This window comes from Mirounga angustirostris, unplaced genomic scaffold (assembly GCF_029215605.1).
Source record: "Mirounga angustirostris isolate CCGP_5_RB_7025 unplaced genomic scaffold, mMirAng1.0.hap1 SCAF_2, whole genome shotgun sequence".
NCBI lineage: Eukaryota > Metazoa > Chordata > Mammalia > Carnivora > Phocidae > Mirounga > Mirounga angustirostris.
This window is the reverse complement of record NW_026991710.1, coordinates 39,452,176-39,984,789: the sequence shown is the minus strand read 5'-3', so window position 1 is coordinate 39,984,789 and position 532,614 is coordinate 39,452,176. Positions and strand designations below refer to the sequence as shown.

The 532,614-nt window shown below is 39.3% G+C and overlaps 6 protein-coding genes and 2 pseudogenes across 17 annotated transcripts; 6 read left to right on the top strand and 2 right to left on the bottom strand.

The window, feature by feature from the left end:
* Positions 1–13,569: 13,569 nt before the first annotated feature.
* On the bottom strand, positions 13,570–38,438 carry NIPAL1 (NIPA like domain containing 1). 2 transcript variants are annotated; one of them, XM_064584444.1, is made up of 6 exons: positions 38,075–38,438; positions 28,335–28,601; positions 22,676–22,732; positions 20,185–20,389; positions 18,274–18,434; positions 13,570–17,744 (listed from the first exon to the last, which is right to left on the bottom strand). In XM_064584444.1, exons 1-6 carry the CDS (start codon positions 38,118–38,120, stop codon positions 17,125–17,127), a joined length of 1,356 nt encoding a protein of 451 aa, XP_064440514.1. In that variant the 5' UTR covers positions 38,121–38,438; the 3' UTR covers positions 13,570–17,124. The 2 variants fall into 2 exon arrangements, with proteins under 2 accessions (XP_064440514.1, XP_045737146.1); XM_045881190.3 differs by having other exon boundaries at positions 20,185–20,275; positions 38,075–38,422.
* A 3,797-nt stretch (positions 38,439–42,235) lies between these two features.
* On the top strand, positions 42,236–43,623 carry LOC123848595 (tubulin alpha-1A chain-like; annotated as a pseudogene).
* A 17,822-nt stretch (positions 43,624–61,445) lies between these two features.
* Positions 61,446–84,687, top strand: CNGA1 (cyclic nucleotide gated channel subunit alpha 1). Its single transcript, XM_064582040.1, has 9 exons — positions 61,446–61,752; positions 70,818–70,938; positions 72,229–72,402; positions 73,741–73,803; positions 77,905–77,946; positions 78,036–78,146; positions 80,278–80,385; positions 81,166–81,272; positions 82,847–84,687. Exons 1-9 carry the CDS (start codon positions 61,446–61,448, stop codon positions 84,259–84,261), a joined length of 2,448 nt encoding a protein of 815 aa, XP_064438110.1. The 3' UTR covers positions 84,262–84,687.
* A 16,604-nt stretch (positions 84,688–101,291) lies between these two features.
* Positions 101,292–179,048, top strand: NFXL1 (nuclear transcription factor, X-box binding like 1). 6 transcript variants are annotated; one of them, XM_045881193.3, is made up of 23 exons: positions 101,292–101,409; positions 101,818–102,069; positions 104,848–105,024; positions 116,114–116,223; positions 118,141–118,274; positions 121,698–121,876; positions 122,107–122,268; positions 122,371–122,471; positions 123,119–123,233; positions 124,181–124,305; positions 125,217–125,339; positions 129,057–129,147; positions 134,275–134,395; positions 134,627–134,786; positions 135,521–135,612; positions 145,363–145,384; positions 146,018–146,158; positions 153,063–153,229; positions 161,700–161,769; positions 168,242–168,346; positions 172,637–172,723; positions 174,372–174,425; positions 177,441–179,048. In XM_045881193.3, exons 2-23 carry the CDS (start codon positions 101,820–101,822, stop codon positions 177,612–177,614), a joined length of 2,760 nt encoding a protein of 919 aa, XP_045737149.1. In that variant the 5' UTR covers positions 101,292–101,409; positions 101,818–101,819; the 3' UTR covers positions 177,615–179,048. The 6 variants fall into 6 exon arrangements, 5 of the variants coding, with proteins under 5 accessions (XP_045737149.1, XP_045737152.1, XP_045737151.1 ...); XM_045881196.3 differs by lacking the exon at positions 101,292–101,409 and adding an exon at positions 101,426–101,576 and having other exon boundaries at positions 101,818–102,009; positions 104,851–105,024; XM_045881195.3 differs by lacking the exon at positions 101,292–101,409 and adding an exon at positions 101,426–101,576 and having other exon boundaries at positions 101,818–102,009.
* LOC123848597 (Golgi SNAP receptor complex member 1-like) lies at positions 135,660–144,965 on the top strand. Its single transcript, XM_054508936.2, has one exon. The coding sequence runs from the start codon at positions 137,911–137,913 to the stop codon at positions 138,655–138,657; it is 747 nt and encodes a 248-aa protein (XP_054364911.1). The 5' UTR covers positions 135,660–137,910; the 3' UTR covers positions 138,658–144,965.
* Positions 179,049–230,147: 51,099 nt separating the features above from the next.
* On the top strand, positions 230,148–431,880 carry CORIN (corin, serine peptidase). Its single transcript, XM_064582039.1, has 21 exons — positions 230,148–230,205; positions 230,406–230,606; positions 259,840–260,047; positions 280,034–280,215; positions 340,215–340,328; positions 350,269–350,376; positions 353,778–353,888; positions 355,582–355,698; positions 359,527–359,634; positions 367,164–367,395; positions 371,821–371,966; positions 372,737–372,844; positions 380,617–380,730; positions 382,941–383,051; positions 383,944–384,073; positions 403,074–403,190; positions 405,553–405,602; positions 405,756–405,930; positions 426,635–426,906; positions 427,723–427,856; positions 429,196–431,880. Exons 1-21 carry the CDS (start codon positions 230,148–230,150, stop codon positions 429,376–429,378), a joined length of 2,979 nt encoding a protein of 992 aa, XP_064438109.1. The 3' UTR covers positions 429,379–431,880.
* Positions 271,181–271,978, top strand: LOC123848963 (small ribosomal subunit protein eS4, X isoform-like; annotated as a pseudogene).
* A 123-nt stretch (positions 431,881–432,003) lies between the features above and the next one.
* Positions 432,004–531,797, bottom strand: ATP10D (ATPase phospholipid transporting 10D (putative)). Of its 6 annotated transcripts, XM_064584439.1 has the most exons (26): positions 531,592–531,797; positions 507,898–508,037; positions 506,551–506,877; positions 504,063–504,257; positions 494,120–494,324; positions 491,937–492,022; positions 485,422–485,528; positions 485,014–485,145; positions 484,481–484,608; positions 484,108–484,360; positions 473,683–473,921; positions 466,120–466,308; positions 463,282–463,891; positions 462,553–462,659; positions 460,198–460,324; positions 458,400–458,584; positions 452,817–453,117; positions 451,263–451,339; positions 450,208–450,333; positions 447,228–447,428; positions 442,364–442,444; positions 440,621–440,725; positions 437,570–437,693; positions 437,086–437,168; positions 436,510–436,697; positions 432,004–433,835 (listed from the first exon to the last, which is right to left on the bottom strand). In XM_064584439.1, the coding sequence occupies exons 3-26, from the start codon at positions 506,838–506,840 to the stop codon at positions 433,505–433,507; spliced, it is 4,470 nt and encodes a 1,489-aa protein (XP_064440509.1). In that variant the 5' UTR covers positions 506,841–506,877; positions 507,898–508,037; positions 531,592–531,797; the 3' UTR covers positions 432,004–433,504. The 6 variants fall into 6 exon arrangements, with proteins under 6 accessions (XP_064440509.1, XP_064440507.1, XP_064440510.1 ...); XM_064584437.1 differs by lacking the exon at positions 507,898–508,037; XM_064584440.1 differs by lacking the exons at positions 504,063–504,257; positions 506,551–506,877; positions 507,898–508,037.
* Positions 531,798–532,614: the final 817 nt, after the last annotated feature.

Below are 532,614 nucleotides of genomic sequence, written 5' to 3'. Positions count from 1 at the left end.
TTCTCCCTCTCCCACTCCCCCTGCTTGTGTTCCCTCTCTCGCTGTGTCTCTCTCTGTCAAATAAATAAATAAAATCTTTAAAAAACAAAAAAAAGAATGAGGCCAGGGATAAGTCATCGCTAGAGGTCAGATGGCAGCCCCTGGCACGTCTAGGAGCATACGTCGGGGGTGGTAGGCATGCTCTCTTGCCTTGTAATTTAACACTTGTGGAAAGTTCGACACACCAAGAAACAGGAGTAACTGGAGCTATCACGTGTGTAACGGAGGCTCCAGATAACGTGTGAGTTTGGAATGTCTTTAGACAGAGATTCAGCATCTTTGTCTAGCAGAAGAAAAAATTTCTTGAAAAAAGAAAACAAAAGAAAAGGAAAAATTTCCTTAAAGAAGAAGTCACACAACGTCTCCTGGAAAGGACTATGTGGGGGAACTGATCTCAGTATTAGTTACTGATAGGGGTTCTCTGTGGATGGCTTACGTAGTCTGGGGTGAGTTAGTGCCATAAAGAGCTCTGCATAAGAAATGAACGGTTTAGGGGTTGGATGTGAGTGAGAGCCCTAAAAAAGAGAAGACAAGGGTTCAAAGAAGAGAGGGGAAGCCCAGAAAAATGGAAGGAATTTGGAGGCCAAGCATAGACTATGTTCAGCTTAAATACCCACTTGGCAAGAATAGTCAAAGGATTTTTTTTTCTTTAGTAAACTTTTTTTTTTTTTAAGATTTTATTTATTTATTTGAGAGAGAGAATGAGATAGAGCATGAGAAGGGGGAGGGTCAGAGGGAGAAGCAGACTCCCCGCGGAGCAGGGAGCCCGATGCGGGACTCGATCCCGGGACTCCAGGATCATGACCTGAGCCGAAGGCAGTCGCTTAACTGACTGAGCCACCCAGGTGCCCCCAGTGTACTCTTTTAAAAAAAAAATTATTTATTTGAGAGGGAGAGAGAGAGCATGAGCAGGGGGAGAGGTAGATGGAGAGGGAAAGGCAGACTTCCCCTCTGAGCAGGGAGCCCGATGCGGGACTCGATCCCGGGACTCCAGGATCATGACCTGAGCCGAAGGCGGTTGCTTAACCAACTGAGCCACCCAGGCGCCCTTTTAGTAAACTTTTTATTGAAGTACAATGCATGGCCCACTACTGTATTGACAACATGTTTGGCGGTCAAACTCACATGACACAATAGCATTTGGTCCAGCAGTATGTTTGCTCAGCTCTTCAGAGAGATTCGGGACAGGAAAAAACATGCACAGCCCTTCAGTTTCAATGAAGCCTCCCAATTGTCCATGTGCATAGCTGCTTGGGCCCCCCCTCACCCACCTAGAGAGTGTGTGTATTTGATTGCTGGTGATGAGGCCATAGTATGTGGAGGTCATCTTTATTTTATTTTTAAAGATTTTATTTATTTGACAGAGAGAGACACAGCGAGAGAGGGAACACAAGCAGGGGGAGTGGGAGAGGGAGAAGCAGGCCTCCCACGGAGCAGGGAGCCTGATGTGGGGCTTGATCCCAGGATCCTGGGATCATGACCTGAGCTGAAGGCAGACGCTTAACGACTGAGCCACCCAGGCGCCCTCTGGAGGTCATCGTTAAACAAAGAAGCTTCTCTCTTGGTTTTCTACCTGTCACGTAGGCTAACAACTCACAGGTCTCCCAGCTCACGTGCTGTCTAACAGATCAGAGATTTTCACTGTACCAACACATGTCTGGCCCTGGGACCGAGCATTCCCAATTTATCTTGGGACATATTAAGGGACTGTGCTATTCAAGTGCTGGGAAAGGTAAGCCTAAAATCCTCCCAGGCAGATCTAGGTCTGGAGGAAAAAGAGTAAGGTCTGCTGCTAACACTTTGCTCACATAATAAGGTATCCAATCACGTGTAGATAGCTTAGTTTTCATAAAGTGAGTAGATCTGTGTAACTAGCACTCAGATTCAGAAATGGTACATTCCAGAATTTCAGAATCCATTCTCACTTCCTATTCAAGTCATTAATCCAATAGTAATCAATATCCTGATTTCCTACACCATGGATTAGTGTGGGCTTTTTTGAACTTTATATAAGTGAAACCCAATGGTATGTTCTCTTTCATGCCTGGTTTCTTTCACTTAATATGTTTGTTTAATCCATCCATGTTGTATGTAGTTGTATTTCATCAGTTCTATGTCTGTATAGTCATCCATTGTATAATTACACCACAGATTATTTATCTGTTCTACTCTTTATGGACATTTGGGTTGTTTCTGGTTTTTGGCTATTAGGGTTGGTGCTGCTATGAACATCGTTCTACACGTCTAATGGTGAAAATATGAATGTATCTCTGTTATGTATATGCTTAGGAGTGGAATTGCAGGGCCAAAAACTATGTGTGTGTTCAGCTTTTATAAGTAGAGCCAAGCACTGTTCTAAGTGGACATTACCAAGGACACAACCAGCAGCAGTGTGTGAACATTCCAGTTGCTTCACATCCTCAATGGTATTTGGAATCGTCTTGCTCATTACAAGGGCCAAAGGATTTTTATGAGCAAGGATGTCACATATTTACTTTTGTTTGTTGAGCACTGTTGCAGGATAATCTCTTTCCCGCACTCCTTGTTGTCCGCATAGCAGTAGGCTCCATGCACAACCAAAAATAAGTAGTATTTGAGAGGATCGAAATGATTTGGGGCAATACAAAAGGAAAAATATTAGAGATGTAATGCAGAGAAGGGGAATTTGATAGAAGAAAGAACTTGGATCTGGAGATATTATGAAAGATCTGAGTTTCTCATCATGTGTGGGATGAACACACGCACACACGCACACCCCACATGGCTATTTGCCTCTCTAATTTCTTTCCAGGGAGTGGGGTCTTATTAAATGAAAGCTCATGATTTGATAAGAAATGTGATAGGTTTGACTACATAAGTTTGGGGGTAGGCATCAGAGACAGATGCATGGCTTGACCTGGAGAAAAACTGGAGACGGGCAGGAGATGAGAGAAGCAGATAAAAGAGCTAGAGCGAGGACGCTGCCTGATGGCAGTGAGAGACTTGGGAGAGCAGGAACGTCTGTTATCTTGTGTTGTCCCACCCCTGTGACCCCAGACATTCCTTAAAGTCAACTGGGCTCACGAATGCTGTGTTTGAGTGGATTTTATTGTGTGTGTGGGAAGAGCATAGTGTGTACTTCACACCTGGTTCTACATGGTGCAGGGCAGCACCTGGGAAGAAGAAGAAAGCGCGGGACAGAAGAAACTAAGCATATAAGCCCCCAGGGAACTTGTCTAAATCTTGGGAAAAGCTTTGGTTATGTACAGTGGTACAACTCCTACACTGAGGATTGAACTTGATTTTGAGGATAGAAAGAACCTCCCCTAGCCCCTGGGCTACAGACACTAAACTTCATAGCAACCTGGATAAATGGGAGAATCAAGGAGTTCTTATCTGGGTGATGGCTGCAATGGTGGGAAAACCCCACATAAATGGTATGGAATGCAAAAGAGAATGTGTAACAGAAGAGCATCAGCCAGTGATGCAACGAGACAAGAAGAGTGTAGACCAGGGTGGAGCCATGGCCCTGAACACGCCCAGAGAAGAACTGCTCCAGTTTCATCGTGGAAGACTGGGAAGTTAGGGAAGCGTCTATACGCAGATACACATTCACACCTGGCCAGGGTAAATACACTGCCCGACGCTCCGTGTAGGAAGTGTAATGTTCTTTCTTTTTTTAGTATAGGTAGCATTTTTTAAAAACATAAACTTTATTTTGTAGAGCAGTTTGAGGTTCACAACAAAACTGAGCAGAAGGTACAGGGAGATCCCCTGTCGCCCGCGCCCCCACGCACCACGGCTTCCCCCACGTCGACGTCCCCCCAGCAGTGGCACATTTGTGATAGTGGATGAGCCCACACTGACACGTCTTCGTCACCCAAAGTCCACAGTTTACATTGGGGTCCACGCTTGGTGCGTGCTTTTGTCCGTTTATCCACCATTATCGTATCAAAACCAATATTTCCACTGCCCTAAAAGTCCTCTGCGCTCCATCTCTATCATTCTTCCCTCCCTCCTCAACCCCTGGCAACCACTGATCTTTTTTTTTTTTCAGCTTTAGTGAAGTATAATTGACAAATAAAACTGTAAGATATTTGAAAAAAAAAATAAATAAAATGTAGCACTTCCTCTAATTCCAAATGTAAGCAAAAAAAATGACAACAAAATCCAGTACTTTATATTAGCAGTTTCTGTGACTTTCTTACAATGTGGAAAACTGTTATTTTCATATCATATGAAAGTTGTTTCAGTTTTGTTAGGAGAGAATTTACATTCATCACTACTTCAAAGACATGAAGCTTTTAGAACTGCCACTAGATCTTTTCATTTAACTCAATAAAAAAGACATATTACTGGGGCGCCTGGGTGGCTCAGTGGGTTAAGCGTCTGCCTTCGGCTCAGGTCATGATCCCAGGGTCCTGGGATCAAGTCCCCCATCAAGCTCCCTGCTCGGCAGGAAGCCTGCTTCTCCCTCTCCCTCTGCTGCTCCCCCTGCTTGTGCGTGCTCTCTCTGTCAAATAAATAAATAAATAAAACTTTTTAAAAAAAGACATATTACTAAGGCACACATGTGTTTTCAAAATATTTTGGTAGCTTGTCCAATACAATGGGTTACCTTATTAGCTTCATTTATTTTTATTTTTTGCACTTAAAGACCTTATTCCGAGGAGGAGTATAAAGGCTTCACCAGACTTCCAAAGTGATCTCTAGCATAAAAAAATTAAGAACCTCTGTTTTGAACAGAGTTTCTGAATCTGGACCACACACCACTGACCAGCTGCTTATCGTTGCTTTAACAGAAGCCTCTTGAGGATTTAGTTGGGCCAGTGCTGTGGGCAGATTCCCCAATGTGCAAATCCATCCAGGCACTTTCCATCCTCAGAGCCATCTCTGTCCCCCTCCGCAGACATTGCCAGGGCTGGTCCTCAGTTCTGGTTTGCATGACCTCTTTTTCACCCTCCTTCTACTCCTATGATGAGCATGATGGGGGTGTGATGAGTGGAGTCTCAACTGCTCCCATACTTGGCAGCAGAAAGGGGGGCTGGATAGCAACCAGCCCCTCCAACCTGCATGCGGTCCAACTCCAGATGAGCATTTCAGGCTCTCTTTTCCTCCAGAGCTGGAGGGAGAGAAGTGAATGAATCAAAGCTCTCTGGAGGCCAGGATGGTTCCATTCTACTTCCAAAACAAGAGCGGTGTTGGTCGGCGGCGGGGGGGGGGGGGGTAGCCCAATCCCCAGAAGACAGGCATTTTTGACCATCACCACTGGTAGGGAGGTGCTATGGGCAACTAGTGTCTAGAGACGAGTAATGCTGCTAAACACCCTACAGTGCACAGCACATTCCCTCACAAAGGATTATCCAGCCCCAAGTCAATAGTGCTGTAGCCACGTACCTCACCTTGACACCTCAGAGCATCTGAAGGGAGAAGACATCTTCGTGCCCGCATTTGTACCCGAGTCCCGATACTCGCTCTCGCTGGATCAGAGCCACGCGCCTCCTTGAACACAGAGCTGCGGCTCGAGGCGTGGCGTGCTCTGACTGGCTCAGCCTTGGTCACATGTTCCCACAAGAGCCAGGGATGGACTCTATTTACCTGCCACCACGTGGAAATAGGAGCTGTGAGCTCCGGGGAGGGCAGGGCAGGCAAGGGGGAGTAACAGATGCTGGAATGATTATCAACAAATATCCACGGCTCTACTCTTCCTAATTACTCTCTTGCTTTCTGGCCATTTAACATGTGGTCTGCTATCTTTTCGAGGAACCACTTGGAGCTGTTCAGCTATGGTCCATGTCTCGTTAATGTAGATTAGCTCATACATGATTAGTAAATTGGGGAGTTTGTCTGTACCAAGTGCCACTTGGCTGGCTTCAGCCTTCTCCGGCACTTGAACGTTTTGAAATGATCTGGAGGAAGCTTTCTCATAATTAAAGAGAGAGCTTTAGCAATATATGAGGATCTTAAGAAGAAGCTGAAAAGCCCCTGCAGATGCTTTCTTTTAGGGCAAGTGGAAGCGGGGTTTGATGACTTTGGCTATGTTAAGCCGTGGGGGAGGGCTGCAAGTGTAGGTGAAGAAGCTGCTTGGATTGGAGCAGCGTGCTGCTTCCTTCTGTCACTCACTGACCCCAGCTCCTGCCACGCTCGCCTTCTCCTGTGCAGCCCCTTGCACCGCCCAGGGCTCTGCTCATCTCAGGGCCTTTGCACCTGCTGTTCCTGTGCCTGCTTCCCCTGGATGTCTACCTGGCTTCCCTCCTCAGGTCCTCCCGGTTCTTGCTCAAATGCTACTCTCTCCTTAAGGCTTTCCCTAATCATCCTATTTAAAATTGTAAGCCCACCATGGACATTGCCTGTCTCCCTTTTCTGTATAATTGTTCTCTATTGCTCTTAACACTATATAACAAGTCATATATTTCTACTTATTTAATCTATTGTCTGTCCCTCTCCCCTCTGCAACTGTAACAGGTGTGAAGTCAGGTATTTTTGTCTGTTTTGTTCCCTGCCGGATACCCAGGTCCTAGAACAGGGTCCGGCACAGAGTTAAGCTAATAAAATATTCATGGAGTGACCCAATGAAAAAAGAGTATTTTGCTTATCCAGAAGCTTCATCTCCCAGAGATGGAGATTAGTCTGATAAGCAGCTCTTCTCTTGGGATTCTGGGCTAATCCATTGCTTTTCTATAACAGCCCCGGAGCTGGTCTTAAGGGTTCACTTGTTTCAAGTTAGCACACTCCTTGCTTGATGACTTAAGGTCCTTGATCTGTAACAGAACTAATTTACTTTCTTTGCGATTTGTGGACCACTAGCCTTGGGGGATAAAGGACCAGAACATTCCCAGGCCACAGAAGCCAGCAGGTCTGTTTAAGCCACCTCGGCTTTCTGATTAGCCCAGCAATCTTCCAGCAAAATGTTTTTCATTTTTCAGGTCACACAAATGACTTTACTGACCTCCTTTTGCCTATCTGTAGACCTCGTCCTCCTTTGCAGAAAGATCAGAGCACTCTTGCACAATCCCTGATACTGAGGACCCAGACCTTCAACCTCCGAGCACCAGGATAACTCTGGAGTTAGCGTCATCAAGTCAGCATGGAATCAAGAAATGTCACAGACCACTGTACTCCCTTAACTGATTAACCCCCTTTAAAATTCTCTGCGCCAGGCAGAAACCTCTGACTTGGCTTCTGGATAAGAGTCGGCCTCCTCCCCAGGTGGCCGGCCTCCTGAACAAAGCTTAAATTCCTTTCTGATCAAAACTTGTCTTTTGAGTATTGCCCTTTCCTGCCACGGGCAGCGAACTTGGCTTTCAGTAACATTCCCACACAACTGGTCGTACTGTATCACCTCAGGTAATCACCGGGTCTTCTTTTGTTCTTTTCCAGAAGCACTTGACTTGCACATCATTTTCTGTATCTCCCTCTCCCTCCTTAGGTAGAGAAAAATACATTATGTTAGGGATTGGTATCCGATTATTAGAAAAAAAGACACCTGCATAAATTACAGAAAAATATAAATCCATATAGATAGCTAAATACTTAATAGAGGAAGTCGATGATCTTTACGTCCACGGCAGGGATGGAAATTTCCTCACCCTACGTACGCCAGAGGCGGACAACCTGTAGTGACTTTATTTTGTCTGTACCTCTCCTACTTTCCTCCTGTTCCCCCACGTGCTGGGGAATGCTGGGAAAATGCAATTTCACCTATCTCGTAGCTTCAGCCCGCTACACACATGAAAACATTCCTTGTAAGGGAAGAGGGGAGTCACTCAGATTTTGCCTTTCCCTTCCTCTGGTTCTGCCAAGGTAGCATCTGGGTAGAGAAGGGAGAGGGGTGGCTTTATCCAGGGGCGATATTCAAAACATTTCACAACTGATTTGGCCAGGCACAGACCAATCAGAATGCACCGACGGCCGGTCATCAGCCCAGCCCTTCTGATGCAGACTGCGGCTCTCGGCCCCTGGAAGGTGACCTTGAGGTGGGGAGGTGAATGCGAGGGCTGTTTGGATTGGAGCAGTGTCCCCTGGCACCTCTGGTCTCAACAGTAGTTCTTATCTGCCTGCTTGCTGCTCACCCTGCTGGCATTTGCAGACCCGTTGGTGGCTGGCTGGGTGGGTCTCTCCTGCCTTGATCAGGGCCTCGAAGCCCTCCCTGGCTGACTCGACCTCACCCCAGTCCCTTGCTGGCACTGAGGGCCCCTCTCAGCCTCCACCACTTGCCCCTTGGCCTGGACGGCTGGGCCGGTAGCAGAGGCTGCCGGTCGTCTCGCCGTGACAGCATTTCTGGTTTGTTTTTTTTTTAAGATTTTATTTATTTCTTTGACAGAGAGAGACACAGCAAGAGAGGGAACACAAGCAGGGGGAGTGGGAGAGGGAGAAGCAGGCTTCCCGCCGAGCAGGGAGCCCGATGCGGGGCTCGATCCCAGGACCCTGGGATCATGACCTGAGCAGAAGGCAGACGCTTAACGACTCAGTCACCCAGGAGCCCTGCATTTCTGGTTCTTAATTCAGTTGCTTCATGAGTCCCATCTTGAGCATATATGGAAGCTTCTGGGTCCCATCCACATCTCATGGGGACTGAGAATCGCTCAGAAAATGTTTTTCACTTTTTCAGCTTTCTTCTCTGTTCTTCTGAAACTTTATATACAATCGTTTGGAGACTTTGTTTAAATGCAGGTTTCTGATTCAGTAGGTCCCAGGTGGGACCTCAGGTTCTGCATTTTTAAAAGCTCCTAGCTGATGTCAAAGCTGCAAGTTCTTGGATCATATCCTTCTCCCAGGTGACATTTGGGTCCCCATACCCTACAGGCTAACAGGATTCAGAGAGAGGGAAATTGACTTATGGATAAGTAAAGATATTTTGAAAATAAACCCATTACATACGGCAACAGGCAACTTCCTGGGAGTGCTGTGGGTTTATCTTCCAAAAGTCAGCTACGACCCTTTATTCTTCCTGATACAAACGAACGTTAAAGCCTCCACCTCTGAGGCTCTCTTGCAGCGAGTATACTTACACCAGCAAGTTTCACATAATGAGATGCAGCCAGAAGCACCAGAGGAGAACTTCCCTTCCCAAATAAAAAGCCAAGACTCACCAGAAAGAAAACTTTTTTGCCTCTTCCTGTTGGAGCATGGCTTTGAGACTCGAAGGTATAGAGCCCGTCTGTGACTCTGAGGAAACAGGCATGAAGATAAGGGCCCGTAGCTAGGGTTGCCCGATAAAATATAGGGTGTCCAGTGAAATTTACATTTCAGATAAACAACAAATAATTTTTTTAGTCTAAGTGTTGCAGTTACCGCTCCTGTTACGGTCAGCCCCAGAAATGGGTGGACCCCCATCCCAGATTGGGTTCAGAGGTAGAGACCGCTGACACCACACACATACCAAGAAGGTATGAAAGGTTTATGACTCACACAATGAGGGTTGCTGGGGACATCTGCTGGGACATCCCCAGCAGATCCAAAACTAGCTTGAGAGAGCAGAATGGGGCAACTCCCTTGGAGTTTCAGGGTGATGGGGCTGGGGCTGAGCTGAAGGGCTTGGCAGTGCGCGGTTGGAACTTGCAGCTGGTACCAAGGGAGGGGGCAGTCAGCCTGTCTTATCAGCTCGCTCAGGTGTGGGGGGGGGGGAGGAAAGGGGAGGAAGGGGGCTTGAAAGCTGTCGGCAAACATCACAAATGAAGTCAGACTATTCCAGTAAGTATTTCCAAATATTTCATGTGACATATTTATACTAAATTTATTTGTCGTTTTTCTGAAATTCAAATTCAACGGCTTGCTTTGCATTTTTGTTGTTGTTAAATCTGGCAATCCTATCTAGGGAGCAGAAGGAAAAGCCTGGGTCCCTTCTAGGCTTGTGGAGCCATCGCTCCAACTCTGAACTGCCCACTTCCAGACTTCTTGTTATATGATACAAATGAACCCCTATTTCTTTAAGCCAATATTAGTCCAATGTTCAATTACCTGAAACCAACCCATTCCTAAATGATACATCTCTGCTGACTCTTGTTGGCAAGTATTGTACTATGTACTTCTACTTAGGTACAGATTATCTACCTTATTACAGAGATTGTTGAAATCTGCCTAAGACATTGAAAACAACCATAGAATATGTGTGTATTTCAGCACTTTTTAAAAAAACAACGCTGAAATTGGGACATGACTTATAATAGGTGGAATCTTAGATTTAGATCTAAATGGTTCTCAGACCTGGCTGCTTATTAAAACCACCTGGGGAGCTTTTAACAGATGCTGCTCCCTGTGTCCACCCTCAGGAGTTTTATTTAATTGGTCTGGGGTTGGGCCCAGGCATGGTAATTTTTAAAAGCTTCCTCAGTGTAAGTAATTATGCAGGCCAGGACCAAAAATCATTGCACTAGATAAAATACTTTATGTATGTATAGATATGTTTACTCTGAGTCAAACCTCCTTATGAAGTTTTTTAAAAGGCGGAACAATGAGAGAAACATGGCCCATCCATGCCTGATGACGAACAGCTATTTAACAGCCTGTCCCCTTGCTAACTCGACACCTACAGGCTTTAGCTAACCTGCCCACCCTTTCCCTGGGTCAGCTGCCAGGATGGCTATGCAATCAAGGCTAAGGAGAGTGAAGGAAACGCAGTGCCTTTTTACGAAGAGCCAAAAGCCCAGCGGTGGGGAGCTTGCAGCATCTCCCCTCTTGATGTCAATACTGTCTGGTCTCTGGAGGAGAATTTAAAGGCGCAGAGAAACGGGTGGGGTTCTCCTCTTTACCTCTCATCAGGGGAGCCACACAACATGCAGAAGTCCATGAAACCCGAGGAAAGAGCCAGAGGTTCATATATTTTAGGAAAGAGTTGGTTGGTTTTTGTGGCGTCTGCTAGTTGACTGGGGGGGAAATGAAAGTCAGCTGAGTTTACTTCGGACTTGGAAGTCAGCCTCCCTTCCTCCCTTGCTTGGGAACGAAATTGAACGTGTTTCTCTGTGGCTACAGATATGAGCGCTCATCCTTGATGTCTCTTGATGATTCCGGAGTTAGGGCCTTTCAGAGCCACTGGGCCCACAAATGTGTTTGGTGGCAGTGGGCTGACCTTTACTCTGCTGGCCTGGAAATTATTCCGATGCCGTGGAAGTAGATCAGGCTCCACCCCGGCTAGTCCGCACTGGGCTGCACAGCAAATAAGGAACACTTGAGCTTGTTTGACCAGTTCCTCCACGCTTATTTTTCCTTTGGCTGCGGGCTAATCTTCAATCAGCAGGTACCTCCCCGTAAGTGGACCTGCTCTGTGTAACTCCAACTGCCCTGAGTTCCTTAAGTCTGTCTGATTCTAAACCGGTTTGGTTCCCACAGTAAGACATCATGGTGCTGTTGATGGTGGTTCTTCTTTCTGCCCATGTAAACTTGATCTGACAGCTTCCCTTTGCTGCGTGTCTAGCTCAGTGCTTGCTGAGAAGATTGAATCGCTGCATTACAAAGTCTAAAAGCAGACTCCAAACTGGTAGAAAGATTTGTCCTCTTTTTCTGTGCATGCAAGACTACTCAGAAGGAATTAAGTTCAAGTAAGGTAACGGGTAAATAAAACCTAATTCTATGGATAGGAATTTTTCTGTTTCCTCAAGCCTTGCCCATTATAACCCAGCTTTCTAGTTCCATGAGTTAAGGAGAAGAGAGAGCTCTTTTATGCAAATGTATTTTATTTAAAACTTTCTTGGTAGTATGATGAGATGTTGATGGTGAAAACAAAGACCAAAGCTAATTGAGAGACAGGGAGACCTCCTGAGTCAGAGGACGATTTTGTGCATTCCTGGTCTATGAAACAATCTGTTTTATTGGCCTTCGATGTCCTTGAGTGTACTGTCTGGAGGTACAATGAACTCAAGGTGTAGCCCCACGTCATTACCCAGGATCCATTCTAGGACCCAGAGGCTTTCTCCATAGAGACTAGGGCCCTGGGTTGGCTTTCTATGGTCCATGAGTCCCTGGAGAAGGTATTCGAAAAACAATTCACTAGCCATCCAGCCAGACTGAGTGGATGCTCTTTCCTGGCAGTCAGGAGTTACTGGCTGGATCACAAAAGCAGAAAATGGGAGCAAATTCTGGGGACATGCACTCAGACATGGCTTCTTTATCTCTACTACCAGCCCTGTCCATTGCTGGGGCCTATACATGGCTGGTGGGAAGGGAGGTCCGCACGGTCTTATGAGTGTCCCAGGACAGAACACTGGTGTGACGACTTGGCTTCTGAGGGCGGGTGAGCTTGGCCTGAAGAGGTTCTACTCCCCTCAGCCCTGGGGGAAGTTCTACATATAAAAACTAAAATGCCTTCTAACGCAAAGGTTTTCTCCTATACCAAGGGCATTTATAGAGATTCATTTTTCCCTCCCGGAGAAAGGTTTTTCATGATTTGTGACGAAGGGGTAAAAGGGTGATTCAGGCAGCCAGCGCTCACAAAAGGCTTTTTGCTGTTTTTTGTAACCAATCAGAGCTTTCAGTTGGGAAAAATATGTCGCTTGGTGTTATAAAATTTAAGACTCTTGGTAACCTATGCTTACCTCTAAGAGGCTTCCTATAAACTGAAGCCAGGGTGCTGTAATGTTTGATGAACATTTGATGAACACTCTGCTGAGATGTGCGGTTTCTACACATAGCCAACTCCACCAAGCCTTCCTTAGAGATGCTTACATTCAGTGGATCGAGTAGTCCAGGGTGTTGGCAAGCTTGTATTTTGGTCCTAAGTAACTATGTGATTTAAGGAATTGTGTATTCTTTCTTTATTTATACAATGGTGGGAAGAGGGGCCATGGGATACCATAAGAAAGAGGCCTTTTATATCCTAGACAATTTATTTCCATCGAGACAACTGAGAGGGTTGGTCTCAAACATGAGCTCAAAACAAAATAGGGAAAATTGATAAAGTCTTAGTGATGTGGTCAATACATGAAGCAAAGTTTTTTTGTTGTTGTTGTTTAAGTAAACTCTACCCCAGCCTGAGGCTCAAACTCATGACACAGAGATCAAGAAACTGAGCCAGCCAGGTGCCCCCATGAAATGAATATTTCGTTCCAGAGGGGCTAGAAGGAAATTTGCTGAGGGTTTGTAAATGTAAATTTTAATGTAATGCAATGCTACCAAATATTTTTATAATGCTTTCTCCCTTTTCCTCTGCTTCTTCAATTTGCTGAGTTTGCAAATGTGAACTTAATATAATGCAATGCTACCAAGTATTTTTATAATGCTTTCTCCTTTCAAATTTCTGAACTGAGAGATTTCATTATACTGACTGCTTTGAAAACCTGTCTTGTTCAATGCAATTATTTAAAGATAAGACAGTTTCTCCTACCTTTGGTTTAGGTGCCAAATCAGTTATACGGAAATGGTTTTGTGGAGAGCCTTCTTCTAAAAAACAGATTTCAATTTCAAGGAAAATGATAGAGCAAAATTAACCTAAGTGCAGATTCTGTTTTTAACCTCAAAACTTAAAAAAAAAAAAAAATCTCCAATCTAAATGGGGATATTTTTGCCATTACATATACTTAACTTCAATAAACTAAAAATTGAACTCCAGCAAGCAAAACCAAACCACATTTTATTGCAAATGAAAAATATACAGAAACATTAATTTAAAATTCATAAACTTTCTAAAATGAACAGTACGTATAAACATTTGAAAAATAGAAAATTTCACGACTATAGAGTTTATTCCAAATATTTGGGAACATTTCATATATATTCATACAAATTACTTTTCCACAAAGTTTTGTTAGAATGTGAAGATTGCATTTAGTTCAGTTTTATGGGCTTTAAGAAAAAATATTTTTGTTGGACTCATTTTGGTGTTGAGATAGTTATAATGATGGAATTCATTTTCACTTGGATTATTTAAAACAAGCTAATGTGACACAACTTAAGATGAAGAATGTATGAAAATTGGCAACTAATTGTCCTTAACTATCTAGTAATAAGACAGTAAGAATCAAAATGTCGATTCAAAGAGAACTAAATTCTATCAAATGACTCATACATCAGGCCTGATGTGGGGTGCTTTCCATGTATTTCATTTAGTGCCCTTAAAACAAAGGTGTTAATTTCATGCTGCTAAATCTAAAGAGTTTTATGAATACTCTCTGCAATCTGAACTAAAAATAAAGTTTTTTTTTTTAAGGTTTTATTTATTCATTTGAGACACAGAGAGAGAGAGAGAGAGAGATAGAGAGCATGAGCAGGGAGAGAGGCAGAGAGAGAGGGAGAAGCAGGCTCCCCACTGAGCCAGGAGCCCGATGTGGAGCTCGATCCCAGGACCCTGGGATCACACCCCGAGCCGAAGGCAGACACTTAACCATCTGAGCCACCCAGGTGCACCTAAAAATAAAGTTCTTAACCATTGACCTACAATAAAATTATGTCAAAAAATAAGATGAAACTCTTATATTTACAGAATTTGGGAAAACTTTCAATCTGGCTGTGTGAAGACAGCTTTGTAATCCCTCATGACCCATGTGCAGACATCCACATAATAAATCTTAAGATAAGTAGGTGAGATAAAGATATATGTTAAAATATATACCTATATGAAACTACCAGTTAAGACTAACATAGTTAGTCTGAATACAGGGATCCAGCATTTTATTCCTTCTTAGACAGTATCTTCCTATTTGGGAAAAATTATTATTAGTTTTAGGTTTACAATAACATTTTGGTTTTTCAATGCATATACCCACCAGGGATTTTTTTTTTTTAGTAAGATTTTATTTATTTGCGAGAGAGAATGAGAGACAGAGAGCATGAGAGGGAGGAGGGTCAGAGGGAGAAGCAGACTCCCTGCTGAGCAGGGAGCCCGATGCGGGACTCGATCCCGGGACTCCAGGATCATGACCTGAGCCGAAGGCAGTCGCTTAATCAACTGAGCCACCCAGGCGCCCCCCACCAGGGATTTTTAGAGTTTTAAAAATATTTCATTGTTTCTCCAACATGTTTCAACTTGTTAAATCTTTCTCAGCCTTTCTCCTAGGCATGTATGTCAACACCAGTTCATTTTCCAATCCAGGACGCCCATGAGTTCTTGTGTTCCTTGAACCTTTAGCCTGGGCGCAATATACCAAGGGCAAAGCTTTGTAACAGGTGACATTTAAGAAATACCTGACACTGACTCTCACTAGAGTGGAGAACCACCACCGCCTCAGGCTGGATGCCCTTAATTTCCTCACTAAGAACGTGTCCTGGAGAAATCAGTAGAGTTTTTCGATAGGAAAGAAAACCTTTAAAAGAATTTCAACCATTTTTAACGCTACCTTTTCAGAAAATACTTCTCCTACAAACTTGTGTTCATAGCTTATACATCTGATATACAATTAAAGTGAAACAGCAATCAACAGAGTAAACACGTACTTGACCTGAGGTATCAACCCATGTATCTTCCATGGATTATCAATTTTCAAAAATAGGAACGCACTGAGATGCACTCAACACTGACCTGTGCTGAAGAGACGTTGACAGCCCTTTCCAACATCATGGTCACCTCAGGACTTCCCTGGGAACATCAGTCAGAGCTCCACAGAACTGGGAAATGCTAAAGTCAGTTGAATAGAATTCTTGGTAAGAGAATTTACTATTACTACCCAGGACAGACTTGAGCTTGATTACAAACAAACAAAACTAATAACATCTGATGTTGGAACAGAAAAAAATCGAATCAACTGGAAGGTTGTTTTGTTTTGTTTTGTCTTAATGTCATAACTTTTTGGTTAGGACTTTTGTTTTGACAGAAATAAGTTTAGTCTGGAAATAGGTAATTTCTTTCTCATGAAATCAGTGAGATCTGTCCATAAACACGAAAGCCCACCAAAAATGTTATTCCTGCTGTGCGCTTGGAGACAGGAAAATTGTATAGAGGTCATAATATGCAAAAGGTATTTTCCTGTAGTAGTCCCCGAGCTTTCAATATTTTGTTTTCTGGGAAGTTCACTCCCCTTCCTATTCCCCCAAAACACTTCTCAGTAAAATGTATGGAAAATATGGTCAGGATGAAATTCAACAGAAAAAGAAAAACCTACTACTTATTGTGGTAGGATATGTATATTTTTAAAAAAGGTTAGTGAATAACTATAATTTCCTTAATAATGGTGGAAGTACCAAATTTCAAGAGAACAATTATGGTAACTCATTCAGGATTTTGCAAAGATTTTTCTAATTATTTCCAAACAGTCTGGAAAACTTACCCTTTGGGGATTAGATATTTGAGAAAAATTGAGGTGTACCATATAATCCTAAAGTAATGTACCAGTTACTTTTGTTACAAAAGTCTGTCAACAGGAAAAATGACCTTTGGGATAACAGAGAAAGGGACAAAGTGAGTATAAGGAACTCTAAAGCTGAAATCACTTGGACTTCTCCAGAAACTCAAGTCTGTCTTACATTTTTCAGGTTTGAGTTAAAAGAAGGCTTGAATGTAATCATTTGTATTTGTGTGTGTGTGTGTGTGTGTGTGTGAAAAGAAAAAAACACTGTATTTCATTTAAGTATTTCTCTCCTTTCTCCATTCTCCCCTTTTGAATTGTTAATACATTTTTCTGATATGGCAATAAATTACAATCCATAAGCCCTTCATGGGCTGTGTGTCTTATGCATTCTAGCCCACCAAGGAGCAAATTTCCAAGGCAGGCCTATTTTTTCTTTAACACTCCACTCTTTAGCTATCTAGTTTAGAAAGAAGGAAGTTATAGAGGGTGGGGGGAAAGCACCAGTAATCTCACTTCTCAGGTTTAATAATTTGAAACTATGACTCATCAGAGAATGATGATTGCTTATCAGCACATAGTTAAGTTTATCTATGAATTACTAAGAATAGCAGCCAAAGAAATGAAGAGCCACTTGGCAGAGACAAATACATTGTGACCAGAAGATATTACTCGGAGACTCCTATAACTCTTTGACTTCTTTTGTGCTTAGAGAATATTTCAAGTTTGTAGAAATGACAAACAGTAGAAGTCTTCTGGAGGAGGATCCAAACCTTGATTTTCAAATTTGATGGCCCAAAAGGAAAGCCCTTTTTTTTCCCCCAAAAGTTCTTCAAAAAAAATCAGACCTTTCTTACCCTTTCCAAGTGTCTTATGTGATTTAAGTTCAGGGTTTCTAGAGACTTTGATCATCAGTCCTGCTAAACAAGGTAATGTCATCACTGAGTCCTGGGGTTGAACATTCTGTATTCTCTAGTAAGACATATTTGTTTTCACCACCATTCAGAGAGAGGACTTCTTTCTGAGTAGTGGATGTCAGGTCACTCCAGGTAATGTCAGTATGCTTAAATGCATGTAGAAGGAAGATGCCATTGATAACGGTGAAGAACCCACTCAGGGTCCCGATGATATCTCCAGCTTTCATGCCATACCATTCTTGGAATAAGATGGCGGAGCAAGTTACTACCATGGACGTGAAGAGCACATAATAAATGGGAGTCACAAGAGATGTATTAAAGGTGTCCAGTGCCTTGTTGAGATAGTTAATCTGTGTCGTCACTGAGAGCACGAGTACAGCCAGCAAAACGAAGACCAGGGGATGCTTGTAAACTGGTTTCCATTCCAATAGTTCCTTAATGGCAATTCCCAGGCCCTTGACAGAAGAAACTGAAAATGCTCCAATTAATGAACAGATTGAAATGTAGACCAATATATTGGTCTGTCCCTTCTTGGGAGCCACGATCAAAATCAGCACCAATGAGATCACAATTATGATCACAGCAAAGGAGATAAACCCTGTTTGGAAGAGAAAAGAATTCAACTTCAGAAAATGCTAATAGGACCATATCTCCTGTGAAATCTTGTTAGCCATGAGTTTAGGAGTGTAGGTGTTTCAGAAAGGGAAGTGAGATTAAATTAAAACAACAAAAACAAGACGGCATTTTGCTGCGTGGCTCTCGACATTTTACAATGGACCTTCACAAACATATCCTTTGAATCTCACAAATAACACTATGAGGTATGGCAGGTATCACCTGACTGACTTTTTATTTTTGGAGGGGGAAAGTGGCCAAAGTTGGGGTTGGAGTATATGCCTTTTGCCCCTCCTATCCCCATCTCTTTTCAGTGTGTAGAGATCAAGCATGGCCGGAACAGAACATTGTGTCACCTTTACAGAAGACTTGTAATCCAGTCAAACCTTAACTGTATCACACAACCCATAATGAGGCTTGGAGGGAGCCGTCTACGGTATTATTACAAATTCATTTGATGAGGAGAGAGAGTGGAACAGAATCTGAGTGTTTCATTTGGTTGAATCACAGACCTGGGTCTCTCAATTTCATTTCCATTTCATGCAAAGAGGTGACTTCCTCTTCTTGTGGGGCATGGATAACCATCATAGTTGACCCCAATATACTTAATATGCAGCCTATTTTCCCATGAATGTTCAAGTGCTCATTTAGAAAGTAGGAAGACAATATTGCACTGTTGGGAGAAGAAGAAAAAAATCACTCTCATTCAGTTAACGATGGATTCCATAGCAGCTCAGAAGTCACACTGTGATACCTGCCCCTCTATCCCAGTTGCCAATCAACTTATCTGAATATGCTACAGGACGCTGAAAAGCCCGATTCGTTTTAAGACTCAGAAATGGTCAATCAAATCGGCTTGCTTTTATATCAAGACTTTTAACAGACATTCTGTACCTTTGTCATCTTCCCAAGAGAGGTAGGTCCCACTCAATTAATTTTCAGTTTCCCCACCTCTTCCTGCAGAGCCAAACAAAATGGAAGACCTTTTACATCTTACTGGCATGATTCATTGAGAATGTGTGCGCTCGTGAAAGCTTCAAAGAAAGCTACTTGTCTAAAGAAGAATCCCTCTGTTCAGGGCTGATATTTAGCTAGTACCCACAAGTACAACCATATGGGTTATCAAAATATTGCAGTATTTCCTTACCAGCCGCTTCCGCCCTGATACTTTCACTTACTCAAGAGTCCCCACCATTTGGTTGCCATGGCCTCAGGAAGTTCTACTGGCACCACCATGGACACCAGACTCTGCCATTCTGCTGCTCCACCAAATAGGTCTGCTGCAGTTCCTGCACACCAGCCTCCTTCCCCTGATGCCCTGGCACTCCCACAAGGGTATGACCTATACTGGCACCTGAGACTGTGGTCCATTACCTGGCACCTTCTTAGAGTCATCCTCGTGCGGCCCCTTGGGAGGACTGCAGCCTCAGCCAAAACACTGCTACTACTAAGAGTTATGGTTCCATGCATAGACAGTGTTCTAGAGCTCTGTGTGTACTGACTCATTTACTTCTCACAACAGTCCTACAAAGCAGGTGAAAAGAAGTGGGTTGACCTAGTCATAGGCTTTCTACTAGAGGTGGATAACGAATGGAGATAAAAGGAATAGAAAAATACAATAAATAATATAGTTGCTTAGCTATAAGAGTTCATGCGCCCACTGAACACATTCATTTGGGATCATAATAATGACAACTCAGAAAAATGAAACCTGCGTTTTATGAACACAAAAATTATTCCTGTTGCCAGTACTAAAAGAAACTAAAAGGTCTCCAAATATAACTATCTGGCAAACAATGGAAGACTTTCAGTGAGAGTTGAAATTTAACCCAAACACTATGCTTTTAAAAGTCCTCTGATCACTATGGTCATTAACCACTATGACAACAGAAAGGACTGAATGGGCTGTGGCAATATGTTTAGGTGAGAGAGAGAGAGAGAGAAAAAAATCTGCGAGACTTCTTTGAATAAACACAAACATAACACACGATTACTTTATGTTAGCAGGAAACCAGGCCTATTCCCGTAGGTTTTCTAAATAACAACACAATTTATTCCCTACTTCTACTGCTCTTTCTTGTGTCTTCTCAAGTGAGTTGTATGATATTTTGTTTTAAGATATGCTTAGCAATGTATTTCTTGTGGTTTATATTCATCATGGTACTGGCATCTCTACAGAAGCCAAGCTCAACCTGGGTGGCTCAGTTGGTTAAGTGTCTGCCTTCGGCTCAGGTCATGATCCCAGGGTCCCGGGATCGAGTCCCGTGTCAGGCTCCCTGCTCGGCGGGGAGCCTGCTTCTCCCTCTGCCTGCCGCACCCCCCGCCCCCCGCTTGTGTGCGCTCTCTCGCTCTTGCTCCCACTCTGATAAATAAATAAATAAAATCTTAAAAAAAAAAAAAAGCCAAGTTCATTTCTCACGTACCTTATGAGAACACTCAGAGCACCCAGTGGGGTGACCAAGGTGGCAGGTGCAAAAGCATAAGCTGCAAAATTGGCCGCTTCTCCGGCTCCCACTGGAAAGCAAGCCGCAGTGGTCGTATGAGAGATGGACTGACTTGTCAGAAGAGAAAAAGCAGTAGCACATGCAAAGTGGTGGACTTCTATCCCAAAGATACTGACAGATCCAGCTAAAAGGAGCAATTTAACATTTTCTTATGGAGGGTGGGGGAGGATTGGTATTAAGGGATGCAGATAAACTGTAATTACCTGGTGATTTGAACTCAATTAATGCAAAAAGTGATGACAGATGAATACACATTTTAAGTGACTTCCAATAGAGATTTTAGGTATGTCACTTCAATAAAATTTAATTGGAGGTGGTTTTGGCCTAAGCAAAGAATTATTCTATGTGCTCAAGAATACCTACTGTTGGGGCGCCTGGGTGGCTCAGATGGTTAAGTGTCTGCCTTCGGCTCAGATCATGATCCCAGGGTCCTGGGATCAAGCCCCATATCGGGCTCCTGGCTCAGCGGGGAGCCTGCTTCTCCCTCTCCCTCTACCTCTCTCCCTGCTCATGTTGTCTCTCTATCTCTGTGTCTCAAATGAATAAATAAAAAATTAAAAAAAAAAGAATACCTACTGTTATGCACATTAACAACAACAAAAAAAACCATGTGGCAAATCAGAATGCTTTGCAGGGATCTACTGGCCTGGCAGGGGATAGCCAGGAATGCCTACCACGGCCCGGGGAGCCAGGCGTCTCTGAATTGTAGATGATCCAAAAGCACCTTAACAGTATCTTAGAAGCTCAAGGAGATCCCAAGGGATGTTTTAAAATCATAAGGATGTGCTCCTGCAATATTTCCCTTAACTGAGGAACTCCACTTCTGTGAGATGACTTTTAGAGTGAGGGAAACTCCCTCTAAGGACAGGACTCTTGTCTGGGGGCCAAATTACTCTTACGGGTTACAACTGAACATTTGCCCACAGAGTGTAGTATTTCATGAGGGCAACCTACGCCATTGTAGAGAAAGCTTCTGGAACAGATAAAAGACACCAGAATACTTTTTCTTTTTCCCTCTGGTTGCTATGCTCCCAGCCTTCCCTTCTCCCCCAGTCAAATATGCAGGAGTACTCAGGTTTAGGGAAATAGCATAACACAGATAGAAGCTTCCAGAACAGAACAGTTGGGGGACTGCTCTTCTAAGAAGAGCCATGGCAGTTTTCTTCAAATACGAAACTGTCTTGAATACTTGATAGTATTTATATTTTTATCTCTACAGACAGCTTCCCAGGAAAATATTAATTTCATGATTGAAGTGCTGTATGTTTGTCACTAGATAAAATCTCTAATGTTGTAGACTTCTGCTTTTCTCTCTTCAATAGTGGTATGAACTTTGTGCATGATGGAAATAAAACTGTAAATGTAGCCACATAACATTCTCCTTATATCTTCATCCTATTGTGTGAGTAGAGGGTGGGGAAACACAAGGAGAGAGAGAAGAGGAGAAAAAAATAATCCAAAATATCTATCTGGGGTCTTCTCAATTCAGTCCCTGTCAACTTTTATTCCAATGAAGTAAGAAAACAGAAAACACCTTAACAACTGAAAGGGCTATACAAGTTTAAATTTAATTTTTATTTATCATCTTTTGAGATTCTTATATTAAAGCCAAGTTACCCAATTCTTTTGCATAAGAGGACCACACAAGTCCTGAAGTGTGTCACTGAAGTGTATGGGAAGATAGATGGAAGTCTGAAGGCTTCTTGCTGCAGAGGGAGATGGTGGTGAGAAACGAGAAGCTCCCACCTTCGGAAGTTTTAGGTTTGGGATTTAAGAATATTCAGAGGAGTTAGGGGAGGAGATAGAAAGCTGCAGAAGTGCCCTTGAGAGATCTTCTCTGCACATCGTATGAGCATCTATAAAGTGTTTTTCCCCATCCAACAGTCTCAGGTAGTCCTCAGGGCAAGTCTGGGAGAGGGGGTGTGCCGACAAGCTGCATCTTCTCTCCATTTGTTCAGTGCTATGCAGCCAGAGGGGACTTTAAGCTACCCATGTTTTCATCCTGACCAGGAAAATGTATCCATTCCTTAGAAAACATGCAGCTAGAACAGTCACAGATTCGAATTAGGAGCAGGGAAATGTGGGAAGAAGGCATTTTCCTCACTTGTTCTGAGGAATAAAATATAACCGAAGGAGAGGTTTGTGATAAAAGATAATATTTCAAATATTAACTTTTCCCCCTTGCATTCCAAGACAGTATTGAGAACATGGAGGTACAGGGAGAGACAGGGAATAATTAATTCTAAAAATATAGGACTTATTTTATATATAAGACAATATATTATACCTGCACGAAAATTTCTAGACTTGAATGCCATCCTTACCAGAAAGATAAAGTAATCGATGTTGAACAATTCCGTGCAATTTACCATTTTACAAGCAAACATTATTCTTAGCAATAAGGACTTACTTGAGAGTAATCCTGCCCACCAGAGCCATTCCTTGAGGTAAGAATGTCCACCTTGTCCTGGGAACATAAGAAAAATTAAAATTAGGTTCTTAACTGGAGGAAGAAGGTTTGAAGAACTGACTACTAGGAGAGAAATGTGGTTGGTGGTTGGAAAAGGCAAGACTTAAGTGTTGAGCCCACTTTCAGGCCAACAGGCTTGAGCAATGGAATGTAGGAAAGGCCCACCAGGCGGCCCACCTCAAGATGGCCACCGGCCCTAACTGACCACTGGGCTACTTACAACGACGCAGTTAACCAAAAAAGGGAGAATTCCATACATCCCCATACCTCCTTATCTTCCCCCTTAGAAACAGCCCCCACCCACCACCTCATTGCACACAGTCTCTCCTCTGCTTTCCTACCCGCTGCTCCCTTGTGGTGGTTCAGTCAACTTCCATCTCCTTTGTTCTGCCTCAGGTGAATTCTTTCACTACCCACACCAGTGGCTTCCACTCTATTGTCGCCCCACATTTGGGGGCCCCCGTCCTATTGAGAGACACACCATTGAGACCTCACATTAAGGCCAAATCCAAGGCCATCCACTTATTTATTTGGTCATTTCTGAAGATCTTCACTTGATGTCTATAGAGAGTTTTTTCATTTGCAAGAAAATTTTGTGTAATCATTAGGTTTACTGTATTTATGCCCGCCAGAGGTGTGGACACAGAATATTATAAGCCGTAGATTCTGTTTCAGCTAGTTAAAATTAAAGACAGAAAACCATAAATTGTAAATTGTATCGGTGCCTAATGAGGACCTTAAAGGGAAGAAGATGGTTGACAGAAGAGCTTTTGAGATTTTGGATAATCAATCAGAGAATAACAAGCATTAGCCAGCTGGACTCTCCTTATTCTCTACCTTGGCATCAGGAAATTGAGTTTCTAGTCTATTGAAAAGGGTAAAAAGCTTTCCTAAGGTATTCCATGGGTTATCTTTTCTTTACTGTAATCTGTGACCTAAAGTCATTGTTACGTTTGCTATAGAAAATGGAATTTTCTCACCAATTTTAATATACTTAATCCTATGTATTTGACCTCTCTGATTTTGTTTTAATTAAACAGGGTGTATCAGCTGTGAAGATCATCTTGCAAAGTAGTTTATTTAGGATTTTCTTCTTACAAACTGTGCACATGATTAAATTGGAATATTGCAATATATTTTCATAATCTGTCTTTTAAAAACTTAATATATCATAAATACTTTCTCATGTCCTTAATTAATGGTTGAATATTGTTTCAAAATCTGGCATATCATTATTTACTTAACCTGTGTGCAGCTACGCACCGCCCCCCCCCCACAGGGTTTCTACTTTTGTTCTCATTATATAAAGCCCTTCAATAAATATCCTCATATGTAACTATAGGTGGCATCCTCATTCACTTCTTAAGATAAATTTCCAGACGTGGAATTATTAGGTTTTAAGTCATTGACATTTTTAAGCTTTACCAAATTGCTCTTAGGAAATTCTGTACCTGTTTATACTGCCTCCAGCAATGTTTGGAAGGGCTATTTATTTTCCAAAGTCCCTTACCAACATAGGGCCTTTTAAAGAAAAAACAGGGGCGCCTGGGTGGATCAGTCGTTAAGCGTCTGCCTTCTGCTCAGGTCCTGATCCAAGGGTCCTGGGATTGAGCCCCACATCGGGCTCCCTGCTCCGCAGGAAGCCTGCTTCTCCCTCTCCCACTCCCCCTGCTTGTGTTCCCTCTCTTGCTGTCTCTTTCTGTCAAATAAATAAATAAAATCTTTAAAAAAAAAAGAAAGAAGAAACACAACTTTGTTAAGATGGTAGGCAACAGGGGCACCTGGGTGGCTCGGCTGGTTAAGCATCAAGCGTCTGACTCTTGATTTCTGAAGGGGTCATGATCTCAGGGTCATGATCAGCTCTGTGCTGGGCGTGACACCTGTTTTAGATTCTCTCTCTCTCTTTCTAACCCTTTGTCCCTGCCCTCCCCCACCCCACCAAAAAAAAAAAAAAGAAAGAAAGAAAAATGATAGACAACAACCCAGGAGCTCCTTGTTATATGATGGTATCTCTTTTGGTACTAGTGAAATAACATTTACTTATATATGTTTATTGGACACTTGCATTTCTTATTTTGTGAGTTTCTTGTTTATGTATTTGCCTATTTTATCTTATGGTACTAATCTTTTTCTTATCAACTATGGTCATTCTTTATATATTGTGGATCTTTTTTTTTTTTTAAAGATTTTATTTATTTATTTGAGAGAGCGAGAATGAGAGAGAGTACATGAGAGGGGGGAGGGTCAGAGGGAGAAGCAGGCTCCTCGCTGAGCAGGGAGCCCGATGCGGGACTCGATCCCGGGACTCCAGGATCATGACCTGAGCCGAAGGCAGTTGCTTAACCAGCTGAGCCACCCAGGCGCCCTATATTGTGGATCTTAATATCCTTTGTCTGTCATTTATTTTGGAAACACTCCCCCCATCCCTGGCCCCGTATGTCATTTGCTTTTTCGTTTTAGTTAAGGTGTTTCCATGTAGGATTTTTTTTTTAATCAATCCAGATAGTCTCTTCCTTTATACAGAATAGATTCTTCCTTTATCTGCATGCTTAGAAAGACCTTCTTTTAGGTTTCTTGAGAAAAATCATTTCATTTTAAATTCCTGAATGGTATGAAGTAGAACTCTTACATTTTTTCCTCTAATTTTTGCCAATTGTCTTAACACTTCTGATTGAATAATCCAGCCTTTCTCCAGTGGCTTGAAATGCCACTTTATTTTATTTTATTATTCTTTTAAAGATTTTATTTGACAGAGAGAGAAAGAGAGAGAGAGAGAGCACAAGCAGGGGGAGAGGCAGAGGGAGAGGGAGAAGCAGGCTCCCCACCAAGCAGGGAGCCCGATGTGGGGCTCAGCCAGGACCCTGGGATTATGACCTGAACTGGAGGCACACGCTTAACCCACTGAGCCATCCAGGTGCCCCGAAATTCCACTTTTAAAAATTGCATATTAAATTGTTATATGTACTTGGGTCCCTTTATAAGTTTTCAATTATCTTTCATTATTTTATTTATCTTTTTTAGGGCCAGTACCAAACTGTTTTAATTACTATAGCATTATAGTACATTTTATTTCTGATAGTGCAAATGTCTCCAATAGTACTTTTATAAACTTGTTTGTGCAATTTGTAGTCATTTCTCACCTGAACCTTAGAATAATATTTAGTTATTTTATGACATTCTTGATAAGAATGAATAGAGTCACAGAGGAAAGAGTTCAGTTCCCAAGAAACAGTGATAGCTTGACACTGTAAAGCTTTATCTGGAGTATATATGCATTAAATTAGGACTGCTGACACAATGCATTGAGGATTTACAGCCATACCTGGAAGTTTCTTCTAATGTACACATATATATAGAATCATGGAAGCTTTTTGTATTACCTGTTTTATGGCCTTAAAGATTTCATGAACCAAATGAAAACTGAATCTGTTCACATCCCATCCTTTATATCTAGGTAAGATAAAATCTATTCTCATTTTCAAGGTAGAATTTTACATGTCTGTACTTTTTTTTTTTTTGAAGGTTCGATTTATTTATTTGACAGAGAGAGAGAAAATGCACAAGCAGGGGGAGAGACAGAGGGAGAGGGAGAAACAGGCTCCCTGATGAGCAGGGAGCCCCAATGAGGGGCTCCATCCCAGGACTCCGAGATCATGACCTGAGCTGAAGGCAGATGCTTAACGACTGAGCCACCCCGGCGCCCCCATGTCCATACTTTTTAAGCCACATTTTGAGAAATCATCTCTTAACTAATCTTGGATGTTGTCTGCCTCGATGAACAGGACTTTTGTTTGCACTGATGCTTAGATGTTCCAATATCTAATATGGCCACAGTAGTCTTGATAACCAAGGTCATTTTTTTCCATCTTTAGAACCTACACTGAAACAACCATATCCAACAGATGTCAAGCCACTGTGTATGTAAATGAAAATTCTGTTTTGTTTCACGCCTGAATGCTATACATCTATTTTGGATTGTATATTGTGTTTGTGTATTTATGCTTTGATTCATAGTAACTTCTCATATTATAGAATTGATTTGCATTGAACACAAACTGTAAATAAAAAGAAATGTCTGAAAGAGCAAAAAAAAAAAAAATACAGGAGGGTAGACCACATGTTATGTATTCTGATGACCAAAAAAAAAAAAAAAAAGAAAAGAAAAAAAAAAGGAAAAGGGACGTAAGGAAACTTTGGGAGGTAATATATATGTTTATTATCTTGATTATGGTGATGGTATCACAGGTATATTCATATGTCCAAGCTCATCAAATTGTATACATTAAATACGTGAAGTGTTTGTATATTCACTATACATCAATAAAATGGCAAAAAAAAAGAAAAAAAATGAATAGAAATTCATGGTTAATGAAGGGTAGTTAAGCTGAGTTACTCAGCATGTGAAGCATCACTATAAATAGCAACCTAATTCTACTGCTATCCGTTTATTGATTTAACAAATATTTATTGGGTCCCAAACACTACCCTGGGGAAGGTTCCTGCTCTCGTGCATCTGCTATCAATAAATAAGTAAATAAGCAATAAACGTACAATGACAGATTGTTTTAGGTACAATGAAAGAAATGCTTAGTGCCATGATAGAGAGTAACGCGGGGGGGGGGGGGGTGAGGGACACCTCCCCAGAAAGGAAGACCGTCAGAAGTGATGATACTTAAGCTGAAGCCTGAAGGATGAGTCAGCCAAAGGAAGGGCAGGGAGAAGAGCGTTCTAGGCGAAGGGAAAAGGCCTTGAGGTGGCAAAGAACTTGGTCTATTCCAGGAAGCAGAGAAAAGTAGGTGACAGGGAGGGAGGGTGGCAGAAGATCCAGCTGGAGAGGTTGCGAGGGTCATTTTATGCAGGAGGTCAGAGATTGCGGAAAAGTGTTTTTTTGTTTTGTTTTTTTTTAAAGATTTTATTTATTTATTTGACAGAGAGAGACACAGTGAGAGAGGGAACACAAGCAGGGGGAGCGGGAGAGAGAAGCAGGCCTCCCGTGTAGCACGGAGCCTGATGCGGGGCTCGATTCCAGGACCCTGGGATCATGACCTGAGCTGAAGGCAGAGGCCTAACGACTGAGCCACCGTGCAAAGAAAGCCACTGACGTGTTTTAAGCAGGGAAGCAGCGTCTGACCTTGAATACTGAAATTGCACACAAAAGCTCTGAAAGAAGGACTCAAACCACACTCTCAATCTCTGGGAACAAGAACTTAGTTTCACCCTAAAGGCGACACAGCTGGCTCAATCCTGGAAACTGCAGGGGAGCTTTGCTAAGAACAGAGATAGGGGCTAAGGTAGAGACAGTAAAACATTACTACTGTCTTACAACAGGGGGCGCCGGGGTGGCTCAGTCTTTAAGCGTCTGCCTTCAGCTCCGGTCATGATCCCAGGATCTTGGGATCGAGTCCCGCATGGAGCCCTGCATGGAGCCCTCCGCTCTGCGGGAAGCCTGCTTCTCCTTCTCCCACTCCCCCTGTTTGTGTTCCCTCTCTCGCTGTGTCTCTCTCAAATAAATAAAATCTTAAAAAAAAAAGTCTTACAACAGGATTATTTCTGCTGTTGCTGCAGAAACCTGAATTGGCTAGCTGCATCCGTTTCTTACCAGCTCTGGTAACGCCCTTCTTGGCCAGTTGCAAGAGGCCCTTCTTTTTCAATATGAAGCTGGAGCCAATAAAAATACTGGAACTGACTGCCAGCAACAGGCCCACATACAGACTGTATTTGTTTTCGACTTTTGCAGAAACGCTCCAGTTGCTTACGCTGGAATTCAGGTCCCTGTAGAGGACAGGAAAAGCCAGGGGCTGTGACACGTTTGTGATCTCACACCAGGCCTGGGAGGAGTTCGGGCAGAGCAGAGACAGTAGGTAGCCTGGAAAAAAAGGACAGAAGGAAATGTCAACAAACACAAAAGGGAGATACCTTAATATTTACTCCTTTTCTCCGAGGAAGAGAAACCCGAGTGGACAGTCCCGAGACCAGTATTTTAGTGCATGGAGGAGCGTTCCCAGCCGGCGGTCCACACGCCTGTGGACACGTTCAGTTTGGCTCCCATAGGTTCTCAAAAACGTTTTAAAAAGCGTTTCATTGTCATCATTTACAAATGAGAGGTGTCACCTGAAAGTCTGACTTCCTCTTATAAATTGGAGAATCCGGCAATACTTGCTCAGCTCTTGGTTCCAGCAAAACAGCAACCTCGAGAGTAGCAAGAGTAGCGGGCAGGTGTTCGCACTGGTGCGCGCTCAGCTGTTCCTCACGGCCCCCCAGACCCACCTCCCTCCTCCACCTGGTCAGTGTGGTTCCTGGAAAGCAGTGTTCCTGATGCCTGAGTGTAGGGACAGGCCCGGCAACCCATCAGTCGGCCTCTTATAGGAAATTTAGCTAACCCATTGGTGGGGTGATGGTGCATTTCCGAAAATGTGTTTAAAAGGGGGTTTAGTTTTCTGTACCACTTTCCCTGAAAAGAATCATTTTTCAGGTCTACTCATCTACCTTCTCCTAAATAAAATCTAGTAAAAAAAAAAAAAAGGAATTAAACATCAGTATGCTTTTCTTAGAATAGGACTCAAACAAACACGTAAATCTTCTGAACCAGATCCATTATTTTAAGTGTCTTAGAATTTTAAATCTAAACACAAAATGAACCCACTGCAGACAATATAAGGACCTTTTAAATCTGTTCTCCACTTGGAAAGGTAGCTGCCCAGCAAGGTGACATTGTGACAAGATTTTCTGACCCTCTTCTCAACTTTTGTTTTCCTTTTATTTTTTTAAAATTTTATTTTACTGAAATTCAATTAATTAACATATAGTGTATTATTAGTTTCAGAGGTAGTGTTCAGTGATTCAGAAGTTGAATATAACTCCCAGTGCTCATTACATCAAGTGCCCTCTCTAATGCCCATTACCCCGTTACCCCATCCCCCCCCGCCCACCTCCCCTCCAACAACCCTTAGTTTGTTCCCTATGATTAAGAGTCTTATGGTTTGTCTTCCTCTCTGATTTTGTCTTATTTTATTTTTCCCTCCCTTCCCCTATGATCCTGTTTTGTTTCTTAAATGCCACACGAGTGAAATCATGTAATTGTCTTTCTCTGACTTGTTTTGCTTAGCATAATACCCTCTAGTTCTACCCATGTTGTTGCAAATGGTAAGATTTCATTTTTTTAGATCGCTGAGTGATATTCCATTGTGTGTGTGTGTGTATATATATACACACACACCATATCTTCTTTGTCCATTCATCTGTTGATGGACATCTGGGCTCTTTCCATAGTTTGGCTATTGTGGATATTGCTGCTATAAACATTGGGGTGCAGGTGGCCCCTTCTGATCACTATGTTTGTATCCTTTGGGTAAATACCTAGAAGTGCAATTACTGGGTTGTAGGGTAGCTCTATTTTCAACTTTTTGAGGAACCTCCATACTGTTTTCCAGAGTGGCTGCACCAGCTTGCATTCCCACCAGCAGTGTAGGAGGGTTCCCCTTTCTTCGCATCCTCGCCAACCATCTGTCATTTCCTGACTTGTTAATTTTAGCCATTCTGACTGGTGTGAGGTGGTATCTCTTTGTGGTTTTGATTTGTATTTCCCTGATGCCGAGTGATGTGGAACATTTTTTCATGTGTCTGTTGGCCATATGTATGTCTTCTTTGGAGAAATGTCTGTTCATGTCTTCTGCCCATTTCTTGATTGGATTACTTGTTTTTTGGGTGTTGGGTTTGATAAGTTATTTATAGACCTTGGACACTAGCCCTTTATCTGATTAGACATTTGCAAATATCTTCTCCCATTCAGTAGGTTGTCTTTTGGTTTTATCAACTGTTTCTTTTACTGTGCAAAAGCTTTTTATCTTGATGAAGTCCCAATAGTTCATTTCCTTTTATTTTATTTTATTTTTTAAAAAGATTTATTTATTTATTTTACACAGAGAGAGAATGGGTGGGGCAGAGGGAGAGGGAGAGAGAGAATATCAAGCAGACTCTGTGTTAAGCGTGGAGCCCAATGCAGGGCTCAATCTCATGACCCTGAGATAATGACCTGAGCTGAAACCAACTTTCGGATACTCAACTGACTGTGCCCCCCAGGTGCCCCATTATTTCATTTTAATTCAAGTATAGTTAATATACAGTGTTACATTAGTTTCATTTTTTTCTTTAAAAAAGCAATTTTCCCATTCTGAATTATTCTAAACAAAAAAGGCAAAGAAAAATGAATCAACTACAATTTTAGAATTCAATGAAAAAATTAGTTTTACATCTCAAAAATCTTAAGAAGGCATATGAACAACAAAAGATAGTTTGACCAAATGATGTCTTAGGGACAAAACTTTGGTAACTGGATCTTTGCCTCCCTGGCATAACATTATGCAGTTATCTGAATTCACCACTTACAAAGTTAAGAAACATGATAAAGTTCAGCTCCCTAAAAAGGTAAAATAATTGCATTCAAGCTTTTCATGATTATTATTTCACTTACTTCTGTAAGTTGAAAATGAATCAACTTTGTTTCAAAGATACAGAATAAATTCTAATTCAAAGCTTCTAAATATTCCAAGGAGAATTATATGACTTTAGGGATTTTCTGTAACATTGAGGAATTTTCAGGCAGGTTGTTTTAAGAGTTGCTTATTTTCAAACAAGCCAGCCCTTAGCAATCTTGTTCTGGTCACTGTTCATCTCATTTAAAACCCCAAGAATGGAAAGTGATTTTTATAGTAAGAATTTCCATTACATTAATTCCTGAGAAAACATCTGACTTGACTTCCCAGTGAATTCCACAGCTGCTTTGGTGTTACTTACTATGTAATTAACATAACCATTCCAAAACTTCATCTCTGAAAACAGTGTAGGCAGGTCTCATTCCATTGAAACAATATTCTTTCTAAGCTGTTGACATAGCAAAATGTTTCCAACATTTTAGGGGGTGTGGGGGCAGAGGGTGATAAGGGAAAGCAAATAATCTTTGTTGCATTTTGTAAGTTCTTATTGTGAGCAGTAGCTATTAATGCTGCAAGTTTTATGGCAGGAAAAATAATAAAAATCTTGTCTAGCTTCTGACCTTAGAACTTAAATTGTTTTATGTTGGGTGCCTGTTGAGGAGAGAGCCTATAGCAGATGTGACTGAAGGAGGGAGTGGGGGAGTGAAGGGTGGGTTGGGGGGTGTGGAGTGGTGGGGCAGGAGACAGATGGGCAAAGTAGAACATGTGGGCAGGGAGTCTGGAGTGTTTCAGAGGAATCAGAGATATCTCAGTTGGCTTCTTAAGATTCTAGTAAGCAAAGTAATTATCCAGGGAGTTTAAGCTTTATTCAACATAGAGAAAATCTATTACATTCATTATGTTTTGTTTTAATAGACACTATAATAGCCCTCTAAAGTGATGGTCCCAATTTATACTCCTGCCAGCAGGGTGCATGCATTACTTCTTTGATATTATTCTTATTAATTTTTCTAAATACTGAGTAATTAATATTTAGAAAATATGTGTCAGTTATAAAGAAAAATTCAATACACACCAATGTGTCAACCACCTAATTTAAGAAATAAACATTACCTCTCAGAAGAGACGACTATCCTGACTTCCTGTGTAAGATCCCTTTTTTTTAAATGATTTCCCTTATATGACTATATCTTCAAATAGTACATTGTTTCATTTTGCTTCTGCCTCTTATAAAATGTAAATCATACAGTATGTATTCTTTGGGGACTTGCTTGTTTTTGAGATTTATCCGTGTTGATGCATGTGGCTGTAGGATTTGTTTTTGCCCACTGTTCTGTAGAATTCCACCATATGATTACCTCACAATTTAATTTTTCTATTTTACAGTTGGTGGACACTTGAGTCATGTACAATGTTTTTACTTTCACAAATAGTACAGCTAAAGTTCTTAATTATGTTGAAATGTATGTAATTAATTATATTTGACAATTTTTGACCCCATAAAAATAGCAGTTTTGTACTGTTGAACTTAATAAATACGTATCTTCCATGTACAAGTGTGAAAGTTCACTTACACACACACAAACTAAAAATTTCAAAGTAAAGTTAAACTTCCTATAGGATTATGTACCTCTCCTCACTTTGAGCTCTGTTACTATCTCTAATCATGGGCAAGTTGAATATTTACTCTTGATTTCAGTTTCCTCATCTCTAAAATAGAGTTGTTTTTGTTTTTTTTTTTTAAATAGCGGAGTTTGACTCAATGATTCTGAAGATGCTTTCTGTAATTTTGTGATTTGATCATACACAATCTTTGTTCCCAGAGTAATTTACTTACAATCCCAGTGGCTCATAAATGTTGCTGATAGACCTGCTTTAAACTCATGGGCACTTGTAATTGAAAAACATTTTAAAAGAAACTGATGCCAAGATATTAAGTGACTTGCCAAAGCCATATAATTGTCAGAATTACAGCCAAGTAGCAACCCAATTCCCAGGCCAGTATTTTTATTTCAGAAAAGTAAAAACATAAAGTACAGATAAAGCCAGCTAAAAGTTATTATTAATGTTTATACAAAGATGAAATGCTTTGAATAATTTTTTCAAGTACAAGAGAGTAATACTTTAAATTATTCGGTTAATTACATATAGTAGGAAAGCTGGTTCCTAAGAAGTCAATGATTACATAAAACTGCATTTTAAATCACTACAAGATATTTCCAGTTTCAGGAAATCATTATCTCACCGTCTATTTTACGTATTAGTTTGGCTTATTATTCAGCAAATAGCTACTCCCTTACCCCTCCTGATGTGGGCAGAATATTCTTCCCCCGATGTCAGGCTGGAAGTGAGCTGGTGGTCAATGGGAGAGCAGTGGAGGGGATATGAGGACAGGCTTCAAATGCACTGATGTACTTAAGTTTACTCTCTTGCACCTCTGTATTGGTCAGGAATAGAGATTCCGGAAGGAGCTGCTGCCCCTTCAGCCTGAGCCCCAGAATGAAAACACATGGAGCAGATCCAAGCTCATCCCACATGAAGGAGCCAAACCCAGGTGCCCATGTAGCCTGAGGCAGAGACACCCAGGTGAACCCAGGCTAGATCAGTCAACCGTCAGCTGACCTACAGACACACAGGCAAGAATATATGATTGTTGCTTTCAGCCATTGAGTTTTGGGCTGTGTATTACATAGCAATAGCTGATGGATATACCTGCCTATTCCTATTAGCATAGAAAAAAATATGAATGAATTTCTTTATGTCCCCTGAAATGTATTCTCCAAATATCAGCCAGTGTGAATTAGATCATGTCATTCCCCTACTTAATTTCCCTCCCCTCTCCCCATGACTTCTCATTTCAATTATAACAAAATCTAAACTCCTAATTCTGAACTCTTTAAAAGCTTTACATTCTCTGACGCTTGCTCACCTCTGACATCAAATTGCATCTCCCTCTCTCTCACTCATTCCCTGCAATAACACTAGCCGTCTTTTCACTCACTGATTCAATAACTATTGAGTCTCTACTGTCTGTTTGGCATTTTCTAGAAGCTGGGGATACCACAGTGAATAAAGAAGAATTCCTGCTCTCATGTTTATTTTAATGATTGGCAACAAAATAAACAAGTGAACTAATAACTACATAATATGTTGAGTGCCATGGAAAGCAGAAAAAGTAGCATAAAGGAATTTTTTTTTTTTTTTAATGAAGTGCACAAACCTCTCCGCTATGTGTAAACGTAAAAACCCTGAGGCGGGAATGTGCTTGAGGCTGACTGGCGTGGTAGAAGGGAGATGGCCTCAGATGAGGTCAAGATAGAGCAGAGGGGGCAAGATCAGGTGAAATGAGTCTTTAGATTAGTAGGTCCAATCTTGTCATTTCTCCCTCTAAAATTCCACAATGGCCTCCCTTCTCATTTACGAAAAATCTAAAATCCCTACCACAGTCTACAAGAGCCTACAGAATCCTGCCTCCAGTTATCTCTCTAACCACATTCCCTACAATTGCTTTGTTTTTTGGGTTTTTGTTTTGTTTTGTTTTTGGTCCTGTTCCCTTCATAGGCTAAATTCCTTCTCACCTCAAAGCTTTGTTACTTGTTACTTAGCCTTGACAGTTGCAGGTAGAGCTAACTCCTCATTGAGTCTCACTTTAAAATGTCACTTCCTGAGGCACCTGGGTGGCTCAGTTGGTTAAGCATCCAACTGTTGATTTCTGCTCAGGTCATGATCTCAGAGATCGAGCCCCCCATTGGGTTTTGTGCTGAGCGTGGAGTCTGCTTGAGTTTCTCTCTCTTCCTCTCCCTCTACCCCTCCCCCCTCTCATGCACACTCCCTCTCTCTCTCTAAAATAAATAAATAAATCTTTAAAATATCACTTCCTTAGAAAGGCCTTCTCTGCCCTCACACTCTTAAGGAACTTCTCAAGGGTGCCTGGGTGACTCAGTCCATTAAGCATCTGCCTTCAGCTCATGATCCTGGGATGGAGTCCCACATGGGGTACCCTGCTCAGTGGTGAGCCTGCTTCTCCCTCTGCCACTCCCCCTGCTCATGCTCTCTCGCCCTCTCTCTCTCTCTCAAGTAAATGAATAAATAAAATCTTCAAAAAAGGAACTTCTCAGTGGCTTTCCATCATATCAGCACATCATTGTTACTTAATGCTGCTGATGAAACAAACTTCTTCTCACAACTTCATTATGACTTTATGACAACATTGTACATCCATATATCTATTCAACAAAAAAGTTGTTAAAAACCTACCATGCAAGGCACTATGTTAGGTTTTCATTTATTCAACACTTTGCAAATTCTTATTGGGCAATTCCTGAGTACCAGGCCCTGTTCTAAGTACGGGAGAGACAGTGACCAGCAAGACAGGTGAACAGGTCTTTGTTCTCATGAAGCTGACAATTTTAGAGAATTATCAAACAGGAACAAAGGGAGCAGAATAGGAATGAGAAATAATTTTGAGAAAATTTGGCACAGAATAAGAATGAGGAATGATTGTGAGAAAGTATGGAAATCAAGTCATAGTAATATCTTTACATATAAATGCCATTAAGGCTGGGTAAGAAGACCATTATTTCAATTAACCAAAGTAAAATTGAGAAGACACTACTGATTTAAAAAAAATTAAGGGGTGCCTGAGTGGCTCAGTCAGTTAAGCATCAGCCTTTGGCTCAGGTCATGATCCCAGGGCCTGGGACTGAGTCCTGCATTGTCCTTCCTGCTCAGCAGGGAGTCTGCTTCTCCCTCTCCCTGTGCTCCTCCCCCCACTCATGCTCTCTCTCTCTTTCAAATAAATAAATAAATAAATAAATAAATAAATAAAATCTTTAAAAAAAAAGAAAAAAGAAAATTTTGGATTAGAAGTCTTTTGAAGCATCCATGGTTTTAAGAGTAAAAACCAAAGTATGGGGTTAACTTTTTCTTTACTGAAGTCCAATTGGAATGCTCTATCCTTAGATATCATGATGGACTCCTTGTCATCTAGATCTCAGCTCAAATAGAACTTTCTCTAAGGGACCTTCCCTGAGTATCCAATCTAAACATCCTCAACTCTCTCAGTACATTATTCATGACAGTTACCACTCTTGTAATGTCCTTTTTATTCATTTGTTGCATATTATCTGCCTTCTACACAGTAAGCTGCATGGGAGGCTTACTAGAGTCTAGGACTAGACTGTCTTGCAAATCCGCCCATAGCAGCACCCACGTCAGTGCCTGGCACATGGACTCTTGTTATTTGAATGAATGAATGAATGAATGAACACATGAAAAACTGAGCCTTTACTCCATGTCAGGCTCTGAGCCATGTGCTTCATATGTAATCTGACAACTGTAAACTGTACAAATTATTTCTGATTTATAGATGAAGACTCAAAGAGGTTAAGTTATAGTTGAGAAGACTGACGCTAAAGCCTGATCTCTTCCCACTGTTGGTAAGGATTCTGATTTCTCTCAAGTCTCTCCCACACAATTAATTATAATTAATCACAGGTATTAAGCACTGAGCTTGAATACATCTTGTTGGAACTAAATGCACGAGTAAAGCAGGAAAACATCTAAGTTCAAACAAGCGAGTGTAATTCACAAACCCTCCTTACAGATCCTCGGGTAAATAAGGGAGGATATACTATTAACAGTCTAACTTACTGGTTTAGGAATTATTTAGACAAAGGTCATGCAGTCTATCTAGGAAATAATTCCAGATCCAGCTGCTTTAGTATAAACCATTTCCAAAACTTCAGCTTTTGAGCAGTTTGTGAATTGTTCAGGCATTTTCTCTTTCTTTGCGTCCCTTCTCTCTCTTGCTGGCATAGTTTTGACTAGTTCACTGACACCCCCTCCAACTCCCCCCAGCCTCCCCCCCCCTTTTTAGTTTAAACTCTGCGTCAAAGAATAATCTGGAGGAGCCAAGAGGAGAGGAAACCTGGGAAGCTGTTGGCAACTTTGGAAAGGCGTTCTTGCCACGCCCCTCATTCCTCCCTCTTCACGTCCTTACCAGGTAAATTAGAGATCAGCCTTCGCCTTCACAAGGCGAAAATTGTCCCGTCAGTTGAGACACACCCTTCCTGTCAGCCCGCGCGTTCCCAGGTATTCGCGTCCCGACTTCTATCCTGGCTCACGCGCGCCTTCTGCGCTGTGACTTCAGAAAGGCTGCCAGTGTTGTAAACACCTGGCAAAGGGCAAGTGGCCTGGCCCAGCGATTTTTCAGGATTCGCTTGGGGGCCGAAACCCCAGCCTAGCGGGCAGTAACAAACCTACACTGACTGCGCCCAGTTCCCCGTGTCCTCTTCCGTTGGGCTCTCGCCTTACGTAGCCAAGAAGTGACTGCACAGCGAGTCAGACGCGAGGCTAGCAGGGTTGCACAAGTTTTCATCTCGAAGACAGAGGAGAGATGTGGCCCGCCCAGGCGGGCCCACCGCCCTCCCCCGCGGCCAAGGGCGCCTGACCTTCCACAGTGTCTGACCCTCGCTGAGCCCACGCAGGGCGCAACGCAGACTCCCGCCGGGCCCGGGGCACGCCCTCTGCCCACCGGGTGACTTAGACCGCGGACTCTGGAAGCTAGTCTGATTCAGAGGAAGCGTCTTTCTCAGACAAGACTTGGGAATCTTCCCCCCCAGCACCCTGATTTTCCCTGTGCCGACCCTCAGCACGCTGTAATTTACATGGGTCTGCCTCCTGGACCACAGTGGGAGCCACGTATGTCTATCTTGTTCGACTCAGGCTTTCCCAGAGCCTGGCGCATTGTCCGCACAGTAAGCAGCTACTGACTGGCCGAAAGACTGAATGAGTACACCCACAAATGAATGCGTTACGAGTCGGTGTATTCATTTCTCTTCTCCACAAGTACCCGGGACCGCCCACCCGGTCTCATCACCACCCAGGTGCCAGGTCCCACACTCACCTTCTTGGCAGGGCTCTCCAGGCGGTAGCCTCACCTGTCCCCCCATGGCCCCCAGGCGGGGCTCCTCGGACCAGGCCCTCGCTCCTTCTCCGCCCTGGCCTCTCCGGCTCCCCAAGGGGCCGCGATGGGGCGGAGCTGTAGGGTTCCGGACGAGGGAGCGCTGACTCCGCCCCTGGACAGCCTCCGCCGACGGGATGGATGGACCTCCGCGCGAGCCACGCCCCCGAGGTCTGAGGCTGGGAACTAGTGCTCTGGTTTGGGACCGCGGCTGCAGGTCCTGGTCCCTCGTGGGACTGGCGGGAGCGCCAGCTGCCTCTCGGGTCTGCGGCTGGAGCTGCGCGGTGGACACTTCTCGGTGTTCGTCGGAGCGTGGAGGCCGCCGAGCCAACTCTCCGGCAATTTAGTGGAGTAAAGGCTGTGTTGAGCACCCCTTCTGGCTTCTTCCGAGCTCCAAAAATGTCTTTCTGAGGGCCCCGCTGCAAATGTTGGCGGCTTTGTGAGGAAGTTGCTGGCCATTGGGATTCTGCTCTGATTACCATGCTAAAGTTGATTCTAACAGATTTTGCCCTTCTGGTGCTATCAGATTCTCCCCCGCGGTCCCTCGGCTTCAAACTCATGTCCCCGAAAAGCCTTTTTTCTCTAAGTCTTGCAGTTATTTGCAATAAATCCTAAAGCAGAAGCAATGCTCAAAATGAAACGACTTATTCCCACAAAATAGTAATAGCTAACATTTATGATACTCTTGCTTTGCCATGCGTATGTAGGCACTCATTATATCTCACAACCCAGTCTATTAATGGCCACTTTTTACAGATGAGGGATCAGAGGCAAAGAGTAAGGTTAAGTAACTTAACCAACTAGTTAGTGAAAGGCTTGGTAGTAGGTCATTATCCCGTATGAAATGGGTATAATTCCTGCTAAAACCTTTGCCGCAGAAATGGGATGCCTCTGTGCCCTGGGACTTCAACAATGAAGAAAAGTCTCTCCTCTGCTCACCTTGCCTTTGCTCTAGGTAGTATAAACAGTGCAATTAACTTTATTACCTAAGAGTATCATGGCAGTGGCCTCAATCTTGCTTTTCTTGTTCTTAGGCTGATAAAGAGTTAAGAACAATCAGTCAGTTCAACAATACAAGGCACATGCTTTCACGTGTGGACAACTTCATGGAGAAGGAATAGCATGGGAAAAATAGGTGAAAATTGGAAGGGAAGGAGATTTATCCCAAATTTGGATAATAAGCCTTAAAACTCAGATTTCTACTTAAAAGTTTTGTTTGAACATCAGACTTGAAAATTTTGCCTTTATTAAACATTGATGATGATTGTAAATGTAATCCAAAGTAGTATTTATTTATTAATTATTTAGCACCTATATAGCATTTATGTGAGCAAGCGCTATTCTAAGCACTTATAAATATTTGCTTTTTAAATCATTCATAATGGATTGGCAATAATATTATTAATCCCTGCTTTACAGATGAGGAAAGAGAGGCACATAGAAACTAAGTAACTTGTTTATGGACACATAGATGGCAAGTGGGGGAACTGGGATGCTAACTAATGAAGTCGGGCTTCAGAGTCTGTGCTCTTAACCTATTTGCTAATTGGATATTTTTTTGAAAAAACAAACCCGCTAAAAATGTACCACCCAGATAATTTCTTATAAAAATTGGATTCCAGTTTCTTATTAAGGACTGTTTTAGGTAGGAGGCACTTTGCTGTAATTCTTGTTTTTCAGTTCTGAAAATAAGGAGAAAAACACTCATAAAAAAATATTTAAACTTATTTAGGATCCTTGTTTTCTCAGTTTAAATGTTGCCTAAGCAGAACTTTATATTTTCCTTCATTGCCTATTTCTGGATGATTTTGGGTATTACCCTGTTATAGCACCATAGACTGTCTTGAGTGACATTAATTTTGGGGATTTTTATTCCCCCCAAAAGCATGGTGTTTATTTTTAAAAAATTTTTTATTGTTATGTTAATCCCCATACATTACATCATTAGTTTTTGATGTAGTGTTCCATGATTCATTGTTTGTGCATAACACCCAGGGCTCCAAAGCATGGTGTTTATGTAACCAAAAGAAGAGCATCAAAAAATCTCCAACTGGCCCACTGGTGGACTGTGCTAAGTCTACAGTTGAGACTTTGTGATCCCTTATTTTTTTCTCAATTAGTCTATCTAGGAGGTTTCAATTCATATTTTATTTTCTTTAAAGATTTTATTTTTAAGTAATCTATGTATCCAATGTGAGGCTCGAATTTATAACCCTGAGATCAAGAGTCTCATGCTCCACGTACTGAGCCAGCCGGGTACCCCTAGGAGGTTTTTAACTTTATTAATTATTCCAAGAACCAACTCTTACCCTTATTTATTTTCTTTACTAATTTTTAAAATTTCATTAGTTTCTGCTATTATTATTATTATGTATTCCTACTGTATTTAATATGTATATTTATTATTTTATTTTTAATTCTTTCCTTCTACACTGACTTTAATTTACTGTTTTTCTAATTTCTAAGGTGGAAACATAGATCATTGATTTTAAACCTTTATTCCTTCTAACCCAAGCATTTAAAACTAATTTGCCTTCAAATACTGTTTTAGCTGCATACAACAAATTTTGATGTGTTGTTTTTTTATCATTTAGTTAAAAATATTTTAAAACTTTCCTAGTGATTTCTTCTTTGACCATGGACTATTTAGGAGTATGTTGCTTGATTTCCACATATTTGGAGATATTCCAGATATCCTTCTATTACTGATTTCTGACTTAATTCTGTTTTGAACACAGAATATATTCTTTATCCTTACAGTCCTCTGAAATTTATTGAGATTTGGCTTCTGGCCCAGCATATTGCCTATCTTGATGAATGTTCCAAGTAAAATTTAAAAGAATATAAATTCTGCAGTTGTTGGGTATAGTATAAATGTCAATTAGGTTAAATTCGTTGCTCAAAATCTAGTTTATTACTGAATTTTGCATTTGTTCTATCAATTACTGAGAATAAAGTGTTAAAATCACATGCAATTGTGAGTTTTCTATAAATTTAGTGATGCCAGTTTTTGTTTCATGAATTTTTGAAGATTTGTCATTAGGTGCACATACAAGTAGGATTGTTATGTCTTCTTAATGAATTGACACTTCAATCATTGTTAAATGTTCTTATTTATTTCTAGTAATATTTTTTTATTTGAATTTACTTTGATACTAATATAGCTAAGCCAACTGTTTTAGTACTAGAGTTTACATGTTCTACATTTTTCTATCCCTTTACCTCTATATTTAAAACATTTCTTGTAAATGGGGCTCCTGGGTGGCTCCATTGGTTGAGCAGTGGACTGGGTTTCGGCTCAGGTCATGATCTTGTCGTGGGGAGATTGAGCCCCAAGTTGGGCTCTGCATTCAGCACAGAGTCTGCTTCAGATTCTCTCTGCCTCTCCCTCCAGCTCACACACTTTCTCTAATAAATAAATAAAATCTTTTTTATTTTTTATTTTTTTAATACAATCTTTTTTAAAAAGCCATTTCTTGTAAATGACATAAAGATGCATCTTATTTTATTTTATTCCACCAAAGACTGGAGAAGACCCCTTTGCAGATTTCTGGAGCTCTTTCTCTGCACAGCTTCCTCCTCACTGCAACCCTGTTCTGCAATTCAAGCCACTTTGGTATCCAAGATCGTATTTCAGATTCCTCAACTAAGCCAGACCATTGGGCTCTGCCTTATTTCCTTGTTCTTACGTCACAGTTCAGAAATTGCTTTTGGGCAGGGTTCAACTCTTTTTCTCCCCTTCTCTCAAGTATCACACTCCTGTGCTGTTGTCTAGTATTTTGAAGACAGTTGTTTCATATCTTTTGTCCAGTTTGGAATCAAGCTACATTGTCATGAGCCAAAGCTAAGTCCATAGTACAGGTGATTTATAGGAGCCAAATGCAATGTTGGAACATGATATGTAAAATTTATGATTTATTTCTGAATTTAAGTATCATTTTATGAGTTGTATTGATAAACAGTACAAAGATTGCCCACATAGAAATTAACAAAATGATGTAAACTCGGTGATGACTCAAGAAGAATGATCTAATTTGAGTGCATTACTTACCTCGACTCTTAGCTTGTCAGGGATGGTAACTGGGACTAATGTCTGTTCCTGTCACTTGCACTTGCTATCCCGTAGCTACCATGCATGAGTGTATCTCCATCCATGTTGGCCAGGCTGGTTTCCAGATTGGCAATGCCTGTTGGGAACTCTATTGCCTGGAACACTTCCAGCCTAATGGCCAGATGCTAAGTGATAAGACCACTGGAGGTGGAGATGACTCCTTCAACACCTTGTTCAGTGAGATGGGTCCTGGCAAGCACACCTTCAACACCTTCAGTGTTTGTAGACCTGGAACCCACAGTCATTGATGAAGTTCACACTGGCACCAACTGCCACCTCTTCCACCCTAAGCAGCTCATCCCAGGCAAGGAAGATGCTGCCGATAACTATGTCTGAGAGCACTACACCACTGGCAAGGAGATCATTCACCTTATCTTGGACCAAATTCAGAAATTGGCTGACCAGGGCATAGGTCTTCAAGGCTTCTTGGTTTTGTACAGTTTTGGAGGGGGAACTGGTTCCGGGTTCACCTCCCTGCTGATAGAATGTCTCTCTGTTAATTATGGCAAGAAGTCCAAGCTGGAGCTCTCCATTTACCCAGCCCCCCCCCAAGATTTGCACAGCTGTAGTTGAGCCCTACAACTCCATCATTACTACCCATACCACCCTGCAACACTCTGCTTGTGCCTTCATGGTAGACAATGAGGCCATCTATGACATCTGTCATAGAAACCTCGATACTGAACACCCAACCTACACTAATCTAAATAGGTTGATAGGTCAGATTGTGTCCTCCATCACTGCTTACCTCAGATTTGATGGAGCCCTGCATGTTGATCTGACAGAATTCCAGACCAACCTGGTGCCCTATCCCCGCATCCACTTCCCTCTGGCCACATATGCTCCTGCCATCTCTGCTGAGAAAGCCTACCATGAACAGCTTTCTGTAGCAGAGATCACCGATGCAGGCTTTGAGTCAGCCAACCAGATGGTGAAATGTGACCCTCAGCATGGTAAATACATGGCCTGCTGCCTGTTGTACCGTGGCGACGTGGTTCCCAAAGATATCAATGCTGCCATTGCCACCATCAAGACCAAGTGTACCATCCAGTTTGTGGACTGGTGCCCCTCTAGCTTCAAAGTGGGCATTAACTACCAGCCTCCCACTGTGGTGCCTGGTGGAGACCTGGCCAAAGTACAGCGAGCTGTGTGCATGCTGAGCAACACCACAGCCATCGCTGAGGCCTGGGCTCGCCTGGACCACAAGTTTGACCTGATGTATGCCAAGCGTGCCTTTGTTCACTGGTATGTGGGGGAGGGCATGGAGGAAGGAGAGTTTTCTGAGGCCTGTGAGGACATGGCTGCCCTTGAGAAGGATTATAAGGAGGTTGGTGTGGATTCTGTTCAAAGAGAGGGTGAAGAAGTAGGAGAAGAATACTAATTACTATTCCTTTCAGCCCTGCAACATGTCACACTCAGAATTTTAGCTTCCACACTAGCCAACAGGCATTAAAGCTTTCTAGTTAGATTGCTTCACTTTTAACTGTGATCACGTCTTACTTTTCCATGTGTACCTGTAAGATTTTTCCATCATGTCTTAAGTAAAGGCTTTAAGAAAGAAAAAAAAAAGTATTATCGAACCTGGCCCTACCATCAATAGAACACAGATAATGTAAAATCTTGATTATTATAAGGCAGAAAAATAAATTGTATGTAATATATAATAACTTACCATTTATGTATATCTTTATTTTATTACTTATATGAACATCTCTGGCCCATCAATAGACCCACCCAGACATGTACAATAATTAAATCCAGTTGTCTTTGACATTTTGCCAAAGTTTCAATCACATTAAAACAATCTAGTCTACAGATGTGATTTTTTTTGTTGTTGTTACAAAGGTATGTTTTTCAAGGTGAAGACAAAACACATTTTATTTACTACTTCATTAGCTTGGTTTTAAATATTTAGGCATGTGGTATATAGGCATCTGTTTGTTCTCTTGCCTCAGTCCTGCTACTGTTAGGGGTGGGCCTGTGGGAGAAGTGGCACAGTGACCAAATTTAAAAAAAATTAGTTATCATATAGAAGATTTGAAAGCTGAATCCAAAGCCAGTTTTGTGAAGGGCAATAAGCAACCATATTTCCACTGTAGATTCTGCAAAAATCCTAGCATATTGAAGGTACAAATTTACAAAATTTGAAATTTCATCTTTACCTAAAAGACTTAAAATCCTCTGGTACAACCACACACTTCTCCATGACAAATTCATTCCTACTCTGAATCCTTTGGAGCCTTTCTATATCTAATTATGTTGTTTACCTAGAAATTCGATACTCTAACAGCAAATTACTAATAGTGGGATTCAGGAACTATTGCTCAGTAAAATAATAATAATCTTAATAGTTATATAACAAGGACCTGATTTGTGCCAGACACTGTGGGAAGAGTTTTAATGTAGATTATCTCTAATTACCATAACCTGATACAAAGAAGCCCTCCCATTATACTGATGAAAAAAACAGAGGCTCAGAGAAGTTAAATAACTTGCCCAAGACCAAGGATGCAAGTCTACATTAGTCTGACTCCAAAGTCTATTATTTCCAATATTCTAAGCAACTATTATCAGGTGCTAAAATTCTATTACTCAACTTCTCCTTATAAAGAGGATTAATCAAAATTCTATAAGTTTTTGAGGCCAGTTAAAATCAGACATAATAATAAACAGTTTATTTATTTTAAATTGCATAATAATTGGGCACCTGGGTGGCTCAGTTGGTTAAGCGACTGCCTTCGGCTCAGGTCATGATCCTGGAGTCCCGGGATCGAGTCCCGCATCGGGCTCCCTGCTCGGCGGGGAGTCTGCTTCTCCCTCTGACCCTTCCCCCTCTCATGTGTTCTCTCTCTCTCATTCTCTTTCTCAAATAAATAAATAAAATCTTTTAAAAAAATTGCATAATAATTTATGAGGGGGTCTTGTAATTTCGGTTACTGTAGAATGACGGTAGGCAGTAGAGATACAGTAATGAACAACACAGACACAGGCCCTGGCTCCATGGAGATACATTTCTTACAGAGAAGACAAACATTAAACAGTTAATTACATGACATTTAATTATTATGGTTATAAATGTTGAGGAGACATCACTGACCACTCTGCCTAAAAGTCTTGGTGGGTTGGAAGATAGACTATCAAATATTTAATAATTTAGGGTCAAGAGCCAGAATCTCTGGAATCACATGATTTTTGAATTGAAAATACAGGAGTCAATGTTATGCAAATGAGCATTTATAGTTAGAGGCAGTTTAAATAGGATTATAAAGATTAGAGGGCGCTGACAAAGCAAGACCCGGAACCAGACTAAAAGTAGCCTACTAAACAGATAATCCAATGTGGCTATGTTCTTTCCATCAGTCAAGGTTACTGCAGGTCCCAGGAAAAGAAATCCACTGATAGATGGACTAGGTCAAGCTAATCACACTTTGGAGGGGAAAACAAAACAAAACAAAATAAAACACACTCTTACCCTTTTAAGCTTCAGTAAATCAGAAAAATATCCTAGTAGGTTTGATGTGTGAAACCAACATTCCTACTTACCTTCAATTTCAGCAGAGATAATTTTCCCCTGGCAGTCTTCCAGTCTAGCTCCTTTTTCTCCCCAAATCTTAGGGTTCCTTGTAAGTGCTTCCTCAGCTCTTGATCACCTTGTATTGTAAACATCTCTCCTTTGGCCTGTCTCCCTCCTGGTTACTGTCTCTAAGGAAAAGGCTTGTGTGTGCTCCCAGACCTTCAAACAGTGCCTAGCACAGTGTGGTGCTTAGGAATTATATATTGAGCGAACAAATAAACACGTGAATGAATTCTCTGCCTTTATGAAGGATCAGTAGTTCACACTGTTGAGTGTTCTACACATAAAATACAGATTTTCATCAAAAAAAATGGATTATTTCATTTGATCATACTTTACTACTTTACTAGAATTATATAATAAATTATTTCGAAACAAGATATAAATAATGGTTCTACAGCTTTACATAAGTTAGCTATTTAATAGCTGCACATACCTGGCTACCAGAAGTCCCATGACAACATGTGGGACAACAGGTGAGGCCTCAGCCTTGTGCTGCAGAGCTCTGGTTTAGATGCAGTCCAAGAGCTCAGAGGAAAGGGGAGAGGGAGAGCACATTTACCGTGTATACCAAAAGTGTGTGATCCACTGTAACCTTGCTCCATTTATCTTCACAAAAACCTAATGAAGTAGACATTATGTTTTCATTTTACAGATAAGGAAATTGAAGGTCAGAAAGATTAAGTCATTTTCTCTAGACTACACAGCTAGTGAGCATTATCCCAAGAATCGGTAATACTCAGTCCATCCTTAATTATGGTTTGGGAGGGGAAAGGTACATGAAAGAGTGTGAGAGCTGGTAAAGAAAGGTGTCTTTGAGATAAAACAAATGAGTCATTCCAAAGAAGTAAAGAATTTTATGTGAGAGAGAGGGGGGGGAGAGAAAGAGATGGAGAGAGAGAGAGAGAGAGAGTGGGGGGGGAGGAGAGAGAAAGAGATGGAGAGAGAGAGAGAGAGACTGATTGAGCAATTTGATGAGAAACAGAAGCAGGAAAATGTTTACCCTTAGCCCAAAAGGCTGACCTAAAGCCTGCATAGTTTGGATGAGGATCAAATATGTGCTGTTTGCTACATTCCTTAAAGGTCTCCCCACTGCCTGTATATCTCACCAATAGTTAATATTGAACTGAATGATAAGCAGCACAGGAATCTTACAAAAGTAGTTTTAGGAGTGGAAATTCAAAGAAACGTTTGTAATCTGATACTCCCTGCATGCCCCCCTTCCCTTTGATTATAAGTCAATAACCACCAGCCTCACACGGCAAAATGTGCAGCTCTTTTGCCCGAGGGACCTGTCCCTGTGCTACTTAAATGAATTTAGTAAGTAGCATGGTAAATGTCTCAAGAATTCTTTCTGGACCATTGTGTGCGATGACCTCGCACTGAGGTTCATTGGGGCAAGAGCTATTTTATAATCACAAGTTCTATGAAGTTTCATGATGTCAACTGGAAGTTAAGTTGGCAGGAGGAAGAAATTTTTATTAGAATTATTGCTCCAAATATTTAATTCATTAAATCATTTTAGAAAGTTTCAAATAAGAAACAATCCATGAGAAAATGAATATTCCATGGCTATATATGGGAACAAATTCCCAATGTTGTCATCTTATTTTATTTTTAGTTGTATTTGTTTTAGTTTTATCTTTCACATAAGAGATAGGACTAGAGAATGCAAGTTGGTACAGCCACTTTGGAAAACAGTATAGAGGTTCCTCAAAAAGTTAAAAATAGAGCTACCCTATGACCCAGAAATTGCGCTACTGGGTATTTACCCCAAAGATACAGATGTAGTGAAAAGAAGGGGCCCATGCACCCCAATGTTCATAGCAGCAATGTCCACAATAGCCAAACTGTGGAAAGAGCCGAGATGCCCTTCAACAGACGAGTGGATAAAGAAGATGTGGTCCATATATATAATGGAATATTATTCAGCCATCAGAAAGGATGAATACCCACCATTTGCATCGACATGGATGGAACTGGAGGGGATTATACTAAGTAAAATAAGTCAAGCAGAGAAAGACAATTATATGGTTTCACTTATATGTGGAACATAAGGAATAGCATGGAGGACATTAGGAGAAGGAAGGGAAAAATGAAGGGGGGGGAAATCAGAGCGAGAGATGATATGAGAGACTATGGACTCTGAGAAACAAAATGAGGGTTTTAGAGGGGAGGGGGCTGGGGGGATGGGTTAGCCTGGTGATGGGTATTAAGGAGGGCACGTACTGCGTGGAGCACTGGGTGTTATACGAAAACAATGAATCATGGATCACTACATCAAGAACTAAAGATGTACTATACGGTGACTAACATAACATAAAAAAAAAAGAAGACTAGAAAAAGATTGCTCTAATTAAACCTAGTATATTTCTTAACCAGAAAAATGTTTTTCAACTTTTAAAAGAAACCAGGAAATTTATGACAGCAAACTAATTATTATAAAATAAAGCTTAATTCTGCTATTTGTCTTTTAAAAATTATAATACCAGCCACTTATCAAGTGTTTACTATGCTTCGAGAACTGTAAAATAAATTCTTCATATTACGATAGCTCATTTTAATCCTCATAACAAATCTGCAAGGTATTATCATGTCCATTCTATGAAAACTGAAACCGAGGCCCAGAAGGTTCACTTACCATGTTCCAAATCGCAAGCCAGTGAACAATGGAGCTGAGATTCAAACTCAGGCCTGTGACTTGGAAACCTCTGTATTTAAATCTAGCATGGTGTCACAGAATTCACCTCCCCGCAGAAGTGGGTAGCGATAATTGGCATAAGAGAGGCAGGGGCAAAGTGAAGACTAGATTTAAGAACAAAAGAGTCTTCCGTATTAGACAACAAGTAGCAATTTTCGGAAAAACCTTACTCCCAAGAATATTAAAAAGGTCCACAGAGGGTCTGAGAACTTTCCTGACTGATAGATGCAAATTGGATGATTAAGACAGTTAAAATATTTCAAGGAGAAAATTTCTTAGATATGAAGAGCATACTAAAAATGCAAAAAGTAATAGTTAAAAACTATCATTTTTGAGCACTTATGTGCAGGTAATATGCTAAGGGGTTTACAGGCATGTGCAAACAGTGATTTACAATGCTTCTGCTGGTTGCTATTAGAGACATCTTTCTGAAGTGGGTGACCTGATCTGATTTTTCATGCTTTTACCTTCCAGATACTAGGGTGGTGTGGTGCTCTGGAGTCAGATAGGACTTGGTGCGGGGTTGCCAGAGAAAAAAATGCAGAACACCCAGTTAAATTTGAATTTCCGATGAACATCAAATAATTTTTTACTGTAAGTTCGTCTCATGCAATATTTGGGATATACTTACACTATATTTTCATTTGCTAACTCTGGGAAGCCCATCTGGGTGTAAATCCCAGCTAACTCTGATACAATACTAGCCATTGTGTCCCTGGGAAAATTACTTCACCTCCAAACCTCATTTCCTCCTTCATAAAATTAAGTAGGTACAGTATCTACCTCACAGGACTGTTAGGATTTCAAATATTCATATAGCTCAGAGAAAAGTTAAATTCCTTTCTGTCTTGAGAAGTTCTCTTTGTGTGTCTCTTCACTATTTACTATCCTTTATATGGGTGATTTTAACATTTACTACCATTCTGTGATTTTGGAGTGTTTTCAGTTAATTTCATAGAGATGGGTTTAAGATACCTCCATGTTATGCAAAGCAAGGGGCTTATTTTCCTAAGTAGATTATGTAACTCTGCTTAAAGAGACTGACACCATAACATTTTAGCATAAAACTAAATTGCGACCTACATGACTACATTGGTTAGTTTGGAGGAAGTTTGTTACAGAGTGGATTTATCAAAAGCACCCATTCTAGCAGTTTAAAGGCTATGTGTTTAACTAAGTCACAAAAAGTAAGTTAAAATAGTATATTTGGTAACATACTGATTGAAAAATTGAAGGAAGTCAACAAATTACAAATGACAGGCATTTACTTAATGTTATATAGTCAAACAGGTAACCAGATTTACTGGAAATTATTCTGGCAAATAAGTAATAAAAATGGTAATACACTTTAATCTAGTAATCTCATTCCTAAGAAAATAACAAGTAATCACAGATATACATAATGATTTAAAAATAAGAACACTCCTTTTGAAAAATTGAGATCAGAGGAAAAATGTCCAATGAAATGGAAGTCAATCCATAAATTATATAATAATGGAATATGATAGAATCTGATGCAGTCTTCAAAAGGACACTTTAGGTACGTATTTAGTAATATAAAAATGATAACACAATATTAAATAAAACCAGAAAGATTTTATATAAAAACTATATATATGAGAGTATAAACCAAAATGTTAATATTGATTATGATAAGAATATGAGTAAACGTTTCAGTTTTATTTTCTTCTTTTCTATAGTAACCCACAGTTCATGAAACATGTTTTCTTTTATAATTAGAAATTAGGGCGCCTGGGTGGCTCAGTTGGTTAAGCGACTGCCTTCGGCTCAGGTCATGATCCTGGAGTCCCGGGATCGGGTCCCACATCGGGCTCCCTGCTCAGCAGGGAGCCTGCTTCTCCCTCTGACCCTCCCCCCCTCATGTGCTCTCTCTCTCTCTCTCATTCTCTCTCTCAAATAAATAAATACAATCTTTAAAAAAAAAAAGAAATTAAATATTACTTTTAAAATTCTAGAGCCCAAAAGCCAACTTTCCAAAAGAAGAGAGGACTCAGTACTCTGCTAATTTTCTCTGTCAGGCGCCATGGGGTGGCTCCCCTTTGAGAACCTTGGAGCCCGCTGGGTGCTGAGGTCATTCAACAGAAACAGGAGACATTACTGGGTTGTTCAACGGCTAATTAGTCCGCGGGACACATAGTTCAAGTATTGGAGAGAAAAGGATGTATTTTTAGAGCTGATAGATTGAAATGAAAGCAGTTTTGCTAAATGGAGACCGTATTTATTTCATGCTGTTCATGGATTTTCAGTCACAAGCCGAAGTTTTGAGACTATGTAAATTGTCAAACGTTGCACTAAAAATTCTTAGGGAAATGTATTTTTGGGTCATTAGCATAACACTTAGGTGCTAACTGGCGTATCTTAATGTTTTTTGCACAGTAAAGTATGAATTATTCTTTCAGGCAAGCTCAGACTCATGCTGTTTTATCTCTTGCCCAGATATGTTTCACACATGCAATTCTTTCACAAAATACAAAATAAACAGATCAATGAATAAATAATTCACTCTATTTATATTTTAATAGTTTTTAATATGATGGCACTGTATTAAGAAATTTAATCATACATTGTAAAAACCTATACAGTTCTTTCAAGATTATAACCTTCGGTGAATTGATAGTGTAACTTTAATAAAATCCATTAGGCAGTATTCCCCTTGGCTAACTTCACTTTCAGATTTGTTAAGAGGTGTAATTCTGAGCAACCCCCTTTTATCCCTAACTCTTATACATATTAATAAGGTCCGGGTCAAGCTAAGGATAATGGTGATTTGGTTGCTGTTATTTTCATCCATATATAAATCCGCAAATCCAATACTGACCCATGAAAATCCTCCTTTGACAATGCCACAGAACTGTTTCTTTCCTTGGGAATGATTAGGAAAACTAGCCATTTGCACATGTTTACAGAAAGGAAAAAGATCAGCATATTTATTATATAAAAAAATTAGGACCTGGATTTTGACAATGTCAAGATTTACACTATATCCCTGTTTATTTTGGATATACCACTGACTTCCATTTCTAGAAGACACAGATATATTGCTTAAGCAATTAAAGGTAAGAAACCAGTCGTAATTACTGTTGTATTTTCACATAGGCTTATAACTCTGTTTTGATTTATTAAAGTATCAGCATTTGCTTTGTTTTCTATCTTACATGTTTTCTATTTACAGCCGATGATTGCTTGTATTTTTCACAGATAAGTGAATATTCTACTAAAATACATTTTTAGTTAAAAATAATAATAAATAAAGACCTGGTAATATGATTCTACTAATCGGAATATCACAACACAGTAAATACTACCTCCTTTTTGCAAATTTCAAGTTCATTTTTAGAATTCAGAAATAACAACTTTGGCAGATGTGTCTTTCTGCAAAGGAAGTATCATATACTGGGTTTTCTTTCTCTTTAAAATGTTTGAAGATTGAATACCGTTACATTCATATAAGTCTTTTTTTTTTTAAGATTTTATTTATTTATTTGACAGAGAGAGACACAGTGAGAGAGGAACACAAGCAGGGGGAGTGGGAGAGGGAGAAGCAGGCTTCCTGCTGAGCAGGGAGCCCGATGCGGGGCTGGATCCCAGGACCCTGGGACCATGACCTGAGCCGAAGGCAGACGCTTAACGACTGAGCCACCCAGGTGCCCAAATTCATATAAATTTTAATAAAAAATTAGCTCCTGAAAATAGGAACCCATCGAGAACTTCTTAAGTGGTAGGTACTTTATAACCATTATTATAGCAACCTGCACATCCCCCTTTTAGAGATAAATAAGTGGTCTAAAGAGATTAAGTGGGTTCCTAAAGGCAAAATACTACTGGTGTGTGACAGAGCCAGAATTGAAATCACCTTACCTTCTTTTAATTCTCCATGATAGGCATGTATATTTTAATTAGACTCTTCATTACTGTCATGTTTTATTTTTATAAATTTAAAAACTACTCTTTAGGGGCACCTGGGTGGTTCAGTCGGCTAAGCATCTGCCTTCTGCTAGGGTCATGATCCCAGAGTCCTAGTATCTAGCCCCGCATCAGGCTCCCTGCTCAATGGGGAGTCTGCTTCCCCTCTGCTCCTCACCCCAATTGTACTCTCTTTCTTTCAAATAAATAAATAAAATCTTTAAAAAAACCTACTCTTTATCATTTTTTATAGTGCCAAGATTACAGGATTATAAATAACTTGTCATTTCATTCTATATTAGAAAGTTAGACATTACTAAACTAAGTTTTTAAAATGTTCCTATCAATAAACATGTCTTATAGTTGGCTTTTTACATTTTGATCTTTTTGTTTATATACCCCTTAATTTGTTCAGTTACATTCATTCCTTTGCTTAGCATTCTTTCCATACACCTCTTTCACTCATGTCTTTGTTAGATCAAGCAGGCAGACAAAAGAGGATAGGGTGAGGTGGAGTATCAGAGTAACTGTAAATAGAAGACCTAATAGTTATTGATTATACTTTCTATACCATAGAGGATACACCCTCTTTTCTCTACACTTGGAATGTTTATAAACCCTGATGGCAAAATAATCTCAGTAAGGCAAAAAAAAGTATACAGGCTACATTCTCTGCCCACAGTCAAAGTTGGAAATAATAAGGAAAGTTTAAAATTAAAGACCCTACCCCTTAGTAATGAAAAAAAAAAAAAAAAAGCAGAGGTAGGGTGTGTGGGGAAGAATCGTCAAATACGTCTTTAAGTGAAGATAGGAAAACAGCGATTATAGATCTTTCTCTTTTTCAGGGAGGTAATTTTTTGGGGGCTGTGAAGTCAATATGTGTAAAAAGTATGGATAAAATGATTATTTTCTCCAAAAATAAATGTCAAAATTTAATTTTAGAAGTAAAAATTAAATTGAAGAAAAATGACAGGCAAAGTTGAAAGAAGGGTCCAAGAACTACTTCCAAAAAATGCCACCTGTAACTTAAATATTTTTTACTTATTAATTTATTCAACAAATATTATTTAGTACCTATTGTGTTCCAGGCACTGTCCTATTGTGTCCCCATCAATAGGTCAAAGGAATAAATCCATATAATGCCAGAACCTTTCACTTTGGGTAAGAGTACATAGGAACTGGGCTGCCGTATTTTAAGTTTTGGCTGTGGTGCTAACCAAACCTCCTTCCACAGCTGGTACTACAAGCCCTTAAAGAAGAAATATAACGTACCAACCCTTCAGCAGACAACCGCTGTGTGAAGATTTTGAGCTATGCTATGAACTATGCTAACGTAGTAAAAAAAGTACGCAGCCTACGTACGTTCTCTGACCACTCTATGTGGGACAAGTGATTATAATTATACCTAATGGTCCTTAAGTGTACAAATGTTCCAATTTGTACATAAATCCCAATTCATATGGCTTTAGTTGATGAGAAGGTAACTGATAAATTTCAACATCTATTTTTGATAAAATAGGAAATTAGTAATAAAAACCTTTAACATAATAAAGATGATTTATCTGAAATCAATGGGCAAAAATAGGAGAAATTCTAGAGACTGAGACAGACAAAGGGTGCTGATACATTATCTAACATTGTTCTATGATTTCTCTCAACACAGTCACACAGGAAACAGAAGTAAAGAATACAGTTTGCAGAAATAAAATTAATATTACCTGTGGATAATATGATTGTCTACTAAAAGCTTCAATGGATTGATTTAAAACTATTAAAACTAATAAAAAGTTCAACAAGATAATAGGCTACAAAAATAAATATATAAATTAATTCTTCTCCTATAAACCAGTAATAACTAGTCAATACAATAAACATAGATCTTATTTACAAATTAAAAATTTAAATGCGTAGAGTGTATTTAATAGGAAATGTGCATAGCTTATTTAAAGAAAATTACAGATATGCAAAGTAGATTTTTAAAAGCCATCAATAAATGAGATGTCCCTTGTCATATGATTTTAAAAGTTTTAATATATTAAGCATATGAGTCTCCCAAAATTCATACATCTGATGAAATCTCTTTTTAAAACACATTGTGTTCTAGGGAACATGATAAAATTATTCTAAGGCAACTGGGAATAATAAATGTACACATTGTACTGACATAGAAGTAGCTATTTAAATATAGTCATTAAAATGATGATGGAGTGTAGATGTTTATTACCACCACATGTGGTGTAGACCTAGTGTTTATGCAATAAAATAAGTAACAAAAGTAAAACAATTTTTTGCATTATTATGCGCTAGACATTATGTAAAGTTCTGTAGACATAAAAAAATCAGTGCTCATTGGTGCCTGCTCTCAAGTCTGGTGGGAAAGACACTGCTGTAAATGGATCATAATAAAAGAATGGGTCAGTGCACTGATGCTAAGTGCTCCATATTACATGAGTGCTGAGGGGGGCCTCAGGCACCCAGGCATTCTAATTCCAGCCATTAGAAATATTTGTTTTTTCCTTCTTTCTTTACCTTTATCACATGGTGTTTCCTTTGCCAAGAATGTTCATTTCCTCTGCTGCCTGGCAAACTCCTACTCATCCTTCAAGATCCAGTTACATATCCCCTGCTTTGGAAAGCTTTTTGTGAATCTCCCAACTGTATAGAGTTGGCCTATGCACACACATAATTGTCCTATCAGATTTTTACTACTTACAGGGTTCTCTTTACCAACTTCTCTCAGGCTGAAAGCCTGTCTTAATCAATAATCCATCCTTTCTCTTCTCTTTCTTGCCTTCACACCTCAGCAAGCCACATGGTGCTTCTGTTTACACAGCTTGAGCTCAACAAATGTTGAGAAGCAAAAACAGTAAGCACAAATTAGATTGTTATCTGCAAATTGTTTGCAAGTAAAAATATCAGTACTCTTAATGTGTTCCTTTTGGGTATAAGGTATAAATTTGTAAGAAAAGAAGGAAAAAAATTATCCTAAATTTCAAATACTCATTGTGACTGACAAAATCTCCACGTAATTAGAGTCCAGGGGACCTGAAGTGCTGGACCCTAAGTATTTATTTGCCTTTTTATATGTTTATTCACTTTTATGATTTCCATAAAAAGTTTGTATTTGTGTTGTCCCAGGGCATATACAGAGAAAAAGAAGTTCTCTGTCCTTCAGAAGCTTAGAGAACCTCCAGGAAATGGGACATACACATGCAAACATAGATGTATATGCAATAAAGTAAGTGCTTAGGGCCAAAGGAATGATTTAAAATATAGTCTATATATATATATCATGGATGGTGAAATTACAATAGATTTTGTGGAAGATGGAACTCTAAGACTTTCCACAAACACCTCTCATCAGTATGCATTTCCTGAGGAATTCCACTGTGAAACAGATATTGGGGTGAGATATCCTAACATAAGAGGCAAGGAAACCTTTGGTTAATCAGAATTTATTAATTTTGGGGGGTCAGTTTTTAGAATTCTGAGTAGTTTCTGGTTCAAAGGAGAAAGTGGAAAGATAACACATTAAAACCTCCAGTGATTGCAGGAAGTCTTTGTTCTTACCCTGGATCAGTATAACACACCAATTTTATGTATTTATCCTCTATCTATCTATCTATCTATCTATCTATCTATCTATCTACTTATCTATCTGTCTATTTATTTATAGAGAGGGAAAGAGAGAGAGAAAGAGAGAGAAAGACAAGGGGCAGAGGGAGAGGGAGAGAGAGAATCCCAAGCCGGATGCAGGGCTCGATCTCACGACCCTGAGATCATGATCTGAGCTGAAATCAAGAGGCAGACGCTTAACCAACTGTGCCACCCAGGTGCTCTGAATGTATTGATTTTAAAGAAAACTTTTTTCAATGATCTAGGGTCTTGCAATGCCCCAACATCATAATATAGATGATTTTAGAGTTAAAATCAAGTCTTTAAATTTATTTGAAAAACATTTCTAGTCAACGGGAATGTATTAGTGAACAAAACAGAATTTTTTACTCTTACATGCTTACATTTTCTGGCATTAAACCACTCTGTTATATCACTGTTTTCTTGTAAAATGTTTTGGCTAAAAAAAGAAGTATTGGAAGATGTATTTGGTTATTTAATGGTTTTGTTCTTGGCTTTTGATCAATCGGGATTTTATTTTATGATGGCTACTTCGTGAATTGTCTGTGGATTGTGAAGGTGGTGATAATAAGTATGGCAATTATGGCCTCCTTGGTGAAATTGTTTCTCCCTGAGAAAAGATTGTGTTTTTTTCATGAGTTGTTAGCAAGTGACTTAGCGAGCCTGACAGGTCCCTGTGCATGCTAAGGACAGATACAGCAACAGTGTTGTGTCGCTCTGTTTTCATTTTCATGGGAGTTACGGCTTGCTTTTAATCCTATAAAGATAATTATTAAATAGTTGTTTTGACAAATTTGACCTCTCAAAGGGATAGTTCAAGGGGAGAGGGGTTAAAGAAAGATGTTTTCATCATTTAACTCTTGTTGTCTCCATGAGAAAGTTGACGTTTGCCTCTGTGAGCTTGGGGGCTATATAATAATATCATCAACTTGCATTTGTATAACCCCTCAATATTGCTTTATATATATTTTATTATTTTTATTGCTTTATATATATTGATACGTTGTTTTCACTAGCTCTCCATAGAGAATCATTACAATGGGCAGGGCGGGCACTATCATCCCTCCCCTCTTCCCCTCTGCCCCGCCCCAGCGGAGGGAACCGAAGCTCAGACAGATCTCTGCGGAGGTCTCACTGGCAATTTGGGGAAGAGCTGGGGTGGAACCCATGTCTTTACCAAGCAGGAGGTGGCTGTTGGCAGGCACTGGCTGCCTCTCGGTGGTGGAGCCCGCAAAGCCTGTTCTGCGTGGTTACACAACTCTGGGAGCATCCTCGAATATGAAGACACAGTCTCAGCTCTGCAACTGAACAGTGAGGTTGGGCAAGGACTGCAAAACATTCTTTTCTTTCTTTCTGTCTTTCTGTCTTTCAAGATTTTATTTATTTATTTGACAGAGAGAGAGGGAACACAAGCAGGGGGAGTGGGAGAGGGAGAAGCAGGCTTCCCGCGGAGGAGGGAGCCCTATGTGGGGCTCGATTCCAGGACCCTGGGACCATGACCTGAGCCGAAGGCAGACACCTAACCAACTGAGCCACGTAGGCCCCCTGGAAAACATTATTTTAAAGGAAAAGTGCTGATGTCAATTATTTTTGTTATTGAAAAAAATTCCATTTAAAAACACTACCATTTTTTTCCCATTAAAAAAATAAATTAGGGGTGCCTGGGTGGCTCAGTTGGTTAAGCTGCCAACTTGATTTCCTGCTCAATGGGGAGCCTGCTTCTCCCTCTCCCTCTGCCCCTCCACCCCCACTGTGTGCTCTCTCCCTCTCTTTCTTTTAAATAAATAATAAATAAAATATTAAAAAAAATAAACTAGGAGAAGATACAGAACAACACAAAGAAGAAAGTAAAAATACTAATGATCTTTCCACTAAAAACTTAACATGTTTAACATTAAGGCGTTTATCCTCTCTATGCACATATACACAATTTTTAATAAAATTAGATGATACTATAAATATTGCTTAACAATCTGCTTCTTCTGCATAACACTGTATCATGAACATTTCTACAAGTTAAGTAGTGTTCTTTTGAGAAAAAATATCAAAATTTATCCTTTTATCATAAAATTAATACGTGTTCATTATATAAAATTCGAACAACACAGAGAACAATAGAGTACTCCAGAGGTAACTGTTGTTTACAGTTTAGTGCATATAGTTCTGCACTTTTCTATGAAGTCTGAATTTTACTAGTTGCATTAGCAGATTAGAGCACCTTCTTTAGAAAAGCTTTGCCCTGATGGAGAAGAGAGCATCATTTATTTTTAAAGGTACATATTTTACTTATTAGAGTCAGTATAACAAATAACATACAAAAACCAAATATATCATTTATAATAATCTTTTGGAACATTCACACAGAATTCCACTCTAGAAAGCACAAACATACAGGAATCCTTATACATGCTGAATCATCTTTGGCCATCTGCGAATAATTAAGTGGTGTGGGTTCTCTGATCTGCATAACATGGAACTATCCTTGTTTATTTTTATTATTTTTTAAAGATTTTATTTATTTATTTATTTATTTATTTATTTATTTGACAGAGGGAGAGAGAGCACAAGCAGGGGGAGCGGCAGGCAGAGGGAGAGGGAGAAGCAGTCTCCCCATTGAGCAGGGAGCCTGATGTGGGGCTCCATCCCAGGACCCTGGGATCATGACCTGAGCTGAAGGCAGATGCTTAACCGACTGAGCTACCCAGACGCCCCATAACTATCCTTGTTTAAAGATGATGCTTTAAAGTCTGTGTACTACAACAGCCTTGCAAAATGAATTTCACAGTTCAGTTTTCAATTTTATCCAGAAGTAGTTCCCTGCTTGGGTGATATAATACAGCCTATCATAGATCACAACATAGCAGTGATGGTAGTTAAATGAGATTACAGGCGTCAGATTGCTTTGTAAGCCATAAACTGGTAAACACATATTCGTTGCTATGCGATTTAAGGGACTTACAGATTAGTAAAGTACACCAATGGCATTAGTAGATGACAGAATTTTATCTTGATTTCAGCAAGGTAAAAATAAAATACAATTAATAGTCAGAGAACCAGGGGTGCATATTCACTTAGGGGATAGTAATAATGCTGGTGCCTAGCAGGCATTTAATAAATATACATTACATGTTGAATGGATGAAAGAACCCAACTGAAGAAAAATTGGCCAAGAATATAAACATCTAATTTACAAAGAAAGCCAAATGACCAATAGGCACATGAGAGTTTTTCAACTTTACTCGTAAATGTGAATCAAAAGCCATAGCGCAAATAAGTTTTCACTCATCAAATTGGGGAAAACCTTAAAATTTGGCAATATGAAGGGCTGGCCAGGCTGGTGGGGATATGGTATATTTGTACGTGGCTGGCAGAATATATAAAATGATGTTCAACTTTGGGCGGCACTTTGGCCAGCTCTACTAACCTGACACGAGAATGAGCAATTCCACTTCTGGTTATAGACCTAAGAACCACTCTCGCATAGATGCCTAAGGTAGCATGCCAAGGATTTTATTACAGCATTGTTCACAATAGCAAAAGACTGGAAAGAACCAATCTTTCCTTAATAGAAGGAGGAAACACACATAGAAAAAGGGAAGAAAATGTGATATATAGAGACTGCAATATTTACAAACAGCATTATGAAATGAAATAGCTCTATGTGGGGGCGCCTGGGTGGCTCAGCTGGTTAAGCGACTGCCTTCGGCTCAGGTCATGATCCTGGAGTCCCGGGATCGAGTCCCGCATCGGGCTCCCTGCTTGGCAGGGAGTCTGCTTCTCCCTCTGACCCTCCTCCCTCTCATGCTCTCTGTCTCTCATTCTCTCTCTCTCAAATAAATAAATAAAATCTTTAAAATAAAAAAAAAAGAAATAGCTCTATGTGTGTTAGCATAAATAATTTTGAGTGAAGAAAGCAGGTTGCGAAATTATACATAGATGAAGACACAGCTCTGTATGCTTAAACAACATGACCCAAACTGTGCAGTGATTATGGATGTTTACGTAGCCAGATGAAAGGAGGGAGGATGGGCCGCTAGCATACCCACCAAATTTACAGTGGTGGTTGCTTCTGGGAGGTAGGGAAGGGGGACAACAAGAATGGGACAGGGAGGTGACAGTTTCTTACAGGGCTTTATCTTTAGGGATAAAGTTTTATTGCTTTTCATACGCCATAAAAGGCATGGACATGAATTTGACAAAAGACAAAAGGTCACAATTCCTGATGGTAGAACTATGGATGATATAATTTTTATACTGTTTTGTATTTTGAAATGAGGGTCCCTATGCGTTCCGGTCATTAATTTACATGATACAAAATTTAAAAGTACAAAATATTCCCTCTTGCACTCCTACTGCCGGTCCCACCCATAGTTCCCTTTCTTAGAGGCAGGTAATCCCTGGTACCATGTTCTTGTTACACCTCTCCCTCTCTGCGCACGCACACACACACACACACACACACGAATACATATGTCCTTTTTTCCTGGATCTGGTAGTACATTAAAACTTTGAGGACTTTCAATACCTGTTCATACAGAAATGCCTTCTTATTTTAATGACTGCAGAGTATTTCATCCTATGGGACATATTTTTGGAAGGAATTAAAAGAATAGGAAGGAAGGGAGAAGAGAGGAGAAAGGGAGGTTGGGACCCTGCTGCAGAAAAAAGCGTAATAATTCAGTAGACAAGGGTGAAATCTGGAAGGTTCTAGAACAAGAATATGATAGTATATGCTTCTTAAGAGGATTAATTTGGGAGTACTTTGCAGGATGGATTGGAGGGAGGGTGAGGTTGGGGATGCATAAACCAGCTAACAGACTAGTCTAAGACAAGGGGTAACAAGCACCTGACAAATCCTGGTGGTGATTAGAAGGAAATGGTGGGAGTCCGGGCAAGAATAATCGCAAAACAGAATATGTAAGACTCGATCAAGTTCGTGGGCAGGAAGGAAAGAATCCCGGATAACTAACTCTGAGTTCTAAGTGAATTTAAGTGACTGAAATTTCAAACAGCAATTCTGCGAACAGAAATAGGAAAGTCAGGAAGAAGAGCTGGTTTGATAGGGAAAGAAGTGGAAATCCGTTTGGAGGCACCCTGGACACGGGGCTCTGAAGGGAATACTTCAGGGTTTAAATGAAAGGGGTGTGGCTAGTGGGAGGTATTGAAAATGAATGAATTTTGGAATTTTTATTTGGAATTTTTATTTGGAATTTTTATTTAAATTCACTTAATTAACATATGATGTATGGAATGAATTAATGAATTAATGAATGAGACGTAGCAGAGGAGCTAGGGAAGGCGGTCAGAACTGGATATGTGCATTGGGAGATACTGGCCTAGAGGTGAGGTTGAACTTTGATGCAAGAAAATGGGCAAAAGTCTAAGCACCTCAATTCCTCAGCAGTGCAGGATGCTGAGTGTGGGACTGTGCACAATACCAATCTCTGTGTATGATCTGGAATATATATCCGATGCGGTACTATTACTACAGATGAAAGGACACAGTGAGAACAGTTGCTGGGGCCGGCAGAGCTCCCACGCTCAGGAGCTGCTCTCTGAGGAGGAGGTACATGCAAAATGTCCTCCAAAGGCGGAAGCAGCCATAAGACCAAAGAAAAAGGCTGACACGTCCAGCTTGACAAGAAATGGCTTATTAAAGAGACTTCTGGGCAGAAGTATGTCTTGGGCGGCCAAAAGACCAGCACATCTCCACAACCCCACCTCCCCTGAGACCTGCTTCTACAGCCCTAGAGGCTGGGAGTGCTGTTGGCGGACCACTGGGAAGGGAATGTTTAAGAACAGATGTGTGTCCTCCATCCAAGTACCAACCAGGCCCGACCCTGCTTAGCTTCTGAGATCAGATGAGATTGGGCGCGTTCATTATACTAAGTGAAATAAGTCGATCAGAGAAAGACAATTATCATGTGATCTCACTGATATGTGGAGTTTAAGAAACAAAACAGAGGATCATAGGGGAAGAGAGGAGAAAACAAAACAAGACGAAAAACAGAGAGGGGGACAAAGCAGGGTCGGGCCTGGTTAGTACTTGGATGGGAGACGAAGCATAGAGACTCTTAATCATAGGAGACGAACTGAGGGCTGTGGAGGGGCGAGGGGTGGGGGGATGGGGTAACTGGGTGTTGGGCACTAAGGAGGGCATGTGATGGAATGAGCACTGGGTGTTATATAAGACTGATGAATCACTGACCTCTACTTCTGAAACCAATAATACATCATATGTTAATTAATTGAATTTAAATAAAGAAAAGAACAGGTGTGTCATAGTTTTATCTCCACAGCAGATCAAGGACATTATGCCAAGGGCATGCTTAAGGGTGTGGGTATACAAAAAGAAAGAATGTGGAGTGAGGGGCTGTGCTCAAGAAGGCTTTCAGGTCACAGAAGCTTTCAGGTCATTTGGCAGATTTGTCCAAGATGGCATTTGTCTGGTTCACCCAGGAGCTTTGGTGGCCCAGAACTTACTGATTGATGAAAAAATGAGATCCATACCCACACCACCTTTCTAGTGGCCACAGGATCATCGGATTCGAGTGTCCTTACAACTCTAACTCATGGCACCAGGATTTATGGATTGGGAGGAAGCGATAAAGAGAGGAGACAGGGAAGGGGACTTCCGTAGAGTTCGGAGTCCTGGCAAAGCAAAGATGATCAGGAATCATTCCATCACCATTTTCTGCTCTGCGGCCTCAGGCTTTTGTCTCTTCATTTACTCATTCGTTCTTTCCACAAACATCCCTGGGTACTTGCTAGGTTCCAAGCACAGCTCTAAATGCTGCAGATACACAGATGAAACACAAACAAAAACTATTCCTTCCCTTAAGGAGCTCAGTTGAGAGAAATTATAGAAAAATCCTTTCTGGTATTTTTCCTAAGGACAGCAGTAGATTCAGAATTCCTACATAGTAGGGGCTTAGGTGAGAAGGTGGGCTAGAAACTTATTTTAAGTCTACTATTTTTTTAAAAGGTATTATTTGGGGGTGAGTTGGGGATCCTTAAGGGCTATCATTGGAAGATAAAACCCTCTGTTACCACCCCTTTGCTTAAGTTGATATTTTAACATGCTTTTTGAATTTATGTCACTGCATTGTAAGTAACTGGCCGCACCCAAAGGCACACTTTTATGGAGAAGACCACACTGATAGGAATGAAGCAGGACAAACAAAGGTCGCTTGGGGGCATCTGCTGACCGAGTTCCCATATGATGCGTTTTCTGAGATGTGCAGCAAGGGCTTGAGCTTTGCTGTGGTGTTTTTACATCCCAGCTCCACAATAAAAGTCATATGAACTTGAGCAAATCCTTTAACCTCTCTGCACTTCATACCCGCCCCAGTGAAATGAAGAACAGAAGGCCATGCCTCAGATTCTCATGTGGATTAAATGTGCCGACCTAACGTAAGGCTTGACTCCTAGCAGAGACTCAACAAACATTTCTTTCCATAGCAGAGACTCAACAAACATTTCTTTCCTTTCTCTCTTTGTTCCTATGGTCGGAAAGTGGTCCAGTGATAAAGGGAATGGACAGCACACAGAAGTTCTTTCTCACTTGCCTGTTCTCATCCTGCCTAAATCTGTTGCACCGGGGTGTGAAAACCTTTGGTCTGCTGGGGTTACCTGAAGGCACCGCGCTCTCTCTCGTGTTTGTTTTTTTCCTACTTGCTGCAGCTTCTGCCTAGAATCTTGTTCCACATCATAATAGGCTTGGCAGATGTCTGCTCTGTCTCCAAGGCTGCCCCAGCCTTGCCTTTTTGGGAAGCTTTAGCTCAGCCCCTGCAGAAGATTAGGTGCATTTCCTCCTGGCTGCCAGGGCATCTCTGACCCTGACCTACCTCTAAGTGCTGGGTATTGGCTGTTTGATCCCCTGGCTTCCTTTCCACCCTGTATTAGTTTCCTAGGACTCTGCTATAACAAACTAACCCAAATTGGGTGGCTTCAGACAGCAGAAATGTATTGTCCCCATTCTACAGCCAGAAGCACCCAATCGAGGTATTACAAGGGCCATACTCCCTCCGAAGGCACTAGAAGCATCCGTTCCATGCCTCTTTCCCACTTTCTAGTAGCCACAGGCATTCCTTGGCTTGTAGATGCATTATTCCAACCCTCCATCCTCTCAGTGTTCTGTGTATCTCCATAGTGGGTGTGGGGGTATCTGTGTCCCAATTTTTCCTTTTTATAAAGACATCAGTAATACTGGATTAGAGCCCACCTAATTAAAAAGACCCAATTTCCAAATAAGATCACATTCTAAGGTACTGGGGGGTAGGACTGCAAGATATCATTTCTGGAGGACACAATTCAATCTATAACACACCCCTTCCCCATTCTGTATTCTGGGGGAGAGAACTGCCCTTTATGGAAGCATTTACATGCTCTCTGAGGTCACCCACTGTAGAATCCCATCAGGGGCGGGGGAGTAGGGAGCCATGAGGTCAAAGTATTGGGTGCCCTGGTGGCAGCCTTCCTGTGGGCTTGCCCTGTGCCAACTGTGTCCTTCAGTGGTAAGTCAATGCCTCATGACTCGTTACTCTGCACAACTCCCTCTCCTTGCGGGGCTGGTGACCATTCCCTCTGCTTGTGTTAGGAGCCTAGGGGTGGTAACTGGCCATTAGTAGCCCCCGGTTACTGCACTGTGCTTTGTGTTCCCCTTACATGAACACCTTTGTAAACAGTCCATTTGGAAATAAACCTCTTGAGGAATTACCCCACTTTGAGTGTATCTTTGTTTTCTATTGGGACTCGAAAGATAGCCTCCATCAAATGTGTTACTTATCTATTAAATATCTTACCTGTTTTATTAACCATACTATGCATTTCTTTAAGCATGTATCATGTTGTTAATCTCTATAGCATAGCACTTAACACATTTCCTGCTGCTAGTAGATGTTGAATAAACATTTTTGGTGGGAGGGAAGGGAGAATGGGAGGAAGGAAGAGAGAATGGAAGGACTTTAGCCACCAAGTGGCTTTTTTCATCTTACTTTAGTTTTCTTTTTTTTTTTTTTTTAAAGATTTTATTTATTTGACAGCGAGAGACACAACACAAGCAGGGGGAGTGGGAGAGGGAGAAGCAGGCCTCCTGCAGAGCAAGGAGCCTGATGCGGGGCTTGATCCCAGGACCCTGAGATTATGACCTGAGCCGAAGGCAGACGCTTAATGACTGAGCTACCCAGTTTTCTGACAGCCTCAACTTCTTCTCCCAGGCTCGGAGTCAATTCCATAGATATTCTCTTGTGCTCGCTCTGTGCAAACATCTTCACTGGGTGCTGTGTGGTAATTCAAACGTGGCTCATTCCTCCAGCAATTTGTATCAGTGAATGGACCAATGTTTCTAGAGTTTAGTAAAGTAGGGGATATCTCTTGGGGGGTGGGGTTGGAAGTAGGGCATTAAGCTAATGGAGGAGGCTCAGACTAGCTTCTGTGGTTATAGGAAGACAATTGATGAGCCACATTAAAGACCAAGCTGAGACTCCATGGCAAGAATTTATAATGCCTCTAATTCAGTTTGTCTTGTACTCTGCTAACAGATTAATTGTCCTAAAGTACATTGGGATAATGTCATTCCATGCCTTAAAATCTTCAATGACTACTTCCTATGGAATGAAGAATGAGCACCTATTTTGCCAAAATCCTCTTACTTCCCCATACTTATTTCCCCCAGGTTCTCTGTGTCCTCTAGTTAAACTAGATGAATCTATATTCTCCTGACAGCATCTTTCCTACCCTTCTGACTTTGCTCACGAATTTCCCTTTACCCAGAAAGAAAGGTCTTTTTACCAGCCCACTTCTACTTGTTCAATCCAACCTGCTCATGCACTCATTTCCATTTGAGCTTGGATCCTTGCCTCCTCTTCCCTGCAACCTACGTTTCCAGGCTCCACTGCTTTGTTTGGATTCAGCTCTTGGGAGGCACTTGTGGAAGATGGAGGGCAAAGGAGGGGTGAAGTCAGAGGTGAAGTCACTTCTCCCACTCAGTCTTTGCCTCTGGGGGCATCTCCCACAGTGGTTCTGTCTTTCAGCCTGGAAGCCCTGGCTTTAGGCTCTAATCATCTCCCTCTTCCCTGCATTTCTCCTGCTCTAGGACAGGGAGCAGGGCCCTGTTACCACTCATCTCTGGGTTTTCTCAGTTTCCCTGTGTAGGTTTTCCAATGCCTTTGATATTATTTCTCTCTATTGAACCATCTGATTTCACCATTTTTCTGCTCGGACCCTGATTGTAGACCATGCTTCTGTACTGTGCCATCTTCCTCACGAAACTCTTCATAATTTAGCTGCAAGGGATTTTTTTTAATTTTTTAACTCCACCCCCCCCCGAGTTTAAAAAATAGAGTTTAAAAACCCTCCTAGAGTTTAAGAAATATTCCAGCTATCATTCTTTTCTTATAATATGATACTATTAAAATGTCTGCTAATTTTGAAACAAAGAAGAAATAATCTTGGAAATTGAAGAGATTATCGGCAATTATAAATATTTACTTTAGTTCCCTTCGTGGGCCCAAACCATGTGTTTAGTGTGGTGCTCTTGTCTTCTTCTCTGCTACTAGTTGTAAGCCGTTTCAGGCCATACTCATCTTTGGGCTTCTTTCTTACAGCATCTGGCAGAGAATTTTGTAAATAAGATTCATTCATCGAAATGGACATAGACATTAATTGCTTGCTATGTACATTTTCACTTTCATTTCATTTTCTAATTATTCATTGCTAACATACAGAAGGAAAATACATTTTTTACATTGATTTTTGTCCTGAGACCTTCCCAAGTTTACTTATTTGTTCTAATTTTTTTGTAGGTTCTTTAGGATTGTCTAATACACTATCATGTCATCTGCAAATAAAGATAATTTTATTTCTTCACAATATGGATGATTTTTATTCTTTATTTTAAAATATTTTGGGGGCTTATTGCAAGAGAGCTAGGACAATGTTGAATACTTCTAAAATATCCTTGCCTTGTTCTTGACTTTAGGGGGAACATGTTCAGCCTTTCATTATTAAGTATGATGCTAGCTACAGGTTTATTGTACATGTTTTTTATTGGGTTGAGGAAGTTTCTTTCAATTCTTAATTTGCTAAGGTTTTGTATTATGAATAGGTGTTGAATTTTGTCAAGTACCTTTTCTTTATCTGTTGAAATTATCATGATTCTTCTCATTTTTTTTCTATTAATATAGTGAATTTTATAGACTGTTTTTCAAATTAAAGTCTGTATTTCTTAAGTTATGAAATTGACTTTTTGTTATAGTAGTTGTTTGCGGATTTTGTCTTTGGGAATTGATTCTAAAGGTTTCAGATTTGTAGATCTGAAATGTCAGAGAGGTAACAGTACCCTTCAAGCCTTTCCTGACCGTTATTTCCTCTCTCCCACTGCTCTACCTGGCATTACAGATGTGGCTGGGGTAGTGCACCAGGGGCCCCTAGCATAAAGTCCTATTTCTTTAAGTGTGATTCAGGAATCATTTGAAACAGAATTACTTACGGTGCTTGATAAAATTGTAGATTCACGTGCCCAAAGTCGTACTTCATTCATACTCTGAGAGCAGGACCCTGATATTGGCATTTTATTTTATTTTATTTATTTTTTAAAGATTTTACTTATTTATTTGACAGAGAGAGACACAGCGAGAGAGGGAACACAAGCAGGGGGAGTGGGAGAGGGAGAAGCAGGCCTCCCACTGAGCAGGGAGCCCCATGCGGGGCTCGATCCCAGGACCCTGGGATCATGACCCGAGCTGAAGGCAGACGCTTAACGACTGAGCCACCCAGGCGCCCCTGATACCTGCGTTTTAAACAAGTTTCATAGGTATCAGTCCTACTAAATTCAGAGAACCATGGACGCACAGTTAATTATGTTTGCATGTGTGGATTTGCGATGGAGGGTATGCAGCGTATCTTTTCTGCTATTTGATACAAAAGAGATACTATTAATCTGATTGTATAGATGTTAAAATTGAGGTTCAGTAAGGTTCAAAAAACTCACTTGAGTTCATTCAACTAGTAAGTGGTAGAATCAGGATTTGAACCCCTATTAGAGCCTGATGTCAAACAATAGAATGGACAGCTTCCTGGGCATTCATAGTTCATGTTCCAAATTAATTTTGCCTGAACTGTCCATAAGATTTTCCCAATCATTTTGCTGATCCTTGGGATCAAGCCCTGAGTCGGGGCCCTGCTCAGCGGGGAGTCTGCTTCCCCCTCTCCCTCTGCTCCGCAACCCCCCCCCCCCCCGCCGCCCAGCCCGGCTTGTGCTCACTCTCTCAAATAAATAAATAAATAAATAAATAAATAAATAAATAAATAAATAAATAAAAAAAATCTTTATCAAAATCTCTATGGTTGACAAGCAAGTTTAGGATGATGACATTTCAAATCAGTAGGGAAAAGATGGACTATTGATTATTAAGTGCCATTTTAGAATACTGGCTAGCCATTTAGAAAATATAAAGTTAAATCTCTATATCACACCTTACACCAAAATAAGTTGGAGGTAGATTAAAATTTTTAATGTGAAAAAGGAAACCATAAAAGCATTTGGGAAAATATGGTGATAAATAATTATAAGGTCTGGAGTGGAATTTTGAGTATCTTTATTTTTCTATTTATATTTTCTCCTTTCTTTCCTAGAGTGAAATATGTGTCATTAGAGTGATATATATTAAATATGATATATGTATTAAAAATGTAATTGTGCAATTAAAAACAAATGTTTTTTCCTATATAGAAGCCTTAGGCCAAGAAGTTATAGGATAAGGGAACGGATTCTTTTTTTCTTTAGGTACAAGCAAGGTCTAGGCTTGGTTTGTTCTGACATATTGGATATTTTATGTCCTTGTTTAACCTTTAACTCACATAAATTTTTCTATTTTGTGATGGATGAAACAAGCATATATTCTCCCTTTCCCTGTCATGAGGCATGAAGTCTCTCAGAGAGAGTGTTCACTGATGCCAATAAGAAGTCCACATGCTGTAAATATAACCCGATTAGTCACATCCATTCTGATGCTGAAAAGGAGTCAATGAAATAATTTTCTTCCTAAAAAGTGCTGTTTCTTAGTCAAATTTAATTATATTTTAAAATATATATACATTTCATTAATATCACAAAAATTCTCCATTTATTTTTCGACTACCGGCTGCTAGTTATTTTCATCGTTTGAATACTAAAGTAAAATATAGAGCATCATTGACTGCTCTCCTCACTTGAAGATTTAACTTTTTATGAAAAGCAAGTCATTCTTTAACGTATTTTACTATAAAGAATGAAGTGTCTTTTATGCATTTCTCCACATCCAATGATTGCTTTTCTCTCTCTCTCTTTTGGTTTTTGCTTATTAATAACAAAGTCAAGTTTGTTGCCCAAATCCAGAAATCATGGTCGAAAAATAACAAAGGAAAAATCCCCAAGCCATATAATAAAAACCTGGAGGGCAGGCCAGGTGCGTGGTGTGTGTGTGTGGGTGTGGGTGGGTGTGTGTGGTGGTAATGGATAGATGACCAGCTGTCCAGGAAGGATAAGGCGGAGGTATGGGAGGTGTTGAAATTGGCCAGCACCTTGCAATCATACTGTCAGCACGTCGGCCCCTTTTGTGCCTTCACCAGCAGACCACGGCATGCACCTTCAGTACAAGAGCTGGTAAACAGGGGCACTGTTCTTGGAGCTCCTGACTAGACACTGATTTTTCTTTCTTTCCTGCTGACACCTGACACTTTAAGAGAGGGAGGAACCTTGTTCGGAAGAGGGGAGCCTGGGATGCACACTCAGTGTCCATTTCGAGGGATTTTCCTGGACCTCAGGCGTTCCTCCATGCACATCTGGAGGAAACTCCATCAGGGATGAATTCCCCAGAGGGCAGCGCTGTGCCTGCCAAGCAAGCGGGGGTAGGAGAGGCGCCCTAGGCACAGCTGGGCCCCATGGGACAGCAGGGCTTCTGAGGCCAATGGTCGCACACCGTTCTTGTCCACCAGGAACTTCTCCAAGTTCCCGGCGACGGGGCTGCAGCATACCCGAGACCAGGGGGAGAACGTGAGTCGGGCCCGGGCGCAGTCGCGTGGTCTCGGGGTCCGGGCAGAGCCTCCCCGGGAAGGCGAGGAGCGGTGCGCGCGCCTCTCCAAGAGCAAGAAGTTGGGCTCGAACCCACGCGGGATCGGACATACCTGAGGGAATTCAGGATCTCTTGGATCTTGGCGTTCTCCTGACGCCTGAAATGGTAGCACGGGAAGCCGAGCAGGATATGTATCAGAGTAATTTGGGGGACTTGCTAAAAATGTGGATCGGTCGCAACCTTTTTCACTCCAAAGTTTGAATATCGCTCAAGAATCCAACCCCCTCCCCCGCCTTTTTTTGAATGCTTGTAGACATTCACAGCAGATTACATTCGTCTTGGTATTTTATTTTACTACTTTTTATTGTTACTTGTTTGATGTGTATGCGAGGTCCCTATAGTTTTGTTTTACGCCTACGTTGCCTGAGTATTTTAAAGCTGGGGTAAATCCAAAATTTAAAAAAAAAAATGTTTTTTTGCACCTCTGGTATATTCTTGAATTTAAAAAAAATACACAAAAAACTAGCTAGTGGTAATTAAGGGTTTAGGCCACATCTGTATTCTGTTAAAGAATAATTCCCACATAAAAGCATTATGACAGCCTTAGATGAATGGTAGAGTGAAACTTTTGATTATATATATAAATATATAAAGTCTTTTTACTAATAAGCTTTTTTTCTCCCCAGATATTAAACTAACCATGAAGAAACATATTATCAATACGTGGTACTCTTTTGTAAACGTTCCCAATGTGATTGCTCCAGATATTGAAAAGGAAATAAGAAGGATGGAAAATGCAGCAGGCAGGTAAATCCATGCATTTTTTCCATGCATTTTTTTTTAAAAAGATTTTATTTATTTATTTGACAGAGAGAGAGAGCGAGAGGGGGAACACAAGCAGGGGGAGTGGGAGAGGGAGAAGCAGGCTTCCCGCGGAGCAGGGAGCCTGATGCGGGGCTCTATCCCAGGACCCTGGGATCATGACCTGAGCAGAAGGCAGACGCTTAACGACTGAGCCACCCAGGCGCCCCTTTTCCATGCATTTTTAATACCAACCCCCATTCTTAAATTTAACTAGGTTTAATTTCAGTTTAACTTTTAATTTGTGACCTTGATCTTTGTAATTTATTTAATTTCGTCAATTTATTTATACTTTGGAACAGCATAACTTGTCTCACAAATGAACATAGATATTATTGTGGTCATTATTTAGAAGAACTTCCGCCATATAGTTCCTTAATCATTGGCAAGGCCTTTTCTTATGGGACATTTCAAATCTGCAGAGATAGCATTGCCATAGATGAATGTGAAAACAATACAAAGTGTGAAATGCTAAATGTTTTAAAAGTATAATTTAAAGTGGTTACCCTGTATTATGCTAAGCGAAGTAAGTCAATCAGAGAAAGACAATTATCATATGATTTCACTCATACGTGGAATTTATGAAACAGAACAGGTGAACATAAGGGAAGGGAGGGAAAAATAAAATATGATGAAATCAGAGAGGGAAGCAAATGATAAGAGACTCTTAACTATAGGAAACAAATTGAGGGTTGCTGGAGGAGAGGTGGGGGGGGAATGGGGTAACTGAGTGATGGACATTGAGGGTGCGTGATGTAATGAGCACTGGGTATTATATAAGACTGAGGAATCACTGACCTCTACCTCTGAAACTAATAATATATTGTATGTTAATTAATTGCTCTTAAGTAAAATAAATAAAATAAAATGGTTACCTTATAAATGAATAGAACATGCATAAATGTGGTTGAATTTATTTTTTGTGGGAAGAAATGTTATTACAGGTTTGTTCATACAAATGTATACTGTGATCTAAAGCACAGATTCATACTTTCTATTTGATAAATATTCACATTAATCAATGAATCAAATAAAAGAAATATGGAAGACCTAGACAGTAGTTTCTTAATTACATGCATTTTATTGAATGTGCATATACCTTATCTAATTCCATGTATTCTGAAAATTCTCATTTCACTCTAATTAAAAAGGGTTATATGTTAGTTTGAGAGGGAAGGAGAGAAGATGAAGCAATGGTCCTCCTAATGAGAAATGTTATTCCTTCATAATGGTTTAAAACATTGATCTAATTCATCTCTGCCTCCTGTTGGACCATAGCTCCTTTTCTGATGATGATGAGGATGATGATGATGATGACAGTATCTCCATGTTCGAAGAATCAGAGAATGAAAACCGCCATGCAAGGGATTCCTATAGAAATAACTCACACAGAGGGGAGCCATCACAGAGGTGAGCACTTCGATCTATCCCTCCAGATCTTTTTATTTTTATTTTTTAAAGATTTGTTTATTTATTTGACAGAGAGAGACACAGCGCGAGAGGGAACACAAGCAGGGGGAGTGGGAGAGGGAGAAGCAGCCTTCCCGTGGAGCAGGGAGCCCGATGCGGGCTCGATCCTAGGATCCTGGGATCATGACATGAGCCACCCAGGCGCCAGCCCTCCAGATCTTTTTAAACTAGTACTTAGATGAAAGAAAGGTATTCTACTCCTTCACCTAGTGGGCTTGGCAAATTCCTGCTACCCAGCCACTTCTCAGGATCTTGCGAGTAACTTGCTACTTACCCTTTTCCTCTCTTGGAAAACTGCCACAGCCTGATGATTATTCATGTCCACTGGGGCCTTAAGTCACAAATGCTCCTGCTGGTCATTTTCCCTGAGACCTGTCTCTGTCCCTTAAGAACCTCATGCGCCAGTCCTCTCTGACTTGCTCCTTCTTTCTGATCCTTCTTTCAGAGTCTGAAGCAATTGTACTTGGGAGGGATTGGCTGTGATCCTCTAAAATGCTGAATCCCATTTGACCCTACTTTCAGGGAAGTAGAGCACTAGTGTGTGTAGCTAGAGAAGAAAAGCTAAACGTCCTTAGTAGGAAATGAAGCTCTCCTGAAAACTTCACACACGTGACTTGGAGGGTGTGGGAGGAATGTGGCGTTGGTGTGATCAGGAGTTCTTACCCTGTAGAACATACTTACTTTTTCTTTGCTTTTTCTCCTTCCTTTTTTCCTCTCTCATACTTCTTTTCCCACTGACCACCTTTAGTTTTCCCTCTGTTTTTATTTGTCTTTTATTTTCTTCCTATTTTCCCTGACAGTCTGAGTCTTAGATCTCTTGCTGGCAATTGGCGGCATCCAAGGTGGCTCACTTGAGGCCATGGAGGATGCTAATTTTTGGTGTTAACATTGATTAGTAAGTATGTACTAATCACTTTGGTTCACAGCACTGATATTTGTAACTCAAGCTTCATGGAGCTCCATACTTTTAAAAATGGTCTAGGGGTGCCTGGGTGGCTCAGTCAGTTAAGCGTCTGCCTTCGGCTCAGGTCATGATTTCAGGGTCCTGGGATCGAGCCCTGCATTGGGCTCCCTGCTCAGCGGGGGGCCTGCTTCTCCCTCCCCCGCTCCCCCTGCTTATGTTCCCTCTCTTGCCGTGTCTCTCTCTGTCAAATGAATAACTAAATTAAAAAAAATGTCTAGGCAGTAGTTAGTAACTGAAAATAATTTGTTCTTTAAGACTGTTTGCTTACCGTGGACATTATACAGATGGTGACTATTATGATTTTCATTTTCCAGGGAGCAGTACCCGCCTGGTGCCCTTGCACTTTTCAATGTTAACAACAGCAGCAATAAGGACCAGTAAGTACATTTACAATAAAAAACCAAAGCTTTGCTTTTAAAGACCACCAGTAAAAAGGTAGGAATATATCTGAAGCTGCTAGAGAGGAGATCTTTATTAGGAAAACTATCTAATACAATAGCAATGGTATTCTGTTATTTTTGTCATTGGTTTATTTACTTCTGAAAAATGTGGCTACCCATATTAAAAGCAGCATGTATGTATGTATGTATGTATGTATGTATATGTATGTGTTTGAATGCATACAGAAAACCGTTGTCTAGCGTGTAAATGCAAGTGCCCCTCCTTGTGGACAAAAATAAATGAAATATCAGTATCCTTTCTATTCTAAGCCAATGTGTCTTAGGTCAAGTTCCTTATGAGACAATCTCTGAGAGGGAGGTTTGTGTGCAAAGGTTTATTGGGGTGCTTTTAGGCATGATACCTAGGAGGGAGTTAGGGGAGCAGGACTGGGCAGAGGGAGAAGTTGGACTTCAGAGGATAGAGTTGATATGAGGAACTCTACAGCAGGGGGCCCCTTCAGAGTTGTGTCATAGGCAGTAGGACTGGGCCTTTGCACAGGCACAGTCTTGGATGAGGGGAGCCCCTAGGATGGGGGCGCATAGCTTTGAACATGGTGGCTTCCTTAGGCCAACGCCAGCCAAAGGAGAGGAAGACTGTGAGCTGTCAGCAACCAATACTCTTGGCCAGTGGGGAATGAGTGCCAGAGTTCTGTGCATTACTGCATCCACACAGCACATTTCTTGCACTGTTCAGGTCTGCTTTCTTCATATAGAAAATTCACCCTATGTAGGAATATACCTCCTCCAGGAGTCTTGATCTTTTTTCCTCGGGAATCTTTTTTTTTTTTTTTATTTTAAAGATTTTATTTATTTATTTGAGAGAGAGAATGAGATAGAGAGCACATGAGAGGGGGGAGGGTCAGAGGGAGAAGCAGACTCCCTGCCGAGCAGGGAGCCCGATGCGGGACTCGATCCCGGGACTCCAGGATCATGACCTGAGCCGAAGGCAGTCGCTTAACCAACTGAGCCACCCAGGCGCCCTTTCCTCGGGAATCTTATAAGAGGAAGGTTAATGGGATAAACCTAGGTCCCTGACAGCTGCAGCTGGTCTTGAGGCTTTAACTGAAATAGCTTACGCCCTCCTTTCCTACTCATTCTAGAATCCTGTCACCTCTGGTCAGCACTTCTGCTGGTCTAGATGATTTGCTTTGTGGGATGAATGATACAGACTCTTGTCCCTAAAGGATTTGGGCCCCTGGTCACCATGCCCTTTTTGAGTTATAGCTGCTGTATTTGTCCATTTACCACTAAAACTGGGCTGGAGAACACCAAAGACACCAGAGCAGATCACCTATGTGCCAAATATACCCCCCTATTGTATAACAGCAACACTATCTAGTTGTGAGGAAAGAAGTCAGTTACTTTTGCCAGTATGGTGACTCCCTTTCTTGCCTATTGGTTTTTTGGCACGAGGGGCCCAAAGTGACTGGGGAGTAGTCATAGCTTAATGTTTAATGGGACCCTAACTGTGTTGCCTGGAAGACACGTGATCCATCTGGAAACCTCTAGATCCACAGACCATAAAATTGTGGGGATGAGAAGGACACATTCCCTATGTGTCCATACATACATACTGAAACTCCTTCATTCCGAGACCCATACATGGTCATTTCCTTTTCCACACAAAGTGGATGATGGTGCACTGCTGGAAGCTGTGCCATTGGTAAGATTAACTCTACCATAATCTTCTAGGGTCACCTCTAAGTAGGGCTATAGTCTTGCATCCCGATGTCAGGCTGACCCATTCATAGACCATGCTCCCTCAACTGCTCCTGTAAGACCCCCACATATGGCCATGGTGGAGAGTTGAGGAATAGGTGCTGATACAACAGTGATAGATGACATAGGGGGAGGGTACCATGCCACATGCTTGATCCCAGATATACCACTTCATCATGTGATGGATTGCTGTACAACCTTATAACTTGTTCACTCTGACAGAATCCAGCTCATGGTCAGTAGTCATTTTCTGTCCCATGGTTAGTTAATCCTCTTTCAAGGCCCTATTACATGATGCCATTGATATAGTGGCTCAATGTGCTGAGGAATGTCCAGATGGTCCAGGTCCCTCTAGGCTGTGTCATGACATTGAGCAGGAGAGACAACATAGCCCTGGAAAAGACTATAAATGGGTGCTGCTTTCCATCTCATAACTATTTCTGATCCTCTTCCCTGACAGTGATAAAAAATCACACACTCACCATGACTGACCCAGAACATTAGGTATATGGTCTAGATTGCGTGAGGGCATTGTTTTTCACATTTGCCAAGGCAGCTGCAATTGAGGCTACTCTGTGGTTGATTTTGCAGTCGTCTACTGCCAGCCACTGGTATCCATGTGGTTTTCATAGGGACCAGACATTGAGTTAAATGGTGGTGGGACGGAACCACCACCCCTGAACACATGAGGTCTTTGAGGATTACATTTTCTTTCCTGTCCAGGATGCAGTATTGTTTTCAGGCAGCAGGTGGGGGGCAGCTCGAGGGCTTCCACTTGGCCCTCCCCCATTATAGTCGCTCTTCCTCTACAAGCCAAGGCGCTAGTAGGGATGAGGGTTCTACCAATGACCAAATATATATATATATATATATATTTTTTTTTTTTACACTGAGGAACTGGAGAAATGACCCCAGTGGTGGGTCTTGAGACCCAATGGAAGCCCCAAAAGTCATATATTGTCAGTGATTTCATTCTTCAGTCAGTGATTTCATTTCTGAGAACTGGCTCAGGTTTAGAAACTCTTCGTGAGGTTGTGACTTTTTATTGGGTTAAGTTGCTCTCAATCTCCTGATTATCCATTCCTGATCTGTTTTGACTATATATGTTAAACAGTACCCTGACAAGCCTTTTATGTTCCATTCCCCTTTGTACATGACAACCTTAGGTTCCAAGCCCCACCTCCTTATCCATTCTGTTTCCCATTTCTCCTCAGTAGCAGCATTCCACTTCTGCTAGGCTATTCATATACAGACTAAATTCATTTGTGCATTGGCACCTGAAAATTTTCTTCCCGTTAACATCCTCACGCTTCTTCTCAACTTCTCCAACTCTTACCTATACTTTGAGGCCTAGACCTATCTCCCGCCCTTTAACAACCTCTCTGACTACCCTCCTGGTAGTCAGATGCCTGTTTATTCATGTCTGAATAGTAAACTTTCCCAAGACATTTGCGCCAACAATGGCAGCCTATTTTGACCTTAGGTCCGCCTAATTCCAGAATCCATTCTTCAGCTGATAGAGAGCCAGCTGTACAAAGAGGCCTCTAATCACATAATCTCCACTCCAGAGGAAATAGCATATAGAAAAAGGTGATCTCAAATCCAGTAAATGATTCTAAGAATTAGGATTCCACTGTGTGGAGCTTTTTGACTACTCATAAAAAATTGCTGCATTCAGGATTACCCCCCTAAAGAAAATTGATCGCATTTTCTTGAAATTCTCAAAGCTCTTAGTAATAGTTAAGTGATATCAAGAAGCTTAAATTTTAAATAATAATTTTTTTGGACATGGAGACTTGGAAATTATACCCTTGGGGGCTGTTGTTTCCTAAATTTCCCTTGTTGGGTTTATGCCTTTATCGACCTCCATTTCCTTCAATTTTCCACATGCTCTAACCCAGGAATTTTTGCTTGTTTGTTTTATCATCTGGGTGCATGTCCATTTTTGTAGAACTCTCCATTAGAAGACCAGATTTCTGGTCCCTGAGCACGGGGGCAGGTCTCTGAACGCAAGGCCCAGAATTCTTGCTCGAGAGAGAAGAAAGTAAATAAGAATGGAAGTCAGGGGGCCCCTGGGTGGCTCAGTTGGTTGAGCGGCTGCCTTCGGCTCAGGTCATGATCCCAGGGTCCTGGGATAGAGCCCCGCATCGGGCTCCCTGCTCGGCGGGGAGCCTGCTTCTCCCTCTCCCTCTGCCTGCCTCTCTGCCTACTTGTTCTCTATCTCTGTCAAATAAATAAATAAAATCTTAAAAAAAAAAAAAAAGAATGGAAGTCAGAATGTAATTTGATTATGTGACTTAGATATTATTTCTTCTTTAGAGAACCAAAAGAAAAAAAGAAAAAGAAAAAAGAAAAGAAGAGGTAAGTTTGACTTTGGCGTGAGTGATTCCAGATTTTTTGGCCCATAACATTTTCGTATCTTGTTAGTAACTACATCTCTCACTTTTCAGCAAATCAGGTGATAAAAATGAAAATAAAAAGGACTCAGAGAAGAAAAAGAAGAAAGAAAAGGAAAAAGAGAAGAAAAAGAAAGAGGAGAAAGGCAAAGATAAGAAAGAAGAGTAAGTGGCATTGAAATTAGGAATGAATTTATAATGGATTTTGGATGCAGGGTTATTTCCTGAAAGTTTATAGTTATGGAACCCTGTGTAAAAGACGAAATAAATTATTATAAAATGCGAATCAAAATTTTTTTCTAATTTCCTTAAAATGAGCAGTGGTAGCTTTATTCTTAGTTTTCTCATCAAGAATTTTCAATGTTACAGTTAATTATCTTCCTCGAGCTCTGGTTAAGATAAATTTACCATTGAGAGATATTTGGGTTTCAAGACAATTGGGTTCCTAGGGTCTTAACATTAATCTTTTTAAGTTGAAATAAATATTTAATACTTTTATTAACATCTCTGAGTCATAAATACTGTATGGCAAATACTCCAAAAGTAAGCAAATTTCCTTGCAAAACCCATGCTTCGTTTTGAGAGCAGTACAGATGCTTATCAAAATACCAGCCATTTGAAAGATCCTTTTGTTTTAAAGATTTTATTTATTTATTTGACACAGAGAGAGAGACAGCATACGCAGGGGGAGCAGCAGAGGGAGAGGGAGAAGCAGGCTCTCCGCTCAGCAGGGAGCCCGAAGCGGGGCTCAATCCCAGGACCCTGAGATCATGACCTGAGCTGAAGGCAGAGGCTTAACCGACTGAGCCACCCAGGTGCCCCTGAAAGATCCTTTTTAAACAAACATTTAAGGGTTAGAATTTCACGAGGGTAAGGCTGAGTGATATTTTCAAAGCTATCTTTTTACTAAAGGGAAAATTGTTTTCTAAACGTAAAGAAAACTCTTTACCAGAGAGTATTCACTTATTTGTGCCTGCTGGAAAGCTGTTGAGGTTTTTACAAAGGGAAAAATCCTTAATAATACGGGCTTGGGGCGCCTGGCTGTCTCAGTCAGTAAAACATGTGACTTTTGATCTTGGGGTTGTAAGTTCAAGCTCTATGTTGGGTGTAGAGATTACTTAAAAATAAATCTTAAAAAAACCCTAGAAAACCTCACCACCACCAACACCAACACCACCACCACCACCAACAAAAAAACCCAAAAAACCTAATGTAGGTTGATACTAGAAAATTTTTAAAATTTTCCATTTAACCATATATTTCCTTCCTCCCTCCCTCCTTTCCTTTCCTTTCCTTTCCTTTCCTTTCCTTTCCTTTCCTTTCCTTTCCTTTCCTTTCCTTTCCTTTCCTTCCTCACTCCCTCCCTCCTTTCCTTCCTCCCCCCTTCCTTCCTTCCTCCCTTCCTCCCTTCCTTCCTTCCTTCCTTCCTTCTTCCCTTCCTCCCTTCCTCTCTTCCTTCCTCCCTCCCTCCCTTCCTCCCTCCCTCCCTCCCTCCCCCCTTCCTTCCTTCCTCCCTTCCTCCCTTCCTTCCTTCCTTCTTCCCTCCCTCCCTCTCTTCCTTCCTCCCTCCCTTCCTTCCCCCTCCCTCCCTCCCCCACTTCCTTCCTTCCTCCCTTCCTCCCTTCCTTCCTCCCTTCCTTCCTTCCTTCTTCCCTCCCTCCCTCCCTCTCTTCCTTCCTCCCTCCCTCCCTTCCCCCCTCCCTCCCTCCCCCCTTCCTTCCTTCCTCCCTTCCTCCCTTCCTTCCTTCCTTGCCTCTGCCCTCTGTCGCCTCCTCATCCTTCATAGATGCTTATGAACAAGGACTTTTTATTAGATTGTGTTATATTCTTCTTTCCATATAGGTGAGAATGAAGCCATGAGTTCCCTCTCACAGCATAGTTCCTGATTGTTCTGTTACCTGGTAGGGGAGGGGCAACACCCCATTCTCTCACCCCATAACCTACCAAAGAGGTCAATGGACTATTCCAGAGTTTAGCATGATCTGTGCCACTATTCCTTTTTAGTGGCTGGATTGGTAGAAATGTCCACAACATCACAATAAAACAAGGGCTTTAAAAAAGTCTAACGTAAGGTTGAATGTAAGACTGGTACTTTAACTATCTATCCAGTCCTCACCAAGCAATTTCTTATGTCTACCACACTCATGCCGAGCTAGTTTTCTCCTTGTAGAGTGAGTTTCTCCAGCTTACTTCTGTTTCATTAATTGTGGGTGATGGACAGAACCGTATTTGATATATGAAATAAAAATGTCCTTGTTCCTTGGTAACCTCCCACTTTATTTCTAATTGCTGCTAGGGAGAAGAAAGAAGTCAAGGTTATTGATCCCTCGGGAAACATGTATTACAACTGGCTGTTTTGCATCACTTTACCTGTTATGTACAACTGGACTATGATTATTGCAAGGTATCTATATATTTTTGGGGATCTTGACCTGCTTCTAGTTTCTAAGTTACCTGACTTAACAGTTTGGTCAAGGGCTCTTCAGGACATACCTCTTTTCTCCACCACAGGTTGTAAAGAGGTTACATTATTTTCAATGTGTTTTCCTAAATCAGGAGTAGGTGCTTTGGTTCCCAATATACTTAGAAATCCAGTACTGGGATGGGAGAAGGGGGATATTTTTAAACTTTTGATTGCTGAACTACTTAATTAGAATTTTGGGAGAAACTTTGTTATTTTATTTTTTTATTTTTTGGACTCTAAGAAAAAAATGTTGACAAGAGTGGAGAAAGATCAAAGATCTACGTTGTTTTAGAGCAAGATGTGTTTCCCAAGCGATTTCTATGGTTCTCCGTCTTTTAGACAGTAAACATCTCAGCCATGCAGAACCAAGCACAATTCCCTGAAGCATTTTGGGTGCAGATAGTCAATAAGAACTTGGTTATCAGCGTGTGTAACCCAGTGTATTTTGACATTAGCTTGAGGCCATTTATTTTTATTTGATGTCTTCACAATGTGAACTAGTATAATGGAAAGAATGTTGGAATTCAGAGGCAGGAGAAAACTAAATCCAACCACTTAGATTCAGAAAAGCCATGGTTGATTAAATGGACTCTATGGACTCTAAGGACCCTCTTAGTCTTAGTTCATTAGATCTCTTACCATGATAAAAATTATGCAGAGAGGACATTTACTTAAACTTGCCCCCATTTCATTTTAATTACACAAGTTTTTCTTTTACAGAGCATGTTTTGATGAACTTCAGTCTGATTACCTAGAATGTTGGCTCATTTTTGATTACCTATCAGACATAATCTATCTTCTTGATATGTTCGTACGAATAAGGACAGGTAAATATGTTCAGCTTTGGATATTTTGTAATTTTGTGCTTTTATCTCTATAGTATAATTTGAAATTTTGTAATTCAAGTTTTCTTCAAAATAAACTCACAAAAATCTATTTTAGAGGAAAAGGCACTGTTGAGAGCAAGAGTACCATATGCCTACCCACAAGCTTAAGTCACTACAACCGATTCACTTTATTAGGCAACCTTTGAATGTGGATTGGTAGCTTTCTCCCATTAACTTGTCCATTGGGTTAGTGCCATGTGAGAGGAGTAAAGAGAACAGAAATATTCTGCCAGCTCTGTGATGAAAGGGTAATTGCTACCTAATAGAGAGACACCATGAAGAGGCATGGGGGGATATCACTGTGTCCGGCAGAGCTGTACTAGAAATTTTGTAAGAGTACACAAATCCTTAATCCAACTTTGTGGTCATGGTGAGGCACTGTTGACCAGGGGGCAGGATCTGATAGCTTCCCCTTACGTATTCTTGGTAAGTAGATAAGCTTATTGTTTCTACACTGCGCTCTGTGTGCAAAGGTAACCGCTGTACAGAGAATAGCATGAAAGAATCATTATGTAAAATAGGGACATGCTCTAAATATCTGTGTGCTGGGGCAATGCTCCCATTGTTGTGTCCTACTCACAGCTCTAGTAGCTGGTACAGGTAGAGGAACAAATTCTTTCCCCAGTGAAATGTATCAGAATGCTGAAATTCAAGGCCCACTGTGGCAACATAGGAGAAGGGAAGATCACAGATGACGAAGGAAGTCTGGGGGACAAAAAGGAGAGAGAAAACGAACTTCTGAAGGACATTTACTCTTCACATTGAAGGGACAAGGCAAGAATACACATAATAGGCAGTAAGGCAGGTACCCAAACTTCAAGGGTAGGGCTGGGGTTCTGACAAGAGAGTGGCATGAGGTGTTGGGTACAGTTTTAGGACTTACTTTCTCTAAACACCCTGGCATGAGGCATGAGGCCAGGGTGTTTAGAGAAATTTCCAAGAACACTATTCATAAAAGGAATGGCTTTACCTGGGTAGAGAACTGGATCTAGAGAGATTTGTGTATATACAATGTATGAGTACATTGCATATAAGCTCTCACTTTTTGCACTTACAAAATTTTATTTTTTATTTCTTCAAGAGATTATTTCCCATAGCCATATGTTGATCAGTACTCATATCTTACTATATTTTTAAAAGCATGTTTATTGGAAATGAACTATTTTTAAAAAATATTTATTTGTTTATTTATTTTAGAGTGAGAGAGAGAACAAGTGAGGGAAGGGGCAGAGGGAGAGAATCTTCAAGCAGACTCCCCACTGAGCGCAGAGCCCGATGCAGGACTCAGTGAGGGGCTCAATCTCATGACCCATGAGATCATGACCCATGAGATCATGACCTGGGCCGAAACCAAGAGTCAGATGCTTAGCCGACTGAGCCACCCAGGCGCCCCTATTGGAAGTGAACTCTTGTTCTGAACTCAGTGAAGGTCATTTAGGGTTACTTTAGAAGAATTCATAACGGCATAAAAATGAAAGAACATTAAATTGTGTTTTTTTTTTTTTCTATTTTAGGTTACTTAGAACAAGGACTGCTGGTGAGGGAAGAAACTAAACTCATAGAGAAATATAAATCACACTTGCAATTTAAACTTGATTTTCTATCAGTGATACCCACTGATCTGCTGTATTTTAAGCTGGGGTGGAACTATCCAGAAATTAGATTAAACAGACTGTTAAGGATCCCTCGAATGTTTGAGTTCTTCCAGAGAACAGAAACAAGAACAAACTACCCAAACATCTTCAGGATTTCTAACCTTGTTATGTATATTGTCATCATTATCCACTGGAATGCATGTGTGTACTTCTCTATTTCCAAAGCTGTTGGATTTGGAAATGATACATGGGTGTATCCTGATGTTAATGATCCTGAATTTGGCCGTTTGGCTAGAAAATACGTATACAGCCTTTACTGGTCTACACTGACTTTGACCACAATTGGTGAAACACCACCTCCTGTGAGGGATTCTGAATATGTCTTTGTGGTGGTTGATTTCTTAATTGGAGTGTTAATTTTTGCTACCATCGTTGGTAACATAGGTTCTATGATTTCCAACATGAATGCTGCCAGAGCTGAATTTCAAGCAAGAATCGATGCGATCAAGCAATATATGCGTTTTCGAAATGTAAGCAAAGATATGGAAAAGAGAGTTATCAAATGGTTTGACTATCTGTGGACCAACAAAAAAACAGTTGATGAGAAAGAAGTCCTGAAGTATCTCCCTGATAAGCTGAGAGCAGAGATTGCCATCAACGTTCACTTAGACACTTTAAAAAAAGTGCGTATTTTTGCGGACTGTGAAGCTGGTCTTTTGGTGGAGTTGGTCTTGAAATTGCAACCCCAAGTCTACAGTCCTGGAGATTACATTTGCAAGAAAGGGGATATCGGACGAGAGATGTACATCATCAAGGAAGGCAAACTCGCTGTGGTGGCAGATGACGGAATCACTCAGTTTGTGGTATTGAGTGATGGCAGCTACTTTGGTGAGATCAGTATCCTTAACATTAAAGGTAGCAAAGCTGGCAATCGAAGAACAGCCAATATTAAAAGTATTGGCTACTCAGATCTGTTCTGTCTCTCCAAAGATGACCTCATGGAAGCTCTCACTGAGTATCCAGATGCCAAAACTATGCTAGAAGAGAAGGGAAAGCAAATCTTGATGAAAGATGGTCTACTGGATATAAATATTGCAAATGCTGGAGGTGATCCTAAAGATTTTGAAGAGAAGGTCACCCGAATGGAGGGGTCAGTAGACCTCTTGCAAACAAGGTTTGCTCGGATCCTGGCTGAGTATGAGTCAATGCAGCAGAAACTGAAGCAAAGACTAACCAAAGTTGAGAGATTTCTGAAACCACTTATTGACACAGAATTTTCAGATCTTGAAGGATCTGGAGTTGAAAGTGGGCTCCTGGACTCCACACAGGACTGAAAAGCTGGTCATTAAGGAGGACATGCCTCATGATCCTTTTGGTGATGTGATTAAGCAACTCTAAATTGGAAGAAGAGGAAGATTCAGCTGGGGGAATTTTTCCATAAGGAGAGTGTGCTTGGGTGTAGGGCACAAGGCCTACACACTCACTTGTGAGGTACTGTGATTAAAGGATCATCGTCCTTAGGATTTTTCAGAATGGATAATGTGCAAAGATATAGAATGATTAACTTGTCAGTATCTATATCTTCTGACTTTTTCATATATGCTCCTTTTATGTAATACTCTTTATAAAAGTGAACAAGTATCCCTCACTTTCAGGCATTTTACATTGTGGAGGAGCAACTGGGAATTACCATGTACGTCATGTTCAGGATACCATTTTAAAAAGAATTAGAATGCAATAAAGTAAAGTAAGTCCTAAAACTATAGTGAATATTATTTATTTGATAATTTAGTAGGGAGTTTAGGGTCTTTTAGACCTTTTTAGGCTCTTTTAGGGTCATTTTAAGGACGTTAATCATTGTAGTCTAGGACTTAGGAAGGGTGATGAAGAGAAACTTCTCACAATGAAAGTGTGACAAATCAGACTTCACATATCTATGCTTATATATAAATATGTAACATTAAAAATCATAAAATGTAGGAATCTTTTATAATGAATTTTTTCTTTCAAGATTTTATTTAAATTCAAGTTAGTTAACATATAGTGTAGTATTAGTTTCAGGGGTAGAATTTAGTGATTCATCACTTGCATGTAACACTCAGTGCTCATTACAACAAGTACCCTCCTTAATGCCCATCACTATTTATCCCATCCTGCCACCCACCTCCCCTCCAGCAACCCTCAATTTGTACTTTTATAATAAATTTTTCAAGTTCTCTGATTATTAAGGCCTGATAGCAATGGCTACTATCTTCCTTATCTGACTGGCCAGCAATAAGAAAAGATATAAAAATAATTCCATTGCTGGATGATTAACAAAGTAAATTACTGTAATGTCTGGAAAGGAGATATGTAAGTTCTATGGACCAGCGTGGGCATCATCAGGCAACTTCTTAGAAATTCAGAATCTCAGGCCCTACCCCACGACTACTGGATTAGAATCTGCTTTTTAGCAAGACCCCTGGGTGATTCACACCCACATTAAAGCTTGGGAAGCACCTAACTAGAGAACCAGGAAGGAGTTAATGGGATTGTTCTAGAAATTTCAGAAAAGGAAACTGTATGACAAGTGTGTGGTTGTGAAAGACATTGCTAATCACTCACACAGCTTTCTACTACTTAACCCAGATGTGGTTAAAAAAAATTCTTAACAGAGATCACTGGAATTGATATAAAATTTCTATCTCTGCCTATAATAATATGACTTAACATGACATCTTGTTAATTTGACATTTCAGGTATTTCTATGGACCTTGATCAGTGTATGTCTGTGGTAGAGTATATTCTGTTCTACCAATAGAATATTCATTGAACTGTACATGGTGTTTGCAGTCTCGTGTTGGCATTTTACATTTTATCTCTTCAATATCAGCTAGCAGGTATTTCTTCACTACAGAGGAAATGACTAGTTCTGGAGTGAGTGGGTTGTCATTAATATATAACATGGTTTCTGCCTGAGACAACTGCTCTTTTAACTCTCTTTTTCTTCTTCTTCTTCCTTCTCCTTCACACGCATTTTATTTTTTGTTCTGTTTGTTGCCTGTTATAAACACCTCTAAGACACTGTGAAGAGGCTTGATCTGCTAAGGTAGGGATGAGTGAGAGTTACACACCTGGCTCAGGGCCTGGATCCCGAGGAGAGCAGCCCCCATCACTGCACCCAGAAGGGTGGGTACTTTGAGTCTGATTTCAGCTAGAGTCATCCAAGGGTTCTGATTTCATGAACTCTGACCCCCGGCTCTGTGAGTCTTTCCGATGCTTTATATTGGACAGGTGGCAGATTCTTGATTCAAAGACTTGGAATCAGGAAGACTTAGCCAATTCCTTTTCCATGACTCCTCCAGGTGGAGGCTCTGACAGGTGGTGGCGGGGTTCCAGTTTAGACACCTGGACTGCAATGCAGAGGTTCACAACTGGGTTCTGGCTTCATACGGAAATCTTTTAAGGAAACAAGAAATATGGGGCTTTGGGGAGACTCGTGGTAAGGATGCTGACCTGGGTACAGGTGAATGCCAAAGCAGGAACTTGCCTTTTAGTAATCCAAAAACCACCCATATTCCAGACTGATTCCAGACTCCAATTGGCTGTCTTAACATATTAAGATTAGGACAGGCTTGATATAAGGACAAGGGAGGGCTGGCTGAAATTTGGAGATCTTTAGTAACTGCATCTGAGAGCAGATGAGAGAGAATTCTGGGACTCATTGATGGCAGATCAATGAGGGAGCAGAAACCCAATCAGCTAGTCTTGAAAGCGTGTCTGGTAAGTGTTTACTCTGCACCCTCCCCACCCCCAACTCTGCTATAATGTAATGTTCTCATAGGAATAGATCACTTCAGAGTTTTGCATGTATCTTAAAAAAAACCTGAACTTTTCCAACTTGAAATATGATGTGATTCAACTTCTTACCATTAGGTGGCAATATTGGTCTATAATTACAACCTTCAAAGCTGGAAACTTACTTTTCTTCACAGAAATTACAGGTAGTAGTAAAATCAGAGCTCTTTGACAATAATGGGCATTTTTTTTTCCTAACATGAAGATTTCCAGAAGATTTTAGCATAGCACACTATATGCCAGTCTAAAACTAAAACCTGGTCAAGGGGCGCTTGGGTGGCTCAGTCGGTTAAGCTTCTGCTTTCGGCTCAGGTCATGATCCCAGGGTCTTGGAATCGAGCCCTGCATTGGGCTCCTTGCTCAGCGGGGAGCCTGCTTCTCTCCCTCTGCCTGCCACTCCCCCTGCTTGTGCTCTCTCTGTGTCAAATATATAAATAAAATCTTTAAAAAAACATGATCTGGGCGCCTGGGTGGCTCAGTTGGTTAAGCAACTGCCTTCGGCTCGGGTCGTGATCCTGGAGTCCCGGGATCGATTCCTGCATCGGGCTCCCTGCTCAGCAGGGGGTCTGCTTCTCCCTCTGAACCTCTTCCCTCTCGTGCTCTCTGTCTCTCATTCTCTCTCTCTCTCAAATATATAAATAAAATCTTAAAAAAAGATCAAATAAAATTTAATATGCAAATTTAATGGATAAAGCAACAAGACAAATTGAAGCATTGTAGTATTTCTTAATTTGAGAGTTCAACAAAGCAATAATGACAGTTACATTACAAGCTCTTGCCACTCTGTAAGATATGTATTAGAGGTAAGCAAAAGAAAAAAAGAGCAAACAGCATTTATATTGAAATTCAGGTTATATTTTTATTAAAAAATAAAAAAGAAGTCCATTGCTTTAAAAAGTTTGGCAACTACTGACCTGTTTTAACAGTGTTGGAAGTATGCTTGGCGAAAACACTGTCAATTTAGGTAATATTCTTCCAAGACTACAGAAATGGTATTTTTGGATGTCTTCATTTATAGACTGTTTGGAATATAAAATACCAAACAGCAGGCTTATAGACTCAAAAGAAAAGCTTGCTATTCACTGGACTAGTTTATTTCTAGGTGAAGGGAGAAAGTGGGAAATGCATGGAAAGGAAACCAGAGAATATAGAAAATGCAAAAAGACTCCAGAGATCATCTAATTCACGCCTCCTCCTTTTACAAATACAGAAATGATGATCAGGCAACACTAAAATTGGTGAGGGTATAGGAACTTGGGGTAAGAGTGAGAATTTTTACCACATGTTGGAGAGTCATATGCTAATTATCTGCTAGAGCCAAGGTTGGGCTCATCTAAAACCCAGCAATTTCATTCACTACCGAAAATTGGCCACACATACAACAGGAGATATGTTGAAGAATGTTTATAATAGTAAAAAATTGGAAACAATTTAAATGTCCATCAAGAGGAGGCCAGTTACACAAATTGGAATCTCTTCATATAATGGAATACTGTAAAATGTTTGAATAATAACAGATAACACCTAGTGTTTAGTTTGTGCCAGGCACCGTACAAGGACTTTCTGGATGCGTTTAATCCTCATGATAACTTATAAGATAGGTTCCACTGTGTTTTCTGTTTAAAAGGGAGGCATAGAGAGTTTAAGTAATTTGCCCAAGGCCCATGGCAAGGAAGTGGTAAGCTGCTGTTTGAACCCAGTGAGGCTTCACAGTGCCTGCTCTTAACCTTGACATTCGTGCTCACTTTTGTATGTACACATCGTATCTTCTATACGGAATTTACAAACATACAGCACAATCCCGAGTAGTGTTTATGGATCTGTACCTCTGAGGTGACAGTTTAATAACAGGCATGGGAATGATAGCAGGAATCAGAACAGTGCTTACACTTGTGGGGCTGGAGAGAGTGCGGGGTGAGGAGAGTGAGACGTTCGGAGGACTTCAACTGTCTTTGCTGTTTCATATTTTTAAAAACAATCTGAAGGAAATAAGTCCAAATGTTAAGATCTGACAAACCTAGGTACAAATATATGCAGTCTGTCTATAATTTTGGTATATATGCGCTATTTCAAATGAAGGAGAAAAGAGGAGTAGAGGAGGTAAGCATAAATCCGCACAGCTAGGGGCGCCTGGGTGGCTCAGTCGTTAAGCGTCTGCCTTCTGCTCAGGTCATGATCCCAGCGTCCTGGGATCGAGCCCCGCGTCGGGCTCCCTGCTCGGTGGGAAGCCTGCTTCTCCCTCTCCCCCTCCCCCTGCTTGTGTTCCCTCTCTCGCTGTGCCTCTCTCTGTCAAATAAATAAATAAAATATTAAAAAAAAAAAAATCCACACAGCTAGTTTAGTGACACAGCCTGGACTTTTGACTCTTGGTTCAGTGTTTACTTCACTAAAAGTTTGTACTTGATTGCTTTCTACACAGACCAAGTTGAGTGCTTTATGGGGTTCTAGTTGGTGATAACATGTCTGTTCTCTGTATGTTTTCACTTTAAACTGAGTAAATTCGAGACAATACTTTCTAGAATTACACTTCATGTCTGGCTCTTGGTTTCCTGATGAGTTAGAGGTGAAAGAATGCATTTTTCGCCAATGCATTCCTTTGGGGATCTGAAAATAGCAATTTACCACAAAATTACTCACTAGCCCGACAATGTTGGGTTTCTTGTCAGATCTCCAATTTCTCCTCTTTTTAGTTAGGTTCATTTTTATTCTATCTGGGTTGAGCTTTGGCCAATTGGACTTAGTCCAAGAAGCTACTTGGGTTAGCTCTTCAGCTATCACTGAGCCTGTTTCCTGGGTTTGTCACAAAGATTCATGACGCCCAGGAGCACAGTATTCTGGTGGCACCAACATCCATGGTGTTCCATGATATCCTCCAGTGGCCTTGTTGCTTATTCTCGGCAGAAAGAGTGACCAGTGAGACACCCAGGACACAAGGGATGAACATTTGCCTACCGTTACTAGGAGGCTCTAGAACAGGAATGCAATTTTTTCCCACCCATTTTTGAATGTAATAAGTCACTCCCCCTAGTTCTTTTGTTTGCAAAAACTACTGATAATTAATAGATCTACATTATAGGTATTTCTACTGCTCCATTCACATATAATTTCAAAATGCCCCCAAAGCACAAAATATATAAAATCACTAAGAAAACATGCCACAATACAGTAACAGGAAATATACTTCGATTATATTTCTTTTATTTTTAGGTCTAAAATAATCGGACATTTGAAACTCATTGATTAAAGAGAGACAAGACTCTTTGGCGACAGAAAAGTGAGAGTTGTTTTTTACTGAGCTGAAATAATGACTATTTCCTCTCTTGTTAGAAATTCTTGATTAAGGGGCGCCTGGGTGGCTCAGTCGTTAAGCGTCTGCCTTCGGCTCAGGTCATGATCCCAGGGTCCTGGGATTGAGTCCTACATTGGGCTCCCTGCTCAGCGGGAAGCCTGCCTCTCCCACTCCCCCTGCTTGTGTTCCCTCTCTCGCTGTGGCTCTCTCTGTCAAATAAATACATAAAATCTTTAAGAAAAAAAAGAAATTCTTAGTTAAAATATTGGTACCAAATCTCTGAATATAGACCTCTTGGTTTCCCACCACTGACCTAGTTTCATTTCCGTGTTTTACCTGAAGAGGGCCTCTATGCCAAACCAGAAAGCCTTGCTTCTTTGTAGCTCAGAGAGGGTGGTCAAAAATAAATCACAAAGAATCTAAAAATATGTAATATAGCTTAACCGTATTTCAAACACTTATCTGCAATCAAATATAGTATGCCAAAGGTACTGACAACGTGGATAGAGTGTTTGCTCCTGAGCCCGGTTAAGATCGCTGTCTTCAGGTTATGCGATCTTCGAGAACAGGAAGCCATAACTAAATCATCTATTTGAGCTGTACGTAGATTTGTGGACAAAAGGAAATCAGTAAATATCACTTATTTGAACTTTCAAAAATTTATCATAACAATGACGATTATTAATTAAATTATATATGACGTTTAGAACAAGATCACACAATAAATGGTAAGGGTAAATAGATTCTCTACGTCCTGATCCTGATGGGACCACTTATACCTAACATGTTTAAATATGATCTTAAAACCAATGGAAGAGCTTCAGTAGAGATAAGTTCCACTGGAGTCAAATACTTCAAATGATAAATTTTTAAATAATTGGCTTTAAGCAATCAAATACAGTAAAGTCTTACATAAGGAGTTCTGTAGCCTGTAATGTTCCAGGGAGGAATTACCAAAAAAAAAAAAAAAACCAAAAACAAAAACACAGGCTGGGTTTCTTTAGGAAGTTTTAGGAAGTATCGTTTTCTGCCTTTGTAGAAAATCAGAGGCATCTGAACTTAGAAAATTGTATGCAATTCTGTTGAGCAATCCCTGAATATATTAGAGGTGGATGGGCTCTCAAGAACGAGTAAGAGCGTGACATGTGAATGAATGGAGGGGCAGGAGGGAATGTGGGACTCCAGCCCAGAAAGACCAAGGCTGAGAGAAATATGTTTAAAAAAACAGCAACGGCAACAAGAAACAGTCACCTAGATGATTATTAAGAGCATGGAGAGACTTAATATGGATGAATTCATCTACAAAGTGCTTTCAGAAGCTGATGATTCCCCAACCTGTCCCTGATGCCTAAGAGAAAAGGAACATCTAGTCTCACAGTGGAAAGAGACCTTAAAGCTTATCGGGTCCTGAAGCCAAGGGTAAGATAAACAGAGTGATCCAGGAGCCTCTGATTTTCTTTACTGATTGGACTTTCCTGAGTGTTTGCTGCACTTGCCAGACACACAGCAGATAACGTGGTACCAAAGCCCCGGGACGGCTCTTCTCCTTGGGGAGCCAATGATTCTTAGAAGTGAATTATTGAGCAGAGTTTTGAGGAAAAGAAAAAAAAAATATTTCTGTGCTGAGAAAGGCCAGGTACAATAATGAGGGTAACTGTTTCTAGGGCAATCTGTTCAACCTTCCCTGATTATGACCATAATAAATGGCCCATATAAAATGCGTTTTGATGGCGATCCAGGAAACACGTAGCTGTAACTTTTCAGAAAAGAATATTTCCCCTTCAAACATGCAGTGTATTCGAGGACTTCTTCCATCTATCCTATTTTAGTTCTTTTGAAAAAATGCTTGTTGCCAATTACTAAATTGATTTCATGATTAATTAATGGGCTATTAGTGGCAGTTTGGGGGAAAAAAAGCACTCTTCCAGAGAAGGTTAAGTAGGATTGCCTGGAAGAGGAATTCACTTTAAACTAGGCAGAGGTGAGGAGAATCATGTAATGGGGAAGGAGAGGGAAAAATACACAACAGTGGAGGTTCTGGAAACCTCTTTATATAAAACATTAAGACAATAATTCCTCACAGTGCTGTCACTAGGAATGAAACATAGCTTATTTAGAGTGGTTGCCTGTTATTTCTTGAGACCATAATGTACGGATGAATTACCTTGTTGCCAGATGGTTCCATCATTTTTTTTTTTTTAAAGTGATATCTGAATGTCAAACTCATTTGCAGGAGCTTCTCTTCTAGTTTTTAGAAGATTTTCTTTCAACACATTCAGAGAAATAGTCTTTTCCTAGGTCACAGATGAATGGTAAGAGCGTTTTGCAAGGTGCCTCGAATCTACTCAGAAGTAGGATTTTCAGATTTTATTTTTCTCTTCAAGAGAACACAGTGGTTGTGGAAATGAATTCTCCTACTAACTTTAGGAGCATTAGGCGCTGTTTGGCACACTGTCACTCCATATTAGGAACTAACTAACATGTTTCTAGTTTGATGCAAACCTTGGAAAAGTAAACGCAACAGAATAATCCAGTAACAAGCCTGGGAAGGATCTTCAGATGTTAAGTTAATTATTGCTGAGCTCACCTGAGTAATATCTAACAGAATAGTATCTAAGCACTTTCAAAGGCCTCAAGGAATTAAAATTTTATCATTTCTTTTAAGCTGATGATTTGATTCTCTGACAACCATCTCATTACCCTTGGAAAGTTTTTCAAATTCTTTTAATGACTTTTGATTACAGATCTATATAAAATTTATTGAAATGGAATTATCAACTTTCCTTCACAAAGCTGGATTATTTGTGTATTGTAGGAGTTTAGAGGTAGGTTCAGTTGCATGCAGAAGATAATCATGGCTTAGTGAAATTCAGGAACTGTGGTTTAAACATGATAGATCTATATTTACTTCTCATGCTCAAGTCCAGACACAGGCAGAACAGGGCTGCCATGACATTTTCCAAAGAAGTCCTCAGGGAAATTAGCTCCTCTCTGGATGTTTCTACAGATCTGCCTTTCATTCCCTAGGTCTCCTCTCCCAAGATCACCTCATGGTCTGAGATGGCTAATCCACCTTCTGCCATCCCATTTGCACGTTAGACACCAGGAAAGAGGAAGACAGGAAGAAGTACATTGTGCTTCCCTTCAGGACACTTTCCACTTTCACTTACATCTCAGCGACAAAAACTTGGTTGTGTGGTTACACCTAAGAGCAAGAGAGGCTGAAACAACATAGTTTTTACTATGGGATATACAATATCATATATCCCATATAAAATATATGTAAAATAATAATTATATTGTATATAATATAAAATAATATAAATATAAACAATATATATTAGTATATAATGTTATATATGATATAACATTAAAGTCTAGCAGAAATGCCTATCTTCTTTCCTTAGCAATAGAACCCCTGAATTTATATATATCCCATGTATGGGATACCTGCCTAGATAAATCCATTGTTTCTTGAGACCATTATAAACTAATGAACTATCCTGCACCCAGCATTATCTTTTTTATTTTTAAGGTGATATCTAAATGTCAACTCTACTTTCAGGGGTTTCTATTCTAGTTTTAGACAATCTCCTTTCAACATATTCAGAGAAATAGTGAACCTTTTGTTAGATCACAGATGAACGGCAACAACATCTTACAAGGTGTTTTGAGTTTGCTCGGAACTAGGATGTCTGCTAGACTTGAACTCTGGGCTGAGAGAAGGAAAAAAATCTCTTGGTTCCTTGAGTGCTCCCCAAGGCTATAGCAGTCCCTCAGAGGACACGGCCAAGCTGAACACTGAGAGGGCTGGATCCCAGACCTGGAGTGCCTAGCCTCCAGAAGAGTCTCATGCCCCAAAGAGTACACCGGCCCCATGTTACACCCTAGGGCTTACGACTCACTCCAGCATCAGGCATGGGAGCAAGCCTGAAGAATGTCTGAGCTAAGTCTGTTACAATGGACAAACACTCCAAATACCTGTCTGAGAAATGACATTGTCCTCCTGTGCACAGGTCCCTAGACCCTCTCTTGTACTCAAGGACTTTGCTGTTACAATGATCTCCCCCTTCCCTTGCCCCCCCATCATGCTTTATCATCCCCCCCACCCTCTGTGGATTGGTTGTCCCCTTCAATGTGCAATGGCTCAGATCTTAAAAGAACATCCACCTGTTGCTTGACCCTGTATCTGCTTTCAGTCAACACCACATTCTACTCTCCTTTACTGTAAAACTCTTCTCTAGGACTGTCTTTACAGATCCTCTTTCCCTGTTCTTCCTTGAACCTGACACAGTTAAGTTTTGCTGCTCTCACTCCACTGAAGCCTCTTGTCAAGGTCGCTGATGACCCCTGCTTTGCCAAATCTAATGGTCAGTCCTGAGTCCAAGACTTACTAGACCTCTCAGTAGTGTTAGGTAGAGACAATCACCACCTTTCCTGAAACATTTTTTTCACTTGCCTTTCAAGACACTTGGCTTTCAGTCACTTCTCTGGACTTCCATCTCCCTTGGTTCCCCTCCTCATTGAATCTTTAAAGGCCAAAGTGTCCCAGGGCCACAATATTCACTCCCTAATTGAGCTCATATATCCCATGGCACTTTATAAGCATCTATATGCTGACAACTCCTAAATTTATAACCCCAGGCTCTCCTCTGGACTCCAGACTTAAGTATCCAACTAGGCACTTGGTATCTCCTTTGGTAGATGTGCTTTAATAAGAAATACATATTTTGGCCTTTTTTCTGGCTCCTGGCCCAAGCTCCTAAAAACCATTGTAGTTTCCTAAGTGATAAGAGCTTTAGGAACATCTTTTATTATGTTTGGTTTTTGTCACTGGCTCCTGAGACAGCTCCAGAGTGAAAAATTTTAAAAGGCATTTTTTTTTTTTGCTATTCATAGCAAGTGCCTTTCAACCACATCTGAGTTTTTGTTGATGAGGTAACTTTTGGAAAGCCCCTAATCTTTGGGAAGAGGAGAGGGGCTGGAGGTTGAGTTCATCCCTAACACTCAATGATCTAATCAACAAGGCCTATGTAATGAAGCCTTAGTCATAAAACCTTAATTCAGGGGGTTTGGAAATCTTCTGGCTTGGTAAGCACACTGAGGGGCTGGGAGAGTGGTGCCCCCCAGAGAAGGCATGGAAGCTCTGTGTCCCTTCCCACATTCTTTGCCGTATGCCTCTCTTCCATGTGGCTATTCCTGGGTTGTATCACTTATAACAAATCAATAATCAAAAGTAGACTGTGTCCCTGGCTTCCGTGAGCCATTTTAGCCAATTATAGAACATGGGGAGGGGGACACGGGGACCTCCCATTTATAACTAGTTTGCCACAAGTACTGGTGACAACATGAGACTTGAACTGGCGTCTGAAGTGTGGGTGGGGACAGTCTTGTAGGACTGAGCTCTTAGCCAGTGGGGCCTGGGCTCTCCAGGCAGTTAGTGTCAGAACTGGGTTAAATGTAGGACACCTCGTTGGTATATTCTGCAAACTGAATTATTTTGTGTGGAAGAACCTACGCATCTGGTGCCAGAGTGTCGTTGTGCATAGAGAGAAGCTGGAGGTTTTATTTTTAGTGAGGATTTGATGTGTCCTAAGCAGAACTCATGACTTTTTTTTCAGACTTGTTTCTTCCCCAGTATTCCCTATGTCTGAAAATGGTGCTGCCATTGACCCAGGTCCTCAGGTGAAAAACTTTGAGTCGAGTCATCTTTTCTTGACTCTTCATCTCAAACCTGTTCTCTAATCTATTGGTGAATGCAGTCAGCTCAACTTTCAAGATACATCCTGAATGTGACGGTAATGCATCACATCCACTGCTCATCCATACCACCATCTTTCACCGGAATTCCTACAGTATACTGTTAACCAGTGTCTAATTCCACTCTTGCTCTCCTTACCCCAATAGTCCATTTCCATCGAGTTGCCATGGTGATCTTTTAAAAACCAAATCAGATTTTAAAAAAGACCATTCCTTTTTTGATATCATTTCCCCTTTCTTGAACCTCATAGTGGTTACGTATTGCCAACATTGAGATTTTTCTCCTGTTTTCAAGGTGCTCTCCAGCCTTATTTATGACCCTTGCCTTAAGATTCAACAGAATTTTCTTTTTTGGTTCAAAACACATGCCATGTTTATTTTCACTCTAAACCTGAGCTTATGCTGTGTCCCTACCACTCAGATTGCATGTTTCCATCCTGTTCAAATCTTATCCTGACCTTAATAATTCATTTAGTTCTTAGGGTCTTCATGAGCCTCTTCATTCCTATCCTGGTACTTTACTTACAGTGAATCCCTCCCATCTCTGAGTACATACGTCCAGTACCTGACAGTATTAGATATCCACTAGATTCAACTATTGATTGATGGATGGATGGATTATTAAGCTGAATATTTGAAAACAGCTTACATTAAATATAAATAAATGTTTGGTTGATTTTGTCTCTGTTATGAAGGTTTTCCTAGAAAAAGTAAAATGATAAAGGTAAAAAAATTAGTTTTGTTTTCATGAAATTCATATTATATAGTACTATTTTTATTATTCAATTCTGATTATTACTAACAAAAGGAAAAAAGGAATCAGTTCCCTAAAGTTATATACATTTTAACCTGACTAGGAAAACAATCTGATTATTAATTTTTCTAGTTCTCCTCTGATCCTACATATGGCAGAAAATCTTTTTTTTACTTATTTTGGCGGTATATTTTGCACTCTGTGTCGTATCCTTTATTTCCTTTTTTAAAATATAAATTCAAGTTAGTTAACATATAGTGTATTATTAATTTCAGGGTAGAATTTAGTGACTCATCATTTGCATATAACACTCAGTGCTCATTACATCAAGTGCCCTCCTTAATGCCCATCACCTAGTTACCCCATCCTCCCATCCACCTCCCCTCCAGCAACCCTCAGTTTGTTTCCTAGAGTTAAGAGTCTCTATCCTATTTTATTTTTCCTTCCCTTTCCTTATGTTCATCAGTTTTGTTTCTTAAATTCCACATATGAGTGAAATCACATGGCATTTGTCTTTCTCTGATGGATTTGTTTCGCTTAGCATTATACCCTCTAGTTCCATCCAAGTTGTTGCAAATGGCAAGATTTCATGCTTTTGATAGCTGAGTAATAATCCACTGTGTATGTATATATACACCACATCTTCTGTACCCATTCATCTGTCGATGGACATCTGGGCTCCTTCCATAGTTTGGCTATTGTGGACATTGCTGCTATAAACATTGGGGTGCATGTGCCCCTTCAAATCACTATTTTTGTATCATTTAGACAAATACCTAGTAGTGCAGTTGCTGGGCGGTAGGGTAGTTCTATTTTTTTTTAAAGATTTTATTTATTTGACAGAGAAAGAGAGGGAGAAGAAGCAGGGGGAGGGGCAGAGGGAGAGGGAGAAGCAGGCTCCCTGCCGAGCAGGGACCCCGATGCGGGACTCAATCCCAGGACCCTGAGATCATGACCTGAGCCAAAGGCAGACACTTAACGGCTGAGCCACCCAGACGCCCCGGGTAGTTCTATTTTTAACTCTTTGAGGAACCTCCATCCTGTTTTCCAGAGGATTTTTGTTGTTGTTGTTGCTGTCAGTTTGATTGGGTCATATCCAGTATGTCAAGGAAAGCTGATCTAAAATGTTTACAGTGCCCGTATCACTTAGTGCCCAATCAGGAATAGAAACTACGCAGTGGGTTAAGTTTAATACAAAGAATGAATAAACTTTGATAAAATAATGACTATAAGGAAACCAAAAATGGTATTCTAGAGCTGAGGGAGAATATCCAAAAAAGGAGAAGCTTGGAAGGGCCTCCCCTCCCCCAAGGCTGGTTTCAGATCCTAGCAGAGGAGCTTGCTGGTTTGCTCTGGACACAGATGTTCTGCAGTCCCTCTGGAGTGCAGCTGATCAGAAACCAGTGAGGTGGGCTTGCAGAGAGAATGGAGGCTGGGGCATAGGGGACCTGTGCCATGGTTTACAGAGAATGGTGACAGGTGTAGGGCATGGGAGCTGTTGGCTGCAAAGTAAATGGTGACTCAGGGCGCTGGAATGAGCAGGGGGCCTTGGGGCCAGTTTCCATGTTGAGAGGTTTGGCCAGAAGGTTAACTGCAGGCCAGGCAGAGGCTGCAAGGTTGCTGACCCAACCCCTAGTAGCAGGAAACACCCCCCAAAACAGTTCTCTCCTGCAATGTCTCTCTAGCACCCTCTGCTGGGAAAACATAAGGTGGCGCTCTCAGAGGAGGTGCTTGAAAGAGTTCTGTCCTTTATTACAGAAGACATATTGAAGGGTGAATTGGAGCTGAGAGGCAATAAATTGATAACTGGCACAGTGTTTACCTAAGTATATATGTATTTGTCAAGGGTAAATGTATTTGGGGGATTTTGTGTGAATACTCTGGCAAAAAAAATCCACATTAGGATAATATATCAGTAATGGACAAATAAATATAATTAAATCACATTTTTCAAGTGGCCGGACAATGGAAGTATTCAGATATCTTATTTTTTCTATATTTACTTTAGAATTCTTTTCCGAATTGAGGTGTATCATACGTATAGCAAATCTCACAAATCATAAATGTATATTTTTTTGTTTTTACATGTGTACACACAAGTGAAACTACTATCCAGATCAAGATACAATTTTTCCACCACTTAGATACCTCACTCCTCCTCCCAGTTAAAATCGTCCTACCCCCATCAGAGGCAAGTACTACTCTGGCTTCTATTTCTTGTTCAGGAACTTCATGAAATTGGAACCACAAGTAAGGACTTTGTTGTGTCTGGCTTCTTTTGCTTAATATGATGTCTTTGAGATCCACCCAGGTATATATAATGAACACACACATATATATTCATTATATGAATACAGCACATTTATTTTTCTATTCTCCTGGACATTAAGGTTGTTTCTAATTTGGGGCTGTTATGAATAAGGCTGCTTTAAATGTGAGTTTTTGTGGACTATGCACTTGTTTCTTTTAGGTGTGTATACAGAAGTGGAATTGCTTGGTCATGGTGCTGTAGTAGTAGGTTGTGTTTAGTTTTAGTAGATACTGTCTACATTTTTTTTTTTTTTAAGATTTTATTTATTTATTTGACAGAGAGACACAGCGAGAGAGGGAACACAAGCAGGGGGAGTGGGAGAGGGAGAGGGAGAAGCAGACTCCCCGCGGAGCAGGGAGCCCGAGGCGGGGCTCCATCCCAGGACCCTGGGATCATGACCCGAGCCGAAGGCAGACACTTAACGACTGAGCCATCCTGGCGCCCCACACATTTTTTGAAAGTCTTTGATCCAATTTCCACTTCCACCAATAAGTATTAGAGTTCTTGTTGCCAACACTTGGTATTGTCAGCCTTTCTTAGCTATTCCTCTGAGTACTATTTTTAAGAATTAAAATTAATTGGACTTGCACAATAATATTTATCAATCTTTGGGCGCCTGGGTGGCTCAGTTGGTTAAGCGACTGCCTTCGGCTCAGGTCATGATCCTGGAGTCCCGGGATCGAGTCCCGCATCGGGCTCCCTGCTCGGCAAGGAGTCTGCTTCTCCCTCTGACCTTCCTCCTTCTCATGCTCTCTGTCTCTCATTCTCTCTCTCTCAAATAAATAAATAAGATCTTTAAAAAAAGAAAATAAAATAAAATTAAAAAAAAATTTATCAATCTTTATAATTTTAATTATATATTTATAATATTTAATTATATTTCTCATGTTACCTTTTGAGAAACACACAAAAAACCCTCTTGTTTCTTCCAAATATTATCTAAAATTTCAAAGTAAAAATAACAGCAATGGTCACTTCTGAAAATGTTCTCAATTTACCTATGCTTCTACATGATACACAGTTTTTTTACTGCAAAACTTTACTGTCATACTATAACAGTTTCCTAATTCAGAGAACACATAAGATTCTTTCTGATTCCAAAGTAATTATTATGATTATAAATTTTCATTGTATAATATGGCAGGGGAAAATTCTGATTATGAGTTATATGACTTATTAGGTCCTCTAAAAGTAACTGGAATTTTAGGTAAATATTAAATACATTTATACAGTAATTATATAGCATGGTGCTTAAAAATATAGGCCAGGAATCATACTACTCAGTTGTGATTCTGATTGTGCTAGGATTTTGAATAAGAAAATCATGTTTAAAAATAGTATCAGTGGGGCGCCTGGGTGGCTCAGTCGGTTAAGCGACTGCCTTCGGCTCAGGTCATGATCCTGGAGTCCCGGGATCGGGTCCCGCATCGGGCTCCCTGCTCGGCGGGGAGTCTGCTTCTCCCTCTGATCCTCCCCCTCTCATGCTTTCTGTCTCCCATTCTCTCTCAGATAAATAAATAAAATCTTTAAAAAGAAAAATAGTATCAGTGATAACAATAACTAGCTATATGAGCAAGGGAGGTTACTTAACTTCTCTGTACTTCGTGTTCTCAGCTGTAAAACGGGAATAGTGTTATCGTGAATAACTAATTAACTAACTAGTTAATACAGGAGACATTTTGAATAGTGCCTGGCACTTAGCAAATGCTATTTAAACATTAGGTATTTATTATTAATGTAGAGAAATTAAGTTGAAGAGTTGTATAAAGACTGTGTCGTTCCAAACAGCAATCAACGTATTTCTCAATCCCAGACAGACCTCCAATTTTTTGGAATTTATTTACTTATCCATATCTTCCCGGAAATGTCGGCAAAGTCAGCTTTAGGTCATGGCGCTCAACTACTTTCCGTAATGTAACCTACTTCAGGGAGCTGTCACGTGGGTAAAAATCGGCCCGCCTCAGGAAAACCTTATTGTAAACTATACAAACTATGAGAGACGTATCCTCTACATCGCTTCAGCAATTCCTAAGGGCGCTTTCTCCACTCCAGCCACGTTTCCGCAATACTCCCCAGCTCTTCCTCCCTCTTCCCCGACCCCGAAGTGTTTTCATTGTTTATTTCCGTCAGTGAGAACCCTCCTGCCACCTGAAAGCTCGGGTCAATGCTAAAGCTGGAGGACAGTCAATTATGGCTACTCTGACAAAATCCTGACACCCAAATGGGTTTAAGGTATTCGTAGGGAAGCCCCAGCAACCTCTGGAGTCGAGAACACTTACAGTCCGCCCACCTCCCCAACCTTCCACCCTCTCTGGGCGACGGTCCCACCCAAGCCCCACAGCACGCTGGGAATTGTAGTTTCCGAAGACTCAGTCCAAATCAGCGCACGCGTTCTGAGCTCCTCTCGCTAACCGCCCTCCCCGCCCCCCCACAACACTCCCGGATAAGGAAGTGGCCAGTGATGCCACGCGTTCTGCGGGCAGTTGATCCGGGCTTCTGGGAGTTGTAGTCGCCGGGAGCGGGCGCCGTCGGTAAGGAGACGTAGATTTCCTTGGGGTCCGCTACTGCAGTTGGTTCCCGGCGGGAGCCGAGCGGTCAGCCTGTACTTCCATCTGCACCGCCCTGCCCCTGGGGCTGAGGAGGCGCTTTCGTTTCCCCGGGCTCTCCCACTCTGGAGCTGGGTGCTCCTTGCCCTGAGGTCCATTTCTCTGCCTAGTCCTCTGCCTCTCCGGTCCATCTCCAAAACCTGGGCTTAGCGGGGACTCACCCTCCTAGTGACAGGGCCGCGACCTTCTCAAACCCGGTCCTTGCCCTGCGGGGACCTTCCTCATTGCGCCGCTCATACTGGTTTCCGCCACTGCCCCTAATTCCCCGCCTCGGCACCCGCTGCGCTCACGCTCCTTCCACTCATTTTTTTTTTTTTTTCCTTTCCTCTGCAGGAATGGAAGCTTCCTGGCGCCAGGTGGCCGGTGGCCGAGGCCGAGCCCGAGGACGGGCCACCGCGGCCCCCTCTTCAGGAAATGGAATCCATCTCCGCGGCGCCGGAGGAGGGCGAGAGAAGGGCTCAGCGGGCGGTGCTGGACCTGGCCCCAGCCCCAGCCCCAGAGGAGCCGCCACCTCTGCGGCTGCAGGTAGTTCAGCCAGGCGCAGCCCCGCGGGATCTGAAGCACTGCAGACTTACGTAGCATGTGGTGAGAAAGGCTCCCGTCCTCGGTTTCACCTACTAAGGCACTTGCTAGTCAGCACTGCCTCCCCGCCCTTGCTCTCATTCACTTTTCCTGGGAGAGTTTATTATTGCCCCCACTTCTCAGACCTTCAAGGAAGCTGCTCATTTCGGCATTCTAGGCAGATTCCCAGCATAACTCTTTCACCTTAATTTTAATTACTATGAATCGGCATTACTTCTTTGTCCAGTGTTCTTCTCTTTATTCTTTTTTTGCCTGCTGAATCCCTAGACCAGAAGTTGCAAATTGTGGCCCGGGATACTGATTTAGCCTGTAGTTTGGTTTGGCTAACACAACCCTCTAAATCTGAATTGGTTGCCAGCTGGTTTTTTGTTTTGTTTTGTTTTTCTTTTCTTTTTAAAATCTCATAAAAATCTCGTTAACAACTTTTTTTTTTTTTTTTTGTAAAATAGGAGTGTGTGGCTTTACCCATGGCAACCGCCAGTTCCAGAAATTCCGTTTAGGTTGGGTTTAGGCACTCCATTTCACGTGGTCTCTCCTACCTGGGGTCCAGTTGTCTTTTTCCATCTTTGCGAGATTGCCTAGTTTAGTAACTTTAAGTGAATATGCCCTGTAAGCCCTTGAGCTTGAGGTATTTTTCTCAACTGTGGTTCCTATTCACAAATTTCATGTCCTTTTTCTGATGTATCTGATGTGGCCTCCTCTGGCATGTCATTATCCTTTATCCAAGGCTGTGTTTTAGTGTAGCCTGAGAACACACAGGCAACTCTGAATTGTCCATGCTAATGGAGGATTGCGTGAGGCCAAGGGAATAATCCCTCAAATCATTTTAATGTTTGGAATGTATTTTTCTGAATATATATATATATATATATATATATATTTTAAAGATTTATTTATTTGACAGAGAGAGACACAGCGAGAGAGGGAACACCAGCAGGGAGAGTGGAAGAGGGAGAAGCACGCTCCCCGCGGAGCAGGGAGCCCAATGCGGGGCTCTCTCCCAGGACCCTGAGACCACGACCCGAGCCACCCAGGCGCCCCCTGGATATATTTTTTGAGGGAGGAGCAAGTTGAGCTTCTGAGTGCTTTTTCCCTAAGCTGATTTTAAAGTTAGGTGGTATTCTCTTAGCTTGGAGTTACTGAGTATATTTTAATTCCAGTACAGTTAACGTACAGTGTTATATCAGTTTCAGGTATACAGTATAGTGATTCAGCACTTCCATACATCACCCGGTGCTCATCACCACAAGTGTATTCCTTAATCTTTATCACCTATTTCACCCATCCCCCCACCCACCTCCCCTCTAGCAGTTATGAATTTAGGATACAAGTGGTGGTGAAATGTGCAAGTTGAAGACCAAGAACAGTTTTGGTAGTTTCTTGGATTTTGTGGATAGCAGAAAAGCAAGCATCCTTCACCTGGATAATTGAGATTTGTCTGTAAGAAATAATATATAGGAAGTTTGCTTTGTCACTTTTCTTTGAGATGATCTTATGTGGATATGTTGATAGGGTTATGGATGTTTTTATTATGTCTTCTAACTCAGCCTTTAAAGAAATGTATCTTTACGTGCTGTTTTTTCACAATTAATGACATTTATCATCTCTCTTACTGCATATCAAGTTTTGAGTCATATATCTTATAGCCATTACTTTTCTCCTAATACTCAAAAGATTCCTGTATACATTTGCTTTCAGTTTTACCTGAAATACTGCATAATCCCCAACTAAACTGGCTGCAACAACAAAGGGAAAACATTTCATGAGGGAAATAAAAGATAAAACGTCGTTAAGTACAAATGCACAACCAAGATTAAGAAAGCTTATCTGGGTAGTGGCTCATCGGTTTTAAGCATAAAGTGAACTTAAATTAGCAATTTACAGTTTTAATTAGTGAATTTAAAATCCTCTCAATATGGGCACTAATAAATTCAGATCAATTCAGTACGTTTGTAGCTCCTTTCTTAAAACTAGGATTGCTGATCATAAGAGTTTATTAATAGTACTTGAAGAAAATTTCCCTGGTCCTTGCCCTTAAGGAGTTGGGTATATGCTATGAAGTAATCTAATTCTTTTTGTGTTATTATTTAACCAAGTAAAAAAATGAGAAGTACAGTCAGTGCTAAAGAGAATAGTGGAAGAACTAATCCAAATTTATTTAACATTTCTTTTGGAATGAAGGTGCTGTAGGAACCACGTTTTCCATATCGGCAGCATTCACAAAACATATGTTTTGTGACTACATTTTAATAAAGGCAAAAAGTCTTTGGCCTTTCTAAGAGCAGATTATAAAGATAATGGGTATACAGTGAATATTGTTTGTGCAAAATCTTTGGTGGGTCAGGCCAGGCTGGGCTGTAGTGTGGAAGAGGATTGTTTGAGAAAGCACCCAGTTTAACGGATTCTGATGTGCTCCCAGTTGGCATGTTTCCCACCTCTCAAAAATCACTGTGTATGATTTATTTTTAAACATGCCATTTTAATTTTTATTAACATCCTTATTTTGAGGTTAATAGTTTTTTGATACTTTATCATATCTTTATGATTTTTAAATTGATTTATTAATCACTGTTTCTAGGAAAATTTGCTGCATTTAGCAGGATATTTAACAAAAGTGAAAGTTTTCATTGTGGTATTATTCTCTTTAGTTGTTTGCCAAGAAACTTGAAAATACTTTTTTTGTGCATAATAGTAAGATAAAATGCTCCAAGGATGACTTTTAAATCTATGTGCTTAGAGATTGTTTTGCAGAAATGGAACTTAATTTTTTTTTCTTTTAAGCAGAGCTAATGTCTCAAAGGAAATTTGAGGAAATCAAGAAGGCCAATCAAGCTGCAGCCAAAAAACTTGTTGAAGAACACTTTAGCTCTTCCTCTGAAGAAGAAGGAGATGAAGATTTTGAAGGAAAACGGGGGAAAATAGTTGCTAATACATTTACAAGTTACACTACTCAGACAGGTGCTGTATGGTCTTTTAAATTTTGACTTTTTTTTTTTTTTAAGTTTTTATTTAAATTCCAGTTAGTTACAGTGTAATATTAGTTTCAGGTATATAATTTAGTGATTCAGCACTTACATACATCACGCAATGCTCATCACAACAAGTGCACTCCTTAATCCCCATCACCTACTCAGCACATCTCCCCACCCACCTCCCTTTAATAACCATCAGTTTGTTCTCTGTAGTTAAGTGTCTTCTGTTTCTTGGCTTACCATTTGCTCTTTCCCCCCTGCCCTTTGCTTGTTTTGTTTCTTAAATTCCACAGATGAGTGAAATCATCTGATATTTGTCTTTCTCTGACTGACTTATTTCACTTAGCATAACACACTAGCTCCATCCATGTCATTGCAAAAGGCAAGATTTCATTCTTTTTTATGGCTAATATCCCATTGTGTATATATATCACATCTTCTTTTTTTTTTTTTTAAAAGATTTTTTATTTATTTATTTGACAGAGAAAGCCACAGCGAGAGAGGGAACACAAACAGGGAGTGGGAGAGGGAGAAGCAGACTCCCTGCTGAGCAGGGAGCCCGATGCGGGACTCGATCCCGGGACTCCAGGATCATGACCTGAGCCAAAGGCAGTCGCTTAACCAACTGTGCCACCCAGGCGCCCCTATATCACATCTTCTTTATCCATTCACTAGTCGATGGACATTTGGGCTATTTCCATAATTTGGCAAATGTAGATAACGCTGCTATAAACATCAGGGTGCATGTAGCCTTAGAATTAGTATTTTTGTATTCTTTGGGTAAATATCTAGTAGTGCAATTACTAGGTCATAGGTAGTTCTATTTTTAACTTTTTGAGGAACCTCCATACTGTTCTCCAGAGTGGTTGCACCAGTTTGCATTCCCACTAACAGTGCAAAAGGGTTCCCCTTTCTCCATTTGCTTGCCAACATCTGTTGTTTCTTGTGTTGTTGATTTTACCCATTCTGACAGGTGTGAGGTGGTATCTCATTTTAGTTTTGGTTTGCATTTCCCTGATGGCAAGTGATGATGAGCATCTTTTCATGTGTCTATTGCCCATCTGTAGGTCTTCTTTGGAAAAATAATCTGTTCTGCCCGTTTTTTAATTGGATTATTTGTTTTTTGTGTGTTGGGTTTTTTTAAGTTCTTTGTATATTTTGGATATTAGCCTTTTATCAGATTGTCATTTGCAAATATCTTCTTACATTCCAAAGATTGCCTTTTCATTTTGTTGGTTGTTTTCTTTGCTGTGCCTCCAGCTTTGCTTTTCTTTTTCAAGGTTGCTTTGGCTATTGGGGGTCTTTTGTGGTTCCATACAAATTTTAGGATTGTTTGTTCTAGCTCTGTGAAAAATGCTGGTAGTAGTTTGATAGGGATTGCATTAAATGTGTAGACTGCTTTGGGTAATATAGGCATTTTAACAATATGTGTTCTTCCAGTCCATGAGCATGGAATGTTTTTCCATTTCTTTATGTCATCTTTAATTTCTTTCATTAGTGTTTCATAGTTTTCAGAGTAACAGGTACAAGTCTTTTACCTCTTTGGTTAGGTTTTTTCCTAGGTATCTGACTATTTTTGGTCTAATTGTAAATGGGGTTGATTCCTTAATTTCTCTTTCTGCTGCTTCGTTATTGGTGTATAGAAATTCAACAGATTTCTGCATATTGATTTTGTATCCTATGACTTTACTAAATTCATGTATCAGTTCTAGAATTTTTTTGGTGGAGTCTTCTGGGTTTTCTCTATAGAGTATCATGCTGTCTGCAAATATTGAAAGTCTGACTTCTTCCTTGCCAGTTTAAATGCCTTTTATTTCTTTTTGTTGTCTGATTACTGTGACTAGGCCTTCAAATATTATGTTAAATAACAGTTGTGAAGGTGAACATCCCCATCTTGTTCTTGGCCGTAGAGGAAAAGTTCTCAATTTTCCCTATTGAGGATGCTATTAGCTGTGGGCTTTTCATATATGGCCTTTATCATTTTGAGGTATGTTTCCTCTAAACCTACTCTATTGAGGGTTTTTTTCATGAATGGATATTGTACTTTGTCAAATGCTTTTTCTGCATCTCTTGAGAGGATCATATGGTTCTTATCCTTTCTTTTATTAATGTGGTGTATCACATTGATTGGTTTATGAATATTGAACCACGCTTACTGCCCAGGAATAAATCCTAATTGGCCACAGTGACTGATTCTTTTAATGTACTGTTGGATTCGATTTGCTCGTATTTTATTGAGAATTTTTGCGTCCATGTTCATCAGGGATTTGGCCTGTAGTTCTCTTTTTTAGTGGTATCTTTATTTGGTTTTGCTATCAGGGTAATGCTGGCCTCATAGAATGAATTTGGAAGTTTTTCTTCCTTTTCTGTTTTCTGAAATAGTTTGAGAAGAATAGGTACTAACTCTTCTCTAAATGTTTGGTAAATTTACCTGTGAAGCCATCTGGCCCAGGACTTTTGTTGGGAGATTTTTTATTACTGATTTAATTTCTTTGCTGGTTATCTGTCCAGGTTTTCTATTTCTTCCTGTTTCAGTTTTGGTAGTTTATATATGTTTCTAGGAATTTATCCATTTCTTCCAGATTGTGCAATTTGTTGGCATGTAATTTTTCATAATATTCCTTTATAATTCTTTATATTTCTGTGGTGTTGTTTATTTCTTGTCTCTCATTTGTGATTTTATATATTTGAGTCCTTTCTCTTTTCTTTTTGATAAGTGGCTAGAGGTTTATCAATTTTATTAATTTTTTTCAAAGAACCAGCTCCTTGTGTCATTGATAGGTTCTGTTGTTTTTATTTTCTATAACATTTATTTCTGCTTTAATCTCTGTTATTTCCTTCCTTCTGCTGGCTTTAGGCTTTATTTGCTTTTCTTTTTCTAGCTCCTTTAGGTGTAAGGTTAGGTTGTCTATTTGAGATTTTTCTTGCTTCTTGAGGTTGGCCTGCCTTGCTATATACTTCCCTCTTAGGACCGCTGTTGCTGCATCCTGAAGGTTTTGGACTGTTGTGTTTTCATATTCATTTGTTTCCATGTGTTTTTTTTTTTTAATTTCTTTGTTGATTTCCTGGCTGACTCATTCATTCTTTAGTAGGATGTTCTTTAACCTCTATGTATTTGTGGTGTTTCCACATTTTTTTCTTGTGGTTAACTTCAAGTTTCTTTTTGTGGTCAGAAAATATGCATGGTATGATCTCAATCTTTTTGTACTTGTTGAGGCTTGATTTGTGTCCTGGTATGTGATCAGTTCTGGAGAATGTCCATGTGCACTTGAAAAGAATGTGTATTCTGCTATTTTAGGATGGAATGTTCTGACTATATCTGTTAAATCCATCTGTTCCAGTGTGTCATTCAAAGCCATTGTGTCCTTGTTGATTTTCTGTTAAATCTGTCCATTGATGTAAGTGGGGTGTTAATGTCCCCTACTATTACTGTATTATTACCAATTAGTTCCTTTATGTTTGTTACTGTTTTACATATTTGGGTGCTCCCATGTTGGGTGCATACATATTTACAATTGTTTGATATTGTTGGATTGTCCCCTTTATTATGATGTAGTGCCTTTCTTCATGTCTTGTCAGTCTTTGGTTTAAAGTCTAGTTTTTCTGGTATAAGTATTGCTACTCTGGCTTCCTTTTGATGTCCATTTGCAGGATAAATGGTTCTCCATTACCTCACTTTCAATCTGTAGGTGTCTTGAGGTCTAAAATGAGTCTCTTGTAGGTGGCATATAGATAGGTCTTGTTTTTCTATCCATTCTGACATGCTGTATCTTTTGATTGGTGTGTTTAGTCCATTTACATTCAGAGTAATTATTGATATATATGTATTTAGTGCCATTTTATTACTTGTTTTGTCATTGTTTCTGGGGATTTTCTCTGATCCTTTCTTGTCTTTGTCACTTTTGGTCTTTCCTTTTCACTCAAAGAGTCCCCTTTAATATTTCTTGCAGGGTAGGTTTCATGGTTCAGAACCCCTTTAGTTTTTGTTTGTCTGGGAAACTCTTTATCTCTCCTTCTATTCTGACTGATAGTCTTGCTGGATATTCTTGGCTGCAGATTTTTCCTATTCAGCACTTCGAGTGTATCATGCCACTCCCTTGTGGCTTGCCAAGTTTTGGTTGAGAGATCTGCAGCTAGCCTTACGGGTTTTCCCTTGTAAGTTAAGGACTTCTGTTGTCTTGCTGCTTTTAAGACTTTTTCTTTATCTCTATATTTTGCAAATTTAATTACAATATGTATTGGTGTTGACCTGCTTTTTTTGATTTTGTTGGGAGTTCTCTGTGTCTCCTGGATCTGGATGTCTGTTTCCTCACCCAGATTAGGGAAGTTTTCAGTTATGATTTTCACAAATAAATTTTCTGCCCCCTTTTCTCTCTCTTCTTCTGGGCCTCTTACAATACAAATGTGATTACATTTGTTGGAGTCACTGAATTCCCTAAGTCTAGTCTCATATTTTATAATTCTTCTTCCTCTCTGTTCAGCTTCACTATTTTCCATTATTTTACCTTCTATGTCACTTATTTGTTCCTCTGCTTCTTCCAACCTTGTGTTCATTGCATCAAGCCTGTTTCCAATCCCAGTTATTGTATTTTTCATTTCTGACTTATTCTTTTTTAACTCTTTTATCTCTGCTGTAATGGTCTCCCTGATGTCTTCTGTTCTTTTCTCAAGCCCAGTGGTATCCTTATGATTGTTGCTTTAAATTTTCCATCAAGCATATTATATCTATTTTGCTTAGATCTCTGGCCATGACTTTATCTTGTTCTTTCGTTTGGGATTAATTCCTCTGGCTTGGCATTTTGTCTAAGTCTCTGCCTTCTTCTGTGTATAAGAAAAGTTCATTATGTTTCCTTCTCCTGAGCATAATGGATTTCGGAAGAAGAGGTCAGATAGTGAGTGTCCGGGGCCTGGCGCTTCAGGCGGTGTCTCTGGTGCGTGCTGCACATGCTGCGTGCGCCCTGCTGTTGTGTTTTGGCTGTTCTCTCCTTCAGGCCAGTCCTCTGCAGAGGCTCTCCTTGCATGCAGTGGGTAGTGTTTGGTCCTTGGCCTGAGTGTGGCAAGTTTTAACTAGGGGTATTCTGGTCTGCTGGTTTAAATGAGATCTGATACTAGTTCCGCTAGACCTGAAGCCCTGCAGAACTCTGGTCAGGAGATGTGGCGTGGGCAGGGGTTCCTGCTGGTCCTCTGGGGAAGGGGCCTGCTGTGCTGGGCCTGAGGCAAGCTCCACCAGAGTGCAGGGATGTGGAACTTGGTGTAAGCAGGTTAGGGGGCCAGTGTCGGCGCTGTGCTGTTTACCACAGGTGGCTCTGGGTTTATACTGAGGGGCGCGGGAGAGAAATGGCACCGGCTAGCTCCTTTATCCCCAGAGAGACATCTCCAGTGAACACTGCCTCTCAGCGCGCACTCTAAGGGGAGTGAATAATCTCCCCCTGTGTGCCCCAGGCACGCTTCAGACCGCTGGTTTCCATGCTGTCTGCCCCAGGGTTGTTTGCCTGCCTTCTGTTCAGGAGCAGTGTAAGGCCCTCAGGGCTCTATCCCAGCCAGGCCCTGGGATAGACCTTTAAAACTCCAGTCTTTATGCCCCACTGGTTGTAAGAACTCAAAAAATCAGCCCTTCTTGTTTTTTCAGCCAGTGGCTTTGGGGAAATGTTCTTGTGCGTTCCCCTGCGTGCTCCTCTCTCTCGCATCTTTCTCCGCGACCATGGCTCCCTTCCTACCGTGGCACTCATGATCCGTTTCTTGGCTAAACCACGTCTCTGTCCTCTTAGCTTCATTGTTGTGGCTTCTTCGCTCCCTTCACTTGTGGAGTTTATCCTGTCAGTCTTCGGGTTGATTTCTGGGGTATTTAGAATGATTTGATAGTTATCTGTTGTTTGAAGGAAGAGACAAGCCTATGGTATTCCTACTCTGCCGCCATCTTAGCTTACCCCTAAATTTTGACTGTTTTGACATCAATGAAAATATATTCCTGACTTTTAAAGAACACTTTTAGTCTATATGGAATAGTTTTTGCCTCTTAAGAATGAGCATTTTTGTATTGCAGAGTTGAATTTTTGTGCCTTTTACTATTTGAGTTACATGTTGTAGAACACTAATCTTTCCATAGAGCAAATAGAATGTCAGTGTCCCTTATAGCCTTAGAAGTTCTCTATGTGTAATTGGCAATTCATTAGCATCTGGGAGGGGGATGCCAGAGCTCCTTGAAATGTGTGGGGTCAGGTTGTCTGTCCCCAGTTATGATTTGGTGGGGCTTGACAACTTTGAATACTTGCTTAAATCTATTCTTCATTTTGCTCATTTTTCATCATATATTAAATGTGTTTTGAAGTCAGTTTTACTTCTTGACTTTCTTCCTTTATATTGTATCTTACAACTTGTGATTTCATTTTTTTTTTTTTTAAATTAAGTCTTCTCTGGTTGATGTGTACAGCGTCATTAAATGTGTATATCTGGGTTACTCTTAATACCACACTTGTTAACGAGTGAGAGGGCCAAATTGATGTCGCTATGAAGGATTTGGTATTAAGTATAAAAGTAGATTATTTTAAACTTGACTGTTTTAACACTTTTCATATTTTATACTTAATGTCATTGTTAGAAATATGCTTGCATGTATTATCAACATTAGTTATTTGTCTGAGTATCTGATGGCATCATGGGGCCAGGCACACAATGTCAAGTAGATTTTCTAAGGAATTGACCATATCTGCTAAAGAATTGAGATTAGGAAGCTTGAAGTCTGGCTCGGCCAGGTAGGTTGATAAAGTGTGACCTTTATCAACTGGCTCAGCCAGGTAACTTGATCAAGAGTTATTTTAAGGTTAGGAAGTTTCTTGCTTCTAGAGTTCTCTATAGAAAGTAACCTTAAGAAGTTTCCTGCTTCAAGAGGACCTCACTTAAACTATTCTAGATAGTGATAGGTTTTATTTTTAAATAAGAAATTTAATACTGTAACTCAGTATTTCTTCCTACTATTTAAAAGTTTATCATTTATAAGTTATTAATTTTTTATAAGTGATTAATTTTTGGTCTGGCTTTCATCTTAAGGTGGTAAGGCAGTTTTTCTTATGTTGTTTTTTGTCCAGTCCATAAATATTTTGATTCTTGTGCCTTTTTGTTCTCTACTTTGTGAGGAAATCTGATTACTTGATTTAAGAACAATAAATGTTAGGGTAATGAAGTGTTTCCCATCTCACTTTAGTGGGTTAAACACCAGAACTTTGCCAAAGTTTCTTTTTGTCTGAGCCCAGCCTTTGTACTTCGATGACCCTTCTCTCAAATTTCAGACTTGCATGGTTAACTTCCTGATGGGTGTCTCTATCTTGTTGGCCCATGGACACATCAAACGTAGGTTTAAAGATAACTTATTTCTTGTTTTAACCTGAGTTAGTAGCACCACTGTTTTCCCAATCACCCGCCCAAAAGCCAGAAATCCTGGTGAGTAATGGTGCAAACATAACATGAGCGTGTCTCGTCCTGTACTGTCCTCCCCTCTGCCTGTGTCGGACCTCTCATCAAACAAGTCACTCTTTCCTTCGAATGTTGACATGAACATAAGCTTTTAAAAGCAGCACAGTCTACTTGTTACCAAGTCCTGCTGAGTTTTGCTTCCTAAATTTCTTAACTCTACCCTTCCTCTCCCCATCTACTATTATTGCCTAATTCAGTCTCCTACAGCTGTTTAATATGTGGATTAAATCCATATAACTTTATGAGGTAGATATTACTATTGCTGTTATTACTATTTTAAAGATGAGAAAATTGAGAAATAGGTAACTTGCTTAGAGTTGTTTTTTGCTTTATCTGCTGTAACTGCCTCTTAACTGGTACTTTAGGCTTCTAGTCTTGGCCTCTATGGACTCATCCTTCTGCAGCTGCCAGAGTGATCTTTTTAGAATGTGTGACTTCAGATGCTAGGCTCTGTTATCCATTATGACATCTTAGGCAGTGTAGTTAATCCTGCAGCCAAAGTTGAATACAATTTTCAAAGAAATTTTAAATAAATTTTATAAATATAAGGTTGTACTTTATTTTGTTAAAGCCCATTCCATCATGTTCCCAAATTCTTTTTTATGTGCTAGCTGTTAAATTAGGTGAAATTTAAAATGTTATACAGTTGACCCTTGAACAATATGGGCTTGAGCTGTGCAAGTCCACTTATACGTGTATTTTTTTCAATAAATGTATTTATAGTACTGTAAATGCATTTTATTTTATGATTTTGTTAATAACATTTCCTTTTTTGTTGTTTTTTTTTGTTTCAAATTTTTATTTAAATTCTAGTTAGCACATATTGCAATACTGGTTTCAGGAGTAGAATCCAGTGATTTATCACTTACATATAACACCCAGTGCTCATCACAGCAAATGCCCTCTTTAATACCCATCACCCAGCTAGCCCATCCCCCGCCCACCTCCCTCCATTGACCCTCAGTTTGTTCTCAGTAGCTAAGAATCTCTTATGGTTTGCTTCTCTCTCTCTCTCTCTTTTTTTTTCTTCCCATATGTTCATCTGTTTTGTTTCTTAAATTCCAGATATGAGTGAAATCATATGGTATTTGTCTTTCTCTGACTGACTTGTTTTTGCTTAGCGTAATACGCTCTGGTTCCATTCACATCGTTGCAAATGGCAAGATTTCATTCTTTTTGATGGCTGTGTAATATCCCATTGTATAAATATACCACATCTTCTTTATCCATTCATCAGTCATTGAACATTTGGCCCCTTCCCTATTTGGCTGTTGTTAATAATGCTGCTATAAACATTAAGGTGTATGTGTTCCTTTGAATCTGTATTTTTGTATCCTTTGGTTAAATACTTAGTAGTGCAGTTGCTAGGTGACCGTAGGGTAGCTCTGTTTTTAACTTTTTGAGGAAACTCCATACTGTTTTCCAAAGTGGCTGCACCAGTTTGCATTCCCACCAACAGTGTAAGATGGTTCCCCTTTCTCCACATCCTCACCAACATCTGTTGTTTCCTGGATTGCTAATTTTAGCCATTCTGACAGGTATGAGGTGGCATCTCATTGTGGTTTTGACTTGTATTTTCCTGATGATGAGTGAAGTTGAACATTTTTTCATGTGTCTATTAGCCATCTGGATGTCCTCTTTGGAAAAATGTCTATTCTTGTCTCCTGCCCATTTCTTAACTGGATTATTTGTTTTTTGGGTGTTGATAACATTTCTTATTCTCCAGCTTACAGTATGGTGAGAATACAGCATATAATACATATTGCATACAAAATATTGTTGTTTCATGTTGTTAGGCTTCTGGTCAACAGTAGGCTACCAACTAGTAGTTTTAGGGGGTCAAAAGTTACATGCATATTTATGATTGCATGGTTGTTTAAGGGTCAGCTGTACCTTTGTTATGGGCCCAGCACGCTTCCGCTGCGCAACTCTGCTCACCAGCTGTACCTTTGTTAAAGCCAACTATGTTGAAGAGCAAAGCAAGCACACAATAGGGTTCTTTTTTTTTTTTTAAAGATTTTATTTATTTGACGAGAGAGAGAAGGAGAGCACAAGCAGGCAGAGAGGCAGGCAGAGGGTGAGGGAGAAGCAGGCTCCCCGCCGAGCAGGGAACCTGATGTGGGGCTCAATCCCAGGACCCTGGATTCATGACCTGAGCTGAAGGCAGACGCTTAACGACTGAGCCACCCAGGCGCCCCACACAATAGGGTTCTTAAGTCTGCTTTTATTTTATTTTATTTTATTTTATTTATTTATTTATTTTTTAAGATTTTATTTATTTATTTTAGAGAGAGAATGAGAGACAGCACAAGAGGGAAGAGGGTCAGAGGGAGAAGCAGACCCCCTGCTGAGCAGGGAGCCCGATGCGGGACTCGATCCCGGGACTCCAGGATCATGACCTGAGCCGAAGGCAGTCGCTTAACCAACTGAGCCACCCAGGCGCCCTTAAGTCTGCTTTTAAGGATACTCTCTAAACTTCAATGTTTATTTAAAATAAAGCAATTGTCTTTAATAATTTTATAATACTTTATAGTTTTGGGAGTGATTTTATGTGTATTTTGTTTAATATCCTGAATTATATATTTATATTATGGTAGAGCAAGTTTTTGTAAGTACTTGGTTTATTTAGATGATTTTAGAAAGTACAGAATTAGCCAAATGTCCTGTTTATTTAACTTTTCTCTTTGGTGACTTAAATTTTGATTTGAACAATTTTCTTGCCAGGATCGCTGATGCTGTTAGTCTACTTTTATTGGAGACTCAGTTCCTCTATTGAGGAATCTTTATTATACTAAAAGCATGTAGGTTTATTTCTCTTACACTAAAGTGACTCAGATTATTGCTTTTTTGGTGTTGTATGCTTGTGGATAGTTTTTCAGGCTTTCATTTTGCTGTCACCTGTTATTTCTTGGATATTCTTATAGTAACCTTTTGCCGCAGCATAACATAGTGTGACAAGGGCTCACTTTGCAGTCAGACTGAAGTTACTTAATTGTTCTTGTCTCAGTTTTCTCATTTTCTCTGTAAAGTGAAGATAAAAATAGCTCATTTAATCCTATTGAAATGAAGAATGTACAGTGCCTAGCAAATAAATGCTCAATAATTGCTTACAGAAAATTATGGTTTAGTGGTATTTTCTAAGAAGTTCATGCTACCTTTTTAAGTAGAAATAATGAATATAATTTAATGAAACAAGGTGATTATTGTGTAATGACCTCAGGATCATTTCATCTAACAGGTTTTCAGTAAGAATATGCTATGTATCAACACACACATTTATATTTAGGCTAAACGGCTCTGCTGAGCTTTGACTTTGCAGATTCTTTCACTTTGCTTTTAGGTATGCTTTCCCTTGTTACTAAACATCTTGCCACTCTTGCCCATGGCTCTGCCCCCACCAAAGTTGTTAAGGACCGTAACAGCAATGAAAGCAAGTATGTTCTCAGAGAGGGCCGATGTACTGTTTTTGAGTTAAGGACATAAGATTTAATGCATGAACTCTCTGACCTTTTGGCTGCAATTCTCACTAACTGTGGTACTATTAGTGGGTTTGTGTTATTTTTGGATGTTGCTTAACATGAAGTTTTCAATTTTTAAATTTCAAGATGGAGATATGCGTGAATTAGAGCGAACAAGACAGTATGTCCATGAAGCTTTCCAAGCAGGGGCTATGACGTGCTTGATTTGTATTGCTTCGGTGAAGAGAAACCAAGCAGTAAGTTCTTCCCTTTATCTATATTAATGCATCTCCCCAAAATATCTTATTTTGCATTTGTCCTATGTAACCATTTATTCTTTTATTTTTGTTCAAAAATGTTTCATTTGAGAATTTTATGAATTGATCTTCATTTTGTAAATCTGTAATTTGAAAAAATTACTTCTAAATGAGCAGCCAGTATTTTTAGCACTGTTAATATAAGTGAAGCAAATTATCTTCAGTTTTAATACACATGTCAATTTGATAAAGCATAGCATCTGCACTTTAGAGATTCCCACAATACTGAAATGTTAAAATACACTATATTTCACTACTTTCAACAGGTTTTAAAAAAGGGAGAGTTCCTGCCTTAAAGGAAGTAGAACCTAGCTGTGATACTCAGCAGTTTATTAGAGAGCTTCTCTTGTGTTTCTTGTGTTGAAGACACTGTGGAAAATGGCTAGGGTCACTGGGGAGAGATGGATTCAGATATAACTCATGTACTTAGAGGTGCTATGGTCTAATGGTGAAGTTATCCATATGTAAATTTAAAAGGGCATTAAAGAAGCAATTAAGGGGAAGTAAGGACTGAATATGGTAGACTCAGTGTTTAGACTCAGATTAACCTGCTATTATAGCAGCATTGCCTAGACAAAATCAGGCCAGATGAATTGAGTTGGTCGTGTGGAGTGAATCAGAAATTTACATTGGATAGGATAGATGTGGATGCATGTGCCTTTGGTGTCTAGAGTCACATCTGGTTGGCTTACTCTGATTTCTGCTGCAGCGGATGAATAATCTCGCTGCATGTGGTTATATTCCCACCTTAAACACTTGCTGTGTGTGTAGATTTATTTTTTTTGTTAACCTTAATGCTTTCTCCTTGGGATTACTCAGCTAGTACATAGGCATCGTGCACAAGCACCGGGGAGTTAATGTCCTTTGGGGCAACTTTCTTCCACATGGAATTAATTGGCGGATGAGTGTCCCAGCCTTCTCTCCGGTAGGAGTTGGGGCCGGGGTAGTCTGAGATGTGTTTTACATGGTTCTTCAGAGGGTCCATAACAGGACTGAACTTTGGCCCTTAGCAATAATCAGCTCAACAATATACCATTTATTGGCATTTCCTCTTCCCTACCTTATCCCCTCAATGTTGCATCCCAGTTCTTTTCTCAGGCACTGCTTTGGGGGTAACAAACTAAGAAGTTGCCTTCTTTTTTTGAATGCTTCTGCCAGCTTATGCATTGTGCTACATGTGTGATTTTATTGAACAGCTGTAATATGTTGTAATGGAAGGAGAACTGATTTTTGTCATTGAAATGTTGGCAGGTTTTAAAAATTAATTTACTATTATTAAGTTTAAAAAATATATATTTTTTGCTCATTTAATTTTTAGAATTTAGCATTAAGTGCTAGACTAATAGATTTTATATAACAAAAGGGCTATGTACAGATATATGTACATAATATATTTCAGGATTCCTCTGTAGCATTATTTATAATTGGAAATAACCTAAATGTCCAAAAAGAAATTGGATATGTAATCTACATGATATACAGCTATAAATATCATGTATGAACATATTTAATAATGGCAAGTGCTTATAGTATGTTAAAGAAAAGACTATGAAGTTATATATCAATTAGTACAGCATGACCTTATTTTTAAAAAGTGTGAAATATCTACCAAAACAATTGGAGATCATTCAGAATGTTATTAGTTATTTCTAGCTAGATGACTCTGGGTAATTAATATTTTTATTTAAAATGTTCTAAACTTAAATAAATTTTTATGAAGAACATTTCTTCTGTTAGACTGGAAGGAAAAATTTTTTTCTTTAGTCCTTAGGTAGCTCTTCAAAATAATTTAGTGTGATGCTCACTTTAAAGTATTAGTCATTGGATACATGTTAATTTCTGATACCTTTGTCTTAGGTTTGGAGCTGTTCAGGATGTTTCTGTATATTTCACATGCCCTGTATCCAGAAGTGGGCTAAAGATAGCCAGTTTCTGGTATCTTCTCCTTTGACGGATGACGATTTTGGAAAGAGAGATTATCCTTGGCCATGGTAACTTTCTGCTAATTTAGTTGGAATAGTAAGTTGTAAAATAAATGAAAATTGTAGGTCCTAAGTTGCCGTATTGGCAGTTTCAGTATCCATTTTGGGCCTTCAGTTAGTTTGGTTTGTGGAGTTATAGTACTTTGGTAATGGCTTCTGTTTTTTTCCGGTTTGTATAACTACTTGTTACTTTCAAAATCCAATAAATCATTCAGACTTTACTTTTTCTTCTGCAAAACACCTCCTTAATTATCTTTTTTAAAGAACTTCCATTTCTTTAAAATTCTGTATGACTAGAATCCTTCATAATTCTGGTACTTCTCTTCTGGAGTTACTGTTAGTGTACATTAGTATCACATTGTACAAGACTGCCATCTAATGTATTTTGATCATAGGCTTCCTGATTTTATCTTTGAAATCTCTCAAACTGCAGGTATATATTATTCAGTCTTACCACTTTTTCCACATTAATTTCATTAGTATGGCTTATTATCGATGAATATTTGATTATGAACTTGTTATATTTCTAGAAAGAGTTGGGGAGTAGAAAATTTTTATCTCTGCTAAATAAAGATAATAAAAAATTTATCCATACTGGCAGCTCAGAGGGTAGATTTACTGTCAAGGTAATGAAGCATAAACTTCAGGGGTTCTGGGCGCCTGGGTGGCTCAGTTGGTTAAGTGTCTGCCTTCGGCTCAGGTCATGACCCCAGGGTCCTGGGATCAAGCTCCGCATCAGGCTCCCTGCTCGGCGGGAAGCCTGCTTCTCCCTCTCCCACTCCCCCCTGCTTGTGTTCCCTCTCTCGCTGTTTCTCTCTGTCACATAAATAAATAAAATCTTAAAACAAAACAAAAACTTGAGGGGTTCTGTGTTCATATAAATATTCACTTTTGTAACTAATTTTAGATTCTTAACAGAGGCCCCTAAATTGTATAAGATTCAGACCTCAGAAAACCTGGATCCATATCAGACCTCCCCTTATTACCACAAATACTGATACATTTGTAAAATTTTGGTGGTGTAGTGGTTTTTTTTAAAGTAGGCTGAACTGACTGAGCCACTTAGGCGCCCCTGTGGTAGTGTAGTTTTTCAAAAACATTTTAGACATACTAGTTGGAAAAATAATTCTCAGCATTCTGTGAGGGTTTTTATTCCCATGTTAATGGGATTTTGAAATTGATGAAATGATATGTTCAGGCTTCTCTTACTCTTAAGTAGTGAAGCCAGGATTTGAAACCTAGGATTTCTAACTTCTAAATTCAGTGCTTTTCTATTCTTCTGAGTTGTCTCTTATAATACTATTTTTAGAGATATTATTTGTTTTGTTTGCATTGAATATTAGCTTCTCTGAAACAGTTTAAAATTTCAGAGTCTATATTTGTTTTGCTACTGTATATTTATTTGTGGGAGGATGTCAGTGTTCAATAGGTACAAAATTAAACTAGATATTCAGACTTAATTTTAGAGATCTAAACCTTATGCATACTTTTTATCACCCTTGCTCATCTCATTCTATTTTAAGTGGTCATTTTGCCACAGTGCTGGGAAGTACCAGTTAAAAGGGGAATGAACTTCTACTCTTGACTTAAATCTGAGGAACAAAAAATTGAATCAGCTGTGTAGTAGTAACTTTTGCATTCTTTTTTTTTTTTTTTAAAGATTTTATTTATTTGACAGAGAGAGACACAGTGAGAGGGAACACAAGAAGGGGAGTGGGAGAGGGAGAAGCAGGCTTCCCGCTGAGCAGGGAGCCCGATGCGGGGCTCGATCCCAGGACCCTGGGATTATGACCTGAGCCAAAGGCAGACGCTTAACAACTGAGCCACCCAGGTGCCCTGTAACTTTTGCATTCTATATTTTATTTTTTTAAGAAAATCAGTGACTGTTTTGGATTTGTTTAATTCTCATCAGGATGGAGCTAGAACTTGATACGAATATTAGTAGTTTTAAATTAGTTGTTTTGTGGAATTCAAACATGTAAAATGTTTAAATGTTTCTACTAAGATATTGCTTGCTTATATATAAGACATTGACATAATTACATTTCATTATTGCATGCCATTATTTTAAATAAAACACATGCATTTGCATATAATGCCGTTACCTCTCCCAATCTCCTAGAACAAGTTAGCCTCACTGTTGATGGGCACTATTAGGGTGTTGTGAGTTACTTTTTAGACCTCAGTATCTAGGCTAATTTAAAGTACACATCCCCCTCCACGTTAGTTTAGAGGAATGTAGACATTTTTCTCTTATAGCTCTTCCAACAAAGTATTAGTTATTTATTCTAGATGAGACATGGTATTTTGTCTTTGATTTTTGATTACAAAAACAAGTATCTTTGGTTATTCTGAATATTTATGTGGCATTTATTTGGAAACAGAACATGGTCTCAGGGGCGCCTGGGTGACTCAGTCAGCAGGGAGTCTGCTTCTCCCTCTGCCCCTCACCCCACTCATGTTCTCTCTCACTCTCTCTGTCTCTCAAATAAATAAATAAAATCTTAAAAAAAAAAGGACATGATCGCAGGACAATGAAAATATAAATGATACAAAAGAAAGTGATGACGTGAGACTTTTTCCAGTATAGTATACTAACTATACTCATTTGTCTGGGGAATAGTAAGGGTTAGAATATCTTTTTAGAATGAAGCAATCTATGATCTACAAGTGAATTTGATAGGGGTGAAGGTTGACACTGTTTTATTTTAACCGTGCTAGCTAAAAATCTTTCTGCTGTAGCAGAGAAAATGGAACAATATTTGAACTTTTCTTTGATTTAAGCACATTTGTTATGTATCTATTTTGTATTAGATATTGAGAAATTATTTATTTTCCCCCTCAATTCTAAATTGTAGACATGTCTCTTGCTGCTGTATTGCCTACCTATAATCTGGTTTCTGTCTTCTGTTTGCTGTTGCTAATATATTTTACTTATTTGCAGGTCACCCAACCAAACTTTTAAAACATTGAGCTTTATAAAAATTGGAATGAGTACCTCAAGAATAAAGTTCATCTGCTTAGTAGAAAGCTAATATTGCTTTCTTTTTGTAGCTTCATTCTAACTTTGCTTAATACAGTAGCAACTAGCCACATGTGGTTATTTAAATTTTGGAAAATTGTAATAAATTCTGTTTCTTCCTCAGTTGTATGTATTAGCCACATTTTAAGTGCTCACTGGTCATATGTGGCTAATGGCTACTGATCTGGACATGGTAGGTATAGAACGGTTCCTTCATCTCAAATTATATTGGTTCTAGATGGTTGAAATTGATTTTTGTGAAATCTTGTTTCTTATTAGCATAAAGGTGGAGCAGAGGGCGCATTAATATAGAATTGAGTGTACTCTACTCCTAAGTATGTTTATATTCCTGTTTCTCTTGTCACTTTTAAAAATGAAATTAATTTCAGTAATTTCATTCTTTTTTGTAGTCCAAAATGTAGGTTTGAATACAAACGATCTGACACACCTAGTAGGTACTATTGCTATTGTGGAAAAGTAGAAGATCCACCTCTAGATCCATGGCTTGTACCTCATTCATGTGGCCAAGTATGTGAGAGAGAATTTAAACCTCCTTGTGGCCATAAGTGTTTACTCCTCTGTCATCCAGGTGAGTTAAATATTACATTTCTAATTATTTGTGGGTGGTTATTTCTTATGTTGAGGCAGAAAAAAAAACTGTCAAAGTTTAATTCAGAACTTAAGTTCACATAAGAAGATATTAGAAGGGAATGTCTTTTAAAGTATCAGTAAAGAAAGCTTTACAAATTACTGATAGGTGTGGAATTGAAAGTTTTAAATTTTGATTGGTGATTTTTTTTCCCTTTCATTGGATTCTAGGTCCCTGCCCTCCTTGTCCAAAGATGGTCACAACTACTTGTTACTGTAAAAAAGCAAAGCCTGTACCTCGTAGGTGCAGTGCTAAGGAATGGGCCTGTCAGCTGCCGTGTGGGCGGAAGTTGCTTTGTGGACAACATAAATGTGAAAATCCTTGTCATGCAGGTACAAATGTCATACCTGTTAGGTGTTCTGACTTTTTAAGTAAAAAAGCAGTCTTTATTGGCTTTGTAATGTTTCTTTGCTAATTTATCATTGCGATTTTAGGAAATTGTCTGCCCTGTCCAAGAGTTAGTAGACAAAAGTGTGTCTGTGGGAAACAAGTAGCTGAAAGGAGCTGTGCGAGTCCACTGTGGCACTGTGACCAAGTGAGTGTATATGCATTTGGAGGGGTGGGTATTAAAGAATACAGAAAACATAAACAATTTGAAATGCTAAGGAGGTTTAGCTGGATAAAAGAAGAGGAAGAGCAAAGCAAATGAATTATATTCATGTTTTAGGAAACTATTTTCCAATTTAATGTAATTTTAATTATTGGAGGAAATTTTTTCTTTTCAAATTAATAGCTGTTTGTTGAATTTTGGATTCAGTACATATGTACTCTGCTTCTTGCTATCTCTCCTTCCTTGTCTTTCCCTTCTCTTCAACTAACACCACTCTGTTCTTGAGTTAATCCAGTTGAGGAAGTAGGATTTTGTAGATTGTCCTAGAATTAACATGGTTTTAGTATCATTTGAAAATCTTTGGTAGATGGCCATATGAAGCTATATGTACTTTTTTCCCTTTATTTTAAAGGTACATTTTTATTTTTGGTACATAGGAAATGTATGTGTGTATGTTTATATGTATATGTTTGTGTATATGTTTATGTTTATATATGTGATACCTATATAAAATATAAAGCATAATATGAAGAACATAAAGAAGTTGCTTATGATTGAAAAATGGATTAGGTCATGCACAAAGTCTTATTGTTAACTTTTAAGTCTTATGTGCTTATTGCATTTTATTTTAGGTATGTGGAAAAACCCTGCCATGTGGTAATCATACATGTGAGCAAGTTTGCCATGTTGGTGCTTGTGGAGAATGTCCTCGATCTGGGAAAAGGTTCTGTCCATGTCAGAAGTCAAGTAAGGCTTTTTTTTTAAACCTTTAATGGAATATGATTATTTCTCATGTTCACTTAGAGTACATTCCTAATTAAATTAGATTTCTGTGGGAGTTCATAATGTAATTTCAGTAAAAATACCAATTTGATATTAGATTTTTTTTTTACATTTGCTGAAAGGACAATATAGTTTAATGGGTTAAGAACTCAGACTTTGGAGTCAGGCACATGCTGGTTCAGATTCCACCTTCATGAACTATAGTTTTCTCAAGTAAAATGCAGTAATAATATTTTCTTTATAAGATAAAGAGAATGAAATGAGTGAGAATTAAATGATAAAATCGCATAAAGTATTTGGTGCAGTGTCTGGCAATAAAGGAAACCTTATAATCATAGACTGTCGTCATTGTGTTGTGTATTAGGTTATGGGTGAATTTAATTTGGCTGCTTTGAAATAAGGCACAGAACGTTGCAGGTTGAGTGTACTTCTTTAACTCTGCACCAGTACCAGCACGCATATTTATAAGATTATTGCCAACACTTGTCTTAATATGTGTATGTTAAAGGTCAGTTTCAGAATGTTCTCAAGTCAACATCTTTTTTTTTTTCTAATCCTGTGAGGTTGTTAAGAGCAAATTTTCTTTTTATAATTCTGTTTATTGTAGAAGTCTTCATAGAGGTTTATATGGTCTTACTCTTTTATTTAGATAAGTATTTCTGAAGTAGTTAGCTCATAAACATATGTGTCTTCAGGATGGTAACTTGTTATGTGTCAAATTCTTTTTAAAAAACAAACCTTTTTATTAGTGATTATTTTCATTAAATTTAGCTCTTTCCAATAACTATGTAGATGCATAAATTCATAGTCTGAAAGGGCTGTCATTCTTTAGGGAGCCAAAAGAACATGGCGTGCTGTTAGTGCTTTATAATAATGTATCTTATTAACTTTGACTTTTTGTCTGCTTTTAGAGTTTTCTTTGCCGTGTACAGAAGATGTACCAACTTGTGGAGATAGTTGTGACAAAGTACTTGAATGTGGAATCCATAGATGTTCACAGCGTTGTCACCGAGGTCCTTGTGAAACATGCAGACAAGTTAGTTATGTCCTGTAATAATTAATTTTAAAAACCACCTGTCATAGTATGTCAGATGGGATTATGCTATAATTGTTTTCTGTTACTTTCTTTTTTTTTTTAAAGATTTTATTTATTTATTTGACAGAGAGACAGTGAAAAAGAGAACACAAGCAGGAGGAATGAGAGGGAGAAGCAGGCTTCCCGCTGAGCAGGGAGCCTGATGTGGGGCTCGATCCCAGGACCCTGGGATCATGACCTGAGCCGAAGGCAGATGCTTAACGACTGAGCGAGCCAGGCGCCTGTTTTCCATTACTTTCATAAACATCTATGTGATGATCTGTATGAGCTTAGTGACCTAATATTTATGGTAGAGAAGCAGGAGAGTATGCCAACAGTCAAATCTAAAAATTACCCTTTGTTTGATTTTGCTTGGTAAAAGTTTAAACATTGTCATTTTTATAATCTAGCATGGGGTTGTTTGTTTTCAGAAGATATTCAAAGCAATGATAAGTTGGCTTAGTGGTGATAGAAAGAAATAAATGCCTGGAAGTGAGATGTTAAATAACGTTATATATGTCATTTTGGTTTTGACCATACTACTAAATAATCCAATTCTTTTGTTTTACTGAAACAAGATGTGCAGATGTTATGGTGTAACTAGATGTTATTTTAATGTGTGCAGTTGTTTTACTATTGAATATCCAATTTTTACTAAATTTAATAGTGGGAGTTCTATGAAGTCTTTGTTGGAACAAAATAAGATACAAACAAATGTCTTAGGAAATTCAGCTTTATTTTTGGGAAAGTCCTTTATATGAAAGACTTTTAAAACTTTCCTTCTTCATTCTTTACTAATTAATAGAGATTGCAATGTGGGAAAAAAATGTCAACAAAAGTTAGTTTTAATAACATTCATTTGATTCTTCCAGGAAGTGGAAAAGCATTGTCGCTGTGGAAAGCATACAAAACGAATGCCATGTCATAAGCCTTATCTGTGTGAGACTAAGTGTGTTAAGATGCGGGACTGTCAGAAGCATCAGTGTAGGAGAAAGGTATGTGTAGTAAACCTGGGAAACAGATTCAAAAATTGTCTTGAATTTGTACTTTTTGAACCTGTGATAAGTGCCATCATGATTTGTTCTTCAGATGTTAAAGCATGTTCTTTGCTTTCCATATGAAATAGTAATAAATATTCTAGATTAATCTTAATTGTTTATATTAGTGGGAAATCTTACCAAGGTTTTTAAATGACAGGGTCTCTTTTTGGTCCTGGGCATAAACCTTTTAACTTGGTTCTTGGGCTGTTTTCTGTTGCCTGGATTTTAAAACATTAGAGTAGTGTTAGAGTGATAGTTCATTTGGTGGTAGAGGCTTAACTTCTAGTGTTCAAATCGTATTTATAGACACTTGGTTCCATTTAAGATGGACTGGAGTATTTTATTGAGTCTGTAGATTTGTAGTTTTTTTGAGTTCCATTTATCATTATGAATTATTCCTCTATTTCTGGTAAGGTTTCCTTGTTCTTAAATCTACTGAAATATAGTGATACTGTTTTGTTTAATGTTAATACAGATATCTTTTTCTATTCTTTTAACTTATATTTAAAGTAGATTTCTTATAGACCACATTTAGATATTATTTCATAATATCTTCCACTTTAAATGTTGACAATCTTTGTCATTTAATTTGGGTGTAAATCATTTACATTTAATGTGATCTTTAAGATGGTAGGATTTAAATCTGTCATTTTGCTATTTATTTTCTATTTGCCCATCTGTTGTTTGTTCCTTTTCCCTCTTTTGTGTTTTCTGTTTGATCAAGTATTGTTTTTCAATGGTTCATTTTAACTCCTTTATTGGATTCTCACACATTTTATATCCATGTATTTTATAAACCCCAAATACATTGTTTTTACTTTTGCTTTAAATAGACAGATATCTTTTAAAGAGTTTGAAAAAAATAAGAAAAGTAGTCTTATATATTTATCATCAAATTCACTGTTTTTGGTGCTTTTCATCCCTTTACATAGATTTGGGTTTCTATTTTCATTTTCTTTCTGTTGGAAGGACTTCTTTTAATATTTTTTGTAATGCGGGTCATGATGTCTTTCAACTTTAATGACTTCAGCCATTGTGAAAAATATTTCTACAGTAGAGTTCTAGTTTGACAACATTTCCCCCATACTTTAAAGATGTTGCTCCATTATTTTTTAGCTTGCATTTTTTTCCCCAAAAAAGTGTATGCTGTGATTGTTATCTTTGTTCCTCTGTACTGTATGTAATGCCTCTTTTTTCTTTGGCTATTTTTTTTTTTTTTCCTTTGGCTATTTTTAGAGATTTTTCCCTATAATTCTTGGTTTTCAGTAGTTTATTTGTGGTGTTCCTGTGTATAGCTTTCTTCTTGTTTCTTTAGCTTAGTTTTTGTTGAGCTTCTCTGGATCTGTTTATAGTTTTCATCAAATTTGTGAAATTTTCATTCTTTGTTTCTTCAGATATTTTTCACCCATGCATCACCTTCTGAGACTCCAATTATGTGTATGTTATGTTGCTTGAAGTCCCACAGCTCACTGATGCTCCATTTATTATTTAGTCCTTTTAATTTCTGTGTTTTATTTTAGCCTGTGTAGCTTTGTCTTCAGGTCACTGATTTTCTTCTACATTGTCTAATTTGATGTTTATCCCTTCCTGTGTTTTTTTATCTCAGATGTAGTACTTTTTTATCTCTGGGAATTGGAGTTGAGTCTTTTTTATATCTCCCGTGTCTGTCCTTAGCAGGCTCATGCTTTCTTCTATCTTCTTGAATATGTGGGTGGACTCTACTTTTATAATGCCCATTTTAATGTTTTTGCCTACTGATTCTGTCCTCTATCATTTTTGGGTCTATTGCTATTGATTGATTTTTCTTCTCCTTTTGGATGATATTTTCCTGATTGGTAATTTTTTATTAGTTTCCAGACATTGTGAACTTTACATTTTTGGATGCTGGAGATTTGTTTTGTTTTGTATTTCTTCCTTTTTTTTTTTTTAAGATTTTATTCATTTATTTGACAGAGAGAGAGACAGCGAGAGAGGGAACACAGCAGGGGGAGTGGGATAGGGAGAAGCAGGCTTCCCGCTGAGCAGGGAGCCTGATGCGGGGCTCGATCCCAGGACTCTGGGATCATGACCCAAGCCAAAGGCAGACACTTAATGACTGAGCCACCCAGGCGCCCCTTGTTTTGTATTTCTTTAAATATTTTTAAGCTTCATTCTGGGTTGAAGTCAAGTTATTTAGAGATCATTTGGTTCTTTTGAGGCTTGATTTTGTTAGGTGGGATGAGGCCACCCTTTTATCTAGGGCTAATTTGGTGTCATTACTGAGGTAATAATTCTTCTAAGTACTCTACTTAATGCCTATATATTAGGAGGTTCTTCCAGTCTGTCCATAGGGAACACAAACTATTCCTAGCCTTGAATAATTTCTGGAAATGGTTGTGCCTTCTCCTTCCAGTGGTTCTTTCTCAGGTTTGGGTAGTTTCCTATGTAAAGACCAGTACTCAGCCGAGGACTCAAGGGGTCCTTTCTTGAGTTCTCCAGAACTTTCTCTGTACTGCTACCACTTCTCCACAAATTCTAGCCACACTGACCTGTCTGAACTATGAATTTTTCTGCTCAGCTTGGTGAGACCATCAGACTCTGCTTGTGGTCTTCTTTCCTGGAAACCTCCAGGTCTAAGCAAGTACTATCACAGAACTCACCTTGTTTATTTCTCTTAGAGATTGTTGTCCTGTGCTGCCTGATTGTCTAATGTCTAAAAACTGTTGCTTCGTATATTTTGCCTAATATTCTGGTTGTTTAAAAGCGAAGAGTAAATCTGATCATTATTACTCCATCTGGTCAAAACCAGAAATATGTCGAAAGGCATGGACCACATAACTTTCTTTTTTTCTTTTCTCCCATTGTTACTGGCAGAGTGATAGGCACATAGTACTACTTGGTAAATATTTGCCTAATTGAATGAACTGTTTTGACTTTTAGTTGCTTTTCAGTAGTGTGTATTCTGTTTTGAGCCATTTTTATACACTGAAACTTGTTCTTAAGCTGGTTACAACTCTAAGTTTCTTTAAGACAGTTGTAGTCTGTATTTTTTCCCCAAAGTTTGGATGTATGAGAAGTCAAGGAAGGAGTTAGGATGGCAAGATGGGCTTTAAGCAGTTGCTGTGTGTTCATGAATGAAATTGGGGGAGGTCTGCACAAATGGATTGGAAGACAGGGAGGTGAGAAAATAAAGTTAGAAGCAATTAGTCTTTCTCTATTTCTCTCTTTTAGTTAGTCTTTGATGCCATGGTTTGAAAATAACTGCCAAACTAATCTATACATTGAACCATACATGGATTTATTTTCATTAAATAATTTAAAAGATAGACTTAATTGTTTGCCTGAATTGACTGTGAGATTTGACCAAATCCATTCCTTTCGTTAATATTGGCCATTTCTGCATAGATAAGTAGGGATGAAATTATCGAATGGGACTGTTTTAAGTTACAGAATAATTAAAGGGCAAGGAAATTTAGCTTGATTTCATTAAATTAGGTCATGGTCTATTTAAATTTGTAAGTTCTTAATACAGTCTGTCTATTTAGAATAATGTTAATCCTCTTGAATACTTTTATTCTTAGGTTAAAAGAAGTATCTTTTGCTTTTCATGAGTTCTGAGAATAACTAGTAATGACATTCATATTATGTGTGGTTTTCAAATGACCTGTTCTTTATATATTGCTTTCCCTTCAGTGTTGCCCTGGAAACTGTCCACCTTGTGATCAAAACTGTGGACGGACTTTAGGATGTAGAAACCATAAATGTCCATCTGTCTGCCACAGAGGTAAAATTTAACAATAGCTGTAATTTAATGTTTCTATTGATACAGTGCTTTATAGTTGATAAAGAAAGTTTTTACATTCATTATCTTACTCTTAACAACCTTGAGAAGGTAGGGCAGTCACCAGTATCCCCATTTTATGGACAAAGAGATTGAACTGAAGATACTTCAGTGACTTACTCTGAGAAATACCTAGTAAAGCAGTATAGCTAAGATTTGAACCCAGGCCTTCTGAATATAAAGTTTTGTTCTTTCTATAACACCATGTTGTTTCCTTACTTCTTCCTAACCTCCCTTACATAGTTTTTATATTAATTAATATGTCCTTAGGTTTTTCAGTGTTATTTTGAATTAAGTCTAGTAAGGGATTGGATGTATCCTAAGCCGGTGGTTCTCAGCCTTTTTTGGTTTCAGGATCCTCTTACATTCTTTTTGTAACCAATGACCTTTTGTTAATGTTGGTTTTATCTATTGGTATTTATTGTATTTGAAGTTAAAATACAAGGTAATAATGTTTATCATTTTATTTAAAAAAAGCAATAATAAACCCATTACATCTTAATATAGTAACATTTTTTTTTGTGAAAAATAACTATTTACTGAATAAATGTAGTGAGAAGAATGGTATTGGTTTACATTTCTGCAAATGTCTTTAATGTCTACTTAATAGAGAATAGGCAAAATTCACATGTGTGCTTCTGCATTCAGTTTGTTATTATACCACTTGACCCATGGCATCTGGGAAACTACCCTATGCATGTGAGACCTTTAGACCTCCTGAAAGGGTCTCAGGGTTGCTGAAGTTATTAGACATTAAAAACTGAGTTAACGGGGCACGGGGTGGCTCAGTTGGTTAAGCCTCTACCTTCAGCTGAGGTCATGATCTCAGGGCCCTGGGCTGGAGCCTCCTGCATCCTCAGCTCCCTGCTCAGCGGGGAGACTGCTTCTTCCTCTACCCTAGCCCTGCCCTATTCGTGCGCACTGTCTCTCACACACTCTCTCTCAAATAAATTAAAAAAAAAAAAAAAATCTTTAAAAAAGAAAACTGAGTTAACTTTACCTGTTTGGAGTAGGTTGATATGAAAAGGAATACTGATTTTATAGGGCAGTGGGAAGGGTATGGACTTTAGGGTAAGAAGTCCTGATTGAAGTCTGGACTCTGCAACTTGGCATTATGACCTGGGACAAACTAAACTGTTTTTATTATCTTCCTTTGGGATTAGGTGGATGCTAGATACCTCCCTTAATCTCTAAATCCTCTCAAAAGTTCAAAAAGTATATTGTGCTACTGTTATTTTGTACAGTAAGGAAATAGGCAAAGAGACTATTGGCCGAAGGTCATAGAACTAGTTGCAGGGTCAGATGTGAACTCAAACTTTAATGATCTTTCCATCCTATCACATTGCCTCCCTGTTAGGAAAAGTGGCAGATTGAATTAACCCCGTAGACTTTTTCCTGTGAGTGTTCTCTGATTTGTTGGTGCCTTTAAATTGTGAAAGAATTTTATTTTTTTAAAGTCATATTACATCATTGATTCATTAGATTTTATTAAGACTCAAAATTTAGTCATTAATTCAATTTAAAAAGTATTTTTATGTGTCTACTAAGTACCAGGCACTGGGAATATGTAAGTGAACAGTACTGACAAAGTGCCTGCTCTTATGGAACTTATTTTTTTACTACCCCTCAGTTAGAATGTAAATAAGTAATCAAATTAATATGGAATATTAAGTAGTGGCAATTATAGAAAGAAACTCTAGTGTGATCAGGAGAGGACTCTAGAAAGATGACATTTGAGAGGAATCCCAAAAGAAGGGATTACAAGCCATGTGAAAGAGGGTGTGGGATAGTGTTTTGGGCAAGAAAGCAGTAATTGCAAAGGCCTTGAGACAGGAGCATTTGAAAGAATTCACAAAGACTACTGAAGTAAGTGTCCCCCTTGAGAGGCGACAAATGATGGGAGATGAGGTCAAAGAGATGGTGGGATAAAGGATTGCTGGAGAAAGAATACGTATAGGATCTTGTTGACTGTTGTTAAAACACTGGCCTTTACTTTAATTAGAAAACCTAACTAGTTGTATTACCATTAAAGAAATTGGATCCAGTAGTTTAGAATTCTCTCACCAAGGAAACACCAGGCCTAGTTGATTTTTACACATGATTTTTAACATTTAAGATGTGTGTGTGTATGTATGTAAGTTCAGTCTCTCCATAAACTATTTGAGAGTATATGTAAAAAAGGAACATGTCCCAACTCATTATATCATCTGACAAGGAAAGTAAGAGAAAATTATAGGCCAATCTAACTCATAAACATGTTTGTAAAATATTAAAGTTACTGCTACTCAAATCCAGCTATCTAGTACGATAGTTTTAGCTATCTAAAACCTTAATCTTTCTTAATCAAGTTGGGTTTATTCCAATAATGTAGGATTGGTTTAACTTTAGTAAATCTAATGATGTGATTCACTGCATTAATAGTCTAAGGGAAAAGTGAAACTATTTTAGTAAATGTCTAAAAACAGTTGATGAAATTCAACATTCATATTTGATGTAAACTTAATTAGAAATTGAAGGGCGTGTCCTTAACCTGATACAGAGTACCTGCAGAAAGGGTAGAGCAAGCATCATACTCAGTGGAGGAGTGTCAAAACACATCTCACCCTTGTATTGTTTTGAAGCAAGTCCCACAAATCCTTCAGTGTTCATTTCTAAAAGGTGGATTCTTTACCTAAAAATAGTTAAAATATTTCTTAATATCAGCAAATATCTGCTGTTCAAATTATTTTATGTCATAAATATCTTCATTTTTTAATTTAGTTTGTATGACTGAAAAACCTGGTAAGACTGACATATTGCAATTGGTTGATGTCTCTAAAGTCTATGAATCTATACTTTCCCTCCTCTGTCTCCTTTTCTTTTCCCTTGTCTCTTTGAGAAACGAGGTTGCTTTATTTAGTCGCAGTCTGCGTTTTCCAGATTGCGTCTCTGTGGTATCATTTGACATTTTCTCCTGTATTTCGTATAAATTACTAGTGGTAATTTATTATATAGAGGTTTGATCAGAGATCCAGGTTCAATTTTTTTTTTTTTTTTTGGCAGAGCGTTTATTTTTTTAAAAAAGAAGCTTATTATTAGCCTCTAACAAAATTTACCTTAATGGAAAGTATGTGGAAGATGTGTTCTGCAGCTTTCACCATTTGTTTGATCCACAGTTAACATAAGATACATAGAACCATTATTTCATACCGTTTTCCATCATTCGAGACACCTTCATGATCAAGGTTATACTGTAACTCATAGGAAGAGGATGCAAACTGCATGTTTGCACTGTGAATATGAAAGTTTGACTTAGAGTTCTTTAAGTTCAAGGTCATCTGTTTTTATGGTTCTGGAATTACTGGATAAGTACCCATTTTGGCTATTGACCCACTGGTCACTGGAGTTGCATTCTGTATGCTGCTTTTTCATTTTAAAACTATCATTGAAGCTACTTTATCTGTCATGTTGTACAGGAATCTGTAACAAATTCTGTTGATTGGTAGGAAGACTTCAAAGAAATTATCCCTTATTTTTCTCAAGATTTAATTTTCAAAAAAGGAAAAGTGATACTGTAGTTTAGAGTGGCAGAAAGGTGTTATGTTTGGTAAGTTCCTGTTTGAATTGCTGAAGGTGAATGAAAATTATTATTAAGTGTGGAAAATGATATACTGAATGAGAACAGACTTAAAGGTCATTATTAACTTTTAGAAAATATGACACCTGGTCATTCTTTTGGAAAGATAAAATAAAATTTGATCATGTGGATAACTTGGCTTGCATTACCATCAAGAAAAGACTTCACTGGATTATACTTAATCAAAACACTGAAGTAAAAATTTGGTAACTTGTACATTAGTACAGTACATATCTGTGTTTTTCCCTGTGTTGCTTTTTATTCTCATTTCCTTATTCTGTGTTCATTATTTGAATCAGAATCCTTCTGTTCCTTTTAGGAACTATTATAAGAGGCTTTAACTAGGATACTTTTCATCATTAGTCTGTTTCTGGTCAGGTTAACTGCTCTTCAGTATTTTGCTTGGTCCTGACACATAGGCAGCAGTCTTTTACGATCCTCACTCCTTAGTTGAAGACTTTTATTCCCTTCTTGCTATTTCATTTCTAGTGGGGAACCTTACTTAGTGGGAACAATAGAGTGGGAAGAAAGCCCTGAAGATGATGTCAGAGCCTTGGGGAGAATTTTATAGCCTGTTTAAAAAAGTTTCTTTCATTTTGTTTTTGTGTATTCCTACCAGCCTGTAACAAAAGAAGGTAAAAAACTGAAACCCAAATAACTTTTCCTTTTGAAATGTTTAGAAGAGAAACACTTGGGAATTATAACCTAAAATGAGGGTTTAGAATTAGTCCTTCACAAAGCGTGAGTAATAGTAAGTTGACTGTACTTGTTAATAACCTGATGAGAGAAATTACTCTTATTGGGGAATTTATCTAAAAATGATGTACTTGAATAGAAGTATGTATGAAAATAAGCCAAAAAGATTATTGATAACATTAGATTTTCCAAGACATAAATCTATTTTGCTTGTGTAGTGATGATTAAATGAGTAGTGTGTTAAATGTTATTTAGACTAGAATTTTAGCAAATTTCAAAGAAAATTCTAAAACTTTTTAATTGAATTACCAGTGTGGATATAGAAAAGTATACAGATAACTAGTGTATAGCTTGATGGATTTTTACGAACTGAACATAACCAGGTAACCAAAACTCTGATTAAACAGAACATTACCAGTATTTCCAAAACCCTCCTTGTATCCTTCATAACCATCATCCTGGTTTCAAACGGTATAGATTAGTTTTTTTTATTGTTATATGTAAGATTAGTTTTTCCTATTTGTTATATGTAAGATTAGTGTTTTCTATTTGTTATATGTAAACGGACTCATATACTACATACTCTTGTGTTTGGCTTCCTTTGCTTGATGTTGTGTGTGTGAGGTTCATTCACGTAGTTTCTTTATTCTCATTGTAGAGTATCCAGTTGTGTGAATACCAAATTCATTGATCCTATTGTTGATTGTCATTTGAATAGTTAAGGACATTTCTTTTTAAGTTTCAGACCTTTTTTTCAGGCAGTTGTTATCCCTGCCCAGAAACTGTAGACGTGAAGTGCAATTGTGGTAATACAAAGGTGACGGTGCCCTGTGGCCGGGAACGTACCACAAGACCACCCAAGTGCAAAGAGCAATGTAGGTTAGTATGAGGTTCTGCGCAGACTTACACCTGGTGTCTTAGCAAATTTAAATTCATACTGATTTTAAATATTGTTAGTATTTTAAATTTTGCATTAATGTTCTAAAATACTAATATTCACAGTATTCTTGTTCTGTATGGAATCAGAAGATACTTAAATAGATAATTGCACTTTAGATATAATTGTTCATTAATCAAAAGTAATTTAAAAAATTGTACTTTATGATTTAGTCGACCACCAACTTGCCATCATACAAGTCAAGAAAAACATCGCTGTCACTTTGGCTCTTGTCCTCCATGTCATCAGCCTTGCCAAAAAGTTTTGGAGAAATGTGGTCACTTGTGTCCTGCTCCATGTCATGACCAAGCATTAATAAAGCAAACTGGCAGGGTAAGGGAATATATTATTAAGAGGTAGTGCATTTCTGTGGGTCATATTTTCTTAATTTTACTTAGTCATTCAACAAGCAATGATTAAGTACCTACTGGGTGTTAAGCACTGTGATAGGAGCTGGGGTACAAGGTAAATATGACTTGATCTTTTGTCCTAAGAAGCTCACGGCGTAGAAAAGACGAGAAACCAGTAAACGGATGTTTGCTAATAACATGTGGTAATCATGTTATCATCCTGATACACATGAGTTTGGCAGTCTTCCTTCATATATTGTGGTCCAGGGTTATAGATATCTTCTGGTTTCCTCAAAGATTCATTCACTTAGTGAATATTTATTGAGTCCTTACTATGTGTTAAGCATTCTCCTACCTGCTAGGGACATAACAGTGAACAAATAATGGAGATTACATTCTACTGGTGGAAGTTGGATTTTACAGTGCCGTTTCTCATTCCCCTTTTGGCTAATAAGAAGTAAAGGAAGCTACTTTGTCTTTGTTCTGCCATTTAAAAACTGGAGTCTGCCTTCATTTGTAGCATCAGATGTGTGTGGAGGGGAACATCTGATAGAGTACAGATGGGATAAAATATTTCAGTAAGCACAATTTGTTGGTTACTTGAAAAAATTTCAGCCCGCTTGAACAGAGGGTATGTGGGACTATTTTCTTAGATTCTTATATTGGCCATATGATTTAATTCCTCTGCCTTTAAATTGTTTTGTATTTTACTTGTAGCACCAGCCTACAGGCCCTTGGGAACAGCCTTTGGAGCCAGAGTTTATTCAGACTGCATTACCGTGTCCTCCATGTCAAGTTCCTATTCCTACGTAAGTATTTTAGAATTTTAACTTAAAAATAATTTTTTTTTACATAGTTCTAAGTTTATCTTAAATTACCTTCTCCCCTTTTTCTGTATTCAGTTCATCATTTTTTTCAGGCCTAGTCCATAAACCAGTCTCTCTGTCTTCAGCCTAATTCTTTTCTAAGTACATTTTACATACTGCTTGAAAACCTCTAGATATCTTTTTTTGAGTCTTTTCCCCAGCTGGAGTTTAATGTCCTTCTGAATTTCCATAGCAACTCGCACTTAGAGTAATTCATCCAAGAGATCATCATCCGTTAGTTTTCCTGATACCCATGCTAGTCTGTGAGCTACTTGAGGACAGAGGAGAGCCAGGTTGTAGGTAAGGCATACTTGAAGGAAACACTGAAAATCAAAGAAAGTAGTGTTCTGGAATGTAGTATTCCCAGGTAATGACCTGGACTGGGTGGTAAGGAGTCAAACCCTAGGGTGATATGAATCGTGGAATGGTTCATACTTTGAGTAGAGGTTATAGAATATAGGAGTAAAAGAAGCACAGAATTCTGGGAACTAACGTAAAATTAGAAAACAGGTTGTTTTCTACCATTAAGATTCCAAACTGAATATTGGTATGTCTTGCGTATCTTTTTAAAGAGACAGTTCTAGGGCCATAGGCTTAAAGATACAGTTATTTCCTTTTAAAAGCTCTCCCATTATGTCCTTCCACATCTTTCCTCTCAGTTTAAGTAGAATGTATATTTTTATATATTGGTTGTGCAGTCAGGTTGGGAGGCAAAGTGTTACTGGGAGCTGTATCTACAACATAGTGATTTTAGTCTGTAGATTAGTCGGGGGGGAGAATTCATAGTCACTTAAATTGTTTGTATAAGTGTAGTCAGTTATCTTTGAATTCCTTAGTCTGTCTTACAGGAGGATTATTTAACAGATATTCCCCTTATTTCATTCAATTAATTTCCTCAAAATCTTAGGTTGGATTAAATATTTTATGACAGTAGAAAAACTGCCTGGAATTACTAAGTCATGTTTACTAGAGGTTTAAAGAATTAATTTTATTTATTTAATTAATTAATTAATTAATTAATTTTAAGATTTTATTTATTTATTTGACAGAGAGAGACACAGTGAGAGAGGGAACACAAGCAGGGGGAGTGAGAGAGGGAGAAGCAGGCTACCCGTGGAGCAGGGAGCCCGATGTGGGACTTGATCTCAGGACCTTGGGATCATGACCTGAGCCGAAGGCAGTCGCTTAACCGACTGAGCCACCCAGGCGCCCTAAAGAATTAATTTTAAAAGTCTTTCCTTTGCACTTGACTGGAATGTGCTGCTGAAAGGTTTTTTGGGGGGTATGTATATATATATATTAAGACATTGTGTTTTAGAGTAAGGACTCTTGAGTCCAGTGTTATGCTTCCTGCTAACTACTACCATGAATAAGTCATATATCCTCTCTGTTTGTAAAATAAGGATATTCAAGATATTTACAAAGATGTTAGTGGGGAAGAGAGAAGTTTTGGAGGGAGGTCTTTATCAAAAAAATATTTGTTGTGTCTAGTAAACAATTTTTTTCTTAGTCTATTTTTTCTGATGTTAGTATAGCCACATTTACCCTCTTTTGGTTATAATTTACATGAAGGAATGGACAGATTCTTAGAAACACAAAAACTTCTGAAACTGACTCAAAGAGAAGTAGAAAATCTAAATAAACTTACACCTAGTAAAGAGATTAAACTAGTAACCAAAAGCCTACCACAAAGAAAAGCTGAGGATGAATGACTTTACTGGTGAATTCTACCAAACATTTAAGAAATTAACACCAGTGTTTCACTATGGGGAGACACTTCCTGACTTACTCAATGAAACTTGTATTTCCCTGATACTAAGAGCAGAAAAAGACATCACAAGAAGAGAAAACTATAGATCAATATTCCTTTTATATATAGATATAAAAATTCTCAACCAAATACTAACAAACTGCATCTAGCAACATGTAAAAAGGTTTGTACATCATGACCAAGAGGGATATATCCCACAAATAGGAGGTTGATTCAACATATGAAAACCAAAATACCAAAGTACTATTTTATCATAAGAATAATGGACAATCAATAGATGCAGAAAAACATTTGACAAAATCCTACATACTTTCTAGATGAAAACACTCAATAAACTTAGATAAACAAACTCCCTCAACCTGATAAAGGGCATCAGTGAAAAACCCTTAATCATACTTAATGGTGAAAGACCAAAAGCTTTCCTGTTAAGAACAGGAAAAAGAGTAGGATGTCGACGTTGGACAACAAAGATGGCTGCAGGAACCAGCAATTATTGGGAAGATCTCAGGAAACAAGCTCGACAGCTGGAAAATGAACTTGACCTGAAACTAGTTTCCTTCAGTAAACTATGTACAAGTTACAGTCATAGCAGTGCCCGAGATGGAAGACGCGACAGCTCTGACACAACACCCCCTTTAAATGGATCAAGCCAAGACAGAATGTTTCAAACAATGGCAATTGAGATTGAACAGCTTTTGGCAAGGCTTATAGGAGTAAATGATAAAATGGCAGAATATACCAACAGTGCAGGTGTCCCATCTTTGAATGCAGCACTGATGCATACATTACAGAGACAGAGAGATATATTGCAGGATTATACACATGAATTTCATAAAACCAAAGCAAACTTCGTGGCAATATGGGAAAGGGAGAATCTCATGGGATCAGTACGAAAGGATATTGAGTCATATAAAAGTGGGTCTGGAGTAAACAACAGAAGAACTGAACTATTTTTGAAAGAACATGACCACCTTCGAAACTCAGATCGTCTGATAGAAGAGACAATAAGCATTGCTATGGCATCAAAAGAAAATATGACTTCCCAGAGAGGAATGTTGAAGTCGATTCAGAGCAAAATGAATACTTTGGCCAATCATTTTCCTGCTGTGAACAGCCTGATCCAGCAGATCAATCTGAGGAAGCGGCGAGACTCCCTCATCCTGGGCGGTGTCATTGGCGTCTGTACCATCCTGTTGCTGCTGTATGCTTTCCATTGATGGAACATCTCGGGGACTCTGGACAGCCACCCCTTTCCCACCCTGATCTGGAATAAGGAAAAGTAGGAAGGAGAAGTTGATTGTCCTGATGATTAGCCTCACCAGCAGGATTAATTCACGACTGATAGCTCTGGACTCTGTCACGTGGTCAGATTGAGCTGAAGCCACAGTTTTTCTGTGCTCTCTTTTCTAACACACATTTCCTTCTGTTTTTAGTTTAAAAAAAAAAAAAGTTTTCAGTTGCTTTTGTCCTCCCAGGAGGTAAGTAAACCAATCAGAAACAGAGTTTCTGTGCTTCAGTAATTGTGTTGAAGGCTGATGACAAGCCAGGTCTTAGAGCTGGACTTCTCAGAAAACCAGGTTTCTCTGTATCCAAAGACTGCTTTCCTTTTAGCCCCCAGATTGGGTTGTGAATAAAAATAGTTCTTGTCCTTTTATTTTACACTCATGATGAGAAATCACAAGTCATTTCTTGATAAGCTGTGCTATAAATTTCTACTCTGCGTCCCTGTTTTGGTATTCAAGGAAAATTACATTTTTCACAGATTCTTTGAGATGCCAGCAGGTCAACTTCAACACAGTTGAGGTTGTCTGAAACAGAAGACAAACACTGCAAAAAACCTTTTTTTTTCCTTCTTCTTTTTGTAAATTGTATGCACACTAGGGTTGACTGTATTCCTGGAAAAGCATCAAGAATAACAGGCTTTTTTTGTCAGTCGTTGTTTTGATTTTTTGTTTATATCTTCCATTGGATTAATATTTCCTACTACAAGTAAATGAAATTTCGGTTCTACCATGATAAAAGTAACCAATAGCCAGTGTCTGTCATTGCCCCCACCAATTCCTCATCATGTCAGGATTAACCCTGAATGAGGGGACTGCTCAGTTTTCAGTGAGATCTATTCAACAAGCCACATGTAAAAAGACATTGATTTGCGGGGTCACCATCCAGATAATTCCATTTATAAATGCTCCATGATCTAGGAGCAAAAGTTTGAGAACTACTGCCTGATGTATTAGGAATTCTGAGTTTTACGAAGACCTATTTACTCTAAATCTGTTTTTTCCAAACATCCAGAGAATGGTTTTACTGTTGAAGGTGCATGTGACAAAATCTCTCTCTGCACCTGTCTTCTATCATCTGGACAGGGACAAAATTTTAAACCACCCACCAGAATTCTTTTCAGGTTTAACCATTTCTCCGTTTCTGTAAATGTATGACTTGTCTAACTGAACTACCACAAATAGCTTGAAGACTTCAACATCTGCACTCCTCACCAAGAAAGAAGGTTGCTCTTCACCATTGGAATTGACTCTGGTACTTACAGTATTGGCTTCAGACTGTGCCACAGGGAATAAAAGGATATTAGCATGTAGTTCTTAACTGCATTACAGTGTGTAGGTGATGACATTCAGATGAACTTAATACACAGGCTGATGGCTATGCTAACTGCTGGTCTGGTACAGAAACTGAGAGGTTTTTCCTTCTGGTGTCTAAGTTTTATTATGTCCTGGGTATGAAAGGCATTTGATACCTTTTTTTTAAACTATGGGGTTTATTTTTCTAAATATGGGTTGATCGATCAGTTACTTGATTGGGGATGCCCTTAAAAGAAAGTAAGTTTTCCCAATGTGACCCTTAAAGGATTCGAGAAGTTCATTTATTAAATTCTCTGTTGGGAGAACAAAACTTCTCTTCCCTGACACTTTATTATTATCTTTGATTTTTCAAAGGGCCTTCATTGGTGGTTGTGCCTCAGCTAGAATTTATGGGACTTTCGTTGCTGTATGGTTGGCATTTATAAAATCTGAAGTATCATAAATAAAGTTATTTATTTAATTATACTAAAAAAAAAAAAAGAGTAGGATGTCTGCCCTTGCCCCTTCTATTTAGGTTTACATTGTATTAGAGGTGCTAGCCAGAGCAATTAGACTAGAAAAAGAAAGAATGTATTCACATTGGGAATAAAGAAGTAAAACTATTTGTATTTTTAAATGATATGACCTTGTATATGAAAAATCCTTACACAGACTGTTAGAGATGATAGGATTTTTCATATACAAGATCATGTAGTATATGGAAGTCAATGGCTTTGGTAAGGCTATAAGAAACATTAGTATACAAAAGTCAATTCTATACCCTAGCAATGAACCATCTGAAAATGAAATTAAGAAAACAGTTCTACTTCCAGTAGCATTAAAAAAGCAACTTGTTTATTCAACAAATTTAATTTAAAAAATCTAAGATTTTGTCCACTGAAAACTATAAAACATTTTTGAAAGAAATTAAAGAAGACCAAAGGCTGTGGTACTGGCATACCGATAGACATATGGATCAAGGGAATAGAATTGAGAGTCTGGCCATAAATGTAGGAATTTATTTCTAATTAGTTTTTGATAACAGTGATTTAATAAATGGAAAGACATCCCATGTTTGTGGATGGGAAGACTTAATGTTAAGGGCACTATTACCCAAAATGATATACAAATTTAACATATATATTCTCTGTCAAAATCACAGCAGGCTTTTATGCAGAAATTGTCCCCAAAATTCATATGGAAATGTGAAGGACCCAGAATAGCCAAAATCTTCTTAAAAGTGAAAACAAAGTTAGAGGACTCACATTTCCTGATTTTAAACTTATAAAACTATAGCAGTTAAGAATCTGTGGTATTGGTGTAGGGACACACATTGATCAATGGAATAGAATTGAGAGGCCAGAAGGAAACCCATATGTTTATGGTCAATTGATTTTTGATAAGAGTGTCAAAACAGTTCAGTGGGAGGAAGAATGTTTCATGTCAACACATGGTGCTGAGAGAATAGATATTCACAGGGAAAAAAAATGAAATTGGACCTCTACATCACAACATATATAAATATTAACTCAAAATGGATCAAAGATCTGAAAGTAAGAGCTATTAAACTCTTAGAAGAAAACATAGGTGTAACCCTTTGTGTCCTTGTGTTAGGCAGTGATTTGTTACATAGGACACCTAAAGCATAAGCAACAAAAGAAAAAATAAAGTCAGGACATTATTAAGCACAATTTCTTAATTGTGCTTCAAGGACACAATAAAAAAATTGAAAAGAACCCAAAAATGGGAGAAAAAGTTTGCAAATCATATATTCTGTAAGAATATCTAGAATATATAAAGAATTCTTAAACCGAGAAACAAAAAGACAAATAATCCAATTTAAAAATGGGCGAAATCCTTGAATAGACGTTCCTCTGGAGATCTTACAAGTGGCCAGTAAACATGTGAAAAGATGCTCAAGTAATTGTTAGGGAAATGCAAGTCAAAACCATGTTAAGGTGTCATTTTACACTCACTAGGAAGGCTAAAATAAAGAAGATATAAGTGTTGGTGAAGATAGGGAGTAGTTGGAACCATCGTACATTGCTGATGGGAATGTAAAATGGTGCAACTACTTGGGAAAGCAGTTTGGTAGTTTCTCAGGAAACCAAACTTGGACTTAACCAATTTTACTCTTAGGTATACACCTGAGAGAATTGAAAATATGTGTTCACAAAAAAACTTGGACACAAATGTTACAATAATAGGAGCATTATTATGAATAGCCAGAAAGTGGAAACAAATATCTATTGATTGATGAATGGATAAACAAAACGTGGTATATCCATGCAATGGAATATCATTCAGCTATAAAAATGCATGAATTACTGACACCTGCTATAACATGGATGAACCTTGAAAACAGTATTCTAAGTGAAAGAAGCCAGACATGAACGGCCACATAATGTTTGATTCCATTTATATGAAATGTTCAAAATAGGCAAATCCATAGAGATAGAAAGTAGATTAGTGGTTGCCAGGGGCTACAGAGTGACTTCTAATAGTTACAGGGTTTCTCTGTTGATTATGAAAATATGCTCGATACTGGTGAGGGTTCCATAACCTTGTGAATATACTAAAAACCACTGAATTGTACATTTAAAAGTATAAATTTTATGGTATGTGAGTTTTATCTCAATTTTAAAAAGGAGACAAACCTACACATAAAGATCCTTCTAATTCTGATAATGATTTTTCAGTGGATGTGTAATAAAATTATTATAAAGTATATGTTAAAATTATTACTTGTCACATGAACTATCCAGGTATTATGATTTCTTTCTTAGAGTAGAATATTCATGTCTTCTTGTCCCTTAACATGACTTTTAATCGTAATTTGGCTATGTGGTAAAAGAATTCTGAATATACGTGTTAAATCATTTGCAGTGCCTTTGGCTTCAAGTTATAAAGAACCTAAATAAAAAGTGACATAATAATGTTTATGCCTTGCATGGTTAGATTGGAGGTAGAGCAGCTTCATGGTTGGTTAAGCTGGTTAATGCAATGATACATCATCAAAGGCCCAGATTCTGTCTATTTTATCCTCAATGTGTCATCTTTGCCGTCAGGCTGTTTGGTTTTCTGATCAACCTCCCATCCAGATAGGAAGTTTCCAAAAAGAAAAACAGAAACTGTTTATGCCTTCTACCATCATCATCTTTTTTTAAAGAGTGAGAAGCCTTTTCCAGAAGCCCCATAGCAAAACTCCTTCCACATTTCATTGGCCAGAATAGGATCATAAGACAATTTCTAAACCAGTCCCTGGAAAGGGAAGTGGAATGTTTATTTTTAAATTCTTTTAAATAGACTTTATCTTTTTTAGGTGATTTTCGGGTTTACAGAAAAATTACACAGACAGTACAGAGTTCCCATATGATCCTGCCACACATACTTTCCCTTGTTATTAACATTTTATATTAGTGAGGTACAGTTTTTCACAATCGAGGAACTGATACTGAATAATAACAATATTATAAACTAAAGTCCATAGTTTACATTAGGGTTTACTTTTTGTGTTGGACGGTTCTATGAGTGTTGATAAATGCATGATCTCATGTATCCACTATTCACCATTACAATAACATACAGAATAGTTTCACTGCCCTAAATGTGTCCAGTGCTATACTTGTTCATCTCTTACCTTCTCTCCCTCAAGCCACTGGTAATCGTTGCTCTTTTTAATGTCTCTGTGGTTTTGCCTTTTCCAGAATGTCACCTAGTTGGAATCATACAGTTTGTAGGCTTTTCAGCATATTTCATGTAGCAATATGCATTTAAGTTTCCTCTGTGTCTTTTAGTGTCTTGGTCGCTCATTTCTTTTTATTGCTGAATAATATTCCATTGTATGAATGTACCACAGTTTGTTTATCCATTCACCTATTGAAGGACATTTTGGTTGCTTCCAAATTTTGACAGTTATGAAAAAAGCTGCTATAAGCATTGATGTATAGATTTTGCTGGATCATATCGTAAGCTTAGTTTCTCTTTGTAAGACACTGCCAAACCATCCAACAAGGTGGGAGGAATGTACCATGTTACATTCTCATCAGCACTGTGAGTGCCTGTGGCCCTGTGTTCTTGTCAGCATATGCTCCTGTCCACGTTTTGGGTTTTAGTCATTCTAATAGGTGTGCAGTGGCATCTCATTGTAATTGGCAGTTTTCTAAGGACACATGATGTTCAGCATCTTTTCATATGTTTATTTGCTGCCTGTATGTCTTCTTTGGAAGGTGAGGTGTCCTCTCTTCAAATCTTGACCATTTTTTAATTGGATTGTTTGCTTTCTTACTGAGTTTTAAGAATTTTGTTTACATTTTGGATACAAGTCCTTTACCAGATACATGTTTTCCAAATACTTTCTGCCAGTCTGTGGCTTTTCGTTTATGTGTTTTCATTTAGCACTTTCATTTAAGTGTTTTTCACAAGGCAGATGTTTTGGTTTTTCTTTTGGAGATCATGCTTTTGGTGTTGAATCTAAAAAATCATCATTAAATCCAAGTCACCTGGATTTTCTCCTATGTTTATAGTTTCACACTCCACATTTAGGTCTGTGATCCATTTTGAGTTACCTGTTGTGAAAGGTGTAAGGCCTGTTGGGATTTTTTTTCTGTGTCGATGTCTTAATTCCAGCACCAACCATTTGTTGAAAAGACTATCCCTTCTCTATTCGGTTGCCTTTTTCCTTTGTTAGAGATCATTCGACTATATTTATGTAGGTCTGTTTCTGGGCTTTCTGTTCTTTTCCATTCTGTTAACAGTACCCTACTGTCTTAATCACTGTAGCTTTATATATGTCTTTAAGTTGGATAGTGTCAGTACTATGTTGTTCTTCAGTATTGTATTGGCTATCCTGGGTTTTTTGTTTTTCCATACAGACCTTAGAATCAGTTTGCTGGTGTCCACTATTAATAACTTGCTGGGATTTTGATTAGAATTATGTTGAATCTAGATCAAGTTGGGAAAAAAGCAACATTTTAACAATATTTGCACCTTCCTATCAGTGAACATGGGATATCTCATCATTTATTTAGATTGTCTTTGATTTCTTTCATCAGTGTTTTGTTATTTTGCTCATATAGATCATGTCTATATTTTGTTAGATTTGTATTTATTTCATTTTTTGTGCTAGTATAAATGGTGGTATGTTTTAAATTTCAAATTCCAATTGTTCATTGCTGGTATATAGAAGAGCAATTGGCTTTTGTGTGTTAACTTTGTATCCTGCAAGTTTTCTATCTTCACTTCTGTTTATTTTTTATTCTTAATAAAACTAGTAGACTTAGCACCTTTGCTTTAGATAACCTTTTTGAAGAATTTGTAACGTTTTCATTTTATTTTTTCTTGCAGAGAATGTCTTGGGAAGCATGAGGTGAGTTATAGGCACAAATTTTAAGTAAAGCTTATAATTTATGCCTCTTCTATTGAGGATTGTTAGAAATGACAAGGTATAATTATTATTTTTTTAGTGCTTTAAAAAGTACAAGAGTTATCTGCAAATTTTTTTTTAAAGATGTACTTTATTTTAGAGTGGGAGAGAGAGAGCTCATGTGTGCCAGTGGGAAGGGGCAGAGGCAGAGGGAGAGGGAGAGAAGCAGACTCCCCACTATCAGGGAACCTGACATGGGGCTTGATCCCGAGAGCCTGAGATCATGACCTGAGCCAAAATCAGGAGTCGGATGCTCAACCGCCTGAGCAAACCAGGCGCCCCTCTGCTGATGTTTAAAATATACTGTGCTTTTGGGAATTAGCCAATGTATATGTGGTCACTATAGCATCGTTGTATTGAATTTCCCTTTTGGGAATAGAATGTTTTGCTTATTGGCATTCATTTTTTGGATTTTTTGATAGGTTACTTTGATTTTGAATATAACTATTATTAATGAAAATGTGTTAGACCTTTATGAAACTTGTTCTCAAATGATAATAGAGTCATTTCAGAAACATGGGTCCAGAAGGTTTTGTGTGTGTTGCTGATTTTCTTTTTCTTTTTTTTTTCTTTAAGGTGAGTCCACTACCATGCTATGCTATAGGACCTTACTCTTGTAAGAGAGTATGTGGACGAACCTTAGGTTGTCAGAATCACACGTGTATGAAAGAATGCCACAAAGTAACTGAAATTGATACCTGCGTTGGCAAAAACAAGGTAATATCCTTAGGTTGAATGTATATGTACTTCTAGTATGCTTGGAACATTTTTTTGAATAATTATGCCGTAAATATTTTTACATTTTGTTAGAACTTTTTTATTCCGTCTTGCCCTCATCCCTTCTCCTTCCTTGCCTCTCTTAATACAACCAGCTTTAACAGCTTGGTGTGTATTTCTCTTTATTTTTGTGCTAACTCACGATAATAAGCCTTTTAATGTTCTCTCAACATACTGTACTGTGTTAATACATAGGCTTTGATTTTATGCTAAAGTACAGAAATTATGTGTCTATTTAGATAGTAGTTAATAATATCACTTCCACTTCTGTTCATTTATATCTCTGGCTTTAGTCTGGAACATTTGTTCTCAGTAATTTTTTAAACCTAACATCTGTGATAGGCAATGTTCACAATTTTTTTTTAAATTTTATTTTATTATGTTATGTTAGTCACCATACAATAAATACATCATTAGTTTTTTTTTTTTAATTTTTTATTCTTATGTTAATCCCCATACATTACATCATTAGTTTTAGATGAAGTGTTCCATGATTCGTTGTTTGTGCACAACACCCAGTGCTCCATGCAGTACGTGCCCTCTTTAATACCCATCACCAGGCTAACCTATTCTCCCACTTCCCTCCCCTCTAGAACCCTCAGTTTGTTTCTCAGAGTCCATAGTCTCTCATGGTTCGTCTTCCCCTCCGATTTTAATAAATTCCCAATCGTTCATTGGAAATAAAGTAAATAGCATCACAGATGTAGGGCATGTGTGTGTGAAATTCACTAAAAGCATTTTCTAAAGCATATGAGAAGTCAACCATTGAAAGATCTCTAAAATTGCCATTTTACAAGGAAAAATAAATGTAGCTAATCAAATTTTAAATGATATTAAATTTTATTTTTGAACATTTAAATTCGTCAGCACATAAAAACATAGAACAACAAAAGTATTTTCAATAGCAATAAAATATAAAAGACTCCTATTAAAACAGAGATACAAATAGTGTCCTGTTCTGAATTTCCTAGGCCATATGAAAGTTTCTGGCCAAGAAAATAAAGGCAGAAATGATTTTCATCTCCAAAAATAGTCAGGGAAATTTTTATCATTAACCACTCTACTTTTTTTTTTTGAACTGACATTTTCAGTTTTATTTATTTATTTATTATTAACATATAATGTATTATTTGTTTCAGGGATACAGGTCTGTGATTCATCAGTCTTACACAGTTCACAGTGCTCACCATAGTACATACCCTCCCCAGTGTCCATCACCCAGCCACCCCATCCCTCCCACCCACCTCCACTCCAGCAACTCCCAGTTTGTTTCCTGAGATTAAGAGTCTTTTATGGTTTGTCTCCCTATCTGGTTTCATTTTGTTTCATTTTTCCCTCTCTTCCCCTATGATCTCTGGCTTGTTTCTCAAATTCCTCATATCATTGAGATCATATGATACTTATCTTTCTCTGATTGACTTATTTCGCTTAGCATAATACCCTCTAGTTCTATCCACGTTGTTGCAAATGGCAAGATTTCGTTTTTTTTGATGGCTGAGTGATATTCCATTGTATATATACACCACATCTTCTTTATTCATTCATCTGTTGATGGACATCTAGGCTCCTTCCATAGTTTGGCTGTTGTGGACATTGCTGCTATGAACATTGGGGTGCGCGTGCCCCTTTGGATCACTACATTTGTATCTTTGGGGTAAATACCCAGTAGTGCAATTGCTGGGACATAGGGTAGCTCTATTTTCAACTTCTTGAGGAACCTCCATACTGTTTTCCAGAGTGGCTGCACCAGCTTGCATTCCCACTGACAGTGTAGGAGCGTTCTCCTTTCTCCCCATCCTCGCCAATATCTGTCGTTTCCTGACTTGTTAATTTTAACCATCTGACTGGTGTGAGGTGTTATCTCATTGAGGTTTTGATTTGTATTTCCCTGATGCCAGGTGATGTTGAGCACTTTTTCATGTGCCTGTTGGCCATGTCTTCTTTGCAGAAATGTCTATTCATTTAACCACTCTACTTTTTCTCTACTTCTGTGATTGAGGAGGTTGTTATGTCCCATGTGATACAGTTAAAAACTAAGTCTCCATCCTCCAGTGTCCCAGAATAACTGATTTGCCAGAGTCCCCTGCCAGGCTACATTTGACATGGTGTGTGAATAAAAAATAAACTTTTGTTATATAGAAAATTATATATTTTAAAAATATTTAATGTTTTTTTGTAGACTTCCATTCTTCAGGGAATCAATACTATTAGCAAGTGTGTTTAATGAGGAATAAGCAAAAATTTTAAGATTCATTTTATTAACTAACATTAAATTTACAAATGTTTAAGTTATTAATATGAATTGTAATTGAAAATTTCACTTGCATTATTTTTTTGGTCTTTGATTTGGTGATTGTAAAGCATGATAACCTAAGCCTCCATAGTATCATTCTCGCTCATGTGCAGACATGTGAATGTATAGCTTATAATTTCTTCATCGATCCATGCTTTAATCCTTAATAAAAATGTACTCATGATAAAATGAAAAAGATATTGGAATTATAAGATCATACTAACATAATAATTCAAAACCACTTTAGTGAGACTATAGCTGCTGTATGGCTTTCCTCCTCTGGATTTCCAGAACATCAAGTGAGTTGAAAAAAAAAAACAACAACTCACTTCAAGAGCTGATATGACACTGATTGGGGAATTATCTTGGATTATCCCAGCATTGCTTCATGGGTAATGGCTGTGGTAAAATATGGGTTATAAGTTATGTGCAGTTCTTAATTTAGCTACAAGTCCATCTTTATCTCCCATTCATGGAAGGCTGAGGCAGTGCAAGTGAGTGAAAATTACATTATTTGGGGGATTACTTTGCAGTCATTATAATTTATATATTAAAAATGAAATAATTCATAAACTCTTTAAAATGAATTCCTTACTGTAACATCTCAAGTGAGACCCATTAGAAAAGATCTCCTTGTATGTCTCTCTTGACCCAGATGGCTCTGGAATTCTAATGCAGTTTCTACCTTGAATTCTAGCACAGAGCCTATAACATAGCAGGTATTTAAAAGTGTTTATTGAATTGACTGGAATCAAAACTCTTTTGCTTCTTATCTCTGTTCTGGTCTCTTTCCGTGGCCTTACTGGCAGATCTCAGTCCAATTAAGGCTATTCTTACAAGCAGTGCCTTTGATTGCTACCATTAACAACAAATATATCCCTATTGTCTAATTCATTGGCTGGAGTGAGTGGAACAGTGGTTAACTGGGGAAAGGTGTGAGACTGATGGCAAATGAAGTGTGTGTATTTCCCAAGCAAACCTGAGTACAAATATTTTTGAGTGACTGAAAGAAGAAATAATGAAGATAGTCTTTTCTCTTTGGGAAAAATCTGTACCAAAAAAAAAAGAAAAAAAGAAAATATATGTACATAATCACACATAGGCACATATATTTCTTATATAATTATGTATGTGATAGACCCTTGCCATGCAGTGTTGTCTGAGTGATGGGCATCACCTGGAATCTTGTTGGAAATGCAAAATCTCAGGTCTCACCTAAGTATTTTAACGATTGCCAAGTGATTGATCATGCACAAAAATGTTTGAGAAACAGTGCTAAGGGCAATGTGTGTGATGTGTGATGTTTCATTGATTTAAAAAAAAAGAATTTTGTTATGATCATCAATCTCACTAAGAGATTGGAACTTAATTATTCCAGCCGTTAAAAACAAGGGATAATTTTATAATGTGATAGAGGTACTAATTATTGCTACAGTGACAATCTTATTACAGTACGTAAATGTTGAACACCTTAAATTTACAAAATGTCAAATATATGTTAATAAAATGGGAAAAAAAGAATTTTACCTATCAAGATTTATTTTCCAATTTGTAAAGTAACCCAAATGTTTATTCTGCTTTCCTTCTCATCATCTCATTGCTTAAAATTAGGATTGCTATCTTCTCTGGATTTCCAGCTGTCCTATGAATCAGAAAAAAAACTCATTTTAAAAGCTGATATGACTGATTAGGGAATTATTGTGGATTATCCCAATATTGATCCCTGGGTTAAAATTTGTTTTCTTTTTTTTTAAAGGAGAACTGTGTAAGATATTTGACAGCCAGGCTTGCTGTATTGGAAGTGATCCAGGAAGATAGTTTAGCAAGTAGAGATTTAGTAATTTTTTTTTTCATAATTGGAAGGAAGGAGCCTCATATCATCAATATAATTCTTCTTTTGCAGATAGGGAAACTGAAGGTTGTCAAGTGACTTGTTCATGATCATGTAACAGGACAGTAGTAATCAGAGAGTAGTAGTATCCCTGTCTTAACTCCCAGCCCAGTATGTTCTTCTGTTCATGTTGTTTAAGTGAAAGATTATTGCAGGTGTACCACATAGCCAGGAAAAAACAAGTGAAACAGACTGTGTGTGTCATCTTTGGTTATATTTGCGTATTTTGAGATTTCTCGGCCTATCTTTCTCCTAGTCTTTCCCATTTCAGAAAGTTGTATTACCAGTTTTACCCAGTTCTGCTGATTAAAGGGAGGAGCATTTCTTGATTTCTTTCTTCATTGTCCTTGTCTCACAACATCCTTGTCAGGTTTATCTTCAAAGTACATCCCTGAATCTGACCATTTCTTATAACCTTCACCACCAACATCCTCATCCAAGCCACCATCATTTCTTCCCTAGAGATGTCTGTACTATTCTCCCAGCCAACTTCTCTACTCCCACTTTTCTCTTACTGCATCAGCTAGATTCATCTTTTAAAAATGTAAGTAAAAAAAAAAAAATGTAAGTCAGGTGTGTTATCTCCCGTTCAAAACCCATCAGTAGCTTTCAGTTACTCTTAGGATAAAATCCAAATGGCCTTATGATGGCCTATAAGGTTTTATAATGATCTAACTTCTGACTACCTTTCCTCCCTCTTCACTCATCACTCACGTGCTCATTTCTACTTCTTTTTTTTTTTTTAGATTTTATTTATTTATTTGACAGAGACAGAGACAGCGAGAGCAGGAACACAAGCAGGGGGAGTGGGAGAGGGAGAAGCAGGCTTCCTGCTGAGCTGGGAGCCCGATGTGGGACTCGATCCCAGGACCCTGGGATCATGACCTGAGCCGAAGGCAGTCGCTTAACCAACTGAGCCACCCAGGCGCCCTCATTTCTACTTCTGTTCTTGCTATTTCTTGAATATTCCAGATTTGTTCTACGTCAGAGGCTTTGCACTTAGTGTTCTTTTCTCTGGGACTCTACATTTTTATGACTCTCTCCCTTATTTATTCTGTTCAAACATGAACTTTATCAGATAGGCTTCCTTCTTACTGCTCCTTTTACTCCCTCTTAACCTGCTTTTTCTTTTTTCAGAGTATTTATGAAGACATTCTATTATGTTCTTTACCTCCCTCACTTAAATTTAAGTTTCTTAGGTCAGGGATCTCTCCCATTTTGCATATTCCCAGCATGTGAATAATTCCTGGCATATGATGCTGAAAGAATGTAGAATAAATTAATGTACTTTTAAAAATAAAAAATAGAAATTATTTTTAGAAGAATGTCTCATAATTGAAACACTTTTTGTGTTTCTACATGTCAAAATAGCTTAGATTTTTTTTGACATAGTCCTACATGTCAAAAATAGTTTAGATTTTTATTGACATAATCACTCTTTTGTAATCATGGCTATACTTAGGAATGATAACAAAATTTTTAAACTTTAAGACAGTATCCCTGTCTGTAGCTCTCTTACTTTATCTCATGTATGACATGTGAAAATAAGTAATAGCCTGCAATAATAATTTTTAAACTTCTTTAGTAGGTAGATGGTAGTTAAATTATTAAATTCCTAGAGCAGAGATGTGCCTTGTTGAGTTACATTGAAATACATGTATTTGTAGGGCGCCTGGGTGGCTCAGTTGGTTAAGTGACTGCCTTCGGCTCAGGTCATGATCCTGGAGTCCCTGGATCGAGTCCTGCATCGGGCTCCCTGCTTGGCAGGGAGTCTGCTTCACGCTCTGACCTTCCCTCCTCTCATGTGGTTTCTCTCTCTCAAATAAATAAATAAAATCTTCAAAAAAAAAAAAAAAGAAATACATGAATTTGTAAAAGTAATGTAATTTTGGTCCATTGAAGTACGTTAAAACATAAACTGCTGGTCATTCTCCTTTTTCCCCTTTATGCATGTTTCTCTTTGGCAAGGTGAGAGCAGTGTCTCCAGAACATTGCATGCTTTGGGAATTTTTATTTATGTATTAACAGAGTGTTGATTTCTTTAGTTTGATGGTGATCATGTTTGTTGGGTGGAAATGAATTAACAGTGTTTTATTTTGGGGTGCCTGGGTGGCTCAGTCAGTTAAGCATCTGCCTTCGGCTCAGGTCATGATCCTGGGGTCCTGGGATCGAGCCCCGCATCAGGCTTCCTGCTCAGCGGGGAGCCTGCTTCTCCCTCTGCCTCTGTCGCTCCTCCTGCTTGTGCTCTCTCTCTTTCCCTCTTTCTCTCTCTCTCAAATTAATAAAATATAAAAAAACAGTTTTATTTTGTTCTGCTACTGACTATTCTTTAGGAACTAATTTACATTTTTAGTAGGAATACTCGCAATCAAGTACAATTTCAAGATGAAGCAGTTTGATTTAATGAGGTTTGTAGACATAAAACTCTTTGTGAATAGTGGTCATATTGATAATCTTGCTGTTCTTCATTTTGAATATGTATTTTTTTATTTTGAATATTTTTAAGAGTGAAACCATTTTTAAGAGTGCACCATTTTATTAACTGTATTCCTAAGAGCTGCAAAAGTACCTTCTTTTAATGGGATACATAAATTTTATAATTTTAATATATGGAAATGTTAGACTTCTGTACTTAGATGATTTATTTCCTTACTACCTAGGCTGGCCCAGAATGCCTTCAGTGTGAAGAAGGGTGCTCTAAATCACGGCCTCTGGGTTGTCCCCATCCATGTGTTTTGCCATGTCACCCTGGAGAATGTCCTCCTTGTGTTCAGATGCTTAGAATAAAATGTCACTGCAAGATCACAAGCCTATATGTGGAATGTAGGTAAGTGGACTGAAGAAATATTCTTGTTTTACTATAATTATTTTTAACTAGTATCTTTTCATAATTCAGAACCCTATAAAGAGTACTTCAAGGAACATTATTCAGTGTTGCCCGTAGATGTTAGAAGACTAGATTTTCCAGTAGGGACCTGAAGAAAGAAACGTAGAATATTTCACCTTGTAAATACAATTAAAAGACAATACAATTCAAAGACAATTCTGGTTTTTTTTCCACTTGGGGATTCTGTATAAGATTTTTTAAGGAAAAAGGTTGTATCGCTGCTTTAAAAAATATAGAAACATTCCTATAGCAGATTGCTCGAATAACAGTGTCAAACTAGAATTTTGTTGGATGAAAAGTTGAAGTGCACATAGTTATTGAGGCATAATTTTTAAATTACGGACTTTTATTATAAATGTAGCTGTTATGGCATTTGTCATAGTACGCTATGACTTCTATATTTCCTTTACTTAAAAAATATGTACACTTAATAAAATGCATGTTTTTGCTTGTGGATTATGTGGAGGGGAAAAAAATTCCCATTTTTTTCTACTTAATCACAATCTAACATAATTTACTAACTTGTTCAGCTTCATTCACCCAAGTTTGTAAAGTGGGCTCTTTGTAAGTGTATTTTATTGAAGTTAAATTTGGGAATATGACTTTGTTTCTGATTTTTTGAACATAAGTACTTTTTGAGAAATGCCTGTTAATATTAAATTTTCTTAAAGATTTTATTTATTTGACAGAGAGTGAGCGAGAGAGAGAGCACATGAGTGGGGAGGGTCAGAGGGAGAAGCAGGCTCCCCACTGAGCGGGGAGCCCAATGCGGGACTTGATTCTGGGACTCTGGGATCATGACCTCAGCTGAAGGTAGTCACTTAATCAACTGAGCCACTCAGGCACCCTTAAATTTGTTTTTGTCACTTATACTCTAGGCTCATGTTTTCTTAAATTGGAAAAGTCAAATTTCATTCTTTTTAAATATGAAAATTGTTTTGTTGAAATTTTTTTTTTTTTTTAAAGATTTTATTTATTTATTTGACACAGAGAGAGAGCGAGCGAGAGCAGGAACACAAGCAGGGGGAGTGGGAGAGGGAGAAGCAGGCTTCCCGCCCAGCAGGGAGCCCGATGCGGGGCTTGATCCCAGGACTCTGGGATTATGACCTGAGCCGAAGGCAGACGCTTAACGGCTGAGCCACCCAGGCGCCCCTGTTTTGTTGAAATTTTAAGAATAAAATATTACTTTAGCTTTAGAAGTTTTATAGGGAAAGTGAAGATGGCAATTTTGCTTTATTAATGAGGGATACTGAGGAAAGAGATTTTCTTTGGTCTTGCAGGGCCTGAATTTCCCTTTCTTACTTCTTTTTCCCTTCATCATACCGTCTCCAAAGGGTGAGTTTACTTTTCTACCTTCTTGTCCAGAGTGTTGCCTTTCCAAGATTGGCTCCTTGATTCTTGTACACTTTTTAAAGTTTCTTCCCATAGTTAGTGCTCTGATCTACCAAGATTTTTCACATCTGGGTGGACTTTCTCTTTTTGGTGTGATGTTAGCTCAGTTACCCTCTTCTCTTTTCTGCTCAGTTTTTCCAGAACTCTCCTGGTTCTCTGAAATGATTTGCTGAGGGAGCTTGAGAAATAGCTCTGCTATGAATTGGTATTTATTTTTCTACTTATAGGTAATTTTGAAATTTGTAGAAATTTGTATCTTCTAGTTATTTGGAAGTTATGGGATTTGAGTGATTTTATTAATGAGCTGAACGATTTTTAGGGGGGATGTGTGGATATATATGGATTGAGGTGGCTTCCATTACTACAATTGTCTGGAGTTCCTTTTTCCTTTCCTTGAATACATTTGAAGTGTGTGTTTTTCAGCAGAATACACATTCTTTTCAAGTGTACATGGAACATTCTTCAGGATAGATCACATATTAGGTTACAAAAGAGGCCTCAACAAATACAAAAAGATTAAAGCCATACCATGCACCTTTTCTACCACAACACTATGAAACTAGAAGTCAACCACAAGAAAAAATCTGGAAAAACCACAAATACATGGAGGTTAAAGAACATGCTACTAAACAATGAATGGACCAACCAGGAAACCAAGGAAGAAATAAAGAAAAAAATACATGGAAACAAATGAAAATGAAAACACAATGGTCCAAAACCTTTGGGATGCAGCAAAAACGGTCCTAAGAGGGAAGAATATAGCAATACAGGCCTACCTCAGGAAGCAAGAAAAATCTCAAATAAACAACCTAACCTTATACCTAAAGGAATTGGAAAAAGAGCAACAAATGAAGCCTAAAGCCAGCAGAAGGAAGGAAATAATAGAGATTAGAGCAGAAATAAATATATAGAAAAGAAAACAATAGAACAGATCAATGAAACAAGGATCTGGTTCTTTGAAAAAAATTAATAAAATTGATAAACCTCTAGCCAGACTTATCAAAAAGGAAAGAGAAAGGACCCAAATAAATAAAATCACAAATGAGAAGAAATAACATCCAGTATCATAGAAATACAAACAATTAGAGTATCATGAAAAACTGTATGCCAACAAATTGAACAAACTAGAAGACATGAATACATTCTTAGAAACATATAAACTATGAAAACTGAAACAGGAAGAAATAGAAAACTTGAACATACTGGTAACCAGCAAAGAAATTGAATCAGTAATTGAAAAACTCCCAACAAACAAAAGTACAGGACCAGATGGCTTCACAGGAGAATTCTACCAAACATTTAGAGAAGAGTTAATAACTGTTCTTCTCAAACTATTCCAAAAAATAGAAAAAGGAAGGAAAACTTTTAAATTCATTCTATGAGGCCAGCATTACCCTGATGTCAAAACCAGATACAGATATCACTAAAAAAGAGAACTACAGGCCAATATTCCTGATGAACACAGATGCAGAAATTCTCAATAAAATACTAGCAAACTGAATCCAACATTAAAAAAAAAAAATCATTCACTGTGACCAAGTGGGATTAAATCCTGGGCAGCAAGCGTGATTCAATATTCACAAATCAATCAATGTGATACATCACATTAATAGGAGAAAGGATTAAAACCATATGATCCTTTCGATAGATGCAGAAAAAGCATTTGACAAAGTACAACATCGATTCATAATAAAATCCCTCAACGAAGTAGACTTAGAGGGAACATACCTCAGTGTGATAAAGGCCATATATGAAAAGCCCACAGCTGATATCATCCTCACTGGGGAGAAACTGAGAACTTTTCCTCTATGATCAGGAACAAGACAGGGATGGCCATTCTCACTTTTATTCAAAATAGTACTGGAACTCCTAGCCACAGCAATTAGACAACAAAAAGAAATAAAAGGCATCCAGACCGGCAAGGAAGAAGTCAGACTTTAACTATTTGCAGAAGGCATATGATACTCTATAGAGAAAGCCCAAAAGGCTCTACTCAGAAGGCTGCTAGAACTGCTAAATGAATTCAGTAAAGTCAAGGATACAAAAATATACAGAAATCTGTTAGCATTTCTATACACCAATAATGATGCAACAGAAAGAGAAATCAAGGAATCATTCCCATTTACAACTGCACCAAAAACCATAAGATACCTAGCAATAAACCTAATCAAAGAGGTGAAAGACCTGTACTCTGAAAACTATAAAACACTGATGAAAGAAATTGAAGATGACACAAAGAAACAGACATCCCATGCTCATGTATTAGAAGAACAAATATTATTAAAATGCTTATATTACCCAAAGCAGTCTACACATTTAATGCAATCCCTATCAAAATACCACCAGCATTTTTCACAGAGCTAGAACACTTAATCCTAAAATTTGTATGGAACTACAGAAGACCCCCAGTAGCCAAAGCAGCCTTGAAAAAGCAAAGCAAAGCTGGAGGCATCACAGTTCCAGACTTCAAGTTATATTACAAAGCTGTGGTAATCAAAACAGTATGGTACTAGCACAAAAATAGACACATATATCAGGTGAACAGGATAGAAAACCCAGGAATGAACCCACAAATATATGGGAAGTTAATCTTCTACAAAGCAGGAAAGAATATCCAATGGAAAAAAGACAATCTCTTCAACAAATGGTGTTGGGAAAACTGGATAGCAACATGCAAAAGAATGAAACGGGACCACTTTCTCATACCATACACAAAAATAAATTCAAAATGGATTGAAGATCTAAATGTGAGACAGGAAACCAATAAATCTTTGAAGAGAACACAGGCCGTAACTTCTTTGACATTGGCAGTAGCAACTTCTTACTAGATGTCTCCTGAGGTAAAGGAAACAAAACCAAACAAACTATTGGGACTTCATCAAAATAAAAAGCTCTGCACAGCAAAGGAAACAATCAATAAAACTAAAAGGCAGCCTATGGAATGGGAGAAAATATTTGCAAATGACATATTTGAAAAAGGGTTACTATCCAAAATATATAGAGAACTTATAAAACTCAACATCCAAAAAATGGATAATTGAATTACAAAATGGGCCAAAGACATGAATAGATATTTTTCCAAAGAAGACCTACAGATGGCCAACAGACACATGAAAAGATGCTCAACATCACTCTCCTCAGGGAGAGGCATACCAAACTATAATACCATAACTATAATGAGATATCACCACACCCTGTCAGAATGAAGTCAACTACACAAGAAACAACAGTTGTTGGTGAGGATGTAGAGAAAGGGGAACCCTCTTGCACTGTTGGTGGGAATGCAAGCTGGTGCAGCCACTGTGGAAAATAGTATAGAGTATTCTCAAAACATTAAAAATAGAACTACCCTATGATCCTGCTATTGCACTACTAGGTATTTACCCAAAGAATACAAAAATACTCATTTGAAGACATACATGCACCCTGATGTTTATAGCAGTTCTACAATAGCTAAATTATAGAAACAGCCCAAATGTCAATCAACTGATGAATGGGTGAAGATGTATATGTATATACAATGGAATATTACTCAGCCATAAAAAAGAAAGAAATCTTGCCATTTGCAATGACATGGTTGGAGGTAGAGAGTATTATGCAAAGTGAGATAAGTCAGTCAGACAAAGACAAATACCATGATTTCACTCATATGGAATTTAAGATAGAAAACAAGCAAAGGGGGGGAAAAAGCAAGTGGTAAACCAAGAAACAGAGTCTTAACTATAGAGAACAAACTGATGGTTACTAAAGGGAAGTGGGTGGGGGGATGGGTGAAATAGGTGATGGGGATTAAGGAGTACACTTGTGATGAGCACTAGGTGTTGTATGAAAGTATTGAATCACTATATTGTACACCTGAAACTAGTATTACACTGTACATTAATTGGAATTTAAATAAAAACTAAAAAAATCATGGTAAGATACAACTACGTACCTGTTAGCATGGCTAAAATTAAAAAGACAAAAAAAAAGACAAAAGACTGACAGTATTAAGTGTTGGAGAAGATATGGAAGAATTAGAACTCATACACTGCTAATATGAATGTAAAATGAAACAGCCACTTGGAAAAAGGTTTAGCAGTTTCTTAAAAAGTTATACGTCTGCCTGCCATATGATACAACTATTCTATTCCTAGGTACTTAACCAAGAGAAATGTATGTCCATACAAGATTTGTACATGAATGTTCATAATATTTTTATATGTAATAACCCAAAACTGGAAATAACCCAAATGTCCAACAGCAGGTGAATAAACAAGTGGTAGGGGGTGCCTGGGTGGCTCAGTTGTTAAGCATCTGCCTTCGGCTCAGGTCATGATCGCGGGGTCCTGGGATCAAGCCCCGCATCGGGCTCCCTGCTCAGCGGGAAGCCTGCTTCTCCCTCTCCCACTCCCCCTGCTTGTGTTCCCTGTCTCGCTGTGTCTCTCTCTGCCAAATAAATAAATAAAATCTTTAAAATAAACAAACAAACAAATGGTAGTATATCCATACAATGGAATAAATTCAGCAATAAAAATAAACTTGTTATTTGCAATATCATGAATGAACCTCAAAATGTGAAATCTCAAGATTTCAGTGAAAGAAGCCAAACAAAAAAGACTAATGCTCTATGATTTGATTATGTAAAATTCTTGAAAATGGAAGCTAATCTATACAACAAAAAGCGTATCAGTGGTTGCCTATCAGGTGATGGGCAAAATAAAGATATTCCAAAGGGACACAGGAAACTTTTGAGGGTGATGGGTATGTCCATTATCTTGATTGTGGTGATGGTTTCATAGGTGTAAACATATGTCAAATCTTACCAGATTTTCCACTTCAAATGTGTACATTATTGTGTTCTGCATCATACCTTAATAAATCTGTTTTTAAAAGGCCTCCAAAAACATGAAGTGTATGTATTTATAGAGAATTCTTCAGACTCAGTATTCATTATGATAATTTCATTTACTTTCAATTCAGTGAATTATTTCATATTACCTTTTTAGTTCTTCTCTGCTTCATGTAATTTCTTCTATAGAAATTAGATATAAGAGATACAGGTGTTGGAAAATTAGTTGATTCCTAATTATAAAGTGAAAAGAACAAAATGATATTAAGTCTTAAGTTTCTTAAGTTCAGAGGTGAGCTGGGGTGCCTGGGTGGCTGAGTTGGTTAAGCATCTGCTGTTGGCTCAGGTCATGATCCCAGAGTCCCAGGATTGAGTCCAAGGATTGAGTACCGCAGTGGGCTCCTTGCTCAGTGGGGAGCCTGCTTCTCCCTCCTCTACTCCTCCTGCTTGTGCTCTCTCTCTCTCTCTCAAAGAAATAAAATCTTTAAAAAAAAAAGAAATTTCAGAGGTGAGCACCATACCTGTAAGAATGAAAATAGGACTTTTAATAGAGCCAGTATAAAGACTTTGTGATATTATTAAGTGAATTTTTGCTAAGAAAATTGCATATGTTACCTTAGAGTACATTTGTGTTAATTTATACATATACTTAAGGTAATAGTTTTGATGTTAGTTAGGCTAAACTTATGGTATATTTTGGCAGTTATGTCTAATAAAGGGAAATAAAAGCAGGAAAAGAAAGAATCAAAAGTAGAAGAAAGATAATGGGAAGAGAATACTGACCTACATGTGATAGGGATCTTAAGGATGTCACTAGTTACTGACATGCAGGGTCTATTGTGATTATATTCAACTGTCTGTGACAAAGTAGTTTTATTCCTTGGTGTTTGTGACTTTTCCTGAATTGCCCACCAAGCAAATAGAAAAGCACACAGACTGATCTAAAATGATCAAGTCTAAAATGAATCCATTTCTAACATTGATAGCTTACAAACCAAAAAAGCTTTCCTAAAATAAGCTTACTAAATTAAATTCTTCAATTCGAAGTAATTTTTTGTTGTTGTTCTTTAAGAAACAAAACAAACAAGCATAGGGAAAAAAAGAGAGAGGCAAACCAAGAAACAAGACTCTTAACTATGGAGAACAAACTGCTGGTTACCAGAGGGGAGGTGTTTGGGGGGGGGATGGGTGAAACAGGTGATGGGGATTAAGGAGGGCACTTGTTGTGATGAGCACCGGGTGTTGTATGGAAGTGTGGAATCATGATATTGTACACCTGAAACTAATATTACAATTTATGTAACTAATTGGAATTTAAATAAAAATTTAAAAAAAATCTGGGTGAGCATTTTCTGTGTCATTTTTTAAGTAATATATTGAATCATTAGTTTTTAATCTTTTATGTAGAAGCTTTAGGAAGGTGATAGTTATGAATAATGATTGCTCTACAGGGGAAGATAATATGAAATTTTTTTTTTTTTAGATTTTATCCATTTAGGGCCACCTGGGTGGCTCAGATGGTTAAGCGTCTGCCTTCGGCTCAGGTCATGGTCCCAGGGTCCTGGGATGGAGCCCTGCATCGGGCTCCCTGCTCAGCGGGGGGCCTGCTTCTTCCCCTCCCTCTACTGCTCCACCTGCTCATATTCTCTCTCTTTGTATCTCTGTGTCTCGAATGAATAAATTAAAAAAAAATTTACCCATTTATTTGAGAGAGAGAGTGCATGAGGGCACGCAGGGGAAGGGGTAGAGGGAGAGAGAATTTCCAGCAGACTCTGGGCTGAGCGTGGAGCCCCATTTGAGGCTTGATTCCCTCACCTGGAGATCATGACCTGAGCCAAAATCAAGAGTCAGATGCTTAAGGGACTGAGCCACCCAGGGACCCCTTAATAGCAGGACCTATTAAAGGCCAGGCACAGGTGATATTTTGTGTTTTATACTTCCTTTTTGCAGTGATTGCCCTTTTGACATTTGATTTATTGGTAATAGATAAAGGGCTGGAAGGTTTCAGTTATCAGACCAGGTAAGTAATTTGAAGACAGTTGTTACAGATGATACACAATTAAAATACTTTTCAAGAAAAAATGAAATAAAACAATTTTATGGATATGTTGGAAATTATTTTTAGAGAGATTATGCTATAAAATGGACTTTGGTTTGAATGTCATCACAACTTCCTCTTATTTTTAGAACGATAACCAAAGCTGATGTAAATGAAAAGAACCTCCTTAGTTGTTGCAAAAATCAGTGTCCTAAAGAGGTAAGCTTTAATAGAACCTTTTAAGTTGTATTTCTTGGGCATTGTTTCTCTGGATTTTCTCTTTTCTTCTTGGTCTTCTTATTTTGGGTCTTTTTTGAACCTGCTAGAAATGTGGGTCCAGAGAGGAAAATGTGATTGATGTCTATAAAAATGTAATATATACTAACTGTAGATGTACATCTCTTTATGAAATTTTGGGGTATTAGAACTAGGAATGACTCTTTGAAGATTTTTTTAAAAGCAGTTTTAAAGATGGCTTATATACTTTATATGATAAAGTATTGACCTAGTGCTTACCCCTCCATCCCTTAGAATATAAATAGGTAAAGAACTGTGTGGGTCATAGGCAGTTAGGCAGTAAATCCATAGTAGGATATTTAAAAAGCATATTTGTGTGTGTGTGTGTGTGTGTGTGTGTGAACTTTAAGGTTCATTATTATCTTGAATTAATATAAAGCACTTATATATAAAGTTTTATTTTTAAAGATTCTGATGCTTGTATATGCATTGTATTTGTACTGAAAGTATCAAAAATAGTTTAGAAAAATTGTTCAGAGTATAAAGTTGTAAAAAAAAACCTCACTGGTGATTTATCTTGGTGATAATTTGGAAACCAAAGTGGTCTATCTGTGATTGGTCAATTTATTTATTTATTTATTTATTTATTTTTAATAATTGGTCAGTTTAAAAGTCAGAGTATTTCCTTTGTTGTTGGAGATGCGGCAGTGACAGTGATTTGATTTGGTTGGACATTTATAAAGGAAATCCTTTTGACTTACAGATGTACTAACAGTACCACTTTAATTTTAATTCTTTGTCTTTATGCACTTATCTCTCATCCTCTTTAGAGTCAGGGAGAGATGATGACAAAGCCTTAAATATAGTAGTCATTCTCTTTGATTAAATAAAAACAGAAATTAATGCATAATATGCCTTTTTGTTAACAATATTTCCTTTTTTTTAAATAACATATAATGTATTATTTGTTTCAGGGGTACAGGTCTGTGGTTCATCAGTCTTACACAATTCACAGTGCTCACCATAGCAAATACCCTCCCCAATGTCCATCATTCAGCCACCCCATCCCTCCCACACCCCTTTATTCCAGCAACCCTCAGTTTGTTTCCTGAGATTAAGAGTCTCTTATGGTTTGTCTCCCTCTCTGGTTTTGTCTTCTTTCGTTTTTTCCTGTTTTAACTAAAACTTTGGATGCTTTTTATGGATTTCTGTTTAAGAACTATTGGAAATTGAATTGAGTATTTTAAAAGTTATGTAAGATTATTAAAAGGGAGACCATTTCAAGCAATAAATGATTATTTTAAGAACCCTGTCTTTATTATATAAGTGAAACTAAGGGCATTGGGATATTTCTAATTTAATTTTCTGATTTCTTCAAATCCTGACTTCTTCCTTGTTAAAATAAATTTTCTTCTGTCCAAATTCAGATTCCAGGTAATAAGTGGTTGAGAATGTTACATTTTTAATGATTCAGTAACTTGGTATGAGATTGTATTTCGAAATAACAAAATTAAATTCAGGGATTGCTAATTTGCAGTTTAGCATTTCCTTGGCTATGATTCAGTTGTGATAATGTTACGACATTTGGTGGGACTAGATGAGTGATCACTGTTTATATAAAAATTAGTTTTCCATGCTCATGATTTTTGGACTCTAGGCCCATCTGGAGCCCTAGTATTGCTAGAGTCTCCTTGGGCTCTCTTGAAATAAATAGACTTAGTTTGGGAACAATCCAAGTAGCTGTTATAGTTCGAAACAGTCTAAGAGTGGACAGGTGAATATCCTTGTGTCTAATAGAACTTATTCTAGTTTATGACCTCTGGACATTGTTAAGACTACAGCAGTGCTTCTCAAACAATCAGTTCAAGGGCTTCTTAAAACAGATTAATGGGCCCTGCCCCAGAATTTCTGATTTTGAGGGCCTGGAGTAGGGGCCCAAGAATTTGCATTTCTAATCTTATATGTGATAGTGATATTGTTGGTCTGGCATTACGGTTTTGAGACCCACTAAGCTATAGAATGAAGTCATACTTAGGATCAACCAAGAACTGTGTCATTTGAATCTGCAGTGGGTATCTTATACTTGGAGTTAAGGTATGGGATTATGATAAATTCTGATGTACTGATAAATTCTTGTTTACTTTCTCCTCCCTTCCCCATACTATAGATTTCTTGGGGGCAGGCACTATGTCATATTTATCCTTGTATCCAGCCCCTTGTTCCCTGTTTGTACACATTAGGTGGTTGGTAAATGTTTGTTTGAATGTGAATGAAACTGAACTGTGGAAGTGGTATAGACATATCCTTCTAGCTCCACTGATGCTCTCATATATACTCTGTATATCTTCTGGACTGGTTTGAATTTAACAAAAAGAAGATTTAAGATACCATGAAGAACTGCACCTTTAAACTGTGCCCCACATATACAATTCTACTTTTAAAAATTATTTCTGAATTTGGTTTTATCATCCCTGTGAAGCTTTTCTTCTTTTTACTTGAGCAAATTATTTAATGTGTCTGTAACTCAAAATTGTTCATGTATAAAATGGGGGAAATAATACTGCTCACTTCTGAGTACTGAGTATTAATGAGTTAAATGTAAATGTCTTAGTATATGTAAATGCCTTAGTGCTATATATGTGCTAGCTATGGTGATGATGGGATGGGTATTTATCCATAAACAGTATTGTTTTGCAAGCTCTCTATAATTATTTTTAAAAAGCTTTTTTTAATTGTTGGGATTAAAATGGGACATTTTGAACTAGATAGTATTGGTTCTTGGTAAGGTGTTTGAAATGACATATGCCCCACGTGTTAGCAGAATGATGTTAAGGGCTGAGTAGAGTAGAAGAAAACCATCCCACGTTGAGTGGAAAGAGTAGGACATCTCATCTTTAAATGAATATCAAGGTTGGATGTTTTAGAAAAGCCTCTATTTTTTGGTGTGAAGTCTGTAATGAAGATACAGTCATTATATATTATGCATTTTAATCAGCTTCCGTTGGAACTGCTTTTCAGCTCTTTCAGAATATAATCTGGCTTTTGAGATAACACATACTTGCACACCTGGTTTTTTTAAACAATGAAATTACTACCTACTCAAAAGTACGTAATACATACATGGACAATTTAACAAATAGTTAAAAAGTCAACACCATATAACTTCACCCAGGTCAAAAAATACAGTATTGTTGCATCTCAGAAGTCTACCAAAGTCCCTGTCTGGCTTTGGTTTCCCCCACGCCCCAATCCTATTTGTTACCTCCATCTGCCTTTTATAGTAACTATTTCCTTGCTTATATTTATGGTTGTCACTACTTATATTTGTATTTGGAAACAACCTTGTTTGCTTAATTTTATACTAAAAGTTCAAAAGTATGAACTTGTGTGACCTTAGTTTGCTCTTCATTACGTTTGTCGTGTTTATTGCATGTGGCTATAGTCTTGTTTCCATTGTACGAGTATACTATGGCTTATTGTATTTGCTTTACTCTGGGTAGATATTTGAGTTATTTCCAATTCCAGACTCATACTTTATTCCAAAATATTGCTATGAACATTCTTGTTTGTGCATTCTAGTATATGTGTATATAGATTTCTCTAGGCATATAGTGGTGCCATTGCTTGGTCATAGGGAATGTATAATTTCAACTTAATGTCATATTGATTTCCAAAATAGTTGTACAATTTACTATCAGTAAATTTTCTAATTTACCGCCAGGTTTTAAAGTTCCTGTCATGACATATCCTTGTGAACACTTGGTATTGTCAGAGTTTTAAATTTTTGCCAGTCTTGTGACATTTTGTTATTTTAATTTACATTTTCCTGATTACTAGTGATTTTTAATACTTTTTCAGGATTAATGGCAATATTTTGGTCTCTGGGACATATATTGGATACCAGCATAGTATACTTCTGGATGAATTTCAGTTCTCCTTGTAAGCTAGAGTAATCAGTTTCATTAACTTATCACAAAAAGAAGATATATTTGGAGGATATTGGGGACCAGTTCATAGACTCTGAAGGAAATGCTGTACAGCCAGCTTTGGGAAGAGCAGAATCTGGGCAGCCCCCAGGGGCTTGCCAGCAGGAGCTCAGGGGGCTCTGTACTGAGAGGACTGTTCAGACCACCACCTCTTTCTCTTTAGTTTTCAGATTATCAGGAGAGAAGATCTGATTGATCTCCTTAGGTTGAGGGGCTCCCTTGGCATTGGCAGCAAAAGACAGGGGACTAGAACAGATAGCATAGCCATGGCCATGAGAAAATTGTGATGAGCCAGGTAGCCATCCCAATTTATGTCTTCTGTATCTTCTACCAGCAGTGAAGGTGAAAGGCATGGAGATTCATGGAAGAATTGTTAGATGGGGTAACAGGATCAAATGCAGTATTCAGAGAAAAGATACATTTTGAAGGCAGAAGATTCAGTTAGAGACAAGAGAGACTTTCAAGATGGTAGTGAAATTGTGAAGAGTGACCATGAGGTCTTTTAGGAGGCAGAAAGATATAACATCCAGACCAGTGGTTTGTAGCTTTTCATCAACCCCCAACATTGAAAAGATAGAACATTATAGCCATGATTCTGTGTAATTTCAGAAAGATCTTTATTGATTGTGACAGGCTTCCCTAGTCACTTTCCCCTTTGGAATTATTGATTGAAAGTAGAGTGGTTAATTACTTTTAGAGAAGATGACTGATGTAATTACCTCACAGGTTAAAGAAGGAACAAGAGACTACAGAGACATGTTTTGAGAAGAAGAGAGGCTAGGTTGTCAGCTGATGCTGAATGTTTGTCTTCTTCGTGAAGTCAGGCTAGAGGCACTGGCAGGAATGAAGGTGGGAATGAAGTTGAGGAGACAAAGACTTTAAACAGCCCTGTGAGGCAGGTATATGACAGTGAATAAATATTGAGCTTATTAAGCAGTGTTTGGGGCCTCGTTAGGTGTAGAGAGAAACAAAACTGAAGTGGTCCAGGAATGCTAGTGTGGAACTCATTCTAGCAGCTCAGCCCTACGATGGGATTGATGAAAATGTAGTCTGAATGTCCAAATTTAGTTTTGGTATGAATGTCTCAGCTAAAAATGAAAGAACAAGAAATCTAATTGCACACTAGAGAGACACTAAAGGCATTGGAAAAAACTTGTGAATTTTTTAAAAGTGAGTAGAGTTAAGAGTTGGAAGGATCAATCTACTGAATCATAAAGATCAAAAGTTGGAGAATTCAAATGTTTATTAAGATGCCTACTATTTATAAGGTATCTTTGTTAATGAGTATAAGAGACACAAAGAAATAGACCATTGCCCTCAACTAACTTATTATTTTATATAGCTAAATATTTTATAATAGCTAAATATATCAAGCACATAAAATCCTCGCAACAGCTATACAAAATTCTGTTACTCTGTTCCCAGTTTTATATGTGAGGAACAGAAAAGTTGGGGGGTTTGCCCAAGGTTTCACAGTTGGTAAACAGGGAAGCTGGCCCTCAGTTGCAGGCAGCCTGACTTTGGAATTTAACCAGTAACTAGTGGTATCTTTTATTCCCAGTCTGGTTGGAGAGACAGATATCTCTGAGGTGTCTAAGCATTTTTTTTAAGTTTAAGACCATACAAACAATGTCACAATAGTTTAGAAATATATTTCTTACATAATTACTATTATTTGTTCAAATATAGGCAAACTGCTATCATGCTTCTATGGTGATTTAAGCCATTTTTTGAAATTTGGATAAGATTTGAATACAAAGAGGGTCAGAACGTTTCATCTGAAAGCTTGCCTGGGATAAGAAGATAGTAAATAAGTAAAGACAAGGAGCCACCTAGATATCATGGCAGTTACTGAGTTCGTTTGGCTATCTATATATGTTTTGATATATAGTAGCAAAGAGAAATGATTTAGATTAAAAGGCTAAGCAGTTGTATTACAATACAGTGCCTTAAGGACAAGGAAGTTTTCTTTCTTTCTCATATAACCATACGGGGAAGGTAGATGTTTTGTCACTGTGCTCCACGTATTCATCCAGGAACCCAAGTAAGCCAGGCAGCTCTGCTTCTCTTTGACACATGGTTTCCATTATTGCTCTAAATGTCATCATTTAAAGCACATTGAGAAGGGAAGGACCTGGATGTGTGCTCTTGAAATGCTTTAAGGCACAAAAGCACTTAATCTTATATTCCATTGGCCAGAACATAGTCACATGGCTATAACTAGTCATAATAGTGATGTTCCACTCCAAGATACACTCTTGGAGTGGAACTGGGGAGAATATGTAACATTTCTGTGTAATTAAAGTAATTTATATCTAAAAGAAAAAGTTGAAAAATTAGATGATTATCCAGGGTTGATTGACCCTATTGTAATAGACTCTCTCTCAAAATAGTTGTGGAGGAAGGGGAGTTTGCAGAGTCTGACTAGAATGTAAATATGTGATTGCCTTATTTTGGTTTTATTTTAGCTTCCTTGTGGTCACAGATGCAAAGAGATGTGTCATCCTGGTGAATGTCCCTTTAATTGCAACCAGAAGGTAAAACTTAGATGTCCTTGTAAAAGAATAAAAAAGGTAAATATTTTAAGTTATTGAAAATACTTTTTTATGTAAAAATTTTCTTTGTGCTTTGGTAGTTCTTTGGCTTTTTACCTTTTAAGATCTTATTTTTTAGAATTGTTTTACTGTTAGCCTGTTTCTGTAAATATTTTAAAAATCAGCTTTGTTTGGCAATTTAGTTTTCTGTAATTTATTCATAAAAGAACTTTGTCTTGTATTGGAATCAAGTTCAGTGCCCTTTTTTGGATAGAATCAATATGCTCTAGCTTTGAGGTCTTTGTACAAGGAACACAATGTGAGTAATAAAGTGAGTTTCATGGTTTAAGAAATGGTCTGGAATTAACCTTTGTTGCTCTTGTTTATGAAACAGTTTTTGCCAGCAGTATCGAGTTGTGAAAACATAGCCTTAAAGAGACTTCACATGCATAGCCTTATAAAATTAGAAAATAACAAACTTGGAGAGAATTCATTTTAAGATAGAGGTAATGGAGGATTAAAAGGGCAAAACTAATGATTGGAAAGCTCGACGGAAGCAAACTGCACACCGTTCATCTAAGCTTACAAAGGAAGAGGCTCACTGTTGTCCGATGTCAGTGGCTGGGTGGTCTTGTTTTCAGTTCTCCTTTTCCTTGACTTCCCTGTTCACACTGTCCACCTCTGATTTTTGCTATCTTGGTTAAAGTTGCAACTCCTTTTTTTCTTCATGTTCTTACAGTCATCCCCTAAAGCTAGTCTTTTTCTTTTCTTTAAATTCACTCTTGTATTCATCCGTCCAACAAATATTTATTGAGAATCTTTTGCTTTTACTGAGGATCTTTGCTTTTCATTTATTTTCACAGCTTCTATTCACTTCCTAGGATAGGTAACTTCTGAATTTAAATGTATAGGCCTGACCTCTTCTGGAGTTGAATCCATAGGTTTTAGATATTTAAATTGGACCATCTTTTTTTTTTTTTTTTTAAGATTTATTTATTTATTTTTTAAGATTTTATTTATCTGAGAGAGAGAGAGAGAGCGTGCACGCATGTGCAGGGTGAAGGGCAGAGGGCTGAGCAGGGAGCCCAACGCGGGACTTGATCTCAGGACACCAGGACCATGACCCGAGGCAAGAGTAGACACTTAACCTACTTGAGCCACCCAGGTGCCCCTAAATTGGACCATCTTTATGTGAAAATCAATGCTTGGTCACGCCATTTTAATCTGAGATGTCTCTCAAATTTTCTCTCATCTCATGTTACTGTCCGAGTGTGGTCGCCACCCACTAGAACTTTGGCAACAGCTCATTCTTGGACTTTAAGAACAGCTTCATAACAGATTTCCTTGCCTCCAAGCATAATTACCCTAATCTAAGTTCTTCAATGGTTCTTCATCACTTCTGGGAAGAAATATGCATTTAAAAGAAACATGTATGCATATACAGACTTGGCATTCAAGAGAATCTATGATGGTACCTTTGCCTGCTTGTCTCCGCTCTCATTCTCCAGCAGTCATCCTGTGACTCTGTTACTTAAGTGCCCTAACATATATGCTATACTCCCTTTTAATCTGTGGCAATGTAGACATTCTTTCTTTTCTGTAAAATGCCAAGTTTTTTCCCTTTACTGTTCCGTTTACTAGAATCCTGCTAGTACTCAGTGCAAGCATTTCCTTGTTTGGGAAGGTCTTCCTTCCCCTGACTCTCTTGCAAAGACTTAGATCCTCTTTCTGCTTAGTTTTCTTTATTCTAGGTTCATGACTAAAAGCTTTGTGATTCTAGGGATGTCTGTAACCTTGTTTTCTCATCCATAAAATAGAGTTTATATGTAGATTTATTGAAAGGAATGAAAGAGGTAATGCTTATATAGCATTTAGCACAATGATTGTTAATGTTTAATAAATAATAGCTGCTACTACTTACCACATTATTATGTTATTTTTCTTATCGTATCCCCTGTCCCTAGCAAAGTGCTTTTCATGTAATAGGTGCTCGATAAGTACCTTGGAATGAGGAAGGGTAGGATCCCTCTTTCAGGCTGATAGACTTAACTGCAAACACAATATTTATTTTTGTCTTTAATGTTTGTATATGTTATTTTTTCTTTGTCTGGACTATCCCTGGAGGACTCTGTTTATAACAACCTCAGCCAAAAATGAAGAACTAAACTGAGGAAAAAACCCTCTAAATAATAAAATTCCATGCTATAAAGTGTTTTCATTAAAGTATGTGTACTTTGCTCATAGGATTGATGATCACACATCTTAACTCTGGTAAATGTAAACTAAAAAAAAATAGTATCTGAGAGTTTGGTAAGAAAGGAGAATTTGATATAGCTAGGTACACTTAGAGCAAAAGTGATATCTGGCAGCAATAAAAAGATAGATAAAACATCTACAAAAGCAGATTCTAGGACTTTAAAATAAGGACCACTTATTCAAATAGTTCACAAATTGATTATAGGATTGATGTCACATCATCAAGAAAAGAGTAGATTAGGTTTTTATTGTTTGACTAAGGAGGCATTGAAGTGCAAACATAAACTTTAGACCAATTTTAAAAAATTTTAAAACTTTTTAAAAAATTAAATGGTTGAGAGGAAAATTTGTAGCTCTCCAGAAAATTCTCTAGAACTGCATGAGTTGGTAGCCATTAGCCACATATTACTGTTTATTTATTTGAATATTTTTTAGCTTTATTGATGCACAATTGACAAAAATTGTATATATTTAAGATGCACACATGGGGGCACCTGGGTGGCTCAGTTGTTAAGCATCTGCCTTCGGCTCAGGTCATGATCCCAGGGTCCTGGGACCGAGCCCCGCATTGGCTCCCTGCTCAGCGGGAAGTCTGCTTCTCCTTCTCACACTCCCCCTGCTTGTGTTCCCTCTCTCGCTGTCTCTCTCTCTGTCAAATAAATAAATAAAATCTTTAAAAAAATAATGAACACATGATGATTGTGTATACATACACACTGTGAAATGATCACAGCAATCAAGCTAATTAACATTTACCACCTGGTTACCATTTCTTTGTGGTGAGAACACATTCTACTCTCTTAGCAAATATAAAGTATATAATACAATATTATTAACTATAGCAAGCATGCCATATATTAGATTCCTCAGAACTTACTCATTTTATCACTGAAAATTTCTACCCAGTGACCAATTTCTCCACATTTCACCTCACCCCTAGCTCCTGGCAATCTCCATTCCCTTCGTAGCTTTTCTAATTTTTTAGATTCCACATACTAGTAAGATCATACAGTATTTGTTTATCTATATCTGTCTTATTTTACTTAACCTGATTGTCTCCATGTTCACCCATGTTCTCTAAATGGCAGGATTTCCTTCTTTTTTGTGGCTAAATACTATTCCATTATTGGTAGATAGGTGGGCAGATCACATTTTCTTCATCCATTTATCCACTGATGTACACATACCTTGTTTCCATATCTTGGCTATTGTGAATAATGATGCAGTGAACACTGGAGCACAGATATTTCTTACTTTTTTCATTTCCTGGGTATATATCTGAGAGTAAGACTGCTAGAACCTATATTAGATCTATTTGAAATATTTTTAAGAAGCCTCCATACTGTTTTTCATACTGGCAATGTTAATTTACATTCCCACCAACACTGTACAAGATTTCTTTTTTTTCCTATATTCTTGTCAACACTTGTTATCTATTGGCTTTTCACTTATAGTTATTCTAACAATTGTGGGTTGATTATCTCATTGTGGTTTAGATTTGCATTCCGTGGTGATTAACGATGTTGAGCACAGTTGCATGTATCTATTGGCACACATACAGCCAAATTTGAATTTTAATGAATCAACATGAAATAGTAGTAAACATTTCCTTGATTTCACTGGCCACATTTTGAGTTTTCAGTAGCCGTGTGGAGTTAATGTTCCTCCTTTGAATAGCACAGATGCAGAACATTTTTATTGTCTCAGAAAGCTGTGTTGGGTGGTACTACTCTGGAGCATTTTATAGCACAAAACAATAAAGAAAAATAAAGAATGAAAAGGAAATTGAAGCCAAATTGATAGTGGCTCTTAGTAAATAATTATTAAATGGATGCTTTAAATTTTATGGTATTCACTTTTTTCCAGTTAGGAGTAAATAAAGGAATGATCACTGTTTGAATCAAGACATTTAATACTTGTAACCATATCATTAAATATTCATGAACATGACTTTTAAATAATATGCATAACCTTAAACTGTCAGATATTTTGCTTTTTTATGGCATACAGTTAGGACTCTGAGGACTCTAAAAATCTTTTAAAATCAAATTTAAAAAAACATTTTATTTGTAGGAATTGCAGTGCAACAAAGTACGTGAAAATCAGATTTCAATAGAATGTGACACAACATGCAAGGAAATGAAGCGGAAAGCATCTGAGGTAATGTCATGTTAAATGTCTTTTTTTAAAGAGAGATAGTGTGAGCGAGCACGGGGTTGGTTGGGGGAGGGACAGAGGTTGAGGGAGAATCTCAAGCAGACTCCCCACTGAGTGCAGAGACCGACACAGGGCTCGATCTCGCAACCCTGAGATTATGACCTGAGACAAAATCAAGAGTCAGATGTTTAACCAGCTGAGCCACTCAGGTGCCCCAAATGTCATTTTTAATGTGCTAATTAATGGCCTTTTCCTATTTATTTTGTGCATTACTTTATGCGCTTATTACAAAGAACTCAAAATCTCATCTTTTTTGCTTTTATAAGAAAGCCTATTTTTTTCTTTTTTAAGACTTTTTATTTATTTATTTGAAAGAGAGAGTGAGAGAGAGAGCATAAGCAGGAAGGAGAGGGAGAAGCAGACTCCCTGCTGAGCAGGGTGCCTGAAGTGGCACTCAATCCCAGGACCCTGGGATCATGACCTGAGCTGAAGGCAGATGCTTAACTGACTGAGCCACCCAGGCGCCCCAGGAAAGCCTAGTATTTTTTTTTTTTATTAAAGATTTTATTTATTTATTTGAGAGAGAGAAGATGAGAGACAGAGAGCATGAGAGGGAGGAGGGGCAGAGGGAGAAGCAGACTCCCTGCCGAGCAGGGAGCCTGATGCGGGACTCGATTCTGTGACTCCAGGATCATGACCTGAGCCGAAGGCAGTCGCTTAACCAACTGAGCCACCCAGGCGCCCCAGGAAAGCCTAGTTTTACAGACCTATTTTGAATCCCCAAGTGTGCTCTTTATTGTCTAGTGTGTACTAGATTTTCTTTCCATCCTTGTACTACCAGTTAGTATATGTGCTCCAGAACATAGTTGTTCATCTTAATGTTAGTGTAAGCCTCCTGAAAGTTAGTTTAAAATAATACAAAGTAAGGGGCGCCTGGGTGGCTCAGTCATTAAGCGTCTGCCTTTGGCTCAGGTCATGATCCCAGGGTTCTGGGATCGAGCCCCGCATCGGGCTCTCTGCTCTGCGGGAAGCCTGCTTCTCCCTCTCCCACTCCGCCTGCTTGTGTTCCTTCTCTCACTGTTTCTCGCTCTGTGTCAAATAAATAAATAAAATCTTAAAAAAAAAAAAAAAAAGACAAAATAAGATTTTGGAATTCTTTGCTGTTTGGGTTACCTCTAGTGTCACTATTTCCCTCCATCAATCTAATTAATGAATAAACTCTTGATTTTACTTAACACTAAGGATTCCCTTCCAGATAGAGCATTTGTGGAAAATGGTCAATTTCAACTCTAGAAAAAGAGTGGTATTTAATAATTTATTGTAGACTTAGTATGGTAACTCAAGAGAAAAAAATCAGTTTTAACACTTTCATTTTGCAGTTTTGTAATTCTTTGAATTGTAATTTCATATCTATTAAGTTGTTAAGCTGAAATGTTTATATAAAGGACAACACTATCCCTCCCCTCACCTCACAGTCTGTTAGAACCTTGGTAACACCTCAGTGTAACATTTTACATGTCTTTAGGTAATTTCCAATATAAAGTTACCAAAAGTTGTTATGGGTTAGTGGATCCTGGGTGGGAAGATGTTAAAATTCTAAATAAAATTTGATGATTACAATGTTAATTCACTTTTAAATGTCTTTATACAGATAAAAGAGGCAGAAGCCAAAGCTGCTCTCGAAGAGGAAAAACGAAGACAACAGGTAACTCAACAAAATATTTATGTCTCTTTGTATCATTGTTAGTTTTTATGCAAACACAAGATATATTCCACAGATAAACCGGGAGCCAGTCAACTGTTCCCTGGACTGAAAATAATATAGTTCCTACAAAATGAAAATTAGCCACTCACTCACTTCAGTTCAAGTATACTGAACCTCTGAAAAGGCGTGAAATCTTGTATAGTCCCAAATTTACTTCCTTGCCAGGCTCATCCATTCCTTACTGATAAGAGTTTTAGCTCCTCCTTTGGTTGGTGGATGGGGGTTAGAGTGTGGCAGCATCCGTTTTAAGGCATCTCCTGGAGCCCATTTCTTCACTCACCTAAAAGTATTTGAGTTCTGTTTTGCTGACTTGCAGATGGTCTGTAAAAATGAGTGTTGTTTACTAACCAATGCATTTACTTTAACAATATATTGCCTTATTTCCCTTTTAGATTCCTATTAGCAAGATTATTATCTGTTCTTTGCTATATATGAGATAACTACATTCCTGGGGGCGCCTGGGTGGCTCAGTCGTTAAGCATCTGCCTTTGGCTCAGGTCATGATCCCAGGGTCCTGGGATCGAGCCCCACATCGGGCTCTCTGCTCAGTGAGGAGCCTGCTTCTCCCTCTCCCTCTGCCTGCCGCTGTGCCTACTTGTGCTCTCTCTCTGTCAAATAAATAAATAAAATCTTTAAAAAAAAAACAAAAAACAACTACATTCCTGATATCCTGTTTGCTCAAATACCATATTGGTCATATACTCCAAAGAGTGGTTTAACTTTCTAATAGTGACATATAATTATTTGTCAGTTTGCATTTTGAGATGCTTATACTTAGCAAGAAGGGTATATTATATGCAAACTGTTGTCTTTTGAATGAGGAAATTACAATTTGTATGACTTCGGGGGAGGACATTGGAAACAATTTAGGTAGCAATAAAGGTGGACTAAAATGACCTCTGATATTATATGGTTCTATAAAGTTGATTTGCCGAATATTCCAAAATAAGTTATCAGAGCTATTACACTAAAACATGGATTGACTGGAATCCTGGGAGATTAACTTATTAGGAATAGTTTAGGGTGAACCTTCTTCCCTTTTTATAAACCATTTGGATGGAAATTTTAAATATATTCCCTATTTACTGACCTTTTAAACAGAGTGTATGGAACATAATTTAAACTATAAATGATGACTGTGGGTCATTATTAAAGCATTAGTTATTTTACTGTGTCAGTTCTCAAGTTTGGCTGCTTTTAATGTATTTTGATCTTGTTCTCTATTTCAACAACAACTTGAGAGTATTCTGACATCTTGGTTCATTGAAGAATGCTTCTTTGTGTTAAATTAAGTATAGGATTAGGGCATCTTCAAATGTGGTTTATGGGCAAAGTAATGGATATATTAACTGAAGTTTGTACAGTTGACCCTTGAATGACACAGGCTTAATCTGTTTCAGCTGTGCGGGTCCACTTTTGTGTAGCTTCTTTTCAGTGTCTATAGTACAGTCCTGTAAATGTATTTTCTCTTATGATTTTCTTAGTAACATTTTCTTTTCTCTAGCTTACTTTATTGTAAGAACACAGTATATGATACATACAACATACAAAATATGTGTTAATCAACTGTTATTGGTAAGGCTTCCAGTCAACAGTAGGCTGTTGGTAGTTAACTTTTGGGGAGTCAAAAGTTATATGTGGATTTTCGACTGTGTGTGGGGTCAGCACGCCTGACCCCTGCATTGCTCAAGGGTTAACTTATATTTCCTTCTGTTAAATAAACAATTACAGAATCTTGCATGGATATTACATATATATGTTTTAGTTGATGACTGTCATGTTTTAGTTACGATGCACTGTAGTATATCATGTTACATTATCCTGTATAAAGTTAAGTAACTTCTTAACAGTAGAATAAAAATCCACATTTTATAATAAGTATCATCCAGTTATCCTTTCTTAGGACCAGTTTTTATATAATTCTGCTTTCTAAAATTGTCATTTTGTTTAAAGCATGAAGCGTTTTTCCCCTGAAGAATTTCTGCTCTGTTTTTAAATATACTTGATAAAGATAATCTGGAAGTTTTTTCCCCTACTCACTTGAATTTCTTTCATACAAGCCATTAATGTTTATTATCAGCATTGTAAAAAAACTAGAATTATAGGTATTTTTATCTCACTGGGCATCTCTTAGTACTTGCTAGAAGCTGTATATTATAGAAACCCAACAGATTAATGGTGTTGGAGTATAAAATTAATGTCTATATTTAGGGCACCCTGATTTAATCAGATGTTTGTATATTTAAATAGTGTCAGGGGCGCCTGGGTGGCTCAGTTGGTTAAGCGTCTGCCTTCAGCTCAGGTCCTGATCTCAGGGCCCTGGGATCAAGCCCCCTGGTCATCATTGTCATCCAGCTTCCTGCTCAGTGGGGAGTCTACCCCTCTCTCTCCCTTGTCCCTCCCCCCCGCAACCCAGCTTATGCTCTCTCTCTCTTTCTCAAATAAATAAAACCTTTAAAAAAAACTAAAAGTAAATAAATAGGGATGCCTGGGTGGCTCGGTCTGTTAAGCGTCTGTATTTGGCTCAGGTCATGATCCCAGAGTCCTGGGATCATGTTGGGCTCCTTGCGTGGTGTAGTGGAGAGCCTGCTTCTCCATGTGCCTGCTGCTCCCCCTGCATGTGCTCGTGCGTGCGCTCTCTCTCTCTCTGACAAATAAATAAAATCTTAAAATAAGTAAATAAATAAAAATAAAAATAAATAATGTCAAAGTCAGGCTTATGGTCTGAAATAATCTCTTTTGTTACTCCCCCATTTCCCTTTCTGCTTACCTAAACTGAATTTGTTGAATACAGTCTGTAATGGATAGTTTTTTAAAAAAATCAAATCGCTGTATTTATTACATACCATTACTATTAAAACATTTGGCACATTGATTTATTTTCATCTGGAAAATTTCAAGTCAATGTATGTATTGAATTTAATAAAAATGATACTGTTTTGGTTTTTGATTTAGGCTGAACTGGAGGCTTTTGAAAACAGACTGAAAGGTCGTCGGAAGAAGAACAGGAAAAAAGATGAAGTGGCAGTTGAGCTAACGCTATGGCAGAAATACAAATATTATCTCCTTCCAGCGTGTACAGTTGTGGTTTTAGTGTTTGCATGGTACATAGTCCATGATGTGGCTTAAAAATTTTTGATCTGTTAATATCCCTCAGATTGGATTTAGAGAAGTTGTTCATTCTGGAATATTAGGAAGTGTATACTGTAGAACATATCTATTCACATTCATCTCTATATTTTCTTCCAGCTGTTGTTAAAAGGACGGAATGTTAAGCTTTATCTTAATTAGCGTACTAGAAGTGGCAATATAACATTTTTAATAGTAAAAGCATGACTGAAATTGTAAAATATCTCGTAAGCCACAGCCAGTGGCCGGGTAACATGTCAGTTGTTCATTGTGCTTCCTTGTGTTAACATAGTTGTTTCACTTCCTATCTCAAACCAACTTTTTTTGCAAAATTAAGATGAAACTGAGCCATATGTGCAGCAAAAGGAATATGTCACAATGTTTTCGTTACTTATTAAAAGGTACTTTTCTTGATCATGTAACTTTGTACTTTAATTATTCTCTAAAAGACCTCTTAAATTGTAACATGAAGCTATACAATTAGATTCCAGAAATTGGTTTATTAGTGAGGAATTTTTATCAGTTATTGAAATAAATTTTTATGTAGTAGGTACCTCAGAGGAAAATATAATTGTTTTTTAAAAAAAGCCAGGCTAGATTCCTCACATGTGGCTATTTCTTGTGTAAGAAGCATTTAACTGAAGTTTGGCATGTTTTGTAAAACTTGTATGTGTCTTTTCAAAGTAATAATTAAAAAACCTGGTATATATGAGCAATAGATGCTGAGCACAGGGCTTATGAGCTTTATATACTTATTCTCATTTCTTCTTACCATGATCCTGTAAGTAGATTTCAGCTGGAAGTAATCAGTTCTTATGAAAACAAGCTGATAGAGAAATATCAGTAAGCCAAATCTGTTTGAATTGTCATTTTAAATGGTTTTGCTATTTAATTTTTGTATGATTAATGTTTTCATTAAAATTTTTCATACCAAATTTGTAACCTAGAATATTTACTATTATCTAATAGTAATAAAATTATAGTCAGGAGCCTATAATTTTAGGCTAGGTGTTAATATCACTGTATAAAATCTCTAATACTTGATGCAAAACGTAATTATTGATAGACACTAAAAAGTATAGAAGTATGTTTTAAACAGAAGTACAAAGAAGGATTTCTAAACTTTGCTGACTTTAATGCAAAAATTTTTAATGTTCTGTTCTTTGATCTAGTGTTAGCTAGTGTCTAAAATGAAAGGGCAGTCATTCCTTTCATTATGGTATTTGTGTTTTGACTTCAGATTTTTTTCTTTTTTACCTTTCTCAGTGTTAGAGTACCTGGGTTGTGTTTCAGAAGCTCCAAATTAGAGCTGCTACACTCAAGTCATTTCCTTACTCTAAAATGAGTATTAAAGACTGAACAACTAGGTGTCTACCTGGGGAGCTGTTTTCATGTATCTCAGAATTTCAGCCTAATAAACAAGCCTGAAGCCTGTTTCCTATCTGTTTGTTGGGCTTCTGTTCTGGCTAGTTTTCTTTCTAATTTGTGGGGAAGAATTTAGTGAGCAGAGGAGATTGAATGAATGAATAATAAGTTAAGCTGTTTACTGTTTTTTATTTGCTTCATTAATTTACCTAAAGTCACACACTATTTAATCAACAGATATGTTTCCTGTGTGATAGGTACTTTGTAGGTACTAGAGATAACCCCGATCCTTTCTCTTGGGAAGCTGGTAAGGAGCGGAAGATCGCAGGCAGGAAGTAGATACTCAATAAAATAGACATCCTTTCATGTGTGATAAGTGGTGTTTAAAAATGAAATGGTACAGAAAGTGATGAAAAAGGGGGTGAAAGGTCACAAGCAGCTTTAGATTGGGAAATCCCGCTGAGATGGGGACATCTGAACTATGACCTGAATGGCCTCCATTTGAAGATCTGAGGGAAAAGTCCATGAGGGAGGGAAAGTAGCAGGTACCAAGTCCGGAAGCCCCACAGACTATGTGAGGAATTAGGGTTTATTCCAGTCACAGTGGGCAGTGTTGGAAGGTTGTCAGTGGGGAATAGTTGCTGTCCTTAAGATGACTGGCTGCTGGCTGCTGGTGGAGACAAGACTAAGGGGCAGGGGAGGGAGGTGGGTTGGGAGCAGCCCAGGCTGGAGGTGCTGCTGAGGCTGGGCTCCAGTTCCCCACCGCCCTTGAATGCCCTTGAATGAGTAGCAGGTGTGAGGAAGCCCTGGAAACAGCTGTGTGAGAGTGGAAGGGGAGTGAATGAGACAGGATAGAGGAAATAAGTTCTTTAAGGTCAAAATGCAGTTCAGTTGGGCCTAAATATGTACTTGAATTTGTTCTGAGGGAAATAAAGCAGTACATTTTGGCCTTTTTTGCTTCAATCTGAACCAGTTAGAGAAGGACTGAAAAAGTTACCAAATAGCCACTAGGAATGACACAGATAAAATTGTGAATGTGATGGCCTTATCAAACTCCTTACTTTGTGTCATTGTAAAAGTTGGATGAGCTTACTATTTGAAATTTGGGGCATATTTATGTTGAAATCTTTAGTTTTTCAGCTTAAACTTTTAGGGATTGATCAGCATTTAGTGTTTCTGTTTCAATTACTTTCCCTATTCAAGTCCAAATTAAATTAAGATAATCTCAAATAAATTGGTATAGTCTTTGCTGAAATTGCCAGAGGAATTTTACTGAAGCAAAACATTGAACACATTTGCTTTTTGCAAAGAAGTCTGATGCTTGAACTTCATGGCTATGAATGTTAAAAATTTTAAACACAGATAAGTATCTGTTGTAATGTTTAAAGATGACGTAAAGCACTTTTGGCTCTTCATGTTATTTCAAATGACCCAGGTATCTCCAGCTGTTACATTTGCCCATCCCTGGGTGTTAGAAAGTGAGGCAGATGTTTAAGCGCTGGAGCTAGAATTGATGTAGGGCAGCTTTGTATCTTCTCTGGTCTGCAGAAGTTGTCCTCTGTATTGAGTGGCAGTGATTAGACCACCCTAAGCCATGGGCCTTAGAGTCTACTTATAAGTTGGTGAGCTGCATAGAGGGAAGAAGCACCCCCTAGAAAATATGTGAATTTGGGGGTGGGGAGAGGGAGGAGCTGGGAACCCCTCAGCTCTCCAGAAACTCTTAAGGGACAAGAGACCAGGTGTCTACCTGGAAAACCGTTTTCTTTTTTTATTTTTTTAAGATTTTATTTATTTATTTGACAGAGACACAGCGAGAGAGGGAACACAAGCAGGGGGAGTGGGAGAGGGAGAAGCAGGCTTCCCGCCGAGCAGGGAGCCCGATGTGGGGCTCGATCCCAGGACCCTGGGATCATGACCTGAGCCGAAGGCAGACGCTTAATGACTGAGCCACCCAGGTGCCCCACCATTTTCATGTATTGCAGAATCTTGGTCTGTTGAGGAATTTTAGATCTCCTATTTGCTGTGCTGCCTCTCCTGCTAAATTTTCAATTAATGTAGGGGCATGTATTTATGTGGTACTGTGAAGAATCACCCACATACAACCTGAAATTCCACAGTCTAGATTCATTTGAGTGAAAACACTTTTAGAGAGACCTTCCCTTTTCACCATCATCTAGCCATCCTCTATCTTAACAGTATTTTTTCCTCATAGCACCATACCTGTCATTGCATTATGTATTTGTTTATTGTCTCATCTTCTTCACTAGAACGTAAGCTCCATGAGGGCAGGAATGCAGTTTGTTTACTGATGTAACCCCAGAGTGGGCATGCCTAGCCACATAGTAGATGCTGGTATTAGTTTTCTCGGGCTACCATAGCAAATTACCACAAACAGAAAGGTTTGAAACAATAGAAGTTTATTCTCTCACAGGGCAGGAGGTCAGAAGTCCAAAATCAAAGTGACAGTGGGGTTGGGTAGGTTCGTCTGGACACTGAAAACTGTTCCATGCCTCTCTTAGCTTCTGGTTGTGGGCGTCAGTCTTTGGCTTGTCCTGGCTTGTAGACATAATCCCAGTCTCACGTCCATCTTCATATGACCTTCTTCTCGGTGTCTGGGTTCTTTTCTGTCTCCTATAAGGACATTATTTGTATTTAGGGTCCACCCTGAGCCAGTATAATCTCATTTTAACTAATCACATCTGCAAAGACCCTATTTCCAAAGGAGGAAGGTGACATTCTCAGGTTCCAAAGGGACATTAAATTTTGGGGGCAGAAGAGGGGCAGTATTCAACCCACTGCAATGCTCGATATTTGATGGACGGATGAATGAATTCACAGTGTAATTCTAGGCTGTAAACTCCTTGGGTATTTTTCATTACTCTCTTAGTAATCGTGCTGCAGAAGGTAGGGTTTAACAGGTCAGTCTGGTCCCAGATTGCTTGGGCTCCAATTCTGGTTCTGCCACTTCCTAACTGAAATCTCGGGCAATTACTGAACTTCTGTAAGCCTCAGTTTTCTCTCGTAAAATAGTGACATTAAACGTTAGCTATTTTTTTCTGCAACTATTTTAAAGCACTTTACATTTTTAAAATTCTCACATAGCCTGTGTATTCGCATTTTACAACAAAGGAAACTAGGTTTGTTTCAAGAATTAAAAATAGAAAATAGGGGCGCCTGGGTGGCTCAGTCATTAAGCGTCTGCCTTCGGCTCAAGTCATGATCTCAGGGTCCTGGGATCGAGCCCCGCATCGGGCTCCCTGCTCCACGGGAAGCCTGCTTCTCCCTCTCCCACTCCCCCTGCTTGTGTTCCCTCTCTCGCTGTGTCTCTCTCTGTCAAATAAATAAATAAAATCTTCAAAACAAACAAACAAAAAAACCCAGAAAATAGGTAAGTCACTTTGTAAAGTACTTGGAACATAGTGCTTAGAAAATCTTAGCTATAATAATGATAAATGTGACTTAATCTCATAATTTTAAGACCTCTGTTACAAATTGATTCATAAATCAGAAAAAGAAACCTTGTTGTGAACTGAGGCACCTCAGTTATTGCTCACACGGTCGCTGTCATTGGGGGTGCACTATTCCTGGGAAGACCAGGCAGAATGCTGGCCAAAGGCAGGGGCATTTCGACAAACGGCAGTAAGGGACCCTGGTGGGGGAGGGGAACAGCACTAGGTGTGTGAGGACACTAAAATAAAATTCCTTTGGAACTTTCGCTGGGCCAATTCTTACTAACTTCTTCCCAAATGACTGTTCTGGTGTATTAGAGGAGAGGGTTGTGTCCTAGCAATGTATTCAGTAAATGGAATGTCTACACAGGCTACTTTTAACATATGCAGAATATTTCAGTGTGCAGATATGGGTATGTTTTTTTCTTCTTTTAAACTGAAAAAAACTCTCCCCTCCCTACAACAGGTAAACTTCCAGTTTGCCTGTTTCTTGCTCTTTAATATTTTTAAAAAGCCAGCATCTTTAGATCACAGTTAAAAAGTTTACATTCTAAATTCCACATTATTTTCAAGTATCTTTCCATAGCTTATATATGTGTACATTTGCTTAGTGTATTTATTCTACTAGACTGAAAGTTCTGTGAGGGCAGGAACTCTTATTTTGTTCATCTGGCAGCTAGCAAATCCTAAATGAGTATTAGTTGAATGAGTAACTAAATAAGTCATGGGGTAGCATCTCTATCTTAGCTACTGCTTGCCTGTTATCATCCTGGTACGCTGGCCGCCTCTTTAAAATATCTCTTGTTCTCAAATTGCCTTCATTTGTAGTACTAAGCACTAAATAGGCCTGTAATATATGTGACCAAATTTTGATCTCTAAAATCACCCTTTTCAGAGGTATATTCACAACCTTTAAGTTGATTTTTCCACAAATCTCTTCAAGGTTTGTATTTTTTCTTTTAAATTATCTAATTAGCTGGATATAATGCTAGACAATAAAAATTTCAAAAGGCTAGAAACGTTTCTTGTGAAATTAAAATATTTTAAGAAACTAACTGATGGTTGTCACTTTAAGCTGAAAAGCAAATGTGGCAAATTTTTAAAAAGGAATAATTCAGATAGGTCATTGAAGATTACTGTGGGCCCTCTGCATAGTCAAAGTACTTTGGATATGTTAGGAGACTTCTCACATTTTTGTGATTTCTTACATTATAAACCTTTGTTACAAAGTATGTAAAAACAGATGTTTACTCTCACGCTAACAATACTTCAAGTATTCACTCTGGTGCATTGATAACGAGAACTAGTTGGGGTTTTTTTTTGCTGGAAACAAGTTTAAGGAATTCTTATTTTACACCAGCAATGTAAGCAGCTTTAGTTCTCAGAACACAGTATAGTTGTGGAAGAGAGAGGGACGCTTGTCTACCTACACTGGCGATCTCAAATCCACTGACGTAGATACTTGAATTTCACAGTTCTGGTAGCACCTCCACCAGAGGGCAGAACGTGGAAGGGAAAGGAGGTGAAAAATTCATACTTGCCTTCAGAATGCCTGTAGAAACACTGAGGGGTAAATCCCACCCTCCTTTTGCAAACTGAGCTAACTGGGGCTCAGATCTGCTCAAGGTAGACCTGGCTGAATAATCCGCTAGGCTCTTCGTTTTCAGGCTGGTGTCCCTGCGGTAGTGATGAGGTCTGATGAGGCAGTATTTTAGTAAGAACACAGGCCTGACATTACACTGCTTTCAGGCATCCCAGCTCAGCACTTGGCTAGCTTAGGCTGGCTACTTTGGCTCCCTAAATCTTTCTCATCTCTAAAGTAAACATAATAATAATACCTCAGAGAGTGGTTGATAGAACTAAAAGAGAGAATGCACGTATGGTACTCAGCACAAAGCTTGCCACAGATACCAAGAGCTTAATTGTTGTGAATTACGATAAACTTGTCAGATGCTGGATTTCAGGTCTGATGTTTGGAACACTATTTTACTATACACATGCAATATTTCTTACTTTTTCATTTCAGAAACAAAATACTGATTTTTCTCCAATTTTACAAATGTATACTCCCCCCACCCCAGCAATAATATTCAAGGGGCAGGTACCTGATACATACTTTGTTGACTATGCATGGCCTCCACCAGAAAAATGGAGATGGATTTTTTCAATGACCTCATGAGTCATTTTTGAAGTTTCCATTAAGATCTTGACTGAAGTTGGATGAAAACTCATTTCTAAGAAAAATGCAATGTATTCTCCTGCCCCCTTTCCCCAAACATGTGACAACTGTCTTGGGCTTCAAATGGTAAAGTAATCTTTACCGTTGTAAATACTTGCAGTTCCCTCCTTGATGTGTCTGGAGAGCCAATGCTAGTGAATGACAGAAAAGTGGAATTGTTGGCCTCTCAGTTGCAGCCTGTGGATTCCTCCCTAGGAAATTGCCACCTAGGTGTATGGAAGCAGCCTGAGGTTCTCCCGCATTCCTGGAGCCTCAGCAAAGTCTCCGTCGTCTTGCAAAAGCAGTTTCTTCATGTAAAATGTAATAGAGGGCAAGTTTCTATTTGCCTAATGCAAATAATGCCGGCCTTCGAAACGTTAAATCTTTTTTTTTTTTTTTTTTTTTTTGAGAAAACAAATTTGGCCTTTAATTGCCAGTGCCTGCCGTTATTTTGATTTTTACTTGGCTAGGCTCTGGCTAAAAGAAAATGGTCTAGGATGGGACAAGGAGATTTTGGCGAGCCGAGAAGTAACTCTTTTGCTCCCAACTACTCTGTCTCCCACAGCCCAAACTTTCAAGTTTCATCCTTTTCTTGCTGCCCTCGAGGGGCGTAAATTTGGTGGGATGGGGGAAACGGGCAGTCCGCTTGGCTTTCCCTCTGCCCCTGGAGAAGAATTTTGAATGCAAAGAGGTGGGGTTGCGGAGGATCTGTCCTTAAGGGCTCTTAAGGGTTGGACCCAGAGACGGGAGTGAAGGGAGGGAGTGGTCCGCGGGTGGGATCTGTCGAGCAGACAAAATGTGGGGCCCCTGCCCCTTGAAGTTTAACTTGCCTCTTACTGAGTGAGGAGCAAGGCGTTCCTAGTACGCCTCGCCCCCCAGCCCATCCCTCGCAGGGCACGAAGAGGAGAGAACAGCGACCAGGGTAAGAGTGGGCAGAGGCAAAAGCGAGACATGTTCTGCAGCAAACAGCCCCCTGCCCTGGCTCGGGAAGAGCGCTACCGCCCAGCCCGGGGCCCGGAGCAGGTAAGACCCACGTACAGCGCTGGCCCGCAAACAGGTCGGCTGACCTCTCAGTCCGGTGGAATTCAGGGTCAACCCCTCCCTCCCCTGCGCCCTCGTCCCTCCGTGCCACCTTCCTCCCCCGCCGTCGGGGAGCTTTCGGCTTCCCCAGCCCGGCGCCGAGCTCCCTGCAACCTGTCCTCGGGCGCAGGATCCTCTACGGGGCGCTCAGCGTCCGCGACCCTCGCAGGGTCATGGGCAGAGTTTCCTTCAGCGTCAGAGTCGGGTCGGCCCGGAGACCCCGCTCCGCTTGGCAGGGGCGCCGCCACGTCTCCCAGAGTCCCTCCTCGGCCGGGCGCCGGGCGCGCAGCGAGTGGACTGGACGGCGCGCGGGCGCCGGCGGAGCCTGCAGCAGGAGCCGTCGCGACCGGCCCCCCGGGGGTCCCGCGCGTCCTCGCTGCGCCCGCGTCGCGGACGCCCGGCCTTTGCGAGCACGGCGCAGCAGCCCCGCCGTCCCCAGACGTAGGTCCGCTTTCCAGCTGCGCGCGTCTCGGGCTCCATCCCTCTCAGAGCCCGGACTCGCGCTCGCCTCCCCCGCGACCAGCTGGTGCCTGGAGCTCGCTGGCCCACTCTGAGCGTTGGCACCCCATAACCGGTCCCGCTTGCAGCGTGCCGGGAACTCCCGCGGCCCCAGCGCGCAAACTTCGTCTCGGCGCAAATCCGCGGGGGCACGCGGGGCGCCAGCCTCCGGGGGGCGCGGGTTCAGAGCTGCTCCGGGTTTGGCGGGCTCCGATCGCGTCCTGGAAAGGGACAGCGCTGCCCTTAGTTCTGGAGAGGAAAGGTAGGGAAGAGCATCACGGACGGTCCTCGCTGGCCTGAGTCCCCAGGAACAGGGTCCGACTCGCGCCTGCCCCTCTTTTGCGGTGTCAGGAGGGTCCCAGAATCCGCTCACTGCCGCTCGGTCCCGGCTGCGGGCGGGGACTCTGCGGGCTGAGCGGGCGAGAGGAAGGTGGTGTCGTGTCGGATCCTGTGGGGACTCTTCCCCAGCTCCCGTGGCGGTGGGTGGCGGTGCCGGCGCTTTTAGCGCCGCGGGTCATTCCCAGCCCGAGCCCCGGGCGCTGCGAGCTGCGAGCTCGTCGGGAACGCCGCCGGGTTGGGCGTTCGCAGGGAAGCTGTCCTCGCAGTTCATCAAGTGGAGCTTTCCTCCCGCGGCAAACCTCTGAGAACAATGCGCCACGAAGCCTAATTCATGTATAAGACTACGTACGGCGGCTTCTATATGCACATTTGTAGTTTGTAGGGTCTTTTGGTTTTGTTTCTGTAAAGGAATTTACTGATGGAAACAAAACTGCTAAGGAATGCCAGACTGCTACCAGAAAGGGAGCGAAGTCAGGATCGTTGTCCAAGAACACACATTTTAGCTGAAGGTGTTGAAATTAAAGATGCTGCAAAACATTAATTTTTGGCATAACCCGGAGAGAATGAGAAGAAACAATGCATTTTTTTTTAAAAGTCATAAAATCCATTTTTGCTAGTCACAATACAACACTCACCTGCCTGTTCGTTTTATTTGGTGCGGGATAGTTTGTTTGTATGTGATATTATGCTAAAAATTAGTCCCCAAAACCAGATTCCTGGGGATTGAGAGGTTAGACTAGAGATCTAGGCACCCAGTGCCATCACCACATACCAGCTGGGGTTTCATTTTGGAAGAGCCACCTTTCCCACCATGGTTTTGCCTGGATTTCAGCACTTGCTGGCTCTGTTGTCCTGCAAGCCCCTCGATTGCCCCTCTCCATTGTTGGGGGGCAGACAGGAAGGAGATCGGAGGAGAAGCTGAGCAGCCTGCTATCTCCAGATAGTTAGCATCGTCACGCTCTAAAATCTGTATTTTCAGACCCTCATACTGTTAATGAGGTACTTGGTTGCTCATTTTTCCTCTTTGCCTTACCTCTAGCCTCCCTTGACAGAAAGACCTAAAGACTTGGGCTTCAGGGTTTCTGAGTGTCTCTACTGTTGGGGAATGGGCATTCCCTGAAGACGAGGAAAGCTGCCATACAGAATTTTCCTGAATGGGTCCAAGGCAGAAAGGTTTATTTCATGTTCCACTTTGGCCTTAATAAGTTATTTGCCAAGCATGTGTCCGTGCAGCCTGTTTGCCCCATCAGGGTTTTTGGCGTTCCCCTTTCCCTGGCCAAGTAGAAAATGGGGCAGGTTAGCTCAAGAATACTGACCTGTATGGAACACTAGATCCACAGGAAGCACTCAAGCAAGCTCCAGACTTAACCTGTTCCATGAAATCTACTCAGACACATGCATGTGCACATACACATTCATGCAATTTTGTGTTTTAGACTGTTTTTCAGTGGGGGTAGCAATGGAAGAAGTCACAAGAATGAAGGCTGCTGTTAGCTCACACGCCTTGGAGGGGAGAGTATGGATTTTGGTGTTTAAGCTAAATTCAAATCTCTGGCTTTACCCCTTAAAAGTTACAAGGCTCTGGGCAAGTCAGATACTTCTGTTGAATCTTAATGTCCTCATCCAGCAAATGGGGATAATACTATTGATCATTTATAAGAATGCAGTGAGGATTAAGGAAATGAATATGTCCTAGAAATACTACCCATATTAGTGGTCTCCCTAACCTATTTTTACTTAACAGAACTGGTCTCATCTCAGACCCACTGAGTCTGTCAGGCTTTTCTCCACATCCAGGCTTCTGTGATTCTAAAGGTGCGCTCTCCAGTAGAGTAGCTGCTGGTCACACATTGTTATTTAAAATTGATGTCATTATTTAAGTCCATCAAAATTAAATCCAATTAAAAATTCAGTTCTTCTCTCTCACTAGACACTTTCCAAGTGCTCAATAATCACATGTGACCACTGGTTACCATATTATGTTGATAGAACATCTTTTTCAATGTGGAATGTCCTCTTGAGCTTTCTTTTACTTGAGTGATAATTTATTTTTTTTATTTTTTTTTATTTTTTATTTTTTATTTTTTTTAATTTTGTTTATTTGACAGAGACACACAGAGAGAGGGAACACAAGCAGGGGGAGGGGGAGAGGGAGAAGCAGGCTTCCCGCCGAGCAGGGAGCCCGATGCGGGGCTCGATCCCAGGACCCTGGGATCATGACCTGAGCCAAAGGCAGACGCTTAACGACTGAGCCACCCAGGCGCCCCTTGAGTGATAATTTAATGAGGCTCTTGGAGGATACAGGTTTTCTGTCCAGTGCCTCCTTTTGCTTCTTTTCTTCCCAAGGAGTGGTTTTGTATTGCTAAATCACTTCTGTTTTGTTGACGTCTCTGACACTGCTGGGGTATTTGTTGAATGGTAAATGGCTAGATCCCTTTATAAATCAGTCAACAAGTGTGAATTAGTCACAGAGTCCTTGGGCATTCTTCCCTCAGCCTTGGTGATTTTTGATAACGTATTGTTCTTTTCCCTCACAATGACCTTTATGGCTGATGGTTTTCCTAGTTTGGGATCAGAGACTCTAATCTAATAGAGGGAGGCTCTTCTATCTCCCTTGTGCCCTGACATGTTGATTTCTTATAAGAATGACCATACAAGAAGACTAGGTTCCATGTTTGCCTCAAATCCACTGAGAGTGTTCAGTTTATTCAGATTTGAAACTAGCAACTCCGCCTTATTCTGTAGGACCCCGTCCTGAACCTATCACCATTTGACAGACTGTATATTTTACCTCTTTATTTGGATTGTTTTCTGTGTCCTCCTACTCTCAGATAGAAGCGCCACATAGGCAGAGATTTTTCGGTTTTTTTGTTCATTGCTAGAAGAATGCTTGCTACATAGTTGGTACTTATTAATTATTTGTGAATGAATGACTATGCAGAGACATATTTGGGACTAGCTAGGATAGATTCTGTATTAGGTTCCCAGGGCTCTGTACCAAATAATTACAAACTGTGTGGCTTAACACAACAGAAATTTATTCACTCAAGTCCAAAATCAAAACGTCAGCAGGGCCATGTCCCTTGAAGGTTCTGTGGAGGAATCCTTCCTCCCCTCTTCCTAGCTTCTGGTGGTTGCTGGCAATCCTTGGCCTTCCTTGGCTTGTAGCTACATCACTCCAGACTCTGCCTTCATAGTCTTTCCCTGCATTTCAGTGTTCTTTTTTCTTATTATAAGGACACCAGTCAAATTTGGTTTAGGGCTAGTCCTAATCCAGTATGACCTCACCCTAAATAAGTACAAAAGCAAGACCCTATTTCCAAAAAAAAAAAAGGGTCACATTCTGAGATTCCAATGGACATGACCTTTGGGGGACACGATTCAAGCCAGTACAGATGCAGATAAGTAATCCTTTCCCTGCCTGGATTCCTAACCCCATAGAGGTTGATTTTGTTTCTGGGGCTTTGCTAAAATCAGCTTTGTGCCAAATACAGTCCACAACGTTGGTTATTCTTACAGACAAATAGTCACCACGCAGGATGGGAGATTAGGTCGGCTTTCTACATGCGTGTGGAATCCATGGGATGGTTCATTTCTGGATTGCTGGAACCGCTGCCCCTTCCTGAGCCTGTCGCTGTTCCCAGCCCTGTCGCCAGCCTCGACTTCTTTCTCTTTGCTCAAATAGAGCCCCTGTTGTCCCAGAGCGCTGGTTGGTCTGCCTCATCCCCGAGCATTCTGCAGCAGTGTTTGCTCAGCTCTGAGCTCCGCCGAAGGGTGCCCATCAATTATGTTTTCCGCTCTGTCTGCTGGCAGTTGCCTCCGTCAGCTCACCTTCCGGCAGCTGTTTGAATATTCTCCTGCAGTACATTTCTGATGTCCACACCATCAGAGCTGGTGGCGACAAGTGCAGTGTCAGTGCTTGATGGGCTGGTTGGAGATGCAGGGTGGTCCTGTAGGGGATCCATCTTGCCATTCAATATCAGTGCTGAAACTCTGTTGGCAGCTCAGGAGGATATCTGTGGAGAAAGGCCAGGCATCCAACAGTGTGGCTTAGGAGTTGGGCAGAAAATAAAGGGGTGAGTGGCGAAGAACATTTTGGGGCCACTAGTTGTGCTCAGCCCAGGACCCCTTTGAGCCTCTAGGCTGACAGTGTTTGAAGAGCACCTTTTATTTCCAGCAGTTGGGACACTTTTAAAGAAAGGCCTTTATGCAGCTGTGAAAGTGAACCGTGTCACTCTCGAGAGCCTCATGAGGTCATTCTGCTAAAGTGTCACGGTAGCATGGTAAAGGTTGATAGCACCGGGAAATCTTAATGTGGGGCTGCCCGAACCCCATGAGTAGTGAAAAACCTCTGTAAACTGTTCCATGTGAAATTTTCTGGCTCGGGCACCATAATACCCTGAGAGGTTAAGAGTCATGTACCAGACCCAAATAACTTCAACTTATGAGAATCAGCCACACAGCCTGGACAAAAGGAGGAATAGATTCATCCATTTGCTCAACGAACATTTCTCTGCCAGGCACAGTACTAGGCTTTGGGGTACACCAGTGGACAAAAACACAAAGATTCATGCACGTGTGGAGCTTAGCTTCTAACTAAGCACTGAACACGAAATCGGTAGTGCAGGGAAGAAGGATAACGGTTAAGTCACTTTGCCTGTCATTCTACCTAGTGCCGGGGAGTGAGAGCCCAAGATAAGAGAAGGGAATCCACGGTTAGTTTCAGAATACTGGTGTCTTCCTATGTATCCACCATGCAGTCCTCTGTGTGGTCCTGTGTTTAAAGCTTTGCGCCTTCTTGTCCTCTACCCCAAACCAGTTAATTCATCTAGTACTCAACTGATGAGCCTGTTCCATCTCTGGAAAAACTGACCATGTGGGGTTTATGGACAGAAGTTGTATTGGTCTCCAGTGTGGCACTTTCCTTAAGGATTTTCAAGGATTACTTTGACCATACATGATTTTCACCTGTGAGTGCCTATTTCAGAGCCTCATCCTGCAAACAAGATGCCACTCCTCTGTAGTGTGGTTTGGAGATCAAAGCTGTATTATTTTGCTTAATGTATTTCTCTGTGACCATTCAGAACAATTCTGTCCAAGTTGAACAAAAACAGAAAATCACAAATGGGAGTTCTGGTCTTTGTCTGATACTAAGTTGTTTTGAGACTTTATAGAAGTCAGCCTGTTTGATCCTGGTGTCTTCATAGCTAAAATGAGGTAGCTGGACTAGACACTCTCCAAGGTTTCTAGATCTAAAAGCTGAAGTGTTAATGTAGCAGAGAAAATGAGCAGTGCATTGTACCTTTTTTTTTTTTTCCCCCTCCTGTCTTTCTGACATTTGAGAAGTGCTGTCTGGAGAGGAGGCATTCTAGCAGCCCTTAATGTCTGCCTCTCTCTTTGTGGGTCTTTTTGCTGATTCTTCTTATGGTGACCATCTGCCAAAGTGCAGAATTTCTCATTCAACCCCAAAGAAGACTGACCAGAGAGCCCTGATTTGTCCAGTAGATGGCCCAGGATCAAGTTGGGAGCCAGATCCACCTCTGGGCATAGCTGAGGAGCAGTTTGACACAGGAGAAAAATCATTTTCCTTAAATGGCTAGGTAGGACACACACCTCTCTGTCTTCTGTTAAGAAACAAAAAATAATAAATACATGTTCAGAGATGCAAAGGAACAGACTTCTTAGGAAAAAAAGGAAGAATTGTTGAATCTCTGAAATTTAGGAAGCTTGGTTATAAAATAACTCAGGAAGTAGAGTGAGCCTGATTAACCCATTAAACCCAAGCCAGGAAATAGGCTCACACAGCCCTCGGGGCTCATGCATGCAAACCTGACTCATCATTTAGCTGTTGGCGCCTTCAGCAAGTCCATTTCCCTAGGCTCAGTTTCCTTCTCTGAACAATGGGGACAGGATCCCTCATGAGATGGTTGCGATTAAAGATTCAGTAAGATAATGCTTTGTGGAGGTGCTTTGTAAGAATACAAGTTGTTATTATTATTATTATTATTTTGGTTACTGTTATCTGTGGCGAATTTAGTTGTGTCTGTCCCTAGATAATATCCCTCTTGATTTGAAATTTCAATTCTGTGTAGTCAGTTGCTCTCCCTAGAGAAGGCTGAAAGAAGAAATGTTGTTTTCTTTGTCTGGGCTCCCTTATGAGTATGACAAAAATAAAGCAATTGAAATGTAACATCACCCTGCTTCCCTTTGTGGTGTACAGTAGCACCATCCCTTAGAAATACAATGTCGGCCACTTGTATAATAGAAAACTGTAAAGTGGCTACATTTGAAAAAGCAAAAAGAAACAGATTGATGTTAATGTATTTTTTTTTAAATATTTATTTATTTATTAGAGAGCAAGAATGAGAGAGAGTACATGAGAGGGGGGAGGGTTAGAGGGAGAAGCAGGCTCCTCGCTGAGCTGGGAGCCCGATGCGGGACTCGATCCAGGGACTCCAGGATCATGACCTGAGCCGAAGGCAGTCGCTTAACCAACTGAGCCACCCAGGCGCCCCGATGTTAATGTATTTTATTTAACTCACTGTGTCTAGGATTTTATAATTTTAACCTGGAATCCATACAAAAATTATTCATGAAATATATTACTTTTTTTTTTTAAATAATAAGTCTTCAAATTTCAATACTCTTACAGCACATCCCGAGTCAGATGGGTCACATTTCTATGCTCTGTAACCACATGTGGCTCGTGTATACCATATTGGATAGTACGGACCATATGGACTATGGCAGGTTGAATAGTGGCCCCCCAAACATATCCATGTCTTATTTCCCGGGACCTGTGAATGCACTCTTATATGGCAAAAAGGACTTTGCAGATGTGATTAGTTAAGATTCTGAGATGGGGAGATTATCCTGGATTATCTGGGAGGATCTGCTATAATCCCCATGTCCTTGGGCAGGAGAGTCAGAGTCAGAGAAGGAAGCAATGAGATGGTGGGTGTGGAGGTTGGAAAGAAGTGTTTTCAAGATGCAGGAAGGTCCACCAGCCATGGCCTACAGACAGGCAACCAATAAAAGCTGGAAAAGGCAAGGAAACAGATTCTCCCCTGAGAGCCTTCCAAAGGAAGTGGCTTTGCTGACACCTTGACTTTGGCCCAGTGACCCTGATTTCAGACTTCTGACCTCCAGGATTAAAAGGAAATTAAGTGTGTGTTGTTGTCAGCCACTGTGGTAATTGGTTACAGCAGCCCAAGGAGACGAATTCCTTACTAATAGTCTAATGTTAACATCGTTTCTAAGACTGATTTGAGAAGGTGTCTGTCTGGCTCCATCATCTTAGACAGTTATGGTTATTGGCTTCATCCCAGCCTGGGCTAGGGTAGAGATGCGCTGTCATTCCTAGGATTGCTAACCATTATAGTCATCCTCCCTGAGCAGTGGAGTGTTTCTGACTGACTCAAGTGCAGCCTTTGATGACAAAACTCAGTTGATGTCATTGTCCTTGAGGCTGAACAGTGGAGAGAGGTTATAGTACACAGGAGGGAAAAATGGTGTGGAAAAACTTACTGGCTCTCTCTACTATCTACTCAATAGTTTCTTAAATCTAAAAATGTGCTGAAAATAATGTCTATCAATTTTAAAAAAAGTATTTCCCTGTGGGTTTGGTACGGGTAAAGTCTTATACTTTTCCCCCCCCAAAGATATTATTTATTTATTTATTTGACAGAGAGAGACACGAACTGAGCTGAAGGCAGATGCCCAATGACTGAGCCACCCAGGCGCCCCTTATTCTTATACTTTTATCTGTGAATGCTAGTGAACATGATTGGACCCTAATTCTCAACGTTTAGTGAGCATGAGAATCACCCATCGCTGGGTGGGACCCTAGAATTTGCATTTCTAACAAGTTCCAGGGGATGCAGATGGAGCAGGTGGGCCGGGAGGTGTTGGGAGGTCCCTGGGAATCCCTGGCCTGCAGGAGGGCATCCCAGGCCTGGCCTCCGTGGGGAGGGTACGGCGTTATTGTGGGGAAGGCCCCAGGCCGGCCTCCCCTCCCCCACCAGGGTATACACACACTCCTCTTCCAACAATAAGCTGAGCGGCCCCGTTGCTAAGGAACTTGAGAGTGGGCACCTCTCCTCTTGCATGGCTCTTTTGGGTCTCCCACCCTGAGGTCAATCCTGAGATCCCCAAGTCTCAGCTAAAAATACCTCATTTGCCATACAGGCCAGCTGTCTTCTCAGATTTCCCAGCTGGAGTGAATCCTCCAGACCTGGGGCTGCCCCAGTGGAAAGGCTATAAACAGAAAATACCAAGTTAAAGATAGCCCTAGGGAGGCCCCTCAAAGTGCTCACACCCAGCCGCCCACTGGAGATGACCAATTCCAGGCAAGGGGGCGGGTAGGAGAATCAAGCCAGGAAGGGATGAAGAACTTAGGCTTTGTCCGGATTCATCCTGCGGAGGAGTTAGGGCAAATTTTAGAGACTAGCTCCCTCTCTCCTGGTCTTTGTGGGTTTTTTTGGTTTTTTTTTCTTTTTTACTGTAAATTCCGGAATTGGTAACTATAGTCCTAAACCGGCTAATGGTGGTTTTTATGCTACCATCTTCTGCATAACAATACAGTTGAGCTTCCCATCCTTTCTGAAATTGAAACAGAAATGAGCCTTTCCAAAGGTGTCCTTGGCAAGAAAGTCAAGTGGTCCCTTGGAAAGACCTGCAAGAGCTGATTTATGTGCCAGGGTCAGTGGTCTGGGTCATCTTGGGGCCACCTCTGATGGTCTTCCTCACTCCCTCCCGTCTAGCGCCCACACTTTTCATTTGGATTGTTTTGACTTGACCTCTATCAACGGATTGTCAATAAAGAAGAACAAAAATTCTCTCTGGATAAGAGATAAATAATCCTAACTAATAATATTCTCCAATCATTTTGTGTCAGAAACTCCTAAAAGCAGGCAACGCTCTTCCTTTCTTCCTTGAAGAGAGCTTTCCCAACAGGTGAAAAATATCTCCTTTCCAGAAAAATTAATATTCTCCCTAGTGGAAGTAAACAAAACTCATGGGATAACTATGGTAATTTTTATTAAAATTTTTAAAGATTAGAACAAAATTTCTTTAAATTTTTATTTATTATTTTTTTAATTTTTAAAAGCGAGCTTTTCTTTCTAAAAAGTTTGCTGTTTCTCCACTCACATTTCTCAAAGACAAAGGGAAAATATAACAGATTATCCAATTTGACCTTTCCCCTCTTAATAGAGTGTTGAATGCTCTGCAGTGTGGCCCGTACGTTGGTCAAGTCAGACAGGAAGCGATGAACACAGAGCTGCTGTGGTGGTCTGGCTGCTGCAGCACCAAACGTGAAACACACAAGACACCCCCTCCCAACCTCCTGACTTCAACGCAGGAGAGAAGGCTGAAGGACCCAGATCTTGTCATCTTATCCCTCTCTTTCATCGAAGTGGGAAGAGAGTGAACAAAGGAAGAACACGATTGCTTTCTATAGATTTCAAACCTTTCTTTGGATGTCCTATTCTTGCCCCTTGGTGAAGAGCCGAGTCCTGAAACCGGGGGCAGTGCAGTGGCCAAGAGCGTGGCCGTGGAGTGGTGCCCTGCGGGGTATGTTGGAGCCCAAGTAGGGAAAGGAGGGGTGGGTGTGGGGTCAGCCTGGGTGTGGGGTCAGAGCTTGAGTGGGATGAAGAAGGCAGCCAAGCGTGGGGGCAGCCGAGGCAGGATGTCAGAGCTCAGATGGCGTGAGCCTGGCGCCCCATGCGGAGATGGGGCGGAGATGGGGCCGGGAGACTTGTTGCAGCCTGGAGGACTGATCAAATAATTACACACAACAAGGATAAGCCACGTCTTTTGCTATGGGAGAAAGGAGTTAAAGATAAAGAAAGGCAGAAAGCTAAATCTAGAACCCTGTGATATGGGATTGGAATTGGAGATACGGGTATAAATGTGTTTCAACATATAAGAATAGATAAATACAGATGTAATGTGTGTATGTATATGCGGACAAAAGATAAATACATTTCCCCCTGTGGCTCTTGTCTGCTGAAAGACACTGGGAACAGTGACAACCTAAGAACAGTGAGCACACCCTGTGGGTTCCAAGGGACAGCCAGCTCTAGGTTTTAGATACCATTTTTTACAAAAAGGAACCAAGGTTCTTGGAGAAATGGCTAATTCCAAGGGTGAGGCAAGGAAAGTACAAGATGAGTCTGAAACAGCCATCTTGTTCCAGAAAGCAAGAAAGGGCTCAAGGAACAATAGCACGCAGACTGACTTGGCTCCCACTGGCCAAACGGAAAGCCGTTTAGTGTCAAAATAAGTAATGGTGGTAACAGACGATAAACCATTGAATAAAATAGGAAACCAAGAGTTCATGCACGTGCCAAAAAAAGGATAAACTGAAAATTTGAAGGGATGGGATAGTTACATAATTTCAATACCTCACCACAAAATACTTATTGATTACACAGATGAGTGGGGGAGAGGAAGAGAGCAATATTATAGGAGGAAGGCCTTGCAGACACCACGTGATTGATGATTGTATCAGCAAAGGAATACGTTGATAGGAGGCAATGAGAAGAATATAGGATCACTTTTGTGATATTTCTGCTACAGACGTCTGAATTTAATCCTAAACCACAACTCAACACTCCACAAAATAACTGGTCTGTAATTTACAAAAGGATCAAAGTTATGGAGGTCAAAGGAAGACTGAAGGAGACAAAGGAAACATGAAAACCAAGTGTGACATCCAATTCTAAATTAGACTCTTTTGGTAAAAGGGGTATTATTGGGACTATTGGTAAAACCTGAGTGAGTTCTGAGAATTAGATGGTAGAAGTCTATCAGTGTAATTTCCTGGTTTTGGTGGTTGTGCTGTAGTTATGTAGGAGAATGTCCTGTTTGTAGGAAACGTCCACTGTCATATTCCAGAGTGATAGGGATCCAGTTGGCAACTTATGAAATGGTTCAGAAAAATAGTTCTTTGTATTGTACTTCCACCTTTTCTATAAATAGGTGGTTGTTTCAAATTTTTAAAAAAGGAGAAAAAAGTAAATACATTTTACTTAATAATTTCAGGAGATTTAAAACTTTTTATGTTTGTATCTACACTAAGACTATTTGTAATCACGGCAACTTTTTTTCAGGGGGAGGCAGTAAACAAAAAGTACACTGTTAATACACAATCTTACATTTCCAAAAGAATTTTTTCTAAGTTCTTCATATGAAAACAGGATTATTTATAATCACTTAGTTCACAATCATGATTTTTAATTGCATTTTCGTAAAGGATAAATGTCAATACACCGCATTTAGGCAATTACTAAACATTTAAAAATACCTTTTTTTTACTAGTTTGGTCTCCTAATTTGGATTCAGTGGTGTGCCTTTTCATAAGCAAATTAAATACATTCAAAACATACTACATATTTTAAAACATTTATTATTTATATGTTTGGTTTTGTCTCAAAGTATAGACAGACAACTTTAGCACTGGAAAGCAATTCAGGAGAATTGGCAAATGTTATTCTTTATGAAATAATATATTATAATTTAAAAAAATTTCCCTTTCACCTATTTGCCCATCCTCCCACCCACTTCCCCTCTGACAACCACCGGTTTGTTCTCTATATTTAAGTCTGTCTGTCTGTTCATTTATTTTGTTTTTTTTAGATTCCACATGTAAGTGAAATCATATGGCATTTGTCTTTTCTGACTTACTTCACTTAGCATAATACCCTCTAGATCATCCATGTTGTCACAAATGGCAAGATCTTATTCTTTTTATGGCTGACTAATATTCCACTATTTTTTTTTATCCATTCATCTATTGACAGACACTTGAGTTGCTTCTATACCTTGGCTATTGTAAATAATGCTACAATAAACATAAAAGTGCATGTATCTTTTCAAATTAATATTTTTGTTTTCTTTGAGTAAATACCCAATAATGGAATTACTGGATAATATGGTATTTCTATTTTTAATTTTTGAGGCATCTCCATACTGTTTTGCACAGGGGCTGCACCAATTTATATTCCCACCAAGAGTGCACGAGGGTTCCATTTTCTTCAGATCCTCACCAACACTTGTTAATTCTTGTCATTTTGATACCATCCATTCTGACAGATGTAAAATGATATCTCATTGCAGTTTTTATTTGCATTTCCCTGATGATTAGTGATGTTGAGCATCTTTTCATGTGTCTTTTAGCCATCTGTATGTCTTCTTTGGAAAAACGTCTGTTCAGGTTTGGGAGGTTTTTTGGTGTTGAGTTGTATCACTTCTTTATATATTTTGGATATTAATCCCTTATTGGATAAATCATTTGCAAATATCTTCTCCCATTCCGTAGGTTGCCTCTTTGTTTTGTTGATAGTTTTCTTTGGTATGCAAAAGCTTTTTATTTTTGTGTAGTCCCAATAGTTTAATTTTGCTTTTGTTTCACTTGCTTTAGGAGACCCATCTAAAAACATGTTGCTAAGGCTGATGTCAAAGAGATTATTGCCTTTGTTTTCTTTTAGGAGTTTTATGGTTTCAGGTCTCACATTTAGGTCTATCATCTATTTTGAGTTCATTTTTGTAAATGGTGTAAAACAGTGGTTTAAGAAAGTCCAGTTTCATTCTTTTGCATGTAGCTATCCAATTTTCCCACCACCATTTATTGAAAAGACTTTTTCTTACTGTATATTCTTGCCTCCTTTTTCATAGATTAATTGACCATGGAAGTGTGGGTTTATTTCTGGGCTCTCTGTTCTGTTCCATTGATCTATGTGTCTGTTTTTGTGCCAGTATCACACTGTCTTGATTACAGTTCCTCTGTATTATATCTTGAAATCTGGGATTGGGATACCCCCAGCTTTGTCCTTCTTTCTCAGTTGCTTTAGCTATTCCAGGTCTTTTGTGGTCCTATACAAATTTTAGGATTATTCTAGTTCTGTGAAAAATGCTCTTGGTATTTTGATAGGAATTGCATTGAATCTGTAAATTGCTTATGAGAGTATGGACATTTTAGCAATATTAATTCTTCTAATCCATGAGCATGGTAGATCTTTATATTTGTTTGTGTCATCTTTAATTTATTTCATCAATGTCTTATGGTTTTCAGAGTATAGGCCTTTCATTTCCTTAGTTAAATTTATTCCTAGGTATTTTATCCTTTTTTTTTTTAAGAGTTTATTTATTTATTTGACAGAGAGAGAGACACAGCGAGAGAGGGAACACAAGCAAGGGGAGTGGGAAAGGGAGAAGCAGGCTTCCCGCAGAGCAGGGACCCCGATGCGGGGCTCGATCCCAGGACCCTGGGATCATGACCTGAGCTGAAGACAGATGCTTAACGACTGAGCCACCCAGGTGCCCCATTTTATCCTTTTTGATACAATCATAAACTGATTTTTAAAATGTTCTTTTACTTGGGAATACTAACTGTGGAAAGATATCAAAACAAAATTTAAAGATATGATGGCTGGGCCAATGAGATTTATATTCTGAAAAGTCGTCTTTTTCATCATCAACTTTATAATTTTAAGAAATGTTTTGTAATTCTTAATACTTTGGACTATGACCATAACTATTAAGCGGCACAGATTATACTGTAAATATGAATTAACATATTAAAAACATTTGGAACCATCATTAGAAAGAAATGGGGAAGGTAAATTATTTAATTATGGGTGAAATAATTCTAGTAATTCAGTTTTGAGTGCTAATACGTAAATATTCATTAGAATTCCTTGTCACTGAAGTATTTTCAGTATTAGACTGTTTCCTGCTGTAGTTAAGAATAACATGTTAAGTTTTCATGAAAAAGTGGAAGTTAGTTTTGTATGTTCATTTTCACATTACCACAAATTATTTACCCAGTAGTTACTCTATATAGCACTTAACACAATTATACTGAATGAAGATTTGTATAACTATTTACTCTCTTTCTCCTCTGATAGACTGTGTGTTCCATGAATACTGTTTTCAGTAGCCACTTGGCATAGCTGTACCATCTAGAAGGCACAGTTTCTGAATTGCTCTTGCAATGAACAGTCCACTGGCAGGTTTAAGAGGCCAGCTTTCAGTAATTTCTCCGGTGCTTGCCTCCTTGGGGGCAATTAATTCATTTGTTCTTTGAGATCTTACCCATCTTCCTCTGTTTGATTTCTTTGGGTTCCAGGCATATATTATTATCTAATAACCACCAAAACTATCTTCCCCTTTCTAATAGCCTCTTTAACAGTAGTAGACCTGGGTGCAACTTTGCTAGTCTTTTTTTTTTTTTTTTTTTTAAAGATTTTATTTATTTATTTGACAGAGAGAGAGACAGCGAGAGAGGGAACACAAGCAGGGGGAGTGGGAGAGGGAGATGCAGGCCTCCCACCGAGCGGGGAGCCCGATGCGGGGCTCGATCCCAGGACCCCGGGATCATGACCCGAGCCGAAGGCAGACGCTTAACGACTGAGCCACCCAGGTGCCCCAACTTTGCTAGTCTTTATCTAGACCTTCAGAGTCATGTTTTCTTCTTCCTTTCTGCTCAGCTCATTGGCTCAAGTCTCAGCCTTTCTCTTAAGGAAATCTCTTTCTGCCTCTAGCTTCATTAGTTTGTTGTTTTGGAAATAAGACTGAAGTATGTTTTTTAAACCATTCCACATCTCCTTTGACTCCCTGAGTTAAATTGATTTTGTCAAGACAGAATGTTCAATGCACAGGCTTTTTAAATGGCCTTTTTAAGATCGCATTTATAAAAATTTTATTTAGTTGTGTTCCTACTTCACCTCGGGAAGATGGAATACAAGATGATAAAGACATCATTCTTTTTGTTTGTTTTGAAACAAAATCTGCCACCTTTCCCTGACAGAATCCATGAACTAGCCTCTAAATCTAAGGCCAAGGTCAAAGGTTATTTAGCAAATCCAGGGTGGATTAGGACCATGTGATGGAGGATGGCTAAGGCCTTTGGATAAGCCCCGTACATCTGAGGTGTTGTTACCTCCACTTACTGGTTTCTTTCCATGGCCCTGACTATAGTTTAAAACAACATAATAAGAAATGGAACCTGGGGCAGCCTTTCTTCAATATCTATTCTAAGACTGGCACAAATAGTCAAAACCAGAAGTTCACGTCTACTCCTGGAGAGCCAAAGCATCTCAGCTGCTTTGTAGTTTCCAAACAGCACGTTTTGTTCTGCTCACCTCCAGAACTACAAAGGTTTGATCCTACCTCAGCCTCACCTGAAACCCTAGGCCAAGTTACAGCTATGTAACTTGGGGGCAGAGGCTGCAAAGATTGTCCAAAGTCTAAAATCCTACATGAACCCCACTTGGTACAGGTCCACCAAAGCTTAAGGCCTCATGCCCTGTCTGCCCAAGAAATAATCACCCCATGTGTATTTCCCCCCAAATACTACTCCTTACTCTTCCTTGCCATTCCTGGTTTAATGTAGTAGATGTTAGGTTTTGAAAGGCTTAATAAATTATGCTTCTCCTCTTTAATTAATGTTGACATTAAGATTCTGTGTCCTTTTATATGCCAGGTAGGATGATGTTTGCAATTAAGAGACATGAGGTTTGATCTCAAAAATTATACCATCTCTCTTTGGAAAAAAGGTATAAACTCTCAGTGTTTACTTAAAGATATTAACTCTCAGTGTTAGTTAATGCCTATAGAATGTGGGAGAAATTTGCTAACCGAGGACTTTACCTTGCATCCAGGGCATTGAGCTGACCGTGCAGTACGTGTTCAATAGATGCCTGCTAGACAGCCCAAATGCTTCTCAACCAGAAACTGTAGTACCCTGGGGGCATTTGGAAATAATGGAGGATGCATCGTGGGTCACAATGCCTGGGCTGGGGTGGGGGGGAAGTTACTGCTGGCATTTATTAGGTGGTGTCCAGGGATGCCAAATGTCCTGAAATATGTGTGAGAGTCCCATCAGTGAAAAATTGCCCTGCTTAAAATGTCATTATGTTGATTTCCTTTGGCTTCCCTCCTCCCTCAACCAATACACACAAGCTTTGAGACCCAAATGCTCAAGAAATACTCTTGTTCCATCTTGGCACAAAAGTAAAAGCTTACATATTTTTAAAAACGTAATAGTGTGACCTGACTGTGCCCTAGTTTACTCCACTCTTGTGGTTGACTTGTTGTCCTTTCTACATATGTGTATTACTGTCCTGTCCCTGGGTTTTGAAGTCACTCGTGAAGTTGTGCCTCTCCTGGGAGGCAGGCTGTCAACTCCTGGAGGGCAGGGACTATGTCTTTCTCATCTTTATATTCCTGTAGCCCAGCTGTGCACAGAATAGGTGCTAAATAAGCATGAGCAGAATAAGTCAAATTAATTAGATCTTAACATATGGCATAGACATGTTTTGTCATGGAACATAACACAGAATTCTGTATTTTCCAACCAGAATGTTCATGAAATATAGCAAAACAAATGATGAATGTTAAGTTTGGAATTCATCCCTTTGCTCCAGGTATTCAGAAAGAAATTGCTGCTTCATCTAACACATAAAATCTTTACTTGTACCTTTTTTCTTTTTTTTTTTTTACTGCAGGATTCCTTTTAGCAGGTAGGTTCAGTAGGTTAACTGTTTTCAACATCTGTTTGTGTTTTACTTTGCATTGAAATGCCTGAAATGGATTGTTGTAGAGCATAAAATCCATTTTGTCTTGTATGCATTCCCTGATTGTTTTCAGCTGTAGGGAGTCAATATTTTAGTTCTGTACTCACTTTGCCAATCTGTTTGATTTTTTAAAAGTCACAACATTTCCATTGTCATAGGATCAGTGAGTCAATTAGGTCTTTGAGAGTTGCCCACACTCAACAGTTTTCTTAATGCTCCATGAAAAATAGGTTTGGCTTCATTTGACAAAATGTTAGGCGTCTCTGGATTTTGCTATAGCATCCTTCGAAATACAGTAACTTATAATTGGGATGTGAAATTTAAAACATTTTAACGAATAAATGTCAAAGATTTAATTTCCTGAGGGATGGATAATCCAACCCTCCTATCTTTTCTCTCTGTAGTCGTCATTGTTTCCAAAGCAATATACTGAAAAGGCTTTGAGACGCTTTAATATATGCAGAAAGATATCTGATGTTGTATCTACTTTAAAAGGAATCTTTTATTACTTGAAGATTTTTGCCTGCCACAAAATGGTAACATTGACATGTTTGAGATTAGGGGCAAAGTCATCTTACAAAAAGGACCCAGGGCCCTATTTATCTAGCTTGTCTAGATGGGGAGTTGCCTGTTGTTTTGTTCTGAGATCATCTTCTGTAACTGAACAGAAATATGAGCCTCCCACCTTGCTCTGAAGAAAATGAGGTTTATCTTAAAAGGTTTTCCTATTGCCTCTGAAGACATCTCCTCCCTGGAATAAAGATTACTATAACTTTCCTCCAGAGACCAAATTGAGCAAACTCCACACAATGTGTTGGAGAGAAATCGGGATTCTTAGAGTTTTCCAAACTTGAAAGAGACATTGTTATTCTTCTTCTTTTCTTTTGCTTACCAATTTCATTTTATTTTTGGAATATTTGTGGTTGGCGCAAGACATTTATTTTTCACCCCTTACTTACAGATATGGAAATATGGTTGGGACTCAGTGAAGGCTTTATAAGGTCACCTAGGTTTTCAGTGGTGGAGACAATATTGTACAAGTTGCTTCTGAAACATTCCAGTCTTCCCTGTCATATTTCAGACTTCGGCTAAACAATGCTACCCTCAAAACAGAAGCACTGAATTGACATGCTGCCTGGATACTGGATTATTATTATTAGTCTCCTCAACAGGAAAAATATTTGTCGCTATTTAGTCTCTGTACTGAGCATCCATTCTGGGATGTGTGAATATGAGACTGGGATGGGGGTACTATCTGGTGCTGCTGTTATGTTAATTTTCAAAGGAGAAAATATGAGTATGGTTGGCTTGCAGAACCATGTGTTTTGGTGCGAACGGAGTAATTTCATTTTGAGCGCGCTTATGAGTTCTTTGAACTTTGTATGCATCAATTAAATACCAGAAAATGGGATGAAAAGACTTACTGAAAACCAGATGCTTGTTCTTCATGCCTCTTGGAACATTAAAAACAAACATTACAACAAAAGACATTTGGGTTTGGCATAATTCACTGGTGGGGATGATTTTGGAGGCATTTTGCTTACTGGTAGAGTGGGAGCTAATATTTGGAGAATTAACAGATGTCTGGTTTGAGTGTATCTAAATCACTGATCTCTTATTCAATAAATCTTTTAATTCATATAGGGAATACTTTCATAGTTTATTGAGAACAGAGAGGAAAGCATCTAGCACTGGCAGATTTACTTCTTAAATATGGGGTAATGGCTTGCTTTTGCTCAGTGGATAGACAGTGGAAGTGGGTTGGATTAGCTCTTTCTTTAATACTGAGAAAACAATTCAGATCACATTTTGGAGTGATGGTTGTACAAGACAATGTTCCAAGCTGACTATCTAGCAGCAAGTGGAGACTTGGTGTCTGGATTTTCTTCAGGACTGTGAGTGTATTAACATTTGACAGCGTAATATCCCCACAGAGTTTAGAGGGAGCTTCTGTGTCCTGCTCAGGCCAAACCAGTCAGAGTGACCTTGTCATCCTCTGCGTCACTGAAGCAGCAGAGTCCAGAATACATTTGCGGTTCATCGGCTTCCTGCCTAGAGAACTAAGGTGCTAAGTTAGTCTCAAACCAATACATAGTTTGGGTTTGGGATGAATTTTTCTTTTGAATTGTTTTTAACATTGTAAGCAAATCTTTTTTGGTAGGACAGATGGTTATTGAATTCTGCCATAATTTTGCATAAAATCCCATCCACTGAAATGTGCGCTGTCCTTTTGGTTTAAGAATGTTTTGACATTTGACTTGCTCATATCATAAACTTCAAAGTAATAAATGGAATCTTACTAAATCTACCAGATCAACATATGAATTAGAATAACCTTGGGGTAGTAATATTTGTATGTGGCTAAAATTCACAGACTGTTGATTAACTGTCCTATGTTAACTAAGTCTACATAATTTCATAATTGTATTTAAGAATATAGCCAATTTGCTATTTAAGAAGATCAATAGCATGGTATCACGTTATGAAGGTAGATTAACTTCCACATTTCCCAAAGTACTCTGTTACTCTTAAACAGTTTATATATTGCCTCAAGTTTGCCTGATCTTTGGTTATAATTTAAACAAACCCTATTCGAAATAAAAATAATCAATATATCTCTCTACATCTGATGCTGTACATTAAGAAGTAGCAAGCTGATATTAGTCTCTTTATAGACAGTATCTTTGGATGAATATTACCACTTTCAGAGCTATTGTAGGTCAAGGATAGCCTGTGCTTAGCAAAACCTTGGAATGGTCAGGGAACAGGGTTTTTGTTGTTGTTGTTGTTAATTAGGTTTTTCATGAATGAAATATCAACTTGAATCTCCTTTCTATTCTGATTTTTTTACTCTTGAAATGATGTTACTCACACTATGCTATGAGGGATAACATCCACGTCTTTGAAAACTGATCATGAGGGCCAAGAGTTACATCCTCAAGGCAAAATATTCTAAACTATAGAAACTGTAGAAGATTCCACATTTTTCAGAATTCCAAAACATTCTCTGGCAATATTTTATAAATTTAATTCTTGACAGTCTACTTATTTTCTTATGATTTTTCCATCTCTCTGAAAGGTAGAGAATAGAAAACTTATGTATTTAAAGATCCCAGGTAATTGAGGCTTTACTTAATTAGATCAAGGTTTTAAAGGTAATTTTGAAATGTGAGCTCCAGAAAGAAATTTAAAAATACTACAGACAGGCCATTTCTAAAACATATCTCTTACTGTCTGGCTGCGGTGAGGTAGTAATCCTCCGTTATGCCATATCTGGCCTGGGAGGAGGCATGGAAGCATGGAAACTCAGGAAAACGTCTATTTCTTACCCCCAAAGGAGCAGCTATACTGAGGGATGGGTGGTTTTGCACCTCTGATGATGAGGGCCATGGGATCTGTCCTTCATAGGACTTGGGCATCTAGATTCAGTTCTGTATGACTCAGGGGGTAAAAATTAGTCTGTTTTCACAGGGACAGAACTGGTGAGTGGATAATGTGTTCTAAGCAGTTCTGAAAACCATAGAACTAGGCCAAATTAAAAAAAAATACGAGATCTCTGGTCTTTTTTTTTTTATTATGTTATGTTAATCACCATACATTACATCATTAGTTTTTGATGTAGTGTTCCATGATTCATTGTTTGTGCGTAACACCCAGTGCCCCATTCAGTACGTGCCCTCCTTAATACCCATCACCAGGCTAAACCCTCCCCCCACCCCCTCCCCTCTAGAACCCTCAGTTTGTTTCTCAGAGTCCATAGTCTCTCATGATTCGTCCCTCCCTCTGATTTCCCCCCTTCATTTTTCCCTTCCTACTACCTTCTTTTTTTAACATATAATGTATTATTTGTTTCAGAGGTACAGGTCTGTGATTCATCAGTCTTACACAATTCATAGTGCTCACCATAGCACATACTCTTCCCAATGTCCATCACCCAGCAACCCCATCCCTCCCACCACCCACCACTCCAGTGACCCTCAGTTTGTTTCCTGTGATTAAGAATTCCTCATATCAGTGAGATCATATGATACATGTCTTTCTCTGATTGACTTATTTTGCTCAGCATAATACCCTCCAGTTCCATCCACGTTGTTGCAAATGGCAAGATCTCATTCCTTTTGATGGCTGCATAATATTCCATTGATTATATATACCACTTCTTCTTTATCTATTCATCAGTCAATGGACATCTTGGATCCTTCCATAGTTTGGCTATTGTGGACATTGCTGCTATAAACATCGGGGTGCGTGTACCCCTTCAGATAACTACATTTGTATCTTTTGGGTAAATACCCAGTAGTTCAATTGCTGGGTCATAGGGTAGCTCTATTTTCAACTTCTTGAGGAACCTCCATACTGTTTTCCAGAGTGGCTGCACCAGCTTGCATTCCCACCAACAGTGTAGGAGGGTTCCCGTTTCTCCACATCCCCGCCAACATCTGTCGTTTCCTGACTTGTTAATTTTAGCCATTCTGACTGGTGTGAGGTGGTATTTCATTGAGGTTTTGATTTGGATTTCCCTGATGCCGAGCGATATTGAGCACTTTTTCATGTGTCTGTTGGCCATTTGGATGTCTCCTTTGGAAAAATGTCTGTTCATGTCTTCTGCCCATTTCTTGATTGGATCATTTGTTCTTTGGGTGTTGAGTTTAAGAAGTTCTTTATAGATTTTGGATATTAGCCCTTTATCTGATATGTCATTTGCAAATATCTTCTCCCATTCTGTCGGTTGTCTTTTGGTTTTGTTGACTGTTTCTTTTGCTGGGCAAAATCTTCTTATCTTGATGAACTCCCAATAGTTCATTTTTGCCCTTGCTTCCCTTGACTTTGGCAATGTTTCTAGGAAGAAGTTACTGTGGCTGAGGTCGAAGAGGTTACTGCCTATGTTCTCCTTTAGGATTTTGTTGGATTCCTGTCTCACATTTAGCTCTTTCAACCATTTTTAGGCTACTTTTGTGTGTGGTGTAAGGAAATGGTCCAGTTTCATTCTTCTGCATGTGGCTGTCCAATTTTCCCAACACCACTTGTTGAAGAGACTGTCTTTTTTCCATTGGACATTCTTTCCTGCTTTGTCAAAGATGCATTGACCATAGAGTTGAGGGTCCATTTCTGGGCTCTCTGTTCTGTTCCATTGATCTATGTGTCTGTTTTTGTGCCAGTACCATACTGTCTTGATGATGACAGCTTTGTAATAGAGTTTGAAGTCCAGAATTGTGAGGCCACCAGCTTTGCTTTTCTTTTTCAACATTCCTCTGGCTATTCGGGGTCTTTTCTGGTTCCATACAAATTTTAGGATTATTTGTTCCATTTCTTTGAAAAAAGTGGATGGTATTTTGATAGGGATTGCATTAAATGTGTAGATTGCTCTAGGTAGCATTGACATCTTCACAATATTTGTTCTTCCAATCCATAAACATGGAATGTTTTTCCATTTCTTTGTGTCTTCCTCAATTTCTTTCATGAGTATTTTATAGTTTTCTGAGTACAGATTCTTTGCCTCTTTGGTTAGATTTATTCCTAGGTATCTTATGGTTTTGGGTGCAATTGTAAGTGGGATCAACTCCTTAATTTCTCTTTCTTCTGTCTTGTTGTTGGTGTATAGGAATGCCACTGACTTCTGTGCATTGATTTTATATCCTGCCACTTGACTGAATTCCTGTATGAGTTCTAGCAGTTTTGGGGTGGACTCTTTTGGGTTTTCCACATAAAGTATCATATCATCTGCAAAAACAGTGAGAGTTTGACTCTTCTTTGCCGATTCGGATGCCTTTTATTTCTTTTTGTTGTGTGATTGCTGTGGCTAGGACTTCTAATAGTATGTTGAATAGCAGTGGTGATAGTGGACATCCCTGCCATGTTCCTGACCTTAGGGGGAAACCTCTCAGTTTTTCCCCATTGAGAATGATATTCGCTGTGGGTTTTTCATAGATGGCTTTTATGATATTGAGGTATGTACCCTCTATCCCTATACTCTGAAGAGTTTTGTTCAAGAAAGAATGCTGTACTTTGTCAAAAGCTTTTTCTGCATCTATTGAGAGGATCATATGATTCTTGTTCTTTCTTTTGTTAATGTATTGTATCACATTGATTGATTTGCGGATGTTGAACCAACCTCGCAGGCCAGGAATAAATCCCACTTGGTCGTGGTGAATAATCCTTTTAATGTATTGTTGGCTAGTATTTTGGTGAGAATTTTTGTATCCATGTTCATCAGGGATATTGGTTTGTAATTCTCCTTTTTGATGGGGTCTTTGTCTGATTTTGGGATCAAGGTAATGGTGGCTTCATAAAACGAGTTTGGAAGTTTTCCTTCCATTTCTATTTTTTGGAACAGTTTCAGAAGAATAGGTATTAATTCTTCTTTAAATGTTTGGTAGAATTCCCCTGGGAAGCCATCTGGCCCTGGGCTCTTGTTTTTTGGGAGATTTTTGATGACTTCTTCAATTTCCTTTGTGGTCATAGGTCTGTTCAGGTTTTCTATTTCTTCCTGGTTCAGTTTTGGTAGTTGATACATCCCTAGGAATGCATCCATTTCTTCCAGATTATCTAATTTGCTGGCATATAGTTGCTCATAATATGTTCTTATAATTGTTTGTATTTCTTTGGTGTTGGTTGTGATCCCTCCTCTTTCATTCGTGATTTTATTTATTTGGGTCATTTCTCTTTTCTTTTTGATAAGTCTGGCCAGGGGTTTATCAATCTTATTAATTCTTTTAAAGAACCAGCTCCTAGTTTTGTTGATCTGTTCCTCTGTTCTTTTGGTTTCTATTTCATTGATTTCTGCTCTAATCTTTATTATTTCTCTTCTCCTGTTGGGTTTAGGCTTTATTTGCTGTTCTTTCTCCAGCTTCTTTAGGTGTGGGGTTAGGTTGTGTATTTGAGAACTTTCTTGTTTCTTGAGAAAGGGTTTTCCACTTAGGACTGCCTTTGCTGCATCCCAAAGATTTTGAACAGTTGTGTTTTCATTTGCATTGGTTTCCATGAATTTTTAAAATTCTTCTTTAATTTCCTGGTTGACCCATTCATTCTTCAGTAGGATGCTCTTTAGCTTCCATGTATTTGAGTTCTTTCCGATTTTCCTCTTGTGATTGAGTTCTAGTTTCAAGCATTGTGGTCTGAAAATATGCAGGGAATGATCCCAATCTTTTGGTACCAGTTGAGACCTGATTTGTGGCCTAGGATGTGATCTATTCTGGAGAATGTTCCATGGGCACTAGAGAAGAATGTGTGTTCTGTTGCTTTGGGTTGGAATGTTCTGAATCAATCTGTGTAGTCCATTTGTTCCAGTGTGTCATTTAAAGTCTTTATTTCCTTGTTGATCTTTTGCTTAGATGATTTGTCCATTTCAGTGAGGGGGGTGTTAAAGTCCCCCACTATTATTGTATTGTTGTTGATGTGTTTCTTTGCTTTTGTTATTAATTGGCTGCTCCCATGTTAGGGGCATAGATATTTATAATTGTTAGATCTTCTTGTTGGATAGACCCTTTAAGTATGATATAGCGTCCTTCCTCATCTCTTATTACAGTCTTTGGTTTAAAGTCTAATTTGTCTGATATAAGGATTCCACGCCAGCTTTCTTTTGGTGTCCATTAGCATGGTAAATGGTTTTCCACCCCCTCACTTTCAATCTGGGGGTGTCTTTGGGTCTAAAAGGAGTCTCTTGCAGACAGCATATCGATGGGTCTTGTTTTTTTAGCCAGTCTGATAGCCTGTGTCTTTTGATTGGGGCATTTAGCCCATTTACATTCAAGGTAACTATTGAAAGAGATGAATTTAGTGCCATTGTATTTCCTGTACGGTGACTGTTACTGTATATTGTCTGTGTTCCTTTCTGGCCTATGTTACTTTTAGGTTCTCTCTTTGCTTAGAGGACCACTTTCAATATTTCTTGTAGGGCTGGTTTCGTGTTTGCAAATTCCTTTAGTTTTTGTTTGTCCTGGAAGTTTTTTATCTCTCCTTCTATTTTCAATGACAGCCTAGCTGCATATAGTATTCTTGGCTGCATATTTTTCTCATTTAGTGCTCTGAATATATCATGCCGGTCCTTTCTGGCCTGCCAGGTCTTGTGGCTAGGTCTGTTGCCAATCTAATGTTTCTACCATTGTAGGTTACAGTTCTCTTGTCCCGAGCTGCTTTCAGGGTTTTCTCTTTGTCTCTGAGACTCATAAGTTTTACTTATGTCGGGGTGTTGACCTATTTTTATTGATTTTGAGAGGCTTTCTCTGTGCTTCCTGGATTTTGATGCCTGTTTCCTTACCCAAATTGGGGAAGTTCTCTGCTATAATTTGCTCAAATATACCTTCTGCCCCTTTCTCTCTTTCTTTTTCTTCTGGGATCCCAATTATTCTAATGTTGTTTCGTCTTATGGTATCACTCATCTCTTAAATTCTGCCCTCGTGATCCAGTAGTTGTTTATCTCTTTTTTTTCTCAGCTTCTTGATTTTCCATCATTTGGTCTTCTATATCACTGATTCTCTCTTCTGCCTCATTTATCCTAGCAGTTAGAGCCTCCATTTTTGATTGCGCCTCATTAATAGCCTTTTTTATTTCATCTTGGTTAGATTTTCGTTCTTTTATTTCTCCAGAAAGGGTTTCTCTAATATCTTCCATACTTTCTTCAAGCCCAGCTAGTATCTTCATAATCGTCATTCTGAACTCTAGTTCTGACATCTTACTAATGTCCATATTGATTAGGTCCCTGGCAGTCGGTACTGCCTCTTGTTCTTTTTTTTGAGGTGATTTTTTCCATCTTGTCATTTTGTCCAGAGGAGAATAGATGAATGAGAGAACAAAATGCTAACAGGGTAACAACAACCCCAGAAAAATATACACTAAACAAATCAGAAGAGACCTGAAACCAGGGGAAAAGAAAGGGAAAGAAAGAAAAAAGAAAAAAAAGAAAAGGAAAAAGATAAAAAAAAAAACAACAGAATATGATCAAATACGATCAGGCTGGTGCATAGATCAGTGCCACATACTAGATTTTGTGTGTATTTTGGTCTGTTAGAAAAAAGTGACTCCCAAAATTTTAAAGAAAGAAAAACATATATGTACAGAAGTAAGGTTAAATACGATGAAGGGATGGAATATGACTGTAAAGATGAAAATTATAAAAGATTTTATAAAAGGAATTGATAAGAAGTTGATTGAAAAAAGAAAGAAGAGGATTTAAAAAAAAAGGGAGAGAATGTGATCAGGCAGGAGACTAGAACAAAGCCATACACTAGAGATTTAGGGTATATTTTGGTATGTTAGAAGAAACTGTATCCCAAAATTTTGAAGAGAGTACATCTTATATATATACCAAAAATAAGGTTAACTACTATGAAGAGATAGAATATGACTCTAAAAATGAAAAATAAAAAAGATTTTTAAAAAAGGGATTGATAAGATGTTGGTTGAAAAAGGGAAAAAGAAAAATTCAAAAAAAAAAGGAAAAAGAAAAAAAAGAAAATTAAAAAAAATTAACTTTGAAAGACTAAAGAATCGGGGAAAAAAGCCATGGAACCTGTGCAGTACTCCCCTAGCGCTGGAGTTCTGCTGTTCTCATTGATCGGTAAACTTGGTCTTGGCTTGCTGTTCTCGTTGATCTTCTGGGGGAGGGGCCTGTTGCTGTGGTTCCCAAATGTCTTTGCCGGAGCGGAATTGCCCTGCCCTTGCTGTCTGGGCTAAGTCATCTGCTCGGGTTTGCTCTCGGGAGCTTTTGTTCCCTGCAAGCTTTCCGTACAGCTTTGGAGGGCGAGAGTGAAAATGGCAACCCCCTAATCTCTGACCGGAGGGGCCGAGGACTCGGGGCCCCACTCCTCAGTGAGCCCCCTGAGAAAAGCAGTCACTCACTCCCATCTCCCCGGTCTCCGGCCGCACTCCGTGCTCACCCGGCCTGTGACTGAGCATTTCTCTCTGGCACCCGACCCCGTGTGGAGTCTCCAAACCCAGCAGATCCCTGCGGTGCACTCCCGGGCCGCTCCTCCCCGGGGAGGAAGGGGAGTGTCCCCGGACCTGCCGCTTGTTGGGTCCCTGCTGGAGAAGCAGTGGCCCGACTGAGCCGTGGATCACGGTTTATGGCAACCCCGAGCTGAGAGCCCGAGCCTCGGCTCCGTCTGTGCAGCCAGCTTCCCCGCTCCGATACCTGGGAGCTCTGCCTCACTCAGGTGCCCCTGGTCTTTCTGTAACCCTGAGGGTCCTGAGACCACACTGTCCCAGAGAGGGTTCCACCCACTGGACCGACATCCCTCAGCGGAGCCGACTTCTAAAAGTTCCGATTTTGTGCTCCTGGGCTCTATCACTTGCCAGAAGCTGCTGACTGAGGCCCCCTCCCCCGCCATCCATCCTCCCGAATATCGCCTCGGATTCATTTCTCCGCGTGTCCTACCTTCCAGAAAGTGGTCACTTTTCTGTTCAGAGAGTTGCTGCTATTCTTTTCTTCGATCTCCTGTTGAGTTTGTAGGTGTTCAGAATGGTTTGATTCTTATCTAGCTGAATTCCTGGGACCAGATGAAATTCAGGTCTCCTACTCCTCCATCTTAACATGTAATTTCGAGATCTCTGGTCTTTCTACTGAGTTTCAGAGAAAGGAATTGAGTGACTCAGTATTGCTTTGGATTTTGCCTTTTTTGCCAATGACCTTGAATTATTTTTATGAAATTATTCACAAAGAACCTCATACTTCTCATCTGTAAATGGGTATGGTAATAGCAACCACCTCATAGAGCTGTTTTGAGAATTAAGAGCTATTTTCTATGCAAAATGCTGAGAGGAGTGCCTGGCCCACAGCAAATGTTCAATGGGTTTTTTTGCTATATTGTTACTATTTCTGTTATTATTATGACTGTAGTAATTATTCCAACATGGGGCAGCATTTTAGTCCCTGTGTTTCTAAGACTCTTCTGACAGTGGGAGGGCATATTTAGGTGAGTTTATTGATTCATTATTTTTTAAAGATTTTTTAATTTATTTTTTGACAGAGAAAGAGACAGACAGAGAGGGAACACAAGCAGGGGGAGTGGGAGAGGGAGAAGCAGGCTTCCCGCTGAGCAGGGAGCCCGATGCAGGGCTCGATCTCAGGACCCTGGGATCATGACCTGAGCTGAAGGCAGATGCTTAATGACTGAGCCACCCAGGCGCTCCTAAAATTTACTTCTTAAATCACAAAATTTTCTAGCTGACTTCAAAGCTTGTAATAGGAACTGTGAATATGGATTTGTACTAATAGTCCTAGTAAAAGCTGATTTTATTAATTTTAGTATATTTTTTCTGAAAGGGAAATATTTTTACTTTTTTACCAAATACAGTGCTCACTTCGGCAGCACATATACTTTTTTACCAAATACATTTTCAATTTCATGATTTAGGAATGGACTTTGTAAGGCATTTACAGTTTACAAAGAAGTAGTAATTTGCATAATAATGCACAGAGCAATTTTTGTTTAGGCAATTTAATTCATTTATTTATTCCACAGGTATTAATCCACTTCTGATTGTGTTCAGGTGCTACTCTAGATGCCAGGTGTACACTGATGAGCAAAGGGAGGTATTTTCATTTAAAGAGAGAGTCACAACTGAGTTAAAATTATTTATGGTATGATTACAGAAGCAGGTATCTCTTTGTTCTAAAGCAGTTTTTGCCATTTGCAGCTGTGGAAGTATTCCCAAGACTCTACTGTGTGTTAGTAAAGTCAAATGCTGCAGGAAGGCAGAACAGGATAAAGGCTAATATACCCGAAATAGCAGCTATGGTCTCTGTGACCTTTGAAATCTTAATAAAATGGACTTGAAGTTCCATACACCCCTGTGAAAGTCCAAAGCCCTCCCCAGATCTCTGCCAAGCCACTGGGTACATGCTTCTCATGATCATCTCTGGTTCCAGGCTCTGAATCTTCTGAATTAGTTCAGTTTGGGGATCATTTTTCATGTTGCCTTTTCTCTTCATCCATTAATATACAGCCTCTTTCTCACCATGGCTAGAGGGTAGAGAACAAATTAGGGAGTGCAAGACTGGATATAGGTAAACCATTCCAGGTGAGACATGATGGTAGTTTTTATTAGAATGTAAGATCTAGGAGGCTGGAGATTTTCGCTCTGCCTAATCATACACCCCAAGTGCCCAAACAAGTGCTCAGTTACTTTTTCCTGAGATAGGGAACTCTGAAAAAAATACCAGACATGAAGATAAAAATTATTTATTTGGTTTCAGGCATGTTAGGTTTGAGGTATTTTTGTAACATCCACTGAGGAAATGTCAAATGGCCAGTTGGATACAAAAGTCTGGAGCTCAGGGGAACGATCTAGGCTTGCTATATAAAGATGTAAGTCATGTGTGTAGGCCTGGCAATCGATGCAATTTGTGTGGGTGGTATTGCATGGAGAGTATGAATGTGAGAAAAGAACTTACAGAAAGAGAAGGAATGACCAGACAGGGAAGAGAAAGAGAAGTCAAGGGAAGAAAGTACTTGAAGCAAATGAGAGTGGCTGAGAATTCTCTCTCTCACATGATACAGGGATGTCATTACAGTGATGACTGAAAAATGTCTTTGGATATGGCAACATGGAGGTCGTTGGTGACCATAGCAAAAGCTCTTTTGGTGCAGTGACAGAAGTGGGTCCCAAATCGTACAAGAGTAAACAGTAAGTGAGGAAATTTGGACATTAAATATTAACAACTCCCAGGGCATTTTGGATGAGAGAGATAGGACAGTGGCTGAAGTGTGATATAGGCTTGAGGATGGTTAAAAAAATAACTGGAGAGACCTAAACATGATAAAAAGCTGATGGCAGTGAGAGAAAGAGAGAGGGAGAGAGTTTGGATATATGATTTAATGGAGAATTAAGATGTAAAATTACTGAGAAGGGAGAAGGAGATGGAGTCTGTCACAAAAGTGGGAGGATTAGTCTTAAATACGAAGAGCCTTCAATAGCTTCTGTGTTTGAACAGGACAGAAGGGTCTATAAATGATCAGGTGTAGGTTTAGATTTAGGTAGATGAGGCAATTCTCATTTGATTGTTTTTTATTCTCTCTGTAAGACGGAAATTGAAGTGGGCCGTTTTCTGAGAGTGAGGGTCCAATGGGAGAAGGTAGTTTGAGGAGAATGGAGAAGGCTTTACATCAGCAACTGAGTAGTCCTGTTGGGTGGCTTTTTATAGGCACTTGCAACTCTCCAGGTGTACATACAGAGAGAGCAGGTTGTTGGATTCATCTGGTGTTGGCTTTTACATGATGCAGAGAATATCCAGAGGGGTAGGCAGGTTCAGGGCATTAGCAAGAGTATTGTTTCATTAATGGTCCAAAGAGTCTGAAGAAGATATGTAGGGAATTGAAAAAAGGAGAGAGCTGATAGACTGGGAGAAGATAGAGGTACCCATGGACAGCAGGTCAGAATTATGTCTGCTTCAAGTTCTCTACAATGTTTTACCTGATCCTCCAGCAAGAAATTGTATTCCTATCTTTTGAATTCCTATGGCACTTTAGCTGTAAGTCTCATGGTGCTTATCATTTGCTACCTTGACATATATTATTTGTGGACATATCTCTCCTACAAGACTGAACTTTTGAGGGACAGTTGGTCTGAAATCATTGTTATACCCATCCCTGTGCTTGTTATAATAGTACGTGTTCAATAACTAATTGTTGAGTAAATGAAATAAGTAAGTAGATTCTCTGTTGGGTTATAGTCCCACACTTGCTTATCTCCAAGTCTGAAAGGGCACCACCCACCCAATGCTAGTGTTGTAATCAATGTGCTCTTGCAGATCTTATATTAAATTGTGTCAGTGTGTTGTTTTGCAAACTTTACCTGGCTTCCCCAGGTAAAATTTGAAACTGGCCTCCACATATAGAGGGCAAGAAGGTACTAAAGAAAGAGGCAGACCACTTCAGATTGGTAGATGGCAGGTTTAATAAGCAAGGGAACTTACTATGAGGTTTGCTTGGGCAGACAAGATGAGTAGTTTTCCACACCTGCCAGCCAGAATCATAAAAGTTTATATAGAGGCTTTAACTGGGTTCAGTCATGTGTTTTGTCCAGATGGTCTCAACAGCACATTGCTCTCTCAAGGCTGCATTCTTGAAAATGGCTCAGGCTGTGGAAACAGTGGTACATTTCAAGGACAGGGGAGGGGGTGAGGGGTCTCTGACTGCCTGAGTCCAGCTCACGGGTCAGTGGGTGGTCATATCCTTTTCGTGGTCTCCTCTAACACAGTGCCATGTCTTCTTGCAGATCAAATTGTAAATTAACTCTGAATGATCTCACTTTGGCTGGTGGATTAAACCAGGTGCAGAGGCAATGGGTCAGTAAAGACATTAACCTAGGAGATCTAGCCATTCTCAAGCTAACATCATATGTTCTTTCAAATAATATGTCTCATTGGGTATTCTTAAAATTACAGAGGATATCATTATATCACAGTGTATGTAGTGAACACTGCTTGCAATATGTGTTAGTGAACAAGAATTGATTCTGATGTAGGGGCGATAAAGCAGAAATGGAGTATCATATATGCCTTGTAATTCAGAAGAACCTACCAAAGTTGCCTTTTTATCCATGGGAAATTATCAAGTACTTGTTATATGCTATAAATGATCAAATACAGGACCATTCTGTTGGAACAACTTCTTGTTATGATAAAGCTCTGCCTCAAAGGTCATTCATTTTTCAAAATTAGACATCTATTATAGGGGAAGAACCAACAAAACCTGAATAATGCATGGCATGGGGGGGATGATGGAGAAGTGAAGAGTCTTGGGGTTATTGGAGAAGTAGAGTGTCTGTTAGCACAAATATGGAAATCAGGAGAAGAACTAGTTTGACAGTAGGGATAGAGAAAGAAACTAGTTTGATTTTGGATATGTTGAGAAGAGATGCTGCTAAGCACTAGGCATTGGAAATATATGATGTAACTTGAAAGGAAGTTTGGGACTCAAGAGAGATTCAGGAGTTAGTTATGCAGAGGTTACAGTTCAAGCCCTGGAACTGTCACAGGAAAAAATGCAAGGAGAGTCAGAAGTCTAAAAGAAAACCATGAGAAACACCTTCATATGGAACTGGAAGAGTTGCTCATGGAGTGGGACTCAAATCGCTTTTAAAAATGATTTTATTTATTTGAGAGAGCACAAGGGTGGAGGGAGAGGGGGAAACAGGGGAGAGGGTGAGGCAGACTCCCCACTGAGCAGCGAGCCTGACATGGGGCTTGAAATCAGGACCCCAGGATCATGACCTGAGCCGAAGGCAGACACTTAACTGACTGAGCCACCCAGGCACCCACAAATCACTTTTAATTTCATCTCAGATTCCTGTTGAAAAAGTCACTGCCCTAAGCTAGCCATTTGTAATAAATGAATTTCTGGCAAGAGACCAAACTAAAAATTAAAGTATTTAATTTAAATTAGCAAAATGTAAAGTATTTGAAGATAAGAACTTTTATCTGAACCCTCATGATTGCATCTCATAATCCTCTCACAGATGGATAGGCTACACTGGCATCGTGGAAGGTATCCTGAGGGGTTGTCAGTGTCCTGGTCGACCAGGACAGGCTCTTTTTCAGTGTTCAACTTCATTTAACCTTGCTGAATGGCTGAAAATTAATTTTATCCAGATTCATGCAGATTTGGATTGGGACTGGTGAGACAAACAGCAGTGAAGTCTGGGTAATGTCCTGTCTACACCTACTCACCAATATGTTACCACTGTACTAGGCAGTCTTTGCTTATAGCTCTGGGCCATGGTAATTTGTAGCTCTTTGGAATACCACCAAATTGGTAAATATGTCAAAAAAATCAAGGTGGAATCCCATTAAAAGTTCACGTACTCCTAAAAAAGATTTCAGAAATAGATGATTTTCTCTGCCCTGAATGTGGTTGTACAGTTTTTGTTCATTTATTGGCATGATTCAGTGACTAAGTTCAGTTTCATGCCCTGAAGGACGTGCACCAGAATCTCTCAGGAGTGCTGTTGTTCTGAATGGACAGCTGTACTCTGAAATTCCATTCTGTGTATTGAGTTGCTTTGTAATATAAAAACCATGTTTCCCATCTCCCTTTTACTTTAGGTCTTGGGAGCTGTTGACAATACCATGGGTGAAGGCTGCTCTCAGAAGCTGGCAACTGCTAATATTCTCCGCTTCCTATTGCTGGTCTTGATTCCATGTATCTGTGCACTCATTGTCCTGCTGGTGATCCTGCTTTCCTTTGTTGGTGAGTGACGCCGCTATGAAAGAAAAATGAAGTCAAAATTAAAATGAGCCTAACAGTGATTTCCGTTTAGTACTTACTTAACCTAACGCGTCAACTTGACGAGAGGGTTATCTGTTGACTATCTCACGCAGATCTGAAGTTTCACCCACCAAAATCATTCTGTTAGTTATTCCTATTAATAGAAAGTGATGAAGTAGGGCGCCTGGGTGGCTCAGTTGGTTAAGCGACTGCCTTCGGCTCAGGTCATGATCCTGGAGTCCCGGGATCGAGTCCCGCATCGGGCTCCCTGCTCAGCAGGGGGTCTGCTTCTCCCTCTGCCCTCTTCCCTCTCGTGGTCTCTGTCTCTCATTCTCTCTCTCTCAAATAAATAAATAAAATCTTTAAAAAAAAAAAAAAAAGAAAGAAAGTGATGAAGTAATTGATGCAAAGCATTTAAGGTGTGATTACCAGGTACCAGGCACTTTTAAAGTCCCTGAGTACTTAAGGATGGTTAAATTAGTCTGTCTTCCATAGGAGCTCATGTTTGAGAGGAAGAGATGATTATTACACAAGGCAACACATGTTGATGATGGAGGCATATGCAAGGTACTTTGGGGAAGTCAAAGAAGGCTTCATGAGGCATTAACATTTTAACCTTTGGAATAGTTCGTAGAAATTCAGGTAAGAAGGCAATAGCGCATGGGTTTGGCAGAGAAAACAGTAAGTGCCAAAGTATGACCCTGTGATAGATGGAGATAGACTTAGAATATTGGGTGGAATTTTGGCAGTGGGAGGAAATGCAGCTAGATTGATAAAATCCAAATGACACAGGATCTTGCATGCTGCCCTAGGAAGTTGGGCTTCAGCACTTAGGTTATTGGTTCTCAAACTCTATTCCATGGAACCAAGGTTCAGGGGAGGAGTTTCAAGGTTTACACAAATGCTTGTTTTGACTTTCAATTAAAAAAAAATAAATCTTAGGGCGCCTGGGTGGCTCAGTTGGTTAAGCGACTGCCTTCGGCTCAGGTCATGATCCTGGAGTCCCTGGATCGAGTCCCGCATCGGGCTCCCTGCTCGGCAGGGAGTCTGCTTCTCCCTCTCCCACTCCCCGTTTGTGTTCCCTCTCTCGCTGTGTCTTTCTCTGTCAAATAAATAAATAAAATCTTAAAAAAAAAAAAATAAATCTTAAACACATACTCAAACTAAATATTACATACCAAATTTTAACCAAGCAGAGACCAGCAACCAAATAATTCATGCAGACAGATGAATTCATTTGTATTTGGATCTTGCTATCTTTTTAAATAAACACTATGTTAAAAGGTGAGCTATTGGGGGAGGTAATCCAAAATATTACCTTTGGTAGCTACCTATTGCTATGAATTAGGATTTTTTTTATCACATGCAGGCAGATGAAATAGGGAAATAAATAGCAAGATGATTCTGATCAAATTGCTTACCAATGATTTTGAATTTTTTTATTTCACCAAAACTACCTATCATTTTTCTCAATGTTTGGTTTTTAATAAGTCACACATTTACAACTTATATAGTAAATTAATCCTAATAAAATATAGCTTGTATCTATTTGTAGATATTAGGATCTTATATAATATTTATTTGAAAATGGTATTTATCTGCTACAACAATGCTTGAAAACCACTGCTAGGGATGGTAGTTTACCATTGGAGGATCTTCCCAAGCGGGGAGAAATTTGATCATATTTGCATTTGCAAAAGACGGTAGACCTAGATGCTCTGCAGAGGACTGGAGACAGAAAGGGAGGAGGCTTTTTTGAGGCTCTGGCTGTGGCCTAAATAAAAGGTGATAAGGGCTTGAATTAAGGCATTTGGTGCATTAAAATGAACACAGATCAAGACTGATTGGATTTTAGTGTGAAGGAAAAGAGGGATCAATGCTGACTGCTGGATTTTTGGCTTAGGAAATCAGGGTGATTTTGGTGCCATCTGTGAATGCGGAAAGTAAAGGTGGAGGAGTAGGATGCACGTAGATGGAGGGCAGGTTGGAAGTTCAGTTTGGACATGTTAACTTAGACATACTTGGGGGACAACAAAATACAGTGGCATCATAGTTTAAGTGCATTTATCTTGAGCAAATTCAACAGTGCAGGTAGGACCAAGAAATGAATGTCGGAATATAAGAACGTGTTGCTTTTCTAAGGAAATTTCAAGGGAAATTGTGGCTATATATGATTTTTGACTTATGTGCTCACTTTAGAACCCAACCCCCACCTCACTGTTACTGACCTGAAGCTAGAAGTATCCAGAAGCAAAGCTGAGAAGGGGGTCCTGACTACGAAGGTGGGAGTCTCACTGGCAGTTGAAGAAGTAGAAGTAGGTGAACTGTAAAGAGAAAGTGTGCTGATGAAAAGCTGAGGGCAAAAGCCCTGGAGTATTTAAGGGGGAAGATAAAGAAAGAGGAGGAAGCAAGAGATACAGGAAGAATGGTCAGACAAGAAGGAAAAGAACCTGGAAATGCTGGGTTTCACAGACGCCAAGAGATGAGAGACACTTCAGAGGTTGATAAGTAAGAAGAAGACAGAGAGGGGTGCCTGGGTGGCTCAGTCAGTTAAGTGTCTTCGGCTCAGGTCATGATCCTGGGGTCCTGGGATGGAGTCCTGTGTCGGGATCCCTGCTCAGTGGGGAGTCTGCTTCTCCCTCTCCCTCTGCCCCTCCTCTCCGTGCCCGCCGCCCCCCCCCCCCCATGCACATGCTCTTTCTCTCTCAAATAAGTAAATAAGATCTTAAAAAAAAAAAAAAAAAAGACAGAGTAAGTGGCTCAGCCCAGGAGCCTTCAGGTTTTCTGTTGAAGTTTTAGTCGACCTGCCCCCAAGTGGTACCAACTGTGGCCTGCTCTCAGGGTAGAAGCAGGACAAAACTGAAGCTCATCTTTGCCACCTTTTCCTTCCAAGACTCTGTACTCCTCCAGAGTTGGCCTGCTTTCATTTCCTTTCTAGTGCCTTCAAGTACTTTTTTGTGTGGTTTGTCCAGATTTATAGTTGTTATCTCTTCGAGGGTCTGTCTGGTAAAAGCTCAGTCATATCACTGTCATTTTTAAGTCTAATTCTGGTAATAATGTATTCAGAGGCTCACACACATTGAAGATTATTTCTTTTCATTCTCAGGGTAGAATGCTAATAGTTTTAAACACATTTTTAAGTATCTCAGTGCTTAGAGGCCTCTCAACAGAGAGATGCTGTTAAGGTGGTGCTTTATTTAGGTTAAACTGTTTGTTTATTTATTTATTGGATCCTATTTTTATAGCTTTATTGAAATATAATTCACATACTTGCTTAAAGCATATAATTGAATAATTTTTAGTATATTCACAGGTAAGTGTAACCATCACTACAATCAGTTTTAGAACATTTTTACCACTTTCAGAAGAAACTATACTTTTCACTGTCAGTCTCCTGTCTTTCCATCCTCCCCCTGCGCCAGACCTAAGGAACCACTAATCTATGTAATGTCTCTATAGATTTCCCTATTCTGGACATTTCATATGACCATACATGATTTTTGTAACTGGCTTTTTTTTTTCATTTGGCATAATATTTTCAAGGTTTATCTATGTTGCATTGTGTTTCAGTACTTCATTCCTTCTTATGGCCAAATTATACTCCATTGTGTGGATTTACCACATTTTCTTTGTCCATTTACTGATTTTAGTTGTTTCCATCTTTTGGCTATTGTGAATAATGTTGCTCTGAATATTCATGTACAAGTTTTGGTGTGAACATATGTTTTCATTTCTCTTGGGTTTATACCTAGGAGTAGAATTTTTTTATTGCTATATATGGGATTAGGAAGTGTACCATTTATAACCACTTCTAAGTGCCACTTTGGCTTATATTTAGGTAACCTTTAGAAAGTGGACAATTCCTAGACATTTTCTTCAAAAGCATTCTTTTCATAGATTCTGCACCAGATGATATATGGCTATATTAAGTAATACCTGCTCAAATAAACATTTCCTATTTTATAACTGAGATGTTTGTTGCTGTAATGAGCAATAAAACCATTTTATATTTGTGTTTTAAAAAACTTCATTAAACTCTGCTTACTTTTAAACATACTCTGGTTTGCGTTTGTAACTCCATGCTCTTTCCAAGTTTTATAGTTATTTATGGGTCCATTAGGTTACTATGGAATGGTGGGATGCCAATTTTGTATAAATAACAGGAGCTGTATCTTCAAAAGACAAAGATAATAGTGAAAGGATTATTGTTTAGGAAAAGATAATAAAAGCCTTATGCTAACACAGTTGCACTATGTTTCTCTAATTTTGTCTTTTTGGGCTTCTCTCATGTATAAAGTCAAGTGGCAAAGAGTTGGACTTTTATGAATAATTATTTCAGCAGCAGGATATAGAAGAGAGCAATAGCAAATTGTTTCTCTCCTCAACCCCCAAAACCGAAGTTGGAACTACAAAGGTTTAGTTTAGTTTAGTGTTTCTAAAATCAGCAGATATTTTAATTGGATTATTTGTTTTTTGGGTGTTGAGTTTTATAAGTTCTTTATATATTTTGGATATTAACCCCTTATCAGATATATCTTTTGCGAATATCTTCTCCCCTTCAGTAAGTTGTCTTTTGTTTGTTTGTTAATGGTTTCCTTCATTGTGTAGAAGCTTTTTATTTTTGTGTAGTCCCAATAGTTTTTTGAGTTTATGTTTGTGAATAGTATATTTGAGTGTTTGCGTGAAATGCAGATCACACTCCAGACCTGTTGACTTTGCATTCTAGCAAGATCCCTAAGTGATTTCTGTGCTTGATCCAGTCCTCAACCCACTGCAATCTGATCTTCCCCCCTTTCTCTTTTTGTCATACTACTAAATGTTCTTACTGAGGCACCAGTGACTTTTTATCCAATGCACAGCATTTGAAACCAATGTGCATTTGAATAAGACTTAAAAAAACAGATATAAAGTTAAAAAAGAAAAGAATATAACAACCAAAATTGGGTAATAGAGGGCAGGGCGTTGTCAGAGGAGATAGATTTTCATCTTCACTCATAATGTGGAGCCAATCATTTTCCTAAATATATAGAGAATGAAGTTTGACTTTTTTATGGTATTTTTCAAAAATTAGTAAATAAAAATGATAACTATTACCACTTCAACAGCAAAACCCTGTGGTGAAAAGATTAGGCTTTGAAGTCAGACTGAATTCCTGCTCACTTGCTAGCTTCGATATCTTGAGCAATTTCATAGAACTTTCTAGTTCTCAGTTTTCTCTTTTGTAAAGTGAGATGATAATAATGTCTACTTCATAAGGTTGTGAAGAGTAAATGGCATAATGGATCTAAAATGCTTAGCACTATATGCTCAATAAATGTAATTATTATTGTCCTTTAAAAAAAAAAAAAAAAGAACCCACGCTTTCTTTCTGTGTTTGTTTTTGCCAGTTTGGAAGGAGCATGTTCATTGTTAGTTGGTGCCAGCAACACTGTCTTTCATTCAGGTGGGATCTATGACCTGATATGATCTTGCCCAGTCTTGACTACTTCTTTCTTTTCAAAATGCTCTTCTGTTTTGCCTGCATATTTTCACTTCTGATTTTTCTGCTATATCTGGCTGACCTTCTCATCTTTCTTTACTTAGCCATTAAATGTTGGGGTTTCTGTCCTAAGCTCTCTTTCTTCTCACTTGACACCCATGCCTCTCTTGGCAATGTCATCTACTCCCATGACTTCCTTCATCATCCGTACATTTCAACGAATATTCGTTAAGGCCCACACTGGTGCCAAGCATTCTGCTGGGCACTTGAGATGCAGACATGCATAATACACCCTCCTACCTTCAAGGAGACAGACAGGAAAACAGACAATTGCTCTTGAGTGTAGGTGCGATACAAACAGTGTGTGCTCTGGAACCACAAAGAAGATACAAATTTGTGGGGGTCTTGCAAGTCATTCTGGAGGAAATGTTAAGATTCTGTAGATTTAGACTTTTCTCCCCCTTGAATGTTTTGCAGGCATTTTATACTCAATGTATTTGTAAACTATCTACTGTAACAGTCAGGATAGGGTGTGCTATACTGTGTAACAAAAGTAATCCTATAATAATAGCAGCTTGAAAACAACAAAGGTAATTTCTCACTCATGCTGCAAGTCCTTTGTGAATGGCATGGGGGCTATGCTCATTGAGGTCATTCAGGGACTAAACGGATGGATCAGCCGTCATCTTGTGCCTCTGCAGTTATTGTGCCAGAGAAAAAGAAAAAGAGCACTAGAGAGTCTTCTTTTTTTTTTTTTTTTAAGTGTATGAGATGGTATCATTATCTATAATCACCAGCTGTACCTTAGATCCCCAGAACTTATTCATCTTATAACTGGAAGTTTGTACCCTTTGACCAATGTCAAAAATGTCCAGAGACAGAGATCACTCTCTGATCAGAGAATGTAACCCACACATGTGTCTTAGTAGAATGCGAGAGAATTGAAACTATTTGATGAATAGAACTAATGACTATCACTTCTATCTCAGTTGCGGGTCCTGTCATATACACAGTAATTCAAACCAGAAACCTGGAAGGGACCTCTGACTCTTTCCCTTATCACTCACAGTTTTGCCTCTGAAAGCTCTCTTCCAAATGTTACCTTTGTCTTCATTGCTTTTGCCTTGGGTTAGGCCATACTCTTTTCTCACTGGGACTATTACAGTAGCCTTCTTATTATCCTCTAGACTTGACCCCTTTCCAGCATCACCCTGCTGCCAGAGTGATCATTCCAGTGTGCCACCTTATTTAAGATCCTTCAAAAGTTCTTCATCACAAGAACAATTCCAAGACTTTAACAGGAACTATTCTTCACAATGTGGCTGCTTTTCCTTTCGCCTTTCTTCCTGCCAGTCCCACGTGTGCTAGCTGTGTTTAGTGACCTGCTGCTGGGCTTTGCATATCTTTACCCCTTTGTTCCATCTAGAAAGTTCTCCATTCCCTATTACCACACCTCCTTCTTCCCCACAAATGCTTTGCTCAAACCTACACAATCCTTAACTATATTTTAAGATTTCTATTGAGGATCATTCTCCCCTAAGAAACCTTTCCTGACTTTCTCAAATGGAATGACATCTATTTCTCTACTTTCTGTCACCAGATTGCCTTATGCATATCATTCTCAAAGCCCTTGTATCATGGCTTGTATTTTTAGACTACATGCCTGTTTCCCTCAACTAATCTATAAACATCTTGACGATAAGAAGCTCTTACTAAATGTTGTGTTTTCAGCAGGGAGTAAATACAAAGTTCCTGGCACATAGAAAAGCCAAGTAAATGTGTTACCACAGGGCTAGAGATGTAAAGATAAGGAATTACTTTTAAACTCATATCATAGGAAGATAGTTTTTTTTACATGCATTTGATGGTTGATTTTTTCCAACTTGTATAATTTGTTCAAAGTGAGAAGAGCGTGTGGGTGCATGTGTATGTGTGTGTGTCATGTCCCAGCTCAGTTCTTGGGTAGGTTAAATAACTCTTGAAAGCTTCGTTTTCCTTCTCTCTGAAACTCTGTAGAGAAGAGTTGTTCATAGCATCTGTTTCAAAAGATTGTTGGAAGGCTAACTCAGTAGATGCCTATAGTGACTATGTTAGTTTCCTATTACTGATACAACAAATCGATTACTTGGTAGCTTAAAATGACATAAATATATTACCTTCGAGTTATGGAGGGCAGAAGTCCAAATAGCACTGGGCTAAAATTAAGATGTTGGCAGGACTGTATTCCTTCTGGAGGCTCTAGGGGACAGTCTGTTTCCTATCTTTTCCAGCTTCTGGAGGTTTCTTGCATTCCTTGGCTTGTGGCCTCTTTCCATATTCAAATGAGCAATTGAGTCCTTGAGTCCTTATGCTGCATGGCTCTGATGCATACCCCCTCACCTCCCTCTTCTGCTTATAAAAACCCCACAACCACCTTGGACTCACCTGAATAATCCACGGTAATTTCCCTATCTCAAATCCCTTAACTAACTCACATCTACAACATCCCTTTTGCCACTTAAGGTGTGTAAAGTAGCATATTCCCGGGTTCTGGGACTTAGGATGTGGACATCTCTGGAGGGAACATTAATTTTGCCTACCACGGTGCTCGATCCACTCATTACAAGTGACCAGCACATTTTGGCTATTATTATTGGAATTATAGGCTATTTCTTAAACAGAGATTGTTAAACAGAGCTATGTTCCAGAGCTGAAATACTTTTGAGCCATACAACCTTGATCAGTGTGGCCTTGTATTAACTTGGCATGAAAGAGCCCCACTTCGTTCACTCCAAAAGTAGGTTAAGTGATTCACTTTTGAACATCTCCTTAGCCATTTTTATTATGTGGGATGCCTTTATAGTAAATGGAAATTGGTATTTATTTAAAAGTACCTTTGTAGCCCTAAGGAAGGCAGTTTTACTTTCATGACTATCATTGTGTAGTAATGACTAACAGTTATTGAGAACTTACTATGTGCCAGGAATTGTTCCAAATGTGTGTGTGTGTGTGTGTGTATACAGAGAGGGAGAGAAAGACTAATTTGATCCTAATGACCAGTCCCGGGGTGGGGGGGGGGGCTTTTATTTTCCTTATTTTATGGCAGTTGAGAGTTTACCCAAAGTTTCAGGACTGGTAAGTAATGGGATTTAAATCCCGGTGGTCAGGCTGTAGGACCTGTACTTTTAGCCACAGCATTGTAAAAATAGGAGTGTAAAAAGGATGGGGCAAAATGGGAAGACCGAACCCTCCACTTTGGGCTAATAACTCTCAGCACTTTTATAGCTCATCATGGGATAGCTTGAGGGTATTTAGTCTTACTGAGTTCTAATTTTTGTACTTTTAAAAAAATGCCTAATAGGGGCACCTGGGTGGCTCAGTCATTGAGCGTCTGCCTTCGGCTCAGGTCATGATCCCGGGGTCCTGGGATTGAGCCCCGCATCAGGCTCCCTGCTCAGTGGGAAGCCTGCTTCTCCCTCTCCTACTCCCTCTGCTTGTGTTCACTCTCTCGCTGTGTCTCTCTTTGTCAAATAAATAAATAAAATCTTTAAAAAAAATGCGTAATAGATGACCAACTGTGAGTTGGGAGTTGGTCGGTTTTCAGAGATGCTTGAAAACAAATTGTCTAATGAGTTCAGACTTTTGGATAGGTCCTTAGGTTTGTCCCCTCCCCCTCGCTGTCAGTTGGGTTGGTCAGTCTGTCTCTTAAAATTGTACCCTAGGAACATTAACCACGGCAACTACCATACATCATGTATTACCTTTGCCTTTTGATCTATTCTGCCAACCTGCTTTGATATGTAGAGTTTAAGAGCAAGGAAACTGAATTATTTTAGATAGTTGTTATCCAAGTCAGTGTTTCCTAAGAAAGTCCGTGTTTCCAAGGACCTCTTAGAGTAAAGAGATGCTATTAACGCTTTTGCCACTGTGGTTAGATGAAAAAGATAAAAGAAAGATTATTAATATGGCTAATCATTACAAACAAAATGTTAAGAACAACTGTTGAACAATTTCATATGGAAAGGAACTCCTTTTAAGTGAGTTATTCAGGGATGTAACCATGAGGAGTTGGATTTGCTAAAAGTATGTTGACAGAGCTGGATGCTGTTAGCATAATAAGTAAATCACCTTTACGGGCTTTAAAAGTTCATTACGGCCACATTAGCGGAATTAACATGTTTTTGCGAAAAGGCTATTTATGTCAAAATAAGTAACAATGAGAGCAACTAATAAATGGATGAAAATAAAATTATATCTAATCGATTCATACATTCTTATGTATGAAAGAAATACATATTATACATATTATACAGTCGTCAAGTCTATCACATTTAATATGACTTTAATATTGACTCAGAATCACACAGACATTTTGGAGAGTATGTTACCTGCACCACATGGTCACAATTGAACTTTTATGCTCCAGCGTTTTATTTAGAATCCTTTGGCAGATGAAACTGTTGACCTTAGTTAGCTAGAAAACAGCTGCTTTTCTATTTTGATTTGTAGTTAATGTTTTCCAAGTGTCAAGCACATGTAGAGAAATTTTTTCCATAGACTGATATTAAACATTTTATTTATATGTCTTTTATTTTTAATGGTCCGTGGACTGTTTGGAAAAGTGAGAGCCAATGAGAGCATTCATCGTAAATTCCTTTAGAAAAAAAAACCTCCCCTGGGTATTTCTATAATGAATCAATATCACATTTGTTTATTTTAGTGACATACTCAATTATAGTGCTATATTCTGGAAGCAGTCTGTTGTCTATTTTTACTAAGTTAAAAATACATGATCTCTTTCAAAGTTTTCGGGAGTTTGTGCCGAAGTCAAATCTAGGTGATTTCCAATATCTTAGGTTTGACTATTTTGTCATTGAATGAATACCTCGAGAAAGTGACCAATTGATAATTTGTTTAACGACTGTATCGTATTAATCATATTATATTTATATTTTCTGGTCAAAGATGAAGATAATTTAGTTCCTTCTCTCAGTTTTTCTAGAATTAGAGTTTTACTTTTGGGGTTTTTTTATGATATAGTCTTGGCAAATATATGAGCCCTGTTATTTTTATTTATCTGTTATGCATAGGTCACTGAAATTTGGAAAATGTGGAGAAATATAAGGCTGAAACTAAGCAGACACTATTGTCCTTTGGTGGCAGATATAGAGATATGCAGAGCTTGTGTCCTGGGTACTAAGTAGCATAAAATGATGGATGAAATTGAGAAACTGAGAAAGGAGGAAGGAAACATTATAAGGTTCACCACATTTCATTTATTTGTTGTAAGTCTCAGGTGAGGTGGAATTGCCCTGAATTCTTTGGGCATGGGGACACCTAGATGGGAGACTCAGTTTCTCTACCTGAAGCTTTTGAGAAAGCAGTAGTTTCTTCACAGGGTTAGGTTACTCGTGGTAGAAGAGAAACTCTCTTGGTTGTCCCAGTGAAGTGGGTAGTTTTGCTAGCCACCATCTTTCTCTTTGTGTTTGCCTGGATAGAATGAAACTTGGGAAAATAGCTCTAGAGTTTTCTTAATGGGTTTTTTAAAATAAATACTTCTAGTAATGTATCAAAATATCCTTTTTTTTTTGTCTTTCAGGAACATTAAAAAAAACCTATTTTAAATCAAATGGGAGTGAACCTTTGGTCACTGATGGTGAAGTTCAAGTGTCTGATATTATTCTTACAAATATGATCTGTAACAAGAGCACTGTGACATCTACTACACATCCCAATCAACACATTCCAGCCTGGACCACGGATGCTTCTCTCCCAGGGGACCAGAATCACAAGAACACAAGTAAGTCTGAGGATGCTGAATACTTGTGCCCTTTAATGTCTGTGGAACCCATGGGTGGGTTTTTAAGTGTGGCAACCAGTGCTCTTAATTCACAATCACTTACTGGTCACACGGGCAAAGCTCTACTCACTTATCCGGCAAACTTAACTGAGAGTTCTATTCCTAACATGAAATGCCATCAGCTCAGCTGTCCAGATAGGGAGAAGGGTAAAAAATGAAAATGTATCAACGTCATTCAACATTTCTGAGGCATACTGCTTGCCCCAATACAATGGTATTGATTTTATGGTGGTTCACTTCTGAAAGTTTGTGTTTCTGGTTTGAAGTTTGAAGTTACTTATTTTGAGATGGTTAAATGAATAAGTAAGTGAAGTTACTTATTTTCTTATTGGTGCCTTGTGGGAAGGATCTCAATTCTATGATAGAATGTCAATGATTTAATGGGAACTATCCCCCCATTTGCTTTGGAGGTGCTCATGTGTTCTTTTTACATTGTTTCCCTCTTCTCCCTCTTTTTTTGGCTGTGCTATTTATTGTATGTGTTGGTGACTGACAATCACACCTTGAGGAAAATGGCGTGTATGAAACTCTGCTTAAGGACAAATGGAGGAATATGTCAGCTATTCCAGAACAAGAGCTGGAAGAGAGAGAGAGAGGACAGCAAGTGTGGAGATGGGACCAGTTAGATGGTAGCAGGCAATATGCTCTGGAATGTGATTCTATTCCTCAATATCCCTCAGATTTTTAGTAAAGGCACTAAGCTTCCAGAATTCTGGTGGGAGTGGAGTTGTGGGTAAAGTGTCCAAGAATGTCGGCTCTGATCCAGTTAGTGCTGGCAAAACATAATCAGAGTGCAGTCACTGTAAGAACTTTCTCTGCACTTGTCTTAGTTCTTATTTTCTTTTTTTCTAAAGATTTTATTTGAGAGAGAGAGAGAAAGAGAGAGAGAGAGAGAGAGCGCGCGCACGAGTCGGGGGAGGGGCAGACGGACAAGCAGACTCCGTGCTGAGTGCAGAACACCACATGGGGCTCGATCCCAGGACCCTGGGATCATGACCTGAGCCGAAGTCAGATGCTTAACTGACTGAGCCACCCAGGCATCCCTTAATTCTTATTTTCTACTTTCTAAAACAAGATTATGTGATTGAAAATTGTACAAAGCCCATCCATTCATGGTCATTTTCTTGTTTGTTCCTCCCTCTTTCATGAAAACACACAAAGGGAAATCACAGCCTAGGTCTAGGACAGAGTATTGATTTTCATTCTGAGCCAGGAAGGGAAGGATTAGGCTAAATTGTAGCTATCATAGCATATGTTTGTCAGTGTCTGAAGAAAAGCAGAATTATTCTGTTGCTTTAGCCCCAAAGAGACAGACTGTTTGGATTCCATTATTTCACACAGCACCCACATATTAACTATTTCTTATGCTTGGTGTTCATCAGTGATTAACACAGATCCGTGTTTATTACCTGGTAATAATAACTGCAAACCCAAATTATGCCCAGTAAAATTTATTTTCCTCATGAGTTTGATTTTGAAGTTTTTAAGATTTTATTCATGTTTTAAGCACTTCATTATTCTTTTTTTATTCTGCTTTTATTACTTAACAGTTGATGTAAGAGAATTTCTCCCATATTATTAACATACTTTGTAAACATTGTTTCTAATGTTTATTGGTTATTCTATGGTTTTGTCATATGTTTAGTTTTTCTTATCATTCTCCTGTTGCTCAACTTTTTTTTACCCCAGTTTTACTTTCTTAAGGACCGTGTTTTTCATTACAAGTGCAGAAGTCATTTAAGCAAAAACTCAGTCCCGTTAATGTGGTTGCAATTACAGCAATTGTTATTTTCTTTTGCTAAGTGGATTTATCTCTATTTTGAAAGTTTTGTCATTTGTTAAGATTCAAGTAGAGGTGGCAGACACATACTCTGAAGAGTAAAGAAACATATGGTATTTGTTACTCAGTTTGGAAGCTTGATAGAAGTCTGTTTGACTCGTTTTCTCTTCCTATGCCTGGAACATTGCTTGAGACTATGAACGTAGTTTGACGTGTAAAGGAAATCCAGGTGAAATTAGAACGGTTAAATGGAGAAAGGTCAAAACCTTTGAATATATATCATTCCATGTCGTTAATGTACTTGACAGTTAACATTGAGCTTTACTGTCTGACCACCTAGACCCTCAATAGACTGTCGGTATTAACTAAAATTATTCATTGCAAAGGATTTGATAGTTTTTCATACATTTCAATAATACTGCTAGCCTGTGATTATAGAGCTTTTGGTTGTTTTGAGGGCATATTTAAATACTTTCTCTGTGGTCCTTATATGTAATTAACTGATGAGGTGTGCAGGACAGACAATACACACCATTTCAAGTAAGGGAATTGAGGCTTAGAGAAATTAAGTTGACATATCCAATATCACTTGTGTAGTAGTTGGTAGGCATTAAATTGGAATTCTGTTCTTGGGACTCCTAGACCACTGCTCTTTCAAGAATTTCATGCTTCTTCATTTAATTTTATTGCATTCTTTGTTGTTGCAGAACAAATTTAAGCTCGAGGAGAGTAATTTGTTTTGTTCATTGCACTATAAAATATTTATTGAATGAAAAAGAAATGAACTACAGTCATTTCAAAATTTTAATATCTGATTTATCACTTTTCATTAACGATATCTAATCATACTTCTGCACTTGATATTTAACCAGTTTTACTTAAAGCATCATTTAATGCCCTGTATCAGTACTAACACCTAACAGAGGATTTGCTTTTATACTTTTAAAAAAATTATTATCTAATTGAAATGTCATTTTAAATTCCTGGCATATGTGAAAGCTATTTAAGTCCACTTCAGTCCAAAAATACAGTGCCCAGACATTCTGTTCTATCCAAATATCCTGGGTAGGAAACCAAGGAGAGAACTCCAGGCAAAGGTACAAGGAAGTAGCCTTTCCTTAAGACCTTTCCGCCTGGTGGTCCTCAATATCAAGCCAAAGCATAGACTACTATAGTTTGTAAACTCTTAATCAGAATACCCCCCCCCCCATTACACTGTGGTGGAGCTTTGTAAATGTAAAACAGGTTTTATGTGACATCTGTTACTTCTGGATTTTCATTAGCTGCATTTTGAAACCCAGTTGTAATATGGAAAGGGAAAGCTTGCATATTACATTTCAGCAAGGGATTTTTCTAGGTTGCATTTTGTATTTTCACTTTTTTGTTTTCACCTTTCTCCTTACATATTTTTATAAATATTTAAACATAAATTGAATTCTAAGGAAAGGGAAAAAACTCTTTGACCAACCAAGAGCTTTTGGGTTAAAAATAATTTGGTGCACAATGAAGTAACCTAGAAACTCTGGTCAGGAATTAAAGTGAGAAAAGAGTGGGGTAATGTGCTAGAAGCTTCAAGTATTCTGTTATCATGCTCTTTGATAACCAGCTCCGTAATCATCTGTATCAGATGAAAATGCATCATGCCTCTCATTCACTTTTAAAAAAAGATTTATTAGCACTGATAACTTTGTACCAAAAGTGCCCTAATCACATGCTAAAAATTTGCTGAGTGTACATGGAACACTACATCAAAAACTAATGATGTAATGTATGGGTGATTAACATAACATAATAAAAAAAATTGCTGAGTGTAGAAAGCTTACACACCAGTCAAAAACCCTAAAGTTATTCTTTCTTCCTAGTTTTCTGTTTGTAACATGGTGTTTCTATTAGCTTGAAAGTAAGTTCTGCCAAGAGTATGAAGCTAAGGGGATCAGAGTCTTGAAGTTTTGCCTGGATTACTATTCATCAGGCAACTCTACAAAGGGGGATTTTGGGGAGAGGGAGTCTAATTAGAGTCTAATTAGACATCTGAAATCACGTTAAGTCCCTTCTCCTTTTTCCCTGACATTTTCTAATCTTATCAACAATAGAACACTGGATGTCTTCATTATATTTTTTAAAGTCAGTTCTGCTGTCCTCAGAGTAATGCACCCACCTCTATAGCTTACTGACTATGGATTATTATGCTGTTTGGAGTGGGGATCTGTGCTTATCTGTGCTCATATGTGTAAATGGGGATGAGTGAACAGATTAAGTGTGCCCAAGAATTGTATCCTTAGCATTCCTTGCTTTTTGTTGGACAGTACTTTTCCATCTGGGGTTTGAGGGACTCAGATGTATTCTGAGGATCCAAGAATTCTCTATAATAATTTCTTAAATATATGCTTTCATTTCAGTGATAAAAAAATAACTACTGTAAGTCTGACCTCAATAACCTGGGTCACCGTCTTAGAACAAGTACTTAACGTGGAATTTTGGTGCCTGTATTTGAGTTTCTATTTAGGAGTTATGTTACTGCTAAGCTGTATTGCCTGGACGTTTGCCAGCCATCAAGAAACGGACAGAGGCAGACTTGATAGATGCTCTTCTCAATTGCAGAATGAAAGTATGTACTGGCTTCCTGTACAAAGGGCACCTTCATGGCGATTCAAACAGAAAAATGGTGACCCACTTGCTCAGCTGGGATACATGGTGGTATAAACTTCCTAAGTACAGAAGAACTTGGGACTCAGCACCATACTTTTCATAGAATAATGTTATTATTATTCATTAATGTAATTAACTTAAATTTCATTAGCTTTGTAATTTTGTTTCTATTTAAATTATACATACTAATTTTGTAGTTGCGCTAGATCTATAGGCATAAAGTGGTTTATATCTAATTATATATACACCTGCATAACTTTCTCCCTGTAAGAATGCCTGTGACAATTTTCAGCTTGCAAAATACTGCTTTCGGGTAACAGAATTCTAGCTGTTTGTGTCACAAACCCAGAAAAAGCAGCAAGGCTCTATGGCAGAGCTTCTTAACTTTTTTGGTGCCAAGGACTGCTTTGGCAATCTGGTGAGGCCTGTAGGTGCCTTCTCAGAATAATGTTTTGGTGCCAAAGATAAATTACACAGAATCACAAAGGAAGGTAATTTTATTAAAATTCAGTTATCAAAATATTAGAAACATAAATTAATGATACAGTAATTCGTGTGTCTATTCAATAATGATATCTAGCAGTAGGTCAATAACTATAATTTTATAACAGGGATGAGCATAAATAATATTTTGAAATGTCTGCCACAGCTCCATGTTGATAAGAAAATATCATGTATAATTTTTAATTTGTTTTTCTACATTTGTTACCTATGTTGATAATTTAAGTATTCTAAATTTCAGTTGGAGGTTAATGGAAATAGAAATGCTATTTTTCTCCAATCCAGGTTCTTCATAGACAATAAAAATTCTATGTATGCGTCCCTTGGGGTCTTTGGATTATGATTAAGAATACATACTCCAGATGAAAAGAGGTTTTTTTTGATACCTGGAAGAGTCTAAGGCCTGTTTAAGCTGCTTCATTAGGAATTTGCTACTCCAAAATTTACTCTAGTCATGACCCTGGATACTATTGCTTATGTGCTCCGCTAACCATCAGTGGTAGACACCAATGTTCAAGTCCAGTTGGTTGCCCTCTTCTGTATATTAAATCATATTCTTCAGGCTTGAAGAATAGTTATGAGATTCAGAAATGGCTTCTGGCTAGAATTAACATCTAAGCAAGAACCAAGTGAAACATTTAAATAATTGTTGCATGTTTTCCTGGTTAGCACGGTAGCATTCTAGTAAAGACCTGCACAATACTTGGGAAAGAGAGAAAGGAATTTCAAATGTAGTAATAGATTCCCGCCCCCTCCCCAACCCACTCTCCTTTCCTTTCTCCTTATTTCATCTTTAGATGACTGTCCTTGGGAAGTACTGGGTTCTCTTCCTGAGAAAGCAAACTCAATCATTTGCAGAGGTAGGCTTTTGAAAGGGGTAATGGATTGGTCACTGGTTCACTCTCCATTGACTACGGTCCCAGTCTTCCCTTCTCAAAGATCTCTGGGTAAGACTTCCTGACCTTCTTTCCAAAATGAATCCTGCAATATTCCACAGGTGACATGTTCCCCCAAAGGGATTGTGCCTATAACACATTACTGTAGCAAATGAGAGTCAGAGTTAAATAGTTGTGTCAAAGGCTTGTGGTTCAAAATTTTCCTCTCCAGAATCATTATCACAGTTTCCTCTTCAGGAAGAACAGCCCAATTTCCTTGATCAGTATAGAGAAAAAAGAAAAAACAATAGCATGGTGATACTACATTGCAAACACAATCCTGATTCAATTCAAGGATAAAAATGATCTTTTAAAAGCCAAATTCTTAGATAAAAGTTAAAAAAAACCCTGTGTAATTTATTCTACTCTCTGGTTCTGAAAGAAATTTGGCATTGTGTATATTCTTTTGCCTGAATCATTCAATTTGCTGACTGTCTTAGGTTTTTGGTCTTTGTACAATTCTGTGTTGAAAGCAAAAAAACTATCTGTGGGAATCTGCTGTTACTTGTGCCTTTGGAGAATATGACTTTTCACTTACTTGTAGTTGAAATGAATATAATAATGAATTTTGTAAGCCAAAAGCTTTGCATCAATTTACATTTGATGCAAACCGCTCCTTGTCTTTTATTGTTAACATATTTTATTCTTATATTTTGCTCCTCTGCATCATTAACCTAATATTTGTATGTGGTGTTTGAATTGATAAAACTTACAGTACTTGTTTATAATTATGTTAATTGGTGTAAACTCATTCTGATGTTTATGTGCTCCTCCAAGCTTTGCGAGACATCTCAATTTCCGAGAGTTTAGGATATTCTGGGAAGCACCATTTATTCATCAGCAGCTGTTTATTGGGTGCCAAGCTCTGGGGTTTGGCTGTGTACTATAAAATTGGACCAGATAGAGAAATCCTGTCCCTAAGTAGCCACTGTCTAGTAACTGCCTTGAGACATAAACAAACTGAGAAATTCTATAAGAGAGGGTCAGGGACAGAGGAAAACATGATCTATGTCAATTCTTCTTATTTCTTTAATAGATAAAATTGTTAATTCATACCATATTTAAGCTATAATAAATATATCATTTTTCCAAACAATAAAGTTTTATTTATAATTATAAAAGTTAATTTCAGTTTAAAGGTTTGACCTGGATTTTTCATTTTTAATGAGATTATACTGTATCACTATTAAATTTAAAAATTTAGTTAGAATATAATTAACTTAGATAATTTGAACCGAGCCTGTAGTTTTCAATTTTATGGGAAGGCCAACCTTGCTTTTACAGGTACTATTGAGAATTTTATCACCTCAGAAAGTGGGAGGTCTGGAATTACACAATTCCCTCCTTGAAATTTCTTTCCAATCTTTCATTGTTTATTAAGTAACCAACTCACAGAGTTTGTTTCTGCTTTGGTTATATGTTTAGAAATGTGTACTGGACAAAGGATATGCATTTTAAGAAACTGATTTATGATAACTTGATGGCTATTAAGTCATCGTGTGTTACCATATTATGTATCTTTTAAGGTCAACAGAAATTTTTAGAAATAAATAATATGAGAGGGTTGCCATGGGAAAGAAATGAATTAACTTTTTACTTGTTTTAGAGTTTGGGGATTGGCCAAGTGGCCATGTTATAGCCAATCATGAGAGATGTGTGGGGACACATCATGCACTGTCAATGGTAAGGTGGGGACCCATCACCCCCTCCTTATTTCCTATTTCTCCCTTTGGGAATGGGAATGTCTATCCTCTGCCTGTCCCACCATTGTATTTTGGAAGCCCATAACTTGTCAGGTTTCACAGTTTCACAACTGGAGAGGAATTTTGCCTCAGGATGAATTGTGCTTTGGGTTTCACCCACATCTGATTTAGATACTATTTAGGTAAGACTCTGGAGTTGATGCTGGAATGACTTAGACTTTGGGGCTTTGGGGATAGAATAAATATATTTTGCATATAAGGACATGAATTTTGGGGGACCAAGGGTGGAATGTTATGAACTGAATGTTTGTATCCCTCTAAAACTCGTATGTTGAAGCTTTGACACCCAATGTGATGGTATTTGGAGATGGGGACTTTGGGAAGTAATTAGAGCTAGAGGAGGTCATGAGGTGGGACCATCATGATGGGATTAAGTATCCTTCCTTTAAGAGGAGACACCAGAAAACTTGCTCTTTCCATGCTCATACAAAAAAGAGGTCATATGAGCACACAGTGAGCACAGAGTGAGAAGACATCCTCTATAACCCAAGGGAAGAGCTTTCCTCAGAAACCCACCATGCCGTCACTTTGATCTTAGACTTCCAACTCCAGAACTGGGAGAAAATAAATTTTTGTTCTTTAAGCCACCCAGTCTATAGTATTCTGTGATGGCAGCCTGGGTAGACTAATACAAATCTCACATTTAATGCAAAGCTATTAAATAAAATATCAGCAACCAAATCTATTAACACCTAAAATTATATTGCATTTTAACACAATAGGCCTTATTGTGGAAATACAAGGATGGCTTAATATTAGACACTTCATTCATAGGTCTCCTAATTTAATTAATAAAGTAGATTTCTTTTACTGATCATCTCAATTGCTGAAGCAAAAGCATTTGTTAAAATTTGACACTAAACAAGGAAGAAAATATCTTTAATCCAATAAGGAGTATCTCTCAAAAACCTGGATGCTTTGACATTATTTGTAATTGAAGAATGAAAATATTCTAACTGTCCATTAGGAGGGAACTGTTAAAAAAAAAAATGTGGTGTAGCCAAGCAATAGTGTAAGATACATCTGGGGAGATAATGAGGTAGATCTCTACACACTGACATATATAGTGATCTCTAGACTAAATCATGAATCAATAAATCAAGGTGCAAAACAATGTATAAAATATGCCACCTTTTGTGTGATAAATTGGAAAGGGAAAATATATTTATTTACTTATGTTAAAAAATAAACAGAGGGAGGCTACACCAAAAACTAATAAAAATGGGGTTTTTTTGGTGAAGAAGAACATGAAGGAAGTGACAGGGATGCAAATAAGACATTTTTAAATGTACCTTTCGTGTAGTTTTGATTAAGAATCAGGTAAATGACTCATTTAATAAACGATTAGACCAGAGGGAAAAATTCATTAAAAATTGAAAACAAGGCAATAAATTATCTAACTGTATATCAAGTTAGTGACTCAACCATCCAAAATAAAAGAATTATCTCCACTGAACTTAGAATATTTTGATTGTACATCCCTAGTGGATGAACTCTAAGCACCAAAAGAGTTGCCAAGAAGATTTAAACTCAACAAGTAGTCTTTTTTTTCTCCCAGCTTTATTGAGGAAAAATTGATAAACATTTGCATATATTTAAAGTGTAAAATGTGGTGATTTGATATACATATGCATTTTGACATGATTGCCAAGATCAAGGTAATTAACACATCCATCACTTCATGTAGTTAACTCTGTGTGTGTGGTGAGAACACTTTTACTCTCAGCAAATATCAAGTCTATCATACAGTATTGTTAACTATAGTCACCCTGCTATATGTTAGTTAGATCCTCAGAACTTATTCATCTTGTAACTGAAAATTTGTACCCTTTGATCTACAACCCCTTATTTCCCCTCAGTTCCTAGCAACCACTACTCTATTCTCTGTTCTGTGAAGTCCTTTTTTTTTAATATTCCACATATAAATGATACCATACGGTATTTGTCTCTCTCCATGTTATTGCTATTGACAGGATTTCTTTTTATGACCAAATAATATCCCATTACATGTTCTTTATCCATTCATCTTTCAATGGACACTTCTGTTGTTCCACATCTTGGCTGTTGTAACTCGTGCTGCAATAAACATGGGGTGCATATATCTTTTCAAATTGGCATTTTCGTTTTCTTCAGATAAAAAAGAAATGCCACTTTCCCAGATGTGGAATTGCTGGGTGATATGGTATTTCTATTTTTAATTTTGGTGGAATCTCCACACTGTCTTTTATAGCGACCACACCGATTTACATTCCCATCAACACTGTACAAGGGTTCTCCTTTCTCTACATCCTCATCAACACTTGTTATCTCTTGTCTAGCTATTATCAAATAGCTATCCTAACAGGTGTGAGGTGTTCTCTATAATTAAGAATCGATTTCTTGGTTTGCCACTCTCTCTCTCTCTATTTTCCCTTTGCTCCTTTGTTTTGTTTCTTAAATTCCACATATGAGTGAAATCATATGGTATTTGTCTTTCTCTGACTGACTTATTGTGGTTAGCATTATACTCACTAGCTCCATCCATGTCCTTGCAAATGATGAGATTTCATTATTTTTTATCGCTAATATTCCATTGTATATATATACCCCATCTTCTTTATCCAGTCATCGGTTGATGGACACTTGGGCTGGTTCCATATCTTGGCTACTGTAAATAATTCTGCTATATAAACATAGGGGTGCATTTATCCCTTTGAATTAGTGTTTTTGTATTCTTTGGGTAAATACTCAGTAGTGCTATTGCTGGACCGTAGGGTAGTCCTATTTTTAACTCTTTGAGGGACCTCCATACTGTTTTCCAGAGTGGCTGCATCAGTTTGCATTCCCACCAACAGTGCAAGAGGGTTCTTTTTTCTCCACATCCTCGTCAATATCTGTTGTTTCTTGTGTTGTCGATTTTAGCCATTCTGTCAGGTGTGATGTGATATCTCATTGTAGTTTTGATTAGCATTTTCCTGATGGTAAATGATGATGAACATCTTTTCCTGTGTCTGTTGGTCGTCTGTATGTCTTTTCTGGAGAAATGTGGAAATGAACATATATTAGTGAGTGGAATAAGTAGGCTACAAAATAGTATGTACATTGCATATATACAAAGCATTGTAATACACTGTAATGCTATATATATTCATTTTATGTTAAGTAAAATGTATCTTTTGAAAGAAAAAAAAGACTAGAAAATAATGTCACACTTATTGTGTGTCAAGTATTGTACTGTATACCTTACATGAAAGCTCTATTACGTAGATACTATTAATATTTATCTACTAATTATATTTATCTAATAATATTTATTTTAAAATAAATTTCTACTTATGCTTACCTCATTTCATTGCTAGTTATATAGGGAGTTTTGCATACCTTATAATAGTAGGGATTTAATAAAGATTTACATAGGATAGGCAACAAATATATAGTTTAAAATTCTGAAATCAAAATAATTCAATAATATGATTTAACTTAAAATATGTCATTTTCTTTTTTAGTTCCTTTCTGTATCCATGGCATAGAGTTTCATTTTTTTTCAAACTTCAAAAAATGGGGGATACTCTTATTTTTCTTTATGTTTTTGAGCAATCAAAGCAATAAGCCCTAGGTTTCTGGTTTAATAATAAATAAGTAATAAATAAATAAGGCCTTATTATGTCTGCTATAATTTAGAAGCAGGTACTCAAACCCTAAAGTTTAAAGAAGCCCTTAAACAAAGAAGGCTGTTGCACTACTTTTCAATATTGTGAAGGATTTCAAGTATACATGTTTTAATAATTACCATTACTTCTTGCATCCTGCTTCTTCCTTCTGGGTTAAATTCTCTTCTTAACTGAATTACTCCTTGGGAGTTCTCCCAGTGAATACTATTTCAGTTTTGATTTGTTTTAAAATGTCTTTATTTTCCCCCTCACTATGGCATGATTGTTTAGCTAAGTTGACAGTTTTTTTTTCTCTCATCAATTTAAGAATTTTATTTCACATTTATATGGATTCTTCAACGCTATCAGAAACCTTAGTGCCAATTTAAATTTTGGAATTTTGTCTTTCGAAGCTTTAAAAAGTTTTTCTTACCTTTTCTGGTTTTATTAAAATGGATATGATGTGGATTTCTTTTTATGTATCTCGTCTAGAATATGTGCTTCTTGAATCTGAGGATTCAGGTATTTCTTCAATTTGGGAGAGTTCTCAGCTATTAACCCTATGAATATAACTTCCCTCCTGATGTTTCTATTCTCTCTTTCTGGAACTCTAATTACTCTTAGGTTGGACATTCTCATCCATCCTCTGTTAATCTCTGTGTTGAATTCTGATGTATTTTCTCGGATTCGTCTTCTAGTTCTTCAGTTCTCTCTTCAGCAGTATCTAATCTTCTATTTTACTCTATTCACTGAGTTTTAAATTTTAGTGTTGATATATATTTTTCATTTCTAGAGGTTCTGTTGGTTTCTTTTCAAATCTTCCAGTTTTCAATTTACAGTATGTCATTCAAGTGACTACATTTTTTTTCTTTCTTTTTTTTTTTATTCTTATATTAATCCCCATACATTACATCATTAGTTTTAGATGAAGTGTTCCATGATTCATTGTTTGTGCACAACACCCAGTGCTCCATGCAGAATGTGCCCTCCTCAATACCCACCACCAGGCTAACCCATCCTCAAACCCCCCTCCCCTCTAGAACCCTCAGTTTGTTTTTCAGAGTCTATCGTCTCTCATGGTTCGTCTACCCCTCTGATTTCCCCCGCTTCATTCTTCCCCTCCCGCTACCTTCTTCTTCTTCTTTTTTTTTCTTAACAGATATTGCATTGTTTCAGAGGTACAGATCTGAGATTCAACAGTCTTGCACAATTCACAGCGCTTACCAGAGCACATACCCTCCCCAGTGTCTATCACCCATTCACCCCATCCCTCCCACCCCACCCCCCACTCCAACAACACTCAGTTTGTTTCTTGCGATTAAGAATTCCTCATATCAGTGAGATCATATGATACATGTCTTTCTCTGTTTGACTTATTTCACTCAACATAATACCCTCCAGTTCCATCCACGTCGTTGCAAATGGCAAGATCTCATTCCTTTTGATGGCTGCATAATATTCCATTGTATATATATACCACATCTTCTTTATCCAGTCATCTGTCGATGGACATCTTGGCTCTTTCCACAGTTTGGCTATTGTGGACATTGCTGCTATAAACATCGGGGTGCATGTACCCCTTCGGATCCCTACCTTTGTATCTTTGGGGTAAATACCCAGTAGTGCAATTGCTGGATCATAGGGTAGCTCTATTTTCAACTTTTTGAGGAACCTCCATACAGTTTTCCAGAGTGGCTGCACCAGCTTGCATTCCCACCAACAGTGTAGGAGGGTTCCCCTTTCTCCGCATCCCTGCCAACATCTGTCATTTCCTGACTTGTTAATTTTAGCCATTCTGACTGGTGTGAGGTGGTATCTCATTGAGGTTTTGATTTGGATTTCCCTGATGCCGAGCGATATTGAGCACTTTTTCATGTGTCTGTTGGCCATTTGGATGTCTTCTTTGGAAAAATGTCTGTTCATGTCTTCTGCCCATTTCTTGATTGGATTCTTTGTTCTTTGGGTGTTGAGTTTGATGAGTTCTTTATAGATTTTGGATACTAGCCCTTTATCTGATATGTCATTTGCAAACATCTTCTCCCATTCTGTCGGTTGTCTTTTGGTTTTGTTGACTGTTTCCTTTGCTGTGCAAAAGCTTTTTATCTTGATGAAGTCCCAATAGTTCATTTTTGCCCTTGCTTCCCTTGCCTTTGGCGATGTTTCTAGGAAGAAGTTGCTTCGGCTGAGGTCAAAGAGGTTGCTGCCTGTGTTCTCCTTTAGGATTTGGATGGACTCCTGTCTCACATTGAGGTCTTTCAACCATTTGGAGTCTATTTTTGTGTGTGGTGTAAGGAAATGGTCCAGTTTCATTCTTCTGCATGTGGCTATCCAATTTTCCCAACACCATTTGTTGAAGAGACTGTCTTTGTTCCATTGGACATTCTTTTCTGCTTTGTCGAAGATGAGTTGACCATAGAGTTGAGGGTCCATTTCTGGGCTCTCTATTCTGTTCCATTGATCTATGTGTCTGTTTTTGTGCCAGTACCATGCTGTCTTGATGATGACAGCTTTGTAATAGAGCTTGAAGTCCGGAATTGTGATGCCGCTGGCTTTGCTTTTCTTTTTCAATATTCCTCTGGCTATGCGGGGTCTTTTCTGGTTCCATACAAATTTTAGGATTATTTGTTCCATTTCTTTGAAAAAAGTGGATGGTATTTTGATGGGGATTGCATTGAATGTGTAGATTGCTCTAGGTAGCATTGACATCTTCACAATATTTGTTCTTCCAATCCATGAGCATGGAACGTTTTTCCATTTCTTTGTGTCTTCCTCAATTTCTTTCATGAGTATTTTATAGTTTTCTGAGTACAGATCCTTTGTCTCTTTGGTTAGATTTATTCCTAGGTATCTTATGGTTTTGGGTGCAATTGTAAATGGGATCGACTCCTTAATTTCTCTTTCTTCTGTCTTGTTGTTGGTGTATAGGAATGCCACTGCTTTCTGTGCATTGATTTTATATCCTGCCACTTTACTGAATTCCTGTATGAGTTCTAGCAGTTTTGGGGTGGAGTCTTTGGGGTTTTCCACATAAAGTATCATATCATCTGCAAAGAGTGAGAGTTTGACTTCTTCTTTGCCGATTTGGATGACTTTGATTTCTTTTTGTTGTCTGATTGCTGTGGCTAGGACTTCCAATACTATGTTGAATAGCAGTGGTGATAGTGGACATCCCTGCCGCGTTCCTGACCTTAGGGGGAAAGCTCTCAGTTTTTCCCCATTGAGAATGATATTCGCTGTAGGTTTTTCATAGATGGCTTTTATGATATTGAGGTATGTACCCTCTATGCCTATACGCTGAAGAGTTTTGATCAAGAAAGGATACTGTACTTTGTCAAAAGCTTTTTCTGCATCTATTGAGAGGATCATATGATTCTTGTTCTTTCTTTTGTTAATGTATTGTATCACATTGATTGATTTGCGGATGTTGAACCAACCTTGCAGCCCAGGGATAAATCCCACTTGGTCATGGTGAATAATCCTTTTAATGTACTGTTGGATCCTATTGGCTAGTATTTTGGTGAGAATTTTTGCATCCATGTTCATCAGGGATATTGGTCTGTAATTCTCCTTTTTGATGGGGTCTTTGTCTGGTTTTGGGATCAAGGTAATGCTGGCCTCATAAAATAAAATGAGTTTGGAAGTTTTCCTTCCGTTTCTATTTTTTGGAACAGTTTCAGAAGAATAGGTATTAATTCTTCTTGAAATGTTTGGTAGAATTCCCCTGGGAAGCCATCTGGCCCTGGGCTTTTGTTTTTTGGGAGATTTTTGATGAGTGCTTCAATTTCCTTAGTGGTTATAGGTCTGTTCAGGTTTTCTATTTCATCCTGGTTCAGTTTTGATAGTTGATACATCTCTAGGAATGCATCCATCTCTTCCAGGTTATCTAATTTGCTGGCATAGAGTTGCTCATAATATGTTCTTAGAATTGTTTGTATTTCTTTGGTGTTGGTTGTGATCTCTCCTCTTTCATTCATGATTTTGTTGATTTGGGTCATTTCTCTTCTCTTTTTGATAAGTCTGGCCAGGGGTTTATCAATCTTGTTAATTCTTTCAAAGAACCAGCTCCTAGTTTTGTTGATCTGTTCTACTGTTCTTTTAGTTTCTATTTCATTGATTTCTGCTCTGATCTTTATTATTTCTCTTTTCCTGCTGGGTTTAGGCTTTATTTGCTGTTCTTTCTCCAGCTCCTTTAGGTGTAGGGTTAGGTTGTGTACTTGAGAACTTTCTTGTTTCTTGAGAAAGGCTTGTATTGCTATATACTTTCCTCTTAGGACTGCCTTTGCTGCATCCCAAAGATTTTGAAGAGTTGTGTTTTCATTTTCATTGGTTTCCATGTATTTTTTTAATTCTTCTTTAATTTCCTGGTTGACCCATTCATTCTTCAGTAGGATGCTCTTTAGCCTCCATGTATTTGAGTTCTTTCCGACTTTCCTCTTGTGATTGAGTTCTAGTTTCAAAGCATTGTGGTCTGAAAATAGGCAGGGAATGATCCCAATCTTTTGGTACCAGTTGAGACCTGATTTATGACCTAGGATGTGATCTATTCTGGACAAGGTTCCATGGGCACTAGAGAAGAATGTGTATTCTGTTGCTTTGGGGTGGAATGTTCTGAATATGTCTGTGAAGTCCATTTGGTCCAGTGTGTCATTTAAAGTCTTTATTTCCTTGTTGATCTTTTGCTTAGACGTACTGTCCATTTCAGTGAGGGGGATGTTAACGTCCCCCACAATTATTGTATTGTTGTCGATGTGTTTCTTTGCTTTTGTTATTAATTGCCTTATATAATTGGCTGCTCCCATGTTAGGGGCATAGATATTTACAATTGTTAGATCTTCTTGTTGGCTAGACCCTTTAAGTATGATATAGTGTCCTTCCTCATCTCTTATTACAGTCTTTGGTTTAAAATCTAATTTGTCTGATATAAGGATTGCCACCCCAGCTTTCTTTTGGTGTCCATTAGCATGGTAAATGGTTTTCCACCCCCTCACTTTCAATCTGGGGGTGTCTTTGGTTCTAAAGTGAGTCTCTTGCAGACAGCATATCGATGGGTCTTGTTTTTTAATCCAGTCTGTTAGCCTGTGTCTTTTGATTGGGGCATTTAGCCCATTTACATTCAGGGTAACTATTGAAAGATAGGAATTTAGTGCCATTGTATTGCCTGTAAGGTGACTGTTACCGTATATTGTCTGTGTTCCTTTCTGGTCTATGTTGCTTTTAGGCTCTCTCTTTGCTTAGAGGACCCCTTTCAAGATTTCCTGTAGGGCTGGTTTTGTGTTTGCAAATTCCTTTAGTTTTTGTTTGTCCTGGAAGCTTTTTATCTCTCCTTCAATTTTCAATGACAGCCTAGCTGGATATAGTATTCTTGGCTGCATATTTTTCTCATTTAGTGCTCTGAATATATCCTGCCAGTCCTTTCTGGCCTGCCAGGTCTCTGTGGATAGGTCTGTTGCCAATCTAATGTTTCTACCCTTGTAGGTTACATATGTCTTCTCCCGAGCTGCTTTCAGGATTTTCTCTTTGTCTATGAGACTCGTAAGTTTTACTATTAGATGTCGGGGAGTTGACCTATTTTTATTGATTTTGAGAGGGGTTCTCTGTGCTTCCTGGATTTTCATGCCTGTTTCTTTCCCCAAATTAGGGAAGTTCTCTGCTATAATTTGCTCCATTATACCTTCTAGCCCTCTTTCTCTTCTTCTTCTGGGATCCCAATTATTCTAATGTTGTTTCGTCTTATGGTATCACTTATCTCTCGAATTCTGCCCTCGTGATCCAGTAGTTGTTTATCTCTCTTTTTCTCAGCTTCTTTATTTTCCATCTTTTCATCTTCTATATTACTGATTCTCTCTTCTGCCTCATTTATTCTAGCAGTTAGTGCCCCCATTTTTGATTGCACCTCATTAATAGCCTTTTTGATTGCTACTTGGTTGGATTTTAGCTCTTTTACTTCTCCAGAAAGGGTTTCTCTAATAACTTCCATATTTTTTTGAAGCCCAGCTAGTATCTTTATTTATTTTTTTTTTTATTTTTTTTTTTTAAAGATTTTATTTATTTGACAGAGAGAGACAGTGAGAGCAGGAACACAAGCAGGGGGAGTGGGAGAGGGAGAAGCAGGCTTCCCGCCGAGCAGGGAGCCTGATGTGGGACTCGATCCCAGGACCCCGGGATCATGACCCGAGCCGAAGGCAGACGCTTAACGACTGAGCCACCCAGGCGCCCCAAGCTAGTATCTTTAAAGTGATGATTCTGAACTCTAGATCTGACATTGTACTAATGTCCATATTGAGTAGGTCCCTGGCAGTCGGTACTACCTCTTGTTCTTTTTGTTGAGGTGATTTTTTCCGTCTCGTCATTTTGTGCAGAGGAGAATAGATTAATGAGAGAACAAAATGCTAGCAGAGTAACCACGTCCCCAGAAAATATACTCTAAACAAATCAGAAAAGACCTGAAGCAGTGGGATAAGAAAGGGAAAGAGAGAAAAAAGAAAAAGAAAAAAAAGAAAAAGAAAAAGATAAAGATAAAAACAAAAACAAACAAAACAAAACAACAACAACAAAAGAAAAACCCGAATGTGATCAAATATGATCCATATGGTATATAGATCAGTGCCACACACTAGATTTGGGGTGTATTTTGGTCTTTTAGAAGAAAGTGCCTCCCAAAATTTTAAAGAAAGAAAAACTTATATATGTACAAAAATAAGGATTGATATGATGAAGGGATGGAATATGACTGTAAAAATGGAAATTATAAAAAATTTTATAAAAGGAATTGATAAGAAGTTGTTTGAAAAAAGAAAGAAGAGGATTTAAAAAAAGAAAAAAGAAAAAGAAAAAAAAAAGGGAGAGGATGTGATCAGGCAGGGGAATAGAAAACACCATATACTAGAGATTTAGGCTATATTTTAATCTGTTAGAAGAAGCTATCTCAAAATTTTAAAGAGAGAACAACTTATATATATAAGCCAAAAATATGGGTAACTACTATGAAGGGATAGAATATGACTGTAAAAATGAAAAATAAAAATGCTTTTTTTTTTTTTAAAAGGGATTGATAAGATGTTGGTTGAAAAAGGGAAAAAGAAAAATTCAAAAAAAAGAAAAAAAAAGAAAAAAAGACAATTAAAAAAATTAACTTTGAAAGACTAAAGAATCATGGTAAAAAAGCCGTGAATTCTATGTGTAGTAGTCCCCTAGTGCTGGAGGTCTGCCGCTCTCATTGATCGGTAAACTTGGTCTTGGCTGGCTGTTCTCGCTGATCTTCTGGGGGAGGGGCCTGTTGCCGTGGTTTCCAAATGTCTCTGCCGGAGGCGGAATTGCCCCGCCCTTGCCCCCTCCCGGCTAAGTAATCTGCTCGGGTTTGCTCTCCGGGGCTTTTGTTCCCTGCGAGCTTTCCGTACAGCTTTGGAGGCGGAGAGCGAAAATGGCGGCCTCCCAATCTCCGCCCCGGAGGAGCCGAGAACTCGGGGCCCCGCTCCTCAGTGAGCCCCCAGAGAAAAGCCGTCAGTGACTCCCGTCTCCCCGGTCTCCGGCCGCACTCCGTGCTCGCCCGGCCTGTGACCACGCGTTTCTATCTCTGGCACCCGACCCCGGGTGGAGTCTCCAAACCCAGCAGATCCCTGCGGTGCGCTCCCGCCCAGCTCCTCCCGGGGAAGGAAGGTGAGTCTCCCCGGATCTGCCGCTTGTTGGGTCCCTGCCGGAGGAGCAGGGGCCCAACTGGGCCGCGGATCCCGGTTTATGGCGACCCCGAGCTGAGAGCCCGCGGCTGGGCTCCGCCTCTGCAGCCGGCTTCCCTGCTCCGATACCTGGGAGCTCTGCCGCACTCAGGCACCGCTGGTCTTTCTGTGACCCCGAGGGTCCTGAGACCACACTGTCCCGGAGGGTTCCACCCCCCGCTTAGCCACCAGAGTGACGTCCCTCGGCGGAGCAGACTTTTAAAAGTTCCGATTTTGTGCTCCGCGGCTCGATCACTTGCCAGAAGCGGCCGACGGAGGCCCCTCCCCCGCCGTCTATCCTCCCGAATATCGCCTCGGATTCACTTCTCCGCACGTCCTACCTTCCAGAAAGTGGTCGCTTTTCTGATGAGAGAGTTGTTGCTCTTCTTTTCTTCGATCTCCTGTTGAGTTTGTAGGTGTTCAGAATGGTTTGATCCCTATCCAGCTGAATTCCTGAGAGGAGACGAAATCCAGGTCTCCTACTCCTCCGCCATCTTGCTCCGCCCCCCCAAATGACTACATTTTTGTCTTTAGTTGTTTCATTCATACTTGTTTAATAGCCTCCAGACAACCTTCAGTTTTCTGAAGTTCTCAGACTTTTAATACTGATGCTGGTTATGACCAATGATTTTTCTTTCTCTTAATGGATTGGGTTCCTGTTTATTTTATGAGTTTGGATTATAAACTTCCTTGGATTCAGGGCATGTCACTCTAGGACAATTTAGTGTTTTGTTTGACCAGGCACCCCAAGGTATCCCTGCCCAGGGCCAATTTTTATGTTAACATTTGGCTTGTGTGGTTTTTAGATCACATGTGTAATTGTAAATTCAAACCCTTGGGAGGGCTAGGGCTCTGATAGAACGTACCTAAAGAAAGGTTTTTCTTTCAAACCAGAATCTAAGCAGAGTCAGATAAGTGTCCTCATCAAATGCCTGAGCTAGTTGGTTCCCTGGTTTTTGTGGGGGTCTTGTTTCCTCTTTGTGCTTCTTGTGGATTCAAGCCTTTATTTCTTTATTGAGAAGATAACTTCCTCTAAGACAAGGTCATTGCTGTATTGGCTCATGATAGCCACTCATGTGATATTCATTCCTGTGATGTCATCTCATGTACTCATTGCTCTTGTTTTCATTTTGCTGTTACATTTCTGGAATCTTGAGGTTTCCTTTTATTTTATGGATAGTTCAGCTGTTCACATAAAAGAAGTTTGTTTTATTTTACAAAATATTTCTAGATGTTTATCATGGGTGAACTTTCAGGTTATTTATTTTGCAATATTTTGGAATTCATTCTTTAAAAAGAAATCATTTTACATAGAAATTTTTAATCACACACAAGGTAGAAAAAATAGTACAATGAATCTCAATGTGCCCTCTCCCAGCTTATCAATATTTTATCAATTTTGTTAGAATCCTTTTTAAAGGACTTTTTTCTAGGGCCTCTTATAGTAGAGTTTAAATTTGCTCCTCTAATTGAACAGAGGAATTTTGATATTAGCTATTTTTTAATTAAAATACTCTATTTCATAATTTTAAGAAGTCATCTAGAGAAAGCAAAGGCTTTATACAACAATATGTTAACCCTATATTAAATATTTAATTCATCATTATTAAAATTCATATTTCAACATTTTTCAATTATAGGAAAAATTACAGTGTCTCTAGAAACAAAATTGAATTGACATTCCCCTCTTGGGTTTTTTGTGTTGGATATTCCATAGTTCCATGCACCATTCCAATCTCTGCCTCTCTAGGTTTGCATTATATCTGCCCCATTTGAATCTGGGCCAGTCTCACTAATTTTGACTCTGCTTCTTTGCTATTTCAACTCTATACATTCATTTACATGTTTAAGCTTCCTGTGTTTCTCTATTTCAGCTTTTTTATCCCAGAGCCCTCTACTCCAGTTACTTCCTTCCATTTTCACCCTAACACGAGAGAGGCAAAGAGTAGAGAGGTTTCAGCATTTACATTTTTTCCAAGGCCGGGTTTTACACAGAGTTCTGTTTTTTGTCATCTGACAAGTGGATTGACATTATCTACTAGAGTTGGTAATGAGTAGGAGAAAAGTATTCTAAAATTTCCTGTTAATATCTTCTAGATAAAGAAGAAACAGTTTTCTTAATGTTCAACAAATGTCTTCAGTTACAGTGTGACCAAATTTGTCAAATCTGTCCAGAGTAGAGATACAGTATAGCCATTAATATTTTCTTGAGAAACTCCCTGTGTATCAAGAACTCAAAATGACTGACTCATGATGGGGTTGGCCTTATTATGTCTGCTATAATTTAGAAGCAGGTATAAAGCAACAAACATTTCAGCACAATAGTTGGAAAACTAGAATCAGACCATGTTTTGTCTCCTAAGCTAAACTTGGGAGATAAGTGTCTACTCACAAGGGTAGGGCATGGCCTCTTTACCAGTCCTGTGTGGGTAGCTTCCCTGGAGAGATGTGTGACTCTCCAAGCTGGAGCTGAGATGCAGTTTGTAGATGCATCTGGTTTCCCGAGAAGAGGTACTACTTTTATGTGATATTTGAATGGGTGACAAAGCCAGAGATGCTTATGTGTTTGGATATCTCTGTCTCTTTTAAAAAGACAGAAGTTCTCCATATTGGAGGCCCCCAAAACTCTTAAACTGATCACCTTTACTTCTTATCTAATGTTCTAGAGAAATCCTGGGGCTGCTGCTCAAAAATCCCTCCCTATATGGGGAGTTATAGAGTTTTCTGGAGGGAGGATTCCTTTCTAATCATTTGCTGGCTTCATAAACATGCCGACCTGTATAGTTACACAGAGTTCTAAGCATAGGACTCCATGTGTTGTCTAATGCTCTGCTGTCACTTTGTTGAAATTATTAATGATAATATAATTTCATATAAATATTATAAATAATATAATATAAATAAAATAATATAAAATAGTTTTTGAACCAGAGGCCCTACATTTGCAATTTACCCTGGGTGCCCCAAATTATGTAGTCCATTCTGTTCCTGGGTTTTACTGTGATTGGACCAACTTCAGTCTCTTATTTGCCCTTGAATAAAGTACAGTGCCAAGCAATGCCATGAACTAATTGTCATTGGCCTCGTCAGAACTCATGCCTGGAGCTAGGGCTAGGGAGAGGCCTCTGAAAATTCATGACTGCTATTCATTTAGGGATGGGAGAGTTGATACTGAGCGTACAACCAACAAGAACTATTCCATTCTTCCTCCTTTTGTTGTTGTTGTTGTTGTTGAGTAGTTGCTCATGTTTTACTTTTATTTTCTAATCTTACATTGCCTTGTAATAAGATAAAAGGTATATTTATTAAAAATAAATAGTATGTCATATGCATTCCAAAAACTAGAAATTTATTTTAAATATTTTCTTTTCAGTATGTAGAACAGGTCCTCCCTTACAATCTTATTCCCTGTAGAATCTTTCTTTGTAAATTCAGAGAGTAAAAAGGTAAATATCAGCTCAATTTGGGGCTGATTTGTTACCAATTTTTTTTCAAGATTTAATTTATTTATTTGAGAAAGAGAGAGAGAGCATGAGCAGGGGGAGGGGGAGGGGCAGAGGGAGAGGGAGAAACAAACTCCCCGCTGAGCAGGGAGCCCCAGTGGGGCTGGATCCCAGGACTCTGGGATTATGACCCAAGCCAGAGGCAGATGCTTAACCGACTGAGATACCCAGGCACCCCAGCAAAAAGTTTTATAGTTTATCATATGTGCTAATGATAGGCATTGTAAAAGCATCACTTAATCTTTATAATAACTCAAATACAGTACTTTGCAGATGAAGAAACATAAACAGAGAAGTTCAGGAACTAGTGAAAGGCCACATAAATACAGAATAATAAAGGCAGGATTTGAATCAGACTGTGCAACCACCCCATGCTATGTGTGGGAAAAGTGTTTTACAAACGTGAAAGTACATATCTGAATTGCTGTTATCATTCAATCATTCACAATTCTAGGATAGATAATTATATGGGACAAGATGTGTTCTTTAAAAATGAATGAAAAATGACTGACAAATGAAGATGTGACAGCTAAAATGTTATATCTTACTTTGTTCTATGGAATGTGAATAATCAATTTACGATAAAATATTGACCCCTCACTGTGTTACAGTGTTGCCACAGTAGATATTTGCTGGATGAATGAATGACAACAAATTGTGTGCCCTTAGCTACCATTCAAACATCTTAGAATCAAGTAGTATGAACATGTGTGTATGAATGATACAAGAGAATGACCCAGTAATAGGTATATGTAGGATATCAAAGCTTAATTGTTGGCAAAGTCTTTCCCAAGAGACTTGAGGTTGTATTAAAAATGTTAAATCTGGAATATATGTAATTATATAGAAAATATTAAATTCCAATCCTCATGCTTCTTCTGGCAAGAGTAGATAGGTCTTACTTAACTTTGATAATTTATACAGTGTTGTACTAACTAGGCACTTATATTTTTTACCTGTGCTTAAATTGGCAAGACATTGGGTTACCTATGTCCTTGAATATGTCTGTAAAGACTTTATTACAAATGCCACAATTGACTCATGTGTTTTACTTTGATTCATTGATTTTTCTCTTATGAGAAATAAAATAGTTACCATGTTTGTATTCAAAGATGTTTACAGAGTTACTTAAGAAGCCCAGATCCTCACAGAGAGGTCCTGTCTTTAACTTTGTGTTCCTTCTTATCTTTCTGTAACCTTCTTATGGATCTCCCTAAGTACACAAAGTCCTTTCAAATTGATTTGTCCCAGAAATTATTTGGACAAAATGTAACTTTTCGTGTAAGTTATCTAGAATAGAGACTGGCTTACATTATTCCATTCTGCTGATGTAGTTCCGACCTGTGCTGACTTTGTGGTCCAGCCAGGAATAGATAAGATACTAAGCATTCCCAATCCAAATGGACTCGCAGTAAGGATGATAAACCAATTCACTGTTTTCTTTGAAAAAGTTTAATTTTTGCCAATCTTGGAGAAGCAGCTCTATTGCTAAATCCAAGGAGATTCATCAAAATATTCTACAATGAACGAAGTACATTTACAATGTTTAAAGTGGAATAGTATCTTTGGCAGAATCATACACAGGAAGAGAATAGGTTACGGGATCAGAAAGACCTGGTTTCAATTACAACTCTACAGCTTAACATAGTGTAACCTCGAATACTTTCTCATCCTCATTGAATCTGATTCATCTTCTATAAAGTGGGAATAAAAAAGCTTTCTCGGGGTGCCTCGGTGGCTCAGTCGTTAAGGGTCTGCCTTCGGCTCAGATTCTGATCCCAGGGTCCTGGGATCGAGTCCCGTATCGGGCTCCTCGCTCTGTGGGAAGCCTGCTTCTCCCTCTCCCACTCCCCGTGCTTGTGTTCCTGCTCTCGCTGTATCTATCTCTGTCAAATTAATAAATAAAATCTTTTTAAAAAAAAAAGCTTTCTCATAGGATTGTAGGAAGGTTAAGTAAAGTGCCGTATATAAAGTACCTAGCAAACATCCAGCCTAGAAAGTACTCAAGGATCTTTTATCTCTTTTCTTATCTTTAACTGTTGTATTTAATATAAAACAATAAGTAGAAATGAAATTTTAAATATATTTTATATTAAGAGACAACCTGAATAGAAACTAATTAATTTATTATAATATATATATTATATAATTAATATAATTAATTTATTTAGGCTTTTATTGTAAACTTATCTCACCCTATCTTCTGTGAATAATATTTTTCTTGCTGAAGGTACCAACGCTGTTGATAACATCAGTTGAACATCAGCAGTATGATGATTTCTGCTATGTTTTCTCTGCTATGCTGAGGTCTCGTGCTAAAAGCAATTGAGCATGCTTAAGGATAATGAAAGGTTATACCTTGTAGAGGAAAGGGAGGGCAGTCCCTCCTCTTTTACTTTCAATTGCTGCACTATAGTCCAGAGGGGAGTCCAGGATGGGAATCCGTCTGGTGGAAGGAATAGGATGGGATGACTCCCTAGGCCATGGTAAGTTCTAGGGAACAGATCATTAAAAACAGTAGTCTCAATAATAGCGATCAACCTTAGTGCTTTTGGGTCTCAGATACACTGGCTTGTTCACATCAGCATCTATCTTGTTTAATAAGAAAACTTGTAGTGGGAAGACTTTGTTCCATGTAATCTCCCCATTCATGCAGTGAATAACTATTGAGTGTCTACTATTTGGTATCCCAGTGATGTTATTTCTAGTGATGTGGATGAATACTGGGAATAAATAAGTAAATAAATAAACAAACAGACAGACAGACAAGATTGTATGAGGCAGTCCTGACACTGTAATGAAAATAGAACAGGATGATGTTATTAAGGGATGTAGGAGCACTTTGGATGGTATACTTATGGGAATGGGAACTTCCGCTATCTCCTGAGAAGGAAATATCTTCTTGTCTTGTGTGCAGCTCACATTGCCATGAACATAGAACAGCACACCAAATACGAGTTACCTTACTATCTTGTATTTTTCCAGTGATTTCTCAGTATTCAGTAGTTTCTTTGGCTACTGAATGGGGGTGGGGGTGAATTAGCCTTTTGGTCACCTCATCACTTCAAATATAGTTTATCATCAAGTGTATAAACCCCAAAGCTGCGAACCTTACAGAAAATCATGTGATATAAAATAAAATCATGTGATATAAAATAAAATAAGATATAAAATATAAAATAAATTATTTTATACCTTTTTTTTATACCTTTATTTATATATTTTATATATATTTATATATTATATATATTTTATACCTTTATATATATATACCTTTATATATATATATATATATATATATAAAGGTATATATATATACCTTTATATATATTTATACCTTTATATATATATATATATATATACCTTATATATATTTATATATTATATATATTTTATACCTTTATTTTTTATACCTTTATTTTATACCTTTATTTTATACCTTTTATTTTATACCTATGGTATTATATTATACCCTGTGGTCAGTATACATGGGTGTGTTATCTATGGATATAAATTCAGGCTTTGTGACATATCATTCCATACTTTTTAGTCTTTTCCTTTCATGGGCCGTTAGGAATTACCTTCTTTAAGGTCTGTTTTTAACATAATAACCCCATTTTATGTTAGCCCAGGGTGGCCCCAAATAGAAGTTATTCAGAACACATAGGTTTGAAGATCTGGGTTTTCCACAGAACGGCTCTGCCTAGCTGGGCAGATGTCTTAGACTTTCTTTTCTTTTCTTTTTTTTTTTTTTTATTTGCGAGAGAGAGAATGAGAGACAGCACGAGAGGGAGGAGGGCCAGAGGGAGAAGCAGACCCCCCGCCGAGCAGGGAGCCCGACGCGGGACTCGATCCCGGGACTCCAGGATCATGACCTGAACCGAAGGCAGTCGCTTAACCGACTGAGCCACCCAGGCGCCCCAAGACGTTTTACTTTTAATGGAATGCCCAAATATGCCGTGGGCCGCTGGGAAATCTCTCAGCTTCCTGTGTCAATTTCCCCCCTCTGTGTTAACTTTATAATAAGCTAAAAAAAAAAGAAAAAAGAAAAAAGATTTTGGGGAAAATGTTTTGTAGGTGCCACATTATTTATCTCTGTGATGGTAAGAGTGCTTTAATGCTGCTCAAGGCAGCAGGCCAGATAATGCTGCAGTCCTTCATTCTTTGGCGATCCTTGTAAGTCCTGAGCCCCTGCAAGGGCTGGTGCGGGCGGGGCGGGGGGGGGGGCGGGAGAGGAGCAAGCAAGCCCACCCACAGTCCCTGCAACAGGGGGGCAACTTTGAGGTCAATTAATATTTACATAGAACCCTGGATTAAGTTTTTTTTTTTTTTTTTTTTAAAGATTTTATTTATTTATTTGAGACAGAATGAGAGACAGCACGAGAGGGAGGAGGGTCAGAGGGAGAAGCAGACTCCCTGCCGAGCAGGGAGCCCGATGCGGGACTCGATCCCGGGACTCCAGGATCATGACCTGAGCCGAAGGCAGTCGCTTAACCGACTGAGCCACCCAGGCGCCCCCTGTCTGAATATTTTAATTTGGATTTTCTTCTTCTCTCACTCCTTTCTTTCCCGTTTTGTATCTTGAGTTTGATGAGGTCCAAAAAAGTGTTGTGCCCTTAAATTTTTGGCCGAGTCTATCCTAGGGTCTAGCATGCAGAGAAATTCCACATGTCACTGTTGCCTTTGAAAGTGGAAAGTGTTTCGATCCTGTCCCACTGAGCTCAGCACACTTTGGGTTGGATAATAAAAACAATGGTGGAGTGTGTCTTTTCATGAAGTATGAGACTGAGCTAATGGCTACAATCTGGTCATTTGGGGAAAAGACTTCCTACAGAGTTTGGGCAGTTTTCAGAGTGGTTTGAAAAAAGAGAAGTGAGATTAGGAAGTGCACTTAGGAGACTAGGGAAGGCAGTGAGAGGATCAGAAGTCAAGTCTCTGAGGTGACCTATGTGAAGGAAGCGGATGCGGAGGTTGGGAATCCTGTGGTAGGCTGTATTTATTCTGTATTACAGATCAAAGGGTTAGTTTGGCCATTTTATCAGAAATGCAGCCTTATTTTTTAACACTATTTTTATTAAAATGAAATTAGCCTTAGGTTTGGAGAGGTTTTTCTCTTTATTTCTTTGACTGGGAATTATATAGTTATCAGAAAAGATGTTTCCTTTCTTATTGAGCTTCTTTCCCTTCTTGCTTTTCTCCCCCCTCTCAACATAATTAGAATACTTTCACTCCTTTTCCAAAACCTGAAGATGCTGTTTTTAAATAGTAGCTTATTTAAATAATAACCAAAATTTTAATTATCCCCTTTTTTTAAAAAAAGATTTTATTTATTTATTTGAGAGAAAGAGAGAGCATGACAGGGGGAGGGGCAGAGGGAGAAGCAGACTCCCTGCTGAGTGTGGAGCCTGCCATGGGGTTTGATCCCGGGACTCCAGGATCATGACCTGAGCCGAAGATAAATGCTTAACCAACTGAGCCACCCAGGCACCCCTAACTTATCTCCTTCTTAAAGCAAAAGTAATAAATCTTCATACAAACCAGTAAGAGAATACAGAATTAAAGAAAGAAAAATAGAATAGTCTCCTAAAATCCCATTACCTGCACTCATATTAATATTTTGATTTATACGACACCAAACGTTCAAATTTAGGGAATGAGAAAGAGAGGCTGTGGAGGTGGTAGTGCTTGGGAGAAGAGCCAGCTATGAAACAAAATGAAATTGGAGGCTCTGACTGACCCTGGATTGTTGGCATGGACAAGACTGGAAAGCTTTGTATAACCATGTATGTTTTATTTTATTTTATTTTAAAGATTTTATTTGTTTATTTGACAGAGAGAGAGACAGCGAGAGAGGGAACACAAGCAGGGGGAGTGGGAGAGGGAGAAGCAGGCTTCCCTCGGAGCCGGGAGCCCGATGTGGGGCTCCATCCCAGGACCCTGGGATCATGACCTGAGCCGAAGGCAGGCGCTTAACGATTGAGCCACCCAGGTGCCCCTAATCATGTATTTTTTAAAACAGGATCCTGGTATGCAAATTTTTTTGTAACTTGCTGTTTTTATCTATCACAAGCACCATTCTGTGTGATTGTCTTCTAAAACATCTCTCATACAGCTAAATATTCTGTTGTTTGAGTTTCAAAGTATTTTAAACCAATTCCCATCGGTGAATGTTTAGGTGATTCGTATCTTTTAAAAATTATAAACTGGGCAGAGATGAAGATCCCTGTAAATAAATCCATATTCATAATCATGATTATTTCCTGAGAATAAATTTTCAGAAATTTTACAGTGCCAAGGGATATGCATTTAAAGTGTCTCTCTCTCTCTTCATATATCTATATATAGCTTTATAGCTATAACACATATATAACATATCTAACATTGCCCTGCCTAGCTATGATCCAAATAGTGCCTGCCAACTTAGGTGCCCATCAGCAAGGTGTGAGAGTGTATTTTTCTCTATATTTGCCCAGGATACAGGTACTATTCCTTTGTGAATATTAGTAGCTTGATTTCATTATCTTATGCACAAATGCCGCCACACTTATTTGTACGTCTGTGTACGTCTGATTGTATATCTGTAATCACTCTTACAGAATGTATTTTATCTCATGAACATGTCAGTCTGTTATACCGAGTGAGTTTGTAAACAGATAATTCTGATATGTCTGCTCTTAAATATACTTACCTTGACTTCCCAGGTGCCTGTAGGAACATCACCCACAGCCAGTGTCAGATGCTGCCCTACCAAACCACGCTAACACCTCTCTTCTCAATTGTCAAAAACACGGAAGTGGAGAAGTTCCTCAAGTTCTTCATGTACCTCCATCGCCTCAGCTGCTACCAACATATCATGCTTTTTGGCTGTAGCCTCGCCTTCCCCGAGTGCGTCGGTGATGCTGATGACAGGTATTTTGGAATCAAAATCATTCCGTGATAAGAGTCGGTTGTAACAGAGGTGTCTGAGAGGAATGAAATTATCCCGAGCTACCACCGTTTATTTTTGTTAAAGGAGAAAATATCCCATACCCATCACAGCCACTTGTAATTCTTTGAAACTGAAATTTTTTTGTGAAAACTTGGAATACTTTTATTTCTGGAGAGAAATTATCCCGGATGTGAGATTGAGGCAATCAGCTGGGATACTGAGGAGCTGTTTCCGTGAGGGTCTGGCAGAAGACAGCACACTCAAAGGGGTAACTGAAAAGAGTTTATTGAAGAGAAGATTTATAGAGGTATGGACAGGTTAAGAGACCAAATGATGGGAGGCATCAGGGTCTCATGATAGGGGATGCAGTTCCACCACCCAAGACGTGGAGGGGGAAAAAGGGCAGACAGCGACTGGAGAGAGTTTTAGCTATGGGCAAGGGGTCTTCCAACCAGCCAAGTCCTGCGACCCTATGCAGAGGAGCATAGCCACCAGCAGCCAGCCTGTCAGCCTTGCAGGAGAGAGGAGAAAGAAATACTCTGACCTCACTCTACTCCTGCCCTCCCATCTGCCGGGGCCTCCCACCATCCGAACTCACCCACAGCCATTGGGCCAGGGCGTGTTGTTGATGTGACCACAATAGATGAGGTCTAAAATCTCATCCAAATATTATTGGGTCCAAAGTCCCAAATCTCATCCTCTGAAACAGGCATAGGTGAGGTGCTGGGTGGTTCTTATGGTCAACACTAGAGCCCAGAGCAGGGTGAGGAGGGTGAAGGGTAGATGCAGAGGGACAAACAGAGAATGTCTAGTACAATATCAAATAAGATTAGAAAGAATTTTCTTATTTTGGGTGGGGGAAAGAACATTTGAGTGAGTGTGCTTGTGGATGTATCTTGTAAGCTCATTTTTTTTTTTTTTGAGATAAAGTTGACATATAGCATTATATTGGTTTCAGGTGTACCACATAATGATTCAATATTTGAATATATTGCCAAATGATCACCACGATAAGTCTAGTTAACATCCATCACCACACATAGTTATAAATTTTCTTTTTCTTATAATGAGAACTTTTAAAATCAACTCTCTTAGCAACTTTTAAATACACAATACAATATAGTCACCATGTTGTATATTACATCTCCATGAATTATTTAGTTTATAACTGGAAGTTTGTACTTTTTGACCATCATCACCTTATTGAAATAACATAATTTCAATATTACATTATTATATTGAAATAATTTTCAGTAAGAGTAAATCAATGAAAAGTGTGTTATGGAATTTTTTAAGTTTACTAAGTATACATTTTTAAAATTTTTGCAAAGCATGTGTTAAATACGTAATCACATAAAACATCAATTATTTTCTGAATTAAAATGTTAGGGAGTTTTCAGAATAATAATGTTAGAATGAAATTCATTTTCAAGTGCAGGTAGGTTCCATGTTATTTGTACTAATTTAGTTAGTGTATAAAATATGTTTTGAACAGAAGGAAGGCATTCATTGTTTTGATTGGGGAAAGCCTACATTGCCACAGAATAAAATCTGCGTAGAAGAGAAATAGTAGATTGTTTATTGTAGAAGTAAGTAAAGAACTATGAGCAGATACTGCTTTTAGGAAAACATTTCACTAGAAAGAATCATATGCAGAGCATGCTTTCATGGTAACAAGAGAGGAACAGTGGCGGTATAACATGGCGGTTGTAATATTTTTCTAGAGCTGCTGTAACAAATTACTACAAGCTGGGTGGCTTAAACAGACCTTTGTTCTCTCACAGTTCTAGAAACTAGAGATGTAAAATCTGACAGGGCCATGCTCCCTGTGGGGGTTGTGAAGGGGTAGAAATCATTTTCTCCTTTCACCTGCTTCTGGTGGTTTCAGGCTTTCCTTGACCTATGGCCACGTCACCCCGTGCTCTCCCTCCACCCTCACATAGCTTTCTCTGTGTGTCTCTCTTCTCTCGTGAGGACACTTGTCATTGGTCTAGGTAGCCCAAGATGATCTCATCATCTCAAGGTTCTTGACTTAATTATGCCCACAAAGACCTTTTTTTTTTCCAAATAAGGTAACATTCACAGATTCCAGAAGTTAGGACATGGACACATCATTTTGGGGCCCTCCATTCAACACACGACAGTGGCTAAGAAAGCAGGCTATGGGGCCACGTGCCTCATCCTTCTCACCTATAAAATGGAGATAATAGCTGAACCTCCTTTGCAAAGTTCACATGAGGATCAAATGACAGAGGGTGCCTGGCTTTTATGAAGAGCTCAAGAAATGTTAGCAACGGCTATCAAATCAATGGGTTGAGAAGGTGAGGTAGTACTAATGAAATTAAGAGCATAAGGAGTATTTCTAACATATATTAAGTATTGAAGGATTGCAAAAAAAGAATGTGGAATACATATGGATTAAAAGAAAATTAGGTCGAATACTCAAGGCTGTTGGAGTTGGATTCTTGTTCCACTTCTTAATTTCAAACATTTTCACTTACCACTCTTTTCTTGAATTTCTCTACGGAGTCATATGGGTGCATAAATAAAACAATGAAAGAAAGCTTCCTGGGGACTCTGAATTCATTTTGGTCTTCCTTCTTAATATAACTCAATCTCCACTCTCACTTAAATCAGTTGTAAAATTCCGGTTAAGCTCCTCATAGTCTTCAGGGCACTTTTAGGTAAAATTTGTTTTTCTCCTGACCTGGCTCATCCTGAAAAAATGCTCTCCTGTAAGTGTTTTCCATTTTCTGTTGTAATGGATAATAATTTATAGTCACTTTTCAGGTATGCTTTGGGGACTTATCCTATTTTTTATTGTTACATTTATTATTATATTTAATTTTATAATTATACTTCCAGACCAGTGCTTCCTGCTGTCATTTAGTGTGTGCATGGAAACCAGAAGCTAAATTTAATAAGCAAAGTAAGTTCATAAAGGTAAAATGTATTGTAGAAAATAGTGTAAATACAGTTTTCTTATATTTCATTATTTTCGATCATCCATTATACTAATTTTCTCTAACTATTCAAATAATGGAGAATTGCTTATATTCCATCCTAGACAAAATAGCTAATGTTTAAATTTTAGTTTAAAAAGATTAGTGGGGTATATAAATAGTATGGTTTTTAACCTGCCCCTTTGAGACCTCAAATGCTCATTAACTACATTTTATAACAATAAACGTTAACAGTTTTTATTTAGACGAGGGTTGCTATTAATAAATATGTATATCATATACTATAACACAGGCTAACTGAAGTGGTACATAATTTATATGGATTCAATGAAATTTATCTCAAACTATAGAGATCTCATTGATAAGTCATTTGGATAGCCTTAAAAATATATGTGTTAGCAGGAGTAGCTTAAAAATATCAGCAAGTAGCTGGAGAGAAATCCACAATTCCTGGGCCAGGAGAGTAACAGTTTTTTCTGGATGGCTTTTTGACACACCAGATACAATTAAGGTCTCTGGAAGAGAAAACAGGTATTGCAAACACATGCTTTTGATGTGTAATTATCACTCATACCCAAGTTGTTTAAATAATGGGCCTATAATATTGTCAAAACTGAAGGGGGGTCAGTTTGGCTTGGAAGGTCCAGTTTTGCTTCTAGAAGACACCCAGGAGACCCGCTAATGTGGGGTGACCGTCACCCACTCACATCTTCTGATACTTTGCAGAGAAACTCTGTGCTCATGAGATGAGTCCTTAACATTAAAAACTTGACATGTTTGCTATTAATTTTTTTTTCCCTCTGGACTATAGATTTGTCACTAGGTCCTTTGCAGAAATTCTTAATAGCTGTGGAAATGAAATGAAAATTCTTCATTTAGCCAGATTACTTGAGATTCAAGATTATATTTCAAACCTAGGAACTACAGGACAGTTTTCTGTTAATGTACTTAATCCCTGTAGGATTGTGATAGGAATCAAACGTGTTTCTTCAAATGAGCTTCTTAAAAAATGCTCTGCTTTTTCCCAAATAAGTATGTTGACTGGAAATTAGAAAATTTAATCTGGCAACTACAGAGAAAGCACTTGAGGGGCTCCTGGGTGGCTCAGTCGGTTAAGGGTTTGCCTTCGGCTCAGGGCATGGTCCGGGTGTCCTGGGATCGAGCCCTATGTCGGACTCCTTGCTCAGTGGAGAGTCTGCTTGTTCTTCTCCCTTTGCCCCTCGTGCTCTCTTTCTCTCTCTCTCAATCTCTCTCAAATAAATAAAATCTTAAAAAAAAAAAAAGCACTTGAAAGTTTGGGGGCAGATGAAACCTAATTCTGCCAATTGCCAGTTATAAGACCTTGGGCATTTTAGTTAGCCTTCTGACCCGCAGTTTACTCATCTCTATAATGAGAGCCTTCATAAGCTGCATTTGTGTGTGTTAAACAGAATGATTTATATAAAGTGCCCATACATGGCCTACACTATATGGCACAGAGTAACTTCTCCATGAACAGTAACTTACTATTATTGACAGAGTAGTCAATGATGATAAGTGAATTTTCTGGGAGGGTATAAACTTCATCACTTCTTTCAGAGATGCAAGATTTGCATTTTTTTCCCCATTCTTCCCACCTTCTAAACCTGATTAGTAATGTTGAGCATCATTTCATGCTCTGTATGTCTTCTTTGGAAAAATACCTATTCAGGTCCTCTGCCCATTTTTTAATTGGGTTTTTTTTTGGTGTTGTGTTGTATAAGTTTTTTATATATTTTGGATATTAACCCCTTATCAGATATATCATTTTCAAATATCTTCTCCCATTCAGTAAGTTGCCTTTTTGTTTTGTTGATAGTTTTTTTCACTGTGCAAAAGCTTTTTATTTTGGTGTAGTCCCATAGTTTCGTTTTGCTTTTGTTTTCCTTGCTAGAGGAGACATATCAAGGAAAATGTTTCTATGGCTAGTATCAAAGAGATTACTGCCTATATTTACTTCTAGGAATTTTATGGTTTCAGGTTTCATATTTAGGTCTTTAATCCAGTTTATTTATTTTTTTAAAGAAGTATTTATTTATTTTAGAGAGCAAGAATGAGAGAGTGAATGAGCGAGCATGAATACGGGAGGGGTAGAGGGAGAGAATCTTAAGCAGACCCACCACTGAGCACAGGGCCCGATGCGGGGCTCAATATCATGACCCTGAGATCATGATGTGAGCTGAAACCAAGAGTTGGATACTTAACTGATTGAGCCACCCAGGCACCCCAGAGTTTATTTTTGTGAATTATAAAAGAAAGTGGTCCAGGGGCGCCTGGGTGGCTCAGTTGGTTAAGTGACTGCCTTCGGCTCAGGTCATGATCCTGGAGTCCCTGGATCGAGTCCCGCATCGGGCTCCCTGCTCGGCAGGGAGTCTGCTTCTCCCTCTGACCCTCCTCCCTCTCATGCTCTCTGTCTCTCATTCTCTCTGTCTCAAATAAATAAATAAAATCTTAAAAAAAAAGAAAAGAAAAGAAAAGAAAATGGTCCAGTTTAATTCTTTTGCATGCAGCTGTACAGTTTTCTCAACACCATTTGTTGAAGAGACTGTCCTTTCCTCGTTGTGTATTCTTGCCTCTTTTATCGTAGATTAATTGACCATAAAATTGTGGGTTTATTTCTGACTTCTGTTTTATTGATCTATGTGTCTATTTTTTGTGCTGGTACCATACTATTTTGATTACTATAGCTTTGTAGTATATCTTGAAGTCTGGGGTTGTGATACCTCCAGCTTTGTTCTTATTTCTCAAAATTGCTTTGACTATTTGAGGTCTTTTGTGGTTCCATCTAAATTTTAGTATTATTTGATCTAGTCCTCTGAAAAATGTCTTGGTATTTTGATAGGGACTGTATTGAATCTGTAGATTGCTTTGGGGAGTATGGACATCTTAACAATATTAATTCTTCTAATCCATGAACATGGGATGTCTTTCCATTTGTTTGTGTCATCTTCAATTCTTTCATCAGCATTTTATAGTTTTCAGGGTACATGTCTTTCACCTCCTTGGTTAAGTTTATTCTGAGGTATTTTAATATTTTTGGAGCAGTTGTAAATGGAATTGTTTTCTTAATTTCTCTTTCTGCTATTTTGTTATTAGTGTATAGTAACACTACTGATTTCTGATTTCTGTGACTTTTCTGACTTCACTTATTACTTTTAATAGTTTTTTGGTGGACTCTAGGATTTTCTATATATAGTATGTCATCTGCAAATAGCAGCAATTTAACTTTTTCCTTACTAATATGGATGCCTCTTATTTCTTTTTCTTTTCTGATTGCTGTGGCTAGGATTTCCAGGATTATGTTTAATAAGAGGGTGAGAGTGGACATCTTTGTCTTGTTCCTGATTTTATAGGAAAAACTTTCAGTTTTTTATCATTGAGTATGACGTTGGCTGTGGGTTTTTTATATATGGCCTTTATTATGTTGAGGTATGTTTCCTCTAAACCCACTTTGTTGATAGTTGAATTTTGGATGTTGAATTTTGTCAAATGCTTTGCCACATCTATTGAGATGATCATATGGTTTTTATTATTTGTTTTGTTGAGGTAGTGTATAATGTTAATTGATTTGCAAATCAACTGAACTATCTTTGCATCCCTGGAATAAATTTCACTTGATCGTGGTGAATGATCCTTTTAATGTATTGTTGAATGTGGTTTTCTAATATTTCAGTTGAGGATTTTTATATCTATGTTCATCAGCAATATTGGCCTGTAGTTGGCTTTTTTTTTTATGGTGTCTTTGGTTTTTGTTTCTAAAATGTTGATAATAAATCAAGATTGGAATTCTGCTATGTTGCTAACTTCCATTCACTTTATGTTCATCTTTTAAGCTTTTGCTTTTGCTAAAATCTTCATAGATAAATAAAAGTCTAGGCCCATTTTTGTTTCAGTCCCTAGGGAGGAAGAAAAATGTTAAAAGAAACAAGTGATATTAAAAATTGCCTTTTGGAAGGCACAATTTGTTCATTTCTCAAAAATGCCCTAGGTTTCCTTTTAGAAGCAGCAGAGTTCCCTGGAAAAAATGAGCCCATACTCCAGTTCTCATTACTTAAAGTTACAATAAAAGTTCCCTGTCATTTCAAATATACAGATGCTTTGGTCTTCCTATTCTGACTCCTTCATATTGCTAAAGATGGCCATATTACTAAAATGGCCTCTAGGTGAATAATCAAGATGGGTACCAAAATTATTACTGGAATGATTAAAAAATATTTGCTATGCTAGAATTCTAAAACATCTCCCCCATCATCCAATTTATACTCACAGTTTCTACTACAGCACAGCATTGTATTGCAATATCATTTCTGAATTAAATTTTAATGACAATGTAATAAGAGAGTAAAATTTATGTGTTTCTAATGTAATTTTGGAGGGCTTACTGTGTTCTTAGATGTGTTATTTTATAAGACAGCATGGGCCAATCTCCTGCGTAAATGTGACCCTGAAATCATCTTAAAAGCTAATTGGAAAATATAGCTTGCTTTAAAACAATTTTTTGAAGTATTCATTTATTATATCAAGTCAGAATAGGCTTATTTTATTATCTTTTTCTAAGTGGAGACTAATTATATACTGCTAATTTATTTTACTAAAGATTTTATCTACGTCCCAAGAACTCTATTGTGTCACATTTGGGAATGAATGGAAACATTACAGAATTAACATTTTTTTCATAATTATAATTTTAAAAATTTATATAGATCAGTAGTCAAATAAAGATGAGCTTTGTTGGTATATTCTGAAAGCCATTTGCCACTTACTTCCCTGAGTTTATCAACAATCTGGAAAGCAGCAGGCTTTTTTAGCCAAACCAGTGCTGACTACATGGCTGTTGAAATGGTCAATTGTATGACTCTTTCCTTTTCAACATCAGTTAATCTAGTGTAGTCTGCTAGACTAATCTAACAGTTAATCTTGTCTGCCTTTTGGCATTATACATAAATATTAAATGATAAGTAAGTTTCCATTTTATGAGCCAAAATGGCTCCAAATGTGGGTAAGATATAGTCAGATAACTCATACTACTTTTATTTCACAAAGACATAAAGCTGGAGAATCAGGTCATGACAGCTCAGCTCTTTCTGACAATGCCCTGTCACATCACTGACAGGGTCTCAAGCACACACATTTTATCAAGCTCAGTGGAGTCATTTGCTTACTTTTCTCCTCAACAATTCATTGGTATTACACGGATGTGACTAGAATTTAGATTTAATATTTCTGATTCAATTCATTTGAAGATCCATATGTAAGGCATCATTTTATGATGTACAAAAAATCAAAACAGCTGCAAAAATAATTTAACAATTGCAAGTTTCTTTTGTGATTTGTTAATCCTCTATCCCATGGGCCCTGGTAGTATGCCAAGTATTAATGAGAATCAGGATTGTGTTGGTTACAAGTTGTGTGGAGTTTTATATTCCCTTTCAGGAGTGGTTGTGTGGTTTTACATTATTCACACTCATCTTAATTCAAGCTGTGTTTATCTGTTGGTATTTCCTTGTTTTTCTATTTTAAGGGTGACCCCCTACTATTGGCATATAAACAAGGCACTTAATCTGTAGAGTTTTCATCCATAACAATTTTACTGACATTTTCCTCTTACATGAGAATTATTTCAAGATTGAACAGTACTTGTAAAATTTGCTGACCTAATGGGGAGGAAATCCCATGAGCAGGGCCAGCATGAGCTCTTGTATAATCCATATAAGTTGAGAGTTAGGTAGTGATGGTTCTGATCCCAGCTTTGCTGACAGCTTTATTCCAAGTAGGCCACTGAATTAGCCCCTGCATGTGATTCTTTTATTTTGTCAACAAGTATTTGCTGACTGCACATACTAGGTATAAAGCTGCAAACAAAATGAAATCCTTGACCTCATGGAACTTTTATTATTATTCCCTTTATTTATTAAGGGAAATAAGCAAATAAATAGATAACAAATAAAAAATTAAAATAAATACATAAATAGTAGTACCCATTAGGTATAAAGCTACAAACAAAATGAGATCCTTGACCTCATGGAACTTTTATTATATTGAAGGGAAATAAGCAAATAAATAGGTAACAAATAAAAAATTAAAATAAATAAATAAATAGTAGTATATCAGACAGTGATAAGTGCAATGGAAAAAATTTCAGCAAGGAATTGGAGAGCATTGGGAAAGTGGGAGTGTGGTGGCAAGAGGGGCAATTTTAAGCAGAGTGTTGTTCAGCGAAACTTCAGAGATCTGTGAGGACATGAGAATCTAGGAGATGAGGGAAACCTGAACATCTGTTGGTGTTTCCATTTTATTTATGCTTTTAGCAAGCATTTATTGGTACCTGCAATGTGCCAGGTGCATAGTTTGATGCTGGGGATGTAGGGATGAATAAAATAAAGTTCTGCCTTCAAAGAACTCAGCATAATAGGGGACCAGACATGAAAACAATTAAATTGTTGTACAGTGTGATCAGTTTACCAAGTGTGGGGGTAGCAGAGAGACAGAGGAAGAACTCTTTCCATCTGGCATTATTAGGGAAGGCTACTACCAGGGAGGAAGTAACAGCTAAATTGGTTTTAGAGGATGGAAAAAAGTTTGCCATGTAGACAAGGTGGAATAGGAAGGCATTTCAGGTAGAGTAACATTCTAGATCTATCGTATATTAGGGGAACTACAACTAGTTAAATTTTACTAGGATATAAAATGGGGAGAGAACAAACATATTTTAGGGAATTTTAAGAAGTAAAATTAGCAGCACTTAGTGATTAATTGCATATGAATTTTGGGGTTGAGGACAAGGCAAAGGTTTCTGGGCTTGGGACTTGGGTAGATAGTATTACCACCAAGAAGATCATGTATATCAAAGGAGAAGTGGGGGCTGTGGTGGTGAGGGGGTTGAGTTAATATTGACATAATATTTTTATCTGGTTCAAGAAGTGCATGACAGTACTATTCCTTTCAGAGGAGTTAAAAACAATTTTTCTTCTGTAAGAGATGACCTGATTTATACTTTCATCGAGTGGTTTGCTAGTCAACCGGCTCCCTGAAAAAACCAAACTGCTGATTTCTGCATGGGTTGCCTGCATTCCCCTGTGAGAGGCTGTGGCTCCTACCAGCCTTCTCCCTATGGATTTCTCTAAGTTCCAATAACTGCTCCTTTCCTTGTTCCTCAAGACTGGGTGCTAACAGAACCTGTCCCAGCATAGTACACTACCCCTTGTTGGTTTTCCTAAACCCTGCCAGCACCTTTGTTAAGTGGTCCTTTCCCTCAAAGCTCTGCAGTGATCCTACTTCAGTGGGTCGTTTCTTTCCTGCTGGAACCATGGCTATTACACATAAAAAATAAGACAGACATAGGCCTTGCTTTTAAAGAGCTTCAGACCAATATGACCCCCACCTACCCTGACATTTCCTCTTATTTCTCTTCTGATGTGGGACAAGGACATACAAACATTCTCTTGTACACTTTTCCATCTCCATGTTCAGTGAACTTGGAAACCAAGGAAACCTCTTTCCTACCTCTGTCCTACCCCATCTAAACCATAGCTCTTATGGTCTCTTGAGGCCAACAGAATGTGCTTACATAGGAAGTTGACACTGTTGGTCCATCAAAGAGAGAACAAGCCATCTGTTATTTTTGTGTTTTCCAGCAGCGGTGATGAAGTCATGCTCTTGTCTCATTTGTGGGTTTATTCCTGTGTTACCTGTGGCTCATGTTTATGCAAAGAGGCCAGCTAGGTGACACACTTTGGAGCACTGGGCTGGAGTCATAGTATCTGCCTATGAGATCTCTTCTTTAGGTTTCAGTTTCCTCACAATGTAAAAGGAGGAAATAAGTGTCAATTACCTTGCAAGTCTTAACATTCTTTTCATGACGAAGGTCTGCAGCTTTGGGAGCTGCCTGTGACTATGACTTTGTAAGCCTTGTCCACGGAGCAGCTCAGCTTAACAAAGAAAATTTAGGAGTATGTTTTTTAAAAATGATTGTATGAGTTTTGTCAATGAATACATCTAACTCAGTAGCATGTTTCTGACCAAGTGATATATCAAAGAAGAGTATATTAGTTACCTACTGCTGCTTAACAAATTACCACAAATTTAACAGCTTACAACAATGCACATCTAGCTCTTTTTGTGCTTAGCAGAGCCATGTCTAATGGTCCCAAGAAGCATCTGAAGCATGTAGCAGTTCCAAAGCATAGGATGCTAGATAAGCTGACTGGGTGTGTTTGCCCCTCGTCCATCTACTGGTTCCCATAAGCTAAAAGAATGTCTCCCTCTCATCTTTTTCCTAAGGAACCAGACTTAACTATGACCTAATAGGAGATGAAGTAAAGAAGATCTGTATACAGCATTTTATTAAGATTGGTGGCAAAGTTCAAACTGATATAACCTACCCTGCTGGTTTTATAGATGTCATCAGCATTGACAGGACTGGGGAGAATTTCCATCCGATCTGTGACACTAAGGGTCACTTTGCTATTCATTGGATTACACCTGAGGAGGCCAAGTATAAATTGTGTAAAGTGAGAAACATCTTTGGGGGTTGGGGGGAGGAATTCCTCATCTGGTGACCCGTGATACTTGCATCACCCACTATCCCGATCCCTCATCAAAGTGAATGACACCATTCAGACTGATTTGGAGACTGGAAAGATTACTGATTTCATCAAGTTTGACACTATGGTGATCAGAGGTGCTAACCTGGGGAAAATTGGTGTGATCACCAACAGAGAGAGACACCCTAGTTCTTTTGATGTAGTTCATGTGAAAGATGCCGATAGCAACAACTTTGCCACCCAGCTCTCTGATATTTTTGTTGTTGGCAAAGGCAACAAACCATGGATTTCTCTTCCCTGTGGAAAGAGTATCTGCCTCACCATTGCTGAAGAGAGAGACAAGAGATGGTTGGCCAAACAGAGCAGTGGGGAAAGGGTCTCTGGGTGACATGACTGGAAGTCTTTTTACTTAATTAAAGATAATACAGCAGGATTAAAATAAAAAATAAAAAAAATAACAACAATACCTATCTATTATCCCATAGTTTCTGTGGATTCTCAATCTAAGAATGACTTATGTGGGTCCTCTGCTTTAGGGTTTGTCATATGGGTACAATCAAGGTATTAGCCAGGGTTGGGGTCTTCTCTGAATCATGTTGGAAGAATTTTAGTTCCTCAAGAGTTGTTGGACCAAGGGTCTGTTTCTAGCTGGCTGTTGGCCAGAGGCCACTCTTAAGCCCTTGCCATGTGGGCCCCACAATATGACAACTTGCTTCATCAAATCCAGTAAGGGAGAGAGTCTGCTAGCAATAGAGAAGTCATAATCTTATGTACCGTAATGATGGATGAGACATCTCATTGCCTTGTATTGGTTGCAAGCAAGTCTCTAGGCTGACTGACACTCAAGGGGAGGGAGGGGCTTACACAGGGCATGAATATCAGGAGATGGGGATCATTGGGACCATCTTAGGGTCTGCCTGCCACAGAGATTCTTTTTCTCTTTTTTTAGTGGTAAAAGAGTTTTAAATCCTAAGCTCTTCTAATGTACTTAAAGTTTAGTTTATGTGCCAAAAATAAAAAGTGACAACTAAATGCAACGTGAGACCCTGAGTGGAGATCATAGGAATATTTGAATAGAGTTCTTAAAGGTATTGTACCAATATTAATTTTCTGATTCTGATAATTATACTGCAGTTACATAAGATGTTTGCCTTGGGGGAGCTTGGATGAAGGATATATGGAAACTTTCTGTAATGTTTTTATAAATTGTCTGTAAGTCAACAAGTAGGTCAAAGTAAAAAATTAGAAAAAGTGATTTGTAACATTTAAAAATCCATAACTATGTAAGCCTACTTTGTGGCCATAGCTTGTTCAATAATTTTAACATTATGTCTTTATCAGACCTTTTTTTGCAGATAGCATTTATAAATTTGGGGAGTAATGGGAAGATACTGGTCAAAGGGCACAGTAAAGGAAAAAAACTGTAATTTTTTTGTAAATAAAGCAAACAATTTTAGTAGATAAATCACTAAAAATTATATAGGTATATACAGTGGAATATTATTCAGCCATCAAAAAGAATGAAATCTTGCCATTTGCAATAATGTGCATGGAACTAGAGGGTATTATGCTAAGCGAAATAAGTCAGAGAAAGACAAATACTGTATGATTTCTTTCACTTATATGTGGAATTTAAGAAACAAAACAGATGATCATAGGGGAAGGGAAGGAAAAATAAAATAAGATAAAAACAGAGAGGGAGGCAAACCATAAGAGACTCTTAACTCTAAGAAACAAACTGTGGGTTGCTAGAAGGGAGGTGGGTGGGAGGAAGGGGTAACGGAGTGATGGGCATTAAGGAGGGTACTTGATGGAATGAGCACTGGATATTATAAGCAACTGATGAATCACTAAATTCTACCCCTGAAACTAGTAATACACTATATGTTAACTAAACTGAATTTAAATAAAAAATTTTTTAAAATTATATAGGTAAAATCTGCCACTTTTTTTGGTTAATTATTTTAGAATGTTCTTCCTAGTGACAATACCATAAAAGCTTTACTACCACTATATAATAGAATTATTTATATATTTGTTTATATGTATTTGTTTCAACAAATAATTACAGAGATGATGTAACATAACAGTTCTCTTTTTGAACTTTAGTTGAAATGTGTTAGGGACTTGTAACACCAAAAGCACTTCACACGTCAATTTAAAATAATCACCAGTTCTAAAATAGTATTCTGATAGCCAAATCCAACTCTTTCCCTGTGCAGAGCACTGTTTTCAGATGTCAGTCAGCTTGCTGCTTGGATATAGACACTCATGTTCCAAAATAGTGTGGTCTGTCTCACCACACTGTTCCATGTGATGAAAAGCCAAATACTTCAACCCCTCATAGGCAGTTGGATTTCCTGCAAAGCAAGAACAAATGGTTCCTCGTTTTACTCACTGTTTGAAAGGGCTCCTTGTTATAAATACTCTTATCACTATTTCACATGTCCTGGTCCAGCAATTTGAAGCTTATGGGTCTCGGTTGGTTACACCTCTTAAGAGAGCTATTTGGAAACACTCTAGACATTTTTCTTAGGTCCTATTTTTAGAATGGAAGGCCTAATGGTATTTTAATGTCTCTATATATTCCCAGAACAAATCTCAAGAAAAAGTGTCTGTTACCTTTTGAAATTTAGCAAAGCTAGTAGGATTATCATTGCTCCTCTGAGAAGTATTATGTTAAAGAATTAATTTTGATTTACAGAATGTTAGCGGCAAAAGGACCATGGAAAATCAGCTCGTTCAAACCCCTCACTTTTCAAACGAGGAAAGTGTGAGTCTTGGTGTGAGTGAACTGTTGGCCCAATATCAGACAGTGAGGAGTATGGAAGTTTTAGAATGGTAGACTTACGTTTTCCTGCAGAAGATGACTGTGGTAAGAGGCAGTAACAGTCAGTTTCTGAGATAAGACTCAGCTTTAGAACATGAAAATAGTCTGCTGGGCCCTTGTGTGAAACTTTATTGCTCTTATAGAAGATTCTGAGAAAAGATGTGGAGTCATCCAAAAATAGGGGTTCAGAAGTGAGGAAAGGTCCAGAAACCTCTTGGGAGAATTGGGCCCTGTGTGTAGACAGACAACTTCTCAAAGATCTTTCCCTGCACTGCCCCCCCTGACTATGTTGGATGAATGTTTCCCCCTGTAGATGGCACCTGGCATTCCATCAATTAGAGATTCCTTTGCTCCAGCAAACAATCTTCTAATGATGCAAAAAACCTTTGGGAGGGTTAAGTGTCCATCTGTTATTATGAATTACTCTGTGTTATTTTCATCCTTCTTCTTTGGCAGCCTAATTGGGATCTGATCATTTGGGGAATGTAGTTTTGATTGTAGGAAGGGAAGAAAATGTTGATGAGCCAGAAATACTCTGGTGGAGATGGCCATCTAAGTGAGGTGGCCAGGATGGTGTCAGAAACTGGGACCCAGGTCAGGGACTAGAAGGCAAGGGAAGAATGCTGAAGACAAACCCAGATTGCTTTTTTACTCAGGGCTGTCTCACACGTGGAAAAAAAAGAGAAATGACTTTATCCTTCCCTGGTGTTCCTTAGCTCCTTTGGCAAATACTGATTCATTGCAGGTTAACTAGGAGTTTGTGGAATGAAGGGAGAACCCAACCCTGTGTATATTGTTGGTCCACTCAGAAAGTGCATGCAAGCATGGCTGGTTTAATTGCTCTTTGCCTTATTGTGCTTCACAGGTGTTGCATTTTTTAATAAATCTTCGGCAACCCTGTGTCTAGCAAGTCTAGGTACCATGTTGCCAACAGCCTTTGCTCACTTCATATCTCTGTGTCACATTTTGGTAATTCTTGCAGTATTTCAAACCTTTTCATTAGTATTATATTTGTTATGATGATCTGTCATCAGTGATTTTTGATGTACTGTTGTAACTGTTTTGGAGTGCCATGAACCACACTCACATAAGAGGGTGAACTTAATTGGTAAGTGCTGTGCATTCCCCTGGCCTTCCCCTGTCAGTCTCCCTCCCTTCAGTTCCCTCTATTCCCTGAGACACAACAATGTAAAAATTAGGCCGATTAATAACCCTATAATGGACTCTAAGTATTCAAGTGAAAGGAAGAGTTACATGTTTATATTTTAAATCAAAAACTAGAAATGATTAAGCTTAGTAAGGAAGGAGTGTCAAAAGCCAAGATAGGCCAAAACTAGGCCTCTTGTGCCACACCCCCGAATTGTGACTGCAAAGGAAAAGTTGTAAGGAAATTAAAAGTGCTACTCCAGTGAACACATGCATGATAAGAAAGCAGAACAGCCTTGTTGATATGGAGACAGTTTGAGTGGCCTGGATAGAAGATCAAACCAGCCACAACATCGCCTTAAGCCAAAACATAATCCTAAAGCTTAAAGCAGGGCCCTAACTCTCTTCAATTCTGTGAAGACAGAGAAGTGAAAAAGCTACCCAAGAAAAGTTTGAAGCTATCAGAGGTTGGTTCATGGGGTTTAAGAAAAGAAGCCTTCTCTAGAACATAAAAGTGCAAGGTGATGCAGCCAGTGCTGATGGAGAAGCTGTGGTGAGTTACCCAGAAGATCCAGCTAAATAATTAATCAAGGTGGCCACACTGGACAACAGATTTTCAGTGTAGATGAAACAGCCCCTTGTCTTGGAAGAAGATGCCATCGGGGGCTTTCAGAGCTAGAGAGAAGTCAATGCCTGGCTTCAGAGCTTCAAAGGACAAGCTGACTCTCCTGTTAGGGGCTAATGCAGTTGTTGACCTTCAGTTGAAGCCATAGTTTATATACCTTTCCAGAATCTCTAGGGCCCTTAAGAATTATGCCAAATCTATTCTGCTTGTGCTCTATAAATAGAACAACAAAGCCTGGATAATAGCACATCTATTTACAACCATGATTTACTGAATATTTTAAGCCAGATCTACTGCTCAGAAAAAAAAAAAAAAGATTCAAAATATCACTGCCCATCGACAATGCACCCGGTTACCTAAGAGCTCTCTCTCTGTTGGAGACATAAAATGAGATTAATGTTTTCATGCCTCATAACAAAATATCCATTCTGCAGCCCATGGATCAAGGATCCATTTTGACTTTCAAGTCTTATTACTGAAGAGATACATTTCATAAGACTATAGCTGCCACAGATAGTGATTCTTCTGACCGATCTGGGCAAAGTAAATTGAAAACCTTCTGGAAAGGATTCATCATTCGAGATGCCATTAAGAACATTCATGATTCATGGAGAAAGATCCAAATACCAACATGAACAGGAGTTTGGAAGAAGTGGATTCCGACCCTCATGGAGGACTTTGAGGGGTTCCAGACTTCAGTGGAGGAAGTAAGTACAGGTGTGGTGGAAATAACAAGAGAACTAGAATGAGAAGTGGAGCCTGAAGACTTGACTGAATTGCTACAATCTCATGATTCATCTTGAACAGATGAGGGGTTGCTTCTCATGGATCAGCAAAGAAAGTGGATTCTTTTTTTTTTTTTTTTAAAGATTTTATTTATTTATTCATTAGAGACAGAGAGAGAGAGGCAGAGGGAGAAGCAGGCTCCCAAGGAGCAGGGAGCCCGATGCGGGACTCGATCCCAGGACCCTGAGATCATGACCTGAGCAGAAGGCAGACGCTTAACCATCTGAGCCACCCAGGCGCCCCAAGAAAGTGGATTCTTGAGGTGGGATCTACTCCTGGTGAAGATGCTGTGAAAATTATTGAAATGATAGTGAAGGATTTAGAATATAACATAAACTTAGCTTATCAGGCAGTGGCAAGATTTGAGAGGATTGACTTGAATTTTGAAAGTTCCTCTGTGGGGAAGATGCTACCAAACAGCATCACTGTTACAGAGAAATTGCTCATGAAAGGAAGAGTCCAAGGATGTAGCAAACTTCACTGTGGTCTTATTTTAAGCAATTGCCACAGTCACCCCTACTTTCAGCAGCCCCCACCCTGATCAGTCAGCAGCCACGAACATCTAGGCAAGACCCTGCACCAGCAAAAAGATTATGACTCACTGAAAGCTCAGATGATGATTAGCATTTTTAGCAGTAAAGTATTTTTTAATTCAGGTATGTACACAGTGCATTGTTTTTTTAGACATGTATTGCATACTTAATAGACTGTAGCATAGTGTTAATGTAACTTTTATATGCAATGGGAAACCAAAAAATTCATTTGATTTGTTTTATTGTGATATTCACAATATTCTATTGTGGCGGTCTGGAACCAAGCCTGCAATATCTCTGATATTAAGTATCAAGTTTTGAACTAACCTTGAGTTGTGCTTCTGGAGCACACATTCCTGAAGTATGGATTCACATGAATAGAGTGTTAACCAGGTGGGTCCTGGGATCAATCTGGCCGGGTTTGAATCTTGGCTCTGACATTCACTACCTCAGAGATCTTGGACAAGTCTCTTAGTTTTCCTGTGCTTCATTTTTTTTTTTTTATTTGTATATTTGGGATGATAGTAGTAGTACTTATCACTTAGGGCTTTAATGAGAAATGAGTGAGTTAATGCATGTAAAGCACTTAGAACAGAGCCTAGCAAAGTGTTGCAAAGCAGTTGCATAAGAATTCTATGATCTGATTCGTCAACCATGTCCTTCAGTTTTATTTGAGAAAATATAGTCTCTAACTTCTCTAGGATAAGATTTTTGTTTTTTGAGAGAGAGAGAGAGAATGAGAGATCATGTGATGGGGTGGAGAAGGAGAGGGACAGAGGGAGAGAGACAATCCTAAGCAGGCTCCTCATCCAGAGCCAAGCCCCTGGTTGGGCTCAACCTCACGACCCTGAGATCATGACCTGAGCCGAAACCAAGGGTGGGTCGCTTAACCAACTGAGCCACCAGGTGCCCCTCTGAAATAAGATTTTAAAATGTTATTTAAGTGACACTTTGTTAGTCCTATAAATATCTATGTATTTCCCGATGGTGGTCAGCTGTCTTCTTTACACCAAGAAATTGTCTGGACCAATTCATAATTTTATAGCCCAAACCTAATCTTTCAAATGCAAAACCTCTCTTTCCACATCTTCATTAACAAAATTTAGCAGGTAGATAATTATGTGGAGATCAGGATTCTACAAGGTACTGAGTTTTGAGACAAGTTCCTGAGAGGAAATAAATTACATTCATTTACATCTGAATGTAATTGTCGAGTACCCCTTTTCCATATTTGTATATAGAACAAGATCCCTCTCTCAAGATTCTATTACAGACTCTTATCAGTTCTATTTTAACTCAGTAGCTGGTGTATCCCATTATGTTTCTGCAATTCAGAGAAGTATGAATGGGGAATTTTAATGTGCTTGTTTAATCAAGGGATTTTTAAGGCCGAATTATTTGGTCCTTATGTGAAAATAGACAGTATGGAAGAGTAGATAGAACATAAAACAAAAGTTCAAACTCCTGGATTCTCTTCCTGCTTCTGCCATTAAGAAGATGTGTGATCTCGAGTCCATCCCAGAATCTTCCTGGGCCTGTCTCAAATGGAGGATTTGAACCAGGTATTGCTTAAGGTTTGTGACAGATCTCATATTGTATGATTGTGCAACATCCCAGTGACCCTACCGAGTGAAGTGTGTGCTTTGCCTTGACTGACGTGTATAGTTTCTTTCCCAGTTTCCTTAAAACCATTTGAAATGGCTTTGCCAGATCCCCAGCCAGGGTGAGAGAGGCATTCTGTGGCTGCAAAGTAGGAAATGCCCGCTGGGTCTGCAAGAGAACAAGTCCCTGCCTTATAACATTTCTACATTTACAACTGGAATTGTTAACATTCTCATCCAGAAGGGTTTGATTGCATGGCAGATGAATAAAGGCAAGCTCTGGGGGCATCATTACTCTTACCATTAACAGCAGTTGTTTGCATTTTTCTATTTTGCAGAAGATAAAGGAGAAATCTGAGAAGATAAATAACTGTTTAAAAAGTGAAGATAAATAGTTTATTACTGTAGATACACAACTGAGTTGCCACTTGTCTATTTTTTTCTGGGGAGGCAGTGGAGGTCCAGGAGGAGCTTTCTGTCTACCTCTCAGAGATACTTTTAATTTCTCAAAGGGAAGCTAAAGAAACGAGATTAACTTATTTTGTGACCTACTTCTGCTTTTCCAATTTGGGGGCCTTCCTTTCTATGTTAATTTATTCCATTTGATATTAACTAGAGCTCTTTCTTTGGTTGACAGGTTTACTTGAGCACAGGAAATCTAAAAAACAAAAATCATTGGGATAAATACTTTTACAAGAGATAGTAGGCTGATATGCTATGGAACTAGCTTATTCCCTCCAGAATCATGGGAATAGGGCGGCTGCAATCCTTGTTTTAGGACTTAATGTAGAAATTTAAGTTGTTGACTGTAGTAAATATAAATTAAGATAATATCACGGCACTTGTGGCCAACTTTAATTTCATTGTTATTTCAAGAAGGAGTCAGTAAAAACATTAATTTCCACTTTTTCTTTTCTTCTAGCCGTGGACTCCTGCCCTGTAGGTCCTTCTGTGAGGCTGCCCAAGAGGGTTGCGAATCAGTCCTGGGGATGGTGAATGCCTCCTGGCCTGACTTCCTCACCTGCTCCCAGTTTAGAAACCAAACCGAAAGCAGCAATGTCAGCAGGATTTGCTTCTCACCACAACAGGAAAAAGGCAAGGAATGTAGGTGTCCGTGTTTCATTTCATTTAAAAAACTTTTTACTGAAATATACCGTTCATACAAGGATGTATACAAATAATGTATACTTCAATACATTTTATGAAAGTGACCAGACCCATATAACCAGCACCCAGATCAAGAAATAGATCACACAAAACTTGTACATGATGAATGTTCGTAGTGGCATTATTTATGGTAACCAAAAAGTGGAAACAACCCACATGTTCTTCATCTAATGTATGGATTTTTAAAAAATAGTATATTCATGCAGTGGAATATTAATTGACAGTAAAAATGCATGGACTCCTTGTGCATGATACAGTATAGATGAACCTTGAAAATGTTTTGTTAAGTGAAAGAAGCACTGGGTTTGAATCTTGGGCAGCCCCCTTCCAGTCCACTTACCCTCCCAAAAGAAACCTCTCTTCTTTTTTTTTTAAGGTTTTATTTATTTATTAGACAGAGAGCACAGCAGGGGGAGCGGGAGAGGGAGAGGGAGAAGCAGACTCCCGGCTGAGCAGGGAGCCCGACACGAGGCTCGATCCCAAGACCCTGGGATCATGACCTGAGCCGAAGGCAGCAGCCTAATCAACTGAGCCACCTAGGTGCCCCAAGAAACCTCTCTTCTAAGAGAAGCCACCTAAGGTGATTTCTGTCATCTTAGATAGGCTTGCCTACTTCTGAGCTTCGTGTCAGTGGAATTGGGAAGGATGGACTCCTTTTGTATCTAACTTCATTTGCTCAACATTATGTTTGAGAGATTCTTTATGTTTTCCTCTATGGTTCATTCATTCTCACTGTTGCATAGTATTCTAATATATTACATCCCAATATATTTTTCTATTCAATTGTGGCTGGAGATTTGAGTTGCTTCTAGCTATTATGAATAGTGATGTTTTGACGATTCTTGTGTATGTCTTTGATTGAACATAGTTCATATATTTATTCAGCAAAAAGTTTTTTAAAGTGGTTGTACCAATTTATCCTCCTACCAGCAGGGTGTGAAAGCTGCAGTCGCTCCAGATTCTCCCCAACACTTGTTATTGTCAGTCTTCATCATTTTACCAATCCTGATGATAGTATTGTGGCCTTTTGTGGTTTTAAGTTGCATTTCCCTGATGAGTTTGATTAATTTTTCAAAAAATTTTGGTGATGTGAATACCCCTTTTCATGAAGCATCTGTGCAAGTGTTTTACCATTCTTTGTTTGGGTAGTTTGCCTTTTTGTTCTTGATTTATAGTTCTTTATGTATTCTAGATATGTCAACTCTTGGGTTTATGTATTGTGAAGATCTCCCACTCTGTGGTTTGCCTTTCTTATTAGTGTCAAATTATGGAATAGAAGGTCTTAGTTTTAATGGGTCCATATTATCAGTCTTTTATTTTGTGGTTCATTTTTGGTGTCTTGTTTAAGACATCTTTGCCCACACCAAAACATTGAAGTTTTTTTCCTGTGTTTTCTTCTCGGACCTTTTATTGTTTTAGCATTTACATTTACACCTACCATATCCTAGAATTAATTTTTGTGTATGGTGAGAGCTATGGGTTAACTTTTTTTCTGTGCATATATTTAATTGACCCACTGCCCTTTATTTATTTAGAGTACAATCTTTCCCCTCTGCACTATAATGTCACCTTTGTTATCGGTCAAGTGATTGATTATATAAACATCTGTTTCTAGACCCTCTATTTGGCATAGAATTAAGCCAATACCACTCTGTCTGGATTCCTATAGTTTTATAAGTCTTTATATTCAATAGTGTAAGTTCCTCACCTTTTTACTTCTTAAAGATTGCCAGTTCTTGGTCCTTTACATTTTATGTAAATTTTCAAATCACTGTGCAGTTTCCACAAATGCTTTTTGTTTTGATTTGGGATTGCATTAAATCAATAGTTCAAATTAGGGAGAATTGCTTTATAACATTGAGTCTTCCAACCCATCAAAATGATATACTATGGTAATCTTTACTTAAGTATTTTAATGAGTTATTCTTTAATTTCTCTCAATAATGTTTGGTAATTTCAACCAGAAAGATCTTGTTCATCTTCCTTTAGATTTATTCATGATATTTTTTATGTCATTTGTAAATGGAATCTTTAAAAATTTTTGTTTGTGTACAAATAAATCACATATTGATTTTTATACCTCTCTGTAGATCCATTTGGATTTTCTAAGTGAACATTATGTCATCTACAAATGACAGTTTATTTTCTCTTTTCCAATCATTATGCTTTCTGTTTCTTCTTTGTCATAGAGAAGGGTTTCAATATTTCACTTTTATTTATTTATTTTTTATTTATTTATTTTATTTATTATTATTTTTTTAAAGATTTTATTTATTTTTTAGAGAGCGAGCGAGAGAGAAACAGCATGAGAGGGGAGAGGGTCAGAGGGAGAAGCAGGCTCCCCGCTGAGCCGGGAGCCCGATGTGGGACTCGATCCCAGGACCCTGGGATCATGACCTGAGCCGAAGGCAGACGCTTAACCATCTGAGCCACCCAGGCGCCCTCAATATTTCACTTTTAATTATAATGTTTGCAGAAAGACTTTTACTGATACTCTGTGTCAGATTAAGGAAGTCCTTTCTATTTCTGGTTTGCTAAGGTTTTTTTTTTTTTTTTAAATCATGAATGGATTTTGAATTTTATCAAATGCATTTTCTACATCACTTGAGATGATATGATTTTCTCCACATTATGTTAAAAATATAAGCTTTACTGATATGTAATTCATATACCATAATATTCACTCTTTTAAAATGTATAATTAACTGGTTTTTGTATACTTATAGAGTTGTACAACCATCCATAGCCATCTAATTCCAAAACATTTTTGTCACCCTAAAAAGAAACCCCATGCCCATTAGCAGTAATGCCATTTTCTCCTCCCCCAGCCACTGGAACCACTAATGTACATTCAGATTCTATGGATTTGCCTATTTTGGACATTTCATATAAATGGAATCATAAAATGGGACCTTTTGTGATTTGCTTCTTTCATTTAGCATAATGTTTTCAAGGTTTACCCATGTTGTAGTATGTATCAGTACTTCATACATTTTTATTGTCAATTACTGTTCCTTTGTATGAATATACTATTTTTAAAAATCCATACATTAGTTGAGGAACATTTGGGTGTTTCTACTTTTTGTTTACTATGATGCCACAATGAATATTCATGTGAAAGTCTTATGTGAACATATGTTTTCAATTCCCTTGTGTATATAGCTTGGAGTAGAATTGTTGTGACCAGTAATAACTCTGTTTAACACTTTGAGGAAATGCCAGTCTCATCAGCAATGTACAAGTGTTCCAATTTCTCCACAGCCTCACCAACACTTGTTATCCTTTTTGATTATAACCATCCTAGTGGGTAGGAAGTAGTATCTCAGTGTGATTTTGTTTTGCAATTTTTTTTTAAAAGATTTTATTTATTTATTTGAGAGAAAGAATGAGATAGAGAGAGCATGAGATGGGGGAGGGTCAGAGGGAGAAGCAGACTCCCTGCTGAGCAGAGAGCCTGATGCGGGACTCAATCCCGGGACTCCAGGATCATGACCTGAGCCGAAGGCAGTCGCTTAACCAACTGAGCCACCCAGGCGCCCTTGTTTTGCAATTTAATAATGACTAATTATGTAGATAATTCAACATTTCATGAGCTTGTTAGTCATTGTATGTCTTTTTAGAAGTAGCTATTCAAATAGTTGGCCCATTTAAAAATTAGGTAATTTGTCTTTTAATTGTTGAATTGTAAGAGTTCTTCATCCATTCTGGATACAAGCCCATTATCAGGTATATCATTTGCAAATATTTTCTTATGTTCTGTGGGGTGTCTTTTCAAGTAATTTTCAAATGACTTTTCTTGATTGTGTCCTTTAAAGCACAAAAGTTTTTTTAACTTTGAGGAAGTTCAATATATCTATCTTTTCTTTTGTCACTTCTGCTTTTAGTGTCATCTCTAAAAAAATCATAGCCTAATCCAAGGTCACTAATATTTACTCCTGTTTTCTTCTAAGAGTTTTAAGATTTTAGTCCTCATATGTAGGTCATCAATTCATTTTAAATTAATTTTCATATATGGTATCAGGTAGGGGTCTAACCTCATCCGGTTATCTCAGAACCAACTGTTGAAGAGACTATTCTTTCCCTGTTGAATGGACTCAGTACCTTGTCAAAAATCAGTTGGCCATAGATGTATGGGTTTATGTCTGAACTCTCAATTCTATTCCATTGATTTATATGTCTATTTTTATGTAAGTACCTACTGTATTGATTATTATAGCTTTACAGTAAGATAATTACTAGAAGCAACGAAGGACATTTTAAAATGATAAAAGAGTCAATCTATCAAGAAGCCATAATCTAATATCAGAGCCCAGAAATATATTAAGCAAAAGTGATAGAATTAAGGAACAAATAGTGGATATAATAAGTAGGTAGATCATCTATAAGGAGGCAGAATTGAAAAACAATATAAACCAACTTGATTTAGACAGCTATAGAATACTCTACCCAACAATAGCAGAATATATGTAAACATATACACATCTCAAATTTTTAATTTTTTAACTGTAAACCTATTTGTGTCTCTAACTATGAGTTGAACATATGGTTGAATAGCATTTTTTATGCACTAGACAAATCCTTGTCTTTTGATTGTAGTGTTTAATTCATTTACATTTAATGTAACTACTGATAAGAGAGGACCTACATCTTTTGTTTTGCTATTTGTTTTCTCTATGTCTTTTAAAGAAATTCCTCTCTCTTCCATTACCTTTTCTATTATATATTTTTAAAAATATACCATTTTAATTTCTTATTGCTTCTTATTATATTTTTTGAATTGTTTTTATTGGTTGCTGTGGGACTTACAGCTAGCATCAAGTTATAACAATCTGGTTCAAATTAATACCAACTTAATTTCAATAATTTACAAAGTTTGCTTCTATATGGCTTTGTTCCCTATCCCCTTCTTTGTGCCATTATTGTCATACAAATTTTATCTTTATACATTATAAACCCATCAACATAGGTTTAAAATTACTGATTTATGAGGTTGTCTATTAAATAAGGTAGAATAAGAAAGGATTGGCAAATAAAATATATTCATTCTGTCTTTTATATTTACCTAGGAATTACCTCTACTGGTACTTTTTATTTCTTCATGTGGATTTGAGTTACTATCTCTTGTCTTTTCGTTTCATTCTGAAAGACTCCTTTTAGTATTTCTCATGGGGAAGTTCTGATAGGGGCTTTTGTTTATCTGGAAATGTCCTACTATAGTCCTCATTTTGGAAGGGTAGTTTTGCTGCATATAGGATTCTTGGTTGATAGTCTTTTATTTTCAGCCCTCTAAATATGTAATCTCACTTTCTTTTGGAGTCATGCTTTCTAATGAAAAATCAACTGTTAATCTTCTATAGAATCTATTTTGCCTGATCTATCTCTTGGCGTTCTCAAGATTCTTTCTATCTTTGGTTTTTGATAGTTTGATTATGACATATCTATGTATTGATCCTTTGAGTTTATTCAATTTGAGTTTGTTCTTCTTGGATGTGTGGATCAACATTATTCATCAAATTTGAGATTTCTCAGCTATTATATATTCAGATACTCTTTCTGCCCCATTCTTTCTCCTTTCTCTCTCTCTCTCTTTTGGTGAACAGTACACTGTTTCTTTTTTTATCATTATATTTTATTTAAGATCAATTAATTAAGGTATAACGTATTATTAGTTTCAGAGGTAGAGTTTAGTGATTCATCAGTTGCATATAACACCCAATGCTCATTACAGCAAGTGCCTTCCTTAATGCCCATCACCCAGTTACCCCATCCCCCCACCCATCTCCCCTCCAGCAACCCTCAGTTTGTTTCTATAATTAAGAGTTTCTTACGGTTTGTCTCCCTCTCTGATTTTGTCTTATTTTATTTTTCCCTCTCTCTCCTCTCTTTGTAGAACTCCCACAGTGTATATGTTGGTATATCTGAGGTTTCTTTTAAGTATTTAAGGACCTGTTATTTTTGGAGGTGCCTGGGTGGCTCAGTTGGTTGAGCTTCTGACTCTTGATTTTGGCTCAGGTCATGATCTCACTCAGGGTCATGAGATCAAGCCTCATGTCAGGCTCTGTGCTTAGCACAAAGTCTGCTCCCCCCACCCCCACCAAATAAATAAACAAAATCTTGAAAAAAAAATTTTAAAAAGGATCTGTTATTTTTCTTGATTTTTTTTTCTTTGTGTTCCTTAGACTGAATAATGTCAACTTATTTACCTTCAAGTTTGCTGATTCTTTCTTCTACTTGCTTAAATATGCTGTTAAGCATCCTGGTGAAATTTTCATTTTATTTGTTTTACTTTTCAACTGCTGAATTTCTATTTGGTTCTTTTTTTTTTTTTTAAGAAAAAACTAATTTATATCTCTTTATTAATATTCTCTGTTTGTTGGGACATTGTTACTATACTTTAGTTCAAAATGGATTTTTAAAAATTTTTTGAATGTATTAAAATAGCTGATGTAAATTCTGTGTCTAGTAAGTCCAATGTCTGAGCCTCATCAGGGACAGTTTCTATTGACTATTTTTTCCCCTTATATATAGGTCATACTTTCCTGTCTCTTTGCTTGTCATATTTTTGTTGTTGTTGTTGAAAATTTGATATTTTAAATAATATAATGTACAACTCTGCAAATCCAATTTTTCCTCTCCTCAGGATTTGTTGTTATTACTATTTGGTGTTGCATTTATTGTTGATATTTGTTTGTTTAGTGATTTCCCTGAACTAAGTCTGTATTGTAAAGTTTGTGTTCTTTGTCATGTCTGACCACTGAAAGTTTTGCTCAGATAGCAGCTCAGTGGTCAGCTAGTGATTGGACAGATATTTCCTTAAATGCCTTGAACCAGTAAGTCTGCCACCCTTTTTAATGGGTTCAGGGTGTATGTTGTGGTAGGACTTAAACACTCTGGCAATTTCCAGCTCTGCCTTAGCCTTCAATTCCTGCTTATGTAGAGACTCAATGTCAGCTAGAGGTGAGAGATTCAGGGGGATACTTCCAGATGTCTTTATCCTAAGTGTCAGCATTCTTTTTCTTTCTTTCAGCTTTCTTTCTTTCTTTCTCTTTCTTTTTCTTTCTTCTTTCTTTCTCTCCTTTTCTTTCCCCTCTGACTAGGGCTTTACATTGGCATAAAAGACCTGCTTTGATTAGCTGTTTATCCTTCAATAAAGCTTGAGCATTCTGACTGTTAATTCTTGGGCCTGGTACTCAGTTCTAGACTTTTCTGCTAGTATGTAAGAGCCTCTTTCTAAGCTACTAGAGAGGGTTTTTGGCTTTCACATATGAGTTACAATTACCTGTAGCTTTTTTTTTTTTTTTAAAGATTTTATTTATTTATTTGACAGAGAGATAGAGAGCACAGGTAGGTAGAGAGAAAGGCAAAGAGAGAGAGGGAGAATCAGGCTCTCTGCCGAGCAGGGAGCCTGATGCGGGACTCGATCCCAGGACCCTGGGATCATGACCTGAGCCGAAGGCAGCCGCTTAACCAACTGAGCCACCCAGGTGCCCCACCTGTAGCTTTGAGTTACTGTTTTCTAGATCATTGATGCTTAGCAGTAAGGCATCCAATCCATTGTCCTTATAGTTACTACTACTACTACTACTACTACTACTACTTCTTCTTCTTCTTCTTCTCCTTCTTCTTCTTCTTCTTCTTCTTCTTCTTCTTCTTCTTATTATTATTATTATTATTATTATCATTACTACTATTATTTGCACTTCTCAAACCCCATTCAGTGCATTACTTTCCATAGGTACATTATTCCAATTCACCTCTGATGAGGGTTTTAACAATTTGCCTGCCCCACTGTGCCAGGGAATGTCTACCCTACCTTCCAGGAATGATGGCACTTTCACAGCAAGGAGTAATCCAGATCAATAACCCAATCTTATAACATGCTGTCTTGATGATCACTCCTGGGACTGTCACAAATTGAGTTTTTCCAGAAGTAGTCACTGAGATGGAGTTTGTTGTACAGGGTATTTTATTAGGCATCAGCACTTGTGTAAAGGAGGGAGAGAAAACGGGATTGAGCAGAAGGAGAAATTGAAATTTGCTCTAGGTCCATCTAAGTCTCTGCTAAATCCATGCAGAGCTCTGGAGTGTAAATGGTCTGAGAAAGGTATTCCACGTTGGGCCAAAATAGCTGGTTCTTTACATCCCCATCTCAATTAGTCATTGATGTGGTCCTCCTGGGAAGGGTGTGCCTTTGGGAGAGGCAGCTCTCTGCAGTTGGGGCAAAATCTGAAGGAGCTAAAGGCTGTTGGCTGACAGTTGGAGCACCAATCCTTTGTTGAGGAACAGATCACCTTGATCCAACAGAGACTGAGCTGATTTTGCTGTTTGGTTAAGGCTCCATCTACCTCTGGTTTATCTTGAGTTTGAGGATATACTTCTTCAGTGGTCCCAAAGAGAAACTGAGGTGTTTACTGCATTCTCTTTCCTTGGGCAGTCCCAAATTCTATTTTTTTTCTTCTCAGAACAATAAGATTGCTGGAATTTCCATTTTATTTTGCAGAAGTGTTCTGCTTAGGTTTTTAGCCTCTTGCTCTTTGTGGAGAATGCCTCAAGAGAAAATCCTTCCAAGTGATAGGCCTACTTGTCTGTGTCTCCTTTCTCACCACATACTTGGCCCCTTAATACCCACTCCTTTGGCAGCACCCAAACTCTAACTTTTGTCTCTCTATGCCTGTGGGATTTCCAAAAGTTCTGCTGGTTTCTTTGCCTCTTTGCAGTGGTCCCGTGTCCAGATTCTCAGTTTTTAGCTCCATGCCAAGAACTGGCAAGTTCCACAAGGGAAAAAGCATCCCCAGAATGTATACTCTTTGTTCAACAGTTACCTTCTCTCCAGGATCTTGGCCATTCACATCCTAATTGTCTTGAGAACTATCAGATGCCTTTATACAGATGTTTCTTCTGTTTTATCTGGTTTTTCTAATTTTACTTGATGAGGGCATCAACCTATTGCAAGTTACTATATTTAAGCCATGAGTGGAAGTTTGTTTTATTTTTTTTTAACACAGTGTTTAGTGGAGGTCTGCCACTAAGTTAGGATTCCATCTGAAAGACAGTATATAGCAATAAACCATTAGCATGAGTCAGTGTATCTGAAAGAGAAGTCTCTCACGTCTTTTCTTTTTCAGCTACCTTTGCCCCTGTTTTGATAAGAACGTTTTATTAATGGTCTTTACTAGAGGTCATTTGGAAAATATAGCCTTTTGGTACAGGATTTAAGAATCCATAGAGAAAATTTAAAAATCAAAACATCGTCAGTGTTCTTTAACACTGATGGCCAAAAATTTTCAGTTCTTGAAAATCAAAATAAGATTATCAGTATTACTTAATGGCTCAAACTGAAACGCCACGTAATATAGGTTCTCCAAATATCGGAAAACATTACAAATTTTCTGATCTTGAAAAACACCTCGGAAGTTTGATGAAACATTTGTATCTAAAAACATATGTTTGAAGAGACAGAAATTTCCTAAGAGGATTTGAGATCCTCTACTTGTCACAGTCCTCTTAAATTTTTTGGTTGTATTATTTTTTCCACATATGATTAATTCTCTGAGGATAAATCTGATAAAAAGTGTTCAGTGCAATATTTTCCTAGAATTTAAAATAATTGTTCTGTCTCATGCTTGATGATGCTTGATGGATAAACAGGGTGCTAACAATCATAGATATGTGCATAGTTCGTGTGCTAGGGAAAGAGCTACTGCTAGCTATGATCTTTGTGTAAGCATAAGAATGTAATTTCTAGCATACACACACACAGTTACTAAAAATGTGTTCATGTACTAAGAATATGTATACCAACTAGAGAAGTATTTATTATATAATACAGTCTTAATCATATAAGGGTTTATACTATATGGCCACTTATAAATATACCTGATGAAGTCCTTTTCTCATTTTTTCATTTATTCAGTAAATATCAATTGAGTACCTACTCTGTTTTGGGCATCATCCCAGGTAATCTGAGAAAATAAAAGTAATCACAATAATCATAATATTAGTTTATACCCATCTAATGCAGTAGTTCTCAACCAGGAGTCATTTTGTAGCCTCCACCTGGGAACATCTGGCAATTCCAACAGACATTTTGGTTGTTACATCTCCACCCACAGAAGGAGTTGATACTAGCTAGTATCTCGTGGGTAGAGACCAGATATGCTTTGTAACATTCTACAATGCACAGAAAACTCCTCACAACAAAAGAGCTCTGTGGCTCAAAATATCAGTAGTGCTGCTTTTGAGAAACCCTAGTCTAAGGCTTTATGTTTTGCAAAATATTTTATAATAGTAATAATAATAATAATTACCATGTTTCCTACATTTAAAGAGTGTTAAACCTCATCTGGTCCACCTTATGTGAAAACCAGTGTGAGAAGAATATTGTGACTACATTTAAACATGCTATCACGCAGAAACTACAAAGGGACGCAGGTTAAATGTCAATGGAGTAAAGTGGAGTAAACCGCATAAAGGAATTTTGAATATTGAAAAAAGGGAAGGGTCCCACCTGACAAAGAAGAAGAAAGAAGGTGTTCTGTAGGCACTCAGCACTGTGAACTTGGGTTGGGTGTCATGCTCCTATTTAGCCCATAAAATGAAGGGTCATTAAAAGTTGACTCCCATTTTAGGCTTTTTCTTCCTACTTGTGAATCATTTGTCCCAAGAAGATAATAATTTCCCTCTTTATATTACGGTCCCCATTCTCCTTTCCAAAGTGCTTTCACAGCTGTTAGCTCCCTTGTTTCCAGAGTAAATCTCTGAGGTATTATCATCTTAATTTAATTAATTGGGAAACTAAGGGTCATGGAGATTGTTTCAAGATTATTTTAAATCTAGCCCCGCCAGGCCCTATCATCTACCCAATAGTCCACCATTGTGGGACCATCCTGGGATTCAATTATTAATCCTTGAGCCCTACCCTCTGTTACAGCCCCCTATTCACAAGAGCTTTCAAAATGTCTTTTCAGACTGAATGGAGCCAAAACGCTGACTTGTAACAGCTGCTTTCTCCAATGCACAGCTCTGTGAATTTCATTCTTCTGTGAGCGTCCTTTAGATCAGTCAAAACTCTGAAGAGATTTTGTTGTCATATAGAAAGATGCACAGTTGTCTTATCCTTTCTATCTTATACTGATGCTAGATCCTGTAAAGTAAATAATGTGCTAAAGTGATAACGCTGTGGGAACTGTTCTTCAGAGGTTTTAAAATAAACATTTGTGTATGTTTCCATAGTTGAGTTGTGAGAACTCAGGAGCAAAAGGGCAGGGCCCATCAATCATTCTAAGCTTTCTCACTAATCCTTTACTTTACCTTCTCTGTGATCATATATGAAAAGTCGTTTTTAAATGGTATTTTTGTAGGTCTAAAGAGATCTCCCCTGCCATGAAAGAACTTCAGCTATTTATTTTTTTCCTCGTGCTTTTCCTTCTCCTAGTATCTTATTTGCCTTTCCAGCTCTGGTTGCTGAGAGCAACCATTTCAGCACATAGCAGCAAAATAGTAGTTTTGGGATCTTGGTAAAACACATACTCTTGAATTTCTGCTATTGGGCTGTGGATTCATTTGGGAGAAGTAATGCAATACTGTTTCCTTGAGGTACTTAGTGTCAGTGTTTTGCCAGAGATAGATGATTATAGATAGCATCACGAAGTTATTAAAAGCTAGCCATGCACTTTTCATTACAGTGAATAGTCAAATAAAATGGGGTTTTCTTAGAACTTCAAATTTTCCTACATTTATAATTTTAAATTACTTAAAAATTTAAACCATGGGATCATTTTCTTTTTTCCATGTGTGGATGCTTCTTTTAAGAGCACCAAACTTAGATCTAAAGACTTGTATTCAAGCCCTGACTATTCTACTTACTAATTGTATGGGCTTGAGCAAGTTTCTTAAACCCTTTTAACCCCTCTTTCCTCACCTTTTTAATAGGAATAATAATACCTGGGTGGTAGAACTGTTTTATGGGCTAAATGAGATAATGTATTTGAAAGAATTTTGGAAACCATAACATACAATATAAATGTGAATGCTTCGATTCAACAGACATTTAGAAGCCTATTCTATGTACCAGGCAGTTTACCAGGAGCTGGAAAAGGAAAGATGACATGCGTACTTTTGAAGAGCTCATAAGCCAGTGGAAATATGGATATCTAAGTACAGAGGCAGAGCCTGATGTAAGGGTTTGAGCACAAATGGTATATTTGGGAGAGGCATGGGACAGTGAGGCGGGGGAGAGGTGATTCAGGGAAGGGAAGATGGCCAACAGAGGTAAATTATTAAACCAGCTACCATAGTGGGCAACTGGAGTTTAATCTTTTGGAAAAAACCTGGAAAATAGTGTACAACATACAACAATTCAGATTTACCCCACTAGAGGGGTGAGGTAGCTGGGGTATGCACTTACTTCTTTAGCCTTTGAAACTGATAGTATCTACTAGCCTATAAGTACTACATCCTCTAAGAGTAAAGACATGAGAGAGGAGGAGGAAGTAGAAAACTTGCCTGTGCCTGCAATGGAAGGCTTTTGTCCCTGTTGACTTCTTCATCTGCAGCACTCTCTTTGCCTTTGGTTTCTAGAACACTGCTCTGTTTGGTCTGCTTCTCACCACATCGGCCAGTCTCTTTCCTTTTCCTCAATGGACCCTAAGAGTCTAGCCTCAACCCTCTTTCCTCAACATCCTATGCATTTTTCTCTAGGAAATCTCTTGCCTCTGGCCATGTAAGTACTGATGACTCTTAAATCTGTATTTCACATCAAATTGTATTCTACTTCCCCAAGCTTTAGATCCATATTCCAATGTCCTCACTTCCACCTCTCCAGCAAAGCTACTTTTTTCCTGGTCTCCAGGGATTTTCATCCAGGTTGCTAAATCCCATGGGAAGTTCTCAGTTCCCCCTCTGACTTGACTTCCTGCAGCATTTGCCACCATTAATTACTCCCTCCTCCCTGATAAGCTCTCTTCCCTTGGCTTCCAGGAAGAAACCACTTATTTTCAGCCTCCTTTGGTGTTTTCTTCTCATTTCTATCACTTCTAAACATTGGAGTGCCTCAGGGCTTAGTCTTTGGATCTTGTCTATTTCAGTGATCTGATTAGGGCTATTCAGGCTTGTGGCTTTAAATACCTCCACGAACTGACAACTACCAATGTGGGTTTCGAGCCTGACTCTTCTCTGAACTCTGAAACTGAATGCATATGTTTCTCCCTCTGTCTCTTACACACACACACACACACACACACACACACACACACACGGCCTTCAATTTATTTCCACTCCAGTGCCTGAAAGGCATGTCAAACATAACATGTACTAAACTGATCTAATATTGCCCCCACATTTGCTCCACTCCCAGCTTTCCCTCTCAGTAAATAACAACTTCATTCTTCCGGTTGTTCCAGCCAAAAATTTTAGGTCATCCTTGACTCTTCTCTTTCTCTCCCATACCATATCTGATTTGTCAGCAAATCCAATGGCTCTAATGTCAAAATATGTGCTTAATCCAATCCGTGCTCCCCACCTCCATAACCACTACTTGGTCCAAGCCACTTCACCTCATTCCTGGATTATCCTCCAGCTCCTTATTAGCTTCTTTGCTGCCTTCCTATGCCCCTGTATGTTATTTTCAACACAGAAGCAAAATGGTTTTTTTTTGCTACTCAGATTCTTTTGGTCCTTTTTTTTTTTTTTTTAAAGATTTTATTTATTTATTTGAGAGAGAGAATGAGCATGAGAGGGGGGAGGGTCAGAAGGAGAAGCAGACTCCCTGCCGAGCAGGGAGCCCGATGCGGGACTCGATCCCGGGACTCCAGGATCATGATCTGAGCCGAAGGCAGTCGCTTAACCAACTGAGCCACCCAGGCGCCCCCTTTTGGTCCTTTAAATGTTCACGTCTCTACCCTCCAAGTTTTTGTTTTAAAGGTTTCCCATCTCACTCAATATAAGAGCCACCATCCTTACAACCTTCAGGGCCATTCATCAGTATTGCTGCATTGTACAACTCCAGGAGAGCATCATTCACACAGAACTCAATATAACTAGGGCTTCTTGGAGTTGTGCAACATAGACATCTGGCCCTACGTATCTGGCTCTCTTACCCCTCTCACTTCTCTCTTAGTACTTTCCTTTTGGCTTCCTAGGTTCCAGCTATTCTGTTCCATCTGCCTGCTATTCTCCTCTCCCAGATATCCCCTCCTGGTTCTCTTAAGCACCTGTCTGTCAGGCTGTAACATAGAGCATGTGAGGGAGAGTGGCCAAACAAAGTAAAGAAGAGAAGCTATATCAGTAACAGCTATCATTATCCTTGTTATCTGAGTAGTGATAAATCTTAGGACAAGGAAAAATTCTTAATAAATTTCATGATCAGGGGTGCTTGGGTAGCTCAAGTCGGTTAAGCATCTGACTCTTGATTTCTGACTTGCATCGTGATCTCAGGGTCATGAGATCGAGCCCTGAGTCGGGCTCTGGCTGGGCCTGGAAGCTGCTTGAGATTCTCTCCCTCTCCCCCTGCCTCCCCCACCCTCCTCTCTCTCTCAAAAAATAAAAAAATCAAAAAATAAATAAATTAATTAAATTAAATTTTAAAAATAAACTTCATGATCAACTTGTCTGATACTTGAATTACATTTTGCTAAAATTGAAGCTTGAAGGTTTTTTAAAAATCATTTAAAATCTTTAATAACTTCTTTCAATCCATGAACTTTAAGAAGTGCTCATCTTGTGGATTTCTGCTGCTTTTCTGTGAGAACTATAGTCTTGTTTTGATTTCACTATGCCACATACCCAGCAAAAAGAAGCAATGTCAAACAAAATAGATTTCTTGTTGAGCCTAAATACTACCTGTTCTCTTTGGGCTCAGTAATTTTTGTTTTTAGATCATTTGAAATTAGGTTTCTGTTCTCTGCCAAATATTGCTTTGCTTGAGGTAGCACAGTCGTTCCTCAAACAGAAAAATAAGGAGGTTCCTTTCCACACCTGCAGTCATTCTTCTCACTCTCTTTACAAGGTTGATAACTCAGAAGCCCAAGAGCATAGATTGATGCCTGTGTTTCTCGCAGAATATATTTTTTTTGTTGTTCAGTGGCTGGAGACCAAAGGCATCCACATTTTGTTCAATATTGTGCCTCACAATCAGAAATCAACATTTGTGGCCTTACAGATTATGATTAAATACAGAAATTTTTAGCTACAAAGCAAAAGTCTGATTTTTTCAGACTTTTCATACCCACTAAGCCTTTTTTAGTCAATAATCAGTTTGATCACTGCAACAGGAATGCTGATCAGTCACACCCTGAACAGTTTAAAACATCATTTATTTTAATTCTAAATTCAGCTTTATATCCCCCAATTTAATCATAACAGATTCATCTTTGCAGAACCAGATAGTTGAAAGAAATTGCTGAGATTTTTTTCCTTCACCTAATTGAAATACTACCTTAGTTCTGAGTTTCGTATTTGTCTCCAAAAATTCCCAAGAAGGGATACAACTTATGGGTTTTTGTTTGTTTGTTTCTTTGTTTTGGTGGATAGAGTTTCTTTTTTTAAAATTTTTTTTAATTTAAAAATTTTTTTATTATTATGTTATGTTAATCACCATACATTACATCATTAGTTTTTGATGTAGTGTTCCGTGATTCATTATTTGCGTATAACACCCGGTGCTCCACGCAGAACGTGCCCTCTTTACTACCAATCACCAGGGTAACCCATCCTCCCACCCCCTCCCCTCTAGAACCCTCAGTTTGTTTTTCAGAGTCCATCGTCTCTCATGGTTCATCTTCCCCTCCGATATCCCCCCCTTCATTCTTCCCCTCCTGCTATCTTCTTCTTCTTCTTCTTCTTCTTCTTCTTCTTCTTTTTAACACATAATGTATTATTTGTTTCAGAGGTACAGATCTGTGATTCAACAGTCTTGCACAATTCACAGCACTCACCATAGCACATACCCTCCCCAGTGTCTATCACCCAGCCACCGCATCCCTCCCACCCCACCCCACACTCCAGCAACCCTCAGTTTGTTTCCTGAGATTAAGAATTCCTCATATCAGTGAGGTCATATGATACATGTCTTTCTCTGATTGACTTATTTCGCTCAGCATAACACTCTCCAGTTTCATCCATGTCATTGCAAATGGCAAGATTTCATTCCTTTTGATGGCTGCATAATATTCCATTGTATATATATACACTACATCTTCTTTATCCATTCATCTGTCGATGGACATCTTGGCTCTTTCCACAGTTTGGCTATTGTGGACATTGCTGCTATAAACATCTGGGTGCATGTACCCCTTTGGGTCCCTACATTTGTATCTTTGGGGTAAATACCCAGTAGTGCAATTGCTGGATCGTATGGTAGCTCTATTTTCAACTTTTTGAGGAACCTCCATACTGTTTTCCAGAGTGGCTGCACCAGCTTGCATTCTTGGTGGATACAGTTTCTTAAGCTCAATCCGTTCTCCTTCAAATTGAACTAGAATGATGTAGTAATTGCCTAGTAATTCAGGCATCTAAGTGTCTGAACTCCAAACTCTAGGCCGCCCACTGAAACTAATGTGTGATTCAGGATCATCACATCAAAATCTGTGAATCTCTTTTGAAATTGCAGCATCATTATGCCAAACAGAACTTCAATCTTCATAACTTCAGTTCCATTGAGCTCAGCAATTGGGAAGTAATCGCCTTCTTCATTTTCATCTGTTCAACCCATATGTTTATTTTGTGTCTGAAGCCCTGCACCCATTTAAAACAAAATGAACTAAATTCTTATCCAGGAGGCAATGTAACAGTTTTTTAGAGCTGAGGTCTTCTAAATATTTTTGCCTGTGTAACTCTAAAAGGACTTTGAAAAATGATACACCTCTTGCATAATTTTAAGTTAATATCTAAAAATTTTGAATCATGAATGTAATTGGCAAAGAGTATAATCTAAAGGATATTATAATTGACATTTTAAAATGAACCTATTATATTACTTTTTAAAATGTGTCCAGAAGCTCTGAAAAACAAACTGAGGGTTCTAGAGGGGAGGGGGGTGGGAGGATGGGTTAGCCTGGTGGTGGGTATTGAGGAGGGCACATTCTGCATGGAGCACTGGGTGTTATGCACAAACAATGAATCATGGAACACTACATCTAAAACTAATGATGTAATGTATGGGGATTAACATAAGAATAAAAAAAATGTGTCCAGAAGAATTTAAATACCATAGTGAGGTGACTCTCACCAACCATTCAAAAATTACAAGCTCTTTCTTTCTTTTTTTCAAAGATTTTATTCATTTATTTGAGAGAGAGAGAGCGATAGAGAGAACATGAGCAGGGTGGGGGGGCAGAGGGAGAGGGAGAAGCAGACTCCCCACTGAGCAGGGACCCCCACATGGGGCTTGATGCCAAGGACCCCGGGATCATGACCTGAGCTGAAGACAGACGCTGAACTGAACTGACTGAGCCACCCAGGCACCTTTTTAAAAAAAGATTTATTTTTAGAGAGAAAGAAAGAGTTAGTGAGGGTGGGTGGGAGGAGCAGGGGGAGAGGGAGACAAGCAGACTCCCCACTGAGTGGGGAGCCCAACACGGGGTTTGATCCCAGGACCCTGAGATCATGACCTGAGCCGATACCAAGACTCGTCGCTTAACCAACTGAGCCAACCAGGAGCACCTACAAGCTCTTCTTTTAATAGTCATTAGATATTACATTGTTTTTCTTTCTCCCTGAACTCTTATTTCTATTCCCCTCTCCCACAGAATTTCATTCAGTGTAATCTCTTTCAATGTTTAGAATTATTTTTATTGCCCTACCATACATCTCTAAAACCAAACCATGTATAAAAATGGACATTATTATTTGGAAACATTTTCCCTCAGTTATGAGACTCTGAGTGTCAACAATTTCTTTTTTGATTAATTTTTCATAATAATTATGATTTAAATCTGTTACAGTTTTTATAATTACTAAACTTAAATGTGACATTTGCTAGAGATTTATCCCTTGATGTGTTAGAGGGATGGTTGGTTTTCTTTTAAAATTGGTTTGTGCACAGTGTAACAGCGTTTGCAATCAATTCCATTCCTGTATTTTTTTCTTCTAGGTGGTTGTGCTTTGAAACTTATTCACATAATTAAGTACAGGGGATAGAAGGAGTTTTATTATGATAATGGCATTCAGTTAAACTTCCCAGTTTAATGTCAAAATTCACATTGTAATAACATGTCATTAAAAAGTATTTCTAATGATTAGATGAAACCTGATAAGATTCTCCTTCCATTTTTGAAAACACAGAGGTGAAAAGCACTGTACTTGCTCGTGAATTTGTCCTTCTGTTATCAGAGTCACCATGGTCTTAATTTCTTAGACCTTTGCCAGGATTTATCAAATTCTATGTATGATTTTTTCACTTAGAAGCACTTTATTTAACCCTGTATACTCAGAAAGAATTTGGAAGACAGAAATATTGTTAATTTCAATTAATTTTTGCTAACACAATATTTTTTATAAAAAACTTATCATATTATTGCATGCTTTAAGTATATATATCAAAACTTTGGAGCTATTAATTTGATTCTTTCAAATTTATAGAATTTACCTAATCAGTAAAGCCACTTTTCTATGTTAAGCTAATTGGCCAAATTAGAGTTACTTTCTGACAGAAAGAGGTTGACTTTTTCAGTTTATGTTAGTGTGTTAACATATGTTCCCATGATAAGAATCTTATTGTTATTTATTTTTTTTACTTCCTAAGTTATATAATAAAATTCACTTTTTTTTCCTTGTGTATAGTTCTATGAGTTTTAACACAATGCATGGATTTGTGTAACCACCAACACAATCAGGATAAAACAGTTTATCACCCCAAATATGTCCTCATTTTGTCCTTTGTAGTCAAACCTACATTCCAACCCTAAACCTCTGGAAACCACTGATCTGCTCTCCAAACCTACAGTCATGCTTTTCCCACAATATCATAAAATAGAATCCTATGCTTTATTATCTTTTGAGACTGACTTCTTTCACTTAGCATAATACTTTTAAGATTCATCCATGTTGTTACATATATCAATGTTTTTTTCTTTTTACTTTTTAATAGTATTCCATTGTATGGATGTTCCCTAATCTTATTCATTGGTTGAAGGACATTTTTTGTTTCCAGTTTTTGGTAGTTATGAAAATTATTGCTAAACACTTGATTACATTTGACTACAGTTTTTGTAAGCAAATTTCTCTAGGATAAATACCTAGATTGGTAAATGTATGTGTTATTTTATGAGAAACTGCCAAACGGTCTTCCAGAAAGACTATGTTATTTACTTTCCCTTCAGCAATACATATGAATTACAGTTGCTCCACAAGCTCATCAGTACTTGGTATTGTCAAGTCGAATTTTGTTGTTTTTTTTGTGTTAGTCATTCCAACAGGTCTGTAGAGGTATTTCATTGTGGCTTTAATTTGTATTTCCCTAATGAGTAATGATGAGCATCTTTTAACATGCGTGCCATCAATATATCTACTTTGGTGAAGTGTCTATTCATATCTTTTGCTCATTTTTTCCCCTTAGGTTGTGTGATTTCTTACTGTTGAGTTTTGAGATTCCTTTATGTATTCTGGGTGCAAGTCCTTTGTGAAATATGTGATTTGAAAATATTTTCTCCCAGTTTGTACTTTCTTCACATTGTCTTTCACAGAGCAAATGTTTTTAATTTTGATGAAGTCTAATTTATTAATTTTATCTTGTATGGAACATGCTTTTGTGTCCTAGAAGAACTCTTTGCCTCATTCATATGCACACAGATTTTCTCCTATAATGTTTCCCAAGACTTTTATAGTTTTCATTGTACTATGATCTATAGTGAGTTAATTTTTGTAAAATGTGTGAAATATAGGTCAAATAGTACTTTTTTCTTTTTTCACATGAATATCCAATTTTCCTAGGACAATTTGTTGAAAAGATTAAATTGCTTTTGCAACTTTGTTAAAAATTAATTGACCATATTTCTGTGGGTCTATTTCTGGACTCTTTATTCTGTTCCATTGGTCTTTTTGTCTATTCCAGAACCAAAACCACTCTGTCTTGGTTATTATAGCTTTATATTAAATCTTAATATCTGGTAGTATGAGTTTTTCAACTGTGTTCTTGCTCAAAATTTATTTTTCCATTCTAGTACTTACCCTTTCTATATAAATTTTAGAAAAAACTTGTCAAAAAATCTTGCAAAGATTTCAATTGGAATTGTGTTAAAGCTCTAGATCAATTTAGGGGGAAATCAATTTGATATCTTTAAACATAAATGAATCTTTCAAGCCATGAACTCAGTTTACCCATTATTAGGTCTGCCATGGTTCTTTTATCAGCATTTTATAATTTTCATTATAGATCTTGCACATATTTTGTTAGATATTTTTAGAGCTATTGTAAAAGGTACTGCTTTTAGAATAGTCATTTCATATTGTTCATTGCTTATTACGGTAGACAGAAATCTGAGATGGTCCCCAAGATTCCAGTCTTCTGGTGTACAATCTCCTATTTTTTAATGTGGGTGTGAAATGTGATTAGGATGAGATGGTCACTCCTCTCAGGGTCCTGGGATCAAGCCCCGCATCAGGCTCCCTGCTCAGCGGGGAGTCTGCTTCTCCCTCTCCCTCTGCCTCTGCTCGTGTTCCCTCTCTCACTGTGTCTCTCTCTGTCAAATAAATAAATAAAATCTTTAAAAAAAAAAAAAGAAAGGTAGAGTATCTTTGGCAAGACTGACCTAATCAGGTGATTTCTTAAACTAAACCTTTCTTCCTGCTTTCCTGAGAGTTTCTGTCATGAAAGATGTTGATTTCTATGAAGTATTTTTCTGCATCTGTTGGCATGATTATGTGGTTTTTCTTTAGCTTGTTAATTTAGAGATTACATTTATCACTTTTTTAAAGATTTATTTATTTGAGAGAGAGCGAGAGCACACACACAAGCAGGAGGGGCAGAGGGAGAGAGAATCTCAAGCAGATCCACACAAAGTGTGGAGCCTGACATGGGGCTCAGTCTCACAACCCTGAGATCACGTGGTGCTCAGTCTCACAACCCTGAGATTACAACCTGAGCCAAAAGCAAGAGTCGGCCGCTTAACCAAGTGTGCCATCCAGGTGCCCTCATTTATTATTTTTTGAATGTTGAACTACCCTTGTATTCCCAGAGTAAACCTATTTGTTTGAATATTGTGTGTGTATATATGATTTTCTTTGAGTTATTCCAGTTTGGGTTTTGCTGAGCTCGGGTCTAAATTTATAGCCTTCATTAGATTTCAGAAGTTTTAGGCATTAATTTTTCAACAATTTTTTTGTACAAATCTCATTCTTCTTTCTTTCTTTCTTGGATTTTAATGACATCAGCATTAGACCTTTTTATAGTATCTAACAGGTCCCTGAAGTTATGTTCATTTTTTTCATTCTCTTTCCTCTCTATTGTTCAAGTTGGGTAATTTCTATTAATCTATATTCAAGTTCATTGGTTCTTTCCATTGTCATCCTCATTCTGCCATTCAGTGGCTTTTTAAAAAATTAACATATTTTTCAATTATAAAATTTCCGTTTGATTTTTTCTTATAGCTGCTATTTCTCTACTGAGAACATCTATCCTTGCATTCATTTCAAATTTGTTGACCTTTACTTCGTGCAGCACAGGCATAATAGCTGCTGTGAAGGCTTTCTCAAATAATTCCAATATATAGGCCTTTTCAAGAATGGTGTCTATTGATTATCTTTTCACTTGGAGGTTGCTGAAAGTGTCCTGCTTCTTTGTATGCCAACTAATTTTGGATTATATCCTGGGTATTTTGAATATATTATGAAGTTCTGGGTCCTGTTAAAAATCTCTAGAGAATGTTGATTTTTGTTTTTGTGTTTGTTTCTTTTCATAGTCGATTGACCCAGTTAGGTTCAGGTCACATGTCCCATTGTACGTTTTGTGGGCTTTAGATCCAATATCAATTTACTTTTCAAAGACTTTGTGGTGTAATTTGGATCCTCCACGCATACGTGCCTCCCAGGGACCAGTCTGGTATTTGGGCCATGGATTGCATTGTAGTTCAGTTCTCAAAGCCTTTGGTGTTCTACTTCAAGTCATTGTCACGCATGCGTCTCTGGGGGATAAGCCCAGGACTTCATATACAGTTCTACGGGACCTTCTCCTCAAGCTCTCTTCTCTCTCTGACTCCCAGGGACTCTTCCTCCTGGTCCTTTGTCCAAAACGCTGTCATTTCAACGTTCTTTCACTCATATCCTCCTCCAGGGCAAACAGGCAGCCCAGGCCACTTCTGCTCCCACTGTGGCATGAGTGCAGCTTCAGGACTGGGACTCCCCTCCCTCCAGAGGAGGCTCAAGAAAACAACTGGGACAGATTTCCTCTACTCTCTTTGCTTTGCAGGGTCCCTTCCTCCCATTCCTCTGATCAAGGAGAGAGCTTCTGTTGGCCATGCCTGCTGCACAGTTCCATAATTTCTCTGCCCAGACTCTATGTTGGAAAATATGGGTGGAAAAAGAAAAACAGCAGAAAACTCGCTTCCTAAGTAGTCTTTTTTTTTTAAATGAGATATAATTGACATATAACATTATATTAGTTTCAGGTGTACTATATAATGATTTGATATTTGTATTACTCTTTTTTAAGTCTTGATTTCTCTTCCTAAGCTGTCTGCTAGTCTTTACTTTTTAGACACCAGAGATAGTTGCTTTATATATTTCGTCTGTGATTTTTGGTTATAATCAAAGGGGAAGATAAGGTAGAATAATCTTCTGCCATCTTAACGGGAGCTGGTAGCTTAGAATCTCACTTTTTTCTTCTAATTTTAGCCTATAGATTTAGGAGGACAAAACCCAATGCCTGGACACAGTTTGTTGCTGGAATGAAATGAGCGCCCTCACCTTCCATGTTTCTTATCTGTGCTCTTTTGACTTTGCCCTTCAAGGGGTTTCTCTTAGGAACAGTATATTCTCTGACATTTGGGGAGTGGGGATGCAAGATGGCTAAATTGAAAGTATTTTGAAATGTCTACATGTTTGGAACCTCAGATGTTTTGCACAAGAATATGCACTGGAGCAGGTTTGGAATGTCTTTCTTTCATCAATAGAGATAGGGACATCATGAAAGAAGGGACGGGGAAGGGAAAACTGATGACTCCACCCTTGGACATGTCCTTAAATGGGGTAATTATGGAAAAGAGGGAATTTAAGGATGTGGACATTGATTCCTTTAAAACTATCTCTGCCTGTATGTACCCTTGGAAAGTCTTTGCTTCTGCCTAGGGAAGTGTATTCTAATCTTAGAAGATGGCTATTGTAGAATCCAGCAGACCTGGCTATTATCCTGGTTCTACTCCTTTAGTGATAATCTAAAGTTGAAAATAGGCACATATAGTGTAAAAAGGAATCACAAGTGACAGTAACTCATATGCACATATACAAGTGATTCATTAATACATGGGATAAATTTTAAGAACAGAAAAGTGCTGAGTAATTGTGAAGATGGGGGTAGCTACGTGTTAGAGGCTGGTGGGGCTAGTCTGTGGAAACAGTACGTTGGTTAGAAATTTGTAGAAGAGAAGATGAATTACTTTTCATTTAAGCTTCCTCTCTGGTAAATATGGTTAAGACAATTACAAAATTAAAAAAGAAAAAAAAGCACAGAAGAAACAGTAACTGAACTTTTTTCCAAATAATAGTTTTAATAATAGCATTTAATAATAATATAATGGTAATAATAATATAAACCTCTTGCTGAGCATTTCTTTTTTTTTTTTTTTTTAAAGATTTTATTTATTTATTTGAGAGAGAGAGAATGAGAGACAGAGAGCATGAGAGGGAGGAGGGTCAGAGGGAGAAGCAGACTCCCTGCCGAGCAGGGAGCCTGATGTAGGACTCGATCTCGGGACTCTAGGATCATGACCTGAGCCGAAGGCAGTCGCTTAACCAACTGAGCCACCCAGGCGCCCTGAGCATTTCTTATATACCAAATGCCATCCTAAGAGTTTAGAGATATTGGGATGCCTGGGTGGCTCAGTCAGTTAAGCGTCTGCCTTCCGCTCAGGTCATGATTCCAGGATCCTGGGATCAAGTCCCGCATCAGGCTCCTTGCTCAGCAGGGAGCCTGCTTCTCCCTCTGCCTGCCTCACCTCCTGCTTGTGTGCATGCTCTCTCTCTCTCTGACAAATAAATAAATAAAAATCTTAAAAAAAATAAGAGTTTAGAGATACTATCTTATTTACTCATGGAAGCACTGTATTATGGTCATTCTTCCTATTTGGGACTACATATTGTATCCCCCCCAGAATTCATATGTTGGAACTCTAACTCCCAGTGGAATGGTATAGAACATAGAGCCTTTAGGAGGTAATTAGGTTTCCATGAAGTTATGAGCGTGAGCCCAATGGTGGATTAGAGTCTTAGAAGAAAAGAGACTACAGCTTTGTCTCTCTGTGGCATATACCAAGAAAGGCCATGTGAAGACATAACCAGGAAGAGGGTCCTCACCAAGATCTGGACCATGCTGGCACCCTGACTTAGGACTTCCAGCCTCCAGAACTGTGAGAAATGAATGTTTTGTGTTACCACCCAGTCTATGGTATTGTTGCTACAGCCTAAACTTGACTGAGACACTTCCCATTTTGTAAAGGAGAGAACTGATGCTCAGAGAGATCATGCCATTTGCTCAAGGTTCTAGAGGTAGGAGTGGGCAGGCTGTGATTTGAACCCATTTGAATCTGGGCCCTGTTAGAGCTCACAGATTTAGTACATTGCTGTTGTAAATGTAGCACATACATATTAAAAGGAGAAAAGAGGATCTCTTTGTACATTTAACTTAATAACATTCAAAATTATCTCAAAATGGTGATACAAAAACTACTTATTAAAAATCATTCATTGGAAACACTTAATTAGAAGAGATTAAAGATTAGATCTATGACATTAGGCCCACAAAAGAAAGGAGGGGCTTATTCCACACAAAAAGTACATGTTGCATAAGGACATTTCTATGTATTTGTATGTGTGTAGGTATATGTAGATGTATATAGCACATGATTATATATATAAAGCAAATACTGTTTAATTAACCTTATATTTTGTGATTAGATAAGCCATGGTTACCTGCCCACTCCCCCCTTGGCTTCTCTTTTCCTCTTCATGAGAATGTTCCTACTTTTCATGGTTTGGTCGTTCAAATAAATCTCAACACAGGACAAAAAATGTGGCTATTTGGTGTGAACTGTTGATATTGACCGGGTAAGAAGTCTGGAGTTTTGCTTTCAATCTCCTCAGACAAGATGTCAGAAATGTATGGCTTAATTTAGGCTAAGGCTTTGCACTGAAAATAAGTCTCCCTGCTGGCAGTCTTCTAACTGAAGAAAACATGTAATGTTCAGATCTGCCTGGTATAGAATAATAGTGATAAGAATAAAAGCCTTGAAATATTTTTATTTCATTGAAGTCTCTTATTTTGCAAGTCAAATACAGATGCAGACACGAATGTACTGACCTTTTATTTCTGTTATTGGTAGCACATTTTTTGCTATTTTTATGAAGCAAGGCATGCAAATTGATCTGACTAGAGACCTGATAGAAAGTAAAATGCAAGGCCACATTCTACTAGCAATAAAGCAACATCTATCCTTTAGAATCTTACCCTACTAAAAATCAATTCAAATGGATATGACAGATGTTTTTGACAAAATATGAAAAATATCTTCACTCAAAAATCTTGGGGGAACATTTGTAAAGTTACTTCTGTCCCCTAAGTCGCATATAGAGGGTCCGAAAGAGTTAATGTTTTCTGAAATTGCCCAATACATGCAGCCAGTGGCCCCACAGGATCTGGCTTTTTACTCCATAGGATTTTATGAAATATTGTTCTTTTGGGTTCTTAAGCTGTTTCCAATTTTCTCAGTTTGGATTTCAGAAGGCTCCCTGCTAAGTATAACTTTTGAATAGAGGATTTTTACACATTTTATATCTGAAGACTAGAAAACTTCTTGCTTATCTGAGAAACTCAATAGCCAGAGGATTAACACTTGAACATTATAACAAAACAAATAGTATCTTGTTCTGTGGGAAATCAAAACTGTTTCATATGACTTAATAGCCTTCTTTAAAAGAACAATTTACTAGAAAGATTTAAGTAAAAGAGGATTATTTTTATATTCTTGTTTTTTGAAAACCCAACTTAAAGAAATGCATGCACCCCATTCATTCAGCGGATATGGGAAAACAGCTATGCGCCATTCATGCATACAGCAAATGTGTGTGGAGTGCCTACTCAGGGCTGGGATTGTTTCAGGCACTGGGGATTCCGGAGCAAACCAAACCAAGTCCCTGTTCTGAAGGACTCACACACTGGAGAATTGGTGATTTGCTGGGGAGAGGAAAAGAGAGAAGGTGTTTGGTTGGGAATCTCTTAGAGGATGGTGGTTGTACCACTTGCCAAAGTAGAAGCCACAGGGAAGAATAGTTTGGGAGGAAGGACCATTTGGACTTGTGAATTTCCCGATTATATCAGTTGGGTACCTGAAACTTAGGAGAGAGGTTTGAGCCTGGGGAACAAGAGCTTGGGAGTTATTTGTGTAAACACTGGGCTGAAATCAAAGTGGATGAGCTCACAGAGGGTGAATGTGAAGCACGAAGGACACAAGGAAGAAAGAGAACAAAGCTTGAGGACATTGAAAGGGCAAGTTGCAAAAGCAGTTTTGGTATCTGTCCTCCTCTGAGACCCACCGCAGTTGTGGGAAATGGCTCGGTGACTCATCTTTTAACTATTATGTAGACTAAGGAACAACTAAATCTTCTCCTTCATTACTTCCTCTCTCGTGTGTTTTCCCCAGCTGATTATGAAACAGGCTGGTGCCCTGCTGGACTCAGGAGGATTGGAATGGAGGCACTGGGACTCAGGGAAATTGTTTGAAAAAAATGTGATACATAGTACTCTCTGGGAAGATTGAAAATACATATAAATATTGTTTTGTTTAAAAATGAGTTCTTGTTGGTTTTTAGCTCAAGTTACGTAGGGGACAGTGATAAGCGTCATCTGCTGAAGACAAGGTCCTCAGAGTAATAACAATAACAGCAACAATAGCAATAATAATAGCTTTTGTTGCATGCATGCTGGGTGCCAGTTACTGTGTGAAGTGCTTTATACATTGTGTTTTTTTACTGTATTTTACGGTTAAGAAAACAGAAGTTCATCATTTTAGGCTATCTCCCGACCGGGTAACCTTGATACTCAGTATATTTTTGACCGAGAGAATGAACGAAGGTGCTTTCAGCAATGAAGAAAATAATACTAATTTGAGGGGCACTAAATTAATCCAACTGTTCACATTTCAACTAGGGAATCTCATTAGGATGAGTATTATGGGCAACACAATAAGCAAGCTAATAGTAATGTTTATTGCAGAGAAGGGAATGGACTTGCAGAAACTAAGTCTAATGAGATAGTGATTCATGTCACTAATGTGGGTCCCTTTTGGCGTTTGGCACAATCAGATGCCCAAAGGCAGTTCTGCCTGGCAGACTGGACTGTGGTCTGTTTTTGTTCCTACTTGGAATACTGTGCTTCCCTCCTGCCCAGTTCCCCCTTGTGTATCTTGTCTCTGTTCCTCCTCCTCAGCTTGTTGCAGGTTTATCGCTTTCATGGTGCAATATGGGGCTGTCTGTGTCTTTGTTTGTTCCTCTCTTATCTAGTGGCTAACTTTCCCAATTTCTTCCAGCCCTCACAGGGTCCCTGAAGCTATAGCAACTGAAATTCTTACAGCCAGAAGTCATGTAATAGAGTGTCTCTTTCCCCCCCATTCAAATTCTGATGCAGATGTTTTATTTCTTACTCTGTGCCATGCGTCATATAGGTCTAACAGATTGAACGTGAATGACTAACATACTCAAGAAATGTGCTACTGGGGTCCTGGTCCCCTCTTATAATCTCTTTTGTACAGGGCCAGTGTCATCAGATTTAAAAAGAAGAACAAGCGAACAAAAGCCGTTGGTCACTTAACCTAATAAGTGGAGACTTAATTACATTTTGGGAGAGGGGCAGGCTGTGGAAAGTGGTCTGAGCCAGTGTGGACATGTGAGAGATAGTAAGGATGAAGGATTGGGGGCAGTGAATGAAAGAGCTGAATGAAGGATTTCTTGGCTAGAAGAATAAAGACTGGTTGGAGAGGAAATGAAGGCTGGGAAAACTGGAGGGGGCCTTTGAAGCTAAGGATGAGGAGTCTGCATTTGATAGGGAGAACAATAGCGAGGCCACTGGTCAAAGCTGTGGGTGAGAAAAAACATTTTTTTACCAACTGGTAAAATTGAATATGTACTGGTTTTGCATGCCTGAGTCGTCTGTTAGATCCATTGTTGTTGTAAAAAACTCTGAAGGACATTACAATGGAAAATAAATGAGAAAAATCCACAGTTCTGAGATTTCCAAGTTTCGACACAAAACATTACTTTTCCTTGAAGCAAATTAAACACAACTTCTCTTGTTCGAGGGGCAGGCTTCTTTTTGGTCTTGACAGTTTCATTTTTTAAAGTACGCTTTAATTCCGATTTTCATAGTAGTATTCCATAGGAATTTTGTTTACAATGTTAGTGGGTGTTTCCGTACCTTACATTGTAATGAATATATTCTATCTGTATTGTTTTCCAACACATTATTCTTTCAGTTCGCATATATTTTTTTCTATATATGTATTGTATGAATATGAAAACCATTATTCTATGTGATTTGAGTAGGTGTTGGACTGCGATCCTTCATCTCTTAATTTAAAATTTTTCCTTGCTATCTGAAGAAAAAGGTATGGAAATGACAAGGAACTATGATACTCAGGCAACAGCTCTAATTGTGTTCCCCACAGAGAGCTCTAATTGCGTCTCCCCACACATACTTGTCTTGCTGCTTTTTGGCTATAACATCATCATGTCAACTCAGGGCCCTTTGAATTGCAGAGGTTGTATACATAAAACTTTCATAGTTATAATCCAATCTCTTGTTCATCGATATAGCTTCATTTTATGCCTTTCTGCTTCCCAAGTCATGCAGTGAAACTGAAGTTTAGGTGTGGGAAAACCCAAGGATAAATCAAATATTGGATGATGATGGTTGTTTGCGCTAAGCCCTCAATACTCTGAATGAGTCCTTGTGTAAACTGAACAGATGTTGGGAGCAAGTTGGCACAATGTGTTGAGCCTCATTCTCCTCATATATCATCCAATTACTTTTTAGTGCCTCCAAGGGTAGATGCACTTTTTAAACAACCAGTTTACTACTAGGGAGCAATATGATCATTAGGGAAAATAGAGCACTGCATTTAGTTCAATTGAGTATGTCAAATGACAATTTGAGTGCCTCCCTTAAATTCAGATGTTGAAAAGTCTTCTACTTCTTTCCTTTCTCTTCAGGGAGGGTACCGCATGCCAAACAGATGCAAAGTTTCCACTTCTCTCAAAGGCTCCCTAGAGGAAATTGAAACAGTGTTCCTTGGCAAACCCATCCCAATCTGTCATACTTATTAGGAACAGGAAATTTGTCCCTGCCTCAGACTGCAGCATAGGGTTGTTTTTTTGTTTTCAGGTTTGTTTGTTTGTTTGTTTGTTTGTTTTGCATTAATCCTTCATGGAAAAGAAAAAGCATTTGGGCACTTTCTTCCATGATTTCATTTCTCTTTGTGTGTCTGAAGAATATTAAGAAGATTATGCTCATGGAACTAGTCAAGGGCTCCTGACACAGGCCAGATGCACTTTTGGTATGTTTTTGTTTCTGGTAGATTATTCCTGGTTCCATGATCAGGCTCTTTGATTCTGATATTAAGGATGTTCCCTTGGTGAGAGGGTGATGTGTTTTCAGTTTGTGATAACGAGTACATTTTCATGGCAATATTTACTTATTTCTTTAGGTTAGAGTACTTGGCTTTTTCCCCTAGTGTTTTGTGTATTCCTTTTTCTAATAGAGTAAGTTGTATCATTTAATGTTTACTAGTATTTTAGTTCTCTTCGCCATTCTTATTTAGCCAAGATAATTCAGAATTCCAGTTCTCTGAGAATCCTCCTGTTGTCTTAGAGCTACTTTCTTGCATTATCTCAATCACTACTAAAGAATATAATGATTTTTTTTTAAGATTTTATTTATTTATTCATGAGAGACAGAGAGAGAGAGAGGCAGAGGGAGAAGCAGGCTCCCAAGGAGCAGAGAACCCGATGCAGGACTCGATCCCAGGACCCTGGGACCATGACCTGAGCCGAAGGCAGATGCTTAACCATCTGAGCCACCCAGGCGCCCTAAAGAATATAATGATCTTGAGGCCAGGATTGATCCTTACCAAACACCATTTAAAAATATTTGTCACACTAGCAACATTTAAAATATATACATTATATTTTGAGTATATTATTTGTATATATTAATATATGCATATTTATATAAAGAATTACAGTCACTCTCCTGAGTTCTGTTACTGTCTTTCAGTTTCTTACTGTACTGACAACAGATTTGTTGATTTGAAATTATACTGATCATTCGTTAGCGTCTGCCACCTTGTTCTCGATTGGGGCCGGCAAACCACAGCCAGTGAACCACATAGAGCTTGCAGCCTGTGTTGTAAATGACCTTTTATTGAAACACAGTCATGCCCGTTCATGTATGCGTCACCTGGGACTGCTCTTGCTCTACCACAGCAGAGCTGAACAGTTTACAGCAGACACTGTATCACTGCAAAGTGTAAAAAATTTATTATCTGGCTCTTGGTAGAAAAAGTTTGCCAACCTCTGTTCTAGGTTAACTCCTGTGTGCTCAAGAGCGTTGGTAAGACATGAGAAAACCTGTGTTCCAGTCCTGCTGCTACATCCTAATTAGCTTTGTGACCTTGGCCAAGTCACGGTCATTCTCTGGCCTTGGTTTCCTCATGCCTAGAACAGACCAGCAGGACTGTATGATTGCCAGTCTCTTTCAGCTTCAAAGTTCCAGAAATCTAGGAGCGCCTGGGTGGCTCAGTCAATTAAGCGGTCAACTCTTGATTTTGGCTCAGGTGATGATCTCAGGGTCATGAGATGGAGCCCTGTGGGACTCCACGCTCAGCGGGGAGTCTGCTTGAGATTCTCTCCCCTCGCTCTGCCCCTCCCTTCTCACTCTCAAATAAGTAAATAAATCTTTTTTTAAAAAAAGCTCCAGAAATCTGTTGTTTTACTTAAAGTAATTTAAAGTTGATTTTTTTTTTCCTTACAGATTACATTTTGGGTTTATTATAATCCCTTTTGAGTATATTGGACACACATTCAAATTTCCACACATATTCAATGATTTAAAAATAATAATATGGCGGGGCGCCTGGGGGGCTCAGTCGTAAAGTGTCTGCCTTCGGCTCAGGTCAAGATCCCAGGGTCCTGGGATTGATCCCCGCATCGGGCTCCCTGCTCAGCCGGGAGTCTGCTTCTCCCTCTCCCACTCCCCCTGCTGTGTCCCTTCTCTCACTGTGTCTCTCTCTGTCAAATAAATAAATAGAATCTTAAAAATAATAAAAATAATAATATGGCATGCCTGTATGAGCTCTACATGTGCCGTGTATGGAGGCAGGCATTTTTACCTTATCTCTTATAGTCCTCAGAATACTTCCCTCCTGTGGATGTGAATGTTCACATAGCCGTAAGGGGCAGAGTCGGGACTTGAACTCGGTTCTCATGGTAAAGCTCCATGCCCCTTCCACAGTAGCAAAAAGGTCCTTTTTCATATGCCTCCTCTATTTTTATTGTCATTTGCATATACAGTAGCACCTCGCTTATCCAAAGGTTGCCACTTAAGTTATTCAGAACATAACCAACAGGACAAAGTAAAAAAATCAAAAAAAGATGAACCAAATAGATGTTTACCTCTGCCATTAAAAATTTTCCCCAAGGTCCTCTTTTATAGCCTGTTCACTTTTACTTTTAAACAAATCTAAAAATTTGCTTCTTTTTTTTTTTTTTTTTTGGTTTTCCAAATCTCTATACTTAATGGCAAACAAATGGGAAGCAGAGATAGGTAGAACCACCAGTGCAGGGATCTTTAGTAGAGATAGTGATGGCAGAGACTGCATCTAATGTAAGAAGGATGCATCCAAAGTGCAAGAACTGGAAGCAGGTGGCAATCTCTGACAGCTTAGCCTAGGGACAGATGCACCCGGGAACGTCCCAGTGGCACTGAGAAATTTTTGCTGCTCAGTGCAAAGCCCCTTCGAGCAGCAAGGAAATGTTTCAAATTAGCACGCTCAATGAAAGAAGGTGGAGAAAGGGTGCCCCGTTTCACAAAACTTTAATAAAATTCTGAAGGATATTAGGAATCTCAAAGAGATAATGCTCCACGTATTTGACTTGTTCACCATGTGGGACATTTCCTTCCTTGAAAATGCTACACAAATGAAACCCTGCGAAGTCCAGATTATTTAAGAAATCCGTCTCCCGGTTTTTACCGATTCTACCTCACTTTTCTGTCCTTGGTTTTTGTCTTAGTCAGTGTTCACGCTCTGAAAACAGTGCTCTAGAGATAAGTAATTAAAAGTCTGACTTTTCAGTTTCATGTATTATCAGATTTTCTCCACACCTCATTAAGTCTTGGGTTTTCCCATTATCTCTTTTTATTCCCTTTGGCTCTAAAGAAAATCTTATTGTTTTCCTTTTATTCTTTTAATTTTTTTTTCCAAAGTAGAAACCCATTTTCTTCCTCAGTTTTTAAAAACCATCTTCCTCTGACCCACTGAGTATTATTGATTATAAAGGTAATTTGCAGAAGGTAAACTTATTTCGTCTACTGCCAGGTTCTTGCAGGGGTGGGGGGAATGGATTTTGTGGTTCTTCCTGTTATGTTTCTCTCTTGTATTCAGTTCTTGGTTTGCTCTTCTGATGGGTAGGCATTTCCTTCCATGTTGATTCTGTAACCCATTACTTCTAATTGTCTGCTTTGGGGAACGTTTTAAAACCTCACACATTTTTTTGAGGCAGTATTTTATGCAATTTATTTTGGGGAAAATGTGCTAGAACTACTTGTGGAAGTTAAGAGATTTAGAAACACTGAATTCATTTATCCCTCATGCCTGTGTGGGGGGGGTGGTTAGAGGAGGGAGGGTGGTTACCCACTAATAGCAAAAGCCTAAGGCAGTGTGCTTCCTTAAAATGAATTCCTTCTTTCTTTGCTGCCTATATTATGATGTTGATTTAATAATGTCAGTAATAATCAGTTAAATGTATTGCAGGCTCCTTTGATGTTAGACCTATGCATGATGGTTTGCATATACTATGTCCATTAATCTTCAGTATAAGGCAGGTACAGAATTACTGGCAGTCTTCAGCCAATAAATGAGCTATATTTCAAAGATATATTTGCAGATTAGTTATTTCAAACATGAAAGATTTTTCCTCATAGAAGCAATGTTGTGGGCACATCTCTCGACTGAGCTGGATTACCAAAGACTCATAGCCAACATGTGTAAATAAGGTACATTCAGAATCCTCACTGGAATGTGGTGGGCCCACCTTCTTCCTTGGGTCCTAACTTTAATGCAAGTGACTCTCAGATCTTCCCTATGGACAGATAGACAGTGGGAATGTAAACCCCCCAGGTTCAAACCATTCATATTAATTATAGAATAAAGAACCTGCAATAACCCAAGAGATCTCGAAATCCTGTGGCTTAAAGAAAACAACATTTTATTTCTCTGTGAGGCAATAGACCCAAGATGAATTTTCCAGTCTGTAAGCTGAAGCTTCCTCTATGATAGCATCCAAAGACTTGAGTTCCATCCATTTTTGGCTTCACCCATTCCTAGACTGTGGTCCTCAGCTGAGTGACTGAAGCTGGCTGAGCCCTGGATCTGTGCTCTGCCTTGTGGGAAAGCAAAGAGAGAAAGTACATGGCAACAAGTCACTCCTAAGCAGGCAAAGTAGAAGAATCATCTGCTTATAATGTATTGCTGAGAACTTAGTAACATGATGGCCACACCGAGCCACAAACGACCTGAGATATGTAGTCTTGAGTTGGTCAACCATAGGTGCACCGCCCACTCCATTACTGCAGTGGAGGTGGAGAGTTAGGTTGAACGACCAGCGGTCCTTGCCACATCACAGTGGTGGTTCCCACATCTGACAGGGACTCCAACAGGATAGAGTTTGTGGGGTGTGGCAGAAGAGATGTGGATGGAGGATGGACACAGTGAGTGGCCCCCGGGTAGGTTTGAGGCACACTGGGATGCTGGGCCCCTTGCCCTTGCTACTTCTTGGAAGAACTTGCAGGTTTTCATTTCCGTTTCACCCTGCCTGCCTTTCTTCTCCTTTTGGAAGGCTAAGGGCAGGGCTGGTTCCATGGCTGGTTCCTGTGCAGCGAGTGGCACAGGACCCTGAGCTCAGTAAGGTTCCAGGCTTGGTTGGATGCTCTGCTCTCATTGTCTTGAAAAAAAAAAACATTTTTTTTTAAAAGATTTTATTTATTTGACAGAGATACAGCGAGAGAGGGGACACAAGCAGGGGGAGTGGGAGGGGGAGAAGCAGGCTTCCCGCCGAGCAGGGAGCCGGATGCGGGGCTCGATCCCGGGACCCCGGGATCATGACCTGAGCCGAAGGGAGACGCTTAACGACTGAGCCACCCAGGCATCCCTTGAAATTCTTAATAACTTTATATTTATACTTGTGCTTTGTAAGTGAAGTTGGGTGGGACAATGGAGCATGGATGTGAGTGGCAGAGATATGCTAGGTCGTAGTGAGCACGTGCACGCACGTATGCCAACTGTCACAGCATGTGAATGGTGTTCGTGCTGAGCAATTGGCCTGATGCCTCAAAGCGCATGCGTGCGCCTGAGGCCCGTCTGGGATCCCACGGGGGCTCCCAGGGGGCCGGGTCAGGACTTGGGCTCTGATTGGTGGCCGTGATGGGGCCACAGCAGCAGAAGCCCAACAGAAGCCGGTTTTGAGCGGGGCGGTGGTAGCTCTGGCCCGGGGCTAGCGGAGGTGCTCCCCATGGGAACCTGTGGGAGGTCAGCCTGGCTGGTTCCTGGAGCCCGTCCCTGTGGCATCTGCACAAAAATTAACTCTTCAGCCTGAATCGCGAGACAGAAGCTGCTGGTGTGGGGGCCACAGACTTCGTAAGTAAATTATTACATAATAACAGCATACACATGAACATTGCTATAAGCATTTATCAGAGAGTTATTAGAATTCTTCAAAGAGTTTAAAATCCTTGGTTTTGAATGCTGAAACATTGCAAAATGAATATCCACGGGCTTAGAAAGAGAAATCACATTTAACCATTGTCATTGGAAAAGAACGCTATTTTCTTTCTTTTTTTTTTTTTTAAGATTTTATTTATTTGACAGAGAGAGATACAGCGAGAGAGGGAACACAAGGAGGGGGAGTGGGAGAGGGAGAGGCAGGCTTCCCGCGGAGCAGAGAACCGGATGTGGGGCTCGATCCCAGGACCCCGGGATCATGACCTGAGCCGAAGGCAGATGCCTAATGACTGAGCCACCCAGGCGCCCCTAGAATTCCTAGGTTTTATAGCATTAGCTTAATAGTATCAGTTTCATGATTAAGCTTACTGTGTTCTTAATGTATTTCAAGATTATTTGTAGGTATACTATATATGTAATACATAAAATATATGTATATTTACATATATATAAATTTATTATATTCAAAATATGTTTATTATATATATATTTTAAAGATTTATTTATTTATTTATTTATTTGACAGAGAGACACAGCAAGAGAGGGAACACAAGCAGGGGGAGTGGGGGAGGGAGAGGCAGACTCCCTGCTGAGCAGGGAGCCCGATGCGGGGCTCGATCCCAGGACCCTGGGACCATGACCTGAGCTGAAGGCAGGAGCTTAACAACTGAGCCACCCAGGCGCCCCAAGAACGCTATTTTCATATGAACTTTGGATGAACCATTCATTAACAAGGAAGAGAATAGAAAAAGAAAATTTTCCATAAAACTGGCAACACGGCTATAGAATGTCCAAACAGGCATTTTGAGTTGTATATATTTTGAGGCCACTTTTGATTTCTTGTAAGATCTCCACAATTTACAGGAAATATCAGAAGAATCATTTAAATGTCACTGTATAAATTTACATTTAAAATTAAATTCAGACTTATAGGACACTGATTCATATGAAGAGTTGTATCTTTTTATTAAAATTGCTCCAGGAGAATCACCAGCTCTAGAAATACTAAAATTTGTGTTTCAAAAGAGGTTACCAGAAATCTATCCTAATGTCACAGCCTATAAAATACTCCCAACAGCAACAGTAAAACATGCACCAAAGGTTCTTGTCAAAATTGAAAATCAACAGAAATCATTTGTAATCTTGCATTTATGTTGAGCTACTTACTGAAGCCATTTTCAATTATATAGATTAAAAATAATGTTGCTAAAAGTATAAATTCATAAAGGAATTTGCAGAAAAGTGAACCAGACAGACCTCATTAATAGTGTATTGTTATTTATTGTATCATACTAAATTATGACACAGAAATATTATTTTTGCGCTATTTGTAAGTTTATGTTGTTCTTCATATATCACTATTACTGCTATTATGTTTTATAAGTAATAATATATTTTTAGAGGGAAAAATGTTTATATTTTAGTATCCTCAAAGCACTTCTTTTTTTTTTTTTCCTGCAAGGGGCTCTGCATCTTCATTTTCCACTGGGCCCTGCAGATTATGCAGCTTCTTCTGGCTGGGGGACAAGTCTATCTGTTCAGCTTTCTTTTCTGCCTTTTCTATGCCTGCTACAGAATAGCATTCAGTCCCATAGCTTTTTCTTTGCCCTCACACATATAGCTCTTTTGCAGTTTTTAAAGGATTTGAGTTATTAATGATGAATGAGAGAGAAGAGTCAAGGAGTCAAGGCCAAGCTCTTCCTCAGGTCTTTTCTGTTTCTTCGCTCGGCTCTTGGCTACTTGGAAAGTCAGAAGCACATGTAGCTGAGAGCTACAAAAGCACAGATAGCCCTTGGTTGCACCAAAGCCTGGTACAAGATTCATTTGCATTTTGGAGTATCATCCCTGAGTCTTTGGAACACTCTTATTACAGGAATAGAATCAAACAGCAATTATCCCCCTAGTGATTTTGGGCGGCCGAGATGCCTGCCACCCTGGGTTCCCCTTGCACTAGAAGCGACTGAATCAGGCTGGGGTCAAGGACTGTGACTAGAGATTCCAGACTGTGGCGGCTCTGATGCAGGGAATGGGAAGGAGGAAGAGGGGGGCAATCAGCAGGTGGGAGGGAAGGCACACCTGTTTAAGCCACTCATTTGCAGGTGGCTTTTCCTGTGTACAAGGCACACAAATGATGAGTAAGATGTCAAGGCATCTGTGGTAGGCTGAATAATGGCTCCCCAAAGAGGTTCATATCCTCATCCATGACTTTGTTTAAGCTAACACTTATCAAGTGCTTTCTATTTACCAGGCAATGTCTTCAAGGCTTTACCTTCATTTTTTCCTTAGAACACAGCCGTGAGGGTGATAACCTCAATTTATTAGAGGATGAAACCAAGGCTTGGGAGAGTTAGAAACTTCCCCCATAACATAGCTAGTAAGTAGAAGACCCACTTCCTAAAACCCATGCAGTCTGACTCCAGAGACTGTACTTTTAATAATATAAACACTCAAGGGTGCTGTATTAGTTTCCTATTATAGTAATCAACAATTATCCCATACTGGGTGACTTAAAACAATGGAAATTTATTGTCCCTCAGGCCTGCAGGTTAAAGTGTGACATGGGTCTCCCTGGGCTAAGATCAAAGTGCTGGCAAGTCTGTCTTCTTTTTGGGAGGCTCTTAGGGGAGAATGCTTCCTTGCCTTTTCCAGCTTCTAGGGGCTGCCCCCATTCCTTGGTTTGTGGCCCCTTCCTCCATGTTGAAAGCCAGTCACATAGCATCTCTTTGCTCTTGTGTGTGCTTGACGTCTCTTTCTCTGACTGTCCTCTTCTGCTTCCCTCTTCCACTGTTAAGGACTCCTGTGATTACACTGGGGCCATCCACATTAACTGGAAGAATCTCCTTATTTTAAGGGCAGATGGGTAGAGCCCTTATTTCCATCCTTCAACTTTAATTCCCCATTGCCATGTAACCTAATATCTTCACAAGTTCCAGAGATGAGGATATGAACCTCTTTGGGAAGCCATTATTCAGCCTACCACAGATGCCTTGACATCTTACTCATCATTTGTGTGCCTTGTACACAGGAAAAGCTACCTGCAAATGAGTGGCTTAAACAGGTGTGCCTTCCCTCCCACCTGCTGATTGCCCCCCTCTTCCTCCTTCCCATTCCCTGCATCAGAGCCGCCACAGTCTGGAATCTCTAGTCACAGTCCTTGACCCCAGCCTGATTCAGTCGCTTCTAGTGCAAGGGGAACCCAGGGTGGCAGGCATCTCGGCCGCCCAAAATCACTAGGGGGATAATTGCTGTTTGATTCTATTCCTGTAATAAGAGTGTTCCAAAGACTCAGGGATGATACTCCAAAATGCAAATGAATCTTGTACCAGGCTTTGGTGCAACCAAGGGCTATCTGTGCTTTTGTAGCTCTCAGCTACATGTGCTCCTGACTTTCCAAGTAGCCAAGAGCCCAGTGAAGAAACAGAAAGGAGGAGCTTGGCCTTGACTCTTTGACTCTTCTGTCTCATTCATCATTAGTAACCCAAATCCTTTAAAAAACTGCAAAAGAGCTATATGTGTGAGGGCAAAGAAAAAGCTATGGGACTGAATGCTATTCTGTAGCAAGCATAGAAAAGCCCCCTTCGTTGGCCCCTGCTGATCCCATTTGACCATTTGTCCTCTAGGGCCTTTACCCAGGTATCCTTGCTGGATCCAGTATCTTTCAAAGAAAGATAAATAAAAAAGATAAATATACAAAGTGCTATCGCCAAAGGTATCAATCACTGTTATTGCCTTTATCGTTCATGGTCTCTGTAAGGCCTTATGATTCTGCCATGTCCAGCACAGTGCCTTCTGCACACAGCCTCCAGAATCCTTGGTGGTTGAATAAATGAGGAGCCCCCAGGAATTGCCTTTTAATTGACAACTTTTGGCCTAAGTTAAATGAGTAAAATCCAAACTGAGGAATTTCAGCTGGGAAATATTTTAGGCAGAGAGACCTCCCAGGAGCCCTTCAAATCAAGCCAATTTTTATAAAGTATTTGGACTCATTTTTCTGTCTACTTGTAATAAATAGCCCTGGAATGGCTGTCCCAAAATTTTCTTAGGAGGGTAGTTGCTGAGTACAATTGACAATTTTCTTCAGAGTTCTTAGAGCAGAGAAGTTTGGAGCTTATGATACTAACATTTCAGAAGTATCCTTCTACAACTGTGGACTTTCACTTCAATGTGGGCTCCATGGGGAGACATTCTAGCAGGCATTTATAATGAGATTATCTCATAATGAGATCACCTGCTGAAAAACCCAATTCAATTCCGTAAAAAACCATATTATGTACAAATTAAAATTCTAAAAATGTATTAAAAGCCACTTGAAAGAGAACTGGCTGAGGAAAAACTGGATTTCTAAAATTATTGGTTGTTATGAGAATGGAAAAACCAATTCTCAAGTGAACACACAAAGTGCGTTTAGTGTTCTGTAATGCAGTGCTCTCTGAGGATGCGTATTTTTGCTTCTGCAGTTAAAATGCAAAATTACTTTGATTTTAAAGGTGACTTGATTTTAAAAGGTGACTTGATTTTAACATAAATACTGCAAACACATAAAATATGGTTGTTTTCAAATACTGTCACGCATCTGGGCACCTCCTGCAAATGTATGGTAGGCTCTGTACTTGGGTTTATGGTGTGGTCTCCCTCTGGTGGTCGGTGTTAGGAAAGTAGTCCATGAATTTCTTCCCTTTGGCATTTTGCTGAAACTTAAATCTGGTTGGCATCTCAGAATTCTTTTATCCTGTTCCGTTAAATACAGATCAGCCTATGTATTTTGTATTTTGACCATTTCAACAATATGGGAAACTTTCTTATTTTAACAAAAATTAGTCAGTCCCGGGCGCCTGGGTGGCTCAGTCGTTAAGCGTCTGCCTTTGGCTCAGGTCATGATCTCAGGGTCCTGGGATCGAGCCCTGCCTCGGGCTCCCTGCTCCACGGGAAGCCTGCTTCTCCCACTCCCCTTGCTTGTGTTCCCTCTCTCGCTGTGTCTCTCTCTGTCAAATAAATAAGTAAAATCTTAAAAAAAAATTAGTCGGTCTGCAGCCTTCCCCCTTATGGACATGTCAAAATCAGTTTTGACTGTTAGGAATCCCAACCTGTTTTTTTTTTTTTTCTATCTCTATGGCCTATTGTTGGCATATTTTGGCCAGAATGTGTCTCTTAATTTGGCTGTGATATTTTCCAACTTCTTTAGAAAGGCTCTGAGTTGAATGCAAAATTTACTTACCCACCTACATGCCCATCACTCTTCCACGACCCATGGCACAGCAGGAAACAAAACAGACAAAAACTAGTGCCCTCATAGAGTTTCTGTTCTATGACACATACCAATATGGTTTACAAAGATATAAATTTTGTAAAGACCGATTTTTGACTTCGCACGTGAAATTTTGTATAGCTAAAGAGACTATGAATTTAAAAGACAAATAAATGATGATCTGGGAGAAAATAACTGCAACAAAAGGAGGCTCCAATAAACCAACATGGAAAGAAAACCAATAGAAAAATGTGCAGAAGATGTAAGCAGGCATTTATTGTGAAGGACTTTTCATTTTTCTGAAGAAATCATTGGCAGAAGTGGGATTTCATGATTTCAAATTTACCTGGTTAAAGACACAAGCAGGGGTGCCCTTTAGAAAAGTCTCCCCGCTGGAATTCCCTGTGTGTCTTAACAACCTCACAGGTAGTGAGGGTCTCAGGCAGAATTCCCTGTAGCACTGCCCGGAGTCTGTGTGCTGAGTACGCCTGCCATCTTGTGATCATGCTTGGAAACTGCACCCTTCTGGCAAGTGGGAGAAAGAAAAAAAAAATTATATATATATATATATATAATTATATATATATATAATTTATATATATATATAATTATATATAATTATATATATATATATATATAGCTTTTCCCAGGGGAATCACCCCCTTGCTGAGCTCAGTCCCCCTACCCATCTACCATTAGCTGACTCCCGTACCATAAAGTTTCCCAGCATTGATTTAAGCACGTTAGATTGATCGGTAGAATATTTCTAAATGAGACTGCATCACTGCTGAGATTGCAGTATTGAGAGTTTATAGTGATAGGCACATAGTTTTTGACTTTCCATTACCTGCCCAAATGCCTTTCCTCCTCTCAGGGATAAAGTAGACCTCTCCTTCCTTGACTCAGGGCTGAGTTAATGCCAAATTATTTGCCATCCTTTTCCAGTCCCCACGTGTCTTTCCTGAAACTTCAGCCTCACTCAATCTCTTCTTGCCTTGGCTCATTCTGTCCCCCCTGATTGGATCACTCTATCTCCTTCACAGGGACATCACTCCTGTTTACCAGTACAAAGAAACATGCGAATACTGTGAAAATTTTGGGAAAAAAATTAGCAGGTCTTTTTCCCCCCTCCCTCTAAGCCCTTGGGTGTTGTGTACCCAGTCTTCTAGTCTCAGCAAGTTGGCAGCTATAACTCTGGAATGCAAGTTAATTAAATTGTGCTTATATTTAGTTTTAGGCAAGGTTGATTTTTTTTCCATGTTAGGTTTAGTCTGTGTGGCTTTGTTATATACAATCCCGGTAACTAGGGATACTCGGAGAAATTTTATATGGCTGTGCTGTGAAAGGCATGCAGTGGTAGAAAAGGAAGCATGGGAGAGAGAATTCAGGGACCTCAGTGTTCTGCCAGTATGTAAATCATTTAACAGAACACAAATGACTTAACAGTGAAAGTCAACTCTCCTGGAGCAATTGACTTCCTTTTCTGTCTCTGAGCCAAAGAAAAGTTAGGAATTCTATCCCTAGATGCTGTTATATTGGTTCCTGTGTGTGTTGATATCTTCAGAACCAGGCTCTTTTCCAGTTATCTTGGTTGTTACAAAGAATCCAATGCCCCCACGATCCAGCTCTAAGTAGGTGGTGCTGTAGCCATAAAGTTGGGGAAAGGGATTCTCTAGTTATTTGCAGGTTAACCCTTTAAGCACAAGGCATGTTTCAATACTTTGTGATGATCATCTTTCGGAAGTGAATTACACATTTCCCAGCCTTCTTAAATAGAACATACTGGGCGTTAGTTCAGTGCCAGGCACTTTATATCCATTACTGATCAATACACTTCAAGGCAATACCAAAGCAGGTAGGATTCAGATAAGGAAACTGAAGCTCAGAAAGGTTAAATAACTTGCCCAAACCAGCACAAATAGCTTATTTTAAATCCAGGTTCATACTTTTTCTCCAAGATTACTTTTATTTTCATATCTCAGGGTCATTATTGTGCGTAATTACTTTTCTGATCTGTAGATCCAGTCACTATCACTACAGATATTAGAGTGAGTATTTATGAATTAATTTCCTCAGCATTATTTTCTTCAAATTATGATACCATTTAGCATTGAAGTTTCCTGATTATTTTGGGTGGTTTAAGCTTAAAGGGTCAGATAACTGGATGTATCTAAGCTTTCCCATCCCTACCTTGGCCCAAGCAATGGAATATGTGTGCTGTCCCCACGGGCTCCTGCTATGTGAGGGGAAGGGAGTGGGGTTTGCGGCCATCAGTTAAGAGGACAGAGATGAGAGAAGGTCTGGGACAGAGCTCTGTCCTAGGGCTTCAGAATCTCAGCATCCAGCTACTGGCTAGCTGATGTGGAAGATAGGTGAGATCCTACTAACCCTACAGTATCCTGAAGATCAGTGAATTTTTTTTTTAAAGATTTTATTTATTTATTTGACAGAGAGGGAGAGAGAGAGCACAAGCAGAGGGAGCTGCAGAGGGAGAGGGAGAAGCAGGCTCCCCACCCAGCAGGGAGCCCGACTTGGGGGCTTGATCCCAGAGCCCTGGGATGATGACCTGAGCCGAAGGCTTAATGACTGAGCCACGCAGGTGCCCCAAGATCAGTGAATTTTTTTAAGATGATAAATTTTTAAAGAAGATATTTTTAAAGTAGGTGGGAAAGTGATACATACAAAACAATCTTCATAGGATTTGAAGTAAATCTTTAGACATGAGGATAGAACTGTAATCTGTTCTTGAAAGATGTTTTCTCAAAGTTCTTTTTACAGTAAATTATAAATATATATGTTTATTCTATTGCTGGGTCTCAGGCCACATAGTATTGCATCATGGACAGTTTATTCCAGCTTTTAGACTGTCAATGTATAAAATGAACTAAAATAAAAGAAACTAGGATTAAAAATAATTTTGGTTTGAGTTGAAAATTAAATCCATGAACTATTGTAAAACGAAATCAGTCCTATTTGTTATAGCCCAACAAGTAAGAAAAATAATGTGAAATAGCTCTTCAAACTGATTTTTGTTTATCTTTCTCCTGAGTCTTTCCATAGATGTTGTGACTGAGTTTCACGTTTAATAAAGGTCTGAAAAATGCTAGTATGTATAATTTTTCAGATACTACCATATGCATACAAGAAATTTTCATTTTCTTTCCAAATAATATGTATCTCTTTTACTTCTCCTAGATTTATATGCATACATCTTATTCTTTTATTAAAAAAATCCAACATCTTACATTTGTTTGAAATTTGTCAAAGGTAATGTATATATTGTTCCATCATTATCATTTCACGATTCATAATCAATATTTGCAAAATATCATTTGAGACAGCCTTATGTTTGGAGAAAAATCTCAAAAATATTTTAAAGTACCGTTAAATGATAATTACTTGTGTAGAAAATAAAGTGTTTATTTCTTAAAGTGAATTTTGAAAGTAACACCCCCCCAGAAAACCTAAATATTTGAGTAATTATCTCTGAATTTAGAAATCTCTACCTGCCTTGTCAAGAGGGTAGACTGTGGCCATACAGTTTCTAAACTGTCCATGTTCTTTAGAAAGTTGAAGTTGTGTTATTGCACTTATATGCAGGAAATGATAAGTAACATAATCATGATAGGCATCTTATTTTCCAGTGGTTTTTGACAGAACTGTTTCAGAGTTCTTTTGGGGATTTTAGACACTAAAACTTGAGGTAGTAGACTAGTATATCCTTTTAATTTGACAATTCCTGTTTGGAAGTTTTTCCTTCCTCCCTCCCTCTCTTCCTTCCTTCTTTCTGAAATATATATATATTTAAGTTTTGTTTAGACTTCTGCTTGGCAGTCTGTTTCTGGCAGTCTCTGATCGTAAAGCTAACGTGCTTTTTATTCTGTTCTTTCTTACCTTCTTACTTTCTCCTCTAATTAGATTTAAATCCTCCAAGCAGGATTTTGTCTGCCTCTATTTCACACTGTGATTTTACTTGAGACGTTGAATGATGACACGGAACTGCTTTCCAAACTCTGTTCACGTTCTCTCTCCTACCAGAGTGCCACCAGTTACAGACCTAGTTTTGTTTCCTTCTAATGATTTTTAGATAATTTCACAATGACTGATTTTTCTATAAAATGATAGGTCCTCTATCATGCTGTCAGACAGGCAAGACATATACTTAGTTCTTATTTTCAGGACTTTAAGCTGAAGGCCAGATGGCAGAGTTTTCATTGAATCAAAGCATAGCTTTATTTCAGAGAGAAAAAAAAAAGAGTCAAGGAGTAACTTAATCTTGAGGACATTTAATTGGTGGAGTTGTTTCGAATTTTCTTTGAATGTTTATTTGACAGAGATAGTTTCTCACTAATTGCAACATGTTATCTATCAGGCAGGGAGGGACCTGGAGTTGTACAGGGTGAGGGAACTGGTTTTACCTAGTCTTTGCAGCAAGTGCCCATAGGCACCACAGATCATAAAAGAGGACGTCACCGTGGTACTTCTATTTTTAGAATATCTAAGAACTCTCTGAGTATTCAACTGGCATTTCCTAACTACTTACCATATACTGCTTTGGAACAAAGACCTGCACGTTAAAAGGTACTGATAGAGTCCTTTGCTCCCTTGGTAATGAATGAAAAATCTAATAGAGCAATCTACTAGAAAACAAAAAGGATGTGTGTTATCATTTCTGCATTTTCAGAAGACAGAGACCAGCACTGAGGAGGGAAGGGTTGAGCAGCGATCATGTGGCATCACCCAGAGTGGGGTGGTATGGCGGGAAGATGTTTGGAGGGGTGGGTAGAGGTGGAGGCTGGGGATGTAGGTGACATTACCCAAGGCTTGGAGGTGGCGGGAGCGGGGGGCGCCACGGGGGCAGGTGGCTGAGTTTTGCCATGTCCCCCATGGAGCAGGGACCAGTGCTTACTTGCTTAGGGGAAGAGACAGGATCTCAGAGGGAAATGGCGGTGTGGGGCAGCCAGGTAAGCTTGACACTGGGGACCATGACCCTGAACTCTGGTACGGATCAGACATAATGGAGCGCTCTGTCCAGGGTAAACCTCTAGGACTTAGAACCATGCACCCCTCAGCAATTCTTGGAGAAACTGAAAGCTAGAGCCCTTTCCTTGGCTCTTGCAGGTACCAAGTAAGCCCCTTGGATCCTTGCACCTCCCTAAGGAGGCTGAAACCCCTGCAAAGCATGCCTGAATAATATTTTCTATCACCTCTTTGAGTGGGGAAGTATGAATTAATCTGATTTGGAAAAATAAAGTGATGTGGCATTTCTTGCACGGTACTGTGACTGCTACACCTTCGGGCCTGGCCATTCTGAGCACACTTGACTTCCAGGTCCCACTTCTCATTCTCACTTCCCATGTTTTATAACTTCCCTCAACTCCTTATGCCCACCTCAAAAGCTACTCATCAGATAGCCCATTCTTTCAGCTCTAAATGTGATGAGTTCAACAGTCTATAGTTAAATTCAGAACTAAGTATTCATGGCCAAAAAAAAAAAAAAGAAAGTGTAACCTCTCTCAGACTTTAACTAAACATTTAAAATCTTAAGGGTGAAGGGTTTTCAAACTTGTTTTTGGCAGCAAAAATCCATTTTCAATGGACTGAAATATATAAAGTAGACTAGAATGGAGCTCCCTGGCTGCAGTGGAGTAGGGGATTGAAGATACCTCTCAAACCCATGACCTGGCCCCAAAGCCCCTTTCCTTCACATCCACGGATTCATCTGAAAACCACCATTTTATTTTATTTTATTTTTTAAAGATTTTATTATTTATTTGAGAGAGAGAGAGAGAGCACAGGCAGGGAGGAGGGGCAGAGGGAAAGGGAGAAGCAGACTCCACACTGAACAGGGAGCCCAATGCAGGACTCGATTGCAGGACCCTGGGATCATTACCTGAGCCGAAGGCAGATGCTTAACCGACTGAGCTACCCAGGCGGCCTGAAAACCACCATTTTAACCTAAGGAATGAGTAATGTGGGTATAGGTTTTTGGGGAGAATATTAGACACATCTCCACAAGCCAGTGGAAGATTATTTTAGGCAGAAGGATCCTTTTGGTTCATTGCTACCAGAAGGCAGACTTGTCTGCAGGTTTGAGTGAGTATCCCACACTAACCCAGAGGGATTTTAATATTACATCAGCCCTTTATTGCCCTACCAACTAAAAGAATAAAATTGTAGGAAGTTTATTGCCTTTGAACATCTCCCCCAAAATGAATGATCATTTAGTTCTACGAGGCACCTTATGTTCTGTCTTCATTTATTTATTTAACCAATATTTAATTCTATTCTAGACTCAGGATGCAGCAGTGAGAAAAACTGATACAGTGCTTTCTCTCAAGGAGCGTATATTCTAGAAGGGAGAGATAGAGAGAGGCAACAAACAAATATCTTCTGCTAATATAAAGTATTGTGAATCATAAAGTCTTTTTTTAAGCAGTCTGTAGTTCTGGTGGTCTTGAGCATCAGCTCTATTAGAAGTGATTAGGATGGGGCACCATGTTTAATAGAGGCCTAGTAGATGCTGAAGAGGGTAAAGAAGAGAATGAAAGGATTTCTCACCTCGGAAGATAAATACTTTTTCTGAGGAAGCCACATTTTAGTGATAGGATTAGAGGGACAGATAGATATAAGACTGGCTTCATTTTTAGATTGTAACTATATTCCTGATGTTAATGATTCTTCATCCCTGGCCTCCTGTATCTTCAAGGGTGATCATTATTTATTTGATCCAAGCCAATCTATAGGCAGAACTTAGTACCACTCTGCTCCCCACAAAGAATGTACTTGTACAAAATCATTTAAAAATGCTTAAAAAAAAAAAAACCACACCCACTTCCCTTGTTATCTACCACCTATTTATTTGTTCTCTTCTGCAACAGAAAAAGTTGTCCTTCCTTTCTGTACTACTTCCTCTCCTCTTTTTTTTTTTTTTAAAGATTTTATTTATTTATTTGAGAGAGAGAGATTGAGAGACAGAGAGCATGAGAGGGAAGAGGGTTAGAGGGAGAAGCAGACCCCCCGCTGAGCAGGGAGCCCGATGCGGGACTCGATCCAGGGACTCCAGGATCATGACCTGAGCTGAAGGCAGTCGCTTAACCAACTGAGCCACCCAGGCGCCCAACTTCCTCTCCTCTTATTCTCTCTTCAACATACTGCAGTCAGACTTTGTCCTCCTCACTCCATTGAAACCACTCTTATCCGAGTCCCCACTGACTTCACATTGCCAAATCTCATCCAGGCTCACTGGCATTAAATTGATATGCTGACAACCCACATATTTCTATGTATAGTCCTATCCTCTTTCCCAGACTTTGAACTTATATATCCAGTTGTCTACTCAACATCTCTACTTGGGTGTCTACTGTGTATGTAAGATGCAACATGTCCAAAATGTAACTGCTGATTTTTTCCACCAGTCTTACTCCTCCAATAGGCTTCTCCACCTTAGGAGATGGCAATTCCAGTCATCTGGCTGGCTAGAGACTTAAAGTCCTCACTGGCTCTTGTCTTTCTCTCACAACTCTCATCGAATGGGCCAGGAAACCCTCCTGGCTCTACTTTGAATATACAGCCAGCTTCCAATCATGTCTAGGCACTTTTCCTGCTACATCCTCCAAGCCACCATCACTCTTTCTGGATAACTTCAATAGGCTCCTAACACTAGTTCCTACTGCTTTCTTTGCCCCTCTAGAGTATTTTCAACACAACAGGCAGAGATCCATGGAAACATAAGTTGGATCATGCCACTGTGGCCACATAGGTTTCTTTGCTGTTCCCCACACCCCCCGCCAGACACGCTCCTGCCTGAGACTCTTTGCATTGGAACTTCCTTCTGTGGCAATCTTTCCCTGAGAGTTGGTTAACTCCCTCATCTCTTTCAAGTTATTGCTTAAATGTCAACTTTCAATGAGGCTTGCCCCCGGCACCCTAATTAATATTGGGCCCTGTCCTACCCCACCCCCTCATAATTTGTTGACTCTTTTTAAAATAGCATTTATTATCTCATTATTTATTATAAAAAACAACTTTTTATTTATTATGTTTATTGACATTTGTCTCCCTAGAATATAATCTCCACAGAGCAAGGGATATATTCTGTACTCAATTATGTGTCCCAGGCTCCTGGCAAGGGGCCAAATTGGCTAAATAAGTGAGTTAAAGAATTAGAGAGCAATATAAGCTTTGTTAATTCCACATAGTAGATGGAGGAAGAAATACACCTCCCATTCCTCAGAAAACAACTTGAAATATCCCATTGTATTTCTCTTTTATAAAGGGTCTTCTCTGTCCTGTGCTCCTCAGGAAGACTCAACCAACTTTTTTTTTTTTTTTTTAATCTCTCCCCCAAAATACTGCCCAGCAGCACTGGGCCCTCCTTCTCCTCATGGGGTTCCTTTACCCCTTAATACACAGAGTTCTCTGATACCCAAGCATACCTACCCCAAACATCTTAATGTTCAACAAAAGAAGGTTTTCTAGTGAGTATGGCTCGGATGACAGGGTAAGACCAAGTTTGCTTACTTGAGCATATCCTTGGATTTTCTTTCTCCTTTCTCATCTCTTATCTTTCACCTCAATCCTTTTATCAACCCCAAAGATACAGTGCTCTCCCCAAGAGGAATTCTTGTATCGGCTGCTATAAAAGATTATCCTTATGCTTTCTCATATAGTCAAATAGTCTTGTAAAAGGAAAGAGCAATAGTGGTTGACAGTAACTTGATTTCAAGAAGCCTGTAAAATGAAGGGCTAATAGGCTCTTAGTATAGGCTCAGGTGGTAACAGTCTATGCCAGGTCAGCTTTCTCTTCAGAGGGAGATTTGAACCTGAGCTCCAGACTTTATACAAAGGCTCAAAGACTGGGTGAATGAGGACATTATACAGGCTGTGATTGGTAGGTAGTTTCTGGAAGGGACTCCAACAATTAACAGAGGATTGAGAGCATTTGCCAATATAAATGCTGCCCATAATACACAGGCAGAGAGAACTGAGAGGGCTGGAAGCAGTTGTAGGAAATCTAAAAGTCATTTCAGGATATGGATGTTATTTCAACAATCTGTTATCAGAGACCAAAATACTGAAAAGAGTTGATCATCCTCATGGGTATATACTCTTCAGAATCCAGAGACTTCTGAAGTCCAGGTGATTCAAAATTATTCCCATCGTCGGGAAATGTAAACGAGTGTCTTAGGCAATATACATTTGCATGCTGCTATCATTGCATTAATATTGATCAATTGCCACATGTGTAAATGGAAGTCAGCTTTGGTAGTGAAGTATCTTTACTTGGTAAAAGTATCTTTATCAGATTACAATCAGTAGAATATATGCTACACAAAGGCAGGGAAATATTGTTTTCTTCACTGTTGTATCTCTAGAATAATGCCTAGCACATAGTAAACACCCAGTAACTCTTTGTTAAATTAACCAATGAATCTTCCATTGATCAATCTGCCATCGATTTTTTTTATTATGTTATGTTAATCACCATACATTACATCATTAGTTTTTGATGTAGTGTTCCATGATTCATTGTTTGCGTATAACACCCAGTGCTCCATTCAATACGTGCTCTCTTTATTACCCATCACCAGGCTAACCCATCCCCCCATGCCCTTCCCCTCTAGAACCCTCAGTTTGTTTCTCAGGGCCCATAGTCTCTCATGGTTTGTCTCCCCCTCCGATTTACCCCCTTCATTTTTCCCTTCCTGCTTCTTCTTTTTTTAACGTATAATGTATTATTTGTTTCAGAGGTACAGGTCTGTGATTCAACAGTCTTACACAATTCACAGCGCTCACCATAGCACATACCATCCCCAATGTCTATCACCCAACCACCCCATCCCTCCCACCCCCCACCACTCCAGCAACCCTCAGTTGAGGTATGATACATGTCTTTCTCTGATTGACTTATTTTGCTCAGCATAATACCCTCCAGTTCCACCCACATCAATGCAAATGGCAAGATTTCATTCCTTTGATGGGTGCATAATATTCCATTGTGTGTGTGTGTGTGTGTGTGTGTATATATATATATATATATACACACATATATATATATATACCACATCTTCTTTATCCATTCATCTGTCGATAGACATCTTGGCTCTTTCCACAGTTTGGCTATTGTAGACATTGCTGCTATAAACATCGGGGTGCATGTACCCCTTCGGATCCCTACATTTGTATCTTTGGGGTAAATACCCAGTAGTGCAATTGCTGGGTCGTAGGGTAGCTCTATTTTCAACTTTTTGAGGAACCTCCATACTATTTTCCAGAGTAGCAAAATCAGCTTGCATTCCCACCAACAGTGTAGGAGGGTTCCCCTTTCTCCGCATCCCCGCCAACATCTGTCATTTCCTGACTTGTTAATTTTAGCCATTCTGACTGGTGTGAGGTGGTATCTCATTGAAGTTTTGATTTGGATTTCCCTGATGCTGAGCCATGTTGAGTACTTTTTCATGTGTCTGTTGGCCATTTGGATGTCTCCTTTGGAAAAATGTCTGTTCATGTCTTCTGCCCATTTCTTGATTGAATCATTTGTTCTTTGGGTGTTGAATTTAAGAAGTTCTTTATAGATTTTGGATACTAGCCCTTTATCTGATATGTCATTTGCAAATATCTTCTCCCATTCTGTCGGTTGTCTTTTGGTTTTATTGACTGTTTCTTTTGCTGGGCAAAAGCTTTTTATCTTGATGAAGTCCCAATAGTTCATTTTGGCCCTTGCTTCCCTTGCCTATGGCGATGTTTCTAGGAAGAAGTTGCTGCAGCTGAGGTCGAAGAGGTTGCTGCCTATGTTCTCCTTTAGGATTTTGTTGGACTCCTGTCTCACATTTAGCTCTTTCAACCATTTTTAGGCTACTTTTGTGTGTGGTGTAAGGAAATGGTCCAGTTTCATTCTTCTGCATGTGGCTGTCCAATTTTCCCAGCACCATTTGTTGAAGAGACTGTCTTTTTTCCATTGGACATTCTTTCCTGCTTTGTCAAAGATTAGTTGACGATAGAGTTGAGGGTCCATTTCTGGGCTCTCTGTTCTGTTCCATTGATCTATGTGTCTGTTTTTGTGCCAGTACCATACTGTCTTGATGATGACAGCTTTGTAATAGAGCTTGAAGTCCAGAATTGTGATGCCACCAGCTTTGCTTTTCTTTTTCAACATTCCTCTGGCTATGCGGGGTCTTTTCTGGTTCCATACAAATTTTAGGATTATTTGTTCCATTTCTTTGAAAAAAGTGGATGGTATTTTGATATGGATTGTGTTAAATGTGTAGATTGCTCTAGGTAGCATTGAAATCTTCACAATATTTGTTCTTCCAATCCATGAGCATGGAACGTTTTTCCATTTCTTTGTGTCTTCCTCAATTTCTTTCATGAGTATTTTATAGTTTTCTGAGTACAGATTCTTTGCCTCTTTGGTTAGATTTATTCCTAGGTATCTTATGGTTTTGGGTGCAATTGTAAATGGGATTGACTCCTTAATTTCTCTTTCTTCTGTCTTGTTGTTGGTGTATAGGAATGCCACTGATTTCTGTGCATTGATTTTATATCCTGCCACTTAAGTTCTAGCAGTTTTGGAGTGGAGTCTTTTGGGTTTTCCACATAAAGTATCATATCATCTGCAAACAGTGAGAGTTTGGCTTCTTCTTTGCCGATTCAGATGCGTTTTATTTCTTGTTGTTGTGTGATTGCTGTGGTTAGGACTTCCAATACTATGTTGAATAGCAGTGGTGATAGTGGACATCCCTGCCATGTTCCTGACCTTAGGGGGGAAAGCTCTCAGTTTTTCCCCATTGAGAATGATATTCGCTGTGGGTTTTTCATAGATGGCTTTTATGATATTGAGGTATGTACCCTCTATCCCTATACTCTGAAGAGTTTTGATCAAGAAAGAATGCTGTACTTTGTCAAATGCTTTTTCTGCATCTACTGAGAGGATCATATGGTTCTTGTTCTTTCTTTTATTAATGTATTGTATCACATTGATTGATTTGCAGGTGCAGCCCAGGGATAAATCCCACTTCGTCGTGGTGAATAATCTTTGTAATGTACTGTTGGATCCTATTGGCTAGTATTTTGGTGAGAATTTTTGCATCCATGTTCATCAAGGATATTGGTCTGTATTTCTCCTTTTTGATGGGGTCTTTGTCTGATTTTGGGATCAAAGTAATGGTGGCCTCATAAAATGAGTTTGGAAGTTTTCCTTCCATTTCTACTTTTTGGAACAGTTTCAGAAGAATAGGTATTAATTCTTCTTTAAATGTTTGGTAGAATTCCCCTGGGAAGCCATCTGGCCCTGGGCTTTTGTTTGTTTTAAGATTTTTGATTACTGCTTCAATTTCCTTAGTGGTTATAGGTCTGCTCAGGTTTTCTGTTTCTTCCTGGTTCAGTTCTGGTAGTTGATACATCTCTAGGAATGCATCCATTGCTTCCAGGTTATCTAATTTGCTGGCATATAGTTCCTCATAATATTTTCTTAGAATTGTTTGTATTTCTTTGGTGTTAGTTGTGATCTCTCCTCTTTCATTCATGATTTTATTTATTTGAGTCATTTCTCTTTTCTTTTTGATAAGTCTGGCCAGGGGTTTATCAATCTTGTTAATTTTTTTCCAAGAACCAGCTCCTAGTTTCATTGATCTGTTCTACTGTTCTTTTGGTTTCTATTTCATTGATTTCTGCTCTGATCTTTATTATTTCTCTTCTCCTGCTGGGTTTAAGCTTTATTTGCTGTTCTTTCTCCAGCTCCTTTAGGTGTAGGGTTAGGTTGTGTATTTGAGATCTTCCTTATTTCTTGAGAAAGGCTTGTATTGCTATATACTTTCCTCTTAGGACTGCCTTTGCTGCATCCCAAAGATTTTGAACCATTGTGTTTTCATTTTCATTTGTTTCCATGAATTTTTTTAAATTCTTTAATTTCCTGGTTGACCCATTCATTCTTTAGAAGGATGCTCTTTAGTCTCCATGTATTTGAGTTCTTTCCGACTTTCTTCTTTTGGTTGAGTTCTAGTTTCAAAGCATTGTGGTCTGAAAATATGCAGTGAATGATCCCAATCTTTTGGTACTGGTTGAGACATGATTTGTGGCCTAGGATATGATCTATTCTGGAGAATGTTCTATGGGCACTAGAGAAGAATGTGTATTCTGTTGCTTTGGGATGGAATGTTCTGATTCTATCTGTGAAGTCCATTTGGTCCAGTGTATCACTTGAAGTCTTTATTTCCTTGTTGATCTTTTGCTTAGATGATCTGTCCATTTCAGTGAGGGGGGTGTTAAAGTCCCCCACTATTATTGTATTGTTGTTGATGTGTTTCTTTGCTTTTGTTATTAATTGGCTGCTCCCATGTTAGGAGCATAGATATTTACAATTGTTAGATCTTCTTGTTGGATAGACCCTTTAAGTAGGATATAGTGTCCTTCCTCATCTCTTATTACAGTCTTTGGTTTAAAATCTAATTTGTCTGATATAAGGATTGCCACCCCAGCTTTCTTTTGGTGTCCCCTAGCATGGTAAATGGTTTTCCACTCCCTCACTTTCAATCTGGGGGTGTCTTTGGGTCTAAAATGAGTCTCTTGCAGACAGCATATCGATGGGTCTTGTTTTTTTATCCAGTCTGATAGCCTGTGTCTTTTGATTAGGGCATTTAGCCCATTTACATTCAAGGTAACTATTGAAAGATATGAATTTAGTGCCATTGTATTTCCTGTAAGGTGACCGTTACTGTATATTGTCTGTGTTCCTTTCTGGTCTACGTTACTTTTAGGCTCTCTCTTTGCTTAGAGGACCCCTTTCAATATTTCTTGTAGGGCTGGTTTCGTGTTTGCAAATTCCTTTAGTTTTTGTTTGTCCTGGAACCTTTTTATCTCTCTTTCTATTTTAATGACAGCCTAGCTGGATATATTCTTGGCTGCATATTTTTCTCATTTAGTCCTCTGAATATATCATGCCAGTCCTTTCTGGCCTGCCAGGTCTCTGTGGATAGGTCTGTTGCCAATCTAATGTTTCTACCATTGTAGGTTACAGATTTCTTGTCCTGAGCTGCTTTCAGGATTTTCTCTTTGTCTCTGAGACTCGTAAGTTTTACTATTAGATGTTGGGGTGTTGACCTATTTTTATTGATTTTGAGAGGGGTTCTCTGTGCCTCCTGGATTTTGATGCCTGTTTCCTTCGCCAAATTGGGGAAGTTCTCTGCTATAATTTGCTCCAATATACCTTCTGCCCCTCTCTCTCTTTCTTTTTCTGGGATCCCAATTATTCTAATATTGTTTCGTCTTCTGGTATCGCTTATCTCTCGAATTCTGCCCTCGTGATCCAGTAGTTGTTTATCTCTTTTTTTCTCAGCTTCTTGATTTTCCATCATTTGGTCTTCTATACCACTAATTCTCTCTTCTGCCTCATTTATCCTAGCAGTTAGAGCTTCCATTTTTGATTGCACCTCATTAATAGCCTTTTTGATTTCGTCTTGGTTAGATTTTAGTTCTTTTATTTCTCCAGAAAGGGTTTCTCTAATATCTTCCATGCTTTTTTCAAGCCCAGCCAGTATCTTTAAAATCGTTATTCTGAACTCTAGTTCTGACATCTTACTAATGTCCATATTGATCAGGTCCCTGGCAGTCGGTACTGCCTCTTGTTCTTTTTTTTTGAGGTGATTTTTCCCATCTTGTCATTTTGTCCAGAGGAGAATAGATGAATGAGAGAACAAAATGCTAACAGGGTCACAACGACCCCAGAAAAATATACACTAAATGAATCAGAAGAGACCTGAAACCAGGGGAAAAGAAAGGGAAAGAAAGAAAAAAGAAAAAAAAAGAAAAAGATAAAAACAAACCAACAGACAAAAAAACAACAGAATATGATCAAATATGATCAGGCTGGTGCATAGATCAGTGCCACACACTAGATTTTTGGTGTGTTAGAAGATGTTTTGGTGTGTTAGAAGAAATTTTAAAGAAAGAAAATTTTAAAGAAAGAAAAACTTATATATGTACAAAAATAAGGGTTAATACGATGAAGGGATGGAATATGACTGTAAAGACTAAAATTATAAAGATTTTATAAAAGGAATTGATAAGAAGTTGGTTGAAAAAAGAAAGAAGAGGATTTAAAATAAAAAAGGGAGAGAATGTGATCAGGCAGGAGACTAAAACAAAGCCATACACTAGAGATTTAGGGTATATTTTGGTCTGTTAGATGAAACTGTATCCCAAAATTTTAAAGAGAGAACAACTTATATATATATATACCAAAAATGAGTTTAACTACTATGAAGAGATAGAATATGACTCTAAAAATGAAAAATAAAAAAGATTTTTAAAAAAGGGATTGATAAGATGTTGGTTGAAAAAGGGAAAAAGAAAAATTAAAAAAAAAGAAAAAGAAAAAAAAGAAAATTTAAAAAATTAACTTTCAATCAGGGGGGAAAAAAGCCATGAATTCTATGTGCTGTATTCCTCTAGCGCTGGAGTTCTGCCATTCTCATTGATCGGTAAACTTGGTCTTGGCGGGCTGTTCTTGCTGATCTTCTGGAGAAGGGGGCCTGTTGCCGCCCTTGCCTGGTCCAGGCTAAGTAATCTGCTCGGGTTTGCTCTTGGGAGCTTTTGTTCCCTGCAAGCTTTCCGTACAGATTTGGAGGATGAGAGTGAAAACTGCGGCCTTCCAATCTCCACCCCAGAGGAGCCGAGAACTCGGGGCCCCGCTCCTCAGTGAACCCCCAGAGAAAAGCAGTCAGTCACTCCCGTCTCCCCGGTCTCCGGCTGCACTCTGTGCTCACCCAGCCTGTGACCGAGCGTTTCTATCTCTGGTACCCAATCCCGTGTGGAGTCTCCAAACCCAGCAGATCCCTGCAGTGCGCTCCCGTGCCGCTCCTCCCAGGGAAGGAAGGGGAGTCTTCCCGGACCTGCCACTTGTTGGGTCCCTGCTGGAGGAGCAGTGGCCTGACTGTGCCATGGATCATGGTTTATGGCAGCCCTGAACTGAGAGCCCACTCCTCGGCTCCGTCTCTGTAGCCGGTTTCCCCGCTGTGATACCTGGGAGCTCAGCCGCACTCAGGCACCCCTGGTTTTCCTGTGACCCTGAGGGCCCTGAGACAGACCACACTGTCCCAGTGGGGGTTCCACCCCCTGCTTAGCCACTGGACGGAGGCCCCCTCCCCCACCATCTATCTTCCCGAATATCACCTCGGATTCACTTCTCCCCATGTCCTACCTTCCAGAAAGTGGTCGCTTTTCTGTTCAGAGAGTTGCTGCTATTCTTTTCTTCGATCTCCTGTTGAGTTCGTAGGTGGTTCAGAATGGTTTGATCCCTATCTAGCTGAATTCCTGAGACCAGTCGAAATTTAGGCCTCCTACTCCTCCGCCATCTTGCTCCCCCCCCACCATCAATTTAAAGTCCAAGACGTACCTCTTAGAATTATAGATGATGTTAGTGGAAACAGTATCAAGATTATATAGCATGACTTCTCCTCAAGGAATCTCCCTTTGTCACCTTAAGGGCTAAGTCAAAAGGCTGTTTGAATGAAGTTGATTGTTATAAGAACGTGAAATTTTTTATCACAAAATCACCACAGAAACTTGTTATGAGCTCTCCCAGGGTATTCTCCAGAAAACCCAGAGGTGAGATGGAATTTCATCTCATCTGGTCCAAATCACCTCAAAAATAAAGACAAACTTGAACTTTTACCTGAACCTGATGCCTTTGAACTGACCACAAATCAGGTGACTACATAACTGCCCTGGACAAGGAACAGGGCAAGGGTGTGGTATGGAGGACTGGGGCTGAAGCTCAGACCTCATGATTCTGTGTCTATGTGGCTACATATATGACTTTGGGCAATTGTTGTCTTTACCACATGGCAAATCATCATCATTTCCCCTAAGGAAGTTGTGATAGAATGCCTGACTGTCTGCTTTATGGGGGGCTCTTTGAAAAGCCCAAATAAGATGTGTTTGAAGTACTTGGCTAGTTGAACAGTTTCACACAAAGAAAGTGGAAATTCTGAATACAAGTTAAGGAGACATCAAACAAAAAGTATACAAAAATCATTCTAAGTTTACAAAAATAATATTAATTAATGAAACTATGAACTTCTAAAGAAAGAATAAGCATAAAGAAACAATTTACAATGTCCTAAAACCAAGGGGAGCCACACCTCCCACTGAGAAACCACACAAAAGAAGTCAGTTTCTGTGGAATCAGCCAAGACAGGGATATCAATAATCAGAACAATGCAAACAATGCTATGTTTTAAATTTGATCCAGATTTAATATAATCATACACAAGAAATGGCTTTACTGCAGTAAAATATATGGGGTCTTACAGATGAAACCTAGATGTTAGGAGCTATGTAATGTTGAACTTTCAGCTACATTTGTCAAGGACTCACCAGAGCCATAAGGTGGGGAATGCAATAATTCTTGTGAAGCATTGCAGCTGCTGAAATGCAGACAGATGGAATTTCTGCACTCTCTAATATAACACAGAAACAATCTCAACAATAGGATAAACACTTATGCCTTGCAAATTTTCTCTCAACCCTAGAGAGAGGATATTGTATAGACTGGCCAGTAAAATCTTAGTGTTTTGGATTCTCATTTTATATCTGGTTTCCTGTGTCCCTTGTAGAAGTCTGTATTTGTAGGTATAGGAATGAAGTTCTGTGCTGAATCTTCTAAGGCTCTTTGAAATATAAATGTGTTTCATATTTTGGCAGTTGAAGTCCACAGATGTCCTTTGTATTGATACTGAAATGGTGGCATGTAATGGAAAACCAGACCTTTGTTGTTGATCTTATGATGATTAGGCATGAAGTGCCATCATAAGAAACTTAACTAAATCAACTAGTACTTACTGTTCAGCAAATCAGAATTCTGATTTCCTTGATAGCATTGGAAAATAATTCATTAATTGCATTTTTTTTTCTTTGCTTTTTGGTGATATATGGTGCTTCACTGAGATTAAGTTGACTTTTCACCATCATCTATTAACTAAGAATCTCCTGAGTGCCCGTCACTCTCCTAGGGCCCAGGAACATGGGAAATGTGAGAGACATGGGCTTCCCTGCCTGGAATTCAGCCTGCACTTTTCAGTATTTCTAATTCTGAGTTAAAATATTCTGTATTTCTTGGTTCCCTTTAGTTGACAGGGTTCATCTCATCAAGGAATACATCGCTCAGGGAGCAGTGACAGTGAGCAGGCAGCTGACCACATATGTGATCACACTAGCTTGTGTGGAGGGACGGAGACAAGAGACACAGAAATCTTCAAGGGCTGTATTTATTTACTGTTATTCTGAATTGAGAACTCATGAAAAAACTAGGTTTTTTTTCAGATTAAAAAAGTAAAACATCATGAAAGCCAGTAGCATGCCCCCACCCTGCACTTTCCCACTGCCTTGCTGAAGCCAGCAGGCGCTCACAGTTCACATATGGGATGCTCCTTAATCACCGGGCTCTGGTCATGAGGGGAGCATTCCTGGGTACCACAGGACTGTACCTACTGGAGAGAGAGTTCTTGGCAGGCTAGATATATGCACCCCTGTGTTTATTGCAGCATTATTTACAATAACCAAAATATGGAAGCAACCGAAGTATCTATCCACAGATGAAATGGATACAAAAGATATGCTGTATATATACAATTGAATATTACTCAGCCGTAAAAAAGAATGAAGTCTTACTATTTGCAACAAGATGGATGGATCTAGAGAGTATAATGCTAAGTGAAATAAGTCAGAGAAAGACAAATACTGTATGACTTTATTCATATGTGGAAACTAAGAAACAAAACAAATGAACAAAGAAAAAAAAGAGAAACAAAAAAACACTCAAATATGAGAAATAAATTGGTGGTTACTAAAAGGGAGGTGGGTGGGGGGATGGGTGAAATAGATGGAGGAGATTAAGAGTACACTTATCGTGATAAACACTGAGTAATGTATAGAATTGTTGGATCACTATATTGTACCTGAAAGTAATATATGTTATATACTTGTAATATATTTCACTACAGGGCAGGGTGTCTCTAGGCTTGGTTCAAGCACACAATTGACTCTTTTTACCATAACTTTTTCTGTGCAACATTGAGTAGCGTTTTAGAAGGAAAGGATTGTGGGGTTGTTTTTTTTGTTGTTGTTGTTTTTTAATGTTTGTTCAACTAATAGCACTTCGTTTTTAAATACTTTGCAGTCATTAAAAAAAAATACTTTTTGTATTTCCCCCCCACATAAGTTGTGCAACTGATAAGGCTCCCCTCTTCTGCTCTGAGCATGGAAACCTCTCACGCAGCAAGCCCACTGGGGAGTTTTCTTTCGCTTTTCTCAGGCCAGCGCTCTTTGTGTCCTTCCCAGGTAATTTCACAATTAATGTCCTCCAGGGCCCAAGACAACCCGGTGAGGGGATTTGGAAACAAATCTTGAATAGCAAGGAGGGTGTTCTTGCTGTTCTTTGTTTCTCCTGACTTTTGAAAGAAAAAGGCTTATTCTGACACGGTCTCCCTGCCCTTCTCTTCCAGCGCTCTGCGGAGGGGGCGAGAGCTTTCTGTGCGCCAGCGGGCTCTGCGTGCCCGGGAAGCTGCAGTGCAATGGGCACAACGACTGTGACGACTGGAGCGACGAAGCGCATTGCAGTAGGCGCGGGGGGCGCGGGGGCGCGGGGGCGCGGGGGCGGTGTCCGGGGCCCCGGCCTGGAAACCGAAACCATTCCGCTGTCAGACCCTGACAACCGCCGGGCGTTGGCGTAGACTACTGTTAGTTTGCCTTCCTGACGGGAGCAAACGCGGGGCAGCCAGTGTGTTTGCGCACCTTTCAAAGGCGCGATTCCGTTAGGAACTCAAGAGCCGGAGGTCGCAGTGGAAACGAGTTTTGCATCAAGTGGCTTAAAACTGGAGGGAGGTTTTTTGTTTATTTTGTTTGGGTGAGGCTTTTGTTTTTGTTTTGAAAGCTTAATGAGTCGAAAGGTCAGCTTTTTTAAACAGGACATGTTCTTTTTTTTTTTTTTTTAAAGGACATTTTCAATAGGCAAATGTTTCACCCGCCTGATCCTTAACATTCCTGAAACAGCAGATGCAAAGCCTCTTGTTTGTTTATGCTTTCTCTAAACCTGGCGATAGTCCATGGCGCTAACTACTTTAAATCCATGGATTGAGAGATTCAGCCATAAACATCGTCAATTGATTTACTATGGATTTGAATAGATGTTTTGATTGAATTGGTCGGTGGTTTGTCTAATGCTGTCTTAATCTGCTTGGGCTGCCATATAAAATACCACAGACCGCACAAGGAGAAACAGGAGAAATTTATTCTCCTATGGTTCTGGAGGCCGGAGAGTCTAAGGTCAAAGTCAACGAGGTTCAGTTTCTGGTGGGAGTTCTTTTCTTGGCTTCTAGGCAGCTTCCATCTTCCTCTGTGCTCACTTGACCTTGTGGGAGGTGGAGGGGGGGAGAGGGTCTCCTCCTCTCCTTATAAGGGTACTATTAGATTAGGGCCCCACCTTTATGGCCTCATTTAACCTTTAGCACCTCCTTACAGGTCCTGTCTCCACATACAGTTATTTGGGGGTTAAGACGTTAACGTACGCATTTTGGGAGGACATAAACATTCTGTCCATAACATATATATATATATATATATATATATATAATATATATAAATATAATATATATAAAATATATTAAGCTTTCAAGTTGTTTTACACTTACGCAACAGATGAGAAGGAAAAATCAGCGTCAATAATGCATTGTAGGATTTGCCTCCAAAGCAGAGCCACATGCAATTGTGTTCTAATTGCTTTTTAATGGTTATATGATGAGCAAAAATTACCATGGGAAAAGCTGTGTTTTACTCCCTGTAGGAGTTGCCAAGACTGTATGAGAGCTCATAATTGTTGACCTTAATTGAAAGGTTCTTATGGTCTGTTTGCCAGGTGAAACACGTCTTCTTCCATGTGAGGGGCTAGAATGCTTATCTATCATAAGTTTTGAAAGGCATTATATTATGGTAATATTTTAGGTCAGTGTTTCCCAAACTGATGTTCCATAGTGCCTGAGCCATGAAAATTGCTTGAGAAAAAAGTAAGTTTGAGAAATGCTATCAAATCTACTTTTTAGAGAGTTGCAATACATATTCACATATTAAAAGTTCTGAGAAATGCTGCAGTTTTATAAAAGACATACTCATTTTGCTTAACTTGGTATTTACTCAAAATTATTTGTTCATATATACTCCCACCTTTATTTATTTATTGTTCATTAATTCTTTTTTTTTTTTTTTCATTTCGTGTAATATGTAGCCTCCTGTGGAATTTCAGATATGCCACCATATCTTGGAAATGTTTTCACTAAGACATTTGTTTTTATAATTTGGAATTCTCTCCTCAGAAAAACCTGTAGCATATGATTTTACATGAAAAACATTTTCATAAGACGTATACTTACATTGGGGAGAATTGCTGTGGACTTAGGAGGGAATTTTTTTTTTTTATTTATTTATTTGCGAGACAGAGAATGAGAGACAGAGAGCATGAGAGGGAGGAGGGTCAGAGGGAGAAGCAGACTCCCCGCCGAGCAGGGAGCCCGATGCGGGACTCGATCCCGGGACTCCAGGATCATGACCTGAGCCGAAGGCAGTCGCTTAACCAACTGAGCCACCCAGGCACCCAGGAGGGAATATTTTTATAGAGCACCCGCAGTAGGGAATTTAAAATGGTTCAATAGAATGATATCCAATTTATGGGAAATGTGGTGGAATCTTTTCCTTATCTCCCACTATGGCCCATGAGAGATTATTAAAGTTTGGTATGTGCCTCTGCCCCAGTGGTTGGGCCAACACTGGCTCCTCATTATGTTCCTTCATTGCACCCAGCGCATCGAGCATTGCACTTTAAACAGTAAGAGATTGCTGCCGCTTGGGTTGAATTGAATTGGAAGGAGTAAATTTTCCTAGTCAGTGACTGAACAAACAAGGTATTACTACTATTCTGTAAGGTATATAGCACGTCCTCGGAGCTGAAGAGTTCATTAAGGAAGATAATGGGCTTTCCTCATGAGCATACTTTTAACACCCATGTGGTTTGGTCAGTTGAGGAAATTTGTCTGTGAAAATGCTTAGTTACATCTTGAAAGCTTCCCGTGCAATTCTTTCCAAACTTACAAGGGCATTCGACTCTGAGTTTTAACATTCAGTGCCTGCGGTATTGTAGTCATTTATTGAGGGTGCCACGCTCCCACTGTCACCACCCTGTGGTGAAGGAATAGTGTAAGTCTGAAATAGGGCATGGATGCAAATCAGAGCGTGAATACAGCCTACATACGCCTGAGGGGAGAAGCAAGTTTTGCTGGGCATTCCTAATGAGAAGCAGAAGGATATGCCAGCTCCCAGGGTGCTGGCAGGTATGGGAGGAGGAGGACTGCCTTCAGAGAAAGGAAGAGAAGGAATTATTATTTGTGGGTCTCCTAATCAACTATGCTAGAAGCATCTATTTACATGATTTGATTTAATTTTTAGCTAGGGATGTATTACCCTTTTTATACAGATGCAGAGCTGAGGTTGAGAGTCATGAATGAATTTGCCAGTGGTTCAGAGTGCAAGAGTTGAAGCTGGTCCTCTATTCTTTGTTTGTTTGTTTCTATTGAAGTGTAATTGACACACAATGTTATATTAGTTTTAGGTGTGCAACACAGTGATTCGACAGTTCTGTACGTTACTCAATGCTTACCACAAGTGTAGTCACCATCTGTCCCCATACAGTATTGTCGACTATATTCCCTATGCTGTACTTTTCATCCCCATAACTTATTTGTCACTGGAAGTTGTACCTCTTACTCCCCTTCACCTATTTCCATCCATCCCCTCACCCCTTCCCCTCTGGCAATCACCAGTTTTTTCTTTGTATGTGAGTCTGTTTCTGCTTCTGTTTCTGTTTGTTTGTTTTGTTTTCTAGATTCCACATATAAATGAAATCATTTGGTATTTGTCCTTCTCTGTCTGACTTATTTCATTTAGCATAATACCCTCAAGGTCCACCCATGTTGTCGCAAATGGCAAGATCTCCTTCTTGTTCATGTAAGTTCAGACTTGGTGAACAGTTACCTTCTGATCATTTTTATGAGAGGAAAATATTTATTTTGGGTGCTCTATGACACTTTGGCAGATAATTGTTTATTACACCGGTAAGCCAAGTATCAGGAAGCCCCACCTGCAGGGATCCTAAATCAGTTGTTGTAGAGTTGGAGCCCAGCTTCCTTTGCAAAACTGCCCAGGTAGTTCTAACATGCAGCCAGGTTTGAGGCCACTGGACTAGAGGGTGTCGGGTGTGTCTTTTGTTACTCACATTCTATGATCTTTTGATTCTACAACCAGCTCTAGAACGGTGTCTGGTACATAGCTGGTGCTTAGCACATGAATAATCGCTGTCACAAAACAGCTTCAAGGAAAATGGTTATCACAAAGAAAAGAGCTGCCACGAAATCCACACATTCTAAGCCACATAAAATCACTGTCAAATACTTTTGGAAATCATTTGCTCGAATTTGGGGTATAATTGGTTGACTTATATTTTAGTATAATTATACTACGTATTATACTAATTATACTACATACTAATTATGCTGTGTTAACTACTTATTCTAAGTACAATTAATTATACTAATTACCACAAAGTGTAGTGATTACTCCTGTAATCTCTTGAGTCGGGCTGCCTGGGTTCCTATCTCTTCTTTACCATTTCCTGCTTCTGTGAACCCGGGCAAGTCTCCATCTCTCTGGGCCTCCGTGTCCTCATCAGTAAAATAAGACAATAACAGTAGCTGTCTCTAGAACTCTTGTGCAGAATAACGAACGTTTGCCTATGTAGCACATAGACCATTGTCTGTCTGACATGCAATAATGCTGAAAAGAGTGCCAGGATTTATGGTGCTGTTGTGGTTATTGCAATCTTATTCACCACATCTCCCCTCCCTTCCACACACCGCCTACCTCACCTCCATCCACCCCTCCCCAGTGCCTCTTACCTCCAAGCTGTAAAGGATGACCACTGGAAGTCATGGGGATAGCTGATAAAGGTCAGGGGATATTTTGCAGAGGAAACAAACACTAAAATAGCCACAATAGCTTTATTTATTTATTTATTTAATAGATTTTTATTTATTTATTTTAGGGGGGAAGGAGCAGAGGGAGAGGGAGGGAGGGAGAAGCAGACTCCCCGCTGAATGTGGAGCCAGATGAGGGACTGGATCTCATGACCCTGAGATCATGACCTGAGCTGAAACCAAGAGTCAGATGCATAACCAACTGAGCCACCCAGGCGCCCCAAATATCTGCAACAGTTTTTAAAATCAGCACCACATGAAGCTATTTTAGAAAGGAGGCAACCCAAACAGCACAAAATAAAAACTGATATTCTAGGTGATGTTTCTGAATCACTAAAAATGACCGCATTTACTATATTGTTTTCACTAAGGCAGGGATGCAAGTAAATACCAGAAATATTTCTATCAAAATAATAAAAAGGAGAATATTACATTCTACACTAAAGGAGGAAGCTTCAGATGTCTGGAAAATTCACTTCTGTTTAGTAGCAATCTGTTACAGGTATCAATAAAACTATTGAATATTCTTGAATTCCTGCTATGTGAAGCATGTTCTAGATACCCAGGTAATATAAAGACTGTTAAGACATGGTTTCTTTCTTCATGAATCTTTGAGCCTAATCAGAGAAATAACATATAAACATGGAGATCATTGAATATGGTACTTCAGAGCAAAAATAATGGAGGAGATGTCACAAAGAAAAATATTGGTATAAACAAAAAGATAGGAGTGGTAAGTCCTTTGAGTATAGATGAGGGCAGGATTATGAGGAGTTATATTGGTGTGGAGAAAGCTGATGGAAAGATGGGACTAAAACTAGGCCGTGGACACAGGTGATGTTTAGAAAATCTAACTCAGTGGTTCAGAAGTGAGGGCAGTTTTGCCCCCCAGGGGACATTTTGTAATGTATGGAGACATACTTGATTGTCACAGTGTGGAGTTTGGACGAGGTGTTACTGGCATTTAGTGGGTAGAGACGAGAGATGCTGTTCAACATCCTACAGTGCACATGACAGTCCTCACAATAAAGAATTACCCACTCCAAATTGTCAGTAGTATTGCTGTGGAGAAGTCTTCCTTCAGGGCTAGAAGTCAATAGTCAAAAGCACCCAGGGAGTCAAGAAGCCCGAGTAACTGTAGTGAGCTAGGCAACTGTGGGCAAACCATGTAACCTCTCTGGTCATCTCAAAATGAGGGCGCCTCTGGGTGGAAATTGAGCCTCCATACTTGAATCTTGAGTTGAGGCAACACAATTATGTTTATAGACTCATAGAGACTGAGCTAAATGAATGAAGCTCTTGATAAAAGGTTTTCTGTTCTTTAGTTGTCTCCTTTAATTTAGTGATAATCTTGAGTGGGGAAAATGTTAATAGTGTAAGATGCCAAACTGAAATGAATATCAACATGCAAGAACTTCAGAAGTAACATTTTGCATCAGGTACTCATTAAGAAGAAAAATCTGTATCTAGAAAAACATCTACCTTAGGTCATGTAAAATTATGCTTATACTGAGCAAGAAAGTCATAGCAAAAAGCTTTTGAAAATTTTGATTTGTTGGCCCTAAATTGTGCTGACATCTCTTTTCAATTCAAATAAACATTTATTCCAATAAAAGGAGGCACTGTGATCTTTGCTATTTGCTATTCATTTCTGCCGTGCAGTGCCTCCAGTTAAGGTTTTGTGTGTTTACAAGTAAGCCATAATAATGGAAAGTTGAATCTGCACCTGTGTGAATAAGGAGTTTTTAAAAATGCTTGAGTCATCTCCACTTATGAAATAAATGTTTATTTTGATGAAATAATTTAATAAATGACAGCATTCATTTAAAAAATATCTACAACAAGGTGTTTTAATATGAATTAGCAAGGTTTTCAGGATGGGCCTCACAGAGGGGTTGCATGAATCTTTAGAAATTTTTGGCGTGTTCCAAGGTTAATGAGATTCTAAAAGGAGTATTTGATTCCCCAGTCTTACCATCAAAAAAAAAAAAAAAGTAAGTGCGCTGCCTAAAAAAAAAAAAAAAAATTAACTCATATGGTTTAAAATATGTCACCCCTCCACCCCACCCCCTCCCCTGGGGAACGCAAATAGTTTTGCACTGATGGTCAGATTGAGGCCCTGGTTATTGCTGATGCTAGCATACTGATTCAAAATTTCCCACAAGAGTAGTTTAGATGAAAAAAAAAAACAAAACAGAAATCAAAAAGACCTTTTGAAACTTCCCAAAGAAATGTGTATATTTTGATGCACAAATTCCTCAACCCTGCTCGGTGGGCGGGAGAACCAATGTTGTAAACTTTCTTGACTCAGGGAGCACTGAGTGCAGCAGTTGCCTGGCGGCAGTGGGGTGCAGGGTGGAGAGTTAGCGCCCTCTGCTGAATGGGAGGAAATAGTACTGTCAAGGTGAAAACTGGGACCTCTACTTAGTTCTTTATTTTCCCTTATGATGGTCATCCTTGTGATTAAAATTATTCAGCCTGGGGGAAATAAAAAATTAAAAGTACTTACAAAGTTCTGCATGTGTATAAGTGTGAGCATATGTGTAGCCCACGTATGTGTATGTTGTTCACATACACACCCTGTTTAATGTAGGCACTGAACAGATGGTCCCTAAGGCTTGTTACACTTTTAAAGTGATGTGATTCTAAAAGTATTTAAGTAGCTTCTTAGAAGAATGCTTCAGGAAATAGAAATTTATAATTCATAAAAGTAACAAGTAAATATTTTGATGTATGTGGCTGACAGTTTAACTGATCAATGCCCAAGAATTTTGATAAAGAATTATTATAGGGTTTGGGACGTTTATAGTGAAGAGGTACCCATCACCAGTCGTGTGAGATGCAGACTTATGCTTGAGGAGAAACAATCAGCTAGAATTTAGGAGACTGGACTATTGATCATTAAACTTAATTTACTTTAAATAAGAGAAAAGATAATACATTAAGAAATCTCATTTCTATTAAATGTAGGCTTCTTTACACATATTAACTTAAAACTTTTTTTTTTTAAAGATTTTATTTATTTATTTGAGAGAGAGAATGAGACAGAGAGAGCACATGAGAGGGGGGAGGGTCAGAGGGAGAAGCAGACTCCCTGCCGAGCAGGGAGCCCGATGCGGGACTCGATCCCAGGACCCTGGGATCATGACCTGAGCCGAAGGCAGTCGCTTAACCAACTGAGCCACCCAGGCGCCCTAACTTAAAACTTTTTTAAAGCTTTATTGAGTACAATATCCATACCATATGTTATCCCATTGATTTTTAGTAAATTTATAGATTTGTATGACCATTATTGCAATCTATTTCTAGAACTTCTTCATCGCCCCTCAAATTTCCCTCCCACTGTTTGTAGGCAGTCCCCACTCCCAACCCTCCAGCCACAGATAACCACTGCTCTGATTTCTGTCTCTGTAAGTATTCTTTTCCCAGGAATTTCATAAATGGATCATACAATGAGTAGTCTTTGTATCTGGTTTCTTTTATTTAGCATAATGGTTTTGAGGTTCATCTATGCTGTCACACATATCAAAAGTGTCATATTTTTAATGGCTGGATAGTATTTCATCATTTCAGTATTTTCTATTTTGATTATTCATTCACCAGCTGGTGAACATTTGGACTGTTTGTAGTCTTTGGCTATTATAAATAATGCTACTATGAACATTTATGTACAAGTCTTTGTGTGGATGTATATTTCCTTTCTCTTGGGTAGCTTTCTAAGGATGGAATTCATAAATTGTATGATAAGGTTATAGTTAACTTTATGAAAAGCCACTGTACTGCTTTCTAAGGTGGCATTATTATTTTACATCCCCACCAACTATATATGAGAGCTTCAGTTTCTCAGAATCCTTGCCAATACTTGGTATTTTTGTTTTTTAAAAATTATTATTATAGCCATCTTAGGGGATATGTAATAGTACCTAATTGTGGTTTTAATTTGCATTTCCTTAATGACTGATTATATTGAGCACCTTTTTAGCTATTTGTATGTCTTCTGTGAATATTTTCTATTCAACTCTTTTGTGTACTTGTAATTGAGTTGTCTTATTATTGAGTGTAGGAGTTCTATGTATACTCTGGATGTAAGTCCTTTATCAGATACATGATTTGCAATACTTATTTCAGTATGAGGTTTGTCTTTTCATTTTCTTAATAGTATCTTTTGAGGCACAAATATATATATTTTTTAAGATTTTATTTATTTATTTGTCAGAGAGAGAGCACAAGCAGGGGGAGTGGCAGGCAGAGGGAGAATTAGGCTCCCTGCTGAGCAAGGAGCCAGATGAGGGACTCGATCCCAAGACCCTGAAATCATGACCTGAGCCGAAGGCAAATGCTCAACCTACTGAGCCACCCAGGCATCCCACAAATATATTTCTTTAATAAAGTCCATTTGTTACTATTTTTTAATTGCTTGTGCTTTTGTTGTTGTAGCTAAGAATTTGTTACATCCAAGAATTCTTCCAAGGTCAAAAAGATTTTTTTCCTATTTTTTTTCTTGAGGCTTTATAATTTTAGCTCTTACACTGAAGTCTGTGATCCACTTTGAGATAATCTTTTGTAAGTTTTGAGGTAAAAGCCAGACTTTACAATTGTCCCAACACCATTTGTTGAAGAGTATTATTTTTCCATTGAATTGTGTTGGCATCTTACACATATTCATTTACATTACACACATTTATTAATCTCTTCCCCAAAACCCTATTAAGTAATTGACCTTATCCTAATTTCATAAATCAATTTGAAGATTCATAGATTTTAACTAATACACCTAAGTTCCCACAGCTGGTAGATGGCAGAACCAGGAGACCCAAGTATTTGGTTTACCCAAGTACAAGAAATATCTTACTAAAATTTCATCACATGTTGCTTACTTCAATATAAAACCTTAAGCTCCTTGAGGTCAGATATCACTTAGTCTTATCTTGCCACTGTAATCTAGTCCAGTATTGCTTGAGGGTCCTGTTATGAAACACTCAAGTGACTTAAGTGATTTTGTGTGAAAATAACCTTATCATCTCAATAATTTTTTCTCTCAGTTATGTTTGTGCTTATCATTGATAAAACCAGACTTTTATTTTAAAATAACTGCTCACCTTCTATTAAAAGTCATTCATTCTGTATGAACTTGAACTTCATTAGGAACTATGGTGAGTTGAGAGTGTCTGTGCTCATAGTTGACTATAAAGGAGCTTTCGGGTAACATAAAGTGGATCTCAGATAAAGACTTTCAGACAGTGATAGAAGTATTGGCTTGGAAGCCAGAGGGTCCTAGTCCTGGCTCTGCAGTCACTTGTTATGTGACCTTGAGCAAGACCTTGGATCTCTCTGTACCACAGTCTCCTCACTGGTACAACAGTAGATGTGGACCTGGTTACCATTATGATTTGCCTCCCAGGATATGCTTTTGTTAAATGAAGTACTGTTTTAACACCCTGTTCTGCTCTGATGACACATCAGTGGCTTCTCTTATGTACAGATTGCAGTGAGAATATGTTCCACTGTCACACGGGCAAGTGCCTTAATTACAGCCTTGTGTGTGATGGATACGATGACTGCGGGGACCTGAGTGATGAGCAGAACTGTGGTAAGTAGCATTGTCTCCCTAAGGTTTTCATTGAAAGTTACAGAAACGTGTAACCCAGAACCCATAGCCCATTGTTTGTTAATGGGATTAGAAGATTAAATGACAAGATGGTTGGTTTCTTAATTTTTAGAAAGAGGAGGTTTCTTCAATTACTAATCTCAGTCATGTCTTATGTGTAAATGTAATATTTCTTATATAAAGTCATAATAAGGAAGTGCTTAAGAAGGAGAGTGGAAAGATGGGTAACAGTTGTTAATATGTTAGTAATATTTTCTCCTTGAGAGTGTTCTACTTCTTCTTTGGTTAGAACCAGTGGCTCATGTTTAGATTTTGAGCTCTTGAGCAAAACTTTGCAGACACATATATTGTTGTGTGTCTGATGCCCTTATTATATGCAACCAAAGACCCCTCCTTTAGTTGATTGCCAAGCACGGCAGGGACAACTTCAGTAGAACTGACACCTAGGGTTAGGACAAGCACATTTATTTTATGTACACAATCTGATCTTATCTTTTAAAAAATGAACTTATTTACTAGTTACACGTTCGTACCTATAAACATCCTAATTCCCCACCCCAGACCCTGGTGACTACTATTCTACTCCCTGTTTTTACAAATTTGGCTTTTTAAGATTCCACATATAAATGCTATCACACAGTATTTGTCTTTCTCTTTGACTTATCTCACTTAGCATAAACACACACACTGTTCTATGTCCATTATATCTTTTTTTTTTAAAGATTTTATTTTATTTATTTGACAGAGAGAGACACAGTGAGAGAGGGAACTCAAGCAGGGGGCAGGGAGAGAGGGAGAAGAAGGCTTCCCGCGCACATTATATCTTAATAAATAAAAGAATGAACCTACTATTTAAAGAGCTGTGTTCAGTTGTGAATGGCATCTCATGAATTAAAAAGCAGCAAAATTCCTTTTGCTTATTTACCTTTTTGACTTTGTGGTTACCTTTAGAATTTTTAGGTAGTATATTACTGCGTGACATGAGGACTTTGTAATATGAACAACAAGGCAAGCTAAGATGAGGAGGTGCCCTGGAAAAAGGGTGTGAAATAATATTTAGCAATTAGAGAATATTGAATTGGATGTTGGGGAAGAATCAGAGTAATGCCTTGGAGTGGCAAGTCTCAGAAATGGCATACTGGGACACTAGCTTGTTTCTAGAAGCAGCTGTCCAACTACCTTTCACTGTATCCATAAAAATCTTGGAAATATGTATATGTACAAATCATCCCAGAAGTTACTAGGTAGATACGGATTGCCTTCTGGGACTGAATAATTGTGGGACAAAGAGTGAGAGGCCATTTTAATTTTATACATCACAGACCTTCTAGTTGGAAGAGGCCTTATAGATGACCTAATCCAAGCCCTCCTTTTACCAGTGAGATCACTGGAGAAAAGAGCGGGGGTGGGGGGGAATGTGGGGAACGGGGTGGAAGGCTTGGTAGTTGGACAGGTCAGTGGAGAGGGCCAGGGTATAGTTACTGTGTGATAAAGAATGGTCTTACCACTCAACATATTTCCTCTGAAGATAGTAGGATATCACAAAGTGCGCTCTCAGGGTGATTTTGCCCTGTGAAATGGTAATAATTACAACTTTCCCTGAGACCAGTCTCTGCCCCAGCTGCCCATCATTAGCAGGCTGAGCATGTGCTGGTTCTTCTGGTTTCTGCACAGGCATCCCATCTATTGTCTTTCTTCTTTTCTCTGCACTCCCATCTTCCATATACCTTACCTAATTGTTCCAATGTGCCTTCTCAGATTCAGGTCACTCTGTGGGTCTGTCAGTGACAGTGGCACTATTCATGGATACTCGTAATAGTTCCCCAGTATTGAATCTGTCATCCATGAATCCACACATATCTTTTATTTATTCATCTTTTTTTTTTTAATTTAAAAGGCGAAAGATTTATGCGATCTGAAGAGAAACCAGAGTATTTTATTTTTTTTAATTTAGATTCAATTAACCAACATAGAGTACATCATTAGTTTCAGATGTAGTGTTCAGTAATTCATCAGTTGCATATAACACCCAGTGCTCATCACATCAAGTGCCCTCCTTAATGCCCATCACCCAGTTACCCCTCCCCCCCAGCAACCCTCAGTTTGTTTCATAGAGTTAAGAGCCTCTCATGGTTGTCTCCCTCTCTGATGACTTCCCATTCAGTTTTCCCTCCCTTCCACTATGATCCTCTGTGCTGTTTCTTATATTCCACATATGAGTGAAACTATGGAATTGTCTTTCTCTGATTGACTTATTTCGCTCAGTATAATACCCTCCAGTTCCATCCACATCGATGTAAATGGTAAGTATTCATCCCTTCTGATGGCTGAGATTGAATATTTATATATATATATATATATATATATATACCACATCTTTATCCATTCATCTATTGTTGAACATCTCAGCTCTTTCCACAATTTGACTATTCACACATATCTTTTTTTAAGATTTTATTCATTTATTTATTTGACACAGAGAGACACAGTGAGAGAGGGAACACAAGCAGGGGGAGTGGGAGAGGGAGAAGAAAGCTTTCCGCGGAGCAGGGAGCCTGATGCGGGGCTCAATCCCAGGACCCTGGGATCACGACCCGAGCCGAAGGCAGACGCCTAACGACTGAGTCACCCAGGCGCCCCCACACATATCTTTTAAAGGGTTATTTATATTAAAGTTATTCCACATCTCATGGTAAAGAATCCTATAGATTCTATTCTCTGTAAGAAGAAACATCACTTAATTCCCCCTTTTATCCAGGAATGTGTAGTTTGGGGGAGAGGTTAAATCCAGGCTAAAAAGAATCATGAAAAAAAAATATATAAGTATCCTGCATTTCTCATCCAGCAGTTTTTCCCAATATGAGTGTATATATTAAGATGGTTTGATAGAAAGCCTGAGCTTAGAGTCAGGAAAGATGACTGGAGATAGCTGCCTTCCTAATTTACTATAGAGAGGTAGGTTATAATTCTTAGAAACGTGATAGAGTTGTTGCAAATACATCTAATCAGCTATCTACATTGTGAAACCTACATCACAGTTTTGTTTATTTTAGCCAGTGTGAAAATCAAACGTTTTTCATAGGGAAAGAAAACAACAACTAAACAAAACAAAAAACAGGAACAAACTATAGGTCCTGAGAAAGCTGGCCAGTCATTACTCATCTGAAAAACAGACAGGTCTTACCCCATAGAGATGGTGGCCAGTGGGTCACATGCTTGTGCAGGAGGTGGCATTTTAACTGTTCCAGATCCATCATAGAAAAAGTATTGAGGGTATTGGAACAGTTGGAACAGACTCTCTTCAGCTGGAGCTATGAGTCATTCAGTTCTAAGTGTTTGTCATGCTGGTTCTCCGCATCCCTATGAGTTTCTGTTTTCTCCAGATTGCAATCCCACAAAGGAGCATCGCTGTGGAGATGGGCGCTGCATCGCAATAGAGTGGGTGTGTGATGGTGACCATGACTGTGTGGATAAGTCTGATGAGGTCAATTGCTGTGAGTTCCCTGATGATTTCCATTTACTTATTTTTTCATTTCTGCCTGGTTAGACAAATACGGTATCCAGCTTCAAATGGAAGATTGTTATACTTTGGCTGTAATCTATAAAGATAATAATTAAGTGGTGTGATGACAAATGTCGTGTATCTGGCTTCCACATGTCTCTCCCCACAACTCCAAGCTTAATTTGGCTGCTCTGGCCAAGCAGGTGTCTATTTTCTTTGTCACTGGCCACACATCTGTGACTTTGTCAAAGGGGATGTTCTTCCCAAAGATTGGGGGACTTTTTTTCTGCTCTATATGAGCAGTTAGGCTTCCTTGCAGGAGCCTCCATACATGTTCTCAGGTACCATTTGTGGGAGAATATGGAGAGAATTGCCAGAGAGAAAAAAACCTTCGTAGCTCATAGAGTTATATAGAATGTACAATAATAATTATAACTTTACGGGCTGTTGTGTTTCTGGGTGAGTAAACAGCCTTGAATCTTGAAGCTAGGTGTTAAAAGAGCAATATTGACCTGAGTTAAAATGATACATTTTATGCATGTTCAAACTAATTCAAGTTTTTATTCCATCTTTTGCTAAGGGTTAACAAAGTTGATACATATGAGATTGAATATTTAACTTGCCTATAATATGAGGCAAAAATTGAAATGTGGGTTGCATGATTTTTATTTTGACATAAGAGAAGTCATCTAAATTAATTAGCAAGTGCAATGCCCAACTCTCCCCTTCCTGAATTGAGTTGGAACTGGAAATATCACTTGAGTCCTTGTTGGTGGACATAGTGGAATGGAGTGGACTATATCTTGGTGCATCTTGGGAAAGCAAGGACATGGTGCTCAAGTATAATGATTCTGGCGTTGAGCCTTGGTTCAAGCATAAGGAGATTTAATATTAGGCAGTAACAGTGAAGGCTGAGGCCACAGGATACATGGGTTTCTGATGCTCTAAAGGACAATAGTGATAAAATTTAGACAACCTTCAGGAATGGAAGGTGAGTGGCCACTAGACCACCCCTTTCAAATGTCAGGTGCCATAAGCAAGTTTTGAAATAAGGTGTTTATTGGGTGCAGGGTATTAAGCAAGTTCTTTCACATAGGTCATTTCCTTGGCCCTTTAGATTGGGTTGGAATAAAATGAAATGTTTGGGCTTAGAGTCAGAGAAGCTTGCCTTCACATTCTGGCACCAGCTTTTAACAGCCTTGTGACTTCGAGACAGTCGCTAAACTCTCTAGAGTTTAACTTCCTTATTCTAAACAAGGTTGATAATACCTCTTTTGCAAATCCGTTATGAGGATTTGAGATTCGATACATAACACTCCCAGCACAGTTATCACCATGTAGCAAGCCTTTAGTAAATCGTAGTTTTTATATGCACAGTAAAGCTGCAGATCATTAACATCATTGACACAATTTCTTACCCCACCCTATCAAGAAAAAGTTAATTCCTTAGTAAGTGCTATTTAATAAGGCAGGGGAGAGTCCGGAAAGAAAACTTTCCATCCCCAAAACCCTTGGGATGAAACACATTGATGGCACACTCCTTCACCTCTGCAGACCACGCAGATATTCCGAACACTTCCTTTCTCGGTGATGCCAGATAAGCGGGCATCTCGATAGGCTCTACAGACGGCGAGAAGGACCAGACAGTGCAATGACTGTCGGACTGTTGTTCTGGCCTTCCGCAGCCTGCCACAGCCAAGGTCTGGCCGAGTGCCGGAGCGGACAGTGTATCCCCAGCACCTTCCAGTGTGACGGGGACGAGGACTGCAGGGACGGCACTGACGAGGAGAATTGCAGCCAGAGTAAGTGTGCGTCCCCTGCCCCGCGCATTCCTGCCTGTCGGGCCTTTCCTGAGGAACAGAGCAAAACCTTGGCGGTTACCTAATGCTCAGTGCGATCCCCCCATACCTCGGTCCAGATTTCCTGGCACAGCGCTCCTCACAGCACTGGCCGGCCCTGAAACCCCTTCTCCTGGTGAATAGAATGCTCGAGCATCGTACACTGCACCATCATTCCTAAGGGGAGACAGTGGAGGTTGAACACTTACACAGCGTGGGAGATTCAGTTAACGGTTTTGGGGAAAGTCAACACGATGATAAAGGAAAAGCTGAGTACGTAGTATTCCGTTAAATTAGATTAGGTTCCAATTAGGAGGAATTGGCTTCTGAAATTAAATGTGAAAGCCTCCTAAAATAACCGTGTTCAGAGAAGCACTTTCTTTTTCTTTTTTAAAAGATTTTATTTATTTATTTGAGAGAGAGAATGAGAGCACGGGAAGGGGAGGGTCAGAGGGAGAAGCAGACTCCCCACTGAGCAGGGAGCCCGATGTGGGACTCAATCCCAGGACTCTCAGATCATGACGTGAGCCGAAGGCAGACGCTTAACTGACTGAGCCACCCAGGCGCTCCAGTGTCATCTTATTTTTTATTTCAAGTTTTTATTTAAATTCTAGTTAGTTCACATATAGTGTAATATCGGTTTCAGGAGTAGAGTTTGGTGATTCATCACAAAGAAGCAGTTCATGTCTCACGTGATGGGGCAGTATAGTCAGCTCCACCTGCAAAGGGTCACTGCTGTCATCTGTGACCCTCGAAAAGAAGAAGTAAGTCAAATACGTTGGCTTTTAAACTGCCGTTCCGCACTGATTGTTTCAAGCCCCACTTTGAGTCGAAGCATCTCTCAGCACAGGGCTGCTAGGAATACCCCTTGACTTAAAAATCACCGCATTTGTTTATCCGTGACCTTGCCACTCACCAGCACAGACTAGTCATTAAGAAGGTGGCCTTGGGAGCCCAGCTACCCGGGTTCAGGCACCAGCTCCGCTAAGCTCTGCTACCGACTATCTCATTCAGTTGAGGCTGGTAACTCAACTCCGTTGTGTCTCGGGTTCTGTGTCTGCAAACTCGGAGTCATAACTGCCTCACAGAGTTGGCCCATGGTGAGCACTCCGTGAATGTGAGCTCTTGTTACATGGCTGTTGTGTTAAAACATGTCTTGGGCTGGGCATTTCGCAAATCGGCCAGTGAGATTGGTCACCTGTAGCCAAATTAGTTTTGTCTTAATAAACACTGATCACTAGAATTGCTTTAGTGAAAAAGCATTCCAGACCTAAAGGGAGACACTTTTCATCACAGATTTAATACCTATAACATCAGATAAAAGGGTGCTTCGTTTTAACCAGTTTTAAAATTCAGAAGCAGAGTCTTTTCTAGCCATGAGTTATTATGTGCATACCAGCCAAGCACCTCCCTTTGGATCAAATTGTTCTTTCTTTCTCCATAATTCATCTCTGTTTGAAATAATCTTGGATTCTTCACTATGCAATGGCAAGATTCATAAAGTATTTCCCTACATATGTGAGATGCAAGAAAGTCATATGATAAAATGGATCAAAAGTCAAATTTTATCATCTTTATATTACTTAATCTAATGAATTCAACTCAATAAATGCATGTCATGGTGCTCATAGGTGGTTAACCACTGGGGATTTAGTGGCAAGTAAAGCAGCTCATGGAGCTTGCAGGCTCCTGGGGAAGATTGGCATGATACAAATAATTGTGCAAGTCAGTGTCTCACTCCATGGACTGACATAGGCCATGAGGGAAAATTCAGGGAACCACATGCCATATATGGAATGAATGGCCTGGTACAGGGCCTCAGGGAAGGTTCCTTGAGGAAGAGATGTTGGAGCTAAGATCTAAAGAATGAGTGGAGTTGACTTAATGAAGGAAAATGAGACTGGAAAAAGTTTTTCAGACCCAGGGACCTGCTTGGTCAAAGGTCCCAGGGAGGAAAGGAGCAAGGCATATGGAGGGTTTTGGGAGAAGGCCACTATGATTAAATCTAGGAGTGAAAGGGAGGGTACGACTTCAGAATATTGTCACCAGTGAGCCCAGGCTGGCTCTGTTAGAGAGGTTGGGGAGGGAAGTAGGAGCCACCCAGGACTTTGGGCCCTACTCAGGATTCAGGCCTTTACAGCCCTCAGGCTCTGCTCTCAGCCTTCCTGTCTAGCCTCCCTGAGGCTCTAGTGAGGCCAACCTGTGGCTCTTTCCACTCCAGCCTTTGCATATTCTGTTGTCTGCTTGGGGCACCCATTCTACCTTCTTATGCCAACTCTACCCGCCTGCCTTAAGAACTCCTTCAAGAAGTTTTCCCTTTATTGTCCTAGTCCGCTTCTGTTGCCTTACAGACAGCTTCAGCAGTTACTGTAATCACACAGCATGGTAAGGTTCTCTGTTCATGGCCATCCCCCTAGTTAGAGTATAAGCCATTTCACTTCTTTTATCTTTTAATGCTTCATTGTCTATCTTGTCACATAAGCTTGTCACACAGCAGACACTCAATATCTGCTGAAATAATGAATGCATGTTGTCTTATTAAAGTTAAATTTAAGAGACTAGGGCGCCTGGGTGGCTCAGTCGGTTAAGCGACTGCCTTCGGCTCAGGTCATGATCCTGGAGTCCCGGGATCGAGTCCCGCATCGGGCTCCCTGCTCGGTGGGGAGTCTGCTTCTCCCTCTGACCCTCCTCCCTCTCATGCTCTCTGTCTCTCATTCTCTCTCTCAAATAAATAAATAAAATCTTTAAAAAAAAAAAAATTTTAAGAGACTAAACTCATGGAAATGAGCCTGGCTTACCTTTTGCAATGATGGTTCGACTCTGATGATATTAAAAAAAAAAAGGAGTGGCATCTCTTCTCTTCAAGGCTATGATGTGTGCTTTGCACATTAATGGAAAGAGCCCAGTATAATGAACATTATCTTATTATAGATAACATTATAGATAAGAATGATTATATGCATACACATACTGTTGTTTATTCTTAAAAGTGTCTTGCAAGATTCTCTAGATTCCCGATGACATGTCTGAAAGTAATTGACTATAATGGGCAAGAGCCAGAAAGAGAACTGGCAGTAATTTATTACCTTTTCCATTTAACCTACAAATGACCAGGGAATCAATGGGAAAAGCAGCTTCCTCTCTACATACCTTAAGGAAAAGCCATTAGGCTGGCGCCACTGCTCTCATTCATTTGGAAACAAGAAACCCAATTCTCAGGTCATCACAGCTAGGCCAGTGATACTTTCCAAGGACATACAGAAAATATGGATCGCAGCTGCACAAGACTTGCACCATGACAGAGTATCCTCACCGTACTGGTGTTGATGCCATATTTATTTTTAGGGAAAGCATTTTCCTTATGGGGAAGACTAGAGTTGGGTGCAAGTGAGTCCTTAAAATAATATTTGATATCCAAGAGTTCAAGATCATTATGTTGACCTTTCTCTCCAATCACTTACATTTTATTTTGCAATCAAGCTTATTCACCCAGGCAAACAAAAAACACTTTCTTCCCCCATGAAAAGCAACAAGATCCCGTTTTGTAGATAAGTTGCCTCTTATTTTTTTGTTCCTACAGAATCCTTCTGGAATAACCGTGTTGTATTTAGTCACCAGGAAAATTAACCCAGAAAGTTACATATTTAACATGTGTTCAATATTTTTGGAGAAATTGGAAGGGAATTAAAGTTATGTCATTCCTCAGCTCCCCCAGACGTCCTTGATACTTCCAATCCTAGTGTAAGGAATTTACAGATGATGAAAGCAAATGTGCCTTTCCCCTCTCTGTAGGTCAGACTCCATGTCAAGAAGGCGACCAAAGATGCCTCTACAATTCCTGCCTTGATTCATGTGGTGGTAACTCCCTGTGTGACCCGAACCACAGTCTGAATAACTGTAGTAAGTACAGCAGCTGACAAGTGCAATCACCGTGTCAGGATATGCATCTTGCTTTTTTCTTTTGAATTGACATGAAAATGCTGAAGTCTGGAATCCCTCCAAATGTGTGTGTGTGTGTGTGTGTGTGTGTATACATATACATACATATTTCTTTTTTCTTTTTTAAAGGTTGCATATGGTAGCAGAAAAGAAACAAAATGGTCTTACTTGACTTAAATCAGAAACAAATGTGTCATTGTCAATGGCCTATAAATCCAAATTGCTTAATATCATTACCATTACTTTGAGTTCAGCATCAGCTCCTATATGTTACTTTCTTGGCTCCATCTGCAGGCAGATGCTATCTTTCTTCCCTTTTAAAGCAGAGCTTTGAAAATGGAAACTTTATCCAAGAAGCAAATACGAAGTTCATCTAAACAGTGCATAAAGCTGTGGCGATCTGTTCTCCTAATAACAATTATTCTCACCTTTGCAGGAACTTTGCTGACCTAGAATGATCTTGCAGCTGTTACGTAAATTTGTCTAGGTGACAAATGGTGTAAACTATTGGCTCACTCTAAATTACTTTCAGGAGGGGGAATTCCTGGGAGGAGAGAATGGACAGGAATAGCAGAGGGTTCTATAGGTTCTCGTGGGAAATTGAAAATGAATCAGAAAGCCCCGAAAGACTCTGATTTCTAGTAATGAGTTCTTATTTGTAGGCTCCGCTTTCATATTCGGCTCACTTCTTTCACTTTTTATAATTAATGTTTGGCCTCCTCTTCCGCTTGGGGCTTGAGATTTAGAAGCAGGTCTGTCAGCTTTCAGTTGGCAAGAAAGTATGAAGGTATCTCCCAGTTGAAAGGCTGAAGGGTTCAGGTCCTAGTCTTACTCAGTGATCTTTCTGCATCACTGTAGGGCTTATAGGGGCTGCTCCTGTAGCCCCAGAGGTGTGAGGGAAGCAGCCAGTGAAAAACCCAGAGAGGACTTTTTGTTTATTTTCACGAGCACTTAATAACTGTTTGGCTAGGGCGCCTGGGTGGCTCAGTTGGTTAAGCGACTGCCTTCGGCTCAGGTCATGATCCTGGAGTCCCTGGATCGGGTCCCGCATCGGGCTCCCTGCTCGGCAGGGAGCCTGCTTCTCCCTCTGACCCTCCTCCCTCTCATGCTCTCTGTCTCTCATTCTCTCTCTCTCAAATAAATAAATTTTAAAAATCTTTTAAAAAAAAAATAACTGTTTGGCTAAAAGCGTGATACCCAGCCCTTTTCCACTTCTATATGAGAGAACAGTTGAGAGAGATGTTAACTGACCATTAAGACATACTGCCATTTTATTTTACTCACTCTAAACTGAATTAAATATGTGTGTATGTATGCATGCATGACTATGCATATATATATGTATATGTATACGTATATGTATATGTATATGTTCTGGGTCTATTGTTTCACTTTGCTTTATCCCCCAATCTGCTCTGGAACTTTTTCAGAAGCCTTTCTTTACTTCACCTTAAACTTGACATGAGCAATTTTGAATGGTGACAGTGTCATCTCAAAGATATGTGTTTATTATTAAAGTTTCGGGGATTGTCTGACAGGGAATGGCACTTAGTGTTAGATTAAAAAAAAAAAAGTTGAAAGGGCAGTGTTGGCCTGTGTCAGATTTGGGTGAGGAGTATTGAGTGTATGTTGTCCTATTTTCTCCATTTTTGAAATATGTCAAAATTTGACATTTAAAAATACGTTACACCGGTCAACAAGAGAAGTGGAAAGAAGGACACCAGATGACTCTGATTCATAGTCAACCGGTATTGATAGCATGCATAACAACGTTCCAGGCTCTGGGATGGCCACTGGGCACTTTAATGGCGAAGAAGGGAGACATGATTTCTGCCTTCCTCGAGATAACTTTTCAGCGTGGGAGAACACACTGCCATCTTTTCACTCATGTATACCACATTCGTTTTCTCTTCATGTTCTTTCAATACACTCGAAACAGTGTCCCTAGCATCTCACTGTCCCTTCAGCTCCTTCTTTCACCACAGGTGTTCTTGCCAGGTTCTTTCCATATATATTCAGCAGACATCTGATCATCCCTCTTCTGATTGCCAGGCACTGGGCTAGTCACTGGTCCCTCATTCCTTCTGTGTTATTAAAAATACCTTCCAATGGAAAGTAAAGATGTGTCTTCTCATCTTTCAAAGAGCTTCACGATGGTATGTGCGTACTTGGTTCTCTGTAAAGTTGGACCAGTAGCATCTTGAAGATCCTTACCACTGGAGAGACCATGCCTACTTAGATTCTGAGACTCAGCTACGCAGCACTGTCTTTGTCTGGCTCCATGCTAATAAAAATATGAGTTTGAAGAGTGTGGATATTCTGTCTGATGGAGTCAGCCTCTTACTGGAGTTGCTGGGATTCTAGTCCTTGAAGACATTTGTTCTTGCTATCCCATAAAATGTTATGGGTCCCTGAAGATATAGAGCAGGACCCAAGCATCAGTATTTTTTACATTTCCAGGGGACTCCAATGTGCAGCCAAGGTTGAAAATTATTACTTCAGTGGTTTGTTCATGACTAAGCTGTAAGGGTATGTGACATCCCTGAAACTGAATGTGAAAAAGTCTTTATAGTTTTCAAAGTTTTCAGTGGAGAAGTCCATGGCTTATCTCAGATTCCCAGAAATGCCTATAGTTGTTTTTTTTTTTAACCTAAAAACCACATCTTTGATGACATTGTGTACTGATAGGCTTGAAGCATCACGGTATCCCCACATCCACTCATTACCCAGGATCTTTAACATCCTTGTGCCCTGCTGGGAGGCAAAATACAGACATATCCTTGCCCTAAGGGGTTTGTGTAGGAATATTATTTCCCCTCACTCTGGTGTGGGGGACTAATCTATCACTCCCACATTGTAGTGTGCAGTCCAGACAACTGGGGAACCCTGTGGAAAGAGCAGTTCCTGGGCATGTGTCTCCCCACCGCTCTGTGTCCATGACCACCATGGCTGTAGGAAGCCAGCTACCACTGTCATGCCCCAGGGACTCTCACGTTCCTCACAGTGTTCCATCGACTCTTCGTTCTACATGTTTACTCATGGCTTTCTTTTTCTCCAGCATTGAGGAAGCAATGAGCAGCTTTGTTCTTTGAATAATTTCCTACCAACCTCTCAATTTACTGCCTTCTCCTTGCAGTCTCTAGTTGGAAGGAGCAAATAGTATAGCAGTGTGGTAAAGAAGCCAAACACCATAATGGTTAAGGACTTCAGTCCTGGGAGCAAATGGGAGATGAGAGGAATGATCTCTTTCTAAAAGCATTCCCAACAAATGAGTGAAAAATAAATGATTAAGTTAGAATATTTCCATTTGGTAACCAGTTGTTTCCATTTGGTAACATGCATTGGTGAATTAATGGGTCAAGGCATTGAGCATCTACAGCTGCTCACATCCCAAAAAGAAAGAAATCAGATATACTTTGCCTTCTGATGGAAGAACACCATAGCACCCATAGTCCTCCCTAAGGGATGAAACTTAATCAACTCTCTGCATTCAGCTGCCCATGTTCAGGAAGTAGGCAGGGGAATATATTTAACTTCACCAGGAATGGGTAGTCAGCAAAACTCAAACTTGGGCACACTCTACAGTCAAATCCCTGGGTTCTTCAATAGCTAAATTCGAATTAAAAATAAAAGGATGGAGGGGGAAACCCAGATTAAGAGATTTAGAAGACAAAACAAGTTTTAAAAAATGGGCAAGATTAACTATAGTATTCAGGGTGCAGTGCGCACTTAGGTAATACAACTATAAAGCAGAGCAAGGAGGTGATAACTATGAAACTCAGTAGTTACTCTGGGGAGAAAGGAGAAAGTTGGTAGAAGACAGGATAAATGGAGGGCCATCTGGGATGTCTGGCAAAGTTCAACTTCTTGATCTTGATGGTAGGTACAAGGGTGTTCACCATATAAAACTCATGAAACTACTAAAAATAATAAAGAGAAATATAGAATTTGAGGCAAAGATGAATCTTAGAATATTGTATATGCCAGTGGATTTGAAAGTGACATTTTCTCATGTAAGTAACTATCATTTAATATGTGATTTCCAATGGCTTCAGAGTATTGCATCATGGCAAGCATGTAACATCATTTAGTTAACAATCCCATCTTTAGGTTGAATTTAACAAACATGGTTTCAGACTTTGAAAGGTGGGATATCATTAAGACTCCATCAGGATCAATTTTTTCAACAGTATTTATTAAACCTCGTCTGTGTTCTGGACCATGTGTTAATAAGCAGGGCATCAAAACGCAGTGAAAACAGTAAACAGCCTCATGTTTGTAACACGACTGCCCTCTAGTGGCTATCGTAAATCAAGTTTGTGAGCTAGTGAGTAAAAAAAGCTTATTGATACTGTAAATCATAGAATTTGAGGTTGATAGATATTTGAGAGTTTATCTTGCTTAACAATCTGTGAAGAATGCCTTATGAAGGAATTAAACACAAGATTCAATCACCCTTACCACATTCAGTAGCGATCTCCAGAATAATATATGAACATAACTTAATCCTTTCATCTTCCTTGGCTGTGAAACACTGAAAGCTTTTATCTCATCCCAAATCAAAAGAGATATAGTTCCCACATATCAAAGAGAAAAAATACCCATGTGATAGGTCTACTTATCATCTAAATAAAATGTACCAATAAACATTTAAAACTTGGTAGGGTGGTAGAGGAAGAGATAGAAAGGAAAGGCATATACAAGAAAAAAAACTATTGCATCAAAAATCTGTGTGAATTATCCCATTTTTTGGTAAAATTATATTAAAGAAATTAGGAAAAATATAGTTAGAGTGGCATCTACTGACTTATAAGTCGGGCATGATGAATAATTAAGCAACAAAAGCAAATTGAGGAATACTAGGAATGGTAAGAGTCTACTTTGGCAGAAGCAAGCAAACACAAATCTGTCTATGTGTGTAGACGCTTGTATGTGTAGATATGAGCCAGTGAAAGGCAGGGAAGGATTCAAACCCAGTCTGTTGGCTTTGAGCATAGGTAAGAGAAGAGGGCAGGGAGGTGATAAACTTTTTCTTTAGCATCTTGCATTGTTTTTATTGTTATGAGGAATAGGCATTTTTTAATAATATGAAATCAAAAGATTTAAATGTTAAATGTTCACAAATCAATGGACTGAATCAGCCCCACACTGCCTCTGTGTCTTTCTCTTCTCTCCACCCTGTACTCATTGTCAGGATTATGCCAACTTGACAATGTTACGCCTTTTCCAGTAAACGGAGACTGTAATTACACTTTGTCCAGAGGCTTCTTTTTTTTTCTTTTTCTTTTTTTTTTAAGATTTTATTTATTTATTTGACAGAGAGAGACACAGTGAGAGAGGGAACACAAGCAGGGGGAGTGGGAGAGGGAGAAGCAGGCTTCCCGCGGAGCGGGGAGCCGGGAGCCTGATGCGGAGCTCAATCCCAGGGCCCTGGGATCATGACCTGAGCCGAAGGCAGACGCTTAATGAATGAGCCAACCAGGCACCCCTGTCCAGAGGCTTCTAATCAGGCTCCTTATCAACAAAATTTCCTCGAAGCCCTCAGATGCTTTAAATTGAGAAGTGGTTCCAGAGCTGTTTTAATATTTCACCCCAGTCCTTATTACGAATCTATCTGCATGTACATCACTTCTTGGCCAAGTAATTAGGTTTAATTGAGTAATGACTCTTAATAAGGCATGGAGTCTTTGGTGGGTCTGGGCAGATTCACCAACACACTTGCTTACCTCTCACGACTCCTGCAAACAGAGAGGGAACAGGGAGCCTTACTGCTAAGTTCCTCTAAACCCCATTTATTCTGGGAAGGTTTCTGTGCCATTCTTGCTCCACCTTGTCCTTCTGGGCTCTTAGCGCTTTTTAAGACCACTATCCTATCCTCATGTTATACTGGCAGGGAATGTATCTTTCTTCCTATAAAGATTGTAGAGTGCCTTGATGGCAGGGACTATATTTTTCATTATATTACATTTTAAGTGCCTAGGAGAATTCCTGACACAGCCCACCTACCCCCCCCCCCCCCAAATCCTTTCCTTCTTTCTGACACTGCGCTAGGTACAGACTTTGAGATCAAGAAATAAAGTCCCATTTCTCAAAAATCTCTGAATTAGGGGCGCCTGGGTGGCTTAGTCAGTTAAGCATCTGACTCTTGGTTTCAGCTTAGGTCATGATCTCAGGGTCACAAGATCGAGCCCTACGTCTGGCTCTGTACTCAGCACAGAGTCTGCTTAAGATTTTTTTCCTCCTCCCTTTTCTTTTGCCCCTCCCCCTGTGCGTGCTCTCTCTCTCTCTCTCTCGCTAAAATAAATAAATAAATAAAATCTTTAAAAAATCACTGAATTATGTGGGGGACACAAGTAAGTAAAGAATACAGTAGAGGGCAATGAGTGTGTGGTAGGAATATGCCTAAGATGCTCTGGTGCTCAGCAGAGACTCCTACTGGGAATGGGAGGGGGAGAGTGGTTGGCCGGGAAGGCTCCCCAGAGGAGGTGATGGTTTGTGCTGAGTCCTACAGGCCAAGGAGGCATTCACCTGGTGGAGAAGATGGGATAGGATCATTCCAGGCAGCAGGTGTATGCACCTGGCAGCTAGAACCATGACTGCATTTGAGGGGTGATTACAGGTGTGTCAAGAAGAGGAGATAAGAGCTAACAGGGCCCACAAAGGCATGCCATTCTTAAATATTTATTGTCACCAAGGAAATACCAGTGATGAGATAGTCTTTGGTGCTGAGGCTGGAAGGTTAGGCTGTGGTTGGAGTATGAGACAACCTTGGATGCCAAGCTAACAGGTTAGTATTTCGTCTCATTAGCCATGAGGGCCTAATGAGAGCTCAGCCTCCTCTTGCCCTGAAATCTTGTCGCTTTATATTTAAATCCACTGATCAACAATCAAATGTATAAAGACATAATCTAATAGTCTATTTGAGCAAATTCATTGATTTTTTTTTAAATGGCTGTGAAGATGAGGGAATATATTCATTAAGAAGTAATGAATAAATCAGAAGACAAAAGGGGTAAAAGGAAACATAAAAGAGAGTGGCTTAGGGTTGAGCCGAGGGAAGAAGCGAAGAAAGACTTTCTCCAACACACACACTGGGCTCTGGTCTAGCAGCTGCCTGTACAGAAATGATTCTTGGCTTGGCAGTTCTTTAACCAAATTATTTATCTTCTGATGGAAGTTATATACTGTTTGCACTCTAGTCTTAGTTATTTTTTTTTTTAAAGATTATTTATTCATGAGAGACAGAGAGAGAGGCAGAGGGAGGAGCAGGCTCCCAAGGAGCAGGGAACCCGATGTGGGACTCGATCCCAGGACCCTGGGATCATGACCTGAGCCGAAGGCAGATGCTTAACCATCTGAGCCACCCAGGCGCCCAGTTATTTTTTAAAAAGAAGATAAGATAGATTGCAATTTTGTAAGTTTTGAAGAAATTGTTTTACATATGGAATTTACTATATATGTATGTACCTGTATGTGTGTTTTCTTGTTAGGTCAATGTGAACCAATTACGTTGGAACTCTGCATGAATTTACCCTACAACTATACAAATTATCCAAATTACCTTGGCCACAGGACTCAAAAGGAAGCATCCATCAGCTGGGAGTCTTCTCTTTTCCCTGCACTTGTTCAAACGAATTGTTACAAATACCTCATGTTCTTTGCTTGCACCATTTTGGTACCAAAGTGTGATGTGAACACAAGCCAGCGGATCCCACCTTGCAGGTAATACAATGAAGTCTCCCCCAAGCATCCTCATTTTCCCCTCAGGGAGAACCGAGGGATCGGAGACTCAGTTTGAGTTTAGACAAAGTCCATATTGCTAAGGAGCTCTGTATATAACAAATTATGTGTTAAAAAGGTAAAGAAGTAGGAATTCTAAAATGAATATTTGAGTTAGGATTCATTACTGGAGTACCACACAAGGGAGGTATGAACTGCCTTTGATAAATAGTTCACATACTTTTTTTTTTTTGAGATTTTATTTATTTATTTAATGGAGAGACAGAGAGGGCACAAGCAGGGGGAGCTGAAGGCGGAGGGAGAGGGAGAAGCAGGCTCCCTGCCAAGCAAGGAGCCCAATGTGGGACTTGATCCCAGGACACTGAGATCATGACCTGAGCCGAAGGCAGATGCTTAACCGACTGAGCCACCCAGGCGCCCCAGTAGGTCACATACTTTAATCAAATAAAATCACGTTTCACTTTGGTGGATCAAGAAGTGTTCTAAAATGTGAGTTAGGCGAAGAAGGGGTATATCTGCTTTTTTCTCTGGCAGCACTGATGTTTTAAAATGCTGACTTTTGATAGCACTCAGAAGTTAGAGACGTTACATAAGCCGTGGACTGCAGCTTGGACAAGGGATGGACATCGCTGACGTTTTTCTACCTGCTTAGATGAAATGAGGGCCAGCATTTCAAGCTTGCAGCTTGGATTTAGGATGAGAAATATCCTCCTTCAGGTTAAGAGTACTACTCTGGAGCCCACCGTCTGGTCCGAGTCCTGGCTCTTCTGTGACTGCTTTGTGGCCTGGGACAGATTTCTCAGTCCCTCTCAGTCTCAGTTCTTCTACTCTGTCTATAAAATTAAGACAGGGGACGCCTGGGTGGCTCAGTCGGTTAAGCGTCTGCCTTCGGCTCAGGTCATGATCTGGGGGTCCTGGGTTCGAACCCCACGTCGGGCTCCCTGCTCAGGGGGCAGTCTTCTCCTCCCTCTCCTTCTGCTGCTCCCCTGCTTGTGCTCTCTCTGTCGAATAAATAAATAAGATATTTAAAAATAAATAAATAAAAAATAAAATCAAGACCGTAACAGTGGTTGGGTTGAGTTGTTGGGAGGGTAAATGAGTGTGCATAAATGTCAAGGCTTCTGGCTGTAAGCTCAGTGCACAAGAGCACTGATGATAGGAGAGGAACACTACTGCTTAGTGGAAGTTTGGGCTCTTCTCTGCCACGTGTTGCAGTGTAGGCAGAGAATGTACAAGACAAGACAGCTGTCACAGAAGTGGGTAGCTGCAGTCTTTACGCTGTTTTCCATCAAGGGGTGAATATACAGATGTCCCTGTCTAAGTGTGAGCAGTAACTACGGGAACCATATGTTGGGATCAGAAGTCACTTGGAACTTTAAGAAAAAGCATTAATATTGATATAGTGGACAGACGGGGAAACAGTAAATTAAATACCAAATATCAAATGGATGACAAGGAAGGGGCATCTATAGAGGACAGGAAACAATAAAATTTCAAAATGAGTTGGGGAACTGAACAAATTATACAAACAGATTAAAAGTTAATGTTGCCTTGTGCAAACGTAATTCTGAAAACTTCTGTAAAATGCCTTTTAAAGTATCGCTAAGAAAGCATCTACTCATTTTATGTTGAAAAGTTATTTCTAAATTTTATTCCACTTTGGCTAAGCAAGGTCAAGGATAGTGAATAATAATTTGTTATAATACTTAACAAATGCTTGCATCGATTTTCTTTTCACATGTATAAAAAAATTTCCCTAACGGAGTATTCTCTGGAACAAATGTACATCTACGTATGATTTATAATTTCAGGGCTTATGTTTCACATTAAAATGCCCAAGATGAGACTGACCCTGAGACATTATTCAATCAACATTTTAGTGAACTTTCTTTAGATACTTTAGTTCTGTTTCTTCAGTTCACATGTACATCTTTCATTTTCAGTGGCTCTCAAAATGAGTTCTACATTTTGGGCGCCTGGGTGGCTCAGTCGGTTAAGCGACTGCCTTCAGCTCAGGTCATGATCCTGGAGTCCCGGGATCGAGTCCCGCATCGGGCTCCCTGCTCGGCGGGGGGTCTGCTTCTCCCTCTGACCCTCCCCCCTCTTGCGCTCTCTCTCTCACTCTCTCTCTCTCTAATAAATAAATTTAAAAAAAAATCTTTAAAAAAAATGAGTTCTACATTTTGATATTTGCTTATAAGAATTTTTTAAATACTCTGACAAGAATAATAATATACTCATGTGTTCATGAAGCAATGTTGCTTTTGCCATGCCTGTTTATGGGTCTTAACATTTAGTTTTTAAGTTATGAGTCTGAAAAATCTGGCACTGTTGAGCCCTTACAATGCGTTAAATATTTTAGGGTCGTGCTGCTGTCTTGCCCTCAAAGTATCCTTTTGAGGGAGGCCCCTCCCATCAGGGCTGTGCCCGTGACTGAATGCCGCATGGGTTAGGATAAGAACAGTGACCTCTGCCGTTGCCGTGCGGCACATTGTCTTATTTTTATCCTATTACCTCACTGTATTCTTTTCATGTATTACTGTATTATTTCCATTTTATAGAAAAAATAGGAAGTGGGAGAGTCAGGTGCTATACAGTGCTCTGTATAAATCAGGTGTCCTATGGCAAATTTAAAATTGCAGCAATTAAATTACACACATATTTTCCTAAATCTGCAACAAAACTATTCAGTCTAACAGAGAGTTATTGAACACTATTGAACATCCTGTTTTTGCAAAACTAATATGGGAACACCATGGCTTTGTCTTCGCCTGAGTTCTGAGGCTAAGCCAGCATCGAGTTATGCTCTGGCTTATGCAGACTTTTTTTTTTTAAACAAAGAGAGAGAGAGAGGGGCAAACCATAAGAGACTTTTTTTTTAAAGATTTTATTTATTTATTTGACACAGAGAGAGAGAGATAGCAAAAGAGGGAACACAAGCAGGGGGAGTGGGAAAGGGAAAAGCAAGCTTCCCACTGAGCAAGGAGCCCAATGTGGGGCTCAACCCCTGGACTCTGGGATTGTGACCTGAGCCAAAGGCAGACACTTAACAAGTGAGCCACCCAGGCTCCCCTCTATCTTATGCAGACTTCATGTAACTAGAGCTTTCTCTGAAACGTCCCCCATTCTATTGTTAACCTTTCCCTACCAGTTTCTAGCTAGACTGGAGCTGACCTTTCTGGAAGGGCTGCCCCATTTTATCGAGAGAGAGACAGACAGTGAACTTTGTTGAAATGAATAGCTTAAAGTTTAAAACTTTTGAAAATAAATAACGTATTTGAAAGGAAATAAAAAAAATTGTCTAGGAACTTATTTTGGTTAATTTCCTTTTTTTTTTTTAAACTACGTAGCTCATTTCTTGGTAATTTATGGAGGCAAAACCATTTTTCCCTCATAGGAAATAAAGAAATACACGTTGATATCTCACTTTAAAATATGCTTTGTGTAAATGAGATGACACACATGAAAGAAGGCACCTAGCACAATGTTTAGTCTATCTTTTCTTTATAAAAGGAACAAACACACTTTATTTTAACGAACTCGAGCTCAGTAGAGATGGGATTGGGAGAAGTACCAAACTTTTCAACACTACCGGTCTAAGCTGAAGTGATGATGGCCATGTCTTAGGTAAGTCAGGTTGGCACATGAAATAGCTCCCATGACTGGTCCCCAGAGGGAGAGACCTCTCAAGTGGATGATACTGTATAGACTCCATGACTCTTGGTGGCAGACTATCCAAACTGATGTTGAGAACTTCCTGGCTTGGAATAAAAGCATTGGGGAATGTGTCTGCTTGAAAGACAGAGAATGAGAAAGGTAAAGTGTAGAGGAGAATCTGTTTCCTGAATGTTGTTCAGGGGTGTAAACTTGCAATTAGTAGGTATAAAGGTCTTGGAGATCTTAGGCACCATAGGGTGAATACAGACAACAAGATTGTCTTATAATCATCGAACTTGCTAAGAGTCTAGATCTTAATTATTCCAACCACAAAAGAGAAATGATAATTATGCGATAGAGATTCTATCTCTACATGACAATCACATTATAATAGATAACTATCAAATCAACATGTCTCCCCCTTACATTTACATCGTGTTATATGTGAAATATATTCCAATAAAAACCACACACAACAAACTTCTATTTCTATTTCTGTAATGAAGTTTCTCTTAGTGAAAGTATGTCCTTTGGCATGCATGTCCTTTGTGGAGAGAGGTATTACTTACTTTGTTTTCCCAAATATCAATTATGTATCTGTGCATCTCTCTATATATTGGTATATACACACACTAGATACACACAGAGACCCACATTCACACAGAATTAAAACCCTACATATATTCCTAACATACTATCTCAGGTGTAGCTATTTCCGCCTCCCATGTTTTATCTTTCTTGCTCTCTTAGACCACTATGTGAGCACTCCAAAGAACACTGTGAGTCTGTGCTTGGGATCGTGGGCCTACAGTGGCCTGAAGACACAGATTGCAATCAGTTTCCAGAGGAAAATTCAGACAACCAAACCTGCCTAATGCCCGATGAAGCTGTGGAAGGTTAATTTTTAAATCAATTACTATGGGCTATCTAACATGGATGACTCTATCATCAGCTACCTTCTCAAGGTTCTCTGTTGTTAGTGTTCTTGTTGTGATCTAGTTGTCAATCAGGCTGCATGGGTGAGTGAATCTGTGAATTTGGTTACATTGCAAACCTTGGTGCTCATTTTAAAAATAAATTGCAGAGATGTATTTAATATTTCAGGTATTTATCTTATCCATACTCAACTCATAGAGCCCACTATATGTGCATGCTGCTTTTATACTAAGGGGTCCTAAGGGTAGTGGTGAGCATCAAGCCCTGGTTACTTCAAGCTGAAAGCATTTAGAGACCTTGGCAACATAGGATCATCAGGTAGAGAAATGGAATCAGGGACCTGCCCACCATGAGGGAAGGATTAGAACAGGAAACAATTTTGGCACATTAAGGGCAGCTGGGTAGTTAGAAGTCTTGGCTCCTTGGGCTACTTCAGGCTCTGGCGGTCCATTCAGTGGACATGGTTGTCCATTCGGGAAGGTAGTTAAATACTGGAAAGCCTAACGACACTAAACAGCTGACTGGAGAGATGATGCCAAGGATGAAGGAGAAAGATCCTGATAAGCAAATGGAGAGAGCCAACTTAACTTTGGTTGGTTCAGCTTTGCGGAAGACCATCGTATCTTCAAGAATAGCCCCTTGACAATAGCCCACACATAAATAGATAAATGAGCTGATGGCTCCAGGCTTTCTGTCTAAGGAAAATAACATGGCTCATTGCTTTGAACAGAATGCTCACCTAGTCACTTCAAGTGTGGCTCTGGACGGTGTGTTCTGGCTACCAGAAGATGTGATGGCCAGGCTGACTGTGACGATGACAGTGATGAAGAAAACTGTGGTATGTGTGAAATGACACTTTTCTTGAACATACAAGAATGCCTGGTTAGGATAAAGGACTGTATATAAAAATGTCAGCTGTTTACTTATGGTCATAAATGGTGATGAGGATTGAATGCTAATGCATTTACTTTTAATATTACCAAATGACAAGGTATGAAGCAATAGGTGTTTTTCCTGTTAACTCTGTTGATTTTCCCTAAGTTATACTTCTGTTTATAACCTTGATGATATATGTGCAAATCCTTAGTAAAACGAGAAGCACTTCACAAATGTAAGGGATTATTTTTATTATTAGAGATACAAAGCAGTTGTCACCTGTTTAAAGTCAGAACGATAGTGTCTTTGCATATGATTTCCATGTTGTTAAGTAGGCATCTAGATACACAAAGACAGAGTTCAGGCTCCAACATTCAAATTTAATTGGAATTCATTTTCATGCCCTCTCTGATTTTTGTCTCTGTCAGCAAAGGATAAAACTCTTTCCTACATTTCTGCACTGAGTTCCAAAATCACCAATGGAAAGGCCAGAAATGCCAATGGTAATTTGAGTGGAGCTAATTCCCATTTTATTTTCCGGCAAACCTCTGTACTTGTAACCTCAGAATGTGTCAGGGAATAGAAAACCGGCAATGCTCTTTACTAAGCAATATTCTGGAATAAAGCAAAATGATTGAAAGGCTATCCAAAGAATAGTTTGGTTATGATCATTTACCTTGTTCTGCTTATAAATGAGTTGACACTCTTTGTCTTTAAAAGCACAAAGAGCAATACATCTTTTGAAATAGTTTTATTCTTTTGGCCTTTGAGGTATGAAATATTTCCTTGCTTCCCAAAATGAATTTTCCGTAGTAGACATTGCCCTTCTGGTCTAGACAAAATGTCACAAGCAATAAACCAAAATCCTATCAGTTGCTATAAATATGGACAAGAGCATCCTCTAGAAAATTAGACCTGTCAGAATGATGGTACAATGGCCAGGGGTAATTTTGTTAGAGAAGAACATCCAGTGTTTTGAGAAGGTACTGTTGTTTGCTTGTTTGTGGTCTTTATGTAGAGAAATAAATCCACTCATTGAATATTCCTATATAAATGACTTACTGAGAATCTATTGGATTTGTTTGCTAAACTATGACTGCAATGGATTATGGTATTCTGAGATGCAATTTAAAATGGATTATCTTTGATAGTTTAAAGAGATTACATGGTACTCTACTGGGCTGGCGAGGCCTAAATCTGTATGTAGTAGGGGACTAAATATTTGAGAAATGTAAAAACTTAGTTTTAAATGGTCTGAGTCTTTGAATATATTCTGCAAAAAGAAATGCAAAGCACTATAGGGTTTAAATGATCCTACATTGTCAGGTTTCTAGGTGAGCCGTTGAGTTTTTATCAAGACTTTATTCACGCAATTAAAGGTACAGCAGAATGATAGAGTCAGTGGTCTAATCCCTATCAACACTCAATATATTGGTGGCACTACTGAGAGAGAGCTCTAGTGAAGGAAAGTGAAGAGTGGGAGAGAAATTAATTCATTTGGAGTTACATTAATTGCTCCAACAGTGTTCACTTATGAGAAAACTCTCATTAAGTTTTTCAAAGTGACTGATGATAGAAATTTTACATATATTTACCTTTGGGATATATGCACACATTTGAATGGGCATGTCCAGTGGTCTGGGAGAATGAGACACTTAAAAAGCAAATGAAGAAGTCACGCTGAAGAGGGCCTAACGAAGGACTATTGGGAAATCATCCAGTTCCCACTTGTCATTTTCTCAGTTGTCCCTCTATTCCCATGGGCATGCGTGGTACCATCTGGTGATGCGAACACCAGCCCCACGGAAGCTGAGTTTCAGCCCAAGCTTCACATGTTTCTGATTTATTCTGTCCACTGTGGAGTTTAATGCATTTAAAGGCTTGGGCTTTACTGAATAATGTGATAATTAACTATTCAGTCTGACACACTGCAGATCCTCCAGAACTTCTAAAAATAGTATGGGGTTTTCCTCTTAAAAACAATACTTGTTTCATTTATCTATAAAATAATTGACATGTTGGAAATTTATTTTGTATTTCTTTGGCAAATCTGCAGGAGGAAAACATGGTAGCCCAAGCACACCGTTTATAAATATGCTTTTAAGATACAGATTTCCCCTGCTATCCGAAAGTAGAGCATTCCGATGAAAACTTTCACAAGCCAAAATTATGTAAAGTGAAGAAGCAATTACCATTATGTGGTAATGTGGAAAAAATTTTGACTGTTTCCAGGCCCTAAAAATATCCTTCCTTAGGCTTTTCTAAAGCTACCACACATCTTGCTAATGGATGTACAAAATAAATCGAGATAAAGCAGAGTTGCCCACAAAGGTCAAAACTATGGTGGCTTGATGCTGAGATGCTGAGTGTAGTTCCCCGGGAAGGCGCCTGGGGGCGCTACTCGCTGCTCCGGGTGCACGCTGCCTGTGTAAAGCCTCACTGCCAAGCAAATGCTGAAGCTATTTTCCTTCTTCGCTGTTTTTCGTAAAAGCGAAAAGCTTCTTTGGCTTTCATTCGGTTAGAGAAAATAGTTACTAACGTAGGTCTTCCGTAAAAGCGAAGTGGCATGATGCGAACTTTCGAAAAGTGGGGAATACCTGTATATGCATTAGCCTTTAGCAATGGGCAATGTTGCTCTGAAGGGTCTCCTGCTTTTGTGGTACATTTTTGTTGTTGAGGTGGTTTTGATGGTGTGATCGCTAACGTAAACAACCGCTGAAAACACTGTCGGTGTTTTTAGAGATGTTTTCGGCAAGTATTTGGAAGAATTATACAAACTGGAACACATCGTTCCAGCATCGCTTCATGGGAGGGAAGCCTTGAAAAATGGGAGCAATTTACAGAGTCACCGCTGTGTCAGGACAGAAGCACTTTGTCGTCTTAGAAAAGGTTGATGGCTTATCATTCATTGAACGTATATGCTCTATGGATGGAGCTGTGTGTAAAACTAGCAACCTGATGACAAGTTGATTTTCAGCGTAACATTTTCCAAGCACTGATACCTAAGCAGTGAAGGAAAAGGTGAAGATCCGGTCAAAGACGTGAACAGGAATGGCATCAAAGAAAGGACAGCTGAGGGAAATAACAATGGGTTATGTAGAGAAATAAATCCACTCATTGAATATTCTTTGCCTTCATGAAGAGATTTGAGTTGGTGAGACTGAGGTTCGATTTTGCTCGGCCGGTGTCCACGATTTGGGTGGGCTACCAGCAGAAGCAAGGTGGAACCTGGGCCGTGGTGTGAGCAGCGAGTCTTCTAATGGGGGCAGTTAAAGGAGAATATAGTGAAGACAGTTTCATTATATTTACTAGAGAAATAAGACCCTTTATTACACAAACACAGCATCACAATTACTCATTGATCACTACTCTATATAAAAGGGTATACACCATATGGAGAAAGATAGACAACAGTACAAATCCCCAAGTGTCATTAGGTGCCTTTCTGTTTATCCTCAAATGATTAAAAATCATTTCATCCTCTATCTTTGATCTCCTCTAAGGCTCCAGTAAAATAAAATCTTTAAATATAACCTTTTCTTGGGATCAAAGCACCTTTAGGCTATGTTCAAAGCCTCTGACTCTGATATTTGTGGGCTGTACAGCTTGATTTTAAAAGTTTTCCAAAAGACCTTTTTTTCTATCCATTTGGACCCTTAAAAGTATTTGTACAACTTCTCACAGAGGATGGCTTACCTGGCATTTTTAGCCAATAGTAGTCTCCATGCCTAGATTTCTCTTTGCTTGTGGAAAACCCTGACTTTGCTCTGACTAGTCCATATCATGTCAGATACCCACAAATGTGCTTTCGGGATGAATCTTCGGGATGGATCTCTAATCACTCAGTAGGGTTTAATTTTTCCATGTTAAGGAAGGGACATTCTCCTTCCCTTGAGGTATTTTGCTACTCGGTTAATTGCTTTGCTGTCTTATTTGGCATCTTGGGCAGGCAGCCTGAAATGGCAGGGAGGGCTCTGTGTAGACCTAGCCTTGGATTTAAATCTCAACTCAGCACGCAGAGGCTGTGTGACTTTTGGCCAGTCACTTACTCTGGGCCTCAGTTTTCTCACCTATAAAATGTAGAGAACACCCAGTTTATCTTCCCAAGCTTGGAATGCTTATAACAGGCTTTATTCATTCCTCAGAAGGCAATAACTAAGCACCCATCTGCCACAGTGCTAGGATATCCAGGAAACGACTCCCCTCAAAGGTCACCCAGGGGTCTCCCTGGGGGGGAGGAGTCCTCTCTTGCTTGATCTGGTCTCTGGCAGACCAAGGCCTTGGGTTTGGCAGAAGAGAGCAGGCTGGCCTGTCGTGTCCAAAACAAGAGCCGGGCAGAATCCCTGGTTCACGTAGTAGACACAGGCAGCCGGGTGGTGTTTCATCCTGAAGGTAGTGCTTATCTGGGGGTACAGGTCCCCATCTCCGGGATTAGTCATCAAAGGGGGCCCCCAGCCTGTAGTTTAAAGCCCTTTCCACCACCCCATCCTGCCTCCTCATTGGGTCCTAGGCCGGCGCATGCTGAAGAGGATGATATGGGGATGTCACCCCTAAACAGGGGAGGAGTGGGGAGGGGCTGCTGAGGAATTGGGAGCCCTGTGGTCTGTACTGGTGTTGCTGCCCCTGACGGTCAGGCCTGAGACGGGTGGGGAGGCAGGTCCTCTGTTGGGGCTGCTGTAGGTCTGCTGCTGATCCTTGAGATTGGGGCTCCATCTCCCAGGGTTGCATGCTCTGGAGGGGCCTTCCCACCCGCTAGGCCTGAGCCTCGCTGCTGCAGCTCCTGTCGTGCACCCAAGACGGCTAGATCCAGACCGTTCCAGCCTCAGCCAGTCCAGGACCCAGATTCATCTTGCCCCTTGCTCTTCTGGCCTGTTCCTCCCTGAAGATACTTTTTATTTCATGAAGCTCAAATTAGCAGACCTAATGAGCATACCTCCTCACCCGGTATTTGCCTGAGAGATTTTTCCAGGACAAGAAGCATCAGCTTTAGGATGGTTTGCTGCCTTTACCTATGATGACAACTTTTTTGGTAGAGAAAAAAGGGTGCCCCAGCTCAGGTGGGACCTGCCTCTGGTCGGGGGAGGCTGAGGGATGGTGTACATGAAGAACCCAGCACGAAGCTTAGCACACTTAGTGTGAAGCAGCATCTGGTTTGTCTGGGATGCAGGTGGTTCATGGAATGAGGGACAGTTATTGCTGAGAACAGGCAGGTCCTGGGCAAGCTGGGGTGACAACACCGTGGGTGTTGTCTTTATCTCTGTGCTGGGGTGGTTGTGATTCTGACTTCAACAGTTATTTGGTTTCATAAGCGCAGCTGTGTGAAACACCCCACCCCCTTCATACTTGTCTTTAATTTTTAGTGGAGTCATACTCTTTTCATTTTAAAGCATACATTTAAAACAGAATTACACCAAAGATGTCACTTTAAAGGGACAGTTTATTTATTCCTTCACATAATAATAATGCTACCTTCCATGTGACTAATGTCTTGACCTCTTCATCTTACTTCATTTATGTTCACCCTAACTCCACAGAAGAGGTATTAGGACACATGAATTTTTATTAGAAAAGAGAAGATCCAGGAGGGTAAGTTAATGCTTGTAGAGGACTCATTTAATCTGTAGAGCAACCCTATGTAGCAAGCATTATTATTACTATTTTAGAGCTATGGAAACTGAGGTTCAGAGAAGTTAAGTAACTATCCAAGGTTGCACAGCTAGTGAAATCAGAGCTAGGATTCAAATTCAGGTATCTGACTCTAATGCTGTCCTTCCCTTGCTTTCTACCCCTCATGCACATGGTTCATTCTCATTTTACAGAGGACTGCAGCTAAGGACTTGCACCTGGACCCCAACTGTGATTTGGAAACATTTATTTATTTTCTCTAAATCTCAGTTTCCTCACTTATAAAATACTGATCATAATACTGACATTGTGGTATTATTATAAGAATTAAAACTAATTTATAATGTGGATACATAGTGGATAGTGAATATTATCTTACTATTATTATTATTACTGAGGATGCAGGTCTTACTTATGTCCCAGAAAATCTACTTTTATGGTTTTTCATCAGCTCATTCCAAAGGTCCAAGTTCTCCAGATTTTAGGAAGGGTAGCACGTGAATAATCAGAAAGACTCATGTTGTTTTCTCTCATTCTTTACTAACAAGTGGTATGGTTTGTGACAAGACTGTTAACTGATGTCTGTATCTGCTGCTAGATGAGACTCCAGATAATATCCCCATGAGTTCCTGGAATAGATATCTCTGGGCCTAAGACCATTCCAGATGTACAGCTAGTGAAACACTCTCACTGTTTATTTCCTATATTTTTGAATGGTGAAACACTTTCAATCTAATTTTAGCTCATAATAAAAATTTCTAGTGACCTATTTTGATAACTCTTTTCTTTTTTTAATTTTTTTTAAAGATTTTATTTATTTATTTGACAGAGAGAGACACAGCGAGAGAGGGAACACAAGCAGGGGGGGTAGGAGAGGGAGAAGCAGGCTTCCCGCCGAGCAGGGAGCCCGATGCGGGGCTTGATCCCAGGACCCCAGGATCACGACCTGAGCCGAAGGCAGATGCTTAACGACTGAGCCACTCAGGCGCCCTTGATAACAATTTTCAGTGAGAATTTTGAAAAAAGCAGATTTTTTCTTATAACGGGTTCCAAGAAACATGAGTCAATCATCTACAAAATTTCTCTGAATTATTTGTAGTAGGTCAAATAGGAAATAGCATTTTTAAAGAAATACCTTATTTGATCACTGCTTTGCATTTCACTCACCTTAAACTGAATGATACTTTCCCGGAAAGGGAAGAGACTTTTGGTTCCTTACATGAAAGGAAGTTCCATTTAAAATACATGTGTGTTGAAGGCCTGTCAAGTGCTAGCCGCTGTTGTAGCATGGGGGGAGGGGAAAGGAACCCAAAGATGAATGCCGTGGGGACTCTTCTTCATGCACCTCGCAGCCTGGTAAGGACATGGATCCCACTGGAGTGACGAGAACACATTAGACTCTTGGCATGTTTTAGCAGATGTGTGAAATGCACTGCATTTGATTCAAATGGCATTTTTAAGTTCATTGCAAGTTCTTGCTATTTCATAGGCAAATTACAGTTCAAGCTTATAGTCCTGATCTCGTGCAAATTACGTTCATTTCTCATATTAGTTGATGAAGTTGATCTTCTCAGATCTCTTAGACTATGTTACTGAAGTGACAGCTTTTGTACCTGGCTCTTAAATTAGTTTTGTAGGTATTTGGCAGAGGAGACACCTCTTAGTAAACACACAGATGGCCTTTCCATTTGTTGACTGAAATTACATTTTAAGGTAATATGCATTTAAATCACTAGGTTTTGGCATATTTACTTAAAAGCATAACTTATCATTTTATAGATGAGTCTTATATGTTAGCAAATTGACTCAGAAAGCAAAAGGAACAGCTAAAAATGAGCATTAATGTATAGTTACTTTTTCATTTTTTCCCCATTTCCCATATGTCACTTGATCTTCTCTTAGGAGAGCTGTCCTATTTATATGGCAGTATGGAGATTATTGAGTATTTCTACTCTCAAAATTACCTTTTTCATAGTATACAGAAGTCAAGACTTTTTAGGAAGAAAGAAATCATGCCTTTGTGCTATAATTTTTCTACATTGCTTGATCAAATTCATCATTATTTTGATGTCTATGTCTATTGCAAATAACCTTTTCTTCTGTCTCTAGGCTGTAAAGAGAGAGATCTTTGGGAATGTCCATCCAATAAACAATGTTTGAAGCATACAGTCATCTGTGATGGGTTCCCAGACTGTCCTGATGGCATGGATGAGAAGAACTGTTGTAAGTGCCTACCTGCATTGCTCAACACAACTTTGTTTATGTTAAACACGGATTAGGGCTCATTTTGAATATAAACTAGAAATTTGGAAATATGTATCAAAAGCTTGTAGTATGTTCAGATCTTTTGACCGAAACTCCACTTACAAAAATACATGCAAGGACATAACCAAATGTATGTAAATTACATGCATGGTGATATTATTCTAGCATTATTTATCACATGCAAAAATTAAAACACCCCAAATATCCAAAATGAGGGGACATAAAATACAACCATAAAATTAAATAATATACAAACGTTAAAAATCAAATTAAAAGAATAATTCCTCCTGGGTTCATTAAATGTCATTAGTTGAATGAAACAAAATATAAAATATTATGTGCACTATTGTCCTAAGTTTTTAAAGTACATATAACCATGCATAGAAAAAGATCAGAAGGTCACAAGAAACAGTTTACAATGATTATCTCTGGGTGGTGGGATTGTTAAATTTTTGTGCTTTTCTGTCTTTCCTACATTTTCTAAATGAATGACCACCACTTTTAGAACCCCCCCAAAAAATTATCTATCAAGATATTTTATCTTTTAGTAACAGAAAGCCCAACTCAGACTGACTTAACCAGTGAAAACATTTATTATATTTTATTACCATATGTATCAGATATGTCTTGTATTATCATATTTTAAAGTCAAGTGAAGGATGGATTCTTGAAGCTAGATGTGGGAGTTCAGCACCTCTTCTGTGATTCTTTTAGTTCAGCTTGACTTCACGCTGGTTCTACGAGGGTCAAAAGATGGCTGCCAAGAGCACCTGCGGTGCTGTGCTTCCTTGATCATATCCAGTGGGAGGGAGTGATGATCTCGCCCTCATGTCTGGACTATCACTTAAGGATTCACTCAGATTGGCCAGGTTTGAGCAAGGTTCCGGCTAGCCTTCAGGGATCTTTGTATGGATTAGAAAAGATAACCACATAAATAGCTCAATCACAAAAAGAAGCACCCCTTAGGGAGAACCAATTAGAAAAGATGCTGTTTCCTTCAGGCTGCCCCTGTCCTAGGCTAGGATGCATGATCTGGCCAACAGGGTTTGGGTGGGAACTATCTTGGAAGGCACAACCCATGAAATGGTAGGCCAAAACTCTGATTTTGGGTCACATGTTTACTGTTGGACTAATAACTTCACCCAGAAAAGAAAAATAGTTGTGGTTAGAAAATGCTTTGTCTGAATGACACTAATCAGGGTCTTCTGGGACTGTGGGGACCTGAACAAAATCAGGTCCCCTTAAAAAAGGAGAAAGAAAGGAGATGGATGTTAGGTAGGCAATTAAAGAGTGTCGCTATAATTTCTTTTTTCTTTTTTTTTTTTTAAAAGATTTATTTATTTGAGAGAGAGAGAACAAGCGGGTAAGGGGCAGAAGGAGAAGAGAGAGGAAGAGAATTTTAAGCTGACTCCCCACTGAGAATGGAGCCAGACACAGGGCTCAATCTCATGAACCCTAGATTATGACTGAGCTGAAATCAAGAGTTAGATGCTTAACCAACTGAGCCACCCAGGCGCTCTGATAGTAGAGATTTTAATTTTTTATTTTATTAAAGATTTTATTTATTTATTTGACAGAGAGAGAGAGAACACAAGTAGGCAGAGTGGCAGGCAGAGGGAGAGGGAGAAGCAGGCTCTCCGCCGAGCAGGGAGCCAGATGTGGGGCTTGATCCCAAGACCCCAGGATCATGACCTGAGCCAAAGGCAGCCGCCCAACCGACTGAGCCACCCAGGCGCCCCAGTAGAGATTTTTAAAGAATAAACATTATCCGTATATGTGGACAGAGCTTGTTTCCATCCTGTGGTTTCTTCATTCTGCTCAGCCCCAGTGCTTGGCTCAGGCCACTCCAGACTTCAATCCCATTCTCTCAATTCCTGGAATTTCTGCTGCTCTGGGTACCACTTTTTCAAGCCTAGTGTTAGAACTAGACAATGCAGTCACTTGGAGATGGTAGCATTGTTTAAATGCTTGCTATTTGACTGGATTGGCATCTGTGGTATGAGTTTTTACCAATTCTGTTATTCTGTCTTGATACCTGTTCGGAGGCCCCAGTGACCACAGCTTTCCTACCTTACACGCTCCTGGGACAGATGATAATGTGCATCTTAGTGAGACTCACACTCGTTTCTGAAATGTTTCCGTCTTCTTGCTTCTTGTTCCGGTGCCAGCATTTTGCCAGGATGACGAACTCGAATGTGCAAACCATGAGTGTGTGTCCCGTGAGCGCTGGTGTGATGGGGAAGCCGACTGCTTGGACAGTTCTGACGAGTGGGACTGTGGTGAGCTGCGTGTTTCCGCCGTCGGCTGCATGCTCTAACACTCGTCAGCCATTGAAGCTTGATAAAGCCTAGATGACTTCACAGAGTTTACTGACCAGTTTCACCTGTTTTGTTTAGTGATGATAAAAGCTGGTGGTAGATTAACATAACATAATAAAATTAAATTTAAAAAAAAGAAAAAAGAAAAAAACACACGCCAAGGCTTAAATGTGTGTAAAATGTTATGGAGTCAATTATAAGCCTTATGTAAGTTACATTTGGAATAAAAGTTTTTATTACACTGGTGTAAAAAAAAAACAAAACCTGGCAGTAGTGATTCATATATGTTGTTTCCAACTCACAGAACATCTCCCCCTAAATTATCTTGCTGTTTGAAATGTCTATGTGATATGTAAAAACATTTGGGTTCAAATTGTTATGACCATGTGACTACTAGAATACAATTTTTAAATTCTTTTTTATCACCCAGCTTCAACAATTACCAATATTCTGTCATTCTTATATCATTGACACCTCCTAGAATAGGGTATTAAAGTGGATCTTCCATCTTCCCTGTAGTCTTGCACCAGATCCAAATGAGACGACTATCTATCTAGTTCCTCACATGGACAAGACTTAAAAGTACCTCCCACCAGACCTCCAGTGTTACAATTTGTAAACTTGAGTTTGATTAATTCTATTTTCTATTTCTATTTCATTTTTTCAGTCTCCCACCACACTGAGAGCAGTGCTTTGCAGAGGGCAAGCATTCACCAAATGGTTCTTAATTAAAATAAATAAAAACAAATGTATGCAAGTGAAGCGAAAGCATGTAGAGTCAGCATTTGGTTTCCTGAGGAGAAATGTTTCTAATTAGGATTTTCCTTTTTTTTTTTTTTTTTGTTCTCCTCAGTGACCCTCTCTAAAAATGTGAGCTCCTCTGCGTTCCTGACGGCTCACAGATCTGCCATAGAATACCACGTGTGTGCGGATGGCTGGCAGGAGACGTTAAGTCAGCTGGCCTGCAAGCAGATGGGTTTAGGGTAAGGTCAGTAGTTTGTAGCACTGACGAATTTCTCAGAGGGCTTCGCGGAAGTTGGCAATAATATCTTCCTTCTGAATGCAGAGTGAGTTAGTGCTCTCCAGTAGAGCCCTTCAAAGCATGGGAAATGAATCAGGTGAGAGCACCGCATTTAATTACAGGCACCTGCTTTGAAGAGACTGGGTGAAAACCTCCTTTGATAAAGCCTCCCGCTACAAGTAAATGGAAGTAATTGTATTTTAAGTACTTCTGAAAGGAAATGCTTTTGGGATTTGTAAAAGCACGAAGATGGTTTCTTCCTAGCAACTTGGATGGGAAAATCTTGAGATTTTTCTCCCAAGAGGTTATTGAAAATTCCTTTTTAAGCAACACACATTTTTTTTTAAAAGATTTTTTTTTTAATTTATTTATTAGAGAGAGAGAGAGTGAGAGAGAGAGCGCAAGAGGGGGAAGGGTTAGAGGGAGAAGCAGACTCCCCGCCGAGCAGGGAGCCCGATGCGGGACTCGATCCCGGGACTCCAGGATCATGACCTGAGCCGAAGGCAGTTGCTTAACCAACTGAGCCACCCAGGTGCCCAACACACATTTTTTAATAAGTTGAGAAATAGGACTTAAAGTTGATGGTATTTCAGTTTACCCTAAGTAATTCAGGAAATGTTAATCAGGAAATAGTTGACCATTTTTGCTCCTTAGTAGAATGAAAAGACACTAACTCTGGCTTTGATACAAACAGACTGAAATCGATATTTTGAAAGTTGGATACTTGCTATTTTGTGGGGTTTTCTTTTTCAGTTCTATTGGTGATGAAAAGCAGTAATTGAGGGTCTTAGATGTATATGTGAGTGTGTGTATTCACATATTTTTTTTCTTTTCAACTACTGATGTATGTGAGATTTGGGGGGGAAATGTTAAAATGATAGGAATCAAAGATAAAGGAGTTTTAAAATTCTAGAGTAAAAAAAAATTGAGTAAATGTCATTTCCCAGGATTCCACTGGACAAACTTGAAATAATTTTACAATAATGAGTGATCCAATTCTGGGATAGCAACTAGCAGCACATTTTTGTTCTCCCCGTTTGAAAAATGTCCTAAATCCCAGTATCTTCAGCCCATTTTTCCCATTTAAAGTCCTACATCTTTGGAAAGTTGAGTAACTGGTGCTAATCTGTAAGAAAAGAGCTTTCAAATTTGCCAGAGTGGAAAAATGATATTTACCAAGATCCATTAAATTATACTTCATTTTCACAACATCCTTATGGTGTCTAAATGAAATGGATGTGATTATGATGAGAGATAAATGAAAAGTCTTTTGAATGAGCTTTATTTTCCTCTCACCAAGACACAGGTTATTTCTTATTATGAAAACTTAATTACATAATGATTGAAAATTCTACTGAGAGTTCTGAGGGAAAGTTGCAACCACAAAGATTTTGCCAGCAGAAAAATTCTTTTGACAAGTCACCCTGTTCTACTGCAAATAGGAGGGAAGGGATCTTATTTTAAATGTTCTCCTTGATATTACTTTGATTTTTTTTTTTTGCATATTGGATTTACATTTTTTATTGTAATGAAATATACATAACAGAAAAACTCAGCATCTTAACCAGTGCAAATTCCATGGCATTTAGTATATACACAGAGCTGTGCAACCATCTCCATTATCTGGCTTCTTTCACTTAGCACAATGTTTTCATGCAACTATGGATCAGCTCCTGTTTATGGCTGAAAAAGATTCCATTGCATGGATACACCACATTTTTAAATCTGTTCATCCAATCATGGACACTTGTATGGTTTCCAGCTTTGGCTATTCTATGTGTATTGGATTTTTAGAAAGATTCTTACTCTATTTGCTCCATTTCCTTACAATAGTGGGAAAATGTTATTTTAATATATTAGACATTTAAAATCTAAAAGGACATTTAGATTTTATTTATTTATTATTATTATTTTTAAAAGATTTTATTCATTTATTTGACAGAGAGAGAGACAACGAGAGAGGGAACACAAGCAGGGGAGTGGGAGAGGGAGAAGCAGGCTTCCCACTGAGTGGGGAGCCCGATGTGGGGCTCGATTCCAGGACCCTGGGATCATGACCTGAGCCGAAGGCAAGCGCTTAATGACTGAACCACCCAGGCCCCCCCAGATATTTTTTAAAGATAACTTTATTTCACAGAAAGGCTAGGAAAATCTGAGAGAGCAGTGTGGCTGGAAAACCATAATTATTTGACTGAGTTAATGTGTAAGTAGTGATATGTCTTCCAAGGAAATGAGTAGGAAGGGTAATCTTAGTATTTTTGTACTTTTTGATTGCCTTCAAGTTTACTCTTCAGTTTACTTGGGTGGCTCATGAATTGACAGAAGTCTGGAGAGCCAGGCTGGGGCAGGAACCAAGATAAGGGGCAAGATGAGGCCATTAATTTCTGCAGTAGGAATCTGCTCTGTTACCACTGTCCCTGGAGATCAGCTGCTGTGCTGCAATTTCACAATTCTGCCACTGACGCCTCAAACTCTAAGTAACCCTGTACCTTGAGTCATTTCCTCCAGATTCAAAGTCCTTACAGAAGAGTCTGTCTGGCCATGACTTGTCATTGACCTACACTCCAGCTGCCAGAGGGAGGGTAAAGGGAATAGCTGTCTCCCTTAGCTTCTGGAGTGGAGTGCCTGCTTTGTACCTTCAAACATACTCCACATCAGAAACTTGAAGTTTAAAACACAAGCCCAACTAGTTCTATTCAGTATCTCTTTCCTGTTGGTTTTTTAAGTATCTGCTGATGGGTCTTGACCTGGAGTAGGCATTGTGTGGAGGATGCAAAGGTAAATAACGTCATCCAAGAGCTTATAATGTAGTGGGGAAACAACCTAGAAACACATGAGGAAACAACCTAGAACATAAAGTTGGAAAAAACTTCCAGACTTTTTGTCAATGGTTTATGTAGGGCATAGCACATGACCTACCAATTAAAAGTATATAAGAAAAATATTCAGCTCTAATATTATTGTGATAGTATAATATACATTTATTAAGTCATTCATTTATTAATTCAGTAAACATTTATAGAGAAAAGCATTGTACTGTAGTGTCCAAAACTAATATACTTTAACTCTAAATGGGGGGAGGGCCCATTTTGGAGCTAGTTCATCAAAAATGCAGGTCTACACTGAATTACGTGTTTTGCAGGGCTTCTATTGAAATGCTTTCCTGATAGGGGCAGTCAATTAAAAAACACCTGCCCTTGGAGTTGTTCAGACCCAAATTATGCCTTCCAGGTCTAACAGCACAAACGCTCAGCTCTCAACTAAGTGCTTGCCCAAATGGGAAGATTGAGGGTTCTTTGCTGAATCTGAAAAACTTGTTACCCCCATCTGCAGATATTTTGAGTTTACCCCAGCCTGGAACTATGATAACTATTTGATTAGACAAGGATATAAATCAACCCCTAAGTTCTCATGACAGTATATTGACTTTGCTACCTATATGTCCAGTATTAAAAACATATGGACATTTATTTAATCAACAATACAAATCAGAATTTAGACTGCCCTCTAATACTTGCCAAATGCTCAGTTGAGACATCTGGTATTTGAGGAAGTTGGTCTAAGGGAATGTGATTCTTTAAGTCTCTTGGCTTCATAAACTTTATCTCTATATAAAACTGGATCATCTGGAAATAGGCTATTCTATTTTGACAAAAATTCCTTAATGGGGTTAGTTGCAATTTGATTTTATGCCCTAATCTTTTAGAGTTGATCAATAGAAGCAACATCGTCCAAAGAATGTTTCTTTGTCTTGGGCAAAACCACAGATAGCCTCAAATTATATTACCTAAGAGTCCCTGATGGAAGAATTTACGTTGGATTTTTTTTTTTTCCTAAAGTGTACTCCCAGGAAAATGCTTCTAACTTCAGATTTCATTTGTCATGTAGGGATGGTTTACTTATTGATGGACTTCCATGAAGCTCTAAGACAGACTAATCCTCTGTACTAGTAAATCTAGCTCAGGTGGCTGGTCCTGTGCATGTAAACCATAGAAAAGAAGCTCAAAATCTTATGGCCTTTTTTTTTTTTTATTGCAATGTAATTCACATAGCATAAAATTCACTCTTTAAAAGTGTACAATTCAGTTGTTTTTAATATATTCACAATGTTGTGCAGTCATTACTACTGTCTAATTCCTTAACATTTTCAACTTGGAAAAGAAACCCCATGCCTCTTCGCAATCCCTCCCATTTATCCTCCCCAAGCCTCTGACAAACACTAATTTACTTTCTGTTTCTAGGGACTTACCCATTATACACATTTCATAAAAACAGGATTGTATAACTATATACTCTTTTTGTCTGGTTTCTTTCACTTAGCATAATGTTTTCAAGGTTCATCCATGTTTTAGTATATATCAATGCTTCATTCCTGTTTTTGGCTGAATATCCCATTGTGTAGGTATATCCACACTTTGATTATCCATTTATCAATTAATGGATAGTTGAGTTGTTTCCATTTTTTTGGCTCTTATGAAAATGTTGCTAAGAACATTCATGTAAAGTTTTTTTGTGAAAATATGTTTTCAGTTTCTCTTGGGTATATTCTTAGGACTAGAATTACTAGGTCAAATTTTTAATTTTTTGAGGTACTGCCAAACTGTTTTCCAAAAGGGCTACACCAGCAATGCATGAAGGTTCCAATTTCTCCATATCCTTGTCAACACTTGTTATTATTCATTTTTTATTATAGTCATTATCTGACTAAAAGAGATCGTTCTGGTTGTTATTGAGAATATGCTATAGGAAGGCAAGGGTAGGAGCAGGAATACTAGTTAGGAGGCCATCGAATAATCCAGGTGAGACATTTTGGTGACTCAGATCAGAATGGTAGCAGAGAACATGGTTAAAAGTGATTCGATCTGGAATATATTTTAAAAGTAGAGCCAATAGGACTTCCTGACAGATTGGATGTTAATTGGGGATTGAGAAGCGTCAAGAAAGAGAAGAGTCAAGAATGACTGAAAGGTTTTTGGATTGAGCAACTGGAAAGATGGTACTGTCATAAACTAACATGGGGAATACTGTAGATGAAGGAGGTGTGGGAAGAAAGATCAGTTCTGTTTTGGACATGTTAAATTTGGGATGTCTATTAGACATCCAAACTGATATGCTTATAAGGCTTAAGTCTGGACTTTATTAGTGAGGTTTGAGCTGGAGCTAGATATTTGAAAGTCACCTGGATACAGATGATATAGATTTATGGGACTGGTGACATAACCAAGAGAGCGAGTTTAGACAGAAAAGATAAGAAGACCAAGGGCCGAGCCCTAATGTTAAGAGGGTGGAAGAAGAGAAGTACTAAAGCCAAAGGAGATGAGAGGAGACAACCCACAAGGTAGGAGGATGTGATATTCTGGAAACCAAGGGAAGAAAGTGTATCAAGGCAAGACAATGGTCATATATATCAAAAGCTGCTGAGAAGTCAAGTAAAATGAGGTCTGAAAACTGACTGTTGGTTTCAGCAATGTGTATGTCATTGACATGAGCAGTTTTAGTGGAGTGAGTGGGGCAAAAGCATAAGAGATAGTGAAAAGAGAGAAATAAAGATAGTATAGAACTTTTTGAAGGGATTTTATCACAAAGAGGAGCAAAGAAATGTGAGCAGGGAAGCAGATATGAGCAAAGAAATGTGGGGGAAGTAGGGTTAGAAGATGTTTGGTGGCTCCATTTCCCTGGAAGCACTCAGTATCCCATGGATAAATTATTAATAGAGCCTGCCATTGTAGGAACATGATGTTCAATTCCTATTGAATGTTTTTGTTCCTCCAAATTCATATGTTAATTCCTAATCTCAAATGTGAGGCTATTAGGAGGTGGGGCCTTTGGGAAGTGATTAGGCCATGAGTGTGGAGCCCCCATGAATGGATTTAGTGTCCTTGTAAAAGAGACCACAGAGAGCTCCCTCAACCCTTCTACCATGTGATGACATAGCAAGAAGATGGACATCTATGAACAAGGAAGTGGGCTTTTACCAGACACCAAATCTGTCAAGACCTTGATCTTGGATTTCTCAACCTCCAGAATTGTGGAAAATAAATTTCTGTTGGCTATGAGCTACCCAGTCTATGGTAATTTCTCAGAAGCCTGAATAGACTAAGGTAAAAATAAATCATTTCTGTCAAAAGTCTTCTTTCATTCCACCTATCTTTTTTAATCAAATAAGTTTGGACTATTTTACCCAATTAGTGAGCTCACCATAAACTAGTTTATCTTTCTTTATCTTCATGTCCCTTTAATATGTTCCTTCTCTTTCAAGACGGGCTTACCCTTTATTCATGTTCCATGGGCACATTCCTTCCTGCTTCTGCCTCTTTTGTCCATAAATGTCCATACATTTCCTGTCCAAATCCTCAGGCCTCACTCAAGCCCCATGACTTCTGTGAAGACTTTCTCATCTGCATGATGTTTTTTCCCTCTGCACTTCCTGTGGTACATAAAAGTTGGTATTACACAATTCCCCTCTTAAGTCTACAGTGCCATATATCATTTTTATTTTTATTTTTTTCTTCTTTATTTCCCAGAAAGGTTATACAAAATAGTACTGGCTAATCTTAATTGTGTGCCAGGCTGCTCTGAGTCCTTGATATGTATTAACTCAATTTGTCCACCTTATAATCCTGTAATAGATGCAGTGTTGTTATTTCTACTTTACGTATGTGAAAATTGAGGCATAGATCAAGAAACTTTGCTAGGTCACGGAAAAATATGGTGCCAGGATGCAAGTCCAAGCAAAGGCAAAGGGCCTCTTGGGTATGACGAGTAGGTCCCTTATGGCACCCAGTTATTCAGTAAATGTGACCTGATTGATGTGGCCAACCAGCTTCTTACACATAAATCCCTTTTAGTATTGCTTTACATGAAATTTTTGTGGCAAGTCTTAATACCATATCACCTAATGATCTTATCATTGTGGCATTTTTTAAAAAGATTTTATTTATTTATCTGAGAGAGCAAGAGAGAGAGAGAGAGAGAGAGCAGGAGCAGGGGGGAGCAGTGGAGAGAGAAGCGGACTCCACACTGAGCAGGGAGCCCGACGTGGGACTCAATCCCAGGACACTGGGATCATGACCTGAGCCGAAGACAGACACTTTTCAAGTAGACAGTAGTGAGGAGGTGCAGCAGTGGGGAAAAGTCATCATGCAGGCGAACAAGAGAAATGTTTTTCACTTTTTGAAAAATCACTTATAGTAATAACTAGATTCTTGGCATATTCTAAGTAGAAGTTAGCTGAAACAAATCCATAGAGTGTTATTTTCTTTCACACAGAGGCTTCACAGTTTTTCTAGCAGACATGTAGCTTGGGCACAGGGAATTAAATCCTACATGATTCCAAGAAGCTGCTGGTTGAGTGCCTGGGTGAGAAGAAAATCACAGAGTCCGGTATGTGGCTGTACATGTCCCTGGAACATGCTATTATGGGGTGAAGAAGAAGAATTTTCCTGAAAAAGTGCTATATCCTAAAGGAAGTAAAAGTGTTTTTTAAGTTCTTCCATGAGACCACTGGGTATGAGGCTTTAATAAACAAAGCAAGGTAAGTCTATCAGTTGTCCTGAAAGCATTTCCATATGATCACTATTAGCAGACTCTGCCAAGAATTTGGATATTTGTTAGCAAACTGAATCTCAAACTGTGTCAGTTGAGTTAATTAATATTTTGTGGAATTAAAAGGAAACCTCTTGGTGGTGTAGAGAAATTCACTATTATTAACTAGAATGGAACTATGTGGGATCCTGAATTAATCAGATTGGTTTTCTACTCTCTTACATTCTATTTTGTGGTAAAAAAAGTTTATCATTGAAAAATAGATTTGTATCCTGATTTTTCAAATCAAAGATGGTTCTCCAGAAGTACTCTCAAGACTGAGCTTTTAGCCAAAAATATTGGGGCTGATGTGAGCAAGAAGATTCTAGAATGGGAAGAATCAATCTCCATAATATCTCTGAGGGCCTTGGATTCCCCAGTCATTGTAATGATTATAGCATTGCCATTGGACATGAATATGAGTAGTGAGTCCTAGGAAGTTAAGAACGTGATTTACAACTTGAACGATCCATCAGGAATTGACCAAAGAGGCCTGTGTTATTTCTGTTAGGAGTCCTTATATGGCAGCTTACTCATTTTGGAACTTATACCAGGAGACTCCTGGTGATGACTAACTTTAGATCTGATATCTTTTGCTTATTGTCTTTCAAACCTACTGAGATTTGGCTTGCTTTTACCTCCAAGGCAGGACTGCTGGTCAGCCATGACATTATCTGCATGGCAGACCCATTGGTCTTTTCTTATTATTTATATAGTTTGGGCTCAAAATCCAGTTTCTTACTCTGGCCTGTAAGACACTGGCCCCTGCCTCCTCTCTTTCCTAGCATTCTCCACTTATCTGCTGAACTTTAGACACACTGACCTTATTACTGACGTTCAAACTGCAAACTCATTTCCAGCTCAGGGGCTTTGCCCTCACTGCCTTCTGCTTGGAATGTTGATCTGTAGACTTTCAGATGATCACCTCCATCTCATCGTTCATGTCTCAGCTTGTACATCAACAACTTAAAAACGTCCTTGGCAACCCTAAATGAAGCAGCTTTCACCCTCACCAAGTCTCTGCTTATTTTGTTTTCTTCAAAGCACAGCATCAGGAATTATTTTTAACACGTTTAATTTGTTCCTCTCACTAAAATAATAGCTCCTTGAGGAAGGGACTCCACCTAATACAACACTATTGTGTTGTCTCCTTTTCTGTTCTACCTTATTAAGCCCATAGTCATAAGTTTTAGCCCTTGTGCATCTGTCTGCATCATTTGTTTAAATTCTGCCAGGGTAATGTTCCTTCTGAGATCCAACTCACTTTATAGCAATATCAGCTTCAACACTCACTGATTAACCCAGTGTTTCTTTTATAAACATAAGTCAAATCTAATTTCTTTTCTTCACATTTTTATTTAAATTCTAGTTAGTTAATATATAGTGTAATAATGGTTTCAGGAGTAGAATTTAGTGATTCATCACTTATATATAATACCCAGTGCTCATCACAAATGCCCTCCTTAATACCCATCACCCATTTAGCCCATTCCCCATCCACCGCTCTCTGTCAACCCTCAGTTTGTTCTCTGTCCTTAGGAGTCCCCTACGGTTTGTTTCCCTCTCTCTCTCGTTTCCCCCTTCCCATATATTCATCTGTTTTGTTTCTTAAATTCCACATATGAGTGAAATCATATGGTATTTGTCTTTCTCTAACTTATTTGGCTTAGCATAGTACACTCTAGCTCCATCTACATTGTTGTAAATGGCAAGATTTCATTCTTTTTGATGGCTGAGTAGTATTCCATTGTATGTGATATATATATATCACATCTTCTTTATCCATTCATCAGTCAGTGGACACTTTGGCTCTTTCCATAGTTTGGCTACTGTTGATAATGCTGCTATAAACATCAGGGTGCATGTGCTCCTTCAAATAAGTATTTTTGTATCCTTTGGGTAAATACTTAGTAGTGCAATTGCTGGCTCATAGGGTAGTTCTATTTTTAACTTTTTGAGGAACCTCCATGCTGTCTTCCAGAGTGGCTGCACCAGTTTGCATTCCCACCAACAGTGTAAGAGGGTTCCCCTTTCTCCACATACTCACCGATATCTATTGTTTCTTCTGTTGTTCATTTTAGCCATTCTGACAGGTGTGAGGTGGTATCACATCGTGGTTTTGATTTTTATTTCCCTGATAATGAGTGATGCTGAGCATCTTTTCATGTGTCTGTTAGCCATCTGGATGTCTTTTTTGGAAAAATATCTATTCATGTCTCCTGCCCATTTCTTAACTGGATTATTTGGTTTTTTGGCTGTTGAGTTTGAGAAGTTCTTTATATATTTTGGATACTAACCCTTTATCAGATATGTCACTTGCAATTATCTTCTCCCATTCTGTAGGCTGCCTTTTTGTTTTGTTGATTGTTTCCTTCTCTGTGCAGAAGCTTTTTATCTTGATGAGGTCCCAATAGTTGCTTCTGTTTCCCTTGCCTAAAATTTGTATGGAACCACAAAAGACCCTGAATAGCCAAAGCAATCTTGAAAAAGAAAAGCAAAATGATTCCAGACTTCAAGCTATATTACAAAACTGTAGTAATCAAAACAGTATGGTACTGGCAGAAAACCAGACACATAGATCAATGGACCAGAATAGAAAACCCAGAAATGGACACACAACTGTATGGTCAACTAATCTTTGACAAAGCAGGAAAGAATATCCAATGGAAAAAAGACAGTCTCTTCAACAAATGGTGTTGGGAAAACTGGACAGCAACATGCAGAAGCATGAAACTGGACCCCTTTCTGTTGGGGTTAACGTAGAGCATGAAATCAGCCATAATACCCGGCTTGCTAAAATGTAACATGGAGGCTGTTAGGGGCAAGGGATGGTTTCAGAGAAGGGTGTAGGCCTTTGGAATGCCGAGGCCTGCGTGATCACTCTGCTGTAGGAATGCAGTGGGGAATTGCCTTCCCTGAAGCTTTCTTAGCCCAAACAGCAGCCCTGTGATCTAAGATGTATGCATTGTCCCTTAGTCTATGTTTAGCAGAACTTGTAGAACCCACAGATTAACATATAGTATCTTTCCTATAAACAGATCCTCCTAGTTCCAGTAAGACCCCTTGCCACACATCATGTGCTTGAGGAATAGTGATAAGGATTTGTGATTATCCTGAAGTACCAATAAAAGTGGGAGCAAAGAAGGGCAAAGTGTCTTCGTCTCTGAGCGTTGACCCCCTTGCCTTCTCCTCTCTTTCACAGCAAAGTTTGGAGTAATCTTTCACCTGTTCGTACAGGGATTGCTGGCCATTCCTGTCACCTTTCTTATCCCATACACAAAAATAAATTCAAAATGGATGAAAGACCTAAATGTGAGACAGGAAACCATCAAAATCCTAGACAAGAACACAGGTAACAATCTCTTTGGTCTCAGCCATAGCAACTGCTTACTAGACATGTCACTGGAGGCAAGGGAAACAAAAGTCAAATCTAATTTCTATCCAGTCTTTTACCCTTCTTACATCTTCCAAAAACTAACAAAGGAACATGTAGAATCTTGATTCTGAGGCACAATAATCTTTTTAACTAAAAAATTTCAAGGTCACTTGTAGCAGACATCTATTATGTTGCTTCCCTGTATCCCTTCCTTTTAGGGACTTGCTTCACTCCCCATTCTATCCTTGGGATCCTAATGGGAGTGGCCATCTTTGTACATGACCCACTCTTCTTGATCTCAGTGACTAGTTGAGGGGCAGGTACCTAACCCAAACTGAACCAATCAAAGGACTTCACTTCCAGGTCACAGTGATTGGATTTTACATACTAAAAGTCCCTCAACAAGATTTGTTTTAGGTGGAGCTGGGAGAGAAGACTTCTTTCCTTTTTGGTCACAAAGGTGAATGGATTTGAGTTTAGAAGGGCAAGTAGTCTGTCCCCTGGTTTGTGGAAAAGTCAGTTGAAGGCGATAAAGCCACCCTCCCATCACCTCCTGCTCCCTCTCACAGAAGTGGAGATGAGAGATGGAGGGTCCTGAGGACACTTGTTTCCCTGGCACCAGCCATCCTGAGGACCATCCACATCCATTTAGTGATTGATTACATTTCTAGCTTTTGATACTCAGATATTCCAGTGCTATTTTAGGTACTAAAATCCTGAATTTCTTTTGTTTGTGTAAAACTATTAACTGAATATATACATGAAGTGTGTGTGTATATATATACATATATATATACACACAAAATATATATATATTTTTTGTAATCCCTAAAGTTTGAATTATTTTATCTTATATCAAGAGTCATAGTCTGTCTTAATTGAATAAAGGTGTATTTTCTATACTTCTATAGTTTTCAAGAAGAGGAGGAAATGCGCAATTGACAAAGCAAGATTTCTGTTAGAAAAATTAATTCTACTCTGGTTCACAGTCTTTCTGAACTAGTGGAATAAAAAAATGGCATATTGTAGTTGAAACTGGAAATCTCTACTTTTATATAAATCAACTGAAGGTGAAGACAAACAGGAAACAAAAAACACTTTCTTTGACTAAACTCAAGTTGCTGTCAATAAGATGTTGAGTCAATAAAATATTTTCTTAAAAATAATAAAAAAGATTATTCTAAAAGGTTTTCTACAAGTTATCAAAAAAGCAATGGAATTTTTTGAACATAAAATAGCCCAAAGGGGGCGCCTGGGTGGCTCAGGGCACCTGGGTGGCTCAGATGGTTGGGCGTCTGCCTTCGGCTCGGGTCATGATCCCAGGGTCCTGGGATCGAGTCCCGCATCGGGCTCCCTGCTAGGCGGGGAGCCTGCTTCTCCCTCTGCCTCTGCCTCTCTCTCTCTCTCTCTGACTCTCATGAATAAATAAACTAAAACATAAAAAAAAAATGTAACTGAAATTTCTACTTACAACTTGACACCATTTACTCAGTTTGCTTTATGAGGTTGAATTTTAAAAATGATCAAATGACACTTTAATTTAAAATTTTTATGATTGGTTAATTTTTTCACTTTTAATGAGATGTTTATTTTAAATACTACTTTATTTTTATTAATTTTATTTTCTAATTTATACTAGAATGATAGTGTATATTTAATAGTTATCTTTTGTAAATTTATATTTTACTTCATGTTTTAATTTTATATTTTAGATCAATATGGATTAAACATCTAGTGTCATTGATTTTTTTAATTTTATGAAATATCAATACTGTGATTTGATTTAATAACTTCCCCTCTTTGCTTTGAGATAGTTTTTGTCACTTATACCTATAGATCATTGCCTAATACCGTTCTTATAATCTACCTCTGAGATAGACAAATGAATAAAATTTTATGTTCTCAGGATTTCAATAAAAATATTTTTAAAAACATTAGGTTTACGGGACACCTAGGTGGCTCAATTGGTTAAGCGTCTGTCTTCAACTCAGGTCATGATCCCAGGGTCCTGGGATCAAGTCCCGCGTTGGGCTCCTTGCTCAGCAGGGAGCCTACTTCTCCCTCTGCCTGCCACTCCCCCTGCTTGTGCTCTCTCTCTCTGACAAACAAATAAAATCTTAAAAAAAAAAAACAACACTAGGTTTAATGGAAAAATTAACTCAGACTTTATGTTTTCCTTTAAACATTTCTATTGGTGAGAGTTTTTCTGTATAAAGCATAAGCTGAGCTATCTAACTAGGCAAATGATTCGATAGTAGTATTCATTCATGTTTTGTTTGAAACCTACTGTGCCCTTTTGTCAAAATTTCCAGGTCATCCTTCTACTTGACAAAATAATTTAACTAGCTTTTAATAGTCACATGTCTATAAGAACCAAACAGAGATAATAATATGACAGGATTCAAGAAAATATTTCTGAATCCAGATAGCTAAATGTTTAGTGGAAATGTTCCAAATTCTGAACGGGATATTTAGAATAGCGAATAGTGTATCTTGTCTACTACACTAGGCATTTATATTTCAAGACCAACTGCTAATACTGAGGTTGAAAACTCAGATTATTTTTATTTCAAGACCAACTGCTAATACTGAGGTTGAAAACTCAGATTATTTTTCCCCAACAATACCCAGACTTTGTCCTTCCCTTGAAATGTGTAACATTTCTAGGTAATTCCTACCCTGTTCTCTTGCCCCCAGAAATCAAGAAGCCCTTGGTTTCTGGGCATTTGTGCTGACCTTCATTTTTAAGTCAGCAACCCCAACAGGATGATAACACAAGTGTTAAGTATCCTATTATTAAATACCGAGTGCCTTGAGAGTAGGAAAAGGATAGGTCAAGCTGTCTAGAGAGCTGGTTGCTCACCAAAGCCTTGAAATATATCTTTCCTTTCAGAATATCAGGATGTTTTAGAATTCTGGATAAGTTCTATCTTCTCATTTCTGGGACAGAGGAAGAATTAAACATTTTTTATATATGTCTTATGGCCGCCCAACTCAAGAAGCAAATTTGGAAATCCTTTTGCTTTTCTGTGTAGTATTGCCTTTAGTAGACCCAGAGCAGAGGGGCCTTGCCCTGGGCTCCATGATTTAGAAGAGTGGTTCTCCACCAGGCTTAGCTTTGCCCTTTAGGAGGCATTGGAAATGTCCCTAAGACCTATTTAATTACCAGTCCAGAAGTGGTGGGGTGGGTACTATAGCATCTAGTGGGTAGAGGTCGGGGATGATGCTAAACATCCTACAGAGCACAAGATAGCCCCACACAGTAAATAATTATCTGGTATAAAATGTCAGTAGTGCCAGGGATGAGAAACCCAGATTTAGAGGGACCACTCTGGCCTTCCTTCCCAGCCATGCCTCACCCCATGGGGCAAGGAGTCTGTCCGCCAAGGAGTTATGCCCCCCTGGAGCCTGGTCCACGATCTATAGCAATGTTTTCAGAGTGTAGTCCCAGACCAGCAGCAGCATCACCTGGGATCATGTTAGAAAGATTGCTTTCGAGGCCCTATCTCAGACTTCGCGAATCAGGGAATCTGGGGATGGGGCCCACAAGCTTTGTTGTAACAGGCCCTTCAGGGGATTCTGATGAATGCCAAAGTTTGAAAACCACTGTTCCAAGGAGTCCAAAATCCTATATTTGAGCCTAAAAGATATGTTTGTCAAGATGGGAAGATTAGAATACATTAACAACTTGTTAACTTGATTTATAACATCTAAACATGTAGACATATGGTATGTGGGCCTCCATTTGTACCCTACTCACAAATGTTTGGCCCCACGTATGTTTGGGATGGGTCTGTATCTGTGTCTCAGTTTTCTCAGGCTGTCAAATGAGGGCACTGGATTAGATTGTTCCTTAATTTCCTTCTCTGTATATGATTTCATTGCTACTACAGAAGCATTTAGTTCTGACTATATTCCCTGCACACACCTTTTTTCCCCCAGTTGGGCTTGTGTTTTTTAAAATTAATTAACTAATTAATTAAAATTCAACTAGACAACATATATACATCATTAGTTTCAGATGTAGAGTTCAAGTGTATAACATCCACTGCTCATCACATCACGCCTACACACATGTTCTTAGGATACAGGGACTTTAATGCCTAATCACTGCTAAGATGTTTTTTTGCTCTTTTGCTCTCTGCCCAACAGGATTTCTTTAATTTGATAAAATATGGAAAAAGATAAGTCAAATGCATTACCAATTGTCAAAATTTGAACAGCTAAGTTCCAGATACTTTTTCATAGCACGATTTACATTATATACATAGTTATAAAAATTAAAAAGCACATACACATACATTCTTGATGATATGTAAATTGGCATTAGCCTTTCAAGGAAAATTCAGACTATTAATCAAAAATTTAAATTTTGATTTGATACTTTTATTTCTAGGAAATTATTTTTATTTTTAGGAACTTGTGCATGGAGGCAAAGGTGAATAGTTAGGAGTGTTAACTGCTGCTTTTTTGTTATAATGAAAATTAGAAATAACCTACAAGCCATCAGTAGTGGGTTGGCTAAGTAAGTGTATGTACGGCCATGTAATAGTAACACTCGGCAGCTATAAAAGGAACAGGGCATGTGCTGTTAATGAAGGGGGACCGTGTGGTGTTCAAAGTGTTAGGAATGGTACTCTGACCTCAGACCACTGGCCGTCTACGTACTGTGTGACCTTGGGCAAGTTACTTATTCTCTCTTTGCCTCAATTTTTTCATCTCCAAAATAGGGACTAATAATGCCTACTTTCCAACATTGTTGAGAGGATTAAATAAGATAAAATGAGTTTGTCTTTCAGTGCAGTTGAGAAATGTCAACTATTATTAGGGAAAGACTTCCAAGATAAATCACTAAATAAAAATATATCAATACAACACAGAACAATGTGTATAGACTAAAAAATATGAGTATGTGTACATGAATTACAGCTAGAGCTTGGCAAGGATACTCTCAAATGCTATTTTCAGTGGTCATTTCTACACATGTGGGATGGTAAGAATATTTTTTTATTGTATAATTTTATTTTTTCCATATATAAGTATTACTTTTATAACCTTAAAAATTATTTAAAAAAAATGAAATCACACAGATGCTCAGATTCTGTATGATGGCAGAAATAGAACCATATGGATTCACTGATATTTTTTTTAATAAGCCATAGCATGGTATTTCTGGTGCTAAAAGATTTATTTTTGTGCATGAGAAGCATTCTAGGGCTTAAGAATTTCATGGAAAACTAATTTTTATAATGACATCCCCTCTTCTTGATGATGAATTTCTTGTATTTTCCACTTGATATAACTGAGAGACTCAGACTAAATTGCCTTTCTTGTTGGAGGTTAATGAATGAAATGCAGAAACATCCCAGGTGCAATGATCTGTGGAGACCTTTTTCAGGGCAACTGAAGGTGCCTTGCGGGTTGAAAGACTGAAGTATCCTTTGCCATGATTTTTCAATCCACCATTGTGCAAATCCTATGCTGAATAGCCCTCCTTGTGAGAGTCCCATTTGCCCTATAAATACCTGCCTAAAGAATGACTTAATTAAACAACAAATCTGAAGCTTATCTTCCTTTGGCTTACGGCCAGTCATATGCCTGGATTTAGGAGGCCCTCAAGTTGATCGACTGCAGAAAGGAATTCTCAGGATGCAGGTAGCAGGAGAAACACCGTCAGTGGTGTTTGTGACCTCTGTCTGACTTTTAATTGTTTGCCTCTTGCCTATGCCTCCACATACAGAACTTGTGAGATTGACAGAAAGCCAGACTCTCATTTTGGTCAAAGAAAACAAAACTCCTCATTTTGCAGTAGGTTTTGTGAAGTCTTCAATCATCCCATCGTTCATTCAAGTTCCTAAATAAATTTCAGTCTTGTGGAACTCTTCTTAAAGTGTGGTCAGGGTTCATGCTCTCTGTTTTAAAATCAAATGATTAGAATCCACTCATTATTAAGGGCTTTGGTTTGTTTTTTTCTTTGGCTTTTACTCTACCATCAAGTGTTCTCTTTAGAGGGTTTTCCTCTTTTATAAGTAACAGGCTTTGGGGAAGGTTTTGTTCCTTTTGCTTTCTATTATGACATTACAATAGTTTTTAAATAATCAGCTGAAATGTTCATTTTTCTTTCAATGCCACTGAGTCTAACTTTGCTTCCCTTCCTGTGCCCTCCCCCCCTTTTTTTGAAATATGGCATCCCGTTATTGGAAAAGTCACGAAGCCTGCAAACTTGATGCTACTAAAACTTCAGGATTTCCAGGTTCATTTGAACCCTGAGTGCTGTTGCCGTTCTTCTCACTTATCTTTTTTTTTGGGTTGGGGGGACGGGTGTCATAAACAGGTATTTGCACTCATTGACAAGACGGTAAAATCTAGATTATAAGCATATAACTGAATACATGAATAATATGTATTTCTCTTAGGAAATTCTATGTGATGTCTTTTTAAAAATTTTCTTAATTTAAGTTCAATTTAGTTGACATATAGTGTATTATTAGTTTCAGAGGAGGAATTTAGTGATTCATCAGTTGCATATAACATCCAGTACTCATTCCATCAAGTGCCCTCCTTAATGCCCATCACCCAGTTACCCCATCCTCCCACACACCTCCCCTCCAGCAACCCTCTTTGTTTCCTAGAGTTAAGAGTCTCCTGGGCGCCTGGGTGGCTCAGTCGTTAAGCGTCTGCCTTCGGCTCAGGTCATGATCCCAGGGTCCTGGGATCGAGTCCCACATCGGGCTCCCTGCTCAGCGGGAAGCCTGCTTCTCCCTCTCCCACTCCCCCTGCTTGTGTTCCTGCTCTCGCTATGTCTCTCTCTGTCAAATAAATAAATAAAAAATCTTTAAAAAAAAAAGTCTCCTATGGTTTACCTCCCTCTCTGTTTTTATTTTATTTTATTTTCCTTTCTTACATTCATTTTCTCACTTAACTTTGATGTGTTTCTCCAAACATTTCCACCAGGGAACAAATCCGTATTATATGTGTCACTTTTCTCATCATCATGCACCCCCGCCACCCCCAACTCTCATCAAAGGTGCTCACCTTTTACTTGAAAAGAAAGATAGAGGCTATCTGATTTGAATTCTCTACCCCCCTCCAACTTCAGCAAAGTACCACTTTCCTTCCAGGTCCAGAGGCAGCCCTCTTCCTTCCTATCTAGATTGATTCCTCCACATTTTCTACCCTTGGGCATTAGGTGATGAAAGTCCCAACAGTTTTCTGCAAATATGGATTGCCTAAAAGAACCAATTATTTCATTTAGAATAGAATATTTTACACAAAACCTGAATACTTTTGAAACCTAAGGTTTTAAATCTCGGATACAGGGTATCCGTATTTATTTGAATGAATGAGACATTCACAGAAAAGTATTGGTAGAAGTTGAGTAAGAATATAGGTAAAGAGCAAAATAATGTTAACTCCCATCTTTATTTTCCAGAGTTTTTCCTAATTTTTAGTTCTCGAGGATTTTGCAGTATGTTGAAAAACATCATTATAATTTTATACTGCCCAAATAGACACTAAGTGGCCATCAATTTACTTTACTTACTTCTTTATTTTTTACTTTATTTACTTTATTTTATTTTATTTTATTTATTTTAAGGTATTGCTGCACTGCAGGATTACATTGGGTAAGAAAAGAGGAGGAAAAAAAAATCCTGGGCAGATAAATTCTTTTACTTTTTGTGATCCCTGCCCAAAGTTGCTCTTGTTTTTTAGGTATTGGAACTTTTACATCATATACATTAGAATTCTAACACCTCACAAAGTTCAAATGTGTGTCAGTGGAGAGAATGATTAAAATTGCCATAACATTTGGATCTTTATTGCTTTAGATCCTCTCTTGCTGATCATATTCCATGCCAAATTTCTAATACAAATCCCCCTCTTGAAATATTGACATAATGTAATGCTTCTTTTTGAAAGACAGTGAGTGCTAAGGAATGATATTGTCTGGTCAAAGATCATTGTGCTTTGAATGTATCATTGTTATTTGTCCTTATATTAGAGAACCATCTGTGACCGAATTGGTACAGGAACAGGAGCAAGACCAACTGTGGTTGACATTACACTCCAGCTGGGAGAGCCTCAACGGGACTACTTTGCATGAACTGTTGGTAAAAGGGTAAGACCGCTTGCACAAGAGCTGTGTAGAGTGGATTATGGAGCAAGAGTCTATCATCAGGGACCTTCTCCTACTTCTAACTTAAGATAATCCAAATTTATCACGTCAATAAAGAACATCCATAGAATGGTGATTGGGCTTTATATTTCAACACTGTTTGGCTTTATTTCTTCTTTCTAGACATAGATTATTTTTCTCTTGCTAATTACATGTTTCTTTAATGATGATTACAGCAACTATCATGGGGAAGGAAGAAGAACTTAGGTTCTAATTTTGGAGTTTTTTCACATCCTATTCAAAGTAAATTCTCATATCTGCAGTTTGTACAGATTCTACATATAACTAGTTAACAGGGAATTGAAGTAATGAGAACTGATCAAACTTGGACAGTCTGAGGAAAAAAATTGACACAAAATGAAATTATAATCAAGTAGCCTTGAAAGAATACTTCTGAAAATTTTCCCTAAAAATCATGGCATCTTGAACAAGGCTGTCTCCCTTGTCTATGGCTGGGGATATGGGGATATGGAGGAAATCGAAGGAATTAACACTTATTTAGTGGCTATTACATTATAGGGTCATAGCTACAGAATATTTAAATAACTTGATCAAAACTCACAGCCCACAGTGGCCTCTCAACTCAAACCAAGTTAATCTGACTCCAAAGCTTTTAATAAGTGCTAGAGAAACCACTTAAGAATTTCAAAGAAATCGAAAGGTAGGCCATTTCTCTTTAGAATGTCTTGAAAATTTCCCCAGAGACCGAACTCTGCAGCCAAATTTCTGAAGGATTTCCTTCAAAACAATGACCTGAATCTTTCAACAGAGTGATTTTTCCCCCCAAATTGCAAATGAGAGAAAAGCCCCTTCAGGTTTAATACATACACACATATGTACATACATACATACATTCAATTGTAAATTGGGAGTTGGTAGAACTGGTTCTACTTCTGGCTTACTAACTAGATTTGTGATCTTATATAACCACAATTTCCTATAAAATAAAATTTATTTTATTTTTATTACAGATAGTCTTTGCTGTTTTTTCCTATTTCTACAAGTTGTGATTTTGGGATCTAACTAATTAACAACTGATTATTGAGTATCTCTTCTCTGGCAGGTTCAGTGCCAGGTTGTGAGGAGATGTAGGAGTGAGTGAGGGGAACAAGGGCCCTCATTCCAAGGAATATGCTATATAGGTGGACAGAGAGACTATAAGCCAGTAAACAAAAGGAATTTCAGATATTTGGAAATACTACAAAGAAATTAAGGATAACAAGATAGAGAGTAAGGAGGAGACAGGACTTTAGGTGTGGGAAGGCAAAAAGCAGGAATGTTTTTCTGTATTATATAATTTATTGATACAAATAATTACGCATGCCCCCATGCAGATTTAACAAGAAATGAAAGCACAATAAATCCTCAAAAAGGAAAGTGGACATGACATATTTAGGGATTTTTTTTTTCTGAGAAATCTATGATTCTAAGCACATCACAGTATTTTTGACAGTCCCAAAGTGTCTTTTGTTTTTTAATTTATACTATGAATAAATGCTTCATGGTTGGAAGAGAACTTCGTGATTGAAATTTAATGTACCCTAAAGTGAGTTCTCTTGTGCAGCCACATTTATAGATGTTAAAACATGGCCCATGTTCTTACCTTTAAAGGTTAACTATGATTTTTAGAAAGGTCTTTCTTTCCTGAACTTACTTCCTGTTAAGTTCTACTGACTGGTTCTGATCCCACCACCTAGAGATACATGGAATAAATTTAACCCCCCTTCTTCCTGTCAGCCAATCATAGATCCACATTTTAATATCACAGGTCTCGTCAAAATTTTTTTCCAGTCTAAAAAATTTAGTTCCTTTATCTGTTCTCTAACTTTTTGAAGTGATACTTTATTTCTCTCAAACTGTTTGCAACTTCTTTTGGACATCCACATAAAAGTCTGACATGCTCCTTCCTCACCAAAGATTCTAAGAAGTAGCCCAGTTCCCTTGCCTTCCTCTGCCTACTTTGAAAATCATGGTTTGAGTCAATATTCTGGGTGGTGCCACAGCCAAGATGATGTGGGAAACTTTGCTAACAGTAGTTTCTTTTCCCACCCATGTGAGATTATGTTATGATGATATTAAAGGAGCTTAAAAAAAAAAAAGGTACACGTCCTCCATATACCCTTATTTCCAAGGTGATATTTGCCAACAGCCCTGCCTCAAGAATTTCTGCACGAATTTCTGTTACTCAAGGAATGTGACCTCTGGGAATGGTTGAACCTATGTCTTGCTTTTCACTGGTGAAGTGTTTGAAGTGAATGATAAATATGTAACTTAACATTATGCCATTTTATGTTTCCAAATCTAGGCAGGCTTGTCATAGCAGAAGTAAGATTTCTCTTCTGTGTACTAAACAAGGTGAGAGCATTAGTGGTGTGGCAATGGAATATGATCTTAATTTAACTGGGTTGGCTCAGGGGAAGAACAGGACTTTGCACTTAACAGCAAAGACCCAAGTATCTCGCTGGGTTTAGCAGTGAATCACACGCTGTCTTTCCTGCTCCTCGGTAGACTGCGGGCGTCGCCCTGCTGCCCGAATGAACAAGAGGATCCTTGGGGGTCGGACGAGTCGCCCTGGAAGGTGGCCATGGCAGTGTTCCCTGCAGAGTGAACCCAGTGGACACATTTGTGGCTGTGTCCTCATTGCCAAGAAGTGGGTCCTGACAGTTGCCCACTGCTTCGAGGGGTAAGCTGCACTTTGTCCTTTGGCTTTGCCTGGATTTGATCATTTTGTCCCTTGGGCCTTGTTAGTGGCGTATGTCATTCTGTGAAGCCACTTCAGTGCGAAAGCCACAGTTGATCTACTTCATCTGCTTAAGTTTTTTTACTCTTGATGTTGTCATCCTATGTAGGTGCTAATCATTTATTGGAAATGGATGTATATTGCTTATGAATTTTTCCCTAAAGAGGGAGGAAGAGGAAGAGGAAGAAGTTTAGGAGGTTGACTGTCCAGCTAGCATTAGTCTCTTTGCTAGCCCTCTTAAATACATCGAATACACCTGAGGTTCAACAAAGAGGATTGATGTATACTACAGGAAGGTGAGGATACTGGAGGGACTAGTGAGGACTTTGAGAAGGAGAGTTAAAGGTACCACAATATGTGTATAAGGGTTCTCCAGAGAATGAGAGACCAATGAGAGAGGAGGGCTGAATTTATTTTAAGAAATGGTCTCACATGATTGTGGGGGTTGCTGCTGAGTCCAAAATCTAATGGTGTAGATCAGCAGCCTGGAGACTCAGGGAGAGTTGCAGTTGGAGTCCAAAGGCAATGTGCTGGCAGAATTTCTTCTTGCTCAGGAGAGGTTAGTCTTTGTTCTCTTCAGGTCTCCAATATATGGGATGAGGATAATCATATTATGGAGGGTAATCTGCTTTATTCAAAATCCACCAATTTAAATGTTAATCTAGCCCAAAAACCACCTTCACAGAAGCATCTAGAATAATGTTTGACCAAATATTTGGGCGCCATGGCACAGCCACATTGGCATATAAAATTAATCATTACAATATGCCTAAAGGGAACAGAAAAATAAGACAAAGGGCAAATCTACCCTAAATTGACAACCATCACTGTAGAAGGTCCTCTCCCATTCCAACCCTCTGTTGTGTATTTTAGGAGCAAAAAAACCCCAAGCCCAACAGTTACAATAACAAACACACACAAAAAATCCCAAACATTTAGTATGTTCACACAAGATTCTGGGGGTCAGACATTTGGACATGACATAGCTGGTGCAGTTTGTCTCTGATCAGCCATGTCTGGGGCCTCAGCTGGAAGATTCTAAGGCTGAGGGCTGGAACCCTCGGAAGTCAGGCAGTCAGTGCTGCCTGTTGGCTGGGGCCTTAGTACACCCTGGTGGCTGGCACCCACCAGAACCAGCTTCTCCAAAAGGGAGACCTAGCCTCCAAAGACATACATGGTGCCTCTTCTGTGTGATTGGTCAGAGCCCCCACAAGCCCCACCCAGATCCAAAGCAAAGAAACAAAGAACTCTACTCTCAGTAGGAGGAGGATTTGAGGACAGGTTTTAAAAACCACCATACCACTTTTTCTCCCTATTTTTAAAAAATAATTTTACTTTATTTAAAGTAAAATTAAATATTAAATAATAGCAAAAATTCAAAACGAAATAATTCATAGTTCTATCACCTAACTAAATTGTTTTCATTTGCTCAGGTTAAGTTCTAGAAAAAAAATGCAATTTCTTTCTTTCTTTTTTTTTTTTTTTTTGCCTATTGTTTTATTTTTAGCTTTGCCACTTACTGTGTCACCACGGGTCAATTCATTAACTTCTCTGGCCCACAGTTTCTTCACTTGTGACATGAGGGAAATAACAGTCCCTACTGCACAGGGTTGGTGCGGGCAGTAAGTAAAACAGTCTTGTGCAAAGCCTTGGGAACCATGCCTGACGCTGATCAGTGAACTCTCAGTAAAGGTCAGCTTTTCTTTTAAAAAATTACTGCCAAAAATACGCATTCTACCTTTCCCCTTTGCATTACGGCATGAGTATTTTTGCACTTTGCTGGCAGTATTTTTATCTTCTTCCATACTCTACTTTCTCATCATCATCACAGTAACCCCTGTTACAGCCTAGCCAATGTTCTTTCTCACCTATAAACACATTTTTCACAGGGTGCTACTGTTTGCTTTTACAACTTGGAATCACAATCTGTGCTTCTGTTTGTTAAGTTGTTTTTCTCATACAACAATATATTATGGACCTCCCTCTAGGTCAATGGATATAGCTCTAGCTCTTTTTCAAAACTAAATGATATTCCCTTATCTACATTTACCATAACTTTTTCTATTACTCCCCAGATAATGGACATTCAGGTTAGTTCCAATTTGCTGCCATCTTAATAATACTGCAATACATCTTCTCAAACAAAGCTACTCACCTCCTTGTCCTCTTGTTTCTATAGGCTAGAGTCCCAGCATGTATACTTAGCTCTCCATGGGGGTTCCAGAGATGAATACATGTTTCCTTCCTTGGAGTGCTAACCTAGTAAGGAGGCAGACATTTAAACAAGTAATTAGAATATAATGCAATAAGTGATTATAAAATGGAAATGTGTATATCCAGTTGATTGTTCTTTTTGGGAAAATAAAATATAAAAAATTAAACCAGAACCTCCTCTTGAGAAGTTTTAATGTGTAAAGATCAAAAATGATTGGGAGAGTCTGTGTAGTGTGTCGGGAAATACATGACAGTGTTATTGCTTTGGAAGGGGCCAGATGTTTCCAGATGTCTTTCCCAGTTCTGATTGATAACTCCGTGATAAGCAGAGATGACACTATCAAGAGTGCATTCATCAAAACACCTAATTTAGGATTACCTAAATAAATCCAGCAGTTCTTTAAGGGAATAATATTCTTTATGTGTCAAGCCACTTCTGTCATTTCCGTACGTGGTATCCAAGCTTCCTCTTTCACTGATAGCTCTGTAAAGTTAACAAGAAACCTTGCAGTAGAGAAGAACTATGTGTTTACAATTAAGGTCTTGGTGAAATTTCATGGAACACTAACTAAACAGGACTGTCGAGAGGGACCTGGCCTGTCCATAAAAAGCTAGAAATTGCCCAACATCAAATAAGCCTTTGCTTGAATGTGTGCTAATAACAGATTCCATGTTACAATCTCTCCAGTGGCCTGCAGGCTTTGAGAACTTCTCATTGTAAGCCTTATTCTCTGCTGAAGCCATCAACTGCTGCAATTAATGGGATTCACTTCATATTGTGATTCTATACTTTGGCAAGGCCCAGCGTGACCCATCTGTAGGTCTTCTCAAGCTTGTCTCTTTTAATTATATTGGTTTAAAAAAAAAAAAAAGGACAAGTTTGTTTTGCTCTTTTATGGAGAAGTATTTAAAAATCCCAAATGAAAATTAAGAACATATGAAATACTAAGCTGATCAGATCAAGTCCCATATGCCCTAATCACAACTCAACTTTAACACTTGTGAGAAAGAAAGACTGGCTTTCAGGGGTAATTTAACAAGCAATTTTCTGCCTTCTTCCGCCTCTGAAAGTCTTAAGGCTGAGCTTCCTAGGCTGGCCCACAAGTAGTCATTGTCAGAAGCATCTAATTCCTCTCCAGGAAATGCACATGAAAAATGATCACCTCCCTATATGAACATAACCCTTAGCGCCACCATGTCACCCACGCCGTGATTTCTCCCAATCAGCTCTTCTCTCCAACAGGACTGCAGTTGCTGGTCTGCATGTGTCCCCCAGTGATTTCAGTCCCACATCTCCTCGTGCTCCTTCTCTTCTCAGTTAACCTTGTGCTCCAAGCTCATCACGTCAGTCCTTCTGGACAGCTCCCTCTCTCATTCTCCACAAAACAAAATCACTGTGCTTGCCCAGCTGTCCTGGTCTAGCAGTCTGTTAGTGCACTCAGAAAAGGAAGTGAGAGGCTTAGTCTGTTTTTTATTAAAAGTTAAATCATGATGTGTCCTCCTGATTCCCTCTTTATCTCTAGGTGCTTATGAACTGTGCTGGTAATTCACATGTGTTTTTCCGTTCTATCAACTTAAGCGATTTGACCCATTCCTGTCAGTAATAGTGTCCACTAAAGCAGAAATTCTCCATTTTGGATCCATACCTCCCCTGGGGTGCTATTTTCCAGCAGCACTGGACAGTAAGCAAATGTGGTTTTAAAAAGTCCTTGGTGACAATGACCTGACTCCACCCTTGCCACTGCGCTGCCTCCTATGGAGATATTCTCTCTCATCCTCCTCTCTCCAGTAGAAAATATCTGGGTTTAGCATGTGGCCAGAAGTTGGCTTAAAATATGTGCCAAACCTCATAGTTTCTGGGGCTCACAGAAACTGGGAGCTCCTCCCCTTTTAAGCTTTGTAGTGACTTATGTGTTTCTATTTTTTTTTATTTTTTTATTTATTTAATTTATTTTTTTTATTTTTTTATTTTATTCTTATGTTAATCCCCATACATTACATCATTAGTTTTAGATGAAGTGTTCCATGATTCATTGTTTGTGCACAACACCCAGTGCTCCATGCAGAATGTGCCCTCCTCAATACCCACCACCAGGCTAACCCATCCTCCCACCCCCCTCCCCTCTAGAACCCTCAGTTTGTTTTTCAGAGTCTATCGTCTCTCATGGTTCGTCTACCCCTCCGATTTCCCCCGCTTCATTCTTCCCCTCCCGCTACCTTCTTCTTCTTCTTTTTTTTTTCTTAACATATATTGCATTATTTGTTTCAGAGGTACAGATCTGAGATTCAACAGTCTTGCACAATTCACAGCACTTACTAGAGCACACACCCTCCCCAGTGTCCATCACCCAGTCACCCCATCCCTCCCACCCCACCCCCCACTCCAACAACACTCAGTTTGTTTCCTGCGATTAAGAATTCCTCATATCAGTGAGATCATATGATACATGTCTTTCTCTGTTTGACTTATTTCACTCAACATAATACCCTCCAGTTCCATCCACGTCGTTGCAAATGGCAAGATCTCATTCCTTTTGATGGCTGCATAATATTCCATTGTATATATATACCACATCTTCTTTATCCATTCATCTGTCGATGGACATCTTGGCTCTTTCCACAGTTTGGCTATTGTGGACATTGCTGCTATAAACATCGGGGTGCACGTACCCCTTCGGATCCCTACTTTTGTATCTTTGGGGTAAATACCCAGTAGTGCAATTGCTGGATCATAGGGTAGCTCTATTTTCAACTTTTTGAGGAACCTCCATACAGTTTTCCAGAGTGGCTGCACCAGCTTGCATTCCCACCAACAGTGTAGGAGGGTTCCCCTTTCTCCGCATCCCCGCCAACATCTGTCGTTTCCTGACTTGTTAATTTTAGCCATTCTGATTGGTGTGAGGTGGTATCTCATTGAGGTTTTGATTTGGATTTCCCTGATGCCGAGCGATATTGAGCACTTTTTCATGTGTCTGTTGGCCATTTGGATGTCTTCTTTGGAAAAATGTCTGTTCATGTCTTCTGCCCATTTCTTAATTGGATTCTTTGTTCTTTGGGTGTTGAGTTTGATGAGTTCTTTATAGATTTTGGATACTAGCCCTTTATCTGATATGTCATTTGCAAATATCTTCTCCCATTCTGTCGGTTGTCTTTTGGTTTTGTTGACTGTTTCCTTTGCTGTGCAAAAGCTTTTTATCTTGATGAAGTCCCAATAGTTCATTTTTGCCCTTGCTTCCCTTGCCTTTGGCGATGTTTCTAGGAAGAAGTTGCTTCGGCTGAGGTCAAAGAGGTTGCTGCCTGTGTTCTCCTTTAGGATTTGGATGGACTCCTGTCTCACATTGAGGTCTTTCAACCATTTGGAGTCTATTTTTGTGTGTGGTGTAAGAAAATGGTCCAGTTTCATTCTTCTGCATGTGGCTATCCAATTTTCCCAACACCATTTGTTGAAGAGACTGTCTTTGTTCCATTGGACATTCTTTCCTGCTTTGTCGAAGATTAGTTGACCATAGAGTTAAGGGTCCATTTCTGGGCTCTCTATTCTCTTCCATTGATTTGTGTGTCTGTTTTTGTGCCAGTACCATGCTGTCTTGATGATGACAGCTTTGTAATAGAGCTTGAAGTCCAGAATTGTGATGCCGCCGGCTTTGCTTTTCTTTTTCAATATTCCTCTGGCTATGCGGGGTCTTTTCTGGTTCCATACAAATTTTAGGATTATTTGTTCCATTTCTTTGAAAAAAGTGGATGGTATTTTGATGGGGATTGCATTGAATGTGTAGATTGCTCTAGGTAGCATTGACATCTTCACAATATTTGTTCTTCCAATCCATGAGCATGGAACGTTTTTCCATTTCTTTGTGTCTTCCTCAATTTCTTTCATGAGTATTTTATAGTTTTCTGAGTACAGATCCTTTGTCTCTTTGGTTAGATTTATTCCTAGGTATCTTATGGTTTTGGGTGCAATTGTAAATGGGATCGACTCTTTAATTTCTCTTTCTTCTGTCTTGTTGTTGGTGTATAGGAATGCCACTGACTTCTGTGCATTGATTTTATATCCTGCCACTTTACTGAATTCCTGTATGAGTTCTAGCAGTTTTGGGGTGGAGTCTTTTGGGTTTTCCACATAAAGTATCATATCATCTGCAAAGAGTGAGAGTTTGACTTCTTCTTTGCCAATTTGGATGCCTTTGATTTCTTTTTGTTGTCTGATTGCTGTGGCTAGGACTTCCAATACTATGTTGAATAGCAGTGGTGATAGTGGACATCCCTGCCGCGTTCCTGACCTTAGGGGGAAAGCTCTCAGTTTTTCCCCATTGAGAATAATATTTGCTGTAGGTTTTTCATAGATGGCTTTTATGATATTGAGGTATGTACCCTCTATCCCTATACTCTGAAGAGTTTTGATCAAGAAAGGATGCTGTACTTTGTCAAAAGCTTTTTCTGCATCTATTGAGAGGATCATATGATTCTTGTTCTTTCTTTTGTTAATGTATTGTATCACATTGATTGATTTGCGGATGTTGAACCAACCTTGCAGCCCAGGGATAAATCCCACTTGGTCATGGTGAATAATCCTTTTAATGTACTGTTGGATCCTATTGGCTAGTATTTTGGTGAGAATTTTTGCATCCATGTTCATCAGGGATATTGGTCTGTAATTCTCCTTTTTGATGGGGTCTTTGTCTGGTTTGGGGATCAAGGTAATGCTGGCCTCATAAAATGAGTTTGGAAGTTTTCCTTCCGTTTCTATTTTTTGGAACAGTTTCAGAAGAATAGGTATTAATTCTTCTTGAAATGTTTGGTAGAATTCCCCTGGGAAGCCATCTGGCCCTGGGCTTTTGTTTTTTGGGAGATTTTTGATGAGTGCTTCAATTTCCTTAGTGGTTATAGGTCTGTTCAGGTTTTCTATTTCATCCTGGTTCAGTTTTGGTAGTTGATACATCTCTAGGAATGCCTCCATCTCTTCCAGGTTATCTAATTTGCTGGCATAGAGTTGCTCATAATATGTTCTTAGAATTGTTTGTATTTCTTTGGTGTTGGTTGTGATCTCTCCTCTTTCATTCATGATTTTGTTGATTTGGGTCATTTCTCTTCTCTTTTTGATAAGTCTGGCCAGGGGTTTATCAATCTTGTTAATTCTTTCAAAGAACCAGCTCCTAGTTTCGTTGATCTGTTCTACTGTTCTTTTAGTTTCTATTTCATTGATTTCTGCTCTGATCTTTATTATTTCTCTTCTCCTGCTGGGTTTAGGCTTTATTTGCTGTTCTTTCTCCAGCTCCTTTAGGTGTAGGGTTAGGTTGTGTACTTGAGACCTTTCTTGTTTCTTGAGAAAGGCTTGTATTGCTATATACTTTCCTCTTAGGACTGCCTTTGCTGCATCCCAAAGATTTTGAATAGTTGTGTTTTCATTTTCATTGGTTTCCATGTATTTTTTTAATTCTTTAATTTCCTGGTTGACCCATTCATTCTTCAGTAGGATGCTCTTTAGCCTCCATGTATTTGAGTTCTTTCCGACTTTCCTCTTGTGATTGAGTTCTAGTTTCAAAGCATTGTGGTCTGAAAATAGGCAGGGAATGATCCCAATCTTTTGGTACCGGCTGAGACCTGATTTATGACCTAGGATGTGATCTGTTCTGGAGAATGTTCCATGGGCACTAGAGAAGAATGTGTATTCCGTTGCTTTGGGGTGGAATGTTCTGAATATGTCTGTGAAGTCCATTTGGTCCAGTGTGTCATTTAAAGTCTTTATTTCCTTGTTGATCTTTTGCTTAGACGATCTGTCCATTTCAGTGAGGGGGATGTTAAAGTCCCCCACTATTGTTGTATTGTTGTCGATGTGTTTCTTTGCTTTTGTTATTAATTGCCTTATATAACTGGCTGCTCCCATGTTAGGAGCATAGATATTTACAATTGTTAAATCTTCTTGTTGGATAGATCCTTTAAGTATGATATAGTGTCCTTCCTCATCTCTTATTACAGTCTTTGGTTTAAAATCTAATTTGTCTGATATAAGGATTGCCACCCCAGCTTTCTTTTGGTGTCCATTAGCATGGTAAATGGTTTTCCACCCCCTCACTTTCAATCTGGGGGTGTCTTTGGTTCTAAAATGAGTCTCTTGCAGACAGCATATCGATGGGTCTTGTTTTTTAATCCAGTCTGTTAGCCTGTGTCTTTTGATTGGGGCATTGAGCCCATTTACATTCAGGGTAACTATTGAAAGATAGGAATTTAGTGCCATTGTATTGCCTGTAAGGTGACTGTTACTGTATATTGTCTGTGTTCCTTTCTGGTCTGTGTTGCTTTTAGGCTCTCTCTTTGCTTAGAGGACCCCTTTCAAGATTTCTTGTAGGGCTGGTTTTGTGTTTGCAAATTCCTTTAGTTTTCGTTTGTCCTGGAAGCTTTTTATCTCTCCTTCAATTTTCAATGACAGCCTAGCTGGATAGAGTATTCTTGGCTGCATATTTTTCTCATTTAGTGCTCTGAATATATCCTGCCAGTCCTTTCTGGCCTGCCAGGTCTCTGTGGATAGGTCTGTTGCCAATCTAATGTTTCTACCCTTGTAGGTTACATATGTCTTCTCCCGAGCTGCTTTCAGGATTTTCTCTTTGTCTATGAGACTGGTAAGTTTTACTATTAGATGTCGGGGAGTTGACCTATTTTTATTGATTTTGAGAGGGGTTCTCTGTGCTTCCTGGATTTTCATGCCTGTTTCTTTCCCCAAATTAGGGAAGTTCTCTGTTATAATTTGCTCCATTATACCTTCTGGCCCTCTCTCTCTTTCTTCTTCTTCTGGGATCCCAATTATTCTAATGTTGTTTCGTCTTATGGTATCGCTTATGTCTCGAATTCTGCCCTCGTGATCCAGTAGTTGTTTATCTCTCTTTTTCTCAGCTTCTTTATTTTCCATCATTTCATCTTCTATATTACTGATTCTCTCTTCTGCCTCATTTATTCTAGCAGTTAGCACCCCCATTTTTGACTGCACCTCATTAATAGCCTTTTTGATTGCTACTTGGTTGGATTTTAGCTCTTTTACTTCTCCAGAAAGGGTTTCTCTAATAACTTCCATATTTTTTTCAAGCCCAGCTAGTATCTTTAAAGTGATGATTCTGAACTCTAGATCTGACATCGTACTAATGTCCGTATTGAGTAGGTCCCTGGCAGTCGGTACTACCTCTTGTTCTTTTTGTTGAGGTGATTTTTTCCGTCTCGTCATTTTGTGCAGAGGAGAATAGATTAATGAGAGAACAAAATGTTAGCAGAGTAACCACGTCCCCAGAACATATACTTTAAACAAATCAGAAAAGACCTGAAGCAGTGGGATAAGAAAGGGAAAGAGAGAAAAAAGAAAAAGAAAAAAAAAGAAAAAGAAAAAGATAAAGATAAAAACAAAAACAAACAAAACAAAACAACAACAACAAAAGAAAAACCAGAATGTGATCAAATATGATCTATATGGTATATAGATCAGCCACACAGTAGATTTGGGGTGTATTTTGGTCTTTTAGAAGAAAGTGCCTCCCAAAATTTTAAAGAAAGAAAAACTTATATATGTACAAAAATAAGGGTTGATATGATGAAGGGATGGAATATGACTGTAAAAATGGAAATTATAAAAAATGTTATAAAAGGAATTGATAAGAAGTTGCTTGAAAAAAGAAAGAAGAGGATTTAAAAAAAGAAAAAAGAAAAAGAGAAAAAAAAGGGAGAGGATGTGATCAGGCAGGGGAATAGAAAACACCATATACTAGAGATTTAGGGTATATTTTAATCTGTTAGAAGAAACTATCACAAAATTTTAAAGAGAGAACAACTTATATATATAAGCTAAAAATATGGGTAACTACTATGAAGGGATAGAATATGACTCTAAAAATGAAAAATAAAAATGTTTTTTTTTTTTTAAAGGGGATTGATAAGATGTTGGTTGAAAAAGGGAAAAAGAAAAATTCAAAAAGAAATAAAAAGACAAAAAAGACAGTTAAAAAAAATTAACTTTAAAAGACTAAAGAATCATGGTAAAAAAGCCGTGAATTCTATGTGCAGTAGTCCCCTAGCGCTGGAGTTCTGCCGTTCTCATTGATCGGTAAACTTGGTCTTGGCTGGCGGTTCTCGCTGATCTTCTGGGGAGGGGCCTGTTGCCGTGGTTTCCAAATGTCTCTGCCGGAGGCGGAATTGCCCCGCCCTTGCCCCCTCCCGGCTAAGTAATCTGCTCGGGTTTGCTCTCCGGGGCTTTTGTTCCCTGCGAGCTTTCCGTACAGCTTTGGAGGCGGAGAGCGAAAATGGCGGCCTCCCAATCTCCGCCCCGGAGGAGCCGAGAACTCGGGGCCCCGCTCCTCAGTGAGCCCCCAGAGAAAAGCCGTCAGTGACTCCCGTCTCCCCGGTCTCCGGCCGCACTCCGTGCTCGCCCGGCCTGTGACCGCGCATTTCTATCTCTGGCACCCGACCCCGGGTGGAGTCTCCAAACCCAGCAGATCCCTGCGGTGCACTCCCGCGCAGCTCCTCCCGGGGGAGGAAGGTGAGTCTCCCCGGATCTGCCGCTTGTTGGGTCCCTGCTGGAGGAGCAGGGGCCGACTGTGCCGCGGATCACGGTTTATGGCCACCCCGAGCTGAGAGCCCGCGCCTGGGCTCCGCCTCTGCAGCCGGCTTCCCTGCTCCGATACCTGGGAGCTCTGCCGCACTCAGGCACCCCCGGTCTTTCTGTGACCCCGAGGGTCCTGAGACCACACTGTCCCGGAGGGTTCCACCCCCCGCTTAGCCACCAGAGTGACGTCCCTCGGCGGAGCAGACTTTTAAAAGTTCCGATTTTGTGCTCCGCGGCTCGATCACTTGCCAGAAGCGGCCGACGGAGGCCCCTCCCCCGCCGTCTATCCTCCCGAATATCGCCTCGGATTCACTTCTCCAAACGTCCTACCTTCCAGAAAGTGGTCGCTTTTCTGATGAGAGAGTTGTTGCTCTTCTTTTCTTCGATCTCCTGTTGAGTTTGTAGGTGTTCAGAATGGTTTGATCCCTATCCAGCTGAATTCCTGAGAGGAGACGAAATCCAGGTCTCCTACTCCTCCGCCATCTTGCTCCGCCCCCGACTTATGTGTTTCTTCTAGTCATGCAACTACCTACCGTGTCCTCTGCATCTGCACCTGAACAGCTAACAATTGAATATCACACACCCTGACAGCTAACAGCGCACATAAAATGTATGATCGTGAATCTCGAATGAGCATCTAACAATATAGGACGCTTCCAATATACCTCCACAGCAGAGTCACTTTCCTACCCTTAGAGACAACTATCTGACATCTCCTCTCTCCCCAAATCCTCTCATCCTCCATTGGTCTCACCTCATACTTCATGGAGAAAAGAGACACCATCATGTATTTCACCTTGTCTTACCCTTAATCTCAACAAATTACCTGTAAATGTGGCCATATCCCCTTCTTTCCCTTGACTTAGGGTGGAAGATGTGTCTCTGTTTCTATTTAAGATAATCATATCCTCCATCTTTTTAAAGACTTCATTTTTAAAATCATTTCTATTTTGCATCATTAATTCTCCTTTTTGCTGGATCATTCTCTTCAACAAACATGCCTTTATATCACTAACTTAAGTCCCCTTCTCTTGATTTTCCATCTCTCATCAACTATTGCTCATTCTGGCTGGAATTCACAGTAAAACTCCTGACAGACTTTCATGCAGTCATTGGCCCCCCTTTTCCACTTCCCATCTTCTCCTCAACCGATTTTGGTTGAGCTCTCATCAAAGTGATCACAGGTATAGCACAGATATGGCCAAGTCTTTGATGACTTCCATCTTGCCATATCCAATGGTGACTTTTCAGTTTCCAGTTTATTGAAACCCTCTCTAGTATTTCATCACTACATCTTTCTTGAAATACTTTCTTCACTTTTGTCTTAGAAAAACTGAAATAGTCTTGTTTTCCTCTTATTTCACCAACCTACCCATTTCTTTCTCTTTTCCCATCTCTTCCTTTTTTAGGCCACTGAATGCTTTAATGCTCCAGAGCTATTATGGACTGCAGGCTTTGTTTCCCCTCCAAATGCACATGTTGAAACTCTAACCTCCAACAGAATGGAATTAGGAGGTGAGGCCCTTGAGAAGTAATCAGATCATGAAGGTGGAAACCCCATAATGGGAATAATGTCCATATAGGAAGAGGAAGAGAGCTTGCTACCTTTTTCTGCCATATGAGGTTACAAAAGAAGATTGTTATCTATAAACCAGCAAGAGTGTCTTCACCAGAACCTAACCATGCAATCACCCTGATCTCGAACTTCCAGCTCCCAGAACTATGAGAAATAAGTGTATGTTATTCTAGTCACTCAGTCTATGGTAATTTGTTATAGCATCCTGAGCTAAGACAAGGACCCAATTCTTGGCTTTCTTATCTGTCTACAGTCATCTAATAATATGGTTGCAAATACATGTACATATTTGAAATATGAATATCAAGTATTGATATGAATATCATTATGGATATATTTGAAAATAAAATATGAATATCATACATTTATTCATGACTTCCAAACTTATATCTTCAGTCCAGATTTTTCTCAATCACCACCCTTACCCACTGACTTTAAACATGTATATTTAACTGCTTAGATGAGATGTCCATTTGAATGTGTAATAAACATCCTACTTTAATTGCCAAAGCAAACTTGGTTCCTTACCCTCTCCCACTGATTAAATAATTGTGTGCCTCACAAGCTTTCCCCATCTCAGTAAAAATCATTATCCATTGGTTCACCAAACCTAGGAATCATCCTTAATTCCTCTCACATTTACTCAGTGATAATTTCTGTAGATAATTTCCAAATTATCTCTAACCCAACCACCTCTCACCATCTTCATGCTATAATGCTAGTCTAAGCCATCATCATACCAGGTCTTCACTATTATATTGGTTTCCTAGGGCTGCCATAACAAAATACCATAAACTGGGTGGCTTGAACAACAGAATTTTATTATCTTACAGTTTTGGAAGCTAGAAGTCCAAGATCAAGGTGTGGGAAGGGTTGGTTCCCTCTGAAGGCTATGAGAGAATGCCTCTCACCTAGATTCTGGTGGTTGCTGGCAATCTCCGGCATTCCTTGGTTTGTAGAAGCATCACACAAATCTCTGCCTTCATCTTCACGTAGTGTTCTCTTGGTGTGCATCCCTATCTCCAAATTTCCCCTTTTTATAACGACACCAGCCATCTTAGGGCCCATCCTAATGACCTCATTTTAACTCGATTACCTTTGTAAAGACCTTATCTCCAAAAAGATCATATTCTGATGTACCAGGGGTTAGGACTTCAACATATGAATTGGGGGTGGGGGAAACATAATCAATCCATAACAACTGTTAAAACAGTTTCCTATCTGGTCTTTTTGACTGCTCGCTTGTCCCCTTATTGTCTATTATCCACACAGTGAGATAGTTATCTTTCTAAAATGTAAATCAGACCATGTCACTCCCCCTGCCTTAAACCCTTCCCACTGTAACAAGAATAAAATCTTCTCATCATGGCCTTTCAAGATCTAGTCCTAGCTCTTGGACTGCATCACCCTCTACTCTCCCATGGTTCACTGGGCTGCAGACATCTAGCCTTTCTTGTGTGCCTGAAATCCTCCAAGCTCATTTTTCCCTCAGGACATTTGAATTTGCTGCTTTTACAGTTAGAGTCACAAAACTACCTCCTTCTGGTCATTAAAGTCTCTATTTAAGTACGACTTTGTCAAAGACCTTCCCTAACCATCTTGGCTACAGTGAAATCGCCCCTCTCAGTCATCTATCATATAACCCTATTTTGTCACTTCTAAGTGCCCAGGATAATCTTATTTCTTTATATATTCTTTAGTGCAGTAGAATAAAAGCTCTGTGAGGGCATGAACTATCTTCCTCACCCTTGTGTTTTCATTTCTTTTAGCATGGCATATATAGCAGCCACTCAATAAATATTTGCTCACTGACTAATCAGGTCCTTCTAGATGTTTCTTAGTAATCATATGTGCAGTTCTTTTAGTAGTTAGGACTATAATTTGTCTGGAACTAGAAATGTTAATTCATCTACTGAAGGTCAATGGTGTCTCACTGAGTCCTCCCAAATCTTAGACCACACATCAGGTCAACATTGTCATGTACTAAGCACCTGTATGTTTTATCAAGTGGAAGATGAATCTTATGCATACTGTCTGAAGAACATCCTCTTTGAATAGAGAAATTGGAAGCAAAGGAAACTCCAAACAGTTCTGTTTCGTCTTAGTTCTTTGCTAATATTATTTGCCACAGACAGAAATTTTCCCCTTCCCTTGTCCTTGCACATTATTTTGCAGAGAAGCCATTTTTATGTTTCCTACATTTCTCCTTTTTAAACAAATCCCTGTTCAGTCTATGATTAAGAATTTCCAGTAATTGCTACACTTTCATGCCTCTCTTTTGTGATAAAGTTCCCAGTTGCGAAGCTCTGGGACCCTGATGCAGTCTCATTTACTCTTTAGCTGATTCTTCATTTTCTTATTGCAGTCACTTGTGATGGTAGCATCAGAATTTGGCATTTTATTTCTTTCATCTCTCTTGATCTGTACTTGAAGAGTCCCTGGATACAATATCATGTCTGCCTTTTTCTTCCCCAAACATTCTGAAATCTGATACTTGAATTTCTAGGATATGTATGTGACTATCCTCTTCTCTTGCTTTTTTGGATCCTGGGATAACAGGATTGTTCACTTTCTGTAATTTCATCACTGGTGGCTAGCTCCCCATCATGTCCGGGAGATATGTTCAGGAAAGAGAAGATCTCTTCCTGCTATCTGCCATCCTGTCACTCACCAATGCGTCCACTGTGTGACATGCTTTTCTGTGGCCAGTACCCTATTCCGATGTAGATGCCTGTGGACCTTTCTTTTTGTTCCAGAGAAGTTTAGTAGAAAAGGTGTGGGCTAGGGGTTTAAGGGACCAGCATTCTGTTACCATCATTTACTACCTCTGTGACTTTAGATGAGTCATTCATCTGCTGTGAGTCACTGCTTTCTCTTCTATGAAATGGAATAAGAATTCTTGTTACATCTCACAGTTGGCAAGACCACTTGAAATAATGTGTATAGAAATACTAGGAAAGCTATGAAGTAGAGCTCTTACACTACTGTAAATCCAGGCTGCTGGTTTATTTTGCTTATTGTATTGCCTTTTTTGGGGGGGGAGGGGGCAACATTTAAAACTGTGGATACCTTAAAAGGAATCCAGAACTCTAGCTTCCCTTGAACATTCAAAAGGTCAGGTCCTACCTGGCATTCCAACATGACAACAATAAGCAGGATTGGAGAAGTGGATGACCCTCCAGATGGGCAGAGCCTGTGATTTGACACACTCTGCTATGACTTCCATCTGGTCCCTTCACATATTCACTCTGTGATCACCCCATTCTAAAGTCTGTTCTCTGGGTGTGTTGAAGAGAATCCTTTACGAATACCAAGGGCAGAACACAATATTAAAAGTAAGAGGGTTGGGAAATCCAGTAGTATATTTAAAATAAGTTTAAAATCCCTCATTTTGGGACGCCTGGGTGGCTCAGTCAATTAAGCGTCTGCCTTCAGCTCAAATCATGATCCCAGGGTCCCGGGGTTGAGCCCCGCATAGGGCTCCCTGCTCAGCGGGGAGTCGCTTCTCCCTCTCCCTTTGCCTGCTGCTCCCCCTGCTCATGCTCTTTCTATGTATTAAATAAATAAATAAATAAGTAAGTAAGTAAGTAAGTAAGTAAGTAAGTAAAAGTAAGTGGGTCGTGAGATTTGTAGAACAGCAATGATGCCATTATGTGATATTTCTTAGTGCAAATTTGGTCACCTTCAACTACCTCCAAATCACTACTTAGCTGTGCTATTTCTGGAGTAAGACTTGTAAAATAGGGTGGTTTCTATCACAGGTATTAATTATAAATATTAATTTTTTTTCTTAAAATGATGTTAAATATATTAAAGCCAAACCAGAAAGGATGAAAGAAAGGGAAAATTTATGCTCTTAAGAAAAGATGAAGATAGAACATCTCTAAACCTGGCTAGCTAAAATAAATAAAAATGTGGCATTTTTGTGTCTAAACCGGGGTTCAGGCTGGCATATGTAAACCAAATTGACCAGTTCTTATGGCCAAGGATGGTGTGCCTTTAATTTTGTATAAGTTTTCCTGCATGTCATCTAAGATGTATATGTAGCTGGGCTTTCTCTCTAGAGCTGATGGTTGAAGAATTCTACATTGAAATCATATTATCTCAATGTTCTTTGTAAAGTGTATCCATTGTTAAAGTAGTAATATAGGCATGAAGCAAATTAGACCGTAAATGTGAATTTCAGACAAGGAAATGCCACCTGGAGCTAGAATGAAAGGAGAAAAAGGTCTCTTAACGTCTTCCTCGGCCATTTTCACTGTGATTGGTGGATTTTCACTGGACTTCCTCTCTGCCTGCTTGTCCCTCCCAGAACATGAGGGGTCTCTGCAGAAACTTCTTTAAGGATGTGCCATTTCTCTGTGCTGCTGTTTTGAGGTCTGACAGCTCAGTTTGAAAAAGTACCCCTTATGCTGAAGACTTTCAGTGGGTGTACTTGGCTTTTTTTCTTTGTCGCTCAAACTCTTCATTGGAAAGCCCATATGAACATAGCTTGCTCCTATGTATTTCTCCATGGGGGGTAATATGAACTGAGATTAGACTCGTGTGGCATTCACGTAGCTCTAAATTTTCTTTCCTCTTTTTGCTTCCACCAATACGGGGTTGTCTCTGCCGTTATTTCTGACTCATTCTTTCCAGCATGTGTTTACTACGCCCGTATACCATTGATACACAGTTCCTTCACTTTATATGCCCATTTCAAATAACAGGTTGTGGTTTTTCCTGGTTTTTGCCAGACTTGGAAAAAAAGACGTTAAAAGAGACTTTATTTTTTCCATCATATTCATAAAAAGGAAAAAGAACAATATCCTCACTGATTACAAAAATTATGTGAATTTCCTGTGTACTCTTTCGGTTGGTTTGTTTTTGGCAGATGTTAATGCCACAGGGACAGTAGCTTGTGTAGCAATAAACTACTAGATACAAGTTAACATTTAGCAGTTCTATTTTTCACTGTTAGAATTAGATTAAGCACAATCTAGTAATTAAGTCTGAAATTTGTTATTTCATCTTGTTACAAATAATTTGCAGTGTTCAACTGTTTGAAACATTGCTTGTGATTTAAGCAAGTGGATGAATATTTGTTAGAAGCAAAATTTAGTAGTTCTGAATCCAGGTCAAGAAGCTATTAAATAGGCAGAAATTGAAATAAATTGTTGCTTGATTTCAGATGCCTTTAATAGAATCTCAAGTGAATACTGAATTTCTCAAATGGTTATGCACTTACTTCTGTAGATGGAAAAATGGAAGTAACAAGGGAAGGAGGGAAGGAAGGGAGGAAGTGGAAGGGAGAAAAAGGAGGAAGCAAAGGTGAAGGGGAGGAGGGGAGAGAAAGAAGGAAGGGAGGGAGAGAGAAAAGGGAGAGAGAGGGAAGAAAGAAAGAAAGAAAGAAAGAAAGAAAGAAAGAAAGAAAGAAAGAAAGAAAGAAAGAAAGAAAAAAGGAAGAAAGAAAGGAAGAGAGAGAGAAAGAAAGAAGAAAAGACATGTTCTTTGAATGATGGCTTTATTTAATGAAAAATAATTCTTCTGTAATATTATCTTGTAATGCTCATGAGATTGCACTTCCTGCATTTTACTATGATTGTTTCTTAATTGTTCATCTTCACTCAATTCTAAAGTTTGTGTGGATGGGAATCATGTCTTTCTTGATTGTTGTAATCCCTGCACAATGTTTGGCATGGAGAAGTTGCTATAAATCTATGCCTATTTATATGTATCTATATGTCTATAGCTAATATCTATATTTATATCTACATTCAAAGATGACATCAATTCCTGTTCATATAGTCCTAAAATTATTATTTTTTACATTGGCAAAACGATAGAATGCATGGACCATGTAGAGCAGTCTTTCAGTTGTGTACTCCAAGAATCCAGCAATACCATAAACAGGTTGAACACTGACCTTGGCCACTTCTTTCCTAACTCTCCTGAAATCTCAGCCTTTTGAATCTTTGCCATGCATGAGAACACAATGAAGAAAAGCATGCCAAGGAAAGAAGGAATATAGGTGAGTTTTTGTCTGAGACTCTCTAGGGAGCTCTTAAAAATATGGATTCCCAGGCCCCAGCCCAAAACTTTCAATTGACAGGGGGTGATGCCCAGAAGATCGGTATTTAAAAGCTTCAGCCTGGGTTGAAAAACAACTATTTAGTGGGACAAATCAACCTACTCTAGTTGGGCAAGTTCCCAAGTGGGGACAGTGGTGGCATGGCTCACTTAACGCTACCACTGTTATATGGTGACGTCCACTAGGAAAGCCCCACCAGCACTGCAGTCCTCTACACATCCACTTCTTTGCTCCTAGCCCACTCTGGTCCTCCAGAGTGGACTGGGACTGGGGATGGAAGAGAAGGTGGAGGGACTGATGGAGAACAGACCTTGCCTAGGTGGCTGGATTTGGCCATTAGTACATGTTTTGAAACAACATGCATTGAGCCACCATTAAACGAATACTTGTTGAGAACCCACTGCATCCCTAGGCCTGTGAATGCAGCAGTGAACAAGACCAACCAAGGCCCTGGTCTCATGGAACTTACATTCTGGGTGCAAGGCAGAGAATAGAAAACAGATGTACCAATGTCATTGATATCAATGAGATGAAAATCAAAGCAGGGTCAAGAGTAGAGAGTGATGGGGACAGAAAAAAGCCTAGACTGGGTGGCCAAAGAGGGCAGCTGTGAGGAGGTGGTGTTTGAGCTGAGACCTCAAAGAAGAGAAGGAGTTAAGGTGGGAACCATATGGGAGCTGAGAGAACAGAAAGGAAAGAGCCTCTGGATTGGGGATGTCCTCAGCATATCCAAAAATAGAAAGTCCTTGGGTTTGGAATGGAGCAGGTCATCTCAGAGGCCATGAGGAGTCTACAGTGTATCTCAAGAGTGATTCAAAGTCCCTGGAGAATTTTGAGCAGGAGATGGACTCAATCTAATTTTGTTTTTTAAAAAGATTACTCTGCTGCCGTTGAGGAATATGGGCTCGGGGTGCTAAGAGTAAAAGAAGGGCCACCAGCCGGGAAGCCACTGCAGTCATCCAAGTACATGACAGTGGTTTATATTAAGATAGATTGTGGAAGAGGGAGAAACAACAAGATTCAGGGTATATTTGAAAGTGGAGTGGTGAAGACCTGCTGATGAAGATGATGTTGGGATAAGAGAAAGAGATGATTCAACTCTGTCACATGGTTGTAAGTACTAAATATCTGTAAAATGAATCCTGAATGCTTAGAACATAGTCAAAGATGTGGGAAGCACTAAAAAAATCTTAGCTATCATTAAACATATAAGTGAGTTTGTTGAATGGATAATTGGGTATTTAAGTTTGCAGCCCAGTGGGGAGGGTGGAGATGCACGTTTGGGAGTTACCAGGATTTGGTGGCATTTAAAACCCCTGGTCTGGATGAAATCTTTAAGGGGATGAGTATGGAATAAGAAGACTGACAGTAGAGCCCTGGGTCACTTCGACATAGACTTGAGAGCAGAGAAGAAGAGGAGACCGGAGGAAAAAGGAGAAGAAAGGAGGGGCACCTGGTGGCTCAGTTGGTTAAGCGTCTGCCTTCGGCTCAGGTCATGGTCCCAGGGTCCTGGGATCGAGGGTCCTGGGCTGGAGCCCCACATCGCGGTCCCTGCTCAGTGGGGAGTCTGCTTCTCCCTCTGCCTGCCACTTCCCCTGCTTGTGTGTGTGCTCTCTGACAAATAAATAAATAAAATCTTTTAAAATATATGAAAAGAAAGGAGAATAAAAAGTCAAGGCTAAGACATTCCTCCAAGAAGGAGCAAGTGCCTCAGAGAAATGGCGAGTTTTCAGGGGAACCTTTTGAAAATTTCAAGCCAAAGGCTTAAAAAGGTGACCCATGACTTCCAGTGGTCAGTCTCAGACTGCATTGTTTTTGAGCACTTGCTCGGATTATTCTAGTCAGTCCACCTAAAAACACTTCACTCACTTAACTTTCAGGACTCTCCATGTGCCAGAATTTCCTCTCTCTTCTTCACGTCTTTATTATTTTTCCCACTCAATGAAGCAAGTAACCCCCCTGCCTGCCTTTCAAACCGAAACAGATTTTATTTACCAGAATAGCCCCATTCTAGAAGCATGAGCTTCGCTTTCCACAAGAATACCTATTTACGAATTGCTCAGGCCATTTTAGAAATGCCTCTTACATAAATACGTCGGGCGTGGGAAGAGCCATTCTTCACGTAAATATTTTAAAAGTTACTTGTAAATTTCAAAATTTAACTTAGGGTTTAAGACGCCAACAGCTCTTGAATTTGTTCTTTGAGGAGAGAGAACGCTGCCGCCTGGAAAGTGGTGTTTGGCATCAACAACCTAGACCGCCCGTCACCGTTCCTGCAGACGCGCCTCGTGAGGACCATCATCCCGCACCCGCGCTATAGCCGAGCGGTGGTCGACTACGACATCAGCATCGTGGAGCTGAGCGAAGACGTCAACGAAACCAGCTACGTCCGGCCGGTCTGCTTGCCCAGCTCGGAGCAGGCCTTGCAACCCGACACGTACTGCTCTATCACAGGCTGGGGGCACGTGGGCAACAAAAGTAAGTGAGGAGCCTCGGGAGGCAGCACTTGCCTTCCGTTTGTACCTGAAAACCGCTGTGTTACCTCCCAGGCTTGGGCAGCAGTTCCCCGGCTTCACTTCGGAAGTGTAGCCACAAAGGGCAAGGAGTAGGGGTGTGTGTCACGCTCCTCTCCCACACGCAGTACCCCCACCTGCCACCCTGCGGCAGCCTCAGAACTCCTTCTCCACACCTCGGATTCTCCCTTCGGGTGAGCCCCTCACTCCCCATGTTGTGGAGCCGCCCTGCAAGGGAAGGCCTGTCCGTCATCCTGCTTCAGACCTTCTCTACCAGCGATGCGCACCTGCGGGCAGAGCCCCTCGGAGCCTCTCTCGAGCGGCTAGGCTGTTCCAGTCCCGCAGTCAAGCTGCACGCACCGTGTGTTATGAGTTGGTCTTGTCAACGTCTGTAACACAGCCTGAAAGTCCGGCCATGCTGGTCTAACCCTCCGTCTGGGGCAATGCTCGGGCTTGATTGCTTGTCTTTTCCTCGAAGTAGCCGTTGTTCTTGTTGCAGCATGTATTAAGAGGGGAGAAGCACGAGGCGAGTTACCTAATCAAGTTACTGGTCCAGTTTCTCATTAATAAAATAAAGGAGCTGGACTAGATGATCGCGGTCAACACTGCTGATTGAAAATTCTGACGCCAGACAAGCCTTGTCTTTGAAATGGCATTTTAAGTAAAGAATATGCTTCCCTGGGTATACAGATGTCATCATTTCATATACGGCTGGCCTCATTTTTGAGTCATTCTGCCCTCTTAGATATTTGGTTTCTTCTTCTTTTTTTAAAAACCCCAGTGCCTTTTAAGCTGCAAGAGGGAGAGGTCCGCATCATCCCCCTGGAGCAGTGCCGGTCCTACTTCGACATGAAGACCATCACGGCGCGGATGGTGTGCGCGGGGTATGAGTCCGGCACCGTCGACTCGTGCATGGTAAATTCTCTCCGCGCGCCGGGGCCCTGTATACTCGCTGTTATTCCCGTGCGGCCCTTTGGGAGTATTTCTCGCAGACTGCTTACTAACCGATGTTAAATTATTCACAATATGTACCTTCTCCGGTACCCAAGTGATCCCCTTCTCCTCTCCATGCCCTTCGCTCCGGTTGCCTTCGGCTTTCGCGTCTCCTGCCTGGGGAGCCAGGAAGGAAAGCCGCTGTCTGGAGTCGTGGTGCCAGACTGTGTGGGTCGAACCCGCGCTCTGCCTACGAACGTGGCACACACCTGTGCCTCAGTCTCGCCACCTCCAAAATGGACAGTTATTTAGCAACTCATAGGGATCTCATGAGGATTAAATGAGCTAATCCAAGGGAAAGTGTTTAGAGGAGCATCAATAAACGTAATTACTATTTTTCTCCAACATGATCGGGGGGCAAGACCATCTATATAATTCCAAGTTTGACGTCCTTACGGGGCAGGAGTATGTGCGAGTTCCCACCATGAATTCACATACTTACTTCTTTATTTCCTAGGGTATCGATCTCTCTGTGTTCGGTATGTTTGTGTTCAGAGGCCATACAGAATACACCTAATCTCTGATCTTTTCAGATGTAGCCAATACTGATGTTTATAAAGCCATAGTGTCTCACTGCTAATCATATGTGGGGGCAAGAATTGCAACGCTTAAGCGGAAATGTCAAGAATGAAAATCTCCATACAAATGAGGTAGAACAGAGGCTGCAGACACCTTACTGTAAATAATTCTGATGTGCTATTTTCCATTCACGTACACTAACTGAAACAGTCCTAAGAACTGTTAGGAAATGCAGCAAGTTGCCAGTGTCTTTTACTAAAGAATCATTCACAAAGCAAGAATCTTGAAAATAGAGAGTTATTCTGGAGTATTTTTCTGAAGTACTGTTTGAGTGGAGAAAAAAAAAAAAATCTTTGCATGTTCCATTTTGGGTACTTTCAACATTTATAAAATGGCTCAAAGTTTAAGAATGAGAACAGTTACGAGAGAATTCGTTCTGATACACTAAATTAAAAAATAATTATGACCTATTTTGATAAGCACAGGAAATGGCTGAGAAGTCTGATTTCAGAGAAATAGGAACGTAGTCCTTTCCCAAGGTACCCCCGTTCTTTTAAATATCAGGGTCTAAAATGTGCATTTGGAAGTTCCATCAGTGTGGTGGAAAGCGTGCTCCCTCTGGTTGGCAACGAAAGCCTTGTTTAAACTTTCCAAGAAGTTGGCTAAGCTGGGTTTGGCTTCACTGTACCCCCAGGATAACACAGATGCCACCAGTGACTAATGTCCACTCTGTTCATTACAGGGTGACAGCGGTGGGCCACTTGTTTGCGAGCGGCCTGGAGGACAGTGGACATTATTTGGTTTAACGTCGTGGGGCTCTGTCTGTTTTTCCAAAGTCCTGGGGCCCGGAGTTTATAGCAATGTGTCATACTTCGTCGAATGGATTGAAAGACAAATATACATCCATACCTTTCTCCTAAACTAATTCCAAAGATGATGAGAGACTTTTGCCAGCTACAAAGAAAATGGCCCTGTCAACTGTGGAGAGCTCCCCGCAGAGAGCCGTCCAGAAGCACTTTTCATGGACAGGGATGCTCAGCGGTGCACTGCAAATTTTCATGTTTGTTTTGGTCTCATTTTATTCAGTTTTTTCAATTTTAGTTTTCTCTTACTTCAAGTTTAATGACAGTCTTTAAAAAAAACAAAAAAAACCCAACAAACAAAGCAGATTTTGTTCTTTTGCCAGGCCTAATCTTGACCATAGCACAAAAGTATCAGCTCTGGAATAAGGCAGGTGCTAGGGTAACAGGTTCTAGAGAATTCTCTTTATCCCAGTCACAGAGAGGCCATTGAGATCCAGGCTCTTTGCCAGCTTTTGTTTCTCAAGCACAATAGCAGAGTGGCAAATTTCAATATTAATACTGGAGACTTGCTTTTGATTTATTAAGAGCCAAGACAGTTTACCTGCTTAAATTATTTACTGTTACTCAAGTCTGCATAATTCTGAAAACCTATGAAAGATAGTCAGAGGTAAGAGACAAGTGCCATCCATTTAGGTAGCTGAAATGGCAAGACATATTGAACACAAAGCTCTTTAGACATCAACAATAGCATTTAACAGTGTAAGACTGCACGTTCTGAACTTAAATCAAGGATGTAACCTTATAGAAAAGTCTCCATAGAACCTTCCCTCTAGCTGGGATTTGTTCAGTGTGTATCAGCTGGCTGACTGGGACCTCAACAGCTAGAGTAATATTCGTGGGAAACATTTTGTTGTGCCTATGTGACAATGAATGGAGATTCAACTGTCAAAGGCCTGGAGAGATTCAATTTTTGAAAACAAAAATTAAATTGCACCCGACCTCCAATTCAGTATTTTCCAACTTTCCTGTGTTCGCCCATAATGATAAAATCACAGAAATGCCTCTCAAAGCATAGTTCAAGTTTGCGTGGAGTAAAACATTTTGTAATTTTCCTTGAAACGTGTTTAGTATCTGATGTTGCCATTGCCTCCCCTTGATAATTAAAACAAAAATTTTAAAAATGCTTTTAAGCACTAGGCCACTTTGTGCACATCAATTTCTGAAGTAACTAGCGGTTAAAAGTATTTTTTTCCCCACTAAAAATCTTCAAAATGCAAATTTTCACACTAGAAGTAATTTAGTTAGGCGTCCATTTTGCAACACCCAAATGCCTTCGGAACAAGGAAGATTCCCCACTAACCTTCACCAGCACCCCGGACTGCCTCGGCATCCCCCGCCCCTGCAGAGACTTACCTGCAATTTTATACCTGGGTTTTTGTACTTTTTCCTATGTGTGCACATATTTCAGAATCGAAACGTTGCCTTGACACATTCCATGTTATTCATCTCCTGTTCCAGAGTTTGTGTAAACCTACTGAGAATGTGAAATCCAACAATAGAATTACGGTGAGGACTGTTACAGTGGTAGGTACATACTTCATGTAATAACTGTTAGCCTTGCTCAACTTATGTTCAGGCAAGTGTACCTAACTGTACTTATTCTAAATAACCCTTAATACAAATAAAATGGTACAACCCTTTTTTTTTTTTTAATGGACATGGAACATGGAAATAGCAAGTCCCAGAAAACCATGCCTCCCACTTTACAGTTGGCCCCCAGCCGCCGACCAATCCGAATTTACCTGTCATGTGTCTGTCACAGGAACGTGCTCTTTTATTTTAGGTGATGGATGGCTCTCTAAAATGAGAGGTTCCTAATAGTTTCAAGTCCCTTAGGAGTCCAAAGAAAACTTTAAACCTGGTAAGAGTGCAAGGAATCTTTCATGTCTAGAGTATATTTTGGGAGCCTGATATAATAATTCTTTCACAAATCTTTTGGGGTAAAATTATACCACAAAATATAAACTATTAATTTTTCCTGGCTACCAGGAGCAATGATACAATGCTTGGTCCCCCGAAATTTGGTAAAATACACTGAATACCAACATGCAATAGATCCCATCAGCTTGGGTTAACTCTGCGTAAAGTTATTTACTTGTAAATGAGACCCTTTAAAGGCTTGATACAGATCCCAAATCTCTTTTGCCCAAGGGCCAGTTATGTTTCCGAATCCAGAATTTTTCAGAATTTAAAAAATAGAATTTAGCACCCAGTCATAAAATACATTTTTATAGCAAAATATCTGAATAATTACATTAAAGAAATTGCCTTACATCTGTTCCGGACATTGAATTTGTGCCTAATTTATGAAAAATTTTTCAGTTTCAGAGCTCTCGGGATTTTGGAGTTGTGGATAAGAGTTTGCGGACTCGTAACATGAACACTCAAGACTTTCTTCTGCTTTTATGCACGGATGCTTGACACCTGGGAGACTGACTTTTTTCCTCAGTCCTCTTGGCTTATTCTTCTTACCTTTAGATTCTAACCCTTTATTTATATTCAGGCAATGAATACCAGCTGCTATGAGGATGACAGATGATAGGACATTACTGATTTTTCCATATACGAAAAGGCCATTACAATATTCTGGGAAAAGGTAGGCTCTGGGATTTTCCTTCTAAACTCTGGTACCAATTACTGTTGGGTTCGGTGATACGTACAGGAGTGATGACAGGTTTTTGTACACATGATTTATTAAACAGTTTATTTTTAAAAATCATTAAAGAAAGCAGAAAACAACCTCCAATAGCCATGTGGGATTTTGAAAGTTCTAGAAATCAGTCTCTATAAAAGACTATTTGCAGTAATATCAGAGAGTTACAAAAAAAATGTCAGACCAGGACAAAGAGGCAGCAGGAGAAGATGAAGCCCTGAGGATAACAGATTAATAGTCATAAGATCTTGATACACACATAGAACATCAGCATGGAGATTTCAGGAAGGAGATTCTGGGTGGTTAGTGGCTGGCAATTTTCAGATGAATAGATACTGAATTTTAAAAGAACTCAACAAAAATAGATGATCTTGTAACATCTGGGCTTAGTTGGTAAACTAGTCTCTTTGTTCCAACTAAAGCCAACACACATGATTTGCAACTAGCAACTAACTTGCTATCGACATTCCTGTCCTAAAATGTATTTAAAAACAAATTTTTCTAAGAACCTCACGGAATCCTGCTGAGAACCACCTGTATTAGTCTCAATGCATAATATCTCATTTTTAAAGGCTACAACACCAGAGACCTTGCAGATTGTTTTCAAATTGATTGTTTCATCTTGATCAGGCTATTGCAAGTTTTAGAACACAGGAGATTGCCAAGCAGGCTACAGACTGAGCCGACTGGGTCTGTCCTACCTACGGTCTATGTTTCCCAGCTGACACCTGCACAGAGGCAGACCTCATAAAAGGTCTTCTCTTGCCCAAAAGCAGAGAGAGGAACATATTCCTACCGAACCCTGGCACCGGTCTGCCCCTTCCACCTGAAGGCTCCGCCTCAAGAGAACACCGAAATGAGCAGAGACGGATGCCTTACATCGGCAGTCAGACGACCAAAGGCATCTTCCTGGAGGAAATGAAAAGCTATTAATAATCACTAACCACATTTTCAACAGTACAGTTATTACCCTATTTTAGGTACACTGTCATTTAAAAGGCTCTTTGGAATTTTTTCTTTGGAAATTAACCATTTATAACATTTTTTTTTTCATGTGGCAATCTATTCTGCTTTCTAACTGATCTAAAAACTACTTTTTTTTTCATTAAAGAAAATTCAGATTGGAGTCTGCTCACTGAAAGCATTTCCCTGGAATCTGAGATCTCCCAGTAAAATAAATACATCTCAAATGAATCCCTTAGGAATGTCTGTACGTCTAGGACAATTAAAATGCTTTTACAAAATCCAAAAAGTTTCATAAAAGCATTTGATTCGGGATGAAATATTTCACCTCCTGAAACTCAGTTCAGGTCAAACTGCAACCTCTCCTCCAAATGTATCTACAAACACACAAGAAAGGTCATCACATCAGCTTTTCCGGGCACAGAAGAATCTTCGTGTCCCTTTGGGAAAAATCCACCTCATTCCTGCTTGCTAGAGGGGCCTCTTCAAAGTCCCTCTTCCAGATTTGAAGGGAGACTTGCCGCTGCAAGGAGGATACCCTGCTTCTTTTTCTTTTCTTTTTTTTTTTTTTTTTAACCCTCGGAGGGCCTCGCCGTCCCTGAGGCCTTGGTTTCCGAGCAGTCTGAGTCCAAGGCGGTTTCACGGACAGACGCGCTCCCCTGCTCGACAGCACGAGACGGTGCTGACGCCACTGTCAAGGCGGTAGGCGGGCCGGACGGGCCTCTTCTCTCGGACTCGGCAGCCGGGCGCTCAGCATACTTCCACGGCGCCCGGCCCGCCGTTCCGGCCCCTCGCCACTTCTTGAGAGCGTCCGTCCTCTCCTCCGCAGTCAGTCTGTCCAGGTGCTGAGCCCTCCGAACTGGAGACGGGAACAGGGATCCCTCAAGAGCCCGGTATGTAAACCTAGGTTCCAAAAAGCAGCACAGAATTAGAGTCACCGCAAACGCGGCTCGGGACACCAAAAATCCTCACCAACTGGAAAGAGTAAAAGGGTCTGGGGGCCCCTTGGCCTCCTTGGGGTAAAGGGGAAAGAGAAGCACGCTGTAAGACGGAGACAACAGCACTACTAAATAAGTTAGTGTTTGCGGGTGCCTGGGTGGCTCAGATGGTTAAGCGTCTGCCTTGGGCTCAGGTCATGATCCTGGAGTCCCGGGATCGAGTCCCGCATCGGGCTCTCTGCTCCTTGGGAGCCTGCTTCTCCCTCTGCCTCTCTCTCTCTCGCTCTGTCTCTCATGAATAAATAAATAAAAATCTTAAAAAAAAAAAGTTAGTGTTTGCAAAGTGCTGAGGAAACAGGGAGTGCCTGTCAAATAAATACAGAATAAAACCTTTAAAGTAGAGGTCCCCATAGTGCTACGTCAGAGGCTTAATGTTTGTTAGATGAAATGAGATAATACACGCAAAGCAGAGAGCAGGACACAGTGCGTGTTCAAACAACGCTTAGTTTTCGAGGACCAGTGTGACACTTTACTGCACGCCGTCCCTTCCGGCCCCAGCGGGCCGCACGGACGCGGGCACGGCATTCTCATCGACCTCGTGGGTCTCCCACGCGTGTCGTGGGGCTTCACGCCCTTAGACGAGGGTCCTCCACAGAGCCTTCCGACATCAGGCCGTCTTCCTTCCCGGTGGCTGCTGAGGGGGCCGAAGGGACCCATGTCACAGACCTGATCTCCTCCGCCTTTGGTTGTCCAGCCACACTGCTGGCCTCTCTAGAGCGTGGTCCCAAAAGCCAATCTCTTCATTTTCACAACTTTGGAAATCTGGATAGGCAGAGAATTCCCCAAATCTAATTTCTCTGGGTTTAATAGGCCTTCCCTCAATATCTTTTCTCTCACATTTTACTCTAAGCAGCAAGAAGAGCCCGGGCCAGACCTTCAACACTGAATAGCCACGGTCATAGTTCACAAATTCCGCTTTCCACATAACAGGAAAACCCACTTTGGCTAAGTTTTCTGCCGCTGTAATGCCAAGATCCCCCTTCCTCAAATTTCTAGCGACACGTTCCTCCTTTCTTTCGGACCCCTCACCAGCCGTGCCTGTAACATCCACATTTCCAGCAGCATTCTGTTCAAGGCCGTATGTGCACTTTCTCAGATGATATGATTTTCTCCACCTGTGCGGCTTCTCACTTCCCTCTGAATCCCCACCAGCAGGAACGGCAACGTCCACGATCATCTACGTTCTCTTGGAGATGTCTAGTATTTTTCTTTCTTTCTTTTTTTTTTTTTAAAGATTTTATCTATTTATTTGAGACAGAGAGAATGAGAGACAGAGAGCATGAGAGGGGGGAGGGTCAGAGGGAGAAGCAGACTCCCTGCCGAGCAGGGACCCCGATGCGGGACTCGATCCCGGGACTCCAGGATCATGACCTGAGCTGAAGGCAGTCGCTTAACCAACTGAGCCACCCAGGCGCCCCCGTCTAGTATTTTTCTATCATGTACTTTACATTCTTCCAGTCCCTGCCCACTATCCAGTTTCAAAGCCACCTTCACATTTTTCAGCACTTGTTAGAACACTGGGGGTGGCAAACTTTCTTCCTGGGGGGCCAGATAGTAGTATTTCAGGCTTTGCGAGCCAGATCGTCTCTGTTGGGACTATTCAGCTCTACCGCTGTGGTGCAAACTCAGCCAGAGAGAATACAGGAATGAGTGTGTCTGTATTCCAATAAAACTTCACGTGCTTTTAAAAACAGGCAGCGGGCCACATTTGGCCTGTGAGCCACTTCGTCAACTCTGTTAGAGAATAACCTAAAACCACCATTTTGACTCTCATGTCCTGTTTTAAAAAGGTAGAACAACTATGTGGCACAGTGTTTCCAGCTAAACAGATACACTTTATAAAAAATATAAAGAGAGAGAGAGAGCTATAGATTAAAAACACACACATACTTCTTAGCCATCCCCATCCTGTACAATATTAGAAATTCAAGTTAAACTAAAATGGGAAAGACAACTGAACTCAGATATAGGAGGGACGTTTTCAGTGCTGACGGGCTGTACAGAGACCACTACTTGTCTCTCAGTCCACATTCACCCATTTTTCCTTTTAGAAACCCTCAGATTTTCACCACTCTGACTCGACATACTCAGGACCTAGTTAAAGGGATATGAGTAATGATGTGCAACTTCTGGGTCATGCCATTACAAAGACAAAGCAAAAAAACACGCGACAGGAAAGCCGCTCGCGCTCCGTTTTCTCTCCTCCTCCCTCCCGCAGACAGGCATGTGGGGGTGCTGGCGGTGAGTCATCTCCAATCATGCAGCTGAGGGCAGCACCCGTGGGAGTTGGTGGAACAAAAAGCCAGAGGAAAGGATCCTCAGATAACCCTGTGGGTGAAGCTGCCCTATCTTTGCGGAATGGCAACCCGATGAGAATTTTCCATGAGAGAGAAAGCTCTCTTCCAGGTTGCTTAAACTGTTTTTGCTCTCTGGTCAAAGAGTTGAAACCTATGTTTTCACTAGGACACAGACTGACTTCTCCACTGGTAAAGGGGATGGTCCGCCATCATTCTGAGCAGTTGCCTGAAGCCTTCTAAGCCTCTGATCTCACTTCCTCTCTCGCGGATAAAACCCCATACCTGGGCAGAAGAGCGATGCACGTCGTGAGGACGCAAACCAGGTAGAACACGGGGTCCAGTATGTGCTCCTGCATAATCCAGTAGGGGTTGGACGGCGGATTGCAAGTGACACACATGGATCCAAAAACCAAGGCAAAGAAAAAATAAGACACGACGCTACCCGCAATGACCAGCACGTGGATCCGGGTCTGCAAGACAAGGAAGGCGGGGGAAATGAACACCTACCCGCAGGGTTCTGCATCCCCACGAACTCTGCTCTGTTGAAGAGACAACGTGTCTAAGAAATGAACGAATGGTGTCACAAACCTTAGTGAATACAAAACACAAAATGCCGAAGAGATAAGAGCACACTTCATGGAGAGCTCATACCACGGTTTCAATTTTGTAAAACGGAGTCAAATGCCAAAAGGTTAATTTTGATGACTTTTCTACTTTATATTGTTCAATGCACCATGAAGTGTTTGGATTCTTTTTATTTTAATACAGTCACTAATCGGCCTGCTTCTTCATTAAGGTAATACTGCAATCCTCAAACGTTACCCATTCTCATGGCTGGTAGACATTACTGTTGCTCACCGATATTCTAATTTCATTCCATTGTAAGCATCTGGAAGGACTGCATTTCCTCGCGCCCTTGAAATTAAGCACGGCCATGCATCCTGCTTTGACCAATGAAATGTGAATGGAAGGGACATGAAAAAATGTTCAGGTTAGAAGCACAGAAGAGCTGGTGTGCAATTTTCCATACTGCCTCCTTTCTTTCCATGATGACCAAGGAGTTCCTCCTTGGGGATAATTCCAGATGGTAAAGCTACAAGACATTGCCTAGGGCACCGAGCTGCCCCCTCAGAGGACAACTCCTCTAGAGCTATCTGGCACCTTAGCTAACTTTGCACAAGCAAGAAACAAATCTTCGTGTCTCACCCCTTCACCTAGCCACCGTTGTATCTATGTATAGCTCGAAATTTTTCTTGGTATTTTCTGAAACTGGCTTACTATTTAAGTAACTTCATTTAGAAGGAAAAGCAGATCACTGCCTTAAATGTCATATCACCATTACCTGTCATGAGAGTGCTGAGTCTGATCTTTGTTACAGAGGGAAACTCACATAATCCGAGCCATGAAGGAGCATCACCTTCACATGATGTGGTGTTCAGTGCTCTTTGCGCAGGGGAGAGTAGCACCTAAAATTGTAGTGGATACCCGAGTGGAGTATGTTATTCTTTTGGGGGGTAGTACTGCCTTTATTATTTTCTAAGGCTAGAATTTTCAAACGAGATCCAATTTTCTCCCTCTTCCTCTTCCCCTTGCAAAGTATTTCCCCTCGGTAGGTCTCTTCACAAGCGTCACAAAGACTGCTCGGTTTTTTTTAGTAAAATGTACAAACTGCTCAGAAAATGTGGGCTAACTCCTGATGATCATCACGCCTCTAAAACAAGGATTTTTAATTTTTTCTTTCTTTCTCAAATGTCTTTTCTTCTCATTGAATCCTACTGCTTGATTTTTTTTTTCCCCTTAAGATGTGCTTTTGGCAAGTGAGACAGGAACTTGATGGAGATGACGCATTTCCATAAAGTGATACAGTTACAGTCAAGAGGCAAAGGGGGAAAGCAGACAGGGAGGTGGGAGGTGCTGATGACATAAGGAGCCGGAGCGTGAAGGGAAGCTGCCTCACATCCTCAGAATGGCTGACTCCTGCTGACAAGGGACCTTCAGAGGCTGTGAGCTCCAGCCTCCTCGGGCATGAGAAAAACGGTTTAATGATGAGTCCTTTATATAACAGACTCTGTTTTCCTGGGCACCTGGCTTTCGCGCTCCCGCTTCCTAGTGCGGTCAGTGCAGATACCCGGCGCAGTGTCCCTCCCCTAGCCAAAGCCTAGCACTGAAGCTAAGGAGACAGAATTCTGTCCCCTGGGATGAAACCTGGGGCACAATGAGGCAGGAGCAGAAAGAAAAGGGCTGCAACCAAGTCAGAGCACAGCAGGGCAAGCCTGCCCATTAGTGTGTTCCCCGGATGTCCGGAGCCACTCTGGTTCCTCAGGACCGTTTGGTTTGGTTTGACGGTGGTTCTTCAACACATTTTTAATAACTTTTCTATTTGCTCAGGTTGCTGTTGCTCATAACCAGTGAACCCAAGACCCTTTGGAATGCTACTAAATGTCAGAACTGATGACAATTCCTTAGGGAGTAACCAAAAGTGCCTACAAAATTGTTTAAAAATGAAATCAAATAGCTATTAAAACAATGCCAAATATTTTAGTTCTTTACTCCCCTGGTATTTTCAGATTTTAACCTTTTACTACACCTCTATTTAGGTTTGTACAGTTTGATTATAGCAGGTTATAAGCAAGGCAAGTGATGCCAACAATATTCTTTAGAAATGATTATGCTTTAGAAATTATTATAAATAATTTTATAATATAACTGCACATAACATTTATTTATTTTTAATTTTTTTAAAAGATTATTTATTTATTTGACAGAGAGAGGCACAGCAAGAGAGGGAACACAAGCAGGGGGAGTGGGAGAGGGAGAAGCAGGCGTCCCGCCAAGCAGGGAGCCCGATGTGGGGCTCGATCCCAGGACCCTGGGATCATGACCTGAGCCAAAGGCAGACGCTTAATGACTGAGCCACCCAGGCGCCCCTGCACGTAACATTTAAACTATAACCTCATGCAGCTATTTCTGTTTAAAATGCACTCAGGATGGTAAACATACCCCAAACACTGGTTAGTCATTTAATCATTTGTTTATCCAGCCAAACATTTTTGAGTACCTACTGTGTGTCAGTCCGGTCCTAGATTCTGGTATATGGTAGTCAAGAAAATAAACACGAACCCTGCCCGTCACAGAGATTATAGTCTAATGCAGAAGATAAACATGAATCATATAGTCACATAACGATGAATAATAAGAAATTATTATTGGAGCAATGAGGAAAAACAAGAAGATGGTATGAAAAAACGGATCATTAGGGAAGGGCTCTTGGAGGAAGCAGCATTTTTGCTGAGACTGAAAATAATATGCAAGCTAGGTAAAGTGCAAGGAACCAAGGGAAGAGTAAGAACACTCCCCTCAGAAGAGATGGCAAATGCTAAGGACCTGATGTGGTAACGAGCTCACAGTATCTGAACTGCTAAAGGAAGGACAATGTGGCTCCAGCCCCTGAGTAAGTGGAAATGTGATCAGAGAGAAAAGTAGAGGAATCACTGCATGACGTCCTTTAGGCCATCTCAGGGCTTTTCAATTTTACTCCAAGTGCAGCGGGAAATGACTGAAGGGTTTTACCCAAAGGACAGCAACAAGACATGATTTGTGTTTCAAAAGGATGATTCTGATTGTTTTGTAGAGGATGGCTGGAGGAGTCAAGAGGAGAGGCGGGTGGGAGGTCTAAGGAGACGTAGCATTAGTCCTGGAAGTGGCTTAGGCTATAGCAAAGACAATGCCATCGGAAACGAGTGAAGGGCATAAATAATCACGGAAGTGGTTTCTTCTCCAGAGATGGGTGGAATGTTCTTCATCGGCAAAGGAAGGTTTACAACAAAGCTCTCACTATCTGAATCCTACACATTAGCTTTGCGGCAGAGAGCTACCGTACAATCATTTTGATGACGAGAATTAACTATCATTAAGTCAGCAACTAAGATAAAAAAAGACCTAGATTTAAATGAAGGGTAAAAATTTTGGAGGGAAGAAAATATAATTTTTGTAACATGAGACATTTTACTGTGATAAAATCATCACTTACTAAAGTCAGTATACCAGGATCATGGCACGACACCTCTCTTTAGTTGAGTTGAAAGGCATGAGCATGATCTTGAAGAATGTTGGTCATTGAAATGTAATTGTTTCTTCAGCTTGACTCGCCATGGATACCACCAAGGGGACCAGGTAGGTATTTTCCACTTTCCCTGGCTATACATCAACCTCAACACAATGGCACTCAACAATCAACAAGAGCATCCATGAAATCACCCTTCTTATTTGGCATCATTACTCTTCTCGTTACCATGTGTTTTCTAGGCATTAAAGCTTTAGCACAATCACTGCTAATAGAAGACATTTCCCCCAAGCAGTTTCAGGCTACTTCCAAGGCAGGAAAACCACTCACCAAACTCTTGCTTTCAATCACCAGGTGGAGGATAATGATGAACAAAGCAGCTGTGTTCAGGGGGTTTCCAAATGCAAAGATGTCAATGTCTGAGCCCTGGTAGGTCTACAAAGAGAGGACAACAGGTGCTGATCTTGGAGAGTTGTCACACTTGGTGGTTTGAGTACCATCCCTTTATTTTATAGCTCAACTGAGGATGGAGTCCCTTCTTCAGTGTTGCTCATTAAAGGGTCATTTAGGATAAACTTGAACATTTCCGAAAGAGAGACTGACTCTTGGGCCATCTAATCTTTGAACTTTTCAGTTGGAATGCCTCTTTATCCTGAGCCATAATTCATCTTCCTGGAACCTTACTTACGTACGTACTTACTTTACTTGCTTGCTTGTTTGTTTGTTTATTTATTTATTTATCACAGAGAGACAGTGAGAGAGGGAACACAAGCAGGGGGAGTGGGAGAGGGAGAAGCAGGCTTCCCGCTGAGCAGGGAGCCCGATGCAGGGCTCAATCCCACGACCCTGGGATCATGACCTGAGCCAAAGGCAGTTGCTTAACTGAGCCACCCAGGAGCCCCTTCCTGGAACCTTTTACTTACACTTCTGGCTCTTTGAGGTATAGAAAAATATCAAATATGTCCCATTTAATAGAGCTGCAAAACTTTGAGGTAGCTATTCAGGCTACCAGAGCAGCACCGGGATGCTCAGTTGGTTGAGCATCTGACTCACTTCTTTTGGCTCAAGTCGTGATCTCGGGGTCCTAGGATCGAGTCCTGCACTGGGCTCTGCACTCAGCGCAGTCTGCTTGGGATTCTCTCTCCCTCTCCCTGTGCTTGTGCATGTGCTCATTCTCTCTCTCAAAAAAAAAGGCCATCCTGAGTGTATGATCTCTGCTAAGTAAATATCCCCTCCTCTCCTATGTATATGTCCTCAAACCCTTAAAGTTTTCTTCCAAGGACACAATTTTCTGACCTTTCACAATTCTACTTGCTCTCTTCTGCTTACCTTCAGATTGCCTTATCTGTATCCCTCTTGAAATGCAGTATACCCAGAATACTCTAGCTGGCAAATTCAAGTCATTTTGTTTAAATAAAGAACTAAAGAACTGAGGTTGTTAACTTAGAGTTTATCAATTTTTTTTTCATTCTTAATACTGTGCTTTTGTTAACACCAATCCATGATCAAACCAGTGTTTTCTTCTGGGTAGGGGTATATATGGGTGGGCAGTTATATCACGCTGCTTTGTGCTTGGGATTGGCCTGAATTTTAAAATTCATTTTTATACATGTTTTGTTTAGTCACATTTCTTCTATTCTTCACCTATAAAACAGGTTTTTTATTTTGGAGAGACTATTTATAAGAACTTAAATTTAATACTATGAATATCATCCTAGTAGATTTAGCCCAACACTCACTAATAATTGATTCCATATTCTGACTTTGCCTCTCCGATTTTGACTCATCTCATTATATGCCTGGACTCTCAATTTTATCCAGGTCATTTACAAAATCTATCAAGCAGCACAGGACTAAAAAGGAGACTCATGAGGAGTCAGCTATGTACTTCTCTCCAAATTTAATCCATTGTCTAACATATTTGGGGTAGGACTTTATAATTTAGTCAGTTAATGATCAACTTGATTATATGAGCAAGATACCCTAATATATCCATTCCATATGCTGAAAAGAGCAACAAAGAAGCATCACTGATTCATTAATAACACACACTTTGAGTGAATAAGGACTCACATAGTAAGGCACAAAGAAGCAGACCAGGCTTTGATAAAAGGCATCCAACAAGGTGATCCAGAAGGTAAGGGGTAGGTATGCCTGAAAATGAAATAGATATTGTGGAGGGATTAATAAGAGTCAAAGCAATGTCAAGGAACAACACAAGCCAATAATTGTTTTTGCTTCTCTGAGAAGATTATATTCCTTTATTCTCTTACTCACAAAACAGGTGAGATTTGTAAATAGTGGTAGAAGAATATGGTGTGAAGTTGAATAATAGGTGAAAAAGTCCATGGAGGAACTCTCTTCAACTCATGTCGCTTCTATCATTGGATCAACCTGGAATCTACTTGAAATAGGGATAGTAGTACTGATTTTCCATTTCCTATTGATCAGAAAGTGCCATTTCAAAAACTTCTCCAAATCCATCTACTTCTGTTTCCATTCTCCTTCACCATCAACTCTCTTTATGAATGACTGAATAACCACCTAACTGGCTTCTTTGCTTCTTCTCCTATCCCTAATCCAATCTTCCACAGCGGTCAGAAGGTTCTTAAAAGCTATAAATCAGGTCATGCCACCTCCCTAATTAATCAAACTGACCCCCCCTCCAATGCCGCTCCGCTGCATTTCCAATACAACTTAAGTTCCTTCCCACGGCCTGTAATGTCCTGGAGGGTCTGCCCACTGGAGCCCCTGCTCTCCAGGGTCCCACCCTCCCATTCTTATCCTCATCCACTATGATCCTACCACAGGCACCTTCTATTCTTCAAACTTGCCAGACCCATTCTTTCCCTGGGGCTTCTCCTGTGCTCTTCTCTCTGCCAGGATTCTCTGGACCTCCCACGTGACCTCCCACATGACCCGCTCTTCATTATTCACATCCTAGCTCAATATCATCTCCTCACTGAGGCACTCCCAGACCAGTCTAAAAGTTATGCCCATCCCATCACTTACTACCATGGCATCCTTAGAAATCTCTCATCACCATCGGAAATAGTTTAATTTGTTTACCTAATGATTTTCTGGTTCTCTCAACAGAATGCAAACTTCATACAGTGGGGCTCTGATTTTTTTATGCAAGTGATTAAAACAGTACCTGGTACATAACAAGTACTCAGTAAGTATTTGTTGGATTAATAAACTATTCCTACATAACTTTTCACATGCTGAACTGCTTCTAACCAAAAGCGTACAGAAAAAAAGAGAAAGTTCAAGTAGAGACACTAATCAAGTGATGGAAAACAGGTTTTCAAACAAGAGCCATCTCTGTTTGAATGTTGATGTGTGTGCAGAAGGATTCTGAGGCTGCGTCCAGACCCCGGAGGAACAACCGAGTGTTTTGGTTTATTAGTGATATATGCCATGGACAAAAATGGCAACACATATATTATATCCTTGAGCTAGTCTTCTCTTTTCTTAACATGTTCTCAGTCTTATTTCCTTCCAAATGTGAAAGGGATGGCATTTCTTTGGAAATAAGCAATTGTCTTCTAAATAACAAAGTTTTGTAAATACGCAAATTCTCCACATTCGTTCTTCTATTCTTCAATACGCTATACTTAGAATTTTAAAATCTATTCTTTAAAAAAAAACCCTCTTCATCCTCTGGAAAATCAAAGCAATGAGGATTTGTTGTTTCTAATATTGTTACTGTTACTGTTCCTTTTCCCTGTATCTTTTTTTACTGTTTCCTCCTTAAAAATGGTGGGATGTTCTACCTTTCTTCATCCAAAGGTTCATAAAAATCTAAGCAGAAGCACAAATGACAGAAGAGAATGTGGTAGAATCAAAGGGGCAACCAAAATGCTACTAGACAAGAGCGAACAATTTGGGGATAAGCTAAAATGTAACTTCAAGCTACTGGAAGAATGGAAGCTGCTCAAAAAACCCTAGAGCAAAAAAGGTAAAAGCATAATTACTCCACAGTCCTGTGAGTCGGGGGACTCTGGAAGCAAAGGACAGGAAAAGATAAATGAGAGGCTGGCGAGATGAACTCATGGGATCTCCTGGAATCTGAAAGGGAAAATGTGGACACGACGTCAAAGCCAGGAAAGGTGGCTGTGTGGGTGAGGAGAGACGGGTAACAGATGATTGCTTCTCGGGAGGGAGGCCTCTGTTGCAGCCTTTCAGATCATCTCCTCTGGGGAGACATTCCGTAACCCTAGAGAGTATATTTCATGATGCCGAAGACAGGAAATGGCCCAAGCATAAAACAGAATTCGTTTGAAGGCCAAGGTCAAAGAAAGGACAACTCTTCTGGAAGGTAAACTCAATGAAATCCATGACCTTCTCCCAATAGCCACATGCTGGGAATCTGCCTGCTATTACCATGTATTATGAAACTGGCCGGCTCAACAGAACAACGTGTGTAAAGGATGGATAACAGGGTTCAACAACAGGAAACAGTGACCTCAACTCTTCCAAGGGTAAGAACCAATCAGTCTGTACAAATGGGTTTTTAAAACCCCAGCTCTAAAAACTCTGAAGATCCCCCTCACTTCTCTTTCTCCAATGGACTTGGAATTGAATTTAGGCCAGGGGTTATAAGACAACCTTCATTAATATCAATCACCCATCCCTGCAACCTGGCCTTGAACTTTAAGTCAGACTGGATTCCTTTGGAAAATCCCATTTAGTTCCTTGATCTAAATGGACTAGATGATATTAAAGGATTACGAGAATTTCTTCTTCCCTGAAAGTTGAACGTGTGACTTCCCTGTGTTGGCTGCAGCAGGTAGCCTGCAGACATTAAGTTACTCCCCAGCCTGGAAAGGAAGTTCAAGTCAGAATAAAGTTAGACTGATGAAAATAAACACACTTTAAATTTGGGATTTCCTCAAATTTCTGGTTAATTCTGAGGAGGGGGTAAAAATAACAACACTGAGAGCTTAATATAGCTGGAACTTTTATCTTACTTGATCCTCACATCATCTCCATAAAGAAACAGAAGAACAGGCAAGTTAAATCATTTACCAAGGTCACACACCACAGAACCAGAATTTAAACTCAGGCTAAACATAACCCATTATTTCTAACTGATCTGGGTCAGCGTCTTTAGAACTATGAGTGAAGCACAACACACAGATTTCTCATGGTAGGTCTGATTTTTGCCTGCCCAGTACTTCTCTAGAAAACCCTTCTTCCCAATCCTGTCCATGTGATTCAGCTCTGTCCTCAGGAACAATAAATGTCCCAGGCCTGGTCAACAAGAACATGATCTTTTTTACTAAGCCAGTTGGAGCTGGTTTCTGTCACTTGCAGCTGAAAGGGTCCGGACTAACAGAGTCTTCCTCTCAAGACTAGAATATCTGACTACAATTTGGGGATACCTCAGCTTTGCCCACTTACAGGCATCTATAGGTTCCTGGCCTTCCTCAGTCCCTGTGATCCTGACCATGCACTTGTGAGCGCACTTTGGATTTCTGGCCATGGAACAGCACAGCGGAGGCGGGAGGAGACCCAGGGACTGAAGACAGCACCAGTGTTCTTTCTGCAGCCCCACGTAACGGTGGAGCATGGGCTAGAGATCCAGAGTTCACCTGCACCGCCCTTGAATTCTGTGACATGGGCTCATTACTGAAAGTACCTTCCTGTGACGGACTGTCCTCGTCTACACAGTGGGTAACGAGAGCACTGACGTGCAGGGTCGTTTTGAGGATTAGATTTATGTATATCAAGCACTTCGAATAGTGCCTGGCATTTGGAGGCGTTACATAAACGTTCATAAGTGCTTTATTATTATTAATTTTGTAGAAGATAAATAAGAAAGAAAAGAGTTGTGAGACAGCTAGCCCAAGTAATTAGCAACCACAATCCTCTAGGTAAGAGAAAATGAGGACAGTGAGAGAACATTAGGAAGGGGGGACAGGTATCAGTGATCCATCAGAGGGAGACAGGTAGCATGAAGATCAATTAAGTAGAGGCCAGGGCTTGGCTTTAGGGACAGGAAGCCATTCAGATCACGCCACAACGACGACAACAAGAGAAATAGCTATCAAGCACCAACTCTGTGGCAACGATTGCTCTAGATCTTGAGGATATAGAAATTGTGTAATTTATTGTCATTACTTATTGCGCACTTTTCCAGTCTCTTCTTTCCTAGTGGTTCTTCCTGTTTTTCCTCTAATATCAGTCCTTGATGCTGGGCTCTCTTTTCACTGCATATATTTTCTCTTGACTCCCCCTACCCCTTGTTGCTTTGTAATGATAAGTCCTCCATCTGTATCTCTCTCCCCCGTCTAACTCACTCTCCTGTCTCATACTTTCAACGGTTTTCAGATAGACCTCTTGACGTCACTACAAATTCAGTGCGTGCCAAGTTCCTGGTTAAAATTTTCCAACTGAGCATTTGCTATCATCTCTCTTTCAGTTTTCCCCCTTTAATCAGAGTGTATTGGTTCAGAGTGTGACCTCTGGAGCTAAACATAACCCATTTTTGAGATTTTTGGAAAATTTTGTGAGATTTTTGGAAAAATTACTGAGCCCCTTTGAAATTCAGATTCTTCATCTTAGAATGGGTACAATACCAGGTTCTCCCTCAAAAAGTTCTGTGGAGATAAATGAGACAGGGGAGGTTGAGTAGTTCACACAAGAGATGGCACAGTGAGGTCTAGCAAATCCTAGACATCAAGAGCTGTGGAAATGCCAGATTTCTTCAGATAAGTACCTAAGACCTTCCGCAGTTGTACCTCTGTTCACCTCAGAAGCAAGTAACTTCGTATCTGCCGTGTTAGCAGAGATGTTCTGTAACAGCCCCGCAATGCCGAGAGTGTGAAGCAGTCCTGAAGGGAGCATACTCATGGAGCTGGGCTCACTGGAACGCGCCCTGGCTTGCACGGCAGATGCGTCTCGGTCCCGGCATTTCTGCCTCGGCACCTACCTCTGATTTCTGACCACCCTTGTAAAGTTCCGGCAGCTGCAGGAGGGTCTCTGCAGACACATCTTTCTCCAAGACGCCATAAATGACAGGAGGAGCGGAGGTGAAAAGGAGGTTGAACAAGATCAACACCCAGTAGTCAGTCATGGAGGTTCCTGAAAATCCACAAAAGAACTGGTACCAGAAAAGGAGGTTCACATAGGCCTAGGGACACAAGAGGGAACATTTGCATCTTAGAAACAAACAGCCACGTGTGCATGAGCGCACAAGCCACACGCTGCCACTGTCAGCTGCGTGATCCCAGCCTCTCTCCCCCTCACCAAATGGAAGACCACAACTTGCCTTGCCGTCTTTTTGGGATTCGTGTTTTATTAAAGGAAAACCCTACATACGTATACACACATACGTGCACACACACACGCACGCCCCTCGCTGTGTAGCTCTGGCCCTGTTCTAAGAGCTTTACAAATAATTTGTTCAACCCTCCTAACAACTTGGGAGTTACTGTGGCCCCATTTTACAGATGAGGAAGCTGAGGCACAGAGAGGCTAAGGAACTTGCCCAAAGTCATCTGGCTAGTAAGTAACAGAGCCAGTATTCAGACTGAGACACCGCTTCTACATGGAGAGATCCTAGCCCCGGGCCTGGTATGTAGCAGGCACACAACAGATATTCATCTTCCTGCTTTCTAGGTTCAAAATTACTTTTTAGTGGTGCCAGCCGGGTAGCCAACCATCCCAGTGAGTCCGGGATGGAGGAGATTCCCAGGACAAGGACTCTCCCTGCTAACACCGGGACAGTCCCAGGCAAACCCGCACAGGTGGTCGCCCTGGAGGCTGGAAATATGCATCCCACAGTGTTTCCTCCAGTATTGAGTCGCAGATGAACTAGGCCCATGAGAGCTAAAGCTCTGTGCCCTCAAGCAAGGCAGGCCCCAGGAAAGGACTCTGGCCTTAGATTTGTGAGATTAGAGATCCAGAGTTCACCTGCACCGCCCTTGAATTTAGCAGTCATACTCAGGGCCTGAAGACACTTCCTGCTGCTTTTTTCCACTTTAGGCCATTTTCCTAACCTTTCCGAATTTTGATTTCCTCATCTGGAAAATGAGAATTATACCACCCCAGAGCTTAGTATCAGGATCCACTTAGAAGGTGCTCTTGACCTGTAAAGTGCCTTACAAGTATGAAGATGTTATTGTTGGCATTCTAGATGCACTAGAATACTTTAGGATAGGAGCCACAATCCTTAGGACAGAGTTTCTTAAATCTAGGGTCGATGGACACACACTGTGCCCTGCCCCTGGAAATGTATCAATTTGGGGTACATGTGTTTTGGGGAATGAATTCATAGTCTTCATCAGTATCTCAAAAGTTTTCTAAGATCTAAGAACCACAGTCTCAGAAAGGTAAGTTACCTGATGGCTTCTGATACTGGCGTTCTTCTCCATAGTTTACAAAACATTCACTGTCTTGCTAGGTTAGTAAGAGGCAGAAGTAAGTCAGGAGAGTATCAGTGTGAATGGCCACTGAGGGTTACACAGCAGAAGACCGCAGGGTCCTTGCTCCCTGGTGATGGAGTGCCTACTCATACACACTGCCCCACTCTCCAAGAGCATATGACACCTCTCTTCCTAATATTAATGTTGCTTACCCTCTGGGTTTAATCTGGGCTTAAAAGGAAAGGGGAGGGCGTGGGCTGCCCACAAGAGGGGCAGGTAGAAAAATACAAAAGTACAGGGGTGCCTGGGTGGCTCAGTTGGTTAAGCGACTGCCTTCGGCTCAGGTCATGATCCCAGGGTCCTGATCCCAGGGTCCTGGGATCAAGCCCCGCATCGGGCTCTCTGCTCAGCGGGAAGCCTGCTTCTCCCTCTCCCACTCCCTCTGCTTGTGTTCCCTCTCTTGCTGCCTCTCTCTCAAATAAATAAATAAATAAATACAAATCTTAAAAAAAAAAAAAGAAAAATGCAGAAGTATTAAAAAAAAAAAAATCACTTGGGAAAGAGGCTCCTCCCTAAAAGTCAGTGACCACTACTAAGTCCTGGAATTTTAAAAAAGTTCATTGTGTGATAAGACAAAAAAAAAAGGTTCTGCTGACACACACACACGCACACACACACATCTAAATTACACATCTGGAATATATGTAAAATGACCTATTGAAGTTATTTTTTTTCCCCAAAGGTGGTATTTCAAGAGAGTGATATAAATTGATGTTTACTATTAACACGCTACCTATGGACTTTGAAGGCTAAAAATAAATTTGGTCTAGAAAATCGTGACATTTTTACATAATCACTCCAGGTAGAAGGAACTTAAGTGAAGCAATCTAAGGTCCACATGATCTTATAAAAGAGGAGACTGAAATTTAAACGGCATGCCAAAGATTAGAAGCTAGGGCTTCTCATCAAATTCTGCCCCTTTAGGAATGACATAGTCAAAATTAAGTTCCCTGGCCACCAAGCGCAAATCCATTTTACAGGCTTGCTAGAAAATTCTTCACTTGTGTTAGCCAGCTACAGGCCAAGGCGTGATCCTGGGTTTTCAGCGGCATCTGTGTCTTCAATATACAACATGGAACATCAGTCTGAGGACAGCAGATAGTTTTTGCTATCTCCTGGAAAATGGAAGCAAACCTTCTCATTCTCTACTGACAGCATTAAACATTTCCTAATTCTGCTTGCCACCACCTTTCCACGGAAGGTCAAAAACTGGGTCTTAAATGAACCAGACAGGACTTAATTGAATGGAAAAGCACAGGGAATAGGAAATGCCGGCAGAGGGACAAGCCCAGCGATTTGCTGTCAGTGGCTGAACCGTAGCGCGTCCCCAGATTATTTCCAGGACGGCGGCCCGAGTGCTCCTGGCAGCTTCCCAAACATCAGTAAGCCAAGCAGCCTCACTCAGGGCCTTCCTCGCCATCCCTTCCGCAAGCAGGAGAAGAAAGGGAGGAGGGGGGAAGGGACAAATTCTCCAGAGCTACGTACCACGTTCTTGTAGAAAAAATAGAGAATCATGTTGGAGAGTCGTGTGTAACACCAGTGCCCGTGGACAAGCAGGAGCCTGCCGAGATGCTTAAACTGAGCAATGGCAAAGTCGCTGGCCATCACCGCCTGCAAAGGTAACGGGGACAGGACGCCACCGTGAGCCATGGGACATGTTAACGCAGACGCAGCCGGGCAGCCTGACCATCGGCAGGCTGAGACCGGTCCAATCTGTTGTTTAAACCGTCCGTGCAGACCCACACAAAACAAAGCAAACCCAAACAAACAGAAACTCATGAACACAGAGCCACAGTCAGCTTTCCAGTAGGGTCCCACGAAACAAGACTTCTCTTTGGATCCCACTCGGGATGGAATTTTGGCAAATGTACTTTCCTGGAAAGCAGCTCCCTTAGCAAGAACGCCACGCGCTGCCATTGGCATCCGCTTCTCCTCAATGAGAAGAATATTGAAAGGACCGTAGTCATGACTTCATGAATTTCTCAAGGTTTGCAGAGAATGTCATAATTTACAATTCTCTGAAAACCCCAAGCCTCATGTCCGATCTTCCTCTGACGGCGTTTGCTCCATACATGAAAAGCAGTCTTTGGACAAGCTTTTATCGGACTTTTGTGCCCAAACACACTATCCAATATGCACACATGTGCGCACACACACGTACAGATAGGACCCTCCCCTCTCCCTCATTCTCAAGTACCATCTTCCTCCCTCCCTCTTGAGGTCTGTAGGTCTTTTATTCAAATCCTACTTTAGTAGCTTTCATCGGTGTCCAAAGTCACACAGTTACGGCAGGGCTAAATATATATATTATTAGGATCTAGAGGAGCTATAGATTTTAAACTGAATGAGCACGCAGTTAGAATTACCCAGGAAAACACCCCAGTACTCACGCAGTAAATAATCAATAGACATAATTCCTGTCTCCCACTCCTGATCTAGCCACGGCCGGCCTCACTTTACACAGAGATTTCACCGTGGGAATGTTGCCCTTGGATGGGCAGGTGAAGTTCACGGTACTTGGGTGCACGAAATCCACTCACCTGCATGCCTTCTTGACCTGAGATCCCAATCCCAATGTCTGCCACTTGAATCATGCTAACATCATTGGCACCATCACCTTCAGGAGACCGAAGAAAAGGCAAGAAGCATATGAAAGGCAAAGAGAAGACGCAAACTCTGCAAAGCAACAGTGACCACTCAAGCAAACAAATCCTTCAAAGTTTATCCCAAGTCTGCAAGTTACCTGGAAGCTAGTGAAACAGACATTACATGTCGCATCCCGCTGCCATCAGGAAGAATTCTAAACTCAGTAATGCCTTAAAATCTTTCACGCTAAGGCACCTATCTGGACTGATCTCCCTCTTTTCCGTGCCACTAACTTTACTTTCAATTTTCCAGATATCTCTGCTCCTTCCAGCCACCGCACATGTGGTTTCTGTATCCTTGTAACACTGGCCTCATCACCCCCACCTCTCGGGGCTGGATTTCCATTGCTCTTGCCCTCAGCTCAGATGTCACTTCCTCTGGGAAACCTTCATATTCCCTTTAGATTAGATGCCTCTTCCTTGGACTCCAGTGCTATATCATACATATGATATTATGGTTGCTATATAGTTCTTGGTCTCCCCAACATACTGGAAGCTTCTTAAGGGGAAGTATTACATTCCTGTTGGTGATGAACATTTGTTGTTCCCAACTACCCACCAACCATTCACCTGTTTTCAGTATCCTGATTTTCCTTGGGAACTCAAGGAAGAGAGAGATTCTCTCTCTCCCTCTCCCTCCCCCCACTAAAAAAAAAAACAACTTGGCCCATGGCCTTCACTTTCCCTGTCCTCACCAGGAATGTCCTCCCCTCAGATTTCCCATGGCTCCCTTATCATTCTCTTCAAGTCTCTGCCCACATGCAGCCTTCTCAGTGATACGGTCTTGGAAAAACACTGAAGTTAGCAGCCCTCCTCCTGTCCCCCCAGCGTTCTACATATCCTGGCTCTGCTTTTATTTTTTTTAATAGCACTTGTCACTGCCTGATATATATTTATGCCTTTTTTGTTTTGTTTCATTTTTTATTATATGCCTCCTACTGAATGTAAGCTCAAGGAAAAAGTACTTTGTCCACTGTATACACTCTTTTATCTCCACTGCCTAGCAAAATGTCCGGTAAACGGAAGGCACTCAATAAATACCTGTTGAATGAATGCATAAATGATTTGTTCATGCCCCTGAATTTAACTTTTCTCAAGGTGGCACTCTTAAGACTTTTCAATTCTATGATTCAGTACATTTACCCTCCTTAACTTAGTTGATCTGGGGTTCTGACATGCAACCCAAGGCCCTACCGTATTGCTTTCCATGTCACACCCCTACCCCGTGGTTCATAGTGGGTGGTCAAAGAGGTGAGGAAGAGAAAGGGGGAGGGAGTAGGGGGCAGAGAGTACGAAGGGAGAAAAGGGGGAAGGAATGTGGGGGTGGAAAAGGACAGACAGAAGGGTAAACGGACGTAGGACACACGGAAGGAAGGACAGACAGAAGAATCAATCCCCCGGTGGGGCAGGAGAGTGAGCAGCCCGCGGCTGGATCCCCTCCCCACTCACCGATGGCCAGCGTCATCACCCGCAGATGGCTGCGAACCAGCTTCACCACTTCGCTCTTCTGCAGGGGGGTGGCTCGGCAGCAGACCACGGCCTGACAGCAGGCAGTCAGCTCCAGGAACTGCCTCTGCAGCCCCTCCTGTAGGGTGCACTGCAGGGCCTTCCCAGTGATGATGAGGCCAGCCCGAAGCCCGCAGTCCTGTGTGTGCTGTAAGCCTTCCCTTAGGGATGCTCGCTCTGGAGAGGTGGGATTCTTCTCCTGAAGTTCTTTCAAAATGGTGCTCATCAGCGTCTCACAGGCATCCTTGAAACAAGAGGCCAAGACAGTTAGGCTCAGGGCTCCCCTGGCGGCCATATCCAGCTAAATTTAACTTTAGCCACCGCTGTGTCAAGGCTAGTGAGTAATTAGCTACTTCTGAAGACCTCCCAGCTCTTCTGCAGAGATTTCCGTGTATATGTGGGGACCAGTGAATAGGACAGAACACATCTCACTCCCGGTTCTACAACAAAAAAAATAACGTAGAATTTCTTTATTTGTACAATTTCCCTTCTCACACAGGGATTCTCAAGAGCCCTTTGGTCTTTTTCTACACTCACTATGCTTGACTCGAGGCAAATTATGTCACCTCTCTGAGCCTCAACTTTCTCACGTGAAAAATGCAAATGTCTACACATGGTAATGTCATTGTGAAGAATAAGGGAGAGAACATGTGCAAAGCTCCTCGTGTAGGCATGGCACAGAATTTAAAGCAATAGTTAGTACTTTTATCTTCTTTTGGACAACATTCATTCATTCATTCACTGAATATTTATTGAGAAACCACCTTATACTAGAAAACATCCTAGGTGCTGGGGATTGGTCAACGAGCACACACACACAAAAAATCCCTGCTCTCATGGAGCTTACATTCTGGTTGAGATGTTCTCAGTGGTGCTTGTCATGTTTGGTTTGTGTGCTTCCCTCCACTCTCCTCACCCCCACATAGTCAGGAAATACTACAGAGATCATTTTTAATTTACTTTTGAAGCCTTCACAATGCCTAAAAGAGAGCCACATCAGACAATGAATACTCACTGGACGGATTCTACTCAAGAAGACTAACAATAAAATTATCCAGAAATTACTGTGTCAAGTGACCACCAAGGACAGAACCTAACAAAATCCAGGAGTCTTGCATTTAAGTTTAGACATTAAGACTGAAAGAAAAAAACAAACAAAATTGAAAGTTGATTCGTAAGAGAATCCCTCACTCAGAGGTCATTCACTCTTATTTCAAATGCTGTTTAATTAAGCATTTCTCAACCCACAACGAAATCAAATGGATAGGGAAGTAGATATGGATACGTAGCTTGACACTACAAAGACTTAATAACTACAGAAGCTACACACAAGAGTTCCAACTTTAGGGGCGCCTGGGTGGCTCAGTCGTTAAGCGTCTGCCTTCGGCTCAGGTCATGATCCCAGAGTCCCGGGATCAAGCCTTGCATTGGGCTCCCTGCTCGGCGGGGAGTCTGCTTCTCCCTCTCCCATTCCCCCTGCTTGTGTTCCTGCTCTCGCTCTCTCTGTCAAATAAATAAATAAAAAATCTTAAAAAAAAAAAAGAGTTCCAACTTTTATTTTTAAAGATTTTATTTATCTGATAGCGAGAGAGAGAGAGAATGAGCACAAGCAGGGGGAGGGGGAGAGGGAAAAGCAGGCTCCCCACTGAGCAGGGAGCCTGATATGGCGCTCGATCCCAGGACCCTGGGATCCTGACCTGAGCTGAAGGCAGATGCTTACCCAACTGAGCCAGCCAGGCACCCAAGAGGTCCAACTTTTAAAACGGAGCTACCCAGCAACCTGTACCTTAGGAACAAATCTGATCCTATACACCTCAAAAACCTCCTAGGAAAAAATGTGTGAAGGCGAATCAAATATGCCCTTCATAGGCTCAACACGTAACAGCAAAAGATTATTTTTAAAAACCTTCTAGAGTTTGGTTACATTAAAATGATACATTTAGAAGGTAACACACCCTGAAGTCATTGAAAATCAGCATATCAACATGATGATATTGAAGGTATACATTAAGTGAAAAAATACAATACTATAAATACAGACTTTGCATGCTCATAGTGCACAGAATAGTCTTGAGTGGATGCCCTCCAAAATATAAACCTAAATTATCTGTAGTTTTATGATTCTAGAATGATTATAGATGTTTTTATCCTTTCGAGTATATATTTAGTTTTATAAATTACATTTTCATTATAGAAATATGTATAAATATACACACACATACTCAATTTCCTTATTTGCAGATTCCATATATGTGAATTCACCTACTTGCTAAAATTTATCTGGAATGCTATCATCAGTATTTGTAGTGCTTTTGTGGTCATTTGTGGACATGCACAGAGAGAAAAATTTGAGTCATGTGATAGGATTCCAGCTGCCACTGAATGAGGAGATGCTCTGTCTTCATACGTCAGCTCCCATACCGTAAATAAGTGTCCCTTTCACTGTTTGGTGACACATTTTCTGTATGTTTCCGCTTTTTGTTGATTTTGTGGTTTAAATGGCCTCCATGCCCAGTGCCGAAGTGCTGTCTAGTGATCCTATGTACAAGAAGGTTGTGATGTGCCTTGCAGAGAAAGTATGTGTGTTAGATAAGCTTCAGGCAGGCATGAGTTATGGTGCTGCTGGCCATGAATTCGATGTTACTGAATCAACTATACACACAGAGTAAGTTGTTGTTAAACAGAAACACACGTGGAATAAAGTTATATATTGACTGGTTGACAAAACAAAATGTTGTGACCAAAGGCCTATGGGAACCTATATTTCCCCCCAGGGGTAATGGTTCCATATTCACTAATGCAGTGTTTAGGACAACTTTATAGAATTTAACCCCATGAATAATGAGAATAACTATAGATAGGTAAATACAGATTACATAATATATAATACAATACAAAATGTACACTTGACACGTAATCAGCTGGGGATACTTAGACAAATCACAACCTTTTGGAGTTTCAGACTATAAAAATGAGGATAATTTTATCTGATCTGTCTACCCTTTATAACTGTCAAGTAAGATCTTGTATGAGAAAGTCTGTTATAGATTCTAATTAACATGAAAATAAAGAGTTACTATCTCAGGAGAAATTTTTAAATGAAATCATAAAAATAAAACTTAAAAAATTAAATGATGGATCCCGAAAGGGCTTTATGTATCACAAGGCAGTAAATAATCCAAGATATGGGGGCGCCTGGGTGGCTCTGTCGGTTAAGCACCTGCCTTCGGCTCAGGTCATGATCTCAGGGTCCTGGGATCGAGCCCCATATCGGGCTCCCTGCTCAGCAGGGAGCCTGCTTCTGCCTCTCCCTCTGCCCCTTCCCCCCACCCATGCTCTCTCTTTCTCTACCTCAAATAAGTAAAATCTTAAAAAAAAATTAATCCAAGATAGGTTTGTATTAACCCCCTGCCCTGAAAAAAACCCCAAGACTATTATGAGAATGGAAACCATGTAAAGTTTATAAGTGGCTACATTTACTGTAATCCAACTTGCAAATTTAGGAACAGGAGCTGATGGAAATTCATAAAGCTGCAGTACTACACTACAAAAATGACCAGATACTCTACTGGTTTCCAGGTGGCCCACTTAGAATGTCACAGAAGCAATTTCTTCACTAACTGACAAAGCAGGTTCCATGATCTTTCTTTTTGTTAACTCTTAGCATCTCCTGATGGAGAGGAAGAAGTGGAGGAAAAAAAAGAAAAGAAAAGAATACAGTGACTGAGCCCCTACTATGTGCCTGGCATTTTATATGCTTGGACTTGAGTCACCATAAAACTAAATTACGTTCACTGTGTTCTGTTTAGTTATCTGGAAAATTCACACAAGGTAGAATAGCTTTTGATAGTAAAAAAAAAAATTTACTTTTTGCACTTAGAACAGTCCATAGTGGATACTCCATAAAGACTTCCTGAATTGTTAAGTTTTAAATGCCTCTAACTATAAATCACAGGTTTACAAGTAAGTTCTACAATCCTAATGATTTTACTACTCACAAAAATGTCAAAATCAAACATCAAGAATTGACTTTTCTTTTTTAATGTTCATTGAGCCCCTTCCGTCTGCCAGGCACTGCATGTTTAATTTATAATCTATATTTTCTCATTTCATGCCCACAATGACCCTATGAAATAGGTATTACTCTTACATCACAGGTGAAGTAAAAGGCCCAGAAGAAAACTCCCCACGGTCACATACCTGGTCACGGGCAGGCCAAGCACACGAGCCAGGGGCTTACCAACCTTAGTGCACAGCCGTTTTAGTGACCAAAATGACTAATGGACAATTTTCTTATGCTCAGGCCCTGCTGGTACTGTAGGGGCTGCCTGGTGGTTGTGGTTATGGGTCTGGGCGACAGCCAACTGCCAAGGATAACCCATTCTGTGTTGAATAAGGAAAATTCTCTTTCCTGAAAATGTACGATCTGCTTAGGTATTGGCTGAGGCCTGACCTTAAAAACATGGCTAACCAAACATGGCAGCCTGTGACAGAGCCCCAAGATGTGATCCAGATGAGAAGCTCCAGAGGATTTCTGAGAGGCAGGTTGCTGTCAGCGAATGGATGTCATTGATTTTTTTTTTTAATTTTATTTATTTATTTGAGAGAGAGAGAATGAGAGAGAGCAAGCACATGAGAGGGGGGAGGGTCAGAGGGAGAAGCAGACTCCCTGCCGAGCAGGGAGCCTGATGTGGGACTCGATCCAGGGACTCCAAGATCATGACCTGAGCCGAAGGCAGTCGCTTAACCAACTGAGCCACCCAGGCGCCCTGGATGTCATTGATTAAGTCTGACTATTGAGAAAGGAGAGAGGAAGGTTTTCCAAGCTAATTAAATAACATGCACAAATCTCAGAGAATATTACGATATTGGAAAATTTAAAAAAAAAATGCCTGTTTAACTGATTAGAACCTGTGCTAGAGATTAATGGGGGTGAGGCAGGGATAACTATAAAAAAATAAGCTGGATCCAAACCTCTTAAATTCCTTCTGAAGGGGAAAAAAAAAAATTTTCCCTTCCCATAAAACAGTTCTTCAAACTTGATATTCTTAACAGCACTATATCTAAGAATTGCCACTAGAGGGCATAATTATCCTGAGAGTCTATTTTTGTAATTAACCATAAAAATATTAATGTGTTCACCTGATTCTGACAGAAATCATCACTTCCCCTCAATTTGAAAGAGAGGTATATTCCTGTCCCAGAACTTGATACATTTTGTCATTATGGGCTAAATCTTAAATCCCTTGAAATCCAATGTGGAGGGGGCGGGGAAGAAAAAAAGCAAATAAAAAAATAAAAAGGCAACTTTCTTTAGCAGTAATTCCTTTGAATTAATGTTTAACCGTGAAGCCTTTAGAAGAACTACGGTACCTTCCAAGGCACAAGGTAGGCTGCTGGGTAGAAGACATAATTATCAAGGAGCTAATGGTTACTGGGTTTTTTTTCTCCTTACCTTCATCAAATCACAAATGCTCCCCTGGCTACGAAAAAGCAAAAAGACGGATTCAATCTCGTTATACCTACTTTACTCTGGGTATTGAGGATAAAGAGCTTGTCACCCGGCTCCAGTAGTTTGCACGCATAAGCTACATTGATAGCTGTCTCCTGCTTGTCCCCTGTCAGCATCCAGATCTTGATGCCAGCTTTCTGAAGGGCTTCGATGGACTCAGGGACTCCCTCCTGCAGACGGTCTTCAATGCCTGTAGCACCTACAAGACAGCCAGAGTGCAACAGGGCTTGCGAGAAATCAAAGACAGCAGAAGCTCATCTAGGCTGCAGTTGAACTCTGTTAGGCAACCCCATCCTGAGCTACACATTGCTCCAGTATTTTCCAGGCATTCAAAGGAAGTGTGAAGACCCAGACCAAAATCATATACAATGTCGTATTTTGGGAAGGAAGCCTTAGGAATCACTGAGCTTATTAAACTTACTTGTTCTCCTTTCGCCTAGCTTTCTTCTCTGTAAATTGAGGGGAGCTTGTAGTTTCAGGCACTTATTTAACCTTGCTCTATAATTTTATAATTCTGTGATGCTCCCAAGGCTAAGGGCAGGCTTTTAAAGAGTGTCCTTGACAATATGTTGCTTATATTATGAAAGAGCATTGAAAACAGATATTACAAGTCCGTAAGTCTGTCTTCTAAACCAACCGGGGCCAGATAAGTTTTGGAATTCAAAAGTTTTTCAGATTTTAGAAAGATAACATAGTGTATCTATGTTTTGAAATATCTGCTGATGAAGCATATTAATATTTCTGTAGCAAAACTTACAAATGTTCATACTAATTAGGATAATAAAGACTCATAAAATCTTAACAAATCAGGCCTGATTCTGTAGCCAAATGAGTTCCGGCACTAAACCCACAGAGCATTTTTGAGTTTGGAATTTCACATGAGGAAATGTGGACCCATACTACAGACACTGTTAAGAGAAATGACATAGATCAAGTATCATTACTCTTCTGGCTTCACACCAAGTGAGATCATTTTTTTTCTGTGAACCAGAGGAATGGAGCTCAGAGACTGGTCTTTTGGTATGTTAGTCCAGATCTCCAGACTCTGAGACAGTGGTTCTCAACCCTGGCTGCCTCTTAGAATTCCTTGGGGGGCTTTTAAATATTCAAACACCCCAGCCACATGTCAGACCAACTGAATCAGAATCTCTGAGAAAGGATGCAGTCACCAGTATTTTTTAAAGTGTTCCATATGATTTCAGGATAAAGCTCAGTTTGAGACAAGAGGTGTCCGTTGTGCAAACTTTAGCTGCAATCAGGAAGTAAGAGAAGAGAGAGAAACAAATTTCATTGGTCCGGTTGTGGGTACAGAATAAAGAACGTGGGCCCTGGAACTAGGTAGATCTGAGTCTCCTTCTAGCTCTGTCAACTATTAGCATCTGACTGTGAACAAGTCAATGAACTGCTCTGTGCTCTAAATTTCCCCTAAGATAGAGATTTGTTGTGCAGATTCAAAAGACCACACATACTAAGTACCTTATCCAATGCCTGGCAATCAACTTCAACTGGATAGCCTCTTGAACCAGGATATTTATTTGACTTGGTATTCTATGTTAAGTGATCAGGTTTTAAATGATCTTCTTAAGGATAACCACCCTGATCCCACCACAAATGAAGTCGAGTTCACTACAGTGGAAAGCAGAAGGAAAAGAATTGGAAACTGGGTACAGATCAGACTGGACAGGGTGGAGAGAACTATTTGCTCTATTAGATCAAAGTTGGGGGGTGGGAACCACTGGTGAATAACCTACTTAGAGCTATCCAGTGTTTTCCAAATTTCTCTATTCAGACGATACAACATGGTCTACCTACCAAGTAAAGTGAGCTTGTTCTCCAACCTCATGGCAGATTCAAGGAGTAATTCTTCCCTGTGGTCAATGCTGGTTTCAGCTAAAAAATGGTTCCTCAGCCACTCTGCATATTCAGTGTCACTCATGACCTACGGGGGGTGGGGGGGAAGGGGGAGAAAAGAGCTATGAGAAAGGCCATATCATCTTGTGGGATCCTGCAAGGATTGACTGACCACTAGCAAAATATCAAGCCAGGTAATGCCGGGTTCATTCCTCATGCCACCTGGTCACAAGCTTTCTGAGATCAGACTACTGTAACACTGATGATGGATGGACCCGCTAGCTCAGTATCTCTTGGAAATCCTAGGCATCAGATATGATGAAAGTGGGTTAATCTATTCAATTAAGCCAGGAAGTATGCAGTTGGAAGAGGTCTCCACTTGGTAGTTAAATCTAGAAAGATCCTAATGATGCAGTTGAGAAAGTAGTGTCAGGATTGCTCAGTTTGAGGTATTAGGTAGCCAGCAGCACCACCGATAATGTCTGATGATTAGTTTATGGGTGAGTTATTGGTAAAGGTGAGAAGAGAGAGGAAGCCATACAACAAAGCAAGGACGTACCCTTCCAAAAGAAACTAAATGGAATTTCTGGAGAAGGAACCAATGGTACATTTCCCCTTTTCTTTAGGTTGCCGTAGAGGGAGAAATCTACGTTTCAATTCTCATAAAGCAATATGAAATAGAGGGAGTGAGGCAATTTCTCTATTTACTCTTACCCACAAGGTTACTGGACTTAGGAAGAATTTGACATCTACTGGGCTGCATTTTTATCAGGGGCAGGATCATTTCACTTGAAAAGGCAGAACTCTCTCCTTTTGCTTTGATCTTGAAACTCCGTTCTTCGTTCTACTGTGTGTGAGGCAGATTTTGATTCTCTACGCAGCTGGTTGACTAAGTGTTGACTAAGAGTCTGCAACAGATCCCAGTTTCCCCAAGGCAGCTCGTAAGAACTAGAATTTGGGTAAGAAATGAGAGATCCCTATGTTTGCCTTAGGTCCTAGCTACAGTCTCTAATTCAGGCTTCCAGGAGGCTTGTATTTTGGAAATCATAATGGATGGCAACTCATGCATTGATACTTTGATCTACATGTATTTCCCTGTCTTTTATACTCACTAGAGCCCAGAATGACAGAGGGAAATCGATACTCTGGCTTCTAACACAGCAAAAATTAAATGCAGGGTTTAGAGGGAGAGAGGGAGAGAAAGTGGGGTGGGGGAGTGTTTATATGGAGAAGAGGGAAGAGGTGGCAAGATGAATTTCTTGGTTCTTTTCTAATATTTCCCCTACATGGGCTGGTTGTTCTTTGTTTCATGTTCTTCAGTGTTCATCAAAGTCTCTGTTATACCTTTACAACTAACTCTCTTCTCTCTCCATAAGACATCCTTCTCTTGTCTCAACCCCTACTAGACTCTCTATACTATATACTAGACTCTAAGCAGACCCCCACCCTTTCTGCTGTCCCCTCATCTACTCTGAAATAAAACAGGCAGTTGAGCTTTCACTGAAGGAAAAAGCACTATCCAGGTATTCAGTTGGCTATGTGGTTGAGCCATAATTACAGGGATAGCTCTGGGGAAGTCTTGGCTTATCAATGAAGGAAGGCTTGCATAGCCTCATTGGGGCTGAGAAGCTTGACTTGGTCAATACCCAAACCACATCCTACTGGCATAAAAACTTGACCAATTCACTTTAAAGTGCTCCATGTCTGTTTCTCCCATGTCCCCAGGGGAGGTTCTGGTAATATCACCCCTCAATTTCTTAGAGCTCTGTCTTCTTTCTTATTACTTAAATTTTTTAGAAAGAATACACTACATCTCAGGATTATTATCAACAAGGGAATAATCAATACTGACATAACATTTAGTAAAATTACTTGGATTTATAGAAAAGACTTATAGGCATGTAAGGAAAAAAATATTTAGAACTTTAGGGGAAAATTAAGGTCAGTCTCTGGCCTCATTCTTTCCAAAGAACATTTAATGCAGGAATGATATTTACGAAGTACTGAGGGAAAAGAAAGTAGGTCCAGGGATTTTTATTTCCAGCCAAACTGCAGTGAACATACAAAAGCACTCACAATACACTGAAACAGGTGAGAACTCGGAGAACAGAACTTTTAGATATTCTTCTGGCAAAACACTGAGAACAAACTCCAACCAATCAATATATATGGAAGACCGACGCTGTGAGTAGAGAGCCCACGATCCAAGAGCTTTCCCAACTGTGCAGATTAGGGTTTGATACATGCTCGACCCCAAGAAGTGAGGGCTACACAAGCGAAAGAATGAAGACGATGGGCCTAACTAAGCAGCCTCACCTTCTTCGCTATACATAAAGTGCGTAGGCCCCGTCTGGCATAGTCATCCAAGTGTTTCTGGGTTTTCTCCCTTATTATCATCTGCTGTTTCTCCAGACTTGCTCCATCTGAAATAATTAACAAAACAAGTATTCCCACCAGTCTGCCCAATCACAGACATGTTTTTGCAAACAATGATACAGTTTATCCCACAACAAACAAAAGACCTTGTGGTTCTGAATCCCAAATGTACATTTATAAAAGGGACCCTGTGAATAAATCTTTCCCTTGTTTCTTTCTTCCTGGGGAGAGGAAAAGTACCAAGAACTTAATTATGAACACCATCCCCACACCGTCAGTAACAACAGTAACAAGAACTGTAATATGCTAACTGCCACTCACTGAACACTCGCCATTTGGGCAAAGGCTCTATGTATATTGCATACAGTACGCCATTAAACCTCCGAGGAACCTAGAAAAAGGGTGCGACACTCCCCATTTGTTGAACACAGAATGCTAGGTAACTTTACCAAGACACCGCTAATGGCAGAGGCCAGATCTGCACCCAGGTCTGTGTAGCACCAAAACTTCCATGCTTTCTCACCAAATCCTAGGCAGCTTCCCCCACTTTACCAAGTGCAGCTGATCCCCAAACATCCACGTGTTTCTCTTTACAAAGCCCATCGAGAGTGGCCTTGGAATTTCTGAGCCCTGAATATACGCCCCCCTCCCCCCCCAGTATGAACTCACCTGGGGAAGCCACTGAGAGCAACTCCATGATGGCCGAATCAGCACCCTTCGTATACACCACGACTTGGTTGGAAAGGGGGTGCCGAACGACAACAGACATTCTCTTTCTTACTGAGTCGAAGGGCAGGATGTGCAGGAGCTGAAACGTTAATGGCCCCAGAGCACCGAAGTCCACCACGACCTGCTCTGGTGTCCGGGACCGTAAAGTGCATTGGTAGGCCCTGGCGGCATACACCAAGGCCGCTTCATCGGGGCTCTCGGCCTCATAACACAGGGTGGAGGCCGACGGCTGCCCGGGGGAGGGTGCTACCTCGCCCTCTGGGAGGCCCGGATCCCTGTTCTGTTGCTCAGTTTCTGTAGGGCAAGAAGAGTTACCAGAGCCCTGGGGGCTCTCGCTTGTGTGGGGGGCCTCTTCCTCCACAGGCGAAGCCAGTTTCATTCGACTGAAGAGGGAGAGTCTGCTCACAAAGGCATTTGGGACCCCAGGAGAGGGCTCTTTCCCGCTGGCGAGAGATGGCGAACTTGATCTTCGGACAGACCATCTCTGGAAGAGGTTTTTAATCTCTTCCAAGGACTTTATAGGCATTCCACTCAGTGATGAGAGTCCAATCTAGGAGAGATGATTTGGGAGGGTCTCATAGATGGAGCCAAAAGCGGTTGACAACAATGTTGAAGTCAAACCAGGAAAAACTTAGATAAGAAAAGAGTTACCACTCCTTAAATAGCTAGCAGCCCGCTTCATACTTAAAACTGCCCCCCCGAAAATATTAGCAAAAATAAAAATGACCATAATGAAAAATATGTGCTAATGTTGATGGAACTGTAAATTTGTACAGCCATTCAGAAAGAGATCTGACAAATGATAGCAAAAGATATAAAATGCTAATATTGCTAGTAGTGGGCATATTACAGCAGTGTTTCCTAATGAATAACTTAAAATATAGATAATCCATAATCTTTAGTATGTACATCCTAGCAATAGCAATTTAAAAATTGTAAGCAAAATAAGTATTCAAAAATAGCAAAACAGAAATATCTTCTTGAAATGTTATACAATATTTTAAAAATAAAATGTACAAAATCTATGGGGTGAAATTGGAAAAGCTATAAAAATATAAAAATTGTGTAAACAACTTAAAAATTTTAAAAATTGTGTGAGGCAATATAAGAAACAAATGAGTAATAATACACATTTTAAAACCCTGGAAGAAAGTAAGTCAAAAGATTAAAATGGGCTTTTCTCCTCTTTTATTTTCAAGATTCTATAAAAGGTTGTGACGACGACTTTTCTGTTGTTTTAAAAAGGCCGGTAAACAAAGTCACTTACAGAAGAGTTATCAGCAGAAATTATCCGCTTATCAGCAGAAAATCACAATGAATGTGAATTTCTATTGCAGAATTTTTTGTAACTTTTAGCCTGATTTTTTTGCTAGCTCTTAATTTTAACAGTGATTAAATGTAGAATTTAATATTATGAAGGCCAATTAATTAGATCCTAAAATTTTCTCATTCAGAAATACCCAAGATATTAAAAAGTTTTTTCCTAAAAATGATTAATCTTCTGACAGTTGGAGAAACACATGTTGGTCAATTTTCACACGTATCAGAACTCAGAAATGAAGAGAAACAATCACAGATGAGGTTTCATACTCTGTAGGTTCTGATTAACTCCTTATTATTCAGTCTCTGTCATTACCTCAAAATATCATCAAACTTTTAGGTTCTTATACCGGTAGAGACCTTCTTTCAGACCACAGGGTATTATAGTCTTTGGGGATAAGGCAACAATATTTTTCAAACAAAAAACACTAAGAAGTGTCTACTTTGGAAACGGATATGAGAAAAATTGTTACATGAGGAGAAAAAAGAACATCCAGTGATTTATTCTCTAATTACATAATCACATTCCAAAGAGCAACTCTCTAGCTGAAAGTCTTATAAAAACACAGTTTTCTGATCAAATAAAAGCTTAATTGGAAATAAGTTATTTTTATGTTAAAGTTGACCACCTCTGAAGTTGCCAAAAGAAAATGATCTGATGGAAAATTAAAATTTAATTGGGTTGTGCCACAAATTGAGTTTTAAGTGGATATGTGCAAAAGGGGAGAAAGTTATTATACACAAGGAGGCCAGCACAGCATGTGGTCAATCACCGGTCTCTAAAACAAGTTTTTCTTTTTAATTGAAAATGAATTTTTCCATAAATTCTAAACTACAAATAGACTTTTTAAATCTAGCTTTTGTGGGAACTGCAGCATCCTGGTACCTTATAAATGTATTGGATTTTAAATTGAGTTAGTTAGAACTACCCCAACTGGTATATGAAAATGGTACATTGTCATTAGACATGATAATGAACCCAATACTTTACATTTTGCTTGACATAATGCATATGATGCGGGAAGTCTCAGAAGCTTCAGTTTGGGAAGGAAAACTAGGCAAAATGAACACAGCCACATTCTACTAGAGCTGTTCTCATCAGCTATCCTCCTAGAGGCAAAACAGTAGAACAGCACTGAGCCATACTTCATGGGTTCAAATCTCACTTACCCCACAAATTGGCCCTGTGACCCCAGGAAAGTTACTTAACCTCAATTATAAAATGGGGAATAGTGGAGTAATATTACCTAACTTATGGGGTTGCTGGGAAGATAACATGTTAATATCAGTAAATCACTTAGAATATCGTATGTGCAGAGCACAGATTAAGTGATATATGTTAGCTGCTACTGTTATTATCATTTAGTAGTATTATCTACATAACAAGGCCAGTATAAGTACATTTAAACCCAAAGTTCTCTTCTGGAAAATAATCCTTGTTTGCATTAGAGACCTTACCTTTTGTCGTGGTTGGTTAGGAGCAGAAACCACTACCGTGTTGCAAATTGCCAATGCAATAAAGAAGTCTATGATGTACAAGGTCTCCAGTGGTGGATCTGGGGTAGTCTCATCTAGTGCGGTAAAAAGCTGAGGTGTAATCTGACTAAACTTGTCCAAAAGCCTGGTGTCTGGCACCACATCTGTTTCCTGAAAACCCAATAAGACAAAGTGTTATTACAATAAGTATCTTACAATGAGAGCTTTAAATTGACATGAGAAGTAGCTTTTATAAGCAGAATCTATGAACCATGAGATAGTAAACGTTATTCTTCTAAAAAAGACTTAATATATATGGTGCCAAGGGAAGTGAGAATAGGAAAACAGACCCCAAAAAATAAGGGAAAAATCCAGAATGCATAATACTGATGGAAAGTATCTTGATTATTAAACTCAGCAAGAGACAGGAACAATGCCTTCCACCAAAATCTAGTTGATGGGTTTTCTTACTTTGAAATACACAGTTGCCAGAGCATCTAACAGCAAGTGATGATTCATCCAACAACTGAGGAGTACCAACTCTCTAAGTCAGGACATTATTCATACCATGTTATTTTAACAAAATATCTTATGGTTCGAATCACTACTATTATAAAAACAAAAGCAGAAACAAACAAAAGAACCTCTCTGAAATAAACATTAGTATGAGCAGGTGAACACATTTAAAGATCATTACCTAATAATATACTATAAGACATTAATGAGGGTTCCTCCAAGAGATTTCTGATCATCAAATATATTTGGCAACTGTATCCTGTGCCCTCCTCTTAAAGATCCTGAGTACAAATTAGCTCTCAGAAGTTCTGCTATTGAAAAAAAAAATCCATTTTGTTTAACACAGTGCTTCTCACGCCTACTGAGGAGTACTGGTTTTAACAAAAGAATGTTGTAGTAGAAATCTGTTTATAATCCAGTAACATGTAGACAATGCTTTAGAAATTTTTCAGATGAATCAAAAGAGGGACCATCTGCTACAAATCAGATTTTCACAAAAGCGTCACTGTATTCTAGAGGAGATGTGGATGTAGTTGGCTGGCAAAGCATACTGACTGCAGGAAAGCCAGGAGAGGTAATTTAGAGGCAGGAGTAAAATATGGAGATGTGAGACATGTGATACTAGACTCAAAAGACCATGGCTTGTATTTTATGCGTAGGAGTTTGGTGAGAACTAGCCATAGGCTTAATAAGAGCATGGGCTGAAAATCACGTGGGCTTGGGTTCAGGTCCTAGACCCACTGCACACTAGCTGGTGGCCTCAGGCAGCTTGCTTAACCCACCGAGCTTCATTTTCCTCTTCGGAGCAATAATAAAAATAACACCTATATCACAAGGCGGGTGTATAAAATGATGAGATAATGAGGAGATACCCACAACAGGAACCTCCAGGCAGGTTACCAGACTCACAATGGGTACAAACTATCTGCTGTCACATTCTTTTTTTTTTTTTTAAGATTTTATTTATTTGAGAGAGAGAGACAGAGAGTGCGCATGAGTGGGGGGAGGGTAGAGGGAGAGGGAGAAGCAGGCTCCATGCTGAGCAGGAAGCCCAATGCGGGGCTCGATCCCAGGACCCTGAGATCATGACCTGAGTCGAAGGCAGACGTTTAACCGACTGAGCCACCCAGGTGTCCCTTGTCACAAAGCATTCTTAAATTTCTATCTAAATACATCAATACCTATTGTCCTGTGATATTTGACTTAGCAAAATTTGAATTTTATTGCAGTTTGGTGGAGTTCATAGGCACCAATAACCTGATGGCTGTTCTCTAATGAGTCAGCCACATTTCCTCATGAGTCTCACATACACAGTAACTCTGAGCCGGTGCCTGCGCCCTCAGTTCTTCAGAGAACAATCCTTTCCTCAACGACCTCCTTGCCAGAGGGAACAGAAGAGCGTGGTCAAGTCTGAGAGACTTCTTACTCAGTGCTTAGTCAGCCAAGGGATGCTTGGGAAACTCGTTACATGGTATTTATCAAGGTCTCTGATTATAGTGTCATCTAGGGCTTGTGAGATTCCATGGGTTGGAAAATGTTTCCAGAGACATCTGTGTCAGAATGCTAATATACAGTAAGCCAAACAAAACAAAACAAAAACCCAACTTATTTCAGAATGGAACTCTAAGAAATGTTTAAATTAAACAGGTTTCTTTATTGCAGCCCTTCTCAGAGACTTTGATGGGTATTGGGACTCTTCAAGAAAAGGTATGTGCAGGCTTCCCAAATTAAATTTTTTAGAGACGTCTGTTCTCTGGAACACATTTGGGATTGCGTTAGAGACCTTGTAAGCGTTTAGTGATTTCACTGTATCAACGATCTCTGCACTAGTAACTGGCTTCAGGACGTAAGGATTCTACTGCATCCCAAAATCAATCTAAGACCAATGAAAGGCTTCTACCTTCCACCTTTGTGGTAAACACTATTGACATAAAGTCAGTCTCACACGCCAGTCAGGGCATGTGCTGACTGCATGAACTGAGAACCTGGGCCATGAGCATGAGAAAAGAAGAGATACTAGAGCCCATCGGGCGCCTGGGTGGCTCAGTCGGTTAAGCGACTGCCTTTGGCTCAGGTCATGATCCCAGGGTCCTGGGATCGAGTCCCGCGTCGGGCTCCCCCTGCTCTGCGGGGAGCCTGCTTCTCCCTCTGCCTCTGCCTGCCACTCACCCTGCTTGTGCTCTCTCTCTGTCAAATAAATAAATAAAATCTTAAAAAAAAAAGAAAGAGATACTAGAGCCCACCAAAGCTGGGGCTCTGGTCAGCAAAACTGTGTTTACAGAAAGTCCTCTTAATTTGGAGAAAAATCCAGAAACTCAGGACCACACAAGACAACTGTAACACAATATATGAAAGAAGAGCCCCTGAGATTTGAGGAAAGATCCCTATCACACTGCAGCTGCAGGTGTGAACCATTCTTTCCCTGAAGTTGGTTTCTCCAAATAAGTTAATCTCTAGTAACTAAGATATTTAGTTGCTGAACTGAAGAGAAGGTACAGAGTTATCACATGCAATTCTGATCTCTATGACTGCATCTACAGAGACCTTTCCTAAGACCCAAATCTTCCTCACTGAGACCCTGTCTTACAAAATTGGTTTTTGCTCTTTTTTCTGTGACAGACAGCTTCTGCCTTCTTGGAACTCCTCTCACCCGGAGCCAGGCCCGTACCACCCGGCTCTAAATGATTCCACAAGCGTGTCCTTCATAGAGTTGTAAGTTCCTTTAAAGGAAGGACCATCTTATATTGATCTTTGGATCCCTAACACAATACCTAGCACATGGAGAAGAATAAAAGTTTATTGTACACGACTACCAAACACTTGCTGATTTTATATTGTACAAGTAGGCGCTGGAGAAACAGAATAAAAAGATGTCACTCTTCAGAAAACATACATAAACCCCTCCCACTTGGCCTCAAAGAGACATTTTTTTTTTTAATGAAGAGAAAAGTCATCCTCCTAATTAAAGAATATAAAGCACAATGTGGATAGCTTCCTACAATTAAACAAAGCCTTATCTGGTTTCATGGTGGGACTCCAGCATCTTTGTCTGAATCCTATGTAACATCTATTTTAAAATTTTAGATTTTCAGGATTCATATTATGCCTTCCTACCAGGTTGCAGGTTTCACGTTCAGGTTGCTTTCTCTTTTTTCTCCCTCTATTTGTATCCAAATTCAACAAGCAAACGCTGGCCAAGACCCCTCTTTGCCCTCTAATAGTGCTGGTTGAAGCTTTAGGGTGGCCTTAAAACGGCTCCCCATTCCTCCCCCAGTTCCACCAGTAGCCACGGCTCTTATTTAATTTCCCACTGCCATCCTAGTCCAGTTTTAGGGGCTCACTGGCCCACCTCGACAACTTCGGCTGAAGTATGGACGCACACAAGTGTTCTTCTGGCTCCCTCAGATTCCTGACCACCACAGACCTGAAGGAAAAAGACGAGCACCCACGACCACACACGGACCTTCCTCCCCCACAGCACGTTCACCCACAGCCCCTTGTTTCTGAGCCCTTGCCTGTGCCATACATTGTCTGCCCCACATGCTCTTCCTTCTTTTTCTGCTCTGCAAACCCCTACTCATTAGTTTAATCCTAACTCAAGTTTTACCTCTTTTCTCCTCACCCCTTGAGAGTTGATCACTCCCTTCTTTGTACCCTTGCTCTACTCTGGATTAGCCCACTATTACTGCATCTATAACACAGGATTATATGTATGTATTTATATGTCTGTCTCCTCTACCTAGAACAAAACTGAAGGACAGGGACATGTCATATTCATTTTATATCCCAGTGTCTAGTATTTTGCCGTTTTTCACTAAGCCATTCATTCATTCATCCCATCAATACTTTTTGTTGATCTGTGGTGTTAGGCACTCCTCAAGGAAAGAGGGGTGCATAGGACAGATAGGATCCTGGCTTGCATGGAGCTCACATTCTAATGAGAGAAGACATCAGATCCAAACACTAACCTGTGAACAAATAAGATGCTTCTAGACTGAGACAGAGAGAGACAGGGTGGGGATGAGGGTGGAAAGAACTTGGGATTAGGTGGTAAGGAAGGTTTACTGAGGAGGTGACATCTAAGCTAAGACCTCAATGACAGAAAGGAGAACCATATAGAGATCTCAGAGAATAACCACCCAGGTAGAATGAACAGTACTCTCATTGAATGAAAGCAGAGAGAGGATGAAAGAAGCACAAAAACACTGGCTTACAAAGAAAAGGTTTCTATTTCAAATGGGTAAAATGAACCCAGGACTCAGGGGCCTCAATGACATTTAATTACCAAAGGTTGGCATATTTTTGCCAGCAGCCTGCCAAGGATCCTTACTCCCTGGCTCTCAACTTGCCTCCCCATCCAAGGTGCCATCTTGCAATCTTCCATTTCTAGACATCACGGCTCTCAGTGTACCCTTAAGCTGGTATTCTTAACCTGGGCTCCACGGACAGGCTTCTGCAATTATATGCAAAATTTTTACAGATGCTAATTTTTCAGGACAAAGAATCTAAAGCTTTCTCAAAATAATCATAAGTCTCCAAAAAGGGTAAATTCAACTTGTCTAGAGCAAGAGTGAGATGATCTCATATTTCAAGGAACACCTACCTCTTTATCCTATATATAATGGTGTGGTTCTGAAAACCCAAAACCAAACAACCACCCCAGTGCGCCTATGCAATCAGACTGACACATGGCCTTGAAGTATAGGGCAAGTAAAAACAAAATGGACTGAGTGGGGAGACTGAGCCTGGTAAGCAGCTTCATTGAACAACCCTCAAAACTACTTCTCGAGGGGCACCTGGGTGGCTCAGTGAAGCATCTGCTTTCAGCTCAGGTCCCAGGACCCTGGGATCAGGCCCCTCATCGGGTTCCCTGCTCAGTGGGGAGTCTGCTGCTCCCTCTCCCTCTGCTTGTGCTCTCTCTTTCTCTAATGAATAAATAAAATCTTAAAAACAAAAACAAAAACCTACTTCTTGAGAATGGACACATAAGTCACTGAGCTAGATGTTGAGTAGTCAAAATATAAGTTCTTGCTCTCAAGGAGTTAACGGTGTATGTCAGAGAGAGAAATAAGGCCTGTGTAATGGGAGCCAAGGAAGGGAGGGAATGTGTAGACAGAGCTCAGAAACTGAGAAGAGTCTGAGAAGTCTTCAGAAGGAAGAATATCTAGGGGCGCCTGGGTGTCTCAGTCAGTTAAGCAACTGACTCTTGGTTTCAGCTCAGGTCGTGATCTCAGGGTTGTGACATCAAGCCCCGAGTCAGGCTCTGCAGAGTCTGCTTAGGATTCTTTCCCTCTTGCTCTCCCCCCCGCCAACCCCTCCCACCGCTTGCATGCAGGCTCTTTCTCTCTGTCTCAAAAAACAAAACAAAACATGTATAATAAAAAAAAAAGGAGGAAGAATATTTAAAGTAGTTTTATAAGAAATAAGTATTTCATCAGGTTTGGTAGACAGAGGTAGGTTGCCAGTAGGGAGAATAAATTTTAGATAGGGAAATGGTACAGATAAAGGAACAGAAATATCATTTTTTCTAAGAAGACAATAAGACTAAATCAGGAAACTGAAGGGTGGGTGTGGCATAGCCCCACTGGGTTACCAATGCCCTACTACTTCCAAGTAAGCATGAGTCAACAGGTGGCAACTTCACATGGGTGAAAAATGTAAAAGATCAGTAGAGGAATAGGTAAAAAGAGAAGAAAATAGATATCTATTTCTGATATAGCCTTTTTTAAAAGATTTTATTTTCGAGTAATCTCTACACCCAACATGGGGCTCGAACCCACAACCCCGAACGAGATCAAGACTCACGCGCTCTACCAACTGAGCCAGCCAGGCGCCCCTTTTTCTGATAGAGCCTTAAAGAGAGTGCACAGAAGAGGCTGTATGCATTCTTTCCCTATTTGTCTTTCAGAAGTTGGAGAAAAATTAAGTCTAGATGTTTGATATATGTGCTGCCGAAGCGAGTCTAGATGTCTGACCTATGGCAAAGACACAATATGACAGGTTTTGTATCTTTAATGCCACAGAAATTAACTAAATGAGTTGCACTGAAATGATCACCCTCGTTGCTGCAACTGTCACTGGCAACTTTGAAAAGAACAGGAGAGTCCCCTTAAGGCCTTTCCGGGACAAGTGAGACCACTGCGGTCTACTCAGATCACATCTCTACTATGAAAACCATACAATAAATTCAATGCAGAAACACAAAAGATTCCCCACAGTGGATTCGTTCTTGTTAGGCCACCTATTTTAGACATCAACCAGTTACTGGTCTCATGACTGGGGAATCCTCATCTTGGTAAAACGCAAGTATTAATGAATTGTGGAAGGCAGAAAAGGCAGCTGGATTTTTACAGAAGCAATTTCAAGTACGACAGAACTTGTGACCTCTAACTCTTCCATGGAAGTATCGTTCCTCTTTCCTATCTTCTGCATGGCCCTCTATAGTTTCCTGCAGCAAAATGGGTTCGTCAGTGGGTGTGACTAAACAGTTTCCAAAACTTCCCTCTGGGAATCAAGCAACACCCAGCTGAGCTTTAAAATGGAAATACCAGAAAATGTCATTCTGAGGACTGGGAAAGGGGAAGAAGAGGGCACAGGTGTGGTGGGATGTGGGGGAGGAATGCAGGAAGATAAAAAGGCCTTGGAGGGTACTTGAATTTGCCTGTGATTCAGACATCCTTCCTGGTCAGAGATAACCCTGTTAAGCTTTGCTGGCTCTGAGAGTGAGCCTTGGTCCTTAAACCCCGGCAGCCTTCTTCAGGCTCAGCCATGATTGGCCCTGAACAGAAATACCATGCTTTTTCAGAAATGATATACTATCTCTCAACACTGAATCATCCCACAAATTAGGAAGTCGTGATATTGTTTGCTTATATTTCTAATGATGTGTGGCAATTACACTAAACTGCAATTACGTAGTCTCTTCTCAGGTAGAAAAGACAACAGTGTTCGGCTTTGTCATAATTACGAGGATGTTCTTTCATTATTCATGACGGATATGCAAAATTCAAGTCACGCATTCACACTTACAATGGGGCTACTGAAAGCAGCCTGTCTGGAGTGAGGCACTTCACTGGCTCCTTCTCCACTTCCCAGAGCTAAACAGTTCCCAGCAAGATGATTCGAGGATTTACTTCCCAAGGGCCCATTATGAACCGTCCTGCAGCTGGGGGCCCTCGGTTTTGCCATATTGCTGAGGGAGTCACTGGGAGTGTCTATGGAATCTTCATCTTCAGAGACAGCTTCCTGGTAGGACTCTAACCTCTTGGCTGAGAGAGAAAAATCACACTGGGTCATTACTTGAGAAGAACCATTTGTAGGTTAAATATGTCAGGCATTTACTTCAACAGCTATTACACATCATCTCCTCCCTTTTCAAATCTGCCCTCCAAACTCCCCTCCCCAGATTCCCTTAATGAACTTACCTCGCTGAGAAAAGTAGAAGCAATTAGAAAGCAACTCCCTTCTTATCCCACCATCAAATCTACCAACCTATCCACATCCGTATCCAAACTCTGTTTTTACTACTACTACTACTACTACTACTACTACTATTACTGATAAAGTTTCAAATGCCAAGCTCTCTCCATTTGTGATCTGCCTCCCACCCCTCTGGCTTTCTCAAGGACTTCACCCTTACAATTCTCCCCTTTATGCCGACACCGATCTCTCCTCAACCAATCTCATGGCTTTCTGTCCCTGTCTGCCCACCGACATTACTCCTGGCAAGGTCACCCATGAGCTCCACATTACCAAATCCAATTAGTGCATCTGTCCATACCTTATCTGCACTCTTAGCAACATCCAACAGAGGTGACCATTCTCTTCTTGAATGGCTCTTTTGGTTTCTCCGACACCATGCATACCTGTTTTTCCTCCTACTTTAATGGCTGTTCCTTCTTAGTTTCTCCTGCTGTCTTCTCTTCAGCCCTCAAATACGGGGTTGCTACAGGAATTCTCTCCCTTCTCCACCTATATACTTTTCCTTGGTGATGACACCTGGTCCTATATTTGAAATATCATTTCATACGCGCCTGATTTCCAAACGTGTAACTTCAACTCCAATTTCTAATTGGAATCCAGACTCCTATATACATCTAACTCTCCACTTGATACTTCCAGTTGGATGTCTAGTGGGCTCTTCAAGCAGGTATCTGCAGAGCTCACTCCCTTACCTTTCTCAAGTCTCTTATCACATCCCTTGACAGCAAAAACTTGCCAGATTTAACCACACTATTACAAATACTACTTCAGCATTTACCACCATCTACACACTATAGATCTTTTATTTATTTTTTGAAACATCCAGTGGAATATAAACTCCAAAAAGGCAGAGTTTTGTCTATTTTGTTAATATGATATTCCCAGAGGCCAAAGCAGTGGCTAATAATAAATATTTGTTGACTAAATAGATAATAGATACCTTAAATTTGATATGGCCAAAATAGAACTCTTCCTCACTTCTCCCTCAAACTTACTCTTCCTCTGGCCTTCCCCATCTTTGTAGATGGTACCTAACTATTTATCTAGCTACTTATGCTAAAACTCTAGGAGTCTCCTTGATTATTCTGGTCTTCCCCAGACCCTGTATTCAAAGCATCACGAAAAGCTATCTATTATTTATCCAAAATATATCTCAAATATCTCAAACTCTCTCCATCTTCATTACCTTAGTCCAAGCCACCCTCATCTCTCAACTGGACCAGTGCAAATAGCCTCTTAACTGGTCTCCTTGCCCCTCTGTACTCCATTCCTCAACCAGTAGCTAGAGGGATCTTCCTAAAATATAAAGCAGAGCAGATTACTCCTGCACAAAACTTTCTTTATGTTGGCTTACATAACTCAAAATGATCTGACCTCTGCTGACTTCTCTAACATTCTTGCCCCTTCTTCTTCCACACTTGTTCCAAAGTCCAGCCTCACTGGCCTTCTTTCCTTACTTTGAAAATTGCCAAGCTCATTTCACTCTGAGGGCCTCTCTACTAGCTGCTGCCTCTAACTGGTAGGTTTTTGCACCTGAACTTCAAGATTATGTTATTCAGATCTAAGCTCTAAACGTTAGAGAGGCCTTGCCCCCCACCCAATCCGAAGTGCCTTCCAATCATTCTATATCATATCAACCCATTTTAATTCTCTGAAAAGCACTTTTCATTATTTTTTTTCTTGATTTAAGAATTAATTTATTTGCAACTATTTTCTCCAATAGAAGCTCTTTGAGAGCAGGGTCCTTGTCTGTCTTGTTTATCATGATATCCAGTGTCTGGAATACAGAGTAGACAATCAGTAAATATTTACTTGTTGAATTGCTAGCTGTCAGTATTTGGGCCAACTCCAGCTACTAAGTATAGAGTATGGCTTTTGGCAAGTTAATTTATAAAATAAAGAGTATTTGCATATCCTGTTTAATAATCTTTACCTGTACTTTTTAAGGACAAGGAGAGGCTAAGAGGCAATGTGGTGATTCTGAGCTCTAGAACCAGCTCTTTCAAAGACTCAGTGCCTTCTAGGAAATCACTTACTCTTTCTTGAGCCTCTGTTTTCTTATTGGTGGAATGAACAATTTAGATTTAAGACTTCAAAATTCTTTCCAGTTCTGCAAGTTTCTTTATATTCTCTGCCTAAATAATACAGAGCACTTCCCTGTATGGCCTCTCAGCTTCAAAAACCCATCCGCTTATGGAGTACCAAACATACTCAAGTTCTCCATTCTCACCTGTGCTCTTGCTCAGAATATCCATTCTCTTCTCTACTTAGGTAAATCCTCAACATCTTTAAAGGCCAGCTCCTCAGTGGTGACCTCTGGAACTATACTGACCCCCACTCGCTGGGCCTTTGAAGCTTCTATGTACTGAGTGTTACTATGTACCAGGCATGTGTCTCTTTTAATAACCAGAACAACCCCTCTGAGGCAGATACTATTAATACTTCCATTTTAGTAATAAAGAAATCAAGCTAATTTTCCCCATCTCACAAAAGTAGTATTCATCAGTCTTATATCCAGGTCTACAAGCTCTACAGCCAGGGCTCCGAGCCCTCATGCTACATTGTTTCTAAATATAACCACATACATTAATCTGTATTATTCCTCATCAGTTTACATCAGTATCACCTGCTCAATTTCAGTGAGTCCATGCTTTCAGTTTAAATATTTATTAAATGAATAATGAATGAATGAAGAGACACATGAATGAAATATCACTAGCATCAAGGGAAAGTTGTGGGGTAGGGACTTAACATTTACTGAGGACCTCCTTTTCATCAAGCATCTGTCTAGGTCCTTTTATAAACATCTACATCTCCCCTTTTCATCTTAAACATAATGCTACCAGATAGGAACTATCACTGTTCCACTTTGTAGCTGAGAGGCTAAGATCCAGACAGATCTTTGACCACAGACATGGTATTTTGACATGGTTAAATAGCTAGTTGGGGTTAGAGCTGGGAAATGAATTTAGGTCTTCCTGACTCCAAAGCCAGTACATGTACCCACTACTTCTATCTCCTCAGTAGTCATCTGTATATGATAGGTTAGTTCAGAGATTCTCAAGAAGGGGTGAATTTGTGCCCCCCAGCAAACATTTGACAATGCCTGTACACACTTTAGTTGTCACAACTGGGGGAGGAGCGCTACTCGCATTCAGTGGGCACAGCCCAAGGAGGCGTCTAAACATCTTAGAATGCACACGACAGCCCCCACGACAAAGAATAATCCACCCCAAAATGTCAATAGTGCTGAGGTTGGTAAGTCCTTGAACAGCTAAAGAAATTTACTGGTGATGTGATACCATTTTTAAAATAAACAATTACAGTATTACAAAACCTACAGAAACATAAAGGCTATAGTTCAGGAATTTCTCCTAGCCATCATTAGGGAAATCAGTCATCAGGCAACTGTGTAATTACTATAATGCCAGTCATCAGGCAACTGTGTAATTACTATAATGTCCTGTCCTTAGGACAGGACAAACTTGTTCAATAAATAGCACTGGAAGAGTGGAATCAAGAACACATGGGGTAATCTTTAATCATTTTGTAAAAAACTATGAGAAGGAAATAGACCAGTAAAGTTACAATTTGATTCCGAAAACAAAGCTACTGGAGTATACTTGTAGACTCTGAAAATTTGTCAAAAACTGGGTATGGAAGGAAAAGCATATTACCATACTGATAAACAAAATCTACCCAAACGCTCGTGAAGACTTTTCGTATGTCTCTTAAAGCTGGTTCTAATTAGTTCCATGAATGCCTCAGAGTGGGGCAGGAATTCTTGCGTTCCAACTCAAAGGAGAAAATACAAAGTATAGTCTTTCCTTTGTCTCAAGGTAGGTATTGGGTTAGATACTAGGTCAACTACTTTATTTCTCCCTCTTAGATAATCCCTAATCTTCTCTTCCAACTCCCCCTTCGAATATCTAATAACCTGTTCATGGCCCATTACTTATATTTATTTGATATCTGGAACAAGTGAGCAAGAGTCTATGGAACAAAAAGTTTATCATACTTTTCAATGTGCTCCCCAAAGGGCCAAAACCAAAGATGGACAGCACAGCATACTCATGGATTTCTCCCAACTGTATCATCCCCATATCTGCCAAACATTTTGCTATGAACTAATCCCCCAAACATTTCCAGCATCCCAACTTTCACCTGCTTATAAACAGCATGCCCAGCTAAGCTTCGTCCAACTGTATCATCCACGTATCCTTGATACACAAATCTTTCCTTCTAAACTAATTCCCTGTGCATTTCCAGCATTCCAAAAATTTCTTGCCCGATATCCTTCTAGGCCCCAAACCTTGATCAATGCTAAATTCACCTCCCAAACCGACTGCCTGAAAATCAAAACAATATGCAACAAGAACACCAGACTTTAATCTTACGACACTAAGATATTTTTACATTTCCATGTCTGTCTTCCACACTGGATCATGAGCTCCCCAAAAGATAAATCTATTTCTTATTTTGAGAACTATAATTACAACAACAATAGCAGCTGTTACTTATAAAGAACTTATTCCGTGCCATGCTCCAAGTGGCTCTTCATGAATTTTCATGAATAGCAGTAGATACTATTACTGAGCCCTTTTACTGAGGCCCAGAGAAATTAGATAACTAGCCCAGAGTCACATGGCTTGTAGGCAGTAAAGATGGGAATCCAACTCAGGAGGCCTGATTCCAAAATCCTTGTTCTTGGAAACTACGACACCACTGTATGTATCACATTCACAAACTGTGCATCATAAAGGCACTCTCTAGACAAACTCAAACTGAGAAACATTCTACAAATCCCTAAATAGTGCCCTTCAGAACTAGGATCAACCAAAAAACAGAAAGCCTGAGAAGCTGTCAGATCTAAAGGAGTCTAAATGATGACTGTCACATGGTCTCCTGGATGGGATCCTCAGAGAGAAAAAGGCAAAAACTGAAGAAATCCGAATAAAGTATGGATTTCAGTTAATAATGACATATCACTATTAGTTCATTACTTATGACAAATGTATTATACGACTAGTGTAAGATGTTAACGACAAAGGAAACTGGAGAGGGGGGCAAAATGGAACCCTCAAGAGCATCACTGTAACTTTTCTGTAAATCTAACAATATTCTACACTAATAAGATTATTAAAAAAGACATCCTCTTTCAGTAATCTTTTAAAGCAATGTCTTCTAAAATTTTAATATGCACACAAATCACCTGGGAATATTGTTAAATGAAGATTTTAATTGAAGCTTTAAAGAGGGGCTGGAGATTCTGCATTTTTAATACACACCCGGGTGTTGCTAATGCTGCTGAGTCCACGGACCAAATTTCTAAGTTGCAAGGTTTTATTTTTTTTTAAATTTATTTATTTAAATAATCTCTACACCAAACGTGGGGCTCAAATTCACGACCTTGCGATCAAGAGCCACACACTCTTACAGCTGAGCCAGCCAAATGCCCCTATGTTGCAAGGTTTTAAAAACATCAAATGGTGTTGTCAAATGTGTTTAATTCAAATGCACTTGTGCACGGGGCTATTTCCTAGCAGCAATGTTCTTTATGGAAAGACCTCCTAGGCAAAGCTTTTGCCCCCAAATCCTGAAGGGTTAACTAGTTTTCATTTCAGTGAACGTAATATGTCTCAGGGTTAAATTCTGGAGAGAAGAAGCCCCTACTATTCCCTCCTTCATCGATCAGAGTGTGTATGTACATGTCCTTGTTTTTAAACCATAACAGAAAAGAGACCAGGAGCTCCGGATGTATCTATGGCAGAGATCTGCTCAAAGGCAAAGTTGGCACCTTCTAGAAATAGTGCAACACCCACGGTCCACAAGCAGTTCAGTCAGGTTAGCACAAGATTTTCAGTCACTTGGTACCTTCTCTGCCTAAGGGGCAGAAGCACTTGCTGAGCCCAGTGTGCAGGCTCAGGGACTGGGGTGGGAAAGGGCTGGTACTAGCCTTCTTAAATGCTACAAATACAAAAAACAATGTAGTGCTTTCCATCATACATTTTGTGAAACATTACTACTATAAGATACTTCTTGAAAATAGGGATCCAGAGTCAAATATCTTGGAAGACACTAATCTCATAAATGGGTGTGAAAGTTCAGCTACAGTGAGGTGGATTATTTACATAAATTTTGGCAATTATTATAGTGCAATCTAGCCTAGCCTCTAGAAGAATAAGGAGAGACTAGGAAGGTGATCATGATGAAATCTTAAGAAAAATGGTTGTAAAAACAAAAGCACACCATAATGCCATTTAAAAAAACAAAACAAAACAGGGCGCCTGGGTGGCTCAGTTGGTTAAGCGACTGCCTTCAGCTCAGCTCACGATCCCGGAGTCCCAGGACCGAGGCCCGCATTGGGCTCCCTGCTCAGCCCTCTCACCCTCCCACCTTTCATGCTCTCTCTCTCTCTCTCTCTCTCTCACTCTCATTCTCTCAAATAAATAAAATCTTTAAAAATAAATAAATAAATAAGTAAAAAAAATATATATATTAATGTGTCCCAAAAAAGGCTCAAAAGAAATGTACAAAAATGTTAATAGTGGTCCACTCTGTTTGGTGGGGGTTACTGATGGCTTTTAAATTTTCCTCTTTTAGCTTATCTGAAATTTTCTAGAATATTGCTTTTTTAACAAAAATACAATAAAGAAGACAAAATAGGGGCGCCTGGTGGCTCAGTCGTTAAGTGTCTGCCTTACACTCAGGTCATGATCCCAGGGTCCTGGGATCGAGCCCCGCATTGGGCTCCCTGCTCAGCGGAAAGCCTGGTTCTTCCTCTCCCACTCCCACTGCTCGTGTTCCTGCTCTCACTGTGTCTTTCTGTCAAATAAATAAATAAAACCTTAAAAAAAAAAAAAAAAGAAGACAAAATAATGCAGAGTTTCATATCCAATATGACTAGCTATTTTTTATATTTATATAGTGATTATGTGATAAATATTCAACATTTTATCCCTAACGTTCACAGGTAACAACAAAACCTGGTTTAAAAAATATATGTGCCTAGGAGGGGCACCTGGGTGGTTCAGTCGCTTAAACATCTGCCTTCGGCTCAGGTCATGATCCCAGGGTCCTGGGATCGAGTCCCACAGTGGGCTCCTTGCTCAGCAGGGAGCCTGCTTCTCCCTCTGCCTGCTCTGCCTGCCACTCCCCGTTTGTGCTCTCTCTCTCTCTCTGACAAATAAATAAATAAAATCTTAAAAAAAAAAATTCTTCCTCTCCCTCTGCCCCTCCCCCCACTCATGTGCAAGTGCTCCCCCCCAATGAATAAAATCTTTAAAAAAATATACATATATGGGCGCCTGGGTGGCTCAGATGGTTAAGCATCTGCCTTCGGCTCAGGTCATGATCCCAGGGTCCTGGGATCGAGTCCCGCATCGGGCTCTCTGCTCCTTGGGAGCCTGCTTCTCCCTCTGCCCTCTCTCTCTGTCTCTCATGAATAAATAAATAAAATCTTTAATATATATATATATATATATATATATATATACATACATACATATGTATGTATGTATGTATGTGTGCCTAGGAGAAAATACAGTTATATTTTTTAAAATTTTGGCCTGGGTTTAGCACTACTGACAGAAATTATAATATTCATAATCTTATTAATATTCATAACAACTGACAAGATTTAATAAACATATAAAAATTCTGACAAGTAGAAACACCCTAAGAGACCGTGCTAGACAGAATTCTAAGATGGCCCCCAAATTTCCAGTCCCCCTGATGTATACACCTTCTGGGTACAATGGGGTTTCACTTCTGTGATTAAATTATGTTATATGGAAATGTGGAAGGATTTTGCAGATGTAATCAAGCAGCTAACCAGCTCAATCTGAATTAATCTAAAAGAAGACTATCCTAGGTAGATCTGACCTCATCAGGTAAAAAGAAGGGTCACAGTACTTTCCTTGAGGTCAGAGAAATTCAAAGCTAGAGATTCTGCTGCTGGTCTTGAAGAAGCAAACTGTGAGGCTATGGAGAGGCCATGTGGTAAGAAACGGTGGGCCACCTCGAGAAGCTCAGAACGGTCCCAGACTGACAGCTAGCAAGACAGCAGGGACTTCAGTCCTACAACCTTAAGCATCTGAATTCTGCCAAAGACAAGGGAACTATGAAGAGGACCCTGAGCCTTGGATAAGACCACAGTCCCATCTGACACCTACATTTCAGCTTGGTGACAGACCCTAAGGGAGGATGTCGCCATCCCACACCCAGGCTCTAGCCCCACAAAAGCTATGATACGGTATATCTGTGTTGTTTAAAGCCACTAAATCTGTCGTAATTTGTTATGTGACAATAGAAAACTAATACAGTGATAAATGATGAACCAGGAAAATACTCGTCACATACAGAAGGACAGTATCACAGCGTCAAATTATTTAACATTTAGTTCAATACAAGTGCACAAATGAAAATGGACAATGGCCACAGACAACCTAGACTGAACAATGAGCTGAACGCCAGTCCTGCCTTAATAGATAAAATCTTCCTACAGATGACGAAGAGAAGCTCATTTGTAAAATAGGAAAAGGAAATGATCACTTTACCAAGGAAATTCAAAAAGCCAATAAACATATAAAAAGTTAAGCATCTCACTGCTCATCAGAGACAAATTAAGACAATGAAGTGCTGAGTCTACAAATATCACAGAGATTAAAAAGAATAACTTCATCCCATTATGGCTGGTGTGAAAAATGGGTATTGTTTTTCTGGGTGGTGGGAATGTAAATTAGCACAATATTTTAGATATAAATTTTGTAGGATCTATAAAAATTTTATATGTGCATATCTCTGGAGCCAATAATACCACTTCTAGAAATGTATCTTATAAAAGTAAGATATGTACAAACATGTGTGTACAAAAATGCATATTACATGATGAATTTTCTTTTACATATCATAATCTTTAATACTATCTCCTTGCCTCAGACTCTAAAAGCTACATGAGATCAAGGGACTTTTGCCACATATTAGGGGCTCACAAAATTTATGTTGAATGAGTAAGTGATAACTAAGTAAGTTCATTGCAAGTATTGTTACAATAGCAAAGTAAGCTTGACCACATACAATGCAATACTATGCACTTAATGTTATGAGCGGACTCAGAAAAAAAGTCCATGAGATATTGTTGAATAAAAGAAGAAAACTGCAAAAAAAAAAAAAATTATAACATGTTCTAACTTATAAAAGGGAAAATGTGCAAATATATATGTTCACATATAAAAGAATATGGAGAGTTATATATTCATCAAATTGTTAATGGTGGTTAACCTCTAGAGAGTAAGGTTTTTAATTAGTTATGGATACTTCTCAGAAACATTTTCATAGGAGTGTACATTACTTTTGTAAATAACAAAATTAATGTAGTTCAATTCTTTAAAGAAAACTTGCAATTTGTATATTTACTTCCTTAGCCTCAGATGTTTAGCTCATCATATTTCTAGGTGTTCTTAACCAAGAATTGATGGTATCTATGGGCTAAACGAGGATGTGATGGGTTAAAGGGGGGGCTGTAGCCCCTCCCTTTGGAATTATTTTCAAAATATTTCTTAGGGAGATGGTCCATAATTTCATTAGATTCATTAGATTCAAAATATTTCTTAGGGAGATGGTCCACAGTTTCATTAGATTCATTAGATTCAAAATATTTCTTAGGGAGATGGTCATAGTTTCATTAGATTCTCACAACTATCTATAATACTGTATTCTCACTGTACCTCATCTCCAACCTTCTACTACTAGTAGTAATTTACTTTCCTTTTAAAGAAACTATGGCAGTAGACTCCTTGACCTTGACCTACTAACTTCTGGAAGAACAACAATGACGCTTAATGCCTCTTTTGATGAGTTAAGTACCTAATCCTTAAATATAGCACCTGTATGCTAGAATTATCAGACCTTTAACTGGGTGCCAAAAAAGACCAATCTTAGGGTTGGTTTTCATAGAAACCCAACACTCACCATTTTCTTCATGGCAGTAATCAAACCCTGCCACACTACATCTTCGGAAAACCATCTTATTCTCAGTGAGAGTTCCTGTCTTATCAGAAAAGAGGTACTGAATCTGTCCAAGATCCTCGGTGATGTTCAGGGCTCGGCACTGAACAGTGGAATCCATCTTCTCATTGTAGAAATCCACATCACTTTGTATAAAATATATCTGTCCGAGCTTCACAATTTCAATGGAAACGTAGAGAGAAATGGGAATCAAGACCTAAGAGGAACCAAGTAATTTAAAAAATGTTAGAGAGCGGAAAGAAAGTTTGAGAAACCAAATATACTTGGGTAAGTAACAAAGATTTTAAAATTCTATGATGAGCTCAACAGAAATTACCTGTAACAAAATGATCATGGTCCAAAACATATAGAATCCTGCCAACACCGGTGATATGACATGTCCATCAGGCTCAGGGATATTAAAAAACATTATGTTTTCATATCTACTCAACCAGATTCCATGACCTTTCAAAAAACACACAGACATGAAAAGGATGCTACATATGTATTATGTAAATATAGAATTTCATTCCTAAAGAGGAATAAAAGTATTTATTTTGGCTGAACACCAATTGTTTATTTTTGAAAACAAACTGAAATGCAAAAAGGCTCCACATTCTCCTGTCTCAGTCTCTCTTTAAATCTCTTCCCAGGTCCCTTTCCTACTGTGGCCACATGTAGCTGGATATAATCAACATTAATGCCTTTCAGATCACAGAATGAGAAAGATAAAGATCTGATGGAAAAAATTATTGGCAAATAATCTCCTTTGCAGAAGTCAAATATTCATAAATATTTCAAAAATTAAATACTTTTAAATAGAGATCTTGCTGAAAAGATGTCAGTATAAAAAAATCATATTTTACCTACCCAATGCACCAGTTAAACACATCACAACCAAAAGTAGGACACACCAGAGGACATCTGTATTTGCTCTTCTTTCTAATTTGCTGCGCTTATACCTTGGACCACTGTTGTTCAGCATTGCTTTGGTTTCATGGCCTACACAGGTAACATGTCAGAAAATGTGCAAATTAAAGCCAGAGAGCAAATACCAAATTTTTAAATCTCTGTGACAGATACAAAGAGAAGTTGCATAATATATTTTGCTAATTTAGTTTGCTTTTGTGATCCATTTAGAAAAACAGAGACCAAGGATTAAGTTTATCAAGACAAAATTTCCTTTCTGCTTTTGTAAACTGCATTTTGAATAAATGGAAAATGTTAACTTGAAGAAAAACAGAGGAGACAAGAGTGAAAATGAGAAGTGTCACTGACCTGCGTAAACCACAATGCCCACAACAGCCTCTGTGTTTCTAATGGTGCATCCTCTAAGTAATAAATTTTCTTTACTGAGACCCACGTGTTCTTTGTTGGGATGTTCTCTATAAGAAAGACAGCACAGAGATTCATTTTTACTTAGCAAAAGTGGGGGGAAAATAAATAGCAAAAATGAGGATGTAAAAATAAAAATCACGGATTTTGAGTTTTCTTGACTGGGAGTATTAATTCGAGTGGTTCAGAAGAAAGGTTTCAAATCTCTGGGCCATTTGCTTTTGTTATTTTGCTTTGGCGCAGAGAAAGATGCAACAAGTTTCAACTACCATTGTTTTCTACTATTCACTGTTTGTCAACTTCTGGCACCACAAAAACTCAAAAATATTCCAAATAAGGAAATGTTACTCTCGTACAAACTGTATTTCAGGGTAACTTAGTAACAGACAAGGGAAAAGTTCTTGATAGAATTAGGAAGTTACTCCTTCCAACCCAGATGGAATCAAGGATTGTTCTAGGCAATGGTAACCTGTGGCTGCTAAAATCATTAGGTGACACACTGATGAGGAATTTTATAATGAAAGGATAAGGCTGAGAACACCAATCTTAACAGAACTACCGATGGGACAAGGGACATCATGGGCCTCCAGATGGTATGGAATAGAAGCACATGTCTCCACAGGATCCTAATCAAGCCTCTGTAACCGCCAATCAACCTGGGGTCTGCGGCATCAAGATCTGTGAAGCCTCTGAAACTGTATGCAATATTTCCTGCGTGTACGTATGTGTGGATATCTACGTCTATCTTGGTAGAAAGAGAAACTATTTCTTTCATCAGATTCGAAGGTGCCCCTGGACAGTTTACAGGAAGTCAGAGGGCCAGAAAAAAAAAAAACAGTGTTCACCACGACCCCAAGGATGCAGCGGGCCAAATCTAAGTGCAGTATAAACCGCAGTCAAAATGACCTGGCTTATTCAACAAATGGATGCCAGGGGGGCACAGGGAGAAGCAGGGAGGTCTCAACTCAGGAAGAAGGCAATCAGCTCAGTCTAGAAAGGGGTAAATTCTACCAGCTCAATGACCTAATTTCTTGGGAGGGAAAATTTAGAGACATGTCAACCAAATGAAATGGGCAGACCTTATTCTGATCCTGGTTAGGCTGTACTGACTACAAAAAATTTTTTGAGATAACTGGACAAATCTGAACAAAAACTAGGTATTAAATGATATCAAGAAATTGTTCTTAATTTAGTTAGGTGTGATAATGATGTTACGGCTCTGGTCCTTTACTGCTATGTGTTCACAGTGAAGTAGTTACACTGAAATGCTAATGGGGAAGAAATAGGAGGATAATTAAAACAAAGTTGGCAAAATTAGCCCGTGAGTGCTCATTATATTTTTCTTTCTGCTTTTGCATGCTTGAAATGTTCTGCAATAAACAATTTAAAAATTATCAAAGTAATTACTTAAGTTATGATAGTGGCAAAAATACAGAGAAAAATAACTGGAAATTTCTTTTAAAAAGCAAAAATTAATGTATTTCACCTATTATGAAAATGCCCACTTCATTTCAGCATTAAAATTAGACTGTTTTCTAAGCAATATACTTCGGTCAGTAAGTTGTTTCTTTTTTCTTACATATAGGAAAATTGTCCCTGTATCTGGCATCCTTGCTATCTGGAAAAATAACTCTTCAAAGAAGGTTTCATACCTTAAAGGACAAAAAAAATCGAATTGTTCCTTCATTTCTATATTTGTAAACACCTTATACTAAGAGATGTATGTTTACATTCCTTCATATATGTGGTTTTATGTACAAAGAGACAACCATGGAGTCATAGTCAGGGTCAGCAGTGTCCTTGGGTTTAATTTAATTCTACTTCCTGGTTTTATAGATGAAGAATTTAAGTCCCAACATTTACATTTCCATGTAGTATTCCCAGGCAAACACCACACAATGCTCATCAGTATAGCATTCATTATCCCTAGAACCTTTATAGGAACAGATTTAATATACACAAGCATTTCCAAAGTTCCTCAGTAAGATTTTAGATTTTTTTCCCCCCTGGGATCCTTATTTTTCACGATTACATCACTCTAGGTTACTATCATTAGATCAAAGCCTAACTCCTATCCTTACTGCGTCTGCCCAAACATTAAACAGGTCCTGCACTTGACAGGTATATATTTGGCACTTATGATAAGGGACCTTTGGACTCTATATGAAGCACTGACTGTCCACATAGAGCTCTTATCCATTGAAGAAGCTAGGTAACATCTGCCACTGCCCAGCAGTCCTGCTCAGATGCTGGGAATGGAAAAACACACAGTCGTGGCTCCTGTGGTCTACGGGGAGGTAATTGATAGAGAAATATGTAAGTGTAATAAAATTATTATAGATATTATGATAGAAATCTGATATTCAGCATGCACTGTGGGCACAAATAGGGAGAACGTCAGTTCTACCTGAGAGTAAGACCAGAGAAATCACCATGTAGAAAGTGAGCTTGAGCATCTCAATTTTTGATTTTTTTTTTAAGATTTTATTTGTAAGAGAGAGAGACAGAGAGAGAGCACAAGCAGTGGGAGTGGTAGGCAGAGGGAGAAGCAGGCTCCCTGCTGAGCAAGGAGCCCGATGTGGGACTCGATCCCAGGACCCTGGGATGATGACCTGAGCTGAAGGCAGACGCTTAACTGACTGAGCCACCCAGGCGTCCCTCAATTTTTGTTGATTTTAGAAAACAGATCACAAAGCAGGAAAGGGATAAGGAGCTAGTTTCGTGGATAAAAATAACTCCACATAAAATCACTGTATCTACCTGAGCTGACTCATTCAATGCTTCCCTGCAAGTTGCTGAAGCCAGTTCTCAACAGAGGCATTAACCAGACCCAGAGAAGTCTAATCACTGAGGAAGACAGAATCTCAGGGAGTGAGAGGAAGCTGAGAGCATCTTTTGGATGTGGATTCCAAGAGGAAGGCAATTCCAGTGGTCAGACCAGGCTAATCAGAAAGTAAGGCACCACACTTGAAGCAGACATACATCAGGGGAGCCCATCTCGAATGGAAAAAAACAAAGAGCAGGCAAACATGGCATCACGGAATCTGGAGGCAAGTGATAATTAGGAGAATCAGGAGGTTAGTGGGGCCCTAGAGCTAGGTAAGGGCTCTAGGGCAAGACTGAGTACCCACAGCAGCAAAAGATGTCTCCAGTGTGTCCGTTAAGAAAAAAATCATGTCCAGTGTGGATGAAGACAGAGGCTGACAAGGTAGACCAGGACTCCGGTTTCAGAAATTTGGTCAAGGCACTCATTAATCTGCTTTCCATCATATAAATTAGCTTTTGTTTTCAAGAAATTATATAAATCAAATCATATAGTATATATTCTTTTCCACCTGGCTTCTTTCACTCAGCGTGATATTCTGAGATGCATCCATGTTCTTGCATGTATCACCAGTGAATTCCTTTTTGCTGAGTAGTATTACCTGGTATGGATATCCAATTTGGTTATCCATTCACCTGCTGATGGACATTTGGGTTGTTTCCAGTTCTGGAGTCTCACAAATAAAGCTGCTATGAATATTTGTGTGCAGGTTTTTGTATGAAGAAATGTTTTATTTTCTCTTAGGTAACTACCTAGGAGTGGGATAGCCAGCTCATACAGTGGACATATGTTTAACTTTTTTTTTTTTTTTAAAGATTTTATTTATTTATTTGAGAGAGAGAGAATGAGAGAGAGCGAGTACATGAGAGGGGGTAGGGTCAGAGGGAGAAGCATACTCCCCGCTGAGCAGGGAGCCCGATGCGGGACTCCAGGATCCCGGTCTCGGATCCCGGGACTCCAGGATCATGACCTGAGCCGAAGGCAGTCGCTTAACCAACTGAGCCACCCAGGCGCCCCGACATATGTTTAACTTTACAAGAAACTTCCAAATTGTTTAAAGCGACTGTACTTTATATATCCCCACAGGTGGAATCTGAGTGCTCGGGTTCCTCTACATTCTCACCAGCACTTCTATTCGTGGGGCTTTTTTAGCAGTTGTAGCTCTGTGGTTTTAATGTATATCTTTTCCCATAGCTATTTGTCATCTACATATGAAGTGTCTTTTTTTTGGTGAAGTGTCTGTTCAAACTTTTTTACCACTTAAAAAACCATATTGTTTGTTTTCTTATTGCTCAGTTTTGAGATGTCTTTATGTATTCTGAACACAAGTCCTACGTCCGATACATGCATTGCGAATATTTTCCTCCAGTCTGTGACTTATCTTCTCATTCACTTAACTGTGTTGTTGAAGAGAAAATGGTTTTAATTTTGATGAAGTTCTTTTTTCTATTTTTGGCCTTTTATGGATTGTGCTTTGGGTGTTGTATCCAAGAAATCTTTGCCTAACCTAAGGTATCAAAGATTTCCCTTATGTTTCCTCTATATGTAAGGAGTCTCTAATCTTATGTTTACATTTAATCATAGGCTCCATTTTTGGTTAAGTTTTTTACACAGTGAGAGGTATGTCTTGACGTTTATTTTTTAGAATTTGGACATCCAATTGTTATAGCATTTGTTGAAAACAGTAATCTTTCTTTACTAAATTGCTTGTGTACCTTTGTCAAAGGCACATTTATGGTAACAAAAACCAGTTGACTGTGAATGTGTGGATCAATTTCTGGACTCTATAATCTTTCAATCTCTTCTGACCTACTGGTCTGTCTTTATGCCAAAACGACACTAACTTGATTATTGTACCTTTACAAGACGTCTTGAAATCAGGTGGTGTTAGCCCTCCCACTCTGTTCTTTTTCAAAGTTGTTTTAAGTTAATATGGGTCCTTTGCAACCCCATATAAATTTTTAGAATAAACTTGTCGATTTCTTTTAGAAAAAGACCAAAAAAAACAAAAACAAAAACCCAAACCATGCTGGAATTTTGATTGGGATTACACTGAATCCACAGATCAATTTGGAGACAAACTGACATCCTAAGAATATTGTGTCTTTCAACCCATGAACAACATATCTCTCTCCAACTATTTAGGTCTTTAATTTCTCCCAGCAGTGTTCCATGGTTTTGAGTGTGCAAGTGTTTCACATCTTTTGTCAGAATTATCCTCAGGTATTTAATTTTTTCTGATGCTATTATAAGTTGTATTTGGAAAAATTTCAGTATCTGGTTGTTTATTGCTAATATATAGAAATACAATTGATTTCTGTATATTGACGCTTCCTACAACACTGTCAAACTCATCTATTAAATTCTTATAAATTTTATCAGATTTTCCACAAAGAACATCAAACCATCTACAAATAAAAGACAGTTTTACTTCTTTCTTATTGATAGCTTTTATTTCCTTTTCTTGCCTGACTGCACTAGCTAGAACCTGCAGCACAATCTTGAATAAAAGTGGTAAAAGTGAATAACCATGTCTTGTTCCTGATCTTAGGGGAAAAAACATTTAAAAGCATTTAGTCTTGCATTATTAAGAATGATTCTAAATGCAGGTTCTTCATAGATGCCCTTTATCAGGTTGAGAGAGTTCCTTTCTATTTCCAGTTTGCAAGAACAGGAGTTAGATTTTGTCAAATGCTTTGCATCTATGAGATGATCACTTGGTTTTTCTTTTACAATTTGTTAATTACGGCTTGTTAATATGGTGAATTACATCATGTGATTTTTTTCTAATATTAAACCAACCCTGAATTTTTGAGATAGGTCCCACTGGGTCATGATGTATTATCCTTTTTACACATTGTTGGATTTGACTTGCTATAATTTTGTGTAGAATTTTTACATCTATGTTCATGCAGAATACTGATCTTTCCTTATATGTCTTTGTATGCTTTGGTATCAGGATAACTCTGGAGTTGGAAATTTTCTCTACCATTTTCTCTTCAGATCACCACTATGAAGTAGGTCTAATTATCTCCTCTTAAAAATCAGGAAACTGAAGATGAAAAAGAATAAATAACTTGGTTCAAGGCAGAAAGCACTAAAGTGGCCAACGCCAGACCTGAAATTAGGTAAGACCTCAAATTCTAGCTACCCTTACAAAAGGGACATATATACCACGAGAAGTCTCCAAAATGAACACTGTTGTGACTTCCCATACTTTTTCTTACACATGTACCAAACCCTTGGCTAACTTTTGCCAACCAGAAATATCCACCTGATACTCTAATTCTGCAGGAGGACACTATCCTATCCTGTCACCTCGGTTGCCAGTTCTTTCCAGACACCTCCTTCCAAACATCATGTCTTGGGCTTACTATGGAGCTCGTGGAAAACATTCTTACGCTACTGACAGAGACTTTATAATTATTTTGAGAACAAGCTTTTGTTGTTGTTTTTAAATCATACATAAGTAAATATTTAAATGATTAAAATAAAGCTAAATTAATAGATGGCTAAACACATGGCCTTTGGTGATTTAACTTGGATATATGGACACATATATTTTATTGAGTTAAATATAACTGCAATAAACAATTCCACTCACACCAATGAAGGTAAGTCATGTATCACTCACAGATAGCCTCGGAATCTGTTGAGGTCATTGTTTGGACTTTCACATTCTATCTTACTGGAGAATTTCTCTGGGTCAACTTCAGAGTCCTAAAAATAAATAAATAAATAAATTAAATAAATAAATAACTATATATACATTTTAAATCACAACATAAGAAGAATTCAATGTCAAAAAGATGACATTTTTACGTATATCACTTAATTTGCATTAAGCATATATGTGAACATTCTGAGCACATAAACATTTAATTCCAACACATTTTATTTAAAATTTAAAAATAAGCTGGACATCAGCATCTTACAAAATTCTCTAAAGGATTAAACGATAATTTTAGAATGCTTGATGAAACCAATGAGCAAATAAGCAAAGGGTTTTTATAGAACGTAGGCACAGATTCACTAAGAATAAGCCATGTGAACTTTCTCATTTCCTTGTTTTTATATGAATGTTTGCCTAATAAAAGAAATACTATTGATATATCTTGTAATGCAATAACATATCACGGCAAATGTATGGAAAATCTGAGTTATATAATCATATGATTTGATTTGTTAATCAATTTTTTGAGTTCTTCTGATGTACCAGAATCTCGACTATGTACTTTAAATATATTAATTTCTTCTTTAAAACCCCATGAGGTAGGTGTTATAATGAGGTCTAATTAACAGATAAAGACAGAGAAGCACAAAGAAGATCAACAATTTGCTATAGGTTTCCACATAAGGCAGTCTTTAGAAATAGGACTGCAAACTAGGTCATGGGATTCCAGAGCACTGACCCTTAACTGAACCCAAAGTGTGATGACTAATCAACTGCCATCACCCTTAAAGTAGGTACTTAGTGGTATTTAATAGAATCTCAAATTGTATAAGATTTTTACCAATGTCTTAGTTATATAAATGCTCACAAAAGTGACAATGACAAGCTGAGAGGCATATCAATCACAGGATCCAAATTAAATCCAGAGAAAGAAAGATGGCCCATTGTTACATCAGATGATGAAATTTATTGAAGATTAGGGCATTTAGTTTACAAGTATAAGATGAAGGAAACCTGACTTAACAGTTCAGTTTTAAAAAGACCATTATTTATTTTTTTTAGTTTTGATACTTGCATGCTTGTTATTTTTTAATTTTTTTATTAACATATAATGTATTGTTTGTTTTGGGGGTACAGGTCTGTGATTCATCAGTCTTACATAATACGCAGCACTCACCATAGTACATACCCTCCCCAGTGTCCATCACCCAGCCACCCCATCCCTCCCACCCCCCTCCACTCCAGCAACCCTCAGTTTGTTTCCTGAGATCAAGAGTCTCTTATGGTTTGTCTCCCTCTCTGGTTTCGCCTTGTTTCATTTTTCCCTCCCTTCCCCTATGATCCTATTTCTTGTTTCTCAAATTCCTCATATCAGTGAGATCACATGATACTTTTCTTTCTCTGACTGACTTATTTCGCTTAGCGTAATACCCTCCATTCACAGCGTTGCAAATGGCAAGTTTAAAAAGACCATTCAATTTTAAAATACTTCATCTCAAGTGTTTCCAGAGAAAGGGAAAGGAAACTGATATGTAAGCACTATCCATGACATTTTTACATACATTACTTCATTTGCATCTCACAGCAAAGCTATGAGGCAGGCATCATTGTTTCTACTTTAAGATGAACTGATACATAAGTGACTTGCCCAAGGTCACACAGTAATTAAATATCAAAGCAGGAATTCATTCAAACTCATGTTAATATAACTTTAAAGTTCTTGTTTCCCTCACCACAGCAGGGTCTAGAAAGGTCTAGAAGCTCTGTGGCCAAGAGAAGCTACACGAATCTCAAAAGGTCTGGGTATAGATGCAATTACAGATTCTAGGAAGAGAAGGTGATTATTTCCATTGCAAAATAACTCTCCAAATTGCAAAATAACTCTCCAAATTGCAAAATAATTCCATTTCCTTTAATTCAGTTCCAAAAAATATAGGATTGCCAGACTAAAATGTGTGAACTTCAAAGTCATTATATCCTATTATCTATAAAACACTTCCACAGAGAGCTGGAAATGGATTAAGTCCTCTGGGATTCTATTTTGTAATAGTAAAAATGAATTTAAAAATCTCTTTATATGTACCTGTGAAAATCTTCTGAAAAGAAAATGTTAATAAGTCACCAACTGAGAACACATTATTTACCTGCTCTGCATATCCTCGAACCACCTGCCTCTGTTTTAAATTGCTCTCTCCATCAAGACCAGAAGTCTCAATGTGACAGATTCCATCTGGATCAGTAGAAAAGAGTAAGACCATGTCTGCAGGAATAACCTCATTACAGGAAAGGCGAATAAAGTCCCCAACAGCAACATCTTTCCAGCACTGGTCGACATATCTTTTCTCTTTCCTAACATTGAGGGGAAACAAAAGTATAAAGAGAGTATGAAGACAGAAACATATATAATCTTATTTTTTCAGTTTTGAGTATAATTTAAAGCATGTTTAAAGCCTTAGGGTGAATTTTAATCCATTAAATGTTAAAAGGGAAGCCAGAGAAAACCTAAATTCCAGAATTTGTTTCACCTGAAAATTGAGTTATTGAGCTAATAAAACATATTTCTCAGCTCCTTTGTCCTTTGAGGTTTTGAACTATTATGCTGTTTGAGGTGTAACTGGAATAAAATGAACATTTGCTGGGTTTATTCACGTACAACACAATCCCTGGGTACTGCTCTGTTGTCAGGTGTCAAGGATCCAGAAAGGCACAAGACACATCTACTCTCACAGCGCTTCCTGTCTGATAAGATGAATTAAAGAAAACACCAAAGAAGTAAAAAAAAATAAAATGAAGGGCGCCTGGGTGGCTCATATGGTTGGGTGTCTGCCTTTGGCTCAGGTCATGATCTCCCGGTCCTCGAATCGAGCCCTGCATCGGGCTCCTGGCTGGCTCAGTAGGGAGTCTCCTTCTCCCTCTCCCTCTGCCTCTCCCCCTGCTTGTGTGCTCTCTCTGTCTCTGTCTCTCTCTCTTAAATGAATAAATGAAATCTTAAAATTTTTTTAAAAAAATGAAATAAAATGAATACTCAACATTTCAAAAATTATTATACTACTCATTAACACCTCTAATTATCACTTAATAGAAATACTGGTAAGACAGTCCTGAGGGCAAAACTTGTATACTTTCTGCTCTACAGAATTATATCCGTTATTTCAAGAAATATTTAGCTTCAAGGGCTATCTAAGAAATACATTTTCAGGGCTTATTTTCCCAAAATATCTAATGCACCAGGTTGAATCCAACTAAAGGAAATCCTTGATTACCTAAAGAGTTGGTTAGTTCACAGAGAAAGGCAAATCAATGATTTTGTCCTTACCATTCTTTTTCCTAGTGTTTGTGCACACCCGTTCACTCTTCGTGGAGGAAAGTAAGAGAGAACATCTGAAAACATAGGTATGGGTCATATTTCAAAGGTTCAGTCCTAAAAGTCTAGGAGTAGTGATTTCATTCCATAGAAAATGGGGAGTCACAAGGTTCACCAGAAGAAGGAGGATGGGATACTACTTCCATTTACTAACCCCTGCGACAGAGTAATGGATGGACTTTGGGTGTCAAGCTAGTTTGGTGTAGGAATGGCCAAAAAAACCAATGTAAAGTTATTTAAATAATTCAGGAGAAGAATGAAGATGGTCAGAAGGCAGCAGCAACAGGGATAAATAGAAGATTAATTCAAGACATATTTGGGTTTTTTGACTTAACTACATGTTTCAGGACTTACTACACCATATTTTATGACTGAACTACATGTAAAGGAGTTACCAAGTATGACTCTACAGTCTCTAACTTGTATGATGGGATGATGAATGGTGCCTTTCACTACATCTCAAATTTTCGATCAACTGGTTGCATGAGAGGGCAGATAATAAACTCAGATTGGAAAGTTTTTATCTGAAGCGGGATGTGAAAAAGAGGATGTGCAGCAATTTGAGGGTTCAGATCCTATGCTCATGGGTACAGATATAAATGTGGAAGTCCTAGGAACATAGAGGGCAGGTGACACCAGGTAAGGACATGAGATTCCTTAGGGAAGGAGACTTCAAGGTAATAAAGAAGTGGAAGGAGACCCCAGAGAAAGTAATATCAGAGAAATCCAGAGAGAAGGAAACTTCAAAAAGGGAGCAATCCTAGTGAAGCAGCAAAGGGGCCAAGCCTATGGTATTCAGTGATTAGGATGTCTGTTGACTATGGAAAATGCTGATAGAATGAAATTGTTGCTGGGAGTATGAATAAGGAAGTGAGACCTCCATGAACCAGAGAGGGACTGGAAGTTTAAGAAGTAGAATATTTCATGATGTTTAGCTATGAAAGGAAATAAGGGGTAAAAGCAGCCACTGCAATGAAAGGTAAATCAAAGGACAAAGGATGAGAGTAATTGGACATGAACATGAGATGTAGGAAAGGAGTCCATGGAACAGGAAAGGTAGAAGACAGAGCACTGTGTGGGGGATGCTGGTGGAAGCTATAAAGAAACAAGGAATGGGATTAACAACATAGAGGAAAGGATTCCTATCACAGTAAAGGGAGTTGCCTCTTCATCTAAGGTCAGAAGAAAGTTGTTGAAAATGTGAATGATGCATGAAGGAATGGGGGGTACACAATTCATGTTTCATGGCCTCTACTTTTTCTGTTAGGAAAGCTACAAGGAAAATTTGCTAAGAATTTATAAAGATAGGAAGAGAAGACAGACTTGACTCTTAGGGTTAGGAATTTTATTTTTCTTTCAAACATAAGAAGTAGGATTCCTCTAAAGGACAAGTTTATTTATTCTACATTGGAACAAAATTTAAATGAAGCCAATTTCATAATTAACTTCATTTTTCCCTATTTGGAGTATACACCAGGATTTCAAAAAAATACCTAATTTGCCCAACAGCTAGCTACTTCAGGTCAATAAACATCTACGGGCCTTAATTTATGCCAGTTACACGTTAGGTGCTAAAAATACACAAATGGTTAATAAATGGTCACCACCCTATACAAGTTATGGTTGAAATCAGAAAAAGAGACACAAACAGTACTTTCATAAGAGAGAGGTATGCATGCCCAGGTTACTATGGGAGCGAATAGTTGGGGTTAGCCCTGGAGGAGGTGAATCTTGATGGATGACCAAGAGTGACTCAGGTGAAGAAAGGTGGGACAGTGTATCAGTCAGGGTGCAAAGACATAGGGCAAGAGAGAGCTCGTGTGTAAAAGCAACTGCAAGCCAGTGACAATGCTCACTCTGCCACATTTAACTAGCTCTGAAGATTTTTCATTGTGGTAGACTCAAAATGAGACTATATTTCCTTACCCAACAAAGAATTAAAGCTAGTGAAAGGACCTTCTTCTCCCACAGCTGAATGTTCAGCTAGAATTTCGTGCATCTACTTGGTTATATGTGCTTCTGAACTACTCTCATTGGACAGAACATTGCTCTCACAATTCCTCCTTCAGGCAAACTTCTAGACCCATTTCGTTTCTTTAAGAGTTCAAGATCACACATCTTTGCTACATAAGCCTTGGGACACACTGGACTATTAACTGTGATTCCACTGGAGTGGGAGGAAGGGGAGAGGTAAGAAGGAAGGGTGGAGAATGTAAACTTCTACTTCTTGCTTCAACAAATTTAAAGAGAGAAAGATGAGAGTTATGAACAAATTTTTCTCTTTGACTTTTTTAGCATTTTCCCATAAAATCCTAAAAAAACTCATAATAAGCAAATAATGAATAATCATTGCATACAACAGCAAAGATTTATCAGATGCTCTATATTCACCAGCTGATTTAATTTTTGTATCAATGTTATGTGGTTGGTCCTATAAATGAACTATGATCCCTGCCCCCCTGCCTTTATAAATAAGAAAAACTGGTTTTGGCAAATTAAGTAACTTGCTCAAAGTCACACAGTTCCTAAGTGGTCCTGGGATTTAAAACAAGGCTGGTAGCTCCAGAGCCCATCTCTCAAGAAGCAGACTTTACTCCAGCTAGAATAGTCACTTCCTGATGACCACCAAATAAAAAATGTTTTAGTTGTATATCAGAAAGTGAATTTGAAGAACCATCACTTTTGAAAACATCACACAAAAGGTTGATTACCTTAGAAGGCCACTGATATTTAGTCTTATTTTAAGAAGCATGAAATTCTATGAATTTACAAGATTCATGAATTTATGAGATAGTCCTAAAATGTTAACATTAGCCAGTATTTTGAAACTCCTAAAATCAATATAGTGATTTTTAAAGATCAGAAAATAATGTAGGGTCCTGGAGGGAAGGCATTGTATCTATTTTTTTTTTTTAATCTATTTTTCCTTTAAATCTCAATCTCTCAGTGCCTACAACACAGTAAGGCACTCAAATTTGTTAAGTGATTAATAGTTTTGTTTTCTTTTTTTTTTTAAGATTTTATTCATTTATTTGAGAGAGAGACACACACACAGAGCAGGAACACAAGCATGGGGAGTGGGAGAGGGAGAAGCAGGCTTCCCACGGAGCAGGGAGCCCGATGCGGGGCTCGATCCCAGGACCCCGGGATCACGACCCGAGCCGAAGGCAGACGCTTAACGACTGAGCCACCCAGGTGCCCCAGTTTTGTTTTCAACACACTTCTATTATCCTTGAAACAAAACTTAAAACCTTATAAACAGCTGTTATTTGAAAGGCAATACTGAGAAAGTTAGGTTTTCCATAATAGCTCATTCCAACTTAATTGAGGTATAATAAAGTTTAAATGTTTAATTTCTATATTAGTGTTTATTTCCCAAGATACTTGCCCAAAGATAAGCACCATGTGAAAGACCACATATTACAAATAAGAATCAAATTATCTGCACAGAAATGTTAATACCCTTCTTCCAAAAGCTTGCACAATCTAATGGCTTCATACTTTCACCTTAATTTTGTTGAGGAATAATTTGTTTTCTAAAGTGATGTCTTTGCATTTCATAGGAATTTAAGTTAGCCTATTTAAATCGACAAGGCATGGTCTTATAACCTACCTTTATTTTTTTTTTTTAAGATTTTATTTATTTATTTGACAGAGAGAGACACAGTGAGAGAGGAAACACAAGCAGAGGGGAGTGGGAGAGGGAGAAGCAGGCTTCCCTCGGAGCAGGGAGCCTGATGTGGGACTCGATCCCAGGACCCTGGGACCATGACCTGAGCCGAAGGCAGTTGCTTAATGACTGAGCCACCCAGGCGCCCCCTACCTTTATTTCTTTATATCCTTATAATTTGTTCCAAGAACAATTTGGGGGAAGAAAGGTATTATTTCTTCTGTAATACCAAACAAAAGCAAATTACATAAAGTAACAGATAAAAGGACAAAGTTACCAGATTCTATTATGAAATGCAATCATAAAGTGGTATCTTGGATAGACCTTAAACAATTGAATAGAAAATTGCATCTTATCTTTAAGTTTATATGCAAATCATCTAAAATAGATCTGGACTATGTCCAAAAGGACACCTGAGAAAAAAATTATACCAGGTCTCCCACTATGCAATTTTAATATTTATAAAATCATGCAGTGTCCTAAAGAGTTCTCAAATGTTGATTAAATAACTTGATAATGTGGCAAACTCCAGCTAATAGTTATTACTAACCTACAAAAATCATCACAGTGGCTAACCTTTACTTAGCACTTAGAAAGGGCTAGGTTCTATTGATTACTGTTTTATTACTATTATATTCATAATGAAGAGAACTGGGGTTTAGCTAGCTTATGCAATTTGCCCAAAGCTAAATATAGCTAATAACTGAGAAAATCAGGATTAGAACTTATTTAGAACTTAGAAAAGCAAACAAACACACATTATCAACTTTAAAGTAGCACTAAAAGTCAACAATCATTTATAGACAAGAACCTATATTTAAAAATACATATAAGAAGCATTCTTCCCATTTGCTAAATTTGGTATTGCTGAGTAATTTTTAAATTGTTCAAAATCTGGACTTTGTTCATCATATAATCATTCTAAAATACTATTTCCTACAACTATTTTTTGAGGGTAAGACTGTATCAATAACACCTCTCTATCCCTGGCATATGATAAGACATAAATGTCATCAAATGATTCATAGCAGTATTTTAGTAGAACACTCATGACTTTAAAATGAAAACCATGAGCTTTTCCTAATATTTTTAGTTTTCTACATAATACATGAGTTTTTCTGGTTAGCTTTAGATCAGATATGAGTATAAGAAAAAAAATAGACCAAATTTTTCCTTATCTAGGTACAAGTCATATCATCCTACAAAGGAGGGGAAAAAAAAGTTAGTTTTGTTTCTGAATCTTTAAAATGGATGTTGAGAAAGTCACTGAAGAATTCTAATAATGAACAGAATTCAGAATCCTTCAGGTTTCAGCTTAAGTATCACTTTATGTGAGCAGCTTGCCCTAACCATTTCCTCTGTGGCTCACATAAAATGGAAGACAATTCTACTATCAGGATAAGCCTATGAGTTATTTTTCTCCCTAAACAAAACAAAAATTACATCATCTAGTTGAACTCTTGGTCAGTCAAAAGAGCCTTAAATTTGTTCAAAATATATTTTATTAGAAAACTAGCCTTTTGAACCTAAATGTCTTTTGTTCAGACTTGGTAACTAGAATAGAATAGAATCTCTAGTCTGACCAATTTAGCATTACAATCTTAGGAACTTAGAATTTAAACGAGAACACTAAAGTCAATCCAAGAAATGTATCAAATACTCTGAGATGTCAGAAGAAAGAGTGGCAGCATCTGTCTAAGGGAACCTGTCGAGTCAGCTCAGAGGCTGAAGGAAGTGCTTGCCTACTTCTGGGCTCAAAGCTCAGTCTTCTAGCTCGTCACATTTTCTCCCTTGGGGATTTAAGTCAAACTCCTCACTTCAAAATCACCTCTAAACAGACTGATGACTTCAAAATTTCTTACCATAGCCCTTCCGTCTGACCAGAACTCCTGTAGCATGTTCCTATTTGCCCGTGGGGCATTTCCACTGCATGGCTGTCTTGCTATCATTTCCAGTTCATCCTACCTGAGGTGAATTTAATGCTCCCTCTTTCTATTGGTGGTACTTTTTTCCTCCAAAGCTCAAAAATCACAAAAGTTCACCAAATTTAATTGGGTTCTTCTTCACAGTATCTCTTCTATGAACCCCTTCCTGTACCTTGCCATCTACTCCCAGTAATGCCCTGGACTGATTAGCAGAGGCTGATTTACCCTCTTTGTAGAGCCTATTCCCAGGACTCGAGTGGACCAATATTCCTCAAGCACAGCTTTCGCCACATTCCTTCTCTGCTCAAAAGATGGAAACGAGCAAAGGGTGGGGGTGTGGGGGGAAAGAGAGACAGACACACATGCAAACCAAGAAACAGACTCTTAACTCTAGAGAACATGCTGGTTACCAGAGAGGAGGGTGGGGGATGGGTGAAATCAGTGTTAGGAATCAAGAAGTGCACTTGTGATGAGCACTGGGTGATGTATGGAAGTGTTCAATCACTATACTGTACAACTGAAATTACTATTACACTGTATGTTAACTAACTGGAATTTAAATAAAAACTTAAAAAAAAAAAAGATGGATTCTGTAGAGGATGCTTTTAGATAACAGGCTTGAGTGATGGAAACTTGACCCAGGCAAAAGGGCCCACAGTGACCCCCCTGGCTGAACACAGACGGCCCATCAGGCGACCCACCTCAAAATATCCATAAGCCTTAACTGAGCAATGGGCTACTTACAACCAGGTACAATTACCAAAAAGGGGAGACATTCCCTATGTCGTCAGATCTCCTCCCTTCCCCCTTTAAAAACAGCCCCCACCCGCCGCCTCATGGCAGACAGTCTCCTCTGCTTTCCTGCCTGCGGCTCCCTTGTGGTGTGTTCAATAAGCTGCGATCGCCTATGTTCTGCCTCAGGTGAATTCTTTCACCGCCCCCACACCATGTATGCTTCCAAATGATCATCGCCCCACATTTGGGGGCCCCTGTCCGATTGGAGAGACACTGCAGATTCTCTACCACTGAAGGAAAATATCTCTGATGGTTAATTTCAAGTGTCAGCTTCACGAGGGATGCCCAGACGCTGGTTAAATGTTACTTCCGTGTGTGTCTGTGAAAGTGTTTCTGGGAGAAATTAGCCTTCAAGTTGAACTGAAGAGACGGTCCTCCCCAGTGTGGGTGGGTATCATCCAATCCCTTGAGAAGAAAAAGGCAGAGTAAAGTTGAATTTATTCTCTGCCTTCCTGAGGCTTGAGCTGGGACACTGATCTCCTGACCTCAGCATCCCTGGTTCTCAGGCCTTCAGACTTGGACGGGAATCTACACCATCAGCTCTGTGGCTCTCGGGCCTTCAAACCACACTGCTGGCCTTCCCGAGACTCCTGCTTGCCGGTACTGGGGCTTCATAGCCTCCATTATCATGTGAGCCAATTCCTGATAATAAATCTCATTCCTATTGGTTCTATTTTTCTGGACAACCCTGATTAATACACCATTCAAGGAGTAGCCTGGTGTTGGAAGTCCCTCCACAGGAGGCCTCAAACTCCCTCTCTTTTCATTTCTCATTACTGCTCCTAGAGCTGGTTTCCCCCTCAGGCCAAGTCAATATCCTCAGCATCCCCAGAACACTCCACAAGCCTTCCTAATCTCAATATGGGGTGTGGGGGAGAGGTGACGTCATAAACTTGTTTGTAAAGCAGTTAACATATTAGATTCAGAATTTCACACATCTGTTCTAATGATGACTTTTTAAAAAGTAGATACATTTCTCATGAAAGGGAACACCAGACAATTAATATTCCAAACTTTGTAATTTTCATTTTCATAAAAGTATGAAAAGTGAAAATTTCATTTTCATAAAGACATGGAAAGTGTTTGCAGTGCAATATTAGGCTAAACAATTAGAATAAAAATATATGGAGTATAATCTTTATTTTGTAAAACATACACACAATGCACACAGAACTTATAGGAAGATACGGCAGTGTTATAATTAGTTGTCTCTGGATACCAGGATCACATGTATAATTTGTAAATGTAGATTTACAATATACAGCACAGTTCCAAACTCACCTTTACAGACTATTCTTAGCTACACAGTCTTTCTGTTTAATAAAAACTGAAGATACAGGTCTCCATGACAGCAAATATGCTTCAGAAAAGACCTCCTATTATGAATGCTTTCTGTTGCTGCAATGGGGTGAGTTTTATAAAGTTTCTAGCTTTGTGTACAAAAAAAGAATATTCTTCCCCATTTTTCAGTATCCCTTCCTCCATTGGTAGCTCTTATCTTTTTCTTCATATCCCATCTTGTTTTTCATATCCATTCATATTTTTCATATCCCATCCTCTTCTTAATCCCAAATTGTAACACCCAGGATTAAAAACTATCTGCTAGCTTTCCTTCTTATGAAGTTTAATTCTTTCCATTCCACTTATACATAAGTTATAGAAGCTTTTGCTTTATCAACTCCTGGATTGACGATGGCTTATATAGATCTTTCTTGACTTATGAAAGGGTTAAATCCCAATAATCTTATGGCAAGTTGAAAATATTATAGGTGGAAATGCATGTAATACACCTAACCTACGGAACATCATAGCTTAGCCTACCCTAACTTAAACGTGCTCAGAATGCTTACATAAGCCTACACTTGGGTAAAATCATCTAACACAAAACCTATTTTTATAATAAAGTGTTGAAAATCGCATGGAAATTACTGACTACTGTACTGAAAGTGAAAAAAACAGACTGGTTCTATGGGTACAAAATGATTCATTGTTTACCCTCGTGATCACCGGGCTGACTCGGAATGAGGTTCCCTGCTGCAGCCCAGCATCATGAGAATATCTTACCATACGCTAGCCCAGGAAAAGGTCAAAATTCAAATTCTGAAGTAAGGTTTCCACTGAATCGTAAATCAGGACCATCTATACATTTTGGTTCTGCTAGGACACCTGAATTAAATTCACTACAGGTCCTTAATAAATATTAGTTGAAAACCTCACCACCACCAGCATCACCAAAAAGGGTCCTGATCACATCTAAGGGGGAAGAAAGTAACATTCTGCATGTTTCTAAATGACACATGTATATTCCCTAGCCCAGCTCCTGTTACACTTACCTACTGTAAACTTTAGTTACTAAATTGTTGATCTGTTTGTCAATTTTATATTTGCGGTAATCTTCCAAACCATCTTTTATTGCAATAATTGTCAGGACCACCACGAGAGGTAGCATTGTAATTTCCTTTTGGAAGGCTTCTACCAAAGGCACCCAGTTCAAGACAGCTAGAAACAGGAAATATAAATTGGCAGCCCTGCAATCCAAACACACACAAGGAAGGGTTAACAAATCACATAAAAGCCTAAAGCAAAAGGAACAAAAATATCTCAGGACATTTTCCTATGTTTCCCTTAGTCGATTTTTGATGCTACAGAACAGAGAACTAGCCAAACCTGACGTATCTGAACAACCTGTCACTCCTGTAGATATCCAGCTCATGGCTTTACTGTAATAAATGAGGTATTCTTTATTAAATATATGATAGTCAATATGTGTATGACAGTCTTGAGTTGTGAAAACATAAGAAGCATCACAGAAAACACTACTTTCTTTTTAAAAGCTCAAAAGAGGGGCGCCTGGGTGGCTCAATCATTAAGCATTTGCCTTCGGCTCAGGTCATGATCCCAGAGTCCTGGGATCGAGCCCCGCATTGGGCTCCCTGCTCCGTGGGAAGCCTGCTTATCCCTCTCCCACTCACCCTGCTTGTGTTCCCTCTCTTGCTGTGTCTCTATCAAATAAATAAATAAAAAAAAAAAATCTTTAATAAATAAAAAATAAAAGCTCAAAAAATTTAGAGGAAATTCAATGTTAACACATTGTAGAAATAAATTTTTCAAAACCCCAACTCTCTAGCCTTCAGAAGTTAATTTGCATGTCCAAACATTAGATTCAAACAAGGCTCAAGATAAATAGAGATGCCTGGGAGGTTTTTTTTCCCCTTGAAACCAACCCTTCTATTTCAGCTTTTATGAGATTTATTTCTTCAGGAACTTCTTCCACTTCTTTATTTTATATATTCAAATACTCCTCCACTGGCCCCTAAGGTAAATTCAAGTAGCCCATTTCCTTAAAAGAAATAGAATCTCAATCCTGCATAGCCCCTCAAGTTTTTATCACATATTTTCCTCATTAACCATTAAACTTCTCAAAATTAATTTACCCCCATTTCTCCTTCCTCACCTCCAACTCCTTGTATTCTGAAAATTCTTACCTAACCTTTTTTGCTACTTTTTTGGCCTCAATTATTTCCATGTGGACTGTATCCAAACCAACAGCACTGACCCTGAACTCTGTTCAAGTTTCAGATTCTAATTCATAAAAGACAGAACCACCCATAGCATGTAAAGCCATTAATTCAGCAAATTCACATCTATATTTTAAATGTACCCATCATTCAATAAATGTATATGGAACCTACATACAGTGAATAATGAGAATGAATATATGCAGAATGAATAATGAATGTTGAGAATCTGTATATTCACATTAGCATCTCAAACTCAACATTTATAAAAACCAAATCATCTAGCCAAGTTTTTTTTATTCCTGTCTTTACTTTTTCTGCTAATCCTCCTGGTCATTCTCAGCTCAATATGTTCATACCATCTTTTTACTTAATTCCCTGCATCTAATCCATAATATCTGTAATAATCCTTCTTTCCATTCCCACATTTTTCTAAGCTCAGGTCTTGCCACTCGCCAGGGTATATATAGCATCTCCCTAAATGTTCTCTCTGCCTTTGCTTTGTTTCTAATTGTGCCAGGCAGAGGGCTCTACTTTCCAGACCTCAAGCAATGTATGCTACTGCCTTTCTGCTTTTACATATCATACTCCTTCCCCCAGCTGAAAGGTGCTTTGCCGACACCTCTGCCTTGAAAATCTCACCAGCTCTCCATAATTAAGTTCAAATGCCCTTTTCTCTTCTCTTGCTCCATTATTTCTCTTCTGAGGCTTCTACCCTACTTGTTAGCACTTTATAACACTCATCACATTCGCTGTCTTTTCATTGTATACACATCTTGTTTCTCTTGCTAAAAGCAAACTCCATTAGGAAAGGAGTACCACTCAGATATGTATTTCCTTCAATGCCTAAACTCATAGGAGAGCTTCAATAAATATATATTAAACTGAACTATATGTCGTTGCTTCACCTAGTGAAGAGCTCTATTTCCCCATATCATCAAGTAAGAAAAAGCTCAAATTAAAACTCAGCATGGTCTAATGGAAAGAACATGGAAGCAAGAGTGAAAAGACTCAAGGCTATAGGGTCAGCTCCTAATCACTGGCACGACACTGGGTAAACCAGTGTAACAAACTTTGTTTCCTAATCTATAATATGAAAATAACAATATCTTCTCTGGTCAAGAGAAAGCATCTTACCACTTGTAAAGTGCTATGTGAACATAAGGGCTCATCATTTCACAACAAACTCTACTAGAATCGTCAAAGAAAATGTCCCAAGTCTTAGCTTAGGTAACATATAATGTCATAGAAATGAAAAATCTTATGTTAACTAGAATAACAAAGAACATGTTAAGACTTTTACCTGTGAAATTGTTCAAATAAATTTCTTGGCACAAAATTTAGAAGTGTGTACTTTGTTGTCCGTATTCGGTTATTCATGTAGGTGCCAGAGTACTTTTCATACTCATCCTTGAAGGGCCAGAGGTGGGGAACAACCACCCGGTGCTTTCCTGCCAGTCTGGGAGGCTGAGAGGACTTGCCCCCACAGACAAGCAGAGAGGAATAGCTGTATGACCTCTCATCCTCGTCCCTGTTTCTACCGCCCATCAGCTGTTGCCAGTGATACCTGGCCCATTGTAGACATTCAGTCATGTCCAAAATGTGGTGAGATCCAGGATACGCAGGTGATCTGGCAAAACAAACAAAAACCCACTAAAACACTCCTCATAAGCCTCTGGAAAGTCTTAAAGGATGGTAAGGGTAGTAAAATGAGAATTTTTTTCCAAATCAAATAAATATATGACCAATGGTTCAATGGGTATAAAGTAAAACTACTCTTTAGAACTAGTAAATGGGAGAAAGTGAAACTAGTCTTTGGAACTCCGTTTTAGCCAAATTTTTTATTAAATAAAGCATACACCTTCTGCCTCAAGAGCCAACCATCTGACCATTTAAGCAACAGGAGACAGCACCTAAAGGCCACCCTATAATCTGAAGCAAATAATCTGGGTTTAATGTGCACAAGTCTCTTAATTTATCTGATAAACAGTTTTCTCATCTTTGAAATGGGAGCGCCACACACGTGAGGCAATTTATGTTAGGATTTAATGAGTAACATGTAAATTATCCAGCATAAAGCCTGATGCAGAATAAGCAGTCAATAAAATCCATTCTGTGAAGATTACAAAAATGCCCACAAATTCTTTCCATCCCTGTATGTACAACCCTTCACCCATCAAGTGATGGAACCCAAGCACTTAGGATCTAGGTGGGGTGATAGGCATGTAAATACATAAATGCAATCCCAGGGATAAAACGTTGTTTGAGGGGACACCTGGGTGGCTCAGTAGGTTAAGCATCTGCCTTCAGCTCAGGTCATGATTCCAGGGTCCTGGAATCGAGTCCTGCATTGGGCTCCTTGCTCAGCAGGGGGCCTGCTTCTCCCTCTATCTGCAGCTCCCCCTGCTTGTGCTCTCTCTCTCTGACAAATGAAATCTTTAAAAAACAAAAAACACTGTTTGAGACACTGACGTAGTTTGGGCAAATTATTTAAGCTGGCTTCCTTCCTAAACTTCATTCGAAGTTTACAACATGTCTACTGATTATTTTCTCTAAAATGTTGTATTAATCAGAAATTAATAGTTTACCCCTAAGAACATTAAAATTGTATCCAACTTTCATGGATCTGAAATCATAGATCATTACCTACCTGAAGATCTGGTCCAATTACATTCTAGTAATTCTAGTGAGTCAATATTTTTAATAATCCATTCTTCTAGCACACTTATTTACTATACATTGGTCCTTAAGCAATCCAACTGATTACAGTTACGCAGCATCACTTTATCACTGTATTTTAGAAAATAAGTTGAATTACAAGTAATAATTTAAAAATCCGTATCTTTAAAAAGTATATGATCTAAAGCAAAATAATAAAAACAAGTAAGAGCAGAAAGTCCTTTTAATGGGAAGAATACAATAGCCTCCAAGTATGTGTATCTGTGTCTGGATATTGAACCCACAACATAGATAACCTCTATTACCATTGAGAGAAAATATTCATAAAGTCAGTCTTATCAGTTTTTTTTAAGATTTTATTTATTCATTTGACAGAGAGAGAGAGAGCATGAGTGGTGGGGAGAGGCAGAGGGAGAGGGAGAAGCAGACTCCCCACTGAGCAAGGAGCCCGCTGTGGGGCTCGATGCCAGGACCCAGAGATCATGACATGAACCAAAGGCAGATGCTTAACCATCTGAGCCACCCAGGCAACCCAGTCTTATCAGTTTTACATTAATAATGGAAATGAGAAAACAAAACAAAACAAAACAAACTTCTATCCATATCAGGTCTCTGTCCTTTGGAGTTTGCACTCTAAAATATGTGTTCATAAAGAGCTAAATTAGTAAATATTGGCCAAAATAATTCTATCTTTTCAACATAATTTTTTAAAAGCCCACATATGAAGTAATATGAAAAGTCTGGTTTTCACTTCAGTGTATAAAAATAGCTTCTTAACCTATAACTAGTAATGACAGTTTGAGTTATTAAAGTAGTTCATAACATATCCAGAATCTCCCCCAGAATAAGGATGTAAGAAAGTGCTTTATAACTGAATCAGTAGATAATGTAAAAATACTGAACAAATCATGCATTTCACCCCATGCACATCAGGGGACCTAAGACAAACCTCATGTTCTTCAGAGGGTTGAAATTTTATAGTATTTCTAGAAACTTTAAGTTTTCATTTCCAATTAAATTCTCAGTAAGACATAGGAGTGTGTATCCCTCTGGTGTCCACAATCTCAACAATAATATAGATTCTACTTAAATTTTTAAATTTTAAAGTATAATTTCTTGAGAATGCAAACAGAAATAATTAAACAAATACGACATGTGGGAGGTATTAACTGTTGGTAATTTATGGTGTATCTAACAAATAACCCCACCCTCCCTAGTGGTGGTTCACAAAAACAAACAGCTTTTCATTCCAAGGATCTATTCCAGAACCTTCTCTCTCCCCACTCACTCAGTTCCAAAGAGACAAATCTATGACTGAAGAACATTTCATTTGCCAAAGTATCCCCACATCCGCCATCCTCTGTGCCTCTTCAATGTCCTGAAACTTTTGTTAGGTGCTCTACTTACTCACATATTGTCTTCCCTCTTCCCCCCCTTTCTTATTCCCAAGAAATTTTAGTGAGGATAGAATTGGGGCTGGCTTATTGCCCTCTTCAGCCATCGACTCTCTGTCCTTCTCTCCAAGGCCAGGCAGCTCATATCTTCCAATGCCTTCCCCTCAGCACTGCCATTCTCTCCTGAAAAGTGATGACTGGACCAAAGGACTGATCTACACAAGACAGAGAGGTTGTTAGTATTTTCACGGGATTGAAGAAAAAAAACCAAATGCGGAGGTAATTGGCAAAAATCCTTTCAGATTTCCAGGTTAGAATTTAAACCATTTTATACTGAGCAGGAATGACCAAGGATCTACTTAGTCATTCTAGTTCAAGCATTTTCAAAATGTGTCTGAATGCACCGAATTAGTTTCAAGGTCTACTAATACGTTGCTATACACACTTTGGAAAGACACTGCGTGTGGTTGCACATGTGTTGAAAGCCTACAAGGAAATGAACAGATCCACTTCCAGCTCCTGTTCTGGTAGAAAGGCCGGGGAAAACAGCAGCTGGACTAGAATGTTCAGGCAGGGCAACAATTTTCCCACCACAGCCAGGAGCAAGGAGCCTTTTAATCCTTCTCCATCTACTCCCAGCAAAGCTAAAAATGTATTAATATGTAGAGAAGGCTCTGGTATTAATGCGCACATAAATATTCATCAAAATTTAAGATATGAAAGGAAAGCAGATCACAGTCATACCTCATTAAGAATCAGCATGAAGCATTATATTTTAAAGCTCAGACTTTACAGAGTATTTAACCTAGAGGTCACAAGCCAGTGGCCCTTAAGCAAAATTCTACTCAGTGACGTATCTTGTATCATGATGTTGGCAAACACATTGTACTAATTTTTTTTTAATATTGATTTTTAAGAGATAAATTCACATAAAATTTTGATATTTAGTTTCTCTTAAAAAGAAAAAAAAAACAACCACAGAATATTGGGCATTTATTTTCACATGGTAACAAATGTGAGAAGCCTTTTTACTATAGCCCCTGACCTAACCCTTCATTTTCCAGTTCACCTATTTTAACTGAGTAAATGAGCACTCCATTCACCACTTTTTGAGAAATCAAATTCTTCCTGCTCTATAGACTCTGGCTCGAATATTAGTTGTATCACTTATTAGGTATGTGACCTATGTAATTAACCTCTGCACCTCAGCTTGCTAATGAAAAAAATGAGACACCATGAAGAGTCATGGGGCACACCGAAGACAGTGTTCATTCTATCCCCCACTCTCCTCTTTGGCAATTTCTCAGGTCATACAGAAGTCAAGGTTGGTAACCCTGTAAATTGGGCTGAGGTCCAAACTTTCAATATATTGCTTCTCAAATTAAATAAAGTTGTCCAACTCTAAGTAAATGCGCAGTTGAATATATCTGTTGATACATGGAAAGTAACCAGCATTAAGTAGGATACAAATAGAAGACCAATCACAAAAGACAGACATGACATAAAATGACCTTCACGCCAGCTGACCTCATCCTCAACCATTCTCTCTGAAATTCACCCCAACTATATTCATGAACAAACTGTATTCCACTTGTCTGGTATTTTCTAAGCTTCCCTCAATAACAGTCCCCTAGGCCCCTCCCCTGGAGATCCTGATTAAGAGGATCTAGAATGGGGCCCATGAATGTGGAATTTAATTAGTACCCAGGTGACTTATCAAGAAGGTTGCAAAGCACAGCTTATACCTTGCATCTCTGCAAATGCTGCTTTCTGGAAAGCTGATCAATCCTATCACCTACTCACCACACCAGCCCCTATTCATCCTTTGGACTGTTGTAGCTTGGCCATGGGGTGGGGGTGGGGGGGATTGAGGAGGATCCACACAGGAGATACAGTAAAGCATTCCCTGCTCCGTTCCCATTATGATCCTGAGCTTGGCTCGGTCACTGCACTTGTTTCAGTGTTCAGCGGGTGGCTTTGTTCTTCAAAGTCAAGGAACACATCTCATTGCTTTCCAAACTCCCCACCAGAGTCTAATGCTTGGCCAAAGTTAGGTCGTCAACAAATGACTGCTGATCATTGACTTTTATAGAAAAGAGGTAGCATGGGGAAAGGACACAAAACACCCCATTTCCTCTTTCATGATTCAGCCTGGCTTTCCTTCCATTAGAAGAAGGAATAACAAGATCTAAGTTTGAGAAAACAGAAGTAGTCAGCTTGTGACTGCATTCCTTCCACCTTTATTAATAGAAGGAATCTGCTTCTCCAAGCCTGAAAGACTCCTACGGAAAACCACTGTTTTCTTTCCTATTGGATTTATAAGACCAGTAAGCAATACAGTAGTGATTAAGAGCATAGACTCTGAAGCCTGACTCCGACATCAATTCCTGGCACCTCCATTTGCCAGCTAACCTTGATCAAAGGGTTGTTGTGAGGATTAAGCGAGTTAATATATGTAAAGCCCTTAGAATAGTGTGTGAACCATACTCCCGCGCTAAATAAAGTTAACAAATATGGTGATTATCTGGAAAATGTTCTCTTAATTAGAGTATTTACTCATAAATATTGAGAATTTGTATGCACAGTACTGACCCTCCCAACTATATCCAAGTACTTATCTATATTTAATTTCTTAAACTGTATATAACTCACACTCAGCTTTAGCAGCTCTGCTTTCCGTTTAACTGGGGAGTCTGCCAGGCAACCAACCACCTGAGGATAGCAATACCTTCTAGTCAATTGTTCCCAGGGGTAAACAGAGCAACCTAGTAGACAAAACTCTGATGAACAACTTAGTATGAAGCATTGCAGGATTTTTCAAGATCATCATTCACAATTCTAAGATTTAGCCCACTCCATAAAGAGCTGAATTTATCATGGGGTTCTGCTAACACACAAAATGGTCCCACACTTCATTTGACCTAATACTCTGCCACTGATTGGAACACTGCCTTCAGAATTAACAGCATTTAAAAAAAAAACACACAAAAAAAACCACACACACACAAAGAACCAAATGCTTAGAGTTCAATTATCATCACTTAAAACCAAAAAGAATTTTCAGATCTAGATACTTTACTCCTGAATGAGCTACTGTCCTTAAAGGTAGGGAGGTTTAGTATTTCATTAAAAAAGGAAAAAACCTACAGTTTATACCTAGGTTTCATTGAAGTCTCCATTCCTAACTTCATTTTTAGTTTAAGAGTAAACTACTACTTGTGAAAATTTGGATTACAACAAACTTGCTGCTGGTTAGTGATGGAAAAATACCACTAAAGATTATATGAAAAGGCCTGCATGTTCCTGGGCTGAGCATGGAAACTTAAAAGCCCAACATTACCCAGATACGCAGTGTCAAAAAACACCTGACTCTGGACACTTTGCTTTAACTAACATTAGCATTTTACCTAGAATTTTAAAAATTAATCAGTATGGCAACAGAGCCTAAAGGTCCAGATTCTTAATACATGGTAACATTGGGAGAGAAGGACAGGGTATGAGATTAACATAAGCCAAATGCTGTATACACCCAACTTGCAATACTCCTTCACAGCAAGGCAATTATACAGTTAAAAAAAAAAAAAAAGTTTCATTGCAAGTAATCTTTTATCACCATCATATAAATATCTATATGCATTAAAAATGTGTAAAATTTTTTATAACTGCCACAAATTATAAACCCATGTCACTTACAAATATTGATGGCAAAACATAGTAAATCCAGCAAATTAGAAACAATGCAAAAGAAAGGCTGCTGGTTGTCTCTAGGGATTGAGAGCAGCCTTCTAGTGACAGCCAGCAAGGAAATGGAGATGTAGGTCCTACCACTGCAAGGAACGGAGTTCTGCCAACCACCTGAGGAAGGTGGGAAGTGGATTCTCTTCCCCAGAGTTTTCAGATAAGAACTCAGTTTGGATAACATCCTCACTTCAGCCTTTGAGGACCTGAGCAAAGAACCAAGTCACACTGTACCTGGACTTCTGATCAGGAGAACTATACTCATAACTGGGGGTTGTTCTAAGCCACTAAATTGTGGCTGTTACAATGGCAAGACAAAACTAATGCAGAGGGCCTAAAGGTAGATCCCTGTATAAATAGAAACTTAATTGGCAAGCGTGGAATTTCAGATCAGTGGGAAAATGGTGACTTAACACCTCTGGAATAAATGGTTATCCATCTTGAAAACCAGAAAGCTACATTACTACTTTACACCACATTGAAAAAAAAAAAAAAAGATTTTTATTTGAAAATATTTTAATAAATGTTTAATTCAAAAAATAAATCTCCAGGTAGATTGAAAACTTAAATGGAAAAGTTACAGTAAATTTACTAGAAGAAAATTCAGAATATTTTTTATTATTGTTAGCTGGGCAAAACTGTAACTTCTCTCTCACTTAGTCAAGTTTTGTCATAGTCGGTGCTAGTGAGGATAGGGGGAAAGCAACCCTCTGGCAGTGGGAAGTGAATTGCTCCAATCTCCACCACCACCACCAAAAAACATTTTGACAGTATCTATGAAAACTGAAAATACATATAACTATGGACACAGCAATTCCATTTCGGGGAATCTTACCTATAGGTATGGGTATATGTACAAGAATGTACACTGTAGTTCCGGGTTTATTTATTTATTTTTTTGGTTTGGTTTCTGTAGTAACAATCTTGGCAATATCATGAAAGTTCTTCAACTGTGGAACAGCAGACTGCACTGTGACATATCCGCATTACAGAATATTATACAACTATTAAAAATGATATGTATTCATCCATTGACCTGGACCAATGACTACTATGTATATATAGGGGGAAAAAAAGAAGAAATGACAGAGAAATGTAAATATGAACGATCAAACATTTATGAAAATGAATGAGTACAGACCAAAATGACTGATCTGGGTTCAAAGAATGGTGAGAATGACAACTTGGGCACAGCTCAAGTTTCACTTTAACTACCTACCAAAATATGCAAAGGTATACACAAGATCTAGGACACACAAGAGCGGGTGTGTGTGTTTATCACCTCCCCGGTCCCTCAGGAAGACAGCACCAGTTAGTGGTGTTGTCAGCTGTGAGGAACGTGGAACCTGCCAGTTTGCAAGATTCGGGAACATAAGCCCCTGCCTTTTCAAATTCTTAGGCTGGAAGAGGGGCCACATGAGCACACAAGGGTACACAGGTCACTAACCAAGGGCTGTCTTAGTGGACCACAGCTCCAGAGGCTTAGGCTCTACTTCTTACTGCACTGTTGAATCCACAACTGGCCTGGCCTGGATTTGCTTCACATAATAACACAAACTGCCTGGATGTATGTTCACATCCATTTGCAAGAACGTGGATAAAAGTATAGAATAATTCACACAAGGCTATGAATATTGGTTATGGTAAGAATACAAAGGGAGTAAAAAATGAACCTTTCTTTGTCTTTGTCACAATGAAGATATATTGATAATTTTCAAAAAATAAAGTTTTTGAAGGAAGAATCTGTAATTAATAGCTACGAAACAGCCTGATGTTGCTCTAAGCATTAAGTCTGCATGATGCTACATGATCCAATATTCCATTCAAGCTAAAAAAAAACCCCATGAAGTTCTAAAATCTACAAGAGATCAATTTGAGTCACAAAATCAATTAAGGCCAGAAATAAAGAAATATAAACAAAGTACTGCTTATGAAATATGTACTGGTGCGTCTGGGTGGCTCAGTCGGTTAAGCATCCAACTCTTGATTTGGGTTCAGGTCATGATGTCAGGGTCCTAAGACTGAGCCCTGCATCAGGCTCTGCACTGGGCATGGAGTCTGCTAAATATTCTTGCTCTCTTCCTCTCCCTCTGCTCCACCTCCCGCACGCTCTCAATAAATAAATAAATAAATAAATAACACTTCTATAATGATTACTGTTAATGAAATATGCTCCCCATGTCATTTATGACTTCCATTTTTTAGAGTAAGAAACAAAAGGTCAAAGGTTTTATAACTCAAGGCATGCAATGTTTTACTCCAAAGTCATGCTTTTCTAACTGTACAATACTACTTCTATAGGAAATTTAAAATCAAATAGATCATTTAAAACTACATTATTTCTAATTAGTGTACATTTTTTTCTAGAAGATATTAAGAATCAAAATCCTTCAATAACAGAGTGTGCCTAAAATAACATATCACACTATGCTCCTTCTTGAACACAAATGTACTTGTAAGCAAACAGTTCTCAAAAGCCCTGTTTCCCTTAATGAATACTTAATGAAAAGTTTGTAGCAAGGCAGATAACCAAAGGTAAATATGGGGTAATGAATTCCCTGGGGCCCAGTTAGTATTAAAAATGTCTGAGGTCATCACCAACCAACAAATAACTTGAAATATACACATGAGCTCACTTGTCTGAAAGAGAAAAACATTCTTATGTACAGTCATTTCAAGATGCTGTTTGTAGCTGTCAAACTCCAGCATGCATTAGAGTATCCTGAGCCATACCCCTGACTTTCTGATTCCACAGGTCTGGGGTGGGGGCTTAAGAATTTGCATGTCTAGGGGCCCCTGGGTGGCTCAGTCGGTTGGGCGCCTGCCTTCGGCTCAGGTCATGATCCTGGGGTCCTCTCCCTGCTTGGCGGGGATCCTGCTTCTCCCTCTCCCCCACTGCTCATGCTCGCTCTCTCTCAAATAAATAAAATCTTAAAAATAAATAAATAAATAAAAAGAATTTGCATGTTTAACACAGTTCCAGGTAGCGCTGCAGCTGCTGTTCCTGAACCATACTTTGAGAACCACTACTTTATGCTAAATGACTTTATTTCAAAATGTACAGTTGAAATTAAGAGTGAACAGTTTATTAGGTACCCCTCCTGTCACTGGCAAGCCCATCTCCTCCGAGTGTATATACCAAGGCCGTTACCAATGACTTGACAGCCCATGCAAGCAGATGCTCTCATCCAAGGCTAGAATTAACTAAAATTGTGAAGGTCTAATTTACACAAAAATTCCCGAGAGGCTGGGGACAAGGCCTGCAGGACGGATTCTGTCTACAGATTTAATACCATGATGGTCAGCTTCAGCCAATATTTCCAAAAGCTCAGCAAAGGAGAACAATAGGTCTTGGCCTTGACAGACTTCCAATCTTCTTCTCAACCAAGATGAGAAAACCCTAACAAAATATCAAAGTTGTTACATGCTCGAGACCTTGGAAGAAAGACAAGTTATCTAGCAGGGTCAGTAAAAAAAAGAGAGACTCATTTTATTGCTATAGGTTTCCGAGAATAAAATAGGCACTGTTTCACAGTAGACTCAAGACAAGAAGGTCTCCTTGCCCTAGATGTCTCAGGTAACTCTCCCTGAGGCAACAGTGAGCCCTGATAAAATCTGGGTTTATTCCACTCTGGGTCATCTCTGACTTACTTGCCCAACTCTCTATAAGAGGCTTATTGCCCTCAAGGAGACCAATTCCTTATCTGACTGGTAATAACGATGGCAAAACGATGCATCATTTGATATCTCTGCTGGTTTCTTGGTTGCATCAGGTGCCAAAGGAACACACCGGCATAGTTCCTTTAGTAACTACTCTCTTGTGAACTAAAAGGAGAAAGACTTTTCATCACCCCACATAATCTTCGGGAAAAATACGAACAGTTATAGATGTATTTAACAGGGTTTGGTGATGACAAGGGTCAATTTATTTAGTGGGAAAACTAGATCTTGAATAACAAAGTCTCATAATCCTCAGTGCTCTCCAGTGGGTGGGAGGAATCGGATTTGCCAAATAAAGTCATCTCGGAGTTCTGTGTGCTCTTTAATAGTTTCTATTAATTGAACTTCTTGAACTAAATCCCCAGTAGAAGTACATAGTCTTTATTTTAGATGCATGCAAAAGCCAAAACACTGAACTGAAGTAATTACTTTTGATAACTGCTGATCATTATCATGGGAGGAGGTGCTATATAGGTATATAAAAAAACAATTCATAGTACCTTTCATTTTTACCACTAACAAAGAACTCGTTGTGATAGTTTTGTCATTCTTAGGGCCCTAAATGGGGAAGGTCAACTCGACTCAAGCACATAACCCTTATGCATCTTTAGAAAAGACTGCTTAAACCAAGTTCACTCAGTCCCAGTTCATTCAACATGACCTGAAAACCAGACACTGTGGCTGATGCTGGGGAGACAGAAACAAAAGGTACTGTTCTACATCACAGAAGCAGCCCCTCGCCAAGACCCAGCGGAGGAAGCCTCCACAGCAGCGAGTGATGTGTTTGGTAGCATTGCGGTTGAAGAGTCAAATCCGAATTTTCAAATGCAACATGTTTATTTTGAAAGAAGAGAGATGTATAAAATAGGAGTGTGGTACCTAGATGCATGGTTTTATACTGGGAAGAGTTACCCATCCTTAATGTTTCCAGACACATTAAATATAAAGACATCTTCAATCCTCTCATGTGAGAATAAAACATATACATACACACATTCAGACACTGAAAGCTTTACCATCTGTCTCCTTCAATGTATCTCAGCTTTCCCTTGAAAAGGACCACACATCCCAATGAGTTACCTTTTGCTGATGCTTAGGCTTCCAACTGGTTTAAGCTAGCAAAAAGGCAGGGAAAATGGTGCCTGTAGTTGTATGCATATTTCTGTTACTGAGTACTAAAAAAAAGCTCACCCATAACTCATGGTGAGTTCCCAGCATGTCTCCGTCTATTCGTAAAGCTGAAAAACCACACACATATGAAACTGTTAATGATAACAATCTTTAATACTGTGTTTTGACACTGGTGATTCCAATAGTGCTCCTAAAATATACGTCACTGAAGTGACAGAATAGCATGTTTTTGAGATTTGATTATTCAACACTAATAAAATATTCATCCAATAAACCTAAGATCGTAACAATATCAACCATTTATAAAGACAAGCCAAGTTCTGTGTTGGGGATAAATATGTGATAACTTTAATCTTTACAACAAAATACATATTATTATCCCCATTTAGGGTTGAAAACACTGAGGCTCAGAGTGATTGAGAAACTCACCCAAAGGACACAGCTTGGTGAGTGGCTGGTTACGCCAGCCTAATCCAAATATCTCCGATGGAATGAGAGTCCCTGTGGCTATTAGAGCTCTAGCAAAGGACACAAACACTTGAGCAGTAAGTTTGCAGAAGCCACACAGCCTCTGGCAGCCTACCAAAGAACACAAGGATTACAAGAAAGAGGACTAGTATAAAAAATGTGAAATTGTTATTTAAGGCAAAAAGAACTAAAGACATACTTCATTTGAAGAACTAAAGTTACAAATGAGGGGCGCCTAGGTGGCTCAGTCGGTTGGGCGTCTGCCTTTGGCCCAGGTCATGATCCCAGGCTCCTGGGATCGAGCCCCATGTCGGGCTCTGCTCAGAAGGGGCCTGCTTCTCCTTCTCCCTCTGCCCCATGCTAGTGATTGCTCTCTCTCTCTCTAGTGCTCTCACTCTCTCAAATAAATAAATAAAATCTTTAAAAAAAATGAAGTTAACTAATCAAATATTTGTATTTAATTTAAAAATACTCATTTGATGCATTCAGTAGAAAGCTCTTTACATGTATTTGGCACATGGTTCAGTACACACAAATAAAAGTTGCTTTTAAATGATTCATTTTGAACCTGACTTCAGTACCATCTGACCCCACAGGGACCTGTAAGCAACTAAACCATGATCCTTCACTGCCCCCCTTCATGCATGGCCCTAGTTCCCTTTATTCAGTTTCAATTTTATGGTCAACCCTGTTATCACTTCCGTATATATTCTCTCTACCCCTTAGCTCTGCTCTCCTTTCTTGGCAAAACTCTTACCCTAGTTGTATTCAAATCAGTTATATCTAAATCCGTATTATAGTCTGTTGTAGTACCTACAGGTGGAAAGTACCTGGAGAGAAACATAATGTTCCTGATCAATGTCACTTTCAGTCACTAAGCATGAATCAGGAACTGGCCACACATGCTGGCTGCAAACAGCATTTCCACTCTCATCATCTTTCCACTTTCACAGACAAGTATTTCACACCTTCTCCTCTCACTTGCCCTATCTCCCCCTCCTGACTTTCTTCCTGCTGATGACCCTGTTTCTACTGTACTGAGAAAACCAAAGCCATCAAACCAGAACTTCTACAGGTTCCCCCACGTAACTGTCCTCCAGCTCAGACCTCCTCCCCAAACTCCAGACTCATGTATCTGACTGCCAACAAGGCAGCCCATCGCTAGATGGTAACATGGACAGAACTGTGCTCCTCCCCCAAAACTTGCTTCCGCCACAGATCAGCCCTATCAGGTGATGGTCGCTCTACCCTTCCTGATCCTCAGTCACAAAGCCTCTGATTCATCCCGGGGTCCTGTCCTTTCCTCAAAACCCATATATGGGCGCCCGGGTGGCTCAGCCAGTCAAGCGTCTGACTCTTGATTTCAGCTCAAGTCATGATCTCGGGTCATGAGATCGAGCCCCGAGTCAGGCTCTGTGCTCAGCTTGGAGTCTGCTTAAGGTTCTCTCCTCTCCCTCTGCTCCCCCACCCCCTGCTCATGCTTGCTCTCTCCCTCAAAACAAACATATAGTCAGTCAGCAAATTCTCTTGGCTCTTCCTTTAAAATATATCCAGAATCTCACCACTTGGAATCACCTCTACCACTACCACCTAGTCCAGTTAAAACCCAAGTTACATCCTGAATTTTTCACAGTTTAAAACTCTCTAGAGGTTCTCATCTTAATTATGGAAACAGCTGTCAGTGTCACCTGCGTCTGCCTCCCAAAGTCCTCTCTGATCTACTATTCCTCCCTTCCTTCAGTCTCTACTACTCAGTCTACTACTCCTCCCCCCCTTCAGGCTACTCCCTCCAGCTTCCCCCCAGCAATCCCTGCTCTCCTTCCCAGTTTTATTTTCCAAAAAACTTTTGCTCACTTTCTAACATCATAAAATTATGTTTGTATTTTAGCCCTTGATGGCTCTCCTCTTCATTAGAGGACTTTCTTTTTTGTTGACTGATACAACCTAGGCCTCAAAAGTTATCAAGCACAGAGTAGACTTTCAATACGTATTTGTGGAATCCATACGAAAGAATATTTCCAACTTCACCAGTAACCTAAAAAAAGCAATTAAATTACTGTTTTTTAATTTTTTTTTGTACTAAATATAGCAAAGAGTTTCTTTATTCATAATGCTCAATGAAAGCAAGCTTTCATACAGTCCTGGCGTAATCTAGCCTGCTTCTTCACTTCTCTGGAGCCAAAAGGTAATATACCTTAAAATGTTCATCCGCCTTGGCACTGAGTAGAAAGATGATCAATTCAGCACTGGAAACGGCACTAATCCACGTGTCCAGAAAAAGAGAAATTGTTAAATTATGGTATATCTAACTGGAAATATAATACAGCTGTTTAAAAAAATATTCGAATGAATTTTTATTAAAAAAAATGTTTGGGGGCACCTGGGTGGCTCAGTCGGTTAAGCGTCTGCCTTCAGCTCAGGTCACGATCCCAGGGTCCTGGGATGGAGTCCCTCATCGGGCTCCCTGCTCAGCAGGGGAGTCTGCTTCTCCCTCTCCCTCTGCCCCAATCCCCCACTCGTGTACTCTCACTCACTCTCCCTCTCAAATAAATAAAATCTTTTTAAAAAATGGGGTTTACAAGGTTTTAATCCATAATCTAGATCTGTATACCAGTATGAACTCAAATGGAATATATAAACTATTTATATATATGAATCTGGAATAAAACAGTTTTAAACCATTAACACTGGTTATTTTACGGTAGTAATTAATAGATAACTTTTAAATATCTTTTGTACCTGTTCATATTTTTTACTATGAAAATACAATTTACTTTATCATTAGAAAACAGATCTTCATTTCAGTGAAAATCTATTCTAAAACTAATCCCACCAAACATGCCCAAGTTTAATCACAAAGCCAAATGCTTATGGTAGAGAAAAGCATACATGGAAGTTAGTGCATTGCTTCTACATTTAAGATTCAGGGAAAAGATGTAATCCTTTAAGTTTTTGTTTTAAGAATAACCTTATAAAATGCAAGACAAGCATGCTGTTTCAATGCTGAAAAAGATACTCACATCCAAGTCCACAAGCAGCATGTGTATCATACTAATAATACTTGATATCATGTCAGAGAAAACAGAAACATGAGTTAGTATATATATAAGCTTCATCATAAAGGCAAATATGTGTGTCCCTGCCAAGAAAGCTTGAATGTAATTAAAAATGTTGCGAAGCCACCTCAAGCATTCAGGTCTCCTTTGGACAAAAGATTATTACTAAAAATCTCATAGATGTAGGTGGTTAAATTTTAAGATAGCTTACTTAAATGCCCAGGTAGCTACGGGAGATTGTCTTCTTTATGAAAATTAGCTGTGAAATAGAATTTAAATAATTTTCTGCAAAAATACAATTTGGGGGGGTGGTGGCACCTGGCTGGCTCAGTTGGTAGAGTATGTGACTCTTGATTGACTCTTGATTTTGGGGTTATGAGTTCAAGCCCCATGTTGGGTGTAGAGATTATGTAAAAAAAAATAAAAATTTTCTGCAAAACGTTTAGATAATGTTGCAATAAAACACATTATACTTATATAGGGCATATACATTTCTAGATATAAAAGGAATCTCAATCTTTTTTTTTTTTTTTTTTTTTTTTTATTCATGAGAGACAGAGCGAGAGAGAAAGGCAGAGGGAGAAGCAGGCTCCCAAGGAGCAGGGAGCCCGATGCGGGACTCGATCCCAGGACCCTGAGATCATGACCTGAGCCGAAGGCAGACGCTCAACCATCTGAGCCACCCAGGCGCCCAGGAATCTCAATCTTAAAAAACAAGTCATTATACTTTCCAAATATTACCTTCATTGCTCTATATATTAGAAAATTAAAGTCAGTGTGGGGGAAAAAACACTTGAAGGTCAGGTTTTCAATTCTTACTAAAGGACCTATTTCAAGGTTCTTTCTGCTGATTTCCAGTATCTTCATAACATGACCTATCTCCAATATTCTGAAATGAACTGTTCAGCACCATGTGGGCCTAATAGGATAAAGAGAACTGACAACATTTCAGCAATAAATGAGAGACTTAAGCTGACTTGATTAAATCCCAAGCATACTGAAAGAACACAGCCTGTGTTGTATACAGACGCACTGTGAAAATACTTTTATGCTGGGACTCTAACTTTATATATATATTTTTTAAGATTTTATTTATTTATTTGACAGAGAGAGACACAGCGAGAGAGGGAACATAAGCAGGGGGAGTGGGAGAGGGAGAAGCAGGCCTCCCGCGGAGCCGGGAGCCCGATGCGGGGCTCGATCCCAGGACCCTGGGATCATGACCTGAGCCGAAGGCAGATGCTTAACGACTGAGCCACCCAGGCACCCCTGGGACTCTAACTTTATATGGAATTAATTAATTACAACTTGAATGATCAGAGTAGGAATCTATATTAGTCGCCACCTCCACAAAGGCACTCAAGGACCTCTGATAAGAAAACTTGATTCCCCAGGCACAAAATCCCTGAGGATGAAAAAAATGTCCTCCTTTTTCCCTTACGAAACACAAAAATGTTTAATTATGTCTTTTGAAGTCAGCTCAGTAATAACACACAGGTATCTGAAATGGCATACAGGAGTCAATGGAATTGTCTTCCTTAGAGGCCTTTTCAACTAGACCAGGCACCCGCCCACCAAAACCCAGTGAATATGACCTGCTCATCAAGGATCTTACCGTAAGCTTATGTTCTCAAACTATCACAGATCGGAATCACCTGGAGTTTGTGAAAACACAGCCTCTGCGCCCTACACACACACACACACCAGTTTCAAATTCACACACACACACACACACACACACACAAACACACACCAGTTTCAAATTCAATAAATCTGCAGGGAGGCCTGAGAATTTGTATTTCTAACAAGTTCAACTGATGCTGATGGGTACCAGACACACACAAAGACACACAGACACACACAGACACAGTTTCAAGTTCAATAAATCTGCAGTGAGGCCTGAGAATTTGTTTTTCTAATAAGTTCAACTGATGCTGATGGGTACCAGACTTAGAAAACCACTGATGCAGGCAACTCAAATCTGCTCTGGAAAAACTTATTTTTAATTTCTAAATATACTTTCTCCATGTATTCATTGTCATTAAATATTTTCATGCAACTAATCACTTCTATCCCAATAGTGTATATATTACTGTTGCTCAAATAATTAGTTAAACTACTCTTTCATACACAAGAAATAGGGTATTTTCTGGATATGTAACCACAGAAATTCTTTTTAGAGCCAAAAGAAAATAACATGCTTAAAAGAATGACGGATTAGAGGGGAAAAATGGGAGTTATTTGTTTCCATTTGCTAAAATGGAAAGAATGTAACTGCTGAAAGATGGTATATTCTTGTAATACTAGGAGTTAAATCAATAGACTATATCAAATATTTTCCAAAGGTTTTTTGCAGATTATTAACCTGAGTTCTAAATATGAATCAAATAAACACATCAGAGTAAAACTTTAAGTCATATTTTCCTTTAAATGTATATGGCATCACTGGATACAAGATGAAGATGGGCATTTCTTTAGTTGAACTAAAGAATTTCAGTAGAATAGATGAGGGATTTAATTAATTTCTAAAAACTATTTGAAGATTCACTTCTGGAAGTGTTGGATGACTTAAAATGTTATATTTCATAGAGAAGTATTATGTTACAATGGCTAAAAATTACTTTAGCACATGACTTAATGTAATGAAAGCATAGATTACATATGACAACTACAGGCATACCTTGGAGATATTTGGTTCCAGACTACAATAAGGTCAAATGAATTTTTTAGTTTCCTAGTGCATATAAAAGTTATGTCTACATTATTCTGTTTTCTAGTAAGTGTGCAATAGCATTATGCCTAAAAAACAATGTAAATACCTTAACCAAAACAATGTACATACCTTAATGCCTATCTGTCTTAATTCAAAAGTGCTTTATGGCTAAAAAATTCTATTATCTGAGTTTTCAGCGAGTTGTAATCTTTTTGCTGGTGGAGGGTCTTGCCTCAGTGCTGATGGCTGCTGACTGATCGGGGCGGTGGTTGCTGAAGGTTAAGGGTGACTGTGGCCATTTCTTAAAATAAGACAACATTTGCTGCATCAACTGACTCTTCCTTTCACAAACGATTTCTCTGTAGCATGTGATGCTGTTTGACAGCATTTTACCTAAAGAACTTCTTTTAAATTGGAGTCAAGCCTCTCAAACCCCGCCACTGCTCTAACAACTAAGGTTAGGTAATATTCTAAATCCTTTGTTGTCATTTCAGCAATCTTCACAATAGCTTTACCAGGAGTAGATTCCATCTCCAGGAACTACTGATCACTAATCACCATAACAAATATAATAAGAATGAAATTATGTAATAAGAATGAAAAAGCTTGAAATATTGCAAGAATCACTACAATGTGACACACAGACACAAAGTGAGCAACTGCTGTTAAAAAAATGGCACTGATAGATTTGTTCGACACGGTTGCCGCAAACCTTCAATTTGTAAAAAATTCAATTACCTGCAAAGTGCAATAAAACGAGGTATGATCGAATTCAAATCGTCTCAACATATATATTTAAACTGTTCCTGAGGCCTGTAGGTCTTACACGGGATAGTATATAAACACCAGTAAGGGACAAATGAAAACTGTAAATGGTATTAAGAAGTTAATGGTGCTCACTGGAATTATAAAATGGATTCATAATAAATGGCCAATTTCAATAATCAACACAGTGCTACCCACCCTTTAAAACATATTCATCTCAAATAAGAAGTGATGATATAATTAGCTGTTTTCAAAAAAAGCAACAAATACATCTGCAGCTAGTAGAATACAAGCTCTAAAAGTTCAAGTGATACTGATAAAAGTTCAAGTGATGCAGCCATCAGCACTGAGGCAAGACCCTCCACCAGCAAAAAGATTACAACTCACTGAAAACTCAGATAATAGTTAGCATTTTTTAGCCATAAAGCATTTTTAAATTAAGACAGACAGGCATTAATGTATGTACATTGTTTTGGTTAAGGTATTTACATTGTTTTTTAGGCATAATGCTATTGCACACTTACTAGACGACAGAATAATGTAGACATAACTTCTTTATCAGTGGTCAGATTGACAGTCTGCCACATACCATAAGATCTTAGCCCCTCTGAGACTCAGTTTCCACATCTGTAAAATGAAAATAACATCATCCACCTCACAAAGTTTTGTAAGGAGGTTTATTAAATAATGCACTGTGCCTAATATGCTGAATAACTTCATCTTTCAACTATTGTTTGTTGAGCTTCTACTATATGCCAGGCAATGTTACAGATAACAAAAATAAGTCAGAGAATAAAACAGACAAAAATCTCTGCCTCCTAGGAGCTTACCTTCTAGTGTTCATTTATTTTACCTTCTCTTAGGCACCGTGCTGGGTACGTTGGAAAAGAATAAAAGTGCCCAGAACAGGTCAACATACTCAATTCAACAAAAAAAGATGACACTGGTGTAATCATACAGTATAAAAATTCAGAAAGCAGAAAGTCCTATGAGAAGACATGACCTGAGGCTGGAAGACAGAAAGGGAGTGGAGGGGAGGCTTCTGGGGAGAGAGAGCATGTTAAATGAGCTTTGCGAAATGTCTACAATCTGAGAGGAGAGATTTGTAGATTTTAGAAAAGGAAATATTATGAATGAAGTCTGGGTGGCTGAAAAGCCCTGTGTTCATTTAAGTACTGCTGAGTACTTCAATATGGCTGGAGCTTCAAGTACAAAATAAGTGAGGGGAAATTAAGATGGAAATCTATGTTAGGACCATGTAAGTTCTTACTAAGATGAAGAACTTATACTTAGTTTGAAGGAAATGGGAAATCACTGAAGACATTTCAGAGGGTGTGATATGGACATTTAAAGAATTTCTTTGCAAGAAGTTGAAAGACACATCGGAATGGGGGAGAAAAGGTAGGGAGACTAGACTGGAAAAAAGGAGCAATATGCTTCAGAACACGGTTGACCAGTAACCGAACAAGGAGTGGTATCATTAGAGATTTCCAAAGGTACCTGAGTGCACTCCTGTGACAAGAGCAGCACCAGTGGCTGGCAAGGGCAACACGATAACAACCTGGCAGGGACGACTCTCCGATTCCCCACTATTCCTTCTGTCCTCTGCCCAGTACCAATACTACATCCTTAACACCACATACTCTATCCACACGTTCCTACCACCATCCGATCCATCTGAACCATGACCCAAATCAAGCAAGCAAAAGTGTGACAAATTGGGCACTGGGGACCACAATACCTGCTCTTTTGCATTAGGTTAGCTTAAATGAAATGTTACAATTTGAGAGAGAAGGAAGACAATATGGGATTCTGAGTAAGAATTATTAAAATTCCATTTTCCTGGGGTACCTGGGTGGCTCAGTAGGTTAAGCGTCAGACTCTTGGTTTGGGCTCAGGTCATGATCTCAGGGTTCTGAAATCCAGCCCCCCCCCCCCCACTTCTGGCTCCACACTCAGCAGGAGGCTGTTGGAGATTCTCCCTCTCCCTCCACATATTCCCCTGCCGACCCCAAACTCACTCCCCCCCACCCCCGTGCTCACTCACTCTCTAAAATAAATAAACAAACAAACAAACAAATAAATTCCATTGCCCTATTGAAAACATTTCACTTTTCTCTCAGTCCCTGGTTTAGGAACCTTAAAAGTATGGTTAATAGTTCAGAAGCAGGCATTTTTCTAACCTGGCAAAAGGCAGAAATGTTGATTTGTTAGCTGAAGGACATCACAGGTAAGTAGAGAGAATCTTCGTGATAAAAATATGAGAACACCTCTTTAGGAAAGACTTTAGTGAAGAAAGGATTTATAAATTAAGATTTTTTTTTTAAAGATTTTATTTATTTATTTGACAGAGAGAGACAGCGAGAGAGGGAACACAGCAGAGGGAGTGGGAGAGGGAGAAGCAGGCTCCCCGCTGAACAGAGAGCCCGATGCGGGGCTCGATCCCAGGACCCTGGGATCATGACCTGAGCCGAAGGCAGACGCTTAACGACTGAGCCACCCAGGCGCCCCTATAAATTAAGATTTTTTAACTATAACCTTCAATGTATTGTTATAGCCTATAAGGGAAATGAGAATGTTTTTAAATAGTGCTAATTATGAGAACAATAACTTGAAGAAAAAGAGGTCACAACATTTTTGGATAATTTTTTAAAAATCTGAGAGAGCATGCAAGCACACACACAAGCACAAGCGGGATGAGGGGCAGAAGGAGAAGCAGACTCCCTGCTGAGTAGGGAGCCAGACAGACATGGGGTTCCATCCTGGGACTCTGGGATCACCACCTGAGCCAAAGGCAGGCACTTAACTGACTGAGCCACCCAGGCACCCAAAAATTTTTGGATAATTTAAAACTGATTTTCACCTTCTTTCTCAGAAGCTACTCTGATTTTATTACCTTTCCTATATAAAGAGTTGAAATTTTATAAATTTGTTTTGCTAACCTAAATACAGTCATATTCCTTCCTCGTCCTCATTCAGAAAGGCCTTGAATGGAGTAAGTAGATTTTAGAAAAAGAAATTAGGGAGTGTGTAATTAAAGCCTAGTGGCTTGGGCCCCAAGCAGATGTGATCAACAGGAAATGAAAAGGAATAAAGCTTTTATCAGTCCAACACTGCTTATTATTTTAGAAAACAGCTGGGGGCAGAAGAGTGAATGTGACTAGAATAAGTTTTATCTTGGGATTCCCTTATAATCCAAATGTTCTCACCAGCAAATATAATCCAGAAACAATGATTACATCTGACAGGGGACTACCCACACAGAGACTACAGAGGCTTTATGCAAGAAGGGAAAGGGAGTATCACCTATGTGCTCTTCGTTCTAGGACAAATTGCTTTATTAGGATAGTGACTTGTTTTTCCTGATAACTAAAATATACTTAACTGTCAAAATTTTAGAAACTACAGATTAATACCATGAGAAAAAACAGAAATCACCCAGAACCCCATCACCCACACATAAGTAACATTAACATGTGGTTTATTCTCCACCAATAAATTAGTTTCTGTGCATAGATTGGATATTTTTTTCAAAAGTAAGATTTATAACTTTTCATTCCTATCACAAAGATTTTTCCATATCATGAAAAAGTCTTCCTTCCCAACAACTTCACACATTTTGATTGCCTTTCCATGTTAGTTAATGTGATGTGTAAAAATGTGGTAACTTATTGCTATGCTGAGTATTCTCCCAATACAGGGAAATAAACATCCAACCTTAAAAAATAAACATCCCAACCTTAAAAAAGCCCATTTTTCTCTTTTGTGATTGCCCATTTATGCCTATTTTTCATTGGGCATAATTTTTCATGTGGATATCTATTTATGTCTCACTGTGTTTTATCGTATCTTCTGAAAGGGCTTACCAGTATATAAAATGTAGACCTTAGAGTTTTAATTTCAGTTTTGGCATTTCTTGGCAATATTTTTCAAAACAGTATTTTTGTGATTATAAAATAACAGTTGTTGTAGAAGATTTGGGAATATGTGGGAAAATATTTTTAAAAAGCTGTAACTCTACCACCTAGAAATCCAGTTTCTTTTTCATATATGTCAGTGAATATATCCATTGATACAAACAGGAACTTGTAGGCAAACAGGAAATAGAACAGTCTTGTTCAATGTTGTTCAAGGTTTGTTAATTTAGAAAAATGCCTGACATGTACTAAGGGCTTAATATTTGAGAAAGTGGTATTTTATATTTCAAAATTATATTTTACACATTCAAGATAATTTAGTGTTAAATTTTGCTTTTTCACTCAAAACATTGCAAGGATTTTTTAAATCACGAAACTTTTTCAAAACTATTTTCACAAGTGAATTTTATCAATATAGATATATAGTACATTAATTTAAGTATTTTGCTACTGGGGGCTTTATTCTGGTTTTTTTTTTTTCCATATTACAGACAACACTGTAATAAACATATTTATAAATCTTCCTATAAAATTCAGACGGCTTCCTTGGTATATATTTCTAGACCCAGTCAAAGCCTGCAAAGATGTACAGGTTTTAATACATTTTCCCATATAATTACCTCAAGTCGTTACATGAATATACCCTTCATTTAGAAGCATAAAGATTTCATGAAGGCCACAACTCTTCTACGAAACTAGTACCAGTTACTTCTTACTCTAATAGTACTACTAGTTCCAAGAAAAGTGTTGTTTCTATGGCTAAGATGATTCCTGAAATGAAGTAAGTCCATCTTAGATAATAGGAAGGGAATAATGTCTTTACACGAATACGTATGCTCACTTCAAACCTCTTCTGAAATAAGGAAAGCTGCTCGGCTGCTCTAACTATGGTCCAAGAATGGTGATAGCATCCAGCATGCACATTATTGCTCCAAGGGTTGATGAACAGATTCTCCTTTTTTTTCAAGCACTGACAAGAGATTAAATTTATGTTCACCAATGCGTTGGGTTTTGGGAATCCTCAAGTGATCTTGCTTTTAGCATTTTCTTTGATTTTCCTTTATTAAAAAGACTACTTCTGATCAGACAATAACTAAAACATGTACTGTAGCCTTCAATATATGAACATTTTTTACCTTATTTTAAAAAAGTGATTCGAAGAAGTTTGTCTAACCAAGGAGTCATTTCCTTCATTTTACTGATATCAAAATAAAAAATATCCTACTCTATTTCTATTTAGGTTCACTAAGTAATTGTATTGCAAAAGTATTTGGTTCTTGCCATGCAAAGGTCAAGCTTCCTGAAATCCTGGGTTTTTTTTTTTTTAAATATTTTATTAGAGAGAGAGAGCAAGAGCAGGGGGAGGGGCAAAGGGAGAGGGAGAAGCAGATTCCAAGTTGAGCAAGGAGCCTGACATGGGGCTGGATCCCAGGACACCGGGGATCATGACCTCAGCCAAAGACAGACGCTTAACCAACTGAACCACCCAGGCGCCTATGAAATCCTGTTTTAGACTGCTTAGGTTCTCCATTTTTTAATACAATTTGGCAGGCATTAAATTAGCAGTTAGTGTCATTTTTTAAACTCCCTAAAACTTGTTGAATGTTGCCAAGTTGTTTTTCAATATATGCAGTATGATCTCATTTTGATAAAAACAAACTATCTCAATGTAGGTATGTAATATGTATTTGTAATGAGACTAGAAAAGAGTCTAGAAGGAGCAGACATTACCTCCTGGGGTAGCTTGGAGTGCAGGCTCACACTGGGGCACTGAATGAGTTTAAGGTGTTACAGGGATCAGTGTCACGTGTCTGCTCTTAACAAGCCAAAGACTTTTTTTTTATGATGGTACTCTTCACAGAAATTTGACCTAGCCCAGTATAAAAATTACTATCTCCTCTGGAGCTTTCTGATACAGCAATCAGTTGGTGGATAAGCCGCCCCTATTCTTGTGGATCAATCTTTCAAGGCTGATTAGAGTCAGAGGCTTGCTCTCAGACTATAGAACTGTTTTCTCCTTGTAAAGAACTAGCAGGAAAAGAAGCAGGAAGAAACTTTGTGGTCTTACTGAGGTAACATTCTAAACAGCTGGGTTCGCATGCCCTTAATAATTAAGGGTAGTTTAAACAGATCCTTGTTAAACGCACAGAGGCTCGACCCTCCAAACTGGAGGGTTTCACTAACCAACCTGATGTCTCTCTGCTGTACATAGTAAAGTATGACTATGTTTTATAATGTAAGAGGAAGGATGCTCCAAACTATTAAGTTCTGCAAAGTTAGTGTGTGCGGGGAAGAACGCGGGCTTTTCTGCCCCACTCCTTTAAAAACTATTTCTGAGCAAACTCCAACACAAGCACCTTTTCCTTCCTAAGGAACAAACCCGGTTTATTTACTGGGCTAAAACTTCAACCCTCATCCTCTTCGTTTCCTTTGAGACAAAGCCAAAATTGCCTTAAACTGTTCCATTTCACAATGAGGTGACAAGTGTGTGTGCGCATAATTTATCTTTTCACAAATCCCAGCTTTAAGAACAGATAAAATAATTCCTCCTTTGAAATCAAGATCAAGTGACTGAAAATGGTGTGTTTCTCCTTTTTTTTCCCCTCCAAATTCAACAACAGCCCTAACATCTACTTTTGAGGCACTTCATCAAACCTGAAAGCAGTTTTTGGGGAAGCGGGAGAGGAAGAGGGGAAGGGAGCGAGGAGAAGGGTGAGAAGTAAAACAGAAGACAGTCCAAGGGTTTCGCACGTTCACCCTTACCAGTTCTTCCCTCGGCACACATCACAGCACGACGATCGCCACTCTCAAGGTGCAAAAGAAAAACCAAGCACAAATCCGGAGTGGAGGCGGGTTATGCTTCTACGCCAGCCATTTGCTTTTGCGGAGGCGGGGGTGGGGGTGGAAATGGGAATCAATTCTCAGAAGACGGCCCCCAAACTCCACTGCCGGAGCCGGAGCCAAACCACCAGCTCCTCCTCCTCCTCCCCTCCCGGCCGGGCTCCGGAGCCGCCGTGCTTCCGAGAACAGCCAATCGCCCGCCGCCCCGCCTCCCGTGACGTAGGGGGCGGGGCCTGGAGGAGACCGGCTTCCTAGCGGCGGCTGGGCACACGGCTCCCTGTCTGTCGGGTGGAGATACCCGGGTGGTCCGGGGCCTTTATAGTCCCACCCCAGCCACTTACCTAGCCTTGAAAGGCTTGGCAGTTATTTTTTGGAGGGGAAAGGGATCAAATCTAAACATTTAATATCATCGTTTTATACTGGGAAAGAAATGGAGAAGGCCACAATTTTGGTCTTTCCTACTCCCCCCCCCCCCCGCCCCCGCCCCCAGCCCTTCCCTCACTCAGTGCAATGTGCTCTGTTCATATACCTGCCATGGTCTGTTAGCTTAAAACTCAGGGCTTTAAAAAAATTGTTTTCTTCAAAATAAATTCCAGCAACCCATCCGGTCTCTCAAAACTTCTGACCAACTAAGTGCTTTGAGAAAGGAAAGGGAATTAGGAAAAGACAGAACCAATAATGGCAATAATTCAGATCTAAACCTATTAATCGCTGGCTGCCAATCGTTTTATCCCCAAACCTCCACAATTCTTTTGTACATCTTATGTTTTCTCAAATGTTTCTCATATATGTATCGAAAAGTGAAGGAAACTAAAGGATCATACAAATGTTTCACTAACAGTGAAGAGCTCTCCATGGCAAACTCATGCATCCACTTGGGAGGCTTGCAAACTCTCCCAGACCAGGCTGGAGAGGCCAAACAAGTTCCTGCACCCACTAAGAAGG

Bases quoted from the DNA above. Each gene is read 5' to 3' on its own strand.
- CORIN (XM_064582039.1), top strand. From the start codon at position 230,148: ATGGGAGACTCAGTTTCTCTACCTGAAGCTTTTGAGAAAGCAGTAGTT. The intron at 230,206-230,405 runs GTTAGGTTACTC...TTTGTCTTTCAG, and splicing joins AGCAGTAGTTTCTTCACAGG to GAACATTAAAAAAAACCTAT. The intron at 355,699-359,526 runs GTAAGTGTGCGT...CCCTCTCTGTAG, and splicing joins CGAGGAGAATTGCAGCCAGA to GTCAGACTCCATGTCAAGAA.
- NFXL1 (XM_045881193.3), top strand. From the start codon at position 101,820: ATGGAAGCTTCCTGGCGCCAGGTGGCCGGTGGCCGAGGCCGAGCCCGA. The intron at 134,787-135,520 runs GTAAGGGAATAT...TTTTACTTGTAG, and splicing joins TAATAAAGCAAACTGGCAGG to CACCAGCCTACAGGCCCTTG. The intron at 161,770-168,241 runs GTAAGCTTTAAT...GTTTTATTTTAG, and splicing joins AAAATCAGTGTCCTAAAGAG to CTTCCTTGTGGTCACAGATG.
- ATP10D (XM_064584439.1), bottom strand. From the start codon at position 506,840: ATGACTGAATGTCTACAATGGGCCAGGTATCACTGGCAACAGCTGATG. The intron at 462,660-463,281 runs GTGAGTTCATAC...TAATTATTTCAG, and splicing joins GCTCTCAGTGGCTTCCCCAG to ATGGAGCAAGTCTGGAGAAA. The intron at 451,340-452,816 runs GTGAGTGGGGAG...GGTCTCCTGAAG, and splicing joins GGTGATGACGCTGGCCATCG to GTGATGGTGCCAATGATGTT.
- CNGA1 (XM_064582040.1), top strand. From the start codon at position 61,446: ATGGGCAAAAGTCTAAGCACCTCAATTCCTCAGCAGTGCAGGATGCTG. The intron at 70,939-72,228 runs GTAAATCCATGC...CATAATGGTTTA, and splicing joins ATGGAAAATGCAGCAGGCAG to AAACATTGATCTAATTCATC. The intron at 72,403-73,740 runs GTGAGCACTTCG...TTCATTTTCCAG, and splicing joins AGAGGGGAGCCATCACAGAG to GGAGCAGTACCCGCCTGGTG.
- LOC123848597 (XM_054508936.2), top strand. From the start codon at position 137,911: ATGGCTGCAGGAACCAGCAATTATTGGGAAGATCTCAGGAAACAAGCT.
- NIPAL1 (XM_064584444.1), bottom strand. From the start codon at position 38,120: ATGGGGGGACAGGTGAGGCTACCGCCTGGAGAGCCCTGCCAAGAAG. The intron at 28,602-38,074 runs GTGAGTGTGGGA...CTTTTTTTCCAG, and splicing joins TGGAGAGCCCTGCCAAGAAG to GCTACCTACTGTCTCTGCTC. The intron at 22,733-28,334 runs GTAAGAAACGGA...TTATGTTCCCAG, and splicing joins GAAGGGCGTTACCAGAGCTG to GACAAGGTGGACATTCTTAC.